The following is a 461,322-nucleotide window of genomic DNA, read 5'->3' as shown; positions in this document are numbered from 1 at the left end:
TGGTGCAGATGGGCAATACGCCATGATGACCAGTCCTTCATAGAGTGTCATACTGCTTTATAAGACTTATATCCAGAGTTCCCCAGGACTGGAGAGCTGGCTTCCTTCATCGCCTTCTGTGCCCTAAATCCCAATTGACCATCTCCAACTCAATGCAGGTCTAATATATGAAATATGCCCCTCTTCACAATGCCCAGGGCTAACACATCAGCTTCATAAAAGATCACAGACCCACATACATGGCTATCATCGATTTGAGCCGCTTTTCCCGGGTGTATGTCCCGAGGTGCCGATTGTGCGGTCTAGAGGGCGTGTGCCGCACGGTCGGATCGGGCAATCTCAATGGCAATACAGGAAGACCATATTATCGATGTGGCCGGTGCGAAAGATTTATTACATTTTTTGATACGCGTGGAATCACCCCAGGTAACCCGCTGTGCAAGTGCGGCGAGCTCAGCAGACAACAAGCCAATGGGCATGACCATCCAGTTCCGCGAGGTATTCACTATGTATGCAGCATCGGTTTATGTTGCTTCTATGAGCGTTTGTTAGAAGACGACGACAGGCAGGCTCAGGTATCATTGGCGTACATAAGAGCACTTAATCGGCGGAGTCACGGATATGTTGCTTGACAAGTTGGCATGGTCGAAATTGCTTGTGGGCAGGCTCTTTTTTTCTATGATCTACAGTGCACTCCTACATCAGCATTCGTCAATCTGATTCTTGATCAACACTCCATCAACACCAACTACCAACAAGCCTATCAGTAAGTAATCTTATGGGGAAACACAGTAGTCTACTAATACGCAATTCTGGATTACTACTGGGTACATATACTCTAGAGAGTGAATTATCTCCGGCTCTCGCGGCCAGAATCACCATGTGTTCTAGACCCCAGTGGAGTGTCCCTTCGCCAACAAAGTCCTGTACTTCTGCAAGATGGAGATCCCCCAAAACTCCCCATCGCTCCAGAAGCCCAAGGAAGAACCGACATTTGATTTATAATATTAAATTGCCGCAGCGAATGACCTGTACAGGACTCATGTTTCCTGCTCTGTTGTGTTCCGTCCTGATCCTGTCGGCATAAGGGGTTCTGCCCAGTTGTGTCTTCCGGTGGATCCTCCACCCAGTCTAGTGGGCGCCACTGCTCCGTAAATAACAACCTGGTGAATCAACCACTCCGTCTGGCGAGGTCTAGGCATGTCTCTGGGGCGCAAATTTTCGGACTCGGCTTTCTGAGGCTTTTGTTGTCGTGTATCGCATACGCGTATCCTATGTATGGGGTATGTATGAAGTACTGTGCCAGCACTCTGTAGCATGTGAAATCTGAACTAGATGGACAGCCTCTGCGGTCGGCAGAAGATTCTTGAGGCAAGTGGATGTTGGTCTATACCTAGTGAGACTGTTAAGCTTGTCATTATCCTTGAGTGACCTAGTCTTGCAACTCAGGGGTATTTTATCTGCTGTAGAGGTGTAGAGTTGTCCAGTTGATCTGTCTGGTTTTCATCTGATCACTCCAGTTCTGCCGAGAGCCGAGAGCTGTATGTATAGTAACAATTCAGATTAACCCGGGCTTTGTACGCCTGTGAGAGCTTCCTGGGTACATCTAGGCCTAGGAAATTTTCTTAAGAGGAGATGGAAGATATGTAGACTTTAGTTTTGTGTTTGGGAGATATATTGCTATAGAAATGGGATATAGATTCTGGCGGTAAGTGGCCCCGGATATATATATTCCCTCTAGGGCTTTGGGCGGATATATTTCTCCAAACGCAGAGAGTATTTGCACTTCATCCTAGATCCACAAATCCACCCAGCGAGAGGTACCTAGCCTCCAAGCATAATATGCGTGGACTGATATCCATGTACATACATACGAGTCCGCACAACATTTGTCCATAAGAGAAACATGGGAACCCGTCAGCACAGAACTGGTCCCATGAAGGATTACCGTAATACAGATACACCATGGCTCCGTGGTTGCCGATGCGGGAATAGCCGTGTGAGTATCCGTGGTACATACTATTAATAATTTCGAGAAAGGGAGTTCCTGCATAGATGCCATGAAGTGAAACCTACTCAAATACTTGATCGTGGGAAACCAAGCTGAGAAGATGGGTCTCTATCTTTTAGGGTCCAAATAAAGCGAGAGTCGTCAAAGCCAAGCCTCGGCCTAGCGCTGGCGACTTCCCATCACACCCGAGAAACGGTAGGAAAATGGCACTATGCGCTAACGAGTTTCATTTCCCATGAAACCCCGGGTGCTCCTTGTAAATATCACCCAGTTCATTTCCCAATGGTGCGGTTTGGTATGAATTGTGTTATACCCGACGATGATCCTCCGTATTTATCCATGCCTATCTAGGCATAAACTCGTGTCCAAAGGATGTTATGGGGGTCCTACATCATCTATATGTAGTGATCAGACATAGTATCCTAGTAATAATCATAAGTCTTGGGCCCGCTAGCCCAAATAATAGCTCTTTTGAATCCTCTTATTGTATTACTGTATTATCAGAATACAGGGCCAAGAGTCAGGGTCCTGTGGCGATGTAATGATGAGTTTGGCGTCGATCGCCTGTATGGAGTAATCATCCACGCCACAAGTCTCGGGCAGCAGACAGCGCACAACCTTGCACTAGCACCAGAACGGGGCTAGCGGATTCTGAATGTAGCCCGTGTCGGGCCAAAATAGGAAATTGATCAACAACCCCCCCTGGTTTGGTACCTGATTAGTCAGGGCCTCAGCACCGCTTATTGGTGGAGAGCTGGAGGTTGCAGGCATTACCGCTGATTACCACAGATTACAGAAAGAAGCACAGAAGGAGGGAGCAAACAATCCCTGGAAGTCGCGGGTACCTGATGAGTGCCCGGAAAGACAGTGCATTCACCCCATCGGAGTAGCGTAATGTGTTGTACCTCGCGGTACCTCTGGGGAACGGACCCCTTGTCCCTGAAGGCCCGTTATTCCACCTTCCACCCCCTTCGACTCTGACTCTCCCTCCTTCACTCTCCCACGCTCGTTATTCTGCTCCCTCGAGGGACCATTCTTTTGCCATTTTCAATACCAGCTACGTCAACTCACCTCCAAGCCGGCCCTTCCTGGTCGCTCGAAAGCAACAGCCTGTTCCAAACAAAGCCGACTAGGGGCGTCAGACCCGTCCCTTCGTGACCTTTGTGCAACAGCCTCTTTCACCCGATTCATTTCGCTCATTCTCACGCCAATTCTCTTTCTCCTCCGACTGCTCGTCCTTTAAATTCGAATCGGCTGTATCAGATCCACTTCCAGGATCCGACCGAGGGACGCATTCAAGCGCGTCGACTGATTCGACAACCTTATTCTCAAGTGACGAACACTCGGCATATTTCACCCATAGAAGTCCCAAGGGTTGCGCGGGTCGTTCCTGGTTCTTCTTTTCGAACTCTATTTGCCGCAACGACTGTGTCTGAAGCGGACCTTTTTGACCTCTTTTGATACAAGCTTCCTCCAAACCTTGTCTTCTCTCGATTACACTATGCGGTTCACAATGCATCACATCTTGGCAGCGTCCAGTTTGCTTCTGGCCGTGGGCGCGGTCGCTTCGGAATCATTCGAGGTTCTGGTCCCTCGAGACATGACACTTGTTGGCTGCTACAATAGCGCGGATGGCCTGACCAACCAGACCTCATATACCTTCCAGAGTTCAGGATGGTGCTTTCAACGGTGCAAAGGGACCAACGCTGCAACTTTTGCTCTGACAGGTGGATCAGACTGCCTGTGTGGTAGCGAGCTGCCTCCATCATCAGCAAAGGTCTCCAGCGATAAGTGCGACCGAAAATGCGACGGCTGGCCTGACGATAAATGTACGTCCTTTTGAACACACCTTATTGATTAATCAGGTCAAAACCAAGACTAACATTTTTGCCAGGCGGTGGTGTCGGTTTCTATTCGGTTTACACAACGGGTTTGGACCCCGATGTCTCCACAGTATCTGCATCGACGACCAAGGAGCCCGATACGACCACGGCCTCCAAGACCGACCAAGCTGCTACCTCGGTCTCAACAAACTCCGGTGGTGAGACTGTTGTTGTGACCGCCGTTAGCGAGCACACTCCCATCAGCAGCGTCAATACCGAAGCGGAAAATACCAAGAACAGCCACAACACTGCTGCCATTGCGGCTGGTGTGGTGATTGGTGTGGTTGGCGTTGCTGCACTAGCAGGTGCTGCGTTCTTCTTCTACCGATCTCGCAAGCAAAAGACTCAGGGATTCGGTGGCGCAGCTGGTGGTTACGGTCGCGACTCGCAGCCGCCATCGATGTCGGACTCGCGATTCGACGGTGAATATATGGCCCAGCGCCGGCAAAGCAATGGCAGCATTGATGATGACCATGACTTCTCCCGCCGCATTCTGCAGGTTCGTGCACATGACTTGTTGCATTCCATAAGACCGGCCAGCTCATTTGACGTTCTAGGTGACTAATCCGGACCGCCATTATTAAATGGTACGACTGTCTCGTTAAAAGCTCGCTCTGCTATTTTCTCTCATCCACCCTCACCTCTCGCACAACCGACTATCCTTTTCCCGGGCTCCGGTTTTATGGGAGCCTTTGTTCTATTGTCATATTTTCATCGGGTTATTTAGCGGAGTTACGATATCCGAAAGGCATACGGCTCGACCCGATTCGGTGTCCATATTTTGGTGAATTTGATTGTCTTTATCTGGCCGCGTCTCTGAAAGTGTCCCCCTGCGTGTGCGAATATGCGAACAACCTGTTTCTCCATAATCGTCTCGGTTCGTATTGGATGTTTCTCAGGGATCCATAAGAATTCCCGTCAACGGGGAAGTCTGCCAACAATCCCGCCCTGCCAGAATGTTGTATTAGTGCGTCTTGGTGGACGGAGATGTCCTGGTGGGATTCTTGTATCCGGAAAGGCGTTTTTGATTTCGGCTCCCCTCTCGATGCTCACGCCCTTGAGCAAACCTTTCCTTCACACGACTTCTTATCAGCTTCTGTTTCTCGAGCCGCCTGTTCTCCAGCCGATTTCGCGCTGATCCTACCCTGAGTGGATTTGGGAATGCGTGACTGTAAGTATGGATTAGCCTGTACCTAATGCGAGAATGGATATGCATATCACTGGTTTGCTCATGCGTAGCTGACTTGATATTGGGCTTGCTGCATCCCGTAGTGTCTCGGTGTTTGGACTTAGATATATGAAGACATGAATGTAACTCACTGACTCTTATTTGTCCAGGATTCTCAGGTCCCTTAATCCGCAACACGCCAACTGAGGTTTGAAGACTGCACGTTCAACTACACACTTCCACGCTCCCATTTCGTCCGCTGGGCAGCTTCGAGCTACAAGGGACGACGAGTATACTGAATTCTGACTGAGTCTTGCATGTTGAAACAAACCTACAAGACCAGCACCCTACCAACACAGAATGTCAACAAGCCCTACCAGCACATGCACGATCTATAAAACACGAACAATCCTTTTGTTCTCGACGAGTCCCTTGTTTCGCACACGCAAGCGTTACTCAGTAGAGGACTCAGTCATCGCCAAGTTTGACGCACCATGAGAGCTTGAGCACACCTGAAATGCAGACGCGCTCAGCCAGACAGCAGCACTGCTAGTTCGCTCACGAGTATTTCTGGAGGTCAGCGGAGTTATTGATCTGGAATGGTACCCACGACACGCCGTTTTTGGCTTGTACATGATGTTGCAGTATGCACACTACGGGTTGCCTGGTATAAATGTCGACATGAAACTGGTCAGAACCAAGATTCTATTGAATATCTCCTGCTGGGACTCAAGCATCCATAAAGTCCCTGGTGCCGCGATCGTGGTGTCCATGCTCGTCGTTGGGAACTACTTCTCGAGTCGTGGACACGGGACAGTCTCAAAGCTGGATGCCTTCGCTTCATCGAGGACACCATCGCTGCAGAAGGATGAACATGCTCGCGACCGGAGTGGTGCATGGCTCTCATGAGCGGGTGGTGGTCCTACGTGATTCTGTATGAGAGCTTCAAGCCGTCGAGGCGTGAGTTATACCTGGGGGACGGTGAAGTAGAAGTAGCCCGGAGCTGACTCGTCTCTCCATTGATCATGATATATCGTCTGTTGGCTATGGATATGTAGTCTTTGAACTGGGTTCGATCTCATTCTGTACAGACATCTAGCCTATGGCAAAGTAGATCGGTGGCCACGCAATTCATCCATCTCGACAAAGCTGTTTCACAACCATACACAATTCGAATGTCTTGGATCAATTTCGCAGTGTCGAGTATGTCTCGCATCGATTACGCCTTGTCCAACCACACTCTCACCACGCTGGAGGCCCGACATGGCGACTACGAAAATCAACCCACACACCCCCGGACTCCCAGCACACCCTCCACCCAGGCAACCAAGGACACGCACACCCCGGACATTAACGAGCCAAAGAACTCGCAAGTCCTCGAACTGACCTTTCCTCGTCTGCGTTTCCATGACATCAGACAAGCATCTCCCGCCATCGCCAGCGCCAGCGCCATCACCGGCGCAAGTCCCTGCCGTCTTCGCAGCGCGCAAAGCCTCTTAGGTCATGGGCACCACGCTCGAATGCAGCCAGGTAGCGCGAAGCCTCCCAACAGTGATCGACACCCATTCCAACGGCGGCTAGACGGAGATTAACTGAAGGGGCCAGCGCGATAGGAAAGCCGTCTAGACCGCGCGGGGACCAGGAACAGTACGGGCAGGAGGCAGCGCAGGCAGGGATGCAGCCGAAGGATTCGCATCGCAGACACGTCCGGAGCGATCGTCGCTGGACCGAGCGAGCAGCGACGAACGGGGAAGCACACACGAGGACGGTGATAGATCAGCGCGTTGGAAGGAATAAAATCATCGGCATCGTCCCACAACGGAGGTTTGCACAGCTGCGCTGCACGACTGTCTACTACATACTATACTCCGGATTGGGAAGGGTGGGCCAAGCGATCGCGTTATCGCGTCGGGAGAACAGAATCCCGAGATCCGGGGCTCTCGTCACTAATCATCCGCAGGAGCTGTGCTTGTCGCAACTCCATCCTCCGTCCTCCGGGCCCCGGGGGTGTGTGAGGATTGAGGGCCTGCATCGGACTTGATACCCGCTTCATTATCCCCGACAGGGACAGGCACGGCGGCTCCCCGAAAGATCATGACCGCCGACGTCAATCTGGAGAGCATGCAGGACGATCGCGCTGGGAGTGGTACCTGACTCATGGGACTATTCCTTCGGGAGATGCCCTGATGGAGCGATATTCAGCGCGCCCGTGCAGCGTCAATGCCGAAACGAGCAATGCAGCCAGAGACTCTACACGGAGAATGTCCACACATTGCTTGTGCAGGGCCTGACTTGGAGGGTCAGGTCATATTCGCCTATGCCATCGGGAGAGGGCCTGGATTGAGCGGTATTCAGCGCGAAGTGACATTGCATTCAGCAGAGATCTTCAGCACGCAATCCATGGATATGAATCTACATATACATATGGCCCGAATTGAGCGATATTCAGCGCACAGCCCAATAGAACAAGACCTCGGGACGAAAAGATGCAAAGATTACACAAGACTAATTAGGCCATGCCAACCCTGGCTCGGATTTGCTATTAGTTGCACATTCAGGCCAGAAACCAATCACCCCAACCAGATTCAGCGTGCATCACACTAACCCGAAGCAGCCAGATTGAGCGCGCTGTGTTGGCAACCCCTGTCCAGCCGCAGGAATCCTCCCCCCCATGTGGGCTGTGGATACCAGACGCTTTCCATGTGGAGAGCCGGCATGGAAAAGTCCCAAAACCGCCGCTGCACGCTGCGCCGCCGAAGGATGTAGCGCATGGGCAGGCCACCATGTGGAAGACGATAGCGCGCCCCGGGGGGGAGGGCGGCCCAGCCCCGAATTCCCCCATTCGACCAGATCTGAAACACAAATGCAAGGTGTGGTAGACTCGGCGGCGAATGGCAAGCATTTCCCACACCAACAGCGGCTACGACGCATGACTCGCCCGCGCACGAACTGGGTGCCTTGCTCCATCGAGTCATGACGTCATGGTGCGGACGGCTGCTTGTTACAGTAGTTAACTAGTCCCGTCGAGCGGAGCGCAACGTCAAAGGCTTGAGTGCAACATGCTTCTGGCATCGAGATCTGGACCAGTGTGTTGGGAGATGCGATGCTGTGATTCGTGCGGTCGTCGGGGGGTTGATGCTCCGGGGTATACACCTCGCGTGCGTATCTGTCGACCCGGAGTATACGACGGGTTGGCTCGATGAGCCGGACATGCATCGATGCAGACAGCTATCCATGGTCAACTGTGAGTAATTTGTCAGTCAAGGTCGCGTTGGACGACGCCACCACTTAATTTACCGTGCGGCGATATGGTCGCATCGCGCGGCTTATTCCGTCGTTAGGCAAGCGGTGTTGCCTGTCAGGTCGTGACTAATTCCTCACTTGATATCCACCATCACCACGAGCCTGGATGGGTTTAGTCGCAGAAAACCCCGTGATGAGTGAGAAGGGATCGGTTTCGGATTCGGGTGGCTAGACCAGGAACACCCGCAGACAAGCCCTTCTGCCTCCACGCCGCCTTTTGTCTCCATGCTCCATCCGGCAGGACTCCTAATTCCTAATCCTTCATTTCTAATTCCTACGAGTCCTGCGCCGGAGGATTCCGCTCGCACGTCCACAGAGATAACTACGAACGTTATAAATCGGGGCATCCAACTCTGTGTCTCCACGCCCTGTCCGACTCGAGGAGGAGGATATCGCGGGCACGTGGAGGGCCAACGACAGGAGAAGAGCAGGTCGGTGATCTACGGGACTCGAGGACCACAGTCCATGTGGTGAATGGGGCAACGGGCGCGGGTGGGGATTGGTGAGTTCGCTAAAGGATCGAGATAGTGGCGTGGGTGGGACTCGGCCGGACCATGGATGTCCGTCGCAGGAGCTCTGGGAACGCATCCACGGATGATATCGTCCACCGACTGGTCCCCAAGGTTGCCCGGATCGTGGTGCTACACAAATGGGGAGAAATGGATTGATCAACCACGGACCCGTGGGTGGATGACGATCGCGATGGGGAGGATTGTAACTCTCCGGGGCGGAGGCTCGTTGTCACCCGTTCTACAGAAGTATCCATGGATCAGGGAGTGCAGGACTCTGATGCACGGGTGAAGGATTGGCATATCCATGAATCCCTGACGACGGAACAAGGCGCACGCCATCGCGAGGGACTCTTCATTTCCACGGCTTGGTCGGGGTCCTGAAAATAGCAACCAACACTCGATGTGCATCTGAATTCCAAAACCGAGAGGTAACTGCGATAATGAAACACCCGATCAGCATGTGGCTGGACGGGCGTTCGTTTCATCTTTGGTTCTTCGCGTGGCCGGGCGTGGGCATGCAGTAGCCCTGCAGTAGCTGCAATGGCTGCAGTCGCCAAGCACCGGAGAAGAAGAGAAGGGGAGACGGGGAGACGAGGAGAAGGAGGTGTGAGTGGACAATTGCTATCGCATGGCGGATAAAAATAAGTATGTACCCATGGATGCATCTGGTGGATATAGTGTCATACTCACTATGATCAGCACTAAGAGCCCACGTGTAAGCAAGCTGAAACACCATGAAGCTGCACTTGCCCAACGCAGGATAGCACAGGATGGCAAGTATAGTGTCGCCCTGACTCCACTGCTCGAGACAGTCTGACGGTTGATAGGACAGCTCGTAAAGGACGGAGGCTTAGTCGCATGCAGCCATCCACACAATGGAATTGAAGTGCGCCGTGGCACTACGCCCAAGAGGGAGTCTGCATGGCTAATTAGCTGTCTTTTTCTCTTTCCCAATCCGGCGATCTTCGAATCCTTCTTCCACATGGTCGAACTGGGATGTGCATCCTGCGAGCTAACCGTTTCCGAGTCATCAGGGAAATGAAATGAGGATCGGGAATCAGCACGCTACCCCCTCGACTCGGCCGCCGGTAGCACCGGATCCTTCAAATCACCGAGATGAAGCCAGGCACAATGCAACCTGGTTCGCGGCTTCGCTGCATGTCATTCGAGGGGAACGGCTTCCACCCCCTTCCCCCTTTTGTCGTGTGGCTCTCTGGCCCTGACGTGATCCACGCGAGAAGAGCGAGCTCGGGCTCCAAAGTCCGACCGGAGTTCGGAGCAAGCATGTCGCGATTCCCTTGTGGGCGTTGCGTTGACACGATCGACTCGATCCTGCGGCTCTCCGGCCGACACTGTAGTGCACGATGCGGCGGAGTGTCGGATGGAGTGTAGTTCCACCAGGAACCCCAGTACCGCCGTGTCTGTACTGTGGTTACCTCTGATCCCATCACAATCAGATCAATGCGTTCGCCGTGTACCACCCGAGCCCAGATCCTCTGCGAGACATGCCTGGGAGCACCGAGTCTGCCTTGCCGTCCAGGTCCGACAACCACATGGCCTGATCGGCAGAGCTGCACCCCTGAAACACATCTCACCCCTTATCGCATTGTCAAACCTGCAGGACCTGCATGCCATCCGTGGTGCAGCCCCCTCAAGGCCATCCATACTTGTACCGGATGTGCGCTCAGCGTGTGATTGGCGGATCCGGCCTGAAGATGCACCGACGTGCTGTCGACTTCCACTACATTTGGACGCATGCTAGTGCAGGGGCTCTACTGTAGTAAGAATCATAATCATCCGTGAGACTGCCGAATCCAGGCATGACGAATGGGGGCTCCTGGACACTGGATGACATTGATTCTGATTCTTCATCCTTCTGCTTATTACTATTATTCTCTTATTATTGACACTGTTATCATTCCAGTCTAGAGTCAATCACAATTACAGTATCCACACGGCAGGATGATCGCAGGATCACAGTGATGCCATCTCCAGACAGTGCCTCACGCCGAGCCCTCGAGCGATCCACGCGATTTGCAAAGCACGTCCATCTGCAATCCCCAGAAAGTGCACGGCGCACTTGATACTCCTTCCTGCAAAGTGTCGACATCCACGGTCATGCAAGCCTGCAGGCGCAGTCTATACCCGAGTAAGCAAAAGCAGCTGCCGATGCAGCGACTAAGAAAAAAAAAAAGCATGCTAAATTTAACAGCAAACTCTCTCCACGCATGGAGATTAAGTCTGTAAGGACGATCGGCGTCGATCAGCGCAGAACCCCTGCCGAGCGCACGTTGCCTAATCGAGCAACAAGTGCGCGTAGTGCCGTTAAGAGAGAGAGGGGGATGGATTTCTTCACCTGATCGCGATCGCATCGAGATTATCGCGATTCAGGATGGTAAGTAAATAGTAAATAGTAAATAGTAATTAGGAACTAGTGAACCGAATCGGGGCATTAGGTCATGGGAGTCGATATCCCAAACCCCGGTCGGGCATACAAGACGCTTCCATTTGCTTCGAGTACATATGTATGTACATACATATATCTGCAAACGCGAGCATGACAATGACAGATTCCAACTCATCCCAGATGCCGTTTGCCTGCAGCCAACACCCCCCCCCTGCCCCAACCAAGGCAGCGCCACGCAGCGCATGGCAGCCAATCCGCGGCTGCGAAAAGCCGAGCCCAAGAAGCACGCTAAAAGCAAAAAAAGAAAAAGATAAAAGCATTGACACCCGCCGACGATCAACCGGGTCCACATTCTCGTCCACATGTGGCATGTCCACACCTCTGCGGCCGTGCAGATCGCTTGCCCCCCTGGTGTGTTGGACTGGGACGCGGAGCCCGCTCGGGGGCTGAGTGCTGCGCTGGCCATGAGTCGAGCACGGCGCACTAGTTGCAGTGTAGGGCGAGGCTACCGCGAACGCTAACGCTCGCTCGCGTGGGCTGTGGAGTGCGCCGCTCGCAGTCGGAGATTTTTAGTCCGCCTTGTCGGGGAGATGAGTGGAGATGCTGAGGGTGGTGTACTAGGTACTCGACTACAGTATCGACTCCAACCGTGGAAGTGCGAGATCGTCATCGCGCCGATGGTCCCGGTGGGACGGAGCGAGCCAAGGACGGGGTGAAGTGGGCATGGAGCCCGCGAGTCTCTCGCTGATGTGGTTGGCGACGGCCTTGACGGGTTACAGGAGCGGTCGAGGAGGAGCTGGATCTGGAGAGCGGCATTGCTATCGCGCAACGGTCGCAGCCACGCGGTGCTCACCCTGGATGAATAGGGTTGCGAAGGATTGCAGACGATCCAGGGGGGCTGCCATCCACGCGGTGCGCTGTTGGGTTGGATCCTGGCGCGTACAGCGTTAGTTGAGCGGGTCGGCAGTCGCGAGCAGGACTCGAGGCGATAAAGCGCGATCGTGATTGACAGTTGCGCACTCAGCCATGGAACATCGTGCCTACCAGATTGGGATAATGTGTACATTGCCTGTTTGGGAGAAGTTGGGACGTGGAGTCGGCGTGCTGGTTACCTTGGTATTTACTGCGCTGATTATGGCAGTCGCCGGCGTTGATAGTTGCAATAGTATACAGATCGAGCCAAGGTGAGATTTGCCATATGCCCTATACTGGGAGAATTGGTAAACTGAGCTATGCCCTATACTGGGAGAATTGGTAAACTGAGCTGGAGGTCATTCTTCACGCGCTTCTTGACGTCTTGGAATCCAGCGTACCATCTACCACCGGGTGGTCAACCCGGTGGTAGATGGGCGAGATCCAGAGCCTCGCAGTGGAACCCTCGCCGTCGGGAATTTGATGATTCCAGCGTCGGGCCAGGACATAGCCTACCATGGATACCTCATTATAGGGCTACTGCGTCATGCAGAGAATAATTAGGGTGGATCTTCGAGGGTAGTATAGGCAGTTGCGAAGCTGAAGCCATCTCACTTCCCCCGATCGGGCAGGATTCTGCGCGACGCGGGAACTCGATTATCATGAGATAGTCGCAAGAGAACGGAAAAGCGACAGCGACAGTGACGGCGCGCTATCTTGGCCTGGCCCAGCAGGCCCAGCAGGCCCCGCGCATGCGCTGTTGACACAACATGCCCCCGGTGCATCCCAGCCGTGCCTCTGGCGCCGCGATCGCCGAGCGGGTTCACTAGAACCAACATTCATTCCGCGTCGCTCACTCGCTCCGTCGAGACATGCACGTTTCTGCAGCGCGCATGGGGGCCATGATGAGGGTCAGCACTTGGTATTCTGCAGGACGCAACCACCGTTGGCCCGCGTGAGACGAAAGTGTAGAGTCGCAGATGGTGTTGGTACTACCGTTGTCGACCCACCGGGACAAGTACACCTGCACTATCTGCAGTAGGGAGGAGTACATGCCGCGAGGTCCCCAGCGCTGCTCGAACGGAGTCCCGATTCCGTCCTTTCTTCCTAGTTCGGTCTTGCGGGCGCACTCGTTGCCGCTTTAGGAAATCTCGACATTCTCCAACACCACTCTCGAGGCTCTTTGCAAGGCCGACGCGGACTCCATGCTCCATACCGCTTCATCGCCATTCTATATGTGCAGATCGACTGCGCCTTGGATATGGATCTCAGTGCTAGCATGGAAATGCTGAGATCGCTCGGGTCGACTGGAAGCACTGCGGCTGTACAAGATTTCAAAGTCCGGAATTCCCATGTGCAACCAGTAGTATACTCAATGATTCGATGCACCAGGGTGAGTATCGAGATAGCATCACCAAAAAAGCAAGGCCGAACGGAATCCCAACCCCCGTCCGCCACGTGAGGGGACTCATTCCAAAGCCCTAAGACCAAGTGGGGATGTACAGTAAGATGAGCATACCAGACTGCATTAGTATCAACCCACCCCCGATCCGGGATATAGTGCGATCCTGGTGGAGAAGTGATTTGCCCGAAGGGGAATCGCGCTCGCCACGCGAGGAGCTGCACGCTAAGACGCTAAGGCGCGAAGCTGCGCTAACAGCAGGAGAGGACGAGGGCGATCAAACAGCCCCCTGTTCGCAAAGGTCATGAGGAAACCTCGACCCAGGGAAACCCATAGCCTATCCCAAAACGGATACTGGAGAAAGAGGAACAAGAGTCACCACGCGGAAATAAAACGAAACGCGGGATGAGTCGTGATGACACCGATAATGGCCGATCCCCTAACACACCCATACTCGGTGCGGGAGGAACTGCGCCCCGGCGGCCGTCGCGTATATGCACTCTCGTCGGCTCGACGTCGGCTGGTTAATCTTTTGCCAGACCATGGACCACACGGTGGAGCGTGCGGCCCTTTCCCCACGGTCGCACTCAACGTTGGCTTCGGATGGCGCTGATCAATTGTATGTTCAACCACGCGGCGTCCCGGCAACAAAAAGAAAAGCGAGAGGGGAGCCAGAAAAAAAAAGCAAAGGAAAGAGTCACCCCTGGGATGCAATCAACCCCTTTTTCTCCTTCCCGCTTGCATGCCGCGTGGCACGGATGTGCAGAACGAAGGATTCCTTCCAGAATGTTTTGGGACAGGGGAGTCGATCATGCGAATCCTGCGGTCCTGCGGTTTCAAGAATGCTCCCAAATTATGCACGCCATGGCGTGCAGCGTGTCGCCACTGGAGAGGATCCGAGTGCTTCTTAAACCACGAGGTTTAAGGGCTACCTAGGTACTCTCCAGCTGATGCAGCATGGGGTGCAGGGGAGGTGTTTTGCACTGTCCATCACTGTAGACATAGAGTACCCGGTTATACACCACACCCCCAATCTCTCTAGATGGTTGGGGCTATTGTTTTCCTAATCAAGTGCGGGCTGACACGGAAGAGCAGATGCGACCGGTTGAGGCTGAGAGTTTGCATACCCGGCCATTGAAGCCATCAATGCGCATTGTGTGTCGAGTCCATTGCATCTGGACACGGTGATCCAAGTTCTCGGTGACGTTGGATCGACTGATCTAGCCGGAGTCGGGGGCAGCATTCCCCTCTTAGAGTAAGTGATCGGCGGCGCTGAAACGAGCTATCGTGAACTGCGCAGGGTGGCAGGGCTCACTCAACCCGTCTCCCTCAGGCGCACTCAGTGGGACCCACCAGCCCCCGGGCTTTGCTTTGCGCTCGAACTCCACGGCTCGGATTTTCCGAGTAGGGTTCTGGGGGTCGTCGAAAGAAAGCTCCGTTGCACGGTTGGGATGAGAATGAGATTTGCAGGCGCAGCGGGAAAGACGAGAAACCCGAAAAGAGGGTGCTGACGAGCCCGTTCTGCAGCCTCAGGTACAATGCGCACCACACACGCCGACATTTATCACCAGCAGGGCGACCGGACAAGGCAGGCTCTCTCGGGCACAGGGCCATCTCGTCGGTAGCCAATGGTATGCATATGCGAGTTGACCAACATACCATCTTGGGTTTAGGGTGTGATCCTTCGAGCTTCCTGGTAAGGCAGAGTCAGCCAAGGCCTGCTGTCCATGTCTGTACCACTTATCGCGGTGGAGCATACCCGTTGCGTTCCGTGGGAGCTTGAGCGGTCACCAAGTGGGATTTGGAATCGCGGTGTGATTTTCCCGTTTACACGGTTTTTGGCCAAACTCAAGGGTGCGACGAAGATGGCGATGGGTTCGAGGGGGGCGCACACGCCGCCGTTCATGGCGAGGCCCCCTCGAGCATCCAAAAATAACCATCACCCCCGGGTGTCCCATCATCATCCTCCCGTAATCAAACCGAACTGCCCAAAGCAGTAGATCGGCGTTGCGAGCCGTTGACACGGGTCCCCTGCGCGCCTCAGCCGCACACCCTAGAAAGGGGTTAGTGGCAGAGTCACCCTGGTCGACAACGTGGTGGAATAGTAATTTTAGGATGCTTGATCCTCCCGCGATCACCGCCTCCACGCCCGTGCTTGGTTCGCTGCGATCTCGGGTTAGCGTGCGAGGGAAAAGACGGATAATTATGGGGATTATCTTTTTGGAATTTGGATTTTCGGTCTGGGATGATCCTGGACTTTGCTTTCGCAAATAATCCTTTTTTCGAATTTCTGATTTTCTTTTTTATGAATTTCGATTTTCTTTTTCTTTTTTCTCCATTTTCCATTTTCCACTTTCCACTTTCCACTTTCCACTTTCCACTTTCCACTTTCCACTTTCCATTTTCTATTTTTCCATTTCGTTTATTTCCTCATTGATTTAATTTTGGGAAGTCTAATCATCCGCCTGGAGATCTCGAGGAAAGCCGTGAGCCTGCGCCCTATATCAGTCCACCCTCCGCTCGTCTTCATCTCTCCTCCAGTTTCAGATTCTCTGCAGTCCTCACCCTCGACACTTCTTCAATTACATCACCCGTGCTTGTCTCATCCTATATATCTTGCCTCCCCCCTCCCCCTCATCCTTCCATCCTTCTCACCCCAGGATGGCCCGAGGATCCTCTGCAGAACACAAGTCGTTGTCCACTCTGTCTGCTACCAACCAGCTCGTCTCTGTCTTGAACACTCCTGCCGCTTCCACTTCCCCTTCCCCCGACCCTCGCCTTCAGTCTACCACCATGGTTGGCCGCAAGAGCAACGTGCGCCGCAGCCCGCAGACGGAGATCACAATGCCCGTCACCTACACTCCCACCACCCACCGCATCAGCAAGGCGAAGAAGGGCAAGCGCGTCCACGCCTGCGAGCACCCCGGATGCAACAAGGTATGAACCGGCCGTCCCATCTCCCGTCCACGCGCACCGCTGACTCGAGGCATCATCTAGGTCTTCACTCGCGCCGAGCACCGGAGACGCCATGAACTGAACCACAACCCCGAAGCTTCCTACCGCTGCACCCACCACGGCTGCAAGAAGGCCTTCCACCGGCCGGATCTGCTGGCGCGCCACATGGAGAGACAGTGAGTATCCGGCGCAGGCGCCCTTTACCTCCGGCGCAACGTTTGCTGACAATGGACCTCTAGTGAGCTCGAGTCTCAACCAGAGCAGGCCCAATGGTCTGCGCAGGCTCCGGCGCCCGTCGTCAATGAATCCGCCTCCATCCCGCGCTGCGTGCCCATGGACACGGGCTCTCTGCTCGCCTCGTCGCAGCAATCCCACTCCATGTCCATTGGCTCTCTCGTGGCACCCGGCGTGCACCCCGATCTGGCGAACGACTGCTCGCTGATGTGGAATGGCATGGACCTGCCGCTGCAGCAGCCTCGTCCCACCCCCAACATGTTCCACCAGCTGCCCGAGTCTGCCGACGACAGCCCTTTTTACTCTTCCCCCGCCGAGACCTGCCCATCCCCTTTGTCTGATGCGGCCTTCTCGCTGCCTCCCCACTCCAGCTCCTCCATCTCTTCCGCCTCCGTCTCGGTCATTGACCAGTACCCCAAGGGCATTCTGAAGACGGAGATGCACTCGTCCCCCATGCAGATGCACTCCCCACTGCGGTGGGATGGCTCGGACGCGGGCATGCCCCCGTCGCACCTGGTGCCTATCTCTCTGGACGAGCACCTGATCCAGCCCCCGGTGCAGTGCCACTACCCTTCTCCCTCGTGGTCCAGCGCCGACTGCCTACCCTACGAGGACCACGTGCAGTCGCTGGCTCACTTCCAGCCGATGGGCTGGAAGCAATGGGCCATGTGAAGCGCCGCGCCAATGGTCCTGAATTGAGCGTGGCCCGTCACTGGGGCCCGTCCCATCTTCACGACTGATGACTCGCTATACTTTCCTCCCCGTCGCCCTGTCGGGGGGGGACCCCATTCTAATTACTATCCCTCACAACGAGGTCTGGATCTGGGGCGCGCGCCAACAAACCGACGGCGCAACCAGAACCCATCCATGCTCCGCCGGCGCGGGTGCGCGCGCACTCGAAATGGCTCAACGCCGCCGACCGGAGAGGGCCGGAGCTCGCGTTAGCTGCGTCCGCGGGCGCGACTGACAGTGGAGACGGCTCCACCGGCCACTTCATGTGGCTCCTAAGCTTCCTCCCCAAGGGAGGGAGCGAGCGAGCACAACAGTGCTTGTCTTTTTTTTTTCCCCCTTGGTTCATTGTATCCTAGCAAAAGGGAGGCGTGGAATCCGTCGATTCCACGCAATGATCTTGATGGTTTTCCTTGTTTGTTTTCTTTAATGTATCTCCTTGTGTCGGTGTCGATGATTTCATGATTTGCATGCGTCTCTTTACTTTTCCCGCCGTTGTATATACCCCCCTCGTCTTGGATCCGATATACGAAATACCCCTTGTATCTAATATGAACCACAATTATCTATCTACCATTCTCCCGTCGATCATGATTCTCCTTAGACTTCTCCCCGATGATCGTCCGTCTGATAGGTCTCAGGCGCCGGGCGTAACCACGGTTCGCCCGACGCCGCGTCCCACGGTCGGCTGCTCAAAGGCACCGATTCCAAATCGCGGAGAAGCTCGCTCAAGGCGATCGCGAACTGCATTCTGATTCGCACGTTTACCCGGTCGGGAGCTAAGCACATTATTTAAGCCGGCCGCGGCTGGACTGTGCCAGCGGAATTCCGGGCCCGCACTGGTTATGGCGACATCTCCCCCTGCGAGCGGCGGCGGGCTCCGTGTCCGCGGCGGTATGGTGGACCATCGCGGCCACGCTGATCATGATTTGACTCCTATTCCCTTAACCAGCGAACCCAACTACCTAGTTGACTAGTTGACTAGCTATTATTTTTGCTATCATGATCACCGACGGCGTGGTACGGTGGACAGCGACACCACTCCCCACACCGTCGATCTTCGGGCGCACAACATGCCGCGTCGGGTTTAGTGCGGCTTTGACAAGCCTCACCTTCACCCGTTGCCCTTCACCGTTCACCTGGGTGCACCGCGCCGGGTCTGCACGCTATCGAGTCACCACAGTATCGATGGGGACTGACTCTTCCCCTGCGGACTCGTCTACGAGCCGCCTCGCCTCGCCTCGTGCAGAAGCACCCCCCTCGCGCACCCTAGTTCAGGCAACCAGCCGCGCCAACAACCAACCCAACACCAGGGTTGGTCTCTGCGTGATTGCAGCGGTGTCTGCAAGGCCTAACCAACCGAGCAGTGTTACTACCCGCCGAGAGTCGGTGCGTGATGTGTAGTGTGGTGTAGTGTACATCGGGCTAGTACTTCGAGTGGGATGGTAGTGCTACTCGCTATGGAGTACGGCAGATGTCTCACGTCGACCAACACAAACCAAAAAGAACGACAGGAACCGTTTACGCGCCTATGATTGACCGCGTGAAATCCATCTGCCCAACCGCACTATCAGGCGCATTTCGACCCCCAAGTAGTGGACGCCATGTCGATCGGGGTGGGCGGGGTGTCATGGACGTAGTGCGGGTGTGTTGTGTAGGTATTCTCGGTCGCAAGTAGTCACTGGTATGTCTGTACCTTGAGTAGGATATCGTACAATTAGTACAATAGCAGCACAATAACGGAGGAGAGCACAGTGGGTGGAAAGTCGTACTCATCGTACTTATCTATCCAAGAGAAACCGAGGAAGCCATCTACATGCGGGGGCGACGGTCTTTAAACCCCGGGCAGCCGCCACCAGTATATACAAATATGTATATCTACTCGAAATTTGGTCGTCCTGGGCTGGCCCTTTGCTGTTTTCACGGGTGAGTTCTCGCATACCCGCTTTAGGTGGCGGTTATCGGGGATTGGTAGACACTCTATGCGGACGCTATGTACTCAAGTAAACCAAGATTGTAGCAGTAGTATACCACAACAGGTATATTATTTTTGAGTATAAGGATGCGTTCGCTAGTGCTTAATATTCTCCTAAGTGCCTTTGCACGCCGGGAGAAGGTGGAGTATATAGTCGTTGTGGTAAATACCTTAGTTATGAGGCATCCAGCATAGTATAGATACTTTCATGTCTCCCATCCACTTAGTATCCTCGTTCTGCTCCGAATACCCCAGTGAAGATATTTGTTTTCTCTGGATTTCCTCTAATTCTTCTCTTGCTACAGATCTATCTCAGCACCCGATAGGGTCCGCGTCGTTATAGGAGTAAACGGGCGCACGATCCAGCCGGGCAACGGATCAACGTCCCAATTCAGCTTACGAAGCGAGTTGGCACTATGCGATCCAGAGCCCATTCTGGCTGCACCTTGCTGGGGGATATACAGTATGAGTTGTTTGAGGATTCTTCCTTCTGCAGGGAAGATAGTGAAGATGTGAATCCTGCAAGGCTCATGACCTCTGATAGCGCTCCTTTGGGTCGATACCTACAGAACAACCGAGTGTAGATTAAGACAGCCAGATGAAAGTAATAGCAAGAAGTGTTTAAAGATATAAGGAAAACTTCTGAGCTCTTCCCTTCCTGTATATGAAGGCTGCAGCAAAATTGATTCCATGTCAGCTCGAATAGTTATGCTTTTACATCAATCTTGGAGAAAAGGAAGCTATTTATGCGAGCCAACAGGGCCTGCCTTGCAGGATCTATGCAGGGACCGGTCCGTTACACTTTAATAATAAAGGGGCAGCACTGTCAAGGTATAAGTTCCCTGAGATATAAGACCCACGGTGGAGGGTTGGTAAAACTCCCATCCCTTCGCGATCAATTGCCACGATGCAAGCAGCCAGGCTACTTGACGTCCTCTTAACTGGCCTGCTCTTACTTGCTTTCCTCCACCGATGTGATGCCGCTCCAGCTACCTCCTCCGCCGTCGCCAGCAAGGCACTTCCCTCGGTTGTACCACCAGACAGGTCTGCGTTGAAGGAGGATGCCTGGGCCGCCCGCTTCGTCTACAACGTAATTCAAAGAAACGCAAACAACACTGCCAAAAGGGCTCTCGTCAATCGACGGGACGACTCGGATCTCGATTATGCTGCAACTCTCAGCCACGATGACAAAGATCTTTATCTCATCTACCCTTGGAGGGGTGATAAAGCCCTACCCTATGTTGCACAGTTAGTTGTAACCAACGTTACGCTTGGAAAGGGGTCTCAGGGCCATGTCTATGATGGCTACTTATACCAATACCCCGACGAGGACACCGAAGACAAGGACGAAGACTGCGACGGCGATTATGTACCCGTGGCGGTTAAGGTATCGGCCGGATCGGGTGACTACAGAAGCGCTCGTACATTTGCGAACATCCAAAGCCAATATATCGTCAAAGTGCGTCAATACGCACTAAAGTATCCAGAAAATGGCGTCGGATCGCGAGTGGAATCAATAGTCGCCTACGAAATATTGCAAGAGTCTGCCTTTAACGCATGGGTTTTGGGGACGATAGACCAGGTACCGTTCATGAAAGCCGCCATGAAGGGTGCTATCGATGCTGCAAGGCAGGATGTCTGGATCATGGATCTCAAGTTTGAGAATTACATGTCGAAGACCAAGGCTGTTGGGGCCGATGCGGAATGGGCGGTTGTCGACTTGGGTATGATAGTCAAGGGAGATTGCTTTGCTTACTCCGAGGGCTATGCGGGAACCTATGGGTACATGCCTCCAGGTAAGAACGTGCGATCCGGTTGGCAAAACAGTTGTGGATATTGAATATACTAATGTTGGCAAACCTCAGAAATGCTGGAATCAAAATTAGTTCCGGATGGGCAATCGGCCTATCAGGCGGGACCGGCACAAGTCTTCAACATTGCCATCATGTTTCTTTACCTACAGAATGGTATATTCGAAGGCACCGTAACCCAGGATATGCGCGATATCTCGACCAAACTGTATAAGCGTCAACTCCATGACAGGGATTACAGGTGGCATTGGATCGCCTTGCTAGTGGCGTACGTTCGGAGAGAAGATTCGCCAAGTAAGATTCCTTTGCCATCCAAGTACACTGATGATCCCAAGTACGAAGCGTGGGCTCGCTTTTACAGAAAGTCTTTATGCAGAGAGGGGGATCGATATCTCAATACAATCTCCGCGTCGTATGAATTGGACAGACTTATATAGAGACACTGAGAATGGACTTGGACTTGCACTTTGCACATCTCTCTCCCCGCGACGACCGGTGCCCGTTGACTTTGACTGATACCTCCTTCTCTCTTTCCCCTTCCTGTTACATGAGACGTGGTTTCCCTTCAGAGTTAGAACCAGAGGCAAACTCGAAATGCGAATCCGACCATTTTGCTTTATTCGATCGATGATATAACGAGCCGATGCCTGGTATGAACCACGCGAGGCATGTGCCCTTGGCGCACACATCAAGAGAGTTCCCTTCCCTCAGATAAATGTAAATAGCATGTTAGCCTAGCTCACGGTTCGTTATAGCTCTTTAGATGACACGTGAAATCTGCCCCCTATTGATTCCTTTGGACCATGATGATAAATCACTATCGACTCTGTGGCGAGATGAAGAAAGGATAAAGAACCAAGGAAATCAATGTATTATCCTCAGCAAGAATCCCATAATATTACCCCCTCCTTACGATCGTTCTTAGTTAACCAATTATAGACAACATGACATCGCCATATCAGTGATGGGAAACCCTCCGCTGATACAAGATTGTGAACGATAATGATTCGATCTAGCAATGTGTTTCACACTCCAGGAATGCTGAATGCACCCTCTTTCGTCTCTATATGAATTTGGAAAGATTTTGACTGAAATTTTTCTGGTTGGGTCAGCCCTTAAAGGCATAGATGGCCATATCATAAGGAAAAGAGAAATATGGAGAGAAAGAGATCTAGCACATCTTTCTATATTGGAGAACATAGGGGTGACCGGGCTTCACCCGGTCACCCGGTGAGCTTATTCTAGTAGCTACCAGTATTTACCAGTAGCCATTAAATAATCATCGTGAATTTGCTGGTTTCTTCTTTAAACGTCACGAAATCTGACCTGACCGGGTGACCGGGTGAAAAGGCAGAAATCATCCTACCAGTAGTTACGAGTATTTACTAAAACATTGTAGCAAATTTGTTGATTTCTTCTTCAAATGTCAAAAAATCTAACCTGACCGGGTGGCCGGGTGGAAGTAGAAATCATCCTACCAGTAGTTACTAGTAGCTCCGCGCTATCATTCAGACCCGACTGATAGTACCTAGGTAGAGAACTACCCAGGTATTGTCACAGACGAAAACCAGAACCAAGCCCTCCTTTCCCAGTCTAAGCTAATGTTGCGCGAATTACACGTAACTCAGTCCGCCATCAACCCCCAGGAACTGACCCGTCACATAGCTTGCCCCGGCGCTCGCTGCGAACAAGATGACATTCGCAACTTCGTCCGCAGTTCCATTGCGCTTGATGTATTGCTGAGCCCGAAATTTCGCCGTCAGGGGATGATCTTCCGGGGGAGCGTAGTCAGTGTCGATGGGACCCGGGGAGACAACGTTGACAGTGATGCCCCTCTCGCCAAGCTCTTCGGCCCAAGCGAGTGTCAAAGTATTCAGGGCGCCTTTAGTGCACGAGTAGAGTGCGGCCTGTTTAGCCCCAGTACGCGCTACCACACTGCTTAGGTTGATAATGCGGCCACCGGGAGAAGCGAGGTAGGGAAGAACAGCTCGCACGAGGAGGTGAGGGCCTCGGACGTTGGGATGGAACAAGGCGTCGAACTCCTCGACTACGGCCTTCTCGGTGTTTTCCTGGAAAGTCGCATGGCCGGCGTTATTAACGACGATATCCACTCGACGACCTGGAAAAGCCTCCACGGTCGCACGAACAATATCATCACCGAAAGTAATAGAGCCGGCGTCAGCCTGAACGGCGATGACCTTCACCCCGAGCTCTTGGATCTTAGCCCTACTGAGCTGCGCCGCATCGTGGTTGGAATTGTAATGGAGGACAATCTGCGAGACGTTAGTTTCTCTATTCATAGATATCTCGATACGCGAGAGGCCTACATCAGCACCACCCTTGGCCAAAGCATAGGCAGTCGCGAAGCCAATGCCATTCTGCTTTGAAGAGCCAGTGACAATGGCCAGTTTACCAGCAAAGTCAAGGGACGACATTATCAGTGAAAGCGACAAGGGAAGAATGGCAGATAAGCCAAAAGAAAGATATTTGATGATATAATGCTGGAGAGGCGCCGGAGTTGATCGAGGCATTCCAACCGGCCATAGTGACTCTTATATCCCAGGCGACGACCTATCCGGTAGTCGCCGGAATCAGAGATAATGACAAATAGGTTCGGACATCACTGCAGACATGCGATCGCGAATATGGCTCGTATTCTGGGATCACCTTCTGCATACCAGAAATGGCGTGTTGCGGGCTTCGTTTGGCGAGATCGTTGTCGAGCAATTAGCCCAGGGCGCAGGGATTTTGAACCACCATTGTCAGATTTCGGCAGCACTAGAGTCTGCTCCACTTGCTAGAGCTATCGTCGCATCTAAATATTGGAATGTTATTGGCATGCTCAAGTACTCCGGCCAAGCTCAGCGGCGCTAAAACTACGAAACCTAAGAACCCATTCAGCGATAGCATCCATAGATATTTCTAAGCAACAGCTTATTTCTAAGCGGCGGCATATTCATCACCAGCGGCGTATTTCTCAGCATATTCATACCATGATGCAAAACATACTTTGTAACTAACTAGTTACAGGAGTAGATCAGTTGATTGACTACTGCCCGAATCGGGCATGTCGACGTTGTCACGGACCAATCATATCCACGGATGGAAATCCCTGATGCCATAATCGTCTTTACCCTCTTTGGGCTCCTGCCTAGCAAGGTTAAAGGTCCTAAACAGCTGGAAGTGTCCACTTCTTATCAGCCGAGTTACAGCCCTGTATGTTAGGCCCTACGATCAACCCAAGACGCTTATGGGACCACTCTTGATGTCGACTTACTTCTTCCGCGACACATCACCTGCATTCAGACGCCTGGTAACATTTCAACAATCTCGTCTCTAAGGGCGACTGATTTCCAACACCACCAGAAATATTGCACGCCCAATCGAGATCTGCAAAGTCAAGTATGAATACGTCGATCCTGACTAAGTTGATTGGGTCGAAGCCTTGATGACGTCAACTGAGGTTTTTTGGGATCGCGATGATTTTTTTTTGTGCGACTGTCTCTTGCATCAAGGATGAGGATATTATCGAGGCATGGAGAGCGTCTAATTAATTACGATGAAAATGGTTTGATGGATTGGGGAATGAGTCGGGTGTCTAATGGTTGTCAATACGGCGACACCTGGACGGAATGAAGATATTGGTTTTCGATATTCCCCTATCATTGCGATACACCATAGAATAATACAAAATGTATTAGATGATATTTGCGAAAAGCATTTCATCTACTCCGTACTCCCTTTCGGGTTATTAATAAATTTTTCCATATCGCTTTTGCCTCTCTGTACTCTGTCAATCTTTCAGCGTTGCTTGCAGCGTGCGATCAGCTTCATCTTGTCCCATCATCGATCACGAATTGTACTTCAAACTACGGAATGAAAGAAGTCTTCTGCTTTTGAATTTTCCACATCACTGCGAAGCCAATTCAGAACACAATTCCTCTCCGCGACATCGTATAAATCTGTAGCGGAAACAACGACAATCTATTTTGTGGATGGACTTCAATCACTTGAACAAGGTGCATGCTGCGTAATTATATCAATCTCAAAAGCCAACCTTAATCTACCATCCACTACTCCCAATCGCATAAAAATTCTATCACGGACGAAGATGAAGCTTTAATTGCATGAAATTGCAATAAAAATAAAGTGGGACAGGGACATGGTGGGTCGTCCCGGAGCTAAGGTACGAGCTAGTACGGAATAGGCATAGAGTCGTTAGGCCCAGCCCGACAGGGACTACGATACCTTTGATAATTCCTTTACATTTTCGACATATTCTTTTCTTCACAATCCAGGGGCCTTTCCTCATAGCTGGCCCGTAGTTGGGGCCAGACGATCTCAAATCTGCCTTGAGAGTGAATGGTGGCTGTGCAGTTAAAGATAGCCGTCCGGCTCAGTAGCGCGGTCGCTTAAAAGGCTTAAGATCGCCAACTCTCTACAGCCTGCAGAAACAACCCACGCAAAACACCCTCACGATGCAACTCATCGACTTCCCCACAGAAATCCTTCTGCTGATAGCAGAGCAATTTGAAACCTTCAGAGACATCAGCAACCTCGGCCAAACGACACATGATCTATATAATATCCTCAACCCGTACCTCTACAAGCGCAGTGTCGATGATTCACGACGAGGATTAGCACAGGCTGTTGTCAAGGGACACGTAGGATCAATTCAAAAATTCATCGACGCAGGCGCAAAAACCTATATCCAGGAGAGCATATGTTTCGGAAACATACCCAGACAGTGGCCGTTAATCTGTCTAGCCGCGTATGAAGGACATGCAGAGATCGTGCAACTCCTCCTGGACAACGGGGCAAATCCAAATGCAGTGAGTAAGATGAGGCGAATACGATCACACGAATCGAATTACATGCCACTGCATCTTGCCGCTTCGAAGGATAGACTGGATATAATGAAGATACTTCTCGCAGCAGATGGTATCTTCATCGACCCGGTGACGGATATGCGTCCGTCACCAATGATATATGCATGTGAGCATGGCTCGCTGGAGATGGTCAAGATGCTGGTCGAGCGGGGAGTCGGGTGGAAAGTTCTCAAGACGAATTCCCCGCATAGCCCACTATCGTATGCTGCCATTGGGTCTCATTATGATGTCGTGCGGTACTTCCTTGATAAGGGCGCCGATCCTAACTATCGTGATCCGGCTCAGCCATCGGCGCTAATGCTTGCGTGCAAGGGGGGAGATAGGAAAGTTATCAAGGCTCTACTGGATAAAGGAGCCGATCCGAGTGCTAGGGACGAAGAAGGTGATGGCCCGTTGTCTATTGCCGCTGCGCATGGCCATCTGGATATGATGAAGTTGCTTGTGGAATACGGTGCTGTCGCTACTGGTTCTTCGCCGGGGGAAACAAACCTACCGATGAATTGTGAGGAGGAGGGGAATCAGGAATGCCTCGAGCTGTTATTGAAACTAGGCGTTGGCGTGAATGATCTCGACGTCAAAGGCTGGGGTGCGCTACATCGAGCTGCGCACAGAAATGATATCCGGACGGCGCAGTTTCTTTTGGACCATGGTGCAGATCTTGAGATGATTGCAGATGAGGATACCCCGTTATATAGTGCCGTCTATGGCCAGGCGGAAGAAATGTTCGACTTTTTGCTTGAGAAAGGGGCAAATCCAGATACCCTTCCGGATCATCCTGAGAGACATGGAGCTTGGTTTGAACCGCAATCGGAGGAGGAGCAGTCAGAATCAGAATCGGATTAGCTACTATACGCAAATGCGATGTGTATTAACTTCAATATATTTATATTCCTAACTTACAACTATGGTCTCAGTACTAAGCCCAGGCTACATGTTTTCTCTGCCTTTTAGATTGCCTTATTATATAATACTAGGCCGGATAACTAGCATGTCCTTTATCCATGGTGTCTATATCAAGGTATCGGCTAAACCCTACATTCTGGCCCTGCAAGCCGTTCATAGGCCTTGGAAATGACTTCATTTGATGCTGCGCACTCTGCAGGAAATTCAGTACGAGAATGAGGCTAAGCCTCGAGTCGAGAAGTTAGTTTTGTTGAACAGATTGAATGCTAAAAAGAAGGCATGGCATCCGCGGTAGGAGAATTTCGATATGCCGATATATGAGTACGCTTTATAACCATGGCGCATGATATCAAGGAGGATTTTCAGCTCGGCGTGAACTGACGTATAATGGGTATGGCTGATGGACCGTGTTGCTCGTACTAAACAGCTTCACTCCAAGCGGCACACGGCAACTTGCTTTAAATACCGCCCGCAAAGATCAAACAACAATGTCTGTCGCTTCGGCATGCCTCGTGAGCTTCTAAACGCATCCAAAGTAGACGAGCACGGCATCATTCACCTTGCCCGTAACCATGCTTGGGTCAATCCATGGAACCCCTCAATCGCCAGCTGCATCCGCTCAAATCACGACATCTCCTGGATTCCGACCGTATCGAAATCGTTGTCTCTTCTGTATTACATTACCAACTATGCTACCAAGGACGACGTGTCACCGTGCCACATGGTGACGAAAGCTGCATTATTGAAACAGATGATTGAACGTGTCGCGGAAAAGGTCTTCAGTTTCGGTTTTCGATAACGAGGTGGTTGCTTCTCGATCGCCACCCCAAATCCGACCAGCTCGAAGATGCACACAGATAGAGCTAGAGCATGGCCATCGACCACCAACGAGGACAAAGGCTTTCTCCACGTTTCGCAATATGACACGTCAGGAGAGTCATATAGTTAGTTAGATTTATCAATATTATGGAGTTTTGACGGAAGTTTTGCGACTGGTAGAATAGTATGTAGTTCAGGTGGTGTGGGGCTGGTGTTGTTAAAACTTAGGTGTCACTGTACCGCAGCCCCTAACGACGGTCAGAATATCTGACACCAGCTGATTCAGCGATTGGTAAGATTAGTTTCAGATCTCCTCCTCCAATACTGGTCTAGATTTTAGAAAGATCCCCATCCAACACAGAGTGCAAAAACAACAAGCAGGTTCTTAACGGCCTTTTTCAAGATGGGCGCATCGCTAGTCGACGTACTGGTCGGAGTCACAGGCGTCGTTGTTGTTGATGGTCTGTCCATTGAGGATGGCGAAGGCGAGCTGATTGGTAAGGATACCGACGCCGATAACATTCCCGAGAGCTCTGTTGGAGCGGCCAGGGTAGCCGAGCTCTCCGCCCTGGTCATGGTGATGCCTGACACGGAATTGGAGAAAGCAGGCACCGACGACGGTTCAGGAAAGCCCATGCTATCGAGATCGTAGCTCTTTGTCATCCAGCTCCCTGTTGGAGTATGGCTGAATGAAGTGGGCGCTGCCTCTCCCCTCACGGTGATCGTGTCGCACACAACCTCCCATTCCGAGGGTTCAGTGCCGCCATTTGTCAGACACATGAAATGGTCGCTCCAATGGTACGGGTATTTATCGTTGGACGTGTCCAGAGCCGGGTCAATCTGGCAGAGCGTGGCACAGGTAACGGGATACGCCGGACTATCGGGGCTCGTCGCGGAAGTGATGTTGTACACGGGACCCGAGCAGCACTGCGCGAACCGAGGAGCGCTGTTGATACCGAAAGGCGGCGTTTTGCATACCAGTCCCGGGAGATTCTCAGGCCATTCTGAAAAGGCCCCGCTTGAGACCTCGTTGAAGGTAGGGCTGCCGGTACAATGGTTAGCGGCCATCGATGCGTGTGCGGGAGGAGGCTCTGTTGATTGCCAAGGAGAGGAGAAACACGAAATTGGTGATTACATAATGATCTCTAGCGCTGAAACCCCGCACTTACGGCGACATCTGACGCTGTGCTTTTATGGCCCAAAGATAAAACTCATGTAATGGTTCGAAAGGAAATAATAGATATACTTGGGTATGTCATTATTGATCAAAAGTTTCCTGCGATTTGGCAATATATCGTTGGCAACTACAATATCAATCAACCGAGAGATTTTTCCCGCTCTTGATACACTTCGAAAAGTGACTATTAAGGTATCGTCCAACAAGTATTTTTGAGTGGCTCAAAGTTGATGAGTTTATGATAGAGAAATGTGTCAAATTCATATCATTACGACCAGGTATATCAAATACCCACGGTCCTGCGATACAGTTGAAGAGGTGCTTATAACGACAGGCTATCCGAATTTTGCAGCAAGAAATCAACCATGTCAGAATCCGGAGCAGCGATCAATAGGCCAAGCTGTCAGTCGCAATCAGTGCAGAAACCATAGAGACGAGGGGTTTGTGGAGTACGATAATTGGTGATGGAATATCAACGGATATCTGACTATGCTATGGACATGTGCTATCCAGCAAGGAGACAATGTTATTCCGAATAGTATCACAATTTGTTATTACATTCAAATGTCACGATATGATTATAAACTTCTTGAGCTGATACATCGCCAGTCTAGCAATGATATATGATAGACCTATATACGAGAGACGTTAGATTAGCGGGAAAATATCAATTTATATATATCTTCTTAACCTCGTCACTAGGTCGGTCGGTATATGGATAAGTTCTGGTCAAAACAAAATAAATCAGCGAACCTAGACTAAAAAGATTATCTTGGAAAGTAGGATAAGCATCCTAGTTAAATCTAGGATGGCGAAATCTCGTCCTAGCCACCGCTGATAGCTTAGAACCTAATAAAAAGGCTCCTCTAAAGTCAGAGATCTTCAGATTTAGGTCTAAGTCAAGCAAGAAGTTTCTCGGCGAAATGTAGACGACGCTAATAGAGTATAGGACAGCTAATCCTTTAGCTATCTGCTTAGCCCAGTGAAGGCGAAGTTCAGTTATCAGCTCTTAGCTATACCGCCTAATATATTCTCTAAGGTCTTCGTTTTCTAAATACTCCAAGCAAGGTTACGTAGAAGCTTTCTAGTAAGACGGTCCTGGAGCGTAGACCTAGGCACGTTAAACATGTGCGTAGCCTTTCGGATCGATGGAATTTGATTAGTCTGAATAGCTTGTATAGCTAATAAGACCCTGCCTTCTAGCTGAGGGTCTTTTCGGCTGGTTTCAGCACGTTTTGGTGGCATAGCTGTGGTCAAAAGAGGGGGCGGGTTAAATCGATAAATTTTGAGTGGCCGGCTCGGTTGTGTTGCCGACTCGCTTGTGGATTACGTTACAATGTTCTGCCATTATTATTAATTGGCTAATCATTGATTTTTTACACCAGGATTTGAATATTAACCTACAACAAAGAAAAGTCCCCCTTCCCAATATTTCGCGTCAAAGTAACCAAGCACGATGATTTGTTTCGAAAGACCAACGAAACATATTAGAGTAACCTCGATTGGTAAGGGCTTTTGGGGGCTTCAGGCTAGTCATTGACTCTATTCGCATAAAAATTTGGTGGAAGTTTTCCGTCCCGAGCCTGTCCAGGGGCTCAAGCCGCAGATGCCTTGTGAATCAGTGTAAGCGGTTTATTCCTCTAACCATGACTCCCAATCGCCCACGCTGTTCTCCTCCCATGGGCCGGCTTCAACATCCACTCTTTCTAATGTGGGCAGATCCTCTTTATTCTTCTTGCAAACAACTCCGATGTCAAGCTGTCCACTATTTCCATTTAATTGCGCGGGTGGGATGAGTATCTCCCAGGCAAGAAGGGATGAATCATCGTGAATAACCCGAATTCCTTGGTCTGCGTCTCCTCCTACTGCCAAGATATAGTCGCTGATCAATTGACGATTACCTTTCAGCGGCTCGTGAGTATAATCGTCGCAGTTTTCCGAGCTGTCGCTATCGTAGCCACTGCCATACTCCAGCTTTGCCCCCGGCATTTTTATAATCGGGGCAATAGCAAGGGCCTGTTCATTCGCGTACGCCATGCAAAACCTAAATGCGAAATCAAATTCAGCGGTGTTCAGTTTCGACAGGACATCGGCGTAGTAGGCTAACCAATCATCTTTCTCTGGCGTCCATCCAAGCCCGAAATTGCGAAGCAAGTAGACGCCATCACCATACCAACCCCATTCTTCAGTTGAAATACTCGGGTCCCATGTCAAGGTGTTGCCTGCTGCCTCGTAGGCGTCCTTTTGAGCCTATCAAAGTCAGTTTAGGCGTGCTTTTACCACAAGATACTTTCCGTAGTTAGCTACCGGATGAACAGATCGATATCCAAGCAATGCTTTGCCAGTCCAATCAAAGCCTTCAGTTGCCAAAGCAAGGCAGATAAAGAGCCAGGTCGTAGTGAATACGGAGAATTGGAACCATAGATCTAACCTGGCCATAGTTTCCAGGCAGGAATATCAAAGATCGAAAATTAAAGCAAGACATGGGGAACCCAGGAGATGATCAGGGGGTTTATAATAGACACCTTCGGCAGCTAGGTCTGTCACCATTAGTATATTATACTGCTTTAGGCGGCCTTAGGCGGCCCTAGGTAGTGCCCTATATAGCCCTAGGCGGCCTAGGGCCGCCCGCGGGTACAGTCACCCAGTGGAAATCCGTGAATGGGGGTCTCTATCCGAGTGTCCGACGGGCGACGTTGGCCAGTATCCAAGAGACATCACTCAGTACAGTAGACACACTCCTTGATGATGCGATCGGATTATCAGAGCACAATGATCTCTCACAGAGTGATTTCAATGAAGTCCCGGTGCAATATCTTTTGAAATCATTCGAAATCAAGCCCAGTACCCCCGCGCGGCTAAACGAGCTCCAATTCCAGCTCTTTACGGACTTTGTCTCTACGTGGCGGTTCTATTTTGACAACGCTCCTACCTGGGAACGTTCGTTTTCCCTCTTCGCTGCCCTTGCGATTGGCCTATTGCGTATCGCAGCATGGGACTTTGAGGTCAGAAATGAGGAGCTGCCGATCACATTTTCCTCTCTTCCACGATGGAATTCGCCTACCGATGAAATATTCTGGTTCCACAACTATCTGATCGTGTGCTGCAGCTCCGCCCAAATAGGCACTTGTGTGGCTACAAAAGCAAACGATTTCGTATCCCGCGGGGCCAACCATGCAGGGACTGTTCGTTTAATAGCCATTTCCATCCGACATATTGCTCTTTTCGAGATATACAATGGCGATACACTTCTTTCTCCCCCTATTCCCCTGGTTTCCAATACTTCTGCCCTGTCTTGCTCCCCCGGATTCAGGATATTGGCTTACCTATTCACTTCAGACCCCTGGAAGGCATCTTCGGCAAGCTCCGGGGAGCGTTGGGGAGTTACAATACCCACGGAGCTTCTCGACATGATCCTTGAGACAGCCACGCCAACGGACTTGGTCTCAATGGCACAGGCTTCTCTCTTGGTTGAGAAATGGTATTACTCTTCCATTCCCCAAATGAATGGTATCAAGCTACAAAGCTTCACCTTCTCAATACCTTGCTGTGGCAAGCGAAATAAGCCAGGTGCAACTGGGGTTTACTACTCGGCCTGCTATACCTGGTCACACATGGAATGTACAGACTTGTCCTCTGGCGTGCCATTTGACGCTGATAAGTATATCTGTCCCGATTGTCAAGAGAACACAATTTGTACTGCTCTTGAGACGGGCGGTATTCACCAAGCCTACCGTGCAAAGCGACAACGGAAAGCATGCAGCGTCGTCCATGGTGACACAACTACAAATTTCCGTTTGCGAGTTGGCAAGCCATCCTATCGTCGGCCAGAGTTATGGTTAATCCGAACCCTCGGCCCGCCGCCTCCACGGAATGTCGACTATTTGATATTCTTCAATGGGGTATTTTCTGGTCTTGCGTATGGATTCGATGACTAGCTCAAATTCTGAGACTGCCGTTTGACCACCACATTCAACCAAACCCAAGCATCACAACCGTTCGAAGTCATGCTCCAACTCCTGCATTTAATGCAGCGTTTCGACCTATCGCTCATTGAGGGCCAAGCTTGAGTACCCTCTTTGCGGCGACAGTTCAAACAAGAAAGCACCGCCTGCCAGTGCGTACATTTGACCATAACGCTTTTGATTCCACAACGGTAAACTGTTTTAGCTTTGGATATCATAGTGGATTAAACCATAGTTAAAGACTATAATGTGCGCAGACAGATATAAATACCAGCAAAGCGACCCGACCCAATCCTAAGACCCCCTCGGTCGTCGTAGATCCCATCCTCTTCGGGGTTTGAAGAAGAGCGTTTTGTGACTCTCCTGTGGTACATCAATATCGGCACAGAACCAACAGGACTAATTCAAGTGCGCCAATAATATATCCCTCACCATGCTCCAGGAGGCAACCTCTCTATATTTAATGTGGAATTATCAAAGGGAAGTCCCATCACTGGGTCATGCGTATATGCTCTCTCGGTACATGTCTAGTGGCCAATACGAGGGAGGATCTTAACTTTGCCCAAGGAGATCCAGCACACTTTCCATCGGGTAAAATCATTGAAAATAATTGCTATAGGTCAAGGCTTACTATTAATAGTAGATTCTAAATAAGAAAATGTTGGATAAATGTGCAAAAAGACATGAAAAGGTCGTGCCCGGGATCGAACCGGGATTGCCAGAAGATGTGAATATTCAGAATCTGGAGTGATGAACCATTACACTACACAACCTGAGTTGTGGAGAGCGAAATTTTCATTTCTAGAAATAGTGGTTGGCAAATTAGAAAAGGGACAAAAAAAAGGAAAGGTCGTGCCCGGGATCGAACCGGGATTGCCAGAAGATATGAAGATACTCAGAATCTGGAGTGATGAACCATTACACTACACAACCTGAATTATGGAGAACAAGTGCTTTTCTTTCTACAGGAGCTGATATCAGGTTTTACAGCTTTCAGGTTGTTCCATAGAGGACACCGATATGCATTATCAGGGGAGAAACGTGATATATGGAGCGTGGTATATATAAATAGGACCGTCAATCCTACTCCAGTTCACACCATAAAAAGGGCCATAGATAGCAAGCAGTTATTCTGTCCTCCAAGGGTTAGTCTGTTGAACAAATCAAGTCATCTTTGTTGCCTGGCCATTCCGGTCACGTGTCAGAGCCTGATATGGATCACGTGATGTACAGGCCCATCTTCAGCCGAGCACACAAACTCGTCAGAAGCTAGAGATATATTGCGTTCCTTAGGATTGGTATAAACAGCATGCTGGCCTAGTTAAGTTGACTTCTTTTTAGCTATGGCCTTCCTTAACATCAATTTGGAGAAAGGGCAAAAAAGACAATAGGTCGTGCCCGGGATCGAACCGGGATTGCCAGAAGATATGAGTATTCAGAATCTGGAGTGATGACCATTACACTACACAACCTGGGTGTTTGAAAAGCCTGCAGTGTCTTGACTAACAAGACTAGGGGCATCGGCATTACTCTTCTGGTCTTGGCCAATGGCGTTGTAATGGTGTAGCAGAATTAAACGAGTGGTATACATAAGGCCAAGGCATGAACGGTCTCAATAGTTCCTCAATTCAACTCAGAATTTCTATGAATTAGAATCCAAGCATTAGTACCTAGGTGATTAGTATACAGTTCACCGACTAGATACCAATGAGTTCTAGTATATCCCGGAGCTTAAGAGAGTCTGATAAGCTTCTGGAATTTGAGTTAGGCAGAGTCAGTACGAACAGGATACCGTTGATACTATTGAGTTTATATTCAATTTGATATTGTCCAAAGTACACGGTGTAGATTGGGCGGTGCTCCAGTGCTTGTGAAAATACCACCACTTTTATCATGCTTCGACTTATGTATAAGAGCGGAACTCGAATCAGCTGCCCAATTTCTAGCGTCAATGTCCTTCATAGCCGATTCAGGTTAATGATATTATCACTCTGGGAGCTTGGCTAGGGCGACATATCTGGTGAACGATAATGTAGGCCTAAGAGGCACTCACAAGATAATAGGAATGTTCATCTAAACAAGCAAATCAAGTATGTGTGGACATTTGGTCCTTACTAGTTAATACTGAATTTCTTCTTGATGTTAGGCCGGGATTACTGTATTAGGTTGAATTATGGGGACAGGATCTGCTCTTGGAGGTAGCTTCTCGATAAAAACAGACTTTTACAAAATGAACCACCGATTGCTTCGACCATTTCGGTGCACAAAGGCGATTCGGGGGCAGAGAGACGCCTGGAAAGGCCAAGCCTACGCTGAGCTCAAAGCTGCCTTCGCAGAGGCGGCATACTTTTCATCCGCCAAGAGAACGCTTGGTCTCTCTCGAAAGGAACAGAATGCGTTACAGGAAACAGAGCTGCCTGTCATTGAACATACTTGGAAGACACTCAACATAGTGGCTGGTGATGATGATGCGAATGACAAGGCTATGGTGAGAAAGGACCCCTTGAAAGCCAAATTGACTGCTACTGCTAGTTCTAACATCATGTAGAAAGAAGCTCGTCTTCAAAAGATGGCCCAGTTTTGGAGAGAGCTGTATGACTTAGCTGTCATATTTATGCCTGATGCATCTTTCAACATTGCTGACAGGGTCGAATGCCAGCAGCTCATTACAACCATCGAAGCATGTGAGGAAGAGCTTTATCACTGGGAAGAGCTCCCAGAGAGCTTAGCTCGGCTAATTCAGGCCCAAGACGGACTTCGAATCGATAAGTACCCGATAGTTTCACGCAAAGGAGCCGAAACTGCCTATCGCCTTCTTCATTGTCAAGGTAGTCCAGAATATCTCAGCATCGTTGGACTTGCCTTTTCTATCCTGATTGCGTACACTTGGTCCATTCGTCGCGCACCAAGAGGGACCGTCATTGACCTGATGGTTCTCAGAGCCCCGCCAGAACATATTGTTCCGAGGGCGTGTTCTGCCTGTCGAAGAAGAGTGTTAGACGATCCTTTTGCTTACTACGCCAGAAACAATCCGAACTACTACGTCGTCAGAAGTTCTCAGACTGGCTGCGGCCTCATTGACTGCACAGGAGGCCGTGTACTTCTTCATCCTTTGAAGAGCCGTTAAAATTACGTACGCGCGTTGAAGAAAACCTTGGAAGCCATTCCCAATCCCCGCTTCCGCGGGGGTGCTCAATGGGAGAAATATTTCCTTCGCCATGGTCAAGAAGAACTTGGAGAGCTACCTAAAACAGTCGAGCGCAAATGCTCACATAAAGGGTGTGAAAGTACTCTAGTGGATGGCACTCCAAGGTGGACCATTCATCCAGTTGCGACAGTCGTATTGCGCCAATTTACATGTCCAGATTGTCGACACAAAGGTGACTGGAAGCCAACAAACACTGCGATTAAATATGTCACCAGTGAAAGTCTCAGCCGTACCTGGAGCCGGTTCAAAAAGAAAGGATGCGATCTAACACAATACCCGCGGCTGGCAGACGTGTACTTTTCCCAGAGCCACATAAATATTCGAATCGCGCAGATCAAGGAGGCCAAGAGACTCATGGACCAGAAAGCTGCAAAGTAGCCAATCCAAAAAAAAAAGGAATGCTTTTTGATTCCACGCACTTCCGTTATATGACGGTTCTGCTCTGTAGTGCCTGTTTTTCACTAGCTTGCTTGAACTGACCAAATCTTCTCGTTTTCCATCCACTCTGTCACACATTATTTCGTATGTTTCTTAAGAGTGGAGTTATAAATAGTATAGTTAAATATATAGGCCTACTACCTAAGTAGTGGAAGATCTGTATATAGTTATACCCTGGCCGGCTTAATTTATAGTACAATCAATCTTAATCTCCTAATCCAGATAAAAACCTTAGTACAAAAATTATATATTTTCACCCCGATGCTGATCTAGTCGAGCGGCAATATATACAATCTATAATGTCAAAAGTCTTTGTTTACTATTACTACCTATAAAAACAGCCAACCGCAATAGAAAGTTTGCGAGATCCTTCATTGAAGGCCATCATAGACCGGCACGGGTGCTGAGACTCAACGCGAAGCGCCTTCTTCAAGAGAGTAGGCTCGTTCAACTCAATGGAATTTTCATTGAGACACTCAAAGCTGCAGGGGAGCATTTGCCTTTCCCATCCACGGAGCACAAAGAATGGCCTGCATGGGCCACAAAAGCCAGAGTCAGGACAATGTTGACCCATTGATGTCACTACTTGTCGATCCCGAAAGTCACACAGCAGAAGATCGAACTTGCCCTTCGAGCCAGAGTGTAATAAGAAATTAGGCGCAGGCATGAGTGGCTATATGCTAGTTGGACGTATTGGAAACTTTCCGCAACCATACATAAGGTTAGGTAGCAAACGCTGTTTCGAACTGTTCAATTACTGGCGGCAGACAAAATACATATTATGTTTCGACCCAGGACCAAATATCTGAGATGAAGCGATACGTGATGGCCAAACTAGTTTTTCTCCTATCAATGCTCGATCCGGTTTCTTTTGCGTAGTAATTTCGTTCGGCGTGAGGAATGTTGTGGCTCTTATTTCTGTTTCTGTTTAATATTCTTCTGATAGCTTCGAATGATATCCGTGGATTCAAGGATGCAGGGACAGGCTTTGCAGTAGAAAGGGAGAAGAGCCATGTATCCTACAAGGCCTATTGAAGTTTCGTGATCAATAATAATATCATACTGAAATTCTCGCCGTATCGACGATATATTCTTCAAAGATATTACTAGATACGTATAGCGACCCATGTACCGACAGGGGTGGCGAGGTCAGAACCAGCTGTCAAAAAAGGGTTGATTTACCATAAAAATTCCCTAGGACACCTGCTATTCAACCAAATCTCCATCTCAAGTAGCAACACATTCATAAATTGGGTTCTTAGTGCAGTTGCATGTTAGCCCTCACTGGACCGGGTTGAATTGTCTACATGCCTATCTCTCGAGGCCTTATCGCGCGCCAAACCGGAAAGGGCGGGCGCGAGGGGGATGCCATCGTCATCGCAGACTCCCGAGTCTCCAGCCTCACTTCGACTCCTCCAGTTTCACCTCTGGCGCGTTCATCGCAACTGCACCCATTAGTCACGCCGCTGCCAACCGCCAGTCATCGCCCCGAAGACGGAGCATCAAATCCCTCAGTCCCGCATCATCCCACTCGGAACCGGGATTGCGAAAAGGATCCAGACTCCTGAGCAGAGCCACGCGTGGGCCCAACGCTATAAAAGCACCCACCCGCCGCGAGCGTGATCTTCATCTTGATCTTATCTGATGCGCTGATTCACCCGCGAGGCCTCCGATGGCAGCAGCAGCATGGTGGTGTTTGTCGACCTGGAACGCGATGCCTTCACCGAGCATCCCGCATCGGCGCTTTCCCTGGAGAAGCCATTCCCGCCCAAGCTGAGCGTCGCGCCCTGCTCCCCCGTTGAGGCCGACTTCCCACCCTCGCCGACCACGTCGGACGACGACCACGACGTGCACACGAGCGTCTCCCTCGCTCCGGAGAACCCCAACCGGAATGCCTTCTCAGCGGCCCTGAGCTGCTACCCGTGCGTGGGTCCCTGCTCATCACCTCGCCCCACACTGCTGCTAACGTGCTTGGTTGCTGCGGTTGTAGTGTCGTCAAGGAAATCGCCCGTGCCGTCGACTTGAATACCCTCCACGCACTGTCGCGGACATGCCGCCAGTTCCACGTCAACCTGGCGCCGTTCCGGCACCAGCTCGTGCGGGAGACCCTCCGCTGCGAGAACGAGTATATTGAGACGGTGGAGGAGATGCTGGATGCCGGGACCGCCATCCCCGACAGCGTCAAGTCCGTTCTGCGCCTGCTCAGCCGGGGCAGCTCCGGCGCGGGACGCATGACGCGGGGCAAAGTGGGCAAATGCGCACGCGACATGGTAGGCGAGTGTCGACGCTGCAGCAAGGTCGTGTGCCGAGTAAGTATTGTCCCGAGCTCGAGCTTCCCGGGGAAAGGAGAAGGAATCGAACCAAGCTAATTCGCGGCCAGAACTGCACGATCAAGCCCCCGTCCTCGACGGCGCTCAAGAGCCGCATCCGCCGTCTCTGTCGGACTTGCAATGTCGCCCCTCTCTCCTGCCACATCCCTGGCACCCCAACAGATATGCATACCGACATACCCAATGGGATGGCCGCGGCCACGCTCGCACTGAATGTCTGCAACTGTGACGACGCCGTGTGGCTGTGCGTCCAGTGCGGACAAACCCTGCGGAGTAGCGACACCACATACCGGCGCGTGTGGGCCTGGCGCACGCGATATAGCACGTACCTAGGCGGCGGGCTCGGAACCGGCATTGGCGAAGGGTGCCAAGGCGTGAAATGCGGGCGCGGCGAGGCCTGTCTCGCCGCGCAGGAGATCGAGCTAGAGGTCGACTGCGAAGCCGACGAAGGGTCTAGCGACACCAGCAGCATGGGCAACAGTCCCGCCGGGCCTCCGTCTCACCACCACGACCTGGTCTCCGACAGCCACGACGACGAGGAGCCGGGGTATTTCCGGCAGGAAGTCATTGGGCTGGGCGGCGTGGTCAAGCACAAGGCCAAGAAGCGCGTCATGGTGGGCGCTTGCGTCGTCGAATACGAGGACGAGCGTGAGACTGGCCGGTATCTTGTCCGCGAAGAAGCCGCGCTGCATCGCGCTTGGTGCGGGTGGTGTTCGAGGGTGATTCCGGCGAAGAATGAGCTTGATCACGATCGATGAGCCGTTTCGGGTTTCTGCGGGCTTTGCTTCGCGTCGGTTTGATATTGCATTGCATTGTGGCGACTTGCATACCGAGACGTTCTAGGGTCAGCGTATAAGGTTGAATCCACTTGGATTGTATATAATTTTGACCAAAGGGGATCGATGAAATCATCGTCCGTGACAACAATTATTGGTCTAGGGCACTGTTGATTGTAGTAATAGACGCCTATATACTGGCTATATATACTCAGAAGTGCAGATTGATCAACACTAGTGTAATATACCATAATCATCAAAGTAGTTACCACTGTCCGGTAAAACTTGGATCCATGTCCAATTTGCTTCTATAGAATGTCAAATGTTCCTACTTTTGATGCCCAGATTGAACCAAGCAGAATCCCAAACCAAGGGATATCATTATCAAAGCAAGATCAGCGCGGCTCGCCAATACATCAATCCACATAGACCCCCTGCTCAAACTTGTCATGGTCAAAGAACCGAGCCACAATTGCATTGCCGTTGAAAATTCGGCCTTCGAGTGCATTCACAGCCTGCCACGCAAGGAAATTGAAGGTCAGCCATGCACCGCTGCATAATCCAGAAGATCCGATCCGACTCACCCGCAGAGCAGATAATGGGCTGGTAAATTTGACAAAGACCGGGATTGGAGTCCCCACATCGCGAGCAATGTAGACCCGCTCCACGCTCCCATACTGCACACAGTCAACATCAGCCCCCATGCATCAGGATGACAAAATGTGGGGGAGGGAGAAGGGAAATACCTTTTCAGAGCACTCCTCCCCAATCTCCTGCATCAGACCGCCGCCCTCGCTACCCTGCAGTTCGGTATCGAGGTCCATCCCATCCAGCATTCCACGGAGAATAATCACCGGGCTCATCGGGCCGAATTTTCCTGTATCCTCGCCGCCCTTCCGCTTGCCGCCAATGATTGTGCCCCGTCCAGCGGGTGTCACGAAGCCTCCGCCCTCGGAATCGGGCCGCTTTTTCTGCTTCTCGACCTTGACCTGTAGGGGTTTGACGATGCCCGAGCCTGTTGCACCTAGCCCAGACCCCTTGGTCCAGCCGTACTTGGAGAGCAGTCGTTCCGCAAAGCCCTTTTGGCCGGGACGGAGAGAGCGCGGGGCATCTTCCTCGGCTGCTGGTTCTGCTGGCTGCTCCTTGGCGAAGACCTCTTCCAGCTCGGCCTCGGAAGCGGGGATATCTTGAGGGGGCGGAGGGAGTGTATAGCGGACGGGAGCACGGGATATGGTTGCTGACGAGGGTTGGAAGGCATCGAGGGCCCGTGTGGGTGGAGGGGGGATTTTCTCTGATGGAGGCGGGTTCTGGGATTGCTGTAAGCGACGCATATATGCTTCGTCTCCAGTGGCATCGTCTGGGAGTGGAGCACGGGGTTCTTCTGGGGGTGGCGGCGGTGGTGTGTAGTCGGGCATGTCAGCATCAGGGTGCTGGTTCATACGTGCACGGCGCGTGAAGGCATAATCGCCAGATGCGTCGTCTGGGACCGAGGCTGGAGGTGGAGGTGGAGGCGGCACGTCATTGAGATTTGGCGGGGGCGCAAAGCTGCTCGGAGGTGCGAATCGACCTGTGAATTCACCGTCAGAGCTGGAGTTGTCAAATTGAATGCGTCGAGCAGGGAATGCATACGATTCACGGGTCGGTCGTAGTCGTCGCTGTCCGAGTCCCTGCTCGGCGAGCGTCTCATCCGATGCGCATAGAGGCGATCCTTCCAATCGCGGACCTCCAGGATCTTCTCATCGCTGTGCCGGTATTCTTCGTAGTTGTTTGGTCGCGAGGGGTCATAGATGTCGTCCCAATTCTGTATAGCCTCCTGCGGCTCGCGGTTCTTCTTGCGCTTCTTCCTCCCGCCGCGTTGTCGCTTCTCGCCCATGTAGTAGCCAAAGTCATCATCTTCCGTCGCGGCCCAGTCTGCTAGAGTACTCTTGGCCGGTGTAGCAGCAGGTGCTGAGGCCTGCCCGGGACCGGGTGGTAGAGCCGCCTTGGGAAGTGTTGGTTTAGGCTTGGGCTTCTGATTGGAGAGCTGTGGTCGTTTGGTGGGCTGGAATCGAAGAGAAGCTGTCCGGTGGAGAGTAGGTGAGCAATGTCTGTCTTGGTGCGATCATGAAAGATATTCATCAGTACCAGGATTGAGCTGCTGCTGCTTCTTCGCCTCCGACTCGTCGGACTGCGCGTCGTTGGCCTCGGAGCTTTGCTTGAAGACCACGGGGGCGCGAGAGATTGTGCCAGGAGTCGACTCGGCCGAGGGGTCGAGGAGATTCGCATAGAGCGACATCATTCCCCCGCCTTTGGACGGGGTGGGTTGGGGTGCCATGGTGGTGGAGTTGATCGAGGAGACCAGGAACAAGCGCTGAAGCAATCCTGATGATGTTCGGCGATAAGCGCTGTTTGGTTGCTTTGCACCGACTCTATCGTCACGAGATTCCGTCCTTCGCTGCGCATCTGCAACTCGTCAGGTTCGACCGAAGCTATTCGTGAGCAAGAAATATACAGCGTGAATCTGATGTGAATGGTGTTCCAGCTCCAGCATGCAGATCGCCGTGGTAGTTCAGCTTAGTAGCGTGTAGATAGCCCGGACCACGAGCACAATGATCCATTTCGCGGGGAAACCGACACATTAAGCCCCAGCCAGCTGGGCCATCCCATTTCCATTCCTTGTGAATCCTCCTCCGCAAAGCCTCACGTCGTGGCCAGCATGCGCTCTCGCTATTATTGCAGCCGCGTCTTGCAGCGACGAGTCCCCGCTTCCCCCCACGCTCGGCCGGCATTCCTCCGTGCCCCGTCAACATTAATCCCGTCCAGTCTCCATTGCAAACACTCCCTCCCCATCTCCATCCAGCATCCACAATTCCTCCAGCTACGCACCATGTCGTCTACCCCCGCCAAGAAGGAGTTCCTGTGCATCCTGCCCGATAAGCCCGGTGCGCAGGCAAAGCGTCTCGAGGTCCGGCCGTGAGTCCACCCCTCGCTGCAGACGACCCGCGATGAATGGCTCACAGGTTAACCCAGGTCCCATCTGGAGGGCGTCAAGCCCCTGGTAGCTGCCGGTTCAGTCGTGGCTGGTGGTACGTAGTGTTCCATTCTTATATCCACCCTTCCTCTGGTGGCATTGACTCCGATCGGAAGCACTCCACCCTGCAACCGTGATGCTAAAGCCTTCGTGCACAGGCGCAATGCTCGAGTCTCACCCTGCCGAAGGCGAAACACCCTCTTTCAAGGGCAGTATGATGCTCGTGGTGGCCGAGACCGAGGCCGCGGCGCTCAAGATTCTCGAGAACGACATCTACTCTCGCACGGGCGTGTGGGATCTCGAGAACGCCCAGATCATCCCGGTACGTGAAGTCCTGCTGCAAGCTGTGAAGTGGCGTGGTTTTTGCTAACATTGTGGGTGTAGTTCAAGTCTGCCGTGCGTGAGCAGCTGTGATTGCAAGACGGTTAATGGAACTTCTTGTATTGCATATATACACCTAAAATCTCAGTCTATGTGGGAACTGGCCGTCATTTGCGGGTTCAATCCAGCCCAAGTCAGAATAAGTAGTATATATCAGTGATCCGGGTAGCAGTTAATGACGCTATTCTATTGCGGAAGTATCTGCTCTACCATCTCAGTTTGAGCTCTGCGCATCTTACAAGCATACGGGTCCTTGGTCTGCTTCCACAGATTGCAGTGCCGATGAGTGTGTTCTCCAGCGGCGAAGAGTCTGGAGACTGCAGTCCACCCGACGTCAAAGATCACTTGTAGACAATTCACTCAGTTTAACCGGGTCTACTGACCGTATAGTGAGCGGGTCGGCACCAACTCCCATGAAATGTACGTAAATGTCGAGGAGCCAAGTTTGGCTTTGTCGCAGACCAGACTATCCCATTACTCCCAAAGCTCCGATGTTCTCTCCATCGATTCTGCTATGGTCCCACGGAATCAGGAATAAGGGTGTTCCCAGCAAGCCTGACAAGAGTCCAATCCATTCTGTGAAGACACCAAGGTGGCCGATTTATTATATACACGAACAGGAATCAGACGGGCAGGCGTCGAAGCAAGTCCGACTCTGCTTGCAGCACTGCAGCAGAACCAGACATCGCTCCGACGACGAACCCACTACCCAGCTCTCCATGAACACCAAAAACCAGGCAACGACGCCAGCTCAAGGACGAAGGCACAGAGCCCGAAATAGAAAACCAATTGGTCTGGAGCGATCCGCATCAGCCGATCGAAGAGATTTGATAGAAACAATGAAAAAAGCACACATGACAGTGACGGTCCGGGTCTCGGTCCCTAGTTGAGGTTGCAAAAAAAGAAAAAAAAAGATGGAGACATGGCATCACCGCAGGCATATCTCCCCGACAACGGGAGACGGAATAAACACCGGGCTATGTTGGCCCACGCTGGGTAAAGGGTAAAAGCACAAATTCAGTATATGAGGTCTGGAGAAGCGGCGCGCTATAGACCTGCAATCCTTCCAAACAACGTTTTCCCCCGGAGCGCCAAGGTAACAAATACACACGCACACAACACACTCCCTAGGACGCGGTACGAAGATAGTGGATTATGGAAATCATTAGGCTTCCGTCGCGAGTCATCCCTCCAAAGTAGATAAGAGAAGCGAAACTGGATCACAGTGAGATGGGTATGGAAAGGCACCATTGTTCGGTGGACGGCGGGATGCCGTGCTGCTCCGTGCGGTCAAAGAAATATGGAGGGTGGTCGACGACGGTCCGCGTCCAAAAGACCGACTTGAAGCCCGAGCGGCCAGCGTCCCGGCTGTCGAGAGGCAGGCGACACGTCTAGAAGGCCTTGCGATCTCCCAGATTGCCGGGCTTCTCGTCCGTGTCGATGTGCCAGACCACGTAGTTGGGCAGACCAACGACTTTGTAACCGGCGCGCTTGGCCATGCGAGCGAACCCTTCGGTTTCGGCCTGGTTCTCGAAAGCGTACGAGGGGAAATTGATGCCTGGGGAGATGATCAGAACTGCTGCAATGATCGACCGTCGATTGGAACATACCTGTCCGGTGAACATCGGCCTTGACGAGAATGTTGACGCCACCAATGCCGTCAAGCTCGACCTCCTCATCCTTGTTCTTCCGCCAGTCACCCATGCTGACGAGGTATGTACGGCCGGTGTCGTACTCCTTGTAACCCTCGGCCAAAACAGTGTTCGGGTCCAGACTCTGGCGTAAGCGTCGGCCCTTGTCGGATTCAATCCACGAGTTGTAGTCGACTATGGAGAAAGCGAATTAGCATAAGCCCCAGTCCCGACTCCATTCCCAGACTTACAACGACCCTCAATATCGCGACCGTCGCGATAGCGGTGGAACCAAATGTCTACAAAATAGCGATTAGCGCACCACCTCAAGCCGAATCAGCCAAGAACACATACTAGGTACTAGAATGTCCTTGTCGTGGGCCATGAAGTCCTCCAGAATCCGCTCGGGGCAGTCCACGATATCAACATCGCGCCAGTACACCCAAGAATGGTCCGGCTTGAGAGCCGAGTAGAGCAAGTAGTTCCGGGCACGACCGATGGCCTTGCGACGAGGGCCCTGGGCGGCGAAACCGTGACGCTCGGCCACGTTCATCTCCACGTCAGCACCAAAGTCCTTGCGGACGACGGTAGCACTGCGGAATCGGATTTTTTCATCGGCGTGGTTCTGGATACGGTCGAGCTCGGACGCAAGGTTGGCCAGCGTCTCGTCCTTGGAGTCACCAACAAGGAATGCCAGGTCAATCAGCTCGTGCGGGTAGGTCAGCTTGTACAGGAGATCGAAGTATTTCTCGAGGTAGGGGGCGGCGTCGCGCAGAGGGGTCAGGATCAGCACGCGCTCCCGGTTGGAGACGGCCTGGGAGGATGACTTGATGGGGTTGAGGTTGACTTCGGTGATGGAGGTGCTGTTAACTTCGTAGGGTTCGTGGTGGTTGAAGAGGACGGGGGTCTGGGCGTGGCCGTTCCATTCGACCATCTCGTTGATGGTCATCTCCATCGGCGATTTGGACGAGCCGTAACAGTAGAAACTGGAGCACACACACACACACCACGCGGTCAGCATCGCACACTGGTACGGACAACACGGCCAACAAGGACAGGGTCTGCATACTTTTGCATCTCCGACGCAGACTTGCTGACGCCACTCCACAGCAGGATGACCAGACCGGTCACGGCCACGGAGACCAAGAAGCGAGTCCGCGTGAGGAGCACGAGCACCGCCCTCCATGGCGGTAAACGGGCTCTGGCGGACTTCCAAGTAACTCCGCCCTTGGGTAACAACATGATGGGCGAGGAAGGTTGGTGTGAACGAGAGTGGGAGGATTTCCAGTGGACTCAGGAGCCTTGCACAACGGCGACGATCCCGGGGGTCTCGATCGCTGGTCGAAAACCCCTAGCCGACCGAACGAATGAGGCCTCAGAGGACGCGCGTGAGGGCCACAGTCGTGTTCGCCCGAGATGGTGGATGGGTTGGTAGTGAAGGAGAGGCAGATACAGATACGGATAGGGAGGGAGGAAAAGAAGAGGACGGGATCGCCGGGGAAATTGGCCGCCAAGTGGGCACGGGTCAAATCAGCGCTGAGGCAACCGTGCCCAACCTCGTCTGCCGAGATCACGACGGGCTCGGCATTCTCTCGTTTCTATCGATTCTACAGTCTCGGTTTCCTCGTGCATTGGAGGATAGGGGGTGATGGTGCTGCGTCTCGACCCCGGAAACCCTGTGTTATAGCCCGACGGCGATGATTTTGGCTCTAGTTATCTAGAGTTATCCTGACGAGACTGAGCCGTGTACCTAGCATGTAGTCAACGACCATTTCTCCCCGATGCCTTGAAGCTCTCTACTTAGGCTGTAGAGTACAGGGCATGATTTTTCTCTTGGACCCAGTTGAATTGCGTGTCCCTGACGCAAAGCACTCTGAACCGGCCGGGTGTGGCGTTCGCCCTGAATTGGCCAGATCTCCAACGTAAACATCGTACAGAATCACCCGAGGGCAGATTTTATCCCTCGATAGATCCTGTGGATTTATACAAAATAGAAATCTGGGATAGCCTTGATGCTGGCTGAAACAGATCGGGAAGTCTGAGACTGCGGGAGACAGTAGAAAATGCCAGATGCACTCCATCTATCCATATGCATAGATACATAAACGCATGTACGCTCACCGAGTCACACATTTATTTGAAATTTCCGCTGCAGAGCACGCATCCATTCCACTATCTTACGCATTCTGCACCTCCCCTCTCTGGACGAGAAACAATGGTATTTTCCTGCTGCCTGCAGGTCTCCACATGATGCTCCACGGGAAACTCGGCTCAGAGCTGCGAGAAGTATGACATTTGGAATATAGCATTCGATTTCCAGGAATGAGCAGCGTGAAACAAACTTGCATAAGGTCAGGTCGCACTACGTGGCTAAGATCTTTGTTTTGTATAGCTCGCCCGACCAGTCTACTCAAACATAGATGTACCACATTGCAATCCCGTTACAGAGAGGTCATCGAGTACACCTGAATGGATCTCAACACAAAGACAACAGTACATCAGCGGGAAAGACAGGTAACCGACTTACAAGCCCATTGAAAACGGCATCAATCTACGATTACGACTGAAAAGCAGTTGCTGTCACAAACGACAGTCACAATTATAGACAAGAAAAGATCCAAATCAACAAAGGAAAAAGAAAACACAAAACAGCCACCCAGTCATATATCCATATCATAAACCGCGCCAATAAACAAGTGACAAATGAAAAGAGCCACCCATTTTTATATAATGAAAAAGCAACTTTGGACAAAACGAACCAACGAAAAGGGTAATAGAAAAGGGAAAAAGCGGACCAAAAAAAAAAAAAAAAAAAAAAAAAAACACCGAGCAAAAATGGGCACCTCGTGGCTCCCAAGAAACTCTCAGATACTCTTACAATGCAGACACGACACGACACGGACGCTAAAGGGTCAAATGCAGCGGGGGAGGACTGGGAATGATTCAAAGTAGAGGTCGTCATCCAGGGGAACGCAGGGGCAGTAGACGGAACCGCTGTCTGCAAGGGGGAGGAGGAATCCGGTGGGGGAGAAAGGTAGAGTTCATAGACACATCAGGATCGATATCGGCATAGCGTGTGCGGTTATCAGCACATGGTTCATGGCGAGCCCATCAGGGATGGGCGGCGCGAGGCCGAAAACGTCAAGGAAGACTGGGGATACGGGAAAGTGGGCGACGATGGGCCCGTGGTGGGAGGCGTTGTGCTGAGATAGGAGCTGCCGAAGCTTTGAGATGTGGCACTGGGTAGGGCATCGTGTTGCAGAGAGTCGGGTCCGATATTGGCGGCGATCTCGTCACAGAAAACGCGCAGGCCGGGCAGGGCCTTCTTCTGGCGTTTGTGCTCGGGGACATCGACCAGAGCCCGGGGGCTAGTGTTCTCAGCCTTGGGGGAGCGGAACATCTGCTCGTATGACTTGAGCTGGAATTCCAAAGCACGGTTACGGTCAGCCAGCTGCTCGTTCTCGGCCTTCATGGCGCGGATCTCCTGCTGGCTGGCCTGGTTTTCTTGCTGGAGCGAGGTGACCAGCTGCTGCAGCTGCATGCAGCGGACCTGGGGCTGGAGCTTCTCAGAGAGTTGAGGCGAGACTTGTTCCTGGCGGATCAAGTGGACAATGATGGCCAGCATAAAGTCGATCAGGTACACCGCGCCCTGAACGATGTGCTCCTTGGACTGGGGCAAGCTCTTCGACGGGTTCCAGCCAGCACGCTCCAGGAAGAAGTCATGAATGCGGCTGTCCAGCTCGCGATGCAGCTGGCTGAGGTTCTTTCGGCGATTGCCCTCCGCGATGCGGTGCTTCTCGCGCTGGTCATCGGGGTCGGGGGAGATGGTGCTTCCCTTGCGCTTGCGTCCGCAGAGCTGCTGCAGGGGCGCCTTGCGGGTGATGTTTTGAGGCGCAATCAGAGTCATGATCTCAGTCTGGGAGAGATCACTGGGCCAGTCACCCGAGGCAGCCTTCTGGGCTGCAAAGGACTCCTGCCAGGAGCTCTCTGCCGAGTTGGCCGGCGAGGGCGGCGCAATGATGTGGTCACTGCCCGACCACGGCGACTTGAACTGGAAGCTGTCCTGAGGCCCCGGGGTGGTGGGAGCAGAAAAGGCATCCTTGACGTGGAAAGGATTGAAAGGCCCTCGCGGCAGCGGCTCCACGCGAGGCAGGGGAGGCAGTCGGCGGTCCTCGCCCAGGTCAGAGCCGGAGGTGGTTGATTTGAGAGAGCTAGACTCCCTGTTAGTTGATGCCAGACATGTCATGCGGGCTATCAGCACTCACGGGAGCGAGCAGCGTCGCAGCATGTCGTCAGTCATAGAACCCATTTCCTCATACATCATTGTAGGTCGTCAATATATGCGTATGGGGTGATATGTGCAAAAGTGAGGATGGTGCGGAGCCGACGCGAGGAGAATCTATATACGGAACAAAAAGGGACGAGGGCAATGGTCGTCCTTTGCACAAGCACACGATGTATTCACACAGAATCGCAAGTCAAATGGATCGGGCGAGGCCGGTTGTTGCAGCGAAACACAAGGGCAATGTCGAATATGCACAAGAAACGTGTGAACAAAAGGGTTGGAGCGGTATAGACAAAGAAGGCGAAGAGGGATCGAAATCCACGAGGCGAAGGGACAATGAGTGAGACAATTGAACCAGGGATACGGGGCTGGATGCATGTTTATATGTGCTTGCGATGAGAGGGAGGCAGCATCATCCGGGTACTTTTGGCGCGAGCCATGTATCCAACATGCACCAGGAAACCCTGAAGACCCAGGCCTCGTACCCTCTCCAGACCCAGGCGGGGGGGGAAGCATGAACGATCAGAGCCGATCATCGATAGCCACCAAGCGCGGAAGGCCGGGATGTCATACAGACAGACAGATATGCATGATGGATGGACCCACGGCCACGACGGGGAAGCGAAGCTGGCCTCCCGGGTGGATTCAGGGCAAGACCCGCCCCGGGAGAAGCGCGAGAAAAACGATCTGGGGGGCAAGTCGAGTATCTGTCACATCCAGCTCCGACGCCGCTCGTCGTCAATAGAAGACAAGATCGGCGAATCACAGCCTAGCGATCGTGTCCCAATGAACGGGCTCTGGGCGAGGATCTATGGCCCGTGATTTGTCACCGGCCTAGTGGTGTCGCGATCGACACGGGGAATATCATTGCTCTGCCCTTGCTTCAATAGTCCTCAATAAATGACCTGATCTCGAGCTCCCCGTGCGTGGTTAGCCTGGACAGCGTGGGGAATGCTCTTTTTCCAAATCCTCCGGTGCTCCATGCGGGGAGTGACGGTTTACAGGCGGAAGAAAAAAAGCAAGCAGCGAGACCGAGGCCTTGTGCAAAAGAAAATAAATACCGACATCATTGCTGAAAAGCAATATTCCCAAAACGGACGTTAGCAGACGTTACATGCATATTCCAGAGCGAATCCTGCACATCCCCACTAGGATCGCGATGTATCATGAAACGCCCACGTAGCAGCTACATCGAGGGTTCCTGAATAATCCCGTTCCCCCTCGATTGCATGCATCGATTCAGGAGAACCTACCATGGCCGCAGGGACATCAAGGGGGGGTTCATGCTCCCGGGCCGATTCCCCCTCGAGGGATTTCCTAGTACTCCAAAGGCTTCATCCTAAAACCAATAGGAGCAAGCAAGGACCCTCAGGTCCATGGAAATGCCATTGTCAAACATGCGAGGAGGTCACGAAGGGAGTGTACAATGGCAATGCCGGCGTACCCCGAGAGATTGATCTACCAGAATCGAATGTGTCACGACAAGGAGCGTTAAAAAACAGTTCTTTTCTTTTCTTTTGATCCTATTGCGTAGGAGGTCGTAGACAAACGAATCAGGGTCGGGGCGAAGGTACCAACAGCGGGAGGGATCGCTCGAGGAAAACCATCAAGTTGGGTCCGAGACCCAGCGACCAGGATACGTTGTCTGTCAGTGATCGAATTAGGGAGATCGGAGTGATTTGGAATTGACGAAAGTGACACACGGACGTTGGGGCGTCGTTAGTCTCTGGACGAGTCGACGCCAACTATACCACATCCATGCCAGCCCTAAGAACCTCCACCACGTTCCGCTCGATGGCTCTTCCACTCACGAGCGAGTATTGGACTCGAGGGAAACACTTTCCCCTGCTTCAGCTTTTCATTTGCCAAGGACGATCGCACTCGCGAATCACAATCTCGCATTCGTGCGGCTTCGCTAATCCGCTCGGTGGGTCGCGCGATTAGAGCTGTCATATTTCTCGGTCCTGACTCCATCGACGGGGCGCACTAGTTCTCCACGTTCTCCTGGTGTTTCGAATCTCTTGGAAGCGGTCTTTCTCTCCCGGGGGGAACTTGCGGCTCAGCAGAGGAGATGCGTTTTGGAATCCAGAGAGACCATCCTGCTGCCACCCAGTCGAGCTGTGCTCTCGTTCCCATCCCGCTCCCAACACTCCTGTCAAGAGCCAAGCCCACCATCGCCCCTAGTCCAGAGCTAATTTGCGATACTTGCATGCGACCGGCGTCATTCGAGGGTCCCGCGGCTGCGCCTAGAGCCAGCGTGCAGGCGGCACGCAGCAGCGGCTGCAGCATCACTCGAGGGGAAAAGTTTCACACACGAACCATTCGAGTTCGCGCAAACTCAAGACCTTCCGGCTCTTCCCCGGGCCCATCTTTCGAAGATCCCTGGTGTCTTCCTGCTTACCCTTTCGAGTGACTTGCAGCCGCTCGCCGTCGGGGGTATGCACTCCGGATACTTCGGTGCTATGGTTGGTTAGAAGTTCACGGATCAAAGATCAGAGATCAGAGATCAGAGCCTTGAACCCGATCCTCGGGTCTGCGCTCTCCGTTCCTCACTTGGAGTCGTTCCTGTTCCTGCTCCTGCGGGATTGCGAGATCGATCGTGCTTGAGAAAGACCTCGGTTCCGGTGTAGAGGCAACGCCTCGAACCGCTCACCTTACACAGCAGCGGGATCTCGTCCCATGCGGCTCCAAGTGCAAGAACCAGAGCTCGATTTGATTCGATCGCCTCCACGGTCGACGTCTATCATTTCCCGTTTTTCTCCCAGTTATTCCCAGTGGGCGACTCAGCCGAGACCCGCGACCTGTCAAGTTTCAACCGTCCTATATGACATGGCGGGAGGTTGCGATAGGATAACTCGTTTGTCTCTAAAGTCTCTAGCACACGTCGCCATCTGAGATCTCATTTTGTGCTGCGAAGTATCAGACACGACTTGGTCGCCGCCGACTCTCCACTCGAGGCAAGCTAGATCCGCCGAGAGGCCAAAAGTACCGGTTCATGCACTTCACCCAAACTGTAAGATCGAGGGCACCGTAGATACTTTCACTACCGCAAGCTACTGTGCCCGCGCCATCCTGGATTCTTCACCCCGCCGAGCAGGAAGTAGACCCATCCCATAAGCTACGATCGATTTCTTCAATCCTGGGATCGATCGGCTCCATACGGGAGCCACCGTGTATCGGATCTTGTCCGCTTCTCTCCCAACTCTCTGGGTTGATCCGTCGGTGCAGAACTCTGCAGAAATCTGCTGGAGATGCTCTATGCCCCGCTGGAGGGGAATCAGATCCGTGTCCATTGATCGAGTGGCATGGATGCAGGCTAGCACGAGCCTTCCAAGGAGGCCGGGGTTTGAACGAATGATGTCCTCGGTGGTTCGAATATTCAGTGATAGGAGATCCTGGCATCGCTGGCCCGTCACGCTCGCAGCGATAACCCAAACCCTAACATGCCACTATCTCGATGATTTGCCACGATGCGCACAAATAATTGTATCTCGTACATCACATCCATGGGCACAATCGCCGCAAGGGCTAGACCTCATCGTCAGGATTATTGTCAGGGCCCGTCGATACGGGTGGATCATGACATCTCCGCGCGCGCGCGACGCCATGCGGCAACCCGTCCACAGCACTTACGACGTGCAACATGCGCACCACCAAGACAAAGCGAGCAATAGACCTGCGGCATGGATGCGTCCCCGTGTCCACGACCGTCGCCAGCAGGGACAATTCCCCGAGTGGTCGCTTCTGAGCCACCGCTGCAAGGACTCCCAGGGACAATACCCATCTAGTCACACATAGTCGGTGCCAATTTTAGGCCTTTGGGGCCTCGGAAGTCCCACCGCAGATGATACATCTGCCGGACGCTCTTCCCCGAGCCTTTGCTGCGCTGTGGCCGCCTCGATCGTACATGGCATGGTGGTGTGCTCGAGCTCAGGGACTTTGGATCCGCTTCCCCATTACCTGGATGTCTGGTTGCCTCCAATGCAAGGCGGACGTCTATTCAGTGGGACTGCGTCTGTACACGCTTGATTCTTCAGGTACCCTTTCCAGAGATGCAGTCAAAGGTATGCGGAGTACGCGGTGGGCTGTACCTTGCCACCTGCCTCGTCTCGTCTGAGGGATCTTTTCTTTAGACCACGAGAGGCCAACTCATCGCTCGCACACAGCGTGTGTTGGAGGATCTGCTCCACCTAATGGCGACAGTGGTGGCTCTCCGTACAGGACTTCTGCAGCGGCGAGTCAGAGAATGAGAGAACAATTCTTCCCCTCCATCCTTCGATCCGCGCTGTTGCACTTGCACTCACCGTGATTTGCAAGAAATCCACCGTCGTGGATCAGTTCGACCCGAACCCCGCGAACCGCCGTTCTTGGCATCGCCGGGCAACGCCCGATTTCGATTTCACCTTGGCCTGGCATCACCCCCAACAGAGAGCTTATACAGTACTCTAGACCCGATCCCGTTTCCCCGGCCAATCACCTCGTTCATATCCTCTTCGGCTGCTCAAGGTTGACAGGATCAAGTCCGTCAAAGTTTGTTTCTGTCGCAAAGCTGGTGGCTGGGAAGGCCTAGCCCCGCGATCCAGCACGATCATCACCATCGAGACTATCCGGGCTGCTTCTCAAGCCTAGCGAGATCCGAGAGAACTTAACCAGACTGTTGGTCCGCCGAGTCCCATGTGGGTTGCCACAACACGAACGCCCAGCCTCCCGGATCGATCGCTCGAGCTGTGCCTTGGATCTGTTACCGCCGTACCTATGTACAGGAGGTTGGTCGTGTCACGGTCTAGAGCTGGTCCATGTTGCGCTGCAGTCAGCCTGTTCGTCAACGCAGTCTGAGTCTGGCCGCCATCAACGCAACGGCCTGTTCTGTTTCTCCCAGTTGCTTCATATGCAAGATAAGTTCCTCGCGTTGGATATCTATTTAACCATGTAGTTAACACTGGTTAATAGTTACCTAGTTACTGCCTCATAGATGTCATGATGTACCGTAGGCGTGTTCACGCCGGCCCCAGCCACCAGATTTCCCCCTCATGGACGCCGACAGAATTCCCTAGCAATTCCATTCGCCCATTCAGCAAAGAAAGTACGTAAAACAGAAAGTCCTCCACGATCGCACGTCTACCGGCCAACCCTCAACCCATCTCCATCCATAGACAAGCACCCATCACCAAGTCAACCTCGATCAACCCTATCAGCGACCAATACATCTACAAAAGTAAGAAAAAAAAAGAACAAAGTAAAAGTAAAAGTAATAACAGCCCATTGAGCATAACACCAGAAACCACATATCCCAAATCCACAGCGGACTCGACACATCCACCTGGTCGTAGGCCTGGGATTCGCCGGGACGTACACCCGACTTGAGACGCACATGGGAAGCGAAACGAATCCCAGCGGGGCAGAGTGACTCATCTGGAGACATCCCGGCTGGATGGTATAGTTTCTTTTTCATTGCCCGACTTTTCCTTTTTGCTTTTGCGTTCCCCTCTCTTGCCCGGCCCTAAGTCCAGTCCGCCAGTTCAGTTCAATCCAGTCTACAGTTCACTACCATAACTCTTCCGTAACGCGAAACCCCAGGTCTCTGCAACTCTTTCGTGATAACCCCGTTCCGAGCACCACGGAGTAGATGCCGGTGCACGCCCAGTACATACATAGGTACGTCCAACCCAGAGACAGTCAACGAGCCCAGTCTCGCCGTTGCGGAGTCCAATTCCACGCTAGCTTAGCTGAGTATCGGCTCCGGTGCCAGCGGGGCGGCGTCGATGGATCCTACCAGGGGAGTACCGAAGTAGGTCCTACATCCAAGGTTCATACATACATCTAGGTAGTGTAGGACTGCCGTTATCAAGCTCCAGCGGAGCAGTACTGCCCTTGCTAAGACATGTGGATACACACTAGAGGGAGAGGTGTGATATCGGACTATCTCTGATGAGTGGCCTGTGGATCGATTTCGGCTCGGGTTGTCTATCGTGAACTAGAATGGGTTTCTTGAACCAGGATGGTTTTGAGATGTGGCGCTGCCCCGGTGGCGTCGCTTGTGCGGTGTAGATTCAGGATTACCTGGAGTATCTAGGCGCCTCGGGAGTGGATGTGAGGTGCCCGCTCGCTAGGGAATCCTGTGCGATCGGAGTGGCTGGGAACTATGGACGGACGATCTGATCTAATTTAGCATGGCTTTCTGTGATTGCGGGTGGATGCTGGTGAGATGTGCGAGATATATCTCACGGGTTGGATGGATGATTTCTATGGATAGTGCCTCGGAGAATGTTGCCACGCCCCCGGCAGAGTTGGGCCTGTGACTTGGGACTCGACTAGAACTCGCAAGGAATACATGATATTTGACCGAGAGCATAAGCAATCAGGGTGATACTGCAAGAAATTCTCGCTCTACCCAGACAATCTGACTACGCCAATGGCAATGGCAGTGGCAAATATTCCAAGCTATCGAATATCTGCATCGCCAAAGCATTCCAGTCTCACCAAATGGCAAGCAGACCAGGCCCCTTCGGTATTTACCTATACATTGTCCGACGCGCTGGGGTCTCCGTTCACGGTGGCTCGCTTTGCAATCCAGCTAGGGCCAAGGCAAGGTACACCAGCTTGAAAGGAGAAACCAAGGGACAAGCATGACGATGAACACCACAATGCTGCATACCTGGCTCTTGACCTTGCACAGCAGACATGACCGACTACGCTGGAGGAGTGGCATACAAACAGGAAACCGAATACATTAGCACGGTGCGCGCTCCAGTAAACACTATTGAGACAATCAAGGACAAGGGGTAATAAATAGTGAGCTCCTTTCCGACGGAGCGGCGACGAGGGTGTCTCCCGAGGACAGAATCCAAATTGCGAATTTTCCTCAAAAAGACGGAATTATTATCATGAGAACAGCAATGTAAGGCGAAAAAGAAACCGTTGCTTGGGTGAACTCTGCATCTACAATCTCTCCAAAACGAACCTCCCCACTCGCCCAACTCAAGATTTCAAGCCACTTAGATAAGCTGGACAAGGGCGTAGAAGAAAGCGGCAATGCCGGCAACGGGCATGGCAACACCGTTGGCGACGGCAGCACCGGAGCTGGTGCCGGTGGAGGAGCTGCCGGAGCTGGTGCTGGAGCCAGACTTGCCGTTGGAGGTGGTGGGGTCGTTGGTGGTGGCCTTGCAGTCGTACTTGCCCTTGATGACATCGCCACGCATGCTGTTGAAGGTGCTGCAGTTGAACTTGCCGTGGCTGGACTGCAGGTTGAAGCCACCCTTGACCTCCTCGAGGGATCCGAACTGGACACTGTACAGGAATTAGCTGGCTGCGCTGGTTGCCACTATACTCCGGGAAATCCCGGGCATGCGACTACTTACGTGTTGAAGGAACCACTGAAGTCAATGGCACCAGTGACAGTCTTCAGGGCGGGCAGGTCAATTGTGTTCAGCTCGTCGTTGCTGGTGATCAAGAAACCGCCAGTGACGGTCTTGAGGACGGGCATGGAGATGTTGGACAGCTTGGAGTTGTCCTCGAAGACAAGGTCACCGGTGGCGGTCAGGTTGGGGGCCGAGAAAGTCTCGAACTTGGTGCCCCAGAAACCGAGCTGGCCGGTGAGCTTCTCCAGGGAGGGAACGGAGATGGTACTGATGTTACGGCAGGTGATGTTGGTACCAGTGCCCAGGTTGGGGAGCTCGATCTCCAGGGAGTCGTAGTTGCCGGAGAAGGAGATCAGGTCGGTGGCGTTTTGCAGGTTGTTGATGTTGATGGTCTTCAGGTCACGGTTGTTCTCAATCTGGAACAGACCGACGGTCTTCAGGGAGATACCGTCCAGGGAGGTCAGACCGGTGTTCTGGATGTTGACATCGCCGGCATCAGTAATACCGGAGCCGAAGCTCAGGGACTGCAGCTCGGGGAGAGCCTCCCAGCTGATGGAGCCAACCGAGGTGAGCTTAGCGGCGCTCAGCTCGGTCAGGCCAGTCAGGCCGCTGAGGGTGAAAGCACCGCCGATGCTCTCCAGGGAGCTAGCAGTGATGCTGCTCACGTTGACACCCTCCTCACACTTGAAAGCACCAGTGATCTTCTTGACACCATTGAGGGACAGGTCACCGGAGTAGGTGTTCTTGACGGTCACATCACCGCTGAGGGTGGAGCAGCTGGAGACACCATCGGCGTCGCTCTGAGAGGAGATGGTCAGGTCACCGCAGGCTGTATCACGAACATCTCATGTTAGCACTCGGTCGCGTTGGGTCTCGGCTCTTCCGCCATTTCTCGCAGAATCTTGGCACTCACAGTTGTCGGCGAAGACCACCTGGGTGGCTGCCAGAGCAGGCAAGATGTACTTGACGAAAGACATGACGATTGGAATCTGGACGCGAGCGCGTTAGACTGAAGCGACAACTGCAGTTGAAGCGTAGCAGAGACGAGAATTCAGGGGCCACAACGCAGCCTCTGCAAACCCAGACCAGACGTACCGATGCGATGCAAAATTAATACAGAGGAACGAGTGGAAAGAAAAGGCGCCTCAACGAAGGAGAAGCGGGGGGCGGATGAATCTCTCAAGGGGAGGAAAGAACGAGTGGACGAGGGTGAGGGAGAAAGAAGAATTAAGAAGTTTGGGGGAGAAAGGAGGCGCCGGTGGAGATGTCTTAATCTTACGTGGTTACCGGGGGCCACCGGGCCTAAATACACGCCCCGAAGCATTGCAGCGCGCATAAATACAGGGGGATACCAACACAGTACCGAATGCGGTTGCTTTCTTGATTGCGAAAATCCGGATTTCACTAGTCTCACGCTGTTTCCGTCCAGTGATTCGTTCAGCCGGCGCCCCTTTCTCCATTTCTCTCCTGTTTTTCGAACTCGTCTTTCCATACACATGTGGTGTTTCCTGGCTCTGAGATGGGAATTGAACCATGCAATTATCGGGACGGTCTATAAAAACCTTCAACCTCTACTGCGATCAACCACGCCAGCACCGCGGACCATGCCAATTGCACAGTGCATGAGACAGTCGTACAACCCCGGTACCTGCCAATTACCACCATTCTGCTTTATCAACCACGGGAGGTCCAAACCGGGGCGAAATCAGAGACGGGCCTTACTTTCTCATAATATAGGTGGTGACGAAGAGTAGATACCAAGAGACCTGTTCACTGGTCAGAGACACGGGCAAAAGAAAACGTTTCACCACCAATGGCCCCATTGGTATCGTATCGATGTATGGCTGCCGTCATCCAACCCACGCTCGTACCCCCTGATCAACACTCAACGGACACGATACTTTGACTCGTTCCTGCGCGAGCATAACACCATCCTCTCCTAGAATTCGTTATACTGTGATCGTTGATCCGCCTCACCACTGGACCCCCCCCCCCCCAAAGCAGTACGCTGACGCCCACCACCAACCTCATGAATCCAGTCCAGGCCTTGCGCTGGCCGATCTAAATTTGCAGGAATTCAAGCCTTTACCGAGACCCGCCCCCCCCCCCCCCCTGCCGCTCTCGTCGACCTCCCCGGTATGCGCGGTCTCTGATTGGCACGCTGGCATGATTCGCCCTGGATCAATGTCAATCCTCGCTGCGTGCCGACGAATTTCTATCTGAGGCAAAGGCGTATTCGCCCCTCGCGGAGTGGAGGCCGTGGTCGCTCGCGGAGAATACACCCCGAAAGTCGCCGCAGCAACAGTCTCTCTCCTTTTTGTGCCAGTGGCGAAGTGCCTGGACGGAGTGGGCAGGATCGTGCTTCGGCTGCGAGTCATGGCTCATGGTCCCAATCGACAATGAAGATGAGGATGTCTGACGAGATAACTTGCCACTAATTTCTCTGCGGGATCACGACTGTCCCAAGATGAAGCAGTCCTGCTCCGGAGGATCCGAGTCTCCGGGCTCACTATTTAATTGCACGCAGGCCCGTCCTGTCCCTGGGAGATAAACTGATTGCGATCGTCCAGTTCGATGCACGGGGATCTGCATCGTCGGACCGGACCATCCTGACTGCACCCAACGCGATCAAGAGGCCACGACCGTGGACCGTGATCAACCAAGATCTCCGATCTGTGAGATCGTGATGTGTATTTGCCTGGATACACCTCCCACAATGGTTGCAACCTGAGCCTCGCCCGATTCACCCGCGTCACGTCGGGCCCGAGGGACGCTTGCACAGACGTGTTTCACATTCGGACTTTCTCTGCCTGTGTAGCTCTTGCTCGGTCCATCCACAAGTCTTGGAGCTTCCATTCCACTCCACCCGTCACCGGCTCCACTGCCTCCATCGCTGATCTACCAGAGAAATTGGAACTTGGGTAATTCGATATGGCCATTCCCTCGCAATTCACAATCTCATCCCCAAACAGAACAACACCCTCGACACTCACTGAAGCAGGGACACAAGCACACAAAGGACACCACTCCCCGAACTAAGCACCGTGCTCTGCACGCCACCGCGACCGGGGCACCGCGCGGCCTGCACCTGCAGCCGAGTCTAGTGTCCGAACGGTCAAGACAAGAGTCCCGTCGAAGCCCGTCGTCCACGGACTTCATCGTATAGCTGAGTCACGGCACATTCCCGCACTGGTCCACGGGGCCCGATCTTTGTTCTCGCGACCGCGGAATGCGTGGGCTGCTTAAATAGCAGGGGGAGGCTGGGGGCATTCTCAACCCCCAGCGACCGTACCGACGACCCGAATACCGTCTGCCAATGCACGCCGGAATTAGCCGTTGACATTGGCTCGCGAGCCGGTCATCTGCGATGCGGGTGAGTGTCTGCAGCAGAATCGCGGATGGCGATGTCTGGCGTCCTGGTTTCGGCCAGGCGACGCCTCTGCAGACTTGTCCAACACGCTCCAGAACCTCCATCCATACAGGCGGCGTACTCATCGGCGAGGACGTTGCCCTGGTCGCGCAGGCAGGGATGGCCCGTTGCATGGTCGTGGCTCACTTTCCCGACCGGTACATTATTTCCACGACCGACGCGACCGGGTCGTTGATTTCTCCCAAGGTTTCTATCCTGCTCTTTTCTTTCCTGCACCCCACTCCACCATGATCCAAGGTTTTCCTCAGCACTTCGCATTGAATCCCGGCCAAAGATCCCACCGGGGGAACGTAGTCTCGGGTCCCGTAGACCGCTGACGCAAGCCCGGGGCCCGGCATTTGCTCTTGCTATGCAACGCATATGCACGCTCAAGGACATTGTGTACGCTGGACTGTGCTGGCCGATACATGCGTAGTTCGAGGAGCAGTGCCGGTTCCTGCGCGTCGGTGGGATCGTGTTCGTGACTGCTACCGTGGATTCGATTGCGTTGCGCTGGGAGTCAGTCTTGGAACCGGTGGGTGCGGAGTAGAGGCGAGCCAATCGCGAGACGTTGCTGTATATAATTCTGGTCGCTTCTTCCATGGATGCGTGTAGCCGAGAACTGCCCAATCAGCGTACGGACTGATGGGTTACTGGGGGTTCATTGGCTGGTAGACCTGGATTGATGTGAAGTGCGGTTGGTTGCCTAGAGAATTCTGTAGGGCCGGCGTGAAGAAATGGCCTAGTAAACCCTGCTGTAGATGTATCTGTTATAGACTATCACTTCAAGTCTCAGGGCCATCGAAGCATCGATGGCAGATGCCTGAGGATCTAGGCAGCCCCCAGCGTAGTGTAGATAGCTTCAGTTAGAGGATCTTCCATCCTCTCCTTCCCCAGTGCACTCCGTTTCTGCGTCTCTGCCTTCTTTCTGAGATTTCTGTAGATTCGTCTTTTCTCTCTTTTGGCCGGATAGTCCTGATCTTACACTCGATCCATCAATCAATCTTCAACATTCTATTAACCTGACGCCGCCTAACTAGTTGCGTAATGGCTATGCAGGCGCTTCGTCCGACCGAAGCATCGCCGTAGATCCCACAGAACGAGTGAATATAGACAAAAGAAACCGGCATGGAGCTGCCCAAACAGGAAATAATGAAGCCATCCAACCCTCGTAAACCCACAGATCCCACCGATCCTGTTGTTCCTCCACACATTCTACCGGCCCTTGACTCGACTATATCCCCGCCCCGGTATCAATTAATCGCGGTACAGTCGTCTTTTAGCTGTCATCGGCGTTAGTCTCTCGGTGACCGCGACCTTAGCGTTCTGTCATACCCAGCGTCTTCACCACTTGCCCAGTTACCAGTCATTCCTGGCCTATCGTTCCATCATCTTCCTCCAGCTCGATATATCGGAACTGTCCCAGAAGACCTATTTACAGCATAAATTCAGCAGCGTAGCAGGCTACCTACGGGTGCGATATAATCGCGTCGTAATCCGTCGAGTCCCCCAGGCCAGTTTGCCTAATCTTGATCATCAATGTCTTCCTCAGATCAGTGAACAACAGGCACTGCAGTAGGATATGTCTTAGCATCTGAGACCCCTCCTCGCAGCTGCACTGATCTGATTCGAGCTCGTTGATCTTGTACAGAAAGTGTCGCAGTCTAATTCGCATCGGCCGCATCTGCATCAGGATCGCTGCGTACGGCTTTGAGATCCCCTCTTACACTCGAACCAGGATACCCACGCCATCAGCATCAATTCCACCAGGTACGCACCAACCGTCCATTGGTGTAGCCAGGTGCTGGTGAGTGAACTTGTCTTCTCCTGCCTTAACCATCCGTTCCCCCGAAGTCTTCCACCGACCATTGCGTAATAGCCACGGTAGATGGGAGCCCACGGCAGCCCGTTCATCCATACCACCACTGCTTCATCAGTGGCCCTGTCTGGGCGAATATCTCCGTTCGAGTCAAGGTCGTACGGTGCCGTTTGTGCAGCTCACGAGCAGGCTTCGTCGCCCACTTCAGGGCCAGGTAAACCAGTGTGTCCGTGAGTCTTCTGAATGCTGGGTTGTCCAGTCACCTGGATATCCCAGCTGATAGGAAGAGATCTGTTGGACTGGTCAGGTCATCAGTAGGCCCACACCTACGTCAACCAGCTGGACGGAGAGGTCTAGATCCTCCAGCTAGAATGCTGCATCTAAGTTCAGGATCCAATGGATGAAGCCAAGGCAGGTCGAAGGCTTATTTGCACTAGCACGAGAAGAACGAAAGCTCAATAGATCCAGGGACTCTCCAGGGCCCTGCTTCAGTTCTGTAGGACTTGGGCATATCGAATGTTAACTGAATAGGTGTGAGCCGCCTCCTGCGAGCTAGCTCGCGGCATCAGGACCTCTCCCAGGAAATCGCTTGTTTCCCAGGTATAGACTTGCTGCGTATCTGCAGACTTATTCGGCTGTTCTGGTCTAGGGAGGATTACTTGAGCCACGACGCTGTGGATCAACGATGATGTGGTTGGCAGCACAACCCCTTCCCTGCGCGCCATACCCAGTGTACTCCGTTCATCCAGACAACCACTGCTTCCCTAGATGGACTGCGTCCAGTCCGGATATCACCGCTGGACCGAAGTCGTAGGAGAATCGCTCGTACAGGCCCGTCACTGGTCTGGCGACCTACTTCCGCGGAAGTAGACTGCGTGCATCCGCTGGGAAAGCTCCCAGACAGCGTGATTGATGATGTGTGGGTTTCGGGATCCCAGTTATCACAGTTTTGGGGAAACAGATGTCTGAGCCGGCTGCCAGACTGGTCGGAGACTGGTTGAGTCCTTAAATATAAATGGACAACTTCGAGAGGTTAGTCTCTTTAGAGAAACTTCCGATGAAGAGATGTACTTATGGTCTTTGAGGATCAAGGGTGAGCTGCGCTGGTCACAGAGACAAGCGATTGTCTGCGGTGGAAGTAGGCGTCTGCGTAGCTGTTGCTCAAATCGAAATTTCATATCGAATATAGGCATAATTTAGCTGGCTTGAGGTATATACAGCCATGCAGATGATGATAATGGGAGGGTGGTATATAAGGTGATGGAGAAGAAGTGCACAGCCCAGCGTGGGTGGAAAAATGTTATCTGTCTAAGAGAGAGGAAGAGAGGAAGAGAGAGCGCAAGCTATCTAGATGGCTGGGGTGACGGTCTGCGAACCTCAGGCAGCCGCCATCATAAGGCACAATCCATGATGATGGCAAGGGAGAGGAGAGAAAACAAATGAACAAGCCAGCTGTTGCTGTTGAGTATTTATAACACAAAAGACAAAGAAGCGTACTGCTGCAATTTCTAACTTGGACTGAGATTTCCGACAAGATTTCTGCTTGGCGGTTCATTTTGATCTCCATCCATCTTCTAGTTCGAGAATAATAGAGCATAGTGTTCGTAGTCTAAGTATCTGCCATTTTATTTAATGTTTAAAATGAAGTCTCTCCTTGTTATGTAGAATATTTACTTCTGTACAATTGCCAGGAATCCTTCCAAAGTGGTAGCAGTAGTAGTAGTAGTGGTAGTAGTGGTTCATTTGAACTATTTAGCCGCTGGATGTCCTAGCAGCTATGCGGGAGTGGTGCAGAACCAGCCTACACCCCCTTTAGATACAGGGCCAGGATATGTTCTCAGCAGTAGCTATCTTGGAACAAATATAGCCATTTCCTCCTCCCTAGTTCTGCTGGTAGGTGTAGACCACGACGCTATAGCTAAACATCTATCCCTGTCATAGAGTCCTTAAGTAAAGAGCCTTATCCCGCTGGGTGGTTCCGCCGCCTATAACGCCTAGTTGTGCCACGCCTTGTATACAACATACACACATCGTTCAACACTAGAGCTTATCACATAGGGGGATTCCTAACAGTAAGCGGGTCGTCACTGATACAGGACATGTCAAGATAGTGATGTGCTGTTACCATCCGTCCGGGCTAAATCCGCAGTTGAATAGGCCACAGCCACACCGTGATAGTGCCTAGGTAGGGGTATTGCGAGGGTGATAGAAATCGAACCTATAACCTGCCGAATAGGGATAATGGATGAACGTGCCCCAAGCATCGTAACGCACCATACCCCTAAATGTGGGTTTTCAATGACGCCCTACCACTGCGCCATTCACCCCCCCTGACTTGAAGGATTATTGATACTGATATCTTGGTGCCTGAGGATCTGATATTTTCGTGCCTGAGGATCCGGGCACCAATTCAGCGCAGTATAGATAGCTTTCAGTCAGAGATTCTTCCATCCTCTCACCTTCTCCCTCTCCAGTGCACCCAGTTTCTTCGTTTCTGCCTGCCTTCTGAGGCCCGCGCGTATATTTGAATTTCTCGTCTCTTCTTCCGACAGAACAGACCTGATCTTGCACTCGAGACAGGTCATTCGGGTCATCAATAGTGATGCAGAAGGAGCGCACGGAGTGGGTGGACAAACGTCATCTATCCAAGAGGGGGGAGGGAGAGATAGAAAGAGCTATCTACATGGCTGTGGACGTCTGCAAACCTCTGCCGCCGTCAAATTCATCATCATCATCATCATCATATCAACGGTCAAGACCCACGCCCTCCAGGTCGACCCTATGGGATGAACGAGAACGGCACCCTAGGCGAAATCACACGCAATCGTGACCCGTGCATTTCGTTTCTTGCCCGTCCGTCACCGGGGCTGAGCTCGACCTCCAGACCGAGTGTTCTCCATGAGCTCCTTGGTCTTCGGCATCCCTCATGCCCCCAGCCGGGCGCCGGGCATTCTCGCAGCAAAGCGAGACAAGCGGACTACCCCGGTGAGGATTTGGCGTCGGGGCCAAAATTCGGTGAGGATACGCAATGGGTCTCAGGAATAATCTGCCTTGTTGAGGCCCGGGCGCGCCGTCTTTGACCGGGATCTCGGCTCTTGCACGGCTTCACCAGACTGGGCAACCCCTGGCATATTCAATGAATGGATCATTCCAGACAATGCCGTATTGAAATCTGGAGGTTGTCGGCTCCCCAACCTTCTTGCAATCCATTCGTATTTGAATTACCGCTAGCTATTGTCCAGTAATTGACTGAAGTTCTCCCAGGGTCGTCTATCTGGGTCCAGTAGGTCCTGGAGTTTTAATTCTAATGGCTTCTCCGGATTCGATTACCGGCTAGGTTCAAGACCTTAGCTTACATTCAACATTGATGTGTTTGGACAAAGCCGGATGGACTGGATGGTGCCCAGTTTCTACTAGAGCTGCAGGGATTGGGACAGGAATGCTGCTGGGGCACTGGATGACGAGTTTAACTTACAAATAGGATTTCAGAAACAAGGTATTTAATACAGCAAAGAGACGCGTGTCAGTCTTCTGTCAAACAAAAGCAGAAGATACAAAATATAACAAACATGCGAACATAAATCCAACCATCCCGTCTACTTCGCCAATCGCCAGACAACCTCATGGACGTAGGGCGGATCGCCGTCCTCTGGGTCATACACATAGATTTGGTGGACGCTCCCATCACTTTCCACAGCTGCATGTCTGAGGCGCATGGTGATTTTTTCCTCGTCCTTAGGGCGCAGGGGTCCCAGGCTGTATGCGAAGCCCTCTTCACGCGCCCATGGGCTGGGGTCCCAAGTCTGTTCCATACCAAGTTCCTCTGTCTCTGTGAGAGGGTGGGAATGGTGGATGATGGAAAAGCCGTTGATAAAGAACCAGTCGTCTGTATCCGCGATCCGCCATCGTTGAAGTTGACACTCGTCTCCACAGACCGAGGAGACCTGGGTCATACTGAAGATATCGACTGGGAACCAGTCGGTAGACTTCCAGTGATGCAGGGATAGAGGCAAGGAACGGCCAGATTCATAGAATCCTGAGCCATCACCTTGCCAGAAATCCAGCTGATGGAGCCCACGTTCCCAAGTGAACTTGGTATCGGTATAGAGGTAGATACACTGAGAAATCCTCTTGTCGCCGTATTCCGTGAGCTGGGCGCATTCATCGTGGTGTCTATCCATTTCCTGTAGCAGTGGAATAGACAGGAAGATACCAGCTCCGCCGTACGCCATATATCCATAGTTTGAGATTCCACTCACCACCTCTGTTAGTGCTCCAACGTACTGAGGCTTCGTCGTATCGTAGATTTTCAGGCGCTCAACAAGGTTATGCATAGATGGGAAGAATGTATCATCATCCATGATAACACCCCATTGGGATGCATCATCACGATTTTCCAGGAGAATCCTCGTCAGCGAGATATAACGATCTAGCACTTCTTGGTCGGATTCAAGAAGGGTTAGGTCGATATCTAGCTCCATCGCCTTCTGTTCTACAGCAGACTTAAGCAGACCACCTTGGGATTCAACCACTGCAAATACTCGCGCATATGTGCCCCCGGCCCAGTGTGCAAAGACATCTAGGGAGTCATAAAGCCGTTCCAGGGAGGTAGCAACACCAAACATAATATGAGACGCGTTCACTGGCACCGGGGCAGGGGCGGTAATCTTGACGTTAGGGGCACATTTGCCGAGTGGCTTGCGAGTCTCATCGCCGACCGTGATAGGGGTAAAATCAGGTATAGGGACATCCAGGCTCTTGGAGAAATTGTCAAATTTCACGCTCTGTTCCACTGCAATATCCCATCTTGAGTATAGAGCAGCATCGGGTGCGAAGGTTTTGATCAACTCTAGGTCGATATAGCAGTCCACAGGGGTGCTGTGGCGATCAGAGGATGTTGTAGGCTTCGATGGAGGCTTCGATGGAGGCTTCGATGGAGGAGAAGAGTCATGAGAGAGAGGAGATTCAGGAGAATAAGAATAGCTTTCAAGGCCAGGAAGCTTTTCAATGTTCCTGAAAAAAAGTACAGCGAAGACTGATAAGATCAAGAGGGCGCCAGTTACATTCCTGACCTTTCGCGGCGACTGACGGAGGATAGCAGACTTGGCCATAATGTAGTATTCAGGAGTTCTGGTGGCTTCTGTACTGGGGTAATATTGGAACAGGCAGATATATAGCAGACCCTTTTCCCATTAATCTTAACGTCGGGCCAACGCCACCCTGCCAGGACGCTAACAAGGCTGATCAGCTCCCTTGGGGGATATGCTAGAATAAGCGATGATTCCTTCGAGCGAGTTTCGATCTGAAACTGTATTTACTTGTCGCTCAGCGCAAAATGGCCCCCGACCCACGGGGTTTGCGATGGGCCCGGCACTAGCGTAACGAGGCTGGCGCAACAAGACTACCATAGGTCCACGGGTAAGTATTTTAGTATATGTAGTCTAACAACATTGCGGCGCCCTAATTGGCAGCTTTGGGGGGGCCATGTGCACTTTCGAATCTCCTCTGTAATAATCAGTTAGCTCTATGAGGCGTAAAGTAACATGGGGGCTAGTCGAGAACAATGTCCTTGATAGTATCAAATTCAGATTCGAAACGGGCACCATCGTGCAAACCACCCTCCAATTTCGGTGAATAATCTCCTTGGTTACTAGCAATCCGATTCTCTTCGGCTTATTCCAAATCCCGAGGTGCCTATGTGCAATTTGTTGGAGTATCCCTCTAGTCCAAAGAGCGTTGCAGATATCTTGAGGAATGAGGCTACGAAGGCCGCCACTTCCCTCTTAACTTGGCCCGCAGGTGGATATCTTTTACGAAGAGAGGGCCCTATTGCTACTGGGGCCATATTGCGTTCCGAGGTTACAGACTCGCAATATTTCAAGCGGATCCCCTACCCTTCATTCTGCGAGTTGTCTTGTTCCATTTCCCTTGTGGTCTTTACATTACATTTGCCGCAGTGGCTTTCTATTGCGAGCTCTTCCACTGCTGCTTTGCCCATATCACAGAGGGAAGAGGGCAACGCTCGCTCTGTCCTTGATTCACTCAATCATTCTCTGAGAAGTTCATGCCTGACATGTATTTTTGTCCTCCAAATTTGACACGGCGGGCCGTGTTGTCTGCGGTGTTGATTCTTTTGGGCTTCTTCTACTTCTTGTCGCATCTTGACGCTCCTTACCCAGAGACAGCAGGGGAAGCACTCTCGCATATTCCCAATCGTGAGAGACCCGAACAACAACAAAGACATTTACGGAACCTCTTCCCATCGAGATTCAAGCCGTCTTTTCGCCTGACATCCTCGTCGAGATACATGAAAGGCCCCGTCGATGCTTCTGGAACACCCCTCAAAAAGCCCAAAGGCGTTCGAGTTGTTGCCGTCGTCTTCTATGGCCGTCGTGGTCGGGCTTCTATTCTGGAATGCTACCTCCGGAAGAATTTGGTATCCAACGGCGGCTGGCTTGATGAAGTTGTCTGGGCCGTGAACACACACATCGAGGGCGATCTTGTCTATGCCGAAGAGGTGACAAAGACAGCACACGAATATACATACCTCTCTATTCCGCCGGCCGAGGGATTTGTGTTCGCAGATGTCTGGCGGGAAGCCTTCACAGATGAAGACGCCATCTATTTGAAGATCGATGATGATGTTATCTTCATGGAAGATAATGCTATCCCACGATTGGTCACCACATTGATCAAGAACCCAGACGCATTGACTGTCTCCGCCAATATAGTCAACAATCCGGCTATAGGATGGTTACAGTACCACATGGGAGCAGTGCATCCATATATACCTGAGGTAGACCCTAAGGGTAACCACGTCGCTACCAGAGAGAACGGGATCTGGCGTGCCTCTGACTTGCCCGTGGAGCGTAACTCCCCCTGGGAGCTGCCGAATATGGAGGAGTTCTTCAGCGCCTGGGGCGTGGAGAGCGACGACGAGATCCCAAAGCATCGATGGGTTCCGACCACCAACTCGATTATGCAGACGCCAATCGCCCTTTCCCAGTACGATCCGTACGGGCCGAACTTGCAATACTGGGCGTTGGGCGCGCAAGCCCATTATTCTCTCTTGCAGAATATCGAAGAAAACAAAACCAGTCGATACTTCATCATCCACGGCAATGATAAGGCAAGCGGACTCGCCAGTACATGGCGTATGACAGGAACTCGGCTTAGCATCAACTTCATGGCTATTCGAGGCCGTGATGTTCTCGAATACATGGAGAGTATTGTGGTTGGGGACGATGAGGTAAATTTAACTGTCGATCTGCCTCTGGCCATTGGGCGATGTAAGTATTCCTATCTCCCAGTATAAGCGTCTACTTACACCTGAACAGCTGTGCTTGTCGAGACAACATCTCTTGGGGCGCACTTCAATTTTGGGCCCCAGAAACATCTCGCAAAGTCTGATATCCTAGAACGATATCACAACTATGCCAATGAGAGGGTTTGTCCCGGGTCAATCTTGGAGCCCGAATTTTACTATGAGGGCGAGGATCCGCCAGAGGAGCCGCCAGTGGTAGAAGAGGAGCCGCCAGCGGAAGAAGAGGAATGGCCAATGGATGAAGAGGAGTGGCTAATGGAACAAGAGAGATGGCTAGTGGAACAAGCAAAGGAAAGCGAAGAGATATACTAGGCCAAGTTCTTTTGGGAGCACACGGATGATTATCAAGTTTATTCAGAGCAGATACTGGCAGAGGACTTATAGAGAGTAATTTTTTTTGCTAAGTGGTGCCTTGCACTCTATATCGGTGTAGATGTTTCACCGAAACGAATACATGGATTGTTACAAGTCTCTACTCGCTGCTGGAATATCTATGTATAATCTCTCCATCAATATTACTGTCAATAATACCTACCTTTGTAATTTCCCACACACACACACACACACACCAGCAATATCTTTGAGCCCATGTCACGATGATAATAACCACAACATCGCCCCTAACGTACCGCTCCTAAACCAACCGGAAGGGCCGTACAGTGACCGTTTACACATACCATTACAGGGAATTTTTCATCTAGCAGATAGTCATACCCGCTTGCTACTAGCCTATTGCCTAGCTCGATATCCATTCTTTGCCCAAGCACTAAGGCTCTCGTTGCCTCCCGGCGGGGTCGGAGTCCTCCGCGGGCACATAGAGCGGGCTCGACCTGTGAGGTTGTTCTCACCACCGTGACTAAGGATAAGCCCCCCACCGATCGTCCATGATTGGCTCTGATCGCGGGCCATGTACATAGCATACATACGGTGCCACCAATGGTGTTCCACGCTGTGGGAAAATATCCATCCGGTGGCGGTGGATGGACCCCACAGGGAACTCTATATTTCCTTATATTTCCGAGATCCTGACGTGTCGCTTTCGAGCGTATCTCGTTTATGCATCCCTGGAAGATGCATAGCCCTCATTCCTGGAGACACAAGACACCGTCACGATCACGGAAGAGGGGCGCAATTTGAGGATAATGCCCTATTGTTGTCCGCTTGCAGGGTACCAGAATAGATGTGGAAATTGCAGGTGTTAGTAGGGTGAAGTTGCAAACTCCGAGAATTTTCGACCGACAGCAGGGAATGGGGGCCTACATATGACGAGGTGTGCAACATTGACCACCAGAGATACGACCTACATAGGCAATCCAGACTTTGAAACCGAACTCCGGTATTTATACTTGGCACGTTGTACCGAACCAAAGGCTAAGCTTTTGACCCACAAAGTATTGGCGGGTGGGGCACGCAATAAAAGGCTGGCCCCCTGCGAGATGCAGTCACCTCCACCTGTTTTTGGCCCCCATGTAGGTTGCAGCCTTGCTTCTCGTATATACGCCTGAATGTCAAGCTATCTCTATCTTCGTGACTTTTAGTGCTGACGGCGCTGACGGTTCGGGCAGCCTCCCGCGATGTCTATAGATAGGTTCTCATCCTCTCTCCTTCTCTCTCTCCAGTGCACGCATTCTCTCCGATTCCGTGCTTCTGGCCTGATTTCCGTGATTTTGCGTAGATTCGCTTGTTTTCTCACTTTTCTCGACGTCTGTGGTATCTTTTACTTGATGGGGACTGCCAATTGTACCGAATTAGGCCTAGCCTAGTTTTAGTGTATTCAGTGCGGATAAAACGGGGCAGTCATATGATTCACTAGACCTAACTGCACACTTCTCTTGGGCACTCCGCCGAGCATATCCAGCTGAACTGGATTACCCATCCGCCGAATCTGAGACTCCTCCAAGGCTCTCCACTTCTTCCTCGCAATTTCTACCGCTTATCCTCAGGTTTGAAATTATCCAATCTTTAGACCCCTGCTCCCAGTCAGTCATGTTCCAAGTCAGTCCCCAACCTACTACATAAAGTTGGAAGATTCCAACCATGAATCACTAGTGCATCCTGCGACCAGTGCTGCATAAGCAGGGCATAAGCACCATTCCTATTATAACATAGGTGTGAGTGTGGCATACGAGGAAGCAGGAAAGACGTGATCATGAATGATGATGAGGAAGAGATCCACCTACAGGGCGAGGGAGCCCCTGTGTGTGAACCGGTCACGCGGCCCACGCACGAACAATACAGTATTCTATCATAACCAACCGCCATGTTCCCCTGGGTGCCATGTAGGGGTTGAAATAGGTCGAGTTGGATTGATCTGGCTATTGATCTTGATGGGGTAGGTGATCTCTATTCAGTGCTGGATGAGATTTAGGAAAAAGGAACGGATCTACGCAAACCTGAAAAGGGAGTCAGAAACGAAGAAACAGAGTACACTGGTGGAGAAGGAGAGAGGCTACACAGTGCCCGGGGGCTGTCCCAATCCTCGGACATCCTGCTATTAGAATCAATTCTCTCTTCGCTGGATAATATATGCATTTCTGTATATTTTCTAGGAATCCTTGATTTGAAGGATTGGTGATAGAACACACATCTGATGGTGAGAAAATATAGGAAGAGTCGGGATCTTGGGGCTTAGCTTGGGACAGTTATAACTAGGCTATTCTGTCTAGCTTGTAAGATATAGTGGCTGGAAACCACTTCCAAGGTTGACTAGGACCTTACTCTTCCCAGATATCCTCATCTTCCGTATCCGCGTCATAAGCGCCGTCCAGTGTGCGGCGTCTCTTCTGCTGTGGCTCTGGAAGAATTCTATGACGTCTCTTCGTGGGGACCGCAGCGCAGGTGGTGCCCGAGCTGTGGAAGGGGGTACGCTCCTGCGGGGGACGTGCGGCATCCGTGTTGACCTGCTTGATGGCATCTATGACGACGAGGGCTTTATCCTTCATATTGCTTGGAAGGGCTTCCGCGATTGGGTGCACTCGGCGAAGCGCGTCACGGAGGGACAAGGCGTCGGCGACTCGTGTGATATTGTCGTCCGTGACCGCATCAATGATATCGTCGACGCGTGTTGTAGTGTGTGTCAGTCGGTGACGGATCCCTCGAATCTCTTCCTCTGTAAGGTCGATTGATGCCACATACGCCGCAAGGGCGTCCTGCGAGACAGCTGAAATATAGATACCTCACAACAAAGAGGTAGCATGAATAACAGAGAGAATATGATAAGAGAAGTAAGGCGACAATGAAAGAAGATGGATCAGAATGATCAAGCAAAATTAAATTTGAAGATTCAGAAGAAGAGGGTTCTGCGAGTTCTTCGTAGATGACTCCCCTCAAAGTGACGTGACGACAACTAGGCGGAAACACGCCACATTCCAGGGGATTTGGGAGAGCGAGTCCTTCTCCATATCGAAATGAAAATTCTGGTTTACGGCCACCTCTTCCGTAGAGGAGATCTGTAGAATTCCCGCAACCTTCAAGTTCTCGATTGTTTGTGAGCTAGTTTGCAATATCAGTATTCTTGCTTCTTTTATAACTATCGGACTTACCCCCAGTCCTTGCAGCCCACCCACCCAAGTCCATTAAATCGAAACTTGAATGGGAGCATTCCTGACTCCTTTATGGTAGCCAGAAAGCCCCCAACCGTCTTCCCTGGAGCCACTTTGATTGCCATGCTATGCAGTGCACGTTGGTGTGGTCTGGTGAATGTCATCGTTTTGACGCAGAACCTTCCCTCAGCGGTGATATCCCATGTTGACCATTCGGGGTTCATATCAAGCATTACCCCCGTTGCGTTGCCCGGGGCATACGAGCTGCCCAATGGAGAAACTTGATGTTTGAACAGCAATCTGATCAACACATGGTTCTTTCGTGGTGGCAACCCATCAGCTAGTGAGAGTAGGTGGTCGGCTTCTCCCTTGTCAAGGAAGTCCACATTGAATTCGGAGATCTGCTTGGAACCCAGTACACGTGGGATGACATCCCATTCCCATGTCTGATTTGTGCTCACGGGAGGTGCTGGTGGCGCGGCGGGAGACACAGAGGCGTAGGTGTTTCCGGACTGTAATGTGTGAGGCATCTAATTGACTTTAGCACAAATTTGCCAATTGAGAAGGATTCCAGTCTCTCACTTTAGCGGTAAATTGTCTGCAAAAATGTCTTGCATCAGCTCCATGACATGTAGGAAGAAATCGAGTATTTATAGGAGCATTCAAAATCAGAATATACACCAAATCATCATTCGCTGAATCAGGCTCATTATTGTCGAGGCATCGGTAGCCATCGTTATTCATGGCAAGGTACCCCCCAAGAGAGGGAGCCTAGGAGACTTGCCCTAGACATCGCAATATAGAAAGTCATAAAGGTGGTATATATGTTATTCAATAAATAGTAGGTAAGGACAGTGGCGATGTTGGCTGAGAGTGAAAAGAAGCATATAGGCAATGACGAACCTGCCATTTAAGCAGATACACAAGCCAGAAAGCCTCCTGAAAGGGCCGAAACACGTGAGCTGCACATGCCACAAAGCCAGCGATTGAACCAACGCAAGAATATTGATTCTAGAATCCAGATCGCGAATAGCTGGATGCCGGTGGATACCGAATATTTTATTTTGAACAGCTAATATTCTCTGGGTCTTCAATCATATTATTGTTCGAGCACTTTTACGTGGAGGTGGAATACCATACTGCCATGGAGCCGCCATGCTTGGCATGCGCCAGCCTGGAATCCGGGGAGCGACCTCAATCTCGACCTCCGCAAATCTGGAATTTGTCAGCATCGTACCTTGACCACCGATCAGACTCTTTACACGACTCACTGAACACCACCCAAGGCCACAGTTTATTGTACAATAATGTCGCTCAGACGCTCAGCGCGACTGGGCACCGTGCCAAATCTCAAAGCGTCAGCGGTGCAGACCACAGCACCTAAAGTGACAAGAGTGCAACAGAACGCAGTCTCCAAGCCTCGCAAAGCCTCCGCGACAAGAAAAGCAGCCACAAAACCCCCTGCAAAGCAAGCAGCAACGACAACAAGCTCCTACTGGTCTCCAGAACCGCCAGCCGCGGGGACCTTGACGCAAGGCCGGGATGAAAAACATGCTACTGATAACCTCCCGAACAACAGACATACTACGCCTCCTCCACTTGATCGCCCGGTCGACCCGCATCGAACGAATGTGACCCTTCTCACACCCCACGGTTCCTCAGTCGCCGCGTACCCACCGCGTGCCGAAGATGCCTCGCCCTCGAAGACCGGATTGCCACGCCCAGCAGCTACAACGGGGACACTGCTTGAACAAGCCGTCGCCCACTTGATCGCCACCGACGCCCGACTCAAACCAGTCATTGACCAACACCCGTGTCAATTGTTCTCGCCCGCAGGTCTGGCAGAGCGGGTTGACCCGTTCAACAGCTTGACAAGCAGCATCATCGGCCAGCAAGTCTCAGGAGCGGCAGCAAAATCCATTCGCAACAAATTTCTAGCGTTGTTCAGCCAGCCAAATGGACCAGACGGTGGCCTCGTCTTGCATGCACGGTTTCCGCTGCCTGAAGAGGTCGCTCGGTGTGATATTGCGACGTTGCGGACGGCGGGGCTGTCCCAGCGCAAGGCCGAATACATACAGGGGCTCGCAGAGAAGTTTGCCACTGGCGAGTTGAGTGCGCAGATGCTTGCTCGTGCTAGCGACGAGGAACTTGTTGAGAAATTGACTGCTGTTCGGGGACTGGGGAGATGGTCTGTGGAGATGTTCGCTTGCTTTGCGCTCAAGCGCATCGATGTCTTTTCAACGGGCGATCTGGGTGTGCAGTGAGTTGCCGTTCATCTATGATTTCCTCTCTCTGGCTTGTCTGGGATCGCTGGCAAATTGTTTTGCAATATGCCAATAGCTGTCCATGTTTAACTTGTGATCAACCTGGCTGACACATGGAAAGACGAGGCTGTGCTGCCTTCATGGGGAAAGATGTGACCAAGTTGAAGGCAAAGGGTGGTGGTAAGTTCAAGTATATGTCTGAGAAAGACATGCTAGACCTGGCCGCGAAGTTCGCGCCATATAGGTGAGTCAGCTAAACAGGCCCAGGTTGGTGAAAATACCGTTTCTAATTGGCATTATAGGAGCCTTTTCATGTGGTACATGTGGCGAATCGAGAATGTCGATGTGGCCGTTCTTGGTGGGTGAACGTATAGACATTCAGGCCCCAAGCGGTGAACTAGATATAGTAGATACCCTGAACAAAGCCGTGCAATATATACCTATCGATAAATTCCAACCAGAGAATCAACACCCTTTCCCTACCGAAAATCTTCGATGCCCATGGTCTACTTGGGTGTCAATGTAGTTGGGGGTGTTGGACGACCTGGTCAACGGCCATTACATGACACTGGGAGATTCCATGACCGTTGGGTGCCATTGTGCGAAAATAAACCCGGAAAGAGGCATGAAAGGATCGAGTCTTGAGGCAGAACGAAGAAATCGATTTGTACAATATCAGTACACACGCATTGGATTAGCCAGGCACCACCTCAATTGCTGGTCCATATCCGTCGCCAAATGATTCAAATGTCTATAACGTGCAAACAGCTCCGTGGCCCTTCCATCTTGTCGGTTTTCGGATTCAATTGCAGTTCTGGAAGAAGTCGCGACCGGGTACGTTTACTTGCGGACGACGAGGTTGTCGAGGTCCTCACGCTCCTTGTTCTCCTTCTCGATCTCGCGGATGATGGGGCTCAGGTACTCAACGTCCTAATTGATTCATTTCATCAGTATTGAGTTTGTTGTCAAGGGTTGATGACTGCTGGACACCCCAACCCATATTTGACAAATCCTCGCAACGGGATTGGCTAATATGGGGCTGAATGCGGGGAGGGCGAAATTTAGACAGAGGAACTCACCTCGTGAGGCTTGATCTGCTCATTGGCGGGAAGAAGAGTGTGCGAGATAGAGCACTGCAATTGCAGAATTGTTAGACTTCTGGCTGCCAGTCACTGGGTAGGGAGGGTCTCGGGGCGAACCTGGAATGCGCGGCGGATACGGAAGACGCGGTCGTAGGCTTCCTTGGAGGGAAGACGCTGGATGGCCTTCTGAACGGTCTCGCTCTCCTCGGGGATCAGGTCATCAAACCTAGGCGGGCGAAGTTAGTGACTGGAGTGGATGACAAGACTGGCGGGTGATATTCGGTTGACCGGAACGTGAAGATGCGACAAGAACTGGGGTAGCCACAAGAGGCGAACAATCCCTATGCTGGTCGTCGCGAACGTCCGGTCATCCTGAATCGCCCACGGCGGAGAGAGATCGGGGACTGGGGGGATAATTACTTCAGTCCGAGTCGCCTGTAGCCGGCAGCGTCGGTGTACCAGTTGGCCAGGGGAGTCATCCAGCGCTTGAGCCATGGGCGCTTGACGATGTAGTTGGTGATCGAGGGAGCAGACATTTTGGATCCCGGGTATCCAATTGAGGGAGGGAGTTGGGGAAGTGGCAGGGGCGGTCCGGCTGAACACGAGATGACCCGATGTTGCGAGGTTGTGCAAAACGGAGCTTGACACGCTAGGCTGCAATGGGAAAGTTTTTGCCTTGTTGATGCCTGAGGTTCCCAGTACCAGCACGTGACGCATCCAGTTTCCTGCCTCAGGCTGCGGGGAGGAATATCCGTCGCTGACTCCACCTCACACCACTCAATTCCCCATGTCATAATCGACTCGGATTTCCCCTTTTCAACCGTTCGTGCATTATTGGATATGGGGCTGACTGACTCCCGAGGCGCTGTCTGATCCCTGTCGCGACAGGGGAGCTTGCTTTATCAAGACACACCTTACCCCCCACCCCGATCCGCCCGTGCTGCAGCATCACATCCGACCTCGACCCGAGCGGTTCCCATCGGCTCAGAACTTCCCTCAACCCACTTCCTCATTCCTCAGTCACACATTCTCTCCACTGACAGAACCGACTGTCTACGAACTCGTTCACTTTCACTCTCTCCCACGTTTGAAATCGGGTTCTTGAGTCTCGGATCGCGCACCCGATATGCTCGGGTCCCGGAACCCTCGGTGACCAAGACGGACAGACAAGCGTGAGCGCCTGCCACCTTCACGATGCGCTCCGACGGTGGAGGCAGCTTCGAAGCTGCCAACCGTTCCTCTGAGCAGCCGCCAGCCTCTGATGTAAATACCGCTGCCCCGTCCGCCCCCCACGTGCAAGTGGCCGATGCATCGCCGAGCTCTGAATTTATCAATCGTCTGGAGATGTTTGCAACCCATATTCCCGATTTCTACATCGCTCCTTTCTGTGGCGCCAGTGCAGGTGTCGCTTCCGGTATCGTGACCTGTCCTCTTGATGTCATTAAAACCAAGCTGCAAGCCCAAGGTGGCTTTGCCCGTCGGGGAGGCCAGGCCGTGGACTCCAAGGCCCTGTACCGGGGAATGATAGGCACCGGCAAGGCGATCTTCCGGGAAGATGGCATTCGCGGTCTTTACCAGGGACTTGGCCCGATGTTGCTGGGCTACCTTCCCACCTGGGCCGTTTACCTCGCAGTGTATGACCGGTCCCGTGAATACTTCTACGAAAAAACCGGTGAGTGCTTTCATTTTGGTTCCGTCCCAGGTTTACATGTACTGACTTGGACCACAGACAGCTGGTTGTTGTCCCGTGGCTACGCTGCACTCACTGCCGGCGCTTGCTCAACCGTTGTGACGAATCCCATCTGGGTCATCAAGACGAGGCTTATGTCGCAGAGCCTCAAGCAGAATAGCGAAGGGTTCCGGGCTCCGTGGCAGTATTCGGGTACATGGGATGCCGCACGCAAGATGTATCAGATCGAGGGGTTCCGCTCGTTCTATTCTGGCCTGACGCCAGCTCTCCTGGGTCTGACCCATGTTGCCATTCAGTTCCCTCTCTACGAATACTTGAAGATGGCAATTACTGGTTACGGTATCGGAGAACATCCCGAGAACGGCAATTCGCATTGGGTCGGCATCTCTCTTGCCACCTTCCTCAGCAAGGTTTGCGCGAGCACTGTCACCTACCCTCACGAAGTCCTGCGTACTCGACTGCAAACACAGCAACGCACCGCGCCAGCACCATCGCCAGAAGAGATCGCTTTCCGTGGTGGCTTGCATCATCCCCATGACCGCGGTCGTACATTGGGTGCATCGTCCTCCGATGGAATGCCCGGGCGCCCCCGGTACAACGGAATTATTCGCACGTGTCAGACCATCCTCCATGAAGAAGGATGGCGTGCATTTTACTCGGGGATCGGCACCAATCTGTTCCGGGCCGTCCCGGCTGCCATGACGACTATGCTCACCTACGAGTACCTGCGGAAGGTGATCCATGACTTCCAGCATGAAGGCGAGCTGAAGTTGCGCATGGCGGAAAAGAAGGCGGCAGAAACATCTGGCATGATTTGATAACGAAGGCTCCTCACGATTTAAGCAAGACCTCCTCTCCCCTTCCCACCCCATTTCTTGATACTACTAGCACTTAAATCGTGTGCTCTTGATTTCCCACTCCCGATCCCCCTTTTCTTTTCCAACTTGTATAGACGTGGAGGTGGATATTTGCTTCCCGCTGGTGGCTCGGTCAGCGCATGGGCTTTCCCCTTTTCATTTCTAAAACATCTAACAGTCCGAGTATTCTCGGCATAGACGGCAGTGTTCGTTAACCGGAGGCTCTTTGCATGTGAAGCCTTCAACTCATACAATGGTCACGTGATTTGGCTCTGAACGTATCTTGCGTTCAATATCTTGGTTTCCAAGCGTTTCTGGCTTTGGCTTTCTTCATCATTTCTCACGGAATTTGCATGGTCTCTCCTGTACATACCCAACACATCCCATTTCGCATATCCTTGCTTTTTGTGGCTTGCTGGGTTTGTTTTACCCATCAGAACATTTCGATCATCTACTTTTTATTCCCCAGGACAGCTCGAAGTACAAAACTAGCTATGTTTAAATAACAAGTGATGAGAAATGCCTTGGTTATAGGGCAGCATCTCTGTGCTGTGTAGATGCTTCGGTTTGTAGACTTCTTCCCTCTCTTTCTTCCTCCCTAGTGTATCCATTCTCTTTATTTCTACGCTGGGCTGTCTTGCTTTGTATCCCCTTCTCACCTCCATTTTTCTCCACCATAATCAGGCCCATCTTGGCATTCGATCGGGCACTATAAAACTGTTATAGAGAGTGCAGCGTTTGGCGTACAGCATAGCAACCAGAATGATCTTAGTTGTCATCCATGGATACCACTACCTGCTTGTTTCAGTCACTGTACGACCATCTTTCAAAGAACAGTACCTCTTCATCAAAATGCTTTTAGTTATCTGAGCCCAACTATATTCGGTTCTGACTCCATATACCCTTTCTGTATTCCAAACTGGTCAGTCTCACGTTTTGATAAGCAATTCATGTTGAAAAACATGTAGTCAATGAATGGAAAACCAACATCAATCATGGAAAATCCACATCCCTCCAGGGCTGATCGACTGGGCATAGTCAGCAAAAGCGGCAAAGGCTGTGCAATCAATAGCAAGGGAAAGCCAAGATCCGCCAGGTTGTAGACTAGATGTTATTTATTATGGCAATGATCACCATAACTAGTCCTAAGATAGCAAGTTATTCGACCAACAAAAGGTTTTAGGGTCAATTGCAATTCGAAGTAGGCGGTTGGAGGAATTTTGCCAGAACTATCGCCTTGAACTATGGTATTCTATAGCCGGATTGATTCTGGCTTCGAAAATCGTTCAATCTATCGGGGTTTCGATGGTACAAATCAACGGGGGGTTTACTGTACCGGAGATGCCGCTCAATCGGAGTCTCCGCGGCCCCAGAGCACCGTATGCAAATTACTCAGTTGATACCTTTTACTCTATGACTCATTACAGTATAATCTAAATCTACCAAAATACCGCTATATCTACCCGTGAAGTCTTTCTTTGCACACTTGAACCAACGGACGCCAACACTATGACACCAAAATGGCACTCCACACGTCTTCTCCACGGAGTCCGAGCCATAGTTGGCGGTCAAGGACCCCCTTTGATTCTCATCCCGGGCTGGCCTCAAACAGCAGAGGCGTTTAGCGATGTCTTCGAGCCCCTTTCAAAACGATATCAGTTTTTCGCTCTCGACCCCCTCGGCTTGGGTGATTCGCCTGCTCCCCTCAATGGCTACGACACTGCGAATGTGAGCAAAGTCATGGCCGAAGCTGTTCACGATACCTTGAAGGGAAGACCGTACCATCTCGTCGGCCACGATGTGGGTGGATGGATCGCTTATCCCTGGGCCGCTCAATTTCAATCGCGAATCAAGTCGCTCAGTATACTCGATGCGTCGGTGCCGGGCTTCATGCCCCAGTTCCAGTTTCCGTTGCCTCACCCGGTCAATATGCGTCTTTGGCAATTCTCATTCAACGCGCTTCCGGAATTACCTGAAATCCTGACTCGCGGTCGTGAGCGGGAGCTCCTGACCTGGTTCTTCAATCTGAAGACAGCCCATGCGGATGGACTGCCCAAAGATCAGTTTGAACGCTATATCCAAGCTTATTCAAGACCAGGAGCGATGAGTCGGGGGTTCGAGTATTATCGAGCTTTCGAAACAAGTGCCAACCAGAACTTGGAATATGCAAAGACGCCTCTCGATATCCCTGTCTTGGCTTTAGGTGGTGCCAGCTCCGTCGGGTCGGGTATGATTCAGTTGGTCCAGAACTTCGCGTCCAATGTTTCCGGCGGCGCTATTGATGATTGTGGGCACTTCCTCCCCGAGGAGCAACCATCTGCTGTGGCACAAAGACTGCTGGAGTTTTTGGAGGCAAACGAAACAGAGTGAACGCCGTTTGGGTGCGCCAATATATGATGATTGCCGGGGTTTCACCATCGTTTGCTCCAGACACCAAAGATCATACAATTATTGTACAAAAGCTCAACAACATCTTTTTGGCGGTGAGCATTGATCAAATAGCGTTCGGCATAAAAGCCACTGCGCATTTCAAGTCGAAATTGGGAGCCATGACAGGAGAGCAAGTTGGTGGAATGGATTTGGTTGGTTTCGACTCGCCGCGCAAAGTTACGGGTGGAAAGGCGACCGTTTCTGGCGCCTGATATTCTCATTTTTGGCGTTGATTTCCCATATTCTTCTGTATTGTAATACATGGTTGTCAGCGTCTTGGCGGAAAACAAGCTACTGTCACGTGCCGGGTTCCCGACCACAATTTTCCTCGCTTCGCTTTTTTTCTCTTCTTTCTCTTGTCTATCCTTGAGCTCTCGCGATTTTGATTTTGGATCGCAAAAGCTCAGTGCTGGAGATCTGACAGCATTTCTGCAGTCCATCTGCTCTTTTTATTTGAGAGCACTCGACAAGACTAGGCATGGATGTCGTTGGTGGCATGAGTACCCAGCTGGCTCGTTGATGGACCATACTCACAACCATACTCACAAGAAACAGTTCTAGAAAGGGTCAGATATCATTGGTACCCAGATCCTACCCTCATTGCATATCCCCATCACCGTCTCTGCCCCCAATGACCGAGTCCCACATCGGTGCCCTCCTTCATGATTCAAATGATGAACCTTTTCTTGAATATTGAACCGGGTTGTTATACACTTGAACTCCCGGGAATGATCATTCATACACTGAAAATTCTGATTGATGACGAAGACGGTGCATTGGCTTGATTTCCAACCACCTTGAATAATATATACCCTGATCTATCCAATCATATAGTCAATTCTAAACAGCGAACCACGATACATTATTACCTGGAAGACTTGGTAGTCTGAACCTCCAAGGCAGACGTAGCCGTCATTTTATAATCGATTCAAAACTAGTCCACCTCGCGCTCATCCATTAGACTTCTCCCCTTTAGCCCCCCTTCCTGCTCGACTCTCGTCAAGAGCTTGCTGAACCCACGACGAATCCTTTTGCTCAGGAGGTATCCCCCGCAGCTGCGAGGTGGACGCTACGGGCGATTGCCCTTGCGCTTCACGTCTTGCTGTGCGGATCGAGCTGATGCAGTAACCGCACAGGATGACTGCCATCGCGAAGGCGGCGATGGGCGCGTTCAAGGACTTTGGACCAATTTCGTGTTAATGAGTGGGCGATTCTGGAACAGGCTTGGAATGTGGTGGAATGGCATGATGTGATGGGATGAAGGGGAAGCGGCGGATTCAGGTTTGCTGGAACTAGATAGGGACTTGACATACCCCCGGGGACCTGCCAAGGGTCTTTGAATTTGGTGTTTTATGAGACATCCTATGTGGCTTGGATTGATAGCGCTAGGTAATGGTGAGCCTGAGTTCGTGACGCATAGCCCGGATACGTCTGTACCTTTTTGGTCCCTGATTCGAAGCAGGGCTAGTTGAGCTATTGGGTCTTGGTAGACAACACGTATCCCATAGCGGGCGAGACGGAGTGAGTATCTGAAGGTACGACAAAATGAAGAGCTAGCGTATCGATGTGGCTAGACAGAGAGTTGCACACTTCGGGGACGCGGCGGATTACCGTGGAGTAGCGCCAAGAGTCGCAGTCGGTTTGTCATCATGTCAACATCTGCCAAAGGTGCCAACAGTCTCGTCTACGAAGGAGGTGATACTACAAGAAGAGCATAGCTGGTAATGAATTCGGACGCAAACATCTCATTCATATTCTCCAAACGTCCATGTGTTTTCTGCATTGAACCCTTGGACAGGAACCAAGCGATAGCCCTTCTGATTAAATATAATAGCTTTCCCATCTGTATCTGTAAAAGCGCAACTAAAATGCGTATGGACAAATGCCCAAGCCGTAACTGCAGGATTAGTACAGTATTCCTCACGACTGAGGTCGGTTACAAACCCCATGCTCACATCGCTACCACTATGTGTTGGGTCCATACACCGTGTATCAACACTTGGGCTATGGTAGGTGAAAATCACGATCCGCCGCTGAGGCTCGTCCTTTGCGATCGCGGAGACCTGAGTATTAAGCCACTCAAGATCCGCTTCGTGAGCGGTAATGTGATCATCCACTGTGCATCTAAGGATATCTTTGAAGTCGACCATGCGGCTTTCAACGGCGAATTCTTGGTGAAAGGAGACCCGCGGGAAAAGAGTGCATCTTAAGATAGTCAAATCTGGAGTGGTATCGTGGCGGTTTGGTCCAGGAAGACAAATATTCCTATGAGAAATCTTTTGTCTATCGACGCTTGAAAACTGCGTAGTTCACCTTTTGCCATTTTGAAAGAAAGATGATATGGGTCATGATTCCCTAGGAGGAGAAAAAAGGAGTAACGGGTCAGTTGATCTTCGAGAACGAGAACACTTTTTGATTGGCGGCGTGGCCAATATCCCCCAGGAGGGCGAGGTAGGATGCAGTTTGAGTGAACTTCAAGCTGCCATACGTGGAGTGGGTTTCGAGGCGCAGGTCGGAGAGTATTTAGAACGACACTGGCCCCATACTGATGAGCTGTTCCTGCGAAAGAGACAGTAATGAGTGAGTCAGGAAACTAATGGGATTGAGGGTTGTGATGAATGTCGATGCGGTATTGTGACCATTTAGGGCGCAAGGCGATGATAAATCGGAGATCATGAAGCTGTTTGATTCGGTATTATGGCGCTCGACTATAATTTGTCCGGCGGAGCGAGGCCTTTGGATTTGTTGGATTTGTTGGATTTGTTGGATTTGTTGCGCACACAGTCTGCCGACTCTCTTCGACTGTAAGAAGTTCCCACTAGAAACCGCGGAAATGAGAATTACTGAGAATATTGCAGACTCGGATGGTAACGATAGTAGACGTACGATTAGATTAGCCTTAAAGAGCTGCATTTTGCCAGGGCCCTCATATATCCTCTATAGCTAGCAGGTGTCAGCCCGGTGAAGCAGGCAACGTGTCGATTAATTCCTCTGCCTGCGCGGAAAATCCACGGAGGCTCCGGTCAACTGATCGGGGCCCGGCCCGGACAGTCACAACCCCGGAGGTTCTTTTGAATTTGCCGATTTGGTTCGTTATCTCCGAGCGCGAATGCGGCCTCGGCCTCGGCCTCGGAGCGGGTGGTTGCGGGCGCACGGGGAACTGAATGGAAGCCACATCCAATATGTCCGTAAGCACCAGTACTCGATGAATGACGGTTATCGAAATCGAATGCTCGCGCGGGCGAATCCAGGGATGTGATCTTCAAGGACTGAGATCATAGCAACTTATCGATGTCCATCCGCTGGACACAATCTCCACCATTTCATATCATTGGCATACCATTGGCCCTCAGTGCTGCATCGGGGAACCAAAAGTTCGGCGAGTCCACCGCGGACAACGTCAATGGGTCCGCGGACAAGGTCGCCACCGCTGCCCCTCAACTGATATCACTGGGTCGAGTCTGAGTGCCAGTAGAAACCATGAAAGGCTGAATCGCGCATATGTAGAGGAGAGCAGATATCCAAGGACGATAAACCGAAGAGATGATCAAACCTTGGAAGGGAACAAATACCGGGGAAGGCACGCTGACTCAGCTCCGATGGCCGGCGGTTCCGGACTTGCGGCTTCCCTGTTTGGCCTAGACGCTCGACCTTAGTCAGAATCAGATTATTTAGCAAATGAATTCATCATCTCCTCTTCCCTATCAGATCTGGTTTCGCCACCTACCAACTTTCCATCATCATCTCACCAAACCCATCACTTTGCACCCAAATTACACACTCTACACTACTCTTCATCATGTTCAAGCGTCTCGTCACCGTCGCTCCCCGCGTCGGCGCTGTGGCGCCCCGTGCTTTCACACCCCTCTCGAGCCTGCAGTCTGTCCAGCCCGCCCAGCGTCTGGCCCCGGCGCCGGCTCCCGCCCAGCGGAGGGGATACCACGAGAAGGTCCTGGACCACTACAACAACCCCCGGAATGTCGGCTCCTTCAAGAAGGGCGACCAGGACGTCGGCACTGGCCTCGTCGGTGCCCCCGCCTGCGGCGATGTCATGAAGCTCCAGATCCGCGTGAACAAGGACAACGGTCGCATTGACGACGTCGTCTTCAAGACATTCGGCTGTGGTAGCGCCATCGCTTCCTCGAGCTACCTCACCGAGCTCGTCCGCGGCATGACTCTGGAGGAGGCCGGCCAGGTCAAGAACACTGATGTGGCGAAGGAGCTGTGCCTCCCTCCCGTGAAGCGTATGTTTATCATTCCCTGAAACCTCGTTCTTGGTGGACTTCGTTGCTGACGCGCTGGTCATTTAGTGCACTGCTCCATGCTTGCTGAGGATGCTATCAAGTCCGCCATCTCGGATTACTACACCAAGAACCCCTTGACCAAGACCACTGACCTCTCCGGGACGGGCGCTTCCATGCCCGACGTGAAGGTCGAGATTGAGCACACTGCAACCGGCAGCCCTGCCGCCGCCGTATAAATTGACATTCAAGGCGGAGGGATTCTGGTTCGGGTTCAAAGATACCCGACAGTCATTCATTTAGCACTGCAATGATGCAGGGATCGTTACGACTGAGGACAATCATTTGATCGAGGCACTCCGGGATGCAAGCTGGATTGCGTTGGCGTTGATCACCGAGCAGCTGAGAATGTGAGGCTCGGGCGAGCGTGGAGGATTTCAAACAAATTCGCACATTTGTTTGCTGTACAGATTTCCTTTTCTCTTTTCATGCACGGTTGAAACTTTTTTTTTTCTTTTTTTTTCTGTGATGGCGCCTCGGTATCTGGGATCCTCGATCGATACTCTCTTATCCTAAAAAGCGCCGTGTCGCGATACCTAGGTAGTTTCTCATGAAACGATGAAACCAGAACACTCGCTTTTGTAGAATCTTGTAGGGATGTGAATTATCAGTGTAGAACAGAGATAATCGTCTATATCTTCTAAGAGTCTGTCCGCTAGTCTATATCTGTGTACACTGCTGACTGGCTGTCTGTCGACAGCCGCAGACGAGAGAAAAGAAAGGCCATCTGACACAAAAGTAATCCTAGACACTAGGATCAAACTGGTGACAAGGATCCAGAGAGAAGAAAGCATGAGAGAACGCCATCGCTGATGCACAGATAGACCGGCCAAGAAAATCCGTGCCCCGGAACCAGACCCAAAAAGAACACGATGGGGATATATACACGCAAGAGAAAATAGAAAGGCCGCTCGACGCATTAACCGGTGCGCAGTCCGAACCGGCTCTTGAACGATAGCACTGTCTCGTAGACGGAGAGTTTTATCTCCACGCGCAAGAACCCGGCCCACGCGGCGAGAAACCGGAAGAAGTTCAGGAAGTGGAAGACTCCACCGGACTCCCGGATCATTTCCATTTGCTCTTCGAAGACGGTGCGGGTGGCGTACCGTGCCAGAATGAGGAATGTCCGCACAGGGCCCTGGCGGGTGTGGAGGTTCTCATCTAGACTGCGAGCTGGGAGGGTGTTAGCAACCGCGTGCGCAGATGATGAAAGCGACGAGAGGTGACATACTGAGATCGTTCGTCTTGAGAATCAGCAGGATGATCCTCGGCACTTGGCCTAGCAATTCCACCAATTGCTGAAGCATGCCCTCACCCAGCGCACCGGAGATGTCTTCCTTCTCCTCGGCGGTCCGTGCAGAGGCGACGTTCTTCTTCGTCAGCACGCTGTAGTCGCGACCTGTAATGGCGCTAGCAAAGAGGGGAAACTGTTCGTCCGTGACGCCGGCCACCTTGTGCGCGTACTCGCGCATCCGCGGGATATCCGCGTCGATCACGGCGAGCCAAAGCTTGGCGTAGTTGCGGCGTAGATCTCGTGGAATGGTGCGGTACAAGCCGTGATCGTACAGGATGATATCGAAGTTGGGGTGTCTGCGACTGTGGTTCGGGCGAATGGCAATATTGCCTCCGTGCGGATCGCAGTGCAGCGGAGCGTTGTCACCAAAAATCATTTCGTTGAAGATGTGTGCAAAGGCCGCGGACACTTCGTCACGATCGATGTGGTTGGCGTCGAGGAATTCGAGATCGTCGGGGCGGCGGCCTGCAATATACTCCATGACAAGAATACGCTTCTGCGACCACATGACTGTCATTCAGTTAGCATTGATGGTTCGGTACTTGAAAGACCAGTATATGATTACCTTCGGGAATCAAGAGCGGGACGTCGGAATGTTTCTTGAAATACTCGCTAGCCTCGGTAGCGTTCTGAGCCTCCATGCGGAAGTCCAGTTCTTGCGGCAACGACAAATCCATCTCCCTAGACAGCCATTCCAGATCATACTCCGGGAAAAAGCGCTTGAGCATAGAGAAGGTGAATCTCGTCAACGCAAGGTCAAGAGGCACCCATTCGGCCAATGCAGGATGCTGGACCTTGACAGCAACTTTCTGTCCCGTTTCCCGAAGAGTGGCAATGTGCACCTGGGCCAAAGAAGCAGCGCCAGTAGGTTCCGGCTCGAACGATGTGAACTGCTCATCAATGGTTTGGCCTGTGTCTGCAACAAACATCTCGCGGATAGACTCGATCGATGACACTGGGCACTTATCCTGGAGCGGGATGAAGGTGGTGGTCCATTCAATGGGGAGCAGGTAGCCCATGCTGCTGAGATGCTGGCCCAATTTAATAAAGATCGACCCGTTCTTTTCCAGCACGCGCAGGGTACGCTCCGCACAGCGCTTGTGGCACGCGCGTATCAGAGCTTCATGTTCTTCGGGAGAGGAAGCTTGCTGCTTGAGGGTGATGCGGTAGCTGTAGAAAGTTTAAATCAAGCATTAGCCAGGTGCCCAACAATTACAGGCGAAAACCCTCCAGGAGGGCATTAACTACTCACTCATTGATACAGACAGCCAAAGTGCCAACCACGCGACCACTTCTCCTTGCCGCACCGTATGTGTGCTTCAACTCGTCGGAGTATACCACCGCGCCCAAGCCCAGAGCACCTAGAACAATCAGATATTTGATCACTCTCCGCTGCGACTGAGTGGAATCGGTGCCCGCGCTATTGTGTTTCAGGCTACTGGTTTCCGCGGAAAGAAGAGGAGAGATTCTGGTGGCAAAAGAGCGTTTCGACGAGGCCGTAAGCTGGGTTTGCCCATGGAATTGACGAGCCCCTGGCTGGGAGGAGAATTGGCGAGACAACCGCGACGGACACAAGGCCGGGCTCGCAACGAGTCCGAAAGATTTGCCGGAAGTGGAGGGTGTTGATGTCTGTCGGAGAGCCGTGGCGGGACTGGCAAAGGCCCGCAGCGGCACGCGAAGCGCGGCGCTCATTCCGACCAGGCGAAAACAGACAAAACCAGAAATTGAAAGCGAGTGCGTAAGTGCAAGGTGGGATCAATCCATGCTCGCTGGGATAGTATGATGGCCAGGGAGATTTTTCTGCGGTTCTCGCCGCCAATCGGCTGGCGTGACCCGGTCTCCGGCCGCATAGACGGCACGTGATCCCGAGCGATCTAGATCAACAGACGTCATCGGTCACCATCTGACAGAACCGACCTTGGGATAGTTACATAGGGTTATGTGGATTTACTCGAAGGCCTATATGAAAATACTCAGAAAGTGGCAAATTACTTCTTCAGAATCAATGAAACGGTGACACCCATAAGAAGGAACATCGTCCAACTCCCCGACTCCCTACAGATTACCCAGCGCAATAAAGATGGAAATGATTATGTCTGATTGAAAGTTTATGTAGGTTTATGTGCAACAACCAGTGCCCATCATAGTGAGGTAAAGAAAGGAAAAAGAGACATTTTTGCCGTAAACCTGCAACCCATTCCCTATTCGAACTTAACGACGCCAGAGGTTGTTAAACCAGCATACAACTCGAGGGAAAATAAAGAGAATGAAAAAAAGAGAAAAGAACGTTACAACAGCGAGTCCCATGTGCTCCCTCAAGCCCAGTCAGAATCAGCGATGGTGGGCCGCCGGCGTCGAGGAATAACTGAGGGTCGGCGGCTCAGTGAACTCGGCGCCTTCCCATCGTCATCCTGGAGCAACTCAACATGGGATAGTCGATTGGACATGCCCCGAACTCGAGGTCGTGCGGCGGGACCACTACCATTCACAGCTGAGCCGAGGGCAGCGACATTGCCATCTCGACTGCCAGGACGTAAGGCCAGAGAGGAACCGCTGAGGGCATTGCGTGGGTGTCGGGGTGTTTCCCGCACTTCAAAGAATCCTCTGGGTTGACTGGTGCGGTTTGTTTGAGGGGTTGAGGGTGTGGAATTTGCAAACGGATTGGGTGGAGTGGTAGAGGTGCTCTTGCGCCGGCTAGTCGGTCTGCGTTTGCCGACAGCAAAAGCCTCGCTTCGTTCGCTTGACTGGATCAATTTTCCTGCCATGTCTCTGACCAGGATGGCTGGATCATTTTCAAGATCTCGGATAGCATCAAGTAGCCCGTACATGGCAAGTAAACCACCTTGCTGCTCGCTCGAATCGCAGATGCTTGAAATGATTCGCAAAATGTTCAACCGAACAGCAGCTTTGTTGTGGTGGAGCTTCTGTCCGAGTCTGGTGAAAAGATCAGGTCGAGCAAGGGTGGATGCTACCGGGGGACTCAATCGGAGAAGTTTCTGTAGGGGCTCGAGGAGGTTTTCAAAAGCGTTTGCCTTCGAGAGGGTCAAACATCGCACGATTGCATCGGTAAATGACATCTTATCTTGGCGATTATCCAAGAGGTGCTCCTCAACCTTGGCAGTTTCTTCCTGAAGCCTGCGAGTCTGTTAGATCCGGACTAAAGAATGGAAGCTGAAAATAGAAACACACCATGTAAAAATAGCATCCAGAGCAGTGACTTGCCAATAAGGATCTGCAAGGAGAGAGATGTAGAAGGCTAGGCCCTTGTTGCGCCACAACTCCCGGCGACCAACTTTCCCAGACTGCGCCATGTCGCAAAGTATAGGGAGAGCGAATTCTTTCAACGGACGTTCCGTCTTGACGATTTTCTGCAGCAATGGTACGATACCATTGAGTGCAGCATCCTCTTGCCGAGACTTGTTGAGGCGGCACATGTTGTAGATTGTGTTGAGAATTTGATTTGACACTTCCCGGAAGTGACCTCGTTTCATCGTCGACCGAAGCAGATCGGTTAGAACATCAATAGCATTGGAATTTTGAAGAGAGTCCAGAGTGGTCGAGAGCATGGACAGATTCTTTATGAACTTCAACATCGTGATTTGATGGAAAGGCGACATTCGTCTTAATTCCTTCAAAACCCCTGGAGAAGGAAATTAGCAGAGCTTTGAAGCAATCCCAGAAGGGAGTATTTACTATGCAAGACGGTTCTCTCAGCCACCATCTCCTTGACGTGGTTCTCGGCCTGCGAGAAAATGAAGAAGATGTTCGCAATACGACCCTCGATAATCTCGGCCAAATCACCTTCTTCGTCCAAGACACGACTGAGGACGAGGGAGAGGGGATCGAGCACGGAATTACGGGACAAGATCCTGCAGAAGTCATTTTTTGGGGTTGATCCCTGCAACAGATCAGCATCAGACTTTCGTGAACGATTCCTGGGAATTGATTACCTGCAACTCAAAGACACTCCAGATACCATTCACTCCTATCAATACCAGGTCGCGCTCATCTTCGTAATCATCTTCCAGGAACTCAACCAAGACATTCAGACCACCAGCGCTGACAAACATCTGAAGTGTGAGGGTGGATGTCTGATACATTTGCTGCACAAATGCTGCAGCTTCTAGACGAATCTCTCGAGGGTATTTTTTGGATGCAAACTCGTTGACGATGGGAATACCACCCACAAAACACAGGTTTTCCTGGATCTCGACGTCATTGAATATTATTGCGTTCACAACTCTGAGCAAACAGAAGACAATATCACGTCGGCGCGAGGTGTCGAGGATCTCCAGAATGGGTAACATTCCGTGAGCGCTAATGATGATGTTCTTGGTCTCTGGAAGGTCGCAAAAGATGGTGAGAAGCTGCTCGGAGATATCTGCAAGGACTTCTTCATCCTGAGAAGTCTTCAGAGAACCCACTAGACCCTCCACTTGGTTGCGGAGGCGTGCATATTTGTCTCGGGCAATATTGGCCTCCAGGTCCATTTCGTCAAACCCTTCTTCCAGCTGTGCAAATGGGTCGTCATCATCGTCTTGATCTCCCAACCATGAATTGTTAGATAGTTTGGAGTTCAGCATCAGGGTGCTTCGATCTGAACCCTCATCACTCTCCGGCTGATCAAGTGCCACCTGATCAGCGCCAAGAATATCCGAGAAATCCTCATCATTTTCGTTCTCCGCAAATCTTTGAATCTCGATCGTGGAGCGGTCGCGTTTGACGGAAAGCTGCTTGCGCAATTGTGGATGTTGCCCGCTTCGATCGTCATCGAATGCATTGTATCCTTTGTCATGGATTGGGGATGCAGGGTCATCGTCCTCCTATCTCATATTAGAAAAGCATCAAGTGCTACTCCAAGTGTTACATACCAGGATCAGACCAAGCTTTCGATCTAGAACGTCCTCGTTTGCCATAATGAGATCCGTGTAATCCTCAACGGAGTTTTCCTTGTAAATAGCAGCTGGACGAGCTCGTCGTGCTGGCGGCCCAGGTGTTTGTGTTAGGATGGGAACGTTTTGTAGAGCGGAAGAGGATGTTTTGGTGGACTGGCGACGAGTGGGGCTTTGGGACTTGGAGGGATCCGCTGCTACAGATGTCCTCGGAGTGAATGGACGAATTGTCTGCAAAGGGTCGTTCTCCGGGGGGTGAATTGAACACCTTGGAGTATCCTCGAACTCGTCAAAACTGTCATCCGGTCTCAACATTGTACCATCAAGCGACGCAAAAGCTTTGAGTCGTTCAGAAGAAAGCATGCCACCAAAGTTATCATGCGGACGTAGGTGAGGCAATTGCAAGGCACTGGGAGAGATAGCCGTAGCAAAATCATCATCCCAGTTGTCATCTTCAGCGGATTCCGGGGACCTGAAGCGATCTGTGGCTTTGATCGAAGTAGGAGAGGGCAAAGTGTCCATAAGAGAGGAGTTCCGGCCAGCTGGTAATGGTGCAGCGCCGTGATCAAATTTGTTTGGCTTCCTCGAGGTACCTGCACCAGGAGAGCGTAATGCTTCGTTCCACTCCTGTACACTTTTTACAGCTTCCTCATATTCTGTGGATTTCTTTGGCACAACCGAATCAGTCCGGCGAGCGTTGACGATCCAAGGATGCTTTAGCAATTTTCTAGCGGAAACACGCAGGTTAGGGTCTTTCTGAAAACATTGCATCAAAAAGTCTTTCACGGCCTAAAACCAGTGTTAACTCCACAGGCACGAAGCAAACATTGAACAAATAGCATACCGGTGAGGCTCCCTGCGGAAGCGGAGGATGATCATCATTGACAATGCGGAACAATGCCGGCATAGGCTGCAGGTTGTGATATGGTGGCTTTCCCTCTAGCAACTCGATCACTGTGCACCCTAAGCTCCAGATATCCGAGGCTGTGGTGGCACCGGACAGCTCAATTACTTCAGGGGCCATCCAATATGGGGTCCCAACAACACTTGACTCACTCAAGCCAGTTGTACGGCTTGCCACACCAAAATCAGCAAGTTTTACAAGACCTTCCTTGGTGGTCAAGATGTTGGCACCCTTGATATCCCGGTGAATGACACCTTGTTCGTGCAAATACAACAGACCGTGGAGGACCTGGGACATATACAAGCCAACCAAGTTCTCTGGGAAGCGGCCGAAATTCTTTGCGATAGAGTGTAACGATCCATTCTCGCAGTATCTGTATGTCCTGTTTAGCACCTCGACGGTCCGCGGCTCGGTAACAGCCTATGAAGACATACTCCAAGATAATGTTTAAAGTTTCGACAGACTTTACAAATCCGTGGTACTTGACAATGTTTGGGTGCTGTCATCCGGGTCAGCCACCAACTTCGTTTTATCCCGAGGCATGTCTTACATCCAGGTTTTTTAGGAGGTCAATTTCGAGCTATTTCAAGTGGGATTAGTTGGGCGTCGACGCGCTGAAGGACAGGGCACCGTACCATGATAACACGCAACTCGCTCTTCGGGAGATCCACCAGCTTGATTTGCTTGACCGCGACGGTCTCCCCGGTATTCCAGTTCAGGGCCCGGTAGACAGAGCCGAAAGCACCTTTGCCCAGGCAGTCACCCAATTGCTGTGATGCGTAAACCCAACGTCAGCATTGACTCAGTCTCATGATATACCCGGGGACGCATGATGGGGGTTTTCCCTACATAGTCCTTGAGCTCTGCGACATCCTTCGCCGATGATTTCAACACTTTGTCGTCTTTGGCTTTGTCCTCTCGTTTCGCCGGGCTGGTGTTGACTCGGGGCAATCGCGGCTTAATCGGCGTGCCGGGCGTCCTGGAGGGGGTGAGGGGGCGCTGCCCCTCACTCCCTTCGCCAGAGCGAGAAACCATCGCAGAATAGGCCAAGCCCAGTTGTCTACCAGCGTGAGTAGGATTTGATCGCCGGTCTCAGAATGCGGTTTCAGGTAGACGGGGGTGGGGTGAAAGCTAGGGAAGGAGGCAGGCGCCGAGGGCAACGGTCTCAGGGATCATGTCCGCAGGCTCTAAGATGTTGGGATTGTTAACTAGTCTGAAGAAGCAGATCGCAAACGACACAGATGGGGGGAGGGTCTGTCCGTAGGCAAGTGTTGGGGTGGGAGGTCTCACCAAGCGAACATCACAAGGAGGGACTGGCTCTCACGCCCTGGAGAGCGGGCTTGACTGGAGGGTGATGCGCATTCGAGATAATGACGGGTTGCAGCAATCCTAAGCAGCTCAATGCCAGACAGACACGCCTCAGACCAGAGAGCGAGAGGGGCGTCGGGGTGCGAGTGGTGGTTGTTTTGAACTTTCCTTCTCCACAAGCCGCTCGCCGCATCATGCATCGAGCGGGCTGTGTTGGACTCCCGCCGATCAGCCCTACGGAGCCGCTCGTTTCAAGAACTACATTTTCTCCGGGGATAGACTCGGTACTAAATCCGGTTTTTGCATACAATGGAAAGGGATCATGTCAATGACAGATTCTGCAGGGTACTCGCCCCACGGTGATGTACAGTCGAGTCCTATTATACAACGAAGAGAACCGATAGCCAAAATGTTACTCAAAATGAACAGGGTATCATTTCTGTGCTTCACGAAGCAGGCGATGCACATCAGAAATCAAGTAAAGACTGCCAGCGATCACAAGAGGCCCGCCTTGGGCCACTTCACTGGCCCATTTGATCCCAGGAAATAGATCACCCTCGAAGCTCCCCACTCGTCCTATCTCTGGTATAGATGAGATCGTGCTGGCGAGTTCGGCAGCATTAGTGGGCATCACCCAAGGCATTCCGTCCACAAGACCAAACTCGACAGTGGCGACGTTATCACCAGGTTTAATGATCGAGCGAAAGACTCCAGCCAAGTCTTTCCCGCTCGATGCGGCAATCACCCAAGTCACATTTGCAGACTGTGGTCGGAGTTTGCGGTCAACGTACAACCCCAGCACATCAGCAGATTGTGGGTTATGAGCGCCATCCAGTAAGACTGCCTCGTCGCGAGGAACCAGTGGTTGGAGAGAAAGGGTTTCCAAACGACCAGGCCATTTGACGTCGGCAAGATGTGGAACGAGAGAAAACGCATCCGCGCCCGGGCGGACTTTGGGTAAGGCAAGACGTAGCGCCGCAATCGCACAGCACATGTTCTCCTTTTGGTGATGTTCCAAGTCCAATTCCCGAAACAGATCTGCGAGTGGTGGGAGCTGTTCTCCGGCCTCCTCCGGTGAGATAAAGGTTGCTTCAACACCGAGCTCTCGAACGCGGTTTGATAATGTTTCGATCACTGACGCTGTGTTGGTGTTATCAACCACGCAAGGCACCCCCGACTTCAAGATTCCCGCTTTTTCTCGCGCGATCTCCTCGATTGTTGAGCCCAAAAATGCCTGGTGGTCCATCCCAATTTTGGCAATGACCGACACCAGCACATCACTCAGTATGTTTGTGGCATCTAAGCGGCCACCCATGCCCACTTCGACCACACCGACTTCGACACGTTCATGATTGAAAATTTCGAATGCGGTTGCGGTCAACAGTTCAAACTCAGAGGCTCCGATCCCCAATGTCTGGTCTCGTAGTTTGACCTGGTCTTCGATCTGCCGGAAAAGCGATTCTTGGACGACTCGTTCGCCGATTGTGATGCAGTCCCATCGATCGATCAAATGCGGCGATGTAAATCGGCCACAGCGTACTCCCTCGGTAGACAGTAAGTGGGACAGATAGGCACTGATGGAGCCTTTTCCGTTTGTCCCCGCGATGTGAATGGCCTTCCATGACAGCGGGGTCTGCTGCAGGAGACGCGAAACGCGGCTCAGGCCTAGTTCGATCATTTTCCCCGTGCGTGTCTAGTGCGGCGAATATAATCAGTCTTCATGGTCACAAGGTAAAGGTGCGCGAGAGAAGTCAGGGCGACATAGCCAGCATATTGAGCCCGCTTCGTGGATGTCCGCAGCGCATTATCAAGTTGTTGATGGGCGGAGATCGCCGCATGTGAATGTTCCAGCACGTGATCTGTGCTCTCCCAGCCACATTTACAGCCTTAGGCCATCAAACCGAGCAAGCCGAAAAACCCAATCTCCCCTTCCGATCGGTCTCCATCCATCCATCCCCACCACGTCCCTATCCCGAGGTCGCGTCAAGCCGTGTTGCAAAAAAGCGATTCTTTCTTTTCTTCCTTCCATCCGTTCGATATCTTTCCCGGCAAAAATGGGTATCCCGTGAGTTATCCCTCATTTTCCTCGGTCACTGGCGCTGTCGCATGCGCCACGTCGTCGCCGCGTCGACTAACTCAACTACAGGATGTGGCGAGAGCCTTCGGAGGCGGATACATTCAAGTCTGCTTTGGAGAAGGACGCTTCTGCTGCTGCGCGATCCACAATTCGTCGTCAGCCCACGCTCCGCCGCCCGTCGCGCCATATCACCCGCGCGCGTGGGACTGGTGTCCTCTCTGCTTTCCAGTCTCAGATTCTGGATGGGATACAGCGTGGCATTGGCGAGTCTCACACGGGCGTGCGATCCCCGGTGCTGAATTTCGGGATCAGCGAAGATGGCTTGGATCTAGACGCAAGTCGGCGCGAGGCTTTGGGTAGAAACACTATGCGCCCGAGTGCGCAGCGTCGGGGTGATCACACGAGCCGGCGCTCCCGAACCCGCGAGCATTCCTTCCCTGACTTGCCTGGCCATCCTGATACTCAAATCCGACCTCATACTGTTCGTGTCTCGAGTCCTTCCTTCACTCCGAACTTTGCCCCGGCGGTCGCATACCATACCACTGTCTCTTCACACCCATCCTCTGACGGTGTTCGACTCCCACCTCTTCCCCCTCTCCGCCGCACTGAGAGTCGCCATCACGACTCGGGCCCCCATATTCCTTCGGTACTCCTGCGAGACTATCGTAACGGCAGTGCGCCCAGCCGACCCGGCCGGGAAGCCGGCATTGATGGACTTGGGGATCGCCAGAGGAGCCCAAGCCCGGATGGCGATCGCGAGACTGACGCTTGGGAGACTCTATTATCCACCATCACCCCAGATGCGACACTCCCGTCCACCGACACGTCATTTTCGTCGACTTCCGCTTCTGCGACCGACGCCTCGCGCAACGGCACCTCTCGTCACTCCGGCGCCTCCTCGCAAACTCTCCCTCCATCCCTCGGGACTTCTCGCACTACCAACATTGCGCTCGATCCCTATCCCGATCACCTTCATCCATGTGATTTCTCCTCCTCGGATGACGAGGATACTCCTGTCAGCTATCATCGATCCGCGTGGCCCTCTGGTCTCCCATTTTCTCTTCGCCGCTCGCCTGGTCTTCATTCGACCATGAGCAGCCACCCCCCGATTCCCACAATCTCCTTTTCTTTCTTGGACTCGTCCAACGAAACGGATCTCCAGCAGATGCAGGCCATCCTGGACCGTCTCGCCCGGCGCGAGGATATTCCCGAGGACTGGTGGGCAGGAGTTGGCTTGTCGCGCACCATTGGCCGCGGCCTAAGCACGGGCGCCGATCCCAACGAGCATGAGCGCGCTGGCACAGATTGAAATAGCCTGTGACTGACACATTGCATGCCATGCATATTGACAACAAGAACGGCGTTTTCGGCCTTCCCTTATTTGTTTCGGCGTCATTTTTTCATTCTTCGGGTGTCTTATTTACGGCTGATTCTGATCATATGGCGTTGGGAGAGGGCGATGAGCGGTTCCTCTTTGATATTATGAAGCTTGGCGTTGGAGTTGTCTGGAGTGTCCCATTGGGTCCGTCTCTTGATGAGGTGCCTTCCATCTGGCTGCACATATTTGTAACACGGCAGTGCGTTCATGTCGATTGCCTGGGGCAATACCCTCATCTTCGTGTATTCATATCTGATGTACTGCTTGACTCATGTTGTCCAATAAAAGTGCACGCCTCCGACCACCGGATCATCTCGCATGATGTCATTTCCAGCACCTTAAACTAACTAGTTAACTAACTCGGTGAAATTTCCTTGTGATTGGGTATCCCCGTCCTAATCGATTTACATGCCGAGAAGGCTGCATCGTAGCTCCCCAACTGGTTTTGTGACGTATGTCGGCCTCGGAGCACAGCAGTCCCCACCGGGATCAGTCACGGAGCCCCGCCAATTCGTTATCGCGCGCCCATCCCGGAGCTTCTGACCGTAGAACAACACTCCAAACACCTCAAGACCTGAACGACTGTACCTCCCATTGCTCACACCTGGCGAATTACTGTTGAGCCAGCAACTGCATTGGCCTATTCTACCAATTGCGGCAGGATTCAAAGCCTAGAAGCTTGTATCGCGACGGCACGCGACGAAACCCCATTCCAGATCCCGCCGACAGAACCGGCAGACAGATATCCATTCTCTCTCTACATTGGCAAGTTGAGCCCGGGCCCGGTCTGTCCCTATCGGCCGCCTCACCACGCCAGAAGTAATGAACGAACAGGTCGAGCACCTGGTCAAGAAGACCTGGGGTAAGTCAACACCACCCAAGCTGAGAGTCAATCCCCGAGAAGAAGTGGGGGAAAGACCGCGCCCTCTCCAGAAAAGCACCTCGCAAGCCCCAACATGCGCGAGCAGCTCGATCACATGGCCAGCAGACTAACACACCCACAGCCAAGTACTGCTCGACCCCCAACGACGCCCGCCTCTTGATCGCCGTCAGCGGTATCCCAGGCTCCGGCAAGACCGCCCTGGCCAGCATCATGGCCCAGCGCATCAACGAGATCCACGCCTCCGAGAACCCAGCCTCAACGCCCATCGCCATCGCCCTGCCCATGGACGGCTACCACTTCACGCGCGCCCAGCTCGCCGCAATGCCGGACCCCGCGCACGCCGTCGCCCGCCGCGGCGCCGCCTTCACCTTCGACGGGCAGAAGTTCCTGCGGCTGGTGCAGGAGCTCCGGGAACCGGTTACCCCGGGCACGGGGCCGATCTATGCGCCCAGCTTCGACCATGCGGTCAAGGACCCCGTGGATGACGATATTCCTATCCCGCCAACGTGTCGGGCGATCTTTTTCGAGGGGAACTACCTCAGTCTGGATAAGGAGCCGTGGAATGAAGTGGCGCGGCTGATGGATGAGCTGTGGTTTGTCGATGTGGACTTTGAGGTTGCGAGGGAGAGGTTGGTGCGGAGACATGTCCTGGCGGGCATTGCGAAGGATGAGGCGGAGGCGGATAAGCGGGCGAGGGAGAATGATTTGGTTAATGGGAAGGAAATTGTTGATTTCAGGCTCCCCATTCAGGAGATGGTGTCGAGTATTTATGACCCTGCATGGGAGAAGTCATAGCCATGCGATGGTGATGCAGAACTTAGAGAGGAGCATCGTGCCGGCACCATATATTATAACTTCTGCATGAATAAATACCAATATTACTTGAAAGAGACGACAGTCTATAACGATTGGAATGGAATAAGGCTGGGGAATCTGTTATATTGTGAGATGGGACGACAGCGGTGTCTTGATTCGACTTCAGAGAAGTAAATTCAATTGAGGTAGATAGACACTACCTAATGAAACTTAGCTGGCGTTCTGGTAGATGATTTAATACTGATGAAGCAATTACATATATGTACATGCACGGATACATTTAGAGCCTTGCCTAAACCCAACACCACGACATACTACATAGTATCATGGATTGATCATCAAACGCATCACTCAACTGATCTCCGGGTCCACCATAATTTCTCACATCTTCTCAGAGTGGCTATGCAGCTCATGGGCCGGAATCTTGGAGGCAAACCGTGCTTCGGGCTGTCGGTAGCTTGTAGCCCATGTCTGAGCGCAGCTTGGAGGGGTGCTGCATTTCGAAACCTGTGCCGCATGGTGCTATCTTGAGCACATGTTTAAAGACCGAACCGGACCTACTCTGACTTTGTAGAGGAGAGCCATGAATGGGCTGCGAATGCAAAGAGGATGACACCTGTTCCTGGAGTGTATAAAATATATCGTGTTGGGCCCTGGAGCGGCTCTGGCGATTTCTTAGCTTGGAATCAATGAATTGGCTATATTCATCGAGCTAGATCATGTAGCTAATTCAAAGTGAATGAAGCCAATAGTTGATTTGCTTAGGTTCATCCGTCATCCACAAGGCTTACAAAGCAAATCAAGTGCTTCATCTGCAGTAATGCGGCTGGAAGGTAAGAATCGTATCAATCCTTGGGTCACTTGCAGCAAAGGTTTGAGGCTTGGATCATGCACACTGTCTTCAAATTTCCGTTCAAGCTTCGACACTTGGCAATCTTTGAGCAAAGTTAGCAGCAGATTTAACAGTATCCAGGTGTCCATTTTCTTGCCTTCTTCAACCTCAAGATCATGGCGAGACGCCGCCTGCATTGATTTCCACTTGGACTCCCATTCAGTCGGTAGACTCTCCACAAAGCCAATCATTTGGAGAACCAAAAATTCATCCTCGCCAAGATACCAGAATGGGTATGTTGTGAATAAGAAGGAATAAATCTAGAGTTGAGAGCTCCGTAAGTACGTTTTCGCGCAGAAAAGGAAACACGGCAACCTACCATGCATCCTGTACGCCATAAATCGACGCGATAATCAAAGAATTTCGTGAAAATCGTCTCAGGAACCCGCAAGGTACCTGGCTGAGCCAGCTTTTTAGGCTCCTCGCCTTGTAGAAAGCTCTCTCCAAAATCGAGAAGTCGAATGTCTTCGTCGTCCTCGTCTATCCACTCGACCCACTCTGCTGCCTTAACCAACTGTGTTGGCAATCGTTTCTTTAATGGCGTGTCATCTAGGCGGGCCAGCGGTTCGATTTCGGGAAATCCTAGAAGTTCAAAAAGTTGCTCCTCGGTTGTGTCCAACAAACTCGTGCACGTAAATGCGATATTCCGACCGCTGATATCTAATGATAGGTAAGTATAATTGTACCAACTCGCGAAAAAACTGCCGAGGAAGAGAATTCTCACCACCATGACACATGCCGGTACTATGAATAAACTTGACAGCTTTCAAAAGCTGCGTAGACATCCGCATTATGGTTTCCGCGGAGAGTTCGTCTTGGCCCCCATGGTAGTCTGCGAGAACTTGATCAACGGACGGGCCAAGCAATTCAAATACGAGGCATTGGTGAACTCCGTTGGGACCCTCGTGAGTAAAGAAATCAAGCAGCTGAACAATATAGTTTGAAGCAAGACTCCCTTGAGAATGCCTCTCAAGATGCTTGAAATTTTGCAGCTCTCGTGATACCTGCGAATCTGCGGTCATGATCTTTAACGAGACCCATTGGTTTCGGCTGGCCAAATAATTAGCTGCGGTGCATAGGTTTTTAACTCCATTGTTAGACTAACACTTCGTCCTTCGCAAGCCATACTGTGGAAAAGCCACCCCATCCTAGCTTATGACGTACGTTGTAGCGACCATTTTTGAATGTATCTCCAAGGTTGACTGGATGATAACCCCCAGGCCGATATCTTGATAAAGTCTCTTGAGTGTAGAGTAGATTGCTTTGGCTGAATATAGATAAATCCATATAGTAATGTAAGGCGACCTGGGAGGCACTCTGGGAAATGGCGCAACCGAGAAATCGTGACGCGGGGAAGATAGAAGCGCTTGCCAAGACTTGGCTTCAGCTGATTGGCCATTGGCTAGTTATAGTTGTAAACCGCCTTGAGAACTCATAGCTACCTACACGATAGCTTAAACATTGTGGGAAGATTGACTAACTTAAGAAACGATGCCTAGTGGCCCCACGAGATACTTGTCATTTGAATTTTTAAGGTTGTCAAGGACTGACTGGATTAAAAATAGACTTGGCTCCCGGTTTATTCCACGGTGCTCAATGGAGGCAGCATTAAGGTTTGGCCACTGTAACAAAAACAAATGTATCCGACGGAACAACTAATCCATGACTTTCGGCTATAAAAAAAAAATATTCAATTCCATCGCTGGCCATTTTAACCATCCCCCATGGCGGTTAATTATCCTCTCTGCACGGCTAACTTCGTCTCCAGCGGGAAGGTAAGGGCACAGTCCCTGGCACTAGCCTCGGTTGGGGATATACTGTGAGACCCGCGGGAAAGGGCCATAGAGTGTATGGTCCAATACTGCCAGTGCAAAGTCTCTTTGGAGTGCATGGCGCATACTGGGGGTACTGGGACCCTGGGACTCTGTCAGTCATGAAACGGCCCAGGACATCCCGATTGGGCGAGACGAAACTGCACTTCCTCCGGGACCCTACGACCTTGTTTCTTCCCCGGTACCACTTTGGAATCCGCTTCGATCTTTCCTCTTCGTCACTCTTCGTCTTCTACTTTGCGGCACTTTCTCACTTCAATTTCAGTCGTTCTTTTGCATCTCCACGGTCTTTACTCTACACAACTCCTTTAATTCGCTGCGCGATTTTGTCTTCGATTTCGGTTTCTTCACTTTATCTGTACTTATCACCACTATGTTGTCTACGTCGACTCTCGTCCTTGCCTTCGTGGCCCTCACCAACCTCGTCGCGGCCGGTCAGACCCCGGCTTGCGTCGTGTCCGTGATGGGGTAAGTCCCGCGATATGACTGGGATGGCATGAGAATCGCACGGGGCAGAGCTGACAACTGACAGCAACACGGCCAACCCGGCCGATCTCGCGGGAATTTGCGGCTCGGACCAGCAGCAGATCCAATCGAGCCTCCAGAATGCCTGCGGAGACAAGGCGCAGACAGCCATGAAGTTCTTCGTCAACATTTGCAACGAGGCCGGCCACCCAGTTGGTAAGGATCTTCGCCCACGTTGAGTCCTTTAGCCTCATCAAGCAGTTCGAAGCTCATCGATGTTTCAGCAGGGATTTCCACCGCCACGGCTTCCGCTGCTCCTGCGACTGCCACTGGCTTTGTCACTGCCGTCTCGACAACCGGCCCGGGCACCCCTGCTGGCACCGCTCCTGGCTCGACTCATCCAGCTGGCACTCCCGCCGGCACTCCTGCTGGCCCTCCCACTGGACCTCCCGCTAGCCCTCCCGCTGGCCCTCCTGCTGGCCCTCCCGCTGGCCCTCCTGCTGGTACTCCTGCCGGTACTCCTGCCGGTACTCCTGCCGGCCCTCCCGCTGGCACTTCCGAGGTTGTCGCTCCGGTATTCACTGGCGGTGCCTCAATTGGCCAGCAGTTCTCCACCACTGCTTTCGCTGCTGCGATGTTCTTCGGCGCTGCTGCGTTGCTGTGAGAAGATACCCTAGGCCAATATGTTTGCCATGTGATTTTCCGGATGTGTTGATAGTTAATTTGCTTGGACATGCCGCATGTTACCTGTTCTCATCTACCGTCCTCCCTCCGGACTGGCTATACTTTGCACGATCTAGATGATTCGCTGGCCACTTCGTTGGAATCGAGATCCTCACCACGTGAGATTTTAGAAAGACAAATCGATTGCTTTGCTGCTTGCTCCCCTCGCCCCTTTATTCAGTCATGAGTCTCTCCGATTCGACAAGACTTGCGTGCAAGGCAAGGAGGCCGACGCTCGGGGCGGTGTAAACAGAACCGGGTCCATAGCTGAGCTCTGCATGACGGCGGTACGATGCGGAGCCTCTAGCAGATATACTTTGGTAGTGACTTTGTTCCTCTAGGCTTCAGCCGGTTGCCTGAGCACGGAATGGCAGACTCCGCTCGGCGCAAGCAGCCCCGATGTCATTCGCGCCGGACTGTCGCGTCCCCACGTGACTCGCGCGCTTCCACTATTACTCAGCACGGTAAGCAAAGGGAACCGGATCAGGCCAAACACGAAAATTCGCGAGCAAAAACGCGTCTGCCCCGGCGACATCAAATATCCTCGCCCCTCCACTTCTCTTCTCTTCTCTCTATTCCCTCTGCCTCCTACCCTCTACCCTTTTCTCCACTCTGCATCACCCTTTGTCTTTCATCCCATTCTCTTGTGCTTCAGTTCATTAATACCCCTTCGTGTCTCTTAATCTCCTTTCCTCTCACACCCGCACAAAATCACTTTCAAGATGTTCGTCTACAAGAGAGGTACGCTTGATTTTCCCCTCCAGACCAGCCCTCATCACTTTGTTCACGGGATGCTCCAACCCCTCTACAATGGAAATGATTCCTGGTCTTGCCACCGAAGTTAGGACACGCCACTCACGCGACTTGCTACAGATGGACGCAAAGAACGTGTGCAGTTCGACAAGATTACTGCTCGTGTGTCGAGGCTGTGTTACGGCCTCGACCCCGAGCATGTGGACGCTGCTGCTATCACCCAAAAGGTCATCTCTGGTGTCTACCAGGGTGTCAACACTATTGAACTTGATAACTTGGTATGCTCCCCCCTCTCATTCAGAACAAACCCCTCGCCCTCAATTGAATGCATTTCTGACCTATCAATGCAAAGGCCGCCGAGACTGCCGCGTACATGACTGTGACACATCCCGACTACGCCATCTTGGCCGCTCGTATCGCCGTGTCCAACCTCCACAAGCAGACCAAGAAGCAATTCTCCATGGTCATCTCTGACCTCTACCACTACGTCAATCCAAAGAACAATAAACCCGCTCCCATGATATCCAAGGATATCTACGAGACCGTCATGAAGCATGCAGACGAGCTGAACTCGGCCATTGTCTACGACCGTGACTTTAATTACAACTTCTTTGGCTTCAAGACCCTGGAGCGTTCATATCTTCTGCGGATCAACGGCAAGGTTGCCGAGCGTCCCCAGCACCTACTGATGCGTGTCTCCGTGGGTATCCACGGCGAAGATATCGAGAAGGCTATTGAGACCTACCACTTGATGTCTCAGAAGTACTTTACCCACGCCTCGCCCACCTTGTTCAATGCTGGTACCCCGCAGCCGCAGCTTGCGTCTTGTTTCCTGGTTGACATGAAGGAGGACAGCATTGAGGGTATCTACGACACTTTGAAGACCTGTGCCATGATCTCCAAAACTGCTGGTGGTATCGGTCTGAACGTTCACCGTATCCGCGCCACCGGTTCCTACATTGGTGGAACTAACGGCTCCTCCAACGGTATTGTTCCCATGCTTCGTGTGTACAACAACACCGCGCGCTACGTCGATCAGGGTGGTAACAAGCGCCCCGGTGCCTTTGCCATCTACCTGGAGCCCTGGCACTCCGATGTTTTCGAGTTCCTTGATCTCCGCAAGAACCACGGCAAGGAGGAAGTCCGTGCCCGTGATCTGTTCTATGCTCTGTGGACCCCCGATCTGTTCATGAAGCGGGTGGAGGCCAACGGCGATTGGACCCTCTTCTGTCCCAACGAGGCCCCCGGTCTCGCCGACGTCTACGGTGATGAGTTTGATGCTCTCTACGAGCGGTACGAGAAGGAGGGCCGTGGCCGCCGCACCATCAAGGCCCAGAAGCTGTGGTACGCTATCCTAGAGGCTCAGACCGAGACCGGCAACCCCTTCATGTTGTACAAGGATGCCTGCAACAAGAAGAGCAACCAGAAGAACCTGGGTACCATCCGCAGCTCCAACCTGTGCACTGAGATCATCGAGTACAGTGCTCCTGATGAGGTCGCAGTCTGCAACCTGGCTTCCCTTGCTCTGCCCACCTTCGTTGACGCCGCTCGTGGCGAGTATGACTTTGGCAAGCTGCACGAGGTCGTGCAGGTCCTTGTGCGTAATCTAAACAAGATCATCGACATCAACTACTACCCCGTTCCAGAGGCCAAGAAGAGCAACTTCCGTCACCGTCCCATTGCCCTTGGTGTCAACGGTCTTGCTGATGCATTCCTCGCTCTGCGTCTGCCCTTCGACTCTGCCGAGGCCAAGCAGCTGAACATCCAGATCTTCGAGACCATCTACCACGGTGCCCTGACCGCATCTTCGGAACTAGCCAAGGAGTTTGGCCCATACGAGACCTACCAGGGCTCCCCCGTCTCACAGGGCATTCTGCAGTATGATATGTGGGACCGCACCCCTACTGATCTTTGGGACTGGTCTGCGCTCAAGACCAAGATCGCCGAGACTGGTGTTCGCAACAGTCTGCTTGTCGCCCCTATGCCCACTGCCAGTACCAGCCAGATCCTGGGCTTCAACGAGTGCTTCGAGCCCTACACGTCGAACATCTACTCGCGCCGTGTCCTTGCTGGTGAGTTCCAGGTGGTCAACCCCTGGCTCCTGAAGGACCTGGTGGACCTTGGTCTGTGGTCAGACAACATGAAGAACCGTATCATCGCCGACGGCGGTTCGGTCCAGAACGTCCCCAACATCCCGGCTGACATCAAGTCTCTGTACAAGACCGTGTGGGAGATTTCTCAGCGTTCCATCTTGCAGATGGCTGCCGACCGTGGTGCCTTCATTGACCAGTCTCAGTCGCTGAACATCCACATGAAGGAGCCCACCATGGGCAAGATCACAAGCATGCACTTTGCCGGCTGGAAGATGGGTCTGAAGACTGGCATGTACTACCTGCGTACTATGGCTGCGTCTGCTCCTATCCAGTTCACCGTCGACCAGGAGCAGCTTAAGGTCGAGGACACCAACGTTGCCCGCGCCAACTCTTCATTCAAGAAGCGTGCTGTCGGCGCTGCCTCATCCGCCTACTCGGCTGTGCCCCGTGCTAATGGCGCTGAGGCCGCCTCCGCTTCGGTCAACGGTGGTCCAAGCCAGGACAGCCCGCGTACTCTGGTTGCGGATCCCATTGCTGCTGCCTCTACTCGCGAGAACGGTCTGCCATCGGCCGAGGCCAACGGCACTGAAGCCCAGACCGAGGATGCCGAAGGCGAGAGCGAGGAGCGCGACGGCGACATCTTCTCGCAAAAGGTCCTGCAGTGCAGCATTGAGAACAAGGAGGCCTGCGTGATGTGCCAGGGCTAATCAGCTCTGCTTCCCTTTCGACGATTTTGACGTTTTGGAATTCCCTCCTCGCACCTTGCTCTGTGTGATTTATGTACCTATATTATGAGATGGATGGTTTCTTTCCTTTGTTTTGTTCTTGGTGGTTCTTCTGGGCGCATATTCAGATCATTTCTTGTATTTCTTATGCCACGGGCTAGTTCAATGACGTCTTGATGTTATCCATTCTTCTAGCGTAGTCACCTAACTATCTAGATGAATCCTGTAGGCGTCAGGCTTCCGCTCCTCCGCCCCATACCCACAACTGGCTCTCCATTCCTCCCGGAACCCGCCCCGATATCAATATCATTCTGCAGGAAATTCTTCATCCGGCCCCGCTGGACCTCGCGGGACCAATCAGCACTGCCGGACGGGGGGATCCCACTTATCTGGTGATGGTACGCAAAATGCGGACCTGGCACGGAGGGAGGTTATTCTTTCATTTCAGTTCGGGTCAGTTCAGTTCGCAGCTGTTTCTTCAGACTCATATTTCATCGCCCAACCATCGTGAGACGGCCTTGTACCCGCCCCAATAAAAGGGCGAGGGTTGGTCATGGGGTCCATGAGTGACTTGCAAGGCCGCCCGTGATGCTTTGGCACGTCGGATTCTTCTTTCGGGAATTTTCAGCGCGAGATTTCTCTCCTTTTGTGTTATGTGCAGGGGTGGTCGAGTCTGGATACGTCGCGGCTTTGATCCAGGTTTCAGGGCTCTAAGTGGGCCTTGGTAGAGTTTTTCTTTCGTTTCGTGGTGGTTGTAGACCTGCCACTCTTCCTTTGTTGGGTTTCATTGACGGGGATTCTTCCATCGGGATCAGTTCGACCTCGCAGGATTGATTACAGGTACTGTGGTTACCAGCAGGATTCGAGTTGGTCGAAGACAAAGCGTGGACCGAGGCCAATCACCGTCCACAGCGCACATCCGTCAGGCTACCTGGTGAGATCTCACATTCCCGAACGACCCTTTATTCCCGCGGTCGATGATTGAAGTTGACACTGCGAGGTCCAGCCCCGTCGGTATTTTTCGTCTAGGCGTAGTAGTGCTGTCATGCAGCTTCAAGGTCCCGCCGTTTTGATTGCACTGCGTTCAACCACGGTCGTGGTCGCTGCTTCTGGGGAGATCGTCGGGTTGAGTGGGCTGGGTGGATCTGGGATTGTTTTTGTGTGTTGTTGGTAGTGCTGATTGGCCTGTGGCGGTGTGCCGAAAGGCGTCCCGGTCTGCCGGTTTCCCCTATTTCCCTTTCTTTCCTGCGCCAGTCCGGTCTAGAAGGCGCTGCGCGGCGATCGGAGTTGTTTCATATTGCCAGCCACGGCGATCGGGGGACGTGGGTTGCACATGCCAGGACACGTCGGCGTCTGTGCTGGGTGGTCGGTTTGATTTGGCAGTGCCCAACCGGTCTTCATCCACGTCCATGCTGATCTGTGTTGGCGCGCGCGGGGGCCTGAGACCGACTCCGGTGAGCACAGCAGGCTGCCCTTGACACGTTTACGAGAACTTGTTTCTGGAATCGGTATCTCGCGCGATAGCTGAGAGGGACGGCCATCACCGAGATTCGCGATGTTGCATTGGCGTGACAGGGAGGATCGCCACCCTTAGCCACTCCTTGAATAGAAGAAAAGAGCCCACACCAACGTACCAATGGCGTATGGTTAGGGCTCAGTGACAGAAAACCCCCAGGGCCAGACCGAGCACAATCATTATAATGTGACACGCGCAACAATTTTCAGCCTGGATGTGTCGACTCCACCGAGCCACTGTGTCTCTTCTGCAGGCCGTCTGTGTACTCCGTCTGTACGCCAATCTGCCAGTGAGCATCCCAGCTGGGCCGCGGTGTCTCATGGGATGCGCCAATCGTGGGACTCCACTAGGGACCCGCTGTGCACAGGTCGAATGGAATGCCGCAGCGCACATCAGCGCGGTGAGGGACCCAGGAGGTTGAAGTACACATAGTGTACTCCATCACTCTGTACACCCAGAGTGATCCGATCGCCTTGGCTGCAGCATGGACGTTGAACGAAGATGGGCTGCGATTCAGGAGTCGGGGGCAAGGATCGATTAAGTCGGGGAGATAGATTAAAGAACTCCAGGCGCTCGCAGGATCGGCTGCTTTAGCCGCTCGCACTAGTCTAGAAGGGGAATTCGAGGCGTGAAGACGATGACCGTACGTGTACGGTATTCTCCAACAGATGTACAAGTTCTCCCTTCTTCCCCTGCGCCCATCTCTACTTCCAATCAGCACGCTCAAATGCCTCCGGGGCCTCCGGCTCAGGTACCCAGCAATCAGGAGGGTGTTCCTGGCATTGCAGCCACCTCACTTAGGGCGGTAGTGCATGGTAGTGGAGGACGACCGGAGGCGAGGAAGCGCAGTTAATTCGTTTCATGTCACAGGGTGGGAGCTGCAGTGCTCCATGGGTTTGCAGTGGACCCTTGGACTGGTGAAAGCCGTCGGAGAGGGATTTGGGTTCTCACGCCGTATTTAGACACGCCTTCCCCCATCTCTCCTCCTCTCCTTCTCCATCCAGTCCCTTCCTTGGCTTTCCAACCCACACCCACACTCACATTCCTTTGAGTGTCTTTGTTGCTCTTTCATACTGCTGTGCAGTGATCAGTCTTTAAGCCTTGAAACTCGCCCACCTTCGACTCTCTCTCAAAGCACAACTCACTTCCTGCGTCGACTCGACTTATCAACCCATCCAATGGCTCCCATCACCAAGACTCTCGCCATTGCGAGCGCACTCTTTGCTATCTCTGGTGTCGCTATCCCCGTGGACAAGCGTGCCGTCGTGTGGGAGACCGTTACCGACGTCGTCTGGACCACCGTTGATGTCACCACCACGGTCTACGCCCAACCACCCACTACCACTCCTGTCGCCGCCGTGGAGACTACCCCGGTGGCCCAGCCCACTACTTCTACCACTACCACTTCCCAGGCTGCGCCTGCCGAGAGCACTCCAGCCTGGCAGGCCGAGGAGAAGAAGGTCGAGCCCCCTGCCACTACTAGCATCCCGGCACCTGCTCCTGTGGCCACCGAGCAGCCAACCACCTCGGTCTCGGTCGCCCCGGAGCCCTCTGTCCCCGCTGAGCCTGAGACCACTTCCGTTTGGACTCCCACTACCTCCGCTGCACCTGCCCCCGCTGCCACTACGTCCGCTTCATCCGACAGCAGCGGCAGCAGCAGTGGCTACAGTGGCGCCTGCTCTCAGGGCTCCCCTTGCATCGGCCAGCTGACCTACTACGACACTGCCACCTTGGCCACCAGCCCGAGCGCCTGCAACACCGTCAACGACGGCTACAGCGAGTTCGTGCTCGCCCTACCCCATGGCATCATGTCGCTCGACGACTGCGGCAAGTCCGTCAAGATCACCTACAACGGTGTCACCAAGACCGGGAAGGTCGTCGACAAGTGCATGGGCTGCGACAACGACTCTATCGATCTGTCGCGTGCTCTGTTCGGTGCTCTGTCGTCGATGAGTGCCGGCCGTGTCAGCGGCGCAAAGTGGTATATCGAGTAAATGCGCCGCGTCGATCGCGCGCATGCTCTTGCGGCGGGACATCTCTGGTAGAATGTTGGATCAAGCACCCCGTCTCTGACATGAATTTTCATTTATCGCTTATCTTCGCTTCGTTCCGGGCTGGCAGTGGAATGATGGAAGCATCTATGCGTTTCCTATGAATCGTCCATTTTGAAGCGTCTATTTGCTTCGATCCTTCCGTTCGCCATCCAGTCAGGCCTCTTTTTATTCTTGCATTCTCTTACCAACCCTCATTTTTCCACCGCGCGCCCCCAGTGGGCAGCGCATTTACCATCTTTTTGTTTCATGTTCATAGAATTGCTTTTTCCTCTTCGGAGTCTTGTGCCAATACTACCCGTGATGGGCCCGCTTCATCGAACCAAAAAACACCTCCCAATACTGGCTCTCCCAAGCAACGCCATCGATCAAAAGTTCCCATGGGATGGTTTCTTCAGGACTGGTTTCGAAGGAGACATCCCTCATGCCTTGCGCGGGAGAGCCGGTGATGAGTCCAACGACGACCACGCTTCTGAAATGAACGCCAGTGCACGAAATCAACGTGATGCACGCACGCGGAATCAGGATTCCCATGCCTGCTCGTTATGGCTCTTGAGTTTATCGAATCAAGTTCGTTTCTTTGATCCCTGAGTGTTTTCTCTTTGTCTAGCGTAGCTGTAGGCAGCTATTGGCATAGCTATCCCTACAAGTAGTTAGGTTCCTACCTGTCTCCAAACCAACATACCCACTGCCGACCAATCCGCCGCAGATCCCCTTCGTCGTGGCTGAGACAATGCCACTGGTCCAATGAGATCTGGTGCTGGCACGAGGCTGGGTCTACTATTGCCGGCGATCTGGTCTCCCTTGCCAGGAGCGCCGGCGCGGGTTCAGCATCGCCACCTGCACATCCGCATATATTATGGGGTTACCCCTTTTTCGGTGCCAGCAGACACTATATCCGACAGAGTATTTGGCAGGATTTACTCGGGAGTTACTTGAGAAGCTTAGTTTGTGTATACTTGTTTACATATGCAAACAAAATCCCGCTCGGAGTGTGATGCATATTATCAATTCCATCCCGATCGTGTCGTATGTGCTGCCATTTAAGCATTCTGGCCGTTGTCTCGAAGTACAGAGAATTGTGTATGTATGTACATATATGTGTGTACTACTACATAACTAGTGAAGAGGGAGGTGAAGCTCAAGGCATCCTGCTCAGGGACAGGAATCGATCCAGGCAGGAAATAGGGCCAGACAGTATAAAAAGGCTGGGCAGTCGGTTTCCTGCCTTTATGAGTGCATGCTAATGATGTCTAAACAGGAAACGGAAAGATACGAAAAAAAGAGTATTATAAGAATCTATATGCAACGATCCAGCCATGCCATGATAGAATGATAGATATCCGACCAAAACCTGTATCTAACCTGAAATACAAGATTCCCACTCTCAATCTACGCCAACTCCCATGGCTTTATGATTTCTTCAGACCTCCCTGCTAGTTACACTAGGTTTGAAAGCATAAGAATACACCATTCAGAAAGGGAAGTAAAGACACCCAGCAACCCAAGTCATACTAAAATGTGGCTGTGGAACACAAGGCGCGCACCTAACCACAGATTTGTGATGATGCTTAGTTGGTTACTTAACGTCTTGACGCTAACCCTTTGATAAACCATGGCATGTGTGAGCGCTTTTGTGTCCGCCGGGTTCGTCCTGAAAGACTGGATCTTCACCACAATCGATCCTTTCAAGCGTTCTTCAATCAATTCTTTGATAGCATCTGCCACCGGCGTCCAAAAATACGTCTCACCACTTTTGGTGGTCTTGGATTCCCGGGTCCAGATGAAGGCATCTGTGATAGGATGGGTCATGGACTCTTGGTTCTGGAAGGCCTGAAAAGCCCCTTCGGAGCACCCATTAATCCCGAAGAGGAGTAGCTCGATACCCCCAAAGCCTTCAGTTAGCCTGACTTCCTGGACTAAATCCTCTCGAGACTTGGCCCGGGTGGAAGAGCCAGCGGTCTTGACTTCGCCCTCTTTCCCGAAGATTTCATCCAAATAGGTCAACGGAATCCCCAAAGTATAAATCCCGGACATTGATATAAACACCACCATAGTTTCCCAATTGACGTTGTGGTATTTTTCGGCATATGACTCGACAGCGTCGGGGAAGGTTTGGGAATCGTCGTCAGGACGATCTTGAGCTAGAACCAATGTTTTTGTGGTTGGGCTATCCCATAGTTCTTGCGCTTGGAGCACACGCGGGCTGAGTATGTTCTCGGGAGCATTCGACCGCATGTGAAGGTCACCTGGGCTTGTGGGAGGAGGCAAGCCTTGAACCACTGAGGCTATGAACAGCAGCGCAAATATGACGATATCCATAGCGGTGGAGATGGCAAAAAAGAGGACATGGAAAAGGTGGATGGAAGAGAGGCAATCCGTCCAGTTTCAAGTAATGTTTCAAGTAATTCTACTCCATTCGCAAACCCTACGTCGACTAGTAAGGTAAGTCAAACCCCTTTTAGATTCTTATTTCTGAAAGATCGGCATCTAGAATAGAACCCGCCAATAACTGAACTGTGAGGCTCCCTGAGATTTACTCGACTTGTAGGCTATGCTAGATATAGTAATCTTGGAGCCGCCTGGCAGATGTCAGGTCTCGCAGAATACTATGATAGGCACTAACCGTGCCCAGTTTAACTATACCTATTCGGGTGCTCCATTCGATGGCGCGGGTTGGGGCGCCACACGGAACTCACAACCAACCTGAATAGGATACTTTTAGCTAGTCGACTATTCATGGCTAATTAAGAGCAAAAAGTGATGGTGATAAAGAGGAGATAACAGGAACCGGCAGAGATCGATTGCAAAAGACCGCCCTCGATCCTTAGAAGTGAAGAATAGTCCAGGAGGATATATTCGTAGCGCGCTAAATTAAGACCGTAACGTAGCCAGACTGGTATCTGACCGGGCTAGTTACAGTAAAATTAGATCAAAGGAATCTACATAGTTATCTACCGGCGCGGCAGGTTAATATATGCCCAGGGCGTGTACTAGCTGTGATCTAGAATGGGCTTCAACCCGTTACAATTAGTTCATTGAACCAATCTAATTAGCTCATTCCTTGCGGGGTCATATACGACAACTAGGAAAGAAGGGATCTGCACATTTCTGTTGCAGATCAGATCCAAGAAGAAATAAGGATGGGATCAGACGCCAGCAGAAGGGATCGAGTCATGGGCGCTGGGGAGAGAAGGGAGGAAAAAGAAGCTAAAAACTACACTAGGCTAAGTGGAGAAGGCTGCTTTTGGCACTACACTACCGTCAGCATCTGCCCCTTGGCTTTTTGTGAGAAAATTGGCTGTTCACCTTTTTATGCCTGGGCGTGTTGGGAGGATAGATATCTACTTCAGTGCCGGGCTCTTGGAACAATTCAATTGCTTAACTAGCAGATGGGATGAGAATCTTAGTATTGATCTAGCGTTAGTAGGCACTGGTCTCGAGATGCATCGAGTTCCTGGTACCGCAGCCTCTCGTAACAAGTCTGTCTTCTCCATCTTACCCACCCTGTCTTTCAAGGTATGGCTGGCGTGTAGCTTACAATTAAGCCAACAGACCACTATATCGATCTCTCCAGGATCGATCACCCAGGACCAAAGTAGAAGTAGCATCCATAGTATAACACGAGGCACAGCTGCTCAAGGAGGTGCCATGCTTGGTTGAGGCCTCCGGTGCTGTTGATTTAAATAGGTGCCTGCGAGTGCGACGTCCTCAGCTGTCATTGTCTACCGCAGACTTGACTCCTGCGCAGATCAACCAGTGCTATTTCTCACCTGGGCAGTCGCACTGGACGAATGCTGACTTTGCAAGTTGCCAGCAACCTTGGAAACATACCTATCTGTGCCTGGGCCTGGATGATGATTCCCGTGTTTCCCAAGCTGACTCTAACGGCAGATTGAACGTAGACTTTGGTTCGACGCGAGTTCTTCTCTCCAGCCATCTTATAATTGCCTCTGGAGGCAATCGGGGATACACTCCCGGTGTAAGCCCAGCATCTGTGTAAAGTAACCTGCATTCAAATAAGAGTGAGTATAATTCCAAGGTCGCCTCGATTCAGAATAGATGTCAAAAGGAAGGCTTGGTGAGATGGCAAGGCCTCATCTTCAATAACCTTCCATGTGGACGACCGAATAAGTCACCAATATCGTGGACTCCGAGGAGAAAGCTCTCCGCTGATCTGGAAGGAAGCAAGACTGGCAGTGGAGCGCCTGAGGCAGCCCTCTCCCTGAGCTTCACCTGCGGTCCTTAGCTCTCTTTTCCTTCCCTCTCCCCCACAAGACATCAATCAATGGATGTTTGTCAGTTCTGTTCCCCTTCCTTATCGAATACGCTTGCTCTGTGAAAGTAGATGACACGACTAACTCCGACCATTATCCCCAGCGTGTGGAGGCAGAGTTCATCCGACCAAACCTAGATCGTGCTGACAAGCTTGTCCCAGAGTTAGTCCCAAGCCGACCGTACCGACACACGGCCATTGCGATGCAGCGCGACATGGAGCATCATGACCACAGCCTCGCGTCGCCGTTGCTGCTCACTCCCATGGTTGGTGATGAAGGCGCAAGCAGACCGAGAAGATGGGAACGGGGCCACCCATTGCGCAGGGCTAATAGATACGAAGATCAGGCCTCGCATTGTTTATTTTTGGCCACGACCACGGGAAATCCGATCAACTGTTGCTCAGGGAGGATTCGAGCGAGCCGTGTGGTGAACACGGCCGTCGCGTCGCCACCGGGGGCGGACGCTCGGTCGTTAACGGGCTAGTGTTAGTCGAAGCGGATGAGACGGTGTATATACAGAAGTATATGCCCGTGTCGAGTCCACGACCGCCCCCTGGTCGAGGCTCTCGGAGTCTACCGATCTGACCAGACCGATGTTGCGCAGTTGGTGTCGGGTAAGACGTCGTCGTGGTCATGGACCATCTCCAGATCCCGAGCTCCGTCCGCGAATCCTGCGATGCATTATTGATGTGCCCCGTGTGATTTTGTGCACGACATTTACGTCCCGGGGAGGGCAATTAGACGGTCATTATCATCCAATGTCCGGTGGAAGAAGGAGCATGCGATCTGGTCTGGCCCCACGGCGTTGATATCGGGGCCAACGCTTCTGGTGAGAATAACTTCGGAAGGTCCTCTTCCTCACGTCATCCCAACAGCCTTGCGCACCAGAAAGAAAAAGGCCCCCGTGGCGATGGGGACCGCTATGTGGAATTATATACAGAATTCCTCCCAGTGCAGTGATAGGCGCGCAATGTGCGGGGACAGCTGGTGTCCGGTGCGATCCTTTTCCCCCCATCGGTCACCAACAGGATCACACTAAGACCATGGCGTCGAGATAGCTCGAGCACGGTTAGGTCAGGATCCCTCCACCGACGGCTATACTTGCACCAGATCCGGACTGCTCGCACTCCTAGCCTCCGTCGGGACCCGTCGTAGTTGCATTATGGCCCCTTCCAGGAATCCGGCCCCCTTCGCGCTGGGAAGCCAGCCGCGCAGGTCTGACGCCTGCGCGGACGGTCTCACCTCGGGAAATTTCCACACTGGGGCTTCAGTCGAGTACTAACGTGAATGGGGCAGTACGTGTGGAAAGCTGTGCCAGCCTGATGGCGGAATGTGAGTATCCAGCGCAGGATGTGCTTGCGTATTGTATTCGGAGATGTGCTAATAGGGTTGACCGCAGTAATCACCGGCCCCAAAACCAGAGTCAGATTAATTAATGATTCTGATCTCGCAAATGGCAAATGTAACCCAAACGCACAAACGTTCAGAGACGAAAAGAAATCCCCACCGGCCAGTTGGAGGCGGCCATTGGGCGACCTGCGCAGCTGAGGGCCGACCGGCGATCGCAGTGGCGCGCACCAATTCCTCGAATCAACTCGACTCACTCGAATCACCCACGCAAGGTCGAGCCTCCCCGCCTTAATGATCCCTCACCTGAAACTAGGCCCATCGTTGCCACGCATGGCAATTTGCCAGGCACAACAGGTCCAGCGGAGGCTAGCCTGTTTCACCTCCTATGCCGCAAGGTGCCCACTTGGGCGTGATTGGCCCGATGCGCTGGATGGTGGTGTTCCTGTGCCTGAATCGTATACTTCCTCCTCGTCTCCACCCCCCCAGTCCACATAAGTATATAGCTGACGGCCCCCGTTGCTCTCGGAATGTTTTCTTCAGCAAGCTAGTCTTCGGTCGCATCTCGTGCTGGGCACTCTTTCCTCCCCTCCGTCACGATGTTCACCCTACCCTTCGTGAGTGGTGCCTCTATACTGGTCGGGATGTATACTAACCTCCACACAGATCTTGGCTGCTGGCAGCCTCCCCCTAATTCTTGGGGCACCAGTCGCGTCCAATGTTTCTGGCTTGTCCGCAGATGTAGGATCTGAGCACTCCCTCAAGGAACGCGGCAGCACCACATATATCACGGTTTTCGGTGGCAACGGAGAGGTCAGCAATGGGTGGCCCGAGGTCAGCGCGTGGGTGGAGTTCAACCAGATGTGAGTGGGCTCAGATCTAGCAGCCTCTGCATGGTGTATCGCTAAACTCTTCTGCGTCCGGTGTAGGTTTGACAACAACAAAGATGAGATGAGTAAGAGCTGTGCCCAGTGGGGCGTCGAGAACACTCAGCCCTCGGAGATGACCTCGATCAAGAACCACGTCGAAAGCCTGGCCTCCAGCAGTGGTGTCGACAAGCGGGTTATCTTTGCTGTTATCATGCAGGAAAGCAACGGCTGTGTTCGTGCCCCGACCTCCGACAATGGCGCGTCCAACCCCGGTCTGATGCAGAGCTACTATGGTACCGGCTCCTGCAACAACGGCACGGTGCTGACTCCCTGCCCCGACTCGGTGATTGGCGAGATGGTTGCAGATGGCACCACGGGCACGAACGGTCTTCAGTATTGTCTGAACAGGTACGGCGGCACCGGGAATGTCGCCAACTACTACAAGGCCCTCGTTTGCTACAACGCCGGCAGTGTCCCTGCAGATGGGAACCTGGGCCAGAACACTGCGACCCCATGCTACGCCTCTGACGTGGTCAACCGTCTCCTCGGCTGGGACACTGGCCCCAGTTCCTGCACTTCTGATGTTGTCAAAACTCTGACCAGCAGCCACTGGAGTGGAAGCAGCAGCAGTGGCAGCGGTGACACTGGCAGTGACACTGGCAGTAGCAGCAGCTCAAGTGTCGCATCCAGTGCTAATCCGGCCGCTACCTACCAGCCTACGACCACCTGGCCAGCCGCAGCGACTACCACAACCTCGAGCACCTCTGTCTACACTCCCCCGGCCGAGGCTGAGACTACTACCCAGCCCGCCTGGACACCGACGGCCTCTGCTCAGCCCGTCTGGACACCGACGACAACCAGCTCGACTGTGGCCCCCGCTGCCAACACCGTTGTCCCCAGCGCGGCGTCCGGCTCAGGCTCGGCTCTGCCGAAGTACCCCTACGCCATCTCCTCCTGCCAGCAGTACACCGACGTCGAAGAAGGCGATTACTGCGAGAAGGTCGAGTCCCAATACGGCATCACCCTGGCCCAGTTCCTTGGCTGGAACCCGGGTTTGTATGGCTCGTGCAGCAATCTCTGGAAGGGATACCAGTATTGCGTTAAGGCATAGACTACGTATAACTCTTCTCTTATTCTTCGTCATGGGTCCTCTCCCTCCGTTGATGGCTGTGCCTCCTCGAAGGGCAAGGGTGAACATGACTTATTTACAGGAAAAACATACATGTCTGTCTTGGGGTAAGGCAGCTGGCGTCTGGGGCATGCCTTTGGTTAGGCCGGACTTGATCATTGCCTGCTAGCCAGCATGATTTCACAATTGTTTATTGATACCATATGCTGCATGGCTATACTATGAAACTTATGCATTTCCAATCCTCCGGTCTCGTAATTGTAGGAGTTCCTTGTTCCTACTCGATTCCGTACATGATTGCTACCAGCGCCAGTCATGACTGTCGATCTGCTTTAAACCCTACCTATCTTAGGACTACCTGTGCATATTCTAGTTCTGGCACCATATGAAGTCAAACTTCTACAAGGAACTATTCTCCGACCTGCATGCATCATGCAGAGATGGACATGCTTCCCGGCGCCAGGATACCGATAACGAGTTGGCGCCAGCGCCAGCGCCTAGTGTCGTCGCCTTATTCGCGTTCATGACTCGCATCAGCCGATTCACTCGAGTGCCGACTGACTCGGGATATGCAAGTCATGCAAAGTTAACTAGTTAGTTACATATAACTAGTTGACTATCCCGAGCCATGACGCAAGAGGGGCTAAAGCGATCTGCAATTTAAGAATCGTCAATGTCACACGAGTCCGCAACCTCGGTCTTCCCATTTGCTGGCCGTGTTATGTACATCGTGGCCAATGGGGACGTGTACGGGCGCCGCGATTGGATGTATAAGAGGTTTGCTACTGCTAGTGTACCCTTGCGGGATTACCTAGAGACAGGCTATAGACTGGTAGTAATGTTGGAAGATGTGATCGATATCACTGGGATAACTGACTATCTGACAACTAGAGGGAATACACAACCCTGAGTCAGGGGTGAACCCATCCGGCCGTCCCGCGGTGACCTCGCCTCTACCCGCCCGATCCCCGCGACGCAACCCAGATATCCCCGACACCCCCGGCCAGAACCCGAACCCGAACTAGAATCCAAATCAGAACCCGCAACAGAGCTCAATGGCTCCATCCGAAGAGCTCGACCCTGACAACGATCACACACCCCCGTTCAAGCGCCGGCGCGTCGCAGTCGCCTGCGATGCGTGCCGGACGCGCAAGTCCCGCTGCGACGGGACCCAGCCGCAGTGCCTGCAATGCCGCGAGTTCGGCTTCGAGTGTGTCTACACTCCGCTGCGGACGACGACGAACGTCATCGTCAAGAAGGATTACCTGCACGGCCTGGAGGACCGGGTCAAGAAGCTCGAGGACACGCTGCTGAACGTCCGGGACGATCTGGATGGATTGGCGGCTCGGGTGGACCGGACGGGGCCTGTCGCGAGACGAGGCGAAGATGCATCACACAGCGCTGTGCCTGCGCCTGTGCCAGATATGACAGGCACAGCGACCTCGGGCCGTGCAATGACGCTTGCCGACAAAGAGGACTCGGGGTTCTTTGGTAGGCTCGATGGTTGGCGTTGCATTCTGGCTCTGGGTATGTGCTAAGAGATCACTAGGCCCGTCGTCGCATGTCGCATTCCTGCGACATCTGTCAGAGGCACTTCCCCGACAGAAAGATATGGCTTTGCACGGTGCAGCGGAAGGCGGCGTTGTGAGCGCATCGCGAGCTCCATCTGCGCCGGGCCGGGCATCTGGGCCAGACCACCGACCGCAGGTCGATATCTTTGCCCTGCCTGGCAAGTCCGAGACGTTGGAGCTGATCCAGCGGTATTTCTCGAATACGGGTCTTTTGTTGCCGTACATACACCCGCCCGTCTTCTTGGATACGTATCACCAGATGGCACGGGAGAATTTCACCAAAGGGCGGAGAGTTTGGCTTGGCTTGTTGAACATGGTTCTGGCCATGTCGTCTATCACTGCCGTGCCAGGCGGTGCCAAAGCGGATGTGCGGGCTGCAGGCTCGGATGTCTTTTATCAGCGTGCTATGGGCTTGTGTGGAAGTGAGATGCTGCGTGGGACTTCCTTGGAAGTCGGTAAGAGCTCCTAGGCGACCATCCATCTGGATTGATTTCGGGATGAGGTGCGAGGCTGACTTTGTGGTTGAATAGTCCAGTTTCTACTGTTGACGGCCCAGTACCTGCACGGGACACAGAAGTCTGTTCAGGCATGGACTGTGCATGGGCTGGCAGTTAAAGCTGCTCTTCAGCTTGGATTGCACTCCCGCATCGCCTCCAGGACATGCTCGCCACTGCAGCACGAAACACGCAAGCGCACATGGTATGGCTGCGTCGTGCTAGACAGGTGAGGATAGGAGCCGTGAATTCTTCCGTGTTCGAGGGATAACACTAATCTTGCAGAACCCTGAGCATGATGCTTGGGAGGCCGCCAGCCATTCCAGATAGCTATGTCAAGCTTGAACTGCCCTCAAAACAAGGGGCCGAAAAGTCGTCTGCATTTGCACTCGGCGAAACATCCATTCTCAGCCTGTGCTTCTTCAACTCAACAATGTAAGTCGCCCCAAACATCGAGACGATGCCATCAAAATTAACATCCGTGACAGCACTCTGTATAAGCAGCTTTGGAACGTTCTCGATGTCCTATATGGCCAGAATCTCGCTTGCGACGCACCGCCATCTGTCAGCGAAACAGTGGCCCACATCTTCAGCATGGAGCAGCAATTATTCTCATGGGAGCGATCGCTCGAGCAGCCCTTGCAACTCATCTCTACTGCATACCTCGACCGGATCCCCAGAGAAAGACCCTCGAACTATCAGTACTACACCTGGAAATTCCGGGTCATTCTAACGCTCCGCTATCTGAATCTTCGGATGCTACTCCACCGACCGGTCCTGGTCAAATTCATCACCGCGGGCAGGTCCGCCGAGTATGATTCCCAAGAAGCCAAATTACTAGATCAGATCGGGAAGAACAGCATGCAGATCTGCAGCGAGTCTGCGATGGCCATCATCGATATCGTGGGCTGGGTCGTCTCGAAACCAGACTGGAAGCAGAGTCTGCTAGGTGCTTGGTGGTTTTCGCTCTACTATAGTAAGAAATGCCGCAGCTCTTCCTTTAAAATCCCATGACTGACTGATATTCCCCAGCTTTTAACGCCGCGCTCGTCATTCTTGGCGCTGTTAACTCGTCGACGGTCACTGCGCACGCCACCAGAATCCGAGAGTATTCCGGCCGCGCGGTAATAGCTCTTTCAAAGCTCGAGAAAGGGAACCGTTTAGTTGACCGGTGTCGGTACTATCTTGAGCAGTTGAACGAGATCATAGTCGGGCCTGGTCAGTCTTCCCAGCGTGATGAAGTATGTAAGGGCAGAGCTGACACTTGCGAAACAGATTATCTAGACGAACTTGCTTCTGCGTCTCCGAGCGTGGGAAATGCCCCGAATCCACTGTCTGCTGGTGATCTCGGTTCGTCGCCGTTTGAGATGGGGGCTGGGGAGTTTATTATGGACAGCGACCTTGTTGCTCTAAGGGACTGGCAGCTTGAGAATGCAGGCTCAGTCGTTGCTTAAAATATGGAAAGGGCAATTTTCACGCTAGATGATTCCGAGGGATCGGAGACTGTACAATTAGTGTTGTACTATGCAGAGACAGGTACATATCATTGTCACTGTCACTTACATCTGAATCCCACCTATGTGGCATGAAAATGATTCGATCTATTCGATCTGTTATTTCGGTCATTCATTCCATAAGACTAAACAACGACGTGCAAGACCGTCTCCCTAGAACCTACGCTTCACTCCTCCGCACGAGAGCAGCCCGAGTCCAAATCTTGCCCAGCAGCGGCGCCATCCCCGCATGATTGCACTCAGGCTGTAATCGTCTCTGCCAGAGAACATCCACGTCCTTTCCACCACGCTTTGAGAAGCTCAGCCCCGGTTTCGCTCCAACACAGCTGTACTGCGCGTCAGCACCACGAAGAGCACAAATCTCGGTGGCCATACACTCCCCCGTGCAGCTCGACACATTGTATCCACGGGTCCGCCTGCCCCAGAAAGCCTGGAAGAGCGAAGAGTCCGCTTCCATCGCGACGGTGACATTGTGCCAGAAAGCGGGCGTGAGTTCTACACCCGCGCCCTCGACTGGCGGTGCGAGTTTGGCGCCGTAGTCGGCTTTGGCGGAGTAGTACGGGACCCATTCGGGGGTTGTATCTATCTGAGCGGACGAGTCGCTGATCTTGGCGATATACTGCGTGTAATCCATCACGCCGAAGGTGACCGGGTCGATCTCATAGACGCGGAATGACGGGGGCCCGGAAGTCGGGGTCATCGACGGCGCGATGTAGCCCATTGCCGTGGCGGTGTCCCACGCGCGGTTTGTGTAGGTCGAGTATGAGATCTGGAACTCGTCTTTGTGGGTGTGACCGAAGAAGAGGGCGGCGATTGTGGCGTCGTATCGCTGCACGATCTGGTCGAAGTAGTGCGAGTGGTCGCGAAAATGGTCGGGCTTGCCTGAGGGGATGTGTGAGATGAGCCAGACCCGTTGGCCGGCGGTCTCGGCGGCGTCGAGTTCGGTGATTAGCCAGGCGAGTTGGTTGTCTGGGTCGTACTCCATGGGCTCTTCGTAGGCGAAGAAGTTGAATCTGTAGTAGAAGATGCTGTTGTAGGAAATGATGCGCAGATTGCTGTTTGGATGGATGGCCGAGTAGGACCCGTATTCCCTGGCCAATGCTACGGAGGGTATACCGGTCAGTGCTGCCCAGTCTGCGGCGAGAGCATCGTATGCCCATTGTGGGTTGTATTCGCGTGAGATTTTGTTCGATGGGAAGAGATTGAGGGGCGCGGTGTCGTGGTTACCCAGGGCGGCGTAGACCGGTCCAAAGCGATTTTCCATTGCACCATAGGTAGCATTGAAGTCCTGCAGAGCCTCAGATTTGTTGACTAGCCATACATCGTGTACCACCACATCTCCAGTGTAAATTGAGAAGGCCGGATCAAGAACCGCGATGGCCTCCACCATGCTTTCCTGCAGGCGATGCGGCGGATCACATTTGGGATTACCCCAAGGCCCACATGGAGATGAAGTATTCCCGGGTGCATCCTCTTCGGTATATACCCGGCAGCAGATGGGCTTCGAGCAGTCAAAGTTGGACCCGGTTTCGTAGGAGAGATCAACATGTGTATCGCTAAAGTGGACGACTTTGATTGCTGGCTTTCCGCTTGGTGGAGGCCGGCTTGTCGCTGGCTTCGGCGAAGGGAAGGACAAGTTGTAAGGCCGTACTGCAGGGTATTCGCATAGACCGACTAAGCTGGCACACAGCGTGTTGGCTGCGTGGGAACCTATCTCCAGGTTCTTCAGAGTGTAATGCACAGCCGGTCCTTCGTTCGCGATCACGCCGGCGCAAACATCGGAGTCTTCAACCTAGACATGTTGTGTCAATGACATTGTGTTTGCGGGATTGGATGAGATGTTCGCACGCCGCTGACGTCGCAAACTCCGATCAACACATCCTCCATGAAAGATTCACCGAACTCGGTGACGAGTTTGAGACCGCCGAGAAGAGCCTGTCCGAGGAGCAAGAGGTCATTAGCCGGATAATGTATACGGTAAGGGGATCGTGAGCCATACTTGACAGCTCGCACAGTCCACGGCCACTTTGAAGTCATCCCAGATAGAGGCAACCCAGCTCTCCGCTGATTCTGCATGAACAGCTGTGAGAGCGAGGGATGCGAGCGTGGCCAGTAAAGTTCCTCGCTTCATGGTGACGAGCTAATTATCGGAGAAGTCTGTCTTGAAGTTGCAGGTTTGTGAGGTGAAAATAGTCCGGCGCCGCCTTTCGCTCGTCGCCTTCCTAAGCCGCAGAGCAAGACATGGCTTATATTAAGCATTATACGCACTGAGAGGTAGCTCAAAGTCACGCTTAAGACTGGATGTGTTCCTGCAGCCAAAAGGTAAGCAAAGTCTTGAAGAAACCCTCACCTAGCTCAGAGACGCGCTATATACCGACTACAACGCAATGGTAAGTGCATGACGCGTCGGCTTGGGCAACAAAAAACATCACAGCCGTACTTTTCCCATTTTGTAGAAATTAAATAGATTCAAAGCTATCGCCCAGAATAGCGTAGACTAGATGATCACCGGGATTTAATGGAGGCCGATCAGGCGACCGCAGGGGTTGTCGCACCCATCATCGAGCGAGCTATGCAGCCAAGCAACTAGCGGAGAATAACGTGCCTTCGACACGGCACGGCGAAGCCATGCGTAGCCCAGAGACTGGATTTCTTCTGCGGAGAGAGTCTCGTTGCATCCGGTATGTTTAGGTGGTTGTCGCATAGGGGGTTCACACAAAAAGCCGTGAAGCCAAGAATAGACTCGATCGTGAGCGCAGGCGTTATCGTGGCGATCAACCAGTCAATAAGAACCGTCAGAGGCTCTCGTTATCAACGAACAAGGTCTCGCCGGTCATTCGTTGTTTTTTTGGGGTTGCGCCCCTGAGCTAACATGCCAAGCTCATAGGGGCTGCAGGAAGAAGTGTGGAGAGGGGCGAGCTAGCGGCGATCGGGCAAAGTGAGATGTGAATGGCGGAGATGGCGGCTATTGTCTGCTACGAGGAAGCAATCGGTCGTTTATGGGAGAAGACGGCCTCTTCCTTTCAAATCTCCTGTGTATGGTGAATACGAGGTGTGTAGCAGACAGATGTGCTGCTTCGTTGCAGATGACGGAGCACTCTCCATTACCACCAACCCGGCATTGCGAAATCGCTCGGGATAAACAGGAAGACTCCCACAGGGAAACCGTACACGAACGGATGCCATACGGAGAATTCCAACCCGTCTTACAAGGCGCAGCAGGGACATATGAGGGGTGGACCCGGCGCCGTGGATAGAGGCGGATGCCACACAAGCAGACCACGTCGGACAGACGAAAGAATACCCCCGTCCACCGCAGGCGTCGATGAATTGCCCGTTCGGATGAGCCCCTGGCAGAGTCTCAGTCGCACACATCGTGTCAGGGACTGCGACCCCAGAGTCACAGATTCAGGGGTTGTCCTGTCGTGGCGGAGGGATTTGCGCTCACGATCTGGGGTTGCGTCGCCTTTCAGCCGAACCGGGTCCATTGAAGATCGTTATTAGCCCGACAGCCGCGGGTGGGGACAGCGATGCTCATTGTCGGATGTGCTGGAGTCGGCGTCTGTGGAGTGTCTGCCATCGAATGAGCTGTATTCGCATTCAGAGATCGCAGGGGAATCATGAATCACCGACAATTGTATTATCATTCTTGCGGTGAAGGGGCAAGGGGTCTCAGGTCTTACCCCAGAGGCGGCAGGGTGAAGTGTAAAATGGATGAATAGTGCGGGTTCCGATTTGCGGGAACCAATGACGCCGTCTCTCTGCGTTGTGCGCGCGCTGCATCTCCACATTGTCCCATTTTCCATTTTGCTTTCCACCTTTTGCCTTTTGCAACTTCCCCTCATACTCCGAAGGCTCGCGTTTTCCTTCCACTCCTGCGGTGGACGTCGGGCTACTGTCTTGCAACTGCTCTTCGATCTACAGCTCATCCCTCGCCTGTCCCTTCGCTTCGTCTCCACGTCTTCAAACGGGTCTACCCCGGATCCGCCTGCAAACGGTCTCTCCAAGAATGGAGTCCAGTCTCGACATCACTGCAGCACTTCCATCGGAATCGAGGCGACATCCTGCTTCATTGCCAACGATACTTCGAAGCTTGCGATCCTCCTGGACGCTGTCCGCCCCGGCGGCGCGCATCTAGTCACCATGGAAGGCCGCCGACCCGCCACGCTGGGTGTCTCGGTCACCTTCTTCGTCATCGCCAGTATCTTCGTCGTCTTGCGCTTCATCTCCCGTGTCTTCGTTGTGAGGAAGGTTGGCTTACATGATTATCTGATGCTGGTCGCATGGGTACGTGGGATTGCGGGGTGGCTGCAGCATCCCCGGGAGTGTGCAGCACAAACGACTCGGCTTGGATGCGTGTGCATAGGAATACAACCCCAGTATTCCTGCCTGTACTCCTGCCAGTCTCTGTTCCTGTTCACTGGCTAAAACTAGTGTAGGTGGTTGATTTCGGCTTCTCGTTCTCGCTGTTCTACGCGACAAAGAATGGACTCGGGCTTCACTCACGCGACGTCCTACCCGAAAACGAAGCGACTCTCAACAAGGCCAATTATGCCTTCACCGTCCTTTACGTACGTGTCATATAGGAAGTCTCAGATATCAAATAATGTGCTCACTCAACTTCATGGCAGAATCCGGCGCTCATGGCTGTCAAAACCTCGATCCTCGTCTTCTACCTGACATTAACACGCAACCAAAAGGTCTCCCGATGGGCCAACTACGTTACACTTGCAGTAGTCAATGCTGCAGGACTGGCCCTGACTATGGTCAATGTTTTTCAATGTCGTCCTGTCTCTGCCGCGTTTCTCTCCAGTATTCCGTCGTACGCGCACTGCACCGACATTCTCACGCTCTATCTCTCCTCGTCCCCTGTGAACATCATCACCGACCTGGCTATCCTGTTCCTTCCGATGCCCATTCTGACTCACATGCGTCTTCCATACAAGCAAAAAGTGATCTTAGTCATCACATTTAGCTTTGGTTTCTTCGTGGCCGTCGTCGATGTGATCCGAATTGCCTTTCTTCAGCAGGCTGCCACCTCTCGCTCATTAGCTCTGAAGTCTATTCATCTTCAGAATGTTGGAGGGGGTGATTTCAGCTGTAGGTCATCTACTTGGACATGGTGTGGGGTCGCCAATTAATACTGATATTCGATAGGGTTCGCATCCCTCTCCTTCATGTGGTCGGTGGTCGAAGTCAACGTTTCGATAATATGCGGTTGTGTCCCAAGTCTCAAACCGCTGGTCGCTCGTCTCATGCCGAAATTGATCAGAGACACCGACGATGTCTCTTATTCAAGCCCCCGCTACAATTACGCGACTGGCGACAGTCCAGTGGCAGTACCTCCGCCAATTGCGATACCTGAATCCGCTGGCCCACTCCCCTCCTTGTCGCCAGGTGAAAGTACTGGAAGCAAGGCATCTCAGCACAGAGGCGATAGCACCGCATCTCACCACCCTAGCGCGGATGCGCCTATGAGTATCCTCGATTTCCTGGGTCGTCCAGGAGTAGACCCTCAAGATGCAGAGGCAAACACGCATACCAGTGTATCCTATCCGCCTGATATCACGTTCTTCGACTTTGTCAACATGAAAAATCCAGAGAGCATGCTCAAACTGAACAATCGAGAATCGATCGCACCTATTGCCCTGACCACGCTGCTGTTCTTCCTCTGGGGCTTCGCATATGGATTGCTGGATATACTGAACACCCAGTTCCAAATTATCGTGAATCTAGATTCGTGGCACTCTCTGGGACTTCATGGTGCCTATTTCGGTGGCTATGTGGTTGGCCCGCTGTTGATTGGACAGCCGGTCTTGAAAGTGTGGGGCTTCAAATCGACTTTTATGACCGGTCTATGCATCTATGCTTGTGGGACCCTTATCTTCTGGCCATCCGCTGTACTCACATCTACTACTGCCTTCACGGTATCCAATTTCATTGTTGGTTTGGGCCTTGCCGTACTGGAGACTGCGGCGAACCCTTTCATTGCACTGTGTGGACCACTGGAAAACTCGGAGATTCGACTCAACATTTCCCAAGGTGTGCAAGCCGTCGGTAGCGTCCTGTCTCCTCTTCTTGCCAAGAAGGTTCTGTTCAAGGGCGTCCAGGACGTGGCGTCCTTGGTGGATGTGCAATGGACATACCTGGGCATCGCTCTCTTCGACGTGCTTCTGGCGGTAGTCTTCTATTACTTGCCAATCCCCGAAGCATCCGACGAAGATCTCGAGGAGTTGGCAAACCGACGCCGGGGGGACAACATGGCCAAGGTACTTGGCATCCCTGTGGTCTGGCTGACGCTTGGTCTTGGGATCTGGTCGCAGTTCTTCTACGTGGCTGGACAGGAAGTTTTATCAACTAGTCTTGAGCGGTTCACAATCGCGGTACACCCTGACTCCTCTCTGGGGTCATTTGAATTTGTGACCATTGGCCACAGTGTCTTCGCCGTCGGTCGGTTCCTTGCCGCCTTCGCACAATGGTTTTTGAAGCCGCGCTGGATCCTGATGCTCTCATACATCGGCATGGTTGTCTTCTCCGTCCTTTGCATGTATACCACGGGTTCAGCTGCCATCGTGATGGCAATGCTGGTATATCTGTTTGAGAGCGGCGCATTTAGCATTATCTTCGCCCTCTCCCTGCGCGGCACTGCGCGACATACCAAGACCGCCGCCGTCTTTCTTACCGTGGCGGTCAGTGGGGGCGTCTACTTCCCGTTCGCAGAGTATGCGGCCTACCTGGCCCGCGGCGCCTCCTACTCTTTCTGCGTTCTTGTGGCTCTCTTCGCCGCGGGAGCTGTCTTCCCGCTCTACCTCAACCTGGTGCCCGCTGTCAAGAAACAGGTTGACCCGGTGCCCAACGAATACCTGCGTCGCCATCGTCGCCGATCCCGTACATCAGTTCAGTCTGTGCGGCGCGAGAAGGAGAATCCTTCTGTTGGAGGAGTTCTTTCGCGCCACCGAAGCCTAGTCTCAAATCCAGATCACCTCCCCGATCTTCCTATCCCGGGCGAAACCCATCAGAGTCCGGTGACACACAACGTACACCTATCGAACTCGAGTTCCCGTTCTCGTATGAACTCACAATCGTCCCAGGGCTCTGCTTCTCATCAGAGGCGGTAGAACACAAGATTCTTGATGAGCTTTGGGGTATGAGCCGACCATAACGACCTCTCAAAATTCTTCCCTTTCCTTTATTCTCTCCCATTCCTCCATGATACCCATCTCCTTGTTATTTGACTGGAGTTATATTTCGGACGCTGGATGACATAGGTAGTGTCATCGGTGCATATGGACATTCGGTGGGCCTTGATGGATCGGTCCAGCATTTTAGCGATGGCGTTTGGCGATAAAAAGTCGATTTGGAATTTGCTGATGTACATAGTGTACTTCAATCTAATCATAGTTCCACAGCGTCATGATCACGGTCTCAGCCCTCGATTTCTGAACTTTTTAGCGTCTCAGCCACCACGGATTCTTGCGATTTCCACCCATGTTTGCTCAGCCGGAAGTACCAACCTAAGCCAGGATCATACTACAGAGATTTTACAGGGATCCTACAGTGATAATTCAGGGATCTACAAACAAGCGGCGCCCTCGGTCATCCGTTATGCCTGAGATTATTAGCTCTTTTCCTTGCAGGCTAGATTTCAAATCCTATCACCACTGGAACGGCGGCCAGCCATCATATAGTCTGATATTCCACAACAATGGCTGCGCATGGTGAGTCAAAGTCTCCGTGAAAGGGCCTCTGCCAGAATCGATAGTGGAGCTGGGTTATTTGCAACGCCAACCTGCTTTTCCAAGGTTGGTAGAAGCAATCGATTTTGCCCGATTGCATCTTCTGGACAACACCATGTCAAGCATTACTTTGACCTTGACCAAAGACATACAAACTTCGATCCCGATTCGAGATGAATTCTAACCCGCCGGGAACTTTTTCATTGCTGTTGCCTGTCAAATGCGCCGCGATATTGCGGAAGAGGTAGAAAGAGTCATCTATCCGACTGTTGATCAAGTTCAAGATCTACGAACGTTTGATGCAAGTTGCCTACAAAGCACTGGGTTCGTCACCCCTATTGTATCTACCGTCCTATTTGAGCAACAAAAGTACCACCAGTTATCAGAGAATTCCTTCTCGAATACTACTCTGGAGGGTCGCTAGAGCAAATTACTGGACAAAGTTTAGCCCCGTGTGATTCTTTGCGGATGCGCTGGGCTGTACAGGTAGGAAGAGGATTAGAGTCATAACACAAGAAGGGACGAACTTATCTTGATATCAAACATTGTTTCGGATGACAAGGGAAATGCCTTCCTCGTCGATATCAGTGGGACTGGGGGGAAAGTTGCAGACTCTGCGTATACGTAGATGTAGACAAGGTTTTCCAGATTCGCAGTCTAGGTTGAGAGAGCATATAGTCGACTACAAAAGCGCCGGAAAGCCACAAAGCACAGCCACAATTATCAAGGAGATCCGTCTGACCGAGAGAATACTTTAAATACCAACACATTCGAACTGACCGCATTCACATTAGAATCATGCAGCAACAGTCTTTCTACGAGAACGCTATCCCCATCGCCATATCCCAACTTCGAAGCGATAAAAAAATTCCTACCCTGCTTCAGTACTTTGACGGTGGCCAATGTCGCGTATTCAAGGTGACCTTTACGGAAGGCGAGAGCTGGGCTATACGGGTACCGCTTTTTGTCCGCCATGCTTCGCAGGACACTGTTATACAGCTTCTTGAGTCCGAAGTTCGAATTCTTGAAGAGCTTGAATTGAAAGGGTTCTCGTGGGCTGCAAGACTTCGGGGTTACAGTCTCACATTTAGCAATGCGATCAGATATCCCTTCATCGCGTTGATATGGATTCCAGGGCACCCACTTTCATGGTCTGATGAATTTCCGATGCAACCATTTCGGAATAAAGTCCTGGAGCAAGTTGCGATGATACACACAGCACTGATTGAGTGTACCAAGGAGACTAGTATATTCAATAACCATTTTGCTCGGACTGAACCTTGCTTACAATTTCAGGGGGATCTTCCATAACGCATTTCACCCGGATAATTCAAAACAAGACCCGTCGAGTCCGCGAGCGGTCTCTCCCAGAAATTACGGAACAGGACTGCTCTGACCAAATGAGCCTTCTCTCTAATGTTCTTTTGCCTGAACTTGATGAAGCACCTTTCGCCATTGCCCATGGCGATATGTCACCACAAAACATACTCATAGATGCAGAGCACAACGTCACAGGGTAAGTGGAGGATTTCTTTCACACGTTCACAGCGAGATGCTTACTGCTGAAGCATTATTGATTGGGGATTTTCCTCAAGGGTACCTTTCCAACAGGCGGCCTGTTTCCCCCGATTTCTCCTCCCCCAGAACATTGACATATCACCAAGTTCTATCGTCTTGAAAGACCGGGAGGCATACATCTCCTCTGTTCGATGCCAGAAACCACCGGCGGCGGCAGCGATGATTCAAGTGCTATCATCGGAAAATGCCGAATTTCAACATTGCTTTTTGGAATCGATCATAAGCAAAGGAATGCATCAACGACTAGCACGCAACGGATGGAAACTTTCATCTTGCGAACAGAACAACAATAAAGATGATAAAGCGCAACAACAATAAAAGTAGATATCCCCAGTTTGGTCAATGTCGGACTTTCATGCGCTGCATCGCTGGCATGAGGATAATGCTAGCCTTTTACTTCCAGGATTAGGTGTATGAGTCCCAGTTTTATACACAAATATATTCTTGGCATAGTCTCAATTAGACTTGGCGAACACTATGAATGCATCGATGCCCTACTCAACACCATTGACCTGGTTGTCTAACCTCAGGTGACATAACAGACATCAAAGTTTTTTGCGAATCTGGACAGGGGACCTAGCACCTTGCGAACTAGCACTATACCTCCTTTGATATATATATAGCCCTGCAAGAACATTTATACAACAAAGAGGGGTGATTGAGTGTGTTATATAGGAGGCAGCGATTCCAGGAGCTTCTGACATTTTGCTCCCATTCTCGCTATATTCTATCATCCCTAAGAGTTCAATGATATATCTCATGATTTATAGTTCTCTATTAATTTCAGTTTTCTTGATCCATTAGGTAATAAGCACAGTCAATGGAGGTGTAACGTATAACAACCTCCCTATATCTCTTATCGATATCCTATTCCCTAGTCTTAGTATGGCCGCTGCCTCTATCTAGTAACTGCCTGTTAGCCTAAATAGCTATACTTGACTTCTTCCTAGACCTGGCAGACCCACAACCCACTTAGGGCTCACCGCACTTTCCGAACCAAGATTACAACCACGAAGGAAGCGAGTCGCTCCGATCCCGGTCCACCACAAGAAACGGTCGGGTTGTACATTAGCTTTCCGGTGGCAGCTACCGGTCTACGTCGACTCGGGTCTGCGATTGATCCGTGAAGGGTATAAATCCGTAGATATGTAGTTGACGGTGAGACGATACTGTTTGGTGGTTCTACAGAGCCGTGGAATCCAAGAATTAAATCAAATCAAAGTATCCACACCTCTCCTGCAGGCCATTTATCTACCTACCTAGGTATGTATATGCCTTGCAGAATTGCGCCAATTATATATATATATAGATCTTAAATCCTGAATATCTAGGAAGACGGTGAAGCTTTAGTCTACCGCCAGAGCCAGCGTCCACTAATATAGTCCAAGGTCAGCATAGAAGCAGGCTTCACGCGGTCCCTGTCGCAGCGCTTGTTTCAGAGAATCCCGGAGAAATCCCGTCCGCCACGAATCGCAGAGCCCTGGACAGGGAAAGGGGTAAGGGGAAACTAGCAGTGGAAACATATTTCCGATGGAAGGGGATGGGGGTGGATACCAAGATACACACCAGCTACAACAAATATATGTGCGCATGCATACTTCTATTTATTATCCCGTAGCAGTGTGGATCATTCCAGATACTCTACCTAGAATTCAGTATACTACAGATCATATATCCCAACTAGAGTCAGTACTATGGTGCTGCAGCACGATCGCAACCACGCCCGTCTTAGGCCAGGCTGATCTCGGAGAATTTGCCGTTGACACCCAATGGGGCGCCGGAGCCAGGGCCGCAGCCGGTTAGCGCGCTGCTAGAACTCAACGCGAGCTAAGAACCAGCCGGGCCCGCATTTCAGCTACGCCACATGCTGTCCTTGCGGCCGCGGCACCGGCTCAGACTGGAGTCGGGTCCAGGGACCTTGTGTCGGGGATATTTGTGAGTTGATTATTCCATGGGAGAGGTATATCATAATCGATATCGTCTTGCTCATCAACTCCCTGCTTGCTGGATCTATCTGCTTAATGTACTGGGAGTGCGGAAGTAGTTATGGGTCTTCGGTAGTGGCATTGACGGCGGTCATGACTTCGGAGAGGTCGATCTGCTAGATGATGGCTCTTTATTTATTATCTTGGTACACGTTCTTCGTAGATCAATGTGATGAATGACTTTCACAGTATTCGTCAGCTCCTGGTCGCATGCTAGGGGCGTCACCCTCAACAGGAAAGCGTGGTTCGCCCCGGCGTGGTTACATGGACCGCAGAAATGGCAAATCCGGGTCCATCGTTGATTCGCACACCAACCTATCCACAAAGAAAACGAACATCTTGCTCCACTGGATCCAAGCGGTAAACCTCCCGAACAGCCAAGGCCATTGGATCCGGGGAGTCCACCGCGCAAAGCACAAACTAGCGGGGTTTTGTGGTTGGGCGCAAGCGAAAATGCGCGGTTCACCGATGCCGTGCCAGTGCCAGTGCTCGTTCCGGCCCCTTTGGTCTTTTGTGACTAGTAAGAATTCAGAAACAGGAAGCGCCAACCAGAGCGGGAGGAAAAGGAATGGAATGGAATCCACGGTCTGGCACGGTTCACTTGCTGGCAGCGGCAGTGATCACCCCGGCAGAGCCTGGTTCACTCCACTTGGCGGTGCTCCAGCGCCGATGTGGCTCTCCCGGCCGAAGTGACGTCCGCATCGCGCTGGCGTTTGGGAGGTGTAGGGACAAAATCTCCGATCTGTGTATTATAGTACAGGGTGTATGTATGTGCATTTGCGTACATTCATGCGTATGTGCGCCTGGATGCGCCTTCTATATCTGATAGCACGAGTGGGAAACCGGTTTACACCGTCATTTTGGTGTCCCTCGAGGCCCAATGGCCAGAGTCACCGCAGCGATCGCTCCGAGCCGCCGGCCCAACACGAGCGTTCCAAAGAAGGAACGGCCCCAGTGATCTAGATCGGGTAAGTCTGGGAACGCGCTTTTTTTCTGCTGAGGGTGGTGTGGTTCTTTTTGGGTCTGGATTAGTAGCAGAGATATCGAGTCTAATGGTGGAGCCAGCAACGGCTGCAGAGGGCCCCTAGTAGATGCGTTGCAAACGCGGCGAGGGATGGGTGCATCGCCAGTCTCCAACCTGGAGTGGGTGACGCTGCCTCGTCAGGCCGAGAGACGATAGCAAAAGAGACAGACAGAATGCGCTAGACAGGACCAATGGATGCAGAGGACTGAATGGACGCCATGGCCAATCCCGATAGTAGTGGATGCCCCGGAAAAAAACGAAAAATGAAGAGGGAGAGGAACAAGAGGATGATCGCAGGGAAACGGAGGCTAGAGAAGGTGAGATGGTTCAGCCGCGCGCACTTCGAGGCCGCGAGTTCTGGGACGACGAGTCCTGGAGGATATCCGGGGCGCGCGGACCGACCATCCAATCCTCCATGGCGAGCCATTCACTCCAGCTGCGCTCGGCGGCCTCGATCTCCGCGTCGAGCGGCCCTTGGAGCGGGCGCAGGAAGGGAATCGTCTCCAGCGGAGACATGTCGTAGTCTTTCTTCACGGACGCCCAGCCGCCACTCTTGGCGGCAAAGAGATAGTTGCGGCGTTCCTGCTCGTGCAAGGGGCCGACGCCGCCGCTCCAGTCGTCGCCGAAGAAGCCATGCAGGACGCCTGGGAAGTCCATTCCGGTGGCCACGAGGCGGCGGATGTACGGGATCAACGAGACCGCCGGCGGGCCGGGGGGAAGACCGGCCACTGTCGCCGGAGACGAGGCAGACACCGCGGTGGAATTGACGACCGGGTTGGGTTGTCGTTGGAAGGGGAGTCGGATGTTCAAGAAAGCGGATAACGCCTGGACGGGGACGCTGTGCTGGGCATGGTCCAGGAAGTACCGTTGACAGCTCTGATAGCGCGGATACCATTCAAAGATGTCGAAATTGTCGTCGGTTCTCCCGGGAGAAGCGCCGGCCAGGCCGGTCATGGTGGCCGGGTCGAAGTGCGGCTGGGAGTTCATGCCGGACGGCGATGGTGATGGCGAGGAATGACTCGGCGGGTCTACAGGTCTGCGGGGGAGGATGCGTTTTAGCTAGATTCTCGCTTTGATCGTCTGGATCGGTGCTTTTCTCAGCGGGGCCTTGAGCCGTCCAAGCCCGGGGTCGAATCCGATGGGAGGGAGAAGTACTTGGAAAAGAGATGTCGCCCTCGACGGAGCAGAGACACTCGGTGTCGGGAGGAAGGAGAGGCAGGAGAGGGTGGAGGGGCAGAGCGGAACAGGTCTCTGATGGCCCCGATTCCTCGGGCTGCGGCTGCTTCGTGGACATCAGGGAAGATGGCCATCTAGGGAGGCGACGGCGGACACGAACACGGAGACAATGGAGACACGGTCATGAAGGCCCATGGGGTTATGAGAGCAAAGAACAGCGCACATACATGGCGAGGCAGTTGGGATGTTCAACGGAGACCGCCCCGAGAGAGCGAGAAGAGAAGCCGCGCGAGCGCAGAGCGAGAGTGAAAGAGTAAAAGAGGCGAGACGAGAAGGATCAGGTCCAAAGAAAATGGGATTCTTCTGGAAGATCCATCGAAGAGATGGTGGATGCGATTCGATGTATACGGAGTATTTGCAATCTTCGGATGATGACTGCTATAGGACGATTGGAGTATTTTTTTTCGGCTGGGATCCATCAGAACGGGATCTCTCCAGGCCAATCATGCCCACTCAGTCCATCGTCCAGATCTCGTCACAGAAGGGTGGATACGGGATCGATCGAGGCGACAAGTGGTTGAAGTGGTGATGATTGGCCCCAGGCGGAAAGGAGTCGGAGACGGAGCGGACTTTTCTTGTCAGAGATTATTATTAGTATTGTATTAATATTAGTTAGTATTCCCAGGATCGTGAGGATATGGGAGTCTTCTCCCCGATGCCCATATCCACCTCTCCTTGGTACCTCGATCACTAGAGACTTTCTAGCTAAGCATCCTTGCGCCAACTGTGCATCGAGGAGATCTCATCGGCCACTTTTCACTCCTCATTGGCCGGCCGAATCACGACGGCGTCGATTTTAATAACAATCCTCCCCACCGGTCTCCTTTTTCGTATAGTGCTTGATGATGGCTTGTATGGTCCCCCTTCGCTTCTCGTCAGGGGCTTGAACTGGGTCCTACCTGTTCGGGGTTTGCCGGGATCTATAGGATGCTGCAAGGCGCCTAGTCATGATTGCAATCCATCGTCCACGAGGACACGCAAGTCGCAAGGTGGTTCTTCCGAACTGGTCATCGTCGGGAACTACCTCGGTATTCTCGACGACCAAGACCCAAAGGATGCAATCCACGTCGACTTCAAGCCCAACCCTACCCAACCCGAGCTGGATTTCGGCCCCCCGGGATCAAGATCGTCCACGAACCATGCCGCGCAGGATTATGGAGAGCAAGCCGAAAATAGAACACGAATAGAACCAATCCGATATACACTGCACCTAGTTAATTAGTTAGCCACTCCAACTGAGGCCGATGGCGTCACAACGCGATCGGGGATCTCGCAGCAGGGACCAGTGTTGAGCACTTCCAATCGCAGTGCTGATCAGGGGAAAGTGACAGCGGATCACTGGGCGCAGAGCGCATTCCACATCGATGTAGGAGTACGAATACATAACTAGTGATGTAGCACTAGTTAATTCACTGCGAAGATGCAGCTATTTGCCTTGGCTTCCCTTTCTGGAGATGGGCGGGTCCAATGCACGAAATCCGTTTCCAGGGGATCCATATTCCATATTGGAATCCAGCTTGGGGTCAGCATGTCGTGTGCACCGCATTTTTAATGGGATGACGATTATTCCATGTTGGCAGGTTGCTGCTGTATACAGTTATTTTCCCCCATTCCCGTTTCATCATTCGAGACTCCCTTCATTTGCCACTTGCGGACCAGATCCACCTGGTACGCCTGTCTTCCCTCGTCTTGTACATACCTAGTGAAGTCCTTCAGTGGCATCGCCCTGTCGACGATCGGATGTCCTCCAACACACTCATGCACCCTCGCCCTAGCGGCGAGTCTCACCTGTTCACGGAAATAGACTCCTCCAGCGACTCAGGTGTCGTACCGTCGAACCAAAAACTGTCGAAGTGACTCGGTCCTACCCACGCCCCAGCCTCCTCTTCCCCGACCTATCCTCCCTAGGCCTCTTCCCGCACGGTGCCAGGAACACCGTTCGCTGGCGATACGCTTCTGCATGCATCCTGCGCGCGCTGTTCCAGGATATGCAGGAGTGGCGACGGGCCTGCCGGGGCAGATCCTTTGGCGCCGGAAGCGAAGCGCATGCTCCAGCCGTGACGCCCACGCACCATGAGGCTGTCCAGCCCGCGTCGGACAATGCCATTCATCTGCGACGGGTTGCCATCTGCCATTGGCCGCACGCTGTTGGGGCGGAGGGGTATACATGCCGACGCGAGTGCCTTGCACACCGCTGTGCTCGACGCGACTGCATCCCCCATCCCCCACGCCCAGCGGACTGCGCTTTCGACCTCGTATCTGCCCTTCGGCCCTAACTGGCAAGCAGGCGGGGACGCCCGATTGTCAGAAAGTGATGTATCACCTCCAGACGCCGGCGCTGGGCCGTTCTGGGTTGCTCGTGCGCTGACGCGACCGTGCCCGATCATCCCCACTGACTCCGATCGGCGGTGGTGTGCAGGATTGCGTCGCCACGGACGCCGTGGGCGGGAAGCGCGGGAATGGCCTGTTGGATGGTCATGACTCGAGGGAGCAGCGATGCGGTCTGGGGTAAAGACGTGTGGTCTCCAGTAAAGACGTGTGTCGAAATCCATCTGCGGTGGTGGAGAGGGAAAGCTGGGCAGTGCGATGCGGAGACCGGCGATGTCCAGGCGGTCGCGGCGGCCCTGGCCACTGGCTCCCCGGGTGGCATAATGTGGTGAATTCGGTAGGAATCGAAGATAGCAGGTCTGGTCCAGCTGGATGGCCCTTGATAGGTGACCACCTGCAGAAAAGATCTGGGGTCGCTGTGGTTCGGCGGGGCGTGGAATGGACATGCCGGCTGTGGGGAGTGCCTGGGTGTCGGTGGAGTATTGGGTGAGCGCAGATATAGTATAGTGTTCACGTTCATACTTGACATGGCTCATGAGCCAGTGGCATGTGGGGAGATGTCCATTTGGAATAAGTTGAATTCGCTCATTCATCGGTTGACCTGAATCGAATCTAGCATTCCCTGTGCACACGGCCAAGTAACGGGCGATGCTAGCATTGGATATAGTCTGGACTATCGGTCCACTGTGTATACCGGCGTGATACACGGTCGACACACGCAACCACCCGTCAGTATATGGGACAGAGTCTCTACTGACAAAACAACATGCATCTGCTTCGCATATGCCGCCATCACCTACCCAGACTAGATAGAAAACGATGCCGACCACCTGGGCGGTAACCCCAACAGTCACCATCCTACCAGCCTCTACAGTCAACACTGAAATCAAAACAAAGTTTGCTATAGGTTGCGCAACACGCAGCCTTGATCACCCCCGGACACCTGGCACAACGTCAGGACAAATCGGTATAGAGATTGATCAGATCGGTGCCCTGCAGGAGCACGCGACGACGACAGGCTACTCGCGGGACTGGGAGTACATCGATATACATATAGGGATATAGGCACACAGGTACATACACAGGTATGCACAGGTATGTTATATATCTATAACCTTGAAACTCCTTGGTCTCGCAGTTCACGTTTCCGGGTATTCTAGATGTGCTGGACAGAGACGCCACCCAGACAGGAGAGGTGGATGCTCCGGTTTTCGGATGTCCTCGGTGAGGGCGGAGCATCCGGTAGCCAGAATTTCATTTAATTTCTTTTCATCCTCTGGCCGAATACTTGGTGGCAAATGGCAGTTCTGACAAGATCGAGAACCGTGCCCGTGTGTTGCTGGGAAGATATGCACCAGCCTCAATTTTCGGACAGATCATCCATATCCTCGATAAGCCCAGGGGGTGGTGAATTCGCCTCATTGGGCAACCAGGACGGTGGCAAAGTGAATACCGGACGCCGTTGCCGCGGATAATCTTAATGGACTCAGGAACAGGCCGAGTGTGGTTCACCGGGGACTGCATACATCCATGGCTCCGTCTACTCCGTACTTTGTACTCGGCAAATCAGGTCGAGCCGCGCAGAGATTTTCCCGAATGACTCCGACCATCCTATGGACGTAGTGGCGACAGTCATATTCAATGAGTATACATCCAGCGCACCCTACTGCACATGGAGTACGATGTACGATGCTCCCCCTGGGGAAAGACACACAACTGCCGACTCTGGGGACCGGTGAAGCGGGTTGCCTCATTTCTCCAGCGAGACCGGCGCGGCTTATGTACCGTCGATCCCGAGTGTCGAGGTCCAGTGAGCATGCGCGACCAGGTGCAGCGTTGCTATGAGTCAAATGGGTTTGCAAGCAGAATCCCAGCGATCAGATAAGGTCGGCGGGGCCCCGGTCGAGCGCTCGCTTTTACTCGATAGCATTCCATAAGCGTGAATCAGCTCTGCCGTCTGCTTGCGGGTTGCACGTGACTCGCCAGTAGTAGTAGTAGTAGTAGTAGTAGAGTGAATAGGAGGAGTAGAAGAGTGAATAGGAGGAGGAGGAGTGGTGGTGGTGAGTAGAGTAGGAGTAACACAGTCGCATCTACTCCGGAGAGGCTCCGGACGAAATCAACCCGGAACAGCAGTGAAGAGGAAAAGTCTTCAACTCGTCGCGATAAGCAAACTGTGACCCGAATGCATCAGCTAACAGTGGGCCCCGAACTTCGGACGTTCTTCCCACGGAAAGCATCACCCTTCAGACCCGTGCAACCGCTGGATGCGTGTGCGAGGCGGCGATGGGATGTGATTGAACAATGGCATCGGGGGAGGCTTTCTGCTTGTCCACCTTCATCTCGCCGTCTCGCGTCCGACTCCGGCTTTGCTCTCCACCCTCCATCTTCGGACTGTATATAATCGCCATGTCGCCCTCGTGTCGATGCTTCGCTCCATCCCTCTCTGTGTTCTCGGTCGATCATCCTCTACACCGGATCGCCAGTTAATCGCCACCTTGCCCCCCCGACAGCAGACCCGGATCCTACACCATGACTGCCCAGAACCTCCCCCAGGAACCTGAGTTCGAGCAGGCCTACAAGGGTATGTCGAATCTGTCTTGCCTGCAATCCCCTCAAATCCTCTGAATGAACCCTCTCCGAGTGAATCGCTTTTCCATCGCATTCTCGATAAGTGGCGCTTCGGGCTGTCGGCTAATCATATCTGCAGAACTCGCTTCCACCCTCGAGAACTCCACTCTGTTCCAGAAGAAGCCCGAGTATCGCAAGGCCCTGCAGGTCGTCTCCGTCCCCGAGCGCGTCGTTCAGTTCCGCGTCGTCTGGGAGGATGACAAGGGTCAGGTAAGGCTCCCAACCATTCCCATCTATCGACGGCTCGCTGACCTCCGTAGGTCCAAATCAACCGCGGTTTCCGCGTCCAGTTCAACTCCGCCCTCGGTCCCTACAAGGGTGGTCTCCGTTTCCACCCCTCCGTCAACCTGTCCATCTTGAAGTTCCTCGGCTTCGAGCAGATCTTCAAGAATGCCCTGACCGGTCTGAACATGGGCGGTGGCAAGGGTGGCTCCGACTTTGACCCCAAGGGCAAGTCCGACAACGAGATCCGCCGCTTCTGCGTCTCCTTCATGACCGAACTGTGCAAGCACATCGGCGCCGACACCGACGTCCCCGCTGGTGACATCGGTGTGACCGGTCGCGAGGTCGGCTTCATGTTCGGCCAGTACAAGAAGATCCGCAACCAGTGGGAGGGCGTGCTCACCGGCAAGGGCGGCAGCTGGGGTGGTAGCTTGATCCGCCCCGAGGCCACTGGCTACGGTGTCGTCTACTACGTCGAGCACATGATCAAGTACGCCTCCGGCGGCAAGGAGTCCTTCGCCGGCAAGCGCGTCGCCATCTCCGGCTCCGGCAACGTCGCCCAGTACGCCGCACTCAAGGTCATCGAGCTCGGCGGTTCCGTCGTCTCGCTGTCCGACTCCCAGGGCGCCCTCGTCCTCACCGGCGAGGAGGGCAGCTTCACCCCCGAGGAGATCAACCAGATCGCCGCCGTCAAGGTGGAGCGCAAGCAGATCGCCGAGCTCGCCGCCCAGGCCCCCTTCAGCGCCAAGTTCAAGTACATCCCCGGCGCCCGCCCCTGGACCAACATCGCCGGCCGCATCGACGTCGCCCTGCCCTCCGCCACCCAGAACGAGGTCTCCGGCGACGAGGCCCAGGCCCTGATCGCCGCCGGCTGCAAGTTCATCGCCGAGGGCTCCAACATGGGTTCCACCCAGGAGGCCATCGACGTCTTCGAGGCCCACCGTGAGGCCAACGCCGGCGCCGCCGCCATCTGGTACGCCCCCGGCAAGGCCGCCAATGCCGGCGGTGTCGCCGTCTCCGGCCTCGAGATGGCCCAGAACTCCGCCCGCGTCAACTGGACCTCCGAAGAGGTCGACAGCCGCCTCAAGGGTATCATGGATGACTGCTTCAACAACGGTCTGCGCACCGCCACCGAGTACGTCACCCCCGCCGCCGGCGTCCTGCCCTCGCTGGTCGCTGGTAGCAACATCGCCGGTTTCACCAAGGTCGCCGAGGCCATGAAGGACCACGGTGACTGGTGGTAAAGCACCAGTCGTTGTCCTAAAAATAAAAAAAGATGATGAGCTACGCTGATCTCTCCTGGGGAGAGGTCGTGTTTCATGATGCATTTCCTTCAGTCCCCGATTTTTTTGTCGAGCGTATATGGATATAAAGGCGCCGGTTTCTCTTCTGATGCATTCGATGATATTCCCATTGGAGCATGCTTTTGGTCTGCTGGGATTGTCATGATGATAATGAAATTCAATGAATTGTTTAAATGTTTGCTTGTCATCCGTAGAGATAGAGACATGGTCAATACGCCATACATTGTACTATAAGCGTAGACCTCCGAGGTTGTATCGTTGTTCGGCGCGCGTTGTTAACTGTCGCTTCCGTATCGGGGGTGTATGATCCAATAGGAGAGAATGAAAACTATGTTGGATCTAAGCTAGAGGATGTATACTAAAATATAGTAGCTAAGCGGAAATACCTTCGGCTGACCAGGTAATATTTGTATATCCTTGTAAAGATCTTTCTGAGGTTATAACAAGAGTGGCGAATCCTGGTAATTAGCTGTAACAGAGATACTCCCAGTAGATGACTCCTGCTTAAGATGTTCAAAGCAAGACCCTTTGATATTTACTGAACACACTTTAGTCATTGTTGACATAATTGATAGAAGCCGCATTAGAAGAAAGTCCATACAGTGCAGATCTGAGCAGTCTATGCGCCTATCATACTAAGCACCAATCTTACTGGCCATTCCCGTTCCCCAAAGTCTTGTTCAACCACCCATGGATCGTCCTCGAAAGCTCCTGCCCAGCACCAGTCTGGCAGTGAAAGCCAGCAACCCCCTTGAACGTATGCAGAGTGGCCCAGTGGCCCAGCGCGTCCGCCACCTGCTGCGGCTGTCCAACGTACGTGCTCTCCAGCTCGGCATTACCGACAAACACCGGTATCTGGATCTTATGAATGAACGACTTGACGTTGTACTTCTTGATCTGGGTGAAGAACTCCGAGGGCGACTTCGTTTTAAACGACCAAAGACCCTGGTCGATGCCCCAGGCGGCGCCGGTGGGGAGCTTCCCAGCCCTCCGAGCTGAGAGGACAACCTTGTCGAATTGCGAATAATTGCCCGCCTTATAGATATCCAGCATGTCAGACGATAGCTCCCGGGTGTATCCAGCGTAGTTATCCCAGACGCCGTCGATCAAGACCAATGCAGATAGGCGGGGCTCGAAGGCCGCGACACGCGCCGCGAGGTAGCCGCCCAGGGAGTTGCCCGCGAGGACAAGACGGCTCTCATCGACGACGTCCTTCTTCTCCGAGAGAAGGTAATCCACAACCGGGATCCCGACCTTCTCCCAGTCGGGGATGAAGCCAAGACCCTGGTCCCGGCGCACCGTTGGTTGTCCCGGGCCTTCGTAGGTAATGCAATTCCATCCCCGGGCTAGAGCGGGCGCGACGTAGTTGTGGTAAGAGTCCTCCTGCGCCGCATCGAAGCCGTTCACGATCATCAGGGTCGGTAGCTTGGCGTCCTTGCTTGTGCTCGCAGAGTACCAGATCGCATCGACGGTAAAGTTGCCCTTCGCAGCCGGAATGCGGACGCGCTGGCCAGGGATAGGTAGCGCGGCTATCCCCTTGTCGAACGCCTTGGTCTGTTCGGCCCACAGGCTGTTGATGAGCGGATTGCTCCAATTGCCGTGGAGGTAGAAGTCGGCCTTGCGGAAATATGTTGCCGTCGAGAACCATGTGTCCCTGACATTGACAGGGTCGTAGGCGTTCGCTGGGTCTTCGGCCTGGGCTTTGGTGTCGTTGGCGAGCTTATAGAAGACCTCGCTGAAAGACGTCATGTTTCCGGCTTGGATATCTTTGGCTGCGCCGAGAATTGGCCCGACGTCGGCGCCTCCGGTGATGGACTCGCCAAGAGGAGTCAACAGGTCGAAGTTCATGGTTGAGTCGTTACTCAACAGCAGCATGGAGCTGTTGGCGGTGCTGTACGCCGCGGACGCTATACCGGAGTGCAGTACAGCAGCCAGCAGTGGGCCAGTATAGGCGGAGGAATGTAGTTTCATAGCGAATTATGAGTGAAAAAAAGCCTCGAGTAATTGTATGGTTTTGTCGCGTGTGAAAGATCTGTTTCTGAATGATTTCTCTCGTCTCTTGCTTTCCATCTCTTCTTATACTTCCCCCGGCGATCAGGGTCCCAGCCCTGCAGGCATCTCGCAAGGATACACGACGTAATTAGGCCATCGCCGGACTAAACGCATCGAGTGAGTGGTTTGCGATGGGGCGCTCTCATTGGCCACGCCAATAGGCTGCAATCCGGCGGTGCCGTCTTCCCCACAGCACGCTTATTTTTATCTTCACCCATCGCAACCACATCTCTCTTTTCGGCATCGTCGCCATCGTCGCTATGGTCAACCGCGGGCGCTCTGGAGGCTGTGTGACGTGTAAGCAACGCCGCGTGAAATGCGACGAGGCGAAGCCCGAGTGCCGAGCGTGCCAGCGCCTTCAGCTGCGCTGCGGAGGCTACCACAGGCCCAAGTATGCCAACATAAAGTTCAAAGACCAGAACCACAAATTCAGCACCAGCACTAACCGCGACGTCGGTTCTCACGGCCGGTATGTCGTGAAGAGTGCGACTAGTCCGACTCCGTCGTCCGAGTCTGATATGCAAGACCGGGGGGTGGTGAGGACGTTGCCTTCGCGGCTCTCTGAGCCCGACACCGCCGTCCCGTTCTATCTCGGCCACTACGCCAGCATGGGCCGCGATATGGAATCCACGCGCGGGTTCTTTGAGATGCTCATCCCAGTCTACTTCTCGCAGCGGCAAGACTCGCCGCTCTCGCTCGCCGTGTCGGCGTTGGCCTCGGAGATCTTGTCTATGTGGCGACAAGACGCCGGCAGCTTCCGATCGCCACGGAAGTCTTATTCGCGGGCAATCGCACGCCTTCGGGCCGCGACACAGGATCCCGTAGAACGCGGCAAGCCGGCCACGGTGTTAGCCGTGCTGGCGCTGCAGATGTACGAGAATGCCTCGGCGATTTATAATCTTCGCCGGGCCTCTAGTACGCATCACTATGGCGCGGCGTCTCTGCTCCCGTTTATGGACTCGGACGACGTAGATGGGACGGTACGCGCCTACCTACAAAAGTTTATGCTACATACCGAGGTGTCAAGCGCGATGCGGCAGAAAAAGCCGCTGAAGACTATTGCCTACTCGTGGATTGGGAATCAGGATACAATGGCTGTGCCAAGCAATCCTAGCTCAGCACTCGATGCTATAGGGGCGTCTGTTGCCGAGCTCCAAGCCAGCTACGTGCGGTTTACAACGCAGGATGACTCCACAACGTCGTTGGAGCGCGTCCTGAAAGAGTGGAGAGCCGAGGCAAAGAGAGTCGACCAAGAGCTTCTGTCATGGGCGGAAAACGTCCCGGATCACTGGAGACCGCGAAGGCTGATAAGTGGTCGGGATATCGATTCGTCGATACCCACCTACCAGTCTATCTGTGAGGTATATCCGTCGTGCCAAATTGCCAGCATTTGGAATCTATGGCGCTTTCATCGCCTCCTACTGGCTAAAATCACACTCGGCTCCCTCAATGCATTCTCAGATCTGAGCCGCTTTGGCTTCGCATACGGGCAGTTCCTCGGCGACCCCACCGATTTCGCCAATTGCCTGCAAACACTCCAAGAAGTGGTTGACAGCGTGTGCTATAGTATACCCTTCTACCTGGCCAACCGGTCCACCCGGTCCAGTCTCACGGATTTCACCGACCCGACCATTCTGCTTCCCAGCCACTACTCATGGGAACGTGGGACACGACTGGACAGCAGCGGCCTCGAGGCGGGGATATCCAAAGACGACCACAGACGCCATGTCATCGCGCAGGGGCCGTGGCGCGCCATGCACCCGCTGAGCCGCTTGTTGACGCTCTTCTCGGAAGACCACGGCGAGGTGATAGCGAGCTTCCTTCGCCCGGGACAGCGGGAGTGGATCCGGGCCCAGTTCCTGCGTGTCGCCACGTTGCTGCACCTTCCATTGGCGGGCAATGACATGGAGAGCTCAGAATTGTCGGTGGGTTCTGTAGATGCCAAGGCGGAGTCTCTGGCCAGGGAGGTCAGGAAGGGCGCAATTCTTATGAGTGGGCCGTAGTGCTTGGGGATTGGCCACTAGCACTTGATCTAGCTTATTGTCGCTAGTAGGTCATTAGCCCTCTTACTCTACAATGCTCTCTGCCCACGACCCCGGACGATGTAGCAGACCGGGCAGTCAAGGATGCAGCCGGCCTGGGCCAGGCACTTCCCCTTCGGCTCCTTCTCTGACGGGAAAAGCCTGGAATTACGGTATAGGTGCGATATTTAATCGTTTCCCAAATAATTACGTTGCGGCGGTTACAAATTAATCCACGAGCTTCGTAGCCGAGGCGATGAGCAAGCCATCCAAACCGAGCATTTTGTACGCTCCACTTCCATCGTCGCGGATAGGCTCCGGCTCCGGCATATTGGCAAGCCGGCTGGTAAATCCATGAGACAGCAAAAGGCCGACAATCCTTGCCGACTTGATCGTTCGGATCGTCTCCTGTGCGAGACCGCCAGCACCGACGGAAAAGGTATCCCAAAAAGTGCGGTCTAGAGTGTCATAATTACTATGTCGAATCCAGCCCACGCCGAGGCGATATTTGCTCATGAACTGCTGAAGAGAATGGAGATTCGTCCCGAAGGGACCAATCTCGGCTTCGGCCCAGTCAATAACCCCGACCAGATGGTTATTGTCGGCATCGACCATGATGTTATTTATGCCGAAATCCTTGTGAAGAAGGACCATCGGAAGTGAAACAATGGCTGGTAGAGCGTCAATCGATTGTTGGATAATTGGGTGGAAGCGATCCGGTAGAGCAGCTAGGAGTCGCCGCAGGTCTTTCTCAAATCTTTGATGAAGCGTGTCACGAACGGACTGGTCGACCTCCTGGGGGCTCTTCCATGCAAGGGCGAATAATCTATGATCATAAATGAGGGGATTATCATCATATCGTCAGCGCGAACATACCTAGCAATGTCGGAGATCAAATTCTCTCTCCACGTACAATATTCGGGGGAATTCTCGGGGGAACCATGGGCAAGGATAAAATCGAGATGGCTTATGCCCCTTACCCGACTCATCACATAGACCGAGAGGGGTTCTTTCCCATCGACATCATCTCCTCCAATCTGACCGTGATAAGAGACGGAGGGCACCAAGGATCCATAAATATTGCCGGCAAGAGTGGTAATTTCCGACTTTAGGCTAAGAGACTTGAGTCGGAACTGAACCACAAACTCGTGATCAGGACCAGCGTATACGGAATAACTGCAAACGCCTTGTACAGCAATGGGGGTCACAGTTCCTCCCACGAGCTTCTGTGCCAACGTATCACAGGACGAGCGCGTTGTAGAAGTCTGGTGGAAGAAATGGATGATCTCCTGATCGACGGAGTATTCCTGGGGCTCAGAACTCATGTTGGCAAGTGGCTTAGACGCAATTTTAAATGATGCAGGATTCTAGTAGCAGGCCAAACGAGCAATACGAGAGCTTATGCCTAAACCAATAATAAAGAGCAGAATAAAATGGGATAGGGAGAACTGCTAGACCACCATGATCGAATATGCGGTGAAAGATTATAGGGGGGATTGCCAATACATATATAGGATCATAGTTCATCCGTCTTCTTCTATGCAGGGATTCAAGTGTCGCTACACGCGTCCTGCAGATGGCCCATGCCCCTCCTGTGTAGACTCTTTGTTCACTAGCCGGCTACTTTTATAGATTACCATTTATTATTATGGATATGGCGGGGGTCCGCTACTTCAAGGCAAAACTTCCAATCTATCGCAGCTATTACAATTCATACATCAAACCACGTATAGGATGATATCGCTAAGCTAATCAACCAAGGAAAACCGAATATTGCAGAAAGTGCACAAGAATAGTACGTTCCTTACAATATCTCATGCTGTCGTGTCCACGCCGTATCGAGGTATATGGTCCAATCAGGAGAGGATAAGAACTATGTTGATTCTAAGCTAGAGAATGTATGCTAAAATATAATGGTAAGCGAGGTTTGCCTGGAAAAATTGGAAATACAGTAAAATACTCCGATACCGGCTTATTCATGTAGCCGCAGAGGCACGTGACTATTGTCCACGTGACACACGCCAAACAGACGCCATCCCTCGGCCCAATCGGGGTTCGATCTCATCCACTGCCAACATAGTGGCCGACATGGCCGTCCCGACTTAGACAGCTTCTGTATAGCACTCTATCAGCGACGCTAGGGTGTTATGCACCAGCGGATCTCCCAATGCTGCCGGACATGGCATTTTCCGAAGAGTGGAGGACCTTCCTCCACCGATGTTTAGCGCATCGAGTAGATGTCGATGAATTCAGAGACCTGTCCAAGCTAATGCTTGCGCGGTCCCCCGTCAACGAAAATGACCTGCTCGATCTACTCCTCGAGTCCCGCGCCGCGTCGAGCATCATCTGGGACCCGCTACTGCCTGTTTACGTGGACGGGCTGTGCAAGTCCGGCCAGGTCAAGTCGTCTACAGCGCTAACGAGTCTCCTGAAGCACTCCTCGATTCGTGGGAAACAGGAGACCAAGTCCACAGTCTCCACTCTGATGACTGATATCAAGGTCGTCCAGGATGTGATGCTGTCGATTTCCACCGGGGCGGTCCCGCGGACTGTCACCGAAGCAGCCGAGCTCTATTCCGCGACTGTTGAATGGATTTCCGCGGTTGTTGCGTGGCATCACAGCAGTATGGATGTGTCGCAGCAGGCGGGGGGCTTGATGGGATCCTCTGATGCGGTGTCGTTGTTCGAGTCGCTCGGCATTCTTCTGGCGGCGTTGTCGGGGACGGCGAAGGGTCTGGAGGTGCTTTCCAGTGACTACCAGAAAGGGATATTCCAAGGTATGCATGTCTTCGTGGATAGCGCCACTCCTTCTTTAACCCGATCTTGTGTTCTAGGTTTGAAAACCAAGCTGGGTCAGGCTCTCTCGTCCTATCTCCCACTATGCGTCGACATGTCGCTGCCTCTTCGGCACCGACTTGACGCGATTCAAAAGGAATTCAATTTGTACGGAGAGCAGCCATCTAAGCACCTGGAGCATCCGGCCATTGAGGGTATGAATGTCAATGCCCTCCAATTTGAGGCTTCGGTGATGAACGGGCCTGTTATCAACACTAGAGCTGGTCTCTATGTCTACCTGAACTCGATGGTAAGGGATATCACTAGATGATCAGAATAATGCTGATTGCTTGTAGCTCGTGGGGCGTCCTTTGGTCGATGACTCCATACTGATCAATTATCTCTCAAATCGCTACGAGGTGAGTCAAATTCACCTCTCACCACTCTCACCATTTGAGATGTCGTCAGGCTTCGATCACTTTCATGTCAGATGGGATATTCTAACGCGTAATAGGGCCACCAAGAAGTCCTCGTCGAGGAGATCATAACCGCCGCCTTCGACGTCCTATCTAATGGTGTCTATCGCAATGAATCAAGCCGAACGATGTTTCTGTTCCGGGCATTCCTGGTGAACAAGCTTCCCGCCTTCTTCGCGGCTATGACGGCCGCATCCATGGTGCCCATCAACATGGAAATGTGCATCACTCAAGCCCTGAGCCGGCTCGACCCCAATGCGTTTCCTTCTTTCTCCCAGATATTCTCCATGCAAGGGAGCAGCATCCTCTCAGATGCTCGCCAAGAATTCCTATTCGCCTGTGCATCGCACAGACTCATTCCAGAGTCTAGTATCGAGCGGCTACTGGGGGAGAATCCGATGCAGACTTTGCCTGTGGGCGGTCCATATCATAAGGACGACCTTGTTTCGCAGATCAACTCTCATCCAGAACGTGCGGATCAATTGATCGGTGAGATTGAGTCGATGGAGGGCAATGCAGGCGCCATCGTCGGTGCGATCACCGAGGTCATGTTCAACCTCTGCCACCAAAGAGAAACGGTGACCTTGAAGAACATCTGCAACTCACTCTCGCGGCGCCCGCAGGCTCTCGACGTCATTTTGCTCTTCCGAACTACGAAGCAGGTCCTGCAGCCGCTCTGCGCTCTCCTGGACTCTTGGCGATGGGATGAGGAGCAGGGCGAGAATCAGCCGGTCTATGATGAATTCGGCAGCATCTTGCTGCTGGTGCTTGCCTTCAAATACCGTTACGATCTAAGTACATCGGATATAGGGATCTCTAGTCATGATTCTTTCGTGTTGAAGTTGCTCGATCGCGGCGCCTGTAGCCAGAAGCTGAATGAGCTGAACGAGAAACAGAACAAGGATCTTGGGGCATGGATCGCGGCCTTGTTCATTGCGGAGAGTATCAGTGAGGAGACCATGTCATCCTGCAGTCCACAGGATTTCTACATGCTTGTATCGACGTTGTTTGACCAAAGCGTTGGCGCGTGTGAGTCAGGGAAGTTGGATTTCGAGACATTGAAGGGAGGATTTGAATGTGGGTGGTGACTGAATCCGCACATGCAGAGCAGAGAGCTGATCCGTTTTGCAGACTTACTTGAGCCCTTTTTGCTGCCATCCTTGGTCGTCGCATTGACATGGCTCGGCAACCATATCTGGGAATCGGAAACCGAGCCCACGATTCCTTTGCGCACCCTTCTCTCGCTAGTGAAGCCCAGCTCCATCTCCGGCGAGGCACAGGCTATCCATCAGACTGTTCTGAACATCACGGCCCGCCCCCTGGAGGAACAGCTGAAGGACGTCCGCACACGACACCAATCCCGGTCGGATATCAAACCGATCCTCGATGCGCTCGACCCCTATCTCTCATTTCGCCGTGTGGGTAGTTGCCACCGCTCGGAACTCGACAGCTGGGCCGCCCAGACGACAGGCGGCCTGCCCGGCAGCATACGCAACACCCTACAGTCCCTCGTCCTCTGGAGCACAAACTCCGACATCACCATGGCACCGCAGTCCTACACGCACCGCCAACTGCTCGTGGGAATCCGCATCCTCGGCGCCACGCGCGTGCTCGCCGCACTCGTCGACGAACTCAAACAGCAGACCGAAGCCGGCAGCGGCGACCTCGCTCTCGACATCGCGGCTGCTATGATCTGCGCCCCGATGGCCGAGTCCTTCGCCGTAGACCAGAATACCTGTCACCCGGTCGACTCGACGAAAGAATCTCTCCCACGCTGCGCACCCCTGACCCTCCGCGACGCTCTCGCCCTGCAGCACGAGAACGTCCCCAAGGTCTCCGAGAAGGACCCGCTGCGCGCGGAGGTCGTCGTGCGTCTCTGGCGCCGCGTGAGCGTGCTCACCGCCCCGCCCTCGCAGGTCTCGAACATCGACGTCAGCAATATCATCCACAATATGCACCTCGGCGTCGACGGCCAGGACCGCATGGACCTGGAGCCGGCCGGTGCCGACGTCGGCGAGGAGGATCCCGACAACATCAACCAGATGCTGGACAAGGCGGCCGCTGCCGCTGCCGCTGCGGCGGGGATGGATGGCGGCGTGGACGTGGGACAGGATATGGGACTCGGCGGCGGAGCCGGCATGGATGCGATTGACGATGTGCTGAATGCCGCGGACATGGCTGTTGGGAATCCAGAGTTCCTGGATCTGGACATGGAGGGGATGTTCTAGACCAGTGGCTAAGCGATGATCATCCTGTTGACGTTTGATGATGCATGAACCGTGAGGTCGGAACTACATGTCCGTCGTGGCGCTGGTTCCAGATCTATAATGGGATCGAGGACGCCATCGATTATATGTTATACGGAATCTGAGCTGTATATAAAGGAATCTTATCACTGCAGTCGAGTTACTAATTAAATTTGATCTATCGCCGCAATCAACCCTCCATAATAGAGAAGACTGTTATTTTATTAGAGGTATATATACTAAGAATATATTCTTTATAAAGCCTTCTAAAATCCCCTGCGAGACACTAGCATAGCACATGTGTCACCAGTAGTATGAAGCACTTGTCAGAGAAGTCAATGCACGTTCGCATTTCAATTCCACCATGTACAAGTCGCCACCTAGTCCAATGACAAAGTCATACCACCAAAAATCCTCACTTTTGAATCTCAATGCTGTAGTAAAGTCCCAGTAATCAGGGTACCAGCCTGCCGACTCCCAGTCAAGGAAGCCTGTAATCCGCCCCCTATTTACCAGAATATTATGATGTTTGAGATCACCATGGGTAAAAACAATTTTATGCGATAGGTTTTCCATGCCCTTAGCCAGATTGTAAGCTTCCTGATATGCGTTCTCGGATGGAAAGCCCGCAGGCCAAGAAGCCTGGATAAGATAGTCATTGAGTTCTTTTTCGCATTCGAACGGGCCAGCAAAGTGGTTAGGAACGCGGACGCTCCTAATAGGAGTACCTAGGAGAGAGCAAATTCGGTTCCCGCCCCATGGATTTGACCACCCACGCATCACATCCAAATAGAGCTTAAGCTCTTGCTGAACCGATTCTTTATCCTCGGCACTTAGGTCATCGAAAACTTGCCCGAGCTCTTGGCCAGGTACGCGAGTCATAAGAATCGAGATAGGCGCATGTGGTGTATCAAAATGCTCCCCGTAACAAATAACTCGTGGGACCGGAAAGCCAGCTTTTCGGGCGACTTGCATGGCGAGAACTTCTTCCAGCCGAGTGCCATCGGACCATTTCAGAATCAGTCCAAACGGGAGTTGAGCAATCTGATTGTCATATGGGATCCCAACCCGGCTGCAATAAGATCGAGAGAACCGCCGTAGGTATGTGTGCAAAAAACCCCACAGTCGACGTAGTACCAGGGGTGTTGGTCTGGGTGTAGGAGGTATTTCCTTCAAGATTGGCCTGATGTTGCAGTCCAACCATACGAAGTCCGGCATCAAGCAATGAGGTATAATCCAAGGTTTCATTGTGGGAAGAGGTCGCAAGGACAGAGTAGAATGAGCGCAGAACAGAAAACAAGTGAGGTCGAGGAAGCTGTAAATCGGTTCTTGGAGTCTCAAGACTTGGCCTCACGTGCTGTCTGTTTGCCTAGGCAGCCGTATAGAGAGTAACTCATCATCCGTTCATCTCCAATGCGACTCGCGTGTGGTCGCCGTCGTTGAAATGGTCTCATGAATACTGGCCCAAGCCAAAACCTGAAATGCAATAGTATCTGCCGATGATGTTATTATGGAAGGGTATAGACCGGGTCCGAGCTGTAGAAAGGGCCAAAACCTACAGTTAACGCACCATTCCCTCGGGCTGATGTAGACTGGTAATGAGTACTAGGGTTTATACATGTACTCTTTGAATTATGAGTGTAGTATCCAGATTATCCCGGGTGGGAATGCGGAGGCCGCCGATATACATCATAATACATCGCTTATCCTAGGCAGGCTTGGACCAACGAAGACAACATTTTATACGAGACTTTCCAATTCACAAATCCCTCGACCAACGACACCTGTTCTGTCAGCAACTGTTCTAGACAGGTACAAGGGTCCTGGCCGACATAGAATTACATTCTTCCCGTACGATGCAGCCTAGGTCTTGACTCGAGGCCTCGTACTCGGAACGGGACAACGTCTGTCTCGGGTGTTGACACCACCGACTCGTCGGCTTTGACATGAGTGCTTCCACCTCTACCGGCTATACTATTGCTAGCAGTTCCTGTGCAAACCGGCGGGTACTCGTATTGGCCTGATCAGCCCTTACTCATTGCTGCTTTTCTGGTGACGTCCTTGTCCTCCAGGAGAGGTTGAGACATGTCAGGGCAGGATCTGGTATATCAACGCAAATAGCTTACCGCATGATTTACGATCAATGGCGGTTACGCTGGAAACGAGATGCCGGTGTTGTTTTGCATGTGCGTGTTGTCATTCTATGGCTGTGTGTTCTGCTTGGTTCGTCGGCGCGCCCTCGCTTCAGCCCTTACGTTCCTAGTACTCATCTGTATGGAATATGCAGCATGTAAAGGACGTAATTATAACAGCAGGTTAACTAACCGGTTTTCCTTGGGCGTATGCAATGCTACCTAGCAATCACATAATTACTACGCGATCTCTGTCATCGGAAGCAAGGATATGATCTCACCCAGCAAGTCATTCGACCGAATGAAAGTCTATAGAGGAAATGGGTTGCAGTCTATGCAAGCGAAAATATTATCCAGTCATATAGTCAACCCCGAGTTCCATATGAGAAGTCGCAAGGGTCGTCCGGCTCGATGTCACCCACCATCTTATGTCTCTCAACACCCACATATCAACATATTTCCCGCTCCGTCATTGATACCACATCATGTTTCCTTTTTAGTTCATCAGACTCGGGGATTCTCTGTCGTTGCCTTGCCTTCTCGGTGACCATGGTCCGATCGTAATTTCGAACGAGCTCTTCGTCAGACTGCACTGTTCTTGGCATCGTTCGTCTAGCTTAATACGCTGTCGGATTCATGAGAGACCATGCTCAGGATATTACTACGACGCAGGAGTCAAAGTGACCAGTTGTATCTGACGTTCTTTGGGTGGCCCAGTCAGCAGGATCATCTTGAAACTGCATATATACTTTGAGCATGTAGCTCCAAGTATCCACGAACCAACCGTCCTTGCCATGCACCTGATATAAAACGTAGATATATTCTTAGATCTCGACTGCGTCTAAATTGAATAAGACCTAGATTGGTTCTTTGATAATGATAAGTTGGTTGGACAATGTCCACGCTCGGGACGTATCGCTACCAGATGCCTCAATTTGCGATGGCCAGAATATTATCATTAAGTAGCAGTCTAGAGCCTGGGTGCACTTAGCGCCTGTGTTTAAGAGGTCTTCAAACGGAGAAACTATCAGAAACCGCTCAGACCGAAATTATGGTCATTTCACCTGGATATATCTCCCTACATGTACTACCCAGATAGTTCCTAGTGACTCAAGCACCCAATTCATCGATGAATAAATTCAAAACGTGCTCTCCCAAGAGAACCTAATCCATGCCAAACTTCGCCGTGAGAAGCACGCATTCCAACTTGGAAAACTGGCTCCGATAGCTTTGTGAACAGTACTCAACACCCTCATACTTCCATCCGACCAGCGACCCGCCTCGCCCAACCTCGAACCCTCCGGCAGCCAGTGGCAACCGTCCCGAAGGCGTCCTGGGCAAGATTCCAAATCAAACCGGCAACGTGCCAATCTATCCGACGCGGCTCAATTCTCCACACAAATGTCCCTACCACGGTGCAAGTCGGGACCAAGCACTCCATCCTGCGCGCGAAGGATTCGCTTCCGCCTTGCCGGGCCTGCTTGACTGGCATTCGGGCCACTGAATACGAGACCCGTGCGGGTGTCGCAGGAAGGGCAGGTCTGGACAAGGACATTGTCAGGACTCTGGGGTGAGGCGAAGACAGTTACAGTAGTCGAGGTGACGATTAGGGGCGATGGATGGGTCTGCGGTATCGCTCCTTCCCGATTAGGAGGTGTATAGGCGGATGTAGTATGTATCTACCGTGTCTGTGATTGCCATCTCTGGATCGAGGTGCTGGACCCAGTTGATTGCAGGGGAAGTTAACGAGTAAGATTCTCGTGTGGATTATTGGCGAGGATATGTCCCTTTCCTCGTGTTCCGCGGGGAGATGGGAAGAACGGGATCGTCATCGAGAGGCAGGCGCTCCGATAGCGGCTGCGGTCTTTTTCTTTCTTTTTCTTCTCCGCTTGGCGTTGCTTCTTTCTGGGCTGTCGGCTGGCCATGACACCCGTCACGGTCAATTCCTAGACAGCACGAAGAATTGGATCTTGGATCCCGTGAGGCACTGCACGGTTCGTATCTACCTTGCACATACATCCATAGTTGACAATGTAGTTATTCGCATGATGAATACCGATTGGCGTGCCAATCGTCCCACCCGCACACGAAAAGATGGGGGCCACGACCCGCCAAAGGCCCTGGTTCGCAGTTCCCACATCGCACAGCCGGGGACCAGCTCTGACGACAGCATTCATCTTGCACGAAGGTGGACACATCCATTCTGTCGCCGGGGCTCTGCATGATTTGACAGCGACCGACCCAGACCGTGCCGAGGGCAGTGAAGAAGCACGCAGCGTGCGCTGCGCTGCAGGAACACGGGTGATGCGCACACGTCTCGCACCGGGAGCAGCCTTTTTGCTTTCGTTTCTTTTTATTTCTTCGCGTCAGATTTCCCGGGCTGGAGATTGGTTACGTTGCATGTGCGCCGTCACGAACGCAGCACACCCCCTGCCCCGGGGGGCTGGCCGTGTTGATCACTCGGGATGACTCCCTATCGAGGAAGCGCGGTCCTGTTTCCTGGATCGCTTGGGCGATGGGAGGGTCCGGACTAGGTTTGGGGAGCAGCGGCTTCACTTAAGCCTTGAAGGCGCGGTGTGGTCCGGGGAATTTGTTCCTGCATCCTTACGCCTGGCCATTCCAAATCATGATGCGGACTCTGGCTCTGACAGGAGGCTGTCAACGGGCGCTTTGCTCTGCGGGTGGATGATTTTTTTTTTCGGGACTCACGTCAAGCAGCACCGGTGAGCGCCAGGATGAGCCCGCAAGGAGCCAAAAGCCCAGGTGAGGAGGGATCAACGGTGGAAAGTGGAGGGGAGGGGACGCCAGTCGTCATAGGGGGCACGGCTCAATGTGCTCACGTTGGCTCTAACTGGAGCCCTGGATCGCCGATGCAGTCCCACACGGTGAGAACTGGTGGTTCGCACTCGAGAATCCGTTATTTAGGTGGTGGTTGTTTTTCTCAAACAGTGGATTGGATTTGGTCTTGGAATAGGTGTATGACGGAGAAGGATTCGGCAGCTTCAGTCTGGCGTACCTTTGGACGCTGTACTCCGCTTGCGCCGGTGGTGACCGTACTGATAATGATGTATTATCATCATTGCGACCGGATCGTCGAGCGTGGCTATGGAACACATGGTGAATCTCGGTGGAGGCGATCGCGGATCGTGCAAGTTGCGATTCAATTGAGGATAATGAATTTAATGCGATCCAAAGTCCATTCGATACTAAACCTCGCGGGACAGTCTGTAATACCCATTACCAGCCTCTGTGTTTAGTCGGCGGCAGATAGCAAGTTGTAGATGCTTGTGAATGCTTAACGATGACAACCCTCTCGACTCCAACTCCGACGCGACTCGGCGTATTTCTAGTCGTCGCGCCAATGAATCCATGGAACACGAGCCGATCGCGTCTTGCCGTTCCGCGGTCCAAAAGGTGGCCATTAATATAAACATCAACATCGTGATAGCGTTGGCCCCGAGACGTCTGCGGGTGGAACATCGTCCACCCCCGACCTCCCATTTCTTTCGCTGTCTAATCTGATCACCCAGCATGGGGACTCCTGGTAGACTTGCCGTTGGTCTCGTTCTCTTTCTCTGGGGACGCATTCGCGCGAGACGACGCTATCGGTTTCTTCTAGGGTGCCATCCGATAGGACCGGTGTCCCCACCCTTCCATAGCCATTCGACCATTTTCATTTCCATCAGGGGCCAAGCAGGTGGAGCCCGCATGGCCTGCCAGACACGTGCCGGCAAAGATACCGTCGCTTTGCTAGCTCGCCTCCTACAGACTCTCGCGACTGACTCGCACCATCCTCGAGGAGGGTTCTGGGCCCTGCAATGAGAGCGTTGGAGCGTTGGACCCATAGATTGCCAAGCACGAGCCGTGTTGCCGAACGCGATAAGACCAGCTTGCATCAGTACTCGTCAAAGAAATGACTGAGACGCTGCACTCACACACCCCTCCGATCCAAAGCAGACGGGGATGGTCGAAGAGTCGAGTCCTCGACCCCGTCCAGACCATTGTGGAGGCATGATCCCACTGTACAGGATCGAGCGAGCCGCTTGCTCCCCTGACAGCACGCATCCACCAGATCCCGATTCTTTGTCTCTGGAACCGGGAGGCTCTTCCGCACGCCCCTCAAAGATCCATCCAGATAGACCAGATTTCCAAACAAAGAAACTCACGCGTGGCGCCGGCCCCGGCGACGCCCTCCTTTGTCGCCATCGGAAGACTCGCAACGACCGAGAGGATCGGCACGGGGAAACTCAAAGACTGGCGCAGTCTAGGGGCGCCGCAGACATGGTTCAGGGACAGGGGGAGATGAAGCCATGAAGCGGCGCGACTCCTTCGCTCGAAAACGTCCCGGTGAACCGTTGCGCAGGAACGGCGGCGTCTCGCGGATGCTTTCCGGATGCTTAGGCTGGATTGCACCGGGCTTGAGGGACTGGAGTGGGAGCGATGTGGAGTGCTGGCCAATTCCAATTCCAATTTCGGAGCGTATGAGGATTTCGGCGCCGTTGTTCCTTTGTCGCGAGCTATGTATTTCCCCGTTTCCTGTAATTCGGTACGTATTGGAGTATTGGGGTCTTTCCCATATACCACCAGCGCTGTATTCTGATACCAGTCGCCCGTCCGGGTTGCGTGCTCCTCGATGGGCCTAGACGTGCGCTATCATTCCATTGACCAAATATTCGGATCGGCTAGTTTGCACTACCGCGCGAACAGATGCTAGCGAACAGATGCTAGAGGATCGACGGTGGTGAACGTCTCGCGGGGATATGTATAGAACTTCTTGCAAGGCTGTGGGTGTCGGGCACCGAGACTATTGGCGGTTCCCCGGCGATCCACGCGTGGTTCCATGGCTCTGCGCTGCGTTTAAAGGAGGTCCAATATTGAGGTTGAGGTCATGATGGAAGCAGTATGTCAATTCCACCCAGCAGTGGCCGGTAACTATGGCCTGTGCAGGCCGGCATCTCCACACCGGTGGCGACATCCACGGATCGATGTTTGGACGGGATAGTCCACGCGTTAACTAGTTATTTAACAGTATCAGAGCCACCGTCGAGATGGGTGACGTGCAATGCAATGAATCGATCTAGTGCAACCGCTCGCAAGTGGCGTAGCTGGACTGGCGGGGTTCTTGACAGGACCGAAGCAATTGTGCTGAATCCATCAATCTATATCCGTCTACATATGTATCTGCACTGGGCGGCGAATCAGGGCTGTCGCGCCCGTTACACACGAGCGCATAGACTGCGATTCCTCGTAGATCGGACCGCAGGTTCCAAGCTTGCGGCGCCGATGCAGGTACCATGCGTTCGATCGGGGGACGTAGATACCGATGCATCTGGCTCTGTCCAGCTAGAGCCACGAGGTGACACCGCATGGACGTGAAGTGCATTGAGGATGTCGGCACGCTCTGATCGATCCTGCGTTCCACCGCGTGTGGACCTATCAGATGTATGTATCTTCTATTCCGGGCAGGTATACAGTAGACTTGTTTGCTGGTGATGCCAATCTATGTGCGCCACCCAGTAAACAGACCAGCTCTTGATGCCATCCGCCAATCGCCTCACCCGCCCGGTTTTGCAGGCCCTTCACCCTCGCGCTGCCGTGTCATTTGTCCCGTTCCTGGCAGATCCCGGGTGTCTACCTCGACCCCGATCTCGGCTTGCAACCGACTCGACGCGACTCAGACCCGACCGCGCGCTCGCTCTCCGAGCCCCGGACCTGGAGAAGCTGAGCGAACGCTGTCGTGCGACCGCGCCAAACCCTGATCGTCGGCACCCCGCGAACCAGAAACGAGCGCGCTCGTTACCGAAACGGGTCGGCCTGCTCGTCGCGACTGCGACGGATGCGTATACGAGGTGCGATGCAGGTCGGCGGGTGTCGAGTCCCTGCTGGATCAGCCGGCCTCGCGCATGTATGTACTACGCAGTGCCCAAAGTCTGGGCTGGAGAAAAGAACAGAAACACGCACGCGGGATAAATCCCTCACCATCCATGATCCCCTCTCGATCTGTGGAGGTTGTCTTGGCTCGATGGAGGGTACGTCGAGTGGTCGTGGACGAGGTGCTGCAATTGTACAGTGCAGGACTTGACGAGGCCGTTGCGCCCCACCATTTGGGCATCAGTCTCGTGTCTTTTTGCCGACAATGGATGCATATTGCGATGCTGCAGCAGCAAACTCGACTCGTCGCCGGCATGGTGGGCGCAGACGAGGCGCGGATGGCGCCGGACTGGAGCAAACGGAGCCCGAGACAAGTCTCGATTCGACTCGAGACTCGCAGTCTGGGCTGCGCGGGAATGCAGCGAACGCGGATCCAGAGACGAGCTCTCAATCAAGTCAACAGTCAATAGTCAACTGCAGACTGAATATTCAGCATGGCTGGATCGGCGCGTGTTGATGATCTTGTTTACATCCATAGATGGCAGTATAGTAAAGTATAGTAGTAGAGTATATAGACCGCACGCGTTCCATGGTTCCATCCCGACAAGCTCGGAGGTGTCTCCCGATTCAACGCGTGGGCCGCTGATCGCACTTTCAGCGTGAGACGTGGGCAGAGGGCTCTCTCGTAGCACGCAGGCACTGTGATAATGTGGACGGGGCTTGCATTGCCTGCATTCCACGACGCCCTGGCACCGCCGATTGGCCTGCTCGCAGCGTCGGAGGATTTCTTGGTGCTGCCAGGGCTCAACATGTGACGATGCGCAGCGAGCGACTCGCGCCGGATGCATCTGGGAATTGGCAACAGGACTGGCAACTGCAGCATCACCGGTGCAATGCAGGCGAAACAGAAGGTAGCGCTCGTGCGAATGCTGTTGCGTAGGTTAGTGATCGGGTATACATATGTACAATCCATGGATACACGCGATATACATCGCCGGTAATATGACAGACTCACCCCGTCTTGCTCCAGGGGGATCCAGTCGCCAGAACCTCCAGTTCTAGACCGTTGCCGGGGGCGAAAGCGCGTTCGCACCCCATTTTTCTGCCTCGCAATTCTGTGAAAATCCTCCCGGCTCACGGCGTTGGTCCACCAGGGCTGGTCCACCCGAGCTCGGACGGTGGTGCCTCCGCCATCCGATCCATCATGTCGAGGCACATTCAGACATGGACCCCGGACAAAAGTACTTCGCCAAAAATACATCCATCCTCATCACTAGGCGACAATGGTGAATCCCTCGACCCGTGCTGTCGGCGTCGGGAGCGGCCAGACGAGCTACTGAATTCCACGCAGCACCAAACCCAGCATGCCATCAGTCCGTAGTAGCAGTCGTCCAGCATCACCCTCGATATCACACCGGTGGTTCTGCAATGGCCGTGACGTCCGCCGCGATAGCTCGGTGCGTTCGCAGCTGTGGATCCCGGGCGTCTGCCAACGCGGGCCTCTGGGACAGCCGGTTCCCATCTCAATCTTACGCCCCACGCGGGACGAGAAGACAAAGAAACGAGGAGAGAGAAGAGGGGCGACGATCTGAGTGGCGAGGTCGCTGGGAAGGGGACCAGGGGGGGTCGAGGGGGGAATGGCCCTTCGAGTTTGTTGTGTTCGGCACGGGAAGAATCATGCACGAGAAACGAGACTATGGCTGTCACCTTTTGGGGGCGCTGCGCTGTCGATCCGGAGGATAATTGACAGCAACGTGTACCTTGTGTGCTTGACTCTGTACACCAAGCTCGAGTGACTGGTCGAGTCCGCTGCAGGCTCCAGCACACGAGTGCCACCCAATTGATTTCACGGCGCGGTGATTCGCGCAGCGCAGCGGGAGGCGTGGGATTTTTGCAGCCAATAATGGGCGCGCAAAAAAGTGGTTGCGAACGGGAAGCGTTCGGCAGTGGAGGTTGGGATGGGCGCATTTTCGGGCTTGTTGGTTTTCGTGTTTAGCCTGACCCCGAAGTGGTAACAAAGTGCCGTGGCATATCTATAGTGACCACGGAATACACTCTCTACTCTTCCGGAGCCCGGGAAAGGCGTATTTTACCCATCTATAGACTCTGATAATTTCCTGGATCGTTCTTCCTAGATGCCCCTCCCTTATCCAAGGGAAAAGAAATCGAAAGAAAAGGAAACATCGGGAAAAAGAAACGAGTTGTCAGGGGGGAGACTAGTGGCCCTAGGTACATGATGAATAAAGTATAAGGTCCGACCAGTGGAAATTCGAATCGTGATCGGCATAAATGAGGTCAATTGGGTCAATTCGAGAAACGAGAAAACCAACTAGAAAGCCGACTAGTAAGAGGCTGTAATCCTCCCGTCACGTTAGCTCATCGAGCAATACGGGGGAAATACCGTGGATCCGATGGAGAAGCTCTTATTACTCCCGCCTTCTCCTCTCCATCCTCTACTTCAGTCCCTCTTTTCTTTCCGTCTGGGCCTTGTGGACGTTGCTTGTTACTTGTGCTTTCCATTGCCGCCGGTGGCAACATCCCATTCATTCATCCCTACCCTCCCTTGCGTGTGGAGAGAGCAAAAAATAGAACCCGGTGTCGTCACCCACACCGTTTCATCGTCCTTGCTGCGATCTTCAAGACTCGGCCAACGCCTCCCTTCATAGACTGCTCTCAGCGCATTGACACCGTCCCGATCGAGTCTCGATCTGTCAATCCGCCCTGTCGGCTGCGCCTTTCAATGTTCCGCTCCTGTGCAGCTGCCGGTGCGGTTTATAGTTTGTGATTACTTGATTGTTATTGTTGGTGGGTGTTGTTGCATCCCCGAGTCCCAAAGAGAAAAAAAAAACCCCCTTTGCCCGACCCTCCCCAGCATTCCTGCCCTGCTTCCTGTGAATTGCACATTCCATCCCGATCCCTCGACCTAGTCTCGATCTCCAAGCGCCCCTCCAATTGACCGGTGTGTAGGATCGCATCTCCCAGCCTTCCTTGATCCCTTTCGATCCTGACGCTGGTCTCGCTACTGCCACTTTCGCTGTGCTGAATTGGGCCTATTGAACGATGTCAACTGCATCTCCCATCGCTTGAACGCCCTCGGTCCGTGACCATCTGCGAACGACTCACATTGCACTGCGGGCAGGAGATGGAATCAATGAAGCCGAATATCCCTCCGTTACAGTTCGCCAAGTCGAATCCGAATCTGTCTGTGTCGACCACACCCGATTGCGATCCCAAGTCGACGCCGGCTCGTTTTTACTCCAATTCCCTCCACGGCCCGTCTGAGATGACGCCGCCATTGACGCCACAAACGTCCCGAGAACGCATCATGGAGGACGCCGAGACCCCGAGAGCGGTCTTCCACAACTACCTCCGCGCATTCTATCCTTTCCACCCCGCCGGAAATGTCTCCCCATCGACAGTCACCCTTCCGCTGGACCAGGGTGATATCATCCTCGTCCACTCCGTACACACCAATGGCTGGGCCGACGGTACCTTGTTAGATTCCGGCAATCGAGGCTGGCTCCCGACCAACTACTGCGAAGCATATGACCAATTACCCATGCGGCCTCTCTTGAAGGCCCTCACCGATTTCTGGGATATCATTCGAGGAGGCTGTGGCTCGTCATTGAAGGATTTTGGAAACCAGGATCTGATGCGAGGCCCCATTGCCGGTGTCCGATTCCTTCTGGTAAGTTGGAGAGGAGAACCACTGCGTGCAGCCACTCGGCCCACTAACGCCCTTGGCAGGAGAAATCCGAATGCTTGACTCGCGAAGCACCACTGGTAAGGAAATACGACGGGCTGCGCAGGATCCGCAAAGCGCTGCTCTCTGATCTGTCGTCCCTCGTCAAGACTGCCAAACGGTTCCAAGAAGTCGCGAACGGCACCCCGGCCGAAGATGAAGTGGAGGGGATCTTGGATGAGATGTTGCTCAAAGCATTCAAGATTGTCACCCGGGGAGTTCGCTTTCTCGACGTGTGGAATGAGGAGGTCGGCTTGAGTCGGACCATCGCCGAGCTGGAGTCGGCGGGTGACAACCGCAGCCTGTACGACATGCCTCCCACGCCCGCCTCTGAAACCTTCACCAATATCGACACTGCTCCAATGTCTGATGCCCATCCCGAACGCACCGAGTCCCGACAGATGACCCGCAGCCGGATGGATGCGAGCCGTGCGTCGATGCGGACCGAGATGCTCGATCACCCCCACAGACCAATGTCGGTATCGACCAAGAGGATCTCGGTGTCCCATCGAGTGTCCTACTCGGGACCGTCGGCAGCGATTCGCGCTCAGAATCTGGCGTCGGACCGGTTAGGGACTACCTACGACGCGTTCCTCGGTGTGCTGGGCTCCTTCATCGGTCTTCACATGCAGTCTCGCTCCTCCACAGAGCTGGTTGTGACCACACAACAAGCAGTCCAGTCCTGCCGGGCTCTGCTGGCCATGGTCGAAGCCGTCTGCGACCATGACTCCCAGCGGAGTGTTTCTCTGGACGAGGCCCGCGAGTCGATGTGCGAGAGGCTCTCCGAGCTGGTCGAGGCCGCGCGCGACGTGTTCCGACCTGCCAGCTCGCACGAAGACGACCTTGTGTTTATGCCCGACCAAGGCAAGCGGCTGGTCGATGCCGCAACCGACTGTGTGCGCGCCGCTGGCAACTGCCTGGCGAAGGCTCGCATGGTGTTGGAGCAAATTGGCGACATTGAGCTCGAGCCTGTGGAGGAGGTCGAACAGCACCAGGGTGTGCCTGGCATTGTGGCATCGCCGGCCTCGCCTGACACGCCGCATGTACAAGAACGACCGCTGGAGCTCTCACTTCGCCTGCCACCCCCTCCTCTCACGATTCCAAACTCGACCTACTCTCCGTCCACCCCCGGCCTCACCGACGCGACCACTCCCTCTTCTTTCCAATCTCACCTTGCCTCTTCCAACAACTCCGCCCACCCCTCGGCTCTGTCCTCGCTTCCCAACTCTGCCATCCTCCCACCCCATCTCGAACATTCCTTTTCTTCATACGACAGCGGTTACCGTGAAAGCCAACCCAAGTCCGACGTGAGTGAATCCTTCGGCCGAGGTGTCACAAGCACGGGTAGTAGCTTCACCTACAACAGCCACACCCGCGACTCCGAAATGAGCGGTGTTTCTCAGACCTCCACCCGAGCCACCTCTCCTGATATCGGTGGCAGCTTCCCAGTGCCATCGTTGAAGGAGAGCGTGAGCCACTCAACCTTGGCCGAGGAGAACGAGGAGACCGAGGCCAACATCCTGGAGAAGACTTATGCCCACGAGCTGGTCTACAAGGAGGGCCAAGTGATGGGCGGCAGCCTGCGCGCTCTCATCGAGAAGCTTACCGCCCATCAATCGACCCCGGATGCTATGTTTGTCTCCACCTTCTACCTCACTTTCCGTCTCTTCGCTACCCCCCTCGAATTCGCCGAGGCTCTTGCCGAGCGCTTCGACTATATCGGCGACACTCCCCACGCCGCGGGTGCGGTCCGACTGCGTGTTTACAACGTGTTCAAAGGCTGGCTGGAGTCGCACTGGCGCCACGACCGGGACAACATTGCCCTGGACTTCATTGTCGACTTTGCTAAGAATCGCCTGGTCACCGACCTCCCCACTGCTGGCAAGCGTCTTCTGGACCTGGCCGAGAAGGTGTCCGCTGTCCACGGCCCCGTCGTCCCTCGGCTGGTCTCCTCTATGGGCAAGACCAACACGGCCATCGCCCAATACGTTCACCCCGATACCCCTCTCCCTCCTCCCATCCTCGGCAAGAAAGAACTGAACCTGCTGAAGCAGTGGAAGACTGGCGAAGCCGCCATTACCATTCTGGATTTTGACCCGTTGGAGTTGGCCCGGCAGTTGACCATCAAGGAGTCTCGCATCTTTTGTTCCATCCTCCCCGAGGAGCTTCTCGACACGGAATGGACGCGGAAAACGGGATCCCTTGCCGTCAATGTCCGAGCCATGTCGACCTTGTCGACAGACCTGGCTCACTTGGTGGCTGACTCCATCCTGTACCTGGAGGAGCCCAAGAAGCGGGCTGCTATCATCAAGCACTGGGTTAAGATCGCCAACAGGTGCCTGGAGCTCAACAACTACGATTCTCTCATGGCCATCATCTGCTCCTTGAACTTGTCCATGATCTCTCGACTGAAGCGTACCTGGGACGTCGTGTCTCAGAAGACGAAGGCTACCTTGGAGAGCCTCCGCAGCATCGTTGATGTCTCCCGGAACTACGCTGTGCTGCGACAGCGTCTGCAGAACCATGTGCCTCCTTGCCTTCCATTCGTCGGGACATACTTGACTGATCTGACCTTTGTTGACCACGGCAACCAGTCTCTTCGTTCTCTCCCGACCGACGAGGGTGAGATGGCTGTGATCAACTTCGACAAGCACATGAAGACAGCCCGGATCATCAGCGAGCTGCAGCGATTCCAGATCCCATACCGTCTGACGGAGGTTCCTGAGCTCCAGACCTGGATGCAGAACGAGCTTGTGCGTGTTCGCTCCAACGGCGAGACCACCGCCCAGACCTTCTACCGTCGGTCTCTGGTGCTGGAGCCCCGAGAGCCCTCTCGCAGCGGTACCGCTCTGCAGGCCCAGTCCCAGTCCGAGTCCAATCCCTCCATCCTCGACAATGCCAAGGACAAGTTCGACTTCTTGTCCTGGACCTACCCCTCGAAGCCGAAGTCGGTCGCGACGAATGGCTAATCTCAGTTATCACTTCTCATCACCTCCTATCCCTTCCATCTTACGACTGACGACCTGTGTTTTTGCCTGCGTTCTCTGGTTCCCTGGTGTCTTATTCCATATTTCCAACCATTTACCCACTATGCTGGCTGCATATCCTTCCTTTCAACACTTTGAATGTTCTGTGAATATTTTGCCAGTTTCTATTTTCTAACTCCCTTTCATTTATCTTCCGGGCGGCGCTTGTGTCTTTTGTTTCATCATCCTCGCAAGGACTGGCATCAGAAAAGCGGCTACGGAATGGGGTCCGGGCAGGGAAAAAACGGAGTTCCTCTGGGCCTTTTTTCGTCTCTTCTGATTTCCTCTTTTCTCTTTTCTCTTTTCTCTCTGGGACCGTCGGAATCTGTGGAAAATGGACTTAGCCGGAGATGGATGGCTGCTGGGTACTATTATTTACTGGTCTTATCTCATCCTTCAATAGAAAGGATAAGCCTCGCGGCTTTGTACAAGTGCATACTTTCCAAGCTGCCTGGAATGCAACAAGATTTCAATTCATTATGATATCTACTCTTAAGGTAGTTGTACACACAAGTAGATACAGCTGGCTTGCTTAGTTTCGCCGCAAGGGCTACTTATCCCAGACACCACGGAAAGGTGCAAGCCTGGTCTGGGGTGTCGTACACAGGGCCCGTACGACTGGGAAATTGAATGCAGATATGGCTTGATAAGCCTGGATCCCAACTTGATGGACTGCAGACACGCCCCTTCACCCAAGCGTGGGTCATGGTTCCGCCCTTGAGTGTTGGCTTGTGCTGCTTTTTTTTTCTGGGATGTCTCTTGTCTTTTCTCTCTCTCTCTCTCTCACTCTCTCTTTGTTTTGTTTTGTTTTTTTCCCCTTCTTTTCTTCTTTTTTTCTTTTTCCCCATCGTCACTTCCCCAGACACCGTCATCGACATCTTCATGTACACCTTTGTGTACACCTCCACGGACACAGTCACGTACACATTCATGTACACCTCTGTGTACATCTCCCCCCCCCCCTTCCTGTACGTGGATACGTACACACCACCCTCACTCCTCCTCTTCACCCTCCTCAATCGCCGGCAGCGTGACAATATCAGTGGTGTCGGCATGCATAGCCGGCAACGCCCACCGAAGCAGCTGCATCATCTTCTCATCGAAGTTCTCCGTCGTGATCCGCTGAACTTCGGTATACTGGATGCGGAGGGTGCCATCGAAGACGCCGTACAAGACGCGCGCCTGGCCACCGAGGTAAAACGACACAACAAGTACCTGCAGCGCGTTGGCCTCCGCAGAACATTCGTGCACTGCATCGCAAGCCTGGGGACGATGGGACTTACCGGCACGAGATGGTGGTACTTGGGATAGGGCTTCCGGGGGTCGGCGTCGGGATGTCGGTGCCGCCAGCGCGTGTTGGGGATCTGTTTGCCTGGGCGGTACATGGCTTCTTGGATGAAGGTGATCAGGGTCTCGACTTCCTGTATGGACGGACGGGGCTCGGGGTAGGTGTTTGTGCCCAGCGTGATGATGCGGTGGGACTGGCGGTCGGTGCGGGTGACCATCATGCGCGGGATGCAGGCGCCTTTCTCCAGGACGGGCCGCTCGAGGGCGAGCCAGGCCCGGTCGTTGGGTCTGCGTGGATGTTAGAGGGTGGTGCTGGCGGTGGATGTCAGGGAGGGCCACTTACTTGTACGCGCGGAAGCTGGTGGGACGGCGGCCACAGATGGTGGCGCGCAGGCGGTAATTCTCAAAGTCCTCGAGCAGCGAGACGAGGAGCTTGCGGTCCTTTTTGGCTTGGGACAGCATCGACAGCTTCTTGAGGCGCAGGGAGCGTGTGCAGTCGAAGAACTTGCTGGGGGTGTTCTTGGGTGAGCGGAGTTTGGACCACTTCGAGTTGCGCAGCGGCGTGGTCATCCCCACGGTGGTTCGGGGCATGAAGTATTGCGTGACGTGCTCTGCGGCAGAGCCGGTGTCGAAGTCGACGGGGTTCAGTTCCATGCGGCAGGTTTGGATCTTCTTGTCGGTGAGTGTGTTGGTTTTGGCGTTGTCGAGGGCAATGCTGATCTTCGCCAGCTTCTCCTGGCGGCGCTTGTAGCGCCACACCCAGTGGGGTGTCTGTCGCTTCTTCAAAGGAAGCATTGCGGCTTGGGGACTCCCAGATCACAGGCGCCGGGATTCTGGGGAGAAAAGAGAAGAAGGGACACGGGGAACGAGAAGGCGGATTTTATACCACCCTCCACCATGCTGGCGGACCGACGCCCAGAAGAGTGTCGGCGCTCAGAAGACTGTGGTGCAAGGCTGGCAGACCACTGGTAGTCATTGCAGAGAGCACTCTTTGGAGATCGGAGTGGCACTGCCCGTGGTACGCTCAGGATTATGGCCTGGCGAGGGAGTCAAAATGAAGGGCCGCAGACACTTTTGACAAGCGGACTCGAAAGGAGAGTCGGAGCCAGACATCTTGGAGACCCCTTGATTGGCGGAAGCCAAAAAGACAGTCGGCATGGAGGTTGATGGAGGGCACCGTGAAGAGAAAGCTGCAACATGACTGGTCACCATGAAAGCAGGTAGTCGAAACCCCTGTGTGCCAAGCTTTCGCATACTCTGGATACATAGAAGCAATCGTCCTCCCCAGGATTGAACCAGGGAACCGCGCAGCGAGACTTCGAGGTGACCCAAACGCGACAAATCTGGGGATTCCTCCGCCGCCGTTTAGGGCTGAATGCCGCAGCACATACGTCACTGCTGTCGCCGCGCCTGTGCTCCAGAGACCAGGCGGATAGCCCGCGAAGGGAGCTGAGAGATACCCCAGAGTTAGCAATGTTTTCGATCTACTAGAATTGGATATTGACCAAAGGAAGATGAGAAACCTCGGCGCATAGAGAGGAAGCTTCGCGGATGGGAGAAAGCTCCGCGGGGCTGCAGAGTGGGGGCGCGAGAACAAGCTAAAAGCAGCTCTATATCGCGACGTTGACAGCATTCAGATTGAGAATACGCCCAAGCCTGTGCCATCTGTTTATCAGCCTTGTTCATCGTTCAGAGCTTGTCATATTCACCCTCTGAGGCTTCTGTTCCATTCCACGCCATGTCCAACGAATCGCTCCAAGTGAGCAACAACAGGACTTTAGGAACATCCACGGGCACATTTCCAATATCCACCCTGCCTGACGGACAAAAAGTGCCTACTGGCACAGTGAGAGCCTTGCTGGTCAACATCAAAGCATACGACGAGGCCCGGATGAACAGCGACTCAAGCTGGAGCCAGCCATCCGATCGGCCATTCCCACACTCTACAAAGTGGACATGTTCGATCTTATCGCTCCTGCAGAATGGATTTCAGATCACAGCTGTGGCCGGAGTCTGGGCCAGCTGGCGCAGGACTATATCATGTAAGAAGCGACCACGATAGAAGGGCTTTGTTTTCTGTCTTCGGCGTGAGTTCTCCTGACCGTTCAATTAGGAAGCAGGATGAACGATAACGCTAACCATGAGCACGCTAGTCAAAGAATCAAGTTGGATGATGAAAAGAAGCGATCGGCTCACACTTTTGCGGAGCAAAGATGAAACTGAGAAATAAGCGTCGTCTTGGCAGGGGCCAGAACCACAGCCTTGCGGAACCTGCTGTAAAATTCTACGAAAACAGTCCTCTCCAGCCTTGAATGCTGCCTGACCTTCTTTCTGAATTTCCTTGACCTATCCCGAGCTACTCACAATGAATGACCAAGAAGATGGTGCTCCCCTCCAATTGGCCAAGATGGCTGGTCCCTACGCCTACAGAGCCATCAAATTCATCTCCTCGCCGATAGCTGAGAGCTACTTCCTCTGGACAGGTCACTACTACACCGAGGAAGATTATCTAGCACTTCTCGCACATCTCCCACCGTCTCCCGAGTATGCGCCATTCTGGCAGCATGTAGCAAACGCCATGGTAGGAGCTGCGTGGTGGGCCGTTGGGTGTTGGTGCGCCCCCGAATATGCTACCTCGAAACTGTTCTTCTGGCTCGCGGCGGCTCGCGGGGTACCGTTCATTGCATTTGGCATATATTCCACCATGCAAGGCTGGGACGATTGGTTTGATATGAAGACTAGGGGTGCCTTGGTCGAAATCGCCATATACCTATCTTTCGGGGTGTTCCTCTCTCGCAAGGAACAAAGACGTACGTGCCACCTCAGCTGGGGATGATAAGCCGCTGACGTTTAGCACAGGGAAGAGAGAAATAAACGATTCCTGGGAAGCGGAAGCCAGGGATGTAGCCGAGAAGTTCGAGCAGTCTGAGAAGACCGAGGATGCCAGTCATGCAGCAGATGGTGACGATCAGCGATCTTGATCGTTCCAAATTCCTAATTTGTGCGTTTCGGGCATCTACTTGTACACATTTGTTCGAGAAATCCTGGCCTTCATCGCCGTTCTATTGGGTGCAGCCGCCGGCCGAGCAGGTAACCTTGTCATCTTTCATCCTGCTCCGAGTCGGTACATGAACCACGACTCCTCAAATTCTCATACAGACCAGTAAACAATGCACATCATCCAACGAATGCCACCTTCCCCGCACCCCAGTCTACAATCTGCGAGGAGCCGAACAGCCGAGGCGTTAACAGCCGGGCCGTATCGGCCTTCGAAGACCGTTCGCGGCCCGGGAGGTCTTGTATAGGAAAAAGATGTACATACAAGTGCAGCCCAGGCTGAATAGAAATCCACCTCTTGTGCAAGACTTTTCTCGGAAACCTCGTCTCAGCTAGTCCAACCATGACGAAGCATCCGGGCTACGGGATTCCCGTGGTACTTTACCGCGGCGGAACGAGCAAAGCGCTGTTCTTCCACGAAGATGCACTCCCTGCCCCAGGCCCAGATCGCGATTCTTTACTGAAGCGAGTCATGGGGTCCCCCGACCCGCTGCAGATCGACGGGATGGGCGGGTCAAAAGCAGTGACGTCTAAGATTGCCATCGTCAAGAAATCTGCACGCGAGGACGCCGATATCGACTACACGTTTGTCCAGGTTGGAATTGCCGATAACACCATCTCGTACGACGGAAACTGTGGCAATATCTCTGCTGCCGTGGGGCCGTTTGCTATCGACGAAGGTCTTGTCCAGTTTCGCCCGGGGGCCTCCATTGACCCGGGGGTGAAAACGCAAGAAGTCCGCATCTATAACACAGGGTCGAAGAAAACAATCATAGCTCATGTCCCGATAGATGAAGACGGAGCGTTTGATGCTCGGGGAAGCCATCAGATTGCCGGAGTCCCAGGCACAGCAAGTCCAATCTTGATGGATTACCGATCCGTACGTCTAGTTATCTATCCAATGTTGGTTGCCGGCTGCTAACAACGTCAAGTCCATTGGGGCTTTCCTCTCCAGGGGTATTTTGCCATCCAAGAAGCCCATCGATATCGTGAATGTGGGCGGGAAAGATATCGAAGTCACGGTCTGCGACGTTGCCAACCCATGCATTTTCACCAATGCCCATGACTTCGACATCACCGGCCACGAGAGCGCCGCCGATCTGACAGCCAATACCGCGTGGAAAGATAAATGCCAAGAGCTTCGAGGGAAAGTGGCAGTGCTACTTGGATTGACTGAGGACTGGACGACGTGGGATCGGATTAGCCCTTTCGCGCCTCTACCGATCTTCGTTGCGCCCCCGAAGGATCCCTCACAGGGCCATCTCTCGGCCCGTCTCTTCCTGGATAAAATGTGTCACGAAAGCATGGCCGGAACTGGTGCTGTCTGTACGACAGCCTGCAGTCGAGTCCCTGGCACTATCGTGAACCGCGTCATTGGCAAGGCGGCTGGCCTGGGCACGCTTGATATCGTCCACCCCATCGGCGTGATGAGCGTCTGCGTGCAGAAGGAAGATGCCTTGGGACACGACGGACTGCCCATCTTCCGAACACTGTCTTTTGTTCGGACTGCTCGCCGCGTCATGGACGGTTCGGTGTACGTGCCCGGATCGTTCGCGCCCGCAAAGACTGCGCAGTGATGGTCTTTCCGAAGTATCGGCCTTCGGACCCCGAGTTTGACTTCTCGTCCTAGGGTGTATTACTCGTTAGTGTTCTTGTTGCCTGTAAACAATAAGGGGAAATTGCATTGATGGTGGTATTTTACTGGTAGTACATAGTCCCCTGCACGCTTTCTCCGAGCTGGAACACACCCGGAAATGTTCTTTTTCTGCTGCAAGATAATGTGGTCTGTACTTGAGTAGTCTCAGCTCCTGGATACAAGTGTAACACTCCATCTGTGCTTCAACTGAGGGATTAAGTGATCTATCACGCTTTACTCGGAAGATGGCCATCCTTCCATGCAGCTCCTCCGCCACCTTCCGAAAAGATCTGTGCCACGTCTAATCATGCATCTGATTGATGCAAGGAATACGCCAACCGCTACCTTGCGCTCAAAACACCGATCGAACTCTCGTCGGCCAGGCATACGCAGCCTGCGGAACCGTGGCTTGTATAATGGATTTAGTTCATTCAAGTGCCCAGCTGTGCTGGGGTTCGGACCTGAAAGACATTTACCTGCTCGCTACTACAAAGATGGTGAATAATATGAACAGTCCCATTTTTCGTGGTTAAGGAGAGCTGCTAGTTACCGCGTATGCTATATCTGCGAGTCCCAGGTGATGATTGATGAAGCTTCCAAGCTCCAGGGAAGTGATCAATTACCTATGTAGGCAAGACCACACGTGATTCTTGCCATAGCTTCTGTGAATAGTTAATTACTGTATGCACCAGTGCAATAAAGGGAAACGATATAGCAGAGCCACGGCAAGTACGGAAGCTATATGAAGTCCAAATCCAATATGGAATTTATCCTGTACACACAATTGGTTCGCCTCGAGCAACCATCTAACTTCTATATCGGTTCCGAAATGCCTCAAGAAAGTCCAACCCTTGATTGTCATAATCATCATAGTCGGACTCCATGATGTCTGCATCGTAACCCACCGGGTCATGTCCAAGCCTCTGTCGAAGGCCAAGAATGGGAATCATCGACGGTCGCCCATGTGCGCACTGAAATGGAAACGCACATCGGGCCAGCCGGGCGACCAGTGCTTTGCACTCGTCAGCACTCAGTGGATCATTGAACATAATGGCGCCACGACAAGCACGGGAGTTGAGAAGATCAAAAATACCCTGGGGACAGCCACTCATTCTCTGTACCCATGAGTGACGAGTGTGATCTGTGCCTGTCGCTGCTTCAATCGAGTATGATTCACCGCCACCTGATGGGTTCAAGTCGTCGACTTCCGAGGGCTTCTTGGATAATGGCGCTGTTGCGCCCACTGGCTTTCTGCCATCTTCCTCGCTTGCCCAGATCTCGCGCCGAAGCAGATCAACCACCAGACTCGGCTCGAGTCGACAGCGCTCAGCGATGAGGATTGGAAGTGCATGTACAGAAACGGTGGCTCCGACGTCCTGATCTGCTTCGATGTCGTAGCAGACACCCCAATCCCCGAAGAAATCCAGATACTTCTCAAGCAATTTGCTCTCAGTCAAAGAGACATCAAACGTGATAGGCTCAATAACAGCGGTTTGTACCCGATTTGATTGATAAGAAGTCTCCGTGGAGACGAACATCTCCTCAAATAGTTGTTCAATTCGACAGCGCTCGTCAGCTGCGTGTTGATCAATCAATACCAACGCGCTATCCGAGTCATCACCTGTGTTTTTGGTCGACCCTCCATGGATTTTGGCCAAAATGAACTTATGGTCGACTTGTGAGATCACCGCGGCCGACTCCAGACCGTCACGTGGTATCTTCCCCCTAAATCGGGCCACTCCAGCAGCGTCGAGGGAGAGAATATCTCGAAGACTGTTATGGAAAGACGTAGTGTTTGAGTAAGTCGCTCTAAGGTCAAGGCTCGGCACCGGTACTTCCGTACGACTGAATGTGGGATTGTCCCATGTCTGCAACATATTCTCTACCCAGAGGTTATGGGCTGAAGCAGAGCCAGAGCGAGGTTCTTGAAGCCGGCCTAGTCTGAAAGTGCCGACAGAGCCGCTCGAGGCCTTGGATATGACAGTTTGGCCGGTTCGCGAATTTATCATATGTCTTTTCCCGGTGCGTGGATCGTCCCAAGGAATCAACGTGTCGTCTGACAGTTGAGACGTATCCCCTTTGGCTTCATCATCATCTGCCTCTCTCTGAAGCCCAGAAGGAGTTTTTGATTCGCCAAGGGGTCTATGGTTTCGCGCATGGTTGGCAGGGGTTGGTTGTTTCTGACCAGGGCGATAGCGCGCCCGTGAAAGTTGGTTTTGCGCTTCTACACGATGATCATCAGACCCGGGGTCTTGGTTCTCAAGCCCTGTAGGCAGCACAGGAGTCTCCGGGCCTTTTGCGGTTTTCACCCTGGACCAATTGTGGAAGTGCTGACCGGAATTGACGGTCTGTGATCTCTGAAAAGATGGCAGTTTTAGACGACCACTGAATGCCTCATCGGTGCTAGACACAGTATCGTCCTTCTTTGAAGAGCCTTTTGGACCAGCGATGTCAACCTGTCGGCCTTGATCCGACACTTTCCCTCGTCGCTTCGAGATGCGAGGCCGCATGCTCTGCTGTCTGAGGAACTCCGTGATCATTGCTCCGAGAACGTCAGTGATGCGTTGAAGAGACTTCTCGGAATCAGGAGAGGCCTCTTGTCCCGCATCGTCGAGATGTCTCACAGAGCTTGTGTCGATGCGTATATAGAACATTGGCCACTTGTTGATAGGTTTCGCCCAACTTCTGCCACTGCCGCTATTTTGGGCATCAGAGCGACCAGCACGAGATGGACAGGTGGCAGGAGTGCTGCGAGATGCGGCATCCGGGTTTCCAAAGTCAGAGCGTAACACCAGTTGATTGACCTCGTTGAACAGAATATTGGAATTGCTGCGAGATAGGACAGGTTCCGTGTTCAAGGAAATGAACTGAAGCCTCTTGGAAGGACACGGTACAGTGGAAATCGCAATTTGGATGTTGAGATCAGGAATTGTGGCGGATATGACATGCCATGAATCCATATTCCGGGAGTTGGTCATGCCGGATTGCGCAAGTATGGTCCCAATACGTCCAAGATTAACGTCGTTGGGGAGGTCGATATACTCATTACGTATAGGCGTGGTTGAATCGAAACGAATCGATATTCGTTTCCCCCTTGCAACGTCGGATAAAACCAATTTCGAGAGCCGGCGATTGGCAAGCATGAGAGATACCAGGATGTATCTGAGATTGTTCCATTCCTTTTCCAGCTCATCTGCTTTTTCAAGAGCCAGCGCCCGACTCTTCACACGTACAGGCATGTTGCCAAAGAGGTCGTTAACAGTGACACAAGTGCCATGTTCACTAATTTGGAGGGTCTGATGCGCTGGTGCAGGTATCAACCGCGCCACGGGCTTCGAGTGGTGGAAAATAACGGAATTAGTAGACTGATGGCCCACATGGCGAGAGGTTACAGTTAGCAAAGATAGAGAGGCAAGCGAAGTCAAGAAAAGGCCTCGATGGCCATATGCACTTGAGCTCTGAAACTTGGAAGTATGATGTGCTTTCCCAAGCCCGCCGGCCGACTCGAACTCAGCTGGTAGAATCCCATCCCCGTCGTCTTCCACTATGCAGCTTCCGCGTTTGAAATCAACAGAAATATGGATGGTATGCGCACTTGCATCCAATGAATTCTTGGCGAGCTCGACGATCACTCCGTTTAATTGGGTGATAGAGGTCGTGGATTTGAGCTTGGCTACTACATCAAATGGAAGTGCTCGAATAGCAGCCCCAGATGAAGACATGCCAGAAAGATCCGCGTTCATAAAACGCGTTGTGGCTGTTCAGCGCGGCATGGTTCGTTGTATCAATGGTTGGGTACCAAGGCGGCAGGAACGGTGCCACTCTATCATGGTTGGGTATCACATTGAATGGAGAATCCAGCAAGCAACACCTAGCGTGGTCTTTGGCGCCCGCAAAGCTCTACCCACCGGCGAGTGAAGAGTTGCAGTTGACAAGTTGAAGCCGAAGTGACATCAAGGGTGGGCACATGACTGGCGCGGATAAACAGTCGTGCCGCACTGATCCCATCTGCCTCGGCGCGAGTTGAACTGCTGCTCCTCCTGAGTCGCCAACACCCAGTGGGAGACTACGACTCGTTTTCTTGATTGCAATATGGCCACAGCTGAGGGCCCTGCGAGGGCGCACGGTAAGCACCCAGTAGCCATGCTGGCCTTTGTGACACAACTCTCTAACAAGACGGTATACAATAGATCGCAACGGTCGCCGCCGCCCGTTTTCCAGTTGGATGAAGCGCCTCGCAAGCCTCAAGAGCTCATCTGATTCTGGAACAAATCGCTGGTCGAATAGGCGTCATGCTGCCTCCAAGGGGAAGAAGAACGGGAGTGCAGCCAACAATCCCTATCCCCTCTCCGGGTCAACCAACCGACCGGCAAACTCAAGAGATTCACATGTCGAGAGTGAACGTACAGGACAGGAGTCTCGCTCACAAAGTGATCCATCTTTGGTCTCTTCTGGCTATGAGAACCCGGTTCCCGCCACGGGCGCCAAGTCCAATGCCCCTACCATTTCCACCAACGGAGACACTGCCATCTCGGACGCGGGGTATTCCAAGGCAGGAACACTTGCAACAGGGGGCGGTGGGATCAGCTCACATGGAGGAGGAGAAGGCAGCACATTTTCTTCCCCTGCACCCTCCGTCCGGTCATTGACGACTACTTTGACAACGGTGCAGTCGGCCGCACCGTCAACCCAACTATACCCCACACCGAACACACACAATGGCCATCCACATGGAAGTTCGACACAGAGCTCTGGGAACCAGCAAGTCCAATTCTCACATCAGTTCCCAACTTCCTCTTCCCCGGCCACCGCAGTCCCCTCACATCTGATACCCCACAGCCACTCTGTGACCTACAGCACTGCAACAGCGAATAGTGTCCTGACCGACAACGCCTCTATCCTCACGTTGGCAAGCTCCTCCAAGCGCCGTCGACGCAACTCATTAGATACCAATGCATCGGTGCGTGCGTTGGCGCCATCATCCGTCTTTGGTGGTAGCCGTGAGAGCTTACCCATGAGTGTTTTGAGCGGCAATGTGGCTGAACCTTCCAACGCCTCAGCCTTCAATGCACAGGGGGTGCTGAGTCGGCCCAGTATCGTCGGCCTTGCCAGCGCTGAGCGCATCAGCGTCTACTCGTCCTCCGGTGCCACACCCATGAGCACTGCCACTGGCGACCGAGGCAGTTACTATACCGCAAAGCAAACCCAAGTGACGGGTGATGGTGCCAGCATTCGTAGTGCGGCTCCGTCACACAGCCGGAACGATAGTACAGCTGCCAGCATCACGGGTGTAGGCAGTCCACTTGCCATGACCTCAGGCCGCATTAGCCGGCGGAGCTCCGGATGGGGAGAGATCACTGGCGACGAAGACGAAGACGGCAAGAACACCGAGAAAGCTGATGACAAGCCGGCAAAGCCCGAGCGTAGCTTCCACGAGGAGGCTAAGGAAAATCAGTTGTGAGCGACAAGGGTTCTATTCACACCGCGATCCTAGAAAAGGCCACTGCCAGGATCGAATGACGTTACGCAAGAACCCCCACAAGGGGTTCGTTTATCTCGAACGGAACTACTTCCACTAATGAACTGACGCATGGAATCTGGGATATTGGGGGTTCTCGTTGACTTATCTTCGGTGTTCAACGATTGGGCGTTTTTTTGTGGTTTGGGACTTTGATACCCTCTGCGGTATGATTTTATCTTCTGCGTTTTTCGTTTACCTCATTGCGTCCATGGATCGGCAAATTGAATATTGTATCCATAAGACCCCATCCATAGTCACTACCTGACTTTCTCACGAAGCCTCTGTAGTTCGCGTCTAGTCTTGCTGAGTTGCAGAGCCCAACGAGTAATCATCGGCATTACTTGCTGGTACACAAATGAAGTACGCTATACATTGACTCGTCTTCGGAATCACCAGTGCAGAAATAATCGACTTAATCTGAAGGAGAAAATTCTCATTCTGCACTGATCCTATTCTCTCGCTATCGATCAATACGAGTGTCCATTATATACTCCGCTTGGCCATTCTCTATCTCCTGAAATACTTTTGAAAAGTGTCATACCGCATTCAGAGACCAAGACAGAATCTCTGAGACGGGGCGCGACTATAAGAGAAGTGGGCTCGATACATCCAATCAACCAGGTAGCGAGTTCGACCCCATTCAATCGAAGCAGTCTTCACCAAAGCATTCCAGTGCTTGATATCTCTGGCACCTTCCACTCCTTTGCAAGCGCCAATTGCGCAAAATGGATCTCTTCATCCTCTGCGTTCGCAAAAAGCTTCTGTGAAGACACCAGATTTCCCTTCCTTGGTTCTCGGAAGTAAGGTAAATCTACCTCACATTGTGTATATGTTTGGGGTAGATGGCCTTCGTATAGAAATTGTCGGAGGATTTTAGTGGCACACAGCGATGGGACAGCAGGAGAGCAATGGCCATAACCCTTCACCTCGACAACTTGCGAGCCTTCAAATCCTGCTTCGGCCGCGCGCGCCGCGCCGAGTGGACATACGGGATCGTAAGTAGTCGAGAGGATTAGAAGCGGGCTTGCTGTCTTGACTGCTTTCCGTGGCACGTATGTATGCGTCTTTGGAACCGTCCATTGTTGCCTAATTGAGAGCAATTTATGCTGGCTTGGTCCAAACAGACTTTGGTTCAGCGAAGATATAATCTTGTCATTGTTGAGGAATGATTTTCGGTCCTGCGGCCAATGTTTCGGGCCGCTAAGACCATCATTTAGGGTGACAACCTCATACGCCTCATGTTGATATGACAAGACTTCTCCCTTGCCATAAGCTAGGAAGGCAGCCGTGGCATTTCCTTGCATGAGTTGATGCAAGTTCTCGGCCAGGGAGGACCAGGTGTAAGGTTTCAGCAACGCTGGGAAAACACCGTTATACCAGATTTGATTGTAATCCAGTAAGCCATAGAGCGTGTTGTTTATGTATACGCTAATTGGCTGCTCGCGGAGTTTCTCCATGTAGGAAAGTACTTTTTCATGCAAGTCTTCCTTGGAAGTCGCGAGAAGGGACAAGGAGCAGTTGCTGTCGCCTGACTTGAAACACTCCTCAAGAAAGCCATCGAGCACCTTGTCTGCGTCGACCTGTGAATATGCTTCAAAAAGGCCTCCGTACCATTCAAACTGGTCGACAACACCATCGATAATGACGCGTTCCGATCGCTCAGGAAACATCCCCGCGTATGTCTGGCCTAGGACACTGCCATAACTGAATCCCCAATAGAACATGTCATCCTGACCCAGCGCATCCAAGATGCTGTTCATGTCCGCAGCTGTCTGGGGTGTGTTGATGTACTTTGCGTACTCGCCCATGGTCTCTGTGCACGCCTGAACAAAGTTATGTGTCCACGCATAGATCTCGGGACTGTCAACCAAGACATCCCAACTCCTAACGCGAGATAGGTCGTGTCGTGTTGGCGCGTCTGGGTAGCAAGACGCCAGTGGAGTGGAGCTGTTCACGCCGCGAGGGTCGAATGAAACCAGGTGGAATCCTTCCCCAACTAGGACCTTCAGATGCTCGCCCATGCGATAGATCAAGTCGAAGCCCCCTCCACCGGGCCCGCCAGGATTGAGAAGAAGATTTTTGGTCGCATTCTCTCCTCGCATTCGGATAAGTGGGATGGTGAATGTCCTGTCCCCGGATTTTTTCGGGTCGAACTGGTCCATTGGGACATGCAGCGTGCTGCATTCTAGCGGGGTGTTCTTGAGCTCTCCACAAGACTCCCATTTGATCTTCTCGCCATCATACTCAAGATATGTGGTCTGGAATTCTGATGGCATCAGCATCGACCCGATCCTGAAGACCACCCATAGCCAAAACAATGCTATTGCAAGGAGTTGGCAGTGTTTAGTGCGCGATGCCATCTTCGGCCGCTGATTGGGAAGTGATCCCAGCAGAGACTTCTGTTCCATCGTGCACGTAACCAGTATACCTGATCAGTCTTTCAATCTGAAATATCTGAGGCATAGCAGATCCCAGAGCGGACTTCAGTGTCAGTTACAATGGACTCCGATCGGAGTAGCGTGACGTCGGATATCGGAACACTTGGGGGCGATCACTGCACGTGATGATGCCTATAGATCGAGTGCTGGCCTCGAGGATAACCAGGTATTGTTCAAGGATCATAGAAGAAAGGGCCAGAGAAAATTAGTTTTGCGGAAAAGCGCGTGTCTGTGTTGATATAGCAACCAGATACGCCGTGAGAGACGAGATGGCCAACAACATTCGGAGTTCGGAGTTCACGTATGCCTCGTAGACTTTCAATTAGCACTTGAAAAGCACCACAGAATGCCAAATAAATGACCTCTCGAGTGAACTCTTTTTACCACGCCTGGCTTACTGGATGAAAAATCTTGTAATTTGGACGCCCGGTGTACTATAGTTGAGCCAGCTGACCAAGGGCATCTTTTTGTTCGGTTGAAGTACGAAGCAGCCACTGCTTGAATTTGGCAAAGTGTGCCTTCCATCATAATATAGGAGAATCGATCATCCCGGCCAATTTCGCCTGAGAACCTTCTGTTTTGCTCCAGGCGACGCAGGAGCTTTTCTCTTCTCCTTGAGCTCGAGTCGTTCAACCATGGGAAGGGGGGTAAATACTAGGTCAGAAAATATCTAGGCAACAGCACTCGTGCAACGCGATCACACTCAGGTAGTAGTACATGGGCGTGATGGATTCCTCAGAGTTGACGGCTGATGACTTGGACTGATAGTCATTATGACCAAATGGAAATACATGTTGCATCTCTGTTTTCAGTTAATTCCGGTCCCAGAGAAACATCATTGGTCTGATGTGGTGATCAACGGTTCAGCCCTATCCGATCCGTGTCAATTCCACTCTCAGCCCTCTGGATGCCTTGAACCTTCCCTTTCCATTTTGGCTGTAGTTGGTCACACGGTGATACAGATAATATTCTGATGACACTTTTTGAACAATCCATTCCTTGAATGGCAGAGAAATAACAGGGTCTGCAATTATTGCCTATTTCGGCTGATTATTCGCGAGCTACTTTGGGAACAGACCGAACAACTGGAAAGAAACTGCTAGGGCAGTCATACTGGTTACCAGGTCCTGCCCTGATTAGTTTTTTACTTTGAAATCACGACATAAAGCTAGATATTGCTCCGCCGCAGCTCTGGGTTTGACATGTATAAGTCCAGCCACATTTCCTCGCTGGGGAGGGAATGACATCTCTTTTCCATCTCTCTCGCTACCTCGTCGCAAACTACCCCGAACTCTGACCACCGATCCAAAGGGCTTGCTACTCCAAATATCCTCACCTTGGCAATGTCCGAAGGCGCCCTGACCAAGATTGGCCATGGCCTGGCAAGAGTGCTTGGGATAGACCTCAAGCCAAATTCTTACCCTGGTGAGGACAGAGTGAACAGTGCCTACACAGAGTCTGATCCAACGACGAGAGAGTGGATCGTGTCGCACATGCCAACACGACAACAAGCGCGTCAATACGTGTACAACCTTTTCCCTTTTCTCCACTGGATCCGATTCTACAACCTCCAATGGCTTATTGGGGATTTAGTTGCGGGTAAGCTTGACAAGAAACCCAAAGAGCCCGTGAAACACTGAAAAGCATCTGATCCCGACCTGCCAGGCATAACGGTTGGCGCTGTTGTCATCCCCCAGGGGATGGCATATGCTGAATTGGCAAAGCTCCCTCCCGAGTACGGCCTCTACTCGTCCTTCATGGGTGTCTTGATATACTGGTTTTTTGCCACTTCCAAAGATATCACCATCGGAGTGAGTGCTCCAAGTCCCGCTGTTCTCGCTTGATACTGACATTGTGTTCCAACTAGCCAGTTGCAGTGATGTCGACCCTCGTCGGCACAATCATTGTCAAAACTCAAGCGTCACATCCTGGAATTGAGGCTCCTGTGATTGCCTCGGCCCTTGCAATCATCTGCGGCGCAATAATTACGGTCCTTGGGTTTCTTCGTCTCGGGTTTATCGTCGACTTCATCCCTCTTCCTGCCATTACAGCGTTCATGACCGGATCTGCGATCAATGTCTGCGCCGGTCAAGTCCAGACGGTCCTTGGCGAGAAAGCCAAATTCTCTACTAGTGGAGCAACCTACCAGATCATCATCGACACGTTGAGATATCTCCCAGCCTCGCAAATAGATGCCGCGATGGGGCTTACAGCGTTAGCTATGCTGTATGCGATTCGGTCGGCGTGCAAATATGGAGCAAGGAAGAAGCCACACCGAGCAAAGCTGTTCTTCTTCCTCTCCACGCTTCGCACCGCGTTCGTTGTACTGTTCTATACGATGATCAGCGCGGCCGTTAATCTTCATCGTCGCCATCATCCAGCCTTTAAGCTACTTGGCAACGTCCCCCGCGGTTTCAAGCACGCTTACGTCCCTAAGATTAACGCAGAAATTATCAATTCTTTTGCTGGCGAGCTTCCGGTAGCTGTGATTGTGCTACTCATAGAGCACATTGCCATTTCCAAGTCTTTTGGCCGCGTGAATAACTACACTATCGATCCATCGCAGGAGTTCATCGCCATCGGCATCTCAAACCTCCTTGGGCCATTTCTCGGTGCATACCCTGCCACCGGGTCATTTTCTCGTACGGCGATCAAGGCAAAGTGTGGCGTGCGCACTCCTCTCGCAGGCGTCATCACTGCCATCGTCGTTCTGCTGGCCATCTACGCCTTGCCGCCACTGTTCTACTACATTCCCAAGTCATCTCTATCAGCCGTGATCATCCACGCGGTTGGTGACCTCGTCACTCCCCCAAACACCGCCTATCAATTCTGGCGCATCTCCCCGATCGACGCACTCATCTTCCTGATGGGAGTCATTGTGATCGTATTCTCCACCATCGAGATCGGAATCTACTGTACCATCTGCCTTTCCCTGGCAGTGCTCCTCTTCCGACTAGCCAAAGCCCGCGGCCAATTCCTCGGCCAGGTCAAAGTGCACTCTGTGATTGGCGACCATCTGCTGGAGGATGGCGTGAACTATGCCGGCAGACAAGCCGAGCGCGCCCGCGACGTCTACCTGCCGACCTCGCGCGCAGACGGATTCAACCCTCGCACCAGAATCCTGCAGCCGGGCCCGGGCGTCTTCATATACCGGCTCTCCGATGGACTGAACTACCCCAACGCCAACCATTACACCGACGACCTTGTGCAACACATCTTCGACACGACCCGCCGGACAGACCTGGCCAGCGACGCAGCGCCAGGCGATCGACCGTGGAACGACCCGGCGCCCGGGGCGCAGCGTGGGTACGCCGAGGAAGACGTTCTGTCGCGGCCGACCCTCCGCGCAATCATCCTCGACTGCGCGTCCGTCAACAACGTCGACGTCACCTGCGTGCAGACCCTGATCGACGTGCGCAACCAGCTCGACCGCTACGCCGCCCCGGACCGCGTGCAGTGGCACTTCGCGCACGTCCACAATCGATGGACGCGGCGCGCGCTCGCGGCGGCGGGCTTTGGCTTCCCGGCGCGCGACACGGAGGGATCCCGCCGGTGGAAGGCGATCTTCAGCGTGGCCGATATGGACGGCGGTCCTTCGATGCTCGACATGGACTGCTCGGAGGTCGTCGGCAGGGACGTGGAGACTGGGGTTGAAAAGCAGGAGCTCACACGGACGACGGAGCGCTGCGTGGGCGGAGAGAAGTCCGGTGATCTAGAGGATGATATCGGCTTTGTGCAGGCCGGTGACGAGAGACCGCGTCGCAGACGCAATGCGCCTTCTGGGGCTATCGTGGAGGGCGTCAATCGGCCCTTCTTCCATGTGGACTTGACCAGTGCGCTCCAGAGCGCCTTGTCTAATTCCCACTCGAGTGCAGTTTCGCTTTCTTGATTTTTCTGCTGGATGTAATATCCACCTCTCGCTAAGGTGACTGCGTCGCTACTAATCATATTGAAATGGGAATTCTTGAAGGTGGTTCGCTCTTACTAGGGCTGGACCAGTGCTATAGCATTAGAAGCACTGACTGTCATAACATGATTCAAAGCTACAAGAGCTTGCAGACATTACGTCCAGCCCAGTTCTAGGTTCGATCAAGAAACGCATTCCACGTATGGCGCTGTCGGTGGCACTGAATACACTTCTAGAACAATGAGTCAAGAATATGCTATTTGCTAATCATGATAATTCCAATGAACACGATTCCAAAATCAAAGAACCCCCAGATAGCCCGAAAAATATTCATGTCTCCTGAGATCGTTAATGCTTCATTGCCCAGGGCACCTCGATATCAAGCTTGTTCGCAACGCGCAGCGCGGAAGCAATGCACCCCTCCAGCATAACCATGCCATCCCAGCACCACCCGCCGACGAGCCAGACGTTGCCGTCTCCGTTGCGCCATTGGCACTGTGGCTTTTCAACGGCGTGCCAAGATTTCCGCTCGTTGAAGATCTCATTCAGCAACTGCCGGCTGGTGGGCGTCCGTAGGACCCGCGTAAAGGTGACACGATGCAGGACCGTCGCAGGGTCAATAGGGACGATGGGGGCCGTGGTGATGAGTGCGGAAGAGGGATGATGGTGAGTTGATTCGGTATCAGATGCAGTGGATGACATGTGGATCAGTTGAGAGCGACCATAGTCCGAAGGGACTTGGCCCTCCACAGCGCGATTGCACGTTGATAACCGGGCATAGTCGCGATGGACGACGGCGCCCACGTAGGTGGTGGGGATGGCGGTCATGGCACTCTTGAGGGGCGGGAAGATGGCGCCCACCACGTCGGGCGTGACGGCCATGATGGCTTGGTCGAAGAGCCTCGATTCCACGGAACCAGTCTGCTCGTTTTTCCAAGTCACTTGGACTTTGGATCCGACGTTCTCGACGGCCGTCACGGCTGCGCCGTAAGTCACTTTCTGGCCCTCGGAAAGCTTCGCCTGAACTCTGTTGACACCGCCGACGACGGTATAATGGGGTTTGCGAAAGGTCTTGGTCTCGTAATCGACGATGTCGATGGCCGGGAAGTCGAGGAGCACATTGTGTGGGCAGGTGGTCACACTCGACATGAGTGGTAGAACATAGCGCTGGACATAGTAGCGTGGGAGATTTATCCTGTCCATGTATTCGCGAAACGATTCTGCCGCCCTCGAGGCGTCGGCTTCTCTTGGTTTCACGAAGAAGCAGCATGCGGTGAAATAGTAGTAGCAGATGGCCAGGTAGAGCACTTCGATCAGCCATGTGGCCCATGAGGACCTCTCTGGGCGTAGCGGTGGCATTTGGTGATTATTGGACGAGTGAATGAAGTGTGGATGGATCGCGTTGGGCGCATCTTCTGGTATTGCTGATAGCGTGTAGATGAAGCGTGGCGAGGCATACCGGATGCCAAAGTAGTCGTACATTCGTTTGAGATTCTCGTAGAAGCCACTGGCAAAGACGCGCATTGGGAGATCGATGCGATCCTGGACTGTTTGGGTGCCATGCTGGGTAGAGACCGTGAGGGATGCAGAGTCGAGCGACAACCGATTTTGCTATGAGCGGCGCACTCGATGTGAGCTTCGGCATGGTCACCATCAGCGCGATTCACTTACCTTCTCGAAGATCTCCACGTCAAATCGATGGTGGCGGTCGGTCCTGAGCAAGTATGCCGCGACCAGACCCGCCATGCCAGAGCCAATGATGGCTACTGACTGCCGGCCCTTCTCTGCCGTTGCCATTGAGCGGAATGCGACTCGGGCTGTCAAGGGGAATGCATGGGGGGAAAGGCAGCGCGAGTCGAGATTATATCTGTGAAGGAACAGGAGCGCGGCCCAACAGAAAATCACCAAGCCGCTCGCCTCCCACGCCCCATCGCTTTGTAAGCGTCATGATCCTCAGCTGTGTGGTTTTCCGGCGACGATGGAGAGAGATCAGCGCGAGGAGGAGTCCAAAAGCAGTGATCCAGGCGGTTCTCACGATATGAGATCGCAAATATTCCCCCAAACAGTCCGGGGCTATATAGCTCCATTCCCTGGCCCCCATCTCTGTCTATATATCTGCTGAGATCGGGGCCGTTCGTTGGGGCCCCTTTCTCCTTTATCCAGCTTGTTATTGGTCGTTCGCATGAAGGCTGGCACTGCAGCGAATGAGAGCCCAGAATCAGTTCTCCTCTCCCAAGTTGCCTGATTGGTAGATCCTCACATCTGGCCGATGACATCGATCGACATAGTGACCTACCTAACTAACTAGTTATAGTTAACTGTGGTCTGCTCGCAAGTTGGGTGCCCAAATGGGATGGGGGACAAGGCTCCAGAGGACAGCTGAACTTCGATTCTCTCGATTGTCCTCATGGCGGATTCTTTCTTTTTCGTGCTTCCATTCGAGCGGGCGTTGCACTGATCAGAGAACATTGTACATATTGTAGATGCGCAACCCACTAAAGGGTGAAGATGTCAACTCCCAGAATTGGACAGTCGTTATTCTGGAAACACTGGTGGTTCTATAAGAACGTTCAAGCTGTACAACTGGTCTGCATCCAAACCAGCAAGATATGTCAAGTCGGGCGGGACTGCAAGGCTTGGCGCCGACACGCAGAGCGAGCACACGGTCGTTCTGTCTTCCGCACCACTGACAACTCCATGATCACACCCCTACCTGTGACTTGTCACTCAATAGTCTTGCTAGAACAGACATGCTGGGGTTTCTGAAACGGGTCGTGTCGGCCCCTCGCCCTGAACTGTATGGGCTAGACCATGCGGTGCTCAACATGCCACTGCCATCGCCCACCATGTGGATGAACTTGGGCTATTGGGAGGTAAGCCTTGCTGAATGATGCAGGATTCATCTTGGTTCGTCGAATGTTCCACTGATACAGTGTAGTCTACCACCGACTTCGCCGAGGCCTGTCAGGCCCTGCTGGACCAGGTCCTGGCATCCAGCCTCTGGCCAGACAAAGCTCAGTCCGTGAGAGTGGTGGATGTAGGATGCGGCTGCGGGGACCAATCGCTGTACTTGGCCAGTCTTGCAAGAGATGCCTCTCCATCCACCAAGAATCCAGCCTCAGCGTCAGGTTCCAAAGCTACTGAGGCGCCTAGCCCTGCCATACGGCCACGCATCCCGCATGCGTCCGCGCCACCACTGATCGACGACTATATCGGTATCACCGTCGAGCCCGCGCAAGCAGCATTCGCCAAGAAGCGACTTCAGAGCTCCCACCAGGGTCTTCAAGGCGCTACCTCTCGTTCATCAGCCAAGATCTTCTGCGCCGATGCGGCCGATCCGACCAGCTGGTCTGGCGACTTGGAGGCTTCAATCAACGATCTCATCGGGACGTCGCAGGCGCCCAATACGGCTACCTGGCTTCTTGCGCTCGACGCCGTCTATCACTTCCGCCCTTCACGTCTCCCCATCCTTCAATACGCGTGCAGCACCCTGCACGCCTCGTTTATGGCGTTCGATCTCATTCTCGCCGACGGTGCGTCGTGGTGGGATCGTCTGCTTTTGCGATTGGTTTGTTGGGTCACAGGTGCGCCATTCTCGAATTTCATTTCGCAGGGCGATTATGTCCAGATGCTGGTGACAGCGGGGTACGATCCTTCTCTCGTGGAAATGAGGGATATCTCCGGTCATGTGTTTTCGGGATTGGCTGGATTCCTTGAGCGCAGGGTCAGCGAGGCGAGGCCATTTGGACTGAAGATGCGCAAATACAGCGCGGCCAAGAGGGTGTTTGGTTGGTGGGCCCGGTCGGGAGTTGTCAGAGGAGTCGTGGTTGTTGCCAGGAGATCATGATGTTTCTCTCGGGAGTGTGCCGAGGTCCCATTCTATGTATATCTAACAGTATGCAGCGAGATTGATCACATAGATGCATTTATACGAAGCTTGTAAACAAATGAACCTAGGCCTACAGGGTCATGCAATTTGTCTGTCTACATTTTGACAGTCCAGCAAATTTCTGAATTTGGTAGTCACCGCCATACATGCACCATATTTACCACGAATAAGTGATAACAGAGTCAAGTTGGGTTTGAAATAGGCCCTATCTATGCCGTCGGCCCCTGTAGATGCGGCGGATAGATAGGTTCTGAAGTCGGAGATGAGTGTGAGTATGCAGAGACAGTCAACAGAGGATTATGCTTCTGATTGTGCTTGAAATGCAGATTTGCAGGCATGCAGATATTAAAGGTTCTGGGGTGCAAGTGGCTCGTTTCCAGTCAGCCCCCTTTTTTCCAAAAGGACAGCCCGGTCTTCCAGAAACGCTTTGTATGGCGCCTTCGGGACAGTCCTCTCTTCGTTCTCCCATACTTGATACCCAACCTCCTCCCAAACTTGAAGTTGACGAGTGAGATTCGGGCTCGGCTTGATTTTCTGTTTGGATTGGACAAAATTCAATGCGACCCCTTTCGGGATGCGGAGTTTGCGCATGAGATAGGCGATAATAATCGTTGGCGAGCGTGATATGCCAAGATCACAGTGGATTAATATCGCTTCCGAAGGTGCACCGCATGGCTCATCATTCGTAGCATGCTTGTGGTCGTCAGGCAGAGAGGACAATGACGCAAGAGCAGGAGAGGCCATTTGGTCGATAAAGTCGCAAATATCGCTCATATGAGCAAGAAGGTCTTGTGTTGACGAGTCTGCACACTGAACCCATCTGTGGCGATGTTCTGGAATGCCTGCCTTTCTTGTAGCAGTATTCCACCATACCCACCGGGCATCAGTAAGGGAGACAATGGCGTTGATATGATTTTCTTGAAGCATGTCTCGTTTGTGCGATGCCTCAACATTCCCGAGGAAGAGACCAGGGACGATCTGCCTCATCCGGGCCGTGAATGCCATCTCCCACTTCTTGTTCCTCTCATCTGCGGTACCTTTTCCTGCTGTATTTTCACCCATTATAGATCGTCTGTGGATTCTCCTTCTTTTCAAACTCAAGGAAGATGGATGGTGATGGCTGGGGGTTTTGAGATTGCTTGTGGGGTGAAAATAGATGGAAGTCGGGTTACAGCTGAGCTTATGCAGCTAAAAGTCCCGCATAGGCAGTTAATTTGGACTGCCTCACTTAACTAATTAACCTACTATTTTTTCCTCAATTCAATGATTCATACCCCTTAATGCAGTTATGGTGCCTCGACTGTCTGACCCTCTTCTATCTATATAACACAGCCGCCATCTGGTTATATTCTGTTGTGGTTTAGTTGCCTAGAGACTATAGGTGGAATTGATGGATCAGCGATTTAAACAAGGATATGCGACGGTAAAGACGGTTAAGATGATCGAAGAGTGAAAGCGTTGAGAGTGCATGGTGAGTTAAGAGATATATACGTAGGTATATTAGGATCGACGAAAGTGAGAGATCAATCAATCAGTCCGTTAATCCGTCACTCAGCATTCTCTTCACCTAACGCAGCCTAACCACTATATGTGATGGATATCCAAGCGCTCTGTCTGGCCGGGACAAGAATGCTATTCAGACATCATACAAATCCAAGTCAATTGGATGTGAGTCGTGCATCCCAGGAGATTGATGCTGTATAGTTGCAACCGCAGAGCATATTGCGATACGTGTAGGAGGTCGCGTCCACCCGGAGAGGTGTTGTAGGTGCCCTGGAAATTGAAGAGCAGGAATCACACCAGTGCCTGGGTAGTGGTATAATAAATAACTCGACGAGCGCGTCGATGGTCTCCCACATTAGGTACTTGGCCAATTGACCGGATATTAAGCCCAACCAGGGCCGAATGCACCAAACCCACCAGACTCGAATATTCCCGATCGGACGCGACTTGTAATGAAGATATGCTGCAGACATATTGACTTTGGAGACATAAAGTGAAGCGTAAGCATCATCGCCAGATTTCATACGTCTCCCGAGATAGACATCTCCAGGTCGAGAGCAGGAGCAGCTTGTACTGCATTACGGTATGCACCAGTGAACAGTGGGAGCCAGGATTTCTATTCAAGTAAACTGCACCGTAAAAATCATCAATCATCGCCTCCTCAACCCGCAGAGGCCATTTTCAAGAGCCCGGGCTGCTGTTAAAAAAGATAAGATCGCTGAAAACATTATGAACAAGAAGCAGACGCAGAAGACGGTAAGTGATGGGAGAAAGCCACCATCTAAAGCAGCAGGGGAAGCAGTGCAATGAACTGGATCACTGGGATTTTTTTTCTGGTTTTTGTCATTTCATTTTTTTCCCTTCAAGTGCTTTAGGCACTCGTTCCAACACCGTGCTTTGTCTCCGAGGGACTTGAAGTCTCGTCCTTGCGGGACGCCATGAAGGTCTTGAACATGTCCGAGATGGCCTTCTCGGATGCCTCGTTGTGCTCCTCGCTGCCGTTCTTCTCCATGATCAGGCCTCGAAGCCAGTGGTTCTCCAGCTCCAACTGAGAAACGCGAGCCTGAAGAGCGTCGTTCTTGTCATTGGTCTCCTTGAGAGAACGCTCCAGTGCCTGCTCACGCATCTTCTTCTTCACACGGAAACGGGCACTGGCAGCGGTGTTCCGGCGACGCTTGTCCTCTTCAGCGGCATTTCGGGCAGCCTCTTCTGCGCTGGCCTGGGTCGACTTTTGGGTGTTCTTGCGCTTGGGGCCGGAAGCGGGCGTGGGAGCAGACACCGGGCTCGGGGTAGAATCCGGGACTACGTCCTGGACCGCGGGCATGGGCGCAGCTGAGGCCGGTGCCGTGTGGGCGGCCGCCGGGCCGTTCTGAGCAGACGGGACTGCCGAGAACGACGCGGGAGGCATCTGCATCGAGCCATTGACCCCATTCAGGTCGGGCTGGAAATCGGTCACATTGCCCAATCCATCTAACAAACAATTGTTAGTATCGACCGCTGAAGAGAACTATCCACATGGTCGCGTCTTTCGGTGACCCGAAGTGGTTGGCGAACCCGTATGGCAAGGCTCCCGTCAGATCACGTGAAATGGCGTAATAGCGGAGAGTGCTCGCGTAGTGAGTAGGCCAATCTCCGGGTGCAGATCGAGGACGAGGGTAAGCTCTTCCAGCGCCGCAGCCCCAATAGAAATGCAGGGGCCCCGAGAGAAAACCTTGCCAAGGACCAACTTGCCGACGTAGGCGCGGGATGCGGATGAAAACATATAGCACCCAGAAGGCGACATCAGGCCAAGTCATGCTCCAACAGATGCAAGTGAGGGGAAACCAGCAAGCATCCAATCAACCCTTCGTGCGCCATGCACGTATGGTTCAATAATGGCTATCGCTGTGGACAGGGCTGATTGGCAGATGGTGTGATCCAGGAGACATGCAATGGGGATTCTGTCCAACCTTTCGACGCGACCAATAGGAAGCAGGGTCACAACTCACCACTCAAAAAATCCAAGAACTTCATGTCCGCATTTTGGGGAGACTGGTCCGACATGGACTCGGCATGTGTAGTCTTCTCGTCCACCGAGTCGAATGTAGGCAGGCCCAGGTTGCCGAAGTGGTCGAAATCGAAGAACTCGGCGTTGGTGAAAAGCGCCAGTTCATCGTCGACGTTGAATGCATTTTGTTGCTGCTGCTGTTGCAGAGCCTGGTCGTAGGCCGAGGGGATGGCGTTCAGATCATCGAGATACTGCGAGAAGTTCGGGGCGCGGCGCCCGTTGTATCCGGCCATGGTGGATGTCAAAATCGCGTTGACTGATCGAGACAATCAAGGTGTAATGGCGACAATTGCCCAGTCCTTCTCCCGACGCGAGAAGGGATGAGGGTGTCGGTGTCGCGCGGGCGACAGAGGTGACTCGGGCACGCCGGATGCGGCTCTGGTCCGGGAGGCGAGTCTGTACCAACCCAGCCGGGGAGGGTCGATAAGACTGTGAGGTATACGGCGTGGACGCTGATTCCACCAGGGGAGATGGAATCGAAGACGATGGCGAGGGAGATGGAGAGATGGAGAGGGGAAGCAGGAGTCGCACGGGGGAGAGAAGTGGGCTTTTTTCCTTTGAGGCTCGTGGTTGGTGGGTTGGTGGGGGAAGAGGCGATGGAGAGATGATTAATCCCCGGTTTGCGCTTTCGGCGTTTACTTCCGGCTCTTCCTCTCTTCCTCTCTTGTGTGCGCCTCCAGGTACCAGAAGACGCGGTTTACGGTGGCATCTGCTGCTCTTGTTTGAATTTCCCTCTTCGATCTGGCCTTCCCTTGAAGGTCATGGCATTCTTGTACAATACTCTTCGGACAACGCCGTACAGAAGCCGATCACCGAAGATCGGAGGGCAAACCCACCTCACGAATCCACTCCCGGAAATGCGCCCCCAAAATAGGGAAGACCCATCGCACAGATCTTGATTCCCTCAACGTCTACGCGTGGAGCTCCAATCTCACTCGTTTCGCCCTCAAAGCCACCAAGGCCAAGGGCAACACAACCCCTTCGGCGCAGGAATTGCAGCGACAAGCGCGGCTTCCCACGTTGAATTCCCCAGGGGTGGCTTGCCTGCCTGCAGCTCTGATTGGCCCTCGGGTGAACCTTACCTTCAGGGCTACCTGCAACCTGCAATTTGTCAGCCTGGCGACCGGTTCGGGGTGAAGTCACATTCGCATCATCGTGATTTCCGCGAACGTGTTCCGAGCGCCATTATTCAGGTTGAATTACCTCCAGGGCTAGGTTGCCCCATGGAAGGGAGGTGGACATCGCCTTGGCTACGGATTACGGACCTACAATACATCTGTAGTAAGTCCACAGGTGCTGGTCGAAGCATGTGTATGTATCATTAAATCCAAACAGGGTTAGCTACACGTCCATACATATCAACTGACGTTCTCTTCTATTTCTTGACAGGATGTATTCTTCCTTTCATCGGTCCACTTAGGCCAACCTCCCTCCATAGTAGTCTCGTCTCTCAATTTGCCGAGTAGTTGATGATACGTCTGTGCTCCATGCTAGATCTAAGCTCCATGGGCATACCCTATCGCCGTCCCAGGGCCTGCAATAACGACACAGAAAACTCTGAGTTCCACTTACCCTTGCTCGCCATCACCATCTGTGTTCCAGCTGGTCTCTTCATCTACGGCTGGACAGCCTAGACCCTTCAACACTGGATCGCCCCCCAATATCGGCACTTCTCCCTTTAGTGTGGGCAGTATGATGGTCTTCCAGTGCATGCAGACCCACATCGTGGACACGTATACGCAGTTTTGGTCAGCGCGATGGCTTTTCGGTCTCTGGCTGCGTTTGGTTTCTCCCTGTTTGCCCCAGACGATGAGTCCTGGGTCTCGAATGCTGTTTCTAATCACTTAAGAAGACCGTGGAACACTAAACCCTTTTCGGAAACACATTATAGATAACATCACGTGACTTATAAGAAAGGCTTATCACACGTGCCGTTGTTGATGCTTCGAGGCGCGCGGAATCTGGATCGAGAAAACACTATAGCTGTTGCAACATTGTTCCTCCTGACACGTCAACAGCCATGTGTATCCGCTGACCTCTACAAGAACCAAGTTCAGCTGCCACCTCATCCCCATCGCTGGTCATGGCGCGTCCTAAAACGATTCGCGCTCCGACTACAGCGAGTCTCCCAAACAATCTCCGCATTCCCTCGACGACTCCCTTCCTGACCAAGACATTAAACAAGCTATCACGGCAAGCTTTAATATTGCTAGCTTTATTATGGCTGGATGATCGAAATATCGCATCCTTCCCTCCATACCTCCAGTCCGAGGAAGAAAATGGTAGCGACGACGAAGAAACACTCGCATACCCCGCCGCACAGACGGTCGAGGATGTACGTCAAACCTACGAAGACCTGCAGGATCGGAAAGGTGGTAAACGGGAGGTACTGGAGCGAATTACAGAGGGTGATTGGCGACACGGTATTACACTGCGACAGCTGGCAATGGCGGACCTCCGCTACATGGACGACCACCCAGCCAGCTTGCGTTGGACAGCACTGGAGCTCAGTCGCATCGATCCGAGGCCAACAAAGTCCAGCGAAGTATCAGACAGCAAAGATTGGTCGGGCAATATTCCGCGCATGCAGGCGGCGACGTTTGTGAAATCTCTCCAGCAGGAGATCTCCCCGCTGGTGAAAGCACACTACCACCTGGGGCGTTCATCCACGCTTCCCCTAACAATCCTCCGCATCTTCATCATCGATTCGCCCTACCAATCCCCTCGCCAAAACCCCGAGATCTTTGGCGACTCCTCGCGTGTGGTTTATGTCGCATTCCCCGACAGCTGCCCCTATGTCTACACCTCCATCACCGCGTCCACGGGCTCCAAACAAGCTGCCCCCTCAACAAGCTCGATTGCAACCGACCCGCGAAGTCTCCAGCGCCTCGTGCGTGAGGCAATTCCGAAAGCCCTCTCTCGCCCACAGGAGCGATACACCCTGAAGGCCACTGCGTTAGCCGCCAAGAACCTACCCACTCTCCTCGCACTACGCGGACCCGGACGCTCAACGGCAGCGAACGGCGCTTTCAGCATTTTCGCTGACGCAGCTCTCGAAGGGAGCCCGCTGGATCCGCGACCCTCGAACACCGTCTCAGCAGACGAACACATGTGCGGAGGCCCCGAGAGAGCAACCGCAGATGAGAACAAGGAGAACGCAGACGTCGTCGGCGCAGCGCCGTCATCGATGCAGTACCAAAAGAAACGACAAGCTGCAGGCAGCGACTTTGGTGCTCTTTCGCCCACGTCCAAGAAACGAAGGCTTGCGGTGGAGTCCCGCTTCGGATCAACAGCGTCCTCGCTGACTCCAGCGCCTCTCGACCGTCTCGACATCCGGCTACTCGACCGACCTACTTCCGATGAGGAAGAAGGAGATGTTGCGGATGGTTCGTATAGCTCGAATCAGCCTCCGGTGTCATTGGCATTCGCCGGATCTGATGTCATCGGTGGGATTCGCAGACTCGCAGAATTGGGTGTGGTTGACCCTGAACGCATGCCGTCCTGGATGACGGGTGAAGATGCCATTAGCACTGCTGTTATCCGTAGAGGCCGGCGCATCCTGAAAGGTGGGTGATGAGAATGGTGTTACAAATAGTTTATATTATCTTGGGGGTGTTTGGGGTTTTACGTGTTATTGATGGACGGGCCTTTGCTATGATACCCATATACAGGCAGGTTCGCATCGCGGCAATGAGAACCGACTGTGTTTTGCATTTTAATCTGGTTTCTGTCTTGAGTTTGGTAATTAAACACTGGTCAATACTGAGTGTCATGGTGCTGAGAATAATAGATCGGGATTTGGATATCGCGAATTATTCATATAGGGTATCTCAACCTGCAATAAGGTAACTATGCATAGCAATCCGCCGCCCTTGCAGTTTCATTCGCCTTCAACGCCTGAATCCAGTTTCGATCGTGCCCTGGTAATCGACGGTGCCAGATCTTGCACTTGTTTGGGACAAATGGGTCTCAATCTCATCGTACTAGTAGTGGCCGTAATAATAGCGAACCCTACGTGGCTGCCCATAGTAGAACGATTGTCGGGCAGTTGACCAACGCGAGTACACGGAATAATCTATTTGGAGGCGAAATGGTCAGTAATTTGTCAACGGGATCCCAGCACGCAGCGGGAGGGATGAAGTACAGGGATGGACTCGTACCCCGTCGATCAGACAATCCATACTGCGCTGCAACGTTGATGTAGCCATCTTCATTGACGTTGCCGGTGCGTTTAAGTGACTCAAGGCTGGGAGTGAAACCTTCAAATTCCCAGGGTGTGCGACTGATACAACACCGATCAGCTTTGCTTATTCTCCGAGCACTCAGGGGTTGCCATTAAGACCTACCAGTAGACACAGCGGACCCCATTGGCGTGCGACTTGGCTGCCCATTGGTCGAAGCATGCTTTGTGGATGTTGTTTCCGCAGGCGGCCTTGCACCAGACGACCTCCTCGTTGGGCTCGAACTCCATAAAGCAGATCGGACAGTCGCCTTCAATGGGTTTCCGGTTGCCATTGTTGTCCTCGACTGAGCCGGGTTTGCTCTGCGGTTGACTCAGAAAGGAGCCTTGGTAGATTTCGCGAAGCTCCTGCGCCCGTCATAGTTAGCAGGACGGATTCATAGCAAAATATCGGGCGTTGGAACGGGGAGTCCTTACCGAGGCCAAAAAGGCCAGCTGGTACTGGAGATGGCTGGGGGCTTTGAGCGCATGGACAAGGACTTGAGACGCCATCAGTAAGAATACCGGATAGGAATATGCACGCAACCATCTAGAAACGAGACCTCCAGTTTTGGGGTCTTCGAGGGAACGTACCATAGCAAATATGCTTGCACTGATTGCCTTTCAGCGCGTCCGGACAATTGCAAATTGGCTCCTTCCTAATGACTGTCTTGTAGAGGTTTCCCGTTGTGCCGACAATGTCAAATGAAATCTCGGGAGCGTCCTCTGTACCACCCACTGTATGGCCCACGACAAACATTCTGTACACTGGTTAGCTGATGTCTCACCAGTCAAGTCCTGTCGCTCCGGTAAACAAACCTCTGGACCCGGACTCGCTCCAACCTTTCAAGGAAGGGACGCGGTGGGTGGTTACGAAATCTCCGCGCACGACGCTCTGGAACGGGTGAATCGAAGGCATTTTTCGGTGAGCTTTTGGCTTTCTTGGCGACGCTCTGAGGCACATTCCCAGTCAAGTCGATAACCTCGGTGTTTGGGGGTGGCCCATCGGAATAACCAGCCTTTCGTTTCTCCCCACGCTTCACAGGAGTTGCACGAGGCCTGGGAACATCGTTGGTTGAGAATGTCCGAGGCGTTATCCGAGGCGCATTCCTGGTAGCGCTGGAGGATGTCGGCATGGAAGATAGGGGATCATCTTGACCTCGGGGGAGTGTAGTTTGATCAATAGCCATTGCAGTCCAGTTCGACGGAGGAAAAGATGCGGCTGATGATCAGGACTCGCGAGATATATGGAGAAGATAACAGAGCTCCTAAGTGCACAAGTTGAGATTGTGAGTACTTAGTTAGGGGGATGTGGGGATCAAAGATGACAGGTGATGTCACCGACAGTCTGCAGGGGGTAGTCAACTAGTCAACTACTGAAGACGAGACTGGCATCGAATCCTGGAAACGATAGCAGCTATAAAGCAAGACAATAAGTGAGAGATTTGGTTGAGAGATTCGATTCTCGATCGATTCAGACGCAAAAACGATTGTCGCGTCCCCGAGAATATGGGGCGACCCTGTCGGAATGAGTGTGTGGAAACTCGCATTAACAGTTGATCCATTCAAAGCCCCTAAATGATTGGGCGGAATAGCAACCCAGACTTCTCCTTGGTTCCAATTGGTCGGATCCCCTCCCATCCTGACAGTTATAAGCCCGGATTGCCCTATCTAAAGACGATAAGCTATCTTGTTCTATATTGAAGCTATTCAGAGATAACTTACCCTATATATAGCGTTATCGGCATATAGGCCTCGAGTCCTCACTCCCTGCTTATAGGTGTATAATAAAACTATCGACCTAATCCTTCTAACTTATACAATAATAAGAACCGATATAGCGACCATCCTAGTATCAGCTAAAGGTAGCTAGAGACGGATTAGTAGAGCTCTAACTATTATATTGAGTAGACGCTCTAGTGTTTCAATTGTATTAGGCAACATTTCCTGGTAGGAAGGGGTATTTTCCCAGTAGTCGAGCGAGATAGTGTCTCAACTTTCAACGATTGTAAGAGGAGGCTGTGGGAATAGCGTAAGAACTCTATGAAAGTAGTCGGTCGAGTGTGCTCTTCGGCTTACTCCTGTCTCTCTTTCTCCTATCTACCTTCATCTTCGGCCTGCTTCCGTCTCTCTACTTGCTTGTGTCGATCTTCTGCCCACTTCCGCTGACTTTTTTCCAGCTCGTACTTTTCCTCCAACTGTTTCAAGTGCAGCTTGTAATCTGGAGAGCTGCTGTCGGCCATAGAGGAAGGATATGTGTGCTCTAGCCCCCGCGCCCTTAGAAATGATCATTCCAAAAATAAGTACTCCCTCCTATTCACTCCCTACTGCCAAGGGACACTGGCTTCCAGCGATATAGTAGACATCACGAGGGAGCCGCTGATCTTTCCTAGAGGGTACAAGAGACTAGCGGTATATCCTCCCCCGCCTAGATTTTCCACCCCGTTCTAACCCTCCAACGTGTTCCTTCATTCCAGGTCACACAGGGCCTAAATGAGATTCGAGTCACGCCGGAACTCAAAATGAGATCCTTCCAGTAAGAGCCATTGGACTAAAACTATACTAGGAAGCGCGTGGGCGATCAGTACAGTTACCGTATCTAGATGATTTTGACCCATGGCGTTCCCTCAATGGCACCTCCACCGTATCCTCTTCGTGAGGACTGTGCTAGTCGTAGTGGTTGCTGTGTTGACCATGAAATGCGATCAGACAGGAAACTTGTCATGGACAACTGTATTGTTGAGTGTGCTTGTTCCAAGCAGCTCGAGGTTCGAATTTATCACGCAGGAGAAGAAGTAGATAGGTGAGACTTTCCCGCTCAATTCGACCGATGACGCGAAAAAATACAGTGCACTACTCTTGATTGACTCCTGCCTATCCATCAGCAAATCAATCAATCCATGTGAGTAATAATGCTCAATCTGTTCAAGAGAGGGAAGTATAGTAGTGGCCTCACCAGGTGATAAACACAAAAGATGCCCTATTCGGACTTACATTGAGGTCGTGGGCCTAATATTGTCGGGGTCCATGTTGGGTTGCCATTTCCACGGTTCACTATTGACTCCAAGCTCAGTACAGCGCTAACGAATGTGAAAGATGCAAATCGTTGAGGCTGTGTTAGAAAACAGTGAGAATAAGGCCAGACAGGATCGTCAGGCAACCAGGGCGGACCCTGAAAGGCCTCCCAACTCTACCGTTTCTGGCACACCTGGAGCGAAAGTCAAATAAGTTGTGTAAAAGCCCACCGCCAATTGAAATTGATGAATTGCCACGGAGTAGAAATTGTTGTGTTGGTGCGTTGCCCTGAAAGGGCATAGTTGCTTGTGGGGGGCGGTTTTACTCATTGTGGGTCGATAGGTATTACGGGACACATGGAGCTGAAATATAGTTGAGGGCCTGGATTATAGTTTGGGGCTTAGAATATAGTCGGCGGCCTGAAATATATCAGGATAGTTTCTCTGAACGTCTGAAGTATATAAGTCAGGGCTATTGCAAGACAGCGGATAGGATTTGCAAGAAAAACTATCTTTTCTCTTCGATTACCTTCACTACTACTCACTCTTCACTATGCATATGAAATTCTTGGTTGGCAATATTCTTGCTATTGCCTCGACATCCTCCGCGCTCGGCATTAATTGTCGCGGAAGCTCTAATTGCGGATCCGTGGTCACGCCCTGTGATGGCGATCAGGGCATGTCTGCGTTGCAGTTTATGCAAGGAATGATCAAAGGCCGAATCGATCAGGGGCACGGTAACGACTTTTATTCTGAAGGCAGTAAGTTCTCATATTGGCAAATGATGTTTATTACTGGCGTGTATTGACAATGTTTTTAGAGCAAATTGCATGCACGCTCCGAAAACCTCATGCCGTTCTAGGAGGCGGCTGCTGCCTTTTTTACCAAAATGGTGCGAGCGGTACCCTCAACGATGTCCTAGTCCGTATCGACAATCTGGTTGATCATGGATGCGAAACATGTGGAAGTGACCCTACGCAACCTGGGAATGATGTTGGGAATGGAGAATTGACAGTCAACTACGTCTCATCCGCCAACTGCCCGGCAGGTGATTTCTGCAGCCCCTCTTGATTCGTTGTCAGGATTTTGGACAGAGCTACCTAGGTAGAAAGTGTCAAAGCGAACATATTCGTGGTCTGGATAGGAAGCAAACTTGGTTATATGCCTCGGTCAGTTTAGTGGAGATTTTGGTATAGTGGATCAGTTTAGTGTTACACACCAGCCAACTGTCCTCTCGTGTGTTAGTCTGCTCCGCGAATGGAATACTTATCTTGGTAGCCAAAGTCCTCTAACCTTGCTTGTTCCTCGTTACTACCACCTATTCTAGGCCGTATGTAGGTCTAGAGTCCCTGGGCATTAAAGGTGGTTGGATCACGCAAGGAACGGAGTGATACAATTGGGTTCAATGAACTAAACCTTAGAGAGGAAGAGAAAGAGATATATCTAACTACTCGTAGGTCGCCCTTTTTATAGGTATAAACCGGAATAGATCTATAGTCCTATCCTGATACTTCCCCGCTCTATATATCATATTCCCTCCTAGATTAACATATACCTACTTCATAATTTCTGCGGGAGACAATAACAGAGACAGGAGGCAGATACCAAGAGTGCGTGAGTTAAACACGAACACTGTCGGAATAAGTATATAGAGACTCGCATTAATAGTTTATCCTTTTCCTGTATGTTATGATTAGTTAAGCGTACGCCCCCTCTGGCGGATTGGGCGGAATAGTAACCAGACTTCTTCTCCTTGATTCCAATTGGTCGGGCCCCTCCTATCCTGACAGCTATCGCTATCGGTCAACGCAACGTGCGTCTCTTGCTCATCATTGTCCCCAAGATGACTCGCTGAGAGCACTGCAATTCCCGCTGGGAGTGCAGGACGGATCTACCTTCTGTATCATCAATTTGAAACGTCGTTGGATTCATGGCACGCCCACGAGCCCAGTCGGGCGCCGACGCCCCGAAGGAGCCCCATGCAGTTTCCCTGAAAGGTACGCAAGCTCCATCAAGAGGGCGAGAGAAGACCGAGGACGAGCTAACGATGAGCTGGCATACCAGTATTACGGTACACCGGTCATACCAGCCATAGTTATGAAGAGGGACAGCGGTCGCTAACAGCCGTTCTCTAGCCTCTCGCGACCTTCACTGTCTTATCAATCACCCCTCCCCGCCGCCAATACAAAGATCTCCCAAGAGGCCTCCTTAAGCTTCCCATCTGCATCATCGGATAACCAATTCATCCTCACGCCTCTTGTGAGCCGGCCTGCACCCACATGACTGATCTCCATAGTCAATTTGCTGATACCCCACGCAGCTCACCTTACCCCCAGCATTCGGTTCGGTCTACGTTGGAGAAACCTTCGCCTGCACCTTGAGTGCAAACAATGAAATCGCCAGTGATGAGACTGGCCGCGTCGTGACATCGGTGCGCATCGTCGCCGAGATGCAAACGCCATCATCCGTGGCCACTCTAGAGCTTGAACCATCCGGGGACTCTGCTCAGTCGGACGGGCTCCAAACGGGCGAGTCCTTACAGAAGATCGTTCGTTATGACCTTAAAGAGGAAGGAAATCATATCCTAGCTGTCAGTGTCAGCTACACGGAAACAAGAATTGGACGAGATTCACAAGCGGCCAGCGGCCGAGTCCGGACGTTCCGTAAACTGTATCAGTTTGTCGCGCAACCGTGTCTCAGTGTCCGGACCAAGGCATCGGAGCTGCCGCCTCTGGAGGTGGATAATAAAGCATTGGGCCCATACGGAAAGACGCGTTTGCTGCGTTTCGCCTTGGAGGCGCAACTCGAGAATGTAGGGGACGGTGCCGTAGTGGTGAAAGTAAGTGTGTTGTCTTCTGCACAGCATCCACCTCATTTTAATGGCGAGACCGCTCGAAATGCCCCGAGTCCACGAAGAGCCCTTGGCTGACGCACTTCTCAACAGCAAACCCGATTGAACCCCAAGCCACCGTTCAAATCTCAATCGTTGAACTGGGACGCGATTTTCTCAGATGAGTCGGCATCCGCTCCTCCGACTCTCAACCCGCGCGACGTGCTGCAAGTCGCGTTCGTGGTGGAGCAGGAAGAAGGTCGACAGGAGGGTCTCGAAGTTCTTCAGAAGGATCTAAGGCGGGAGGGCCGCGCCACCCTGGGCCAGTTGTCGATTGAATGGCGCGGCGCCATGGGGGACAAGGGGTTCCTCACGACCGGCAACCTGATGAGCCGGAGACGCAGCTGAAACACGGCGTGCGCCTGATGGGCCGCACCCGTGCTGCAGTACCACTGTCAACCGAGTCTCCGGTGCACGTAGCCGCTTTGATTGCAGGACACGAGTGCGCTGTTGACGGGAGTCGTGTGCCGCGAGGCCTGGCTTGTGCAATGACCCTCTCTAGTACATAGAATGCAACCCTATACCCATGACAGCTGAGGTCTGATCCCATCCATTCTTTTCGATCGACCATTCTTATTAGCGCTGTGATTCGTCCTATAACACTACTCAGTCCCTACGATCGGCCGAGCCGCACCTTGCCGCGAGGCCCTGCCGCCACTAGACATAGGGGCTGGAAAGCGGCTTTTCCATGCACCTGGTGCGTGTAAATAAATAAGGACAGCAAAAAGTGGACATGTATCTGCCTCCAGCATCGTGGTTGTTGCACCGCAGTTGGCTCGGGAGTGGATCTCTAAGGGGTATTGTCTCTTGCTTGAAGATGTAGTTCTAGACGCGACGAGACCACGACAACGACAACGACATTTCCCATACCCTTCATCCCGTGCCATAAGACGCACGGTCGAATCAGCAAGCGACTTGGGTATGTATACAGTACAGTAGTTCCGCCGGGGATCGACCAGTGATGGTCGAGATAGTGTTTGTCGCAGAGTCTAGACCCGGCGCCCCCATCACTGATAAACATTCGGGATCCAGAACCCTGGGCCCGCAGCTCAGCTCCCACCGGGCCGCACAATCTAGATGTGACGGGTGTTCGTGATGGCCCAATCTTGGTACTCTTGTCATCACCACTCCCGTCGTGTGCTGGACTATCATCACAATGGTTGCGGGGTTTTGGCGAATTTACTGACCAGACAAACTCGCTGGATCCGCTTGTGACTTATAATCACACCAATCCCTTCGGGCACGGAACACCGAGGGTGTCGAGAGTTGATAAGTAACTGTGCATAAATTTTTGTTGCCCACCGCTTCTTCTCTGGATGCGAGATTCAGTGCGCAGGGCTGATGCAGGTTGGGATCACCTCGCCGGGGCTATGGATGCCTAGGGTACCTAGGAATGCAGATAATATTCCAAACGGGCTACTGGTGCATTCGCATCTGGCTCGCTACAGTTATATGTACATATGTACATGCTACACGTAAGGTTCGCCCTAGACGGTTTGGTGTGACTGTGGCGGGCTGAATGCCTAGTCGCCAATAAGATCCCGGCAGCATTGACTGCATACGTATTAGTGATCTGGGTGTCAAAAGTAAGGGGGTAGGGTTAATGCCGGAGAACGAGTGCCCTGATTAGGGTTCCAAGGAAGAATTCTCCTCCGCCATACAGAGTCCATCGTGAGATATCTTCGTTCGAAACCATCGAAAATCCCCATTTGACTATATATTGCTCCACTCCAAGCTCGGTAATGATCGGCTGCCCCAGAGGCACAGGCCCTCTGGTGGTGGACTCCTGAGTCAAGCTCAGACTACAAAAGGCAATAAGGGGAACAATAGCGAGGGGCATATACACACAGTCTGTGTCGGTAGTCGAGGAACCAAGTGTATTTATTTAATATTGCGGGCGGCCTCCATCGCTCCATGAGCATGCAGAAAGCAAATCGACCTGCGTCGGCAGTCCCCGACAATTTGCTCCCATGCAGACCTGAAAAATAGGTTAGCGGACGATACTTGCCAGGACCGCAAAATGGTCCATCCATCATCCCGGCACAAATGATCAGCGACTTTAGAAACGCCATGTTTCACGCCGCAGCGTCAGTCCTCGCCCATCCCGCCCCCAAGCAATGCGATAACACCACTCCCTGAGCCCATGGTGAACCTGCACCGTTGGAATAATCACTATCACTCCCACTCGGCACACAACTCTCTCATTTCTGTGGGTGTGTGGACTGGGTTTTGCTGACGAGACCATGGAACAACTCACGATGGCCCCCGGGTTCGGCGTTCGGGGATCCTTGCTAGCCGAACGGTTGGATTCCCACGAGAACCTAGCATAGGCGGGCGATGTGCTCCACCGAACCGATCAAACCCGTCGTGTAAATCAGTTCGCTGTATGGTGCGCAGTGGGGACATCGCGGAGGTGAACGAGGTCAGGACTCAGCTGGGTACAAAGGGGAGGCGCAGGGAGCGAGGAGAGAGTGATCACAGTCATTCTCATGACAATGAGCACCCGTAATAGTGTTCTGGTTGCCGTCGAGTTTACCCCGGAAGTCTAGAAGCATTGCAACGGCCAGTGGCGCCGCATTCGGCTGCAGGTCGCGCCCGAAACTGCATCAGAGTGGCCCTCCTGCATATGGGATTCTGAAGAGGGGGGCATGCCCCTAGGTCCATCAGACATCGCAGGACTTGTCGCATCTCCGATATGGTGGGGAATTGTTCACGAGGTGTGCGTGTGCAGAGCAATTGCAAGAGACGTGGTGCTGCACGGAGAGGAAGTTGAAGGAGCGATAGCCACTCCCACTTCCCGTACTTACTAGTAACCGCATTACAGGTGCCTACGCAACCATCCGCTTTTCTTCCCCCTGTCCAACTCAACCCATTCAAGCTCGGACTAAAGAGAGACACAGAAGCAAAAAATAGAAAATCCATGCTCCATGCCCCTGAAAGTCCACCCAGCTTTCCATGCAGAAGTGATCCGTAGTGCTATTTGTGGCGTGGAATCCTCGTCATTCTCTCCTTTTTCCTTCGTCACCAATACTGGTTGTGCACTAGAGTGCTCCGTACGGGGAAACATCGCCCACCCCAATCGATCTTCACTCCTCAACCCCTCGCCCCTCCTAATTTCCCCTTCCCTTTTCTGCTCGTTGCTCCAGTGGCCTTCTAATGCCCCTCGTCTCTCTCAGCCTCACCCTCTTCGCCTTCGCCTAAGCGCATGCTTCAATTCCATTCCCCTCCCACGCGACCTGTCATACCCTGATTGAATGCGGTCGGAGTGCTTGCGATCCATGTGGTGACAACGGAGACAGACGGTGACAACAGCTCGGAAATTGACCAGTCAGGGTAATTGGGCATTCGCGACAGGCCTACGATGCCATCGACCAGCTCTCTGGAGGGTGCTCCTCTCGCCGACTATTTCTGGATTGCTGGCGTCGACGGTTCAGAGGTCCTGGAGACATTCAAGCGACTAGGCGACGACTACCGCATCAACGGGGCAGCCTCTCCAGGCCCCGCCCTCACAGATGCCATCCAGGAAGATGCCGACGCCGAAGAAGAACACAACCCGCCCGATGGCCCCTCCCGCCCGACTTCGACCTTGTTTGCGGGCGCCGCAAGCCGTCGCTCCTCGCAGCAGCGGCTGTCAACCCTCTCTCGAGATTCGGGCCAGACGAACGGTGCTAACAGCAACCGGAGCAGCTTGACGGTCAAGGGTGCATCGTCTCCAGCGCGAGATTCAACAATGTTCTCCGACGATTTCGATTTCGACCAAGCGTTGGTCAAATTCGCGTCGGAGCGAGACACCTTTTTGACGGACTTGAGTTTGAGCGCAGGCGCCATCACCCCCAACTCGCGCCCGAGATCGCGCGTTCGCACGCAGAAGATTGTTTCGGAGGAATCTCCGTCTCCGGGATCCAATCTTCTCAGATCTGGTATCGGAAGTGTTCGCCGGCACATGTCGTTCCGGGACATGAATAGCATGAAGCGGCAGCCATCCGTTGCCCGCCGCGGTAAGTCATTCGCCCCGGTTCATGACCCTTCGACGTCCTTGGTGCTTGGTAGTATGTGTGTCCATGGCTAACAGTGGATTGTCTCACACAGCCTCCGTGCGGACTTCGCGGCGACTGAGCAACTATAATTCGGTGATTCCCGTCCCGCAACCACTCGAGATCTCCCCCACGATGCATCCGTTGAAACGGCGGTTCGAGCCGGTCTTGCTTGATCGCTACCCCACCCGAGGCATGGCCGACGAGATGAAGCAGCGTGGTAATTTCCCCGACTATGTGCCCATGTTTGCTTTCCCGAATGATATCAACATTGTCTCCTCCGACCAACGGCCACGGTCGACATGGCACGGGTTTGCTATGACGACTGACAACGGTTCGAAGATCCATGCAATCTGTGTAATCATCTGGATTCCGTTGAACCAGCATGCAGCCGAGGAGCTGGAGAAGCGTTGCGAGGAATGGCGAAAGGACAACATGACAGACGAGGAGCGTGAGCTGGCCGCAAGCTTGGGGGAGCGGCTTGCGTCGGAGCGTGCCAAGCTGTCCCAGCTGCTTGCCCAGCTGCCGAATGTGCCCTCGGGCTCTGAATCCCGCGAACAACTCGAGGATGAGATTAGCGCGGTTGAGGAGAAGATTGGGCTCATGACTGATCTGCTGCGTCCGGTCCGGCATGGTGCTGCGTCGAAGATCGAGGGCCTCACAGATGGCGATACCGGGTTCTGGATTCCCCGAGCATACGGGATCCTTGGCCGCGAGGCCACAATGACCAGTTTCTGGAAGGAATGGTTGAAGGCGATTGTTGTGCCCATGACCGAGGGTGGTGTTCAGCGTATCCCACCACCTTCGCCACGGATGGGCGTCTGGCAGCCACTGGAGCGCTATGTCATGAACTTGTGCACAGAGGCGTTCTGCCCGAACTCCTCCAAGACTCAAGTGGAACTGGCAATTCGAGAGTTGCGGCTCTTCGCACGGCAGGAGGCATCCAACGAGCTTCCCGGATCTCGCAACACGGATCTTTATGCCTTGTTCCGAACCTTGTCCGTTCCCAACATTATCATTCTCTTCGAGTACGCTTTGACCGAGTCGCGAATCATCTTCTTGTCATCACACACATCCATGCTTTACCTCGCAACCAGGGCTTTGGTGGATCTCCTGTTCCCGATCCAATGGGCTGGCGTCTTGATTCCAGTACTCCCCGCACGTTTGATTCAGGCACTTGAGGCACCCTGTCCTTATATTGTGGGCATCGAGCGTCGCTATGAGAAGGTTGATTTGCCAACCGACGACTTTGTCCTGGTGGATTTGGATAACGACATGATCGAGAGCACGGTCCGCCCAACCACCCTCCCCCGTCACCAGCGGCGGAAGCTGTTGTCTCTTCTGCAAATGGCAGCTCCTCATCACAGCCGCTGCGGTGTTCCAACGGGACCTCCGGCATATGCGATCGAGACGTACCCGTGGGATACTTTCTTGTCCGAAAGCTCAGCCACATACACTTCCAGGGCATCACCGACAAACCTGGCCAAGTATGTCGCACTTAACTCTAGTGCATTCGGTTCGACTTCCGTTGTTCCCAACTCCTACCATCCTCCGATCTTCAACGCGTTCCTGCATGCTCGACATGAGCAAGCGCTGTCCCGAGGATATTCGTCGAAAGGTTATGAGCGACCTGGAACAAGCTCCAACTCGAGGGTTGCTACCTCGCCTCCGTCCCCGAGAGAGAGTTCTCCAACCTCGGGCCATTTCCCTCCTCCCCCTCCCACCCCTTCATCACGGAATGACTCCGGCATGGCCTTGCAGGCTTCGCTACGAGAGAAGCGTTCTGGTCATTTCGACGCGGCGTCGCGGAGAAGCTCGTCACTCGGAATGAATCGGCGTCCAAGCGCACCGTTCCTTGGACATGCATCCAATCTGTCGGTCACCACGCTGAACACAGATCATGGTGGAGGATCAACCTATGCCCCATCAGTCTATGCTCAGTCCACCATAGCTGCCTCCACGATTGTCCCGCAAGCGACCATGCAGCCCGTTCACAACGCCGAAGGTACTTGTTGGGTGGAAGGTCATTATTTCCAGACCCAGCCACTGGATGACAAGATGGTGTGTGCCATCTGTGATGAGCGAGCAGAAGAGGGAATGTACAAATGCTCGGCGTGCAAGCTGACTGTGCACAACCGCTGTGCATCTCAGGTCTGTCTGGTGTGCGATGCAGCCTTCCACCCTGATCAGATCCGAGCTGCCTTTGTGAGATGTTTTGCTAGCTTGTTCTACACTTACAAGAAGTATCTTGTGCCAGCAAGCAGCGACAAGAAGAAGGCGGGATTGTACTATACATTCAACATGGATGCATTTATGAAGAGCCTTCCGCAGGAGCATGCTGAGTACATTGCTGTACTACAACAGACGCAAGGTCAGCCACCCTCTTCGCTGTCTGCAACTACCCAGTGAAAGATCATCACTCACATTTATTAGGATTCAATGAGTTTATCAGCGAGAGGGAGAGGACGAGCCCCAAAGCTAAGGACTCGAAGATGGCTTTGTTCGATGAGATTGTTCTCTCTAAGCGCAACCGTGGACGATCATCCCTCTTTTCAAGCCGGTCGACGACCGACTTCTTGTCCGATACCTCAAACCATCTATGGCGAACCGCCAGTGCTACTTTCTTCGCCCCAAGCAGCCGCAGCCAGAACAATCTCTCCTCTGACTATAATCAACTCGCCACAAGAGGTAGGCAGTTGCAGATCGCGCCATCTGTATACCCGTAGCTAATCAGTCATCTACAGCACCGGCGAAACTGGACATCAGTTTGATGCAGGACCCCCGCATGATCCATGGAGCTCCGCGGGCTTCCAAAACGGCAAATAATGCCCGGAGAAAGCCGCTTCCCAAGCTCATGAACGGCCTAGCGATCTCCCCGTCGAGCTAGTTGGTGTGATTTTTTGGAACGATCATCCGATTGCCTTCCTACTCGCTCAATCCTGCATGGGCCGCTCTTGCGTCCCTTGCGGCTTGGCCTCTATCAACCACTTTTCGAAACATCCCCTCTGGCCTCGGCTCGGGCTCGACTTTTTCGATGGCTGATGGTCTCGTCCGTGTTTGTCCTCGCTGGTGGACAATGCATGGGTGATACCGGTTGTCTCTACCTGAGATGGGTTGTTACGCAACCCGAGAAAAGACAGTCCGCAGGCCCGGCTGGGTCTTCCTCTCCAAATCTCCAACCTTGGTCTTAAAGCCCTACGTTCCATGTTCTCATTTACTTTGACCTCTCACATATGCCCCCAGGAGCAGGTCTCATGGAGATGTATCATTTTTGATAGATCTCTTGCCATCTGTCTCGTGGTAGCGTGACTATCCCGAGCACGACTTCTCCCTATATCTTTGACGCCATTCCCGACCTCTCGAGTGTATGGCTCACCAAAACTGCGCTGGAATGCGCAGCTTCCTCTTTGTCTACGCATCGACTTGATGCCTCTTCAACCCTGACCCATTCACGTACATACTATTACACCGGGCTGATTGCCTGGTGGAGTGAACAAAGCAAAAAAGCACGATTCGGCCCAACATTTTGTTTCACATGCCAAATACATTGTTTGATTTTCACTGGATCATATTTTCATGCGGATGTTTATCTTTTCCCCGAGCTCAATTTTTTTTTTTTTGCCAATACCCCATTGAATCGGCTGGTATTTTTCTCTCGTCTCCTTATTGGCGATGCAGCGGACGGCACCTACCACCCTTTTCTGATCATTGTTCCATGTTCCAATGATCTATGCCAAGTTTATCGTTGTCTTCGGTTCTCAAGCATGATCACGTCGGCTGGGTGTTGCCATGAATGACAGGACGACTGAAATCGTATTTGGAATACTTTGATGATGTACTAGACCCTGTGAATATGGATCCATACTGTGTATAATGTCTCTAGAGGTCTTCAACTTATACACTACCGCGAACTGCCTGGTGTCCGATCAGGACTACATTAGTATGCGATCACTCCCACGGCGGATTGCGGCGTCGACCATTGCCGTCTCTCGTAGCAGCCAGTCCCCTTGCCTATCACAGTGGATACCTTCGGACCTGGTCATTGGCTCCACTGATCCGTGTGCCTTTTATTCAAGGTGGAGATTTTCCCCGTATCAGATCGTGGAAAGCGCAATGCGGTGGCCGCGATGGGCCGGATGATTCTGAGGCGGTGCTAGCCAGAAACTGCAATAAACCTCGAATGATTTATCCATCTATGTCTATCTATGCCCAGCTGTGTCGATCAAGGCCACAGGCTTCCCTCACCTATTCTCCGATCCGAGCCCGACTGCGGGCACTACCATCATACTCCCTGCCGGCGCTGATTGGCGGAGAAATGCATCCCCGTCCTCCCCCGCGCCCCCCGGATGGATCCTCGCGGTGCGCATCGCAACGAGGATTTACTCTCTCCAATGTCGCCCGCTACAGCTGGTCTTTCTGCTGCCTGGCTCCCACCCGTATTAAACTCCCTCTACAGTGCGGATGGAATTGACCTCCTGCTCCGGCTCCAATCCCGCGCTTTGCTCTGACCTCTCCTAGCTCGGACAAAACCCGTTCGGTGAATGTGACGCAGACTGCTCTTCGTCTCGCTGGCGCTCCGTTGCTTTTGCTCGTACTCCCTCTGCCCCTTTCTCCTCGCATCAATCCTCCTGTTCTGGCTACGCTGAGTTGGTCCTTCTCCTTTCTCGTGCGCGGCTCGGAACAAGAGATCGACTTCATCCTCCACAACCCCGCGACCTCGCGTGACCCTAGCGGACTGTCTTCTGGGCGAGACGCTCGCTGGCCCACCGGGACCAAGTATGAGAACCCCTAGGTTTGCTATGCGATGATCCCAACTGCCCTTCTGTCCATGGCAACGCCGCTGCTTGACGAGACTCCCGCTGTCTCTGCGCCGGCTATCTCAGAGCCGGCACCGTCCTCAAATCCGACCAACAATGCCTCTTCTGCCCTCGACCTTGCCTCAATCCTCTCTACCTCTGCGCTGACTACTTCGCCTCAAATTAATGCGGCTCCTCACCCCGCGTTGCCCAACGACAACCCAGCCGGGACCGTGGTGATCGTGTTCGGTCTGAATCAAGAGCATATCGTGCATCTGGTTGCGGAGATCCTCGGTAAACCCTGGACGACGGAGACATCTCTCGCCACGTTAGCAAAAGCCAATGACGTGGTCGTGGCCGGTGTGCGGGTACATGATCTAGCACGGAGCTTAGAAGGGTGTGACAGGTCAGCCTTGGTGTTGATCAACACGCACAGCGTAGAAGATGGATCCGCGCCCGAGGATTCCCTGACCGAGTGCTGCGACTATGAGTTCCTGTACTCGCGCAGCCCGTTCCTGCGGCGCGATTTGACCCGGTTTCTGTCGCTGATTCTGGGCCAGACGAGGCCGCACGAGGACCTGCGCACGAAGACCCGGACGAATTTCATCTCGACTACGTTCCCTGATGTGCACGCCGCGCTGCCGAATTTGGATATCTTGTCGGTGGGCTCGGATGCTGTGGAGATTCGTGTGGATTTGCTGGTTGAGCCTGCGCCGGATGGGGCGCCGGCTGGCCAGGTACCCAGTCTGAAGTACGTGGGCCAGCAATTGATGCTTCTCCGTCAGCACACAGAGTTGCCGATTATCTTTACTACGCGATGTACGAGGGAAAACGGCAAGTTCCCCATGGATGACCCCACGCTGTTCTACAAGTACCTGCGACGAGCTATTCAGTGGGGCGTTGAGTATGTGGATGTGGAACTGTGGCTTCCAGAGGATATTAGGAAGGGATTGGCCAAGGTCAAGGGGCATAGTATCATCATGTCGGCTTTCCACGACTTCTCAGGGACGTGGAAGTGGACCTCCCCCGAAGCCCAGCGCATCTTCACCGAGAGCGCCAAGTACGCAGATATCGTGAAGATGATCGCCATGGTGCATACCATCGAAGAGAACTATGAGCTCGAGTACTTTCGGTCGACGATCAAAAGCCGAGGGCCCGGGCCATTGTTGTCTGCCGTCAACATGGGCCAGATGGGCCAGCTTTCGCGTGCACTCAACACCGTCTTCTCCCCTATCACCCATCCTCTTCTTCCCATGATAGCAGCACCAGGCCAGCTGACTGCGGCCGAAATCAACGAGGCTCTGCATATCATGGGCCAGATGCCCAAGCGGGACCTCTACGCGATCGGCTCGTTCCGCTCAACACCTCATTCCATGTTCATGGAAAAATGCCTCAATGAACTTGGCCTGCAACACACATTCACCTCCATCGATCGTGGGCCCAAAGGGTCTATGGAATCTGTAATCACGCAGCCCCAGTTCGGCGGTGCTTCAGTCAACCCACCTATCCCCAGTTCGACCACATACATCCCCACCGTCAGCGATGCCGCGCGGGCCATCGGCCTCGTTGACACAATCGCCATAACCGCGCCTGCAGACAGCACCACCGCGACCGGCAGCACCCGGTTCATCGGTGAAAACACCGCCTGGAAAGGCATCCGAGCAACCCTGACCCGGGAATACGTGCCCTCCGCCTACCGCGGCCGCGCCGTTATCATCCTGGCCGCATCCGAGCCCGACGCGTCCGCCGCCATCTTCGCACTGCGCAGCCTGGATGTTGGCGCGATCTATACCGTCGGGTTCAAGGCTACTGGTCCCCTCGCAGCGGGCCTGGAGCCCTTCACCTCCATCCAATCTGTCAAACTGGTCGAACAGCCTTTCGTGATTGTCTCGGCGCTGCCGCCCGAGAAGTCCCTGCTCGTCCAGCCGCTTCTACGCCACTACCGCACGAACGGCCGTTCGTCGCCGCCTTCGACGCGCGGGAAAGTGTACCTTGATCTCACCACGGGACCGCGCAAGGGAGACCCGCTGGGCGTGGCGACGAGCGCTGGGTGGAGGGCGTATGGCTCGGAGGATGTCAGTGCCTGGACGACGGTCGAGACATTGCGTCTGCTGGTTGGGCAGAATGTGCCCTTTGACTTTGTGCGGATGGCATCTGGGCGGCCGTTAGTTTAGCATGGACTGGCGGGGGTATACTCTTTCATCGTTCGCTTTTTACGTGAATCGGGCGGTGCGATAGAGTCTTGTTGACATCTGACTAGTTTGAAGTCTGGGTATTGATGTGCTAGTATTTTTGGGCAGTGAGCATATACCACAATTCTTATAGAGCCGTGGCTTTCCAAGATTGATATTTCATGAGACTCCATCCTGTAGCTCCTTGTTGATCTTCATGATCTGGCCACGAACGTCGCCCGGGCTTACAGCCAAAGTTACCGCTATGACGACCAAGAATGCCTAGTACGGGCGGAATGATGGGGTATATGCCTATAGAATCGTACCACTGGTACAGGTCAGGAGTGCCGTCATTACCCCGAGCCGATGGCCCATTAAATCCTTTCTATCAATTCGCTGCTTATATGGATCCACTTTAGGATTGCACCCGACTCACTCTCCCCGGCTACTCTGTCATGATCACTTTCAGTGCTCGCAGAGAACCAATCGAACATGCACCTTCGGCCCGATCATGCTGTCAGACATCTCCCAACTCTGCATGCCTTCATCCGCGCTCACCCTCTCGGCGTCGTGACCACCTCCCTCCCGTCGGAGGATTTCCCCACGCTTCAGTGCAGCCATATCCCGTGGGTGTTGGATGCAGACACAGATCAGACGGAGTCCACCAGCACCACCAGTGAAGCCAATGGCGTCGGTTCCAATTCGTCTCTTGGAGCTTTGCGTGGTCATATCGCTCGCGCCAACCCGCAAAGCAGAGCCATGATCGAAGCTGCTACGAATGTCAGTCCGCAAGCACAAGAATCCGACATCAATACAGCCTCAAGTGTGGGGCGTGAATATGGACACGTTCTCCCCGGTGAGATTCTGGTTGTCTTTACTAGCCCTGTCGATCACTATATCACACCACACTTCTACACTGCGTCCAAACCGGCCACGGGCAAGGTGGCTCCGACGTGGAATTACGCTGCGGTGCAGGTCTACGGCCGCGCGACGATCTACCACGATTCAAAGAGCGACACCACAGGGGAGTTTTTGCACCAGCAGCTGTCTGATCTGGCTCGGCTGGGCGAGGAAGGGATAATGAAGTATCGGGATAGTCGCTCCGATGAGGACGAGTCGCCGTCCCGGTCGCCGTGGACAATCACCGATGCACCCCCGGAGTACATTGCGACTCTAAAGAAGAATATCGTGGGCCTGCGCATCCAAATCACCCGGATCGAGGGCCGGTTCAAGGTTAGCCAGGAGCGGCCGGGGGACGATCGCAGCGGGGTGGTGGAAGGGCTGGAGAGGATGCAGACGGCGCGGGCGAGGGAGATGGCGGAGTTTGTGAGGAGTGGGCGCGTGGTGTCTGCGCCAGAATGAGTGACAGTCGAGGAAAGCCCTTGGCGGGTTGGGACGGCCAGAGTAGGCGTGTACATGTACTTCGATGCTTTGGTTGCTCGCCTGGCGGTGGTTCGGATGTATACATCTCAAGTGGTGTGCCGAGGCCCCGAGCTGCTGACGCTGCATGGTCAGTGTCTGCCGGCCTCGTGGATAAATGCTTGTCAGTGCCGTTACGGCCGGTGTATCTTCATCGGTGCACGGGGTTATTTTGTCATGCAGATATACATTCTTTCGCTCTTTCTATAGGACTGCAATCCGGGATTGCCGGGCGTTTCACTCTGAAGGAATGAAGTGTAGTTCCCCGTTTCAAGAAGGGTGGCTTCTCTCGTCGATCGGCCAGAGTAAGAGACGAGGCAAGTTAGTCACCCCGCCGGCGCGTAGGTGTGCCTTTCATCGGTTATGGTTTGTTTTCATCACCGCGGATTGCGGGGATTCTGCATCGAGTGGCTTCGGATGGAAATGTGGAGAGTAGAGAGAGCCGGGGAAGGGGGGAATCCAGCTCGCGCTAGAAGAGACTCTAGTCCTGGTCGGGCAACTAGCCTGACGGTGGCGGGAGGGAAACGGGCAAATGCGCCGAGTAGAGGAAAGGGTGAAGTGCTGGGATAGGGAGTCCGGAGCAGCGGACTACATCCACGCCCATACAACTCAGTATGGCGGGCGATGTACCCGTCGCATCCACTCCGGCGGCACACCTTCTCCGCATTTCCTCCACACCCGAGGCCCCTGCGTCTCTCCAGTCTTCGTTTTTGCAGTTCCATTCTTCCTCCCAGTCATCCTCGACGTCGTGGTTGTGCGCCATGCGCTTCTCTTCTCTCGCTCGCCTCGTCCTCCCTCTCCCCATGTCTCGTCTATAATTCAATGCGCGATGTCTCGCCCGCAGGTCAGCATCGATCGTCTCACGCCCCGCCGTGCGACGGTCGAGCCACGCGAGGCCATGAACTGCAAATCCTGTCGCAAGAGAAAGGTTGGTCCACCGTCCTTGCGTCATCGCAAACTCGTGCTGAACCCGCCAGATCAAATGTAATCGTTTGCGCCCGAGCTGCGAGGCCTGCAAGGTCTTCCAGTGCCCTTGTGTCTATGGTGAGTGCTCGAGCGTTCGAGTGCCAAACCCCCCAGTCCCCAGAGCCCCAGAGCCCGCCGATCATGTCGCATTGTCTGATCGACTCCGTCTGACAGATGCCGTCCCCAAAAAACGTGGTCCCAAGACCGACGTTCTCGAAGCGCTTCTGAAACGCGTCGATGGGCTGGAAAAGAGGCTCCAGGATGAAAAGAATCCTATCTCACCCACCTCTCCCGACAAACAGCCTGACGGTCTCCCTCTGACTCAACCGATTCAACCAAATGGCCGCCGCAACACCATCGACGCTTCCTCATTCAACCCATACACGGTTGAAAACTCGCAACCGCCCGTCTCGACTCCATTGTCTCAAAACGCAGAGCTATTTCCCCGACTGGTCGGTCACGGCTCATCGCTGGGCTTGTCACAGCCATCCCAGCCATCTCACTCACCAGAGGGTGTCCTGTCGGGGCTGCTTCTCGATACGTACTTTGCGCGAATGCATGGCAAGCCATTCTATGTTCTGGATGAGCCAAGTGCACGCCAGCGCTTTCAGTTGAACCAGCTGTCAGTGCACCTGTCAATGGCGATATCGGCCATAACGTTAAGGTTTGCAGCTACCTCTCCCCCCCCGGGGGGCCATTTTCGGTGAACTGCCAGACGACTAATCCATGATAGATATATACACACGACCGGCCAATCTGAACAATCATTGCGCTTGGGTCTAGATGCAGCTCTGCAAGCGCGCCGCATGGTCGACGTGGATAGTCCCACCATAGAAGGGTTGCAGACCTTGCTTCTTTTATCGCAGGCATTTTTCGCCTATGGCCTGGGGAAGAAGGCTTTTATGACGTTCTGTATGTGAGACATACTTGGCTGGCGATGACTTACTAACTCCTCATAGCAAATTGCGTGGCGATGGTGGTGGCCCTCGATCTGCTCCACGAAATGCCATCCAAAATGAATCTCCCGCCCCCCGAACGGGAGGTGAGACGCCGACTCTTCTGGGCGGTATACCTCATGGATCGGTTTATTACATGCGGCTCGCGTCGCCCATGCCTTATTTCGGATCATGCGGTTGTCTTGCGTCTTCCTTCGTGGTCACCGCATGCTGCTGGCCTTAACATGGAAGGGGAGCTTTTCCACGTCGGCCCGAATATTCAGTACTCTGCCGACTCGCGAAGAAAATCTCCTAGTGCGGCGTCTTTACTTATTGACATTACCCGCATTCTGGGTGTCACGAACCGCTACTTGGCGGCTGGTGGGGTCAAAGGGGACTCACATTTCCCCTGGCATGCGCTTTCAAATCTGTCCAAGATTCGACAAGAGCTAGACATCTGGGCCGCTGGGACGCAAGACGTCTTTGCATCCATCGAGGCCTTGTTCGGCCACCCAGAGAGCACGACATTACTTCTGAGCAAGTTGGTTTACCATTTGGTGCATTGCCTGATCTACCGGCCATTTTTGCCAATTGACCTCGTGGAACTGAGAGGCACCGGTCAACATCAATCATGGCAGATTGAAGCTACCAACCTATGCTTCTCACATTCTAATGCAATTGCAGAACTGGTCGAACTTGGTCGTAGCTCCTCCTTGGTCGAATGGCCTGCGTTTGTCAGCTACTGTGTATGCACGGCAGGCACCGTCCATGTACATGGTGTGCATTACAAAGGTCACGAAGGGGAAGTTTTTTCATCGAGCGCTGAGTTTCTCACTCGTGAGATGCACCAGCTAGCGTGGTTACGCAATGCTTGGGCCGGCGTAGAGCATCAGCGTGAGCTGCTTCAAACCATCTATACCTGCCACGCGGAGCTGGTGCGCAGTCTCGCCAGCAGCCCGATGCGCTTTTCACCCGTCTTCCACCTCGAGGATTTCTTGGATCGATACCCGGGCTTGTCTGTGGATGGAGCCCATGTCCGGCTAGTTGATGCCGAAGACAATTTCATCTCAAGGTAAATGCTTTTATTTCCCCTTTCTACTATTGTGCTTGCATTGACTTCGGATATAGATCTCTGGCCTTTGGTGATCGACAAGACCCATACTATCAGCAATCAGTGGCACCTCCGTCTTACCCGGCTTCGGGGTTCTATTCCAGCACACAACCTACTCCGCCATCTCTGCCGTCAACACGCGGTCCAGACTCTGCCCGTCGAAACTCCCAACCACAGTCGCTGACGGAAAAACCACATCTCAACCCACCCCCACTCTCACCGGGACTACACTTCCACCAACCATCTCATAGTCAAAACCAATCGTCACCTTCTCTGCCTTCTACCTTCCCAGTCCACGGCACAACAGACCTATCCTCAGGCCCGGCGGGTGTCCAAATCGACAACAACAACCCCCCTCTGCCAAGCCTCTTCTCCCCATCAGCATTTGGGCTCTCACCACCAACCTTCCTCACAGATCCATCACTGAACATAGCTCCAACTCCACCATCCAACCCACAATACGCCACATTCCCCTTTGACGCCACTCATGCCAACATCCATGGAGCGGGTCAGTCAGCAGGGACTGCCCTCACCCCCGGTGCCCAGTCCCAGGCGAGTGGATCCCACACAGCTGGGAGCGAAGGTGGAAACCTCGAAAAGGACCCGTTCCTTCGTCTTCTGGAGCAGCTTGCCGAAAACGAACACTCGCAGGGCGGGCCCAGTGAGCTGGACTTCTTTTTAACCGACGCTGTCGAGCAGGAGCCCGACGTAGCTCCAGACGAGAAGAAAGGGGGCGATGCAGCAGAGTTGTGAGGATAGGCCGTTGTCAAGTCAAGCACTCCTGTGTATATATGAGAGTAAACCCCGGTGCTGGCACTGTAAATAGGATGATTAGGGCTAAGCTGTGGCCTGGGGAAGGTGTCTGGCCCAATATTCGATACCCAATTCGACGTTTTCCAGTACTTTGGATTCTCTCGATGGCGTGCATGATACGCTCGCTATCGATTTCATTCACGTTGCAGACCGAGGTTTTGAGACGCCCTCACCTCGCTCTGGCTCTTTTCGATTGTATATCGAATGGTAGCCAAGGGGATCGAGCGGTATCGATTATGGATGCATTTATAGCCCCATCCAATGGCGTGTAGCTCACATATTTGCTCCGGAATAGCTGAAGTAAGCTTTGTTGCCATAGACCAGATTGTATAAAAAGAAGATGTTTTGATAGGCTTTGGTATGAAAAAGGGGTGAAAGGCATACAACAATACTGACTACACGTCGTTTCCTACAGGGCGCGTTATAGGCATATGGCTAGGTGGCGGCGGATTGGGATATAAAAGCTTAGGGCGCATCGCTCTATAGCCTACATTTCTCTCGGCCAGGAGGCTGTCTAGGTAGCGTCGTGGGCTAGTGGAATATTGTGAGTCCGGTCTTCCCAGACCACACTGGGAGTGACCTCAACTTGTCCTGACCTTCATCCTCTCACACCGCTGTGCCTTGAAAATTATCTCACCTTCTCGAGAGCACTCTTCCCTTGTCATATCTCAGACTGGTTTGAGACCCCAGATCCGAACTCTTCCCTTCTTCTTTCCCTTGTCTTTATACTAAGAGTCTGTAAAGTAACTGTGATTTCTTATGCAGCCCCATTACAGCATTATGGCCCTTTCCGAAGAACTCCATCGAGCCTCTGTGATTGCTTGTTGTGCAAATCCATTACCTAATAGTATTATCAGCCAATACGGAAATCGAATCATCAGAATCTCTGACGATAAAGTCGTCAAATGGGGCCCGGATGTGACGAAAGATGAGGCCGAAAACCAAAGGATAGCGTATGAACTTGTGGACAGCCGCATAGTTCGCATTCCACGTGTGTATGATTTCTTTTCGGATGAGCGGGGTTGGGGCTATATTGTGATGGAATTTATAGAGGGGAAGGTTATCGATCCACTGGAAGACGTTGGCGCTATACAGAGGGTTACAAGCGTACTTAATTATTTAGTTTGATGTAAAATGACAATTTAACAGCAGAATTGTCTTCCAGGCCAAGGGAGGAAACATTGGAAGCAGAGAAAAACGAAAAGACGAGCAGAAACCGAAGATTCATTCAATATCCAAGCTGGGAGATATGAAAAAACAAACATGAAAAAAAGTGCCATCTAACTACTACCCAAGGAAGTGTCTGGGCCTAGACCAAAACCGAGGACATGACATGTCCACGGGCGACTCCATCAGCAGCGGACATATCTGTGGAAAGCCCGATCTTTGTTCTCGACAGCAAGTCATGGACTAGATTCTAAGGGGCTTTGACACAGTATCAAGCCATTCGTGTTGCCCGGTTTTATTTGCATAAGACTCGGCCTCGGTAAAAGCTTGACATAGGAGTGCTTCCGTTAGTGGATTATCGTTGTATCCGTCGGCCATTGACAGTCCATTGTTGTGGCATTGGGAGGCAGGGAGCGAGCAATCACTCTGGCCACACGATGTGCCTGCGTCCGCGTACGCCTGACTCATGACGTCCGAAGTCCACCTTGGAATACAAGGGCACAGCACCAGTAACCTCGTCTGGACCGCCGGGAACAGTCGGTAACCGTAGTTATCCATTAGGCGGACTAATGGCTGGCTCTGGTCATGATCAAGAACCATCGCGGCTAACCGTGCCACGCCTACGGAAACCATAAATAACTGTGCTCGATAGCCGTCAAATTGGCACTTGGAACACATTCGGGGCTGGCAGTCCCACTCTTTCTCTCCAAGGTCGTCATGGAAATCAACGAGTTGAATACCACATAAGGCGAGCAGTTTTGTGACGATAATAGGGACGTTATCACCGGCGACGATGGGAGAGCAGTACGGGGTGATTCGTCGGACGAGCTTATGATATACTAGGTCGGTATTCTTCTCGCGGAGGTTATCCACCCGACGTGCGAAACCATGATGTCGCAGACCGACAAAGAAATAGGTCTGCGGACCCCAGGCAAGCCGCATAATAGAATCGTCGCGAGTGGCTCTAGCATTGGCGGGGCCCAGGACCTCGCTGGTCAGAGCCGTCGAGCAGTCTTTGCATACCCAGTTAAGCGAATTGTGCTCCCTAATCGAGGCTTCTGTATCGTGATCGATGGCCCAGCCACGTACCATGGCGCCAATGAACGCGCATACAAGTTCGGTATAGTCGTGGAAAGTCAGTGGGCGAGGTGTGGGCCAGAACTGCCACGATCCATAGGCAACACTTGCCACGAGCACCTTCCGGACTAAATCTCCCACGGTACAGAGGACACCGGTGTGAATCAGTGATGGATTAGTGGATTCTTTGACCACTTGGTCCATATTGGCCAGCCACTGCGTGAATTCACTTCCGACTTCGTTGCGAACTCTCCAAGAAAGATCTTTTCCTTGAGTCGGTAACGATTCATGTGAGAGGCGCCCAGCATTGGCCGTAGAAGGGATGGCAGAGTTAGAGCCGACGATGGTGGTGAGTGTGGCCAGGATGTCTCCGTCTTCACGGTGGGCCAACGCCCAATCGACCAGCCAGCACAAGTTCTCTTTGTACGAGACGAAGGCCAACTTGGGATTCATTCCCGAATCGAAACACATCGCGGAATTGCATGTTAAAATCTGGTGATGTCCGAGGATCGGGCCACTTACTGTCCGCAACACCGCTTGTTTCACATCGTCTTTGGGGTAGCGGACAGGCTGGGCTCCATGCGGATAATCGGCCGCGGAGAGCTCACTCTGTTTCGCCCCGACATAACCCTCGGCCAAAGCGTGCGAAGCGAGGAGGCACCGATGGACAATCAGATCGTCGCTGTCGTGGTGAAAGGACGATACCTGCACCAGCCGAGTAATAACGGATGCATAATCATCGAACGCGCCAAGCTTCTGTAGATAATTGGTGGCGATATCGATCATGGAAAAGAGTTCTCGCAGCCCTTGTTCATTGTCCACTGGCACGCGATGATCTCCGTTTCCTCGACGGCAGGGACGGTACATTCCACTATCATGGAATGCCCCTCTAGTTCCACTAGCCGGTCGTTCGAGTAGACGATCGACAGACTGGCATACTAGTTCAGTAACCCGCAGAGCTACCATCAAAGCCAAGCGAACACCAATTCTTGTGGGCGTTGGTTGGGAGAGTAATTCACGTATCACAACTGACCGCACTGAATCTAAGTCCTGAGCGGCACAGAGTTGCTTTTGCAAAGTCGCGGCTTCGGGGGTGGAATTGTCGGAGCCATTCTCAATCATGACGATACCCTGGGAGCGAGTCATAGTTCTTTTTCTCGGAAGACGGCGAAGGTGGAGAGGATAGGATAAGCTATGAGCAAAAAAAGAGTAAAAGTTTTGAGGGCGATGGGTTCCCGGATTTATATCGGGCATTTCTGGCCGGTAGACGCCCAGAGTACGATTAACAGTGCAAGATCCATACTCCGAAGGGAATTATACTACACAATTACCTATCAGTCTACTCGTTCTCCTCCATTTCGCAGTACACGCCTAGTATCGTATAGGACTGGCAATGATCAACACTGCAAAAACTTCGGTTATCATCGTGACGGGAAAGTCGTAAACTTAAAAGTGCGGAGCTCATGACTGTGCATATCTCATTTCCCTCTTCTATTGGGGCCCGGTAACAGATGTCACGGCGACTGTGATAAGACCTTACGCTAAAAATGCAGAGATCACGACAATGCATATATCTCTTCCCGGGACGCCACTGCTGGGTCGGCTCGTCCCGGTGTCCCGCACAACCACACCAAGATTCGGAGATAGGCATATGATATCCCATATCAGCCGACGCGAGGTTGTATCTATACCAGGTCTGATCAACAGCATACATGGACCAATGTACTCGTAAGATCGAATACCATAGGACCACGTTGCTGTGAGATGTGTGAAAACTCTATGACAGTACTTTCTAAGATGGATAGTCCTGCGAGGTGAGGAGCAAGATGTATTCTGTTTACATGTACAAACTGAATGTCGAATCTCCTAGTTCAGAGCCACTTTTTTGCCACATGCAGCTAATCGAGGCCATACGAAAAATCCTTCGTGATGACCGTTGTGCTGATTCCCAAGGGAGCCATAATCGCCTCCAATTGGTCCATGTGGAGCCATTCGCTTCTGCAAATGTATCTCCCTCGCACGGCCCTATCCTTAGGCCGTGATGTGATGAGTTGTCAAGAGTGGGACGCTTTGGATAACAAGTGGTTTAAATATGAACAGCACTTGCAGACGTCAATACAGGCGCGCACGTTATTCAAAAACCAACCACCACAGTCCTCCAGAATGGATCTGTCCAGTATCGATATATCTGACGGCCCAGAGGATTTCCCGGGTCGTGTCTCCAGTCTTCTAAAAGGCATCGCCTACTCTCCGCTTCAGTGGCCGTATCTTCTGTCGGTTTGCATATGCCTCTTACTGGGCGGGTTATATCTCCGCAAAGAGACTAGCCTACCACTTCCCCCAGGCCCATATCCGCTCCCAATCATAGGAAACATCCACCAGCTCCTCTCAAAGCCTCTACCTGAGACACTGCTCGAATGGCACCAAAAATACGGGCCCATAGTCAGTTTCCAATCCGGCAGCCGACTCATGGTCAGCGTCGCCTCGCACGATATCTGCCAGGATCTGATGATGCGGAAGGGCACACTCTACAACTCCCGCCCTGACATCGTGGTCGCGGGGAGGTACGCCACGAAAGGCCTGCACATTGCGTTGATGCCCTTTGGCAAGCAATGGCAGGCCCACAGGCGCATTCTCGCATCTGTAACCACGGAAAATGCCTCACGCAAGTACCGGCTGCTAGAGGAGGTCGAAAGCCTTCAAGTGATGGTCGACTTTCTCTCATCGGACGACTTCTCAGCGATCTTCCGCCGGTACGGCGCCAGCCTGACCAACGCCCTAGGTTACGGCCGTCGACTTACCCACGATGACGAGGCCGAGTTCCGTGAATCCGAACAACTGGCTCGTCGGCTAGTAGACGTCATGATGGCAGATTTCCACTTTGCACTCGTCGAAATCTTCCCGGTCCTCGACTACCTTCCGGACTTCCTTGCGCCGTGGAAGGCCTTCGGCAGGAAATACTACTCCGAAGCAACCTCGTTCTACTCCAAGAACTTCCTCAAAGCCCAGTCCACCTCGTCATGGAACTGGGTCAAACACAGCCTCACCCGTCCCGAAGCAAAGGATATGCAGATTGACGAGATCTCCATGCTCTTTGGAACCGCTCTGCAAGCCGCTGTCGAAACCATCCCTTCAGTCCTGCGTGTCTTCGTGAAAGCTATGCTCCTCCGCCCGGAATGCTTGACCAAGGCGCAGGCCGAGCTCGATCAAATCGTCGGGCCCGGCCGTGTTCCCTCCTTCTCCGATATGCCGTCCCTTCCCTATACCAACGCCATTGTGAACGAATGCTGCCGGTGGCAAGCAGTGATAGCTCTCGGTCTTCCACACTGCAACATGCATGACGATGAGTACGGTGGTTATCGCTTTCCCAAGGGCACGCTAGTATTCGCAAATGCATGGGCCATTGGCTTCGATGAAACCCTCTACAATCATGCCCGCGACTTCCTTCCCGAGCGGTGGGTGGAGAGCCCGGAGCTTCCTAACGGCGCAGCCTTCGGGTATGGCCGACGCGTATGTCCGGGTAAGTTCATCGGTATAGATAGTCTGTTCATTAATATTGCCCGATTGTTATGGGGGTATGAATTTGCTCGTGGGGAGCGGGAGGTAAAGCTCTGGGATATCGATCATGCATTCACCTCTAGCCCGCGTGATTTTGATGCCAAGTTTAGTATTCGAAGTGTCAAGCATCGTGAGACACTAGAAAAGGCGTGGACAGTTGCGGATACTGATGCGGATGCCATTCTTGGAAAGATTGAAGCGGATCATCAGACTTGAGGCGTTACAAGTGCATTGACAAGGATTGAGAAGACCTGGGTGTCCTCATAGGTTGAAGGGGCATAGTCATCCCTTGATGCTATAGACAGCGTTTTGTCTCGGTGAGCTCGTGATGTTATCGTGCTGATCAAGTTCTGGAAAAAGTCCACGGGTGTTTTATCCTTACAATGCCGTTTAGATTTACGCCGATGGTAGACTGGATGCTCAATAGATGTCTCTGGTCAGGCTCTAGAACTGCGAGAAGAAAATATTTATTGATCAGGAAAACAGGCCACAACACCTTTTCCAGATAATAGTATGAATCTATCACATAACCGCTATCGGAGCGGCCGTCCCGATACTGCTCTGTTCGGTCTGTCGCAGCGATGCCGTAACAATTTGCAGGTTCTTAGTAGACCTGGCGAGCCGCCACTGGGTTCTTACCCTGGCTAAAACCGAAAGACTGGAATTTTAACCAGGGCAGCTGCCAATGAATAAACAAAACAACCAAAACAAAACATACAACAGCGAGGATTCGCATGTGGTCACCCACCATACTACTAACTCGCCGGCGTGTGGCTTGAGTACGGCTGAGCGGACGGGAAGCCCTGTTCTCCACACCCTGTGGTCGTATGTACTAGACAGGGCGTGGAAAGGAAATATCTGGCTTATCGATGTACTTCACATGAATCATGAAATGGCTTGCTATTTACAATATGTTCATCCAATCACACACGCACATATTTATTTTCCACAACACCACACCCACCCATCAGCGCGGTTTTTACAACCTCGACACACTCGCAGGCGTCTTGGCACAGCACGACGACGCAAACGCATTCGTAGACATGGTATCAACACAAACGGCCGACGGCGGCACCCACAGGCCCGGATTCTTCTGAAAGAAGTTTGACGCGCGCAGCATCACGCTGACCGGCTCGGCCGGCATGATGGGGAAGTCCTCGGTGCGAGGGAAATGCGTGAGCCCGAACTGGATGTAGCAGACGATATCGGTGTTGTCGATATTCTCGTCGCGCTTGGCCCAGTCCAGGATCGTGGAGTTGTGCGGGTGGTTCTCGGCGCCGGTTGACTGGCACACGTAGTCGCCGGCCGGGAACAGCTCGTAGTCCTTGTACGGCGTCACCCAGAGCGGCTTGCGGGCGAAGGCGGCGCGGTCGTAGACTGTGCTGCCTGGTTTGGCGAGGAGTGGCGGGCACGAGGTGTTGAGGATCTTGTAGCCGATGGGCTTTTTGGCGACGGGGTTGGTGCGGTTGGGGTTGACGATGTCCCACGAACGGTTGGTCTCGTAGCAGTAGTCGGCGGCGCCTTCGAGGGCGGTGCGCAGGGGGGTTTTCTTGCTGAGGAAGGCGTTGCCGTAGGGGTTCTCGGGCGAGCCGACGGGGTGGTCGGCGGCGACGGCGTCGCTCTGCACGACGGAGTTGTTGGGGCCGTCGATTTCGGGGTCGATGCGCAGCGAGAACAGGTGCTGGTGGTTGTGCGCGGTGATCTGGGGCGCGACTTCGGTGCCATACGGCGCGGCCTGCTCCGTCGGGTGCATACAGTAGGTGTTTAGCATGCCGGTGAGCTTGATCTCGAGCTTGTAGGTGCCGTCCAACGTGAAGGTGTGGTAGAAGCCGTACTCGTAGTTGGCGGCGGTGATGATTTGCGAGATGATGAGCTTGCGATCGCGAGCAGAGATGACCGTGCCGTCGCGGTAGTCGGTGTGCTTGTAGAGAAGCCCGTTGTCCTCTTCGTGGATGCAGATGGCGTTCTTGACCACGGCCGCTTCACCTTGCGCTGTGGACATGACGCCGTCCATGTAGTGGATGGCGCCCTTGCAGTCGCATCCCAGCTTCAGGGAGTTGGTCATCAGCCCGGTGCCATACTCGCCGACGTCGAAGGCGTGCTTTTTGTGGTGAGGCTTCTCGGGACAGCCGTAGGGAACTACCATCTCGACAACACTGATGCGGTTGAAGAGAGTACGGTCGCGGTCCTCGTACATGTCGTGAGTGCGCACGTCGGAGATGACAATACCTTCGCGGTAGTTGAAGCCGATGTGCATCTTGTAGTTGGCCCATGACAGCTCGTTGCCACGGACCTTGAAGGAGACACCCTGGGGCTGAGTGATGTCGATGGGCTTGAGCCGGTCGTGGTTGTACTTGTCGCCGATAAATTCGGGGAGATAGTTGTGCTCGGTGAGAGGCACGGCAGTGCGTTCCCCATTTACGTAGCGAACATCCACGCTGAGCACCTCTTCGGTCTCGGTATCCGCAACCACAGTGAAGTCGAGAGGGTGAGCGTATTGGTTGTCAAACTCAGAGGTTCGGTAGTAGGCCAGACCCTGCTGCAGGCGGCGCTCAAAGCCCCAGCGCTCATCGATCCCGATAGCCCAGGCATCGAGGAAGACCCGTGACATATCAGTGATGCCAATTTCCTTGCAGGCACGAATGACGCGCGCGTCCTTGCGCGCAATACGCTCCATCACATCGAGGTCCTCAAGGGTGAGGGTCGGCATAACATCCCTCACCTCCTTCCACTCCTCTACCGTGGACTTGCTCAAGTTGACGACAACCTCGGCGACCTGCTGTGTCTCGCGCTCGATAATAATGGCAAAAGCTCGGCGATCCGGAGCAGGCACTTTGCCCTGGCGGAACGCAGCATACTCAGCCTTGCGGGGCTCGCGGAGGGTGATGCAGTTGAACTTGACGGTCTTGGGGCTGGCATATTCCCGGACAAGCCTGGCAGCCTCTGGGATTTCCTTGATGGAGAGCTGGTCTAGTGTCAAGTAAGTAAGCTGGGTAATGTCGTGACGTATAGCACGGAGCACGCAAAGACGCTCAGTTCGTACCTAGCGGGTGGGGAGTGCCCTGTGGGAGCATCGCCGTCGCAGCAACGCTGTCATAGTCTCCCTCCCGGAAGATTGTATAACCCGGGATGGATGTGGTATCAGGGGCAGACGCCATGGTGGGAGTCAAGAGTCAATGAACTAGGTCAGTGTGTAGAAATCCAAATACCTTCGCTCCCGGCGGCCTTATATAGTCGGTTTCCGCAATCTACCTGATCGATAGAATCCGCATGGACCTGCCCGATCAGGCAGTCGGGACGCATCTGGCGCTATCGCGCTTGCCTCGCGACTCTTCCCGACCGTGTGGCCGTCCTGCCGTTGCTCGGTTTGGCGAATATCTGGAGAAGCCCACCTCCTTTGCAGTTTTTTGACTTGCCATGCCATAATATCTTTTGCGTAAGTTGTCTTCGTGCGGCATTCTCGGCCAATCAGGCTGACAGGTCGGCCTGACAACGGGCAGGACACTGACACTTCTCCGATCGGGCAAGTCGACCCTACCACTGACAGCCTAAATTCCGAAAACTATCTTAAGAGGTTCTCAGCGCTTACTACCAACTCTCGTGCAGCCGCAGAATGTCAAGTCATCGATTCAAGCTTATCTGTTTGTTGCGCGGGGAACCACGTGAGGGGCAAGGATCTTCCCTGCTCATGCGTCGCATCTTCCCTGCGTTGAACTTGGCGATTATATAGATCGGAAATGGACAGAAGGTACTTGTTTACGACGTTCAACCATTAATGATCATCGCCGCCTTATCGCAGATACTGTGAACAACCCGATCTAATCACTGTCCGAGTTGGCGATATCGCACCCGTTGGGTGTTGCGTGGACCTACTCTTTTCGGACTGGCGTGCCGAGGGGCTCAACGCGAATCCCGACTCGACGATCTGGAGATGCCGGGTGGGCCGGGTGGATTTTGGCTCTTCAGATGCATCGCAGAGGCGAATCTCAGTCGCCTACTGCTTTTGGCATGTCGTGCCGAGGCAGTTATCGCCGGTTGTCGCAAATGTAGCTGCACCTCCCTTGGACTTAAGAGCTGCCCCCTCAGCTTGTACATAGTGCCTCCCGTCTTTCCAGATCTGGAAGTCGTTCAATTCCTTGTCGCTCATTATGTCTTCATTATCGGTTCAATTGACAGCCCCGAATGGTCGCACTTGGACCCAGCCGACGGGGCTGTTCATCAACAATCAATGGGTGAAGTCGTCGGATGGCGACAAGATCGCCAGCATCAACCCAGCGTAAGTCCTTTAAACAAGTGGAGGGGCGGTCGACTCCCATAATTGCCGTGCTAATCATTGATTCCAACTTGCAGAACCGCACAAGAGATCACATCTGTCTATGCCGCGTCGGCCAAGGATGTCGACACCGCCGTCAAGGCTGCTCGCGTCGCCCTGAACGATCCCAGCTGGCGCGACCTTCCCGGCGTCGAGCGCGGCAAGATGATGAACAGGCTGGCTCAGCTCATCGAGGAGAACCGGGAGACCCTGGCGACGATCGAGACTTGCGACAACGGGAAGCCATACCTCGTTTCACTGAACGACGACATGACCGAAAGCGCCGAGACAATCCGCTACTATGCTGGGTATGCAGATAAGGTCTTCGGTCAGGTCATCGATACAACACCAGACAAGTTCGCGTACACTATTCGGGAGCCGGTCGGCGTCTGCGGCCAAATTATTCCGTAAGTCAATTCGGACTATGGAGATATGGAGATCAATCGCTCACTGAGTTCTAGTTGGAATTTCCCGCTGTCCATGGCAGCGTGGAAGCTCGGTCCCGCGTTGGCGTGCGGTAATACCGTCGTGCTGAAGCCCGCCGAGCAGACTCCGTTGTCTGTTCTTTTCCTCGCCAATCTAATTGTGGAGGCGGGCTTTCCTCCGGGTGTCGTGAACATCGTCAACGGCCACGGTGCGGTCGCTGGTGCTACTCTCGCTTCTCACCTAGACGTCGATAAGATCGCTTTCACCGGCAGTACGGCGACTGCGAAGCAGATCATGAAGATGGCCGCGGTCAACTTGAAGAACATCACTCTCGAGACTGGAGGCAAGAGCCCGCTTATTGTCTTTGATGATGCCGATCTCGAGCAGGCGGTCGAATGGGCACATATCGGCATTATGTACAACCAGGGTCAGATCTGCACGGCCACATCCCGGATCCTGGTGCACGATAAGATCTACGACAAGTTCCTGGAGGCATTCAAGGCACAAGTCAAGAAAGTCTCTAAGATCGGGGATCCGTTCGAGGAGAGCACTTTCCAGGGCCCTCAGGTTACCCAGGCCCAATACGACCGTATCTTGTCCTACATCGACGTAGGTAAGTCGGAGAAGGCGACGCTTGAATGTGGTGGTAAGCCTTTCAAGGGTGTTGGTGACGGAAAGGGTTTCTTTATTGAGCCCACCGTCTTCACAAACGTCACTCCCAAGATGCGCATCTACCAGGAAGAGGTCTTTGGGCCGTTTGTATGTCTCGTCCGCTTCAGTGATGAGCAGGCAGCTATCCGGATGGCCAATGACAGCACATATGGTCTCGGCAGTGCTGTCTTCACGACCAACCTGACCCGTGCGCATCGCGTTGCGAGGAAGATCGAAGCCGGTATGGTGTGGGTTAACTCCAGCCAGGATAGCGACTGGCGCATTCCTTTCGGTGGTGTCAAGCAAAGCGGTATTGGTCGGGAATTGGGACAGGCTGGCCTGGACGTTTACTCGAGTACCAAGGCTGTGCATGTCAATATGAAGTCTAAGCTTTGAGCAGACTGTATCTACTTCGGTTTATGGAAGGTTGTGTTCGAATCCTAGCATTTTTCTAATGCCTTTCAAGGCCTTCAACTATATGCTAGATGATTCTAATGCCGCAATGATTGAAAGCACGCTTGTAGATAGCAACTTTCAATACACAGGCACAGGTAAGATTCCACTGGAGGTTGGAAGAATGATGACAGTATATTGTATAATTCCGAAAATAGTACTGCCATTCCAGATCTCTCAACCTATTCCTATATATATAATACTGTGGAGGAAAAATCATAGAAGCAGAGATTAGTCATCATTATGGCCTGAGGTGGAAAGGCGGTGAAGGAGGGTCATATGGGCTTGGGATGGCCAGACCCCACTTAGTTTTATCATCCATCTCTGATTCGCAGTTTCATCGAATTGAACCGTGTTCTCCATCGATCTCCATCCTTCCTTCGTCCAATTATAACCCTTACGATCCATGTTCACTGTCTATCTTCAGCGGATTATAAAGGAGTCTTCATAGCCCTAGATTCTACAACAGTCCTAAGGGCCATTTGGCCCACCTTGCCCTCGCTCTCCAAACAAATATTGTTATGTTGTTGTATGGTTCTCAAATACGCAATAAGGAAATGCTTGGGGGTTATTATTCATTGGGTGTTTTGGAATCGATCAGTCTTAATTGCCCTGATTTTTGTAGCAGTACTCTAGGAGGGACCAGGATTTTGAGCATTTCTTTGTCGGATTACGGGGGAATTGTTCAACAGAATGCGACCATATTCGAGATTTTGGACTGTATAGATATTGGACCCTGGTGAAAATAGAATATACCTTGGATCGTCACTACATTCCTATACCGCCCTGCCTCACATACATACTGCTATGCGGAAGCGTTAATAGAACCGAAGCACAAGATGTCGCCAACGCCATAGCCGGGATCAGACTGTGTTGGAATAAGTGTGTAGAGACTCGCATTAATAGTTTATGCATTCAAATTGGCAGATTGGGCAGAATAGAAACACATTCTCCTTGATTCCAATTGGTCAGGTCCCCTCCTATCCTGACATGCCTCTCGGCCCGATGGTTCCTCCGTCCAACGAGGACCAAAGTAAGGCGATGGTGCTTGGATCCTTCGAATAACACGCCATGGAGAAAAAGCGACTATCCAACTACCTTGTGCTATTTCCTACGTCACGATCGTCGTTTCCGCTGAAGATCGCCTCCATATCTTCACGCATAGGCTCAAGTAAGCGTGGCTTAGCTGACCTTTGCTCTCCCTCCAAACCGCGCGTCTTCCCTAGTTCAGGGTGGGAAAACATTGATCCTTTATCACCGATTGAAGAGGAGTCAATTCCAACCTACAGAGCCGAGAAATTCTTTTTTGTCCGTATCGGTGAGGTATTCAACAAGCGATATCAAGTCGTGGGCAAGTTGGGCTATGGATCCAGCGCGACAGTGTGGCTATGCCGTGACTTGTTGTAAGACCAACCAATCTTCGCTGGATGGACTCAAGCTAACAGGCTAGTGACCACCGTTATACTGCATTGAAAGTCTACACAGCCTCAAATACAGTGACTCGAGAGATCGAAATTTACGACCATCTCAGAACCATCCAATCCGACCATGCTGGCCAAACGTGCCTACGACCGTTGATTGAGATCTTTCAAATCCAGTGTCCAGATAGAGACAGAGTGCATACTTGTCTAGTGCATCCGCCTCTTGGGATCAGCCTTGACCAGCTCACCCCGCTACTACCTGATGGGGTGATGAGCAGCGCCATGGTAAGAACTACCATGCGGAATATTCTTGCTGCTCTAGACTTCCTTCACACGGAAGCTCGGGTTATACATACCGGTTAGCACCAATCCAAGCGCCCTAACTATGGCCTAAAGTACAAGAAGTATTGACTAATAGCATAGACCTCCAACCGAATAATATTCTCCTTGGCATCAAAGACGACTCAATTCTATCCCAATTCGAACAGGCAGAATTTGAAGCGCCTGTGCCGCGAAAGGTCCTCGAGGATCGTACCATTTACCTCTCACGGCCCCTCCCTATCTCATATGGGACTCCCGTTCTATGTGATCTAGGCGAGGCTCGATTGGGCACCGACCAGCAGACGGGCGACATCATGCCAGATATCTATCGGGCACCGGAGGTCATTTTGGACATGAATTGGGACAGTAAAGTTGACATCTGGAATGTCGGGATGGTGGTAAGCTGAGTGATCATGTCATCGCGTTGCCACTTTACCTGTCATGAAGCTGATAATAGCCGAGATTTGGGATCTCTTTGAACATCGGCATGTTTTTAGGGCTCGGAATCCCGCGCGGAAGTTAGATGATGGATACCATCTCGCCGAAATGCAAGCAGTCCTAGGAAACCCGCCTCTCCAGTTCCTCGCTCGGAGCGAAAGGAGCCTTCAGTTTTGGGATAAAAATGGTTTGTGGCCCTCCCCGGATGTCAATGTGGATATAGTTCGACGGTATTAACAGTGCTGGCCTTTTGTATTAGGTAAATGGAAAGGCGCAGCTCCTATCCCAGAGCATAACCTCGAGGTGTTGGAAGACAGACTCAAAGGAGATGAAAAGGAAGACTTCCTACGTTTTCTCCGACGCATGTTATGTTGGCTACCAGAAGAAAGAGCCTCTGCGAAAGAGCTTTTATTTGATCCGTGGGTAATGCATGGTCTCTTTAAGTAAAACCATGTATAGCTGTTTGATAATATAGTTCTATGGAGACGGTACACGTTATTACTATCTTGGTTGCACCACCTTTACTTTTGTAAATGCGAGCGGAATAGCCGATGAGGCCGTCTGAAAGATCCTGCGCGAAATTCGACCATGTTCCCGGGACATAGAATGCCAGGCTATCATATTCCATAGGTTGGACTTGCTCAAGACTGGCCCACTTGGGGGAAAACAGATTGGAGGATCTATAGAGATTCGACGGAGCAGTCCGTCACTCTATATCCTCCGCTGCGACTCACGGATCAGTGCAACGCGAACAGCGCCATCGGGGAGACTCCACTGCCCAAGGTTAGCCCATCTAATTTCACCTTGTCATCACAAATGCATGTGGGGGGGGGGGGGGGGGGAGTACAGACGAGGTCGGAGTCTGGACTACCGCTTCGTGCAGACAAATCGCGCCTGCTTGGACCTGCCCGAAACGGGTATCCAGCGCTGCCGAACGCTGCATCATGCAACAACATGGTCTGACCACGATATTGCGAGGGAATTACAAACCGAATGTAAGCGTGTTTTGCGCAGCTAGGCTGAAAGACATTCCCATCAACGGACTAGAGCGCGCTATTTATTTGCGCCTGAGAAGTTTGATCCGCCAATCAGAGGCCGTGAAACGCGGTCGTACTATACTTGCAGCGACGTATATGTTGAGAATGAGACCCAAATCCCTGTTTCTTCAAGCTGCTTCATCTTCTTTTCAGTACAGACTTTTAATTGATGATGGCTCCCTCGGACAACAAGACAAAAGATAGCTCCTCGCAGGCGCGCCACCGGTCGCATAAAGGCTGCTGGACGTGCAAGAGGAAGCGTATCCAATGCGACGAGACGCGGCCTGGCTGCCACAAGTGCAGTGCGCGAGGAATTACATGCGAGGGCTACGAAATTCGCCTTCGATGGGGTGCTGGTATTGCTTCAAGGGGTCGGTTCAACGGTGCAGAAAAGCCTGTCAGAGAGTCTATTCCTCGGCCATCCAAACGAAGATGGGACCTTCGCACCAAAATGGAGCCACAGAAGGAGAGTGATGAACAGGGTCAACCTGTCATATTTTTGGCGTCAAGTCCTCCCGAAGGTAAGAAAAGCGTCTGTGGAATCTGTCTCTACCTCATGAAATGATAGTTAGGAATTCACCGTTGTCAGTCAATATAAACTGAATTTGATCATCTAGTTCAACCTTCACATCAGCCAATAACTCGATGCCCAACAGTCAATATCTTAAATACGCCTTCCGGTCAGGACCCTAATGATTATATCGGTGTTGTCAAGCACTTCGAATTGCCCGTGTCGATGAGGGATCTGGAAAGACGGGATCCAGATGTATTCCCCAGCAACCAAGCATTAAATACGCCTCGATGTGTGGAGAGCATGCCAGGAAGATCAACAGTCACAGTTTGACTATGTATATATATCATCAAATCTTATCATGATCGGAATGTTAACCTCTATTCTTGTCACATTCCTTGTGGTCCTACTGGACTATATGGGTTTCTCCATTTACCAAAGCAGCATTCTCATCGTGGATATTGAAGTCTCCTTTTATACTCACACCCATGTCTGGATCAGAGAACAAGGATGTCCAAGACTCGATATTCTAGACTAGGGCTAATCGATCGGAGACTCAATGTTGTCTATCGCTCTTTGCGGTGACAAACGTCGAATGATTTCTTGGAATGCTCACGTCTATGGTCCAGACTTCCCAAATCAAAGCTTTTACAGACTTTTGACCATGAGATATTGATTTCCTCGATATCTCCAAATTCCAGGTTATATATTGTAACTCCGGATCGTAATCTCCACCTCCGTCAGCGGATCTGGCGCATGCGACACAGGCGTAAAGCCATAATACCCCATCATCTCATGGTCTGGCGGTCCGTTCAGCGCATGTATCTGATGCCTCGTCCTTTGGGCCTTTTCTAAGTAGTGTGCTGAGACCTGATCCTTTGGGAGTGTGACCAACTGCATGCCCTCCAGACCCTGTGTCTGCAGTGCATTTCGATATAATTTCTTCCTCCAGTCCTCGTCTTCTACCTCCTCGTCTGTGAATGATTCGCTGTCATCCAAGAGGGACCGGATGGCAGCCGCCCACATGCGTCGCCAGCGACCAGTTTGCAGAATGTGGCGCAGAGCCACCTGGTCTTGGGCATACGTGCCATCTGCCAAATGACGGGGCCGTTGTTTAGCGGGCAGGGCACGTAGCTTGTATGGCCCCGTGTCTAACACCTGGAATCCAGGATAGCTTCCACACGCAGTGTCCGGGACGCAGTAGGTGATATAATCGAATCTTGTATGGATATCAAAGTATGGCAGGTTCTTCTCCGGGTCGAGGAAAGCGTCCATGCTTTTGCCGAACAGTTCCCCGTAGATGATGATCTGGAAGGCGGCGCGATCGGGTTCGGTGTCGAGTGTGTATGCATCGCTCACCCCGCCATCCCAAAAGTTCGGCGTTTGGTACCACTGGAGTCCGGCCATTTTGTCAATTTTATCGGCCAGCGGGTTGATGATCGAGAAGCGGGCAAGGTGGGTTCGTCGGATGTCGTCGAGTGTGAGGCCTGAGTGCTCCAGACAGAACTCGTATAACCCGTCGATCCCGCCTTGGAGGGCTTCACGCAGAAGCTTGGTTCGATTCTCATTGCCAAGTGCCCAGTCACTAGCCTGGCGCGCTGTGGCAGCAATTAAAAAATGTGGATGTGGAGAGAAGAAAGTGGGCGCGGACGATGCAGCGAGGCGAAGGATGGTTTCTGGTCGGGTGTGCGAGAACGCGCCACGGAGGCGCCGACATGCAGACGCAGCGTTGGTGAAAGTTTCGATATTGTCGATGTGCAGAGGCAAGAGTGAAAGGACTTCATTGGGGAGGTCGAGCAACGCCATCTTGTGCTAGGAGCTTGGAACCTCGGGTCGTGCGATGTAGATGTGACACCCACGGGGTTAATGGGCCGCGACTATATACTCCACATAAGCTCGACAGCTCACTGATTGCTCACAGTTGTTGCGCATGATTCCGCCCTGTGATTCATATCGCGAGTGAGTCATGATCCATCTTGCCAATGCCTCGTTGCAGCCTCCACGATCCACCGTGGCGAGGCTGCAATATGGTCAGTTCCCGAAACCGACCTAATACTCAACGCCTGCGAGGATTCTATACTGATCTTGGAAAGCATCCCTAACAGCGCTCAAGGCGAAGATCCCCAAATCGACAGAATTCCGCAGATGATCTTCGATCAGGCTGTGTATACCTCGGAGAAACAGAGAAGCAGCCACCACCGCAGCTGCAGTGTGTTCTCCCCCTTCCAAGGTTAATTCTGCGGGACAGTTGAGTACTCGAGGATGGAGATGATCCATCACCGATTCTCTCCCAGCAACTTGGCCAGTCGGATCCAAACAACACCGAGCCGAACGATGGGGCTGCCGGAATCCGAGGACGCCGACGTGGCCTCTCATTCGCAGAGCGCCCCATCGTATCCTAGCCCAAAACAGGAAGAATCGGATCTGTATACGAATCAGCACAAAGAAAATAACAAAATGAAACGGAGCCGTCAACAAAGCCGACTCACGGCGTGGAAAAAAAAAGGGGGTTCGCCTCGCCTCGCTGAAAACACCCAGCTCGTCTCGTCTCTGCACCGCCGCACGCTTCGCTGCATCTCCCGATGGCGCAGTCCGCTCACGCAAGCTCGGCCGACCGATCCTCCTCGGCCGCGGGGGGCTCGTCGCGTCGCCGTGGCAAGGCAGACCACGACGCTTCGCCGGCGCGGTCCAGTGGCGCCGCGCGCCAGTCGAGTGCGGCGTCTCGCTCGACTCTGCAGCGATGGACGACGCGGGCGGCGGAGCGCACCTGGTCGGTGCCGCTGGCGCTCTTGATCGCCTTTGCGGCGCTGTACGCCGCCAACCCGACGGAGAGCAACCCGGTGCATGGCTTCATCTTTCTCTCGTACAGGCTCGCGCCAGAGGCCGGCGCGAAGCCGCTGTACGGCAAGGGCCTCTGGGACGTCGCGTTCGTCCTGTTCTACACCATCTTCCTGTCCTTCACGCGCGAGTTTATCATGCAGGAGCTTCTGCGCCCGCTGGCGCGCGTGTCGGGGATCCGGTCGCACGGTAAGCAGTCGCGCTTCATGGAGCAGGTGTACACGGGCATCTACATGGGCATCAGTGGCCCCGCCGGTCTGTGGGTGATGCGCCAGACGCCCGTGTGGTATTTCAACACGCAGGGCATGTACGAGTCCTTCCCGCACCGCAGCCATGAGGCCGAGTTCAAGTTTTATTACTTGTTCCAGGCGGCGTATTGGGCCCAGCAGGCGCTGGTCATGCTGCTCGGCCAGGAGAAGCCGCGCAAGGACTACAGGGAGCTGGTGGCGCATCACATCGTGACGCTGGCGCTCATCGGGCTGAGCTATCGGTTCCATTTCACGTACATGGGCATTGCCGTGTACATCACCCATGATATTAGTGACTTCTTCTTGGCGGTGAGTTCGAGTTGGAGCCCATATGGGTATTGGATTGGGCATCGTGGTCGCTGTGCTAATGCCCGTTCTAGCTTTCCAAATCCTTCCACTACATCGATTCCGACCTGGTGGCCCCGACGTATGCTACTCTGGTGGTCGTCTGGATTTACCTGCGACACTATCTCAACCTGCGCATTCTCTATTCCCTCTTCACCGACTTCCAGACTGTCGGTCCCTACGAGCTCAACTGGGAGACCCAGCAGTACAAGTGCTGGATCTCCAACATCATCACCTTTGCCCTCCTGGCTCTGCTCCAGAGTCTCAATCTGTTTTGGCTGTACTGTCTCATGCGCAGTGCCTGGAAGTTCGTTGCCTATGGCGTGAAGAAGGATGACCGGTCCGAAGACGAGCCGGAGCCGGAGATTGCGAGTGATCAGCAGAACCACCACACAGCAGAGTCAGCCAATGGAAATGGCGCTGCTCACAAGTGAACAGAGTGAGGGTGGCGGGAGAGAGGGAGTGTTGGTTCGGATGAATCTACACACCCAATCACCTGTCTAGACGCATGGATGATCGACTCAACGCATTTAGTCGGGAGCTGACGAGAAGGCAATTCAGCCTACCTTAACGACTACAAAAGCCTGATGTCCCATGTTTACGGCCAGCAATCTGGTGTCCAAGAAAGGGTTGCGCCGAGTCTGTCATGTTAGATCTATTCAATGTACAACTAGAAGAATGTTAATGTCTAAGGAATATTTGGTACACACGACAGTCCACAGATCTAATGTCTTTCCTTAACCCATGAGAACCCGGTCCGCTATATACACCCAAAAGAAAACGCAGCATTCAACGCCGGACTTGCAATGTACAGAAGCTGACCAGCTTCCAGTCATAATACACAAAGAGACGAGTATAGGGTTGCATGGAGAACAGAATGATGCAAGGCGTGAAGGAGAGGATTTTGTGAAGTAGGTATACTCTTCAGAGATGACCTCGTGAATGTGACGGTCTCCCCGAGCTGTGGGAACTACTGGGGATCAGAGGTAAGCTCGGCTCCAAGACGTCGCTGTAAGGCTGTCCTGGGGCCCTGTGGAGGTCATCGGGAGATGACCGGTGGACCGGGGAGTGTGCGACCATGGGCGAATGCAATGTGTCGCTGTTCCAGTCAGATGCTGGACGATGGTCAGACGCTGGGCGATAGTCATCGCCGCCGCGGGCGGCTTTCTCCAGCGGCAGAAGCTCGGATGTCATTCTGTTCTCCGAGATGCCGAGAGATTCACGGTTCTCAGATAGACGTGTATATTTGGACATGGGCTCCTTCAGCGTGACGGCGTAATAGAAGCCGATCAGGAGCCAGATCAGCAGGGCAAGCAGGAAGATGGCATTGTAGAGGAAAAACAAAACACCCATGACTCCAGTCATCAGCGAGGGTTGGTTGAACACGTCGGAGAAGACCAAGACAAAGATGGAGTTGACAAAGTTGAGGGCTGCAGCTGTGATGCCAAAGCCGTTGGCAGCTCGGTCCATGAACGGTCTGATAACTGCGGTGGCGACCAGCATTGCCGCCTCTAGAATCAGCAGCACGATGGACTGAGCCACAGGTGATGCCTGGGCGAACGCGATGACCATTCCTTTGACAACGGTATAGGCCACGAATGGGATGATGAAATAGTAGCCCTGCGGTTTGTAGTTGCTATACAAAAACCCGAATTTGGTCATGCAGATGGGGTCGTTGTAGAGCGAGTAGGCCGGGTGCTCCCTCAAGACTTTGGACGCATGGGCCCGTTGGAAGACCTTGAACACCGCCCAGCCGATGCAGCCGCTCATTACCAGCCACAGCGTGATGGCGAGGACAACTTCTGCGGCAGAGTCATGCTCGACCAGCTCCCACATGCAAAGCACACACATCTGCGGGTAGCCGAGAGACAGGACTCGGTATAGACTGCCTCGCATAAAGGTTTTCCACTCGGTAGTTGCGCCAACAGCACGTTCGAGCTTCACACTTCTCACTTTCCTGGAGAGCACGGGCAGGCCGAAGCGGAGCAACAAGATGAAGAGGATGGTGACCACGGCAACAAAGTAGAAGAAAAGGTATCCGGTCATGAAGATATTGCTCGACTCGATATTGATTCGGAATCCCACCCGCTCGATGCCTCTCACGGTCTGTTCGGTGCCACCGTTGGTGGAATCCGTGGATCGCGCCGCAAGCCCCGATGCGCGTTTCGCCAGGTAGACCGACTGGTTGCCGATTTCAGTCAGGAGGGTATTCGGGGTGCCGCCGGTGGCACGTTGGAACCATGTGCAGATCTTCTCCAGAAAATCCGCATGGACCAAACCCATGCTCCATTGGAAGACTTGAGTCCATGATTGCACGATTGGCGGCTGGTTCACCGAGGTGATGCCGACCATTGCCTGGCTTTGCATGAAGCCCAGGAAGAGGAAGGTTCGGAAAGACACATGTGTGGCGATGTTCGAATGTCCAAGAATCGAAACCACCACGGCAGCGACAATTCCCAAGCCCGTGAGGAGGGCAAGCACCCATGACACACCGGCTTGATCGACGGTCTTGCCATTGGAGACGCGCGCCTCCACACAACTGATCTCATCTTTGTTTCCGGGAGTCACGATATTGAGACGAACGATGGCATCGATGTCGGGGACGGAATAAGCAATTCCTAGACATCGCGAATGAGCGGAGGAAGTCCCTACGGAGACCCGCGGGGCAGTTTCGTCCCGAGACACTTACCTGGAATGTTGGAGAGTAGATCACTCGAAGCGTCCAGCGGAGCGCTCGGAATGGTCAAACTCTTCACCTGCAGGGGACACAGTCCCGACACTTTGAAGTCGCAAGGGTTGATAGTCTTGGTGAGTGCTTTGTATCCGTAGACGAGTAGGTCCACGTCGAGCATGACATTGCCGGTGTACGATATTGACCCGTCGAAGCCCACGACGATGCTACTATTGTCCGGAGTAAAGACGACACTGAATCGGTTGATGGAGACTCTGCCATCATCGGAGCACGGGACGAGAGAATGCGCCTCGAGTAGCTTGGTGGCGCCAACGGGCTGGACGAGGTGGAGGGCGCCGAGGAGACCGGCGGCCAGCCAGGACATCAAGTTCATGGTGGGCGAGGAGTTGATGTCAAGGCGAGGGTTTCCCGGGCGAGGCGAGACTTGTCTGAGAGCACGGGGGATTTAGATCTCAGTTGCGAGAGCAATCCCCCATATCGACGGGGCAGGGAGAGGGTTTGAAGGGTTTCTCGAAGCAGCCACACATTGGGGTAAGGCAACCACGAAATCGCTGGACGCGGGAAGCTGGGCGGCTGTCGATCAGGGAAGACGAACGGCTAGAGCTCTGGGAAAGGGTGAGGGAACATCCTTCGGGCAGATTGTGCGAGCGCGCAAGATCCGCCGAGACCGGGCACTGCCACCGCGAAGTGGTTTCAGATGGAGACGCCGGGGGCCTATCAGTCCCTACGATTCTTCCCCCACGAGACCCGGTTGGCCAATGCGATTAAAATAGCAGACTTAGCGTGCTCGTGTCGCCGGTTGGGTCGTATTCTTTCCCGGATTCTGCTCTCTCGACTTGCCATCGCGAGCGCGAGTGTATACTCCCCGTGGTATAAGACCAGACGCCCATCCGATTCAACCAGAGATAATCCCACCAATGCTTTCCGACTGCCAATCTTGGTCCCAGATGACTTCAGTCCTTTCATCTCAACCGTCCGCCCCACTCGGGAACCACTAGAAGCTGATCAGTTGCGGATGAGGCTGACATCATCGGATGCCATGGACCGCTGGAGTTGCACACAGCAATTCAAGAGATGCGGACGGCGAGACGCAAGGAGAGCGGAACATGTCTCTCCGGACATCGCATCCATCGAGCCGATGTATACACTCTCCACGGCTCCCGGTGGAATCAATCCAAGGACAACGAACAATTGCATAATGTAAAGCACATCCTTTCTCCGGCTGGGTGGGGTGGAACTCGCTAGACGTTATGCTTGGTCGCAGTACCTCATCAGGGCGATCAAAAACTGGAGACAACGCGTAACTCCAGGTGTCCAGAACTTGTTCGGCTGTGTGGAGTTGGCCCCTCGATGATGTGTCCCCCTGAATCTACTGGCTCGGCCCATTGGAGATCCGTATCAGAGACGACAGAGTAGGAAATAACTACGCATTACAGTACTATAGGTAGGTGCAATTATATTCTTCTGGAGTAGTGCTAGACCCCAACTGGACACTGGTTAGGGTTGGCCACCATTTCCAGGGTCTTCCATGGTTCGTTTGAGTTCATTCCAGATAATCTGATGCAGAGCCGCCCATATCAGATGCGTCTATGTGGAAATGTTTATGATTGATATTGTCGCAGTTGTTGGATATTGGTCAAGCACTGCTTCTCACTCAACCGATTTTCAACACGGCTTGGTGGTTGGGGCGAAGATGCAAGGCCGCGTAGGCTACAGGCTACAGGCTACAGGCTACAGGCTACAGGCGACAGGCTACAGGCGACAGGCGACACGATAGATTACAAATACCTAATGCAGGGCATGGAGATGGAGTCAGCCGGGGTAAACCGATAATGAAACTATACCTCCACAATTCTGGAACGCAATGTCACCAAATTAGCCCTAGAATCATACATCAAACAATATATTCATGGTGTTTCGGTATTGGCTGACACCATCAATTCAATCGCTCGTTTGCTGTATGCAATGTGTAGGTATGTATGCCACAAATAATCCGTGTGCTCCAATCTACAAGCGCTCCATCAACGGGGAACGTATGCAAGTATGTACACAATCTCGCTTCTTGTCACCGGAAAAGGTGGTTCAAGAGAACCGGAGCCCTTGACTCGGGTCCCACGTCCCCGCCTGTCTTCCCCGAGGGGGCTGGCCGGTCGCTCCTGTTGCATTCGGGGGCGATGCTCCCGGAGGAACGCCAGCGGAATCGAACCGGATTCCCATTTGGGGAGACCACACTCCGGGGGTTGGAACAGCGGGCGGGGCGACCGCTGCACGCATGGGTTGAGGCGCGGTAAGGGGCGCTGCGGTTTCTGATGGTCGGTGGGCGTGAACCGGTGGCGGCTGCGATGGCGGTTGTGAGGGCGGAGGGGCAGCATAAGTTGCTGGAGAATGATGCGCTCGAGTTGGTTGGTGAGACGGCTGGCGGAGGTGAGGCTGAGTGATATGCAGCGAAGCCATCGCTGCGACGTTGGAGATATCCCTACGAAGCCACAACGGTCAGTTAGATTCTACTACGCAAGTGATGCCACGGGTCCATACGCTTCCAGCTGGCTCGCCTCCATCCGTCGCTGATGCACAAATGCCTTGGCATCGTCGCGGAACCTTCCCACGATCTTGGCCAGGTCGTTGTAGAACTTGCGCCCAACCTCGAGGTTTGAAATGATCTCCTTGTATTTGAGGTATCCATTCTCCAGGTCTTGCAGAGCGGTTTCCCGTTCCTTGGTCGATGCATCGCCCTTGTGCGCCCGAGTAAAAGCTCGGTTGGCTTCACGCACCTGCTCCGAGATCTGATCCTGGTCTTTCCACTCCTGGGCCAGCATATCCCGGTCCGAGTCGTAGTATCGCAATTGCTCTTCGAACAGGTCCTCAAATTGGCTGGCCTGGATGGCTTGCATGGGAAACTCCCGTTCCAGTCGCGCGGTTTGGTTCAGAAGAGCCGGATCTAACGACGGTCTCAGTACATCAGGTCCAAGGGATTGCATATAACACGATAGGTAAACATACGAATATCGTCGGCGCGAGCCTTGTCTTTCAAGGTCTGGATTCGTCTCTTCCGTCGGTTTTCCATTCGGGTGACCTCGCTCAGACAGCTTCGCAGCTTGATCGTTTCACGCTCCACCTCGGGAGGTATCGCAGCTCTGCGGCTGCTGGGCACATAAGACTCCAGGTCGCGATTCGTGCCCGTAAGAACACGAAACACAGCTTCAGAGTCCCGAAGCTTCCGTTCAACAAGGTCGTCGCTACTCTGCGCAGATGTGAAATAACCATTAATCTCATTCAGTGTGGTGTAGACCTTCGGAGCAGCCTTCTCAGACGCGTCGCGAGTCCATCGATCCGTGCCATACTTCCGACGTGCCGCATTGTCTTCGGCCTTCTCGGCTGCCAACAGCTCAACGCCTTCGTTATATACGGATCGATCGTTGGCCTTGACCTTTGCCGTGTCTTCGACAGACCGGCGCAGACGGTTCAATCCATCTTGCTGACGCATCTCTTCAGCATGGGAAACCAAAGTTGGCGGAAGCCCTAAAGGTTTCTCCAGGGCCTGGAGAGAGCCGGGCAGGTTCAATGAAGTGAGCAGACTAATAAATCCGTTAGACCCCAGATATCGCACGAGTTCTTCAGACATACTCTCGAAGCTTATCCGTCATCGATTCCAGCTCCGCAATCAGGGTCTCGTTGACCAGTCGATCCCGACGGTCAGAGTAGATACTGGCGGCAATGTGCACCGCATACGGCACGAGTTTGGCGAAAAGCGGCAGGCCCAACGGGCCGTTTGTACCAAGCATCGAGATCGCATCAGTGACCTGCGAAGGTGCCTTGGAGGCAACCATGCTAGCGCGATCGATGGTTTTGAGCTCCGATTTTGGCGGTACAGGGCTGAGGTAGATCACATCGTTATCCTTCTCGGCCCGCTTTAGATCTTCTGCAACCCGGCTCTTCAGCCCGTTCAAATCGCCAAGCACTGTCCGGTTGATCCATTTAGATTCTCTGAGGCCTTCGTTGACACAGTTCAGACTATCGCGTAACCGCGCGACCTCTTCGCCGTATTTTCGTTTCTCCAAGCAGTCCAGAGACTGCCGAAACTGAGCTGCAGCCGCAAAGTGGTGGTTTTTGGCGGTCATGTGGTGAATCCAGTCTGTGCTGATGGCATTGGACTTGACTGCCAAATCCCCGGCGTCGCCATACAAGTCAGACACTTTAGCTGCGAGTCGCGCAATGGATACATCCTTCAGCCCATCCTTCACAGCTTTCTGCCAAAAGCACTCTTGGCCTTGTGCCAGCAATAGCTGCTCCAAGCTTTGCAACGTCATATCGTCCATATCTTCTGGTGGCGACGAACGAAGATCCGGAATGATATCAGTGCGAAGATGGCTCAATACTCCAGCCGCCTGACAAAAGTAATTGCAGGCCTGCTTCAGGCCATCCGCCGTAGTCCGGTTCAATGCATAGGCAAGTTGCGAGTAAAGCGCGGCCAGATTAAAGAGGATATTCGCAAGCTCGAACCGTAGGTTATTCTGTGATACTATAATCGTCGCTGTCAGTATAGAGCTGTTACCCGGTTATTTCCTGGATCGACGCTATCCGGGAAGTTCTGCAAGGTCTCCAAAAGAAGAAAAAAAAGCCACTCACCAGGCCGCGAAGAATTAAACCCAAATGCTGGATACCACGAAAAATCTACTCCGACCTAGTCCGCGAGCACTGTCAGCTATGCACCCACAATCAACCACCTATACCCAAGAAAAACCGCGCACATCAATCGGGAACTTTCCCCCCAGCCATTTCAGCTGCGCCGCGTACGTAACCAACCGACTAATGCCGCTGACGTGCGGTTCCTGAACGTTGACAGCCTCGGAGCGCAGACGGTCGATAATCATCAGATCGTCCGCAAACATATCCGGGCGCTGGTCATATTTGGAGGAGATGTACTGCGTAATCGCATCCGACAACGAGACGGTGTGGGAGCGGCGGAAAGGAAGCTGTAGGATATTGCTGCTGAAAGACCGATGGGAAAGGAGTCAGTAGGCTTCGGGATCGCGGCCGCGCGACGGGCAGACTCACGATGCCATTGTCAACGGCGGCGGGGGGACAGCCTGGGCAGGGAAGAATGTTTCTTTTGTTGACCGCGCGAAGCGGTTCAACCCCACCGGCGGAGTGACGTCTGGTCCGCCTGAGGCATCCAATCCGCTCCGCGTCCGCCTGGAAAGCATCTATGGATGTGTCAATACTTGCAATAGAAACCCCGGGAACGATTGATGTCGAATATACCAAGACCCGGCTCACTAGGGTCTACTCTACCCTACTGCTTGCGGTCCTAGTGAACTTGAAGAGAGAGGAAAACGCAATATGGAGCTTTATTCTCCTATTTGCTGCTCATGAGCATCCAGCTCATCCATGCTATGTATGTGAAGCAAATCATAGCGGAACAATCGAAATGCGACAAAAGAAACCGGTTCCGCCCGAGGACCCTGCCCAGCGCATCATTCTGGGAGCTTGTCAATCTTCGCCTTGAGGTACTCGAAGATGCTCATCAGAATCATGTTGTTGACGCCAGTCCGGATGAGGATGATAGAAATCCCCTTGTACATGCCGGACTTGGCGACCGCCACGGACGCCTCCCCAATCTCCTTGGACTTGCCAAGCAGCACACTCTGGGCCCGCGTCTTGCGGGTGTCCAGTGGATAGGTCTGAAAGGAAAAGAGAGAGAAAAGTCAGTTTGAAATGATCCATCGAAGCGATGACTTAAGATCACTTACGCAGAGCCATGGCACCGTGCTGCAGATCGCCCCGGCAATCATCGGGGCGCCAAAGGGAGAGGTATCCTTGCCCAGTTCCTTGGCCGCCAGCTGCTTCACGGTCTCATAGGTCGCGAAGTAGAGGCCCGAGCCCAGAGTGTCGCGCAGGGCATGGATACCGAAGGCCGTGTACAGGCCTCGGTATCCATGGCGCTTGACAATCTGCTGGATGGCCTCGATGGTTCCCAGGCGGGGCTTGCTGCGCAGAGAAGGGTCCCAGGCTGCATCTGGGGCAGCCTGGGCCCGGTTAGAGACCAAGACCGAGGTTTGGACGACGTTCTTGGCCAGTTCAAATGGGCCTTTTATAGAAAATTTCGATCAGTCCTGTGTATAAGTGTGATTGTTGGAAAGAGGGCTTACAAGCAAGAGGCGCGGTCACCAACCCAGCGATCAACCCAGCGCTAGTGAAAGTCAAGAGCCCAGTCACAGTGGGGGTACTGCCGGGCTTCTCATATTCCTCCAAGGGGGAAACGCCCGTGATGCCCTGAAAAACACCAGAAATGTGTTCTTTGGCAAAATTGTATGTGGTAAAATTGACCACCCGGACAGCAGTCACGCTAGCCAGCGGCGGGAGACAGCCTGGAATCCCATCCGGTTATTCTCCGCAAGGAAGAAGATGGGAGTAATTAACATACCAGCAAAAAAGCCCCGGGGCCCCTCGTTCCGCCACAGATACTGGATGCAGTCAAAAATACCCTTGAAGTTGTGTCTGCGGCGGTCAGCGGCTTCCACCCGTTTGCCATCGGAGAAAAGGATACCTACGTCTGCATGCGGGTCTTGATATTCTCCAGAGGGGTCTGTGATGGTTTGATCTGATTGAGTACACGTTCCAATGACACGATTCACGTTGGGATGAAGCATGGATACTTACCACAGCAAAAGTGGCACACACCGTAGATGTCGCCGAGGCTACCTGCGTCTTGTACTGCTTCAGGAGCTTGTTGCGAGTAGGTTCATCCATGATCCAGGGGTTGGGAGACGGCATGATAGATGCGGTGGGATGAGAAGATGGGAAGAATGGTGCATGTTCAGAACGTTTGTCGGCGGGCATCCCTCAGATTGTCCATGAGTGGCAGCGCTGACTCGGCGACCCAATATCACAAAGCAAACGTTTGTAGGCAACGGCGAGCTGCGGAATCCCATGGAACGCAGAGCGGCCCTCAATATCAGAGCAAGCCGTTCAGCGTCCCACAACTGCCCATGTACTTTATTCGCACGATCCCGGGTTTACAGAAGATATCCGAAGGCTGAATCTCGAGGGCCGCTAGCCCGGAACGACTCGGTTTATATCAGAAGCTGTCGGAAACCGCGGCGGCCGGCGAGGACGATTGAACGAACCCGGCAAGTGAACTGAAGCCCCGACGCAGCAGATCAAGCGGCTAACATTAAATTGCAGGGCAATTGGAATGGCTCCGGGGCCATCAACCTGAGGCGGAGTGTTCTATACAAGCCCAATATGCCAAAAAAGCGTTCTCTGTCGCGAATGGAGGGGTTTATCTGAAGGCTGGCCGCCGATGGTATTAGCGTCAATTCGACTCGAGTTCCCCCTGATCGGCCCGGCTGCTCTATGGCAGCGCACACCGCGCAGCACGTCGACTTACCAGAGCCCGATCCAGGCGGTCGCGACGACAAATGGCCGGCCCAATCAAGCCGGGATCCTATGAGGAAGACGGTTGAGGGCGAAAGACCGGGGAAAAAGACGTGTGGGCCGAGCTTTGCAGACTACTCGAACGGGTTTAGGGCCAGTCCGAGTGACGTCGTCGTGAACATCCGCTGTCCGTCGATACGCTGGGAGTATATCGAGGCATGGTCGCCGGGATTCTGCGTCGATGCCTCGCTCTATGCGGGATTTTCTATCGGGCGCTGCTGCAAGACCCAGGAGGGGGCTTGGATGAGTCGCCGTGGGGGAATCGTTGGTGTCGGAGCTCATCGCGGGATAAGCCCCGGTCGCACGCCGACTTAGGGTCTACAATGGATGGTTCCAATGCGAGCTCCGTAAAACCCTCGAGCCGTCTACGGTGATTCAAGATCTCGGAGAGCACATTGTGACAACTATACCAGTCCATAGGTCGTCGATAAGGACAATTCCGACCATGATTCTTCATGATCTCCATCTCCGATGAAAGACTGTCCTCCGGTGCATGTTGATATTGGTGGATCATGCTGCATTTGCAGCCCACCAATCATCCAGTCTCATCCAAAAGTCGGGGCGTTTGAAATGAGATGCCCAAGTTTGGGCGACTAGGATATTTCCGACTCGGTTCTTGGGGATGAGATGCAGATCATGGGGAGCGGTCCAGCTGGAAATGATGATAGTCGTGAGCCAGCTGGACTTTCCAATCAGAAATCTATTAGGTAGATGCGTTGTCGCTCCCGAGTCAGAATGATGCTCTCCGGTCTGTTTAGAGAGCTTCATAGTCCACATATGCCCTCCAAATCCCTAGCTACCTACCCAGGTGGTGGTCCTTCGGAATTAGTATTTAAGTACCTACCTTGTTGCCTCCCTCGGACTGTGGAATATGAATAGGCTAGGGTTACTCCTTTCTTGTGCGTCACAGTGTAGATATGAAGTATGTTTGAGAGAGGAATGTAAATCCGCATGCCCGTTCGCGCAGACAATTGTATATCGTGGACATCCTGCAGACCTCCTATGATAGGACTACTAATGCAATCAGATCTCTCGGATCAAATTGTTTCTTATTTGCACGGAAGTTAGTCAGAAGAACAAACGTGAAACGGCGATCGCTAGGTTTATGCAGACAAGCTTGTGCAACGGCGCATTCTGCCGCCGGACTTCCTCGGGACCTCGGTCGTTTTCCCCGCAAACCACAACCCGCATTCCATCTTCTATATAGCGCCTGCGCTGCCATCTTGGGTCCAGCGCCCTGAATAACTCTAGCTTTTCACATCCTCCTGATCCCACAATGGGCAAGAAGCAAGCGGGCCCCGCCTACGTTCTGGGTGTGGGCATGACCAAGTTCATCAAGCCGCGCGGCAAGGTCGACTACAATGAACTAGGGTACGAGGCCGGCATCAAGGCCATGCTGGATGCGAAGATTAACTACGACGATGTCGACCAGGGAGTGGCATGCTACGTGTATGGTGACAGCACCTGTGGCCAGCGAGTCTTCTACCAGTTCGGCCTGACCAACATCCCTATCTACAATGTCAACAACAATTGCTCGACTGGTTCCACCGGCCTGGCGATGGCCCGCACCTTGGTTTCCCACGGGGCCGCCGATTGTGTCCTTGTCGTTGGTTTTGAGAAAATGAACCCCGGTAGCTTGCAGTCCATGTACAACGATCGCACCAATCCGACTGGTCTCTTCGGTGCGATAATGGCCGAGACCCGCGGGGTGACGAACGCCCCGGGCGCGGCGCAGATGTTCGGGAATGCAGGTCGGGAATACAAGGAGAAGTACGTCCATGCCTAGCTTGTGCGGGGCGATCAGTATAGAAGACTGACAATGGGGCTCTGTTAGGTACGGTGCGACGAACGAGGACTTCGCCGAAATCGCTCGCGTGAACCATGAGCACTCTAAGCGTAACCCATACTCGCAGTTTCAACAGGAATACTCCCTCGAACAGGTGCTCAAGGCACCCATGATCCACGAGCCGCTCACCAAGCTGCAGTGCTGCCCGACATCCGACGGCGGCGCCGCCACCGTGGTCGTATCTCAAGAGTTTCTCGACGCTCGGCCCCACCTGAAGGAGCAGGCCATTCTGATTGCCGGCCAGACTCTTGCCTCCGACACTGACCAGGTCTACAACCGCAGTGCCATTGACCTGATGGGCTTCGGTATGTCGCGCCATGCCTGCCGCACGGCGATTGCCGAGGCCGGCGTCAATGTCAAGGATATTAAAGTCTGCGAGCTGCACGACTGTTTCTCCGCCAACGAGATGATCACAATTGACGCCCTGGAGCTATGCGAGCCAGGCAAGGCCCATGAAATGGTTCGCCGGGGCGATATCACCTACGGCGGAAAGATGGTCATCAACCCGTCCGGTGGCCTCATCTCCAAGGGCCACCCACTCGGTGCCACTGGTCTTGCGCAGTGCGCGGAGCTGGTCTGGCACCTCCGCGGTTGGGCTAACAACCGCCTCATTGCGGGCACCGACGCTGCCCTGCAGCACAATCTGGGTCTTGGCGGCGCCGTCGTCGTCACGGTATATAAGCGTGCTGACGGTAAAGTTGCCGCCGCTGTGCCCTCGGACGTTGTCGCCAAGATGACTGGTCTGGGCTATAATCCGGCCGTGGAGGCTCGGGGATTCACTGCGGAGCAGGCCAAGTCGGTTGTGAGCAAGAAGCACAGTAATGAGTATGCTATTGCAGATACCCAGGAACGGGTTCTGGCCCGCTTCTAACCAGGATGAATTGCGTTTTCGACCTTGTACATAGTGTGAACTCGACATGATACCGACTCAACCTTGTATTTATCCTATTTTCTATATTTACAATCCACACATGCTAGAACGTGTCATGGATAAGATCTCAGTGTACAAGGGCGTTGAAGAGCACTTAGTGCAAGGTGCTAAGAGTGAGTGGCCGCCCAGTCGTCCGGAAGCCGGAAGTACGGGGGCACCTGGTATTGACCCCGGCAAGTCCCTGGGTTAGGGCATTGAAGGTCGCAACGCCCATACAGGCGACAGTAACACTCCGCCGCGCTCGGGCAAGCTTCTTTATTCAGTTGATCGAGATGGATCGCGCCCTCCGCAGTCTGTTTCGCAAACAGAATGTGCCAGAGGTACGACAGGATCCGACCCGCGACGCGATCATCAGACGGCGCGGCCTTGTTGTTTCGAGCACGAGGCCCGTTGTTGCTGTCTGCGCCATCCAGGAGCCACTGGCGCAGGGCAATGTACTCGTCGCGCGTATGCTGCCATATACGCTCTCGCGAAACGACAAACTGTGCGCAGCACTGTGCACGCACGGTTTCTGTCCGTCCCAGTGTCAAGCTGGCGCTGGTCTGGGCGGCGAGGTACTCTGATCCATCGCCGCCGAAGATGGACACGAGGGCGCCCGGCAGGGCGATATCAGACGCGGCGCGGGCACTCCAGGGCGCCACCGCAGACTGCAGGCGCAGCTCGAGACTTCCCTGCGCGGGCGCAGAGGGGAGACAGGTACTGACACTCCAGTCGCAGCGCAGGTTGTGGTAGCCCCATGGCTCGAGCGCTCGAGGGATATCCAGCGCGGCGAGAAGCGCTGCATTGTCGTAGTCGGGGGCATCGTTGTGCCAGGCCCATCGTGAGCCGTGTACAAAGACCGCACCTGCTGCGGGTATTTCATCATAGTTGTCGATCAGGAATGTCAGATAAGTCATCGCCTCGTGCCCGCGGTTCGCAGGCACTTGGAGATGGTGCGAGCTCGTGTCGATTGGGGCGTCAACGTTGTAGACACATAGATGATAGCGCTTGGCCAGCGCATTAATCCATGTTGAATCACCGTCTGCTTCAACGCGTGACACAACCAGAGCTGGCTTTTTAGACCCCGAGAGCTTGGGGCAGATTCCACGGGCCTCTGGGAGCGCGACAGCCCGAGTCTTGTAGCGGACTTTGGTCCATGAAAAGGTTTTGTCGCGAGACTGGGGTCGGTTGAGGTAGAGAATGAAGAACAGAATGGCACAGAAGAAGACTAGTTGGCTAATCGACCTTTGGACCTTACGGCTCATCTTGCACACCGTAAGTAAGGGGTGTTTGGGGCTCTGCCGATCGTTGAACATTCCGCGGCGGAAGTAGCCGGGACTTGGTTGCCTGAGGCAGAGAATGCAGGCATACTCACTTACCTCGTGCACCTACTGCCTGATTTCAGCCCTGTTTTTCTGGCTCCCATGCCTAGATCGTCATTTATCTTATCTTGTTGTGTATGGCACTACGCAAGATCTTATCTAACGGGTTGCAAGCCTTCTCCCTCTCGTCTAAAGCTAATATAGTTAGGCTGTTCCCGACATATGCGGCACATCTGATACGTCGCTGGCATCGAGTGTCACTCGTCACTCGTCTCCCCATGGACTCTGTCTATATACCTTGTAGAGTGCACTCGATCACAACGAATATATGGTTCTGGGGCTGCGCTTTCTCTTGCGCTAAGAGCTGCGGCTTGCGGGAATAATTAAATATCTCCCATGTTGTCGCCCCAATTCGCGCATCGAGGATCCACCTCACGTAAGTATCGTGCTTTCTCCTGATTAGTGCACAAGTGCTTGCCAAGAGCGCCCGTCGTGATAGGCTTAGTCGAGTCAAAGGAGACCGCAAGGAATCCAAACGGGTGGGGAAGACCGGGCGACTTGGCTAAATCCTACCAACCTTCCTCCCTTTTCACCTCTTTCACCCACTCTGACCACACCTAACAACCACAACAAGGGCTACACTGCTGTACAAAACTGACGCTGGTAGGTTGAGATGGATTCTAAGTTTGTTGATGCGGCGTTAATGCCTCAGGCTCACCACAGCCTAGCTCCGCTTTCATATAGATAGCTTCACTGTTACACACTACTGTACCATCATCCACTCAAGTGGTCGTTTCTCCCCTTCGTCTTTACAGTTTATTTTATCATGGCTCCCGCTTCCCACTGTCATTTATTCACCACTGGCACCTGTGCCCCTCTCCCCAATACAAGCTAACACCGCCGTCCCAGGGATTTCTTTCTCAAACTATACGCTCCCCCAGTTTGCCTCAGATCGAGTATTGGCCCATCCGTCGATACTCCATCAAACTACAGGTGGTGACTTTGCTCAGTCCACGCAAACGTCTATCCTCACTCACTCTCTATCGACAGCATGTCAGGGATACTACGAAGTCTTATAAATCACGCACATGGCTACAGCCCTACCCAAATATTAGTGCGGGAGGCCACCAGCAGTGACAGTCAAAGCCCGTCGCAGACCCAGTTGCGTGAGGTTGTAACACTCGCCGGTCGCTCTACTCAGCAGTTTTACGAAATCGTGGATGTAATCGACAAGCGGTTGAATGATCAAGGCAGGGACTGGCAGGGTGTGCTGAAAGCATTGAAAGTTCTGGATTATTGCCTACGGGAAGGCCCAGAACTCTTTGTGATATGGGCGGCGAGAAACATCGATACCATCCGGCCCCTCTGCGAATTTCCATATGCCCGGGATGTTGGCGCAGATATTCGTACTGCGGCAAGGGAAATAGTACCGTGGGTCCTCGATATGGAACGAAAGCGGCAAGAGCGAGTCCAGCGAAAGCGATTAGACGAGGAACTTTGGCAAGAGCATCTCCGACAAGAACGACTACAGCTAGCAGCGCAACTTCAGCGAAGTCGCCAAGACGACTATTAGCACCAGCCGAACTCGAATACTTAAGCTGAGCCGAACTACTTAGTTAGAAACCTCCCTTGGGCCACTTCATGCTGCAGTACGGGGCTACGAGATTGATCTCCTTATTCCTTCTACCCTCGAACCTCACAGCCTCACTTCTTTTGCTTTCTTTGCTTGAACGCAAACCCTGTTAACTCTTAAGTTTATTGTAAGGTTGTGTGGACAGACCTGACTTCCACTAAGTCTGGATCCGTTTTGTAAGGCATTGACAATTCAGCTCTCAGTTCAGCAGAGGATCGAGTACTCGAGATTAAGGAGTCTTTGGTTGCTATTCCGCCCAATCTACCAATTTAGGGGCGTACGTTTAACCAATCAAAACATACAGGAAATGGATAAACCATTGATACAAGGTCCCACACCTATACTGACATAGATCTTCATTTATCTTATCTTGATGCATATTCAGTACCCGTACGCAAGATCGTAACTCAACAGGATGGCCTTACATGCGGATCTTTATGACAAGGTCCATTAGACTGGAGCCAAGCTCGTTGAGTTCTTCGTAGTCTAATTTGGACAGGGTTGCGTCACACTGATTAGCTTATAATCTGGATAGTGCGATGATTTTCTTCGGGCTATAAGCGGAGTAAAACATTCAATGATTTAGTTCAACCCAAAAGACCCCTTCCACTGTAAATGAAGTAATGAATCTGGATCAAGTATCAACTAGGACAGATGGAGATGAGATCCACAATGCCCGCGGTCCAACCTTAGTCATGTGGATATTACATAAGCACCAAGCGAGTGCCTAATTTTTCCCGCCCGCGCCTTTCTCCCGTTTCTCCTTTCTTTTCCTCCATATCTTACTTCACGGTCTCCATACCCTTGTGATTGGACGCTTATTCCATTTGCAAATTTTGAGAGAGACCCAGAGCGATGCCTGCTCGTTCTAATCCCGACCCCTGCCTTCGGCTCGGTTCTACCGTCCCAGCACGAGGTGGTTGGGTTCGCTTTTGAGCACACATCCCTAGGGGAATTGGATTTGGGCTTGGAATCCAAGACGCACGGGTTTCTGTATTTCAGAGTCTCTGGCATGCGTCAATATTATGACTGGAACGTGTCTTCACCGTGTTCACTCCCAGTGAGGAATGAAACTCGCCGACGCCATCGAGTGCAATCGACCCTCTCGAGCCATTGTCACACAACCCCAGAACATGATGTCGTTCTGGCCTGTCATGTCGCAACTGGATCGAGAGAGGCGCGTACACAAGTTACTAACTTACAGGATTCGAGGCCTAAGATGCAGGCGCAGTCAACATCGTAGCAGTGGAGATCTTACATATTCACTCCAACCCTTCCCTCCCGGCACTTTCGAAGTCTCGTCCGTCTATTGCTCAATGATATTCGAGGTCAAATTTGTGCCAATAGTGAGCTCTCACAGTTGGACAAAGTCTTTCTGGAGACTCCCTCGTGTTGCGTCCGCTCCTCTGAATGGGGCTGTGCGTGTCAAAGTAGGGAGATACATTCCTTCTCATCGTCAATATATTGTTAAAATCGAGAAACTGAAAAATTGAAATTGATGCTAGCCGTGCCACCTCGAGAAAGGACATCGTATACACTCAAAGCTACACCCTCCATCTCCGAGATAGAATGTGAGAAGATGAGGATCGACATATTAATGCTCGCCTGACAAGGAGTCGTGCATACCTGAATACTTGATTGCACTTTCCCCTCGCCCTTCTTGATTCCACTTTCAAGAATTGCCAATTACATTTCCTGTCAAATCCGAGGTATTCAGGGAAATGGTGCTTGCCTAGGGGGTTCGTAATGCAAGTACTCGAGAGGTTGGTGTTCAATCGGACTAGCGACTTGCGTGGAGAACTATGCTATGGCGTCAATCAAGGAAAGACAGTCAGGCATATATACACAAGAAATGTACGCGTACTGCTATGGAATGTGCATTATCCATTGCCAGTTACCGCACTGTACAAGTTGACTTCCCCTCCTGGACACAGAGGTTGGCCAGCATCGCCCTTGCATATAACAGTGACCGATCACAATACCTACCTTCTGTACTGAGGATCTTACGGAGGCTGAAGCTGGGTTAGACGGTTCTCGTTCTCGATCCATTGATTCATCTCCAAACCAGCCTTTGTTTATTTGGGTTGTGAGGAATAACGTAGCTCAATGCTCATGCATGCTGTAGCCAAAATACCTCACGAAGACGCGAGCCAGCACCCTCGCAACCTAACAGCTCACCCTGCGCCCCTTTGCCCGCCATTCCTGCCCTCTCGGAACCGTGGAAGGGGTAGATATAAATGTAGCATACTTCTCCTGGTGTGTGCCATCTTACAAATTCTTGTGTCCATCGAAGTATACAGACCACTCGTTCTGGGCAGCTATACACTTTTCACTCTTTTGGCACCTCAACCTTGAACATACCTTATTCTTTCAGTTCTTGCTATTATACAAACCACAATGGCCCGTTTCAGCCTCTCCTTCTTTGCCCTTTTCCTCGTCCTGGCCGCTTTGGCTCTCTCCCTACCAACGAAGCGCGATGATGTCAACACGGGCAAACCCTTGGGTCTTGAGACTGCTCTGGATGATTTGAAGGTTTGTAGCCACCAGGTGGTCCTGGTATCGGGGTGTTGTGATATGCTAACATCATTATTAGGACGTCTCGAAAATGATACAAGGACCCGACAACGATGACACCAACCAGAAGAACCAGCTTGATAAGGCTGACCCTTCTACCCACGGCGCTTCCGAGGGTTCCAAGGACGAGACTAAGGGTGGCGAGCCCACTCGCACCCACAAGAAGCCTTCTTCTGGCAACTTCGTCACCCCGACTGCTACGACTACACACCACCCCACCTCCAAGCCTAACATGCTGGGCAACCTTCCCGTCGTCGGTAGCCTGCTGGGTGGCACTGGTGGTTCTCTATAAATTGTCTAAGTCCAAGTGGCAGACAAGATACGTGGGGACTTCTACCAGTATGTATGAGCGTGAGAATGGACAATCTTGGACGATCTTTGCCTAAGGGCATGGATCATCATTGTCGTTTGAGTGTCGAGCTCGCAAGTTATCATGGTGAATGAACGACAAATTACGAATATAGCTAGATCGATCACTCAATTAATAATTTGATATCATAAATCAGACCCCAATCTTAATTGCTTGAGCAAGGCTCCTGCTCCCACATCTTAGATTTCGGGCCGGTGAAACCCGTGTTCTAAACCAGTAGTGAGAAGCAAAGTATCTCTAACTAGTTAAATTTGCTGCGGATTGGCGAGGAAGTCTAAAGACTTTGAACATTCACTGCTTTTCCTGGCTCGTGGCCTGTTGTTGTCCTTCGTAGAGCCCAGTGTAGTACCCCGCAAAGTACCAAGCCATCATGAGCCGTTTCAGGCCCTCATCTTGCACTGTGAGGTGAGTTAGTCCACTTGGATGCGCAGCTATATTGGCCAAGACACTTACTGTTGGAAAGAATGGGTTCGGGCATCGGCATAGCACCCGTCGGAAATTTCGGTCCTGGGGCATCTGCAGGAACGGACTCTTGTGAAGTAGATACTTGGGGGTCTAATGTCCGTGTAGGGGGAATCTGGAACTTGTCAGTATACAAGGGTAACAGCGTCTATCACGTTTGAGCCGTACCTGTGGATTGGAACTCGATGCCGTCTCCTCTTCAGTCTCACCCTCCATCGGAACGTCGGTGTCCAGCGACTCTGCTTCAGGAGGCTCGTAAGATTCTTCCGCAAGGCCATCCACTTCAGCCTCCTTCAAAGCATCCTCAACGCTCTCCCCCTTGGCGTAGATGCTGTGATAGAGCTGCCATCAACAAGTCAGTTGGATCACGTGAGATTCAAAGGTGCGGCGTACCTGATATTCCTCAACAGCCTCATCCCAGGACCGCACAAGGGCAGAATCATCCCATATTTCCTCATGTGTCAGGGACTTTTCATTCTTAGGCTTCCCCATGGCCGCCCAATCCTGTGGGAGGTAGAAGAGGTCGATGCGTGGTGACTGGTCTGGATGTGCTGTGGGGACTCACCGCCTTCGACGCAAATCAGCGAAAAAAAAAGTTTCCCGCCGAGAAATCAGAAAGCCTTCAGTCTTCAATTCCCGCAAGAGCAAGACCAAAATGGCCCCTGATAAGAAGGAAAAGAAGCGCAAGGGTATGTTGATTCTTCTTTCGAAATGCCTGGGATTTTTGTTATGAGACGACTAACCTCTGGCAAGCAGCGGCGGCCGCCAGCGATTCACCCGCTAAAAAAACCAAGAAGGTCGAGACCAAGGCTCCCGAGGCTGACAAGAAGGCTGCGCCCAAGTCAATTCTGAAGAAGAAGGAGAATGGTACTGCGAAAACCAAGGACACCAAGGCCGACTCGTCGGTAAAGGCCAATGGCGGCGAGCCTGCTCGCCAGATCAAGCCGCGCAAGCGCGCTGCCGATTTCCTCAGCGACGAAGAGAATGACGAGCCAGCTGTGCCCACCTCTATTTCCTCGCAGAAGAAGTCCAGCAACAAAAAGTCTAAACAGGAAGAGAAAGGATCCGCACCCGCTGGAAAGAAGGCTACCAGGGCCGCATCGAAGGCCAAGAAGGTCGCGGAGGAGTCCGAAGAGGAAGACAAATTCTCTGAGCCAGCAGACAGCGGTGATGAGGTTGAGGATGAGGGAGAAGATGATCAGACTGCTGCGCTCATTAAGGGTTTCGAAAGCAGCGGGGATGAAGACGACTCCGGCGATGAAGGTTACAACCCCAGCAAGCCCGTTCCTAAGATCCCGGACTCGAAGAAAGCACAGAAGAAGATCATGAAGCAGCAGAAGCAGAAGGAGGGTGATGCCCCCGAGCAGCCCGGCACTGTCTATATCGGGTTAGTGGTTACTGGCATGAATCTTTTCGTCCTCTTGGCTAACATATATCTCTTCCCAGCCGTATTCCTCACGGTTTCTACGAGCACCAGATGCGCGCCTACTTCTCTCAGTTCGGTGAAATCACCCGTCTCCGTCTCTCACGCAACCGTCTCACTGGCCGGTCCAAGCACTATGCTTTCGTGGAATTCGCCTCTACCACTGTCGCCAAGATTGTTGCCGAGACCATGGACAACTACCTGATGTACAGCCACATCCTCAAGTGCAAGTTTGTTCCCCAGGAACAGCTTCACCCTGAGATCTGGAAGGGTGCCAATCGTCGTTTCAAGCGGACGCCGTGGAACCGCATCGAGAAGAAGCGTCTTGAGAAGGGCAAGACCCGCGAGAAGTGGTCGAAGCGTATTGATCAGGAGCAGCGCAAGAGACAGGCTAAGGTTGATAAGCTCAAGGCCCTGGGCTATGAGATTGATCTGCCTCAGCTTAGGGGCGTGGAAGATGTGCCTGTGCAGGAAGCCCCCAAGGCGATCGAGGGTACCGAAACCACCGAGGCGCCGGCAGAAGAACCCGTAAAGGCCATTGAGGAAACGCCTGCTGCTACCGAAGATACCCCGAAGAAGACCAAGAAGGACAAAAAGCCTGAGCAGGGCACACCCAAGCAAGAAGCTGCCACCGAGTCGCCTGCGACTAAGACCAAGAAAAAGGCCAAGAAGAGTGAGAAGTCCAAGGCCAAGGCGTAAATGGTGTACAAAATCGTTTCATGTATCTTCCTGACATAGCATTTTTACGCATTCCATTCTATATTTCCCGTAACACCAAATATACTTGACTCCACTGATGATTAATGCTAACTGGTGCATCTACCAAATGAGCCAGACAAGTCTGAGCAGTCTCGCATTCATAGTCTCCCACATGAACCGTCTTCAAGCTTGCCATACTTAGTATTGACGGCAGGCACATGATCACATGACCTGACCTAGTCCCATTAAAGCTAGCCGCAGTCACCTGATACTCCACATGGAAGAAGAGAAAAAGCGGCAAATTTTCCTTCCTTTCTCTTCCTCTTCAACTCCTCGCTCAAAGAATCGCATTCAAAGCTCACGCACAAAGAAGAGTCTCTTCTTTCCCTTTCGCTTTGGGAGAAAGTCCCCGGACACCCTGCGCTTTGGTCTTCCAAAGTTCACCAAGCCAGGCAATGCGGAAACGCGCCGCCATAGAAGCAATTCGATAGCGGCTCACTGCCCTATTCCCTCCCGGCTCCGAGCTGCCGTCCGACGGTTCCACCACTGCGTGTTACTGGAAGCAATGGGGCGTGCGGCCGGGGTCGGAGAGGGGAAGGGGGGCTTCGGTCTTCCTTGTATTGGGTTGCCTTTCGTCGTGTTTGGATAGTCATGCGATTGCCCTTCATCCTGCTTGCGGGAGGGGGTAACTCAATGGGGCTCATTCTTGAGGCGAGGAGTCCCGTCCTTTTTTTTTTTCGAGTCTGTAGCTTATGGCAAAGCGGTGATGACATGGAATCTTAGTATTCCCTCACAGAAGCCCTGTCGAAGGGGCCGGACTCTTGGGACTTCCTTTTGCTTTTGCTTGAGCCATTAGCTTTGTCTTATCTGTTCACATGATGATATACCAATCATAGAGTCAAGCCCCGAGATCCCCTCGCTACGGCAGGGGGTCCTTGACGATAAACGATTGTTCACATATCTGACGAACGCTTATGGCATTTCTGGTTGGCATACTTGGGCCTTAGACACGTACGCAAGTCTTGTAAAAAAACATTGAGACGAATGCAACGGCTATGCTATAATCATTACATTGTGGAATCCCACACATCTGATATAATACACCCGGACCTCGTAGCGTTGGTCATGACTGATTTTCACATTCCCTACTGTGCCTTCTTAGCACCATCACCATCGGCTGATATGGTGGGCTTCTTCTGGTCGATCACTTGCACCAGTAACGAGCCTAGCAGCTCCGCCACCACCGAGATAGCCGTTGCGCACACGTTGTTCCAAACCTGAATGCTGACGGAGCCCAGCGGCGCGCGAGGGAACGAGAGCACCCATTGAACGTAGTAGGGAAACCAATCGGCGGGGAGCGCGAAAACAGGGGTTTTCGAGTACCAGAATTGCAGAAAAATCTTCAGCCCATTGGTGCTGAGCCAGCGTGCGCTCTTGACGCTCCAGTCGAACGAGGTTTTCTGGGACGAAATGGTTTTATCTATGGGCGAGAAAATGACCCAAGTCAGTGGAAGTCAGTCGCGTCGACGGAATGAACACGCACTCATCGCCTCATACTCCTCCATGCTCTTGTCGTGCCGTCTGCGTAGCTTCGCCCATTTCGCGAACTCGTCTTGAGAGCTGGTATTGTTCATTTCGCGCTTAAGCTGGAGGACTTCGCGCTTCATCCGCTGTTGTTCGCGTGCATTTCGGGAGGTGGACGTCGGCAGTTTCAGGTACAGAAGCCATAGCTAAGGGTCGGACAGTATGCATTAGCTCAAGTCAAACTGCAACGGATAGCCGCGGGCTGGGCTATGGTTCAGAGACAGCCCAAGGTGTAAGGCGATCATACCAGATTGTCGATTGTCGATGCGCCGATCGTATTGACCAGGTAGATCGCAATGTGCACAAAGAACACCGTGAGGACGAGAGACAGCATGGTGGCGGGGAGGTGTTGGCCGGTGTGGATGAGCGAGAGTCCAAGGGCCGCTCGAGTTGAGGGACTGTTTATGAGGAAGTAGCGGCAGCACAAGAGTACCGGCCGGCCTGGGTGGTGTTTCAAACAAGCACCTGTTGCGGGCTTTGGCAGGTCGGAGTAAGCGAGATGACGTCCGGCGATCTTGAAAGGTGGAAATAACCGCAAGTCGCGGGAGCCGGTCTCCGCCTTAACCACACGGATTATTACTCCTCCACACGATCTGGCGCTATCGCTTCTGACGGTAGATTTACAATCTCCCAGCTGTGAGCGATTCAGAAGGGACCATGCGCGTCTAACTGAATTCATACCGACTCCCACTCCCAGCGCATCTTGATTTACCCATGACTATTCCTGAAGATGCATACCAGAAACTCGCCCGTGTCTTCTCTAACAGGGAGAACAAGGTGCTTGAGATCGAGATCATTTCTCCAACACTAGGATCTCCTTTTCTTGAGGATGGAACCTCGGTCGGAATAACCAAGAAAGCGCTGGCGCAAGCATACACGGTCGCACGGCATCTTTTCGTCAAGCGTCTGATGTCTATGTCTGAAGATAAACTCATGGCCAGCCTGGAAACAAAGACCCAACCTGAAGGGCAGTCAGATCTAGCCATCACAGAGGTCATGCTGCTCTTCGATTGCGAGCACCTCACAGCATGTAACTGGCGCAAGCGCCGGCTGCGGGCAGCCGTGATGCATTGCTTGAATACGACAGACCAAGTCTCCCCGACAATCCAGATGCTGGAAACTGAGCTGACGCTCATGACGACATACCAGTGCTCACCATTGCACCGACATACCAAGTCTCCGACTCTTTGGTCTCATCGGCTGTGGGTGCTGAGGCAATTGATTCTCCTCCAGCGCTGGAGCCCTGGCACCTTGTTAGAGCTGGAGCGAAAAGAGCTCACTGGAGTTCTTCGTGCCGCAGAGCTGCATCCTAAGAACTACTACGCATTTGGTTATATGCGACAATTGCACGCTCTTCTTGCAAAGTCTACCACCAATGTCAAGCTTGGCCCAGATCGGAGCGCGGAATTGGCCGAGGCGTTGGTCCACCCGGTGTTGGATTGGTGCTTGGCCCATCCACGAGATATCTCGGGCTGGATATTTGGCCAGTACCTACTCTCTAATGTCGCAGACCGAGAGGGCAGAGAATATGCAGTTGGCAGAGTGCTTCGCTTTGCTCGGGATGTTGGATGGGAAGGGGAGAGTCTGTGGACGTTTGTCGACCAGGCCCTTCGTGAGTTTGGTCTCGAAAGCGTGATTGACGACATCTTCGGGCTTGACGGCGATGTACCAACACTAGCCCGGGAGCCGAAAGAGCCATCATTACAGACTCGGCCGTGGCAAGCCCGGTTAGAGAGAGCGAGAGCATATTGGACTGCAAATGGACGGGGAACCAATCCGCAATGACATCCAATACCACTCTCCAGTCGCACCTAGCATCTCCTCTAGACGTATCTATCACGTCTCGCATGTTCGAATTATTTCTATGTTCTTGGACTATCTTGTAAATGTAGAATGAACGCCTCGCTAGTCGCCGACACAAGGTCATGAACGTGAGAAAGATGGGCGGATGAAATCTGATAGCTCGTTCTCCAAGAACTAATCTGCCAACTTTGTCATAGTATCACAGTGACGAACTGCTCCCTCCAACTCAGTCCGAGTGGATTGTATGATTCGTCTGGTTCTTCCATCGATTGGGGATCCCGACTGTATTTACTTCGATGCAGTGGAAGGAGGGGAGAGAACGAGAGGGCGTATATTGAGAGATGCCAGGTCACTTCTTTTTCCCAGCTGCTTCTGCAGCCTTCTTCTCATCCGCTGTTCAGAACGGGAAAAGATATTAGAACCCGAAATTCATGCCACAGGGTCGCAAATGCATACCTTTGCGCTGCTTTTCGCGCATGATGGCGGCGGCATCCTCCTTGGACTTCTGATATTGTGTGCCACTCATGGTATTCTTGGTTTTCTAATGGGAGATCGTTAGCGACGCAACCGGTCCTGGCGGGGGCTATAGATCAAGCACGAACCTGAGAGGCCGCCTTCTTCTGCGCCTTGGCGCGATCGGTGTCTCGCTGATTTCCCCGCGTCATGGTGGATTGGGAAGTGGACTGTACGTAGCACGCTAGAACGCTAAATCAAGACCAGCGCAACGCTGATGGGGGGTGGGATGGAAGCAGGAGGGGGAGTGACAGAGGGAAAAACCCGAGCGAGTGGCGGGCCTTCTCTCCCGGTGTCGAGGAGGCTAAAGGCGCCGGCGAATCACATCCGCCGGGAGCCATGGAACTTTTCTTCTATACCGATCAGCCTCAATTTCTAGTGCCGAACCTGACGTCGACAAACTCATATCTGCCACCCTGAAGAAGGGGTTGCAGGCCATTCCTGGCGCTTGGGGGAAGAGCATGATTGGGCGCGTAGAGAGCCGCATTGTTTCAAGCCTGCGGATGTATCGCGCTCTCTCTCCGTAGATACTCAACCGATGGAAGGAATGTCTGCAATGTTGGTAAGAAGGGGTCTGAAATTCTATATTCTCTTGAGAGCCATACGAAACGTGTAGAGGGAAAGGACAAGAATACCACAGTGCCAATGTATAGCCGACAGTCTATACTACGACTCCTCTCAACCCGTGTCGGTTCCCTCTTAGCCGCCCATTGACGGGGCCAGTTTCATCATTCTTCAGATCCGGCAGCTCTCTGCCAATCCTTCGACGATCTTGACAACCGGCTGAAAATCCAACCAAGCTTTCTGGCTTCGGGCATCCAGAATCGGGCCACGGGTTCCGGGCTCTGCGGTTAACAATGCCAATGACCGCCCTAAAAGCCCGCCATGAAACACTCACTAGAGCAAGACCCTGAATCAGAAGCGCCCAAAAGCCAGTCTTGGTCTTTGTGCGTGTTTTGCTCTTTCAGGCGGTTTCATGTGCTATTGATAGTGCCCTCCCTATTGTCGCCTAGGTCGGCGATTGGATGCAGGGCGCCCCCACAGCATGGTGAATGAACAAGTGAAGGAGTAGATATTCCCGTCTTTCCGTCCTTTTTCATTTCTCCATCATTGTGCTTTGTTCTTTCTTGTTTTTTCCCGCATAGACAGGCCTCGAGTTGACCTCGCTTTGTCTCCTCCGTGAATAGAAAGCTTCCGGCTGGCCAGTCGCTTCCTTCCCGGCTTTTTAACCTAACCACAGTCTCTCCTCAAGCGGTCCACTGATTGCATCTGTCCCCCAAGGCTCAGAGCATCCTCTCTCTTTCACAGACTTAATCTCAACCACTTATAACACGCGCGGTCACAATGTCCAACCTTCGGGAGTCCTTGGCTGGTCCGGGATATGTGATCTTGAACGTGATCCGAATCCTCAACATTATCGTCTTCCTTGACACCATCGCTGCATGTGTGGTTATGCTGGTCAAAATCAACATGCTGAATGGTTTCTTCTTCTTCCAGGCTGTCACCCATGCGGTGGTCGCAATCCTCAGCAGTAAGCCCACTCACCTACCCTTCTCGAGCGTGCGCTGACCAAACAGTTTGTCTAATCATCTCGGAGCTCCCAATTCTGCGAGGCTACTTCAATCGCAACTGGCCATTGTTCGGGGAAGAGGCGGGCTTCATAACACTGGCAGGGGTCATGATGATCCTCGGCGTATCGGGGTTGGGCAATCTCAACACAGAAGCCATGAGCCAGAAGTCCCTGAGCCTAGCGTTCTGGCGGATTGTGATTTCGGCAGGGATTTTGGCCATGGTCATGAGTGTAATCAACATCGTGGCGGTAAGTAAAGGGTCCTGCTGCGCAACGAGCATTGCAAAAGAGGCTAACTTGAATCTCGGCATAGACGTTCATTTTCACGAACCGCGAGGCAGGCGTCAGCGCACGCCATGTTCGGGCCTATGGTGCAGTGGCTCCACAAAAGGTGGTGAGTCGGACCAGTAGCCGCCGGTCATTCCAGCTCAGTCTGAAGCGTGAAGACGTCCTCCCGACATACTCGCCGCAGCCTGCCCTGAAGCGCGCGTCCAAGCGATTGACGGCGCGGTTTCCACTCAAGATCTCTTCGCCTCTCAACCCCATCAATATGAACGATGCTGCATCGTCCAAGTACTCTCGGGACTCGACAGAGATCAAGATGCCCGACCCAGCGCTTCACCCGGCCAATTACTCGGGGCACGTCTAAGTGCCACCTCACGACACCCGAGGGCGTTAAGGTGGTTCTGGGAAGCATGGCGTTTCTTGCTTGGAGCGTAGTGTCTGGATCAAATATTGTGAGCTTGGGATTTTCATTCGAATACCTTTTCTTTTGTCGATTCTTCTGTATCGATTAGCCGGCGTTAGCAAGCGTACTCGTTGGACTTTACTTTTGAATGAGACTCATGATAGTACGAGCTAAAAGTGGAAGCGGGAGGATTCGGGGTACGTAGGAACTTTTGCATATTCCAAAAACGCCAACTGGAGTTAAATGTGTGCAGACAGACAATACAATATTGTGAAGACGGCGGAGCGTTCCAACGCTGAAAATAGACCGCGAACTATAACTGGCCGAACTCGACCGCTTTTGGCCCCCGCCGGCGCGACTGTTTGCAACGTGTTGATCAGTTCAACTTCCCTCTCTCGCTCTATTTTTCATCTCTTCGCCCAGCTACTCTACTAGCATTCTGATGAGGTAGAGGTTTCCTTCAACCAGTTACAGAAATGGCTGGACTTGGGATCTCTTGGGGAACGTACGTTGAGGACGCTTCGCGCTTTAACTACACCTTCGGTGTCTAACTGTGAATAGTGTCAAGTCCCTCCTCATCTTCTTCGCGCCGATCGTCATTCCACGCATGATCGGAGCATACCGCAGTCTCCGAGTCTCAGTCGCTAGCCGCCCGCCAGCTCGCCCAATCCCCAATGGAGCGGGTCGGGCGTTGAACGTCTTGTTCGGCAGCATTGCTCTCTGCCTCGTCCTGAGCCTACCCTTCAACCCCCACGCGCCGGAGCCTAATGTCTTCCAATTGACTCGATCGCGGATCAACACTCCCACCAATGTGATCTTTCAGCGGCTCACCCGGCTCCGGCCTGATAACATCTTGACCGAGACCGACGCGCTACTCCAAGAGAAGCTCACCTCCATTGACGCTCGCAAGGTATATCTCAAATTCGGCGCCGATGCCTTGATCTCGTGCCAATACTGCTCGCTGGGCGAGTCCAACACCTACCTCCTATACTACCTGCCGTTCAACGTCTTCCTCCCTCATCTGCTGCATCTTCTGATTTTGGGCGTGGTCACGTCCTCCCGATTCGGAGGTCGAGAGAGTGCCCGGTGGCGTGGCATGTTTACAGTCGTTGGCCTGGTGGTGGCGGCCATTGACATTCTCAGTGTGGCTGGGTACGATCCGATCCAGAGAGCAACGCCTGCTGTGCGAGCAGGCCAGGTGCCCCCCAGCGACTACCACCGATCTATGGGATTACTCCGCGCCGTGACATTTATGGTTTGCGACGTTGTGTGTGCCATAGTGATCTACCTCTCATCCACCAACCGGTTCTTCTTTAAGCCACCGTCCGTGGTCGATCAATTGGACCAAGCGGTCTCAGCTGCGTTGACGACGCTGACAGGCGCCAACTCGAAGCTTCATGCAGCCAGTGTTACCCGCAATGCCGTTGTTCGAGACAAGGCGCTCAAGTCTCGCGACGATCTATACTGGCAGACGATGGTGGCCGTGGAGAGTCCGACTCGGGGCACTGGCGAGGGTGCACGGCAAGGACGAGGCCCCGGGAAAGTGGCGATGGTCAATAATATCTGGGAGGAGGAAGAAGTGGCTCAAGCCATGTCGCGGGCGATGGCCGGCCAAGGAGGCGTCGATCTGGCGCAGTTGGGGATGAACGCGAATGAGTTTGTGCGCGGGGTGACGGAGGGTCTGGAGTAGGAATGAGATTGGCGCGCAGATAGATCCATAGAAGCCCAATCCAAGGGTCTTGAGCCCCTCTGCACACTGCGAATGCCAAATCCCACCATTTGAGGCGGTGTGGAGTGTCGATCATCATGTGTTGAAGCCTTGGAACGACCTCACCGTTTTCCCCTCCCTCAATTCACAATTCTCTCGTTCCACACCCGGATTCTGGTAATCCTCGAACACGCTGGCACCCATTATTTCCCTAGCCCTGGGAATTGCCAAAAACAAAAGAAGAACAAAAGTCCTCCCTCGTTGAACGCTGTGACCGCGTGGCGGATCCGCCCATGAGGCTTCCAGACCCATCCCGCTCCTCAGGTTAATTAGTGCCAACCACTCTCGTTCTTGCTTTTTCTCCCCCAGCGCAACTTCTCCGCTGAATCCTCTTCCTCTGCGCCCTTTGCCCAGCACATCTTGTCATGGCCAAAGAGAAATCTGCGCCGTCGCCGTCGGCCACGGAGCTCAATGCTTATGTCTCCAGTCAGAGCGGGCCGCGGCCAGCCAAGGAGACCACGTTCCGGGAGTGGGTGGTCGCCAACCAAATCGGTATGAACTCAACCAGCAAACCCTCTGATCTCTATTCCGGCAGGGGACGATTGGGGACGGAGGCTTGCATCTACGATGCTGCTGTTATATCCTCATCTCGTCTTTCGCCGTAGCCCCAACATTGCGAGAACTGGACCTAGCTAACTCTTGGCATTTCTTCGCTACAGGAATCTCGCTGACCATCCTGGCTATGTTGCTGGCTCTTCATAACCTTTACCCATCTCTCCGGCCGTATACGCAGCCTTTCTTTGAATTATCCTACTACGATCCGGCCAGCGGTAAATACGTCCAAGGCTGGGACGATACGTACTTCGTCATCAGCGCCACCCTCGCCCTCACTGCGGTCCGTGCCATTGCCATTGAATGGATTCTCCAGCCATTCTCTCGTTATGCTGGACTTAAACGAAAGGGCTCGATTCGGTTCGCCGAGCAGGGCTGGCAGGTCATGTACTACAGTTTCATCTGGGCAGTGGGATTGGTATGTCTTCGCTGCAGGTAGTCGGGGTGAAGATCAAAATAACTGACGAAGATGGCATAATATAGTACCTGTGGAAGGATTCCTACTATTGGTTCGATTTCAGCGCCATCTGGAACGAATGGCCGGCACGCCCGCTGTCCGGTCTAATGAAGTGGTACCTGCTGGTAGAGTTGGCCTTCTTGCTGCAGCTGATCTTCGTCATCCACGTGGAGGAGAGGCGCAAGGACCATTATCAGATGCTGGCACATCACATCATCACTAGCACCCTTCTGGGCTCGGCTTATATCTATGGATTTTACAATGTATCCAACGTGGTGCTGTGTCTGATGGATATCGTGGACTTCCTCCTTCCGGTACGTCAATTGATACTACTGGTAAATCCTTCCGCGCTAACCGTTCGATGACAGTTGGCCAAAATTATCAAGTACTTGAAATTCGAAAATGCCTGCAACGTTGCGTTTGGCGTTTTCATGGCCACCTGGTTTGTCACGCGGCACATCCTCTATAACGTGCTCTGGTGGTCGATTTACAAGAATGTGCCCGCTAAAATGCCATACGGATGCTACTCGGGAGCCACCGCTGAAATGATCAGCACGAACGGCTATCCTAATGCCTTTATGTACCTGCTCGGGCCCTTCCGCGGTTTGACCAATCCAATCTGCATGAACCGCACGATCAAGGGGATCTTTCTATCCTTCCTCTTCTCGTTGCAAGTGCTTTCTATTGTCTGGTTCAGCATGATTGTCCGCGTTGCGTACGGCGTTGTTCGTACCGGCAAGTCGGAGGACACTCGCAGCGATGAAGAAGACGAGGTTGAAGTGAACCCCCAGGGTATCCCTAACGGCTCCGCGCGGCTGGCCGCCAAGGAGGGCGTTAGTGCTGCTCCTGTTGCCAACGACAATGCTCCTGGAATTGATCACCGTCGGTCAAATGGTGGTGTCTCAGTGCGTGCCCGGGGCCGTGGCCGTGTTCCATTTGACCAGAGCGACCGTAAGGCCTTGCTGGGTCGGATCGGATGTGAGAAGCCCACCTAGAGGCCCACGCGGATATTTGACATTTTTCATTTTCCTATTCCCTCTGGTCCATTTTTTGATGAATTCCCTCCGAGCTCCGCATTTACTGGCATGCCGTGACGTCTGTCTGTTTTTCCCGCCATGCTTCGCGCCTGACTCTTTCGTCCAACTAGGTCCAAGTGCTAACTCGGACGGAATCAGGGTCGCGTATCTGATGAAATGAAGTGCTCGACTAATGATGACCTGTGTTTTCCTCTTAAAAATCCTGGCGCTCCGTTCCGTGCCTCCTGGCCGGGTCATTTATATCCCTGCGGCTTTTCTGACTCGCAACTCGTCTTCTGCTTGCTTCATGACCTGGATTGGAGGTCTCGGCCTGTGTTTTTTCCTGCTGCGTTCGCCGTATCCTTTTCTTCTCTTGCAAATGTGATTAGAGATCCAGACAATAATACCCAATGGATGCATCTGACTTTCTTTTTAAAGTGCATGCATGTATGATGCACCTTGGCAATCTTGAGCCAATTATCATGGATTCTGATATCGACCACGTTTAAGCATTGAATTAAGCGTAGCCATTCAACGATAAGGGATTGATAATCCTGTAGTTCTATGTAGTTCATGAGCCCCACACGCTCATGGAGTAGTGCTTCCCCTTGAAGCGAAAGGCGTATTCCGTCTTGTAGCCACAAGGATTCAAGCGCAGCTGCCATGGTATGTGTAGTGTAACTCGTTTCCGGGATGCTGATGTCGCTTGCCTAATAGTACCACCAGTGGCTGCACAAAGTCTGCTCACAGAACACGAAGCTGTCATCACTTACGAGTACGTGGCTGGATCCTAGCATCTTCTATACTGACTTCCACATTTCTGGCCTCAACCTTCTCCGGCCACATCACAGGGATAAAGAAATTGCAGAACTATGTGAAACTCAAAATAGACTTGAAATGAACCGGTTCCGCCCGTTCCAATTTAGGGCTTATACTTCCTTTGTTCCTTGGTAATGGCTGTGACGGCAAGGTTTAGAAGCCTAAATCAACTACTTCAAGAGTTCTATTTGATTTTCTTTCTTAAAGAGGACACCTTTTACCTTATGAAAAGTGTGAACGGTCATTCGAGCAACGTGAAATTGCAATTCGTCGCCATTTCTACTCATTCTGAATGAGATCTCGGGTGGTCGATTCCGATCCCCACTTCCCATTTCTCACCTCCCACTTTTCCCACTTTTCCCATTCCACTTCACAACTCGACGAGACCCTGCAGCAGAGCTAGTCACCAAATTCGATGAGGCGATGAGCTCAGCAGGCGGAAACAATGTAACGGATATCAGGTCGTTGAAAAGGTTCTACTGTCGTCAGTGCGACAAACGCTACACGAAATTGGAACATTTGACCGTACGTCTGTAGATCCCTGGCTCCTTTCGCAGAGGGAAAAAGTGATTGACACTTATCGCAGAGGCATGAGAGAACACGTGAGGAATTCTCTAGCTGAGATATTGCTTGTGCTACTGACGTATTACCAGATTCGAATTCGAAACCGTTTCAATGCCACCAGTGCGGCAGGTCATTTGGGCGCCAGGATGTGCTAGGACGGCACATGAGGCTCCATAGAACCAGCAACCTGTCTTCGTATCCAAATCCTGGACCAGAAAGTGAAACATTACATGCGGAGCATACGGGTCACACCGAACCTGCAGCACCTCCCATCTCCGCTGCTACTGCGAGTCATTTTCGCCAGCCCGACCCGCTTGCGCAACCCAATATCGCGGAGACTAACCACTCTCTGGACTCTGATAACCTTCTTGAGTGGTTGATGTCTGATGCAAATGGATACTCTGTGGCTCCATTACCGCTAACCGGTCTATCTGGGAGCTTAGATGCAACCAATGTCTTCGGCCATCCAGTTGAATATCCACTTTCCGGTGAATTGGACACGACTGCAGCTCATGGCCCTGGCAATACAGCTTTGAGCCAGACTTACAAGCTAGTCGATGATTTGTCCAAAAAGCTCAACTCAGATGTGCATCGCTCCGGCTTCACCTCTGGCTTCCTGGATGCTTGTCTACACGAGTTTTTTGAACGGGTGTCACCAAGCTTCCCGGTGGTCCATGAACAGACATTCTCGGCGCAACAGTCCATTCCGCCGCTTCTCCTCAATATGGTTGCCCTGGGCTCTTTATTTGTCTGCGAGGATGGTGCCACGGAGAAGGGCGAAATGCTTTGGCGACTCGGGCACACAGCCGTCGCCACATCCTGGCAAACCTTGATTGAAATCAGCGGGCCTGGGGACTCCTGTGATGGTGTCCAACTTGTGCTCTCTGCGCTCTTTGGGCAGACATATGCACTTTTGTCAGGTGATGCCAGCATTCGGACTACCGCATCGGTATTTCATGGCCTGGGGTTCTACTGGGCAAGGACCACAGGCATGTATACTGTTCGAGATGTTCTAGCAGATGGTCTCCCAACACTGGACATGCCAGGGGGAGAAAAAACTTCGATCTGGAGAAGCTGGGCTGCATCAGAAGTCCAGCGACGAGCGGTTCTCGCTCATTATGTGCTTGATGGGCTAATTTCGCAAGCATCGGGCTCCCCGGCCAGTGCAAGACACCTCATTAATAATATCGGTCTTGCCAGCTCCGACGCTGCCTTTGAGGCAAAAACCGCAGATGACTGGATCAAAGAAATTACGAGGTCGCGGCCCACGCAATTGCCAATATCTGCAATCTTTGCCCGCATTTTCTCGCCAGATTATACAGCAGACCCATTGCACCTCTCTCGCTTTTCGATATTTGTGTTAATTGAAGGACTGCAATCCTTAATAGCGGACCTACATGAGGCACGAGGTCCCGTTCTCGGCACTATATCGAAGCCGAAGATCGTTCAAGCATTACTCAACATTTCGGAAGGGAACATCATGGCGCTATCCGCGCCTTCGGATGTTCATCATCGTCAACTCCTCATCAGATGGCATTGTATATTCATTGAAGTCACGGCGCCTTCAGTCTCCGTCTATCGATGGCTGTGTCGTCACTATCAGCTTCCACAGGCTCTTGGTGGCATCCATGCGAAAGGCGGACTGGAGCATATAGATCTGAATCGTTGGGCCAGACACGCAGACGCCTTGCGCGCGGCTCTACATGCTATTGCTATCACGCGGCTTCTCCATGATCTTCCTTTGAGCCAGGCTCATACGATGCACATTCCGACTGCGGTCTTCACGTCCGCGGTGGTGATGGTCACAATTTGTCTGCTGAATGAAAACGTGATAAAGATCCCAGAACGGTATACTTGGTCGGAAGTCTGGTCAGTTCCTTCTATTGAGGACCCAATGCAAGAGCTATCAAACTCGGGCTCGGGACTCGAAGCGTTGGCACGAGAGCTCGGTCATGGTAGTGAAGATACAGTGGTTCCCATCAACCTTCTGGATGAACTCAACTCCCTTCAGATCATTCTCAGAACTGTCGCGTCACGATGGGGTGTCTCGGCGCAAATGGAGAATGTCATTGGGCACTTGGCAATGCTTGCTCGTGAGCGGATTTCCCCGGTCTTATGAAAGGAATACGGGAACGAGATTTGTTTTCCCGAGGAAAGTGCTAGGCTTTTCTCATGTGCAAGGTCCTTGCAAACTCTCGTCTGAGCCAGTCAGAAATGCTTGATACATATCGGAAAGCCGGTTGCTAGGATAACCATTCCTTATCTGCAGTGCTGCAACTGTTCCATGGAGAATGGCTGATTGACAATTGCCTTTCTAATCTCCGGGTGCAATCCTAGGGCCGGTGTACAGCATTCGCCTGACTGATCACTTCAAATACCCGTCTGCCTATGATGAGGTATAGGTAATACTACCTATCCGGAGTTTTCATCCAAATTGCAACGTTCCTATAGCCAAGGCCGTCAGGGCAGATATCCCTGTTCTAGCCCTCGGATCCTTTTCCTGGCCTATCGCAATTCGAAGAGCTTCTCGATGTGTAGTTGTTTTTGACCAGCTTGTATGCATTGCTGCGTGAACCTTTCGTTTGTGGGATGGAGGTGAATTTTTCACAAATCTAGGAATCAGTTCCTGTTGCCGACATATTAGGTTCTTTGATGATTGACTCGCGGACTCTGAACAGCGAAGGGCTAAGAAAGCTGTGCGACACCTCGGAAAAGCCTGTCTTCATTTGTCGGATTTGGATAGCCTTCGACCCGCTTACGTCGAGATTCCCGAGGCAGTATAGCGGTCTGAGCTCGTTTGTCTATGGGAGTGACGTTATGGTTTCCTCTTGGTGGTCTATCGATTGAAACCTCTGAACTTTGGATCTCGTTATTGACTAAATGCCTTTGGCAGTAATGGCATTGTGGGCTTCTTGTCGGTGCAAACCTATTTGGGCCAACCACCCTTTCTAGTCGGCGTTCCACTTCCCTAACCATCAAGATGGCTCCTTTGCCGTGGGCGTAAAGAAGATCATCTGGTGCGTTTGCAAGGTATCCAAAGCATGCAATATGTTCATTTTGGCCGCATAAGCACGTTGAATGTGATGTGTAGGAGAAGAGAAAGGAGCCAGGAGAAGGTGGACGACTGGCTTGATTATACGGGATGCAGGCTTGAGGGGAACCTTGTCAAATCGCCAGTTTTGGAATAGATCTCTTTACTCCAAGTTGATGCGAGTAGGCTGTGCTTCTATTATCGGTTAGGATTGGTACGGTTTGCTGCATCTCCCGTCACATGGCGTCGACCGATCACATCCATGGAAGAATCCTCCGTTCACTTTGAGTCTGGGTTGATTCTTCAACCACTTATAGCCCGCTGTTCATCGCTTCTTGGCGATTGTAAAACCCACAGGTCCCCTTGGTTTCCCAGCATCATCTTCCACGTTTCACTCTTGAGATGTCTCAACCAAAGCGAGTTATTTTACGCCTTGACGAAGCGGATATCAATGAGCATGACCTTTATGAGCCGGTTCGGCTTTACCTTGAGAAACACGGTCATTCTGCGAGCGAACTAGAAGCCGACCGACATTTCGTCCATATTCAACCACCCAACCTTGTTCGTTTACAAGCAAACCCGAAAATCTACATTACCATTGATCTGGAGAAAGACCAATTCTTAGGACCTCTGGATAGCGATTTTCCCCACGAATTGTATCGTATTCGTCGCCAGGGGGATGAAATGTGAGTCAGAACCAGCGTTTATCTTCGGGAAACTTACCTGACGCGTTGTTATAGGGTTATCTTTGGTTATCGGGAAGGGCAATGGTTGCAGAATTACAAGAGACAAGTCCGCCAAGTTACAGACGAGCTTTATCCTTGGGGAATGACCCGAAGGGATAGCTACCGTCGCAACCCTGAAAGTCATGCTATTACTGGAGACCAAGACCAATTCAATTCAAACAAGGCCTAAACAGATGCTCTAAAAACCAGCCTGACTCTTTCTTCCGGGCCTTCCTAGCTCTTGCGGTAGAGTGCAGCTGGAGCGAGTCGCAGCAACAACTCTACAACGATATGAACTTCTTGAGAGTGGGCAGAAATGGCTCTATTGGATATTTCATTATTTTGAAAGTACGCATCGAGGTCTCGTGTCGGGACGCGTGAAGCTTGAAGAAAGACCAGAATATCATTCATTATACAGGGGCTTAATACCTTTTTTCCTGGTTCTGGCCTCGTAACCAACCATGTCGGCGCATGTGTAGCTAGATATATCTGTTCATATTGTTGAAGAATGTTTACTCAAAGAAGCGTATCAAACGCGGCGAGAAAGTCAACGCTCCGATCACGGAAATTTCTCAGGCCCCTGCATCATGCTTCAAATATCTAGAATATACAAGAAATGAGAGCCTTCCCGGCACTCATGAACTGGGACCTGTACATTAATAAAGCAGCTCTGACCATCAACATGAGGGCAATGGCTCTCTATGGGTTTGGCCCTGCCCAAGTACTTCTGGGATTTGGGTCTGCGATCGTTAGAAGAGACTGCCCTGGTTTCACATGTGATTAAGAATCTCCGGGGTGTTGATGTGACTCCCTGGCTTCATCTCTACTGCGGCGACATCTTTTGAAAGAGAAATGGTATCGGCTGGTAATAGTAGACTATCGGATCAACTTGTATATGTGTTATTGCTTTGTAGGTAGCCCGAATTGAAGAATTTAGAGCATTGATGACTGTAAAATCCAAGAAGTATATTCCCGGTCAGTACTCTTTCTGGTGGAACTGCACACCTTATTGCCACATCAAATGCTCTTTCAAAGACTGCAGAACTATTTCTGGCCCGGCATTGCAAGAGAAAGAAATCTGTATATGTTGGTCAGGACGAATGAGGATTGCCTGCTTCTTCAAATTGATCAAATGAACCCATCTCTGGTTCTCTGAGCCAGGCTGGAGCACAAAGTCCGTTCCATGTACCACAATGCGCAACGGCAAGATCTTTGCTACATGCTCAGGCAAGCATGTGAACATCTCCTCAATGGTGAGACGGAAATGGGATGCATGGTCTTCATCAACAATGAGAGTGAATGTATCGAATCGACACAGATCCAAAGTCGAGAATTGTTTCTGAGAAATCAGTTCTTCGGACAGCTCCTGCACGTAAGAAGAATCGATGGCAGGGAGCTGCAGCATTTCGGGAGAGACGTGGATCCAGGCGTGGGGAAGACGAGCCCCAGGAACGCATGATGGGCTGAAATGCGACACGTTCTGGGGTATCGCCATATCTCCATACACGTATGCAATGTGTAGGCCCAGATTGTCAAAGTGCTCTCGCTGGCCCTCGATGCCTTTGTTGATCTCAACCATGGCATCGGGATCTTGGATGTTGCGGTAGAGATTCTGTCTGGCGACATCCACATTAGAATTAGTCGTGCCCAGCGCCTTCAGTAGTCCAAAAATCTGCTTTCCGTTTTTCACGCTCTGGTTTGAATTGACAAGAGCTACTTGACGGCGTTCAGACTGGTAGGTATTGAGGAGCTGATCTCCACCCCATCCGTGATGGACCGCAGCAAGTTTGTACGCAATATTGTGGACATCCCCCAATCCAGAGTTGAGGCCTAGGCCACCAGTGGGTGGGAAAGAATGAGCAGCATCACCCGCCCTAAGAGAGATGCCAGAGTCAGTTTTCGCAGAAGCTGTACAGTCCTTCTTGATCACACTCACAAGAATACATTTCCGATTCGGTATGAATGAGCAACCTTTCGGCTGAGGACCCAGGGCCGATAGCTGAGCACATCGTATGGCACCTTGGCTCCGATTGCTGCATCGACAACCTTGCGGCAGTGTCCTTCGTTCCAGGATTCAACCGGATGTTTCTCAGGCTTCCCAGATTGCTGTCAGCGAAAATTACCCAGAGTCATGCTCTGGGGAAACTCACATCAAAATTGCAGATAAGTACTTGATTACCCGACAAGTCATAGCCAATGATAAATCCAGAGACAAGAGGATCCATCACCCAATGCAGCATACCAACACGGTCCTTGATCACCGGGTTGAGGTCCGCATTAAAATGAATGGTCATCATTGTATCACCTGAAGATACAGAGTGAGCTTCACTTCGTTCGGCTCATATGATGGATTACTTACAGGTGTCTTCTCCTTCACAGGCCACCCCGAGGTGTCGTCGAACAGCACTTTTAGCACCATCGCAAGCCACCACATGGCGGGATTTAATCGTGTATTGCCGTTGAGACACACGATCCTCAACAGTCGTGATGACAAATTCGCCTGCCTATTATATAGAGTAGTACGAGTTAGCTGTACCCTTTTCAGGGATATTCGAATGCTCACCTGCTCTAGGCTCACGAATGAATGATTCTTCCGAATCTCGACTCGGCTACTCTTGGCCAAGCGTTTGGATATCATCTCTTCAAAAGCCGGCTGTGGAATATTATGGATCATCTGATAATAATTAGCCCAGGAATCCCAATCGGGGCTATCAATCTTACCGTTGGAGTGTCATTAAGGACCTCCTTGTCCATACGCTCATACGGAAGGCGGCCGACCTGCTTGCCAGCCAAGCTGGTCACAAAGTTCACCCAGTAGGCATCTTTGCGGGGACTTCCCGTCTTGCGGATTTCGTTCACATCTAACCCGACCTGGCGACAGAATTCGAGTGATCGAGGGGAGAGTGCGTGGGCCTTGGGAGCGGCCAGTCGAGTCGGGTAGCGCTCAACCACCAAAGACCGAACTGTATCGTGTCAGCTGTGTTTCAAGCACACTCGCGAGGCCATAGTTGCATCAAATACCATTCAATTGGGCCAGCATGAAAGCCAGCAGTAGCCCAGAGGGCCCTCCTCCTACTATCAGGATCGGGACCTCCTCGTCTGGAGTTGAGTCGTGAAGGAGGGGTGACATGACTTCGAGTATGTATATTATCAATGGAGACCCCTCACCTCGTGTCGTGGATTAGTATGAAACCATATCAGTGAGGATCGCAACGGACTTCGTCCTTTTGTCAGAAACAGTGCTAAAAAAGCGCCCCACCCACCAAGTGGGGGAGGTGGGAAAGTGGGAAATCATGTAGCGTACGTCGTCTGCTCTACTAGATATCCGTATATCCGCGTTTATCTATTCATATCTAAATTCAAGAAATTGAGTTGTATCTCGGAAGTGGTTCTTGATTGAAGATCATAAGCTCTAATATCAGGGCTGGATCCAATCCCAAGGTTGATTTGCCAGGAGGGTTCTTTGGCGCAACAGGATGAACTTCGACTTTTTGAGAGGAGTGGATATTCGGTAACAAGGTTGAAATGCTGGCATTGAACCAGGAAATTTGTCCGCTTCGTCAAGGCCACTTGAAATGTTATGTAAATTTAATGTCTGATAATTGTCGCGCCACCGGTCTGTATTGGTGCGACTTGGTCCATCCATTAGCCGATCGTTCTGCATGTTCGCTGGGAACAGTGATTTACCCAGGAGGAAAACTCGGAGCATCCTATAAGAATAGCTTCTCATGGCCAGAAATGGTGTTCTTGCCCAGTCTCGTTTGAACTCCTAAAGAGCTGATAGCAATCTGCGCCTCGTGCTTGTCGTAGTGGAAACCCCCAACCATGAAGATGTGGTGCTCAAGTTTAGAAGAGGTTCGAATCCCGCGGAGGAATTGACCGTCTGGATATCGGATATATAGATCCGACCAAGCAGATTCTTCATCCACCGTTGTCACGCAGCTTCGCCAGAGCTGCCATGATCCCTTCACTCATTGCTTCGGATGGCTGAGCGTCTTTCGAGGATTCGTTGGCTGCGGCAGCTGCGGGGGCTGTCGCACGGCTCTCGGCCAAAACAGAGCGTAGAATCACCTCGTCTTCATCTTCATCTTCATCTGCAGATGCAGCTTGCGGCCTGAGTGCAGGCCTTGGTGTTCTGTTCTGACTCGTAGGCCCTGAGGCCGTAGCCTTCTTTGTTGTTTCCACCCGAAAGCCTTCTCGTACAGCATTACACCACTGCTGGACCTTTTTCTCTCCCCACCCGGGGACAGAGCTGAGCTGTTCAGGCTGTGCATTGATAGCATTCTGCAGGCTCCCAAATGTTGATATCAAGCTTGCTGTGTCGGATTTGTTGATGCTGCGTGGAGCAGTTACAAATTCAACCAAGGACTCCTTGTAGGACTGGGCCTGCTGAGTGCGAATCGCCGTGGGCTGAGCGTGTTCTGATGACTTGAACAGTTCGAGGTAGTGTGCGGCTTCGGGGGCGGACCAGCATAACATTAAAGTGAGATTATTTATGATCGATGTCTTCGAAAGCTCTTTTAATGCATCTTCGTGATTAGGGATGTCCACCATGACAAGCACGAGGCGCAGACTATATTTGCCAGCCAAGAGTCGGACTCGGGAGTAGATATACTCTGGGTGCAAACGGTGGTATTTCAAGGAAAGGAACAGCGCGCATGTTGTCGTGCCCACCACATAGTCGGCTGGGATGTCCGCGTACTCCCAAGGAAGCAGCTTAATGTGGTTCAGGATTGGATTGCCCTTCTGTCGCGTGGATACCAGAATCGCCGACGGACCAGAGCGATGGGGAAGGGCCTGCGGCTTGGGCTGTTGGACTTTGGGCTGACGGGCCGTGGACGTGCCTGAGGATTGGGAATCAGTGGTGCGATTATTGTCTCCGGTTACTGTGCGAGGTTGCGGCCCCAAGTCGCCTGCAGAGCGGCGGTCCATCATGGAACTGTGGAGCGGTGATAAAGTTGATAAAGCTCGAGCGTGGCTTATCAGAACCAGCGCCGAGCAGTTCTCACCGCCCGTGAACTCCAAGCCTTTTTCTGCCGCTAATTTTTTTGCGCAGGTTCAACCGCTGCAAGTTGCACACACCATGGCAGAGCCAAACAAAAAACGACGTCTCTCCGAGGAGAACCCCACTCCAGCAGCGGACACCAAAATGGAGACTACCAAGGCCGACACCATGGAGGCATCAAACCAACCCAAACGGACCCTTTTCGTTCGATCTCTTCCCGCCTCGGCCACAACTGAGAGCCTCGCAGAGTTCTTCTCGCAATCCTACGTGATCAAGCACGCCACAGTTGTCAGCGATCGGCAGACAAAACAGTCCAAGGGATATGGATTTGTGACATTTGCCGATCTCGAGGACGCCCAAAGTGCGCTGGAGGAGTTGAACGGGTCTGAGTTCGACGGCAAGAAGATTCGTGTTGATTATGCTCAGCCGCGTCACCGTGAGATCGATGAGAAACTTGGCAAGAGCGTACCGTCTGCTGCTGCTCTCAAGTCCAAACAGGATCGCGAAGACCAGAAAACGCAAAACCAGCCCCCGAAGTTGATCGTGCGCAATCTGCCATGGAGCATCAAAGAGCCGGATGATTTGGCTGTTCTCTTCCGCAGCTTTGGCAAAGTCAAGCACGCTACACTTCCCAAACGTGGAAACAAACTCGCCGGTTTCGGCTTCGTTATTCTTAGGGGCAAGAAGAATGCCGAAAAGGCGCTTCAGGCAGTGAACGGGAAAGAGGTGGATGGCCGCACATTGGCCGTCGATTGGGCTGTTGAGAAGGAGGTGTGGGACACCATCAACAAGGACGATGGTGATGATGAACAGGAAGAGACGGAGGCCGGAGACGTGGAGATGGAAGACAAGGAGGAATCTTTGGAGGAAGATTCTGACGAAGACGAAGATCTGGAAAACTTTGACGAGGATATGGATGATGAAGGGGAAGTGGAGGAGGAGGAGGAGGAGGAGGAGGAGGAAGAAGAAGAGGCAGAAGATGATCGAACAGCCTGCACAATCTTCCTCCGCAATCTCCCCTTTACTTGCGACGACGAGACTCTATACGATCACTTCAAGCAATTCGGCCCTCTGCGATATGCTCGCATTGTGGTGGACCACGAGACAGAGCGCCCCCGGGGCACAGGATTCGTGTGTTTTTGGAAACTCGAAGACGCATCAGCCTGTATTCGCAATGCCCCGAGAACAGCAGAGGTGCCCACTACAGACAACAAAGAGCGCACAAATCCAGCACTGAAACACTCTGTTCTGCAAAACGAAAATGCAGACCCCAGTGGGCAGTACACTTTGGATGGACGAGTGCTGCAGGTTGCTCGGGCAGTGAACAAGCGTGAAGCCACCAAACTCGAAGAAGAAGGTGTTTCGCGTCGTCTTGTGCGCGACAAGGATAAGCGTCGTCTCTACCTCCTGTCCGAGGGTACGATTCCGTCGGACTCCCCTCTATACAAGAAGCTCTCGCCCTCAGAGGTTAAGATGCGCGAAGAGAGCTACAAACAGCGGCAAAATTTCATCAAGAAGAATCCGGCTCTCCATATCAGTCTGACCCGTCTCTCTATTCGCAACATCCCTCGTCACATTACTTCCAAGGACCTGAAGCAACTCGCTCGTCAAGCCGTTGTTGGGTTTGCCACGGATGTCAGCAACGGTGCGCGCCAGCCACTCTCAAAGGAGGAGCAACAGCGATCTTCGGATGACATGAAGGAGCTTGATCACCTGAGGAAGACCAAGCGCCAAGGTATCGTGCGACAGGCCACGGTCGTTTTCGAGACCCGCGAGGGTACAAAGGTTGCCGAGAAGAGCGGCGCAGGTCGCAGTCGCGGCTACGGGTTCATTGAATACTTTACCCACCGACACGCCCTCATGGGTCTGCGGTGGCTCAACGGTCACGCCATCGAGATACCGGTCAACTCTGAAGACGGCGAGAAGGACAAGAAGAAGCGACTGATCGTCGAGTTTGCCATCGAGAATGCGCAAGTCGTCAAACGCCGCAACGAGCTGCAGGCCAAGCGTCGCAATGAACCAAAGGAGGACTCGAAAGAGAAGGAAACCACGGAGGATGAGTCCGATAAGAAGGGTCAGAAGAGAAAGCGCTCGCAAAGTCGGGGCAAGGGCAATGATGCGGAGAATGATGAAGACGCAGAGGAGGAGAACAAGATTGCCAAGCGCAACCGGATCATCGCAAAGAAGCGAATGCAGCGCAGGTCCCGCAAGGGCAAAGCATGAGGTCTTCTTTTGTCATGTATAGAGAGATGGGGATCCCATCTATGCACACTACTTTCCTTGTACCTAATGAGCTGGCCATTGGATACCAACCTGTTCCGAAATAAAAGCATTTGTGATTGACCCGCGTCCTTAACCCATTGGTATACTTCATCCCGTAGAACCAGGCTACAACAATCCCGAGCCGTATTTTGGGTTGTTCCCATACTATCCTATTTGCTCTCTTAGGTATTCTTCGCGCCCTCAACCTTGCCTATAATGTTATACCGCTTACTGAAGAAAGTGAACCACTCATCCAGCACGGTCTTCTCCTTTTCCTCCAGGTCATACCACTCGGGCACACAGTCTTCAGGCTTGAGGGACGACTTTGCAAGCGCACGCGAAGGGTCTTTGCCCGCGAAAACTAGATTTCAGAAGCCTCCCGTCAGCAAAAGTGCCCCGGTGCATGTGGGAACGAACACCCCGCAATCCAGGCGTGGCGGAGCAATACTCACCGCGATATTGACCGGTGGCCCCGTAGGCAGAGTTGCGTGTTACATCGAAAACGACGCCCTTGATGGCGACAAGCGTCGGGCGGTTTGGATCGGTGCCTGCGCAAATGCGTCGCATGAGTCCAACGCTCGAGGTAGAGAGACTGCGCCGAGGAAGTGGGTGGTGGGCCTACCATCACACTTGGCCAATTCCTCCGGGGAAATTGGGTCGTCCTTGGGTGGATCCAGCTGGATGGGCACCTTGGGAGTGAAGCGTTCTGTCATGGTGGAGGTGGAAGTTGACAATGCACGAGGCAAGTCTCTGGGCCCGAGGTTGAAAAGGCGTGGAGTAGGCGGGGCTGATGGCGGATCGGGGACGATTGCCCCGGCTACTTGCATGCTATGCAATACATACTATGGTATTTAGATGAAAGGAGAACGTCTATATATTGCCACATTGGCTTTTTTTCAACTCAAATCTCGTGACCAGTTTAGACTCACACTTAATAGTTAGATGGCCCGGAACGAGTAGCTTGTGACGTCAAGATCAACTTTCCGAAGCAACCAACTGCTAGCTAGTTGGTTAAATACTGCAATGCAGCTCGCTGTGGAATACAGCATCATTGGATTGTCAACCGATGACTGATGCTAGCCTGCATTTCCAAAGATCCAAGCATTCTCAAAGACACTCACCATCTGAGTATATCTACCGGTATAATTTCTCATTGCACTATGTCCTCTACCTCGGACTCATCTACCAAGCCCATTTCGCACGATGTGGTCTTGAAGGACTCCCAAGGCTTCCACCGAGACTCTACCGATCCCAACATGATCCACCACCTCTATTTTGAGGACAACGATAGCTTCTTTCCACCCAGCTGGCTAGGTCGAGACACACTGCCGTCAGAGCGTAGATCGTCAAATGACAGTACCGCACACCACGATGTCAAAAACGAGGAGCAAGGAACCGCAGCGAGACCGGATCATTGCCATTGAAATTCAAAGAAAGCTCTAAGTTGATGTTGACAGATTTATGAGAACTAGGCATGATCCCTCTTTCTAAGTTTTGAATGATTGTTATGATTGTACTATGAGTAGCCTCAGTTCCGCAAAAATCAAAAGGAATAAGGCCTTGTCGTTCCCACGTCTTCCAAGTAACGATGATTTTTCAGGGCCCAACTGCTGATAGGTTCTTGAGAGATTCTGTTCGAGCATGATAAGGGCAGTACAAGAAAGTGAGCAATCTCATTGTACGAGGCAGCTTTCATCGCAGACTCGACCGGTAAATCAAGAGTACGGTCTCAATAGAGAGGGCTTCTTAGAGCCGTTTCCATTCGTCAACATGGCGGATCAAGGCCAAGGCGATGGCATCATGTATGGCGTGGAAAACACCGCGCGAAAAATGTATATCATGACGCTGTTTATGATCAGGGAATCAAAGGGGAAGAAAAGATGCGACTCGGCGCGTGTCATGTACATCGATAAGTATAGCTGCGGATTCAACATGCTTGAACGAAACTCCTTTTAGAAACGAACACCATGCGATATGCATATCTTGAGAATGTCTCCTTGCATCCATCATTTCTGCTCCTCTTCAGCCCGAGCAGCCTTCAGCGCATCCAAACGCTGCTTGTTTCGCTTCCCTAGTACCCGCAGAGTGGTCTTGCGCTCAATCTCAGTCATCTGCTCCCAATTGCCGATTCGGGACAGCGTGCCATCCACATTGACCACCATAGGACCTAGGTGGTCGAGTGTGACGGTCGAGCCACCTTCGGCGCCAAGGTCTAGCTGGTGGGGTTGTTGGGCGTCTGAAGATTCGCTGGATGGGAGGTAGAGCTGCTCTTTGGAGGACTGGGATGGAGTTTCTTGCGACTGGGACTCGTTGGAGTCTGGCTTCTGGGCAGACGAGTCGGGGATGGATGTCGACATTGTGTGGGACTGGCGACTCTGCTGCAGGGGTTTCTGGACCAGCGCGCACTGGGGGAAAAGGACGGTGTAGAGTCGGGAGCTTGGGGTTTGGAGGTGGCACAGAGTGTTCGGAGCCCACGCGGTGGGGATTGAGGCGCGAATGAGGATCGGGTTGACGCTAAGGTGGAGGAGGGCGGCGCGATATGCTGTTCTAGCCAACTGCATGCTGGGGCTGGGACCGTAGAAATAGGGGAGCGGTGGGCGTGAGGGAGAAAAGCGATTGAAATGTTGCGGAGCGGAGCGGAGATGGTTCCAGAACCAACCCGCAGATCTACCCGTGGATGTAGTCTAGCAACAGGTTCTGTAGATGGAAGTCTACATTATACTATACAAGATGCTCGTTTATGTAGGAAATAATACACCAACAATTGCACCTCCGGTGGATTCCGGTGGGATTTCATCGAAACCACCAATTGACCTATTTCAATCCAAGAAATCAGCCACTCCGCGCTCCATGTAAAGCAGACGAACTCACTTACCGAAGCAGTCACACCCTCTCCCACACCTTTAATGCTATGCCACCATCCCTTAGGAATAAACAGCCCATCTCCGGCTCCCAAGCAAGCTTCGTATCCAGTCCCGCCTTCTGAGCCAGCAGATATGGGGATACCCCACACCACCTCATCCAACAACGCTCGTTCTTGTCCTTGCATCATCTCCTCGCCACGGAATGCTGCAGCTTCCCGGTCCCCAGATTTTCCCAGTCGCCTCCGTGTCGCAGAGAATAGCGCCTGGCCCTCCTTCGGTGCAAGTAGCCTCACAATCTTCTGTCCGGCAAGCTGCACAAAAAGGTTGGGATTGGGATCGCGATGGAGCGGAGTATAAGTTGGTGGGTGACCTATCCAAACGTTCGTGTCATAGATGTCACCCTTCCCAGCCTGCGCGACCAGGTCTGGCGTCGGGAAATCCTGTCGTAACTCGGGAGAGAGGTCGAAGAGTTGACATTGCGCAAGGTAAAGGCGACTCGATTGTGGAGCTGTCTCTGCCACACGCATCCAGTCAAGGAAAAGTGTAAGCGGCGCGTGGAACTGTCGGAAGCTCACAGCATTGTGGTCGGTCGTGTCATTGGAATTGGAATTCGATGCAGCGACCTCGGTGAACTCGAGTGGGACGAACGCGTTAGCGGCGTGCTTTTGCAGGTACTCCAAGTTCAGGCGAGTCGGAGATTCCTTGCTCGCGACATGTTGTTGCGACGGGCTGTGCAGAAACCAATGCCTTAACGCAGGCAAGTCACGGAATTGGGACCGTGGAAGCACCGCAGGCTGTTCTGGAACGAAGCATTGCTGCCGAAAGGTATCGAGGCTGGGGTCTGGAAGGGTCTCAAGTGGGCGGTATGGGCAGGGCGTGGACGCGGAGAATTGGCGCACGCGGGTGGAAAACAGTGCATCACGGGGGGAGGGACGAGGGAGCCATCTCAAGAGTGAGTGGTTGAACGGATGAGGCCATGGTTGGAGCTTCATGCAGGCAGCCCTGAGCGGGGAACGGAGTTGCAGGTCGGAGAGCGCGAGGCGCCAAGCAGTCTGCAGAACATTAGCTCAGATGCTTGGCCCGAGTCGTTCAAAACAACGACCAAGGGTCCTCAGAAAGCAGTAGACAAGCCAGCAAGTAATTTCTTTCTTGTTCCATTCCACATTTTGCATAAATTCATACGCGTAGCATTGAGTCTCAAAATCTCCCGACTCACGTAGCACTCAACAATAGTACAACTCGGTCTAAATAGCGATTGAGCGAGGTTGCTCAGCTTCCCCCCTCCTTTAGGAGATCAAAGCTTCAATTTACAGTTCCATGATTCTTCAATGATCACTTCTGTCCTCCTTAAGCTTTGAATCATCTTTTCTCTTGTTGAATCGTGTACTATCACACCTCACATGCTGTCCTACTACTACCTACCCAATTCAGGTGATGCCTAGGTAATCTACTCTCAGTATCCATATATTGCCGTCGATCTGGCAATTTCACTAATGACCCAGAGATTCCTCTGGCCCCGGATGGAGATCAATCTGTCAAAATGCCTTCTATCGCAAATATTCATAAGCGCCATGTCTACAACAAAAACGCCCATACCTACTATCCGGTGCTCATAGTTGGCGCCGGGGAGTCTGGAGTGGCAATGGGCTGTCGGCTGAAGGATGTCCTTGGGACAGATCAGTTTCGAATCTTCGAACGGCAGTCCGGCATTGGTGGTACCTGGTGGATCAACCGGTATCCCGGAGCTGCTTGCGATATGTCTGTATTGCCCGGTTGATCCAAATTGCCAACATGCATCTGACCTAGCCCTATAGACCAGCAGTACTATATTCTTTCTCATTCGCCCCCAAAAAAGACTGGACGACATTGCATCCTTCAGGTCCAGAGCTCGCGCAGTACCTGGCGGATGTCTGCGAGAAGTATCAGATTGTCGACAAGATCCAGCTACACACCGATGTCGAGGAAGTCCGATGGGTTCCAGATGATGATGAATGGGAAGTTACCCTTTCACATCTTGTTCCCGGCACGGGTGATCTCTCTCAGCGTGACAGAGATGAGCTTGTGGCGCGGGAAGGGCGACACCGGGTGTATATCAAGACCGAGGTTGTGCGGGCTAAGATTGTCGTCAGTGGCGTAGGAGGACTTGTCGAGCCAAATACATACCCGAAGGACATCCCAGGCTTTGAAGATTTCCAGGGAGAGATCATGCACACTGCACGGTGGAACAACGACTTCGATCTGCAGGGGAAGGATGTGGTCGTGCTGGGCTCTGGGTGCAGTGCCGCTCAGGTCGTTCCTGAGCTGGTCAAACCAGAATCCAATGTGCATTCCGTGACTCAACTCATGCGGACCCCTCCTTGGGTCCAGCCAGACATTCTGAGCCCTGAAATTCTCGCCTGGTGGGAGACATGGATGCCACACTTGATGACACACGTCCCGGGACTAGCACGCTCATTGCGCAACGCTTTGTTCTTCATGTTAGAGCGTAACTTCTTTGCCATTTTTACCGACACCAGATATGGTCGTCGGATGCGGCATAAGAAGGAAAAGGCGTTCTTGAAGAACATGCGCAAGTTCGCGCCGGAGAAATACCATGAAATACTCACACCAAACTATAGCCTCGGGTGCAAACGTCGCATCATCGACAGTACTTGGTACCGCAGCTTGAATGCTCCACATGTTGAGCTGACGACACAACCACTGACGCGTGTTCATGCAAAGAGCGTGACAATTGGACCGGGATACCATTATCCGCCGAACCAGAAAGACCCGGGCGAACTTAGAGAGATTCCCGCGGATGTGATTATCCTGGGCAATGGATTCGAGACCAATCAGTGGCTGCACCCACTGCGTGTGATTGGCAAAGACAATAAGAGCATGGAGGATGTATGGGCAGAGCGCGGAGGGGCCCAGGCATATCTGGGTCTTGCAATGGACCACTTCCCGAATTTCTTCATGATCTTCGGTCCAAATACAGCAACGGGCCATACCAGCGTGATCTTCGCGACGGAAAATGCGGTCAAATATTCATTGAATTTCATAAAGCCCATCTTAGATGGCCAGGTCAGTTCGTATGAGGTCAAGGAAGAAGCTGAGCGAGCGTGGACCCAGCAAGTTCAAGACCAGCTGCAGAGGACTGTCTTCCGTCGCGGCGTCTGTTCTAGTTGGTATATCACTGCGGACGGTTGGAACTCATCAACTTACCCGTCAGTCTCCCCCCCCCCCCCCCCCCCCCACCCCACCCAGTCAGTCACTTCTAACCTGCTGATTGAACCCTCTAGGTGGAGCCAAATTCATTATTGGTTCCGCTGTACGTGCCCGGTGTGGCGGGATTGGACTCCCAAACTTACTCGAAACGGTCTGGTGCATCGACGCATTCGAAGAAGTCTTCAAATATCTATAGTCCTTGGTATGTCAACCGGGTTAGTGTGGCTGCGACATCAGCGTCAAGGCCAAATGCTGCAAGTGCTATTGGCCGGGAAAGATTGGATACTATCGCAGTTGCGAGTATTGGGATTTTCCTGAGAAGAGAGCACCGCTCATTCTATCTCAAGTTTTTGTTATGATCAGCTTGTACCAGATAGGAATTCATGAGATCAGAGACGAGATGATGCTGAGGTTCAGTTATATCGACGTAAATCGTAGCAACAATTTGGGAAGCTGTACCCGCCACACCGGGCCAATCAGCGCTCGCTAAATGTGATCAGTCAGCTCCCGAATCTGGGGAAGCGGCGGGCCCCGCGAGGAATCTCTCCGCACTTGCTCGCTGGCGTTTCTCCCCTGCAGCCTCCTTTGGCGATTCAGTTTTCTAGGTGAGATGGCTTCGGAGTCCCCTCGGTTGGAACATACACCACCGCAGACCGGGCCTGGAGATCAGGCGGCCACTCCGGCCCCTGATTCGGCCAAGAGGAAGGCGGAACAGACCAACGGAACACACACGCGCACAAAGCGGAATCGCTACATCTCCATCGCATGGTATGATATTGCCTGATCCCACGCTACTCTAGTCCCAAAGCCTCGATTGGTATTCTGGTACTGCCGTCAGCCGGAGGCCAGACTATCGGCAGCATCATGTACTCGCCCGTCTCTTCCCCTGAGGCGGGAAATGTGTGCCAAACGGAACTAACAATGGAGACGTGGATTTAGCAACGAATGCAAACGCCGCAAGATTAAATGCAATGGCCAAGTGCCATGCCAGAGATGTGGGCATCTGAACTTGGAGTGTATGGAACTCTTCCAGATTGTAATGCCTGATGTTATGCCATGCATTCAATCATGCTGGATATCGGAACTATTAGACTAACCCTGAATCAGGCCGATATGCGCCGAATTGCTGCAACAACAATTTCAAAGACTCCGAGTAGGCCGCCGAATTCAATTCCGAGCCGTTGACTTTCTAAACTAATGTCCCGGTCCAGAGAATTCCAGTTGATGAAGTCTCAAATCACAACGCTCCAAGACCAAGTCAACAGTCTATTCAGTAACCTCAATGAGCTCCGGGCCCAGAAACCTTCGTTCGAGCCATCATCCTTCGACCATCTCTCACGGGATGGCTCGCAGACTGTCTTCACGCCGATGTCAGGTACACTGCCCATGGCACAGTCCCGCCACCCTCGCTTCCATGGACCCACGAGTTCGGCTTTCAACTTTGATGTCGCTAAATCCAGTCTTCAAAGCATGGGAATTACGCCCGCAGAGGATGGGATTCCTGACGACTTGACAACGGCCCATGTCACGCCGGCAGGCTCCCCATCTCATCTCGGCCCTGGGGTTTCCAAAATTCATCCAACTAAAGATCCGATCTGGACCATTCGTCGTGATGAAGCAATCCGCTTATGTAAAGTTTATGAAGAAGAGATCGGTATTATGTATCCTGTAGTGGATATTGCACATGTCATCAACCAGGCTAATCTGCTCTACACCTTCATGGAGGCTGCCACGCGGACTGGATTCGCGCAGCACGGTCTTCCAGGAGCTGATAGCCTGCAAGATGATAACTCAATAATTCTCAAGATGATCCTCGCAACTACACTGATTGTGGAAGGAGGTGGTCAAAGTGGGCTTGGCCAGCGACTCTATTTGAGTATCAAGCCGGTGATTGAATCGAAGCTTTGGGCTTCTCATGAAATTAAGAACATACAGCTGTTGGCCATTGTGGTATGCGCTACTGCTGTACAGATTTTGGGAGTCTGGCTAATTTGTTGAGAATCTATCAGGCCACCTATCATTTCCACACTGACGATGATGCCATGGCTTACCGATTGATCGGCTTGGCCGCACGGATGTGCCTTGAGATGGGTCTTCACCGCCGGGATGCTCTTATCAAGTCATTTCCAAGCGAAGAGCAATGGAATGAAATCTCCCGAATCTTTTGGACTGTCTACAGCTTGGACAGGCGATGGAGTCTAGGCACTGGCTTGCCGTTCGTCATCCAGGATGAAGACATTGATCCAAATCTACCTGAGCCGGTATGAAACTGAATGCTCCCTTGGAAAGTACTGCATAGCTAATGATGAGCGCTATTAGGATTCATCACAGCCATATTTGCGATGCATGATCTCTTATAACAGGATCAGCTCTAAGATCTGGTATTCTGGTCTCGGCTCGGAAGGCACAACAGACATTCGACGCGACGAAATTGGCTACTTGGACTATCAGGTATTGCAATGGTACAAGCAGGTACCAGACGAGCTCAAGTTTCGCCTTATTGAGTCTCCCGAGATCGGAGACTCTGCTAGCCGGGGGATGAGACGTCTCCGGGTCCTGCTATACTTGCGCATGAACCAGTTGCGGATTCTAATCTACCGCCCCGTGCTTCATTCAGCTGCAAGCATTTTGGAAGACCGTGGTCATGCCCAAAGGGTGGTAGGCGTCGCCAAGGACACGGTTCGGGTCCTCACCCAACTAAACCAGAGGTCCGACATCTATCGCACCCAGCAAATCACTTTCAACTATTTCCTTGTTGCGGCTTTGGCTGTGCTCTTCCTTGCTGTGTGCCACGCACCTTCCCATTTTAACCGGTCAGTGCGCGACGAGTTTTACATGGCGCTGGACCTGATCAACGGGTTCAGCACCAAGTCCTACGTGTCCAAGCGATTGTGGAAGACCATTAAAGGCCTGCGAAAGATAGGCGAAAAGCTGGGCGTCTTGTCCCGCCCTTTCGGCACAGACTCTAATGACCCTCACTCTAACGCAGCGGTTGCTATGGCTGGTCTTGCAGGGCACTCAATCGACGACTTGTCCATGTACGGGCCTATGAATGGGGTGAATGAGCTGGGTAATAGCCCCTTGAATGGACTTCAGATGAGCCATGAGCTCACGAATCTCTTTGAGGCTGCTGGCTCTTTTGGTAGTTTCATGCCCGCTACCAGTGGACCTGACAGTATCAATGGGTTCGTTGGCGCAGATGGGGAGATCCACAACACTGGGGAGGGATTATCGGGGATACTGGGAGGCGATGAAGAGTTTTCTCGAGCCATCCGTGATCTATTCTGATAAAGCAGCTTGATCAAGAATATCTCAAGATTATTCATGCTCTGTTTGCTTAGGTATATCGCGCTCTGCTGTAGTAATCGTTTGTAGATGTCCACGCGGCTGTGCAGTTCCCCGTTGGTCAAGTCAGTCCATCCATCTGCACGTGACTGGCGCCCTCCAAGTTCGCAATGGCTTTCTTTCCTCCTCCCGACTAATTCTCCAACTTGCAGCCTCACTCGAATTCCCACCAGCCTACGTTGTCCGGAATTGCTTCGCTGCATTTTGATCCACGCGGTCCCTCATCCCACCGCCCCACGAACCGAACCGAACCTAGCGTGGGCTCCCGACCCCGATCGACAAGCACCACCTGGACGTGGCCTCAGGTCTGAATGAGTCGTCGGATATCATTTTGATTCACACGGTAAGGAGCTCCCCGAGTCAATCTTTTTGCTATACGTTCGCATTGATGAGGGAAGCTGATAAGATTTTGGTGGGGCCAGGCCGAGATTCGACGTTCTCGACTTGGATCGCACAACCTCCCCTCCCGCACCGCACATTGCCATGACTGCTCGGCTTCCCCACTAAGGCATCGACTCCGTCCATTCGAGTCGAACTTGCGATCTCACAATCGATCGCCAATTCCTCTATCGATTGTTTGATTACCCTTGAGTGAACTTCCCGCTGCCCCCCGCAACAGCGTTGATCCTCCCGCAGCCGCCAACCCCTCGTGATTCGCGTGACGGGGTCGCAGCGTCGTCACCACCCTTCTCCAGTCTTACTTCCCACAACCTCGGCAACGTGTCGAGAGAGACAGGTTCGGCGTTGGCCGACGGCCTAGACAGGCTGGATCTGAGTCAACTGTCTGAATCAACCCTTTCCTCATCCGTCTCCGCCTCATTTGATATGTCGTCGTCGGAGGGTGCCCCGGAGTCATGGATCTCCTCCTTTTGCTCGCTGATGGGCCATGAGTTCTTCGCGGAGGTGTCGGAGGATTTCATTGAGGATGACTTCAACCTGACCGGGCTACAGTCCCAGGTGCCTATGTATAAGGAGGCGTTGGAGATGATTCTCGACGTGGAACCTGAGGAAGACGAGGAAGAGGAAGAAGAGGAGGAGGAGGAAGAAGAAGAAGATGAAGAAGTTATAGGTGATGACCGACCAGTTGCTTACCGCAGAGCGGGTGACCGCCGACATGCCCGCGTGGCCAGCGACTTGAGCGTTATCGAGAGCTCGGCGGAGTTGCTGTACGGACTCATCCACCAACGGTACATTACTTCCCGGCCGGGCATCCAACAGATGCTGGAGAAATACGAGATGCAACATTTCGGAGTCTGCCCTCGAGTCAACTGCAGCGGTTGCCGGGTTCTCCCCGTCGGTCGATCCGACACTCCAGGCCAGGAGACAGTGAAGCTTTTCTGCCCCGGCTGCATGGATATTTACACCCCGCCCAACAGCCGCTTTCATTCTGTCGATGGCGCCTTCTTTGGGACGACATTCGGGTGTCTGTTCTTCATGACTTTCCCAGATTTAGATATCGGCCCCCGCTTGGATAGTTCCCTTTCCACCATGACACGAAACTCCCAGCCAAGGGGCGCCGAGCCTCCAATGTTTGACTCGCCGACACCAGAAGAGCAACCGCTAGAGGTCAATGGCGTTCGCACGATGAACTACTGTCCGGGACTTGGTCGTGGCAAGATCTACGAGCCCAAAATCTACGGGTTCAAGGTGTCTGAAGCCTCGCGTGTGGGTCCTCGCATGAGGTGGCTTCGATCCAAGCCCAGGAATATTTGCGAGCTTGATGAGGCTGTGGAACACGAAAGATATATTGCTGCCTGTCAAGCAGTCAACGCCCGCCAGAGAGAGGCTGGCAAGCAGGCTGATAGGGATGGAGACACGGAGATGAATGCCGAGCAGTCCCAGGAGACGACGATCGCCAACCGCAAGAAAGCCCCGATGCGGCGGCGGCGACAAGCAGTGGGTGAACCGACACCCTCGGATCAGATGAATATCCAGGGCGCTGAGATCGGTTGAGGGGGGTGAGTCTTGACTCAGAGGGGGCTGTCACATCTACAATGCTTTCCCAGCGGGGTGTTTTCAACTGGGTCCTTTTCCTACGATTTCTTCTTGCCGTGGCGCGATGCAGTCCAGTCCAGTCCAACTCTGCCCATGTCGATAAGAGAATGGGGATACGCTGGGAGTTGATGATGATGATATCGATGAACTTGACTTCTTTTCTACTCTGTTTCAATGGGATATCGATGCTCGTTTCATATATTTCCCTGTGGTTTCTTATAGTTCATCTGCATGCATTGTCGAAGCCCTTCCGGCCATGTTTGGCTGTGTCTGATATACATGGAAATTCAATTGGCCGCACATCCCAAGAATCCGTAGGCACGCATGTTGACGATAGTTTTTGGCTGTAGTTATGTCGTTTCCGCCATGGTGCATGCGAAAGTAGGTACTTCTGCGTCTGCCGATACTTTGGCTTGCGTGCCAGATTGGGTCACAAAATCCCACTTCCAATAACACACAGCTCTGACTGGTGTTTTAGTGATTCAGCAAATGCGAGGGCCCAGACGCTCGATGACGTCGCTCGCCTTGACAGATGTTGAATTGTGGTCAAGCGATGTGTTCCAGTGTGATATAGGTCGTCTACGTGATTGTCACTAGTCGGCAGATCGGATATCGAATATGTATCGTCGTCATCAACCAGATCATACGCCATATTCGGTTTCATGTGATCCTCTAATCGGCCGTATTATACAAAGGTATGTTTCAAGCATTAGCCAGGTTGAAAAAATGTCCAGTCCAGCCGCTCGATATGCCCCTACAGGGAGAACGTATTTATAGACGAGGTTACTTGGAGCAACGCGACAAGCTTCATCCAAGCCCGATGAACAAACCAGGTATCCAAACCATGCACATTAACAAACGACGCTGTTACATCTCAATCTACGCGAGATCGTCTGTCTGATAATCAAGACATCGCTCGCGGATTACCGCAGGGGCATTTCAAGCCGAGGAGATTGGCACGCCTCGCCATTCCAGCAAAACATGGACTCTCCTGTAGCGTATGGTTGCAGTCGTTGTCACGGTAGCATGGGGCACATGGGACACTAGAGAGGAAGGCTTCGGGTGTCTGCCACGTCGGATACGTGGGCAGTCTCATTTCAAATAGCAATAACTCCCGCAAAGATAGTCGGGTTGCTCTGCGGGTTTTTTTTTCTGTCTCGGAAACGCAAGTCCCGCACGCAAGAAGCTCGACGTATTCGCCGGTCAAGCCACTCCTGCCCAGAGACAGGTAGATGAGACTCGTGGTGGCAGTGTCTGGTATAGTCCGGAGAGGGGCCCGAAGATTCACAAGAGATGCGAGCTCCTATGGAGCCATTCTTTAGGGACAGAAATGCAGGGCACGAGCCTTGTTCTTTGTACCATCACTGGCGTGATTCATCCATGCTCGCATCGGCGAATCCGGCGACGCCGACTAACGCGACGCACCACTCGGCGACTTTTGCCTATGTATCACCCCCTTGCGCTGGTGTCTCCGCTTCTCTCGCGCTCGTTTGCTGAGGGCTCTCGCTCCGCGGGATTTTCAATGGATTGATAATAATTTCCAATATATTGATAAAGGGCACACCTGGATCCGAGCCACTGTCGAGGACCTGCGCATCAACAAAGCAAAAGCCGAATAACCGAACGCCCACGACACCCCCACTATGCACGTACGACGAGGGCGCCCCTGGCGTGGGTGGCTCTGTTCTCCTGATTAGTTCTATTGGAAATCCAGTTGCTTGGGATCGCAGCCCGGTGTCACCTCGTGCGGATCACCTGGTCGATTCGCGTCGGGCGACAGTGGAGCGATTTGCGTTGGCACTTGTCCCTGCTCGCGTGGCGAGCAGCTAGTCTCCAGTGTGCCGCAAGGTCCCCGGCAGTAGTAGTGTTGTTTCACCTGCAGCGCTGCAGGGCAGATCGAAATATCAGGCTGGCGTCGGAGACTCCCCGTCGATGTCTGGTTGGCGTCTCGCTGAGTCCTAGCCGTATCGAGCAGGCATAGGCGGGCGGATCCGCTAGCCGTGCGAGAGAACTAGCATGGCTAGGGAGGCGATTTGGGGCTTCTGGATGTCGACCAAGTGGACAAGAGCTAGACCGTCGGATCGGCGACGAAGGTGGTTGGGGAGTGGATGATCATGCTGGATCGGCTTTTTAGGTGGTGATCGCCCTGGAGGACTATCGACGTTGATCGGAATCCCCCTTGAAACCGCGCGTGGGGCAACCTAAATTGACTCGGACTGTTCTTAATCCGAAGGATTGGCGCTGCTAGACCTTCGGCCCCTGCCCGAGGCGTGGTCAGACGTTTAAACTTGGGACTAAAGAGCTGCTTGGTAGGAGTGTGGAGAAGGGCGTCGGGTTGTTGGTGCGTGAGTGCGCCCCGTTGCTCGGTATTCTTTGGGGGTGGGAATGGCAGGAAGGACGTGCATCTATACCTAGTGAGCTAGGGATTGATGGTCCTCTGGACTTGCCCAGTCGAGTCGGCGTGGTTCGTTAGTTCACACGCTGGAGACATACCATTTGGGGCCCTCGCGCTTGATCCGAGCTATCCATCAATATATCCCAAGGCTGAAATATAGTACCCTGTGGAGCCAGTGTCCGTTTTGACGTCACGCAGAAAGGAGTCGTACTCCATGTCTAAACTTTATGGGAGGCCAGCTCGAGTCTGTGTTTCACCATGATAGTAGTATGCGTAACAAGCGGAGAGTATCGTTCCTACGAGATGATAGTGGATGGGGGTGGCACGTGGTGATCGGGTGATCCACTGCTGATCCCAACTCGTTCTGCTTCCGTTCTGCTTTCTCCATTCCACTTCCTCCGTTCTCTAATATCCGAGCCGGCTTCCGAGTATGCTTCAATGAAGCAGTGGAAATAGGGGCGGCATACGTCAACAACCACAGCACCAGACCAGCAGAAACTGGGCATCTCAGCTTTTCTTCGGTGGAGTCTCCCCAGTCTTTGTACCGGTGATATTACCTTGGTCCACGATAAGGTTGAAGATGCTGAAATACTGCTGTAGTGCTGCATGCACAAAGTACCGATACGTGCAGGACTGATTCTCGCCCCATCAGCAACGGCCTCGTATTAAGACCAAGAAAAAGAAAAAGCAAAAAGTGGTGCTTCAGCATCCACGGATATCCAGACGGGCTATGCGTCTCCAGCTCTCTACAACCAAGACACAGGGAGACCAGCGAGTGCCGACTAAAAGCCAAGTCATGCAGACTAGCCCTAAACAGAAAATGAAGACCTCCCCATACGTCTAGACTAACTGCTTCCCAGGAGATATCCCCCTTTTAGCCCTTATCCACTTCCTATGCGGATCCGAGATGTGGAAGAAAAGTGGAGACACGAACAATGAATAATCAGAAAAACAAAGACGAATTATACGGACGGGCCTATTAGCTCTTCCGCCCTACAGCCCTTCAGCTCTACCTAGACTAAACCCTTCTCAGACAGCCGGACGAAACGATCGGACCGACCAAACCACCGACCACCGGTTGCTCGCCAGGTCTAACTGGGTCCATACTAGGGCGGGGGAGGGGCGGAGTATATCAAGACCGACTCGAGCCTGGAAGAATCATCCAGCGGCTCTGCCGCTCGGATTTGAGGAGAGCCCCGGTCCGCACCGGAACCCTGCCCGCGCATGCTGGGATCGGTCTGTACGGGCGGGAAATGGGCGTGCGGCCGTCCCCAGGCGAATAGGAGACGGCTGATGGCATCGTGATGGAGAGGGAATGGATTGCGAGGGGGCGCAGCACGTTACCTGCTGCCTTCGCCGTGCTCGGGCGTGTCTGGTGTGTTCCCCCTCCACGCGCTGATATTGTTCGCGTAGGGGCCGGGCCTCGGGTGGTGATGACGATGATGATCTCAGGACCAGCCCGGGCGCCCGCGTAAAAACCCAGCCAAGGCTGCGAGCGTAGTGACATCGTCAACCAGGTGCCGGACCGCCCCGTCGGGCTTCGGGGCTAAGAGCAGTTCCACGCGCTCTACTGAATCTGCGAGATGATGGAAACTCCCGGTGGGCATTTTCTGCAGCGATCAGGGAATCCAGCCGCGTGGGCGTGAGCGTGGGCGTGCAGGGCCACATGGCGTCGCGAGTTATTCATGTCAGGCATTAATCTTCTGGAGCCGTTCTGGCCGCGTTTTGCCTTCCCCTCGCATGGGACCTGAGGGTGATGAGAGTATACGCTAGGTGAAGAGACGATGCTAAGCGAAGATAAACGTCTAACTGCCCCATCCTCCAGTTCCCCACCGATCCCCACTCGCGACGATCTCGCCGTGAACGAGACTCTTCTGGGAAAATGAAGAATGCGCCGACCGTTTCATCTGGAAGAGGAAGGCGAGCAACTTGGTGCCAAATGTGGGATGGACGGTGAGTCGGAATCTCCCCGATGTCGCCTGCGGTCTCTTTTCGCCGGGGGGCTCTGGGGGCCGTGGCTGAAGCTCCGGCGCGCCTGAAAATCCCGCGTTTGGGGGCCGAGCCAATCGCCTGTGAAGCCGGATGAGAGTGGAATGATTTGGATTATGAGTTGTGGATGCAGAAGCGGTCGCCATATACTACTGGAGAGGTGACTATCAAAGACAAGAGCAAAGAGAATCAGTGACGATTGAGATGGCCCGTTGCGGCCCTTTCCCATCCCCCAACACCAGGCTACCAAATACATACCCGTCCAGGATCGTGACCAAGAAAACAAAAGAAAACATGAAAACGCCAAGATGATGCTCGCTCGTCACGCATGTTCCAATGAGATATTCGGAGACAACAAATCGAAAAGAAAATGATGAAAACCAATCCCGTCTTCATATCACAAAAGTGGAGACGCCGGGGTCCAGATGGAGTCGGAACGTGGTCCCCACATGTAGTACATAGGGATTTGTGATTGACAAGGCCTTTTTTGGGGGGGGGATTTTCACACCCAGCTGAGCGGATATACCCGCGCCAGGTGCAAGGCATACGCGTTCCTTGGGCCCCCAAATGCTCTCCGTCGAGGGCAAGACCGACGGATGTGAGGCCAGAGCGCTAGGCCACCATGATTCAGGGCCGCACATCGTACTCATACGGCCCTGGAATCGAGCGCGGCGAGCACGGTGGGGATTCCGGCGTCAAGGGAAACGTGAAGATCGAGGCCTCCGGGGACGTCGACGCCGCGCGCTGGTGATCCGAGTAGCCGTAGGGAAGCGAAGGCATCTGCAAGCATCACAGAAAAAAGATTCAGATTAGCTTTGCGTTCGCGGGCGACAACAAAATATCGGATTCAGCGAGGAAAATGTACCGGCAGACCGGGCTCCGGATGCGACGCGGGAGGACATAGATCGATGCCCGCCATGGAGGCGTAGCTCATGCTGAACGGGCTGATGATGTCCTCGTCGTAGGTCGGCTTCCGGGGAGCCCCCATCGCTTGGGAGGGTACCATGGGCACCACAGATGATACTGAGGGCCCGTACCCGCCGGAGAAGGGCATGTCGTGGTAGGAACTGGGCACCGTGTGGTAGACCGGGACCTGGCCGTACGCTGGCCGGTAGGCGTCGTACGAGGGCAGCGATGGATAAGAAAACACCGGCGGTGGTGAGGCCGACAGTTGACGAGTGCATTGCTGGGCGAACATGGTTCGCTCATCAGGCGCCGTGTAATAATCGTACGCCGCCGGCCGTTCTGGCGGCGGCGCATGCGACGGGTGCGGCTTGCTCTCTGCCGACTTGGTAGCTCGCGGTTTGGCGCGGGTTTTGTTGGATGTGGCCTTGGGAGGCACTGGCTCGGCGTGCGACTGTTCTGGAGACGCTGACGAGGCAGCCCGCCTCTCCAGATCCTCCAACCGCCGCTTCAGCTTCTTGCCTGCGCGCAACAAATGGATGTCAGTATTATCGGATCGACTCGGAGAGGGAGAGAAGTGGCGCTCCCTTCCTCTGGCTTTGGGCCTTCACTTACGATAGTTCCGTTGAGCAATACGATTTTGAATGCGACGCCGCTCTGCCAAATCTGAGATCTTGGTCCAGTCTTCATTAGGGTTGGCGTTGGGACTGAAGGCGCTGCTGTTACTGTGACTGGAGGAGCGCGAGCTCGAGCGAGCGTCGTAACTGGAGGCACGATGCATGGCTGCACCGAGAGATCAAACTCGAGAGAGAGAAGAAAGTCTCGGAGGTGCAAAGCAAAGAACAAGGTGAGGGTGGTATCCAGTCACAACGTGGGAAGGATGGGGGGTGCGCCGGTGGATAGATTGATTATATAGTCGGGGTCGGAGTATGGGGCTCCTAATCCCCGTCGATCAGCTGGGAATTGCATTTGATGGGCCTTGCAGATGCTCAGATGCTGAGCCCCCCCGACTGCGTCGCGATAGTCACCGAGTCCGTGCTCGCATTAGACTCGAGCTGCCATGTGAGAGGAAATGCGAAATCCCGAAAATCGAAAATGGGAAAAATCCCAGATGGGGGCATTCCCGATGGGAAAAACCAGGGATCGCTCCGGCTTCAGCCTCGACCGGGACTTGGGACTCTTAGCGCAGAAGACGTCAATCCACCAATCTGGGCCACGTTGTCGTATCACCCTGACGCTGGGGCGACTCTTCCTCCAATACATCACTTCCGCCCCAAAAGCGGGCTCCAGTGGATCCCGCGCATAAGTCGAGGCGAGTTATACAAACGTGCCGCAGTACGCCTTGTAAGAGGATAGCGTGAAAAATCAAAGACTGGACACGCTGGGAGAGTTGAGGCAACGTTCACTCTTCGACATCCCAACCGGGCCGAGACACGATGTCCAAGGGGATGAAACGGGCATGTCGGCTCGATTGCACTGGGGGTTACACTCGTCGCGCGCTCACGTGGAGGAGCTGAAAGACCTGACCACGTTGTGGTGGTTGTGATGCTTACCACGTCCGGGGTGTCCTCGCAGTTGAGTTCCTGGGGTGGTTCCGGATGAATGGTGGAATGCTCTTCTGTATTCTCATCCTTGGCATCAGACTAGATGGATAAAGATCTGACCCGTGGATTATGCGGATCATGGTGATCAAACGTGTCTACCCGGAGTCCGGACTTGGATCGAGAGTGTGGGGGGGGGGAAGGAGGGCCATAGGGAATGTCGGCAATTGAACATTAGTCTGACTAGCATGTCCAGAGCACCTTTGTTGGCAAAGTTGACGAAGGGGGGAAAGGGAATGGGGGGGCCAAATCCGACAAAGAAAAAAAAAAAAGGACCAACCGAAATGGTAAGTGAACATTCCAACCCAGACACAAAGAGGAAGGGGGGGGGGTCAATAGCGAGTCGAATGTATACTTCGGGTCGCCTAACAACTCTCAACTTTCGCAGCTGCAGTCGCCTCTCCATTTGGGCCTATCTATCCATCTGTCCGTTCATCTTTCCACGGCCCGGCCGTAACCCTAATCCCGCCGGCCTGAAGGGTGAATCGACCTGGGTATCTATATACCGTCCAATGTAACGCTTGGTGTAGGATATCCTCTCTTTGAGGCTCGCTGGTTGTCCATTTATTTTTCAGCAAATTCCTGTATGAACTACTGATGCATGGCTTCTTATTTTGGTGACATCGTCCGCGCTTGGTTTGGCGGCCTGATTGGCGTAATCTGCAGGCCCAAGCTGGGATGCGGCGCATTCTCTCCAAAGTGCTTACCCCAGCAGCCTGTTTTTCTGCCTGTGGGTTGGAGGGGAGAGAACTTGGCCATCCAGGCCAAGAAACCAAGACCAAAGACCCAGAGGCCAGAGATGAAGAGAATATGCAGCCTCTCGGGTAAACAGGGGGTTCGGTTGGACACCGAGAGACCTCGTGTTGCAATCCTACATCAACCGCCAATCACAGGCAACTGGTCGCTGTTAGTGTAAAGTCCGGGAGCGTAACCGATGAGTGCAGCCCGTGGCAATACAGGGCCCGTTGGAGTGCGGGATAGGGCTGAGAGGTGAAGCCGAGCACAAGCAGTTGTGCTCGGCTTCACTTCACCGCTCATGACGCCCACCTTGCCAGCTCGATTGCTGACTCTCCCACCCTGATCCCGGGGCGCATCCCCCCTGCCACAGGGATTGCAGCCAGTCAACGGCCGCGTGGATCCCCGGATGCTTGGGTGGGATTGCAGTCGGGGCCTTCTAGTAACCATCTAGAAACAATGTTCCTGGCGGTGGGCATCGCATCGCCTGCAGCCATCCTGTCTGGATGACACGCAGTCTGCAGAAGGCCTCGTCTTGGGGCCATCCTCGACGGCGTTCGCTTCGCTCTACTATTTTGGTCTTCTCGTGTCACAGCGCAGTCTGTGGCTATTTCCAGCGTGATTGTTCGCCTTCCCCCTTCTTCTCTCTTTCTCCCCTTCCAGAGTTCCATCTGTCGGACCGTCACGGCAATCTCCGATCTCTCCCAGTGACGTGGTTGCTATCCCCCTCCCAAGTCCACACTCAAGTTACACCGAGTGCGAAATGGACCGAGTGCGAGCCGGATCCGGGAAAAGCTCCTGAGGTGCCCATTCGAGCGTGCCAGGGCCGAGGCCGCCCAATGGCGTGGACAGTCGGACAAGGCGTCCAGTACCGGATTCGAGATACTCCCCCTTCCAAGTCGCAGACGTGCCGACCCGTTTGATGCAGATCCACGTCGAGGCGGTGTCAATCGCCTGCACGATGGACATGGTTGGAAGCCTCTTGCCTGGGTCAGTGACCTTGACTGCGAAGACCTTGCAGACCAAACTCGAACGATTGCCTGCTGGGGCCATCACATCACGAATGCGACACCATTCCTCGGGAGGCACGATCTACTCCCGCAATGCGGAGACCAAAGAGGGAGGAATGAGGGGGTGAATCGACCTCCGGCGGGGTACCACCAGCTGAAAGAGAAACCCCCCAGCCCCATCCACACGACGGAGGGTAGCGTAAACACGTCCAGAACAATTCATATTGTCTATCATCGTCATGGATTAATCTCATCATCGCGCATCTGGGGTCCTTTTCCGGACATACCCATCCGGATGGACCTGATGAGATCACCTTTTCTCATGCAGAACATCTGCCGTCCCCCACTCGTCTCTCCCCCTCGTTCTGCTCCGCAGCATGGGCGCAGTTGATACCGAAAATGGATGATGCTCGTTCTTTTTTTGGAGCCGGACTTCCCACGTGGCCCACACGTGCGGTGCATACCAGTCTGGCTTATTGGATAGCCTCATCATGGTGTGACCTTGCTTTATGCCCCGATGGCTGGAGGCTTTGGTTTTTGGCTTCAACGGGAACCAGCGGTGAAGGTGGATGGGTCGAAGAATCCTTCGTGGCGATCGTGTGGACATTCTTGGCCCTCTCCCTCCTGATGAAACCATGCAGTGGCTGGTGGCTGTCAGCACTGTGTTTGTGCAAGGTCGATTACCACCCTCTGACTAATGACTCCGTGCAGCACCTCGCATGTTTCAGGTGGGCTGGGGAGCTTGGTCTTGGCCTTGGCTTTGGATTTACGTCCGGACCTTGGGACTACCCTCTGCTGGGCTATTTCAAGCGAAAGTTCGTCGGCTTCCTGGATATTGGGTTTGGTCCCGAAATTAGATGTATCGCATGACAGACCGGGATTGGTGTACGAAGGTAAGCGCCCGCAAAAATGAACAGAGACAGGCAGTTTATTGGGGTGCTGCCAAAAATATTTCCATCACATTGATCACTCTGTTGTGAGTCCATGACATTCTATATCCCTGGGTAAATTCGGACGGCGACTTCGTGTTTCATCGTCGCATCGAGTGAGTGGCCCCTTACTGACTGTCGAACGAAGAAACTAAGAATTCTTCCAAAATAGCAAGTTGCCAGTGTTGCAATGCGAGCCTATTGCGGTATATGTACAAAAACGCCTAGCTTGGTTTCAAAGAACTTGTCAGTGTCCTCCCAACTCCGATTCGCCGTCTCCGGGTAAGAGTAAACCATAGGAATGAAAATGGCGCAGATGACAGCCCAGATATTCCGAAGCGTTTTCGAGCAATGCTCAGTGGTGTTGTTTCGGCTACTATGTAACTGGACATCCAGTGCGAACTGCCAGTGAACTGCCCACAGTCCATTACTTTAAACCATTATTCTCGGCATATAGTGAAGAAACAGGAGGCTTTGTCAAAAACAGCCTGGAAGACAAAGGAAACGGCCTACGTCACGCTATAGTCAGTGCTTGCATAATGGTCACCGTGTAATCCGGCCAGGAAGTGAGGTGAGATACATAATTGAGCCGGGACTTCAATCTATACTAGTCAGATGCTCCATGCTACATTCTCATGAGAATTCAAAGTTAGAAGTGGTAGAAGTCCGAAATAAAAAAAGGCTGGGAATCTTCTCACTCATTTTTTGGCATCGCTGTCGAAGGTTGCTAAGATGGCGTGAATGTAATATGACAGTTCCCTTGAGCTCCCTTTCTCCCTCTGAGCTGTCTATCATCGTCCTCGTGATCATCATCACTTTTGATAATAATTCTACCCATTCCGTCCCTATTCTCGTAGGGTCTCGGATATACCCATATGGTATCTCTCACTTGAACTCGACATGATCCGGCCTATCCCTGTGCTTCAAGACAGACTGGGCATCCTGTTCAACGTCGCCCGTTGTCTCAGCAAGACCGGATTTCTTCCTAGCCTTGGCCTCATTCACAGCCATCCGGGCTCTTGGAACCACATTCCATTGTATCGCCTTGTGGTAGAACTTCTGCTTCGACTCGATCTCTTGGTCGCGATTCTCATCTGGAAGGAAGAGAAGATCCACGGACTCGAGATTCAGATACGAGGTCTCGGGATAGAAGCAATAGACAATGACGGCAGTAATGAGGTTGAAAACGGCAAAAATGATATACGTCTTGTATCCAATGTTCTTGAGGGCAGGTGGCGTGATTTCCACGACCTAAGGAGTGCACTGTCGTTAGAGAGCTGCTGTACTGTAGATTGCAAGAATTGCAGACTCACAATAAAGTTCCCCAGAAAGTCTGCGGCAGCTGCCAATGCTGCGCCCTTGGATCGAATCTTCAGTGGAAGAATCTCGGCCGGATACACCCACACCGTCGCCATCCAGCCTGGAGAATGTTATTAGCGCATGCCAACCTGGAGTTCGAGCCCAAGCGGTATCCTACTTACCCCATGTAAAACAACCTTCAAATGCAAATACAAAAAAGACAGCTGCAATGCCCGATTTACTGCTGCCAATGGCCACCGTGATAGCTTCGCAAATTAGGACAACACACATCCCGATCGCCATGGTGATGAAGAGACGCCGTCTTCCGACCGAGTCGATCATATACCACTAGTCAAGGTGAGCTCCAATGTCCCTCATCTACTGTAGATTCAAGATGGAAGAGCAACCATACCGTAAGGAATGAAGCTATGAGATACCACACCTGGAGAAAACATCCCACAAAGAGGGCCCTCTCCTGCGACATACCCAGACTGTCCTGGAACAGCGTGGGAGCATAGTAGCTGACAATGTTGATACCTATGAAAGATAATATGAGTCCGAATTCCCACACAGAAATTAAGTGATAGCGTCAACTTACCTGAGGTCTGCTGCATGAATTGAATTCCAAGTGCCGAGAAGAACCGTTTGTTGGCGGCACATCCTCCATCCATGAAAAGGGATTTCCATGAACCTTCCTCTTCAGCTTCCATGCTGATAGCTGCAAGGATATCTGATGTCTCGTTCTGGACTATTGGATCCTCTTCTGGTTTGTCTCGCAGTTTCGCCAGCACCATGGTTCCTCTTTCCGGCGAGGCTTCGTGTAGCATAAGCCATCGGGGAGTATCCGGGAGAAAGGGCGTGATGAGCAGAATGTAGAGCGCAAAGACGGCCTGGAACACCAACGGAAATCGCCACTGTATCTGTCCAGGGTGAAAATAAAAGGCATAATTGATCCAGTACGCCAGCATCAGCCCGAACAGCATCATTGTCAGTTGACAAGACACATGCCATCCCCGCTGACTAGGAAGACAGATTTCGCTTTGAAAGACCGGCGCAACGGAGGTCAAATACCCGATTCCTGTAGGATGGAGAAACAAACTTAGCCTTCGTTGCTCTGTGGTTTGGTCCACAGACCAACCTACCTAACCCTGTGATGATTCGGCCCACCATCATCTGGATTCTTTCCACACAACCACCCATCAACGCACAACCAATGACGACCAAGAATGCCCCAACCATCAATCCACGCTTCCGTCCCAGTTGCTCGACTGTGAATGCTGCAACTATGGCACCGAAGAAAGCCCCGACATCATAGAGAGCCGTAATCGTGCCCGTCATTACCGTACTGGGACTCCCCATCTCATCCAGCCAGTACTGCGAGACAACAACTCCCGACATGACGCCCTGGTCATATCCAAACAACAGAAATGCAGAAGAGCAGACCGTGGTAATGGCTATCACCAACGGGGCCCCCTTGAGGCCGCTCAACCCAGTCTTATCAATCATGAAGATTCCGCCCCAGACGCGCAAGAGAAAAGGTCCAAACCCTGTTGGAAAAGCTCGCACCGTTCAATGTCCATTTCACACAGGCAGAGAACGCGCATTTATAGATGCCGCTCACGAGCTTCGCACCCCGTCGGTGACTATGCGGTATTTCACCCGAGGCCGAAGCATGCGTGGGGGTTGATCTGGGGAATGTGGGGGGACATCGATCCTCGCCCACGATTGGCATCTTGCCTTCTCTCCGGTGAAACTCGAAGGTTTCGGGCCGCACGGCCATAGGTCAAGCATTGAACAGTCAAGTGGAGCCAGGAGTGATCGAATGGATGATTTACTCATCGAGGGTTCCCCGCGCGTGTCGATCCAAAGCTTTGCTTCGGGCCATGACGTCCGTACGTATGATTCGGGCAATGGTTGGACTTGCGTTGCCATCTCCACAGTCGGACTTGGGCCGTCTTATGGGAGATTAAGGAGAAGTCCTGCAGTTCTAGGGGCAGCGACAAGTCTAGCTGCAGATTTGTTTGGCGCAAATGAGTATCGTCTGCTTACGAGGAAGATAGAGGGAAACTTTTACCGCTCACCGGGTTCCATCTCTCTGTATACGACCTGTCTGGCTGAATCCGTCCCCCGATCAAAATTACCGATGATCCTGGGAGCCAGCCTTGCTTTGCAAGCCTGCAAGCCGGACTTGGTCCGAGACGGGGTGAACTGCATCGCCTTTTCCAAAAAGAAAAGTGAAAGATCATAAGTACCGGGGCGAGGCTGGTTTGGACCATCCTTACCTTCTAAATGCCATGGTCCTTGTTGATCGTCTAACCCAAGTCCTTTCACAGAGGGGTAGAATATGCTAGAAGAAGCACAGGGCTGTCAATCAAATAATATCATGTAATATATATCCAAGGATCCATCTTGCTGTCGATCTTGTCATCACTGCGTAGAGCTGAGCGACCCGGCACACTGTGAGTACAAGGCTGCTGGAAAGACAATCAAGACTATCAATCCTCAGTATGAGCCCGCGAGTGGCTAGTATATGTAAGCTAAGAGCTTTGGGGACCTAGGTAAAATCCCGAAAGAGATCGTACAGCCTTTCTCGAATATCCTAAACGAAGCTACAGAGATTGAGAGACCCTCTATTCAAAGATATGACAGAGCCTAAGACTCCAAAAGAGCAACGATGCACGGCAGCACAGGCCAAAAATGCGCAGAACAGAGGTAACATCCAACAGAAATAATTTTCCAGCACTATATTCCATACCAGGCACAAATATCCAAATGCCCTTGTCTTTGTAATTAGTTCTGATTCCACCTAAATCACATAACTGTCAAAGTGTCAGCATTCAGTGCCCCTTCCAGCTCATCAAAATTTGACCTACCTCCAGGGGTGCTGTTCATCGCCGTACTGAATCCCCTCAATCCAGTTCTTCATCTGGAGAGCAATCTCACCAGCTTCCTCATCCTCCTTCAGCCCACAATCGACCAACTTGCCGCGGTAGCTGATGTTCCGCACCGGGCTGACGATGGCCGCAGTACCAGCTCCAAAGACCTCGATCATCCGACCTTCCTCGGCAGCCTCCGCAACGTCAGACATGCGAATCTTACGCTCCGAGATGGCCCAGCCCTTGGGCACCAGCCGCTCTCGAGCAAGGGCGAGCACGGAATCCCTGGTAACACCTTCTAGGATAGTTCCATCAAGGGGAGCAGTGATGAGCTCCTTCTGTCCGGTCTCCTTGTTTTTCAATGCGATAAACAAGTTCATGGTGCCGACCTCCGTCACGTACTCCTCCTCGCCAAAGAGCCACAAGTTCTGCTGGAAGCCTCGGGAGGCGGCCTCTAGCTGGGGCAGAATGCACGGGGCATAGTTGGCACCGAGCTTCTTGTCACCCACGCCACCAGGCCAGGCACGGACAGCATAGTCGGTGGCCTCTAGTGAGATGGCTTTAAAGCCAGTGGGGTAATAAGGACCTACGGGACTGGCAATGACGAACAACAGAGCTGAGCCCGGAGGGCCAACACCCAGTGTCTTTTGGGTGCCAATCATGGTTGGCCTCAGGTACAAGGAATAGCCGCGAGCACTATGTGACCAGTCAGAAAAATGATGACAGGACTAATTTGGAGGCTCACTGACTCTGGGATAAAGCGGTTGTCCAGTTTCACAAATTCACCGATCAGTTTGGTCAAAGCCTCGCCATCGAAAGTTGGGAGTGCGATCCGCGAAGAAGACTTGTTCAGTCGTTCCATATTCTTGTTGGGCCGGAACAGCCGAGTCCCCCCATTCTTATCCTTGTATGCCTTCATTCCCTCGAAACACTCGAAGGCGTAGTGGAACACGCAGGTGGACGGGTCCAAACTGAGGTTCTGGTAGGGAATAATGCGAGGTGCGTGCCACCCAGCAGTGGCCGTCCACTCGATAGAGAGCATATGGTCTAGGAAGGAAATGGGTTAGCCGTGGAGCGACTCATGATCAGAGAAGTACCCCTACCAGTGAACGTCTTTCCGAAAATCAGCTCCTGAGGCGGGGTGAGTTCTTTGGGGGTGCTGGTCTTGGTCACGGTCAGCTTCGAAGCATCCAGGCCTTGCAGTTGCGAAGCCGCAGCTGCCGAGACACTGAAGTTCTTCTGCCATAACCGGCTCGAGGCGATTCCCTGTGACGGCAGGCTTCGGGGCGTTGCAAGTCCAGACCACGCCTTCCGGCGGGTCAATTGCTGAAGTAACTTCATGGCTAGGAGTATGTTAGTCCTAAACAAAGGATGTGAGAAGATAAAAGGGGACCGACGGTATTTAAATCCGAGATGACTCCGCACCAAAGCAATATTTCTGCGGAGCTCAGGGCCAACTCCGACGCGCGCCAGCTGAGCCATTGCGTTCCTCACCGCCCACCCCGGAAGGCGATGAGTCAGTGCTTTGAACCGTTAATCGGGCCAATCAGCATGCACAATTCCTGGCGTCTCGCCGATCTCGGATCTGCCACCTGCTGACTCAACTCGATGCAAAGCGGGGGGGGTCACATGACGGGAAGCTGTTTGTTTACCGATTCTTGACGAGGTGGATGTTACTTACATATATATAGCCTGCCGAAGTAGTTGTATTGAGCGAATAAGGCCGACCAGAGACCACATTGTAGAGGGGGGAAATCAAGGGAGGGTATATAGGGGTCCACCCTAAGAGTACTATAAACGCCAATAATCGATCCAATTTTCTCGAATGTAGGGGCTTAATATACATAATATACCTCACAGTGGCCAACGTTCATTCTCATCAAGTATTGATTCTCCAAGTTCGAAGAGATTCAATGTGCGTCCCTAAATCTCTGTAGTCGAGGGCCAAGCTCAACATCTTCCCTGGCCCAAATTGATCAATATGATATCCCACGTGACCCCGCCCACGATAGGAACATTGTTATCGCAGCCTGGGCAGCTTCACTCGGAACCCTGTGAGGCGACTCGCCCCTCGAACTCGATTTCGGGCCCCATCGACTGGCTGCGATTCATCCCATACCGCGAGATTCCCTGTCGTCAGGTCATTTTTTTCGAAAGTGTACAGCGATGCCTCGTGCCGACATCATTGTCACGACACTGTGAAACGAATGACCCTCGCCTGATTGCATCCGATTCTTCTCGTCCGCACTGCCTCCTGGAAGTCAACCAAGATGTTCTCGTCCGCGCTGAAATCGTTCAGCTCTAACATCTCCTCCAACTATCAGATCTCCCCCAACCCCACAGTCTATTCGGGCCCCTGGAAAATCCACGATGCCAAAAAGAAGTCCACTGGAACCGCGGCGTCGGTGTTTGTATTTGACCGCAAGAGCCTCGATCCGCGCTCAGGTGGCTTTGGCTCCCGCTCAGGGTCCTCCTCGAAGAAACTCCAAGAAGACGTGATCGAGCGGCTGAAGCGGGAAGCCAGCAATCTAGCCCGACTGCGGCACCCATCCATTCTCCAGGTGCTTGAGCCGGTCGAGGAGACTCGTAACGGAGGTCTTATGTTTGCGACAGAGCCCCTTATTGCATCTCTGCCTGGTCTTTTATTGGAAAAAAGTGACCAAGATAGGGCAGTCGGAGGCGGTTCGCGGTCGAGCCGTTATATGATCGAGGAAGCCGGTGGGACGCGGAGGAGGCGGGATCTAGAAATTGACGAGCTGGAGATTCAAAAGGGCCTGCTGCAGGTAGCAAAGGGTCTCGAATTCCTCCATGAGTCTGCGGGCTTGGTGCATGGGAATCTCAACCCTGATGCCATCTATATCAACGCCAAATCGGACTGGAAGATCTCCGGTCTTGGGTTTGCGGGACCCCCCGATTCTTCAGTGACGCAGTCCTCCCTTCCACCACTGGCTGTCTCTGAGGTTCTTTATCAAGACCCAAGACTGCCTTCTTTCGTCCAACTAAATATGGACTACACATCTCCGGACTTGGCCATGGACTCGAATGTGTCCTCTTCTGCAGACTTGTTCTCTCTGGGCCTGATCATCATTGCTCTTTACAATTCACCCCATGTTTCCCCACTACAAACTCACGGGAATTTGACGACCTACAAGAAGCTGTTAAGCTCTCCATCAACCACGCCTTCTCAAGGCAATAATTTTCTTTGCTCACAGGCAATTCCTCGTGACGTCCTTTCCCATGTTCTGCCCAGATTGATCACTCGAAGGCCTGCTCAACGTATGAATGCTCGGGAGTTCCAGCAATCTCAATACTTCGATAACGTTCTGGTGTCCACGATTCGATTTCTGGAATCTTTACCAGCCAAAAATGCTAATGAAAAGTCACAATTTTTGCGTGGCTTGCAGCGTGTCCTCCCTGACTTTCCAGCTTCTGTCTTAGAGCGGAAGCTGTTGGGCGCGTTGTTGGAAGAAATGAAAGATCGCGAGCTCCTGCCCCTTATACTGCAGAATGTCTTTGGTATCCTCCAACGAATTCCCAATGGGCGCCGCACCTTTCCCGAAAAAATCATCCCGCAATTGAAGGAAGTGTTCGGGACATCGCCAGGCAAGGCTCCATCTCAAGAACGCGATTCTAAAAAGGATGCTGGGCTCATGGTTGTGCTTGAGAATATGCAACTCATTTCAGAGAATTGCTCCGGGTTGGAATTCAAGGATGGTAAGTTATTCATTGCATTGACGACCGCGGTAACCGCGAGGCTAAACTTTGGGGCAGATATTTTGCCTTTTATTCGACTTGGACTGGACTCGCCTACACACTCATTGGTGGATGCATCAATTAAATGTCTTCCTGTAGTTCTCCCCGTTCTTGATTTCAGCACCGTGAAGAATGAGGTCTTCCCGCCCATCGCAAGTACTTTCAGTCGCACCAGCAGCCTTGCTATCAAGGTCCGCAGTCTGGAAGCTTTCAGCGTGCTCTGTGGTGGACCTGCAGATGATTCCGCTGGGATTGATGATCTTTCTGGGAAGGCGCAGCCGAACAAGACTGTCAACTCCTCTATCCTGGACAAATACACCATCCAGGAGAAACTTGTTCCATCCCTAAAGGCTATCAAAACGAAAGAGCCGTCGGTGATGATGGCAGCATTGAAGGTCTTCCGCCAGGTTGGAAAAGTTGCAGACACTGACTTCCTTGCTCTTGAGGTCTTGCCCGTTCTCTGGAGTTTCAGTCTCGGCCCCCTTCTGAATCTTCAGCAATTCAATGATTATATGGCCTTGATAAAGTCTCTTTCTACCAAAATCGAAACCGAGCAGACGAGAAAACTACGGGAGCTTTCTTCTGGGACAGACACCGGTGGATTTTCAAACGGTGCCAATAGTTTGTCTCAATCGTCTATAGACATGAATTCACCCGACACAGACAGCACAAGGAATACCTTTGAACGGCTCGTCCTTGGAAAGAGCACTGCGCCTTCCAATGGCAAGGATGTTGATCTCTGGGGAACTATGGATCCAGAACCACCAAGTCTCAAGCGATCAAGCATGTCGCCTGCTTTCTCATGGTCTACTAGTAACGGCGCGGCCGGCCAGACTAGCTCGTCCACCCAGCTTGGATTCCGGTCCATCACTCCAGACCAGAAGCTGAACTCATTTCCGTCACTTGAGCCTACACGGCAGACCTCACCCGCAGTTCCATCGTTCCCGGCCATGCAACCCTCGTCGCCTACTTGGAACGTCCAACCCCAAGGAGGCAGCAGACCAAGTCCCTCCATGGTGCCATTGTCCAGCATGACAGCCGGTAAACCTGTGACCATGCCTACTACCCAACAAACAGCCAACTATTCGGCATTTTCAATACCGCCTCCTCCAGGAGGCGGTATGAGTGGAAGCAGTGGCATAAGGTCTGCTCCGCTGGCGATGAATACAACTTCAAGCTGGTCAACCCAGTCTCAGTTCCAGCCGCTGCCCCAGTCACCCACAGTACAAAAGCAGGGATTGGACAAGTACGAGAGCTTGCTGTGAAGGACATGATCGATTTGATACATCTTATGTCCAATGCCCTATTTGGTCGCAGTTCTACCCATCTTCTTTTTTCTGGCAATCTGCTGGCAGTGTCAGTCTATGTAGATACCTGGAATGGAGGATCTCTCGCGACTTGTAATTAGAAAAAAACGGCATGATGAGTTTGTAGTGTAAATAGTTGACGTTTCATCTGGTACAATGCGAGACAATCAACCCACTGTGGATAACCGTAGCGCTTTACCGAGTCCGGGGACATGATTGGCTCCCTAGTTACATTTCTGCTGCCGATATGTCATAGCTACCTCGACCCTCAACCATGCACTCTCTGCGTGGCTTTTCGCCGCGCTTGTCGCTTACCCGGAGCTCGGGATTACTTCCGCTGCCCCTCCATCTCTCCTCTTCTCACCGATTGCCCGCGCTCCACGCCAAATCCTTCTCCCTCTCTCATTACACCCGAGCGCCCGCCATGGATGCCAATGTCAAGCAGCACTATCTCGCAGACTCGCCGCCAACGGTAGTCCGACTAGAAATCAAGTCGCACTTTGATTCTCTTCAAGATGAAGGGCTGCGAAAATACGCCCACCATATGAGCCGGTAGGGCGTTCAGCATCCATTTGCGCACAGCAGAACTCTTGACCCTCAGACTGGGGCTTACTCCTGAGAACCTGATGTAGAGCTGCCTTCGAAGGTACCCGTATCACCCTACGCCAGATATCGCCTGAATCCGAACCGATCTACGACTTCATCCTTGCCCTCTATCGTGCCTGCAATGGCGACTGGGCCACCCTGGCCCAGAAGACTCAAGTCAGCGCTGAAGATGTCCGTTTTTTCCTCGAGTATGCGACTCAATTCTTGGGCAATTGCGGGAACTACAAGGGATTTGGTGACTCCAAGTTCATCCCTCGTCTGCCCGCTTCTGCCCTGGAGGCACTAGCGTCCATCACACCTGACACCAAGGCAGCCTTCCAGAAGGCAAGCACCACTGGCGGTGGTATTTATGAAACCCGTGAGCAGTCCATGATGCACCTTGGATATCCTACTGGGGGGCACATGACTACCTATTACCCGGACTCGCCTTCAATATCCCAACAGGAAATCACAGCTGTCGGGGATTTAATGGAGAAGAAGGGGCTTGCATTGGAAAATACAAGACTGCGCAAGACGCCCTCCGGGGATTTTGAGCTCCTGATCGCATCTGGAGTCTCCAACCCTCCTGCAAGAGATCGTGATCTTGGCGAGGCAGAATCCTTCGCGTTAGAGGGGGATCTGAAAGGCAAGACACTGCGTCTTCTCTTTGGAGACTACAAAGAAGAGATGGCAAAGATCGCTCATAGTATCAAGCAAGCTGAACGCACTGCTGGAAATGAGAATCAGAAGCGGATGTTGGATGCTTATGCCCGCTCGTTTGGCGCAGGATCCATTGAAGCTTTCAAGGAGAGCCAACGCATCTGGGTTAAGGACCAGAAGCCGGCTCTGGAGACCAATTTAGGATTTGTGGAGACTTACCGGGACCCTCACGGCGTTCGCGGAGAATGGGAGGGCTTTGTCGCTCTCGTAAGCTTGAGCTGCCTTGTTCTCAACATTTTGCCATGCTGACCAGTTCAGGTTAACCTGGAGCGAACACGGGCCTTCGGAGCGCTGGTCAACAGTGCCGAGAGCATGATTCCCAAACTGCCCTGGGGGAAGGATTTTGAAAAGGATAAGTTCCTGAGCCCAGACTTCACTTCCTTGGAGGTCTTGAGCTTTGCTTGTTCGGGCCTTCCTGCCGGTATCAATCTCCCCAATTACGATGATATTCGTCAGAACCTAGGTTTCAAGAATGTGTCTCTTGGCAACGTCCTGAGTGCAAAGGCTCCCAATGAACCCATCCCTTTCATTGCTGAGCGGGACCAGGAGGTCTTTCGCCGATGCCGTGATCCAGCCTTCGAGGTGCAGGTTGGTATTCATGAGCTTCTCGGCCACGGGACTGGCAAGCTTTTGCAGGAAACAACGCCAGGAGAGTATAACTTCGATATCTCCAACCCACCTATCAGCCCTGTGACTAATGAGCCTGTATCGACTTGGTACAAGCCTGGGCAGACTTGGAGCTCCGTTTTTGGAGCTATTGCTGCATCGTACGAGGAATGTCGTGCTGAGTGTGTCGCCATGGTGCTAGGCTGTGACTTTAGCATCCTGAAGATCTTTGGTTTTGGAGATGGGAAAGAAGACATGGCCAATGAGGCCGGGGATGTCCTTTTCGCCGCGTATCTGCAGATGGCCCGTGCTGGCTTGGTTGCTCTAGAGTTCTGGGACCCCAAGACCCAGAAATGGGGACAGGCTCATATGCAGGCTCGGTATAGCATTCTGCGTACCTTCCTGGATGCTGGCGATGAGTTTGTCAAGCTTTCATACACCAAGGAAGACCTGTCGGATTTGGAGATTCATCTGAACCGTTCCAAAATCCTGACACACGGACGTCCTGCGGTCGAGAAATATCTACAGAAGCTGCATGTTTACAAGAGCACGGCAGATATCCAAGCTGGCAAGGCCATGTATGATGGGATCACATCGGTGGACAACTGGTGGGGGACCCAGGTGCGTGAGGTTGTCTTGAAGAACAAGGTCCCTCGCAAGGTCTTTGTGCAGGCAAATACTCTGCTGGAGGGAGATCGGGTGACACTGAAAGAATATGAACCAACGCTGGAGGGTATGATCCAGAGTTTTGCTGAGCGAAATGTCTGAGCAGCCGTGGCTCCAAACATCATAGCATTACACCTGACTTAGAGCTGAATTCATCCCAGATACGATAGCATCGGGCTAGGATATTCTTATTGCTGTAGCTACCAGGCAAACAAGGTGAAAATTCTCAATCTTTTATGTGTAATGCAGTGCATGGTAGAAAGTCGCAAAACATGAGTATAGCTGGTGGTGGCCAAAAGCAGCACCCCATAGGCTGGCGCCGGCTTGCCGCTAGCGCTAGCGCCAGCGTGATCTACTCGCCTGCTAAGCGCCCCGTCCGTCACCTCCCCTCCGTAGCATTTGCCAATGCAAAACAACTCCTCTTTCGAGACATCCGGCTTGTGAATCCTTCTCGCGCATATACATATATAGAGTACTCGGTTCTCTGCCGACTTGCATCGTGCGATCCTCCGGCCTCCTGATCGACAAACGGACCCTCTGGGGCGCAATCGTGCAACGCATCGCATCAGATCAACCGCGTCACTGCGATTGGATCTGATCGCTCTGCTCCTACACCGTGTCGAACAAAACCCGGATCCGTCGCTCATCAACCACGGCGCGGCCGCCGTCTCCGACGGACTCCCTCGAGGAGGACGACTACTACACTGCACCCCCGCTGCACTCGCCGTCGGAAGCATCTGCCTCCAGCTCTGTCGGCCCGCCGCCCTTCTCCTCTCTCTTTGTCACTTCCGAGTCCAATTGTCCCAAGGTTACTGAGTCCGGTCCGGCTTCGCTCCCAGCTTTTGCACCTCCGTCATCCGTCGAGGAGCCCCTCAACTCGGCCCCTTCGTCGTCGGTTGTCGCCGACACCAAAGCCTCCTTCTCAGAACCCAAGGGCGAAGGACTCGGGAAGAATACCGACGACAGCGAACCCCCGCCGCCGTATACCGAAGGCTATATTCCGCTTGAGTCGTTTACGTACGTGATGGCTGCGGCAGGAGGTGCCTCGAGCATTATCACCCAGGTCCAGCAGACGGGAGGACCGCCCATCAATACACTAGGAGGTATGGAGTTGATTTGTGTCGCGAGTATTTGCTGAGCGGTGATACTGATGATTCTGCTACGCAGATATTGGTGGGGATGAACATATCACTCTCGACCTTCGGTAAGAACTTCCCTTTGCCTGCAATTTAAGGGTTCGCGGGATGCTGACCATCCTCAAGTGCTTCCAGGTTTACTCTGTCTCGAGATGAGCTGTTGACGTTGCCTGAATTTGTCCTGCTCGCCCTGTTTCCCAACGGTCTTCTTCCCGATGGACACATCGGCGGTTTCCATGAAGGAGACATCTACCCCGTTGATGTAAGTCGCGCCGGCACCCAGTCATCTCGTTCGCGAAGCGATTTTATCTAATTATATTCAGTATGACCCTGCGTCACTTCAGTACATTCTAGATTTCTTCCGCCATGTCGCGCAAACAATCCCATCTTCGCTACCCTCTACGTCAACCTCGCCGGAGCTGGATATGCCTGACGCGATGCAAAATTCAGCACGCGATATGCTGCAGGATCGTGCCGGCATCATCGTTCTACGCGAGGATCTCGATTTCTATGCGATCCCACCAAGACCCGATATTGGACCTGAGGAGATGCTCGAAGTCAAGCGTGCTGCTGGCCGAGCGCTGTTGAAGCAAGACGGCATCTTCTCTGGATTGCGCAAGAGCGAGGAGGTCGGATCAACCGAGCAGCATCTCATCGAAATGCTCACTGCTGGGTAAGTGGTCTTTGACACAGATTGATCGTCAAGTGCTAATGCGTCAATCATTCGAATAGTGGATTTGATCGCGAAGACCAATGGGGACACCGAGCACCAGAGCCAAGCAAGGCGGTCATCTGCAGTCTTGCACTGGCTAAGCTTCGCACTGATATTCGAGGGGACCTTTCAAACAACAATGCTGTCGGTATGGCTCAGAAGCTGCTACTCTTTTGGAGGAAACCTGCCCGGCGATGCTGGTGGGAAGGGGTCGAGCTAGACGTGGAAGGAGTAGAGGGGCCAGTCAAGGTCTGGATTCGACGAGTCTGGACGCTTGAAATGGTAAGATCCATGATACTCGACCTTCGATGCTGTGATTGCTAACACTTCACCAGAGTGTGATTGGACTCCGGTGATAATTCGCAATGTCGTTGCTCTTTCCGTCTGCATCTGTACCTATACCCAGATCCACTAGCTTCTCTGCCTCGCACTACCTTGTCTTTCTTTCTTGAGATTCTGCATTCTACCATATCCGATTGTCTCAGTCATTTGTGTCTGTTTCTTGCGTTCTTTGCTCGATAGCAGGGCCGGCGTAGTTAATTGTTTGGTGTCTCTGTGACCTTTCTAGTACATTGTCTATATTGGTTGAACATGCCCGGAAACAACATCTGGCTGGCAGTGGACATACGATGGAATTGATTTTGACTTTTACCACTTGCACTGTTCCCTAGCCATGGAGTAGCCCTCGAATTTTATGATAGAAATAACGACTATTACACTGTACTAGGCTAAATAGCTGTAGTTATAATATCTATGTGGAGCCTGAGGCGTCATTATAACACGTGATACTGGAATGGAGCGTTCTCGATCGGGGAAAACGCGACGCCGAAGCGCAAAAGAATCCCAGTTCATCAGTTCTGATTCCATCTCTCTTGAGAATCCGCTGTTGCTGCATCGCCTTCCTGCCTATTTGATCTTAAATTCATCTATCGCTGTCATTATTTGTGCTTTCCCGTTTCAATCTCAGTCCTACGCGCGATCAACCCTTCCGTCGCCCATCGATTGACGCGAGTTTTGCGATCCCGATCCCCTCGAAGGGGCATGTATTTGTCGACCTAGATCGCCAACATGTCCCCTCTCAGAGGATACATTACATCGTACCCGCCTCGTGTGCGTCAATATGGCAATGCTTTGCTCACGCCTGTGTACCCAGTGCAGACTGGGCCGACACCTAGGACGACGAAGCGAGGTACTACAGCAATCAACTACGCAGAAGATGGATATGACGATGAAGATTTCGATGAGAGCGATGGCCCTCGGCGACCAACCGGGCTGAGAAGTCTGCGTCGCGAAGAATCCGCGAGCGGTGTTATGGCAATGCCTGAGAAGTTAGGGAAGGAAGCGCGTGCGCCAGTGGAAGTACAGGGTGTGTTTCGTGAATGGATGATCAAAAGGATGCTTCGGCCAGCGTATGTTGTGCTCCCCTCAATCCTTGTTCCTCACTCAGTGTGCTGTCATGGATCATATCTATGCCCCTCATTTTTTTTCTCGCTACACTCCAAGAGACTGACAATAATTGTATATTATTAGATGCGCGGACCAACTGCAAATTCAAGCACAGCTTCCATTGACTTTGGTTCCTATCCGGATTGATGTAGAAGTCCCTGCGCATCAGCCGCTTGAACCATTTCCTTTGCCGCGCAGTGTCATGGATCCTAGCATCAATCCAGCCCTCCCTGCATATCGGCGGCCTGACCCATTGCCTCCATTCAGGATCAAGGACACCTTCCTTTGGAATCTTCACGAGGCCCTTGCTACCCCGGAAGAGTTTGCCATAGGCTTTGTCCGTGATCTGGATCTTCCCAACCCACAGGTGACTACGATGACCATCAGCAACCAGATTCGGCAACAGCTGGAAGAGTACGCGGGTGTTGCATTACATCCTTTATTCTCAAGCTCTCGGCCATTCCCTGTACCAAGCTTGCCTCCGCAAACTGAGCCGTCGAGAGACACTTCTATGACCCCGGCTGTAACCAATGTTGCTACACCGGATAGTCAGACAAATGTTGCAACTGCAACTGCAACTGCAACTGTCACAACAAAGGAAGCGTTTGTCAATGACAGCCTTTTGAATCCAGATGATGCCTACCGCTGTTTGGTCAATCTCAACATCAACTTGCAGAACAAGCTCTACACTGACAAGTTCGAATGGTCACTACTCCATCCTCCAGGGATGGCTGAAGAGTTTGCGAAAATCACCTGTGCCGATCTGCATCTTGGCGGTGAATGGGTCAATGCGATCTCACACGCCATTTACGAAGCTGTTTTGAAACTCAAGAAAGAAGTCTGTGAAAGTGGCGGTCTCGTTAGTGGAATTAATGGGTACGGAAATGAGATCGATAACCAAGCAGCAAACGGAGTTGAGGCTGGTTGGAGATATGATCCTGAGACTCTGGGTGACGAATGGGAGCCCAAGGTCGAGACTCTGTCCAAAGAAGAGATTGAGAGGCGAGAAGGTGACCGAGAGCGGCAGATTCGGCGTCTTCGGCGAGAAACTGCTCGCTTCTCCTCCACTGCAGGCATCACGCCAGAGGCTTCTCGCCAGAGCAGTGGGTACTTCGATGTGGATAGCGAGACACCGCTGGGCAGAGGCGAGCGCAATAAGCGGAAGCGCCGATTCCGTAGTCTCAGCCCTCTGGGCCGATCAGGCACTCCTGGTGGTCGAGGAACCCCAGACACAGGCTTTGGTGCTGGATATGGCGGCGGTGGCGGTACGCTGTCTGAATGGTGAGTCGTCGTGGTGTACAACATGTTGGGTGTGTACGCTAATATTCATTCTCAATTCGCAGGGAACGACAAAGCTGGCGCTGCAGTAACTGTAAGGTTTGGGGTACTGCGGTCTGGGCTGTTCGAGATGGACCAGATGGCGCACGAGTAAGATTGCTTCCACCATGATTAGAGCTACACAGCCTGACTGACTTTTCTTCAGACACTTTGCCACAACTGCGGCTTTCTTTATGAGCGAGATAAGATCGCCCCGGAATGGTCAAAGGACCTCCACCGCCACGATATTCCCATCGGTCGATTTGCCTGAGCCTCCATTATTATTGTCTGCTTACACAATTCCACAATGTACCATGACCAAACCTGACGTGATTTTCTCGATACCATTGGCCTTTTTGTATGACTGGCTATCTCCTGGGCCATACTTATTTGCCCACCATTCACCCACCTTGTCATCTAGCAGTCTACTTCAAGACAAGCTCCCTTCATAGTCTTGCTGCAGTTTGACATGGCTTGTTTAAATCTGTCTTTTTCGACCTTTGTGCCCTTTCCCTCTTCTTTTCTCTCCATGGATATGTCATGGTTCTATTGAGTCGAGTCTTCCTGACAAAGACTGTCCAAAGGTCAGAAGATACAACAGGAGATGATCTTGCTAGGTTTTCTCTATCATTCTGCATGTTTCTTCCTTTGGGATTGGGGATTGTGTTTTTCTTTCAAACTTCCTACCTTTTTGGGCCTCTTGACTCATGTGGTCATTTACCTAGGTGCTTTAGACAGAATTGTTCGGGCAAAAGTGCTGGTCTTGGGTTCTCATATTCTCTTTCTTTTTCTTTTGATTTTTACTAGTCTTTTTGAAGGGATACATGGATAGGCGTGGTGAAAGTGCTTCTTTGTCTCTAATGTATGAATACGATTGGAATGGGCCTATTAAGCTTTGAAGTGCTTCTAGTGTTGATTCTAGACACCTTTCCCATATTCATCTTCGTTTCATACATATAAGCAGTGGTGATCCTGCCCTAACGCATCCTATTGTCTTACGTGGCAATGCTTTTAAGGTATAGTATACTATAGTAGAGTAACAGGTAATGTATATAGTTGCCAGATCAATCATGGTAGGCCATCACTATAAAGGTTGTAAAGTTCTACAAAAATACCATATCTATACCATTAAGCAACCCTTTAATCAAGATTAATATAGAAACAAATTAATCCAGCAGAGTAACAAGACCTAAGGGATGAATAGACAGAGATAAGAAGGCTTAGCTTCTATTGTGAAAATACTCATACAACACGATAAGGTATCTCTGATAGCAAACTCAAACAAAAACCCACTTTGGTTAAGCAGGAAGTGACAACAAAGACAACCGAAAGAGAGAGAAAAGGGAAGCTCAAACAAAAGACTGCGATTGCACACCCTTCAGGCAGTCTTCTTCATCTCACGGCGCTTACGAGGGGGCGGAGAGGCCGGCGGCTCCTAGAGATTGGATCTAGTCAGATCAAACTGTTTCTTCTTTAAAGACCTGGTCTGGCAAAGCTCAGGACTTACAGAACTCGCACGGCGTTTAGAGCCGGCCCCAGTGTTCTCGCAGGGGAAGACCGGCCGGGGAACTGGCTCCTGGGTGCTGAACATATTGTTGCAGCCGTGGACCTTCACGCCGGTCTTGACCGAGACATTGATTGGGCGAAGACGCCCCTGTTCATCGGTCAGAGCACCGGCTTGGCGCAGTACCGCGACGATGGTGGCGGCAATCTGGGTGACCGGGTTCACCCGTGGCTTCTTGGTGGAAGGGGGGCTCGAGGTTGAGGACGACGCTGTATCATCGTCCGATTCGGCATCTGCGGGGGGTTTGCCCACCGTCGGAGAACCAGCTCTCGACGGCAGGATCACCTTGTTGCCGTTGCCGATGACCTCCACCGAATTGTCGATGAGGATGTTGACGGGGGTGGGTTCGTCCCACTGGGGATCCCACGCCGGGTCCTCCATGATGATGTCGATGGGATCGTAAGTCGTCATTTCTGGGCGGAGGTAAGAGTACGGGGGAGGGGCGGAGGATGGAGCAGAAGTGCGGCGTGCCCTGGCCTCCGCGGTGAGGTTATATAGTTGATATCGCAGCAAATCCAGGGAGCCCATAGTGAATGAGCCAAGCGGAGTTATAGTTAATGATGAAGCTCGATGAAGCAAGGCAGAGCCTAAGAGGGAAGGTAGGCAGATCGATTCCGAGTGAATGAATGCAAAAACACAGGAGTGCCTCTGGGGATGCTATTTGTACTGCGAGGCAGTTGCGACGAACAATCGCGGCTGGGTATCAATAGGAAGCTAATCAGCAACTGCCACACGTTATGGGAAGCCATTGAATTTCCCATTGTAGTAAGGTTCACAAGACAGAGAATCGAAGAATGTAAACGGCAGTGATTGTTCTTTTGGGCCTCAATAGGGTCACGTGTGGGCATTGTTCTTCCGGGCAAGCGTCATCCCAACTCCCAAGTTGCACACAATCTACCACGATGTCATCTCCCGCTCTACCCGAAAACAGAAAGTTGGGCTTTGTCGGTCATCTGGTGCCTGACTGTGTGTCCAGCCTTGGTAGAGTATGTTGCCGTCACCCTGTGCGAACGGATTGGTTCCTAGTCGAGGGCTTTCTTCGTCCTCGGCAATCAGATGGGTCTCATGAGCGAATGGTGGTGAATCCTCTGGCCAGTAAAGCAGGGTCAGGTTTCATGCCGAAGCTTTGCTTCTTGTGTGGTACTACACCCTGTCGGTCTGATAGGAAGACTCCTTACTAGTATGGTCAGAGTCCATCGCAGAGTTTCTAGGAGATGGGCCAGGGTAGTATCGCCCACCCGGGTGAAGAGACTGTGCTGTCTGTATAAGAGGTTAGCAAGAACAAGAGCTGACATAGATTGATATGATGATACCGGCGATTCTGTCGCGCATGACAGCCTAACCGTTACGGGTTGCTACTGACTTCGCGAAACTCGTCACCTTCCACTTCCACCTCGCGATCACGAATTCGACGCATAAGTGCAAGAAAATTACTTTGCTGGAACTTGTCGCTCTGGTCGTGCTGAACGTTATTGAGGAGCTGTCCAGCAGTCTGTGCGAGGGCATCTGCATCGCGACCCCATGCTTGTGTATCTTGCTTGTCAGTCTCGGGAATGAGATCGGACCCAATTCGAATCGTCTCGTGTACAGACTCGGCCGGCTGGATATGGTTTGTCTCAGGCAAGGGCTGTTCAGCTTCCACACTAGCCTCGGCTCTCTGTAATTCTAAATCGGCACGAGCTTGTTCAAATGCTGCCTCAAAGGCAGATTCATCAAATTGCTCCATAGGTGCAGGATTCTCTGAGCGCATTTCTAAGGGAGGTTGATGTGTACCCATTGAGACGTTAGACATCAGATGGCTAGGTGCAAAAGCGGGTTGGAATCCGTTGTTTGCAGCTGATTGGTGGATTTCTGCATGCTGCATGGGCGCTCGCTGCTGCTGTTGACTAAAAAATTCATTGCGCCACCCATTTCGTGCTGAAGCCATATGAGGCCTTTGCAATTGCGGGGCTGGAGGCCCAGAAATATGGAGGTTTTGAAAGTCAGACGCCCAGCTAGAGGCCACATGTGCGGCACCAGAAGGCTGTGCAGGTGCTCCAAATTGGGCCAATGGCTGTGGATCTGGTAGCGCTGGTCCCCCAAGGTTGGCTTCGAATGCAGCAAATTCCGGGTCGAGGATCCCATCGTGAGCACTTTGTGACCGGAATCCCTGAACACAGGGTTAGTATGAGAGATCCAAGAAGCAGCCCAGCCGTCAGCGCACCTGTACTGGTGGCTGTCGCGATGTCAGCCGGTCTTGCTGGAGGGTCCGGTCAACAGATGCATGTTTCTGGAAGTTCTGAAGCGCGTTCGACGGGCCACACAGCGCATCGCTCATGATGGCAACTGTAGGGAGTCTAGGCAGAAATAGTCAAAATATGGGAAGCAATAGTTCGCAAATACACCCCAATCAATCAAATAAAGATAAAAGGGAAAAAAATACTGGGTATCTATGGATGCAAAAAGAAGAAGACGCGGAGAATCGTGGGGTTGCCGAATATACCGAGGCACGTGCTATGAACGTGACCTTTGCTGAGTCACGACGATAAGATAAGCAAGCGGCCAGGTTGTTTGGAGCGCCCAGTGCGGTCGACCTCGCGAAGCTTTGTCGATAGTACCTCTCCGCGATTTTTGTTCCCCTCCTGGGCTCCTAACAAAATGGTATGTTCTACCTGTGAATTGACATCTTCCTCTCCCTCTGCTCACTGTGATCGTTCAGGCGGCCGCTCAGGTGATCTCGAATTCTGGTCACGAAGACATGATTGTATGTTCTGGGTCCAATTGGGGGGCTCCATTGCCATCCCCCAAGCTCCTCATGGGTGTTGGATGTGGTCGAACTGACGATCTGACACAAATTGCAGCACGATGCTGGCTTAGATTATTATGGTCGCAGGTTGGCTACTTGCTCGTCGGACAAAACAATTAAGATCTTCGAGATCGAGGGGGAATCACACCGCTTGGTCGAGACCCTGAAGGGGTGAGCCTAACTCTCTAGGCCAGGCACGATGAATTGAGTCTTTCCGCTGACTGCATCCCGTCAAACAGCCACGAGGGTGCCGTATGGTGTGTCGCGTGGGTAAGTGGGATGCTCATCCTCAAGTTGGTGTCGTGCGCAATGTGTCTGATCATAGCCATCGCTTTCCAAATAGGCGCACCCCAAGTTTGGCACAATCCTGGCTTCCTCCTCCTATGATGGCAAGGTTCTGATCTGGCGGGAGCAGCCCCAGAATGCAACCTCCCCGGCCGGTGGCAGCACATGGACCAAGGTCTTCGATTTCTCTCTGCACACTGCTTCAGTGAATATGGTATCGTGGGCTCCTCATGAGAGTGGTTGCCTCCTTGCCTGTGCTTCTTCCGATGGTCATGTCAGCGTTCTTGAGTTCCGCGACAACAACTGGACGCATCAGACTTTCCATGCCCATGGAATGGGTGTGAACTCGATCAGCTGGGCCCCCGCAGCTTTCACAGGGAGCCTGATCAGCTCCAACCCTGGACCTGGGCAACAGCGACGATTTGTGACTGGCGGAAGTGACAATTTGGTCAAGATCTGGGATTACAAGTATGTTTTACCACACTCCCCTTGTCAAGCGTGGAGGACCTTCCTGGCTAACGTCCTCATTCTTGTGTCTACAGCGCCGAGTCAAAGACATACAACCTCACTCAAACCCTGGAGGGTCACTCAGACTGGGTCCGAGACGTGGCTTGGTCGCCGAGCATTCTGTCGAAGTCATACGTTGCCTCGGCCTCGCAAGACAAAACCGTTCGCATTTGGACCTCCGACGCATCTAACCCCGGCCAATGGACTAGCCAAACACTCGAGTTCGACACTGTCTTGTGGCGTGTCAGCTGGAGCTTGAGCGGCAACATCCTTGCTGTAAGCGGTGGTGACAACAAGGTCAGCTTGTGGAAGGAGAATCTCAAGGGCCAGTGGGAGAAGGTGAAGGACATTGAGGAGTAGTGATTTATCTTTGTTTCTATCTCGTATCATCTATTCCCTTTGCCGTCGCATGATTTTCCCCGAAATTTACCTGTCGCTATAAATTTCGATCCCAATGCTAAGATGTGAACAAGCTCTCCCTCCACCAGAATCACCATGCTCTTCCATGAAGTCGAGACGCAATACTCAAAAGAGTAATTCGGCATGCTCCTCAAGCTTGCTATTGGTCACAGATCCCAGAATATGAATGGACCTCTACCACTCGTGTCCTTCAGGTCTAGCCATCGACCTAGCATGAGTCGCCCACCAGGAACGATCAGGGCCTCGTAGCCATGAAGCCAGTGGGAAGGGTTTATGCTGTCAGCATCTGCCCCGTCTTCCGGCTGCTCGCAGATAGCAAAGCAAATACGAGTCCACCCAGAAAATCCACCATAGGGGGTCGTTATCGGCTCGGTAAAGCCAAACAACGGATTTGCCGCATCACTGGTCCCGCCGTGGTACTTCTGCACGCCATCAAAGTAAGTGCGATTTATATCCACGCCTCCGCGTTGCGGAATGATTTGGTTGCACTCGGCAGGCCAAAATGGATCGCTCGACTGGTTTCTGAATTCGAGGGACTGGGTAACGTTAGATCTCGAAGTCTTGATTGTTCCAAATTCGATCCCTACCAGAATATCAACCTGGTCCCAATGTGTATCAAGGTCAGCGCATGTCTGTCGGTGCTGAAGTTTCTCCAGTGTATCTGGCAGAGGATGAACGCAAGCTGTTCCATTCAAATGTTAGATTCCCACGTGGGTTCAAAATTGATCATCGGACTCACAGTAGTATCCAAGCCAAGAACTGCTGAGTCCGGACGCCTGAGAGCTTCCCATCTTCAACAATTTGGGCTTCAGGTCTTCGGGCAGCCGGGAGAAAGATTCAAGGAATGTTCCCTCGTGGTGGTTCAACAAATGTCGCTGCCAAAAGCTCCGCATGTGTAGCAATGTCTGCAGGTCGAGCGCTTCCTGATTTAGGAACGGACCATGCGGCTCAGTTCCATAAGAATAAACGGCGTCGATATCATAGTCAGTCCGAAGACAGCAGTCCGTGATATCAGGATCTAGAGCGAGGGCAGTCAAGCACTAAAACAGAAGCGAAGAACTTTGTTAGCCGTGTGTCGTCTTCTTTGTATAGATGAACTGACTAGCTGGACCGCGCAGAACAAGCTCGAGTGGGTTTCCCGCTTTGGATGGCTGAGAAAGTCCACACCTGCCATTGTTTCCCGTATCTTCTCCAATGTCTTCGAGGAATTACCACGCGGAGATGGTAGTGCCAATACCTCTGTGAGCATGGTTTGGATGACTTCCAGCCATGAATACTGCTGCTCGTTTTCTTCCTGCTTGAAGTCAATCTTCTGGGAGAGCACGATGGCACGAGTCTGATACTCCAGCTTGAGTTCTCTGGAGGTTCTCCCCTTGGGCACATCGTATTTATCCGCAAATCGAGTGCGCCAAACCGCCGATTCCGGTGCTAAGACCCTCGCATTCATCTCCTTGCAAACCATGGCAAGCTTTCCCACATCACGGTCGGTCGGTAGAAGAGACGCAATGTGTTGAAGAAGCTGTGAGTACAAGTCAGTTGATGAACGACATAACGCACGAGAAAAGTTCTTGACCTCGTTGGGAATCTCCAAAAGAGGGCTCCTCATACCAGCGCCAACACTCTCAACTCTGGGGAAGCCCTGGTTGATTTCCATGCGTCCCTCGAGTTCCATATAGGTATACCTGCCAAGGACGGTGGCGGTACTAAGCTGTATATCTGTCATGTATACCACTTTTGATTTTCCAATGAGGCGAGAGCTCGGCTCATGAGCTAGTGAAGCAAATGGCCTTTCTTGGGCAAATCTTTCTTGGGCAAATGACAGGTTGTTTTTGGCGAAGCGAGTCGTCCAAGTATTGAAGAAAGGTCGACAATCTCAGAGTCTGGTTCGCTCACGTCGACCGCATGTCTCGGTTGCCGAGGGAGAAGTAAATGAATATGTTTTTTGATTTGATAGAGAACCTTGTCTGATGATTATGTCGAGCTTCGCCTTCGCTCCAAGCTCTCTTCTACACCCCAGCCATCTGCTAACAAGCTTTTGACTTCTTCAAGATCGAGTCCACTCATCTCAGGATAAATCACCCATATCGCTACCCACCCCACTGCACAGACCACGGCGTAAACGACAAATGTCCATGTGGGTGACATCCACTTCATCATTGGCAAGAAAGTGAGACCGACGACAAAATTGGAGCCCCAGTTCGTAGCGGTTGCAAGGCCAGATCCCAAGGAACGGACATTCAAGGGAAACAGCTCAGATTGCTGCCATGGAACGTTGCCGAGCCCAAAAGCATAAGCCGCTGTATAGACCGTCAAGCAAAGCAGAATCAGAATGGGGTGGAATGCATCCTGGTCTTTGGCTCCCTCGCGACGATGACGTGAAGATTGAGGATCCCACGAGATTTGCTGCGAGGAAAATGAAACGGCGCATAAAATCAAGGCTATAACCATCACCGGAATCGAGTAGAGAAGAATTCGACGTCGGCCAATCTTATCAATCAGTGCAAATGCAATCAGAGTAGAAACGAAATTGGTCCCGGCCACGGTGAGGGATGTTAGTGTTGGCGAGGAGAAGGAGAGTGCAGCAAAGATGATCCCTGAGAAGTACATGAGGCTATTGAACCCACACAGCTGCTGAAGGCCCTGGAGCATCATGGCTATTGTCAGAGCCCTTCTATTGCCTCCGTTATAGATGAGAGCTTGTGCACGCTGCGATGCATCGTGCAACCACTGAAGCCTCGTTCCTGGAGCTTTGCTCTGGTCCAGCTCTAACGCTTCTTTAGCAATCTCCCCTCTAATGTCACGTAGGACACGCTGTACAACGCGATCGTATTCTGGACAACCTTGGTATATCCGAGTGAGAACCGATACTGCTCGAGCATCGAATCCTGCCTGTACAAGCCATCGTGGTGTTTCTGGCAAGCCCGCCAGAACAGCAAATTGCAAGAATGCGGGAGTTGCCCCAAGGCCCACAATCCAGCGCCAGCCTCCGGTAGCTTGAGAGAATAACCAACCTGCCAGATACGCAACAACCTGACCACCGGTTATCAACAGACATAGTATAGTGACAAGCCTCCCTCTCGCATGTGAAGGTGCCAGTTCCGAGATGTACCTGTGGACGGGCATCATTGATTAGCTCAGCCTTTGGCTGATCACGACAATCGACCTACAAGGGAGTGACTGCACTCGCGCTGCCAACCGCAAGGCCAACAACACTCCGTCCCACGATCATTACCCACACGTGGCTTGTAGCGGCCTGGATCAATGCCCCGGCTGCGAACAATGCATCAGCAGCTAGAATAACTTTCCGGCGACCGCATTTATCGGCCAGAATACCCGTAAAAGGACTAGCGACGAGAGCAAATAAGCTTGTGCATGAGGTGATGAGACTCTCGTCGAGTGTTGTCAGTGGGCGATTGGAAAGGTCGGAGCCAATGGTCACGAGCGTGGAAGATATCACTCCGGTACTGTTGGTAGAAAAGGTTGTTCGTTAGCCAAAAATACACGATGCGAAACAATATCGAAATTATCACGCACTCATATCCAAATAAAAGACCACTGATGCCCGCTGAGAAGGTCAGAATCCATATAAACCATCCTCCGGAATAAGTCAGCTCGGATGCCAGAGGCTCGTCATCGACGTCGTAATCGAGAGAGGGGTCAGCCGGCACTAATAACGGAGCGTAAGAATCCGTGCGGTCCGGATCGGCTCTTGAAGTCATATTCTGGAGCTCTTTCTTGACCGTGGTGTCCTCGGCGTTCCATCAGTATCATACGTGGCAGATGGGAAAGGGAGCATCTGGGGTTCGGCGCGATAAGTCGATAGCGGCGACCCACTTGGTAAGCACTCCGGACGTCCACGCTTGGGTGTGCGATACCCCGTAATCTCCGTGATCGCCAGAAAGATACCTCCGTACGTGATTTACAAGTGCAATGGCGACAAATGACTCAGCTGCACTGATTCTCAAATTGGTCTATGTAAAAGAATTGCTCTCCCTGAGCTTAGTGCTTGGCCACCACGCCAGCCTCGTCGGCCTGCGCGCTGATCATCTTCTTATAGGCCTTCACGTCGCCGTCGAACTTGTGCACGGTTCCCTTGTCGCATACCCAGAGACTAGTGCAGACGTTCTGCAACATGGTTACATCGTGAGAGACCATCACCACACCACCTTCAAATCTTTGTAGAGCTTCTGAGAGCGCATCCATACCCTCGATATCCAGGTGGTTAGAAGGTTCATCAAGAACGAGGATATGAGGGTTGGTTAAAGACAAGCATGCAAATGCAACACGAGATTTCTGACCTCCGGACAGAAGCTCCATGCGCTGAAGACCAGTCATGCCAGTGATACCGAATCTATAACGGGGAAACGAAGATTAGCATGAACATGTGACAGCACCAAGCCCAAGTTTGAGATGATACTCACGCGCCCAGATGTCTCCGGTACTCCTCATCGCTCTTTCCAGGGTAAGTCTTCGCCATGAAACTGACAGCGCTTGTCGTGAGATCGAGGGCATCCACGTGGTGTTGAGCGAAGAAGCCAATGCGTAGTCTTGAGTGGGCCGAGATCAATCCCTTTGTTGGCTGTAACTGATTGGTGAGCAGTTTGAGAACAGTGGTTTTACCAGCGCCGTTCGGTCCCACAATTCCAATACGCGAGTCAAGCTGGACGTCCAGGTCAACATCCTTGAGGAGAGGTCTGTCCTTGGTGTAGCCAAAGCAGACATCGGACATTTGAACAATTGGAGGCGAGAGCTTCTCGACTTCGGGGAATTGGAAGTGCACGACGTATTCGCTTTCCGGGGCTTCGAGGGCCGGCATACGCTCGAGCTTCTTAATTCTCGACTGGGCTTCCGAAGACTTGGCAGCATTGTATCGGAACTTGTCAATGAAGGCTAGGAAGGCCACGAGTTAGCTTCCAGTACAATGCACAGCAGAACGGAGAAATGCCAACCTTGAAGGTGTGCTCTCTCTGCCATTTGCTTCTCGTACTCGCGCTTGGCATTCTTCCTCCGCTCTTCCTTGGTCGCATAGAAAGATTCTAGGCTATGTTAGCAAAGCCCAATGAGCCTATCACAAAAGTAACTCACCAAAGTTAGCTCCCTTGTAGTAGTCCAATCTCTCCGAGTGCTGATGAACGATATCGGTGGCAACTTCGTTCAAGAACGCACGATCGTGAGAAACCACAAGAACGGTGCTAGGATAGCCTTGGAGGTAATTGGATAAGAAGGTAATAGACGGTACGTCCAACATGTTCGACGGTTCTTGGAAAAGTTAGCAACTGGCTTTGTCCGCGTGTTGATGGAGAGATACTCACCGTCAAGAAGTAGCAGATCAGGTTCGCAGAACAGGGCTCGAGCCAACGCCAGACGCATTCGCCAACCACCAGAGAAAGTCCTGGTTGCATACTGCTGTCTCTCCGCGGAGAAACCGAGTCCAGCCAAGATACTGGCAGCTCGGGATTCCGCCTTGTCGGATTCCATCTCAGAGAGCTTGGCGTGGATATCAGTGAGAGTGATGTCCAAGCCCTCCCTTTCGTGATCCAACCTAGCAGCGTCTTTAGATGTATCAGCGAGCGAAGATCTTTCTTCCTCGATGGCCACCAGTTGTTTCGAGATTTTCTGTGGAAAAGTATGATCAGCGAGATGTGAAATCACAGTACGCCCATATATAACTTACGTCTTGTTCTGCGAGAAGATGCTTCCGCCATACATCCGCATCCAAAACCGCTTGCAATGCCGGGGTATCGTCACCGGTGATCTCGAAAGAACAGTCAGCCATAGACTAATCGGCCAGGGGTGAGAACTTGTTTACCTCTTGTTCGACGTGAAGAATTGAAATATGGTTAGGAATAGCGACCTCTCGGCGACTCAAGGCCCGCAAGAGAGTAGATTTTCCGATACCGTTCTGACCAACAAGACCGTAACGGTGACCATAGGCGAGAGTCAGGTCGGCGTCGGTCAAGATACGCTGGCCCCCGATGGAAATATCGATGTTGTCGAGCTTGACATCTTTACTCTTAGATTGAGAATCCGAGCCTATTTGGAGGGGGTTGACAGCCATGAAGAACTCCTCGTAGGTCATGGTTTCATCCGTTTGGTTGAGCAGGCGTGAAGACTCATAATGAACCGTCTTCATTTGCTTCTTCTCCTGCTTCGCTCGAATTTTGCGTTCGGCCTTCTCCAGCTTCTTCTTGTCCACACGAGACTCTACCTTCCGGGCATTGGCCGACTCCAAATCCACATTTCCGCCAGTCAACCCTAGAGTGGAAGACATGTTCCGCTGAGAACCGACATTGATAGCTTGGTCAAGTTTCTTGGCGGTAAAGGGCATTTGCCTCCTCTCAGGATCCACTCCATTGGATGAGCTTAGGGATGCGATGAACTTTTCGACGAGGTTGCTGATTGCATCACGGTTCTGAGAAGAGAAATCCCCAGAGGCAGAAAGCAGAAGTTCCGTCACCGTCTCGGCCGCCTCTTCCAGGGGTGAGGGAGCATTGGCATCCTCGACGTACAGATTGGAGGCGTGGGTCAGATATCCCTGTCTACCATGAGCTTCCAGAAAATAGTCAAGCGCACACCATTCCATCAGGACTCACCACTGAGTACTCAGAAATGACACGGTCCAGGCCAGGAATCTGAGTCTGTATCTCTGCCTCCATGATGGTATTGGTCACTCTTGCCTCAATTCAAGGATAAAAGCACCGAGATCAAGATTAGCGAGTCGTCCACTGAGCAGACTGGAATTATCCGGGGTAACTGGGCCTCAGAAGTGGCGTGTTTTTTTTGCCGTGTGTTATCGATAAGATCACATGACTATGTGGGTGCAGGCTCACCGCGTACAATAATAAATGCAGTATTCTTGTTAGGATTACAGCAACTCCAGAAGTTCCCCCTATCTCTGCTATGGAGGTGAAGTTAGAGAGATGCAGTGACAACGCTAATTCCAGTGTCTATTTCTTCATTTATTTCAGGATAAGAACCCAATTTGGTGCCAATTTTGTGCTGCTCCCGCAAGACCGGCCATTGAGATGGCGCCCGGCCGTGTGTCGAAATGCTGAGGCGGTATTTGATTTGTTTCACGGCCTGCAGGCAAGCAACACTGGATCGCCCGACGGTAACACAGCCAAGATCAAACGAAATATACAAATAGATGTGTGCGTGGAAATCGCTCGATTATTTGATGTCTTCTACGGAGTAGTATATTAGGCAGAGAGGAGGCTATGATCCCACTCCGCTTGCCGCTCGTGCCAGTTCTCAAGCGGCGTCTTAAGTATTAGTTGTTGGGATTTATCTATGACGGGATTCTTCGGGGTTCAAATCCACAATTATGTAGCTACTTCGCTAAGCAAGACAAGGATCTCAAGCTCTTGAGGGCTTCTCCATAGAGATTTTAGCCTCGGCTGCTGGATTCTGCACCTCTTCCATCCAACCTCTAGCGACAGAGCCTCGTCCAGATCCGCAGTAGAAGGTCATGCCAGGTTTAATCGCTCCACGCCCTGGTTTCATTTTCAACATTTACGATGTCTCTTCAGAATCAGTGAGATGCTGTCCTAGCCATCATTCCTGCGAAGCATCTTTGTAAAGACAACGAAAGCTGCCGGGAACCGCTCGTCTTCTTGCCTGCAGGTCCAACCAGACCAGGACGACGGATATCGACAGATCCCGGAGCGACGATTGTCCATATCGAATGGGCCGATGTCGAGACCAGATGTCTAGACTACCAATTCCGACTAGGTTTGCCGACGTTGGCGATGGGGAGCCGCAATGCCCCGTCTCGGTTTAGAAAAGTCTGCCTGCACAGAATTATGTGTTCTACCTCGGTGAATGATTGGGTAGATTGCCAGCAAGTCGACAGGATCCTGACTTCGGCGTGTATCTGGCTATCAAAGTTCCGAAGGGGACAAGGTGAAAAAGTAAAATAAGCCACTTGCATCAAGGGGAAAAGGCCTGGACCACGCGGCTGACACGATTTTCAGTTTGTTCACTAGTATTGTGATATCCCTCTTTCCCGGCCTTTCAGATGGTACGCTATCATCGGCGCGAACCAAATCTCCATCGAACTGGGTCGCCGCCCGAAATGGGTAATGGAAACCGATTGTTTGGACCCACGAAGTTCTCCCGCTCATTTACAAAGTGGATTAATTATGAGGAGACGGGTCGGAGAGCATTCGTAACTACAAACAGGATCTCCCAGAGGAAAAATTGAATTGGGGAATGTGTGGAACTCCCCCGATGCCACTTGGGAGCGGCAGAGAGAAGGTTTTGCCAGTGTGGAACAGCATCCCAGACGGAATTGGGTCAAGCGCCTTCGAGAAGGACTGGTGTTAAAAGGCTCCCGGTTGTCCGAAGGCTGTCATTCCTGTCATTCCTGTCATAACCCCGCGACCAGGCTCTGCGGTGTGTTTGAATTCCAGGCAGAACCTCAGGGCGAGCAGCCCCAGATTGGACGGCCGTTGTTTCAGAAATGGGACATGCAGGACCGGAAGCGCAGCAACAGCAGAGAACAGGATACCAAGGCTCAAAAAGGCCCTTCTTTGGCGAACGGTTCGTCCAACCGGTGGGCACCGATCGGCCGCACTGGGCCCCTGCGATCGCGCGACTAACGCTGGAGGGAAGGCGAGGGGGCCGAAAAGACGCGGTCCCAGCCAGCCGAGATGAGATGCTGTGGGGGTTTCTGGATCATCTCAAATCCAGTTCTCAGCCACTGGCGGACTTCTCCGCCCACCCTGTACAGTCCGGTCTGGACACGAGAGCTGCAATGTCAGCCGCAAGGGATATGCGTGCGAGTGGCCTGCAGTTGTCAGTTGTCGCAGGTGATGGTCGGAGGATTTGGTTCATAGGGTGACGGCGGAAGTCCGTCACGTAAGAATCCCAAGTCAAATCAAATCGACGGCGTCACTGAGCAACCGGAGAGGAAAGCCAGAAAAGCAAAAAAAGGGAATCGAGTCCATGTGAGAAGAAGTGAAGAGCACCATCCAGTCATAACAATTCTGTACCCCCGTTCCTCCGTATTGGAAGTCCCCCCTCCCCCAGTTGATGCTATTGATTTGCTCCTAGCGTGCTCAATTGCCCTGGCCCGAGTGTTAGCGTCCATCCCCGAGTCTTGCTTGTTATTGTTGATTCCGCCCACTCCACACCTCCCACTCGGCATCGCCCTCCCCTTCTCGCGGTCCTGGGTAACCACTCTTTATATCCCACGTTCCTTTCATCCCCGTCGTCTTCCCTTCGGTGATTCCTGATTCCGGTCGCGGCCACTTCTTTCCTTCTGCCCTCTTGCTGGAATCCCCATGGCCCATTCCCGACGCAACTAAATGGGATGTCACTCGCAAAGATTCTGGACCCTGCGGAGCTGAGCTGGAGGGTGTGTGACACTCTTCACGGCGATCTCTGAGAATGGATCACGTATCAACTGTAAGAGTTGCCCCCAAACCTCCCCTCATTCTCTGGCGGCTAGGAACCTTGTTGTTGGTCTAACGCGCTTGGTCAGCTCTGTGCATTGAGCACTATCGGAATAGCTACTACTGGTCTTGCCCTCGGGCGCGTTGAAAGAACCAAGCAAAGCAACTTCCGGCGGAAATCCTTGCCTCCTGGCCGACCATTACCCACTCCCTCCGAACCAACTGCTGTTGATGTACGGCCGAAGACTTCTCGATCAGCCCGCCCAAGACCCGCGGGGGCGGACTGTATTCCCGACGGGGCGGCGACGGACACAAGTGACGGCTCCCATCAAGGCCAGTGCCAGGGATCGGACTTGCGAAGAGCATCGCTGTCCTTCGGTGCAGCCAGACTTCGCCGGCGCGGCCAGACATTGACCAATCCACCGTTACGGATCCCGGAAAATGAGCCGATCGAGTCTCAGCCGCGCCGACCGTCCACTGGTTGGCTGCGACGGCTATCCATAGTATCCTTTCAAAGCGAGAGCCCGTCGGCCAGCAGTCCGGTGACGCCGTCCTTCAATGGATCTGCGAGTCCAATTCTCCCACGCCCATCCAGCCAGCGCAAGACTCCCAACAAACTCATCAAGCGCTCGTCCTCACAACACTCCAACGTCCATCCTCTTTTCATCAACACCGCAGTTTTCCCAGCGTCGGCTCTCCGCCGGCCGGCTACCAGCCATCAAAGGTCGGAGACGATGCGGCTAAATTCACCCCTCACTGATTTCGAGTCTCGTGTCTCTGATCGATATTCGGTGGAGTCGCCACAGATTGAGGAATTTGAGGTCAATTCACAAAATGACTGGAGACCATACTTGCTCCCTAGGCCGGAAGGATTCTCAGAAAGGCTGACCAGAAGGCTTCCCACGGCAGGAAGTCCAAAGGGACAAGGAGTACGGCGCATCGTTTCCGACCAGGATACTGTTCCGGCGTTGGTCCTTGCAACCACGGTCACAACCAAGAAACCTAACCCGCCAGACAATCCATCCGTGGCCATGCCTCAAATGGAATTGCATAATCCATTCCAGGCCGATCAACCCGTCTTTCCATCGGTCATAGTACCCCAAGAAAAACCTGTTCACAAGCACTCATACTCACTGAACGATGTGGAGTCCAAGAAGATTGTTGTCAATACCGTGACAGCGTCTGGAACCCCGATCGTAGGCCGACCTCGTGGTGGATCCTTAAAGCGCGTAAAGGGAAGAACCTTTTCCGTCCCTCGATCAGAGCTTTTGAAGTCAGAACCTGTCATCCCAGGCTCGCCGCCTCTGTACCGGCGGAATGTCACTGACCCGAGTGTTTTTCGCCGGCCACAGGCCGTTTCGCCTCCCGGAATGGCGCTCTCGGCTTTTGGGCGGGATTCACAGATTGCTCTGCGCTCGGTATCGCAGGATTATAGCATTGGTCTGCGCCGCCAGCGGCCATTGACTTCAGGTGCCGTCGCTCTTTCTACCTGGCAGCACTCATGTCATCCGGACGGCAACACGTATTCCTCGCTGCGTCGTCGGCCCAAGAGACACTCCATCGCTGCCTCGGACCCTGCCTCGACCATCATCGGCTCTGATGACACACGCGTGTTCACTTCTAGCGACGAGTATGAGACGGACATAATGACGGACTACTGGGACTCCATCCGCACGCGCGAGACCAGTGGCAGCGGTTTGAAGGGGCTGCGCATCGAGACAATGTTTGACAAGGCCGGAGCGCGGCTGTCGAATGAGGAAGTCACGACCCTTGAGGAGCTCCTTCCCCGTGGGTCGTTTGCGTCACGTCTTGAGAAAGATCCGCCACTATTCCCTGAATCTCTTCTTCCCGCTGTGCCTCCGACGGGTGTGGTTGACAACGCATCCATATCGGAAGACGAACCCGAGGCACGCAGCATGATTGGAGCTTTGCCTGGCGAGCCCGGTGGGCCTTCACCCCAAGCACCTTTACCGCTGTCAATGTCTAGTGAATCGGAAGGACTGGTCCCCGGATTACCCTCTGCAAAGCTATTTCCAGGCTCGCCCATCGTGAATCCGTGTGCAGGCCAGAAAATGAACATCTTTGACTGGTCTGAGCATTCGCGGGCTGAGCGTGATGCGTCTGACTCTGAGGCTCGACCGAGAACAGTCCACGGGAAACAAAACGGCATCGACAGAGGGAGCCGCGCGGCTTGTCGAAAAGTGCCGTCCACCATTCATCTCCGCAGTCAAAGTGTGCCTGTAGCACGAGATGTTCCTGCAAATGACTCGCGTCAGGCATCTGGCAAATTCGGGACATGGGGCTTGGGTAGCAAAGGCGTGAGCGAGGACTGGGACAGTGATTTCGACTTTGATGACGAGGAGGAAAACATTGAGGTCCAAAATACGAAGCCGGTGGAATCGGACGCCGCTCCTCAGAGTATGACAGTCCCGCAGGCCATTCTGGAACGCCAGGCTAGTCTACGGGGTCAGTTTGGCCAAGTCCAAGAACTGACACTCCTGGTGGAAGAACTGAAGCGCTTGAGACACCAAGCAAGCGTCTTGGACCTTGTCAGCGGTCCATCGAGTGAGCTGTGGAAGGAAGCAGAAGGGATCGTCAACCTTGCTACCATCGACGATGAGGAAGATCGCCGCTCACCCCCTGGATCGCCGTCGTCGCTGACATTCAGTTTTGACGAGTCGGATGACGAGGCGTTGAATGCTCCGTCGAAGCGAACCAGTGAGGGCTCGTGGCAAGGTACACCACAGCAAGGTCAACTAGCCCCTTCTCCATTCAGGCAACCAAAAGCAAGTAGTGAAGTTTCTTCACAGCAAGAAAGCCAGCTATATAGCCCGCCGCTCCGGCAACTCTCCAGAGTTTCCCCCAAGTCGAAATCGGTGCTTGACATCCTTCAGCCACATCAAAGGGCAGAGAGCTCGACACTGCCTAGATTCACCCCAACCACACGCCCTCAGAAACTTCCTTTTGACACCTCGTCCCTCAGGAATCTCGTTGTTCGTGCCGGGGTTGTCACTCGCGCCTTGAAAGAAGTGATTCGCAAAGCAGAAGGCGTTGACCCAAGCCCGGAAGACATGTTCCCATCTGATCCCCCCTTTCGACGAATCTTCGACCAGCCTTCGCATGATGACCTTGCAAGCTTTGAGGCTGCGTTGACCGAAATGCATTAATGGCTATCCTCATATCAGTTTCCTAATGAGCTCACCTATGATTTGTCGAGCTCTCCTCTTCAACAATCATGATCCTCGATCCTTGAACTAGGCCTCGAAGAGTACCACTGAAGCAAGATCAATCAAAGAAAGCTCTTCTTTGATGTCTGAATCTGCAATTCCCTCCCTCGAATTTTCCATTTTGCATACTCATTATTGAGTAGACGATCCATTTCTTTCTCACTCGGCCATCTTCAAAAGCCTATGCATCTCACTGTACAACTTTTCCATTCTTATGTACATTGCTCTACCATACCTTTTTCCTCCTTTCCTATGTGCAAGACCTGCATACCCGCCCGAGCCTGTAAGAGCACTTATGGGGTTTTGTCGATTGCTCTTCTATCACTGTTTCTCTCCCTTACAAAGGCTCCGCCTCTTTCCTTTCATTTTGTTGCATATTTGCGCAGGTCATATTTCCTAATTGCGCTCTATTAATCACCGCGGCCTTGTGATCGTGGGCGATCTGCACTGTAACGATGTTTGAGAATGAAGACCTAGCAGATGAACAGCAATGAGGTCTAATGTCATGCATATTGTTTGTTGGCTGGGCTCCGGCCCAGTAACAGAAGCCATGTTCAAGAAGATAATAGCGATACGATCCAAGCCAATATCAGAGCATAAAGATTCTCTGTTCATATATGCATCATATTGACATCTTCATGGCCTTCGAGTATGATTAAGTCAAGGGACTATTTAGATTGTAAATGCAGGATTGAGACCAAGCAGGTGCAGTGCTAAACAAAATAAACCAAATGGGTATCAGACAAGAAAGATATCGCTCGTTCCCAGGTGAGCATTGCCGAGGGAGAACATTGTAAGGACAATCTGCTGGTTTTGGAACTCTTCTTTCACATTCAATCCGTGGCCTCGAGCGTATGAGCTTTTGCTGTCATCATGTAATCCGTCGCAAACTTGCTCCTGGCACGGATTCTGGGACCATAAAGATAAAAGAGAATGGGAAGTGGAATCAACAGGACTGCAACACACCCAAGCAATGTGCTGGCCCAATTAACACCCAGGGAATCGAACTATGAGTCAAGGTCAGATATCTTCTCACGGGATGTGTAACGAGGGGAGTCACATACCAGGTACGTAGCAAAGAGAGGGAAACCTGCTCCCGCTGCTGAGCGCAATATGGTATTAGCCGCTAGAGCAGAGGCAGCACTGAACAGTCAATCTGTAAGTGAAAAGGTACACTAAGAGTGGTTTGTTAGGGTGTACTCACAAAAGTAGATATGCATCAACAATGTAGTTCAGTGCCTGCAGGAAGATGCACAGCAGACCAAACCCCGTCAAGAGGCCAGATAGTGTCGGCACGATCCAGTGAATCTCAGCCTTGAAACCGGACCATCCGAACCATAATAGCCCACCGGCGAAGGCCACGCTACCCACGATCGCGGGGGGTAACCGCCACTCGGGGATCGGGATACCGTTGTTGCCATCAAGCTTTCGATTATACCAGGGTTGGGTAAGAATGATGAAGATTCCCCCGAGAAACTCCCCGATGATGATTCCCAGGTAGGGAAGACCACCCACGCCTTTCTCGAAGCCGTGAATCTGCTGGAAGACAATTGGGTATGCCGTGAGAAAGAGATACAACAGGCCATATAGAAAGGCCATGTAGATACTGAGAGAAAGAACGATGGGTTCGGTGAAGAGGATCTTCAAGGGCCGGCTGAAGTTTTTCTGAAGCAGCTCTTGCAGATCCACCTCGATCTCCTCCTGTTTAGCATGGATTCCCCAGTTCTTAGTGCGACGGCGCAGCTCTACTGCCTTCTCAATGAGCACCACCGGCGGGTAGGTCTCGTTCAGAAACAAAACATCCACTGCCAGGGCCGATGCACCCATAATCCCAGTGAGATATTCCGTCCAACGCCAGCCTAGGTAGCTCTGCACGATGAAACCCCCGACGGTTGAAGCAACCAGTGGCCCGGTGAAGACTGTCATCGTAAAGACGGTGATTGCCGGGCCACGGATACGATTGTCGAATATATCTGAGAAGACGGCGGCGACGACGGTGATGGGACAAGCCCCAAAAAAGCCTCCGAAGAAGCGACATAGCATGATGGTCTGCAAATCCTTCGCAGTGGCGACGGTGAACTGGAAGAGGGTGAAGCCGAGCATGGAGATGATAATCGGCAAACGTCGACCACGTAATTCCGAGAATGGTGCCCACAGAACGGGTCCCGTTGCGAAGCCTAGCACGTATAGGGACAATCCCAGGGTCCCAACTTCGGTAGAGACATGAAATTCCGGGGAGATGACCGACGTGGCTGTGGAGTATATGCTACTCGTGAACGTGGCATTGAAGGTGGTGTATGCAAGCATCACCGCCGTTGCGATCTTCTTCCCGGTGGACCAATTTTGGGGGTGTAAAGGATCGTCAGGCCCTGCAAATTCCACCACGTACTCTTCTTTCTCAGGCAACGGGGGTGGGAACGGCTTGCCGGCTCCAAATTCCGGGAGTGGTTTACGTGAGACTCGAGGTGCGAGACCAGCTCCCACTGTCGCAATGTGTTGACTACGCTGGGTCGCGATGCGACTGAGCGTTGTTGGATGTCTATCTAGACCTTCAGATCCCCGCTGGGATTGCGCGGTTTGGACGCGAGACATGAAATCCAGCGCATCTTGCGAGGAAGAAAAAGATGACCCTTCTGAGGAAAACTGAGAGTCTGACTGGTAGGCGCTGGTATCGAGGCTTTGGTTTGCGGCGTGATTGGTGTCAAGCTCCGCTTTCTCCAGGTCCCGCGATGTAGACTCCATTGTGGTGATTCGCCGAAGACGTAACGGTCTGCGACCCGTATGATCGCCAGGTGGGTTTGAGGGAAAGAAATTCTATGGCGGAGGAATGATAGCAAGGTAGCTATATATTTTCACTGATTAATTTTTACCGCTCCTTGTCTTTTTTTATTTTTATTTTTTTTTTCGCCTTCGCGTGCCTCCAGCATGTCAATTTGGCGCTTGGTACTACCCTGCGGCAAAATATGGAGACAACAGAGTGATCTCAGAAGGCTAGATAAGTGCGGATTGCATCGGACAAACTCCCGGATTCTTCTTTCCCTTGTCTTCTCGCCCAATCGATATCAGGTCGGGTTCCGCAGCCACTGCACGGTTCCATTCGTCCCCGACGCCACAGCAAGCTCCTGGTTTTCCATCGAGCGAGTCGATATACTGTCGAGTTCTTTCAGTGCGATGCAATTGTACGATCCTCCGGTTCCCAGCTGCATGACAAGTGCAAGTCCTGCTAGAGTCAAGATCATTGCTCGAGACAACTCCCCGACATTCTTCTCGGCTAGCCGAATGACAAGATAACTGTTACATGTAGCACTCCGTCTCTGGCCGAGCTCTAGGCCCTAAGAGATTAGAGGGCCGTGTCTTAGTTCCGTCTAGTACCTAGACTATAGTCACTTTGCACTATCTATATGAGAATTTTCTGACAATGAGCCTTATCAGAACAGCGGCGAAGGATATCGTCGGGCTACGCTCTGCCGTGCTCGGTTATCCGAGGCATTTACGTCATCCTGACCATGGTCCAATAACCTAACTTAACGGGCACCCAGCTCCCCGTTAGTTAACTAAAGAGATTTTCAGGTAGCTGAAAGCTAACTAAAGCTAGAGAAGAGTGTACATATATGGGTATCGAGATTATTCAGTGTTGTTTGGGACCTTAACTAGAAGTGCTTGGGCAGCACTTTGGTATCTTCAAAAGTCCGCTAGATATGTATCCTGGGGCCTTGCAACCATCGCGACTTTTTTTCTCCCTTGGACTGTTAGAATCGAAGCCTGTCCTCCCTCCATATTCCAATAAACCCCCTACCTCTCTGTCCTAAATTGATAGTCATCAACTGCAACTCGTGCTGATATTTACATACTGATCGATGCCACAGTATGGAGAGATGGATGGAGACACCGGAAAATTCCAGGGCGATCAAGAGCCAGAATGCCAAGATGGAAACCAAGGCATCCATCAAATACGCTGGCCAAAAGGATTTGAGCAGAAGGTAGACAACCCAAGTACATGGATATGATATGGCTTGTCGCAAACGAAATACTATGGAGGCGCAAGACCGGGCCTCTATTGGCGATGATTTATCGCGGGGGAGCGAACCTGTGGACCCATGGGTCACTTCCTGGAAGGATACAGAAAAGAAGCGATCGCGATTTATTTGCGACCCGGATTGCCTTTCGCCGTTGGCAAGACATGGATTCTGTGCACCGGGGTTTATTGCGAGAAGTACTGTACCACCCCCTCTCAATGTATCATGTACTGATATACCTAGGTGGAAAAGGTATCGCATCGAGGATCCGCCCGGGCACCACAGCAGCGTAGAAATGAGGGGAGTGGCCCCGGTGTCTCAGTTTAAGGGACGCTGAGGATCAGTTTACTAGACCGCAATGCTGCTGGGACTGAGAGATTAGCCATGGTGCCATCTCACGATTGGACCAACGAGAACGCCCGACATATGTACATATTAAACCCAGCGGCCCCCGCTCTCTCTCTCCTCCCCCCTTTTATGGCCCTTACTCCGTACGTACATGATGATGATACGCCTGCGTGTGGAATACCATTACAGCTCCCGGTCGTCATCTCCGATTCAGGGGCAGCGGGCTGCTGATTGGTGGCGAGTGCGGCGGGTTCCTGACGCTACCCGCTTAGGCCCCATCAGAGGTCTCAAAACCGCCTTGCTTGGTGCAGTGTTGATTAGTGCCCCCGTTGATGGAGAATCCGAAATCAGGGCTCGACAACAGCGAGAGAATAAGGCACGAGAAGCAAACGAGAGAAGGCGACGTGGGGATGAGAGCAAGAGAGACCGGGGGAGGTGGAGGTCTAAAATTTCTAAATTTGGAGCTCAGGGGGAGCGAAAAACAGTTCTACATTAATACTGCCCAGACGTGGTATCCATTATTACTCCGTACGGCGCCAAAACAGCCCCCCTCCGGAGGTGCGGAGATTCGACCCAAGCGCCATGTTGGTATTCACGACGGAGTAAAGATACGCATTACAGAGTAATTCCATCGTTCCCTCGTCCCCACCGCTGCTGAGAGTTTGTTTCCTACGCTAGAAACGGGCCAGAACTCCCCTTCTCCTCTTCTCTCTCTCCCTCTCCCTCTCCTACTCCCTCTTTCTTGCTCTTGCTTTCGACACTCTTTTGTTGCCCTCCGACCCTGATTCATTCCCTACTTGGCTGCTGGCCGCCGCTCTTTTGATATCGAGGACTTCTGTCCTGTTCACTCTTTGATTATCACCCCCTGTTTTTTGTTCACCCCGGTATTGATTGTGCGGTGATCTTAAATGACTCCAAGCTCATAATCTCGCTACGGCTTTCGTCCGATCGTTGTTTATTGTCTGTCGTTTGTTGACTGGCCCCGTTCTGGAAGCATCAGGTCCATTGGAAAGGGCATATCCGTCTCCCGATCATGCCTCACCACCATGCCGACTTGGTGATGGGGCACTATCCGGTTCGACGCGAAGTCATCCCGTCGAAACGACTCCCATTACTGCTCCCGACCTCTACCGTCCTGGGGAGCGGTCTACCGACTCTGGTAGCTCGAGCCCCTTCGTCTGACTCCACGGACTCGTCAACCTGTAGCAGTGGAAGTAACTGTGAAAAGCCGACGAGTAATTTGACCACCACGGTCCTGCCAGTCGTGCTCGGTGCAGGGTACGTTGTGACAAAGCGTCGAGCATGGGAGGGCGACCCAAGAAAAGAGCAAGACTAACAGTCAACCAGTGTTCCCATTCTATGTGCCATTGTCGTCCTGATCATTCTCCATCGCCGACATGTGAAAAAACTGATGCGCGAAGATGCAAATGACAAGCACAAATCTCTTGATTTCGGCTTGGATGAGGTGGGCCCTGCTAGTGGACGGAAAGGTCCGAACGGAATGCCTCAAATGACGGAGCCGGGTCATGGCAAAGGAATGTCTCTCGATATCCATCCTTATCTGATGCCCCCTGAAATCCACGGTTCTCGGGACTCTTTACATTCCCTCTCCCGGTCAATCGACGATGACAAATATCGCCCGGCCACATTTATTCCGCATGACGGCGCCTCTATTCGATCTTTCCCGAGAACTAGAGATGATGCATCTAGCCTCGCAGGTTCATCCACGAGGTTTGGAGGCGCAGAGGAGCCAAACTCTGGCCTGCTACGGAATGCACAGCGGATGTCGCGCTCATCTCCCCCATTACACCGCAGCCCCTCAGGCGATCCCCAGGCTCACCCTGCTCGGCCTCCCCAAGACCATGGACCGCACCCTCGTCGAACACCGGCCCCCTCCGAGCACGATCCACACGGGCTAGCCATTGGCAGTGCCACGACCGACGTCGGCAGGAACGTGAACCAGTCTGCACCGTCGGAACCTCAAATCAACCTCAACTCAACATCCAGTCTTCAATTCGAAACCGAAGTCTTGAATGATGATTATACGAGTGCTACTCATCAAGATCGACCCAACTTCCCATTGCCTGACCCCGCACAGTCTCATGGGGAGATCGAGCACTCCCAGGCTTCCAACATGCAGCTGCCTCGAATCTCTCTGCCGGCTAGTGATGTCACGAGTGATTATGGTGATGAACGCCGGTCGGAGTTGATGATTCCTGCAGTGAACATCCACGGCGCAGAGACTGAGCAGTACGATATCCCATCGAATGCCAACAAACTGTCAGAACTTCCCGAAGAACCACAGAACCTTGATCTCGCCTTTGAAAATCCCCGTGATACTCGCCGGTTGACTCTTGGTGTGCGCCCGCTACCTCCAGAGGACCCTTTGGACAACCCAGAGCAGCGTGCCAACCGGATTCGATCATTCTACAAGGAATATTTTGATGACAGCAAACGTGAGACAACATACTATGAAGACTACGGTCCGGAGTTCTACGAAGGTGGTTATGTATATGATCCGGCCACAGGAGATTACTTCGATGCCGCTCCCCATGCTCCATTTGCGGAGCCGGTTGGTCGTCGGGCCATGACTCCGCCTCCTCGGGCACCCCCGCGATTCCAAGGGGCTGCTCGTCACATGGCGACCAACTCAGCCGGCTTCAGTGGCTATCGCGCTGGACCTCGTGCCTTCTCTTCGGCCTCCGGACGCCTTCCTGGTCCCCGAGGCCCCCGAAAGCCCATGCCTCCTCCGGCACCGCTTCAAATTCTCCCCACTCCTCATATGCTGAAGGACGATTCCATCATGCTGGCGGCCGATTTCGCCCCTGGAAAGAGCTTCCGAGACCAGCGTGAAGGTCGCCCGGAGACACCCACCGGTGGCACACGCGCGTACAGTCCAGCTACCCGTGCTCACACTCCGCTTGTGTCGGCCTTTGATGAGCTTGCTGCGATTCCCAGCGCGTATGTCTCCTTTCCATGCCTCTCTTGCCAAATGGATGCTCTGCTAACGTCAACCTCTAGTCACGCCCTGCGGAAATCTGGCACATACACGAGTCTGGACTTTGCGCCGCCGCCCCGATTCAAGAACTCCGACAGCGGCAGCGATGCGGGTAGCATCCGCAGTAATCGCACGGGCATCTCGAACACCCACATGAATAACATTCGTATGGGTAACTACCGCGTCAGCCGTTTGCCGGCGGACATGGTCGGTACCAAGGATGACCTGATGTCCAGTCTGCGCCCGAATATGGATATGGGAAGATAAATTCTGCAGTCTCTTTTCCCCACCACTGTCACGACTCCGCTGTGCTTTTTTTTTCAACCCTGTGATGACTTGCGTTTCTCATGGAACACCCGGTGCTTTGAAGTGGAGGGTGGCCTTGCATCACCCTCCGCGGATCATTTCTTCTTTTCTCCCTCTATTTCTGGAAATCTGCTGTCCCCCGGCGTAAATAGATGATGGTTGGATTTTGTTCTTCTCCACCTACAGGCTTTCGAAATTCTATTTCTCTTGGCCCACAGGCGCCTGAATCGCCGAGCTGTATATATACCTAGCTGTATGGAGTATGCATTGATCCATTCGGCCGGACTGGTGTGTTCCCGGCGGAACCTCGCGGCCCTGTCTTTCAACTCCGTTGCCTCGTGTCTGTTGATACACCGAGTACGTGGATAGAAATGGGGGTGGCGTCACCACCAGGCTAAGGAATTTGTCTTTGGACGCAATTATAAAATCACAAGGTGCCTGTGCCTTGGTAGATGTGACTTCCCCTGGGGTCTTGTTAGCAAGGATGACTCCACCGGAGGACTAGGCCTGGGCGACGCAAGCCTGCATTCAACGCGTTTGGAGGCTGAGCGTGGAGTATTTAACTGCCCGGCCCCCTTTTCCCTTTTCGTTTTACGCTTTCCCGCGCCCTTTTTGCCCGGCGGCGCAGGCCTCAGGCATACAAAGTGAATTGGTTCCAAAGCAAAGCGATAGCATTCGAGGCTGCAGGGTCCAATCGACATATGAAGCAGAGTCCGCTTCCGAGACAGAAACGCGAGCCTGAATTGCATTGTGTACCGAGAATACGCGCCAACCGTGGAAACCGGGCAGCCGTTGGAGCCGAACACCTCAATCGCCGCGCCATGATTCGCTGCGATCCGCTGTGCGCGGATCGGGCGTGGTAAAGTGAACACACCACTGACCAGATGGTAAAGTTTCATGATGAATATCTCAAGCTTCGGCAGCAGAGAGAAAAAAAGGATGTGTCATCCACGATACATGAATCCTTGGCAGGATGGCGCTACGGGAGACTGATATACCTTACCGTACCGCCTGGGAGACTCGGGCCGTGTCTTCTGTTTGGGGGCGCCATGACGATTCCGATTACATCGAATGAACCTCCCGCAAGGGCTTCCCCAAGCCGCATGGCAGATCTAGGGGTGCACAACAAATAGAAAAACACCAACCGCAAGCGGCTGCATCCGGTACCTATAGCGTAGCAATTCATCTGCCGCGGATGTTACCTATACTACGTAGGCTGATCTCGTCCGCGATCTATTAATACCACTAGGAATGCGGATACGCATCGCCGAGACCGAACCTCCAGTCGCCGTTTTTGCCCACTTTCTCTCTCACTCTCTTCCCACCTTCCCATGGCTCCCGACTAGATTCGGCGAGTGTGCGACTTCAATTCCTGGCACCTACTTCTCATTTTCTCACCCCCTTTTATTCATTTTATTCTCTTCTTTTCCTTCTCTCCATGTTTTGATTTTGCCGGTGAATAATAAGCCAACACCTCCCCCCCTGAGGCTGCGACCCTGTTCTTGGCTACCGCATATCCCCCGAACGCGTCCCATATCGAATCACCGTCCCTCGTTCATTCGGTTGATCTCTCGATCACTCTCATCCTCCGCAGAATTCCTCCCACGCCGATATTTATTTGTCGTGTAGTTCAGCCTCAGTATCCCGAGAGCGTGCTTCCGACCGGATCACCGGTAGCGTAGTCGGGGAGATCCTCGCAACGCACCAACTGGACTGCGCCGCACACCCTCTGCATTTTTCGTGGAATTATTTGAAGCTGCCATAATGTCAGCTGCCAAGGCTTCGACCGTGCCAGTCGCCGAGACAACCGCCTCGGGCGCCAGCTCGAGCGCGGACCCCACAACCTCGACGGAATCAACGGAATCGTCGACTTCGGCTTCACCCACGCCGACCAGCACGAGTGAGACGTCGAGCTCGAGCTCGAGCTCGAGCTCCAGCACCAGCACCAGCACCACCACCACCAGTAGCGCAAGCACTTCCACGACCGAGTCTACTAGCTCTCCAGTTCCAACCTCCACGTCCACGTCTTCTACATCTGACTCCACCACATCCACGATTTCGTCCTCGTCGAGCGAATCCACTGCCTCATCAATAACTTCCCAAGGCGCGACTACTGTCATTGTCACTTCCACCGACACTGCCGGACAGCCCACGACCGAGGCGTCGACAATTGACCCATCGTCGAGCGCAACGGGCTCCGCCGCATTATCGACCTCGACTGCTGCAGCATCAGGTGGGGGCCTATCTGCCAGCGGCACCATCGCTGTTGCAGTTGTTGTGCCTGTCGTATCTGTTGCCTTGATCATTTTGGCTGCTCTATTCTTCTGGCGCAAACGCAAGGCGAACAAGGCTGCCGAGGAGGAGCGTCGAAAGGAGGTGGAGGAATACGGTTTCAATCCCAACAACGACCCTACGCTGCCTGGTATGGGAGGCGTGGCTCCTAAGGATGACACTTCGTCCGGTTATCGTGGCTGGGGCACTACTTCGGCCGGACGTAAAGCCTCGACCAACCTGTCCAGTGGAATGGGATTAGCAGTGTCGGAAGCGGGCAGCGGTCCCGGCTACCAGCATGCCGCGACCCCAAGTGAAGGCACAGTGCAATATTCGGATGGTGCTCGTCCCGACTCGGGAGAGATTGAGCCCATTGGTGTACTAGGTGCTGCTCCAGTGGCGGCCAATAACCGCAACGGCGACATCCACCGCGGACCCTCAAACGCGTCTTCAGCCTATTCGGCCGCCAACCATTCCGAAGCCTCGGAGGAGAGCCACATGTCTGCCGGACACCCATCTGGAGGATACTATGGCGACAACCAGTACTACGGTGAAATGAATACACATGGAGCATATGGCGAGGATGCTTATCAGCCCGTGATCCGGGATGTGCAGGCGCGTCGCAACACTCGAATTGAGAACCCAGGCGTGTTCCCTCGGCAAGGGAATGCGGGTATCGCTCAGAACTTCTAGGACCTTTTTCATGCCTCCTATGACCTGACTTGCCCTTTTTTCCAGATGAGAACCAATCAGTCTCGAAAAATCGTCAAGGTGAAAAAGTTCAGCTCCCCCCCCCCCCTTCTGTGACCATCTTCAACGACTTATTTTACCCTTTTCTTTTTCTGCTCGACCATCGCCGATTTCACTCCTTGTGCGGGCCCCTGTTTGTGATTCCGGCCCGGTGCTCTCGACTTTGTTTCCCGGCGTGATGGACCTTCGCTTCGCCATGTGTTTATTGACCTGTAACCTTTTTTTGAGTCCCACTGCTTCCATTTTCCCTATCGTCTTTCCTGATCTATCTATGGTTTTCCTCACCCATAATTTTTTTATCGGGGTTCCCTTTCTTTTCCTTCTCTTCTCTTTCTGAATATCTCGTTGATTTGTTTGATATATCCCTTGCATCTGGTCTCACCATACCCGTTGATGTTTTGGCCCTCTTGTACATTTCGCACTGCGCCGTGCTCGGAATCAACCTGGGCAGTGGGGTGTGTTTGGCAGGGAAATTCTTTTCTTCTTTCTTTTCTCGCAATCTTTCCTCTTCCTATAGCCTAGGTGATTCGACTCAATAAGGATTAGAGTTCACCCGATCATCCATTCCTACTAGATTCGATCTTTTGCTGCCGATGAAGTTGACGGCGAAGCAGCTCTGCCCTGGCAGGTACCTGCTGGCACTAGGTAGGACCAGGCAGTTGGCAAGCCACATTCCCAGGGCCTCCAGCGAGCATAGTCAGCACGGAAACGTGCGCGCGCCGTTCGCGGTGATTGGCGGGGGCAGCTCCCCACTTCCGGCTTAAGTGAACGTCGACTCTCGCGCTTTTCTTCGACGCTACGGGACTCGATCTGCTTCATCTGACTTCATTGGCCCCCGAGGTACCGGAGTGCGGAGTGCCTGGGCTGTCCCGGTTGCGCCCCCGCCGTCTTCTGTGCGAGCCTGCGAGCCCAACTTGAGCAACTCAAAAGCGACTCGGTGCGACTGTGATCTCTCGAGACAAGCGGTGCCCCACCGCAGAAGAGCTCGGTGCTTGCTGTAGATGGAATACGAGAAAGGGGTTTAGGGATTCTTCTCGTCCTGTCATACTACCACTTATGTACTCCTGCCTGGTGACACAGCGCCCTATCCCACTATCATCATTCCCCACTCCGTTGCGCTGCTAGCCCCCTCTCGACTCTTTCTCTCTTCCTCCCTCTCCCTCTCCCTCCCCGTCCCGCGCTCTCTCTCGCCTCGAGTTTCTCGCCAAAGTGCGTCCCGGGAATCCCTTCCCTCTTCTTTCTTCCGTTTGCCATCGAGCCACTACCTCCAGCTGTGATACCGACCCTTACCCCAACCCGCGCGAGCTGGCACGCTCTCAAATCTGAGAGAACCCTGTGAAGATGTGAGTTCTCTCTAGTCCCACTCCTCTCCTGCAGCACTCTTGTTCGTCGCGCTAACTCTTTCCTGCAGGAAGTTCGGTAAACAGATTCAACGCCGGCAGCTAGATCTCCCCGAATATGCCGCCAGTTTCGTCAACTACAAGGCGCTGAAGAAGGTGTGAAATCGTTCAAGCACGCGCGGCGCCGAATCACGGTGAGACGGCTCGTGGCTAATCGTTTCTGCAGTTGATCAAACAACTCAGCGCCACACCCACAATCCCAGCGCAGAGGACAGCGGAAGAACTTGCCGAGGATGGCGCCCTGGATCCGCAGGCTTCGCTGCGCGCGAACAAGGAGGTGTTCTTCTTCCGTTTGGTCAGTATCGAAACCGTTCGCCCTTGCTGTCGCTGGACTCACACGAGACGATAATCCAGGAGCGTGAAATCGAGAAAGTCAACGCCTTCTATCTTCAGAAGGAGTCTGAGGTAAGGTCGCCGAGCCTACCATTTGGGTCCCACCCCCGCTGACCGTGTGTATTGGATAGTTTTCCTTGCGGCTCAAAACACTGGTCGACAAGAAGCGTGTGATCCAGACCCGATCCGTCTCAAGTTCCAAAGCTCCGTCGAACTTTGTGGCGCTGTTTGAAGGGCTCCAACAATTCGATGGCGACTTGAATAAGTTGCAGCAATTTGTGGAGATCAATGAGACAGCCGTGTCCAAGATCTTGAAGAAGTGGGATAAGACATCCAAGTCCCGCATGAAGGAGCTTTATCTACATCGCGCGGTTGAGGTACAGCCCTGTTTCAATCGTGAAGTGCTACGTGACCTGTCAGACCGAGCGACGACAGCCCGGTTGGAGTTGGAGGCGTGGGCCGAAGGAGAGAATCTGTCATTTGATACTTCGCGACCATCGGACCGAGCAGCGGCGCTTGCCTTTGGTACCGAAGAGGAAGAACTGGATCTTCAGGTTCTGCAGTCGGCTTCCACCGGCAACCTGCAGACGCTGCGCGAATGGGTGGCGAAGCTACACTCGTTCACGGACGCCCGCGATCGAGCCACACGGACCTTCTTGACTGCGATCAATGGGTTTTCCGATGAGGTCCTTTCACTGCTGCTGGAGAGTGGACTGGTCGACATCCACGCGGAAGATGATATCAACGAACGAAACTGTCTTCATGAAGCCGCCATTTCTGGACGAGAGTTTGTCCTCAGAGCGGGCCTCGCAGCTTCCGTGGACATTTCCCGGTCCGATGTCTACGGCCGGATCCCTCTCCACTACGCCTGCATGCACGGCCGGGTCGACATGGCTAGAGAGTTGCTGGCCGTGGGTCCACAAACGGTCGATGTGATGGACCATGACAACTTCACCCCCTTGATCCATAGCATTGTCAAGCGTCAACTTGCATGTGCGGAGCAAGTCCTGTACAGCAATGCCCGTATCGACCCGGCTTCAGACTCGGACCATATCCCGTTAAACTTGGCCTGCCAGCATGGGTCCCTTCCCATTGTGAAGATTCTCCTTGAACGCAACGCACGGCTCTTACCAGATGCAGAGGGTCTTTACCCTCAACACATGGTTGCCCGGGCGTCACAATCCCCAGATTTGCTGTTGCTTCTAAAGCAGCACGGGGCCGATCTTGATCAGAGAGACAAACTGTACCAATGGACACCGCTTTTCCATGCGGCCAGCGAAGGCTGCGTACCATGCCTGCATGCGCTACTCGAGCTAGGTGTCGATGCGCAGGTCTCCGATGAAAAGGGCCTATCAGCCATGTATTACGCTGCCTGGGAGGGACATCTCGAGTGTATGCTTCTTCTCTGGGCTCAGCCCTCAAAACAGCAGCCCCAACGGCGGCCGTTCGACGCCTTGAATGGCCTGCAGTTTCAGGACTCTGACATGATGGACGAATATGGCATGAAGCGAGCCAGCTCTGCCGAGATGGACACCGCCGACGGTATTCCAGACTTGTCCCTTCCTCCTCCGATAATTCCTTTGCGACGCTATGGCCACAACTTCCTTGATAAAAAAGTCTTTGTGCAGCTCTTGTTTGACCAAGGAAATTCCTCTTCCATCGCCTTTGACCAGGCTGGGCGACATCCTGCTGCCCGGCTGACCATATCATCCAAGCTTTCAGATTTGATTCCTCGCACCATTATGCTGCCCATACAAGATGATTCGCGAACGATATCCTTTCATGTCGACAATCTCGATACTTTTGCCGTCGATTATGAAATTTTCCCCACGTTTGGCTCTAAAGTGATCGCGAAGAGCGTGGCATTGCCCGTGATCTTCCAGGCCGAACGATCCAGCACAGGGTCATGTTGCTTACCATTATTCGATCCACGCCTTCGAGCCATTGGTCAACTTCGCTTCAACTTCCAAGTCATCAAGCCATACCACGGCGACCCGTTAGAAATCACGCATTTCGCAACTTATTGGAAGGCAACAAGTGCCCTTGACTCGGAGCATAATGGGTTGGTCACCGGCTCCAGTCTGTCGGGTGATTACGTGCAACTTTTCATCCAGTTGACACGAGATCGAGTACCAGTGCTCTTTCCCCGTTTCATGATCAATCACCACGGGATCGATATCCCAGTCTGTCATCTGTCGTTTGACCAATTTCAGACCATTGGTGCCGAACGAGGCGTCCAGCGACAGGAAATTGTACACTTCTTGAAGACTGACGCGAACAACGATATGCCGCAGACGCATCGTCTTCTGGCGGAGTCCTTCATGTCCCTGAAGGAGGTTTTGCAAGAATTGCCAATTGATCTGAACATGAATCTTTCTATTCTCTATCCATCAGGCGTCGAGGAGAGATCACTTGACATGACTTCCTTGGCCGACGTCAACAGCTTTGCCGATGCTATCCTCACCGATGTTTTTGACCATGCTCGCATGGCTCGAGACAAAAACCCTGATTTCATGCGCTCCGTGGTCTTCACCTCTTACAATGCGAACATCTGCACCGCACTAAACTGGAAACAACCTAATTGTAAGCCTTCCCGCGCATGATGGTGGTACAAGACTAGCCCCGCTAACCCTCTCTCTTAAGACCCCGTCCTCCTCTGCAACGACCTAGGGCAGATTCGAGACTTGGCCCGTAACGTGGATATTCTTCCTCATGTCAACAGCAGCGGACGAGCTTCCATGTCGATCAAGGAGTCTGCGCGAATCGCCCAGAGCAACAACTTCATGGGCTTGATCTGTCGGTCAAGTCTTCTGGTGTGTCTTGTCTCTCAATCTACCCCCTCCCCCCTTCATACCGCGTGTTACGTTTCCTAACTGTTCTTCATCTAGAATGTTGTCCCCGCCCTCGTCGAAACCATTAAAGAACTCGGTCTTGTGCTGGTGGCAGACACGTCTGACGAGAATGGGCAGCCCGACTGCAAGGATGCGCTGTCCACTGCTAACGCCATGGGTGTGGCAGAATGGGCCTATCGGATGCCCGACGGCGTCAACGGCGTAATGAGAGCCAACGGTGTCTTGAGATTCAACGATATGATCGACATGTGAACACGCACCCTCCCCTCCCGTCTTCTCAATGATCTCCGTTTCCACAATATCTTGCATTCCCTGTTCTCTTTATTGTCCACCACGAAGACCACGAAATTTAGTAGCTTACGCCGTTGTCCCCCCTTATGTTCATGATTTTGCTTTTGGGTCAACTACAAGGAGACTGCTCCTTCCTAGGGCGTTGCAATCGCAACAGGGGTCTTTGCACCTGGTTTTCTGGCTAATGTTGATGTCGGCGCTAGGATAGATGGCTCACAGGGTTGGCTCTCGTGTGTATGTGTATCATATGTGTAGATTGAGTGGGGAGGGCGCACAGGAGTTGCGCCGGGTTAGGTCTAAAATGGCTAATGTACAATTCCCCCTAAATATTCTCCCGAACTTCGCTATGCTATATAAACAATGCCACTACATCAGGAGCTCTTGGGCTTGCTCTTTCCAATATCCCAGCCCCAGCGCCGCAGAACTTTGACCACTTTGGGCGTCACCGCAGCCGTCAACGGGACCCGGATGAAAATAAAGCTCTTATGGATGGCGTAGGCCAGCGCCAGTTGAGTCCATATGCCTAGGCAAATGTGTTAGGAGAATGTAAATGCCCTCCCCCACAAACACACAACCAACAACAAGGAGCGACGACTCACTGGCTTCTTCCTGGTTCCGTTCCTCAGCCCGGACGAGGCCGGTCTGTCCATCCTCGTCCTCTGCTGGAGACCTCGTCTCTGTCTGAGGCCATACCGATCGGAAAACGTCCTTCACCGATTCCACCACCACATGCTCAAAATGACCGATCCGATCCACGCCCAACAGCCGCACAGCTGCGAAGCAGAACGGGAAATCCAATGCAGAGAGGCCTAGGTAAACACCCAATGCTGCCCAGCCATATTCACGAGATAGTGTGCGCAGCCGCTGGGACAGCGAGTCAGCTTCTTTGGGGGCCTGTGTATGACTGCTCGAGGACCCCGAGTTGAAGCGCTTGTTCAGTCGCTGTCTGGGAAGTTGAATTGAACGCAGGCCCGGCCTGGATTGTGCCGTCGCACGGGGGACAGAACGGGTATTTGTGGTCAAGCATCTTCGGTTTGCTCCGGACAATGCTGGGCTGTTGAGAAGGGGTTGGTGTCGGAGGATGGCCAGGGTCTGCGCGGAACGCATCACAGTTGCGGCTCTCATCGTGGATCTTTGCAGGAGCTCAACCGGCGGCGAGGCCCATCGCGAGAAAATTGAGTACCGGACAGGCATAGTTTCGCGTTATCGATGCCGATGGTTCTCAGGCGGGTTGTGGGTGTGTGAAGATCAAGCGTGAGAGCTTTGGCGTTCTGCCGGATTCTTTTTCTTGGATCGGGCGATCCTCTCCGGCGCTTTCGGCCGCCCCGGTCCGATCGGGCGTGAACGCGCAAGTCGGACTTGGGGACTTAACGGCCCTTGCATGTGCAGCCGGAGCCGACGGTGGCGACCGTCTTGAATCATTACAGCCAGGTTAGATTTGTTCTGGTGGATTATTCTCTCGAAGTAAAACCCTGTAATCCTCGTACTGTACAGTTCGCACCTGTTTTGCTGTCATAAGTGGATATAATGTGTTGATATAAGGCCGGAACCTTTTGCTCGATGATGAAAGCCCTACGACACTATATCAAAGTTCTCGATTGCAATGGCCAACTGATTTTGAATTCTGTGCCGTAGTTTATCATCCATCTATACAGGCCTAAGTATTTGTAGATTCGTACTCGTATTTGTTGGATTCCTTTTTGTTTTGTCCGTGCTTTGATTGAAGAGTCGTCAGGATAACATATATACTCTTTGTTCCTTACTCTTTTCCAACTATACAACAACTACAATCCCCTTCTAGCTAGCTCTGTATCCCTTCGTGCACTCGAAGCTTCACAGAGGCTGAGAAAACCCGCTGGGATGCTGACTCAGCTGATGGCCAAAAACTTCAAGGTCCGGGGCCGATCAACTTGCACACCCCCAACCCCATCATGTCGTGGCGTCTCCCAGGGAAGCTGCCCCAGCTTTCTTCGCCCATCCGGGATTTCCAATGGCTTCTCCCTCATGTTCCCGTTCGCGAGTTCGGCATCAAATCCCTCAACACACCCAAGCCTAGCCGCTTTAACGTTGGCCCCGGCCTGCCTGTCCTGGAGTCGACATCGACCGCGGCTCTCCGCCGTAAGGCCAATTCATTGCCGCCCCGGACCGGTGCTATTACGACCAAGAAGGGCATGACTGCCATCTTTGACCAGGAAACCGGCAAGCGCATCGCCTGTACCGTCCTACAACTGGACCGCGTGGAGGTCATCTCGCATAAGACTCGCCAAAAGCATGGCTACTACGCCGTTCAAGTTGGATCAGGCTGGAAACACCCCAGTAATGTGACCAAGTCACTCCTGGGCCACTTCGCGGTCAACGGGATCTCACCCAAACGCCATATCTTCGAGTTTCGTGTGAAGGACGAATCTGGTCTTCTCCCCGTGGGCGAGAGCATAGATGCCACTTGGTTCCAGGAGGGCCAGTATATTGACGCTCGCTCCAATACCAAAGGCAAAGGCTTCGCAGGTGTTATGAAACGGCATGGATTCCATGGTCAGGATCGCAGTCACGGTGTGAGTTTGACGCATCGTTCACTTGGTTCCGCCGGTCCCAGTCAAGGTGGAGGTTCTCGTGTCTACCCAGGCAAGAAGATGGCAGGAAATATGGGAAACACTCAGAACACGGTTCAAAACCTCAAAGTCCTCAAAGTTGACACTGAGAGTGGAATTGTGGTTGTGAGCGGTAGGTCACTCATCTCCCTCGTCGCCTTTATTTACCTTCATTTTTGCTAACGGTTTCTTTTCTTTCCTCCCAAATTAGGAGCTGTCAGTGGTCCAAAGGGTTGCACCGTGCGAATTCAAGATGCGATTAAGAAACCATAGCCCGAAATCGAGTCAACGACCGAATCAGCCTGATTAGAGGGGGGGGTTGCTTGGGTTAGGGGAAGCATGTACTACTACACCATTCGCGAAATATATTTTTACTTGAGCGGCGTTTGTATATGATACATCAAATGATATCCTTGGTCTTCAGTCCGTTTCTTGTCCACTCTTGGTCGCCTGAATCTCTCAAGAATTTAGGCTGATTTCGCAAAGGAAACGATATGCCGTAAAGTGATGCCCCTAAACGCCAGTTTCTATGCACAAGGCTTGCTATTTATACAGACACTTTTAGGACTCGGATTACTCCTGTCGGAAAGGATCGCTGTCTTTATCAAGCAACTGCACCAAAGTGCCATCTTCCGTCTGTAAACTCCATTCCTCGGTGCGAAACTAGTAGAAAAAAGGCAGTTAGCGATATTCAGACAAAGTGGAAGAAGCATTGGGAGTTTTTCTTGCGGGCCACAGGTTAACTCACAAAACTCATCCGGTCCGGTCGAATACTGCGAAACCTCATCTTGCCCTGGGCTTTGGTGCCTTTGACCCAAAAAGAGATATCGATGCGTCCGTGGAGTTGATTCATTTCACCACTGATCCACGGGATCTGTTGTGCAAAGTATATCTCGTCGCCCAGAATCTCACGGGCTTGCGGCGATGTCCGGAGGGCATACAGAGTGCTGCTGACCACGCTCGAAGAAGATTTCTGATAATTGAAGATACCCAGCATCGCCGCTCCAACGGCCACTGCGAATATTGGGAAAGATCGCAGCCAGCGCCGGCTGGTGTTGATGGTGGGCAGCTCGCGGTCTGCCCGTCGCTCCATCAGCGGTCCCGTGTTAGGGCCTGGGGCGGGGATCATGGTGCGGCGTGAGGGATTGCGGCGGTCGCCTAGTAGCCGGGCGAGCCCGGCGCGCCTGGGAAGGCCACGGGCGATGAGCATTGTAGATTAAGCAAGTAAATTGGAGAAGACGGAATTGGAGACCGGGGGAGGTGTGGGCGTGGACGGTGTGTTTCCGGGAGAAAAAGTGCCAAACAGAACAAACACCCACCCCGACGTCACAACGACTACGCCGACTGCTTGTCCACCATGGCGGCTGTACGGCTACGCAGAGCGTTTCGATATCCCGAAGACTCCGATGGAGATCGCGAAGAGCTTGATGAGGAGGAACAGGAGGGAGTGATCGAACAGTTACAGCGCCAGAATGATGCCCGCAACGCCCAATATAGTGTAGGTTCATGCCGGTACTTTCCTACTCAAAGGGACCCAAACTGATCTTCTTCTAGTTGATCTTTACTGTGATTCCAGTGGCTTCAGTTATTGCATTTCTGCCGTCGGTGGTGTCTTCGCCGAGTCACGTTGGGCGACTCTGGTCTCTGTTGAGTATCATCTCACTACTGGCTACGGCCTACACCATGAGGCACTCTCCACTTCATCCAGATCGCAAGGGAAAAAGGCCCCTTTCTGCCGAAGATGAACACCTGGCCTGGGTTTGCAAAGCTATAGTGCCAGCCAACGGCGTTATGTGCATGTTACTGGCGATGGCTTACTTTCTTGGGACGAACTCGCTCCATGCGATTCGACCAATTCTATATCTGATCCCTGGTGGTATGTTGACTTCTCTCCCTGTTCGATCCTCTCCGGTCAACCTCTCCTGCATTATTGTCATCTAACCGTGCACTGTACAGCTATGCTGGCCGCCATCCTACTCGCTCGAAAAGTGATGCTCTCGGTTGACCTCTCAGCACTCAAAGATCTCCAGTACGAATACAAAGGTGCCTGAGAAAATGTTTCACTTGAACGTTCATGATATGGTCATAATAGTAGTACAGCAAGATTCATATTAAGCACGATCGCCTGACACAAGTCTGGGAGAACTTGCCTCAGATAGAGGAATAAGACTGAACCTTGAACTCGCTTGTCAGCAAAAGCTTCCTGTCCACTGTCATCGATGGTCATTGCTCGCAATGGAATGGTCAAGCTCCAGTGCAGGGTCCACGGGGATATGCAATTGGCTCCCAGATATTACCAATGAGTCGCTGGCCGAAGAGACATGAAGAGCGGAACTCGCGACGGCGTGATTCGCTTCTGGCATCCCCAAACGCGCCTTGTCGGCATCTCGCTGGCGTTGTTCGAGACGACGTGCGTTGTCATCGCCGAACTTCTGCAGCAACTTCACATTCGACAGGCGCAGATTCACTAGAGACTCGATACTCCGGGGGTCGGCAAATTTTCGGGTATCGTACCCTAACAAGATATTGTATGGCTCATACGGGTTCATTGTTGGTTCCTGCCGACAGGAGTCACAGTTGCAATTCTTCTTGCATCTAGGGCACAGCCAGCGACGCGTCTCCATCGGCACGTGTGGTAAAATGTCGAAGGCTCGGAACAATACGGCATAGCAATATTGCAGATGGCATTTTGTGCACTTTGCCATTTTCCAGGACAGTTCCGTATTCCGGCACATGTGGCAGGAGCCGATATCTTTGGTTTTGTTATTCCCATTCAGTTTTCGGCGCTTTCGAGCCGAGTTCTCCTCATCGCTATCACCATCACTAGGGGTGGCATTGGCCTCCTTCGGCATGGGTTTCTTGTAGTCGACCCAAGGCCGTAGCGCCAATTGCTCCTGACAGATGGTGGCAGTAGACTTCCGAACTATTCCGGCCTGGGCAACATTGAAAGTTGGATACCGTTCTTTACTTTTCCCGTCGGTCTTATCGAGGGAGATGAGTTGCAGTCGCCACTTGCTATGTTTTTCCCGCAGTTCGGACCACTGAAACTGTTCCACCCATTTGAGTCGTGAGACGCACTGGCAACTTCGTCCTAGCACGTAGCAGTCCATGCAAATGTCGTACGTGTCATTCTCGCCTCCAACACACCAGGGACATGTGAGAAAGCGATTGAAGATATTGCAGCGACAGTATGAGCAAGTCACGTTGCTGTCAAATCCGATGTACTCAACATCCTCTTTGGATCTGTCTTTTGGGAAGCTTTCTGAAAGTAAGATGTCGGTGTAAAGCCAGAATAGCTTTTCGAAGTCCCCCCGCAGCTGTTCAACTTCAGGGTGATCTGTCTTTCCAGCTTGCTGTAACAAGATTGAGTAACGCTCAAGGGAGAAGAAGATGATTGCTTTGTTCTTGTACTGTTCATCTCGACAGACCATTCGCGCATGCGGGATAGCTTCGGCTAAAGCCATTTGAAGGGTATCGACTGTGGTCCGATTCCAAGCTACTTTCATCGTCCGTGTGCCACGATTCCAGACTTGATGAGCAGCCAAGGGCGGAATGAGGACGAGGTCCCCAGGCTTCTGATTGACCACCCAGGTCCTAAATGGGGCATTTTTCCAGGCCTCAAAAGATGCGAAATGATCCTCCAGATCAATGTCATGTCCGAGCGCGGACCTCCAATATTCAGAGACAATATGTCGGTCCTTAGTCTCTGTCATAAGCCAAAGTGAAGAGCCCGGAGTTGTTGGTTTTCCGTTCTCAAAAGAACCATCTGATGCCTCCACCATAATGTTGTGACCAAGACTGGCGCACATCTCCTGATGTGCTGGAGTGTAAGTGCCCTCGTGTCCGATATAACACATAAGGTTATCGGCGCGCATGCCTTCGGGGAGACAGCTCATCAGATCACCAGCCTTGGCGATAGGCACAGCATCCGCAGTTACAGGACAATCAAGTACATTGGAAAATTGAGAGCCTGGGCCTTTAAACGGTTTGGGGAAACCGTTCAAGTAGAACAATGCTGGTGGAATCAGCTGTTCAAGTGCATCATGCCACTCGGTAGGGCAATCGATATCCTTCAAATAGATCCTCTGACGGTCCTTGTCTGCATAGTTGTATTGATTGAATTGGCGCGAGAGCATTGAAAGATTCTTCAGGTAGTGACCCATCGTCAGAGGCAGGTTGATCCCTTTAACGAGATCTCGGGCATTCTCCTCTTGAAACTCGGTCAGGGACGATCAAAACGAGACACACGGTCACAGGCTACTTACTCTTTGACGAGTATTTCTGTCGCAGCCACTGCTCCGAGAACAAGCGTTTGTTTAGATGGTCATGGAACCCTTCAATCACGAGAGGAATCCCAAGCAGCACGACATGATAAAGGACGAGTTGCTCAAATTCCTCCCGAGGATTCTGGTTGATGGCCTGGCAATGAATGCGCTCCACAAACGTAAAGTTGGCGGTCGAGTCTACTTCATGATGGAGGTCAAGGTTGGGCGGGAACGGCTCGAAGCCTGTTCGTTGACGTTGAATCATAATGGACTTTGAATGATCGATGGGTCTTAGTTCCGAGATTGTCAGAACCGGTTATCTTGATCCAAGCGGCCGGGGACCAAACAGGGTCGAGGTTTCATGCTTGGGAGAAAAGACCCTTAGCACGACGAGACGCGCTGCTATACTTCGGAGGCATTCTTCAATACCAGTTCCCCGTGAGAGACGAGAAATCGATTTCGCAATCATGCTGGAAGCTAATACTTACCGAATAATGGCTAAATTGTTTAGTGGGTAGTTCCTAATCGAAGATTTCCTTTCCCCTCCTCCGCATAGAAATTCTGCGCGTCGAACTGTCAGGAGTCTCTTGCAGGTTAGATTGACAGCTTAGAACCTGTGGGGCGAAAGTGACCGGCTCAAAGGAGGGTGGAGGAGATGGAGGAGACAAAACTAAAGATGGAACTCAATGGAGAAGATTGGCCCCGGACAGTTCAAAGCACAGAGGGTATTATGGAAGGGAGAGCTGCGACACCAGGGAGCGGGAATGAAGGTACAAGGTCAGGGCCGATGCCGATCGTCCGTGGCTGAACACGCCTAATTGGGTTAGGCACCTCCGGCGGGTTTTCTTTTGGATCTTGGGATCTTCGGATCTTTGACACTTGGACTCCAGAGCTCTTCTTCGTGGTTCGCTCTCACCAGCACTGACAATGCACCTGCGGCATCTTTTCGGTTGACCAATTGCTGTTAATTTGATTGATTTCCGTGCATCACCCGCCATGCTACCATACACCACCAGCTACCGTTTTCTGCGACAAGCGCAATCCTCTCGCTGTCGGCAACATGTCCCCATCAATGGTCGAAAATATGGTCACTCGCTTGTCATTGGATTACCTGGTTTCGCAATCTCGGCCTCAAGTTCGACCTTAGTGGGACGTTCCCAGCCGACATCTCCCTGTCATTCGATCCACCACTGGTCGCAACCCAGACAGCCAAAACGAACGTACAGCTCGCAAATGCACTCTACGACGGTTCGACCACTGAAGCTAGATGCACAACATACAAACCCAGCCGCACACTATATCCCGCCGCAGGCAGGCCTAATTGCTTCCTTGCCATATTCCTGGATCCCTTACGCAGAGCTGATTCGACTGGACAAGCCTACTGGCACCTACTATCTTTTTTTTCCCACGCTATTTTCCACACTTCTTGCCGCATCCATGGCCGCTGATGTGGCTCCAATGCAAGTTCTGGGGACGGCCGGGCTTTTCTTCACCGGCGCGTTGATCATGCGGGGTGCAGGGTGTGCCATCAATGATTTGTGGGACAGAAATCTTGACCCTCGCGTTGAACGCACTAGGTTTCGACCCATTGCCAGGGGGGCCCTCACTCCACCAAAAGCAGTGCTCTTCACCGGCACTCAGCTGTTGGCGGGGCTGGGTATCCTTCTTCAATTCCCATCCCAATGTCTTTGGTACGGGATTCCCAGCCTGCCCATTGTCGTTGCTTACCCTTTAGCTAAGCGGGTCACCAATTATCCCCAATTCGTGCTAGGTCTCGCCTTTTCGTGGGGAGCGATTATGGGATTTCCGGCCTTGGGAGTGGATCTACTCGTCAATCACGATGCTCTCATGGCCGCAGGGGCCCTGTATTCCAGCTGTGTTGCGTGGACAGTTTTATACGACATGATCTACGCGCACATGGACATTAAAGACGACGTGGCAGCCGGGATCAAGTCCATCGCCTTGCGCCATGAGCACAACACCAAGACCATTCTGACTGGTCTAGCGGCAACCCAAACAGCCCTTCTAGGAGCAGCGGGAGTTGCCGCGGGCTGTGGACCAGTCTTCTTCGTCGGCAGCTGTGGCAGTGCCGTTATTTCCTTGGGCCTTATGATTTGGAAGGTCCAACTGAAGAATGTTGGGAGCTGCTGGTGGTGGTTCAAGAATGGGTGCCTACTGACCGGTGGTGGCATCACCCTGGGCCTGCTTGGAGAGTATGCAGCACAAGATCTGGGTGTGTACGAGAGTGCAAGACCTTCTGATCCAAGCGCCCATAATGACCCTGGTTGCAATGAGAATGATCAGGGATGACCCATCGAGGTACTGGGCATTCCTACCTAGGTATGCTCTCGGGTGGTATGGGAAATATCTCTCTCATCCATCATCCCGACGCTGCCAACGTGCATGCAAGCAAGAGGCTTTTCACGGAAAAAAGAACGATTACCCACACCCCTTGTAAATTGGAGTTCTTTTCACCCCCGTCCCGTCTTGTAGGATACCTAACTGTTTCTTGATTATCGACTGCGTGAACATGGCGGGATCAATTGCCGGAACCACGGATACCATGGGCTTCTTGGCTCTGAGGGCTTTATACACTTGGGCGGACATGTCCCATGCCCTCATAGTCGAGAGCAGGGGTTTGTCCTGAAATAATAATATCCATGACCATTTTGGCCACTGTATTAGTCATAAAGGGGCTATGAGTAGCACTCGTGCCCCTGTCAATCGTTAGCAAATGTCTCTCTAAAGGGATATATATCTTGTGTCTCTCTATCTGTATAAGGATCGCTTCTTATGAAACTCCAGGGGGTCCTTTGCTTATCCACATTGATACACCCCGTCAACGCGACCAACCTGTGATGGGCGATCGGGAACCAGGAGTCGGTTATTCAGAACTGTTTAGTCATAAGGATGATGTAAACCTCAGCCGTCGTAATCCTAGCTGGAAAATCTACTCGATGCTTAGGGCTTCCGGGAGATTAGGGAGCTTGATGATTGCAACCCAGGCTACGGCAAGCGCGATATAGATGCTCTTGTCCCGTTTTGTTGCACGGAGGAATCAAGTTTGGCTTGAAGGCCCATGGTGCCATAACCCGATTAAAGGAGCTCTGATGGGTGAGTCAGAGCCTGCACATGTGGATGAACCTATGTACACACACCGTTCATAGTTATATTGGTGGGGCCAATCGACGTAACCTGCCAGCCAACGGTTGATTAAATAATACTAAGAGCCCTCTCCCGTGTTCTCCACGTTCTCGGTCCCTTCGACATTTGCAACTACATCAAACATCATGTTCTCCAGGACTACCTTCTCGGTGCGCCGTTTCCCCCTGCAACCTTTGAGTACGTATAAGCTTACCGTCTCCAGGCATTTCGCCCGATCACGCAGCGGTCATACCTGCGCCCTGTCGGCTCCCCGGCCTTTTCCTTGCCCTCCGCTCTCCATGCGCGTCTCTTGTCCTCGGAAACCAAAGCAGCTATTGACAAGGCCGTTGCATCTGCACCCGTTGTCCTATTCATGAAGGGCACCCCCGAAACCCCACAGTGCGGATTCTCTCGCGCCAGCATTCAGATTTTGGGTCTCCAGGGCGTTGACCCGAAAAAATTCGTGGCTTTCAATGTGCTCGAGGATTCAGAGCTGCGTCAAGGTCAGTGGTCTCACGGATTTCCCTCACTCCCTCACTACTTTATCGGTCTGCTGACTGATCCTCCATGTAGGTGTCAAAGAGTACTCGGATTGGCCGACCATCCCACAGCTATATCTGGACAAGGAGTTTGTCGGGGGGTGTGATATTTTGATGTCGATGCACCAGAACGGGGATCTCGCTAAGCTCCTCGAGGGAAAGGGTGTTCTGGTGGCCGCCGATCAATAAACCGGTTCGGGTCGAGGGCGTTGAAATGTCCGATTGGGCGGATTTATACCTTGTAAAATCACTTGATTCTTTAATGAGCCCCCTCCTTCTCTAACCTATGATTGTATCCCTCGGCTCAGGGGGACAGGAGTCCTGGTAATACCGCTTCAAGTACCAGCGGTAGTATTCTTGGCGCCCCGCCACGGAGTTGCTATGCCAGAGTTAGAAAACCCTATGTATGAACCAGAGAAGCGGAGAAATAAAATGTTCATTCATGTCTCATCTTCGACAACCCCAGTTGATGCGCTAGAAATATGCTCAGTCGACCTTGCTTTTCCTGTAAGGGCAATGGCGTCATATGGTTTTATTGCCAAATGGCAGCAGGGGTTAACTTAAGCAGACGCTTGCTCTTTCGACTTCACCAGATCTTCAGCGACGCCCTTCTGCAGCTTGGCGCGTTGTCGGGCTTCATATGCCTCTCGACTCTTCAAAATTCGGTTGACAATCTCTCCCGCGTTCACATGCTGGAAAGCGTGCTGGTCGACCGCCCGGAAAACCCCCATTTTCTTCGGATCGGTATACGGGTCATATGTCAAGGGAATGAAAGTCGTAGGTCCATGATATACAACGTTTGGCACGCCCAAGGGCAACGCCTCCAGGTACGGCTGGCTGGGGGTGAAGGGCGCCGAAAACACAACCGCGTTGATATACTGATTGACTGTTAGTAGCCACCGGAAATAATGGATAGATGGGCCTCACGCGGCACTGGAGAACGCATAGACCACGCTCAAAGATGTTCATAATTGGATAGTTCAGTCCTTTCCAATGGTTGATCACATCATCATCGTGGATACCCGCGACAATGTACGCAGGGGGGTAGTCTTCCTTGTGTTCCACGAGCCGTTTCTCCCGCTGTTCGCTTTCGTACCATCCTCGTCGGGAGCCGTCCAACTCTTCCATCTCGGTAACTTTTCGGAGGAATTCAATGTGACCAGAAGAAAACAGATCGAAGCCCCCGTCGACATAAACAACGCGTTGCCCAGGTTTTGGCCCCTTTCCGTCCACCAGTTTTTCGAATAGACCGGCTTCACCGGTATCATGATCGATTTTCGCCGTCCCCGAACCAGTCCAGGTCCAAACTTGAGGTCCAGGCTGCAGGCCACTCTCATCCGTCGCGTAGTCTTCGATTCTTTGTAAAAGATCTGCAGCGTATTTCTGGCGTTCATCGGGGCTTCCTGATCCTTCTTTTCCAGCAAGGGTATTTTTGACGGACTTGACAAAATGATTCTTCGTGCAGAGAAGCATACGACCAACTAGATCAGTGGTAGATATCCCAGGGGTCCGCTTGACCACCTTGAAACGACCTGCAGCTTTAACATATCGATAGCAATCATTTCCGTCACTGTCCGACGTAATGTCATCGCCGTGGACAACGAATTGGCATCCGTAGTGGGAGACCCAGGGCAAGTAGGTCACGTAGGGGGCATGGGGAACACTTTGAGTAGCCCAGCGACAGGCATCGACGGCGGCGACTCTAGAAGAAGCGATGATTGTCAAAAAGATGGACTATATATAGGCCGAACTATGGATGGGATAATCAGACCGCTCGTCCAACGACATCACCGTTGGTCCTTTATTCTCGAGGATGGCTTGGTCGGAGTGAATGCCCACATAGAGGGCTTTACCGAGTCGACGAGCCTGGAGCATTGCACCGGCATGGCCTGCCCAAAGCGGCATTAAGCAACATTGCAGTGTGCAGGGTCGCAGTAGGCTTCTTACCATGGTGACTGAAGTCAAAACATCCATCGACCCAAACTCGATCCTCAGAAATGGGCACATCTTCCTGGGGATCAACGGGCCATTGGCCCGGTAAGGGAATCTGCTCGTCGGGGGGTATCGTACTCATCGGCGAAACCTATTGTCGTGTTTGGGTCGAAAGGGAACAGCGCTTTCGGGGCGCCAAGGGTGAGGGGAGAGGAGGGGCGGTTAACGGAGACGTACAAGACGGATCGGAGGGGACTTGTGGGGAACCACTCCAGATCTCCTGAAGATTCGGGCGCTTCGCATCAGGCTTGCAGGCTTGCGACTTTCAAGCCGCGATCTAGCTCTTCTCGCTCCGATACTTCACGCCCTGGTCTCCTCCCTCGATTCCTCTCTTTTTTTGGGGCTTCACTGCCTACTTCCGCGCTTGTTTCCCTTCCGACCACTATCTCCGCCCCTTTGTCCCTGGTCCTTGTCCATTGGCCCCGACATCATATCGCCTTAGTGCCTAAGGACAAGGACGGAGACCGGAATGATTTCTTCCACGTTTGCCCCCAGCCTAACGCGAAGAGACACGGCCAGGTCAGGGGTTGGTTATGAAAGTGCTCACGGTGGTATTCCCACCATGACCAGTGGGGGGGTTCATTTGGACCACAGAGTGCCAGCGCCATCTACCAACACATCCACGACATGGCTGCGAAACGGATCTCGACCTTGGATTATCTGAGAAAAGCGTGAGTGACCCGGCCTCTAGCTTCGTGTACCTTGAAAATAGCTGACACGGACTACTTGTAGCCTTGAAGGCCGGGTTTACTGGTTCAATACCGTACATTTCTCTCGAGGCGATATCAGTCGCCTGCCTTATTTTGAACCTCGAAAGCTTTCCCGACGAGCTGTTAATTACCTCCTCTTGGGCTTATCTCTACCGTCCATCCTGGACGTGAGCTCTACACCGTTCGAATATCTCCGAGCCCTCAATGCCTTATTGCTCGAATTCGAGACCTTCCAGTCGGTACACCCCCCCGATGGTAGTTCCTCGTCCAGTCTTGCTAGGGCACGTATCCCACAAATGTTCAAAAGGGCAGCCCACGCTGGTACCAAGACTCGACGAGCTAGCTCTGCCACCGAGATTGGACTTCCAATGCAATCCAGCGACCCGTCTGACCTCAAAACTACTGCGGGGAATAATATCACTTCCCCTTCAACTGCTGCGGCCTCGGTAATCTCATTCCCGCTCACAGAATCTTCTGATCTTCTCCCTGGTGAGGAGTACACATACCTTCTCACTCCGTCGCTGCCCTTCGAACCCGATTTCTTTGAGACCTTTGCAGCCCTCTGCGATGTCTTGATTGACTGTTACGGCCGAATCGTGGCTCTTGTGTCCTCGCCGTCGGTCTGCTCCATAGCACTGGGGGAGACATTTTCCAAGGCGGATGCTAAGCTACGCAAGATCATGGTGGCAGGTGCAGTGCGAGAATTCGAAGATGCCAGCCGAAATAACGCCAAAAACGAAGTTGCTGGGGTCAGTCGAGTGGTCCTCGGCGGACTTGTCGGGTAATAGTCACACTGTTACTAGCGTTTGAAGATGCAAAACTCATGGGAGGCGTTTGAGGTTCAACAGTGCTTTAGCACATGATATGCTACTCGCTGGATATGCTAGGATAGTTGAACTGTGAATGGTAGGGCAATGTATTTTCTGCACAGCACTAGGGTCCTTCTGTGCATCTATGCCATCGAAAACTGATATCACTAGAGTGAAAATTCGAAACGCCTCGCTGGGAACAATTGTAAGACTTTTTTACCCTTTGGACCATGTCACATAAGAGGGGAAATAGATGTGGTATCCATGATGCAAGACTTTCCCTTTCTGAGAGAATGTCAACTTCAAAGGAGAGAGAAAGCTCAAAGGTATCGCGAAAAGAACTCCAAAACGCGCCTGGCTTGAAAATGCAGCAAACAGACGCCAAAAGATGCAATCGCTCTATGCAAGGGACGTGGAAGAGAGGTGGCTCTGCGAGATCGTGGTTCTGCGAGATCGACGGGCCAGAGAGGGCAGAACTAAGCCTGTAGTCGCCGATTTTCAAGATCACGTTGCTCGCCAAAGACTCGGCGGCTCATTTGAAGAACGGTTTCAAAGCCCTCTCGGCCCCGCTTGGCATTTTCTCGGAATCTCTCAACACTGGCCTCCTCGACTTTGTTCTTGATCTTTTGCCAGCCACCACAAAGAGCAGTGATTTTAGCCTCTTGACTAAATTCGGTGGTGGTGTTGGGCGCTAGCGATGATGGCTGATAAACCACTGTTTCACGAACGTTCAGGACGTTTGACCATGTGAGGTTGGTAGAGCACATGGTGACCTTTTTCGAAGCCGGGTCGACATAGGAAATTTCGTAGACATGGGATGTCGCGTTTCCACCAAACAATGAAAGAACCCATTGTGGTACAGACTGGTTACAAGTAATGAGACGCTCGGTCCGCAACTGAAGAGATTAGTCCATAGTCCACCGGGTTGAATAAAGAATCAAGGGTTGCTCACAATGCCGGTGCTGGGGTCGATGGATCGGGAGAGGGTATCCACGCCGACGACATGGGTGACCTTGTCATTCCACGGGCAGTATTTGCGCCAGTTGGCCGTTGACACCTCATCCCAAGAATAGTCAAAGGTGCATGTCGATGAGAAGACCTTCATAGTGGTGCGTACTCAACGGATGAGTCGCTTGTAAGGTCGGGAAAATCCGATGGATAGCAGAGATGTGAGTGGTGAAAAAAGTAGAATAATAGACGCGGTTAGATCTCTAGGCAGAAAGTGAAAGATGATTCAGGCTTAAGAAGCCGAAGACGGGGCAAGGTGGGTTTCGAGTGGCGATCGTGAAGCGAACGTCAGATCGAGTTTTTCTTGCGCGGGTCAGGGATCCCGAGCGGTGCCGTGGGTCGGGTCTTCCCGGTTGGTGCTTATGTCAGGGACCAGGGGCTCACCTGACCAGCTCCCGAGTCCGCTAGAACTGCCATGTATATAGGTACCCATGTAGGACCTAGTTATATGTACCCACGTGCCAATTACAAAAGAGACCTTTCGGCTCCTCTCCACACTTCGATCCTGCTTTCTCCCTCCCTCCCACTACTCGCACCAAATGGTTGAACTTCGCAAGCGGAAAGCACCGGCCCCGCCCCCGGTCGCTAAGAAGAGCAAGCCAGCCCCGAAGCCCAAGGAATCCGATACCACAAGCCAGGCTGTGGCAGGAACAGTGCCCCTGGTCGATAAGATCCTCAATCTAGAGAACTTTGGCGGTGAGATTGAGACCAATGATGGCGCCAAAACAACATTGAAGGCTCTCGTTGAAAAGAGCACATCTGGCGTAGTGTTGTTTACCTATCCCAAGGCTTCTACGCCCGGCTGTACGTTCCTTCTTGACTTCTGCTCAATATTCTATCGCCGTCGAAAATCTCACATGGAGTCTCACTCGTCTACGCAGGTACGAAACAAGCATGTCTATTTCGTGACAACCACGCACATCTCACGTCCACCGGGTTGTCGATCTACGGTCTCTCAACAGATTCACCTAAGGCCAACACCACTTTCAAAACTAAACAGAGCTTGTCCTATCCATTACTTTGTGACCCTAGTGCGACTTTGATTGCTGCCATTGGATTCAAGAAGGTTCCCAAGGGCACAACGCGAGGTGTCTTTGCTCTGGACAAGAAGGGTAAGGTTTTACTTCGAGAAACCGGGGGTCCAGATGCAACTGTGGATGCCGTTCAGAAGTTGGTCGCTGAAGCGCCGAGCAAGGAAGAGACCACCAATGTCAACAGTAGCGATGAGGAGTGATCTGGTATATATACCTAGGTACAGTGTAAAGGGGAACCTCGGTCTTGATGACTGGACATTTCTTTCGGCTCTAATAACTCGCGCTACTTACTGTATGCACATAGTGTGGAGCCGGTCACTACACACCACGGGCAACGCATGGCTGGTCAACCGGGCTAATGCCATTTTGTCTTCGTGTCTCGTTACTCGAGATACCCCTAATGTCATTAAAAATTCGACCTTGGTGAATATCCGCTCAAGTTCATAGACTGATCAATAAGATAAATTCCACCCAGTCCTATATGAGTCCATGGGACCGTACTCGTGGGTGGGCAGATATCCATGGCTACCTAGGTATACTCATTATTAGTAATGCGCATGATGCGGCTCGCCCGTGGATGTTCAGGTTCTCCGGAAGTACATTAATCCGCTTCTGCCGGGCACACCTCCGGACTTACCCTGACGTGCCGCGTTATCGTGGACTCCAGACCACACAAGCTTGCCAGGTTTCAGAGGCTTCACAAGGTTCGTCAGGGGCTCGATAAGATCAAACGTCTCCTCTTTAACCTCACTTCCTGCGTGTGTTATGGTTGTGGGACTGACGAGCAGCTTCATGTCAGAGTCTGCAGTATGGCCCGCGATATTCTGAAAGCCGCCAAGTCGGCATCGAATGTCATCTCGATTAATCAAGTGGGTTGATAGCACCGTTGGCCGGCTCTTCTCGCGCTAAATTATGAGTCGCACAGAAATACTCTGTCCAGTCAACCGGCATCTGGGAGCGTCTTCGACGTGTTCTTGCCATCGATCCCAATCGCTCGACCGGTGTTCCTTTGAATTCGCAATACCGCCTTCCAACCCCGGGGTCTTTGCCGCCTCTTTCTTACGATGATCCTGTCACCATCCCGGCTGGCGACATTGCCGACAATCCCTACTGGAAACGCGACACCCGAAGAAGCTACCCCCAGCTGAGCACTGTGAGCCAGGCCGACGCTGTGGGACTCCTGACGGTTGGCAGCCAAGCCGCTCCTAGAGATGAAGTTTTGCAAATTGGCGAGGCAGGCGAGAAGCAATTAGTTGCTGTCAAGGAGCAGGGTCAAGAGAAGGGCCTGGCGGCGCTGTTTGAGACCGAGAAAAAGAGCATCCAAGGCGTACTGGGCGCCAATGGATTGCCGCCAACTCCTTGCAGCATGAACTCTACTCCTCAGTCCTCCCAGTCCAAGTATGAGATTGACCGGGAGCATGGCTACCCTGAAGTGTATGTGGCTCATGATGCACCTCTTTTGTGGCTCTTGTCTGAACTGACTCTTTCAGGTATCCCTGCCGTACATTTGTTTGATTATGCATCTTTCCGTCTCTGGGGGGAGGGGGGTTCTTGTTTTACCCATTAGAAGGCCCCTGGGTTCTGGGCTCATCAATCAGATCATCGTTTATTTTCATCAACTCTCTAGGTGGCATATGCAACTTCCTCAGAGCAATTCGAAAGCGATTCGACCTAGATATCAACTAGCTTTGGGTCATGCTCCACTACTTTCGTTTCTTCTGATACACAGGCATGAAGGCCGACTGGGCAGCCATTCTGAACCCTAGATATCGAATCAACCTGAAGGTCAAGAGAATGAACCACTTGGTAGATTCTTCAATGCTCGCGGCACCTTCACCGGTTTATGCACCGTATTCATGGTTGAAAATTGCAGATACTGGTATGTATTTCTCGTAGAGGGAGGGAGATCAAGGCCGAGTGGCAGTAGCGTGTTATCTGTGCTTAACTGCACACAAAGAGATTACATGGACATTGTATCAAGAGCAGAGATATAGACACTACACCTTCCCTTATCGCCTTTCCCGAGTACTCTCGAAAGTTCCCAAGTAGTCCATTCCCAGGCATTCCCAGGACGGCAGCACCTAATCGAATGGATGTGTGCGGGTTCCCCACCAGGTCAAAAACAAGCTTAGACCAACCGTCTCGAACACGCGAGACACAGCTCCCACAGCCACGGTATCAAGAGGCCTCTTCTCAGCAAAGAGTTGACTGACAAACTGCAGGAACTGTTAGTGCAAACTGAACAGGGACTCCATGAGGCAAGATGACATACACTAGGGGCGGAGCTGGCGAAGAAGACCAAGGTACCAAGGTAGGCGGCGCCCTTGTAGCTAAGAGTACCGGTGGCATTGATCAACGCAGCCACGCCATATGTCTGCACGGCGCTTCCTATAAGAGAGCTTCCCCATGCCGCCGCGGCACCGGCAGCTTCTTTCGACTTGATAAACTCCTCCTTCGAGTTCGCAGCTTGGGCACGGTGGTAAGTGTCCCCAAAGAGCGGGGCAAGGATACCCAGTGAAGCTGTATGGGTGAAAAAGGTACCCATCGCAATCGCGGAGGGCTTCACCGGAGGTAAATCTGAGTGGCACGGTTAAACTGGAGTCGCTTTAGTTATTAGTTGGACGTGGAACACTCACAGTGCAGGGTTGTCATGCTGGATAAGTGATACAGAGTGTCAGAATGCAAGTCTGGGGAATGGAAGGGAACTACGGCAGGTTGACCTTTATGAATAGCCAAGGTTGGGGGGACATACGGTGACGTCGTCATGATTCAGAGCGATGCGGAGGAGAACATGACGTCAGGTCAGGTTGCTTGCCCAGAAGGAAAGGGGTTAGTAATTTGACTACGATGATCATGATCATGATTATTTGACTACGAAGTGGGAAAGTCTCCATCATGATTGTTGGTCTGTTGGTCTGTTGGTCTTGACTGGATATTACTGAGGACACACTTGGTTGGAGCTGGCTGGGCGTGGCCGGTGGTAATTTAGACGGGATGTCTGGGGTAATAATACCGCTAATCATTTTGGCGGGCACACAGCATAAACCGTTCTGATCGCCCATTTGACATGGCTTTAGAGCAAGTCTCCTGCAGTTCTCTTCCTTCGTCTTGGTTCTCGACTGCCACCGAGGAACAGCGAGATACATCCCTAGATGACGTCGTCTCAAATAATAAAAGACGTGGGAAACCCGCACGCGATGGAACGTTGCATCATGTGATCTGCCACGATAAGGACCGCCCACACTCGAGCGTTTTCAAGTTGCTTTGCCGACTTGCGATGTTGCACCACAGTCTGGACCAGTCGCTTGAAAAGTCAATGGAGCGGTCGAAAAGCCCGGAATCGGAAGCGGATGCCCCTTTCAACGTGAGCGACTCGTTGGCTCCGCCACGGGCCAATAGAACTGCGAGGACGACGGCCGTTACGTTTGACGGGCTACTCAAAGATCCGTTGTTGCTGAAAGAAGATCTTAAAGATGGGTGTGGAGGTCAATTGTGGCCCGCGGGGATGGTCCTGGCGAAGTATATCCTGTGTCGACATACTCTAGACATGTCCGAGAAGACTATGTAACTTCAGAGGCCCCATTCCTTTCCCCTCTTTCAGAAAAAGCACTGACCAAATCGTTTAGTGTGGAACTAGGAGCTGGAGGTGGGCTTGTTGGGCTCAGCATCGCCCGAGGGTGTGAAATAAGCTCGCCTCTTCATATCACGGATCAAGAACCAATGCTCTCCCTGATGAAGGACAACATCCGACTGAACAACCTGGACGCAACCGTGACTGCCTCAGTACTGAACTGGGGTGAGCCGACTCCGGATCACATCCCTCCTCAGCCGGATATCATCTTAGCAGCCGACTCGGTATATTTCGAACCTGCGTTTCCTCTTTTGATCACCACACTCGAAGATCTTTTGGGCCCTGGTTCTCTCTGCTATTTCTGCTTCAAGCGACGTAGAAGAGCGGACTTTCGATTCTTGAAGATGGCGAAAAAGATATTTGATGTGGCCAAAATCCGTGACGACCCGAACGCCGCAACGTATGAAAGGGAAAATATCTTTCTGTACACAATCCGGGCCAGGAAACACCGAAGCACTTGACTTGGAACAGCAAACATTCCTAGAGGGGAACCCGAGCAGGAAGATACAGGGGCAAAGGTTCAATCGAATTGGATTAAGCCAGTTCCTTAAGACTATTCTTCCAGCAACTACCCGGCTGACAACTCTCGCGCATCTTCCAACGGCTCTGCCCAGTCCTTGCGCGGCTTTTATATGGATTTCAACTAGGCCAGCCATAGTATAGGTACAGCTAATAAGAAACACCTGAAATCAAGTCTTTCGATGAAACAAGCTACGAATGCCGGGATCAGAGTTCCCCAAGACTTGGGGGAAAGACAATGGTTGTTATTAGCATTGCAGTTATACATATTTCCCGCATGACCTCAGAATCACAGCTTCAGGACGTCGGCTCTAGTTTTGGAGCCAGCTCCTACTCTGCCTCCATTCATATCAGTGACTTGCCCCTCCTTGGTGACAACCTTCACGCCGCCTTTCTTTAGATCTGATACGAGCTGCTGTTTCTCGGTGGCCTTGCTCGATTGTTGAGCGCGCTCCGAATCGACCTTCCTTTGACTCTTTTTCTGTCGTCGTAGCCGGTTTTTCTCCTCCCGACTCATTTCGTCTTTTGAAATAGTCGCTCCAGTCTTCAATACCACCTCGCTTGCGGTCCTTCCGTCGTCACCAGGTGCGTAGATCTCCTGAGGTGCCAAGGCCGATGGTCCACCAGCGGCGCTGCCAGCGGTGGGTCGTGCGTCTTCCATCGAAATTGTTGCCACGTCGTTGACGGAGGTGATGACAGCCTGTGGCGACTTAGGCTTGTAATGCCAGTTGGAAAGAATATCCAACTGGGAGCTAACCACCTTCCAAAGATTAGTCACCTCGGTATGTTGGCGCATCAGTTTGCGGTCTTTCGAGTCGACGTAGTTAGGATCAGCGGCGCGTAGATGATCGGTTTCGTAAATTTGGGCCAAGCTCTGTTGAGGTTTGGTGTCTTCTAGTTCGAAACGGTTGCCTCGTGGAGTTTTCGTATCAGTGGTGCCTGGGCGGCGACGAATGACTTCGTCAAACTCCTTAGCAAGGATTCGACGCTTCACAAGGTCCTCGATATCTTCAGTCGTTTCGTTGGTAACGACGGGCACCGGCTTCCCAACTCTCTCGAAGTCCAGGTCTTCTTCGATAAGAGAATTGACAGGCCGTTCGATAGCTCTGGCTTCGCCGGTCAACATCCAAGCCTTCTTTGCAACATTTTCTGCTTCCAGACGGCGAATCTCGTCTGCTATCCTTGCTCTTTGCTTCTCATGAGTTGACCTCGGGGCCTGCAGTCCACCAGATTCATCGGCAGCACCGCCCTCACCTTCGCCCTCGGACTCATCGTCGAACAAATCACGACGGACATCGGCCATAGCACGGTCGACGTCGTCATCCATGATTGGTTCGGTCGGGTGAGTTTTCGGAAGGGCGCGAGCTCTCTTGGATGAAGCCTTGCGGGGTGGCGGGGCGAAGAACCCAGCATATTTGATATCACTTGTATCAACCCAATCAGTAGCATCCGCCTCACCGTCGTACTGAGTATCGTCGTCGAAGTCCTCCTCCGAGTCCCCGTGAAGGTCGGCATTACCAAAGGTGGGTCCTTCTTCGTCGCTGCTGTAATCCATTTCTTCATCGTCTGACCCGCGCGGCTTGCTTGATGCACTGCCTTTGGCTTCTGGCATGACATCCCTGGCGGCGGATGGATCTGCATGCCAGTCGACTTCCTCCTCGCTATCATCAGCATCATCCACCTGCCCCTTTGCGTCTTGTCTTTCCAAGAATTCAGACTGCTTGTTGAAATCATCGATAGAAAAAAACCCATCATTGAGTCCAAATCGATCTTCAACATAGGTACCGGAATCCTCCTGGTCAGAGTCCTGGTCAGAGTCCATTGATACCTCGTCGTCATCACTCGGTGATTCCTCCACTGCACCTGCACCTTCTAATTCCTCCTGATCCGAATCACCTAGTCTCTCGTCGGTATCCTCCATGTTTGTATATTCCGAGATCTTATCTGATAGACCGTCTGCAGCGTCACTCTCAGACACGATTTCATCAGAACTGGAGACATCCGCAGATTCCAAGGACTCCTCGGCCGCCGAGTCGTTAGATGAAAAATCATCATACTGAGAGAGTAGAGTGACATTTCGTTCAACCTCGCCCCCCGCGGATTCTAAGATCCTCGTCGCCTGCTCCCATATTTGATTGGGCGTGAAGCCGTCCACATAGATTGTTTTCAGTTGCAAGTGTAAGTAGGCGACATCCGACTCGGTATTGGGTCTCTTGCGTTTCTTGCTGGACTGTCGGCGGTCGGTCTGCTCCTCAGCAACCGAAGTCGCAAGCGGATCCAGAAGGCGTTTTGTGGAACCCGCGATCAGAGCATGCAAGTCATCGGTAGGGTGGAGGAAATCCCAAGGATAGGACAATGCAGAGGAAAGAGTTGGAAGAGTTGAAGGAGGCATTGGTCTTATCTTCTGTCCCGCCATGATGGTAAGAATTGAGAGGGTAGAATTGAAAGGTTCTATCAGCCACGGGAACAGAGAAGAAAAAATTATTGCTAAGCGCACGGGATCTGAGCCAATGACAATCTTGGACCAGGTCTACTGATAAGATAAGAGCCTGGGTGCAACCATTGTGGGCAGCTGCCTGTGTCTCTTTCTCTGGCGATGGGATTGAATCTGAATTTTGAAATTGTTTCTGCTGAGTCTCCGAGAGTCTCGACTTATAGTAAGCCCTGCGTCCACATTGCTTTCTTTCCTCTTTCCTGCGCCTCCTTTTTAAACAAAAAAAATTGAGAAAGAACAATACTCTTTTTGGCTCGGTTGGTATAAAGATTTCTTCATTTCTTCAGGGAAGGAATACATAGACATACACCTACAGCACATGCTCTAGAGTGGAACATGCGGGATTTATAGATCAGTATAAAATAGTGTAATCTTGAAAGATGACAACAAGCTACCATCATGCGAGCCCCCTGTGGCGGACATGGCCACTTCCGGGTGCCTCGAGCCCACCTGACCCCCTTGAGAGCTGTTATAGGTTTGATGATCATGGCAAATTTATGCTGGGGTGCTGTTATCTCCTTGGTGGCTCTGATCTCCGAATTTCCGGATACCACGCAGTATCAGTTTTACGCCTAACTAGTTATAGCAAATCAAGCTATAACGTCATAGTGACAGACAGCATTCGTTCATCATTTTCTTTTGCTTAAATACCGAGCTTTTGACCTTTCATGTTGTCCAGATTCATTATCTTTGCCTGATCTGATATTTGCTGCCTCCTCCTACTGCATTACTGATCAAAGGGTACCTGCCATGCCTCCAGCTGCACAATATACAGAGAGGCCGGCCAGCGGCTCTCAGTCTCAATTTGAGCCAGGTAACCCAGAACCACAACCACTAGGATTCTGCTTATGATGGAACTCACTCCCGTCGTATACAGGCCACAAGATCCCCATTCAGCACCTCACAAAGCCAGGCCTGCAGGCTGACATGGAGGATCCAAAGCCTGTATCGTGCCATCTCCCGACAGAGGATGGCGGTTATCAACTATACAAGGCCGCAGGGAAACTTGAAGGAAAGAAAGCGATCATTACAGGCGGTGACTCTGGCATCGGTCGGGCCACAGCAATCCTGTTCGCAATGGAAGGTGCGTCAAGTCTGATAGTCTATCTTCCGGAGGAGGAGAAGGATGCACAGGAAACAAAGAAGAGGGTCGAGGAAGCTGGACGCCAATGTCACTGCCTGGCGATTGATCTGCGCAAGAAAGAGAATTGCAAGAAGATCGTGGAGACAGCCATCGCAACGCTAGGAGGCATTGACATACTGGTGAACAATGCTGCTTTCCAAAACATGCTGAGTGATATCAGCGAGCTAGATGAGTAAGTAGAGACATCCCCACTCGCGTCTCTTGAGATCATCTCACTTACTTTTCGACAGGGAGCAGTGGGAGCGGGCATTTGACACCAATATCCATTCCTTCTTCTATCTTTCTAAATATTCACTGCCCCATATGAAGCGTGGATCGACGATCATCAACTGTGCCTCTGTTAATCCTTACATTGGCCGAGGGGATCTTCTGGATTACACTTCAACAAAGGGGGCAATTGTCGCCTTCACAAGAGGCTTATCCAACCAGCAAGTGAAGAAAGGGATCCGTGTTAATTGTGTCTGCCCAGGTCCTAGTATGGGGTTCTTTTACCGCTCAAGATTCCGTTCATTGCTGACATACTGTATTAGTTTGGACGCCTTTGATCCCATCAACCATGCAGACAGCAGCAATGGAACAGTTCCATGCCGTCCCCATTGGTCGGCCGGGTCAACCCAGCGAGGTTGGGACTTGCTTTGTCTTCCTTGCAAGCCAGGACAGTAGCTATATCTCAGGACAATGCCTACACCCCAATGGTGGCGTCATAGTCAATGGTTAACTAACTAATGGAGGAGGGCAATGGCTTAGCAAAGTGGAAAGGTCTATGTCTGTATTTCATACTGCCATTCGAGAAAAAAAAAAGATTGTGAGCTCGTACATCGACCGTTGTGTCCATGTCACTCGTAACCCCCTCCTCGTTAGGCATGAGCATTCTACCAAAATTGCGTCGCTACCTGTGGACACTGCAGCAATTCTACATCTACACAAGGTGGAAAACCAAGGAAATTCCCCGAGTATCTCATCAGAGTTTCCACTTTTTGAGATACGTTCCAGGCAAGTACCCAAAGATGAACTAGATAACTGATTCCATGGAGGCTACAGTGACAATCAGAGGCTTAAGAATTGATATACAAGATAATAAGAAGAGACATGGACTCCACTATGGCTTCACGAATTTCGAGTCGTCGTGTGATGGGTTCAACAAGAAAACAAAATTGCATATTGCGGTGAATTTAACGTCGGTACCACATGCGGGTGATCCTGGTATGTCTCATCTTCTTCTGCAACTGGAAGATGCCATACATCAACGCCTCCGATGTAGGCGGGCCTAGACGGGGTTAGAGAAAGGCCGACAAGGGCTTTGGGAGTACTTACACCCAGGAACGTAGACATCCACAGGCACGATGCGATCGCAGCCGCGGACCACTGAGTAGCTGTAATGGTAGTAGCCACCGCCATTGGCGCAGCTGCCCATGCTGACAACCCACCGAGGGTCAGGCATCTGATCATAAACCTGGCGGAGAGCAGGGGCCATCTTATTTGTCAATGTGCCAGCCACAATCATCACATCGGACTGTCGTGGAGATGCTCGGAAAATGATACCAAGACGATCTTGGTCGTAGCGGGGGGTGGAAAGATGCATCATTTCGATGGCGCAGCAGGCGAGACCGAAAGTCATGGGCCACAGAGAGCTTTGGCGAGCCCAATTGGCAACCTGATCCAATGTCGTTCTGCAGTAAAGTCAGCGAAAGAAAACAGAGCAAGTATTCACAGATAACATACAAGACATATTGCATAGCACCCTCTTTCTTCTCTTGGCTGGGCAAAGGCACCTCCGTGCGAACCTTGCCCGACGCGGTGAGAGGCTGGCCAGTTGATGACTGGCGCTCAATTGCAGTTGCTGATTTGACGGACGAAGTTGAGAGGGCGGCAATGGGCTGAGGGCGAGGAAGACATATCGCCAGTCGAGGACGCGCTGAAGGATCGGTCAGAGGGCCACAGACAATCGAAGGGGAGCATGAAAAATAGAAACGGTATTCATACCACTCAAAGCGCCAGAGACGGCGGGTCGGGCCATGGAGAACATGGTGGAAGGCTTAGGATGGACTCACTGCAGCACAGGAGAAGTAACATACACTGGAGGCGGGCTTCGTCAAGGAGGACTTTTGCCGGATTTGAGAGCTAAGCGTAAGAGTGACGCTGGTACCCGTGGACAGATGTACGAATCAGGTAAGCAATTTGGGAGCCGATGATTGGCCAATCGCCCAGTATTTTTCCAATGGCTTGGGAATGTACGGTCAAGGCGGTGAGGGGCCAGTAAACCGAATTGAGCGTGTGGTCATTGGCTCAAGGATTTCAGCCCTACTCCTAAGGCAGCACATTCCTACCCGAGTTGTCTCGGAGGTTCAACGTTAGTTAATCTAATCGAAGTACTGGCACCTCCTCGCGATCGAACTTTTTATCTCGCCTACAACATTCACTCCCATACTTTGCTGGGTCCAGAGTGGCATGGTAGCCTTCGCGGTGATATCTCAGCTCGGGGGCACTAGAAGAGAACAGTGTCGTGTCAATTTCACCCGAGCGAGCAACGGAACGAACAAAGCCGTGAGGAATCGGTCGTCTGTCACTATTCCTGAAAGTGACCATCTTATCTTCTCGTAGGATGGCTGGGCCACGAATCGCCTGCATTGGCTTGATTGGGAAAGCTGTACGTGCGCCACGAGAAGCAATGAGTAGTCAACCCGAGTGATCCATTGACCAAACACAGGACAACCCTCTTCATATCTCATTGTTCCCTCCATATTCAGAAGCTACAATCGACTTTTCCTTCCTGTTGAACTCGTGCCTTGATATTTTCGAGATCCGGCGCAAACAAACCTTCATTGACCAAGACCTTGGTCTGCTTCATGCGGTTGATGAGAGGCTAGCCGCCTATGGCTGGCTTACAACGACAGGCGTGAAAATATTGGTCATTGTCGACCTTTTTGGTCCGGAAAATCCCAATTCTGGAAAACTGGCTGGATCTGCAGTCAGTGGCCTGAGAGATTCGGATCTTAAAACGGTATTTTGAGATATGCGGCTCGTTTGACCGAGAATACCTGTTAACCGGGACCAGGTCTTCCGGGAACTGCAAAGTGCATACATTCAGCTTCTACAGAATCCCTTCTATTCTCCAGATAACCACACCCCTGCCCCCGGAGCGGCCCCAAGCTTAGCATCTGCATGCCAGCCGATCTCTAACAAGAGATTCATTGCGGATGTCAAACGAATCGGCGAAACCTGGGCTCCAGGAGGAGCCGCATAAGATTCGCTTTTTGGGAAGAGATGAGAAATGCAATCCGGTAGCATTGCATCGTTATCCTCATCCTCCTCGGCTGTAGAATCGACCGATTGGGGTTCGAGATCCCAAGTGACGTGACTGCGGTACTCAGGGCCCGTGCAAACACCCCCCTCCCCCCGGGGGAATGGGAGTCCAAGATACAATCTTCTCTCTCCCGCTCACTTTTCATACTTTGATGTTTAGACAGGAGGCCAACCTCTTCTTGGCATAGTTGGGGGTTCCAACGGCTATGGGATCTGTGTCTGGTTTCCGACACAGCCTTATGTACCTAGGCGAATTGCATGAATGGCACATTAGAAGGTCCCGTGCCTTTCTAAGGATTGACTAGCCATTACAAGCATTAGACTCGGTCTGCTCCAAGGCAACCATGACGCTCTCCATGTCCTTGGGATTGCAGACTGCCCAAACACCACCACCGCTGGTGTCCACTCGCTCTACCTCCTTTCCCACCAGGTTTCGTTCCACTTTCCCGGGCCCGATGCCAATCCAACGCCTCGCCCCTCGCTCTTGGTGGAGGTAGCGAATACTGTCCCACCACTTCACGGTCTCGGTGCATTGTTTCGATAGTAGGGTTTTGAGCTCTTCTTTTGAGCGGAAAGGCTGTGCTGAGACGTTGGAAATACAGGGCATCCTTGCCGGAAAGGTAATATCAATTCTTTCAACTGCAGATTCCATATACTCAGCCGCTCGAGACATTATCGGGCTGTGGAATGGACTGTCGCTTTTCAACCTCACTGCACGGGGGTCATGCCCACAAAACTGACGGAGTTGTACTAGCAGGGTTCGAATTCTTTCGATACTGCCACTAAGCACAATTTGGTTGGGAGAATTGATATTCGCCACCATCACTCGCTGGATATGAGCTGTTGGGTAAGTCATGTCATCGAAGCGAGAGACTCCTAGAAATTCATGCACGGTTCGGAGTAGACTCTCCAGATGATCAGGCTCGCATATAAGTGCCACCATTCCGTAATTCTCACCTGATTTTTCGACCGCCTGCCGTGTACATTCGGCCATCTTTTCGGCTCGACGGTGGACTAGTCGAAGAGCATCAGCAAAAGTGAGATGGCCGGCGGCGACCAAGGCGGAAAACTCCCCAAGGCTATGGCCTAGAGTCACGTCGACCCGGGATCCGGTGTCGAACGCAAAGTCATCCTCCAGGATTCGTAAAATAAGAACTGAGATTGCCATCACCGAGGGCTGGGCATTTTCGGTTTGATTCAATTTCGAGTTTGGTCCATCTGTTATGACACGAGAAAGGCGAAATCCAAGGATAGAGTCCATCTCCTCTAGCAATCTAGCGGTGGTTCGAGGAAAATGGGCCATCCAGGTATTGGCCATGCCCATCTGTTGAACTCCATGTCCTACGGAGCTGGTTAGTTCACACAGGTGGATTCGCCTAGCAACCGAGAGTCTGGAGTTCAAACCTGGGAAAAAAAAGCGAGGTGTGTAGTTCCTTCTGGGGCAGCAACCGTGCTGCAGTTCTCAGCATCACAGCCGCCGCCGCCGAACGCCGGACAAATAGGGATTGTCGCGAATTGACCCAGCGCATCTTCTTAAGGGCACACCACGGCGTCGGCTTTGTTTAAGAGCCAATGGGAGCAGTAGATGGGCATTACCGGTTGCAGTCTTCACGGACAAAACCGCCCATGTGGGTACTGCCATGCCAACATGTAAGTAGTTCAATCCTGCTGCCATGAGTGTGGGGGAGGGGGTTCACGTGAGTATCGGCTCCGCCATGTGAATATCCTAGATCCCAGTCCTAGGTAGGTATGGTATAGGTGTCACTGGGGTCCTAATGAAGTTCTTCGTAGCTATCAATCATAAGTACTTGGTACCTTTTGTTTCACAGCACGTTCTGGCCTCCTAACCACCTATATCGGTATACGTAGAGCTAGATATCTCCGCTAATATATTTGACGAATGTATCGACAAACTGGGGCGTCGAACATGGTGAGAATGTCAATATTTTATTAGTTATTATCATTAACCACAAAATTTCCTCAAAGATCCCTGTAGCGTGCCAGTTCCTTGGCACAACTGTGTGTAAGGGAGCCCTTCGGAGCTCACCTGCATGACTTCGTAATCTCGAGTGCTACTCACTTATATAGTCTCTTTGGTATTTAGACAGAATGGCCACACTTCTTTCACCGAGTACAAAATCAGGAAATCGGGCATGAGGGGGCTTGTGCATATCCCAGGCGGCTATGGAAAGTACTGTTGGTGTAGACATATAGACGAAGAAACATGCTAGTATTTCAATCCGCTGGTCAGTGTGTTGCGTACCTTGCTTATAATATTGACACGGGGAATGAATCGCTTTCTTTGCACACCAAAGCTTCAACTCTCCACTCTCCACCCCTAGGCAACTGCCTTCTCTAACTTATCACCAGCCCCAAGCTTCGAGAGGTCGTATATGTGCAGGTACCCACGGTATAAGTGGGTACACAAGATTCTGTGGGGTGGATATCTCTCACCGCCTTCTGACCCAGTACCGTTTGTTTTACTGCCCTTCAACTGTATTTGCTCTGCCAACTGCTATTCCGCCAAGTGCAATTCTCTCTCAAGGGTTTCCCATTTTCCCCTGGCCTTGGCCAGTTTGTTGATATTGAATGCTGCCCACGTGTTCAAGGCACCATGTTCGTCCGCAAAACAGCAATACGAACTTCTCGGCGACGCCAACGTACTAGCTCCGACGACTCCGTCAAGCCGCCCAAGGCCAAAAGGCAGCGCTCCGCCTTGCGCCAAGCAGATGACTGTCTTTCGGCAGATGTGAGCTATGGTTATGGTCCAGAAACAGCCGATTTTACAGCATCTGCTTTGTCGAAGGATGATGAACTCTCGACCGACCACACGAGCACCGACTCCCATCTCCCAACCAGAAGCTCGAAACCGAACGACGGGACGAAGATTGATCCCGATGGAGCGATCTTACTAGTGAGTCAGTCCTCGAATATATGCTTTAACTATTAATACAGTCGTCTCCGAGTGCAAGAATCGATCACTAACATCAGTCAATCCAGTCGAACACAAACTACTACAGCGTTGAACAGCTCCCTGCACTGCCAGATCAACTCCGAGGCTCACAGTCAAGTATATCCTCACCGAAATAGTCCTGACGTCGAATAGCTTGGCTGACTAAAAAAAAAAAAAACAGGCCCGTTGAGGTGCTTCTTTGCAACGGGCTATGCCCATGCCCTGGCCTTAACACACACTCACGCGATTGTGTGGCCCTATTCTGTCGCCTCTTCAGCCCCATCCCCATCTGAGACGTTCACTGTGCCAATTCCTGGATCTTGCAGCGACCCAAATGGCGCCGTTCCCCTCGGGACCTTGCTATCCCCTGCCGCAGGGGAATACCCTGGTCTTTTGGTGATCGTTCCGCGTACGGGAAAAATCATATACTGGGAAACAGTGACAGGCGCTGCATCTCTGGGGCTATCTCGTCATAAGCAGAATGGTATTCAAGGTTCGACGCCCGGTCTTCTCTCCGGTGAATATGCAACCGACATCATGAACTGCGAGCCTTCCGGGATCATTGTCTCCTTTTCGTCCGGGCGGGTGGCCCACATCACCCTCAGAGACTCTCAAGGAAAGCCATCGGTGCTTGTGAACTTTCTCAGGAGCACGGTCGGTGCCGGGAGTGGTGGAATTCTAGGTGGAATTAAGAGCGTTCTTGGAGGCAGTTACTGGAGGAGGGAGGTCATCGCCGTTCGCGCGGGGGCCTCTCGCCAAAGAGGCCAACGTGATGTTATTATCGCCACCTCAGCCGGTGTAGTGGAAATATGGGACACCCATTGGAACCACGGAAACGCCCTGAAGAAGAAATATGATTTCAAGGATGACATTCTTGCGGCCATCCCTCGGGAATCCGCTAAAATGACAGGCGAGCACGATCTCAAAGTCATGGACTTCGCATTCGCTGGACAGCAACCACTCCATGAAGCTGGCTCCCAGGGTTCGGACGAATCCTGGCGACTTTTTCTAGTTGTTGCTTCGCCTCAATTGCTCGCGTCGAAGGCTCTTTTTGTGCTTGAGCTGAACTTGTCAGGGACTGAGTCGCGTCTTCTGTCGATCCATTCTGTGAACCTCCATTGTCTGCCTGCCGTGAGAGATGACACGAGACCAAAAATCATGGTTTCCAAATCAGAGGATACGGCTTTCATCCTCATGGGATCGTCTATTGTCATTCTGTCACTCGTGAAGGCGTCGGAGGAAACACCAATCTCACAACTGCTTCTGGATTCCGAGAAATCACCTTTGCCCTTCCAGGATACCATCAATTTACGGTCTGGCATTGGGTATGAAATTCTGGGGCATGGCACAGAGGATGTCTTAAATCATGATAGCCCCGCCGCCTGTTTGTTGATGGTTCGAAACTTTGGTGTCATCCGTGTTAACGTCGCCCCGCGTGTGCCAACGGAGAATGACATGGAAGAAAGCCAGCTTACAGCGAAACACAAGATTGAGCAGGCAATATTCTTTGGCACCATAGCAAGGAATCCATTAGACTTAGCCGACGGTGGTGGTCTCGACTTTCCCGCATCGGAGATCGAACGGGCTTCCCTGGAAATTTGCCAAGAACTTCTTCGCTCGCAGTCGCATTTTATTCCCCATACAGCAATTTCTATTGATCAAAGCCTACGGTTGAGAGCAAAGGCCCTGGGCGATCTTGCGGCATTGTTGCAGCGGAGGGGTAATCCCCTGAGTCGCCCTGCTAGATGGGAACTGCTGTGGGCAGCAGAGAGACTTGCTGCACAAAGGGCAATGTGGAATCTGGGCACACTTGAAACCAAGAATGAGAGCCCTTTCCTCACCCATGTCATCGAGTCTATGAACGACAAATTCAAAACACGCCTCGACCCAGCACATGGCGAGACAAATCCAGTTCGTCAGTGGTTCTTAAGGGATTCCTACCATATGGAACATATCATCCCTTGGATCAAGAACGCCATCAAGCCCCGCCGAGGGAATTCATCTAAACAGGCGCGGAAATTGTCAGAGCAGATATTAGGGGCCAGCGAAGTCTTCCTCGCCATCATGGAAACAGCCTACCAGTACCGGGAACAGCATGCTTCGCTGTACGGTTTAGGGGGTGATTTTGTGGAGGATGGCGTTCTCGCTGATGGGTTTGGAGACCTTTCGGAATTTTGGACATCTAGGGCAGTTTGCTACACGGAAACAGGTCACCTTCTTGACTGGGAACTTGACAGCTGTCGGGCCTGGATACAGCAAAAGACGACAAGTGCCGATGCACCTGACGGTCAAGTTCTGAGGAGGATTGCGGAAAACAGCGCCCGCCACCTTCGAGTCCTAGGTCAGATGCACCGTGAACGAACACGCTGGCTTGCTGCTCAAGATGATCCCAAACTTGTGGATGAGAGTGAATTGATCGAGAGGGCACATGTCAAGGAGCGCAAATGGCAACTTTTCAAGTTAGCTGGAATTGGGCATCTTCAAGATGCTCTGAGCCTAGCAGAACGTTTCCGAGACATGGGAGCTCTTGTTGAACTCGTCATTGAACTTCAAGACCAGGTGAAGAGTCGATCAACTCAAGACACTTCGCCAGTTATCCCTGCTGTGGGTGAGAGTGAGGCAGACGTCAATACCCGGATCTCACAGTATTTCGACAAGTTCGGCGAATCCTGGGCGGAGGCGTACTTCTCGCGTCAAATCTCGATGGGTCATCCAGGTGCGTTGCTCTCCATGCGAAGATATCAGCAGCATGTGACTCGCTTCCTTCGAAAGACCTCTTCATTCTCCAAGTTGAGTTGGATCAATGATGTGAACGGCGAGGAAGATTACGAGACCGCTGCCTTATGTCTAGAAAGCCTGGCTCTTGGTAGCGAAAAGCAGCTGTGGTGCCACCGGGTACAAGTCTCGTTGGCAAAGCTAGGCCAGCTGGCTTCATGCGAGAGGACTTCCACGGTAGAACATGGATCTTCGTTACAGGAGAGTATCAGACGGCTAGACGGCTATAGCGAGATCGATGAGGTGCAAGATACTTTACGTACCTACATCCAACCCGTTCTAGAGGGTGCTATTGATCAAAAGGCTGGGACAGAACTGGCGCTGGATTACTTCGGAGGGCACATTTTAACAGATCGACCTTCACTTCATGAGATTCTGGCCGATGCTCTCTCTACTCTGGTCAATCGGAGCGTTATGGGCGCCGACAGCTTGATTGACCTGCTTACACTAATAGGGTCAATTCACCCTTCCGAGGATGGTGACAGCGAACTTCGCGGGCGACAATTTTATCAAGCACTCCGAGTACTCGATCACAGTTGCTACACTGAACGTGATCCGCTTTATGTTTTAGCCTTGCGGAAATTGATATGGCGACGATGCATGATCAAGGATGATTGGGAGGCTCGAGGGAAAGTGGCGGAGGAATCCAATGGTGCCTCAGATGACACGCCTGCCGATACTGTCCTGTATCAAACTCTTTGTTCCTGCTTGACAGGTAAGACCGCACCTTCTCTCTTATTGTCTGTTCGGTCGATCTAATCTTACACCTAGAGCAAGCTGGGGCCCGCTCTACGTCTCTTTTCCAGCCACTTGCCCCTAGCGAGGCTCTGATGGCTGACTCGGAATCTGAAATTCTGGTGTCGCGCTTTCGTCCGGAGCAAAGAGCACGAGTAATCACCGACCTCAGACGAGAGGATGAGATTTTGCGCGAATACATCAACGTTGGGAGACTGGACTTCTGGTATCAAGATCTGCGGGCTTCTATTGAGTCTTAGTTGCCATCCAGAAGGGATGTGTGATCCAGACATACCGAGACTGATGACTCGGCCTACGTAGAAATTGTGGTGGAGTTGACAAAAGCTTAATACTATGGAGGTTGGGTTTGATGATTACTTTTATGTTTACGGCGCGGATCGAATGGACTTGTAATATGTACAAGAGAATCGGACTTTCCCGTTCTGTTGCTTGGTTCCCATTAGTTTGCTTGCGATCTGGCTCTGTAGACTTGAAGCCCCCCGCGCCCACTTTGACATACTTTCCGGGGTGGAATATCCAATCATGGCTTTTTCGTGACACAATGCTAATAGAGCCTAGACGACGATGATGGTGTTAACATTATTCAGGTATACTAAGAGGGCTATATATTTTATTTATAGCTAAATTAAAACTAATATAATAATGATGATGATGATGGATTCATTTGCCCGATGTAGCTAGCTTTACATACATGCTGCTATATAGGAGTGCTAACAGAACCAGTCTATAGCAGAAAAGGCAAAAAACAACTCTTTCTTGGCAAAATCATTTTCTTGGAATATCTCGCCAACATAGGGCTTTCAGGCCTTAAGAACTTGTTCAAATTTTAAGCTATCCTCGGCGCTATCGATTTATACTAGTCTTAAAGGTGTTACAGACCCTGCTGCGGCTAGCAAATAGCGCGGACGAGGAGGAGGCGCGGATGCCAATCGGCCTCGGAAGCGGCTTCGGCACTATAGACCAATCGGACCACTAGGTCACGTGACGTGGTATGAAGGTATAGGAGTATAGTGGTAGGAGGTGCCAAGACGCGTCTACCATCTATACCATCTACAACTACTACGACAAGGAAGGACTAGATATATAAAGACACTCATTCACCAGTATATATTTAGTTCTTCGCATTCAATCCCTTATTATTATTCAGACACCTAGATTAGAATACGACTTATCTTTATTTAACTTCACAATTACTAATATCTAACAACCTTAAAAGCTTATTTAGAGATAGCAATCTTTAAATAACTAACTTAGTTAGTGTCTCTAGTTAATATACTTTTTAGGATAAGCACCTTATAGACTTAGAGCCTATATAAGGCTAGATAAACAGTGGTAATAAGAGATAGGTAGGCTTAAAGGGACTATAACTACTAAAAGAAGTATTATCTTTAAGATAGTAAAGCTAATATAATAGTAAATAATCAGCTAATATATAATATATTAAATACTAAGTTTAGGATTTAAGTGAAGTTAATAAGAAAATTAATACCCTATTACTAACTATAATCTAATAATAGTAAAAAATAATAATATTAGTAATATAAAGAGAGGATAAATAGGATATATACTATTACTATTTTTTATTAATATAGAATTAATAAAGATAGTTTTTTTAGCTATAAGATTAGTTAGTATATAGATAGTTATTAATAGTAAAACTATCTAAACTAGACTTTTTTTTATAGAGATTAAACTAAATTATAATTATTTTTTATATAAATAGATATATAGTTATATATTATTAATTATATAAAAGAAATAGATAAAATAATTTATATATTTATATATTTTTAAAAATAGACCTTTAAATAGTTTAAATTTTATATTTAAGAATTTAATAAAAAACTTATAAAAAGTTAAAGTAATATAATAAAAAAGATATTTATTATATATTAAATCTTTAAAAAGAAGCTTAAATAAAATTTTAAAAATATTAATATTTAGTAAATAGCTAAAAAAATATTTAAATAAATTTAATAAACTAGCTTAATAAATATATATATTACTAAATTCTAATAAATTATATTATATCTAGACTATAATAATAATATATATATTTAGTTATTTAAATAAGATCTTAAAAAAGAAATTAAAGATAAATTAATATAAATTAATTAATCTACTAAATTATTAAAAATAATTAAAATAGTAGTTAAATTTAATAATTAACTATATAAATAAAAATTTTAGTAAAATAAAATATAATATAGTAGATAATACTAAAATAATAGATATTATTATTAAAAAAGTAAATAAAGATTATAATAATTTAAAGAAATCTATAGTAATTTTTATAGATTATAGTTAATAAAATTTAATATAATAAGATTTTTTATTAAAAAATAGAAATAATATAAAAAAAAAGCTTTATTTTAAATATAATAAACTAAATTATATAATAAAAGAATATAAAAATAAAATAAATAATTAAAAAATATAATAAATATATATTATTTAAAAAAAAGATATATAATATAATTAAAACTATAAAAATAAAAATATTTTATATAATATAAAATAAACTAAATTAAAGACTTAATACTAAATAAAATCTAGAATAGGGCCTAAAACTAATATACTATAGAAATATAAAAAGTATTTAATAAAATCTATAAAAGTTTAAAAGATAAAATAAAGAAAACTAAGAAAACTAAATAAATACTATATAAGATCTAAAAAAGAAAATATTATATAAAAAATAAATTAATAAATAGATAAACCTAAATAAATAAAAAAGCCTTAAAAAAAGCACTAAAACCTAAAATTAAATAAATAGCACTAAATAATATAGAGTAACTATTAATTATAATCTAGAGTAATTAAATAAATAAACTATAAAACTATAAAAGTTTATAATAAAAAACTACTATAACAGTAAATAAAAATATCTAAAAGATTAAAAAAAATCTAAAAAAGATTAATAAAGATATTAACTAAATTAAAAAAATATATTAAAGATAAATAAATAATATAAATTAATTAAAAACCTTAGTATATAAAAATATTAATATTATTAATTTAAAGCAGTTAATTAAATAATAAAAAATAGAATTAGCTTATAAAAAAATTAAAAAATATATTAATATCTTTAAATAACTTTATAAATTATTTAATAAAAAGGCTAAACTATAAAAGCTATAAATTACTAATAAAATACTAAATAATAAATAATCTATATTTAAAAATAATAAAGATTATAATACTAAAAAAAAATAAATAATATAGCTAAAATATAAAAATTTACTATAGCTAGACTCTAGATATAAATAAAAAATAGAGGTTTAAAAAAATAAATCTTAAAACCTTACTTAATTTATAGTTTAAAAAATATAATAAATAAAAACAGTTTTTATAGATAAACTAAGAAATAAAAATAGATTAAAAAAAGATCTAAAATAATTATTAAATAACTAATTCCTAAAAGCTATTAAAAAAAGAATCTAAAAGATAAAAAATAAATATCCTAAAGATATTTATAAAAATACTAAAAACCTTAGAGATCTAAAAAAACTTTACTATTTTAAAGAATTAATAAAATACTTTTAATACTTTAAGACTCTTTTAAAAATAAATATCTAAAAACTTAGTAGTTTAGCTAAAAAAATAATCTAGATAGTATATTATATATAAAAGATTTATAAAAGATATTTTATAATAAATCTAATAATAATAAATTAGTATTATATATTAAAGATATAAAAAAATTATATTTATATATATAAAAAAACCATATATATATTAAATATATAAAATACTTAAAATATAATCTAAAAACTATAATTAAATACTATAATAAATTATATATAATCTATATAATTAATAAAATAGATTATAGTAAAATTAATCTAAAATTACTATAATATATATAAAAACTATATTAAAAGAAATAGTAATTAGTAATTACTATATAAAAAAAATATATAAAGGCTAAAACTTTAATAGTGATTCTTAAAAAAAGTAGTATTCTTATCTAAATTAACTGTGCCCATTTCCGACTAGTCCTATTCAGGGCGCACCTACATGCATTCGCGTATGGGTGCACCACAGCTGTTACCGAAGGGTTAGAAACGGAACAGGAGAACCCTATATCCAAGGTTATTACCCTATATAGAAGCCCAGAGGTGTTAAACCTAGAATCTATATTATCGATCACTAAGAGTTCGAATCGATAACGAATTAATATAAATTCTTTAGCGATCTAGATTAAAGAGAAAAACCCCTAGATATCTCTAAGTTAGATTCTATAAGAATTAGTTACTATTTTAATCAGATATAAAGATCCTTTACTCTATATTATCTCTACCTAATTAATAGATTATCTATCCTAATAATTTAGATATCTAGTTCTTAATAATTTCTGATTTTTCTTTTTTAGTTACCTAGAGATAATTATAGTACTTTAAACTTAATTAGGGACTTCTTTAGAGGTTATATACCCTTAAATAGGGACTTCTATATAGGAAAAAGCACCTTTTAAATCTCTAATAATTTAAAATTAAAACTTTATAGAATTATATCTAGAAAAAATAAATAATATTTAGATTAATATAAAGCTAAATAAGATTTAAATAAAAATTATAAAATATAAATAACTCTTTTAGTTATAATAAGACTCTAAATAATTATAAAAAAAGTTAATAAAAAAGGAAATTACCTTTTAAAGATAATTTATATTTAAATTAATATTAAATTATTATAGAAATAAATCTATTTTATTTATAGATTAGTAAAAAAAAAGATATTCTTTTTTAAAATATTAATATTTTTAATATTCACTTTACTCTTTAATAATACTAGATTTAGCTTATTAATATATAAACTTTATTCTATAAAGGTTAAAAGTAATATTTTACTAATAAAAAAAAGATTATTATAAAACTAGATTACTTAGATTATATTTATTATAATTAGTAATACTAAAAAATAGATAATAAAACACTTAAATAGGCTAAAAATAGCTAAAATTTATAAATAGAATTTAAAGATTAGATTTTTATATTTATTAAAAATACTACTTTTTTAGAAACTAAAACTATATAAAAACTTATATTAGTTTAGTAGTAATTTAAATAAAATCTAAAAGAGTTTTATTTTTATCTTAATATCCTAAAGTACTATTTTTTTAAAGCTCTTAAAAAAGAATATATACTCTCCTTTTTTATAAAACTTTATAATTTATTATAAAACTATATTTAAAAATATATACTATAACTCTTTTAAATATAATAAAAAATAATATCTATTATATATTAATACTAAAACCTTATAAATAATATAAATTATAAATAAAATTATAATAAATTAATACTATATTAGTAGTTTAATTATATTAAAAATAATTTATATTACACTAATCCTTTTTATTCTTTATAATTATCTTATAAAAAGCTATAATCTTTTTAATAGAGATCCTTTTAGTATTAAAACTAACTAAAATCTTTTTATTAATAAAAGGAATATCTATTAATAAAAAAATAAAATAAACTTAATTAACTAATTCTATTTTTAAAATTATATTTATAAAAAACTTATAAATTATATATAAAACTTTATTTAAATTATTATAGTTTAAATAGAAAATAAAATTAATATTATATCTATAAAAGTATTAAATATTACTCTTTAAATTATCTAAAAAATAAAAAGGCTAATTTAATTAGCTAATAATTTATATAAAGATATAAATTTTAATAAGTTAAATTTAATACCTTTAAAATCTTAAGAATCCTATAATCTTTTATATCTATATATAAAATATAAAGAATCTTTATTATATTAGTAAACAGTAAAAGAACTAAAAAATTATTTATTTAACCCTATATTATAATTAATTAAGATCTAAGACTTAAAGGTAGCTTTATCTTATTTTTTTAGACTACTATTAATAACTATTGAATATATCTATTTTTATAAAATAGGAATTAATAGTTTAAATAATCTATATTCTCCCTTTTTACTATATATAAATTTATAAAATCCTATTAAAACTATATATATATTTATATAGTTATCTAATTACTAAAAGAAATATAACTATTTAATAATAATCTAAAATATATTCTAAATACCACTAAATTACCTCTAAAACTATATTAATTTACTAATATTTTTTTTTCTTAAAAATCTGAAACCTTATTTTATAGTAAAAATACTAATTATACTATTAATTTTAATTTTAGTAAAAACCCTTTATATAGACTAATTTATCTATTTTCTTAAACTAAATTAGTAAAACTTTACTAATATATTAATAAAAACCTTATATTTTATTATATTTAATATTTAATAAATCCTATAAGCACTTTAATTCTATTTATTTTTAAAAAAAGATAGTAATTTTTATTTATATATTAACTATTAAAAATTTAATAAAATTTTAGTTAAGAATTAATATCTTTTACTTTTTATTTTAAAAATCTTTAACTAGATTTTTAGAGTAAAATATTTTAATAAAATTAATATCTAAGATATATACTATTAAATTTAAACTAAAAAAGGTAATAAATAAAAGATAGTTTTTTATATTTAATATAGATATTTAAAATATATAGTAATACTATTTAGATTAACTAATATATTAATAACTTTCTAAAATTATATCTATATAGTATTTTATAGATATCTTAATATTTTTATAATAGTATATCTTAATAATATCTTAATCTTTTTAGTAGATTAAAACTCCTATATATAATATCTTTATAAAATTCTATAATAAATATAAAAAATAGAACTCTATATAAAACTTTTTAAATATATTTTTTATTAGAATTAGGTAGAATTTTTTAGTTATATTATTAACTAAAAAGGTATTATAATAAATCTTTAATAGATTTCTATTATTAAATTATAATAAATTCTCTATTATTTCTATAATATCTAAGTTTTTTTTTAGATTTTATAACTTTTATTAGTATTTTATTAAAAACTATTTTTTAATTATATTATTATTAACTTTACTATTAAAAAAAATATAAAAAGAAAAAAGCCTAGATCTATTTAGCTTAATAATACTAAAATAATAGTATTTTATAATTTTATTATTACTTTTAAAATAGCTCTTTTACTTTATTATTTTAATCTAAGAAAATAAATTTAATTAAAAATAGATATTTTTAACTATAATATAGCTAATATAATATATTAACTAGATAATAATAAGATTTATTATCCTATCTTATTCTAGTTATAGAAATTCTAAATAGCTAAACTTAATTATAAAATACTAAATTAAGAACTATTTACTATTATTTAGTTATTTAAATATTAATAATACTACTTAAAAAAGGTAAAATATAAAATTAATATCCTTTTTAATCACTTTAATCTATAAATATTTATAAAATAACTAAAACTAAATAACTAATAAATATAATAGTATATATTTTTAAATCTATTTAAATTTATAATTTAGCACTAAAAAGGAAAAGAAAACCCTATAGATATATTTTTATAAATTACTAATATAAATCTAAAAAACACTTTAGATATTAAACTTTTAAATCTATTAAAAAATTATTTTATTACTAATTTAGAAAAGAATTAAGTAAATATTATAATTAAATTAGTAAATATTTAAGATTTTATTACTGAAAAATCCTAATTTAAAAAAGATCTTTTTAGCTCTTTATACTATAAATCTATAAAAAAGGATAAAAAACAGAAATAGCTAACTAAGCTATATAAAAAGAATTAAATTATAACTAATAAATTCTTTTATATTATATTTAAAATATATATATAAATAAATAAATTTATACTATAAAAATAAATAAAAATTTAAAGACTTTAATCTTAAAAATCTAAAATAAAAACTTTAAGACTTAGTATAGAAAAGCCACTATTTTAGAGATAAATTAAAAAAGCAATTAGACTATTAACTTTATAAATCTTTTATACTATAAATAGTATTTATATATTTTTATTAGTAAATAGCTTTAATAGAATTTACTTTTATTATATTATAATAATTCTTTTATAGGTCACTTTAGCTAAAATTAAATAAAAAAGATCTTTAAATAGAAATTCTACTAAATAAATCTTTACTAAAATATTATAAAATATATTAAGGATTATATAGTTTACTAAAAAACTATTATTTTATAATATTAACTATATAGTAAACTTAAATCTTTATTAATCTTATACTAACCTTAGTCTAAATTATCTATAGATTTTATTATAGGATTATTAACTATCTATTTTAAAAACTAATTTATAGATTTAATTTTTATTATTATTAACAGATTTATAAAAATATATCTTTTCTTTCTTATTTTAATATTAATTAATTTTACTAAACTTATAGAATTATTCTATAATAAAGTTAAATTAAAATTTAGACTACCTAATAATATTATATCTAATAGAGGACTAATCTTTACTAATAAATTCTAGTTAATCCTAGTATAAATAATATATATAAAATAGTAACTATTAACTATATTTTACCTATAAATAGATAAATAAACTAAATATATAAACTAAACTTTCAAGAAATACCTCTAATATTTTATTAATAAATAACAGATAATATAGCCAAATTTACTCTATTCTTAGAAGCTATAATAGTATAAACAGAAAAACTGAAAATTCTTAGAGAAGAATTAGCTAAATTATAGAAAAAATCAAATAAATCCTAGGCAGAATAATATAATTTATAGTATAAATCTATATAATTTAAAAAATAAGATTTAGTAATATTATCTATATATAATCTAAAGCTAAAATTTCCTTCTAAAAAGCTAAATCTATAATTTATTAAACCTTTTTAAATCTTAATAATAGTAAAATTATAAATATATTAATTAGTACTATTAGAATAATATATATAAATCTATAATATCTTCTATATATCTTTTCTAGAATTATAAAGAGAAAGAATTAATACTAAATTATTACTAATACTAAAATTAGCTAATAATAATAAAGAAAAAATTAAAAAAATCTATAATAAAAAATTTATTAATAAAAATTACTATTTTCTAGTTAAATAAATAAAATAGCTATTAAAATATAACTAATAGATTATATATAAAAATATAAAAAACACCTAGACTATAATTAATAAATTTAAGAAAAAATAGAAAAAGTAAAAAGATTAATTTAGTATAAACTAAGCTAAAAAATTATATAAAAAAGGCTATAATAAGAGTTTATAAAATAATATTAAATTTTTATAGGATTAATAATAAAAAAAGCTAATAGAATTCTAATTAATCCTAAATATTTAACTAAAAAGTAATAGCCTTTTTATTATTATTTAGAATATCTATTTTATAAATAATTTTTATAATCACTTTATAGAAATAAATTTTAATAGTTATCTAGAGTATATAACTATTATTTATAGATATAATTTAATGCTAAATTAATAATTTATAGTTAATAACTTATTTTAAAATAGATTAAAAATTAAGCTTTAGTAAAAGATTTAAAAATAGCAATTTATCTAGTTAAAAATTATTAATACTTTTATTAAGTAATCTATAAATTATTAATAAATCACTATTAAACCCTAAAAAGATAATTAAAGAATCTTTACTAAAAGAACTTAAACTTAAATAGCTAAAAATCTATAAATAGACTAATAGAAAGTAATTAAAAATATAAAGGCTTTATATAATTTTTTAATAACTAAAATTATATAAAACTAAATATTATTTAGTTAAATATTTTAGTTAAAAATCTTTACTAAATTACTATTAAAAAAGTAAAAGAGATTTTAAAATATATCTATTAACTAAATTAACTTGATTAAATTAATAGTATCCTTAGTAATTCTACTTAGAATCTAATCTATATTAAAAATATATTACTTCTAAATTACTATAAAAAGTTTACTAAATTATATATAATATTTTTTATTGAATAAAATATATATATTTAAGAATTTAGTATATTAAATATATAGTTTATTTAAAATAATTTAATACTATTTTAGCTATTTTTAATTAATTAAAAATAAAAACTATACTAATTAAACTAAATAATATAAATTTAATTATATACTAAATAAATTAGTAATAAAAAAATATTAATTAGCCTATAAAGTAAAGAAAGAAGTAAAGAAATAAAAGATAAAATAAAATTTCCTTTAAATATTTTAAAAACTTAATTAACACTTTAATTTAATATAGAAAAACTTTTAAATTAATAAAAAAACATTTTTAAAATATAAAAAGTCAATAAAAGATATAACTTTAAAAAATTAAAAAAAAGAAATTTTAGAAAAAATATAGTATCTTTTATTTTTACTATAAGACTAACTAAAAACACTTAAATATTTTAATAATTAACTAAAATAAACCTAAATTAGAAACTATAAAGCCTTAATAAACTACTTAAATATCTTTATTTTATTACTAATAAAATAATACTATATTACTATATTTTATAGGTAAACTAGGAACTAAATCTAAAAAATTATTTTTAGTTAGCTATAGTTTCTTTATCTATAGCTATTTTATTCCTAATATTATAAAAAAATAACTAAATTATATAATACTATAAAATATAACTATTATTATCTAGATATAAATATAAATTAAGATATATTACTATAATTAGTTTATTTAAATAAATAAATATTTTTTATTAGTAAATATTTAAATATTAATGATATTTATCTTAATAAAAAATATTTAATTTATTAATAAAATTATTCTAAATTATATTTACTAATATACTTATATAACTCTCGCTTTTTAGCCTTAAAAGTTTATATTTTAATATATATATAGTCTATACTACACTAAAACTAGCCTCTAAAAAGATATTACTTATTTCTATATTTATAATAGCTATTAACCTAAAAATAAATAGTATAAGAAAAACTACTATTATAAAGATCTATATATATTTATTTATAATATCTATAGTTAATTTTAATAATAATATAAAAATATATATATTAACTAATATCTTAATTAGTATTTATTTAGATTAGTTTATAATTCACTTTTAAACTAGAAAGATATTTATAGTACAGTATAAAGACTTTTTTAAATAGCAATAATAATATAAAATAAAATCCTCTAAATCTATCTTATATATTACTATTAATACTACTAAAGGAACTATTTTTTATATAGTTATAACAGAATAACTTAAATATCTCTAGTAAAAATAGTATTATAGATTAATAGTAACTAAAAAAATACTATAAAATATAATAACTAAAGGATTAATATAGAAAAGTTAAAAAAGATATAGTGAATTAATAATTTTATACTACTTTTTTTTTATTTATATACTTTATCCTATAATCTTTAGTTATTTCTTTATTATATAGTAGCTAAGCTATCTACTATAGAAGGGGATATAGTTATTACTAAAAGGTTAGAAATAGAACAGAAGAACCCTATATCTAAGGTTATTACCCTATATAGAAGCCTAAAAGTGTTGAACCTAGAACCTATATTATTAATCACTAAAAGTTTAAATTGATAATAAATCAATATAAATTCTCTGGCGATCTGGATTAAAGAGAAAAACCCCTAGATATCTCTGAGTTAGATTCTGCAAGAATCAGTTACTGTCTTAATCAGATATAAAGATCCTTCGCCCTATATTATCTCTACCTAACCAATAGGTTATCTATCCTGACAATTTAGATATCTGGTTCTTAATAACAGCAGAAACGCTAACTACACCAGAAACGCCAATTTTTTAATCTTTCTATCATCCTACACCTACTAGTATACCTAAACTGGTTAAAATTGACGAAAATTAAGTCTAAAAAGCCTATATAGCTGCCTAAGGCCAAAAAAGGCCTAATTTTTCTGCCTTATCGCGACAGTTTAACGTTTCTCGCCAGGTTATATAGGCCCATTTAGCTAGCTAGCTACCAAAAACTAGCTAAAAACCAACCAACAGAGCTCTAGATAATACACAAGAAAAAGTGATAATTCAGTAAATTCAACAGCTAAATAAACAGTATATATTATCTACACTAGCTATAGTTAAATCCTATATAAATTAAATTCTTTAATAGAACACACCCAATATATCTATATCTCCACTATATATATATCAAAAATATAGGCACTTTGCTTTATCTAACAGCTTCTACCAGATTTTTCCTATATTAAATAGAAACTAATCAACAAAAAACGACTTAAATTAGAGCAGTTAAGCTGTTTAACTTACTAGTTTAACTTACTATAGCTTTAAATTAATAAGATTCCACTAAAAAATATCTATAACTTTAATAAGACTAGCTTCTAGCTTAGCCAAGGAAAAGCTTAAAAAGTTATTATAACTAACAAAAACTATACACTTCAAGGTTATATAAATACTAAAAAAGCTAAATCTCTTATAGTTATTAAATATATAGCTATAGATAGCTTTATACTCCCACTGTTTATCCTTTTTAAAGCTATTTATTATCTTAAAAGATAGTATTAATCTTCTAATCTTCTAGAGGATTATATAGTTATTCTAACTTTAAAAGATTATATCTTTAATTAAATTACTTTTAATTAGCTTCAATATTTCTATTAAAAAACAGCTAATCAAATTTAACCTAGTAAAAAATAACTATTAATCTTTAATAGTTATAGTTTATATTTAACCTTTAAGTTTATTAATTTCTATAAATAAATTAATATTATCCTATTCTGTTTTATTCCACACACTATACACAAAATCTAGCCACTTAATTAGTATCTATTTTAAGCTTATAAATATTATTTCTAGTCAAAAAATAATAAAAATACTTACTTAAACTAGAGCTTTAGTGATAAAGCTGATTTTTTATATAATATTCCTAGAATTTAGCAAAAAACTTTCACTTAATACACTATTTAATATACTTTTTAAAATATAGGGATTTATCTATTTAATCCTAATATTATTTTAAAGCTAATTAAATATATATTAAGTCCTATTCTAGATTTATTATTAAGAACCAGATATCTAAGTTATTAGGATAGATAGCCTGTTGGTTAGGTGAAGATAATTAAAGTAAGGAAGGATAATATCTAATTCAGACAGTAACTGATTCTTATAGAATCTAACTTAAGTAGTGAGGGAGATCTCCTTTTCTATCCTAAATTATTAGAGAATTATAGGGATTTATTATTGACTAGAGTTTATTATAATATTAAAAGATGTGGTTAGAGTAATCTTTCTCTATTCTACCTAGGGACCCTATCCCCTATAATAATTTATCCTCTCTTTTATAGTAGATAATCTAGCTAATAGATAAAAAAAGTATAAAAGATTATAGAATATATTATAACCTTTTAACTAAAAAGATCTAATAGAAATATTACTCTCTTTTTAATTTATTATACTTTTTTATTTTAAGCTGTCTACTATATAATAAAGAAGTGACTAAAGATTATAGGATAGAGTGTATAATAAAGAAAAGGCAGTATAAAATTATTAATTTACTATATTTTCTTTAACTCTTCTATATTAATCTTTTAGTTATTATATTTTATAGTACTCTTTTAGTTACTATTAATTTATAATACTATTTTTACTAAGGATATTTAAGTTATTTTATTATAACTATATAAAAAGTAGTTCTTTTAGTAGCACTGATAGTAATATATAGGATAGACTTAAAGGATTCTATTTTATATTATTATTACTATTCTAAGAAATCCTTATACTATATTATAAGTATTTTTTTAGTTTAAAAGTGAATTATAAGTTAATCTGAATAGGCGCTAATTAGGATATTAGCTAATATATATATTTTTATATTATTGTTAAAGTTAACTATAGATATTATAGGTAAATATATATAGATTTTTATAATAATAGTCTTTTCTATACTATTTATTTTTAGGCTAATAGCTATTATAAATATAGAAGTGAGTAGTGTCTTTTTAAAGGCTAGTTTTAGTATAGTATAGACTATATATATATTAGAATATAAACTATTAAGGCTAAAAAGTAAGAGTTATATAAATATATTAATAGATATAATTTAAAATAGTTTTATTGATAAATTAAATAGGCTTATTAAGATAAATATTATTAGTATATAAATATTTATTAATAAGAAATATTTATTTATCTAAATAAGCTAATTATATTAATATATCTTAATTTATATTTATATCTAAGTGATAATAGTTATATTTTATAGTATTATATAATTTAGTTATTTTTTTATAATATTAAGAATAGAATAGTTATAGATAGAGAAACTATAGTTAACTAAGAATAATTTTTTAGATTTAGTTCCTAGTTTATTTATAAGATATAGTGATATAGTATTATTTTATTAGTAAGAATATAGAGATATCTAAATAGTTTATTAAAGCTTTATAGTTTCTAATTTAGATTTATTTTAGTTAATTATTAAAGTATTTAAATATTTTTAGCTAGTTTTATAGTAGAAATAAGAGATATTGTGTTTTTTTTAAAACTTTTTTTTTTAATCTTCTAAAATTATATTTTTATTTACTTTTTATATTTTTAAAGTATTTTTTTTTAATTTAAAAGTTTTTTTTTATTAAATTAAAATACTAATCTAGTTTTTAAAATATTTAAAGTAAATTTTACTTTATCTTCTATTTCTTTATCTCTTTTTTTATTATATAAATTAATTAGTATCTTTTTATTATTAATTTATTTAGTGTATAATTATATTTATATTATTTAGTTTAATTAGTATAGTTTTTATTTTTAAGTAGCTAAGAATAGCTAAAATAGTATTAAACTATTCTAGGTAAACTATATATTTAATATACTAAATTTTTAAATATATATATTTTGCTTAATAAAGAATATTATATATAATTTAGTAAGCTTTTTATAATAATTTAAAAGTAGTATATTTCTAATATAGATTAGATTCTAGATAAAATTACTAAAAATACTATTAACTTAATAAAATTAATTTAGTTAATAGATATATTCTAAGATCTTTTTTACTTTTTTAATAGTGATTTAGTAAAGATTTTTAACTAAAATATTTAGCTAAATAATATTTAGCTCTATATAGTTTTAACTATTAAAAAGTTATATAGGGCTTTTATATCTTTAATTATTTTCTATTAGTCTATTTATAGATTTTTAGCTATTTAAATTTAAGTTCCTTTAATAAAGGTTTTTTAATTATCTTTTAAAGATTTAATAATAATTTACTAATAATTTATAAACTATTTAATAAGAGTATTAGCAATTTTTAACTAAGTAAATTGCTTTTTTAAATCTTTTACTATAATTTAATTTTTAAGCTACTTTAAAGTAAATTACTAACTATAAATTATTAATTTAGTATTAAATTATATCTATAAATAATAGTTATATATTTTAGGTAACTATAAAGGTTTATTTCTATAAAATAATTATAGAAATTATTTATAAAATAGATATTCTAGATAATAATAAAAAGGTTACTGTTTTTTAGTTAGATATTTAGGATTAGTTAGAATTCTATTAGCCTCTTCTATTATTAATCCTATAGGGATTTAGTATTATTTTATAGGCTTTAATTATAGCCTTTTTATATAATTTCTTAGCTTAGTGTATACTAAATTAATCTTTTTACTTTTTTTATTTTTTCCTGAATTTATTAATTATAGCTTAAATATTCTTTATATTTTTATATATAATCTATTAGTTATATTCTAATAGCTATTCTATTTATTTAACTAAGAAATAGTGATCTTTATTAATAAATTTTTTATTATAGATTTTTTTAACTTTTTATTTATTATTATTAGCTAATTCTAGTATTAGTAATAATTTAGTATTAATTCTTCCTTTTTATAGTTCTAGAAAGGATATATAGAATATATTATAGATTTAAGAATATTATTTTAGCAGTATTAAATAATATATTTAAGGTTTAACTATAGCTAAGACTTAGAAAAGTTTAATAAATTATAGGGCTAGCTTTTTAGATAAAAGTTTTAGTTTTAAATTATATATTGATAAGGCTACTAAATCTTTTTTTTTGAATTTTATTAGTTTATACTTTAAATTATAGTATTCTATTTAGGATTTATTTAATTTTTTTTATAATTTAGTTAATTCTTAATAGAGAATTTTTAATTTTTTTATTTATATAGTAGTAGCTAGGACCTTTTTTATATATAAATTAGTTTTAATTTAAAGGTAAAAATCTAATTAATAATTATAAAGAATATTAAATAGGCTTTTTTTAGTTATTATATTAACTATATTATTATATATAAATTCTATAGTATATAGTAAGTTTAGTTATATTATCTATTATATATTGATAAAGTATTATAGGTATTTCTTAAAGGTTTAGTTTATTTATTCTGTTTAGCTATTTATTTATAGATAAAATATAGTAGATAGTTGCTATTTAATATATATTATCTATACTAGGATTAACTAGAATTTACTAGTAAAAATAAGGCTTTTATTAGATATAATACTATCTAGAGGTCTAAATTTTAATTTTATTTTATTATAGAATAGTTTAGCTAATTTTATAGAGTTAATTAATATAGAAATAGGGAAGAAAAAGTATATTTTTATAAATCTATTAATAATAACTAAAATTAAATTAATAAATTAATTTTTGAAGTAGATAGTTAGTAACCCTATAATAAAATCTATTAATAGTTTAGACTAAGGTCTATATAGAATTAGTAGTAATTTAAGTCTATTATAGGGCTAATATTATAAAGCAACTATTTTTTAATAAACTATATAATTTTTAATATATTTAACTATATTATTATAGAGGTTTATTTAATAGAATTTTCTTTTATAAACTTTTTTAGTTTAATTTTAGCTAAAATACCTTATAAAAAGATTATTATAGTATAATAATAGTAAATTTTACTATAGCTATTTTTTAGTTAAAATATATAGCTATTATTTATAGTATAAAAAATCTATAGAATTAATAGTTTAGTCCTTCTTTAGATTTATCTCTAAAATAGTAGTTTTTCTATATTATATCTTAGGGTCTTTATTTTAGATCTTAAAGATTAATAATTTTAAATTATTATTTATTTCTATAGTATAAATCTATTTATCTATATATATAGCTTAAACTATATACTAAGAAATTTATTAGTTATAATTTAATTCTTTTTAGATAGCCTAATTAGCTACTTCTATTTTTTTATTTTTTTTTTAGACTTATAGTGTAAAAGGCTAAAAGGATCTTTTTTAAACTAGGATTTATTAGTAATAAAGTCTATTATATTTATTAACTTAACTATAATATTTACTTTATTTTTCTTTAAATTAGTAATAAAATAATCCTTTAGTAGGTTTAAAAGTTTAGTATTTAAAGTGTTTTTTAGGTCTAAGTTTGCTATTTAAGATAATATATTTATAGGGTTTTTTTTTGCTTTTTTAGTGCTAAATTATAAATTTAAATAGACTTAAAAATATATACTATTATACTTAATAGCTATTTAATTTAGATTATTTTATAAATATTTATAAGTTAGAATAGTTAGAAAAGATTTTAATTTAATATTTAGCGCCTTTAAGATAGTGTTATTAGTATTTAAATAACTAAATAATAGTAAATAGTTTTTAATTTAGTGTTCTATAATTAATTTCTGTTATTTAGAACTTTTATAACTAAAATAAAATAAGATAATAAATTTTATTATTATCTAGCTATAATAGGATATTAGCTATATCTTAGAAATATTAGTTTTTAAGTGAATTTATCTTTTTAGATTAAAATAGTAAAGTAAAAGGGTAATTTTAAATATAGTAATAAGGTTATAAAATACTATAGTTTTAATAGTATTTAATTATATTAACTTAGATTTCTTTCTTTTTATATTACCTTTTAGTAAAAAGATTAATAGTAATATAATTAAGGAATAATTTCTAATAAAATATTAATAAAAATTATAGAATCTAAAAAATACTTAAATATTATAGTATAATTTTAGAATTAGCTATAATTTAATAATAGAAATCTATTAAGGGTCTATTAAAATACCTTCTTAGTTAATAATATATCTAAAGAATTTTATTTTATTTTAATAAAAAGTATATTTTAAAGGTTTTATATAAAATTTAGTATTATATATTTATTATAGAATTTTATAAAGATATTAAATGTATAAATTTTAATCTACTAAAAAGATTAAAATATTATCTAGATATATTACTATAAAGATATTAAGATATTTATAAAGTGTTATATAGATATAGTTCTAGAATATTATAGGTATATTAGTTAATCTAAAAGGTATTATTATATATTTAAAGTGGCTATATTAGATATAAAAAGCTATTTTCTATTTATCTCTTTTTTTAATTTAAATTTAGTAGTATATATTTTAGATATTGATTTTATTAAAGTATTTTATTTTAGAGAGCTAGTTAAGGATTTCTAAAATAAGAGGTAATAGATATCTATTCTTAACTAAAACTTATTAAGCTCTTAATAATCTATATATAAATATAAACTACTATCTTTTTTAAGAATAAAAAGGATTAAAGTATTAGTAAGACTTTTTAAGTGTTAGATATAGTAAAATATAAGATTTTTATTAAAATATTAGTAAAGTTCTATAAGTTTTTTTTATAAAAGAGGGTAAATTAATTTATATAAAGGATTTTTATTTAGATTTAAGTTAACTAAGTAATTAGTATTTTTATTAAAAAGTAATATTTTTAATTTTTAAAAAGAAAAGATATTAGTAAATTAGTATAGTTTTAGTAATAATTTAATAGATTTTAGTAAAAATTTTAAGTTATTATCTAAAAGCTATATTTCTTTTAGTAATTAGATTACTATATAAATATATATTTAGTTTTAATAAATTTTAGTAAATTTATATATAGTAAAAATAAAGAAAGTAGATTATTTAAACTATTATTAATTATTCTAAAGAGATAGATATATTTAGTAATTATTAATAGTAGTTTAAAAAAGTAAAATAGGATTATTTTATAGTTTAGGGTTTTAATTAATTATAATATAGAGCTAAATAAATATCTTTTTAGTATTTTTACTATTAGTTAAAATAATAGGAATTTTCTATACTCTATATATAGGTATAGGAGATTATAGAATTCTAGAGATTCTAAAAGAATTAAGTTTTATTTATTAAAATTTATATTTTTATATAAATTACTAATTAACTAAATTAGCTTCTTTATAAGTATTAAGGTCTATATATATTTTAATATTATTTTAAATAGTAATTAAGATATAGAGTTATATAGTAATATTTACTAATAGTTATTAAGTAAAAGTAGTAGATTTTATTTTAGTTTACTGTTATTTTCTAATAATTTTATAATTTAGTTTTTTAGAGATTTATTATTATCTTATTAAAAAGATTAGATAGTAGTCTTTTTAAATTTAAAATATTTAGAAGAATAATATTTAATATTTTTATAGTTATAATACTAATTATATTTTCTATTTAGTTTATAATAGTTTAGATAGGGTTTTAATAATAATTTATTAGTATTTTATAAAAAAGACTTAAAAGATTAAGTTAATTAGTTAAAATTCTTCTATTTTTTTATAGATAAATATCTTTTATACTAAGAGGATTTATATTAATCTTAGAATTTAAAAGATTTCTATTAAAAAAAAGATTAAGATCTTTAGTAAAATAAATTAGTATAAGAGGTATTAATTTTAGAATAATTAAATTATTAATATAGTATTAATTTATTATAGTTTTATTTATAACTTCTAGAGTTTATAAAGCCTTAGTATTAATAAATAATAGATACTATTTTTTAGTAGATTTTTAGAAGTTATAGTATATATTTTTAAATATAATTTTATAGGAAATTATAGAGTTTAGTGAAAAATAAAAGTATATACTCTTTTTTAGGAGCTTTTAGAAAATAATATTCTAAGGTATTAAGATAAGAGTAAAACTCTTTTAGATCTTAGCTAAATTATTATTAAGCTAAAATAAGTTTTTTTATAGTCTCTATTTTTAGAGAGATAGTATTTTTAATTAAAATAAAAGTCTATTTTTTAAACTCTTTCTATAAATTCTAACTATTATTAGCTTATTTTAGTGTTTTATTATTAACTTTTTAGTACTATTAGTTATAATAGTTTTAGTTTAAATAATCTAAACCTATAATAATTTTCTTTTTATCTATAAAATACTATTCTTAGCTTTTATAAAATAAGATTTTTATATCTATAAGCTAGATTTATTATTATTAAAAAGTAAAATAAATATTAAAGGTATTAATATTTTTAAAAGAGATATCCTTTTCTCTATACTATTCTAAATATAAAAAAGATTTACTAGCTTACTAATTTAATAATAATTTAGATATAGATTATACTTAAATAGTTAATCCTTTCTAGAGTAACTCACTTTAAAAGTAAGTAGAATTTTAATATAGCTATTATAGTTATTAAAGTTTAGCAATTCTTACTTAAATCCTATTAAATTTAGCTTTAAACTAAACTATATTAAGCTTTTCTAGATATATTTTAAAGAAGCTTTAACTTTATATTGCTAATAATCTAGGGTTAACTCCCTCTTTTAGTGGAGTCTTAGTAGTAGCAGAAAGTAAAGTCTTAAAAATAGTAGAAAATAAAGTCTTAGCAGTAGAAGGTTCCCTTTAAAAGCAATTATCTAATTAAGTTTAGGGTGCTATAATTATCTTTAAATAACTAAAAGAGAAGAATCAGAAATTGTTAAGAACTAGATATCTAAGTTATTAGGATAGATAGCCTATTAGTTAGGTAAAGATAATTAAAACAAGGAAGGATAATATCTAATTTAGACAGTAACTAATTCTTATAGAATCTAACTTAAGCAGCAAAGGAGATCTCCTTTTCCATCCCGAATCGTCAGAGAATCGTAGGGATTCGTCATCAACTAGAGTTTATTACGATGTTAAAAGATACAGTCAGAGTAACCTTCCTCTGTTCCGCCCAGGGACCCTGTCCCCTATAACATTTATAGATTTTTAGTGAAACACTATCACTATATTTAAGCTTAACTAACTCTCCACTAAAAATAATTTATAGTTTACAATACAGTATAAGTAAAATTGATACTTATCTATAAAATTATAATCTATCTTAGCTAATTACACCTAGTTTTAAGGCTAGGATTAATTAATTATATAAAGTCTTAAAAGAATAGATAAAAATAGTGTATACTTTCTAAGCTAAATTACTACAGAATCAATAGGCTAATTTAGGCTAAAAAAATAGCTTTTAACGCAGAATTAAGGGTATAACTAGCTTATTAACAGTTAAAGATACTATATATTGAATTTCCAACTAGAGCCAGGAAGAGAGTAAACTGACTGAATAAGCAGTATATAGAATAGCTACTAAAATAGCTCCTCCTACTATTCCTAGCACTTTAGTGATTAATTTTACTAGCCAGGATGATAGCTAGGAAGCTATTAAATAGGATAATATTCATTTATATGATAATACAACTAGGGATTACTGTTAATTAATCAATTTCTTAAAAAATTGGCGTTTCCAGTGTGGTTAGCGTTTCTGCTGTGGTGCACCAACACGCGAATGTGTGTGGGGCACCCGAATAGGAATAGTCGATATGGGCACAGTTATATTTAACTCTAAAATAATAGAAAACTTTATAAGTCTACAGTTTAATACTAAATATTAAATATTAATAATCTAAAAGAGTTAAATTATACTAATTATTAAACTATATAAATAAAAACTAAGACTAAAAATTATTTACTATATAGAATAGATCTAGATAATTATTAGAAACTATAAAAAAAATATTTTTTAATATTACTAGATTAAAATAATATAATATAGTAATTAAAATACTATAGCTAAGATAATATAATTCAAGAATTAATTAGTAGTATAATAGTATTTATTTTAAAAACTATAAATATAAATAAACTAAAATAAAATAGACTAAATATAAAATATTAAATAATAAAAGGTTTAGCTTTAAAAAAATAGAAATCTATTATAATTTATATAAATATAAAACTAAATAAAATTAATAATCTAAAAGTAAAATATAAAATAAAACTATAAATATTAGTATTATTATAATAGTAAAATAGTTACTAGAAATAACTAATAATAAACTAAAAAAATATATTATAATAAACTATAAATTAAAAACCTTTTATATAACTAAAAAAAAGATATAAATATTTAAAAAGTATTATAAATACTAAAATATATTTAAATTATTAAAAAATAGTAAATTACTAAAATATAATCTATTTAACTATAAAATTAAAATTAAAAAAAGCAAAAAGTCTATATTTTAACTAATCTATTAATTATTAAAACTTAAATTAAAAATATTATAAATCTATATTAATAAAAACCTAAAAAAAGTTATATTTAGAAATTATTATTACTAACTAAGTATTTTATTATTTTTATAAAAAAAAATAAAAATTTATAATTTTATATAAACTATTAATAATTAAATTTAATCACTATTAAAGATTAATATTTATTATTTTTAATTAAAAAGATCTAAAACTAAATCTATAAAATAAAATATTTTATAAAATATAATATTATTAATATATATAATTAAGTATAAATTAAATATAATAATAAATAAAAAATAGTATTTTAAATAAAATATAGATATTTTAAATATATAGTAATAGTATTTAAATTTACTAATATATTAACTATATTTTAATAATTTATCTTTAATATACTAAAAAAATATCTAGATATTTTTATAGTAATATATCTTAATAATATTTTAGTATTTTCTAAGATTATAAAAGAATATATTAAATATAATAAAAAAGTTTTTTAGAAATTTTAAAAAGTTATAGTAATTTTTAAACTAAAAAAATATAAATTTTATATCTAAAAAATTAGATTTTTAAAATATATAATTAGTAATAAAAGATTTAGTATAGAAAAAAAGAAAGTATAAAATATTATTAAATAACTAACACTAAAAAACTTCAAAAAAATATAATAATTTATAGGATTATATAACTACTATTAAAATTATATCTACAATTTTAGTAAAATTATAGTTAAATTTAATAAAATAATAAAAAAAATAAATACTAAAAATAAAATAATAAAGCCTAGAAATTATTTAATAAACTAAAATAATTATTTATAAAATAAATAATATTAATAGTCTATAATTTAAAAAAGCTAATAACTATTAAAATAGATATATTAGATTATATATTAAAAGTATAAATAACTTAACTAAAAAATAATAAAAAACTATAATTAATTATATTTTAATTAAAAAAAATAATCTAAACAGAGCTTAACTATAATATTTATAATAAAAAATTACTAGCTATAGTATTAATATCTAAAATCTAAAGACTATATTTAAAAAAAGTAAAATATACTATAATAGTAAAATTAGATTATAAGAATTTAATATTTTTTATAATAATAAAAGAACTAATTTATAGATAAATAAAATAAATAGAAGTTTTTATATAATATAATTATAAAATTAAATATTATAATAGTAAAAGTAATAGCTAAATAGATATTTTAAATTAATAATTAGACTATAAAAAAAAGAGTAAAAAAATAGTATCTATAATATTAACTATAGATATTAAAAGAAATCTTATATATAATTATTAAATTTTTTTAGTAATTAATAAAATTATAGATAATAAATAGATTAAAAAGATTAAAAAGTAACTAAAAATAATATAAAGATATAAAAAATCCTAGATATAGATCTAGAAAAAATAATTAAAAAATAAAATAATAGATTAATTTTAATTTATAGATTAATCTATATACTTTAAATATTAAAAAAGGAAGTTATTTAATAATATTATAATATATTAATATATAGATATATAGGAATTAAAAAAATAATTAAATATATTTTATATAATTACTACTTTTTAAATATATATTAGAAAATTTAATAATATATTATAATATATAATATTTATTAAAAGGATAAAATAGTAAGATATTAGTTATATAGAGAAATATAGAAAAATAAAGTGCTAATATATCTATAAAAATAGATTATAATAGATTTTATTACTAAATTACTAAAATCCTAAAAATATAATATAATTATAGTTATTATAGATAGATTAACTAAATATATATATATATAATCTTAATAACTAAAAAGATAATAATAGAATAAATAGTAAATATTCTACTAAGATATATCTTTATAAATTATAAAACACTAAAGAAAATTATATTAAATAAAAATAAGCTATTCACTAATAAAATATAATAATCACTTATAGATTAAATAAATATTAATTATAGACTTTTAATAGCTTATTATCTATAAATAAATAAATAAATAGAATAAATAAACTAAACCTTAGAATAATATCTATAATATTATATAAATTACTAGTAAAATAACTAAATAAGACTATTACTAATTATATAATTTATATATAATAATATAATATATTTAACTATAAAAAAATCACTATTTTACACTAACTATAGATATAATCTTTTATTAATTAGTAAACTATAAAATAATTATATAGTTATAAAATTAATGTAATTACTAATAACTAATAAAAAAATATATAAATTACTACTAATATTAAAATTAAAAAAGAAATAAAAAATAAATATAAAGTGAAAACTATTATAAAAAATAGTTAATTTAATAGTTAATAATAGTTTTTAATTAAATCAAAAAATATCTTATTTTAAAAAATATATAGGAACTTATTATAAATTTAAAAAACTACTACTAACTAATTTAATAATATTATTATAAAGTAAAAAAGATACTTTAAGGATAGAAATAAAAAAAATATTAAAATTAATACTATCCTAGAAACTAAAAAAAATATAATCTAACTCTAATAAAATCTAATTAAACTTTAGATTTTTAATAATAAAAACTAATTACTAAAAATTAAAAGGAAATAAAAAATCCTATTAAAAAAAAGATTTTTTTTATCTAAAATTACTAATAATTCAGTATTATATTTTAATATTTTAAAACCTTTTTATTTAAAAAAAAACTATTTATTTCTATAGAAAAAACAACTCTTTCTTAGTAGAATCGAATTCTTACAATATCTCAACAACCAAAGGTCCTATAACCTCGCTAAAGAGCTTAAATTACCTATAATAATAAGAGCTTTCATCTGATATCTAGTTTATAGGTTAGGATAGCTACAATTATAGCTATAGGTATAAATATATAAAAACTGCCTTCTAAAAAAGGTATAAAACCTATAGCCCTATAACTATACCACTAACCTAGCACTATTATAATAGAAGAACTAGTATATAGTATATAGATTATCCTAATCTATATTAAAAACTTAGATCTATATCTTAATAAGGTTATTATTAGCTTTATTAATTAGGTCTAATAGTATATAATAAGCATCTAATAGGGTAATACTGCTAGTATAGCTAAGATTATCTAATCTTTTAATTAGCTAAACTAGTATATAGAATATATTAAAATAGTAGTATTAAGTATATCTAGTATAAATACTATAATTTTAACTAATTTTACTGATTTCTAGTATAACTTCTATACCTATAAATAGTAGTAAAGTCTAGTTATAGCTATAGCTTTAATTAATTATAGTAAAGATATATTATCCCCTAAAATAAGTGATATTAAACTATAGAAAGACTATAAAATAGTAATTAAGATTAGTATATCTAGAGAATAGATATATATTAAAACCCTAAAAAAGCTAGTTAACTAAATAAAAAAATAGAGAGCAATAGTAGCTAAATAGAAGAATTTTATAGTGCTAATTAGTAATATTTAGTTTATTATAGCTTAGAAACTACCTTTAAAAGATATAATTATAGTAGTAAATACTACTATTAATATAGAATTACTATAGAAGTATACTAGCTAACTAAAAATATTTAGTACTAGCTATATAATCTAATAGTTAATATAGAGAGTAGTTATTTATAGTATATCTATTTAGATAATTAAGTTTACTCTAGAGGTAGTAAAAAGTATTATAAGAGAACTACTCTATCAGAACTTCTATACCTAGATATATAATATAGATATAGATATATATATTATATATTTAAGCTAATTAATATAGCCTATATACTAACAGAAATATAGCTCTTTTATTATTAAGTTTAATAGTTTAGTTATAGCTAACTAAGCTATCTCTATAGATATAATCTAAAAAGAAGAAATCTACTAGATAATTTACTTCTACTATAAGGATTAGTTAAAGATATACTAGAAATACTAGAAACTAAAGTATATTTACTTATATTATTTAAATCTATTTAAATATAGCTACTATATAGTAAAATACCTAATCTAAAAATATTTAGCCTATAAAAGCTAAACTATCCTAATTAAATATATTAACTATAGTAAAAGATATTATCTAATAAACTAAAAATATAAGATTAAATAGAAGATTATAGTAGAAATAAAAGAGATATTAACTAAAAGTCTACCTTTTTATTAGATCTTACTCTATCTCTATAGTAACTAAGGGACTATAAATAGTAATATTACTGCCTTTTAAATATCTTTTTAAGTATACCCTCCCCTTTAATAGTAAGCTTAGTATCTTTTATAGGCTTTATAGATTATTAAGATAGACCTAGATATATTAATCTATACTTTAGTATATAAACTATATATTATTGTGGTCTCAGGACCCCTATTAATATATAAGCTGCGGCAGGGTGAAACCATTCAGATGGTTTCATTCCTGGACCTTTTAGTCTATAGGAATAGTGGTTATCCGCAGCACTGCGTTTTCTCATTTGAAACTATCTAACTCAGAATTTAGGGGTTGTACGTTCGAATCCGGGTGTATACTACTGGATTTATTTCGTACCTATTATATAATCATACTGCTGGATTGATTATCTAATAGATTTCCTTATCTAGGTGACGTTTGATCTTAGATAAGGATTTACCCTAATACCCTAAGCAAGCTGCCACTTAGTGGTTATATATATTAATAAGTATAATCCTCTAGATTTAACCTACTAAAAGACCTAGTAAAAGGCTAGGTGAGGTTGCCTGATTCCGGCCTTAGGCTCTAAGGAAGCCTTAAAAATCAGTCAGGAAAAAAACAGCTTGAGGTCAAGCTTAATTCTTAGTAGGGGAGGATGTGGTCTCAGGACCCCTATTAATATATAAGCTGCGGCAGGATGGAAACCATTCAGATGGTTTCATTCCTGGACCTTTTAGTCTATGGGAATAGTGGTTATCCGCAGCACCACGTTTTCTCATTATTATACCTTTTTAGTCTACTTTTTTAGTAGACTTTATTAAATTAAAATATAAAATAGATTATTCTAAAAGCTTAAAAAATAAAATTAAAGATACTATATTAGTACTAATAGAGTATATCTAAACTATATTAGTTACTAACTAAAGTATTAGCTAAGGTAGTAAGATAGTATATAACTAGACTATTAATAAATAATATAGGACTAAAGCTAAAATTATAGATAAATAACTAGATAATAATAACCTCTAAAAGGATCTATTAGTTATTAAAATAGATAAAAAAATAATCTAAGAAGATCCTATAATATAATTTACTACTATTAATAATATACTAAAACTAATAAACCCTCTTTTTAATCTAATAAGCTTAGAATACTAATAAGCTATTATTAAACTAAAAATCTATAAACTCTAAAAATAAATAATATAGCTATTACTACTACTACTATAGTCTTTTTTAATATTTATTAGTAATATAATTAGTATAAAAGATCTAAATAATAAAAAGTATTATTTTATATTAAAAGATAGCAATTATTAATAAATTATTTTAAAATCCTTTAATATAATATATATAAAATATAACTAATAATAGCTATATTCTTAAAAGATAGAAAGATATTAAAAATAGATATAATGGTAGTATAAAAGCTATAAAGAAATATAAATATATTTACTATATATTAACTAATAATAGTAATATTTTAGCTAATTTACTCTAAATTATTATTAGATACTTTACTAAAAATATATATTTTAGTTTTAAAAAAAATTAACTTTATTAAATAGTTATATTAATAGATCTTATCTAATTATTAAATCCTAAAAATTTAATAAAAAAAGGATTTATCTCTATTTATCTATAATATATATAACTAATTTAACACTAATATAGTTCTTTTAATTTAGTAAAAACTATTTTATTAATAGCTAAATAAATATATTATTATTAGTAATATAAATATATATTATTTAGTATAAAATAATATTAGTATTAGTATTAATAAAAAAATAAAAAATCTACTATAAATAATAAATAAGTTTAGTTTAGATTTAATTATAAAAAAAGGCTAAATTATCTAATAAAAAAACTAATATTTATTAGTAATTAATCTTATATTAATTAGTTTTAGTTTTATAAATAGATTAATTTACTATAAATAAACTAATAATATAAAATACTTTTTAGATTACTTCTTAATATATATTAAGTTTAATATTATTATATCTTAGTTTAAATAACTAAAATAATAAAATTAAGATATTATTAATTAAAAAATATTTATTAAATTTATTAAAATTTACTAGATTAGCTATAATCTAGTAAAAATAAATAAAATATATATAAAATAAAGAGTATAGATTTACTATAAATAATTAATACTATAATAAAAGAATTAATATTTTAAATAAAACTATTAATATAGTTAAATCTTAATTTTAATAAAAACTATAAAAAAATTTATAAATTAGTATACTATCTTTAATATATCTTTTTAAATATATACTTTTAGTATATATAAAAACAGTATATATTTATCTATAATATTAAAATATATTTTATAAAAAGATAGATAGTTTATATATATTAATAATAAATATAGTAAATAATTAAAACTAACCTAGTAGATATATAGTATTTATCTAAATAAGTAAAAAGTAGATTAAATATTTATAAATATAGTATTATTTTTTTAATTAAAATAGTTAATATACCTATAAAGATAGTTAAAGAGAAAATAGATATATTTAAAAAGGCCTTTTTCTTATAACTATTAGATATAGATTTAGCTAATATTAATAGATTTAACTATCTAAAAATAATAGATATACCTTTAATTAAACTATATAAGATTAAAAAAATAGTATATATAGCACTAGTAAATAAAATACTAAAAGATAATTTTTATTTAAACTCTTTACAATATAAATTAATTATAATCTTAGTTATTAAAGATATATTTATTTAACTATTTAATATTTATATATATATTAGATATAATCTATTATATTTTTAGCACTTAATTATAGTTATACTATAAAAAAAAAGTAAAACTTTTAATTAGCTAAATTATATTAACTTATAGTACTATTTAATATATTTAGTAAGTTTTTTAAATTAATTATTATATATTAAATTAGCTATACTATTAAATAGTATAGTTTATTGCTTAAAATCTATTTTAGTAGTTACTATAGAATCTTAATTAACTATACTATTTATAATATTATTAACTATATTAAAACTATATAAAGATAAAAGAAGTTAGTAATATTAATATTTATATTTAATATCTCTAGTATCTATAATAATATTTTCTATATATAGCTTATTTATAATCTAAAAAAATACTAATTAAGGGCCCTAATACCCTAGATATAGATATTTTTATTAAACTATAATATCTATATTTATATACTAAAAAAGATATTTAGCTAGATTCCTATATCTATAAATATCTTATAAGGCTTATCTATCTTATTTATTTTTTATCTAATTTATAATATTGATTTAATTAAAGACTATTTAAATAAAATAGTTATTAATAACTAGGTAAATAATATATATTTTATTATAGTAAAAAATAGTAAATAGAAGACTAATATTAAACTATATATAGTATATAAAAAGATAAATCTCTAGATAAACTAATATATATTAGTTTTTAATCTTAAAAAGTATAGTTTAATCTATTTTATTAATATAAAAAAGAATTACCTTTACTATATAAAACTATAGCTATTTAATAGTATAGTTATTTAACTAACTAAAATAGTAAAATAATATCTTAGTTTTAGTTTAATCTAAAATTAATCTTCTATTATTATTATAAAAAGATAGTAATTAAAATAAACGTCTTTTTTTAGGCCCTATATAGCTTAGCTAGGTTTATTTAAGATATATTACTATTAGTGATATATTATATTTACTAAATAGTAATTATATTATAGATACTATATAGTATATTAGTATAGTTTTAGCCTTTTTTAATTAATAAAACTATTTATAATTTAATTTATAAGCTATTTATCTCTATCTAGAAATAAATAATATATTTAATCAGTAAAATATTTAAAACTATAGTAATAAAAATCTTTAATATTAAATTATATTTACTATTAATTACTATCTAAATAAACTAATTAATTAAAAAAGCTATAGTTTAACTATATACTAAACTAATATTTACTATACCTTTAATAATAGCTAAATAATACTAAAAAAATAATTATTTTTAGAGTAAATAAATATTAATAGAAATATAAATTTAGAAGATAGATAGATATTTTAGGGCTTTTTTAGATTTAATATTAATAAATAAAAATTAAAAGAGCTAAAAGGTATTTATCTAGATACTTTAATAAATATTACTAAAGATATTTATTAATAGCAAAAAAATAATAATAAAAAAATATAATAATATTATTATAATAGGTTTATATAAATAATTATTAATAATCTTTATATCACACACCAGCCAATTGTCCACTACTATATTAGCCTTACTGCCTCAAAGGTAATACTTCTCTTGGTAGCCACAGTCCCTCTAAGCTTACCTATCTCTCGTCACTACTACCACTCTAGCCTTATATAGGTCTAGAGTCCTTAAGGTATTTATCCTAAAAGGTATATTAATTAAGGGTGCTAACTAAATCAGTTATTTAGAGATTACTATCTCTAAATAAGCTCCTAAGGTTATTAAATATAGTTTAGGGTATTAAACAATATAAAATTAAATAAAGATAAATTATATTCTAATCTATATATTTTAAGTAATATAAATAAATTAAATATAAAGAACTAAATATATACTAATAAATAAGTATCTTTATATATCTAGTCTATTATATTACCCAATAAGATTAGATCTTATTGCTTAATAGGATTTAATCCTATCACCTAATATATTATCTTATTACTTAATAGGTTAAGTTATATAATCTATTACCTATCTAGATCTCAGCCTAAAGCATTCTTCCTATATGACTTCTAAATTGATTAGTTATCACTTCTCTATCTTTATACCTTAGTGTGTTGCTAATGCTAGGTCTATAATACTTTATTAATAGTAATAACTATAAAAACTAAATTAGTATTATAATAATAGTTAATATTAACTAATATTATATCTATAGCTAAATAGAAACTAAAAATATTACTATAGTCTATATAGCTAAACTATATACTATTAAAATAAGCCTTTAGATTACCCTAGACTACTTAGTAGTTATATTAATTAACTAATTTATATATAGACTAATTATCTTTTTTAATAGCTAAATAGCCTTATAAGCCCTTTATTAACCCTAAATATTTTTTAAATAAATCTATTTTATTAGCTACTATAATCTATTTTAATAGCTAAATATATAAAAGATATAGTGCTAATTTTAGTAGATTCTTATTTATTAAAAAGTAGCTAAAAATAAATTAGTTAATTAGTATATTAAAAAGCTATTTAGAAGTATTTTAATCCCTAGAACTCCTAAAATTAGTATATCTTTTTTACTATAGTAGCTAAATATTATATCTAAAAAAAAATAAATAGTATATAAAAGGACTAATAGATAAAAAAAAAGACTAAATAGCTAATAAAATAGTTAGTTAAGATATTAATAAAAAAGATACTAGATTATTAATTTAGCTAATATAAAATAATATTATTAATTATAATATAGTTTTAAACTAAATATATTAGGCTAATAATTTATTTAAAAAAAATTAGCTATTAAAAAACTAAATAATATAAATATAGTTTAGCTAATAAAACTATAAATTATATCCTAATAATATATTTTTAATATATAGATAAATAAATAATTATATAATAAGCCCTATTTAAATAAAAAGTAGCTATTAATTTTAATTATAATAAACTATTATTATAGTATATTATAGCACTAATAATAGTTAAATTTATAATTAAAATAAAAACTTTAAAGTAGTTTTTAGTAATAAATACTATAGTTATAAATAAAAAAAAAAGAAAAGAAATAATTAATAAAATAGTATAATAGAAAATAAAAGATATATAGAATAGAAAAGTAAAAATAGGTTTTTTATACTCTTTTAATTATTAATAAATATAAAATTAGCTAATATAGTATAGAAATAATATATAGATATTAATATATAAATACTAAAGGATAAATAAAAGTGATCTAAAAGCAGAAAAGGCAGTAAAAGAGCTATAGCAGTAAAGATACTATTAATAGTATAGTGTTAATAATACTTTTTAATAGAAGGTATAATTATAGGGACTTAGTAGATAGTAGATAGTTAACTCTTTTTTTACTATTTCCTTTATTAATTTAATTCTACTATACTTTACTATATAGAATAGACTAGTTAACTACTTCTATACTATAAATAGGCCTATAGCACTCCTATATAGCAGTATATATCATAGCGAGCTATAATAGGAATAAGAATTCATTATCATCATCATCATATTTATTTCTATAAATAATATTACTATAATATAGCTTCTTAATACTATTTAGTCTTATTTAAAATCTACTAATATAATTTAGTAAGATAATTTTATAATTTATTTAATTTAGATTTTAAAAGATTAAATTTAGTCTTATTATTTTTAATATTATATAAAATTTTTAATTTAGCTTAACTAAATAAATTTTATTTATTATTAATATAAAAATCCTATTTATAGATATAATCTATATAAATATATAATATATATTTTAAATATTTTTATAACTAATCTATTATATATAGTTTATTTAACTTTTAATAAAAATTATAAAAAAAGAAGATTATAAAGCTATTGAGAAAACGCGGTGCTGCAGATAACCACTATTCCCATAGACTAAAAGGTCCAGGAATAAAACCATCTAAATAGTTTCATCCTGCCGCAGCTTATATATTAATAGGGGTCCTAAGACCACACTATTAAAAAAAATATATATTTCCTATTATTTATAATAAATAACTTAGTTATAATAAGAAAAGAGCTTTAAAATAGCTTTAAAAGAAAAATTAGCTTTATATTTAAATATAATAAATAACTATTATAAAATAGAAATATAAATAGTAATTTACTAAAAAAAAACACTATTTATATTTTTAAAGATAAAAACCTAAGAAGGAAGGAGTAATATTATAGACCCTATTATAGCTAATAAATAGTATAGATAAAAAGAAGATATAGATACTAATTAGCTTTAAAAGTAGCTTTAATACTATAGACTAATTAGATCACTAAATTATATAATATAGTATAAAGGTATAAGAGTATAGTAATAAAAGATACTAAAATATATCTACTATCTATACTATCTATAACTACTATAATAAAACAAGACTAGATATATAAAAATATTTATTCACTAATATATATTTAGTTTTTTATATTTAATCCCTTATTATTACTTAAACACCTAGATTAAAATATAATTTATCTTTATTTAACTTTATAATTATTTAATACCCTAACTAATATCTAGTAACCTTAAGAGCTTATTTAGAGATAGCAATCCCTAAATAACTAACTTAGTTAGCACCCTTAGTCAACACACCTTTTAGGATAAGCACCTTACAGACTCAGAGCCTATATAAGGCTAGATAGGCAGTAGTAATAAGAGATAGGCAGGCTTAAAGGGACTATAGCTACTAAGAGAAATATTACCTTTAAGGCAGCAAGGCTAATACAGCAGTAGATAATCAGCTGGTGTGTGACAAAAGGTATAAATTATAGCTATCATTGGTGGTATATAGAATATGTAAATACCACCTATCCCACTAAGGAAAAGCCTTATACCTCTAACCAGTTTATATATAAATATTACTAGTATAGATAATATTGCTTATAGTGTATACTATATAGTTACTAGAATTAAGAATAATAGCTTCCTAGTTAATAACTATATTATTTACTTTATTTAAAGAGTTAAATAGTATATATTAAATATCTATAAAGGTAATATAGGGTTAATACTATAGATATATAAAGATTTAAAAAAGATCTTTAAAATAATCTTATAGTTTAATTACTATATAGAAACGATTAAAAGGTTAATTAAATTAGCTTTTTAAGTAAATTTATTATTAACTAACTTAATTAATTTTATAACCTTTTAAAATATTATACTTTATATATAGAATTAGTAGTAATAAGTCTTTTTAAATAGTATAGTTTTATACTTTTTTTTAAAATATTAATATATCCTTTTTTAGTATTAATAATATTAAACTTTAAAAAAATTAAAAGTAAACTAGCTAATAAAAACTATAAAGGTTAGTGGGGAGCCGTGGAAATATAGTATACTATAGTTAAAATAGGATATTGATGGAGGAAGAATTCAATCTATATATATTGTCTACAATAGATTAATATATTGTATAGCTAAATTAGGCTTAGTGTAAAGCAATTAATGTGCTTAGTAAGAAGAAAATAGGTAAAAAATAATAGTTATTATTTTTAATGATTGGATTGGATTCTTTACCGCTTTGGGTACTCTGCCTACCTATGGAAATTATACTCTGCTATTTTACTTTATAACTCTTCAATCTTGTAATGCTTACCGCGGCGAAGACTTAATAGGTTTCCTATTGTACCTTTTTGTAAACCACTGGTATTGAAATTTAGCTAGCTAATTATAATGGACTATAAACAAACTAGGTGATTATCCTGCTATCTATTCTGTTGAATGGCACTAAATATCTTAGATGTCCCTATGTGGCTGGGAATATAGTAAAACTCTAGTTGAAGATACTATATGATGGTTAAAAAATAGATGCTAGAATTATTAAGGTCTTTGAACTGTTTATCTGTTCCTCTGTGATAGTTGTTTAGCTAGTCTGCCTTACTACTATATGGGAAGGTGATATGGTACTGAAACTCTACAACTAATGCTTTATAACAGAATTTAGATAAAATAATGAAATAAGTCTTTGTACCTTAGATATCAAGTAAAAGTTTTATTGGTTTATTCTTGATAGTGATGTAATAAAGCTTGTTGCTGAGCTAGCTGCTGATAGAGAGTTGCTAGATCGAAATTTTTATATATAGAATTCTTCTTAAAAAGAAACCTATTTGTATAACTATATGTAAGGTCTCTATAAGATAGAAACTTAAGTATATAATATTTTAGCTGATATATAAGGGAAGGATATACCCCGACTCTTTTTGTGTATGACAATGCCTAGCTCTCCCTTAGCACAGAATAATCTACTTAGTAAATACACTGATATTCCTAGAATCCTTTTGTAGTATATTAAAGGATTTCCTTTAACTGATATTGCTATATACACCCTAAGGGATAGCTAGTAAAGTATCTGTGAGGATACTATTTAAATTATTAATCTTGTTGGTGATAGAGGAATACTAAATAAGGATGTTAAGATAAAGAGTTTTATTGTGTAAAATTGCCTAGAAAACTGATTCTATGTTTTTATATTTGATTTTGTGTTATATGACTTCTGTGAAGAATATTTAGATAAAACTAAATAGGAGAAGTTTAAGGTAAGGTAGGATAAAGAAGGGGTGGTTAGATTTGTGATGTAAAAGAATCTGTAAGGTAGATTTATATACTATTGATCTACTTAATACAGAAAGCTGGATAAGAAATACTAAATAGATGGCTGAGCTTAGTATATTAGAATAAGAAGAAAGGTTAAATTTAAAAAGAAAAGCGAATAAAACAAGAATTAGAATAAAAACTGCTATATGAATAGGGTCCTAGGGTGTACTAAATAAACTAGGTATTGTGTGTAAAGGGTAGAGCTTTATTTAATTAAGATATAAAGATACCAGTAAGTAAGAGCCAATATCTGCTTTACCTTTACTGATAGATTCTTAAAAGGTTAGAAAGAAAATTAATTGATATTAGTATACTTGATACTACTATAGCTGGTAGTTTTGTCTCTAGGACACTACTGATTATACTTAAAGTATAAGAAGTAGTGTTTATACTGGAAAGATTAGTAAGAATAAGCATTAAGCTAATAATATTTTTATCTACCTCTTAGACTAACTATGTCTAGATAATTTGTGGCTAGTGATATATTTCAGTGATTAGATCGCCCTTTTTAGGATGGGTATAGGTTTAGAGTGAGTTAGCCCCTACCCTAAAGGTGAGAATTATTACCCTGTTCTTATTTATATTACTCTGTAGTTATATATATTAGGAGGAGCGAACTATTGGTCTATCTTCCCTAAAATAAATAGATAGTATCTGTATAGTTGGATATACTTAATAGATGTCTAAAGATTATAGTAGATCTAGTGGTGTAAGTATATTGCTGGGATTACTGGTGTAAACCTATAATATTATCTAGGGTGGCTCCTTTAATGATTCTAGATATTCCCTGAGGTATAGGAACCTATAAAATGAAATATTGGAATAGTTAAGTTGTTAAGATGCCTAGTATTAAGGGTTATCACCTAGAAGATTATAAATTTGTTCTAGTGTTGATTTAAAAGTTATTTTTATATATAAAATATCTATACCTTTACCTATCCTTTATAGAAATATCTAATTTGGTGTCCTCTGATATAGCTAAGTTAGGAGGTAGAGTATATTCACTAATATATTTTAGCGCTTTAGTGTTAGTATATAAGGTAGGGAGTGCTTTTATTTTAGGTATAAGGATGTTTAAAGCTAACTATATATTATCTATATTTGCTTGTTGCTCCTTGATGCAGAGTAACTAGGAGAAGAAGACCTTTAACTTGTGAAATTGTTGATCCTCTTAGTACTGCTTAGGTAAAACCTTAAAGACTTACTCTTGGCTGCGCTTGGTTATTAATGCCGCCTTGAACTAACAGTAGTCCTTTGGCCTCCAGTGCTGGGTCTTATCTATCTATCTTATCTTGGTGGTAACCTCCTTCTTATATTGAAAATGATAGGTATAATTGATCACTATCGCGGCCAAGAAGACTATAGCTTTCTCTAGATTAAAGCTGTCTATTCCTTTATGGTATACCTCTATATATAGTTAATATTCCCTATTCAATGAAGCAATAGCTACTATAGCTAATTACTGGGAGTCTTATATCCTCTGGTTCTACTTCTACCCTCTGCTCTCTTTATTAATGCTTTAATCTATATATCCTAGTCAATAATCTTCTAGATCATAGACTGTATCTAGTTATACACTCTTAATTATTATATTATCTAGCTTTATATCTAGGTTAATATACCTTTAATTAAAAGTGTTAATTAACCTATATATCAGCGCTTAGAAAAATACTGGTTAGTTGAAATCACTATACTGATGAAGTATTTTGATGGCATTTACTTCTAACCTTTTAAAGATAACTACCGACTTCTCCTTATAGACTTTCCCTTTAATTCAAATGGCTTCGCTGTTTTAAGACTATATCTAAACACTATAATAATATAGTCACTCTTAAGCTTGATTAGTATTTTAGTGGTGGTATATCCCCTATAGCCTAGTAATATCTGATAGTGGCGGACTCTTTATAATTTAGAAGCTCTGATGGAAGGTCTCTTAGGTGTATAGGTTTATCTAACCCCTACTATATTCCTTTGTAGATTTGGCCCTAGCCCCTTTTTTTAATTGGCTGACTCTGCAGCTTCTTTATAAATCTAATGAGATAGTGTTTATTATTTAGTAAAGCTAGGAACTCGTTATTTTTAACCCTAAGCTCCTATTGTGGTGGGTTAGTATCTAGATAGTATTTAGCCACCTACTTAGCTTAGCAGGATTGTCTTTGCTCTTTAACCTAGTCCTAGTATAGATAGTTGGCCTAGAGGTTATATTAGATAAGGGTAGAGTTTAATTCTCTTTAAAGCTGGCTAAGGGTGTTAGGGGTGATTTGTATAGTGGTAATACCTAGTTAGCCTTATCGTTAAGAGCCCTAGAACAAGTTAGCGCAGTATAAGAATCTAATAACGTCAGGGATAGTAGTAGTGATATATAGGTAATAGCCTGGATAATAGACTGTATCTTACACTAGAAAGTGACTAAAATGAGTACTGTTACCAGTCTTAGATCCTAGGGTGATAGGGGACTTAAATTAATATGCCTAGGCTTAGAAATTATATACACTTAATTATGACCCTAGATCTATAACCATTATCTATCTAGGGGCTGCCCTGTATTTTTTGGGGCTAAGTTCATAGGGAATAGTCTTAGTGGTATAGGGCGAGAAGGAATAGAACAACAAAACAAACTAATATAGAGCTACCAAGACACAGAATTGTATAGTGTTAGTAGATTAGAAAGGGAGAGGAATAAGTACTATATAACTAAAACTCTATAACACTAATAGTTATTATAGTAATAAAAAAATATACTCAATATCTAGGATAATAGCTAGTATATCCAAGTCTCTGTACTATAGAGCTAGGTCCTATTACTGATTGCTTTAAATGTAGATATATTAGAGAGAATCTCCCCTACTAGATCTAAGTTCTATATAAGTAGTAGAGCTTCTGATAAATTCATAGTTATAAACCCTACAATATAAGGGGTCGTAGCCTATTAATAAGGCACTTAGACCTAATCAACTCAAGTCATATAACTATATATAGCCTAAGACAGACAACCTAGGATAGAGCACTCAGAATATATAGCTAAGGACAGACAACCCTAGATAGGATACTAAGGATCTGCAATAAGGGGAGCCTTAGAACAATAACCACAAGGCCACCACAGATTCCTAACAAAGGACCAGTAGCTAGACTAGACATATATCTAAGGTGGACCTAGGACCAATAATATATAACCTAACAGATCAAGGATTAAGGGAACTAGATATATAAGGACTATCTTTACCACACTGTATTTAGTTCTTTATAATTAATCTTATATTATTACTTAAACCCACCTTTAGTAAACCTTCACTGTTTAATACTATAACAACTATTCAATAATCTTAGGAGCTCATTTTAGTAATTAACTTAATTAGTGTCCTCACTATTATACCTACAAATACCCTAGAGACCCAAGTCTATAGAAGGCCTACCATAGTATTAGTACAGTTATAGATCACACTTAAGGTTGGAGTTGTGCCAGAAAGGCTAGATATAGCCCCCACAGTATATATAGTTGTTCTACTTTATAATCTATTCTAAATTTTACTATTAGTTTACTATACTAACTATATATAAAAATATAAAAACTTATAAAAAAAGTAATATTTACTATTCTAGCTAAATATATAGTTAGTATAAGGAGCAGGAATAGTATAATATTTCTAAGTTAAAAGGAAGAGTGCTTAAATACATAACTATATAGGAGTATATAGTTACCAAAGAAACTATTTATATAGGTCCTAGGTTCCTAGACTATATCCTCCCCTACTAGATCTAAGTATATCCTTAGTGTAAGGTCAAGCAGAGGATTATAGTAGAAGTAAGAGAGGTGTTAGCTAAGAGCCCGCTTTTCCACTAGATCCCACTTTACCTCTATAGTAATCAGGGGACTATAAATAGCAGTATCACTGCCCCCTAAGTAACTCCCTAGGCATACCCTCCCCCTTAGTAGTAAGCCTAGCGTCCTCTATAAGCCTTATAAACTACTAAGACAGACCTAGATATATTAATATTACCACGCCTTAGTGTGTAAGCTATATATTATTATACCCTCCTAGTCTGCTTCCTTAGTAGACTTTATTAAATTAAAGTATAAAGTGGGTTATCCTAAAGGTTTAAAGAATAAATCTAAGGATACTATATTAGTACTAGTAGAGTATATCTAAACTATATTAGCTATTAGCTAGAGTGCTAGCTAGGGTAGTAAGATAATATATAACTAGACTGCTAATAAGTGATATAGGACTAAGGCTAAAGTTATAGATAAATAGCTAGATAATAATAACCTCTAGGAGGATCTATTAGCTATTAAAGTAGATAAGGAAATAATTTAGGAAGACCCTATAATATAGTTTACCACTATTAATAATATATTAGAACTAATAGACCCTCTTTTTAATCTAATAAACCTAGAATACTAATAGATTATTATTAAGCTAAAAATCTATAGGCCTTAGAAGTAAATAATATAACTACTATTACTACTACTATACCTTTTTTTAATATTTATTAATAGTATAATTAATATAAAAGACTTAAATAATAAAAAGTATTATTTTATATTAAAAGATAATAATTATTAATAAATTACTTTAAAATCTTTTAATATAATATATATAAGATATAGCTAGTAATAGCTATATTCTTAAAAGATAAAAAAATATTAAAAATAAATATAGTAATAATATAAAAACTATAGAGAAATATAGATATATTTACTATATATTAATTAATAATAGTAATATTTTAGTTAATTTACCTTAAATTATTATTAAATACTTTATTAAAAGTATATCTTTTAGTTTTAAAGAAAATTAACTTTACTAAATAGTTATATTAGTAAATTTTATCTAATTATTAAATCCTAAAGGTCTAATAAAAAAAGGATTTATCTCTGTTTATTTATAATATATATAATTAATCTAATATTAATATAGTTCTTTTAATTTAATAAAAACTATTTTACTAATAATTAAATAAATATATTATTATTAATAATATAAATATATATTATTTAATATAAAATAATATTAATATTAGTATTAATAAAAAAGTAAAAGATCTATTATAGATAATAAATAAATTTAGTTTAGATTTAACTATAAAAAAAAAGCTAGATTATTTAGTAAAAGAACTAATATTTATTAATAATTAATCTTATACTAATTAGTTCTAGCTTTATAAATAAATTAATTTATTATAAATAAACTAATAATATAGAATACTTTTTAGATTACTTTTTAGTATATATTAAATTTAATATTACTATATTTTAGTTTAAATAGCTAAAATAATAAAACTAAAATACTACTAATTAAAAAATATTTATTAAATTTATTAAAATCTACTAAACTAGCTATAATTTAGTAAAAATAGATAAAATATATATAAAAATAAAGAGTATAGGCTTATTATAAATAATTAATACTATAATAAAAGAATTAATATTTTAAATAAAATTATTAATATAGTTAAATCTTAATTTTAATAAAAACTATAAAAAAATTTATAAGCTAATATACTATTTTTAGTATATCTTTTTAAATATATATTTTTAGTATATATAGAAATAATATACATTTATTTATAATATTAAAGTATATTTTATAAAAAGATAGATAGTTTATATATATTAATAATAAATATAGTAAATAATTAAAGCTAGTTTAGTAGATATATAGTATCTATCTAAATAGATAAAAAATAGATTAAATATTTATAAATATAATATTACTTTTTTAATTAAGATAGTTAATATATCTATAAAGATAATTAAAAAAAATAAATATATTTAGAAAGGCTTTTTTCTTATAACTATTAGATATAGATCTAGCTAATATTAATAGATTTAACTATTTAAAAATAATAAATATATCTTTAATTAAACTATATAAGATTAAAGAAATAGTATATATAATATTAATAAATAAAATATTAAAAAATAACTTTTATCTAAACTTTTTATAGTATAAACTAATTATAATCTTAGTTATTAAAAATATATTTATCTAGCTATTTAATATTTATATATATATTAGATATAATCTATTATATTTTTAATATTTAATTATAGTTATACTATAAAAAAGAGGAGAGTAAGATTTTTAATTAGCTAAATTATATTAGCTTATAGTATTATTTAATATATTTAATAAGTTTTTTAAATTAATTATTATATACTAAATTAACTATATTATTAAATAGTATAGTTTACTATTTAAAAGCTATTTTAGTAGCTACTATAAAATTTTAATTAACTATATTATTTATAATATTATTAACTATATTAAGACTATATAAAAATAAAAGAAGTTAGTAGTATTAATATTTATATTTAATATTTTTAGTATCTATAATAATATTTTTTATATATAGCTTATTTATAATCTAAAAAAATACTAATTAAAAATTTTAACGCCCTAGATATAGGTATTTTTATTAAACTATAGTATTTATATTTATATACTAAAAAGGATATTTAGCTAGATTCTTATATCTATAAATATCTTATAAGGCTTATTTATTTTATCTATTTTTTATCTAATTTATAATACTAATTTAAGTAAAAACTATCTAAATAAAATAGTTATTAATAGCTAAATAAATAATATATATTTTATTATAATAAAAAATAGTAAATAAAAGATTAACACTAAACTATATATAGTATATAGAAAGATAGACCTCTAAATAAATTAATATATATTAGTTTTTAATCTTAAAAAATATAGCTTAATTTATTTTGTTAATATAAAAAAGAACTACTTTTATTATATAAAACTATAGCTATTTAATAGTATAATTATCTAACTAACTAAGATAGTAAAATAATATTTTAGTTTCTAACTTAATCTAAAACTAATCTTTTATTATTATTATAAAAAAATAGTAGCTAAAATAGATATCTCCTTTTAAGCCCTATATAGCTTAACTAAATCTATCTAAGATATATTACTATTAGTAATATATTAAATCTACTAAATAATAATTATACTATAAATATTATATAGTATATTAATATAGTTTTAGCCTTTTTTAATTAATAAAATTACTTATAATTTAATTTATAAGCTATTTATTTTTATCTAGAAGTAAATAGTATATTTAATTAGTAAAATATTTAAAATTATAATAATAAAAACTTTTAATATTAAACTATATTTACTATTAATTATTATCTAAATAAACTAATTAATTAAAAAAGTTATAATTTAACTATATACTAAATTAATATTTATTATATTTTTAATAATAGCTAAATAATATTAAAAAAATAATTATCTTTAAAATAGATAGATACTAATAAAAATATAAATTTAAAAATAAATAGATATTTTAAAACTCTTTCAGATTTAATATTAATAAACTAAAATTAGAAAAGCTAAAAAATATTTATTTAAGTATTTTAATAAATATTACTAAAAATATTTATTAGTAATAAAAAGATAATAGTTAAAAAGTATAATAATATTATTATAATAAATTTATATAAATAACTATTAATAATTTTTATTAATAGTAATAACTATAAAAGCTAAATTAATACTATAATAGTAGTTAATATTAGCTAATATTATATCTATAGCTAGATAAAAACTAAAGATACTACTATAGTCTATATAGTTAAGCTATATATTATTAAGATAGGCTTTTAAATTATTTTAGATTATTTAGTAATTATATTAATTAACTAACTTATATATAAATTAGTTATCTTTTTTAATAGCTAAATAGCTTTATAGACCCTTTATTAGCCCTAAATACTTTTTAAATAGATTTACTTTACTAACTACTATAATCTATTTTAATAGCTAAATATATAGAGGATATAGTACTAATTTTAGTAGATTTTTATTTATTAAAAAATAGTTAAAAATAAATTAGCTAATTAATATATTAAAAAAGCTATTTAAAAATATTTTAATTTTTAGAATTTTTGAAATTAATATATTTTTTTTACTATAGTAACTAAATACTATATCTAGAGGGAGATAAATAATATATAAAAAAATTAATAAATAAAAAAAAAATTAAATAGCTAATAAAATAGCTAATTAAAATATTAATAAAAAAGATACTTAATTACTAATTTAGCTAATATAAAATAATATTATTAGTTATAATATAGCTTTAAACTAGATATATTAAGTTAGTAATTTATCTAAAGAAAATTAGCTATTAAAAAACTAAGTAATATAAATATAGCTTAATTAATAAGATTATAGATTATATCTTAATAGTATATTTTTAGTATATAAATAAATAAATAATTATATAATAAGCCCTATTTAAATAAAAAGTAACTATTAATTTTAGTTATAATAAACTATTATTATAGTATACTATAGTACTAATAGTAGCTAAATTTATAATTAAAATAGAGACTTTAAAGTAATTTCTAGTAATAAATACTATAGCTATAGATAAAAAAAAAGAAAAAGAATAATTAATAAAATAATATAATAGAAAATAAAGGATATATAGAATAGAAAGGTAAAACTAGATCTTTTATACTTTTTTAATTACTAATAAATATAAAATTAACTAATATAGTATAGAAGTAATATATAAATATTAATATATAAATACTAAAAGATAAATAAAGGTGATTTAAAGGCAGAAGAGGCAGTAAAAAAGCTATAGTAGTAAAGATACTATTAATAATATAATGCTAGTGATATTTTTTAATAGAAGGTGTGACTATAAAGACTTAGTAAACAGTAGACAGTTAACTCTCTTTTTACTATTTCCTTTATTAATTCGATTCTACTATACTTTACTATATAGAATAAGCTGATTAACTACTTCTATACTGTGGGTAGGCCTATAGTACTCCTATATAGCAGTATATATTATAGCAAGCTATAACAGGAATAAGAATTCATTATCATTATTATCATTATCATCATCCAAGTATATCCTTATATAATAAAACACTTATACCTAAACCCTCCTAAAATACTATTTTTATTAAAAAAACTATAGACCTAGGATCTATATAGTGGTATAAATAAAAAAAATATAGTATAAGCCCTAGTATAGATAATATAGGCTATATTAATATAATAGTAAAGGCGTAAATATATATTTATTTAATACTAACACTTTTAAAATACTAAGGCCCCTTTCTATTACTAAAAAAGGAGCTTTTAGGATATATAGTGTATATACCTAGTTATATAGTAACTGCTATATATAGTTAATTATAAAGAAAACTAAAATATTAACCTTAAATACTAATTAGTAAAGCTAAAATCTAGTAAATATTAAAAAATAGTAAAGTAGCTATTTATCTATAATTAAATAAATTTATATTATAATAATAAATAAATATATTAATTAAGAAATAGATATAATCTTAATTATTTTTAGAGATATAAATATTATTCTTTTTTTATATCTCTTTTTATTTTTTTTCTATTTATTTTTTTAGCTTTTAATTAACTATCTTTTTTTAAATTTTATCTAATTTTTATTTTTTTTTAATCTTTTCTTTTTAAAATCTCTTTTTACTATAAATAAATAAACTTCTTAAGCTATTTATATATATAAAAATATATAAAATAAAGTATATATACTAATATAATATATAGCTAAAACTAAAATAGTTATAAATTTATCTATAATTTTTAAAAATTTAATAATAGCTAATATTATAAATATATCTAAAATAATAAATCTTTTAAATATAATAATCCTATAAATACTAATTATATATATATTTATAAACTAATAGGATAATATTTTAAAACTAGTAAAGAGTGCTACTATATATTAAGCTATATTTATATAGTAGATTAGAGTAAAAGCCTTAATTAAAGAGATATATAACTCCTATAGGAAGATATTAGATCTATTTACTTTATACTATACCCTAGTTATTAAGAATTTATCTATTTTTAATAGTATCTATACTAACTATATATTTAGCTAAAATAGTAAATATTATTTTTTTTATAAATTCTTATATTTTTATATATAATTTATATAGTAGATTAATAGTAGAATTTAAAGTAGATTATAAAGTACTATTTATATTTATTATAGATCTTTTATATATTTAGAATCCTAAATATCCTTTATTAAAAGCTAGTAAGATAAAGCTTAGTTTAGCTATTTTTACTAGGGGGCTAATGGCGCCCCCTAGACCCCTAGCTGTAGGGGGGATACACTGTAGAATATATACAGAGCAAAGCACTTAATCTATGGTTTTTAATAACTATCTTAATCTCTGTAGTAATTAGATTTATTTATTATTTTAGGTTTATAGTTTATATAATTAATTATAGGAAAGATAGTAGTGACTATATATAATACTTATAGTCTAGAGACTACTATATAGGAGTTCTATTTTAGCCTAGCTAATTATTATCTTAATCTACTAAATAACCAGATATTAGGTATTATTAGTATAATATTAATATTAAATAAATAAATTATAAAAGGCTTTATAGGCTATTTTAGTAGCTTTATTTATTATAATATTATTACTATTATTAATTAACTATAGATAGATATAGTACTAATATAGTATAATCTATAAGTTATAGGCTAAAAATAGATAGATCTACTAATAAACTATCTATTTATACTAATAGATAATATATAGGTATACTAAAAAGCCTAGAACTAATTTATACTTAATAAAATATATAGTATTATCTATTATTATAGCCTAGTTAATAATTTAGCACTATAAAATATTATATTAAATAATATTTTTGAGATATATTATATAGAGTAGCTAGTTAGTAAAAAAAAGGGGGTAAAGCTTAATAAAAAAGTTTTTAGCCTTAATAGTTTTAGTAAATAAACTATTAGCTACTAAATTTTAATTAGTAGAGATTATATAAAAAAACTAAATAATTATTATATTTATAATAGACTAAAATAGAACTATATAGATTAAAAGAAGTAACTATAGTAGTTTTATAAAAGTGAATAGTAAAGTAAAAAAAAAAATAAATAGTAAAATAAAGTGAGAAAAAAGAGATAAATTTAACTATTAATAATAGTTATTAATTATATATTAATTTATTTTTATATTATTACTAAGGATATTATAGATGAAAAAAATTTTAATTAAAAAATAAATACTATTTGAGGTTAAAAAAGATCTATTAAATAGGCTATAGATAAATAGTATAGTTATAATAGTTATTAAAATAAATTATATAAGATCTATAGAGATATAAAAAGTTACTATCTTATTTTAATTTAATATAGTTTTCTATATTATTTATTTACTTTTTTAGAATTATCTTTTATCTATTTAATTTATCTTTATTAATAATATTTTTAATAAATAGAATTATTTATATATAGGGTAGTATTATTTTAAATATTATTAGTAATAATAGCACTATCTATAAATAAAGTACTAATTATAGTTACTATATTTTTAGTTTTAGTAGTAATATAGTTAATAATAACCTTAGTATTTTAACTATAATAATAATAATAGTAAAAATAATAATAATAGTAAAAATAATAATAATAATAATAGTAGTGATAATACTAATAATAGTAGTAATACTAGTAATAGCACTAAAAATAGTATTATTAAAAATAGTAGATTTAGTAATAAATCTACTATAATCTCTATACTATAGAATACTAAAATAAATAAATATTTTAACCTAGATAATACTATAGATATATAGGTAAAATATATTTAGAAATTTAACTAGGATTATATAAGTAAAATCACTAAAAAAAATAAAAGTGATTATAATATAGTTAAGATACTAAAAGAGTTAATATTGAAATAAGAACTATATATAAAAACTATAAGAAGTATAGATCTTTATATAAAAATTAATAGGCGTTTAGTTAACTTATAAGCTATTTTTATATAGATTATAGATAATAAAATAGATAAAAAATATAGATACTATGTTAAAAGATAGAGGCTTTAGATTATTTATATTATTACTAAAAAAGAGTTATAAGGTTTATATATAAATTATTATTAGATATTAATAAAAAATTAATATAGTTTCTATAAATAGTACTATTTAGCTTTATTAATTTATAGATTAATAAAAAAAATCTATATAGATAAAAATAGACTATTTAAAAATATATAAAATAAAAAAGGAAAAGATAAATAGAAAATAATAAAGAATTATAGTTATAGTAATAGTAATAGCAGTATTTAAAAAAAAATTAACTAGCTATAAAAAATATTTATAGTTACTAATAAAAAAAAATATCTAATAAATATACTAAAAAATCTATTAATAGCTATTAGTATATTTAAAGATACTATAAAAAATATAATAATAACTATAAAAAATATAGTCTTAAATTTTAATAAATATAAAATATATCTAAAGGATTTTAAAAAAGATATAACTATATTAGTAAAAAAACTAATAAATAATACTAAAAGTAATAATAAAAATAATAATTATAATAAATAAAAGCCTATTATAGAGTTAACTACTATAATCTAAGAAAGATTAAAAAAATATAGATTATTAATATTAACTATATAAATAAATTTTAATTTAGCTAATTAAAGGATTTACTAATAATCTATTATTTTAATCTATTATAGCTATTAAAAAGGTAGAAAATCCTTTTTATTATATAGAGATAGTAAAACTATATATCTAATATATAGTTAAATATATAGTCTTACTATTGTTAAAATTACTTTATTAATTACTATCTTATACTTTTTTATAACTATAAAAAAATAGAGGTATTTTTTTATATAAAAATCTTAGTAAATTTTAGTTTAGGCTAAATATATATAGTAATAAATAAAATAAAAAGAAAATTATAATTCTTTAGTATAAAAAGGTCTAAGATAAAATTAAATCTACTAAATACTACTATAGGAGAAAATTAAAGATTAGTAAAGCTACTAGATTTAAAATTATTAATTTATATATTTTAGTAAATAATACTAATAATTATTAAGCTAGTTATATATAACTAATAAGGTTATAAAAGTATATATCTTATTAAAAATAAAATTTTAATAGAATAGGATCTTTTATAATATATAAATATATAAGACTACTATATAATAAAAACTATTTATAAATTATAGAATATTAATATTAAAAACTATATAGTTAAAACTAAGCCTTTAGATTTTATAGATAGTTATACTATATACTAAAATAATTAAGAATTAGGTATAAGAATAGTTTTTATTATTAAACTAGAAGTTATATATAATAAAAAAAATAAATACTAGCTAATAGCTTTATATATTTTACTACTAAATTAAAGTAGTATATTTATTAAATTTAATAAATAATATTTATAGCTAGTTAGCTTTTAGATTATTAGTTATTAAAAGCTAAACTATATTATAAATAATTACTAAAAATCTATTTATAAATCTATATTTAGTCTAAATATTTTTTAAAAATATAATATAGGCTCTAATTATAATAAAAAGCTTCTATAAAAGATTATTAGTATTATCTATTAAGATTTAATTTATATATTAATTACTATTTATAGCTAATAGATAAAAAACTAAAGCGCTTAAATCTTAAAAAACTAATAATTATAAAATATAATATTATCCTATTTTAGAAAGATATAGAGTATATTATAAAATTAATAGATTTTTATTATAAAAAATACTACTATAATATATATAGCTAGTAACTATTAATTATCTAACTATAGCTATTTTATATAAAGATATTCTAGGGTATAGTAGAAAGCTATATTTTTATTATTAGTACTTTATTACTATATAATGATATTAAGTTTAATTATAATATTAAAAAAATAGTATATATAATAGCTATATATATTTTTAATTAATATTTAAAGGTTATTAGCTAAATAGTAAAATAATATCTATAAGATTAGAGATAGCTAAAAAAAGTTATTTATAAAAATAATATTAAAACTATTAAAAAAAGATTTTAACTATATAAAAAAATTTTATAGTAGTATTATTTAATCTAATATAGTATTTAGTAGTTAATTATAGATTTTTTATTAATAATTAAATACTATATACTACTAAAAAGATTTTAAATATTAATTAACTTTACTACTAAAAAAGATATATACTATCCTATTAAAGATATTAATAGCTAAAAAAAACTATATAGTATATATTTAAAAATCTTATAGATAACTATACTAGTTAGTATAGTATAAAAAGTTAAAGTTAATATTATATTAGTTTTAGTTATAAGATTCTATAATATATTAAAAATAATATTAATAATATATAATTTCTCTATATTAGCCTATTTATCTAAATTAATTAAAAGCTATTTTAGTAAATTAATTAAAAAAATAATATATAAAAGAGATATAAATAAATAATCCTATATCTATAGTTACTAAAAATAGTAGCTAATAATTAGATTATATAGCTACTATTATCTTTTATTAAATAAATTAAGATAAATAGTTATTATATTTAATAGATCTATAAAAAAAAGTTATTTTTACTTCTTTTAGTAATCTAATAAAAAAATATTATCTAGATACTAATTAATATATTAATACTAATTATATTTATAGTTAATATTATATTTATTAAAAATATTTAGATTTTTAATATAAATTATATTATTTTAATATAGAGCCTATATAGTAAATAACTTTTATAAATTAAATAAGTCTTTTTTATTTTTAAGATCTATATTATTAAATAACTCTTTTAGGATATCCTAAATTATTTTATTATAGTGATCTAGCTTATATAAATTATAGATCTATTAATAGTAGCTTTAGGCGCCTAGAAAACTATTAAATTAAATACTATTAAACTATAGAAGATTAAAGATTTAGTAAAAAAGATAATAAAATATTATTTTTATATATATAAAATCCTTTATTTAGTCTATTAATTTATAGATAAAGTAATATTAAATTACCTTTTTTTTATATAATAAAACTAAGAAAATTAATAATTATAAATATATAGCTAATAAAAATATATAATAGCCTAGATTTTAAATAAATAGTAAAGATATTTTTTTTATAATAACTAAATATACTATAGATTTATAAGGTTATTATTATTTATTAAAATAATAATAAATAGGATTATTTATTATTTATTATAATAATAGTTAATATAGATTATTTTATAGCTATTTTACTATAAAAGAAGCTAAAAAAGTATATAAAAGATTTTTTAGACTAACTAATTATATTTACTAATAAAATAATTTAGAAGCTTAGTTACTACTAAATAAAGAGAATTTTAGATATTTAAATAAATAAATATAATTTATATAAGATTTTAGTAAGACTATATAGTTTATTCTAATTTACTAATATATTTTATAAAATACTTTAGTAGTATTTATAATCTAGTATATAGTGTAATATTAATATTAGTTTACTATACTATACTAATAAATAGATTATAGGGATTTAAAAAAAGATAATTCTAGATAGAATATAAATAATAATATATAGATTTTAGAGGTTTTAATAACTTTAGTTTATTATAAATCTATATTAAAAAATAGAATTAATACTATAGCTAGTCTATAATATAGTTTTAATAAAAATAGTAATATTTATTATAGATATAGTATTAAAAATAATTTACTAGATCTAAAAACTAAATAAAAATATTTTACTATTTATTAAAGATATACTATATTACTAAATATTCTATATAAATAAAAAGAAATTAGGATAGTTTAAGGTTTAGTATTATAATATAAATATCTTAGAAGTATATAAATATCTAGTATAGTAAATAGACTTTCTCTTTTTTTTTTAAAATTAAGCTCTTTTTTATAATTTTAGTTATAGTATATTTTTATATATAGGTTAAGAAATTTAATATCTTTTATTATTTATAAATATAATTACTAAATATTAATTATTAATAATTATACTAATTCTATAACTATATAGTTATTTTATAGTTTACTAATTAATAAAAAATTATATCTATAGTTAGTATAAAATAGTGATTCTTTTATAGTTAAATATATTATATTATTATATATAAATTATATAATTAGTAATAGTTTTATTTAGTTATCTTATTAATATTTTATATAATATTATAAATATTATTCTAATATTTAATTTATTTATTTTATTTATTTATTTATTTATAGATAATAAACTATTAAAAATCTATAATTAATATCTATTTAATCTATAAATAATTACTATATTTTACTAGTAAATAGTTTATTTTTATCTAATATAATCTTTTTTAAAGTTTTATAATTTATAAATATATATTATAAAAAAATATTTATTATTTCTTTTATAGTAATCTTTTCTATTATTAAGATTATATATATATATTTAATTAATTTATCTATAATAACTATAATTATATTATATTTTTAAGATTCTAATGATTTAGTAATAAAATTTATTATAATCTATTCCTATAGATATATTAGTATTTTATTTTTCTATATTTCTCTATATAGCTAATATCTTATTAATTTATCTTACTAATAAATATTATAGATTATAATATACTACTAAATCTTCTAATATATATTTAGAAAGTAATAATTATATAAAATATATTTAATTATTTTTTTAATTCTTATATATTTATATATTAGTATATTATAATATTATTAAATAATTTTTTTAGGGCTTAAAGTATATAGATTAATCTATAAATTAAGATTAATATATTATTTTATTTTTTAATTATTTCTTTTAGATCTATATCTAATATTTTTTATATTTTTATATTATTTTTAGCTACTTTTTTAATCTATTTAATCTATTTATTATTTATAATTTTATTAATCACTAAAAGAATTTAATAATTATATATAAGATTTTTTTTAGTATCTATAGTTAAGATTATAGATACTATTTTTTTAGTCCTTTTTTATAGTTTAGTTTTTAATTTAAAATATCTATTTAGCTATTATTTTTACTATTATAATATTTAATTTTATAATTATATTATATAAAAACTTCTATTTATTTTATTTATCTATAAATTAGTTTTTTTATTATTATACAAAATATTAAATTCTTATAATTTAATTTTACTATTATAGTATATTTTATTTTTTCTAGATATAGCCTTTAGATTTTAAATATTAATACTATAGCTAATAGTTTTTTATTATAGATCTTATAATTAAGCTTTATTTAGATTATCTTTTTAAACTAAAATATAATTAGTTATAGCTTTTTATTATCTTTTAGTTAAATTATTTATATTTTTAGTATATAATTTAATATATCTATTTTAATAGTTATTAGCTTCTCTAAATTATAAACTATTAATATTATTTATTTTATAAATAATTATTTTAGTTTATTAAATAATTCCTAGGTTTTACTATTCTATTTTTAGTAATTATTTTTCTTTATTATTTTATTAAATATAATTATAATTTTATTAAAATTATAGATATAATTCTAATAGTAATTATATAGTCTTATAAATTACTATACCTTTTTAAGATTTTTTAGTGTTAGCTATTTAATAATATTTTACACTTTTTTTTCTTCTATACTAAATCTTTTATTACTAATTATATATCCTAGAAACTTAGTTTTTTAAATATAAAATTTATATTTTTTTAGTTTAAAAGTTATTATAGCTTTTTAAAGTTTTTAAAAGATTTTCTTATTATATTTAATATATTTTTTTATAGTCTTAGAAAATACTAAGATATTATTTAAATATATTACTATAAAAATATTTAGATACTTTTTAATATACTAAAAATAAATTACTAAAATATAACTAATATATTAATAAACTTAAATAGTATTATTTATATTTAAAATATTTATATTTAATTAAAATACTATTTTTTATTTAATATTTATTTTAATCTATAGTTAATTATATATATTATTAATATTATATATTATTAATATTATATTTTATAAAATATTTTATTTTATAGATTTAGTTTTAGATTTTTTTAATTAAAAATAATAAATATTAGTTTATATAAAATTATAAATTTTTAATTTTTTTTTTAAAAAAATAATAAAATATTTAATTAATAATAATAACTTTTAAATATATATATTTTTTTTTTAAATTTTTATTAATATAAGTTTGTAATATTTTTAATTTAAGCTTTAATAACTAATAGATTAATTAGAATATAGATTTTTTACCTTTTTTAATCTTAATTTTATAATTAAATAGACTATATTTTAGTGGTTTACTATCTTTTAATAGTTTAAATATATTTTAGTATTTATAATATTTTTTAAATATCTATATTTCTTTTTTAGTTATATAAAGGGTTTTTAATTTATAGTTTACTATAATATATTTTTTCTAATTTATTATTAGTTATTTTTAGTAACTATTTTACTATTATAATAATATTAATATTTATAGTTTTATTTTATATTTTATTTTTAAACTATTAACTCTATTTAGTTTTATATTTATATAGATTATAATAGATTTCTATTTTTTTAAAGCTAAACCTTTTATTATTTAATATTTTATATTTAGTCTATTTTATTTTAGTTTATTTATATTTATAGTTTTTAAAATAAATACTATTATACTACTAATTAATTCTTAAATTATATTATCTTAGCTATAGTATTTTAATTACTATATTATATTATTTTAATCTAATAATATTAAAATATATTTTTTTTAGTAGTTTTTAATAATTATTTAGATCTATTTTATATAATAAATAATTTTTAGTCTTAGTTTTTATCTATATAGCTTAATAATTAGTATAATTTAGCTCTTCTAGATTATTAATATTTAGTATCTAGTACTAAACTATAAATTTATAAAGTTTTTTATTATTTTAAAATTAAATATAACTTAAATAAAAATATTATTTTTTTTAAGAATTACTATTAAAATTTTAGCCTTTATATACTTTTTTTATATAGTAGCTATTAATTATTATTTTTTTTAGTATAGTTTTTATATATACTATAATAGCTTTAGATTAATTCTACTATAATCTATTTTATTAATTATATAGATTATATATAATTTATTATAGTATTTAATTATAGCTTTTAGATTATACTTTAGATATTTTATATATCTAATATATATATAGTCTTTTTATATATATAAGTATATTCCTTTTATATCTTTAATATATAATATTAACTTATTATTATTAGATTTATTATAAAGTACTTTTTATAGGTCTTTTATATATAATATACTATTTAAATTATTTTTTTAACTAAATTACTTTTAAATTCCTAGGTATTTATTTTTAAAAGATTTTTAAAATATTAAAAGTATTTTATTAGTTTTTTAGAATAATAAAGTTTTTTAGATCTCTAAGGTTTCTAATATCTCTATAAATATTTTTAAAATATTTATTCTTTATTTTTTAGATTTTTTTTTAATAGTTTTTAGGAATTAGTTATCTAATAACTATTTTAGATCTTTTTTTAATTTATTTCTATTTCTTAGTTTATCTATAAAAACTATTTTTATTTATTATATTTTTTAAATTATAAATTAACTAAGATTCTAAAATTTATTTTTTTCTAAATTTTTATTTTTTATTTATATCTAAAATCTAGTTATAATAAATCTTTATATTTTAGTTATATTATTTATTTTCTTTTTAGTATTATAATTTTTATTATTTTTAGATATAAATTATTTATTATTTAATATTTTATTAGTAATTTATAGCTTTTATAGTTTAGCCTTTTTATTAAATAGTTTATAAAATTATCTAAAGATATTAATATATTTTTTGATATTTTTATAGGCTAATTTTATTTTTTATTACTTAGTTAACTATCTTAAATTAATAATATTAAAATTTTTATATACTAAGATTCTTAGTTAATCTATATTTTTTATTTATTTTTAATATATTTCTTTAATTTAGTTAATATTTTTATTAATCTTATTTAAGCTCTTTTTAATCTTTTAGATATTTTTATTTATTATTATAGTAGCTTTTTATTATAAACTTTTATAGTTTTATAGTTTATTTATTTAATTATTTTAGATTATATATAGTAATTATTTTATATTATTTAATATTATTTATTTAATTCTAGGTTTTAGTATCTTTTTTAGGGCTTTTTTATTTATCTAGATTTATCTATTTATTAACTTATTTTTTATATAATATCTTCTTTTTTAGATTTTATATAATATTTATTTAGCTTTTTTAGCTTTTTTTACTCTATTCCTAGAGTTTTTATAGATTTAGTTTAGTATTTTTACACTTTTATAGTATATTCTTTTAATATTTAGTATATTAGCTTTAGATCTTATTTTAGATTTTATTTAGTATTAAATCTTTAATTTAGTTTATTTTTTATTATATAAAATATCTTTATTTTTATAGTTTTAATTATATTATATACTTCTCTTTCTTAAATAATATAAATCTATTATAATTTTTAGTTATTTATTTTATTTTTATATTTTTTTATTATATAGTCTAGTTTATTATATTTAAAATAAAGCTTTTTTTTTTATACTATTTTTATTTTTTAGTAAAAAATCTTACTATATTAAACTCTATTAATTATAATCTATAAAAATCACTATAGATTTTTTTAGACTATTATAGTCTTTATTTATCTTTTTAATAGTAATATTTATTATTCTAGTATTATCTACTATATTATATTTTACTTTATTAAAACTTTTATTTATATAGTTAATTATTAAATTTAATTACTATTTTAATTATTTTTAATAATTTAGTAAATTAATTAATTTATATTAATTTATCTTTAATTTCTTTTTTAAGACTTTACTTAAATAACTAAATATAAATATTATTATTATAGTCTAAATATAATATAATTTATTAGAATTTAGTAATATATATATTTACTAAGCTAGTTTATTAGATTTATTTAAATCTTTTTTGAGCTATTTACTAAATATTAATATCTTTAAAAATCTATTTAAGCTTTTTTTTAAAGATTCAGTATACTATAAATATTTCTTTTATTATATTATTTTAATCTCTTATAGGCTTTTTATTAAATTCTTAAATATAAAACTTAAACTATTTAAAAATCTATTTTTAAAAATATATAAATATATATATTACTTTATTTACTTTTTTTATATAGTTAATAATATATAACTATATATCTATTTATATAAAAAATAATTATAATTTAGCTTAATCTCTATAGAAAAAATCTAGTTTAAATAGTTTTACTACTAATAATTATCTATATATTAACTAATCTTATAGCTAAAAAACTATTTTTATTAATTTAGTATTAATAAAAGATAGCAATAATATATATTTAGCTTATCCTTTCCCTATATTATTAGTATTATCACTTTTTACTATTATTAGATTATAGTTAGTAATAAAATATTAATTATTTTATTAACTTTATTTAAATCCTAAACTTAGTATTTAATATATTATATATTAGCTAATTATCTATTACTATATTAGTTTTACTACTTTAAAAGTAATATTTCTCTTAGTAGCTATAGTCTTTTTAAACTTATCTATCTTTTATTACTACTACTATTTTAGCCTTATATAGGTCTAAAGTCTTTAAAATATTTATCCTAAAAGGTATATTAATTAAAGGTGCTAACTAATTTAGTTATTTAGAGATTACTATCTCTAAATAAGCTCCTAAGGTTATTAAATATAGTTTAGGGTATTAAATAATATAAAATTAAATAAAGATAAGTTATATTCTAATCTAGATATTCTAAATAATATAAGTAAATTAAATATAAAGAACTAAATATATACTAATAAATAAGTATCCTTATATATCTAGTCTATTATATTATCTAATAAGACTAAATCTTATCACTTAATAGGATCTGATCCTATCGCCTAATATATTATCCTATCACCTAATAGGTTAAATCATATAATCTATTGCCTATCTAGATCTCAGCCTAAAGTGTTCTTCCTATATAACTTCTAAATTGATTGGTTATTACTTCTCCATCTTTATGCCTTAGTATATTACTAATGCTAGGTCTATAACATTATCTTTTAGTATTTTATCTATTAATATAGAGTAAATTACTTTTTTAATCTTATATAGTTTAATTAGGGATATATCTATTAATTTTAAATAGGTATAGCTAGTAATATTTAATAGGTCTATATTTAATAGTTATAGAAAAAAAGCCTTTCTAAAAGTATTTATTTTCTTTTTTACTGTTTTTATAGATCTCTCTTTATTCTTAATTAAAGAAGTAATATTATATTTATAAGTATTTAGCCTGCTTTTTGCCTATTTTAATAAATACTATATATCTATTAAACTAGCTTTAATTCATTACTATATATATTAATAATATATATAAACTATCTATCTCTTTATATAATATATCTTAATATTATAAGTAAATATATACTGTTTCTATATATACTAGAAGTATATATTTAAAAAGATATACTAAAGGTAGTATATTAGCTTATATATTTTTTTATAGTTTTTATTAAAGTTAGGATTTAACTATATTAATAGTTTTATTTAAAATATTAATTTTTTTACTATAGTATTAATTATTTATAGTAGGCTTATATTTTTTACTTTATATATATATTATTTATTTTACTAGGTTATAGCTAGTTTAATAAGCTTTAATAAATTTAATAAATACTTTTTAATTAGTAATAGTTTAGTTCTATCATTTTAGCTATTTAAACTAAGATATAATAATATTAAGTTTAGTATATACTAAGAAATAATCTAAGAAGTGTTTTATATTATTAGTTTATTTATAGTAGATTAATCTACCTATAAAGCTAGAACTAATTAGTATAAAGTTAATTATTAATAACTATTAGTTTTTTTACTAAATAATCTAGCCCTTTTTTATAGTTAAATCTAAACTAAATTTATTTATTATCTATAGTAAATCTTTTACTTTTTTATTAATACTAATACTAATATTATCTTATACTAAATAATATATATTTATATTATTAATAATAATATATTTATTTAATTATTAGTAAAATAGTTTTTATTAAATTAAAAGAACTATACTAATATTAGATTAGTTATATATATTATAAATAAATAAAGATAAGTCTTTCTTTTATTAGACCTTTAAGATCTAATAATTAGATAAGACTTATTAATATAACTATTTAGTAAAGTTAATCTTTTTTAAAACTAAAAAATATACCTTTAGCAAAGTATTTAATAATAATTTAAAATAAATTAGCTAAAATATTATTATTACTAATTAATATATAATAAATATATTTATATTTCTTTATAACTCTTATATTACTACTATATTCACTTTTAATACCTTTTTATCTTTTAAAAATATAGCTATTATTAGCTATATTTTATATATATTATATTAGAGGATTTTAAAATAATTTATTAATAGTTATTATTTTTTAATATAAAATAATACTCTTTATTATCTAGGTCTTTTATACTAATTATACTACTAATAAATATTAAAAAAGAGTATAGTAGTAGTAGTAATAGCTATATTATTTACTTTTAAAACCTATAGATCTTTAGCTTAATAATAACTTATTAATATTCTAGGCTTATTAGATTAAAAAGAGGATTTATTAGTTCTAATATATTATTAATAGTAATAAACTATATTATAAGATCTTCCTAGATTATTTCTTTACCTATTTTAATAACTAATAGATCCTTTTAGAGATTATTATTATCTAACTATTTATCTATAATTTTAGGCTTAGTCCTATATTATTTATTAATAATTTAGTTATATATTATTTTATTATTTTAGTTAATATTTTAGTTAATAACTAATATAGTTTAGATATATTTTATTAATACTAATATAGTATCTTTAGATTTATTTTTTAAGTTTTTAGGATAATCTATTTTATATTTTAGTTTAATAAAATCTACTAAAAAAGCTAACTAAAAAGATATAATAATATATAGCTTATATACTAAGATATAAATTAATATATCTAAATCTATTTTAGTAGTCTATAAAATCTATAAAAAATACTAAGTTTACTACTAAAAAAGAGGGTATATTTAGAGAGATATTTAAAAAATAATAATACTACTATTTATAGTCTTTTAATTACTATAAAGATAGATTAGGATTTAATAAAAAAGTAGGCTTTTAGCTAATACCTCTTTTATTTTTACTATAATCTTTTACTTAACCTTATTATTTTTAGCTTATTAGATAATATCTTTTACTATAGTTAATATATTTAATTAAGATAGTTTAGCCTTTATAAATAAAATACTCCTAGATTAAATATTTTACTATATAGTAGCTATATTTAAATAGATTTAAGTAATATAAATAGATATACCCTAATTTTTAGTATTTCTAGTATATCTTTAATTAATCTTTATAGTAAAAATAGATTATTTAGTAGATTTCTTTTTCTTAAATTATATCTATAAAAATAGCTTAGTTAACTATAATTAGACTATTAAATTTAATAATAAAAAAACTATACTTTTATTAGTATATAAGTTATATTAATTAGCCTAAATATATAATATATATATCTATATCTATACTATATATTTAGATATAGAAGTTTTAATAAAGCAGTTCTCCTATAATACTTTTTACTATCTCTAAAATAAGCTTAATTATCTAAATAAATATACTATAAATAACTATTTTTTATATTAATTACTAGATTATATAGCTAACACTAAATACTTTTAGCTAATTAATATATTTTTATAGCAGTTCTATATTAATAACAGTATTTACTACTATAACTATATCTTTTAAAGGTAGTTTCTAAGTTATAATAAACTAGATATTACTAACTAGCACTATAAAGTTTTTCTATTTAGTCACTATTACTCTTTATCTCTTTATTTAGTTAACTAGCTTTTTTAGGGTTTTAGTATATATCTATTCTTTAAATATATTAATCTTAATCACTATTTTTATTACCAAAGGGTTAGAAACAGAACAGGAGAACCCTATTTCCAAGGTCATTACCCTATATAGAAGCCTAGAGGTATCAAACCTAGAACCTATATTATTAATCACTGAGAGTTCAAATTAATAATAAATCAATATAAATTCTTTAGCGATTCAGATTAAAGAGAAAAACCCCTAGATATCTCTAAATTAGATTCTACAAAAATCAGTTACTATTTTAATTAGATATAAAGATCCTTTACTTTATATTATTTTTACCTAACTAATAGGTTATCTATCCTAATAATTTAAATATCTAGCTCTTAATAATTTCTGATTTTTCTCTTTTAGTTACTTAGAGATAATTATAATATTTTAAACTTAATTAGGGATTTCTCTAGAGATTATATACCCCTAAATAGGGACTTCTATATAAAAAAAAGCACTTTTTAAATCTCGAATAATTTAAAATTAAAACTTTATAGAATTATATCTAAAAAAAATAAATAATATTCAAATTAATATAAAGCTAAATAAGATTTAAATAAAAACTATAAAATATAAATAATTTTTTTAATTATAATAAAATTTTAAATAACTATAAAAAGAGTTAATAAAAAAAGAAATTACCTTTTAAAAATAATTTATATCTAAATTAGTATTAAATTATTATAAAAATAAATCTATTTTATTTATAAATTAATAAAAAAAGAAAGATATTTTTTTCTAAAATATTAATATTTTTAATATTTATTTTATTTTTTAATAATATTAAATTTAACTTACTAATATATAAATCTTATTTTATAAGGGTTAAAAGTAATATTTTACTAATAAAAAAAAATTATTATAAAACTAAATTACTTAAATTATATTTATTATAATTAGTAGTACTAAAAAATAGATAATAAAATATTTAAATAGGCTAAAAATAGCTAAAATTTATAAACTAAACTTTTATATTTATTAAAAATACTACTTTTTTAGAAACTAAGACTATATAAAAATTTATATTAGCTTAATAGTGATTTAAATAAGATTTAAGAGAGTTTTATTTTTATCTTAATATCTTAGAGCACTATTCTTTTAAAGCTTTTAAAAAAGAATATATACTCTCTTTTTTTATAAAACTCTATAATCTATTATAAAATTATATTTAAAAATATATACTATAACTCTTTTAAATATAATAAAAAATAATATCTATTATATATTAATATTAAAGTTTTATAAATAATATAAATTATAAATAAAACTATAATAAATTAATACTATATTAGCAGTTTAACTATATTAAAGATAATTTATATTATATTAATCCTTTTTATTTTTTATAATTATCTTATAAAGGGCTATAATCTTTTTAATAAAGATCCTTTTAGTACTAAAACTAATTAAGATCTTCTTATTAATAAAAGGAATATTTATTAATAAAAAAATAAAATAAACCTAATTAATTAACTCTATTTTTAAAATTATATCTATAAAGAGCCTATAAATTATATATAAAATCTTATCTAAACTATTATAGTTTAAATAAAAAATAAAATTAATATTATACTTATAAAAGTATTAAATACTACTCTCTAAATTACCTAAAAAATAAAAAGGCAATAATTTAATCTTTTTAGTAAAAAGATAATAAATTATTAAAAAACTAAATTAATAAAATATTAAAAAATAATAGTAAACTAGAATAATATCTATAATTTCTATTTAATAGCCTTTAATAAATATTACTATATAACTCTATATTTTAATTATTATTTAAAACACTTTTAAAATATATATAAATCTTAATATTTATAAAAAGGGTAACTTAGTTAGCTAATAATTTATATAAAAATATAAATTTTAATAAACTAAACTTAATACTTTTAGAATCTTAAAAATCCTATAATCTTTTATATTTATATATAAAGTATAAAGAATTTTTATTATATTAATAGATAGTAGAGAAATTAAAAAGTTATTTATTTAACTTTATATTATAATTAATTAAAACTTAAAATTTAAAAGTAGCCCTATTTTATTTTCTTAGATTACTATTAATAACTATTAAATATATCTATCTTTATAAAATAGAAATTAGTAATTTAAATAGTCTATATTCTCTCTTTTTACTATATATAAATTTATAAAATCTTATTAAAACTATATATATATTTATATAGTTATCTAATTATTAAAAAAATATAGCTATCTAATAATAATCTAAAATATATTCTAAATATTACTAAATTATCTCTAGAACTATATTAATTTACTAATATTTTTTTTTAAAATCTAAAATCTTATTTTATAGTAAAAATACTAATTATACTATTAATTTTAATCCTAGTAAAAACCTTTTATATAGACTAATTTATCTATTCTTTTAAACTAAATTAGTAAAACTCTGCTAATATATTAATAAAAATTTTATACTTTATTATATTTAATATTTAATAAGTCGTATAAATACCTTAATCCTATTTATTTTTAAAAAAGATAGTAGTCTTTATATATTAATTATTAAAGATTTAATAAAGTTTTAGTTAAAAATTAATACTTTTTATTTTTTATTTTAAAAATCTTTAATTAGCTTTCTAAAATAGAATATTTTAGTAAAATTAATATTTAGAATATATACTATTAAATTTAAATTAAAGAAAGTAATAAATAGAAAATAGCTTTTTATACTTAATATAGATATTTTAAATATATAATAATACTATTTAAATTAACTAATATACTAATAACCTTTTAGAATTATATCTATATAATATTTTATAGATATCTTAATATCTTTATAATAATATATTTTAATAATATCTTAATCTTTTTAGTAGATTAAGACTTTTATATATAATATCTTTATAAAGTTCTATAATAAATATAAGAAATAAAATTTTATATAAAATTTTTTAAATATATCTTTTATTAGAATTAAATAAAATTCTTTAGTTATATTATTAATTAAAAGGGTATTATAATAAATCCTTAATAGATTTTTATTATTAAATTATAGTAGATTCTTTATTTTTTTTATAATATCTAAATTTTTCTTAGATTCTATAACTTTTATTAGTATTTTATTAAAAACTATTCTTTAATTATACTACTATTAACTTTACTATTAAAAGGAAATATAAAAAAAAAGCCTAGATCTATCTAATTTAATAATACTAAAATAATAATATTTTATAATCTTATCACTATTTTTAAAATAGCTTTTTTACTTTATTATTTTAACTTAAAAAAATAAATTTAATTAGAAATAGATACTTTTAACTATAGTATAGCTAATATAATATCTTAACTAAATAATAATAGGATTTACTATCCTATCTTATTCTAGTTATAGAAATTCTAAATAGCTAAACTTAATTATAAAATACTAAATTAAGAACTATTTACTATTATTTAGTTATTTAAATATTAATAATACTACTTAAAAAGGGTAAAATATAAAATTAATATCCTTTTTAATCACTTTAATCTATAAATATTTATAAAATAACTAAAACTAAATAACTAATAAATATAATAGTATATATTTTTAAATCTATTTAAATTTATAATTTAGCACTAAAAAGGAAAAGAAAACCCTATAGATATATTTTTATAAATTACTAATATAAATCTAAAAAACACTTTAGATATTAAACTTTTAAATCTATTAAAAAATTATTTTATTACTAATTTAGAAAAGAATTAAGTAAATATTATAATTAAATTAGTAAATATTTAAGATTTTATTACTGAAAAATCCTAATTTAAAAAAGATCTTTTTAGCTCTTTATACTATAAATCTATAAAAAAGGATAAAAAAACAGAAATAGCTAACTAAGCTATATAAAAAGAATTAAATTATAACTAATAAATTCCTTTATATTATATTTAAAATATATATATAAATAAATAAATTTATACTATAAAAATAAATAAAAATTTAAAGATTTTAATTTTAAAGATTTAAAATAAAGACTTTAAAACTTAGTATAAAAAAGCTACTATTTTAGAGGCGAATTAAAAAAGTAATTAGACTATTAATTTTATAAATTTTTTATACTATAAATAGTATTTATATATTTTTGCTAATAAATAGCTTTAATAGAATTTATTTTTATTATATTATAATAATCCCTTTATAGGTTATTTTGGCTAAAATTAAATAAAAAAGATTTTTAAATAGAAATTCTACTAAATAAATCTCCACTAAGATATTATAAAATATATTAAAAATTATATAGTTTACTAAAGAACTATTATTTTATAATATTAACTATATAGTAAATTTAAATCTTTACTAATCCTATACTAATTTTAGTTTAAATTATCTATAGATTTTATTATAGGATTACTAACTATTTATTTTAAAAACTAATTTATAGATTTAATTTTTATTATTATTAATAAATTTATAAAAATATATCTTTTTTTCTCTATTTTAATATTAATTAATTCTACTAAACTTATAAAATTATTCTATAATAAGATTAAATTAAAATTTAGACTATCTAATAGTATTATATTTAATAAAAAACTAATTTTTATTAATAAATTTTAGTTAATCCTAGTATAGATAATATATATAAAATAATAACTATTAACTATATTTTACCTATAAATAGATAAATAAACTAAATATATAAACTAAACTTTTAAAAAATACCTTTAATATTTTATTAATAAATAATAGATAATATAGCTAAACTTATTTTATTCTATAAAATTTATATATAATAATACTATTAATACTACTATAAAAAAAACCCTATTTAACCTTTTATATAGCTATTTACTAGATTTTTAATTATAAATTAAAGCTAATTTATATTAAAAAAAGATTTTAACTATAATAGTATAAATAGAAAAACTAAAAATTCTTAAAGAATTAATTAAATTATAGAAAAAATTAAATAAATCCTAAGTAGAATAATATAATTTATAGTATAAATCTATATAATTTAAAAGATAAAACTTAATAGTATTATCTATATATAATCTAAAGCTAAAACTTCTTTTTAAAAAGCTAAATTTATAATTTATTAAATTTTTCTAAATTTTAGGAGTAATAAAATTATAAATATACTAATTAATATTATTAAAATAATATATATAAATTTATAATACTTTTTATATATCTTTTTTAAAACTATAAAAAGAAAAAATTAATACTAAATTATTATTAATACTAAAACTAACTAATAATAATAAATAGGAAATTAAAAAAATTTATAATAAAAAATTTATTAATAAAGATCACTATTTCTTAGTTAAATAAATAAAATAGCTATTAAAATATAACTAATAGATTATATATAAAAATATAGAGAATATTTAGACTATAATTAATAAATTTAGGAAAAAATAGAAAAAGTAAAAAGATTAATTTAGTATAAACTAAGCTAAAAAATTATATAAAAAGGGCTATAATAAAAGCTTATAAAATAATACTAAATCTTTATAGGATTAATAATAAAAAAAGCTAATAAAATTCTAATTAGTCTTAAATATTTAACTAAAAAATAGTAGCTTTTTTATTATTATCTAGAATATCTATTTTATAGATAATTTCTATAATTATCTTATAAAAATAAATTTTAATAGTTATTTAAAATATATAACTATTATCTATAAATATAATTTAATACTAAATTAATAATTTATAGTTAGTAATTTACTTTAAAGTAAATTAAAAGTTAAATTTTAATAAAAGATTTAAAAGAGCAATTTATTTAGTTAAGAATTACTAATACTTTTATTAAATAGTCTATAAATTATTAATAAATTACTATTAAATCTTAAAAAGATAATTAAAGAATCTTTATTAAAAAAACTTAAACTTAAATAGCTAAAAATCTATAAATAAACTAATAAAAATAATTAAAGATATAAACGCCTTATATAATTTTTTAATAGCTAAAACTATATAAGGCTAAATATTATTTAACTAAATATTTTAATTAAGAATCTTTATTAAATCACTATTAAAAAAATAAAAAAAATCTTAAAATATATTTATCAACTAAATTAATTTTATTAAGTTAATAGTATCTTTAGTAATTCTACTAAAAATCTAATCTATATTAGAACTATATTATTTCTAAATTATTATAAAAAGCTCACTAAATTATATATAGTATTCTTTACTAAATAAAATATATATATTTAAAAATTTAGTATATTAAATATATAGTTTATCTAAAATAGTTTAATACTATTCTAGCTATTTTTAGCTAACTAAAAATAAAAACTATACTAATTAAACTAGATAATATAAATTTAATTATATATTAAATAAATTAATAATAAAAAAGTGCTAATTAACCTATAAAATAAAAAAAAAAAAAGAAATAGAAGATAAAGTAAAATTTCCTTTAGATATTTTAAAAACTTAATTAATATTTTAATTTAATATAAAAAAGCTTTTAAATTAGTAAAAAAATATTTTTAAAATATAAAAGATAAATAAAAAATATAACTTTAGGAAGTTAAAGAAAAAAAGTTTTAGAAAAAATATAATATCTTTTATTTTTACTATAAAACTAGTTAAAAATACTTTAATATTTTAATAACTAACTAAAATAAATCTAAATTAGAAACTATAAAATTTTAATAAACTATTTAAATATCTTTATCTTATTACTAATAAAATAATACTATATTACTATATCTTATAAATAAACTAAGAATTAAATCTAAAAAATTATTTTTAGTTATAATTTCTTTATCTATAGCTATTCTATTCTTAATATTATAAAAAAATAACTAAATTATATAATACTATAAAATATAACTATTATTACTTAGATATAAATATAAATTAAAATATATTAGTATAATTAGTTTATTTAGATAAATAAGTGTTTTTTATTAGTAAATATTTATATATTAATAATATTTATCTTAATAAGCCTATTTAATTTATTAATAAAACTATTCTAAATTATATTTACTATTATATTTATATAACTCTCGCCTTTTAGCCTTAAAAGTTTATATTCTAATATATATATAGTTTATACTATACTAAAACTAGCCTTTAAAAAACACTACTTATTTCTATATTTATAATAGCTATTAGCTTAAAAATAAATAGTATAAAAAAAACTACTATTATAAAAATCTATATATATCTATTTATAATATCTATAGTTAATTTTAATAATAATATAAAAATATATATATTAACTAATATCTTAATTAGTATTTATTTAGATTAACTTATAATTCACTTTTAAACTAAAAAGATATTTATAGTATAGTATAGGGACTTCTTTAAATAATAATAATAATATAAAATAAAATCCTTTATGTAACGGGCCTATGCCCAATGTGGATCATGTGAGGTATATGCCCACACCTATATAAAAACCCTTGCCTACTATAGATAGACTATATTTCCTTAAGATTAATATAAACTATATATCAGCCTAGTCCTATCAAATTAATTCAGCTATAGCCTTTTATATATATTAATCTTCTAATCCTTAATTGTTAAATCATAAAAACCGATAAAAAAGCCCTAGTTAAGTCCTACTCTTAGGCCTACAGCAGAATTACCCTTAAATCGCCACTAATTTAGCTATAATAATAAAAACTTTCTTTATACTCACTAAAAGTCCCTAAGATATATTAGAAAAGCCCTAGAAGGACCTTTATCCTAAATGTATAGTAGAAATCTGCTTAAATCTTTACTAATTTAGTATAGTAAAAAATCTCTTATACTCACTAAGAGCCCCTAAAATATATTAAAACACCTTATATTTATTATAAGTCCCTAAAATATATTAGAATATCTTATATTTACTAAAAATCTTTAAGATATATTAAAAAAGACCTAAAAAGACCCTATTTCCTAAGTAATTAGTAAAAAAACTAGTAATTATATAAATTAATAATAAATCTTTAATAAACTATAATAGAACCCTAGTAAATATCTTTATAAATAAAAGAGATTATTTTTTAGTAGAGATATATAATTAAATATTTAATAAATATATAAAAACAGTTAATAGAATAGTATTACTAATATACTACTATTTAGGAAGAAAAAATATAGTATTTTAAAGAAATACTCCTATACCTAAATATAAGCTAGAAAGAAGAAAAGAACAATAAAAAAGACAATAAACTAATATTAAAAATAAGTAAAATACTTAATAAATTAATATTAGTAAAAATATTATACTACTAACTAAAGGCCTATTTATTAGATCTTATCTTATTTATAGGAAATATAAATAATTAGTTAATTTAAAGAATTATAATAGAAAATAAGCTAGTAATTAATAGTAAAACTATTAGATTATTAAATAATCAGTTTATATATATATTCTCCTATTTAGAAAAATTAATATAAAAAAACTATAGAATATTTATAAAGTACTACTAAAATATAGCTAAATTAAATAATCTTCTAGAGTATCTAGAGAAGATCTATAGAGACCTAAATATTTAATTATAAATAGTATAATAGTTATATTAACTTTATTAATTAAAAAAAGCTTTTTTCTTAAAATTTCTACTCTACCTAAAGAAGGAGTTTACTAATATAAATATACTAAACTAACTAAATAAAATAAAAAGATAAATCCTATTAAACTATCTAAACTAAACTATAAATAGATTATTTATAAATTATAGTATATTTTTAATTTTTTAGGGTTTTATTAGCTATCTTTATAAGATTAGTATAAATATAGATACCTTTAATCTAAATAAACCCTATAAATTAAAGCTAGATAAGATAGATTAGACCTTAACTATTTCTATAAACTATATTAAATTATATATAAACTATTTTTAAAATAAAACTAATTAATCTAAATAAGCTAAATAAGTTAATAAAGAAGAAATTAATTATTACTAAATAAAAAGAAGATATTTAAGATATAGTGAATATAGCTATATAATTATAGAATATATAGTCCTTTTTATATAGAATCCCAATTATATACTAAAAAAAAAACTATATTACTAAAAGATTATTAAAAGACTAAAATACTAATAATAAGCTACTAAAAATAAAATAAAAAAACTATATAAAGAAATTATATTTTACTATTAAAGAAATTAGTGATTTTAGTAATATAAAAAAAATATTATTTACTAAAAAAAATAAATTAAAAAATAAATAGTTTTTATCTTTAGCTATAAATAAGAGTAAAAGAAAGTTAAAAACCTATTTAAGAGTAAAAAACTACTATTTTTAGTTAATATTAGAGTAAATAAAATTTAGTTTATTAGTGCTTTAATTAACTTAGATTATCTAAGCTATATAACTATAAATAGACAATTTATTAAAAGTCTTAATCTTCTATATATACTAATATAACTATAATAACTTAATAGAGTAGTGCTAAATTAAGGTTAAATTATATATATAATATATTTTAATATTAATATCTATAGTTACTAGTAAAAAGCTATTTTTATTTATATTATTAAAGACTAAATAGATACTATAATTTTAAATATATCTTAGATAAAAGATATAAATAGAATATATTTACTATAAAAAGGATATATAGATATCTTTATAAAGAAAAGTAAAAAGATATAATATTAAAATAAAAAAGATAATATAATAAGATTTATTAGAATAAAAAGATTAAAAGTGAAAAAAGTAATAGTTATATTAATTTAATAGCTATTTAATAATAATCTATAATAAAATTATATATAGATTAAAAAGATTATATTAGATAATATTAATTATACTTTATAACTAAAGAAACCTATTAATCTAAAAAAGAAGTTACTAAAATAGTATTAGCTATAGTTAAATATATTTAGTTAGTAGTTAATAAAAAAGTTATTACTTTATTAATTTAGAATTAACTATAAGATTCTATTAAAATATAATTAAAATAGTGTTAAAAAAATACTATCTTATAGTCTTTTATATAGTATAAATAAAGAAGAACTACTATATCTAAAAAAGATATTAATAAACCTTTTAGATAAGAATTTTATCTATATAAATAAATTACTTATAGTTATCTTAATACTATTAATATAGAAACTAAAAAGAGATATATAATTCTATATTAATTACTAAAAGATTAATAAATAAAATATAAAAGATTAATATCCTTTACTATTAATTTAAAAAACCTTAAAAAATATATTTAAAATATAATAATTTACTAAACTAAATATTATTACTATTTTTTATAAGATTTAAATATCTCTAAATAAAGAGTAAAAGACTATATTTTATATATAATATAGCCTTTTTAAATAGAATATTACCTTATTTAGATTTATTAGTATACTAATAATCTTTTAGTAGTTTATTAACTAAATACTATAAAAATATCTTAATAATTTTATCTCTATATATATTAATAATATTATTATATATTTAAATAAGTTATTAATAGATTATTACTAAAAAGTAAATAAAGTATTATAAAAGTTAAAAGATATAAGATTACAGTATAATATTAAAAAGTTAGAATTTAAGCACTAAACAGTAAAATATCTTAGATTTATTATATATATTAGTAAAGGTATTTATATTAATCTAAAGAAGATAAAAGCTATTTATATATAAAAAGCTCTATAAATAGTCTATAATATATAGGGATTTTTAGGATTTACTAACTTTTACTAAGTATTTATCTTTTAATTTATAACTTTATTAGCTTTATTAATAAATTTAATAAAGAAAAATATCCTATTCCAATAAAATAAAAAGTATTAATAAATATTTATTAAACTAAAAAAGTTATTTATATCTATACTAATCTTAGTATATTTTAAAAAAGACTATAAAATAATTATTAAAACTAATATATTAAAATAGGCGACTAAAGCTATATTATCTTAGTGCTAAAATAATAGTAAATTAGTACTATATATATTTATATCTTAGAAGTTCTCTTTTACTAAGTTAAATTATAAGATCTATAATAAAAAGCTATTTATAATTATATATATTTTATAAGAATAGAGGCCTAAATTAAAAATAATCCTATAATTTATTATTATTATAGACTATAAGAACCTCTATTATTTTAATTAAATATAGTATCTTAATAAATAACAGATATAATAAGTTGATTTAATAAATAAATTTAATTTTAACTTTTCTTATTAACTAAAAAAGTATATATTATAATTAAACGCCCTATCTTAATATAGATAAGATATATTATAAAATACTACTAATAAAAGGTTATTAAATTACTTTTAAAAACTCTTTAAAAATATATTAATCTATATAAGCTAAATAAAGCCTAACTAGATTAATTATAATAAAAAGGCCTAAATAGATTTTATAAAAAATATTTTAATATTTAATAACCTAATAATATAAAAAAAATAGTAATAGACTAAAAAGACTAATAGTGCCTATAAAGCTTATTTAAAAGTATTATAGAAAAGAGATTAATAAATTACTACTAAAATAAAAATAAAAATAAGCCTATCTAAATATTACCTAGATAAATATAGTTTATTATATTTCTAATAATATATATAGATTCTAGATAGTAAGCTTTTATAGATAAGAATTATTTAAAAGATCTATAATTTTTATATTACTAGCTATCTAAAATAGGATATAATCTATTTAATACTATTTTAATAATTTTTTTAGCTAAATATAGTAAAAGATATATAATAATTTCTAAAGAACTATATAATCTATAAAAGAAATATAGTATAGTATAATATAAAATATAAGTTATTAAAACTATTACTAATTCTCTAATAAATCTAAGTAAAAATATTAATAGATTTTATTATAGATCTTCTTTTATTAAATAAAAATAAAGTAATAAACCTACTAATTATTATAAACTAACTAATAAAAAATATAATTTTAATAAAAATATAAAAGATTATTTTAGAATAAGTTATTAAGACTTTTATAGTATATTTCTATATATATTATAGTTTTTTATTAGTGATAATAAGTAACTAAAGACTATAATTTATAAAAATTTTTTAGTAAAGAGTCTATAAAAAACTATTAATTTAGTATTAATTATTAACTACTTTTTATCTATAAATAGATAAAGTAATAAAATAAATAAATTAAAAAGTTAAAAAGATAATATAAATATTTATAATATATATATAAAATAACTAAATAAATTTATTATTAGTTATTGTAATAGTAATTAATAACTAAGATACTATATTTACTAGTTTATCTCTTTTCTTCTTTATATATAACTACTATATTAATCCTTTAATTATAAAAAAGATAATTATTAATATTTTTTAAAATATAGTGCTAATATATATTAGTAAATTATTTATAAATTAACTATAAAAAGCTATTAATTAGGCTTAATTAGCTATTATAATTATATAAAAAAGATAATAAAAATAGTTAAATTAAGCTTACTAAGTAGTACTAATTTATTAGCCTAGTAATAAAGTATAGTTAAATTTATAGAATATATATTTTTAGTATTTATTAAAGAAGTTAGATTAATTATATATATAGTATATAGTTAAAAATATTCTATTACTATATACTATATACTTAAATATACTATTTAGTGTATATTTAGTATTTTATATAAAGTTAATCTATTTTATAGTATTAGACCTATTTCTGTTATAAATTATTAATTAATTTATAACCTTTTTTAATTAAAGTTAATAATAAACTAGAATATAAAGTAAAAGAGATCTTAGTAGTAAAAGAATAATAAATTAGCTAAAAATAATATATAAAAGTATTAGTTAAATAGGCAGAGTATATAGAGATAATGTAGAAAAGTATAGATATAGTTAAAAACTATACTGTACTAGATAAATTTAAATAATATTTTAGGCTGGTTCTTAGGCCTATTTAACACTGATTTGATGCTAATAGTGATATTATTGTGCTATCTATCTAGTTAAGACAAAGAGGGGGGTAATATAATAGGCCTATACCCAATATAGATTATATAAGGTATATACCTATACCTATATAAAAACCCTTGCCTACTATAGATAGACTATGTTTCCTTAAGATTAATATAAACTATATATCAGCCTAGTCCTATTGAATCAATTCGGCTACAGCCCTTTACACTTTAAATCTATTTTATATATTACTATTAATATTATTAAAAGAACTACTCTTTACATAGTTATAATAAAATAACTTAAATATCCTTAGTAAAAATAGTATTATAGATTAATAGTAATTAAAAAAATACTATAAAGTATAATAACTAAAAGATTAATATAGAAGAGTTAAAGATAATATAGTAAATTAATAATTTTATATTATCCTTTCTTTATTTATATACTTTATCCTATAATCTTTAGTTATTTCTTTATTATATAGTAGCTAAGCTGTCTGCTATAGAAAGAGATATAGTTATTACTAAAAGGTTAAAAATAGAACAGAAGAACCCTATTTCTAAGGTTATTACTCTATACAGAAGCCTAGAGATATTAAACCTAGAACCTATATTATTGATCACTGAGAGTTTAAATCGATAATAAATCGATATAAATTCTCTAGCGATTCAGGTTAGAGAGAAAAACCCCTAGATATCTCTAAGTTAGATTCTGTAAGAATCAGTTACTGTCTTAATCAGATATAAAGATCCTTCGCCCTACATTATCTCTACCTAACCAATAGGTTATCTATCCTGACAATTTAGATATCTGGTTCTTAACAATTTTATAGTTTTTTTATAGTTTAATATCACTTATTTTAGGGGATAATATACCCTTACTATAGTTAATTAAAGCTATAGCTATAACTAGACTTTATTATTACTTGTAGACGCAGAAGTTATATTAAAAATTAGTAAAATTAGTTAAAGTTATAGTATTTATACTAAATATACTTAATACTACTATTTTAATATATTTTATATACTAATTTAGCTAATTAAAGGATTAAATAACTTTAGCTATACTAATAGTATTACCCTATTAAGCACTTATTATATACTATTAGATTTAGTTAATAAAACTAATAATAACTTTATTAGGGTATAAGTCTAAGTTTTTAATATAGATTAAGACGACCTATATACTATATACTAATTCTTCTATTATAATAGTGCTAGGTTAGCAGTATAGTTATAGGGCTATAGGTTTTATATCTCTCTTAGGAGGCAGTTTTTATATATTTATACCTATAGCTATAATCACAGCTATCCTAATTTATAAACTAGGTATTAGATAAAAGCTCTTATTATTATAGGTAATTTAAGCTCTTTAATAAGGTTATAAGACCTTTAGTTATTAAGATATTATAAGAATTTAATTTTGCTAAGAAAGAGTTAATCCTTAGTCCCTGGTTTCCCGATATCTCACTTAATTTTAATATTTTATTATAGTAAATAGACTTTTTCTTCTTTCTTATAGTTAAGTGTATTATATTATATATAAATTATATAATTAGTAATAGTTTTATTTAGTTATTTTATTAGTAATTTATATAATATTATAAATACTATTTTACTGTTTAGTTTATTTACTCTATTTATCTATTTATCTATAGATAATAAAGTATTAAAAGTCTATAATTAATATTTATTTAATCTATAAATAATTTCTATATTTTATTAGTAAATACCTTATTTTTTGTTTAATATAATTTTCTTTAAAGTTCTATAGTTTATAAAAATATATTATAAAAAGATATTTATTATCTTTTCTATAGTTATATTTTCTATTATTATAATTATATATATATACTTAGTTAATTTATTTACTAGAACTATAATTATATTATATCTTTTAGATTTTAATAATTTAGTAATAAAGTTTATAGTAATCTATTTTTATAGATATATTAATATTTTACTATTTTATATTTCTCTATATAGTATATATTTAGCTATTTTATCTTTTTAATAAATATTATATATTATAATATACTATTAAACCTTCTAATATATATTTAGGAAATAGTAATTATATAAAATATATTTTATTATCTTTTTAATTTTTAGATATCTATATATAAATAAATTATAATATTATTGAATGACTTACTTTTATAAAAGTTAAAGTATATAGATTAATCTATAAATAAAGATTAATCTATTTTTTTATTTTCTAATTATTTCTTTTAAATCTATATTTAGGATTTTTTATATTGTTTAGTTATTTTTTATTATTTCTTATATCTGTTTAACCTATTTATTATTAATAATTTTACTAGTTACTAATGGAATCTAGTAGTTATATATAAGACTTTTTTTATTATTAGATTTTAGAATTATAAATATTATTTTTTAAGTTTTTCTCTATAGTCTAGTTATTAATTTAAAATATTTATTTAGCTATTTTTTTTAATATAGTATTTAATCTTATAATAATACTATAAAAGTATTTTTATTTATTTTATTTATTTATAAATAAATTCTTTTAATATTATAGTATATTTTGGTTTTTTTAGGTATAATTTTTAGACTTTAAATACTAATACTATAGTTAATAGTTTTTTATTATAGATATTATAGTTAAACTCTATTTAGATTATCTTTTATAATTAAAATATAATTAGTTAAGGTTTTTTATTATTATTTAATTAAATTATTTTAGCTTTTAATATATAATATAATATATCTATTTTAATTATTATTAGTTTTTCTAGATTAAATACTATTAATATTATTATTTTAATAAATAATTATTTTAAGCTATTAAATAATTTTTATACTTATATTAGTCTATTTTTAGTAATCTTATTTTTTTATTATTTTATTAAGTTTTACTATAATCTAAAATTATAAATATAATTCTAATAATAATTATATAGTTTTATAAATAACTAGATTTCTTTAAAGTTTTTAAATATTAGCTATTCTAAAATACTATATATATTTTTTTTAATTTTATACTAAAACCTTTATTAGTAATTATATATTGTAAAAACTTTATTTTCTATATATAGAATTTATATTTTTTTAGTTTACAATTATTTTAGCTTTTGAAAGCTTTTAAAAAAAAATTTTATTATATTTAATATATTCTTTAACTATTTTAAAGAATACTAAAATATTATTAAGATAAATTACTATAAAAAGATGTAAAGTATTTATTTAATATATTAAAAATAAACTATTAAAATAATATAGATATATTAGTAAACTTAAATAGTATTACTATATATTTAAAGTATCTATATTTTATTTAAAATACTATTTTTTATTTATTATTTTGTTTAATTTATAGTCTATTATATATATTTATAATATTATATTTATAAAGTATTTTATTTTATAGATCTAATTTTGGATCTTTTTAATTAAAAGTAATAAATATTAGTCTTTAATAGTAATTAAATTATTAATAGTCTATATAAAATTATAAACTTTTATGTTTTTTTCTATAAAAATAATAAAATATCTAGCTTATAATAATAATTTTTAGATATATATTTATCATATCTTTAATTTAAATTTTAATAGTTAATAAATTAATTAAAATATAAACTTTTAACTTTTTATAATTTTAATTTTATAGTTAAATAGACTATATTTTAACAGTTTACTGTTTTTAGATAATTTAAATATATTTTAGTATTTAGATTATTTTTATGA

The 461,322-nt window shown here is 46.6% G+C and overlaps 149 protein-coding genes across 149 annotated transcripts; 85 read left to right on the top strand and 64 right to left on the bottom strand.

The window, feature by feature from the left end:
* Window positions 1-3,512: 3,512 nt before the first annotated feature.
* Window positions 3,513-4,478, top strand: N7459_009945 (WSC domain-containing protein; the record flags this gene model as incomplete). The annotated part of the gene is made up of 3 exons (XM_056949113.1): window positions 3,513-3,840; window positions 3,906-4,393; window positions 4,452-4,478. The coding sequence occupies 3 exons, from the start codon at window positions 3,513-3,515 to the stop codon at window positions 4,476-4,478; spliced, it is 843 nt and encodes a 280-aa protein (XP_056796338.1).
* Window positions 4,479-6,267: 1,789 nt separating this feature from the next.
* N7459_009944 (uncharacterized protein) lies at window positions 6,268-6,654 on the top strand (the record flags this gene model as incomplete). Its single annotated transcript, XM_056949112.1, has 1 exon — window positions 6,268-6,654. One exon carries the CDS (start codon window positions 6,268-6,270, stop codon window positions 6,652-6,654), a length of 387 nt encoding a protein of 128 aa, XP_056796337.1.
* Window positions 6,655-16,259: 9,605 nt separating this feature from the next.
* N7459_009943 (Zinc finger C2H2) lies at window positions 16,260-17,459 on the top strand (the record flags this gene model as incomplete). The annotated part of the gene is made up of 3 exons (XM_056949111.1): window positions 16,260-16,535; window positions 16,596-16,729; window positions 16,793-17,459. The coding sequence occupies 3 exons, from the start codon at window positions 16,260-16,262 to the stop codon at window positions 17,457-17,459; spliced, it is 1,077 nt and encodes a 358-aa protein (XP_056796336.1).
* A 1,059-nt stretch (window positions 17,460-18,518) lies between these two features.
* N7459_009942 (uncharacterized protein) lies at window positions 18,519-18,920 on the top strand (the record flags this gene model as incomplete). Its single annotated transcript, XM_056949110.1, has 1 exon — window positions 18,519-18,920. One exon carries the CDS (start codon window positions 18,519-18,521, stop codon window positions 18,918-18,920), a length of 402 nt encoding a protein of 133 aa, XP_056796335.1.
* A 1,478-nt stretch (window positions 18,921-20,398) lies between these two features.
* Window positions 20,399-21,331, top strand: N7459_009941 (uncharacterized protein; the record flags this gene model as incomplete). The annotated part of the gene is made up of 1 exon (XM_056949109.1): window positions 20,399-21,331. The coding sequence occupies one exon, from the start codon at window positions 20,399-20,401 to the stop codon at window positions 21,329-21,331; it is 933 nt and encodes a 310-aa protein (XP_056796334.1).
* A 1,584-nt stretch (window positions 21,332-22,915) lies between these two features.
* N7459_009940 (SDR family NAD(P)-dependent oxidoreductase) lies at window positions 22,916-23,737 on the bottom strand (the record flags this gene model as incomplete). The annotated part of the gene is made up of 1 exon (XM_056949108.1): window positions 22,916-23,737. One exon carries the CDS (start codon window positions 23,735-23,737, stop codon window positions 22,916-22,918), a length of 822 nt encoding a protein of 273 aa, XP_056796333.1.
* Window positions 23,738-25,780: 2,043 nt separating this feature from the next.
* Window positions 25,781-27,034, top strand: N7459_009939 (uncharacterized protein; the record flags this gene model as incomplete). The annotated part of the gene is made up of 1 exon (XM_056949107.1): window positions 25,781-27,034. The coding sequence occupies one exon, from the start codon at window positions 25,781-25,783 to the stop codon at window positions 27,032-27,034; it is 1,254 nt and encodes a 417-aa protein (XP_056796332.1).
* A 1,215-nt stretch (window positions 27,035-28,249) lies between these two features.
* N7459_009938 (uncharacterized protein) lies at window positions 28,250-29,090 on the bottom strand (the record flags this gene model as incomplete). The annotated part of the gene is made up of 2 exons (XM_056949106.1): window positions 28,250-28,955; window positions 29,083-29,090. The coding sequence occupies 2 exons, from the start codon at window positions 29,088-29,090 to the stop codon at window positions 28,250-28,252; spliced, it is 714 nt and encodes a 237-aa protein (XP_056796331.1).
* A 1,632-nt stretch (window positions 29,091-30,722) lies between these two features.
* Window positions 30,723-31,529, bottom strand: N7459_009937 (uncharacterized protein; the record flags this gene model as incomplete). The annotated part of the gene is made up of 2 exons (XM_056949105.1): window positions 30,723-31,340; window positions 31,398-31,529. 2 exons carry the CDS (start codon window positions 31,527-31,529, stop codon window positions 30,723-30,725), a joined length of 750 nt encoding a protein of 249 aa, XP_056796330.1.
* A 44-nt stretch (window positions 31,530-31,573) lies between these two features.
* On the top strand, window positions 31,574-33,028 carry N7459_009936 (uncharacterized protein; the record flags this gene model as incomplete). Its single annotated transcript, XM_056949104.1, has 2 exons — window positions 31,574-31,628; window positions 31,698-33,028. 2 exons carry the CDS (start codon window positions 31,574-31,576, stop codon window positions 33,026-33,028), a joined length of 1,386 nt encoding a protein of 461 aa, XP_056796329.1.
* A 2,257-nt stretch (window positions 33,029-35,285) lies between these two features.
* Window positions 35,286-36,182, top strand: N7459_009935 (uncharacterized protein; the record flags this gene model as incomplete). Its single annotated transcript, XM_056949103.1, has 2 exons — window positions 35,286-35,543; window positions 35,604-36,182. 2 exons carry the CDS (start codon window positions 35,286-35,288, stop codon window positions 36,180-36,182), a joined length of 837 nt encoding a protein of 278 aa, XP_056796328.1.
* A 91-nt stretch (window positions 36,183-36,273) lies between these two features.
* On the top strand, window positions 36,274-36,641 carry N7459_009934 (uncharacterized protein; the record flags this gene model as incomplete). The annotated part of the gene is made up of 2 exons (XM_056949102.1): window positions 36,274-36,334; window positions 36,421-36,641. The coding sequence occupies 2 exons, from the start codon at window positions 36,274-36,276 to the stop codon at window positions 36,639-36,641; spliced, it is 282 nt and encodes a 93-aa protein (XP_056796327.1).
* Window positions 36,642-38,387: 1,746 nt separating this feature from the next.
* Window positions 38,388-39,789, top strand: N7459_009933 (uncharacterized protein; the record flags this gene model as incomplete). Its single annotated transcript, XM_056949101.1, has 3 exons — window positions 38,388-38,623; window positions 38,692-39,010; window positions 39,082-39,789. 3 exons carry the CDS (start codon window positions 38,388-38,390, stop codon window positions 39,787-39,789), a joined length of 1,263 nt encoding a protein of 420 aa, XP_056796326.1.
* A 434-nt stretch (window positions 39,790-40,223) lies between these two features.
* N7459_009932 (uncharacterized protein) lies at window positions 40,224-42,121 on the bottom strand (the record flags this gene model as incomplete). Its single annotated transcript, XM_056949100.1, has 5 exons — window positions 40,224-40,322; window positions 40,392-40,484; window positions 40,554-41,374; window positions 41,437-41,865; window positions 41,932-42,121. The coding sequence occupies 5 exons, from the start codon at window positions 42,119-42,121 to the stop codon at window positions 40,224-40,226; spliced, it is 1,632 nt and encodes a 543-aa protein (XP_056796325.1).
* A 552-nt stretch (window positions 42,122-42,673) lies between these two features.
* On the top strand, window positions 42,674-43,231 carry N7459_009931 (uncharacterized protein; the record flags this gene model as incomplete). Its single annotated transcript, XM_056949099.1, has 4 exons — window positions 42,674-42,759; window positions 42,817-42,872; window positions 42,976-43,139; window positions 43,202-43,231. The coding sequence occupies 4 exons, from the start codon at window positions 42,674-42,676 to the stop codon at window positions 43,229-43,231; spliced, it is 336 nt and encodes a 111-aa protein (XP_056796324.1).
* Window positions 43,232-44,589: 1,358 nt separating this feature from the next.
* On the bottom strand, window positions 44,590-46,071 carry N7459_009930 (ANP1/MMN9/VAN1 family protein; the record flags this gene model as incomplete). The annotated part of the gene is made up of 5 exons (XM_056949098.1): window positions 44,590-44,756; window positions 44,809-45,024; window positions 45,081-45,128; window positions 45,184-45,815; window positions 45,899-46,071. The coding sequence occupies 5 exons, from the start codon at window positions 46,069-46,071 to the stop codon at window positions 44,590-44,592; spliced, it is 1,236 nt and encodes a 411-aa protein (XP_056796323.1).
* Window positions 46,072-47,926: 1,855 nt separating this feature from the next.
* On the bottom strand, window positions 47,927-49,153 carry N7459_009929 (putative HLH DNA binding domain protein; the record flags this gene model as incomplete). Its single annotated transcript, XM_056949097.1, has 2 exons — window positions 47,927-49,040; window positions 49,095-49,153. 2 exons carry the CDS (start codon window positions 49,151-49,153, stop codon window positions 47,927-47,929), a joined length of 1,173 nt encoding a protein of 390 aa, XP_056796322.1.
* Window positions 49,154-49,563: 410 nt separating this feature from the next.
* N7459_009928 (uncharacterized protein) lies at window positions 49,564-49,936 on the top strand (the record flags this gene model as incomplete). Its single annotated transcript, XM_056949096.1, is given in 2 exon segments — window positions 49,564-49,595; window positions 49,609-49,936. The coding sequence occupies 2 exon segments, from the start codon at window positions 49,564-49,566 to the stop codon at window positions 49,934-49,936; spliced, it is 360 nt and encodes a 119-aa protein (XP_056796321.1).
* A 1,164-nt stretch (window positions 49,937-51,100) lies between these two features.
* Window positions 51,101-51,795, bottom strand: N7459_009927 (uncharacterized protein; the record flags this gene model as incomplete). The annotated part of the gene is made up of 3 exons (XM_056949095.1): window positions 51,101-51,405; window positions 51,453-51,574; window positions 51,773-51,795. 3 exons carry the CDS (start codon window positions 51,793-51,795, stop codon window positions 51,101-51,103), a joined length of 450 nt encoding a protein of 149 aa, XP_056796320.1.
* Window positions 51,796-56,109: 4,314 nt separating this feature from the next.
* On the bottom strand, window positions 56,110-57,449 carry ecm33 (GPI-anchored protein Ecm33; the record flags this gene model as incomplete). Its single annotated transcript, XM_056949094.1, has 3 exons — window positions 56,110-56,401; window positions 56,473-57,301; window positions 57,386-57,449. 3 exons carry the CDS (start codon window positions 57,447-57,449, stop codon window positions 56,110-56,112), a joined length of 1,185 nt encoding a protein of 394 aa, XP_056796319.1.
* A 2,381-nt stretch (window positions 57,450-59,830) lies between these two features.
* On the bottom strand, window positions 59,831-60,484 carry N7459_009925 (uncharacterized protein; the record flags this gene model as incomplete). Its single annotated transcript, XM_056949093.1, has 1 exon — window positions 59,831-60,484. The coding sequence occupies one exon, from the start codon at window positions 60,482-60,484 to the stop codon at window positions 59,831-59,833; it is 654 nt and encodes a 217-aa protein (XP_056796318.1).
* Window positions 60,485-65,296: 4,812 nt separating this feature from the next.
* On the bottom strand, window positions 65,297-66,811 carry N7459_009924 (uncharacterized protein; the record flags this gene model as incomplete). Its single annotated transcript, XM_056949092.1, has 1 exon — window positions 65,297-66,811. The coding sequence occupies one exon, from the start codon at window positions 66,809-66,811 to the stop codon at window positions 65,297-65,299; it is 1,515 nt and encodes a 504-aa protein (XP_056796317.1).
* Window positions 66,812-68,007: 1,196 nt separating this feature from the next.
* On the top strand, window positions 68,008-69,336 carry N7459_009923 (uncharacterized protein; the record flags this gene model as incomplete). The annotated part of the gene is made up of 2 exons (XM_056949091.1): window positions 68,008-68,989; window positions 69,038-69,336. The coding sequence occupies 2 exons, from the start codon at window positions 68,008-68,010 to the stop codon at window positions 69,334-69,336; spliced, it is 1,281 nt and encodes a 426-aa protein (XP_056796316.1).
* Window positions 69,337-71,738: 2,402 nt separating this feature from the next.
* On the bottom strand, window positions 71,739-73,096 carry N7459_009922 (uncharacterized protein; the record flags this gene model as incomplete). Its single annotated transcript, XM_056949090.1, has 3 exons — window positions 71,739-72,173; window positions 72,366-72,516; window positions 72,567-73,096. 3 exons carry the CDS (start codon window positions 73,094-73,096, stop codon window positions 71,739-71,741), a joined length of 1,116 nt encoding a protein of 371 aa, XP_056796315.1.
* Window positions 73,097-73,873: 777 nt separating this feature from the next.
* Window positions 73,874-75,196, top strand: alkA (DNA-3-methyladenine glycosylase II; the record flags this gene model as incomplete). The annotated part of the gene is made up of 3 exons (XM_056949089.1): window positions 73,874-74,826; window positions 74,952-75,074; window positions 75,133-75,196. 3 exons carry the CDS (start codon window positions 73,874-73,876, stop codon window positions 75,194-75,196), a joined length of 1,140 nt encoding a protein of 379 aa, XP_056796314.1.
* Window positions 75,197-75,670: 474 nt separating this feature from the next.
* N7459_009920 (ubiquinol--cytochrome-c reductase subunit 7) lies at window positions 75,671-76,448 on the bottom strand (the record flags this gene model as incomplete). The annotated part of the gene is made up of 4 exons (XM_056949088.1): window positions 75,671-75,760; window positions 75,910-75,963; window positions 76,030-76,138; window positions 76,333-76,448. The coding sequence occupies 4 exons, from the start codon at window positions 76,446-76,448 to the stop codon at window positions 75,671-75,673; spliced, it is 369 nt and encodes a 122-aa protein (XP_056796313.1).
* A 658-nt stretch (window positions 76,449-77,106) lies between these two features.
* On the top strand, window positions 77,107-78,420 carry N7459_009919 (uncharacterized protein; the record flags this gene model as incomplete). The annotated part of the gene is made up of 1 exon (XM_056949087.1): window positions 77,107-78,420. The coding sequence occupies one exon, from the start codon at window positions 77,107-77,109 to the stop codon at window positions 78,418-78,420; it is 1,314 nt and encodes a 437-aa protein (XP_056796312.1).
* A 1,548-nt stretch (window positions 78,421-79,968) lies between these two features.
* N7459_009918 (alpha/beta fold hydrolase) lies at window positions 79,969-80,829 on the top strand (the record flags this gene model as incomplete). Its single annotated transcript, XM_056949086.1, has 1 exon — window positions 79,969-80,829. The coding sequence occupies one exon, from the start codon at window positions 79,969-79,971 to the stop codon at window positions 80,827-80,829; it is 861 nt and encodes a 286-aa protein (XP_056796311.1).
* A 1,805-nt stretch (window positions 80,830-82,634) lies between these two features.
* Window positions 82,635-83,238, bottom strand: N7459_009917 (uncharacterized protein; the record flags this gene model as incomplete). The annotated part of the gene is given in 2 exon segments (XM_056949085.1): window positions 82,635-83,189; window positions 83,203-83,238. 2 exon segments carry the CDS (start codon window positions 83,236-83,238, stop codon window positions 82,635-82,637), a joined length of 591 nt encoding a protein of 196 aa, XP_056796310.1.
* Window positions 83,239-84,688: 1,450 nt separating this feature from the next.
* On the top strand, window positions 84,689-85,369 carry N7459_009916 (iron-sulfur cluster assembly scaffold protein; the record flags this gene model as incomplete). The annotated part of the gene is made up of 2 exons (XM_056949084.1): window positions 84,689-85,133; window positions 85,200-85,369. The coding sequence occupies 2 exons, from the start codon at window positions 84,689-84,691 to the stop codon at window positions 85,367-85,369; spliced, it is 615 nt and encodes a 204-aa protein (XP_056796309.1).
* Window positions 85,370-86,109: 740 nt separating this feature from the next.
* Window positions 86,110-88,176, bottom strand: N7459_009915 (ABC1 kinase family protein; the record flags this gene model as incomplete). Its single annotated transcript, XM_056949083.1, has 4 exons — window positions 86,110-86,363; window positions 86,422-86,994; window positions 87,050-87,654; window positions 87,737-88,176. 4 exons carry the CDS (start codon window positions 88,174-88,176, stop codon window positions 86,110-86,112), a joined length of 1,872 nt encoding a protein of 623 aa, XP_056796308.1.
* A 623-nt stretch (window positions 88,177-88,799) lies between these two features.
* N7459_009914 (serine/threonine-protein kinase) lies at window positions 88,800-93,315 on the bottom strand (the record flags this gene model as incomplete). Its single annotated transcript, XM_056949082.1, has 10 exons — window positions 88,800-89,619; window positions 89,674-90,124; window positions 90,178-90,382; window positions 90,435-91,307; window positions 91,356-92,165; window positions 92,221-92,653; window positions 92,715-92,779; window positions 92,831-92,860; window positions 92,916-93,050; window positions 93,100-93,315. The coding sequence occupies 10 exons, from the start codon at window positions 93,313-93,315 to the stop codon at window positions 88,800-88,802; spliced, it is 4,038 nt and encodes a 1,345-aa protein (XP_056796307.1).
* A 706-nt stretch (window positions 93,316-94,021) lies between these two features.
* Window positions 94,022-95,266, bottom strand: N7459_009913 (dihydrofolate synthase; the record flags this gene model as incomplete). The annotated part of the gene is made up of 1 exon (XM_056949081.1): window positions 94,022-95,266. One exon carries the CDS (start codon window positions 95,264-95,266, stop codon window positions 94,022-94,024), a length of 1,245 nt encoding a protein of 414 aa, XP_056796306.1.
* A 376-nt stretch (window positions 95,267-95,642) lies between these two features.
* Window positions 95,643-96,974, top strand: N7459_009912 (uncharacterized protein; the record flags this gene model as incomplete). Its single annotated transcript, XM_056949080.1, has 2 exons — window positions 95,643-95,653; window positions 95,735-96,974. The coding sequence occupies 2 exons, from the start codon at window positions 95,643-95,645 to the stop codon at window positions 96,972-96,974; spliced, it is 1,251 nt and encodes a 416-aa protein (XP_056796305.1).
* An 891-nt stretch (window positions 96,975-97,865) lies between these two features.
* Window positions 97,866-98,721, top strand: N7459_009911 (kinase-related protein; the record flags this gene model as incomplete). The annotated part of the gene is made up of 2 exons (XM_056949079.1): window positions 97,866-97,905; window positions 98,048-98,721. 2 exons carry the CDS (start codon window positions 97,866-97,868, stop codon window positions 98,719-98,721), a joined length of 714 nt encoding a protein of 237 aa, XP_056796304.1.
* A 795-nt stretch (window positions 98,722-99,516) lies between these two features.
* On the bottom strand, window positions 99,517-100,921 carry N7459_009910 (uncharacterized protein; the record flags this gene model as incomplete). Its single annotated transcript, XM_056949078.1, has 4 exons — window positions 99,517-99,894; window positions 99,954-100,294; window positions 100,359-100,638; window positions 100,736-100,921. 4 exons carry the CDS (start codon window positions 100,919-100,921, stop codon window positions 99,517-99,519), a joined length of 1,185 nt encoding a protein of 394 aa, XP_056796303.1.
* Window positions 100,922-101,839: 918 nt separating this feature from the next.
* Window positions 101,840-102,595, top strand: N7459_009909 (putative GPI anchored cell wall protein; the record flags this gene model as incomplete). Its single annotated transcript, XM_056949077.1, has 3 exons — window positions 101,840-101,934; window positions 101,999-102,147; window positions 102,216-102,595. 3 exons carry the CDS (start codon window positions 101,840-101,842, stop codon window positions 102,593-102,595), a joined length of 624 nt encoding a protein of 207 aa, XP_056796302.1.
* Window positions 102,596-103,376: 781 nt separating this feature from the next.
* N7459_009908 (ribonucleotide-diphosphate reductase subunit RNR1) lies at window positions 103,377-106,207 on the top strand (the record flags this gene model as incomplete). The annotated part of the gene is made up of 3 exons (XM_056949076.1): window positions 103,377-103,395; window positions 103,528-103,685; window positions 103,760-106,207. The coding sequence occupies 3 exons, from the start codon at window positions 103,377-103,379 to the stop codon at window positions 106,205-106,207; spliced, it is 2,625 nt and encodes an 874-aa protein (XP_056796301.1).
* A 2,712-nt stretch (window positions 106,208-108,919) lies between these two features.
* On the top strand, window positions 108,920-109,735 carry N7459_009907 (RlpA-like double-psi beta-barrel domain-containing protein; the record flags this gene model as incomplete). Its single annotated transcript, XM_056949075.1, has 1 exon — window positions 108,920-109,735. The coding sequence occupies one exon, from the start codon at window positions 108,920-108,922 to the stop codon at window positions 109,733-109,735; it is 816 nt and encodes a 271-aa protein (XP_056796300.1).
* Window positions 109,736-111,301: 1,566 nt separating this feature from the next.
* Window positions 111,302-112,114, bottom strand: N7459_009906 (uncharacterized protein; the record flags this gene model as incomplete). The annotated part of the gene is made up of 1 exon (XM_056949074.1): window positions 111,302-112,114. One exon carries the CDS (start codon window positions 112,112-112,114, stop codon window positions 111,302-111,304), a length of 813 nt encoding a protein of 270 aa, XP_056796299.1.
* A 1,966-nt stretch (window positions 112,115-114,080) lies between these two features.
* On the top strand, window positions 114,081-114,553 carry N7459_009905 (uncharacterized protein; the record flags this gene model as incomplete). The annotated part of the gene is made up of 2 exons (XM_056949073.1): window positions 114,081-114,090; window positions 114,141-114,553. The coding sequence occupies 2 exons, from the start codon at window positions 114,081-114,083 to the stop codon at window positions 114,551-114,553; spliced, it is 423 nt and encodes a 140-aa protein (XP_056796298.1).
* A 1,462-nt stretch (window positions 114,554-116,015) lies between these two features.
* Window positions 116,016-117,396, top strand: N7459_009904 (uncharacterized protein; the record flags this gene model as incomplete). Its single annotated transcript, XM_056949072.1, has 3 exons — window positions 116,016-116,033; window positions 116,083-116,279; window positions 116,346-117,396. The coding sequence occupies 3 exons, from the start codon at window positions 116,016-116,018 to the stop codon at window positions 117,394-117,396; spliced, it is 1,266 nt and encodes a 421-aa protein (XP_056796297.1).
* A 403-nt stretch (window positions 117,397-117,799) lies between these two features.
* Window positions 117,800-118,439, top strand: N7459_009903 (uncharacterized protein; the record flags this gene model as incomplete). The annotated part of the gene is made up of 2 exons (XM_056949071.1): window positions 117,800-118,007; window positions 118,306-118,439. The coding sequence occupies 2 exons, from the start codon at window positions 117,800-117,802 to the stop codon at window positions 118,437-118,439; spliced, it is 342 nt and encodes a 113-aa protein (XP_056796296.1).
* Window positions 118,440-118,469: 30 nt separating this feature from the next.
* N7459_009902 (uncharacterized protein) lies at window positions 118,470-120,933 on the top strand (the record flags this gene model as incomplete). The annotated part of the gene is made up of 6 exons (XM_056949070.1): window positions 118,470-118,905; window positions 118,964-119,440; window positions 119,516-119,708; window positions 119,765-119,914; window positions 119,968-120,455; window positions 120,512-120,933. 6 exons carry the CDS (start codon window positions 118,470-118,472, stop codon window positions 120,931-120,933), a joined length of 2,166 nt encoding a protein of 721 aa, XP_056796295.1.
* Window positions 120,934-121,153: 220 nt separating this feature from the next.
* Window positions 121,154-123,124, bottom strand: N7459_009901 (acid sphingomyelinase family protein; the record flags this gene model as incomplete). Its single annotated transcript, XM_056949069.1, has 3 exons — window positions 121,154-122,785; window positions 122,842-122,928; window positions 122,993-123,124. 3 exons carry the CDS (start codon window positions 123,122-123,124, stop codon window positions 121,154-121,156), a joined length of 1,851 nt encoding a protein of 616 aa, XP_056796294.1.
* Window positions 123,125-124,740: 1,616 nt separating this feature from the next.
* N7459_009900 (putative MFS monosaccharide transporter) lies at window positions 124,741-128,111 on the top strand (the record flags this gene model as incomplete). Its single annotated transcript, XM_056949068.1, has 5 exons — window positions 124,741-124,761; window positions 124,918-125,280; window positions 125,433-125,564; window positions 125,625-126,093; window positions 126,151-128,111. The coding sequence occupies 5 exons, from the start codon at window positions 124,741-124,743 to the stop codon at window positions 128,109-128,111; spliced, it is 2,946 nt and encodes a 981-aa protein (XP_056796293.1).
* A 1,416-nt stretch (window positions 128,112-129,527) lies between these two features.
* Window positions 129,528-130,249, top strand: N7459_009899 (uncharacterized protein; the record flags this gene model as incomplete). The annotated part of the gene is made up of 2 exons (XM_056949067.1): window positions 129,528-129,975; window positions 130,026-130,249. 2 exons carry the CDS (start codon window positions 129,528-129,530, stop codon window positions 130,247-130,249), a joined length of 672 nt encoding a protein of 223 aa, XP_056796292.1.
* Window positions 130,250-133,643: 3,394 nt separating this feature from the next.
* N7459_009898 (uncharacterized protein) lies at window positions 133,644-134,303 on the bottom strand (the record flags this gene model as incomplete). The annotated part of the gene is made up of 1 exon (XM_056949066.1): window positions 133,644-134,303. The coding sequence occupies one exon, from the start codon at window positions 134,301-134,303 to the stop codon at window positions 133,644-133,646; it is 660 nt and encodes a 219-aa protein (XP_056796291.1).
* Window positions 134,304-136,625: 2,322 nt separating this feature from the next.
* N7459_009897 (uncharacterized protein) lies at window positions 136,626-137,212 on the top strand (the record flags this gene model as incomplete). The annotated part of the gene is made up of 2 exons (XM_056949065.1): window positions 136,626-136,963; window positions 137,047-137,212. 2 exons carry the CDS (start codon window positions 136,626-136,628, stop codon window positions 137,210-137,212), a joined length of 504 nt encoding a protein of 167 aa, XP_056796290.1.
* A 2,197-nt stretch (window positions 137,213-139,409) lies between these two features.
* On the top strand, window positions 139,410-140,974 carry N7459_009896 (glutamate dehydrogenase; the record flags this gene model as incomplete). Its single annotated transcript, XM_056949064.1, has 3 exons — window positions 139,410-139,461; window positions 139,588-139,718; window positions 139,769-140,974. 3 exons carry the CDS (start codon window positions 139,410-139,412, stop codon window positions 140,972-140,974), a joined length of 1,389 nt encoding a protein of 462 aa, XP_056796289.1.
* Window positions 140,975-141,682: 708 nt separating this feature from the next.
* psoB (hydrolase psoB) lies at window positions 141,683-143,005 on the bottom strand (the record flags this gene model as incomplete). Its single annotated transcript, XM_056949063.1, has 1 exon — window positions 141,683-143,005. One exon carries the CDS (start codon window positions 143,003-143,005, stop codon window positions 141,683-141,685), a length of 1,323 nt encoding a protein of 440 aa, XP_056796288.1.
* A 341-nt stretch (window positions 143,006-143,346) lies between these two features.
* On the top strand, window positions 143,347-145,089 carry N7459_009894 (Zn(II)2Cys6 transcription factor domain-containing protein; the record flags this gene model as incomplete). The annotated part of the gene is made up of 1 exon (XM_056949062.1): window positions 143,347-145,089. The coding sequence occupies one exon, from the start codon at window positions 143,347-143,349 to the stop codon at window positions 145,087-145,089; it is 1,743 nt and encodes a 580-aa protein (XP_056796287.1).
* A 246-nt stretch (window positions 145,090-145,335) lies between these two features.
* N7459_009893 (phosphotransferase family protein) lies at window positions 145,336-146,432 on the bottom strand (the record flags this gene model as incomplete). Its single annotated transcript, XM_056949061.1, has 2 exons — window positions 145,336-145,933; window positions 145,984-146,432. 2 exons carry the CDS (start codon window positions 146,430-146,432, stop codon window positions 145,336-145,338), a joined length of 1,047 nt encoding a protein of 348 aa, XP_056796286.1.
* Window positions 146,433-147,274: 842 nt separating this feature from the next.
* Window positions 147,275-150,586, top strand: nut1 (putative RNA polymerase II mediator complex subunit Nut1; the record flags this gene model as incomplete). The annotated part of the gene is made up of 5 exons (XM_056949060.1): window positions 147,275-147,884; window positions 147,942-148,192; window positions 148,239-148,301; window positions 148,397-149,435; window positions 149,490-150,586. The coding sequence occupies 5 exons, from the start codon at window positions 147,275-147,277 to the stop codon at window positions 150,584-150,586; spliced, it is 3,060 nt and encodes a 1,019-aa protein (XP_056796285.1).
* A 6,081-nt stretch (window positions 150,587-156,667) lies between these two features.
* Window positions 156,668-157,578, bottom strand: N7459_009891 (uncharacterized protein; the record flags this gene model as incomplete). Its single annotated transcript, XM_056949059.1, has 3 exons — window positions 156,668-156,756; window positions 156,903-157,386; window positions 157,456-157,578. 3 exons carry the CDS (start codon window positions 157,576-157,578, stop codon window positions 156,668-156,670), a joined length of 696 nt encoding a protein of 231 aa, XP_056796284.1.
* A 693-nt stretch (window positions 157,579-158,271) lies between these two features.
* On the top strand, window positions 158,272-159,077 carry N7459_009890 (uncharacterized protein; the record flags this gene model as incomplete). The annotated part of the gene is made up of 2 exons (XM_056949058.1): window positions 158,272-158,585; window positions 158,807-159,077. The coding sequence occupies 2 exons, from the start codon at window positions 158,272-158,274 to the stop codon at window positions 159,075-159,077; spliced, it is 585 nt and encodes a 194-aa protein (XP_056796283.1).
* A 56-nt stretch (window positions 159,078-159,133) lies between these two features.
* Window positions 159,134-159,705, bottom strand: N7459_009889 (uncharacterized protein; the record flags this gene model as incomplete). The annotated part of the gene is made up of 2 exons (XM_056949057.1): window positions 159,134-159,536; window positions 159,623-159,705. The coding sequence occupies 2 exons, from the start codon at window positions 159,703-159,705 to the stop codon at window positions 159,134-159,136; spliced, it is 486 nt and encodes a 161-aa protein (XP_056796282.1).
* Window positions 159,706-161,749: 2,044 nt separating this feature from the next.
* Window positions 161,750-165,318, top strand: N7459_009888 (guanine nucleotide exchange factor; the record flags this gene model as incomplete). The annotated part of the gene is made up of 2 exons (XM_056949056.1): window positions 161,750-162,295; window positions 162,355-165,318. 2 exons carry the CDS (start codon window positions 161,750-161,752, stop codon window positions 165,316-165,318), a joined length of 3,510 nt encoding a protein of 1,169 aa, XP_056796281.1.
* A 1,050-nt stretch (window positions 165,319-166,368) lies between these two features.
* Window positions 166,369-167,457, bottom strand: N7459_009887 (uncharacterized protein; the record flags this gene model as incomplete). Its single annotated transcript, XM_056949055.1, has 3 exons — window positions 166,369-166,590; window positions 166,659-166,950; window positions 167,006-167,457. 3 exons carry the CDS (start codon window positions 167,455-167,457, stop codon window positions 166,369-166,371), a joined length of 966 nt encoding a protein of 321 aa, XP_056796280.1.
* A 1,570-nt stretch (window positions 167,458-169,027) lies between these two features.
* N7459_009886 (uncharacterized protein) lies at window positions 169,028-169,643 on the top strand (the record flags this gene model as incomplete). Its single annotated transcript, XM_056949054.1, has 2 exons — window positions 169,028-169,472; window positions 169,522-169,643. 2 exons carry the CDS (start codon window positions 169,028-169,030, stop codon window positions 169,641-169,643), a joined length of 567 nt encoding a protein of 188 aa, XP_056796279.1.
* Window positions 169,644-170,062: 419 nt separating this feature from the next.
* On the top strand, window positions 170,063-171,296 carry N7459_009885 (uncharacterized protein; the record flags this gene model as incomplete). The annotated part of the gene is made up of 2 exons (XM_056949053.1): window positions 170,063-170,599; window positions 170,652-171,296. 2 exons carry the CDS (start codon window positions 170,063-170,065, stop codon window positions 171,294-171,296), a joined length of 1,182 nt encoding a protein of 393 aa, XP_056796278.1.
* An 865-nt stretch (window positions 171,297-172,161) lies between these two features.
* N7459_009884 (putative DNA mismatch repair protein (Mlh3)) lies at window positions 172,162-175,098 on the bottom strand (the record flags this gene model as incomplete). The annotated part of the gene is made up of 1 exon (XM_056949052.1): window positions 172,162-175,098. One exon carries the CDS (start codon window positions 175,096-175,098, stop codon window positions 172,162-172,164), a length of 2,937 nt encoding a protein of 978 aa, XP_056796277.1.
* Window positions 175,099-175,447: 349 nt separating this feature from the next.
* N7459_009883 (uncharacterized protein) lies at window positions 175,448-176,816 on the top strand (the record flags this gene model as incomplete). Its single annotated transcript, XM_056949051.1, has 2 exons — window positions 175,448-175,481; window positions 175,546-176,816. 2 exons carry the CDS (start codon window positions 175,448-175,450, stop codon window positions 176,814-176,816), a joined length of 1,305 nt encoding a protein of 434 aa, XP_056796276.1.
* Window positions 176,817-177,532: 716 nt separating this feature from the next.
* Window positions 177,533-179,284, bottom strand: N7459_009882 (uncharacterized protein; the record flags this gene model as incomplete). Its single annotated transcript, XM_056949050.1, has 1 exon — window positions 177,533-179,284. One exon carries the CDS (start codon window positions 179,282-179,284, stop codon window positions 177,533-177,535), a length of 1,752 nt encoding a protein of 583 aa, XP_056796275.1.
* A 1,373-nt stretch (window positions 179,285-180,657) lies between these two features.
* N7459_009881 (SLC26/SulP family anion transporter) lies at window positions 180,658-183,203 on the top strand (the record flags this gene model as incomplete). The annotated part of the gene is made up of 3 exons (XM_056949049.1): window positions 180,658-180,913; window positions 180,980-181,125; window positions 181,182-183,203. 3 exons carry the CDS (start codon window positions 180,658-180,660, stop codon window positions 183,201-183,203), a joined length of 2,424 nt encoding a protein of 807 aa, XP_056796274.1.
* Window positions 183,204-183,569: 366 nt separating this feature from the next.
* N7459_009880 (uncharacterized protein) lies at window positions 183,570-185,018 on the bottom strand (the record flags this gene model as incomplete). Its single annotated transcript, XM_056949048.1, has 2 exons — window positions 183,570-184,832; window positions 184,893-185,018. 2 exons carry the CDS (start codon window positions 185,016-185,018, stop codon window positions 183,570-183,572), a joined length of 1,389 nt encoding a protein of 462 aa, XP_056796273.1.
* Window positions 185,019-185,971: 953 nt separating this feature from the next.
* Window positions 185,972-187,068, top strand: N7459_009879 (uncharacterized protein; the record flags this gene model as incomplete). The annotated part of the gene is made up of 2 exons (XM_056949047.1): window positions 185,972-186,094; window positions 186,160-187,068. The coding sequence occupies 2 exons, from the start codon at window positions 185,972-185,974 to the stop codon at window positions 187,066-187,068; spliced, it is 1,032 nt and encodes a 343-aa protein (XP_056796272.1).
* Window positions 187,069-187,455: 387 nt separating this feature from the next.
* N7459_009878 (uncharacterized protein) lies at window positions 187,456-188,172 on the bottom strand (the record flags this gene model as incomplete). Its single annotated transcript, XM_056949046.1, has 1 exon — window positions 187,456-188,172. The coding sequence occupies one exon, from the start codon at window positions 188,170-188,172 to the stop codon at window positions 187,456-187,458; it is 717 nt and encodes a 238-aa protein (XP_056796271.1).
* A 1,312-nt stretch (window positions 188,173-189,484) lies between these two features.
* On the bottom strand, window positions 189,485-190,893 carry N7459_009877 (putative bZIP transcription factor (MetR); the record flags this gene model as incomplete). The annotated part of the gene is made up of 2 exons (XM_056949045.1): window positions 189,485-190,083; window positions 190,602-190,893. The coding sequence occupies 2 exons, from the start codon at window positions 190,891-190,893 to the stop codon at window positions 189,485-189,487; spliced, it is 891 nt and encodes a 296-aa protein (XP_056796270.1).
* Window positions 190,894-192,110: 1,217 nt separating this feature from the next.
* Window positions 192,111-192,384, bottom strand: N7459_009876 (uncharacterized protein; the record flags this gene model as incomplete). Its single annotated transcript, XM_056949044.1, has 2 exons — window positions 192,111-192,138; window positions 192,233-192,384. 2 exons carry the CDS (start codon window positions 192,382-192,384, stop codon window positions 192,111-192,113), a joined length of 180 nt encoding a protein of 59 aa, XP_056796269.1.
* Window positions 192,385-192,743: 359 nt separating this feature from the next.
* N7459_009875 (CENP-N/CHL4 family protein) lies at window positions 192,744-194,234 on the top strand (the record flags this gene model as incomplete). The annotated part of the gene is made up of 1 exon (XM_056949043.1): window positions 192,744-194,234. One exon carries the CDS (start codon window positions 192,744-192,746, stop codon window positions 194,232-194,234), a length of 1,491 nt encoding a protein of 496 aa, XP_056796268.1.
* Window positions 194,235-194,671: 437 nt separating this feature from the next.
* N7459_009874 (RING finger protein) lies at window positions 194,672-196,069 on the bottom strand (the record flags this gene model as incomplete). Its single annotated transcript, XM_056949042.1, has 5 exons — window positions 194,672-194,942; window positions 195,007-195,248; window positions 195,318-195,379; window positions 195,474-195,640; window positions 195,699-196,069. 5 exons carry the CDS (start codon window positions 196,067-196,069, stop codon window positions 194,672-194,674), a joined length of 1,113 nt encoding a protein of 370 aa, XP_056796267.1.
* A 2,377-nt stretch (window positions 196,070-198,446) lies between these two features.
* On the top strand, window positions 198,447-198,964 carry N7459_009873 (uncharacterized protein; the record flags this gene model as incomplete). Its single annotated transcript, XM_056949041.1, has 2 exons — window positions 198,447-198,654; window positions 198,714-198,964. The coding sequence occupies 2 exons, from the start codon at window positions 198,447-198,449 to the stop codon at window positions 198,962-198,964; spliced, it is 459 nt and encodes a 152-aa protein (XP_056796266.1).
* An 859-nt stretch (window positions 198,965-199,823) lies between these two features.
* On the top strand, window positions 199,824-201,131 carry N7459_009872 (trafficking protein particle complex subunit 13; the record flags this gene model as incomplete). Its single annotated transcript, XM_056949040.1, has 4 exons — window positions 199,824-199,964; window positions 200,018-200,152; window positions 200,214-200,732; window positions 200,838-201,131. The coding sequence occupies 4 exons, from the start codon at window positions 199,824-199,826 to the stop codon at window positions 201,129-201,131; spliced, it is 1,089 nt and encodes a 362-aa protein (XP_056796265.1).
* Window positions 201,132-204,144: 3,013 nt separating this feature from the next.
* Window positions 204,145-207,704, top strand: N7459_009871 (dDENN domain protein; the record flags this gene model as incomplete). The annotated part of the gene is made up of 4 exons (XM_056949039.1): window positions 204,145-204,781; window positions 204,873-207,188; window positions 207,251-207,505; window positions 207,562-207,704. The coding sequence occupies 4 exons, from the start codon at window positions 204,145-204,147 to the stop codon at window positions 207,702-207,704; spliced, it is 3,351 nt and encodes a 1,116-aa protein (XP_056796264.1).
* A 1,917-nt stretch (window positions 207,705-209,621) lies between these two features.
* Window positions 209,622-211,787, top strand: N7459_009870 (type I 3-dehydroquinate dehydratase; the record flags this gene model as incomplete). Its single annotated transcript, XM_056949038.1, has 1 exon — window positions 209,622-211,787. One exon carries the CDS (start codon window positions 209,622-209,624, stop codon window positions 211,785-211,787), a length of 2,166 nt encoding a protein of 721 aa, XP_056796263.1.
* Window positions 211,788-212,276: 489 nt separating this feature from the next.
* Window positions 212,277-213,146, top strand: N7459_009869 (FMN-binding negative transcriptional regulator; the record flags this gene model as incomplete). The annotated part of the gene is made up of 1 exon (XM_056949037.1): window positions 212,277-213,146. The coding sequence occupies one exon, from the start codon at window positions 212,277-212,279 to the stop codon at window positions 213,144-213,146; it is 870 nt and encodes a 289-aa protein (XP_056796262.1).
* Window positions 213,147-213,735: 589 nt separating this feature from the next.
* Window positions 213,736-216,968, top strand: N7459_009868 (transcription factor domain-containing protein; the record flags this gene model as incomplete). Its single annotated transcript, XM_056949036.1, has 5 exons — window positions 213,736-214,131; window positions 214,181-214,833; window positions 214,903-215,081; window positions 215,129-216,176; window positions 216,233-216,968. The coding sequence occupies 5 exons, from the start codon at window positions 213,736-213,738 to the stop codon at window positions 216,966-216,968; spliced, it is 3,012 nt and encodes a 1,003-aa protein (XP_056796261.1).
* A 1,470-nt stretch (window positions 216,969-218,438) lies between these two features.
* Window positions 218,439-220,418, bottom strand: N7459_009867 (uncharacterized protein; the record flags this gene model as incomplete). The annotated part of the gene is made up of 1 exon (XM_056949035.1): window positions 218,439-220,418. The coding sequence occupies one exon, from the start codon at window positions 220,416-220,418 to the stop codon at window positions 218,439-218,441; it is 1,980 nt and encodes a 659-aa protein (XP_056796260.1).
* A 1,017-nt stretch (window positions 220,419-221,435) lies between these two features.
* N7459_009866 (cytochrome P450) lies at window positions 221,436-223,046 on the top strand (the record flags this gene model as incomplete). Its single annotated transcript, XM_056949034.1, has 1 exon — window positions 221,436-223,046. One exon carries the CDS (start codon window positions 221,436-221,438, stop codon window positions 223,044-223,046), a length of 1,611 nt encoding a protein of 536 aa, XP_056796259.1.
* Window positions 223,047-223,809: 763 nt separating this feature from the next.
* Window positions 223,810-225,988, bottom strand: N7459_009865 (peroxisomal copper amine oxidase; the record flags this gene model as incomplete). Its single annotated transcript, XM_056949033.1, has 2 exons — window positions 223,810-225,800; window positions 225,874-225,988. The coding sequence occupies 2 exons, from the start codon at window positions 225,986-225,988 to the stop codon at window positions 223,810-223,812; spliced, it is 2,106 nt and encodes a 701-aa protein (XP_056796258.1).
* Window positions 225,989-226,978: 990 nt separating this feature from the next.
* N7459_009864 (uncharacterized protein) lies at window positions 226,979-228,615 on the top strand (the record flags this gene model as incomplete). The annotated part of the gene is made up of 3 exons (XM_056949032.1): window positions 226,979-227,106; window positions 227,181-227,549; window positions 227,604-228,615. The coding sequence occupies 3 exons, from the start codon at window positions 226,979-226,981 to the stop codon at window positions 228,613-228,615; spliced, it is 1,509 nt and encodes a 502-aa protein (XP_056796257.1).
* Window positions 228,616-229,743: 1,128 nt separating this feature from the next.
* On the top strand, window positions 229,744-231,299 carry N7459_009863 (uncharacterized protein; the record flags this gene model as incomplete). The annotated part of the gene is given in 5 exon segments (XM_056949031.1): window positions 229,744-230,052; window positions 230,118-230,451; window positions 230,517-230,812; window positions 230,862-231,074; window positions 231,093-231,299. The coding sequence occupies 5 exon segments, from the start codon at window positions 229,744-229,746 to the stop codon at window positions 231,297-231,299; spliced, it is 1,359 nt and encodes a 452-aa protein (XP_056796256.1).
* Window positions 231,300-233,102: 1,803 nt separating this feature from the next.
* On the bottom strand, window positions 233,103-234,206 carry N7459_009862 (uncharacterized protein; the record flags this gene model as incomplete). Its single annotated transcript, XM_056949030.1, has 1 exon — window positions 233,103-234,206. The coding sequence occupies one exon, from the start codon at window positions 234,204-234,206 to the stop codon at window positions 233,103-233,105; it is 1,104 nt and encodes a 367-aa protein (XP_056796255.1).
* A 776-nt stretch (window positions 234,207-234,982) lies between these two features.
* On the top strand, window positions 234,983-236,265 carry N7459_009861 (uncharacterized protein; the record flags this gene model as incomplete). Its single annotated transcript, XM_056949029.1, has 2 exons — window positions 234,983-235,795; window positions 235,867-236,265. The coding sequence occupies 2 exons, from the start codon at window positions 234,983-234,985 to the stop codon at window positions 236,263-236,265; spliced, it is 1,212 nt and encodes a 403-aa protein (XP_056796254.1).
* A 490-nt stretch (window positions 236,266-236,755) lies between these two features.
* N7459_009860 (transient receptor potential ion channel family protein) lies at window positions 236,756-238,896 on the bottom strand (the record flags this gene model as incomplete). The annotated part of the gene is made up of 2 exons (XM_056949028.1): window positions 236,756-238,449; window positions 238,521-238,896. The coding sequence occupies 2 exons, from the start codon at window positions 238,894-238,896 to the stop codon at window positions 236,756-236,758; spliced, it is 2,070 nt and encodes a 689-aa protein (XP_056796253.1).
* A 1,709-nt stretch (window positions 238,897-240,605) lies between these two features.
* Window positions 240,606-243,586, bottom strand: N7459_009859 (putative pH signal transduction protein PalA; the record flags this gene model as incomplete). The annotated part of the gene is made up of 7 exons (XM_056949027.1): window positions 240,606-240,999; window positions 241,059-241,461; window positions 241,524-242,098; window positions 242,148-243,042; window positions 243,150-243,204; window positions 243,272-243,512; window positions 243,579-243,586. The coding sequence occupies 7 exons, from the start codon at window positions 243,584-243,586 to the stop codon at window positions 240,606-240,608; spliced, it is 2,571 nt and encodes an 856-aa protein (XP_056796252.1).
* Window positions 243,587-243,997: 411 nt separating this feature from the next.
* N7459_009858 (putative mitochondrial carrier protein) lies at window positions 243,998-245,363 on the bottom strand (the record flags this gene model as incomplete). The annotated part of the gene is made up of 6 exons (XM_056949026.1): window positions 243,998-244,204; window positions 244,274-244,611; window positions 244,673-244,891; window positions 244,948-245,021; window positions 245,075-245,124; window positions 245,184-245,363. 6 exons carry the CDS (start codon window positions 245,361-245,363, stop codon window positions 243,998-244,000), a joined length of 1,068 nt encoding a protein of 355 aa, XP_056796251.1.
* A 516-nt stretch (window positions 245,364-245,879) lies between these two features.
* On the top strand, window positions 245,880-246,275 carry N7459_009857 (uncharacterized protein; the record flags this gene model as incomplete). Its single annotated transcript, XM_056949025.1, has 1 exon — window positions 245,880-246,275. One exon carries the CDS (start codon window positions 245,880-245,882, stop codon window positions 246,273-246,275), a length of 396 nt encoding a protein of 131 aa, XP_056796250.1.
* A 961-nt stretch (window positions 246,276-247,236) lies between these two features.
* Window positions 247,237-248,677, top strand: N7459_009856 (putative sterol carrier protein; the record flags this gene model as incomplete). The annotated part of the gene is made up of 2 exons (XM_056949024.1): window positions 247,237-247,730; window positions 247,795-248,677. 2 exons carry the CDS (start codon window positions 247,237-247,239, stop codon window positions 248,675-248,677), a joined length of 1,377 nt encoding a protein of 458 aa, XP_056796249.1.
* Window positions 248,678-248,844: 167 nt separating this feature from the next.
* N7459_009855 (DUF3431 domain-containing protein) lies at window positions 248,845-249,981 on the bottom strand (the record flags this gene model as incomplete). The annotated part of the gene is made up of 1 exon (XM_056949023.1): window positions 248,845-249,981. One exon carries the CDS (start codon window positions 249,979-249,981, stop codon window positions 248,845-248,847), a length of 1,137 nt encoding a protein of 378 aa, XP_056796248.1.
* A 1,108-nt stretch (window positions 249,982-251,089) lies between these two features.
* N7459_009854 (Epsin-1) lies at window positions 251,090-251,611 on the top strand (the record flags this gene model as incomplete). Its single annotated transcript, XM_056949022.1, has 1 exon — window positions 251,090-251,611. The coding sequence occupies one exon, from the start codon at window positions 251,090-251,092 to the stop codon at window positions 251,609-251,611; it is 522 nt and encodes a 173-aa protein (XP_056796247.1).
* Window positions 251,612-254,068: 2,457 nt separating this feature from the next.
* N7459_009853 (uncharacterized protein) lies at window positions 254,069-254,537 on the top strand (the record flags this gene model as incomplete). Its single annotated transcript, XM_056949021.1, has 2 exons — window positions 254,069-254,203; window positions 254,265-254,537. 2 exons carry the CDS (start codon window positions 254,069-254,071, stop codon window positions 254,535-254,537), a joined length of 408 nt encoding a protein of 135 aa, XP_056796246.1.
* Window positions 254,538-254,906: 369 nt separating this feature from the next.
* On the bottom strand, window positions 254,907-255,569 carry N7459_009852 (uncharacterized protein; the record flags this gene model as incomplete). The annotated part of the gene is made up of 4 exons (XM_056949020.1): window positions 254,907-255,013; window positions 255,069-255,192; window positions 255,246-255,419; window positions 255,471-255,569. The coding sequence occupies 4 exons, from the start codon at window positions 255,567-255,569 to the stop codon at window positions 254,907-254,909; spliced, it is 504 nt and encodes a 167-aa protein (XP_056796245.1).
* Window positions 255,570-255,732: 163 nt separating this feature from the next.
* On the top strand, window positions 255,733-257,199 carry N7459_009851 (RNA-binding protein; the record flags this gene model as incomplete). Its single annotated transcript, XM_056949019.1, has 3 exons — window positions 255,733-255,766; window positions 255,831-256,464; window positions 256,524-257,199. 3 exons carry the CDS (start codon window positions 255,733-255,735, stop codon window positions 257,197-257,199), a joined length of 1,344 nt encoding a protein of 447 aa, XP_056796244.1.
* A 1,145-nt stretch (window positions 257,200-258,344) lies between these two features.
* N7459_009850 (guided entry of tail-anchored proteins factor 1) lies at window positions 258,345-259,117 on the bottom strand (the record flags this gene model as incomplete). The annotated part of the gene is made up of 3 exons (XM_056949018.1): window positions 258,345-258,679; window positions 258,743-258,929; window positions 259,031-259,117. 3 exons carry the CDS (start codon window positions 259,115-259,117, stop codon window positions 258,345-258,347), a joined length of 609 nt encoding a protein of 202 aa, XP_056796243.1.
* A 380-nt stretch (window positions 259,118-259,497) lies between these two features.
* Window positions 259,498-260,568, top strand: N7459_009849 (uncharacterized protein; the record flags this gene model as incomplete). The annotated part of the gene is made up of 1 exon (XM_056949017.1): window positions 259,498-260,568. The coding sequence occupies one exon, from the start codon at window positions 259,498-259,500 to the stop codon at window positions 260,566-260,568; it is 1,071 nt and encodes a 356-aa protein (XP_056796242.1).
* Window positions 260,569-260,935: 367 nt separating this feature from the next.
* Window positions 260,936-261,251, bottom strand: N7459_009848 (4F5 domain protein; the record flags this gene model as incomplete). The annotated part of the gene is made up of 3 exons (XM_056949016.1): window positions 260,936-260,979; window positions 261,043-261,127; window positions 261,189-261,251. 3 exons carry the CDS (start codon window positions 261,249-261,251, stop codon window positions 260,936-260,938), a joined length of 192 nt encoding a protein of 63 aa, XP_056796241.1.
* Window positions 261,252-262,443: 1,192 nt separating this feature from the next.
* On the top strand, window positions 262,444-265,047 carry N7459_009847 (uncharacterized protein; the record flags this gene model as incomplete). Its single annotated transcript, XM_056949015.1, has 5 exons — window positions 262,444-262,630; window positions 262,677-262,918; window positions 262,983-263,312; window positions 263,809-263,862; window positions 263,926-265,047. The coding sequence occupies 5 exons, from the start codon at window positions 262,444-262,446 to the stop codon at window positions 265,045-265,047; spliced, it is 1,935 nt and encodes a 644-aa protein (XP_056796240.1).
* A 443-nt stretch (window positions 265,048-265,490) lies between these two features.
* Window positions 265,491-267,129, top strand: N7459_009846 (uncharacterized protein; the record flags this gene model as incomplete). The annotated part of the gene is made up of 4 exons (XM_056949014.1): window positions 265,491-265,617; window positions 265,785-266,095; window positions 266,161-266,448; window positions 266,503-267,129. The coding sequence occupies 4 exons, from the start codon at window positions 265,491-265,493 to the stop codon at window positions 267,127-267,129; spliced, it is 1,353 nt and encodes a 450-aa protein (XP_056796239.1).
* A 1,263-nt stretch (window positions 267,130-268,392) lies between these two features.
* Window positions 268,393-270,652, top strand: N7459_009845 (fungal specific transcription factor domain-containing protein; the record flags this gene model as incomplete). The annotated part of the gene is made up of 2 exons (XM_056949013.1): window positions 268,393-268,494; window positions 268,655-270,652. 2 exons carry the CDS (start codon window positions 268,393-268,395, stop codon window positions 270,650-270,652), a joined length of 2,100 nt encoding a protein of 699 aa, XP_056796238.1.
* Window positions 270,653-271,966: 1,314 nt separating this feature from the next.
* Window positions 271,967-272,479, top strand: N7459_009844 (uncharacterized protein; the record flags this gene model as incomplete). Its single annotated transcript, XM_056949012.1, has 2 exons — window positions 271,967-272,250; window positions 272,305-272,479. The coding sequence occupies 2 exons, from the start codon at window positions 271,967-271,969 to the stop codon at window positions 272,477-272,479; spliced, it is 459 nt and encodes a 152-aa protein (XP_056796237.1).
* Window positions 272,480-273,295: 816 nt separating this feature from the next.
* N7459_009843 (uncharacterized protein) lies at window positions 273,296-275,419 on the bottom strand (the record flags this gene model as incomplete). Its single annotated transcript, XM_056949011.1, has 7 exons — window positions 273,296-274,163; window positions 274,226-274,383; window positions 274,440-274,594; window positions 274,649-274,793; window positions 274,853-274,963; window positions 275,011-275,252; window positions 275,311-275,419. The coding sequence occupies 7 exons, from the start codon at window positions 275,417-275,419 to the stop codon at window positions 273,296-273,298; spliced, it is 1,788 nt and encodes a 595-aa protein (XP_056796236.1).
* A 791-nt stretch (window positions 275,420-276,210) lies between these two features.
* N7459_009842 (DNA repair protein RAD10) lies at window positions 276,211-277,221 on the bottom strand (the record flags this gene model as incomplete). Its single annotated transcript, XM_056949010.1, has 1 exon — window positions 276,211-277,221. The coding sequence occupies one exon, from the start codon at window positions 277,219-277,221 to the stop codon at window positions 276,211-276,213; it is 1,011 nt and encodes a 336-aa protein (XP_056796235.1).
* Window positions 277,222-277,372: 151 nt separating this feature from the next.
* N7459_009841 (mRNA-binding ribosome biosynthesis protein NOP4) lies at window positions 277,373-279,517 on the top strand (the record flags this gene model as incomplete). Its single annotated transcript, XM_056949009.1, has 1 exon — window positions 277,373-279,517. The coding sequence occupies one exon, from the start codon at window positions 277,373-277,375 to the stop codon at window positions 279,515-279,517; it is 2,145 nt and encodes a 714-aa protein (XP_056796234.1).
* Window positions 279,518-279,738: 221 nt separating this feature from the next.
* On the bottom strand, window positions 279,739-280,269 carry N7459_009840 (putative progesterone binding protein; the record flags this gene model as incomplete). The annotated part of the gene is made up of 3 exons (XM_056949008.1): window positions 279,739-279,917; window positions 280,009-280,104; window positions 280,179-280,269. The coding sequence occupies 3 exons, from the start codon at window positions 280,267-280,269 to the stop codon at window positions 279,739-279,741; spliced, it is 366 nt and encodes a 121-aa protein (XP_056796233.1).
* A 447-nt stretch (window positions 280,270-280,716) lies between these two features.
* Window positions 280,717-280,980, top strand: N7459_009839 (uncharacterized protein; the record flags this gene model as incomplete). The annotated part of the gene is made up of 1 exon (XM_056949007.1): window positions 280,717-280,980. The coding sequence occupies one exon, from the start codon at window positions 280,717-280,719 to the stop codon at window positions 280,978-280,980; it is 264 nt and encodes an 87-aa protein (XP_056796232.1).
* Window positions 280,981-281,562: 582 nt separating this feature from the next.
* N7459_009838 (uncharacterized protein) lies at window positions 281,563-283,472 on the bottom strand (the record flags this gene model as incomplete). Its single annotated transcript, XM_056949006.1, has 3 exons — window positions 281,563-282,223; window positions 282,313-282,370; window positions 282,428-283,472. Coding segments are annotated over 3 exons (1,764 nt in total), but the record flags the coding sequence as incomplete, so codon positions are not given.
* Window positions 283,473-283,960: 488 nt separating this feature from the next.
* N7459_009837 (flavin-containing monooxygenase) lies at window positions 283,961-286,411 on the top strand (the record flags this gene model as incomplete). Its single annotated transcript, XM_056949005.1, has 3 exons — window positions 283,961-284,192; window positions 284,276-285,483; window positions 286,238-286,411. The coding sequence occupies 3 exons, from the start codon at window positions 283,961-283,963 to the stop codon at window positions 286,409-286,411; spliced, it is 1,614 nt and encodes a 537-aa protein (XP_056796230.1).
* Window positions 286,412-286,851: 440 nt separating this feature from the next.
* Window positions 286,852-288,915, top strand: N7459_009836 (transcription factor domain-containing protein; the record flags this gene model as incomplete). The annotated part of the gene is made up of 3 exons (XM_056949004.1): window positions 286,852-287,577; window positions 287,637-287,888; window positions 287,947-288,915. 3 exons carry the CDS (start codon window positions 286,852-286,854, stop codon window positions 288,913-288,915), a joined length of 1,947 nt encoding a protein of 648 aa, XP_056796229.1.
* Window positions 288,916-289,797: 882 nt separating this feature from the next.
* N7459_009835 (casein kinase II subunit beta) lies at window positions 289,798-290,925 on the top strand (the record flags this gene model as incomplete). Its single annotated transcript, XM_056949003.1, has 1 exon — window positions 289,798-290,925. One exon carries the CDS (start codon window positions 289,798-289,800, stop codon window positions 290,923-290,925), a length of 1,128 nt encoding a protein of 375 aa, XP_056796228.1.
* Window positions 290,926-295,978: 5,053 nt separating this feature from the next.
* Window positions 295,979-297,035, bottom strand: N7459_009834 (bZIP transcription factor; the record flags this gene model as incomplete). Its single annotated transcript, XM_056949002.1, has 3 exons — window positions 295,979-296,131; window positions 296,217-296,776; window positions 296,870-297,035. The coding sequence occupies 3 exons, from the start codon at window positions 297,033-297,035 to the stop codon at window positions 295,979-295,981; spliced, it is 879 nt and encodes a 292-aa protein (XP_056796227.1).
* A 2,302-nt stretch (window positions 297,036-299,337) lies between these two features.
* N7459_009833 (uncharacterized protein) lies at window positions 299,338-299,559 on the bottom strand (the record flags this gene model as incomplete). The annotated part of the gene is made up of 1 exon (XM_056949001.1): window positions 299,338-299,559. The coding sequence occupies one exon, from the start codon at window positions 299,557-299,559 to the stop codon at window positions 299,338-299,340; it is 222 nt and encodes a 73-aa protein (XP_056796226.1).
* A 1,855-nt stretch (window positions 299,560-301,414) lies between these two features.
* Window positions 301,415-303,608, bottom strand: N7459_009832 (sugar porter family MFS transporter; the record flags this gene model as incomplete). The annotated part of the gene is made up of 7 exons (XM_056949000.1): window positions 301,415-301,780; window positions 301,843-301,949; window positions 302,011-302,176; window positions 302,241-302,365; window positions 302,427-302,906; window positions 302,971-303,375; window positions 303,461-303,608. The coding sequence occupies 7 exons, from the start codon at window positions 303,606-303,608 to the stop codon at window positions 301,415-301,417; spliced, it is 1,797 nt and encodes a 598-aa protein (XP_056796225.1).
* A 1,026-nt stretch (window positions 303,609-304,634) lies between these two features.
* Window positions 304,635-306,045, bottom strand: N7459_009831 (branched-chain amino acid aminotransferase, cytosolic; the record flags this gene model as incomplete). Its single annotated transcript, XM_056948999.1, has 4 exons — window positions 304,635-304,647; window positions 304,702-305,400; window positions 305,454-305,751; window positions 305,808-306,045. The coding sequence occupies 4 exons, from the start codon at window positions 306,043-306,045 to the stop codon at window positions 304,635-304,637; spliced, it is 1,248 nt and encodes a 415-aa protein (XP_056796224.1).
* Window positions 306,046-306,974: 929 nt separating this feature from the next.
* N7459_009830 (putative protein kinase Scy1) lies at window positions 306,975-309,722 on the top strand (the record flags this gene model as incomplete). Its single annotated transcript, XM_056948998.1, has 1 exon — window positions 306,975-309,722. The coding sequence occupies one exon, from the start codon at window positions 306,975-306,977 to the stop codon at window positions 309,720-309,722; it is 2,748 nt and encodes a 915-aa protein (XP_056796223.1).
* A 466-nt stretch (window positions 309,723-310,188) lies between these two features.
* Window positions 310,189-312,443, top strand: N7459_009829 (dipeptidyl-peptidase III; the record flags this gene model as incomplete). Its single annotated transcript, XM_056948997.1, has 3 exons — window positions 310,189-310,316; window positions 310,397-311,276; window positions 311,340-312,443. 3 exons carry the CDS (start codon window positions 310,189-310,191, stop codon window positions 312,441-312,443), a joined length of 2,112 nt encoding a protein of 703 aa, XP_056796222.1.
* Window positions 312,444-312,613: 170 nt separating this feature from the next.
* Window positions 312,614-314,539, top strand: N7459_009828 (putative general stress response protein Whi2; the record flags this gene model as incomplete). The annotated part of the gene is made up of 7 exons (XM_056948996.1): window positions 312,614-312,781; window positions 313,030-313,444; window positions 313,509-313,545; window positions 313,604-313,739; window positions 313,801-314,150; window positions 314,210-314,471; window positions 314,525-314,539. Coding segments are annotated over 7 exons (1,383 nt in total), but the record flags the coding sequence as incomplete, so codon positions are not given.
* Window positions 314,540-315,257: 718 nt separating this feature from the next.
* N7459_009827 (putative RSC complex subunit Sfh1) lies at window positions 315,258-317,223 on the top strand (the record flags this gene model as incomplete). Its single annotated transcript, XM_056948995.1, has 4 exons — window positions 315,258-315,598; window positions 315,720-316,916; window positions 316,979-317,063; window positions 317,119-317,223. 4 exons carry the CDS (start codon window positions 315,258-315,260, stop codon window positions 317,221-317,223), a joined length of 1,728 nt encoding a protein of 575 aa, XP_056796220.1.
* Window positions 317,224-318,330: 1,107 nt separating this feature from the next.
* On the bottom strand, window positions 318,331-319,044 carry N7459_009826 (uncharacterized protein; the record flags this gene model as incomplete). The annotated part of the gene is made up of 2 exons (XM_056948994.1): window positions 318,331-318,387; window positions 318,460-319,044. 2 exons carry the CDS (start codon window positions 319,042-319,044, stop codon window positions 318,331-318,333), a joined length of 642 nt encoding a protein of 213 aa, XP_056796219.1.
* An 817-nt stretch (window positions 319,045-319,861) lies between these two features.
* pex20 lies at window positions 319,862-320,833 on the bottom strand (the record flags this gene model as incomplete). Its single annotated transcript, XM_056948993.1, has 2 exons — window positions 319,862-320,665; window positions 320,720-320,833. 2 exons carry the CDS (start codon window positions 320,831-320,833, stop codon window positions 319,862-319,864), a joined length of 918 nt encoding a protein of 305 aa, XP_056796218.1.
* A 320-nt stretch (window positions 320,834-321,153) lies between these two features.
* sec13 (GTPase-activating protein SEC13) lies at window positions 321,154-322,453 on the top strand (the record flags this gene model as incomplete). The annotated part of the gene is made up of 6 exons (XM_056948992.1): window positions 321,154-321,156; window positions 321,215-321,259; window positions 321,357-321,472; window positions 321,541-321,571; window positions 321,645-322,054; window positions 322,129-322,453. The coding sequence occupies 6 exons, from the start codon at window positions 321,154-321,156 to the stop codon at window positions 322,451-322,453; spliced, it is 930 nt and encodes a 309-aa protein (XP_056796217.1).
* Window positions 322,454-322,659: 206 nt separating this feature from the next.
* N7459_009823 (putative MFS myo-inositol transporter) lies at window positions 322,660-326,232 on the bottom strand (the record flags this gene model as incomplete). Its single annotated transcript, XM_056948991.1, has 6 exons — window positions 322,660-323,195; window positions 323,253-323,553; window positions 323,616-324,221; window positions 324,623-325,622; window positions 325,681-325,977; window positions 326,048-326,232. The coding sequence occupies 6 exons, from the start codon at window positions 326,230-326,232 to the stop codon at window positions 322,660-322,662; spliced, it is 2,925 nt and encodes a 974-aa protein (XP_056796216.1).
* Window positions 326,233-326,512: 280 nt separating this feature from the next.
* Window positions 326,513-329,169, bottom strand: N7459_009822 (putative AAA family ATPase GCN20; the record flags this gene model as incomplete). Its single annotated transcript, XM_056948990.1, has 8 exons — window positions 326,513-326,864; window positions 326,935-327,403; window positions 327,463-327,549; window positions 327,599-327,772; window positions 327,826-328,129; window positions 328,188-328,268; window positions 328,323-329,048; window positions 329,107-329,169. 8 exons carry the CDS (start codon window positions 329,167-329,169, stop codon window positions 326,513-326,515), a joined length of 2,256 nt encoding a protein of 751 aa, XP_056796215.1.
* A 2,734-nt stretch (window positions 329,170-331,903) lies between these two features.
* N7459_009821 (uncharacterized protein) lies at window positions 331,904-335,075 on the top strand (the record flags this gene model as incomplete). The annotated part of the gene is made up of 2 exons (XM_056948989.1): window positions 331,904-331,921; window positions 331,998-335,075. The coding sequence occupies 2 exons, from the start codon at window positions 331,904-331,906 to the stop codon at window positions 335,073-335,075; spliced, it is 3,096 nt and encodes a 1,031-aa protein (XP_056796214.1).
* An 893-nt stretch (window positions 335,076-335,968) lies between these two features.
* N7459_009820 (MFS transporter) lies at window positions 335,969-337,877 on the bottom strand (the record flags this gene model as incomplete). The annotated part of the gene is made up of 3 exons (XM_056948988.1): window positions 335,969-336,142; window positions 336,200-336,278; window positions 336,340-337,877. The coding sequence occupies 3 exons, from the start codon at window positions 337,875-337,877 to the stop codon at window positions 335,969-335,971; spliced, it is 1,791 nt and encodes a 596-aa protein (XP_056796213.1).
* A 2,655-nt stretch (window positions 337,878-340,532) lies between these two features.
* N7459_009819 (uncharacterized protein) lies at window positions 340,533-342,764 on the top strand (the record flags this gene model as incomplete). Its single annotated transcript, XM_056948987.1, has 3 exons — window positions 340,533-340,777; window positions 340,847-342,460; window positions 342,521-342,764. The coding sequence occupies 3 exons, from the start codon at window positions 340,533-340,535 to the stop codon at window positions 342,762-342,764; spliced, it is 2,103 nt and encodes a 700-aa protein (XP_056796212.1).
* Window positions 342,765-344,567: 1,803 nt separating this feature from the next.
* N7459_009818 (uncharacterized protein) lies at window positions 344,568-345,767 on the top strand (the record flags this gene model as incomplete). The annotated part of the gene is made up of 2 exons (XM_056948986.1): window positions 344,568-344,703; window positions 344,809-345,767. 2 exons carry the CDS (start codon window positions 344,568-344,570, stop codon window positions 345,765-345,767), a joined length of 1,095 nt encoding a protein of 364 aa, XP_056796211.1.
* Window positions 345,768-346,417: 650 nt separating this feature from the next.
* Window positions 346,418-350,661, top strand: phoC (uncharacterized protein; the record flags this gene model as incomplete). Its single annotated transcript, XM_056948985.1, has 8 exons — window positions 346,418-346,469; window positions 346,590-346,761; window positions 347,236-347,320; window positions 347,391-347,519; window positions 347,579-347,629; window positions 347,689-350,140; window positions 350,201-350,370; window positions 350,446-350,661. 8 exons carry the CDS (start codon window positions 346,418-346,420, stop codon window positions 350,659-350,661), a joined length of 3,327 nt encoding a protein of 1,108 aa, XP_056796210.1.
* A 410-nt stretch (window positions 350,662-351,071) lies between these two features.
* On the bottom strand, window positions 351,072-351,894 carry N7459_009816 (uncharacterized protein; the record flags this gene model as incomplete). Its single annotated transcript, XM_056948984.1, has 2 exons — window positions 351,072-351,223; window positions 351,273-351,894. 2 exons carry the CDS (start codon window positions 351,892-351,894, stop codon window positions 351,072-351,074), a joined length of 774 nt encoding a protein of 257 aa, XP_056796209.1.
* A 737-nt stretch (window positions 351,895-352,631) lies between these two features.
* On the top strand, window positions 352,632-353,561 carry N7459_009815 (mitochondrial 54S ribosomal protein uL3m; the record flags this gene model as incomplete). The annotated part of the gene is made up of 2 exons (XM_056948983.1): window positions 352,632-353,421; window positions 353,500-353,561. The coding sequence occupies 2 exons, from the start codon at window positions 352,632-352,634 to the stop codon at window positions 353,559-353,561; spliced, it is 852 nt and encodes a 283-aa protein (XP_056796208.1).
* Window positions 353,562-353,861: 300 nt separating this feature from the next.
* N7459_009814 (cytochrome c oxidase assembly factor 1 family protein) lies at window positions 353,862-354,498 on the bottom strand (the record flags this gene model as incomplete). The annotated part of the gene is made up of 2 exons (XM_056948982.1): window positions 353,862-353,951; window positions 354,037-354,498. The coding sequence occupies 2 exons, from the start codon at window positions 354,496-354,498 to the stop codon at window positions 353,862-353,864; spliced, it is 552 nt and encodes a 183-aa protein (XP_056796207.1).
* A 147-nt stretch (window positions 354,499-354,645) lies between these two features.
* On the top strand, window positions 354,646-355,339 carry N7459_009813 (uncharacterized protein; the record flags this gene model as incomplete). The annotated part of the gene is made up of 3 exons (XM_056948981.1): window positions 354,646-354,786; window positions 354,843-355,164; window positions 355,245-355,339. 3 exons carry the CDS (start codon window positions 354,646-354,648, stop codon window positions 355,337-355,339), a joined length of 558 nt encoding a protein of 185 aa, XP_056796206.1.
* Window positions 355,340-355,501: 162 nt separating this feature from the next.
* On the bottom strand, window positions 355,502-357,818 carry N7459_009812 (putative JmjC domain protein; the record flags this gene model as incomplete). Its single annotated transcript, XM_056948980.1, has 2 exons — window positions 355,502-357,498; window positions 357,554-357,818. The coding sequence occupies 2 exons, from the start codon at window positions 357,816-357,818 to the stop codon at window positions 355,502-355,504; spliced, it is 2,262 nt and encodes a 753-aa protein (XP_056796205.1).
* A 731-nt stretch (window positions 357,819-358,549) lies between these two features.
* Window positions 358,550-359,863, top strand: N7459_009811 (putative para-hydroxybenzoate-polyprenyltransferase Coq2; the record flags this gene model as incomplete). The annotated part of the gene is made up of 1 exon (XM_056948979.1): window positions 358,550-359,863. The coding sequence occupies one exon, from the start codon at window positions 358,550-358,552 to the stop codon at window positions 359,861-359,863; it is 1,314 nt and encodes a 437-aa protein (XP_056796204.1).
* Window positions 359,864-360,843: 980 nt separating this feature from the next.
* N7459_009810 (monothiol glutaredoxin GRX5) lies at window positions 360,844-361,425 on the top strand (the record flags this gene model as incomplete). The annotated part of the gene is made up of 3 exons (XM_056948978.1): window positions 360,844-360,867; window positions 360,921-361,200; window positions 361,271-361,425. 3 exons carry the CDS (start codon window positions 360,844-360,846, stop codon window positions 361,423-361,425), a joined length of 459 nt encoding a protein of 152 aa, XP_056796203.1.
* Window positions 361,426-361,796: 371 nt separating this feature from the next.
* N7459_009809 (ethanolamine-phosphate cytidylyltransferase) lies at window positions 361,797-363,310 on the bottom strand (the record flags this gene model as incomplete). The annotated part of the gene is made up of 4 exons (XM_056948977.1): window positions 361,797-362,114; window positions 362,164-362,938; window positions 363,008-363,125; window positions 363,184-363,310. 4 exons carry the CDS (start codon window positions 363,308-363,310, stop codon window positions 361,797-361,799), a joined length of 1,338 nt encoding a protein of 445 aa, XP_056796202.1.
* A 545-nt stretch (window positions 363,311-363,855) lies between these two features.
* N7459_009808 (uncharacterized protein) lies at window positions 363,856-364,723 on the top strand (the record flags this gene model as incomplete). The annotated part of the gene is made up of 2 exons (XM_056948976.1): window positions 363,856-363,899; window positions 363,961-364,723. The coding sequence occupies 2 exons, from the start codon at window positions 363,856-363,858 to the stop codon at window positions 364,721-364,723; spliced, it is 807 nt and encodes a 268-aa protein (XP_056796201.1).
* A 500-nt stretch (window positions 364,724-365,223) lies between these two features.
* N7459_009807 (putative mitochondrial protein sorting (Msf1)) lies at window positions 365,224-365,852 on the bottom strand (the record flags this gene model as incomplete). The annotated part of the gene is made up of 2 exons (XM_056948975.1): window positions 365,224-365,643; window positions 365,700-365,852. The coding sequence occupies 2 exons, from the start codon at window positions 365,850-365,852 to the stop codon at window positions 365,224-365,226; spliced, it is 573 nt and encodes a 190-aa protein (XP_056796200.1).
* A 442-nt stretch (window positions 365,853-366,294) lies between these two features.
* N7459_009806 (thioredoxin peroxidase DOT5) lies at window positions 366,295-366,989 on the top strand (the record flags this gene model as incomplete). Its single annotated transcript, XM_056948974.1, has 2 exons — window positions 366,295-366,559; window positions 366,637-366,989. 2 exons carry the CDS (start codon window positions 366,295-366,297, stop codon window positions 366,987-366,989), a joined length of 618 nt encoding a protein of 205 aa, XP_056796199.1.
* Window positions 366,990-367,598: 609 nt separating this feature from the next.
* Window positions 367,599-368,304, top strand: N7459_009805 (uncharacterized protein; the record flags this gene model as incomplete). Its single annotated transcript, XM_056948973.1, has 3 exons — window positions 367,599-367,658; window positions 367,715-368,223; window positions 368,280-368,304. The coding sequence occupies 3 exons, from the start codon at window positions 367,599-367,601 to the stop codon at window positions 368,302-368,304; spliced, it is 594 nt and encodes a 197-aa protein (XP_056796198.1).
* A 566-nt stretch (window positions 368,305-368,870) lies between these two features.
* Window positions 368,871-369,441, bottom strand: N7459_009804 (DUF1761 domain-containing protein; the record flags this gene model as incomplete). The annotated part of the gene is made up of 3 exons (XM_056948972.1): window positions 368,871-369,005; window positions 369,062-369,366; window positions 369,426-369,441. The coding sequence occupies 3 exons, from the start codon at window positions 369,439-369,441 to the stop codon at window positions 368,871-368,873; spliced, it is 456 nt and encodes a 151-aa protein (XP_056796197.1).
* Window positions 369,442-369,856: 415 nt separating this feature from the next.
* Window positions 369,857-371,067, top strand: N7459_009803 (uncharacterized protein; the record flags this gene model as incomplete). The annotated part of the gene is made up of 3 exons (XM_056948971.1): window positions 369,857-370,353; window positions 370,416-370,820; window positions 370,986-371,067. 3 exons carry the CDS (start codon window positions 369,857-369,859, stop codon window positions 371,065-371,067), a joined length of 984 nt encoding a protein of 327 aa, XP_056796196.1.
* A 161-nt stretch (window positions 371,068-371,228) lies between these two features.
* N7459_009802 (rRNA-processing protein MPP10) lies at window positions 371,229-373,355 on the bottom strand (the record flags this gene model as incomplete). Its single annotated transcript, XM_056948970.1, has 1 exon — window positions 371,229-373,355. One exon carries the CDS (start codon window positions 373,353-373,355, stop codon window positions 371,229-371,231), a length of 2,127 nt encoding a protein of 708 aa, XP_056796195.1.
* Window positions 373,356-374,183: 828 nt separating this feature from the next.
* On the top strand, window positions 374,184-375,295 carry N7459_009801 (oxidoreductase, short-chain dehydrogenase/reductase family; the record flags this gene model as incomplete). Its single annotated transcript, XM_056948969.1, has 4 exons — window positions 374,184-374,247; window positions 374,311-374,749; window positions 374,808-375,052; window positions 375,108-375,295. 4 exons carry the CDS (start codon window positions 374,184-374,186, stop codon window positions 375,293-375,295), a joined length of 936 nt encoding a protein of 311 aa, XP_056796194.1.
* Window positions 375,296-375,749: 454 nt separating this feature from the next.
* On the bottom strand, window positions 375,750-376,603 carry N7459_009800 (NuoB/complex I 20 kDa subunit family protein; the record flags this gene model as incomplete). The annotated part of the gene is made up of 4 exons (XM_056948968.1): window positions 375,750-375,844; window positions 375,892-376,247; window positions 376,300-376,492; window positions 376,561-376,603. 4 exons carry the CDS (start codon window positions 376,601-376,603, stop codon window positions 375,750-375,752), a joined length of 687 nt encoding a protein of 228 aa, XP_056796193.1.
* Window positions 376,604-377,179: 576 nt separating this feature from the next.
* N7459_009799 (uncharacterized protein) lies at window positions 377,180-377,821 on the top strand (the record flags this gene model as incomplete). The annotated part of the gene is made up of 3 exons (XM_056948967.1): window positions 377,180-377,224; window positions 377,285-377,578; window positions 377,633-377,821. The coding sequence occupies 3 exons, from the start codon at window positions 377,180-377,182 to the stop codon at window positions 377,819-377,821; spliced, it is 528 nt and encodes a 175-aa protein (XP_056796192.1).
* Window positions 377,822-378,181: 360 nt separating this feature from the next.
* On the bottom strand, window positions 378,182-379,204 carry N7459_009798 (ACP S-malonyltransferase; the record flags this gene model as incomplete). The annotated part of the gene is made up of 1 exon (XM_056948966.1): window positions 378,182-379,204. The coding sequence occupies one exon, from the start codon at window positions 379,202-379,204 to the stop codon at window positions 378,182-378,184; it is 1,023 nt and encodes a 340-aa protein (XP_056796191.1).
* A 1,290-nt stretch (window positions 379,205-380,494) lies between these two features.
* N7459_009797 (putative nuclear pore complex subunit Nup133) lies at window positions 380,495-384,603 on the top strand (the record flags this gene model as incomplete). Its single annotated transcript, XM_056948965.1, has 4 exons — window positions 380,495-380,794; window positions 380,881-380,950; window positions 381,015-384,323; window positions 384,380-384,603. 4 exons carry the CDS (start codon window positions 380,495-380,497, stop codon window positions 384,601-384,603), a joined length of 3,903 nt encoding a protein of 1,300 aa, XP_056796190.1.
* Between the last annotated feature and the right edge of the window lie 76,719 nt (window positions 384,604-461,322).

Source organism: Penicillium hispanicum (assembly GCF_028827665.1).
Source record: "Penicillium hispanicum strain IBT 35686 chromosome Unknown utg000008l_segment0_segment0, whole genome shotgun sequence".
In the NCBI taxonomy this organism is placed as follows: domain Eukaryota; kingdom Fungi; phylum Ascomycota; class Eurotiomycetes; order Eurotiales; family Aspergillaceae; genus Penicillium; species Penicillium hispanicum.
The sequence above is the reverse complement of the archived record's forward strand: the minus strand, read 5'-3'. Positions and strand labels throughout refer to the sequence as shown.